Raw genomic sequence first — 576,716 nt, 5'->3', positions numbered from 1 at the left:
GCCAAGTACCAAAAACAGCATCTCTCCCAGTATCAATCATCTTGGGTTCTATGATTGGCAGCAGAGGTTCTGACTGGTTAGCAGCAGAGCCTCCTTAGTGGTGGTTCCCTGTTTGTGGCGTACCCTTCATGATGAAGTGCATCTGGCTCCCTCATTATTAATGTTATGTACTGAAGTTCTCACCTTGGGCCAGCAGGGGGTACTGTAGATAGTTTTCACTCAGGTCCACATATGCAAATAAGGAATTGAAAGTGACATTCAGTGATTGGATAGTTACAGAAAGTTGTTACTGTTGCATTGTAGTGGAGCTCTATGTAAGCAGGTTGGCTGAACCCTTCAATTCAGTTCTGGCCTGTGAATAAATAAGAGCTGTCTGAAGAATCGCTGTGTCGTCTGATATGTTCACCCACAACTTAACAATTAACATTCTGGAGGTTTTGAAAAACATTCCTGTTCTCCCTGGAACATAAAAATTAGCTGTGAGGGATTGTGGCTATTTTTAAACATTTTGAGATTTTCTTACCAGTTTTAAATATGTGTAGATTATATTTTAATTGTATTGTTTTACTACTTTGCCATTCACCATTCTGTGCCCTTTGTGAGGAAAAGTGGGGTACTTATAATGCATATTGGTCAAGCGGCTCATGGATAAGAATCTTTTAGGCAGAAATTAGTCACACTATAAGAAGTCATCAACCGCTAGATTTCACAGAAATGCTACAATTAAGCAATATTCAAGGACTGGTTACAAAGAACGATCAGGTATTCAGTACCTCACAGCGGCAGTAAAAAATATGTAGAGCCAGACTTTGGAATGAATCAAGGGTCCTAAGTGTTAATAGCTGGCTGAAACAAGTCTAGAATATTTTGGTTAGTAGAAAAGGAACGTGTTTTGTTAGGTTAACAGAAGCCAGAATTAATAACTGAAACTTTTTGGAGGGAAAAGGTGTGCTTTGATTTGGAAAGTGCTTGGACAAGAATACTGATTTCAAAACTATGGATGCCAAAAAGAAAAAGGAAATGGAACTTTTGGTGGAGATCATCGTGTTTTAGAAATATAACTTTGTTTTTAACTGTACGTCCTTTTTAATATTGAAAGGCAAAACATTTCTATGGGAGGAATTCCACATAGTGCTAAAAAGATCGTTCTGTCAGAGCAAGTATTTCTGCTTGCCTGCTAGATTGCTCTATTCTCTGCTTGTGCTGTGTGCTGTTCTCCAGACTGTTAATGTATAAAGGGTTTATGAACGCAGAGAAAAAGGACAAGAAAGGGTTAAGTTAGGTGTGCTGATTAATTTGCGTGCATTTGTCCTGCACCTGCAACTAGTTAAGCACGTGAGAGTGAGTCAGCAAGCATGTGAGAGTGACTCAGCACAATCTAAAGTATAAATACACTTGAGGTTGTGAAGCAAATTTGCTTTTGGCCCTGGCCTCTGCCCCTGCCCTGCCCCTAGCCAGGACCTAGTCTGTGTTTGGACACTGCCAGGAGACTGTGTGCTGCTGGAAAGACATACAACTGCATGTGACTGCTAAGCTGTGGAACTACATTACTCTGTCAATAAAGGGTAAGACCCTACCTAGAACTGTCTGGTGTTTTTCTGTTCCATTGGCACACTATGCAGGCATGTTGAATGGCCACTCTGCACATACCCCAATACTGATTTCCCTGAGCCTATATGTGTGGAGGGAGGAGAGGGAGAAAAACTCCATTGTGTTAGTCAAAGTCCTTGCCTAGGCTTCCGCTAGTGGGACTGGTTAGTTGAATTGCGCCAAAGGAATGTTACCTTCTGACTGAAAATGTGTTTAATACAGGGGTCGGCGAGGTTTATTTCGCCTGGGCCAGTTCACTCCAGCGGAGATTGGCATCTGCAGCTGTGCAGACGCGGTTATCAGTGCTGCAGAAGCGAGTCCCTGCGCCAGTTTAGCGCAGCACGCAGGGACTCACCGAGTGGGCGGCTCGGTTCGGGGGTGGCTCGTGAGCTGTTTAAATGACCCCCATGGGCTGCTTGTGGCCCGTGGGCCTGAGGTTGCCAACCCCTGGTTTAATATCTTGCTTCTCTGTCAGTGATGGAGGTAGCAGTGGGGTTACACCTTGTGGGCTTCTGCCGCTGGAGGCAACTTCCTCGGTTCACCTCATGGGTGGACCAGCCCTGATGAGGGCTTTAACACAGTCAGTACTTTCTGGGTGAGATCACTAGAGTGCATGGAATTTATTGACATGAGCATCATCAATAAAAAGCAATGATAGCTGTGCTTTACCCATATGAAATATTGAAAAATCCAGATTAGAACAATACCTTTGTTAGGTATCAGCTCCCCTCATCACCTCCCATACTATCTTCAAACCCTTCTAAGCAACTTCTCAGGGTGGAAAAGAGGCAAAGTAGGGGGAGATGGGAATCGGAGAAAACCACTACTTTGCTTTCAGTGAGATGATCTCATGAAGGAAGGGCTGTAGCTCAGTGATGGAGCGTTTATTTGCATATTTGAATGCCTCAGGTACAATTCCCAGACAGGACTGGGAATGTGCCCAATCTAAAACTCTGGAGACCTGTTGCCAGTCAGTGTAGGTAACACTTGAGCCAGCTGAACTGATGGTTTGACTTGGTATAAGTTTGTTTTGTATGCTCCTAGGCACTGTGGGTTAAACCACAGAGCCTAGGACTTGCCGATCAGAAGGTCGGTGGTTCGAATCTCCGTGACAGGGTGAGCTCCCGTTGCTCGGTCCCTGCTCCTGCCAACCTAGCAGTTCAAAAGCACATCAAGTGAAAGTAGATAAATAGGTACCACTCCAGCGGGAAGGTAAACGGCGTTTCCGTGTGCTGCTCTGGTTCACCAGAAGCAGCTTAGTCATGCTGGTCACATGACCCGGAAGCTGTCTGCGGATAAACGCCGGCTCCCTCGGCCTATAGAGCGAGATGAGCGCGCAATCCCAGAGTCGGTCACGACTGGACCTAATGGTCAGGGTTCCCTTTACCTTTACCTTATATTATATGTTGCTCTACAGTGATACCTCGGGTTAAGAACTTAATTTATCCTGGAGGTCCGTTCTTAACCTGAAACTGTTCTTAACCTGAGGTACCACTTTAGCTAATGGGGCCTCCCACTGCCGCCGCACCGCCACCACACGATTTCTGTTCTCATCCTGAAGCAAAGTTCTTAACCCGAGGTAATATTTCTGGGTTAGTGGAGTCTGTAACCTGAAGCGCCTGTAACTTGAGGTACCACTGTATTCACACAAATTCTGGGTTGAACCCTCAGGACAGAATCAATTGTTGTCCAAAAAACATGCAGCGGAGGGGAGGGGAAGGAGAAGAACTCCGCTTGCATGAATGAAAGTGTATTCTGCTCAGGCACTGACATCATGGGGTGCAATTTTCAATGTTTCACAATTTGTAAGTGAGAAGCCATGCGGGGGATGACTTTGGGAAGTAATGCTGAAACATTGTTAATAACATAAAAGAACATTTTTGTTTGAGAGACAAACCGTCTTACCATACAGCCCAAGAACCTGGGGATTCTTTTCATTCATAACGTTTATTCTTTCTGCGCTAGCACAACCTCTAGTCTCAATCAGTACGATCACAGGTACTTCTGTGCTTGAAGGACACCTGCGTGATTTATAGCCTGCTGCATTTGCTAAAAATGAATACAGAGATAAGTTAGGTTGCCCAAGTCATCTATATTGTCTAAAGGCCGCATTTATCCTCATCCAAGGTCAAGTTAGGTTGTTATGCAAAAAAGGACAATGATAAACAAAGGCAATTATGGCCTGTATAATAATAAAAAAAAAGGTGAACTGTTACAGAACAAGCCAAGGATCCCATCAGCTATTCATTTTTCTTCTTGGGGCTGTGGATAGGGAGGAAAAAAGGTAGCGAGGTGAGTGAAATTCATCCCCGATATAAACCCACACAGCTGTCATTGAGGCAAATACTATTTGCCCCCAAATTATCCCTGATTTCAGTTAGGGCCACTGTTATGGGATGAAAAATGATCAAACCTCTTTGGCCAAGCCTCCTTCTACAAAGAAATGGAAACCTGAACTGCCACCTATTCTGAATTCACCTATAATAGCTAGGTGGGCCTGTTAGACCTAGACTTGGCCCAGCATTTTGTTCCTGACTGCAGATTCATCTGCCACCTTTATAACTGTGTTAGTTCTGTACAAAATGAGCCTTGCATTGTTGTTATTCAAATAAGTTGTAGAAAGAATAATAACGCAGTGGTGTTAATATTCTCCCCTCAGCTATTTGTCAATTTAATTCACTGGCTGCTTCCTTATGTAGAATTCAAAAGCAAGAAATTTGAAAGGAAGAAATTTGATATTCTTTGACTGCGCTATCAGGGGCATCCCTTAGGGAGAGCAAGAAGATCAATCCCTTTTGTCCTTCATCCATCTTCTGGACCATATGCAATTACTGTGGCACTCCACACAACCGAGGCTGCCAGTGCTTTTACTGACAGTAATGGATCCAGGAGAACTCTTTATGGATCTGCCTGACCAGGTTCCCATCTAGAACAGGTTGAGCGCTACTCATCCAGCCAGAGGAACTGCTCACAAACAGCATCTCCATCTTGTCTGGACTGAGTTTCAGTTTCTCGGTCCTTATCTAATCTATTATCAGCACATCCACTACCCCACCAGTTGGTGAGAAGGAGAGTTGTGTGTCACCAGCATAGTGATGACAATGCTCTTCAAAACTCTGAATGAGCCCACTCAGCAGTTTCCTCTGTCGTCTCTGGATGCAAGCGGTAAGCTCTAATGAGTGAGGCCACCTCAAGTAACAGCAGCATGAAGCAAAATGCCCCAAACATCTGGCTAAAAATGCTCTCCATCCGCAGAACTCTGAGAGAATATGTCGGTATTGCAATAGTCATATACTGGCCTCATGCAACTGATGAAACCTGCAGAGAATCTGACAGCAATTTAAACCTGGCTTTGCACTCAAGACAATTTAGCCTTGGAGGTCATGCAGTTTTACTTCTGAAACTGTTCTCCCGGGGAATCAAGGCCTGGCCAACATAATCAATTCTTCCTTCCTGTTAAATTGAGTTGCTACTGGTAAGACAACTCCAAGTGGTTGGAAAGAAAAGAAAGGAAGTTCAAGGCAGTAAAGAAGTCTTTTTGAAAAAGTGTTGTTTTTAAAAAATATATTTTCTTAACAAATTGAAGGAAATGGAGAGGCTTATTTGCTACTGTGGAATATTAAGAACAGTATAGAGGTATTACCTTTCAAAACTGTGCACCGGATCTGGCCGAGTTGAGCTGAGGAATCTCGAGTTCACTCTGTGTCAGATCAGCTCAAGCCAGAATGATCCATGGCTGTCAAAAGGGTGGAAAGAGCAGTCTGGCAGCAAGAAGAGTGGAGACAGGAACAAAAGTCAGTCTGTGTGCTTCGCCTTCTTCCCTGTCCCAGCCACATATTTTATTAGGGTTTTAAACACATCTCCTGTGTTTCTCCTTCTCCTTGCCTCCTGACCACATGTTTACTCTCAGGTATATGTGGTTAGGATCGCAGCCTTAATAAATAAAGATTTATTTATTTTAAGGTTGCTTTATTTGCCTCCCCCTTAATTGTGTAGTGATATGTTCAGCCATCTGTATGTGATGGCTAGGAAAGTGGTCCTTGAGAACATCCTTCAAGGACTCCAAGACTCATAGTCTGCCAGTCATTCACAAAATCTTTTATGATGTGAAGATAAATATAGAGATGACCTTGAGCTGATAGTGGTTGATGAGCTGAAGATGACCAAAGAGAGGCTAGTGGTAAGTTCATTCAGTAATATTGTTCTATGAGTCATTCATTCTTTTTAGGCGTATGGATTTGGGATTTCATTTCATAAGCTAATTTGGATAGTGAATTGTTTCCCTTCTCTGTAGAGAAGGGTTTTTTAAGGCTGGTAGGGGTTGGTGCTGTTGGAGACTGTAATGACCCACAGCACAACAGGATTCGGCTGGTGCTGTGGTCTAAACCACTGAGCTTCTTGGGGCTTGCCGATCAGAAGGTCAGCGGTTCGAATCCGTGTGATGAGGTGAGCTCCCATTGCTTTATCCCAACCTAGCAGTTTGAAAGCATATCAGTGCAAGTAGATAAATAGGTACCACTGTGGCGGGAAGGTAAACAGCAATTCTGTGCACTCTGGCTTCCATCACGGTGTTCAGTTGTGCCAGAAGTGGTTTAGTCATGCTGGCCACATGACCCGGAAAACTGAACATCAAGAAAAATAATTAAAAACATGAATTAAGGAATTTATTCAGCCAAAGCAGGATCTGATCATATGGGTCAGGGAAAGCCTTTGCGAAAAGATATGACTTTTCAATATTTCTGAAGCAGCTGATGGTTCCTGCTTCGTGTCTGGCAGAGGGAAGGGTATTCAATAGCAAAGGAGCAATCACAGAAAATGCCCTATGACGCTCTGCAGAGTGGTACCATAAATAGAATTTCCCCAGGTGATCAAAGTGATCTTGCAAACCTATACAATGCTAACCTAGTCCTGAGTTGTTCAGGGCTCTTTATATGTTAGCAACAAATCATTGGATATTCAGCTTTATTGAAAATCTCTGAGTTGTAGGATTATGCAAGGGGCATGTGAATTTGGCTTGTGCTTGAAAGGTGAATGGTTTCACTCTCTGTAGAAAAGCGTTTTTATAGGCGAGTCAGAGCTGGCATTGTTGGGCACTTGCCAAGACTTACATCCCAGCTGAGGACCACTGGATCCCATCCCTAGAGTCTCCTGGGCAGGTTTTTGTCCTTCCTTGGTGTCACTGCCTGCTCACCTGTCCTCTCTAACCAAGTGAGCAATGGAAGGAGAAGCAGCCTGCTTTGCCTTCTCCCTATGGCCAAATTATGCCCAAAGAAAAGAGGACAAGTCAGCAGTGGCCCATCCCATTTTACCACCTGAGGCAAAACAGGAATGTGCCACCCTCTCCCCACCACCACTACTGTGCCCACCCCGCCACTGCCGCCACTGCCGGAACCCCACCTGTCACCAAACTTGGCAAGAAGCAGTTCTGGTGGAAGCAGAAGCAGTGGGGCAACATCTCTTGCACTTCTGCAGCCTAAGGAGGCTGCTTCACCCTGTCTCATGGTTGGGCCGGCTCTGGAACAAATGAATGGCCAGGATGAATAGCCCATGAGATGGTCCCAGTCAAGGAGAACATAGGAAACAACTTATTTCTCCATCTTGCTGTTTATTGTCTACACTCTACACTGAACAGCAGTAGCACTTCAGGATTTAGACCAGTGTCTCTCTCAGCTATACCCAGAGATACCAGTGAATGAACCTGAACCTTTCTCGCAAAAGAGACGCTCTGCAACTGAGCTGCAGCCCTTTCCCAAATTCACACCAGCTCCAAAACTGGAACAGGCACTCAGAAAGGCATCTCTGATTATCTTCTGAAAGCTCTATAAGAAGATGCAAACTTCATGCAGCCTATTAGGCTGTTCACCTGAGTCCTCTTTGTGTGTCCCACTCCAATTTCACATGCCCAGTGTCCTGTGATATGCTGGTCATTTTCCCATGGTAGTCATGCATTTGGTGTTACTGTTAAAGGGACCTAGACCCTGTATGGGTGTTTGTTTCTTGCACACTGATTCTGAACACATGGCTGTCATAGACATGACCAGCATGTGCCCTGGAATGAAGATGGTGTGGCTAGCATATGCAATTTTTCTGTATAATTGTGTGGGATGTGTGTAAAAAGGGCTTTAATGAAAGTGTGTTGGTTTTTGTTCGGCATGTATAAAACAGATCCTCTATGCCACTATAGAATAACACAAAATTTCCCATTCTATATGATTTGCTGGGAAGTTCTATGCATACTTGCGAATGGAATCAAATGGAACAAAATTCAAGGCAGCAGGTGGAAGCAAACTGTTCTAAACTATCCTGCATCTGTCATGACTCATTTTAACAAGATCCACATTTCCCTCAAAGAGAGATTGCTAACGCATGGCACTTCCCAACTTCTTTTGACACCTCTCTGCGCAGACAGGCTATATGTGCATGTAGGTACAATTTTTTGATAAATCGGAAGACGCTTTCATTCTGACGCATGTTATCTCCTTGAGTAGTTGAAGGAGGAAATGGGCATAGCTGGCCAACATTTTCTCATCTTCTCTTTTGCCTATGTCTTGATGAAATCTGCTTGGCACCTTGCTAGCTGTTTCATAATCCCACTGAGTAAATGTAAAGGCTACATCTGAACCAGAGCTCTTGTCACATTTTATTTCCATTTTCTATTAATCCCCAACAGTCCTCAAATAATCAAGTCTCTTTTCCAGTACAGTGGGCCCTCGCGTTACATTAACTTCAGGTAACATAACTTTTGGGTTGCGAACGCTGCATACTTCCGGGTTTTGCTGCATGCGCATAAGCACTCTATTGCGCTGTGTGTGTGCACAGAAGCGGCGCCTCTAGATGTGGACTTTTTGGGGTATGTACAGACCCCCGGAACGAATTAAATTCATATCCAGAGGGTCCACTGTACACATTGCCCCCTTTGTCCTAGAAGGGAATAACTTCTCTTCTCCCCTACTGATGGGTCAATTGTCATTGGGCCCCACTCTTTTGAACTATTGAAAGACACTCATGATTCCCAGGACTTTTTGTCTGTTCGTTTCAGCCCAATAAACTTCCTTAAATTTCTTCTTCTTCTCCACTTGTAAACTGAACACATATAAGAAGGGGGGAACACCCTTGCACATTTATTTGTTGTTGTTGTTCGAGGGGGAACCTTTTATGAGCTTTTATAATTGGAGATATAATTGTGAAAATGTGGTAGTGGAGGGAGGAATTGAATGCAGTTTTCACTGATGAAAAAGATTAGCCACCCAAAGCCCTTTCATCCTTGACAGAAGGCACCCCACTGCTTCAGATAAGGAAGGTGACAGAAAAATACGTTTGCCATTGCCTTCTCACCCCCGCCCCCGGGGAATCATTTTATCCTTCCAAGGCATTATTTGCAGATGAACTTTCCTTAGAGAAAGCTATCAGCGGCTGTGTTGTGCCCAACGATCCCTCGGATTTCCTGAATGGATTCACTGAAATATTCAAAAGCTCTTCATAGATAGGCAAACAAACAAACACATGTCATAGAACTGAATTTATGAGTCTTGTTTCACTCATTCCACAAATGCTTCACATCTTCTGTTTGCTCAACGAAGGAAGAATAGCTCTAATCATGACATTTGCATCTCATGATTGTGCAGCTGAATTCCTGTCTTGATGCTGTATGCAGTTTATACAATTGGATGCTTTCATGGTTGTCTTCTCAATGACAGTTTCAAGAATATAATGATGACTGTTTCAAGCATCTGTTGACTTCCTCGGGAGCCTTTATGTGCATACAAAATCAAGGGCTGTGTGTACACACCGTACATTTAAGGCACATTGAAAGGACATGACTTTCCTCAAAGGATCCTGGGAACTGTAGTTTGTAAAGGATGCTGGGAATTCCTTGTAGGAAACAATGTGCTTTAAAGGAGCATTAAGTGCATGGTGTGTGCACATCCAAAACTTCAGTAACCATCTTTTGCTATGCCTCCTTCATGCAGGTATGAAGTAAAAAACATAAAACCACAAAGCTAAAATACAAAGAAGACCAAATGATATATGTATACAAAAAAACCCAGGGCCGTCCACCAGTCTTTCCACCTACAAACATAATCCCCCTTCATGTGTGTACCACCACTATCCTCTTTTAAAATTAATATCTGGAAGTTCAAAAATGGTGGGCCAGGCCAGAGGCGAAACTGAGCAGAGCAACAAAAGTCAATTTTACCTGTGTACAGTATATAAGTTTCTACAAACCCTTTTCTTTTCTCCATCTAAACAAGCAAGAGGCATTATCAGAGTCAGATGGCATATTTTAGCCAGGAAAAAATATTTGCAAACCCTCCAACATTTCTCCAATGAAAATAGGGATGCCCTATTCTATTATTATTATTATTATTATTATTATTATTATTATTATTATCCGCTCATCTTTTTTATAGATATAAATTTTATGAGTTTTTAACATACCATTTTCAACAGTGATTAAACATACTTTTACATCTTATTCAATTTTTTTGACTTCCATCAGTCCTCTCTGAAAATTTTCCAATCTACTCTCTTAGTATGCATTTCTTTTTTCCTCTATTATATTTCAAACTCATAACCAATATCTCTATCTTTTTCTACTTTGTAACACTTCGTATATTTCTCCTTACAAAACTTCTTGTAATCCTACTAGCGTAATTTGTTGATTACAGTTGCTCTTCAAATAATTCATATACTTCTTCCAATCTTCTGTAAATCTCCGGTCCCGCAGGTTTCGAATCCTTCCTGTTATTTTGTCCAATTCTGCATAGTCCATTAATTTGATCTGCCATTCTTCTTTCGTTGGAATTTCGTTGGAACCCCGCTCATTTGACTGAGTTGCCCCAGCCACTTTGGGTGGCTTCCAATATATAAAAAACATAATAAAATATTAAACTTTTTTTAAAAAACAAAACAAAACCTTTCCTATATGAGCCATCTGAAGGCAGCTCAGGGGTCAGATAACTCCAAAGGCTTCAACATTTCTCCAGTAAAAATGGGGACATCCTAAGGAAAAGCAGGATGTTTCAGGATCAAACAAAAAACCATGACAGCTTCTGTAAATCCAGGACTGTCCCTGGAAAAGAGGGACACTTGGAGGGTCTGTATTTGAAATGTGAATTTAGTCAGTGAGTGGTGTGGTCCATGGAGACTTCTGAAGGGCAGATCGAGAGAGCTGGAAAGCCTGAACTTGCCCACCTCTGTCATATAGAAATGATTCTCAGAGATGTCAGGCCCCAGAAAAGCCATCTTGCTGTGGAAAAAGGACTGTGTGGACATGCCTCTATGCAGAGCAAACCATTTCTTTTAAAACTTCCTTGAGACGACCTCTGACAGAGTTCGGAGTGCTATGCCACAGAATCGTCTCTGTCAACAGATATTACTGTAGTAAACCCTTATTACTCATGTTGTAAAATGAATAGCCAAGGTTAAAGCTGGGAATATATTATTAAAGCTGAGTGTGTAAACACTTGGCGTTTTCTAGTTAAACATTCATTAGCTGGCTAGGAAGAAGAAAACTAGGGGTTTGCTCGTCTTTCAGCAAGCCAGAGCCCTTTCCTCCGAGCTCCCAAGTTGTGCAAACACTGCTGCTTAAATCTACACCTTCTGTATTCCAAATCTGCTGCACTTCCAGGAATGTGTTTGTACAAAGTAATCCTTCTGGAAGAGGTTATTCTGAAAACATCCCCATGGTATAAAAATGGATTTCGTATATTACAAAAGTGCCAACAATAAAGCACCATTCTTGACATGCTGGAACACAGCCTGGCTAAGTAACCCCAGAGGGGAGCTGCATGCTTTCACATGAGGCTAACCTCAACCCAAGAGCTGTCTTCAGACTTTGAGCTATGTATAATATCAAGGGAGAAAGCTGCAGGTTACAGAGATTCAGAAGGGGTAAAATGAGTGGGGTCTCTGTATTGACATTCTAACACATGTTGGGGGCAGGTGGAGCCTGTTAAATATAAGTGGTTTAATTCACACTGGAATGGGAAATACCTAAATGTGTATTGGTGAAAGAGTTTTACCAGAAGATTCCATTGAATTATACTAAGCTAAATTAAGGACAAAAAGGGCTCTCCGAGCTGCCTTTATGGGTTGATAACTATTGTTGTTTTCTGCTATGTAACATGTGAGTGTTTAACCTTAGATTATGTGATTAAGGTATTGAATTGCAAATCACCATTTTGTAGAGAGTTCCCTTTAGGTTTGATTCTCAAGCTCTCTGAGAGGGAAGATGTAAATGAAGCTGTCCAGGAAAAGAGCTGCATGTTGAAATGCATGCTGTAAGGAGGGAATCTTTTGCTTGTAGGTCATGAATGAATTGATTTATTATTGTCACAGACCAGAGATGCTTTTAGTCTGTTTGAAGGATTTTGTATTTTGAAAGATGCTGAGCCTATGCCTTGGACTGCTGTGTGTCTTATGAATCTGTTTGGATGTATCATTTGATGTTTCTGTTTCCTGTTATGATGAAAGTTCTGTAAGTAAAGTTTTAAGTTCATTCCACTGTCAAACAGCAGCCCATGTCAGAAGTTTTGATTTTGGGCCTAATTTTTGGTTAATTGCCAAGAAAGCTCAACAGCTTTGTCCGCCCCCCAAAGCTCAATTTAAAAAAAATGGTTTTGATTGTTCAGTTGCACCCAATATGCAAAGTTCACCACATTTGGAGGCTCCAAATGTGAGCTTTTGGCATGAGGGAGTAGTGAATCAGGGCTGCAGAAGGGGCAAAGGCTATCATAGAATTGTAGAGATGGAAAGGAATCCAAGGGTCATCTAGTCCAACCTGCTGCATTACCAGAATCTTTTTGCCAAACATGGGCCTCAAACTCTTGACCCTGAAAGTAAGAGTCTCATGCATTACTGACTGGGCTAACAGTCAGGACGTATCTCCCTCCATTCACGATCCAGTTGTAGGATGGTGTGTGTATGCTTTCACCTGTTATTTTATTTATTTTTAAGTAAATATCTTCCAAATTACTGATTGTATGAATAACGTTTGACCTCATCCAGATTTTAGCAAGAACATCACAGAAGTGAGGACAAAATTAAAAGTCCATGTTAGTATGTCAGCCTGGCCTATCATTTGCAAATCTCTTGGGTGCTTGTGTGACAATGGTGTGCTCTGAATGAAACTATTTTAAAATCTAATCAGGTGGGGGGAAATAAACAGCACTGCTGTAAAAAATCCTATATCAACTCAGTTTGTTCATTGCATGATCTGATAATCCTAGAAGATTTTAAAACTCCGTGGACTTTTTTAAAAAAGAAAGAAAAGGAAACCAAATCCATTTGCAAAAAGCTCAGTCTTGTATCCTAAATTGCATCTTAATTTTATTTGAAATCCCCAGTACACCAGATGGTGTTATTGAGAGGAGCTGAAGACCATATAGACTGCTGGCCACCTCTTCCATCACTCAAGCGTGTGTGTGTGTGTGTGTGTTTGTGCTGTAGGCCTTGTTGAAAGCCTGCTGAATTTAAATTGATGCATTGTTTTCCAACAGAAGTAGTTTACAATTAAAAGCAATGAAAACAATGCAGCACCTAGCAATGCAGTTTGCTAAGTGACCTTAGACTAGTCACTATGGGTGAACGACTCTAGTGGCTGCTGTAGGTGTCTCCCCCCCCAATTGATGTGGGGGCTGAACAGGGGCATACACACACCATTTTGTGGCCCTCTCTCTTTTTCCGCCGCACCTCCACAACAGCAATTTTGTGTACTGCTACGCACCCCATGGCAGCCATTTTGTGAACGGTGCCCAAAGCACTTTCTATACATTCCATATCTACCCAACTATCTCAAAGAGGTTGGTGATTCCTGAGGTAAAAAATCACAGGATGTTGTTGTAAAATGACGGATTCCCACAAGACAGCAGATGAACAATATTTGGGAGATTTTAAAAAGTTAGTTTAGGTGTGTTCTCCCTCCTGGAGAGCACAGGTTGCGGGCGGGGCTGACAAGACACCTCACTGTTACTAGGCAAATGATTTGGCCATCCTGTAAGCAGGGGCGGGCTGTTACTGGGGTAATTTAGATGTTGCCAATTAGTGATTGACAGCCCTATTTGTTAAATACAAGGCACGCAGCAACGGACGTCCTCTTTCGCTGCGTGCTTCGGATCACCCGCCCTCCCTTCCCTAATGTTAGACTGTTTGCTTGACCTTGCTATTGCCTGTCATGGGGTCGTCTGCTTTGGGGCAGGGGCCCGGTAGGAATTTTGCCATTTGGCTGATTAGTGTGTGCCACTTGGTTTTCGCCTACCGCGTAGCAAATCGTCACAACTTGTAAGGTTTGCGGTTAGGCATTGATCTGGAATTGGTTGCTGGGGGGTATGGATTCGGCTGTGCCTGCCCCCCAAAATGCTGCTGGTGGTGGAGGGGTATGGATTTGGCTGTGCCTGCCGCTCCAAAACGCTGCTGCTGCTGCTGCTGAAGGGTTTTACCGTTAAAGGAACCCAGGGGCTCCCCCATGCTTTTGTCCGAAACCCCCTGGCAAGGGGCTAGGGCCACGCAAGCCCCTGGGAGCATGCTGGGGAGAGGTGAGGCATAGTTCCCAGTCCCGTCTCTCTCCCCAGGTGACTTACCCTTCCTGACTTCGCGGGGGGTGCGAATGTCAGAGCTGTCCCCGTGCGGGGGCAGTTAGTGCTACCAATGCCTAAGCAACCACTCACATTGCTGTATTTGAATAAAGTTGTGACCAAAATTATGCCAAAAACCTTAAACAAAAATTAAGTGTCAATTGTGTTTTTCTTGGGGGGGGGGGTGTCTTGGGGACCTCGACGCGCAAGTAAGTTGTGCCAAATTCAGCTGACCTGACCACATTTAAAAGTTCATTCATGGTTTGTTTAGCCCTCTGGTGAGAAATCAGCTGTGCCAGAGACCCATTTTGTATAAGGAATTGACTACCAGGGACATTCACTTCGAAAACAATAGACGACTTGCCCCCATGGCACATCGAAGGGATGTGTAGTTACAATTTTCAATCGGTGTGGCAAGTGTCTCACTTTCCAGCTGATGCAAACAGCTAGAAATGGAAGGAAGGAAGGAAGGAAGGAAGGAAGGAAGGAAGGAAGGAAGGAAGGAAGGAGGGAAGGGTGAGCCAAGGAAATCTTTGACCCACTTCTTACAAATGTAGGTGTGTTTATTTATTTCCATATTTATAGACTGTGTTTTCTATTTTTAAAAAATACAGCAAGGAGATATAACATACAAAATTACAGTAAGATCAATAAATCCTCAATAAAAAACCTCAATAAAAACTGGCTGGGAAAAAGAGATTTGTGTTTCTAAGATCTTACTGAATAACACCATTTTCAGAAGGTCGCTCCAGTAATAAATTGTAGTAAACTGTGCTCTGGAAAGTTCCACAGGCAAAAGGCATGCATTCTAATCCACATGTCTACATTCTGATCCGGGCAGGATCCAGAAGGTATGGAATGGGGAAGTTTGCTCCAAATCGCCTGTGAAATCCTCCCCTGTCCCTTATCTGAAGCAAGCTTACAACAGCTCGCTCATCTCCACCTGTGACCTATTCGTATGGGGTAGTATTTAGTAGAGGCTTTTCATTCCAAGGAAATGAATCCTGATATTGACTGTGCTGACTTCTTCTGCCACATACTGAAGTGCCGTTCTATTCAGGAAAGTCGGTCAAGTAGATCGGTGCGAATAAAGGAACTTGAAAGCTGCACTCTCACACTTGCTGCTTGTGTAATGAAATGTCAGGTTAAATGAGAGGTGGGGAAAGCCCTCTGAAAATTATGTGCTTGGAAATAGCAGGCTGGACCCACGCTGATAACCATCTTGCGACACAGAAGGCAACCTCTTAATACACACTAAAACTTTCCAGCCTGAAAGATTGCAGTGGCTCTAATTGCAACAAATTAAATTGTTCAAGGGAAAGCTTGCAAACACAGAAGGCATTATGAGCTCACCGAACAATACTGGAACGCCATCTCTTTTGTTTTTGTCGTGCCTTCTCTTCTGCCTCTTGGTTACAAGGCTGAAACGTCAGATGAGCTCCAGATGCAGGAAGGAGCTGAAGTGAAACTCTAGAAAATATTACTATTTATCATCATCATCATATATTGAATTTATATACCGCCCTATACCCGGAAGCCTCAGGGCAGTTTACAGAACAAAATCAAAATATAAAACCACAAAATAGATAGCAAAACTAAAAACAACAACCCAACAACCCCCCCCCCCAAGAAAAACCACATTTTAAAGGGTAAGGTAAATGTAAAGGGACACCTGACCATTAGGTCCAGTCGTGACCGACTCTGGGATTGCGACGCTCATCTCGCTTTATTGGCCGAAGGAGCTGGCGTACAGCTTCCATCATGTGCCACTTCTGGCGAACCAGAGCAGCACACGGAAATGCCGTTTACCTTCCTTCCTACTTGCACTTTGACTGCTTTCGAACTGCTAGGTTGGCAGGAGCAGGGACCGAGTAATGGGAGCTCACCCCGTCACGGGGATTCAAACCGCCAACCTTCTGATCGGCAAGTCCTAGGATCTGGTTTAACCCACAGTGCCACCCGCGTCCCATTTTAAAGGGTATAGGATGTCAATTAAATCAATCAAAGCCTGGTTAAAAAGGAACATTTTTGATTGGGGCCTAAAGGTGTACAGTGAAGGCACCAGGCAAACTTCCCTGGGGAGAGCATTTCACAGATGGGGACACACTGCAAAGAAGGTCCAGTCTCATGTTGCCACCCTCTGAACTTCTCAAGAAGGCACACAAAGAAAGGTTTAAAGGGTTGCCATATCTTGAAGAGCAAAAAGCAGGACAGCTGAGCTGCTGCCAGCCTGAGCCAGGGACAGAGAGACATACAGATATTATAAACTTCTAACACTTCAATTCTTACTCCCTTTTCCTCTATAAACTAAAAAATCTTGAACACTGCAGCCTTTCCTCATATGGAAGATACTGTGCCACTAAGCTACAGTCCTTAACCCCCATCTATGTTCCTTTTTGCCACTCTCTTAAGACTACCGTAGTTTTCCTCTCCAGTCAAGAAAGCGCAGTGGGGAAAGGATTAACAGGGGTCAGCAAACTTTTTCAGCAGGGGGCCAGTCCGCTGTCCCTCAGACCTTGTGGGGGGCCGGACTATAGTTTTTTGAGGGGTGGGAGAACGAATTCCTATGCCCCACAAATAACCCAGAGATGCATTTTAAATAAAAGGACACATTCTACTCATGTAAAAACATGCTTATTCCCAGACCATCCGTGGGATGGATTTAGAAGGTGATTGGGCTGGATCCGGCCCCCAGGCCTTCGTTTGCCTACCCATGGGTTAATGTTGCTGTTGTTTAGTCGTTTAGTCGTGTCCGACTCTTCGTGACCCCATGGACCAGAGCACGCCAGACACTTCTGTCTTCCACTGCCTCCCGCAGTTTGGTCAGACTCATGTTTGTACCTTCGAAGACACTATCCAACCATCTCGTCCTCTGTCGTCCCCTTCTCCTTGTGCTCTCCATCTTTCCCAACATCAGGGTCTTTTCGAGGGAGTCTTCTCTTCTCATGAGGTGGCCAAAGTATTGGAGCCTCAGCTTCACGATCTGTCCTTCCAGTGACCACTCAGGGCTGATTTCCTTCAGAATGGATAGGTTTGATCTTCTTGCAGTCCATGGGACTCTCAAGAGTCTCCTCCAGCACCATAATTCAAAAGCATCAATTCTTCGACGATCAGCCTTCTTGATGGTCCAGCTCTCACTTCCATACATCACTACTGGAAAAACCATAGCTTTTACTATACGGTCCTTTGTTGGCAAGGTGATGTCTCTACTTTTTAAGATGCTGACTAGGTTGGTCATTGCTTTCCTCCCAAGAAGCAGGCGTCTCTTAATTTCGTGGCTGCTGTCACCATCCGCAGTGATCATGGAGCCCAAGAAAGTAAAATCTCTCACTGCCTCCGCTTGTACTTGTCCTCTGCTCTTCCCCAGTAGCATGTTGGACGCCTTCCAACCTGAGGGGCTCATCTTCCAGCGTCATAACTTTTATATACCTGTTGTCTTTGTCCATGGAGTTTTCTTGGCAGGGATACTGGAGTGGCTTGCCGGTTCCTCCTCCAGGTGGATCACGTTTGGTCAAAACTCTCCACTATGACCTGTTCATCTTGGGTGCCCTGCTCGGCATAGTTCATAGCTTCTCTGAGTTCTTCAAGCCCCTTCGCCACGGCAAGGCAGTGATCCATGAAGGGGCATGGGTTAATAGCACCCACCAAATCAGTCTTCCAATCAAATGTCCCTCCCTTTGCATGCCGGAGACAAAGCAGTCCAGCATCTCCTATTTGTTACAATGCCTCACATGCCATCAGCTCTCTTACAATTTGTTCTTCCCATCATCAGTCCTCAATCCCCTGTCACAATCTGTGCCCACGTTTTCCCCTATTATCGCCGTCACCCTTGCAAAAAAAGGCACCCAGATCTAGAGCTTCTGTCAAATGAATAGGGCCACAACATGGATAAGGGAGAAGGATAGCTCATGAAATATGCTCCATGACTCAAAATTAAGGGCCAAAGAGATGATTTAAGGCAAGACAGCTGAAAATGTGCAAGGTGTCATTTAGACAAATGGGAAGGTCTACAGGTTTTCTTCACAGCGAGTGTTCAGAAACAAATAGGGCATTGTGTGTTTCCATATAAACTATGATTGGAACCAGAAACATTTCCCCCCTTGGGTTACATATAAATGAGAAAATGGGTGTTAGCATTTTTATGAGGTTGCAGTATGTCATTTATTGAATTGATAACTATGAATAACTGTGCCATCCACAGAATTTTGATCTTCTTTCTGTTTACAGTTAGTAGCAATATCAGCAGTGAAAGGTATCTTTTCCCTTTGCTGTCCCCCACCCCAGTACTCTTATTTTGCAGAGAATTCAACCCAGTTTGGACTTTACCATTGAGCTCCTAACACAAGTTAGGAGTGCAATGCATACATTTTGATGGTGCAGTCTGATATCACAAGTGGCAATGAAGCATTATGTCACATGGAAAATATTACCCACAGTACTGACAGACGTGAGCCATCATTGCACAGGAACCACTGGGGCACACTGAAGGTTAAAAGAAAAGGGGGTGGAGCCTAGGCTCATAATCCAATTCTGTGGCTTATGATCTTCAGAGTTTGTAGTGGAAAGCAGAATTGGGAAGAAGATGGGTGTTCTTGAGCCCAGTGAAATTCAGTGATTACTTGCTGCTCAAAATGTGGACACAGGAGACTGGATAACGCAAAGGAACATCGGGAGATGCAGGTACATCAGATCAATGTGCCGTCTAGTCCAGCACTGTACTCTCACAGTGGCTGACCAGATGTCTATGGGAAAACTGAAGGAGGACCTGAGTACAACAGCAGGTTCTGATTTTTCAGTCCTTGCACATATCAATCTGTAGAGCTTCGTAAGCAGCATTCTAGTCCCTAGTGACAAATATCTTATTTAGGACAGCTGTCTACCCATGTATTTTGAGGTACAGCAGAAGTGATGAACAATGGAGTGAGCAGAAAGCCAGGCTTCTAAAATGCACACGTCCAGGAGACATTCACTCTCCAATTTACGGAGGGCATTGCCACGGTGGCAGAGTCAGCATGCTTATCCCTGCAGTGTTTGCTTAAGGCCACATTCACATCATTAATGATGGCACTTTAAACAGTCACGGCTTCCCCCACAGTATTCTGGGAAATGTAGTTTTTTAAGGGTGCTGTGAGTTGTTAAGAAATTTCCTATTCCCTTCACAGAGCTACAATTCCCAGAGTGGTTTAACAGTCATTCCCTCTTCACTGGTAACTCTGGGAATTGCAGTTCTGTCAGGGGAATAGGTTCTCCTCACAACTCGTAGAATTGTAGAGTTGGAAGGGACCCCAAGTGTTATCTAGCTTGACCTCCTGAAATGCAGGAACTCTCAGCACCTTTAACAAACTACTGCTCCCAGAACTCTTTGGGGGAAGTCAGGAGTGTTAAAAGTGGTATCATAGCGCTTTAAATGTATGGTGTGGATGTACTTACAAGAAGAATTCCTGAAGAGCACTGTAAAGGTTCTTATAATGCCCAGCAAGAAAGGAAAGAGTTCGGGGAGAAAAAGAGCCAAATGGTGTGGTCTCTCAGCAGAATCAATCAATTGGCCTGGTTTTGCAGTATATCCTCTGCTGCAGCTTGGTGGAATAGCCACTGCCAGTTGACAGCTGAGGGAGCTAAGAGCCCGATGGAGCTGGTGTCTCAGTGAAGCCAACAGAGAAGCCCTGATTCCCACATTTTTCTCTGCTAATGGACACAGAATACTGTCAACATACATGCAATCATGTTGACAGGTAGGCTTGCTGCTGTAGGAGCATCAGGGGAATAGCTGTTGTTGGTGGTATTTGTTTGTGCATTTTTGTGTTTTTATGTTGTAAACCAACCTGTGATCCTTGGATGAAGGGCGGTATGAAATAAACATAAATTGAGGATTTTTGCAAAAGGCACTAAAGAACTTTTTCTTCTTTTTAAGAGGAGAGTTTGGTGGGCACTGCTAGGCTTTGAATGAATGTGCTAACCTTAATGCCAGGCAGACAAGCTGTTCAGAGCAACACAGCTTAATGTTGCATCACCAGTTATGTACAGGCTGTACCAGGGATTGGTCTGTTGATGAAAATACAATTCCTAAATTGAATTAAGCACAATGGAAGTGATGCAGTATAATGTTAAGAGGCATAGACAAGAGGGACGCTCTTTCCCAATGAGATTTTTTAAGGATATGGGGGAATCAATGAGGCGGAGAGATGAAGAGAGCATGTTCCAGATGGCAGGATCTTCCGGGAAAGGATTTGCACATCAGGCCGTTGGATGTGACAGCAAGGAAATGGGCAAGAGATGAGTTGAGGGAATCCAAAGATGCACCAGAGAAACAAAACACTGCATGGTCGACTGAATCGGAACCCAAGAGATGCGAGTTCTGTTCCTAGTCTACAACTGAAATGCCAGTTGACCTTGGGCAATGTCTTCACTTCTGTTGCCTTCATTAATTAAATGAAGGATTGTTCTTTGCATTTGCACTGTCTAGCACAATGTTGTAGCATGGGGCTCAGCTATGGGAACTGAAGCATGCTCAGTATACACACCATCAAATGTGTCTGCCAGAGAGGAAATAGGAAGGGATAAAACCCCTCAGAGAAATGTTGATGGCCTCATTGAAAGCTGGGCTTCTTTCAAATGTCTCAGTTGATTAATCCGAGGTAGAACCTGCAGATTAGCTTTGCATATTTGCTGCAGGCAATATGCGGTGACTGCCAAGACCATGCCAATTCTGATGAGTGCATGTACAAAATCCCCCAAGTTCCACCCCTCTCATTTCTCATGGCTGTTTTCCCCAGCACATCTCTGCTTCTTTGTTTAACATTTTTTTTTCCTTTTAAAATAAACCATATGCAGGCATCCCAGCCAATCAGCAATCACACTAGCCCTATTAAGGTGAGCAGAGGTGAGCCCACCAAGTTCCCTCACCCTCAGTGTCACTAGGCCCGCCTCCCTCTATAAGCTGAAGGCAATGTCTGCAATTTGTGAAGACCGCCTGCAAAACCAGGGTTCAAAATTGCACAGGGGTCACACCTGAGTAGAGGTTGCTTCCTGCGCCAGACCTCACCTTCCAACCTGATGAGGGGAATGGGCATAGTGACACGGGAGGCTGAGCTTCTCTGGTACCTTGTTGTGTGACTCACATGTAGCATTTCTCCATGCCAGTGGCATGCCCACACTGAGCCATTGCAGGTGTGGGAATGTCACAGTGCCATGTAGTCAATCAGACTTGGCTGCATGGTGATGTCAACAAGGGCAAGGGGCACATTCTCAGTGCCTTCAGTCTGAATGGAGAGGTGGGGGAGAAGCAAGATATTGGCCTCTTTCCCAAGCAACAGTCTCCATTCCTTGCCTTTTTGTGCTGTGCTGACAGTTTAATTAACTGCCAGTGGCAGCACATCACGATGAGGCCGGGAGTTTGGGCCAAGTTGCCTTGGCAATGAGTTGGTGCATCCACATCCATCAGGGATACTTTCCCACCCTTTCCAACCCACGGATCCCTTTTTCACCCCTTCAACTCTTTATCTGAACATGCTTTTGTATCCTTTGCACTGCTGCTCCAAGCATCACCCCAACGTCACAAACTTTTCAGGGTTGGGGAGATATTTACCAAAACCACCTCACCCCATTCCAGCTTTGCACTAGTGTAGAAAACCACACACACCCATCTCCTTCCCTTGAAGAAATTTTGCCGGTTGACTTCCCCTGCAATTCCACAGGCATTTGCTTCCCATTTCGCTTAGTTAACATTTTGGTAGCTACTCTAAGCTCAGGGCAGAGTTTCAGGAACGGCCATTCACCAGCAAATGCAGGCAGATCCTCTGCCGATACAAAGTGCCTATTAAACTCTCTGTGTTCTAATTGGAAACTCAGGCAGATGCCTTGCTACTTAGTAATTCATCGCTAACCCTCGATTCCACTTTTGTTGCATTCACATACAACAGCTAATATTGAAGGTCGCCACCTCCGTTGATCCCTGTTAAGTTTCTGTTCATCTCACGATGAACCCTTTTAATGAACTGATGTTATTAGAACTTGGTTCTTCAAGAGTTCTCAACGGTCATGCTGATCATCTTTGATATTCAGTTCAAGTCACCTAATTTGTTTCATCCAACCCAGTCTTTTGTCAGGCTTCTCTCTTATTAATTTATTTTTTCCCCCATTTACCGGCCACTTCTAGTGCATTTCTCACCACCACATCATGCAAACCACATGGGGATGGTCCCAACATCTCTGCTGCCAGCCCATATGGCATTCCAAGCAGCTAGTACAAGAGTGAAGAATATGTGGACAACTCCCCTCAACCCCAGCCAGCATGGTCATCAGGGGAGTTGAAGTCCATCATGAAGGGACTCCAGGTCATTGTGCTTTTTACACCTGGATGTTTGTAGTCCAACAATGTCTGGATGACTGCAGGGCCCCATGGGCTAGCAGGTCACTCTGATTTTTTCATTCCTGAATATACCCTTTCCCCAATTTCCTGTTCAGCAATGCACAAAATCAACTGCCTTCAGTTCTTCTTCCACCCTCCACACTTCAGAATTTCACACAAAGGTGGAAGATTGCCATTTGGAATAGAAATTCCTTCCTTCATGGAGAATCCAGAAAGATGGGGGGGGACCACATTATTCATATTTATTCTTTAATTGTTCTGTTGAAACCTCTAGACCAAACTTAATAGTTCTCCGCCAGTTGTCTGACAGACTCTGAACATAGGATTTTGAAGACAGAGCTTTGTTATGAGAAGTATGAAACCTTTACCAAACTTGGCAGCCCCAAACCAAGTCCTCCCTTGGTTACCTGTACACCTCTCTAGTATTTTATAATATTAGTAGTTTATAAATAGCAGATTTATACTTTAAAAGAAACACAAAATATAATAAATTGTGGTCCGTAAGAAAAATAAATAATAACAATGCTTGGTGGGATCCATTTATCTCCTGAGTGAATGGTGGTCCCTGATTTTCTAGATTGTTACAACCACAGATGCTGTTCTAAGATTTAAAATACATTAAATCTTAGAATATATTAAATCATCCACCTCATACATTGTGGCGAAACATGTGGCATGTGATGGGTTATATCCAAAATTTTATAATCCACCCCCCCAGTCTTGCCATAAATCCACAGAAGATATCATTGCCTTAAGTCCACAAGCCTGAGCATACCTATTACAACATAAGTAACATTTAACTCAGTGAGACTTACTCAACATTCTTGCTTGGAATCACCAGTCTGTTGTTAACCTTATGCAATTAACATGGTATTTAACCACCACCTCTTTTCACAATGACTGGAATCACAAGGGATATACCCTCTGCATCTTAAAATTATTTTCTGTATTTATCTTGATGATCTTCTGGATTTATTGAAGTAATCTGATAGAGTGTTATTTTTAATAAAATTACAGTCACTCGTAACCATTCCTTTGTCTAGAAATCCCCTAATGTTAACTTTAAATAACCTACCAAGGATTTGCAAGGTTAGAATGCACTGCTCACAACCTGTAATCATGACAAAATGCTGACACTGGCCGATTGTGGACAGCTCTCAATCTTTTATTTATATCTCATGCTTATGAATATTTTAGCATATCTATCTATCCATGAAAAATGTCCAAGAAATAAAGAAATGCAACATTTTATCAGCACTATGATGTTATTATGGCTTTATTAACACACATTTATAACACTTGATCTTCATCACTTGAGTACAGAAAAGTAGATAACAAGTACCTGTTTTTTTAATGAAATATTTATTAGGATTTTCAAATTCAATACAAAAGAAATCAACAAAAACAAAAAATTACAAAAAAATAAAAAGGAAAAATTTAAAAACACATAAAATTTACAATTCCATATTTTCATTACCATATTTCCCAGACTTCCCCACACTTCCCCTTCTTGCATTCCAATTCAAGTTGTTTGTTCAACAAGTTCTTATCCCCAATTTTTAACCTTTTTATATTTAATTCATTTTTTTTAACTTATTTTAACTTATAAACCTCAATATTTGTACCTCAATACACAAATCTTTTTCCTAAAGTCGACCCTGATTCCATTCCACGAATTTCCCAATTTTCATATACATAACCAAGCAAAAAAAAAAGACAGATCATAATTATACACCCTTTGGATTCTCAAACCCCACCACCCCCTTTCCCGGTTCCGATCCCCAACAAATGTCCAGTTTTAATCTTCTATCAGCCTGGAGATCTCACGTCCGAGGCTCTTAATTCTCTCTCAGTTCCTCTCTGCCGGTTTTTTTGATAGTCCTTAATATTAAACTCCAAATTTCGGAGGAGCTCTGTCTCAATAAAGTCCAAATTTCTTCCAGCCAGACCTCCATACTTAAAAGCAAGGTCCAAAAGTCCAATTGTCACCAAGACTCCAGCTTCCACTTTAATCAAATTTGTAATCCATAGATCTTCAGGTCTCCACACAAAGGAATCTCTCCATTCTTCCTTCACCAATTTAATCCAGGATTTCATCATCCAGTACTTATTTTCCTTTGTAATCATCCTGTCAGGCCTTTGGTTTGATTTTTTGTTTCCCTTTTTGAGCATAATGTCAGGTCTCTGGCTCTCCTTTGTCATTTGCAAGGTTACAGCTCCTCCTTCCTTCTCCTCAGGAACAACATATATCTCTTTCTCCACACTTTCAGAATTCTCAAAGTTCTCTTTTTGTCCAGCTGCATGGGCTTCCTGAGTGAAGTCCTTATCAAGTTCCGTAGTGTTATTTACTTTTAAATTCAAGGTTGTTACATTTGTAGACAAAACCTCAATTTGGCCTTGTAACTTTCCCAGGAGAACAAATATTCTGTCCAGCCCAGCCTGAATTTTCCCTTTTCCAGCCATTCTTGTAAATGTCCCAAATCCTCCTCTAGAGGGATTTAGTAACTTAGTATTCTTTCCAGTTAAAATCCAAAAGTCAGGTTAATTTGTATCAGTTCTTACTTGTTTTCAAGAAAATATAACCAAGTTGCAGCAACTGTATCCAGCAGAGACAGCAGAAACAAAGTTCTCTTTTTCCTTTTTGACAGCTAAATTTGACAGCTGTCAAACTTCTCTATGTCTCCTCAGCAGGCTCTCTCACGGATCACTCCCCGGTCCGGGGGGGGGGGTGGAACTTCAACTCTCAAAATTAACTCTTATCCTCCAGCACAATTTCTTATACTTATATCGCCAAATCGTGAAATTGATATCTTTTATCAAAAAGACAATTCTCTCGACTTTAGTTAACTAGTCCTTGCTTTAGATCTTTTGCAAGGCGGGGAGGCGGACTTCCTGTTTGCACCTTCCCCGATCATGCCAAATTCCAAAGAAATTTCCTTAAAAAGTCCAATTTCCGTACTACTCACAGGTTGTTACTTTTAGGGTCCGATTGTTCACAGGAAGAAGTCAGCGCCCTCCGACCATGGCTCGCGGCTTCACTCCCCAGGAGAAGCAGTCGACTCTCAGCACCGCGCCGCTCACCCCGTCCCCCGTTCCAAAGCCTTTAAAAAGGCTTCTTCACGGGTCGGGGGGGGGGACGCAAATGTTGCCCGCCGAGTCACCAAGTTCACAGGCTTCCCCGCCTGTGATTTCTAAGGGTCCCCGCGTCGCCGCAGCGGCAAGACCCCGCTCCTGAAGAGCCGATTCCCTCCGGAGCTCGGAGGGAATCCGCCATTAGCCGTTCGCGCTAACCCGGAAAGATAACAAGTATCTGAATGTGTTCAGTTGATGCCATTGAAAAGTGTTGTGCTTGATGACTTGATCAATGGAACACATATCACACAAACCAGTCATTCTGGCCAATGGTTCCTTTGGAAAGCGATGTGCATCCGTCTGACCTGGTCCTTACCAGGGTCACACACAGAGATTACTTGTATTCTGAGCAAGAGCAACTTGAATTCAAGGAAGGAACAAGGCATTTGGATTTGACAAAAATGCCCTGCAAAGCAGTTTACAACCATATAGATGACAAGTCCAGAAAATCCAACGTTAAATTATGGAACGTTACAATCTATTTCCATCCAAGGTACAAAGATCAGCACACCATAAAAGGAAAGAAAAATAACTCAGGTAGCTTAGAAACAATATCCAATTCACAGAGCTCAAGTAGACCCAGAAGGACATGATCAGAAACACCTGCTTTAAATTAATGAAGCATGGGGATTATGCAATCTCACTTGAAATCAAATTTTATGATGTGGGGGTCACCACTGAAGAGGCCCTGTTTCGTTTTTAAAAGTGAGCATCTCATCAGGCCCCCAAAAGTGAAGATACAGGCAGGTTGATATTGGTGAAGGTGGTTCTTAAGGCAACCCACTTAGGTCTATAAAGGTACCAGCATTTTGAAATGGGTCCAGAAATGTACTCGTAGCCACAAGAATTGACACAACATTTATGTAAAATGCTCTGACCTCTTTATCCCCAACTAGTAGCCAGGCAGCTGCATTCTGTGCTAGCTGAAGTTTCTAAGCCATCATCAATATGGATAAAATAAACTTTCCCTCAATGACAAAACACAGCAAAAATAGCAAGTGAGAGGAAAGGGGAAAAGGAGTAAACAAAAGTTAAGAACACCATGATGAGACAGCAATCTAAAGCCTTGAAACTGATCAAGGCTTCCTAAACCCACCTCTTAAAATTTTTGCTGCTATAGTTTCCCTCCTTCTGACTCTTAGCTTTGAATGAAGTGAGACGATGATCAGTAGAAAGAAAGAAAGAAAGAAAGAAAGAAAGAAAGAAAGAAAGAAAGAAAGTTAAATGGCTCACGATATGGTGGGCCACTGTGCAGCAGGTGCTTGCTGCTCTTTTTTTACATAGTTTGAGTCTTAATCATGGAATTGGCATTTTGATAACCACCAGTCTCTAGCGGGAATCAATCCATTGTGTTAGACTATTCCTGGAAGATCAATAAGCTTCAGCAATACAAATAAAATTTTAAAAAAGACTCAGATTTTTATTTTACCGTCCCCTCTTATGCCAATCTTTCTGTCCTGAGAATCAGATACTGCGACAACCCACAGTTACAAGAACATCAGGCAAGCGAAATAAATAAATGACTTCTATGTGTTAAAAAATAGTGGTATGATGCCATCTATCTGTTAGTTTTGAAAATTACCAGGTGAGGAGGAACAACAAAGAATCTTATGGCACCTTCGATACAATTAAGGCTGCAATCCTATATCCAATGACCTGGAAGTAAGCCTCACTGAAATGAATGGGACTTACTTCTGAGAAGCACATTTTAAAATTATGGAATATGCTCCCACCCAACTTGGATGACTTTAAAAGGGTACTAGAAAAATCCATAGAGGATAAGAGATATACTACCTATAATAATGGTTCTGTCCCACCTCTACTGTTGGAGGCAGCATGTTTCTGAATGCCAGTTACTGGAAACTATAGGAGCTGAGAGTGCTCTTGTGCCGGGTCCTGCTTGTGTGCTTCCCACAAGCTTGTGGTTGGCCACTGTGAGAACAGGATAGTGGATTAGATTGGCCATTCGCCTGCTCCAGCAAGCTATTACATAAGAACATAAGAAGAACCCGCTGGATCAGACCAATAGGCCCATCTAGTCCACCATCTTGTTCTCACAGCAAGCAGCACAGGAATACAGGCTGCTGTCTGTAGCTGTTTAAAATTCATTGGTGTTGAGATTGCAGGTCCAAAATGAGGGAACATCAGGTGGTTGCATGTCCTGGTTTCTCTGGTTAGCATATTACGTTTCTGCCCTCTATCAATTATGAACAACAAACGACATGGACGTTTGGCATGCTTTTGCTCTACCAACTTTTTCAGAACTTTTGTTTTCCACGTAAAAATTGTGTGTGTGTGTGTGTGTGTGTGTGTGTGTGTGTGTGTGTGTGCTATGAAAGGGTCCGGGAGAAGAAAACGACACATTTGTTCATGTAATTTCTTTTTTTTTAAAATGATATTTATTAGAATTTCAAAAAAGATTACAAAAGTAAAAAAAATAGAAATAGAAAAACGAAACAAAAGATACAAAATACAGAAAAAGAAATAAAAACAGTTAAAAGTCAATCCATCTTTCAATGTCTTGCCTTTCATTCACTTATTTCCCTGACCTCCTCACACCTCCCTTTTTTGTATTCCAGTTCAAATGGTTACTTCAGCAAATCCTTTCCCTCTTTGTTTTTATCTTAATTCTTTATCTTAATATATTATAACTTTACATTTTCACCTGTTAACCATCCATTTTTACATACTCTTTTTTAACATTGCTGCTAAAACCACTTAATTTCATTCCGACATCATTTTAACATTCTTTAATTTTACAATGTTTCTGTAAATAATCTTTAAATTTCTTCCAATCTTCTTCCACTGACTCTTTTCCCTGGTCTCGGATTCTGCCAGTCATTTCCGCCAATTCCATATAGTCTATCACCTTCATCTGCCATTCTTCCAGGGTGGGTAGATCTTGTATGGAGAGAGTCAGAACTTACAGGGTTAAGAAGTTCTGAGTGACGTCTCACATTCTTTGAGGCGTGGCGTAGAACACTGAGAGGGAGTGTTCTTCTACTCTGTCTCACAGAGTGAGCTTAGCTCCGGTATGGAAGGGAGAGGAAATGAGTCCTGTGTCACCGGGAGCTGTAACCTGTTGAACTGTACGAGAATAAAGCTCTTTGTAAGATAAGGAAGAAAGCGTGCGTCGGCCTGATTTACTACGCACACACGGCTTACCGCTTCTGCTTCAGACGCTGTGTATTTCACTCTGCTAAAGCTGCAGCTGGAAGCTGCCCAGAGGGAGCTGAGCAACGCAGGGAAGCGTGTGGACTCCGGGGCAAGCAAGGCTGCTAATCAATCTCCCAATAGGTTATGGGATGTCATCAGACGCTGTGAAGCAAGTTCGTGCCGGTGTGTGCTGAAAGCCAGCTGAAGAGACGCTGGAGAGAAAAGCTGAAGCCAGCTGGGAGCTGTGCCTCGGTCGTGAGGCAGGGAGCTCGCTAGGAGGAGCTGTGCTGGAACCGGGTGCGTGAAGAAGCTACTACTGTTCGTAAGTAAGCTGGGCCCCGGGGGAGAAGATGGCAGACAGCCATGAATCGTATTCAGTCCCTTTTGAAGAGGTGGACGGGAAGGAGCCCTGGGTCGCGTGGCAGGCACTGCAGGCCGAAGTGGGAGCCAGACCAGAGGGGGCTGTAAGCTGCACAGAAAGAGCACCACGCCGAGAAGTGGCTGAGGGACGCCCAGAGAGCCCAGTGGGGGCTGGAGCTGTGTTTGGAAGCCGTTGCAAAGCTTCGACACGCCTGTGTGATGGGCTGTGTGCTGGAGAGCAGCTGAGAGCAAAGCAGAGGAAAGCAGAGGCAAGCTGTTCCTCTGGAAGCTGTGCACCCAGGAATGGTGGTGCAGGCCAGATAGGCCAGTCCAAGGGTCTTGAGAGTGCCCAGGCTGTTTGGCAGGAGCTGGAAGCCAAAAGCCACGTCCCCAAGTGCAGAAAAGCCTCAAGGAGTGCTGCTGGCAAGGTTGGGGGGGCAAAGAAGACCAAAGGCAAGATTGTAAAGTTTTCCACTCGTCGTTGTTATGTTTGTAATTCCCCTGACCATCTGCGCCGCTGCTGCCCACAGAGAGCAAAGGAGACAGGGCAGGAAATTCCCAAGGACGTTTCCCATGGGAGCCAGCCAGGTTTCCATGGTAACCAGCCCGGCAGAAGAGGCCAGCGTGGGAAGACGCAGAGGCGGCTGGAGGGGGAAGAAGGTGTTTATCAGCTGTCTGCTTCGATGGCTGTTCTGCAGAACACCTGCAAAGGCCCCAAGGACGGGGGCAGAGGGAAGTCTGTTGCTAAGGCAACAAAGGACAGCACCAGTGAGGACAGAGTGCTGTGTTGGGTGATAGACTCTGCTGCTAACAAACATCTCGTGTCTGAGACACCTGGTGTCAAGATAAAGAACTGCAGAGCTGTTTCAGCTGGGAAATCAGTGTGTTTTGCTGATGGGTCACAGAGACAAGTAACCAATGTTGGGAATGTGTTTGTTTCTGTTTTACAGGCGCAGCTGGAAGTCTACGTGTCGCCAGGAATGAAACATTGTCTTTTATCTGTACCATGTCTCTTACAGGAGGGGTATATGGTTTGTTTTGAGAACAATGTCTGTACAATTTCCAGAGGGGGGAAGCAGCTGGTACGTGTTGAGAAAAATCAGAACAACCTCTTTGTTCTAGAAACACCTCTGGAGGGAGTGGGGAATGCTGGGAAAGCCACCATTCACACTCATGTTTCATGTGCGTGCGTGTGGCACAAGAGATTGGCACATGGTTCTTGTGAGGACATGCAGATGTTATCAGAGTGCACCAAAGGGTGCAAGGTAAGAGAATGTGGTGAAACTCTAAATTGCAGGGCTTGCAAGAAAGCCAAGAATAAGGGATACAGTTATCCCAGGGTGGAGAGAGAAACCACAAAGCCTTTTGAGCTTGTGCACGCAGACCTGTTTGGTCCTATGCCACAGCCAAGTTTGGGCAGAGCCAGGTTTCTGCTGACGCTGACAGATGATTTCACGCAAAACGCTTGGGCGTTCACGCTGAGAACGCGGGAGGACGCAATGCAACTGATCAAGGATTGGGTTGCAGAGGTGGAACTAAGGTTCTCCACCAAGGTGAAGGGGTTCAAGTGTGACCGAGGTTCAGAGGTCACTGGGTCTGCTCTAAAGAGTTTCTTTCATCACAAGGTGACTTCGCCTCAGGAGAGTGGCGTGGCAGAGCTGAGAAGTAAAGCTCTGGTTCAAGCATCAGAGGTTCTACTGTGTGACTCTGGTTTGCCTCAAAGTTTTTTGGGGGAGGCAGTAAAGACGGCCAATTTCACGATGAACAGGTGCTACAATTCAGTGGTAGGTGACACCCCGTATTTCTTGCTCAACGGACAGAGGCCGCAGGTGCATTTCTTCCGTTCGTTTGGTTGCAGAGCCTTGGTGCCTGTACCAAAGTGTCAGCAGCAAGAGGGTGGTCCAAGGTACCAGGAAATGATCTTCTGTGGATATGAACCCGCGACAAAGGGGTGGAGATTTGCATGGCCAGAAGGTGATCAGACCAAGCTTCTGATCAGTAAACATGCTGAGTTCCATGAGCAACAGGACAGTAGGGCAAGGCGCAAAGTGGGCCCTGATGTTCTCTCAGATTGTCTGTCTGAATCTGAGGAGGAGGGAGAGCCAGGTGATGGAGACCAGATCGATGATCAGGGTCAGCACCAGGGAAGGGCGTCTCCACAGGTTGTTAAAGGAGTGTCCAAGAGTGAGCCCTCATCTCCTGTTAGAGTAAAGGAGAAAGCTCACAGACAGGTCAAGTCAGAGGGGGAGTCGTCTGATGAAGAAGACGCACTTGCTGGCCCCAGTGGGTCAGAAGAAGCACCCCAGTTTGTGCCCAGGCGGTCATCTCGGGCAACAAAGGGAATTCCACCTGAGAGGTTTCGAGTCACAAATGCGTGGGTTGGTCTCGCACAGTGCGAACCTGAGATTTGTGAGGAGGCTCAACAGGCAGGTGGGAAGGTGTGGAACACACAGAGGTCTGTAAATGTGTGCTCACAAGTCCTCTCAGAATGTGATACGAGAGGGGGTATGGAGAGAGTCAGAACTTACAGGGTTAAGAAGTTCTGAGTGACGTCTCACATTCTTTGAGGCGTGGCGTAGAACACTCAGAGGGAGTGTTCTTCTACTCTGTCTCACAGAGTGAGCTTAGCTCCGGTATGGAAGGGAGAGGAAATGAGTCCTGTGTCACCGGGAGCTGTAACCTGTTGAACTGTACGAGAATAAAGCTCTTTGTAAGATAAGGAAGAAAGCGTGCGTCGGCCTGATTTACTACGCACACACGGCTTACCGCTTCTGCTTCAGACGCTGTGTATTTCACTCTGCTAAAGCTGCAGCTGGAAGCTGCCCAGAGGGAGCTGAGCAACGCAGGGAACCGTGTGGACTCCGGGGCAAGCAAGGCTGCTAATCAATCTCCCAATATCTTGTGTCTTCCAATACTTTGCAATGAGTATTCTTGCTGCTGTTGTCGCGTACATAAAGAAAGTTCTATCCTTCTTTAACACCAATTGGCCGACCATGCCCAGGAGAAAGGCCTCTGGTTTCTTCAGGAAGGTATATTTAAATACCTTTTTCATTTCATTATATATCATCTCCCAGAAAGCCTTAATCCCACAGATATGCATGCCACCCAAAAACGTTATTAAAGCCTTCTAAATCCAAAATGTCTGTGTTCTCAAGAAGCAGTCATTCTTTCAGCCAGCAAAATGCTGCTGATTCATAATAGAGTTTAAGGTCTGGCAGGGCAAATCCACCTCTTTCCTTTACATCGGTTAGTATTTTAAATTTTATTCTGGGCTTCTTGCCCTGCCAGACAAATCTAGAAATGTCTCTCTGCCACTTCTTGAAACAGTCCATTTTGTCCAAAATTTGCAATAATTGAAACAAAAATAACATTCTTGGCAATACATTCATCTTTATAACAGCAATTCGACCTAGCAAGGAAAGCTTCAGATTTGACCATATTTCTAGATCCTTTTTCACTTCTGACCAACATTTCTCATAATTATCTTTAAATAAATTTAAGTTCTTAGCGGTCATATTAACCCCCAGGTATTTTACTTTCTTAACCAGTGTTAAACCTGTCTCCTTCTGAAACCTCTCTTTCTCAATCAATGTTAAAATTTTTTCCAGAACCTTAGTTTTAAACTTGTTCAACTTAAATCCTGCCACTTGACCAAATTCGTGAATCAGTTCCAATACTCTTTTAGTACTAGATTCTGGCTCCTGTAGTGTCAGTACTAAGTCATCTGCAAAAGCTTTCAATTTGTACTGTTTGGTTCCGACCTGTATACCTTTAATCAGATGGTCCCTTCTAATCATATTTAGCAAAACCTCCAGGACCGAAATAAAGAGCAATGGGGAAATTGGGCAGCCTTGTCATGTCCCTTTCTCTATCTGAAATTCCTCTGTCACCACATTGTTAACAATTAGTTTAGCCTTTTGTTCTGAGTAAATTGCACCTATACCATTTTCAAAACCTTGGCCAACCCCCATCCCCTGAAGATTTTTCTTCATAAAACTCCAAGAGATATTATCAAAAGCTTTCTCCGCATCTACAAATATTAAGACTGCTTTAGTATTAATATTCACTTGCAGTTTTTCCAAAATGTTAATTATATTTCTCGTATTATCAGACAAGTGTCTGCCCAGGAGAAAGCCAGCTTGGTCTTTATGTATCTCCTCCACTAATACTTTTTTTAATCTTTTAGCCAAAATATCTGCAAAAATTTTGTAATCCACGTTAAGTAGGGATATGGGGCGGTAGTTCTTAAGTTGTGTCTTTTCAGACTCAGTTTTCGGTATAAGTGTAATGTAGGCTTCCTTCCACGACTCTGGCGCTTTTTTCCCCTCCAAAATTTCATTACAAACCTCCTTTAGTGGTTGAATTATCCAATCTTTCAAAGATCTATAGTATTTTGAGGTTAAACCATCTGGCCCTGGAGATTTGCCCAACTGCATATTCTGGATGGCACCTTCTACCTCCTGTTCTGTTATTTTATAGTTCAACATTAACTTGTTTTCTTGAGAGATTTTTTGTAATCCATTTGTTTTTAAGAATTGGTCTATATCAATCTCTTTCTGTGGCCCTTGTGTATATAACTGTTTAAAATACCTCTGGAAACATTTTCTAATTTCCACTGGATTCTGTATATTCTTTCCTTCCACTTCCAAATTAGTAATGGTGTTAAGCTTTTGTCTTTTTTTTCATTTGCCAAGCTAACAGTTTCCCACATTTATTAGCCGATTCAAATGTCCTTTGTCTCATCTGTTTAATTTTCCATTCTATTTCCTGATTCATCATTTTCATATATTGGACTTGGTATAACTTTATTTCTCTCAGAATCTCTTGTGACTTTGGTTCCACTCTCAGTTTCTTCTCACCCTCTTTTATTTTCTCCAAAATTTTGTCTTTTTTCTCATTTTGAGTTCTCTTCTTTATTGCATTCTGTTCGTTCATGTAATTTCTTTCTCATCTGCCTACATCTTCTGATCACTGTCTTTGTTCCTTATCTGCTGCTACTGCTTTAGCATTTCCGCTTCCTCTCCTTTGCAGTGGCAGGAGAATCATCATTAAGGTCTTCTCCACTGCATGATCTCAACCAACCAGGGATCACATCATGTGAAAGGGATGATGTTATGACATGGTATAACCTGCCAGACCTGGTGCTGTGTCAGTGTTGCTGAGAATAACAAAGGCTTTGCATTGCCCTCACTCTGAGCGGAAGGATAAGAGAGAACTGAACCCTGCACTCCCTGACTTTTCACCTGACAGTGACAGTTTTTGCACACAGCAAGGCTGATAACCTGACCCAGTTGTATGTATTTCTTAAGAGTCACTTCCCCATCCATGTTCTAACCAAACTATGCAACTAACTGCATCCATTGTATGTGACTGATTGGGATAAGGAGTGTCAACATGGCTGTCTTGAATGCTGGCTCCCATATTTTCCCCTCTCCACCTGCATGTAAACATTGGACACACAACTTCACTGCTTTGGAGATGAAAACTTTTGCACTCTTTACCAATAAATATGGAACATCACCAAAGGGAGGGTGGGACATCATTTCATGGGGGCACAAATAGTTGTCCCATTTTTGACCCAGCACAAATGTTTACTACCAAATAGTACGTCAGTGGAAAGTGCTGGGGGGCTTGAAAGTAATGAACATTTTAGTAGGCCTCCGTTCCTTTGTGCCTAATTTTACAGCCAAACTACAACCAGGCCCATGAACCAGGTCCTTTGTGACTTTACAGGGTTACAGTCACTATGGAAGCCAGCCCCTTCCTATCTTTGCACTTGGTACATCTGTCTTACTCTGTCTGCCGCTCTCAAAGAGGAAACCTGCTGTGATATAACACAGGATAATAGGGGGAAATAAACAGAGGAGGAGATGAGAATCTCAACCAGATATGGGAAAAGGAAAATTCCACGCAACTTTGCAGAACCAGGACACAGCTTATCTTGGCATTGGTGCAGGGAGGGAGATCCCCCCCCCCAAAAAAAATAAACCTCTTTGTCTGTGTCAGACTGTCACTATGGTTAGGATTATTATTTTTAAAATAGATATTTTTAGGAGGAGGAGGACAAGGGATTATCTTTTTTGTTATGCTTTGTTTCATATTAGCTTCCATCATCTGAATCTGCAGCAATAGGCCTAAGTGAGTAGGGAAATCTGCAAGTGTGTGCCGTGCCAATTATTAACAGCGGGTAGAGATCATACTGTATCTAATGCCGGGAAAGTAATAACAACCTTTCGCATTTATACAGCACTTCACCCTTTCAAAGCACTGCACAAACATTAATTAATTAGGCCTTGTAAGTGGCCATTTGAAACAGGCAACAATCGCTGCTTTACAGATGGCAAATTCAGGGTAAATTGAAACACAGCCTGATCCTTTGAAAGGGTTAGCACCTTCCTGTAGAGTCATATTCCCATGTACACTTACTAAGAAGTAAGTCCCATTAGCCTCAATGAGTTCCACCGCTGGGTAAACATGCATAGAGTGCTTCCTCTGTTTTGGGGCTGGCTGCTCCATTCAAAAAAAGTAGAGACATCACCTTGCCAACAAAGGTCCGTATAGTTAAAGCTATGGTTTTCCCAGTAGTGATGTATGGAAGTGAAAGCTGGACCATAAAGAAAGCTGATCGCCGAAGAATTGATACTTTTGAATTATGATGCTGGAGGAGACTCTTGAGAGTCCCATGGACTGCAAGAAGATCAAACCTCTCCATTCTGAAGGAAATCAGCCCTGAGTGCTCACTGGAAGGACAGATCCTGAAGCTGAGGCTCCAATACTTTGGCCACCTCATGAGAAGAGAAGACTCCCTGGAAAAGACCCTGATGTTGGGAAAGATGGAGGGCACAAGGAGAAGAGGACATCAGAGGATGAGATGGTTGGATAGTGTTCTCAAAGCTACCAGCATGAGTTTGACCAAACTGCGGGAGGCAGTGGAAGACAGAAGTGCCTGGCATGCTCTGGTCCACGGGGTCACGAAGAGTCGGACACGACTAAACAACTAAACAACAACACAACAACAAGCTCCATTCAACCATTTTTTTCTCCTGCAGCAAAAACCTATGATCCTGATTCCTTCTTTGACAACCTGGCATTTTGCATTGCTTTCCATTAAGGATGGGGGAGACATTCAAATTCTGTTTGCATTTCAAGACATACCTACCTAATCTGCAATGTGCGAACTGAGACATACCTTCAAATTCACACTTATCTGAATTTTGCAGCCCAATTCTCCAGCCAAGTCATTTGTACCAAAATGCATATACTAGGGTTAAGTGCACATAAAATCCCAAGGGGGGTGAGGCTAACCTATTCTATCGCCCCAAATTCCATCCCACTCCAGTATCTCATCCTAGATCCCTTTCTCTCTGTCTTGGTTAGAGTTTTGGTCCCTTGTGCCGCTCTCAAAGTGGTGACTCTCCAAAGTGGTGACTCCCCTGGCTGGTTCACACATTCCGGTGTTTGTTTATTCAATTTATGAAATTCATATACCGCCCTTCATTAGCAGATCTCAGGGCAGTTGGCAACATAAAAATACAAGCTGAAAACACAAAATGCATAATAAAAACAAGAACAACCCCCCTCCCCAAACCAATAAGCCACCCCTCCCTCTGCAACATGGGCACCAGAAAATTGTACCTTGTTCAGCAGAAAGCTACCTTACATACTGAGTCAGATCATTGGTCCAGCTAGCTCAGTACACTGACTGACAGAGGCTGTCCAGGATTTCCAGCAGAGAACATACCCAGCAATAACAGGAGATACCAGGGATTGAATTTGGGACCTTCTGCATACAAAGCAGATGCTCTACCAATGAGCTACAGCCCTTCCCAATTCTAGCCCTAACACACCCATTGTGCTGCTTTCACTGCATATTAATTTGAATATGTATTAAAATGCATACAACTGCCAAAACTTACACCACATTTGGAAAGGTGCAAAATCCAGCGGATAGCTAAGTTTCGATTCAGATATTAGAATCATGCCATTTCATGTGGAGCTCTCCCCGAATTCCTCAAAGGGGAGAGTTGTAGCTCACTGGAAGAGCATCTTGTTTGCATGCAGAATATCCCAGGTTCAATCCCTGGAACATTCAGGAGGGGCTGGGGGGAAATACACTCTGTCTGAAATCCTGGAGAGTCTCAGCCAATGTAAATGATGCTGGGCAAGAAAGCAGGGCAAGTGCTCAGTGTGCTTAGTGTTGTGTATTGAGTCAAAGGATTTTATATCTGTATTATTATTGTCTGTATTTGCATTAGGGTAAAGTAACTGCCTTTTGGTTCCAGAGGGTACAGCTACTATTGGTTCATTTAAGCTGCTGTATTTGGATCCTCTGTCTTATTGGTTTCCTCCAAAAGGCAGGACTGTGATTGCCTGATATTGTTCCCTCCAAAATGTATCCTTTCTAGCTAGTTCCCTGTCCCTATAAATGTAGCTCTCCCCTCCTCAGTTCTCAGTTTTGTTTGCTTTAATAAAGAAGTGTTACTACAGAACTGTCTCCAGCATATTATGTCAAGAGAGCTGAAATCACAAACCCCACGTCACAACAACTGGCGACGAAGGTGGGATCCGGAATGCTGAGGAGCGGTTAAACGCAGCCCTGCCTCAGAGTCCGGATTGTAGCAAGAACAAGACTCACTGGCCGGCTGAGAAGACGACCCTGCCCACAGGACAATGGAGAGTCCAAGGGTATTGGAGCCCTTCCAGCCATCAGAGCCCCACACGTGGGAAGACTACGTCGAACGCTTCGAGTTCTTCGCAGTGGCTCAAGGGATCACCGATGCCAGCAAAAGAAGGGCCACATTCCTGAGCTACTGTGGGCCTGAGACCTTCAAGCTGGCCAAGGCATTGCTTGCTCCAGAGAAGCTAAGTGAGACACCTCTCAAAGATATTCTTGCCTGCTTGACAAGCCATTTGGCGCCTACTGAGACCAAGATGGCCCGGCGGTTGGAGTTTCATAAGAGGCAGCAGCGTGCTGGGGAGTCTGTATCTGCATTCCTAGCTGAACTGCGGAAGCTCGCTCAGCACTGCGACTTCAGGGATCTGGAAGAGACTCTCCTGGATCAGTTTATCGGTGGTCTGAGCAGCAAGAAAGCCAGAAGACGCATCGTGGCTAAAGAAGAGGTTACCCTTGCTTCAGCCTTGAAGGAGGCCACCGCCACAGAGAATTATGAAAGAGAGGAGCTTGAGGCCAGTCGCAAGGCCCCTAAGCCACAGATAGAAGTTGCGCATGCCATGGACGAGCTAGAGGCTACTCCGAGCCAAAGCCCAGTCCGTGGGGTCGAGTCAGTGCGTCAGGCCTGCACAGTGCACAAAGATCACCGAGGCAGGTGCCCTGGTTGTGGCAGCAACCATGAGCGGAAGAGTTGTCGTTTCTGGGATGCTATGTGCCGGACGTGCGGGAAGACAGGTCACATCGCCAGGGTCTGTAGATCTGCGGCGTTGGGAGCGACAGGAGCAACTAGACTGGAGCATCGCAGACCGTCCACGGCAAACCATGTTCTAAAGGACTGCCACTACGTAACGGAGATCAACGGGAGGGTCGTGCAGTTTCCAGCGCAAGGCAAGGCACACGTCAAGGTGAAGATTGAGGGTCAGCTGTGCAACATGGAGGTGGACTCCGGATCTGGATTCACTATCGTGTCGGACCAGACCGCGAGGACATTCTTTCCCAGGGGTAAGTTGCCCCCTCTGGAGCCCTTCCCGGCAACCTTGCAGTCATACTCAGCGGGCCGCATCCATGTCATGGGAATGTGTGCCGTGAGAGTACAGTTCCGGGACAAACAGGCGGTACTCAAACTGGTGATTGCGAAGGGCAGTCGCCCCAGTCTCCTGGGCACTGACTGGTTCCCCGCCCTGGGACTGAGTATATCAGGGCTTAATTCAATCCAAACCTGCCCTGAGATGAGCGAGGCATTATGCAAAGAATTTGCTGGTCTCTTTAATGGAAAACTGGGTTGTTATAAAGGGCCCCCAGTTGACTTCGAATTGGACCCTGGGGTGGCCCCAATCCGACTCAAACCAAGGCGAGTGCCATTTGCACTGCAACCCAAGATCGAAGCAGAGCTGGATAAATTGGTCAAGCAGGGAGTTCTCTCACCCGTGGACTCTGCTAAGTTGGAGACTCCAATCGTCACGCCCCTTAAAGCAAATGGGGAAGTCAGGATCTGTGCAGATTACAAATGTACTATCAATAAGGCACTCAGGGGAAACTCATACCCCATTCCAGTCGTATCACATCTGTTGGCTAAACTGGCTGGGGGCAAGGTGTTCGCCAAAATTGACCTGGCACAAGCTTACCAACAGCTGCCAGTAACCCCACAATCAGCGGAAGCGCAGACTATTGTCACACATAAAGGGGCGTTCAGAGTTAACAGATTACAATTTGGAGTTTGTGTGGCCCCAGGGATTTTTCAAGGGCTCATGGAACGCCTGTTAAGAGGTCTGCCAGGGGTCTTGCCATTTTTTGATGACGTTTTGTTTTTTTTTTTTATAATTAATTTTTATTCAAATTTATAATAACCAATCCAATTACAATTTAACATCCAATTTAACTTATACATCTTATAGACTTCCATCAACCTATCTGACAATTTCCATATTTTTCACAACATTTCACATTCCTTAAATTGTGTTGCACTTTAACAGTCCTTATTTTATCTTTCCTTTTAAACAACATTCCTTACTATTCTCTTCACAAAGCTTCCTGAAATCCAACAAGCGTTATTTCCTGATCACACACAGTTTTGATATACTCTGTAAATTTGTTCCAGTCCTCGGTGAACCTCTGATCGCGTTGGTCTCTAATTTTACATGTTAATTTATCCATCTCTGCGTATTCCATCAGTTTCATTCTCCATTCCTTCCTCGTTGGCATTTCTTCCTGTTTCCATTTTTGGGCCATCAAGATTCTGGCAGCTGTAACTGCATATCTAAATAGTTTCACATCTTTCTTTTCAACATCATTACCTAATATGCCTAATAACAATGCTTCTGGTTTCTTTACAAACGTGTATCTCATCATTTTTTTCATCTCGTTATAAATCATTTCCCAGAAGCTTTTCACTTTCTTGCATTCCCACCACATGTGATAAAATGTTCCTTCTTTCTCTTGACATTTCCAACATTTATTACTAACTTTAAACATCTTACCTAATTTCACTGGAGTTATATACCATCTATATAACATTTTCATCACATTCTCTTTTATCGTGGTACATGCGGTGAATTTCATTCCCTCTTTCCATAACCTTATCCAATCATCAAATTGTATATTGTAACCAAAATCTTTAGCCCATTGAATCATTGCCGTTTTAACTTCCTCGTCTTTTGTATGCCATTCAAGTAATAGTTTGTACATTTTTGACAATACTTTTACGTCACTATTCAAAATTTCTTGCTGAAACTTTGATTTTTTTCCTAAGTAACCTTTCTCCCGCATCTCTTTTTTAAACATTGCATTCAATTGAAAATAACGCAGCCAATCATACACTTTTTCTTTAACCTCTTCATATGGTTTCAAATTCCATTTATCACCTTCTTTGATTATTAAATTTTCATATGTAATCCAATCTCCTGTCATATTGACTTTTTTCGTGCTCATTATCTCCAGTGGGGATAACCACATTGGTGTTTTCGGCTCTAATAGATTTTTGTACCTATTCCATACTTCGATTAACGTACCTCTAAAAATATGACTTTCAAAACCTCTGTGTACTCTATTTTTGTCACACCATAGATAAGCGTGCCACCCAAATCTGTTGTCATGTCCCTCTAAGTCCAATAATTCCGTATTCTCCAGTTTTATCCATTCTTTCAACCAGCAAAGACACGAAGCCTCATAATATAACTTCAGGTCTGGCAGGGCAAAGCCTCCTCTTTCTTTTGCATCTGTTAGTATCTTAAATTTAATTCTCGGCTTTTTGCCCTGCCAGATATATTTTGACATTGTTCTTTGCCATTCTTTAAAAATAGTCACTCCTTTAATTATTGGTATCATCTGAAACAAAAACAACATTTTCGGTAGCACGCTCATTTTTATTGTTGCAATTCTTCCCCAAAACGATAATCTCATTCTTGCCCATACGTCTAAGTCCCGTTTAATCTTATTCCAAACTGGTACATAATTATTTTGAAACAAGTCAATATTTCTAGGAGTTAACGTAATTCCTAAGTATTTTACTTTTTTTACTACATTCATTTCTGTTTGCTGCTGTATTTCTTCTATAACTTCTTGATCCAAATTTTTAACCATTATTTTGGTTTTTTTCCTATTTAATTTGAAACCTGACACCTGACCGAAATGTTCAATTTCTTCTATCACTTCTTTAACACTCTGTATAGGATCCTCAATAGTTATAACCAAGTCATCGGCAAAGGCCTTGACCTTATATTGATTACTACCCACAGTTACTCCTTTTATATTTTCATTGTTTCTTATAGTTCTTAGGAAGACCTCCAGGACCGAGATGAATAACAACGGAGACAACGGACACCCTTGTCTTGTACCTTTCATTATGGCAATATCTTCTGTTATAACGTTGTTCACAATTAGCTTTGCTCTCTGTTCTGAGTATATTGCCTTTATACCACTTAAGAAAGATTGACCTACATCCATATATTCTAAATTCTTTAACATAAACTCCCAATAGATGTTATCGAAGGCCTTTTCCGCATCCACAAAAATCAACATCGCTTGTTTATCCTTCCCGCTTGACAAATATTCAATTATGTTAATCACATTTCTTATGTTATCTTTCATTTGTCTCCCGGGAAGGAAACCCGCTTGGTCCTTATGTATCATTTCATTCAGTACCTTTTTCATCCTATTTGCCAAAATATTTGCAAACATTTTATAATCGTTATTCAGTAGCGAAATTGGCCTATAGTTTTTAACCTGCATTAAATCCGAGTCTTGTTTGGGTATTAACGTTATGTATGCTTCCTTCCAAGTTTCAGGTAATTCTCCTTTTTCCAATATCTTATTCATTACATCTTTCAATGGTACAAGTAAAGTGTGCTTCATCTCTTTGTAATATCTTGCACTGAATCCATCCGGCCCTGGCGCCTTCCCATTTTTTAAATCCTTTATTGCTCTTGAGACTTCTTCCAGTTCTATTGGTTCATTCAATTTAATTTTATTGCTGTCTGATACTTTTTGCACCTTTTTCTTATTTAAATATTCTTCTATTGCTTTAATGTTAAGTTTCTCTTTTCTTTTGTATAAGTCTTTGTAAAAGTCCACAAAACCTTTCCTTATTCCCTTCGGGTTCTCTATCTCTTGATCTTCTATTTTGATTTTCTTAATTGTACTTTGTTCCTTCCTCTTTTTAATTTGCCACGCAAGCCACTTTCCAGATTTGTTTGCATATTCAAAATTTTTTTGCTTCATTCTTCTTATGTTCCATTCCACTTCTTTGTTAATTATCATTGCGAATTGTGTCTGTAACATTTTTATACTCTGCTTTACTTTCTCATCGCCTGGCCTTATCGTTAATTTCTTTTCTTTTTCCATTATTTGTTTTAAAATTTCCTTTTTCCCTTTTTCTCTCATTCTATTTTTAATTGAATTTTGTTGAATGAAAAATCCTCTCATTACGGCTTTGCTGGCGTCCCAGACCACACTCGTTTTCGTTCCTTTATTAGAATTGTTTACAAAATAATCCGTCAAGCATTTCTTCGCCCTATCCACAATTTTTTGGTCATCTAGAAGGTTTTCATTTAACCTCCACCTGAAGGACTTTTCTTCACTCCCTTTTAGAATGGCTTTCACCGCATTATGGTCTGATAATACTTTGGGTTGGATCTCAATCTTTAATATTCTTGTAGTTAGCTCACCAGAAACCCAAATCTGATCAATTCGAGACATTGCTTGATTAACTTCTGAATAAAATGTAAATTGTTTTTCTAACGGGTGTCTCAATCTCCAGATATCCACCAAATTGCAGTTTTCCGCCATATCAAAAAAGGTTTTTGGTAGTTTCCCCTCTTTCGATTTACCTTTAGCCCGAAGTCTATCCATTTCCATTGAGACCACCCCGTTAAAGTCTCCCATTATTATTATTTTCTGATCCAAATATTCAAATAGTTTTTCCTCTAATCCTTTAAAAAAGTCTGCTTTGCATCCATTTGGTGCATAAACTCCAATAATGATTAATTTTTCGCCTAGCCAATTGACTTGTGCTGCTATAATCCTCCCTTCCTCGTCTTTGAATAGTTGCTGTGCCTCTAATTTACTTTTTATATACAAAACCACCCCTCTCTTCTTGCTTTTATCCGATGAAACAAATTCATTTCCCAATTTTTTATTAACCAAAATTTTCCTATGTGCTTTTTTAACATGAGTCTCTTGTAAACAAATAATGTCCAAATTCTTCTGTTTTAGGTATTGTATCACTTTATTCCTTTTTTTCCTTTCATTCAAGCCATTTGTATTCCATGTCCATAATTTTAAAGCCATGATGTCTAACAATTAAATAAATTCTTTTTCCTCTTCTTACTTCTCTTCCTCTTCCTTATCTTCTTCGCTTTCCTCTTCTTCGTCCTCTTCTTCTCCTCTTCCGTTTCTTTTCTCTTTACTGTCTCGCTCCTCTCCCTCCTCCAACTCTGCCGAAACTCCTTCACCACCTCTAGCTCCCAACACTTCTGCCTCTTCTCCAACTCTGGTCAGCTCTCTGTATCTTCTAAGAAATTTTCCCACATCTTCTGGTTTAGTCAGTCTGTGCCTCTTCCCTTTATATGCAAATGTCACTCCTTCTGGAAATTCCCACTTAAATTCTATTCCATTTTTCTTCAATGTTTGTACTAATTGTCTGTATCGATCCCTTTTTTTCAATAGTCTCACCGGCACGTCTTTAAAAATAATTATATAGTTTCCATCAATATTTAGACGCTTCTCTCTATTTCTTTGCAGAATCAGGTCTCTCATTTCTTTGTCCCTAAAGATGATCAGGCAATCACCAGGGAATTTTTTGGCTTTGGTCGTTCTTATTTTTATCCTAAATGCATTTTGTATCGTTTTCTGCACATCTTCAATTTTCATATCCAACCATTGGGCAATTTCTGTCGTCAATTTTTCTTTAATCTTTTCTCCCTGAGTTTCTGGCACCGATCTTAATCTCAGATTAGACTCCCGTTGCCGAAGTTCATTCATCGCAACCGCGTCCCAGAGCTCTTCCTGCGTCCTGTTCACTTCAGACATTTCTGCTCTTATTTTTTCCTCTTCCTTTCGCACCTCTCTCACTTCTAATTTTGTCCTTTTCATTCCTTCTTCCAGGTTTTGTGTTCTTTTGACAATCTCAGTGTTTTTTTTTACGATTTCCTTCATTTGGTCTTTCAATTCATTCACTGTTAAGTCAATTTTATTATCCATTTGTTCTAATTTAGTTTCCATATTGCCCAGTTTACTCTCAAGATTTTTCTCACTGCTTTTTATGTCTGATTTAAGTTCTGAAAACATCTTTACAATATCTGCCTTCCATTCCGATTCTTGTTTTGAACCCTTTCTCTCTCCTGGTGTTCCTCCTTCTATCTTTTTCTGGGAATGCGACATTTTACCTTCCCCTTCCCTTTTTATCTTTTACACAGATAATTAATAATATAAACAGCAAAACCAATATTTTTGTTTTACCCGACCTTATTAGCTATCAACAAACTATTTTTTGTTCAATATACAACCGGAATAAAATCCCTAAACTCAATATCATTTAAACAGTTTTCGTATCTTATACATCTATATCGTACACCAAGTCCAAATATTTTCAATTCTGGTAGGGGAAAGAGCTAATTAGTGTGTAAGCAACAGTCGAATAAATCAAAAGACCCTTCTGTAACTTCTTGCCACTTGCTTGGCTAAATCCCAGGAGTTGGTTGCGTAGTTTAGAACAATAACAATTCTTCTATCTTTCCCAAGAGTCACTTGCAAAAATCTTTAATTCCAATGGCCCAGGTTCCAAACAAAATGAGTGACGTAATTCCCAAGAAAAACCAAAAAAGACCCAGAGAGCAAACTCACTGATATTCCTTATATAGGGAAAAAACAGACGAAGAAGGGCATATCCACAAAAATCCGTTGCAGAGGAGTAGAAGAAGTAACTTCCTTTGGTAACTAAATAGCCACCAGGGTGTTCTCTCTTGGCAACAAAATGGCGTTTTGTATCTCTTGCTTGTAGCTTCAAAGAGACGGGGGGGAGGGAGACTCAGCAGTAACAGAAATAATAGCTTTACTGTCCCGCAGGTTCTTTAAATGTCCCAACAGAGAATTTCAAAAGAAAAGGGGCAGGTGTCCATCATCATTTACTTGAATTACATATATTTAAATAGTTTCAAATCAATGTCTCCGAGTCCGCAACTTTTACTACGCAGTTTTTTTTAAAAGTGAAAGTAATCTCACAGTCTCCTTTTCTCCTTCCCCCCGCTCACAAAGAGTTCTCCGAGCGTCTGTTTTTAAATGCTCCACCACAGTTCCTTTCTCTTTTCGCTTGTTACACAGTCAGTATTATAGGAGACTTTCCTCTTACAGTCTCTCCGATATATCTTTAAAGAAAACTTTACCGCTTGTCAAAACTTACAGTCTTTCCGCTCCGTGAATTCTTCTGTGCCCAAATCCAATTCCCGGCAAGGCTGACCTCCTTTTTAGCACCCTGCCTCCACGAATTAGTCCAAATTTGTCCGAATCAATCATAAAATTCGCCGTTATAAAATCCCAATTCGTTTTCTTCTTGTTTGAGAACGGATCGCTTTGTGCGCAAGCTCGGGGCTTCGCTATGGGGAGATAGAAATGGCTTCCCGCTGCCGACGTCTCAACCCCGCCACACTCGTCGCCCCCAAAAGGGACTACTTGGTGGCCGGGGGAGAATTTAAACGGCAGAGCTGGGACCCCTGCCTCTTGGATTCCCTTCCAAGAGTGTTTGGGGGGCTGCGGCGCCCTTGCAAACCCCCCTTTTTCCTCCCGATAGCTGGATACTCTTGCGAGCAAAAGATCCCGCTTGCTTCCACTTCGCGATCCGCCGGAAGTCCCATTTTTTGATGACGTTTTGATTGCTGGTAAAGACCCACAGGAACTGGTTGCGCGTGTCCGTGCAGTGTTGCTCAAGTTCAAGGAGGTGGGGTTGCAACTGAAAAAGGAAAAATGCAGTTTTGGGGTGCCAACTGTGGATTTCTTGGGGTTTAAAATTGATGCATCAGGCATCCACCCCACAGATGCTAAGATTAAGGCCATCATTGAGGCACCACGACCACAGAACAAGACGCAGTTGCAGTCATTCCTGGGACTTATTAACTTTTATCATTCGTTCTTACCCCAGAAAGCTTCGGTAGCTGAACCATTACATCGACTGTTGCAGAAAAAGAATGTGTGGCGATGGGGGCAGGGGCAGCAGAAGGCTTTTGACTCCTTGCGAGGAATGCTGAGTAGCAGGAGCGTCCTTGCTCATTATGATGAGTCGAAGCCGCTGGTCCTGGCATGTGATGCCTCTCAATACGGCCTGGGGGTGGTGCTGAGTCATAGGGAACCGGATGGGTCGGAAAAGCCCATCTCTTTCTATTCCCGTACGTTGTCGCCCACGGAGCGCAACTATGCTCAAATTGACAAAGAGGCACTTGCAATTGTGGCAGGAATCAAAAAGTTCCATGATTATGTGTATGGTCGCCATTTCTCCATTGAAACGGACCACAAACCACTGTTAGGGTTGTTCAACCCGAACAAACAAACGCCACAAATTCTCTCCCCCAGAATGTTGCATTGGTCTATATTCCTGAACGGGTTCCAGTACACCTTGACCCATGTGCCGGGGAAACGGTTGTGCCACGCTGATGCGCTGAGTCGATTGCCTCTTCCTGGCGGGAGCAATGTGGATCCTGCTCCGGCGGAGCACATAATGATGCTGGAAACACTTCCGGGGGCTCCTGTAACGGCTACTTATATAGCTGAGAAAATGAGGAAAGATGCTGTTCTCTCCCGTGTGCTCACTTGGGTGGGGAGGGGGTGGCCAGGTGGTCCGCATGAAGACAAATTCAGGCCTTATGCGACAAGGCAGCACGAGTTGTCCATGCATAAGGGTTGTCTCCTGTGGGGAGATAGGGTGATCATCCCAGCACCACTGAGAAACAGGGTTCTTGAGACGCTTCACATGGGACACCCGGGAATGGTCAGGATGAAGTCGCTAGCCCGATGTTATGTGTGGTGGCCTGGAATGGACCAGAACATAGAACAATGGGTACGAACATGCAAGGCATGCCAAGAGGTGCGGCCAGAAGTGGCCAGAGCACCAGTTCACTGGTGGGAGCAGTCCAGATCTCCCTGGAGCCGGCTGCACTTAGATTTTGCTGGGCCATTCCAGGGGAAGGTCTTTTTGGTTATCGTCGATGCATATTCCAAATGGTTAGAAGTGGCGATGGTCCCTAGCATGGCATCAGCTGCCGTAATCAAGGTGTTGAGGCAGCTGTTTGCAACCCACGGGTTACCTGAGACCATTGTATCAGATAATGGGGCAGCTTTTGTATCCCAAGAATTCAGGGCATTCTTGGCTGATAACTTCATAAGAGGGGTCACATCCGCGCCCTTTCACCCATCCTCCAATGGGCAGGCTGAGCGCATGGTAAGAACAGCCAAAGAATCCATTGCGCGCTTAATGGAGGGTAACTGGTCAGCTCGCATCGCGCGAATGTTATTTTTGCAGCATGCGACGCCGTGTACTGCGACGGGCAAGTCGCCAGCTGAGCTGCTCTTGGGTAGAAGACTGGTAACGGTGCTGGATTATGTCCACCCCGATAAAATGCCAAACCGTAATTCAAGAGCAACCCCCCAGGCTGAGGCTGACACAACAAGGTATCTCGCCCCTGAAGATCTGGTCTGGGTGAGGAACTATTCACGAGGTTCGCGGTGGGTGGCTGGTGTGGTCACCCGGTCTAGTGGACCAGTGTCCTACTATGTGACCTTGGAAAATGGGCAAGTTTGGAAGAGACATATAGATCAGCTGAGGCGCCGGGCGCTCAGCAGGGAGGGGTCAGATAATTCATCCCTGGCTAACGACGCAGAGCTGCAAGACCAGAGTGAAAATGGCCCAGAGGTGCAGTCACCAGGGGCTTCAGCAAATGAACCAAGGTCTGCTAGTCCTCAGGAGGACGAGGTACAGGTAGGGGACCCTGCGATGTCTGGGACTCCATCTGTTCCTGACGAAACCCCTATAGCACCCCCCCTACCACAGGTAACATCCAATCCAGAACCGGCAACACCTGTTGTCAGGAGATCAAGTAGAAGTTGTAGGACCCCACAGTACCTGAGAGATTACGTCTGCGGTGCTCACTAGGGGGGGAGGGGTGTTGTGTATTGAGTCAAAGGATTTTATATCTGTATTATTATTGTCTGTATTTGCATTAGGGTAAAGTAACTGCCTTTTGGTTCCAGAGGGTACAGCTACTATTGGTTCATTTAAGCTGCTGTATTTGGATCCTCTGTCTTATTGGTTTCCTCCAAAAGGCAGGACTGTGATTGCCTGATATTGTTCCCTCCAAAATGTATCCTTTCTAGCTAGTTCCCTGTCCCTATAAATGTAGCTCTCCCCTCCTCAGTTCTCAGTCTTGTTTGCTTTAATAAAGAAGTGTTACTACAGAACTGTCTCCAGCATATTATGTCAAGAGAGCTGAAATCACAAACCCCACGTCACAACACTTAGGACCCTGGCAGAGGCTTGTCCTCCTTCCCAAAGCCCAGCTTAAACCAGTGTCATGGGAGCTGTAGGGAGGGCATCAAATAGGCTTCATCTTACCACCCCTGGACACAGCCATGTGGCAGAGATTGATTATGTGAGTTATTCCTAAATGATAGCCCATGCCCTTGTGGTCGCCTCGCTCCTATGTTGTTTGCAACTAGGGAGGGTCATATCATGAACCACAGGTACATAAGAAGGGGAGCCATCTGTGTGCTGGAGAGCAGTACTTACATTTCTTTCCAGAATTTATACTTTCAGTACTGCTGGCTGTTTTGGTAGTTTTCTATTGCAAGGATTCGCTTTTCATGCTGGCTTCTGAAATTGCATACCTAAAAGTTTGTCTTGCATGCTGAGCACACAGATTTTGTGCAGATGGGCATTTTTGTTTGTGTGTGTGTGTGTGTGTGTGTGTGTGTGTGTAAACTGGGTCACTGGACACACAATTGCACTACTTTGGAGATTAAAATATTTTGGAGGCATTTTTGCTCCATGTAATCTTAATGCTAGGTAATATCCCGAATAGCAAGATTCATGGCCCTGAAATCTAATTCACTAAATCATTACTCATCTTGGAAGACTTTGTTCACCTGAGCAATCATAACAGTCGCCAATTTAACCTGCCACTGCATATTGTAATTAATATAACAGGTTTTCAGAAACATACATTACTTCATGCTCAATGTGCTAACTAGGATGGAGTAGCCCTCATAAAGTGTGCTTTGTATGCATCACATGGAAATATTTACCGCAGAAACAAAACTCTCAGGAGGACCAATGGCTCAGATGATTGCTAATGGGATTTGCAGCTTTTCATGGATAAAGTCATGTGCTGAATTACGAGCGGGTACTTTAACAAACCATCTAAATTCCCTTCAAATTTAAATTTCGGTGGTGTTTGGTTCCATCTGTGATGTCATTGGCTTAACTCCATAGTCCCCATGCTCTACTGTAGCGGAAGCCAACATGGTGCCGTCCAGATTTTGTTGGACTACAACTACCATCATCACTGATAATTGGCCATGATGCCTGGGACTGAAGGGAGTTTCAGTCCAACAACTGGAGGGCACAGCATGGACTTTCTTCCCGTACCCTACTGTGGGTGACTAGACTGCTGACTCCCTATGTAGGAGAGAAACCCTGGGAGCACACAAGGACTTGCTGTGGCCACCTGGATGCACATTTGGAGATTAAAGTCACTTGAATTTGGAGTGACCTAGAAGATGCAGTGCAAGCTGCAAAAGGGGCCTTCTTCACAGTCTGCACTGCCACATGGTAGGCACCATTATTCACGCTAACCAGTGTTTGATCAGGTTCAGAGCAGGACTTGTGATACCACTTTAACTCTAGTTCATCTGCCTTGCTTCATAGCCCAAATAACAAGGAGTCACTCCAAAGAGCCATTTGTTGGAGATGGAACTCAGGAGTAGTCATGTCAACTGCCCATTTCATTCAATAGCAAGACCAGGGTCTCAAGTACACCCTGCCAGCATAAAAGAATCTTTCAGAGATGTCTGAAAATCAGCAGCAAGAATGCCTGCCTAATCTATGTTTCAACTGTATTCCACTGTATGAGACTGCTGTTGGAAGGGCTTTGGAAGGGCTTTGAAGAGTGTGTGGCAGAGGCAGGGGACCAGGGAAGTGACTGAGGAGAGGAGGCCAATAATTTATGGGGTGTCATGGGAGTGCCTGATCATCTCATCTGTCTCCTGAGAAATCTCTATGTGGGACAAGAAGCTACAGTTAGAACTGGATATGGAACAACTGATTGGTTCAAAATTGGGAAAGGAGTACGACAAGGCTGTATATTGTCTCCCTGCTTATTTAACTTATATGCAGAATTCATCATGCGAAAGGCTGGACTGGATGAATCCCAAGCCGGAATTAAGATCAGCCCTGAGTGCTCACTGGAAGGACAAATCATGACGTTGAGGCTCCAATACTTTGGCCACCTCATGAGAAGAGAAGACTCCCTGGAAAAGACCCTGATGTTGGGAAAGATGGAGGGCACAAGGAGAAGGGGGCGACAGAGGACAAGATGGTTGGACGGTGTTCTCGAAGCTACAAACATGAGCTTGATCAAACTGCGAGAGGCAATGGAAGACAGGAGTGCCTGGCGTGCTCTGGTCCATGGGGTCACGAAGAGTCGGACACGACTAAACGACTAAACAACAACAACAACAACATGTCACTCACAAGATAGGAGGCAGGGAAGGAGGGAGAGGAAGGCACACAAGTTATGGCAGAGGAAGAAGGGACAGCTCAGACAAGGGACGGGTCAGTAGATTCCCCATCTTCTCCTGCCCCACTGTCTCCTAGAACCAGGAGAGGCTTGAAGAGGGAAAAGCACTGGCGACTTCCATGCTGGAGAAGTCTCAGGTAAAAGGCCTCTAGTGAGAAAGATGTATCCCAAAGCACTCCCACACTATGTGCCTTCTCCTTCGGAGGGAGTTCAACCCCATCCAGGGCAGGAAATGGACCCATTTTCCAGACAAGGGAACCATTTACCCACAGAGCCTCCATCTTCTCAGTTTACTGGCCCTCATCCAGTCTACAACTGCATTCAGACACTGACCCATTGTTTGCATTGCTAGTCTTAATTCAGATGCTATGGAGCCTGTTTGCTTTGGTCAGCAAACCTTTCCAGCAGGGGGCCGGTCCACTGTCCCTAAGACCTTGTGGGGGCCAGACTATATTTGGGGGGGGGGGAATGATGCAAGAATACCATGAGCCCCGGTGGCTGCTTACCTGTGTTTTGCGAGTGGCAGGGACTGGCGGCGGCAGTGGAGGAGGAGGAGGGACAATGAGCAGCATGCAAAAGGGGTCTGGAGAGGGGCTGCTTAAAATGGTTGCCACTCGAGCACTGCTGCTGCTGGCACCAACAAAGCCCAGCCCCCTTCCTCCTCTAGGTAGGGTGGGGAGAAGCCAGAAGGAGGGAGGGAGGAGGAGGCAGCACCGCTGCCGCCGTGTGAAGGAGAGGGAAAGAACACGTGCACTAGCAATCCACACGGCAATTCCCAGGCCGTCCGCAGACTGGATCCAGAAGGCAATTGGGCCTGATCTGGCCCACGGACCTTAGTTTGCCTACCCATGCTATGGAGCAATCATGCCACCAGGCTACATCTTGACCTTCACCTATGGCAGCAATACGTTCTTGGCTGACCCTTGAAGATGTGACATATGACATATTCTTCTGTGCTTTTTGGATAGATAGATCATGTGTAGGTACACACACAGAGAGAGAGAGAGGGAGGGAGAGAGAGAGAGAGAGAGAGAGAGAGAGTTACTGTCACTGTTATCCCCATTAAAGCATCCTTTCATCAATAGATGAAATGTAATGAGAGATACGTTTATCTAGGTTGCTGGCATTTCTGCAAGCCTGTAACCTACATTTTTATTTTCTGTTCAATGGATGAATGTTAAAGGATGACCCAAGCTAGAATACATTTTATAGGTGCTGAACCTGCAGAATACTACTGCTATGCTAACAGAGGCATTTTCCTTATTATTCACTTGATTTACTTCTCGGAAGGTACATCTAGCATCAGTATTTTTAACAGGAAGAAGAAAGAAAAACTCAGTGGCTTTGCGATGTCCAAGTCTCAAATTATGTAATGGCTGCCATTATAAATGCTCAACTTGGAAGGTGCATCAATCTTGGTTCCATGCAAAACACAGAGGAATAATTTCACTAGCGGTTCCAGTTCCATTTTCCTAGCTCTAAACTGTAGATTGTCAGCCAATTGTCAGCTGGCTTGGTGAGTTGGTATGTTAGAGAACCGACCTCCTAACTCCGGTATCAGGTATGGAGGTGGGGCAGAGTGACAGTAAGATCAGGGCTACACAGAGACAGCAGCAGAAGCACCATATTAGGTCCACTGGTGTGCCAGTGCTACCCCAACCTTGCTGCCACCCTACTCCACCCACACCATACCAGTAAGTGGCAGCAACATTGACATGGGGAGGGTGGCTCCACACCACCATACCACCGTACCAGCTGCTCCTGCCTTAAATTGTTTGTTCCTCATGTTTTCATGCAGCAGTTTTTGTTCACATTTGCAATGCATTGTGGGGATTTGTCCTCCATTTAGGATATATAAATGTATAGTGATTCTGTTGCGTGTATTTGTAACTGTGGTCACACCGCCTTGTGGGTTTTCTAGTCAAGGCACTATCCAGTCATTTTCAGGCATGTTGTTTTTGTTCACAGCCACTCTGTGTTTAGGTTTTTGCAATCTTAAAAGCTGTGTAATACTTCCCTCTCATTGACTGTCAGTGATGCCGACAGGAACTTTCTCTTCCATAAATCACGAAGTTTGCAGTTCAGCTCTATAATTCCAATTGGAGGAGGAGGAGGAGGAGGAGGAGGAGGAGGAGGAGGAGAAGAAGAAGATGATGATGATGATTTCTTCTTCGTTGGAAGCCTCTGGTGCCTTCTGTCCCTTTGCCTTTCCCAATCAGATCCTTTGAACATCTATTTCGGTTGTTTGAAAGCCACGCTCAGCAGGGATGCATGAAGGACCCAGCCTCCTCACACATCACTAAACAGGACACTATTTACACACTTCTGTATTGTCTAGCATTGGTCCTCATGCACCTGGAGTAATAGTTTGATATTTCTGGCTCTCTTTGAACACTCATCCATGTTGCTTCCTGTGGAGTTGTGACCTAGAACAAGACTCCATCTGATGACTCCAGTTCTCAAAACCCACATTGACCTGGCTGTTAGAAACCATCGCTTTACCCCTTCCACTAAAATCTGCAATGTATCAGTGGGAGGTATCCTTCCTGTTTCATAAAATCCTAGGTGATGGATTAAATGAAGGGAGGGTTATTTATAGTCTACATTATTTTCCACCCATTTTCATGAGGATTTACTAGTTAATGATTTCTCTCTCACTCCCTCTCTTGCCTCCCCTTCTCATATTGCAAAGTACTACTGCTTGAGGCAGTGCAATAAAAACATCATACATTTAATATGCCCCTGGTGCAGCAGGTGATGCCACAGCTGGGGATAATGGCAGGGCGAGACTGTCTATCTAAATCACTTCAGGTGCCCGTGGAACATTTTTCAATTGTTGAAAGCAATTTCTAAAAAAAAAATCCCTACCTCTTTTCCACCCACAAGAGGATCAGCAAAATCCCCAGCTCCTCTATGCAGCTACATTAGGCTTTGAAGCTCACGAATGTTTCGAGAGATCCATGACCACTGATGCAATCAGGGAGTATTCAGTATATTCTGCGCTCTCTTTTCCGGTTCCATTTGGCTGCTTGAGAAGCAAGTGGAAATGAGCAATTGAGAGGTGGGGGGAGGGGGTGTTGAAGGGAAATGGAGAATTGTTTTCCCCATTTAGGCTTTGTCAGAGAAAAACAGTTTGGCGCCTGTTCGCTTCCAATACAACACCTGTTTTCCCAGTGTTCTGAACAATGCCTGCTTTACATCGAAACAAACAACGATCTTAACATTAAAATGAAATGTGCAATGAGACATAAGGGATGCTTGTGTTGTATACAAACAAACACTCAAGTTGTTCTAAGTGTCCCTTCTGCTTTGCTGCCAGAAGGTTCAAGGGACAGTGGTTTGCAGGGGACCAAATTGCACATGACTTGATGGGTTGTAAGGATCAGACCATTTCTGGCCTAGGTTCATTTTGCATGTCATTTACAAGGCCATTCTGCCCCACTTCTGCAGTAGCTTACATTTAAACAAACAAACAAAAAGCTGCAAGGAAAGGCACCTCTAAATGCTATCTGATCACAAAATAAGGCTCTAAAGATGCATTTTATCTCAATGTATGCATTTCCAAATTTGAGCCGAGAGCTGTTATGCAAAATTCAGAGGACAAAAACGTCAAGGACAATTTGCGCTTCCATTCACGTATTTGTAGATCAGATCAGTTTCACATTGGAATTCACATAAATCAATTTTTTCAAGCATCTTCACTTACAAAAACACATGAGGGGCCCAATCAGGAGCATGTGGTGAAGGGTGTTAATGCTTTTCATCCATGCTGCAGCACCACCACCACCCCAATTCTCGATTTGTCTTTGGTTGCTATTTGGCACAGTATGGAAGGAAACTTCCTTCTTACAGTGATTTTCATGAAACCCACATTGTAGAAGGGAAGAATTAACACTACCATCCCCACATGGTGGAGTTCTGATCCTCTTGGGCATCTCTAAAGCCATTCTTTACATGATTTTAAGGATCCATGAAGCTGAAAATTCAATGTCCAGCCTTAAGAGTTCAACTTTCCTGTTCCATGATTACCACTGAAGAACTTGAATTGATACAGATGAGTAGCTGAAATTATATTTGCATAGTGGCAGGTCGCTTTGATCCTTGTATTAAAAAAAAAAAGCATTTACATGGTGGCAAGAATCTTCACAACATGGAATTCTTGGTAACATATATGGTTCTGTTTTTGGCTTCATAACAACTCTGTGAGGTAAAAGTACATTTTGAAGGATTTTGCCTATGGTTTCAAGAAGCACAAATTATTAAACTGAATTTATCTCTCCTCCCTAACCCAGAGAATTGCATTGCCCACACATCACGCCTGTAATACATGGATTCCTATCCCTTCCAAACCCCTGTTCATCACAATGGTAGGTATCTCTCTAGTTCTTCTGATAAAAAGAACAATACAGGTAAACAGCTTAAATATTTGCTAAAGCAAATTAGAGATGCTCCTTGCCTTTTAAAAGAAAGCTAACACTGTGTTCTGAAAGTTTTTTTTTTAAGATTCACGTACAGCCAAGAGTAGCTATAGCATGTCTGTCAACCTTTTCAATGCAATTGCTTCTGAACTGTTCTGTAATAATATCTTACATAACTTTTTATTCATCAACAGATTGACAGAGGCAGCACCGCGTCCGAGAATAACCCTGACAATAAAATTACTGTGTCACACTATTATTAGCACCACAATCAGTCAAATGCTTGAGATTTTAAAAAGAAATGTGAGAGCACTGATATCTTGTCAGCAACGTGCTAATGACGGCAATTCATGGTCACTGAAATCGTGCACTGAGACTTAACATTTCAAGGGAAAGAAGGGGCTTTTGATCTTCTGTCTTGATCTTGTGTTCTCAGTCATTCTGCCTTTGGAGTTGCTGGCGTATATAAGATATTTCCTTTTCCTTTTCTTTCTTTTTCTGGCCAGGTATCAGTCACAATTCGTTTCTCTGATAGGTACGTCAAGCACTGACACTCATACGTCCTGCTTCCAAGGTCAAGCTGAAAGGAAACAGGGAGGATGCTTAGTCAGAGACAACATTGCATAGAGCTGAAGTCAAAACCCTCTAGGGACCTAGGGGCACATTTGCAAAGTGAAAGAACTGTTTCAAATGTTATTTCATCAAGGGGCAGAGAAGAAGACCCCATGGGCACCAAGAAAGGCCTCTTTGGGCACATGTGTGCCCATGGGCACCACATTGGCAACCCCTGGCATAAGTATGGAGAGGTCATATATATGATGGCCCCCTAACCACATAAAAAGCTCCTGTTGGAAGAAAATTAAAACACCATGAATTAAGGATTAATGTAGCCATCTCCCTGATGGGATAAGGTGTATCCACAGCAGTGACCGGAGGAGGAATGACTGCTGGGAGGAGAAATACCATGGTGCATCTGCAGTAGCACAACCGGACGCCTTCATCTGCCCCAGCTGCAACAAAACATGTCTCTCCCAGATCAGTCTCTATAGCCACAGCAGGCACTGTAAACTTCCAGCACTTTGACTTCACCTCCCAAAAGCACATTCCTCCATTGTCTCAAGACAGAAAGATAACAACAACAGTGCTATTTTTCTAGAAAAAGAACTCCCCGTGAATACCTCTCTTGTTCTCAAGGAATGGCAAAGGTACCCACTTGAGGGGTACTGCAACCCACCTAAGAGGTGTCAGAACTGAGTTCTGCCATGTTCTGGTTGGGGGAAGAAAAACCTAAACAACACACACATGGTTTTAAACATATAACACTTCCCTGTGTGCAGTCATGACATTCGTTCTACATAACTTGGGACTGGAGTTTGCCCCTGCCTGAACATTTAGGAGATTCTGAAGTTCTGGTAGTCTTCAGGAGACAAATTCAAGTGTTTTAAAGCTTTTTCCCACATGCAGAGCACTAAAGTGCATCCTCTACAACCAGACTTTGAGAAATATGAAAGCCAGTGGCGTAGCGTGGGGGGTGCAGGGGGGCCCGGCCGCACCGGGTGCAACATCTGGGGGTTGGGGTTAGGGGACGCAAATCCATGGGTTAGGGGGCGCAAATTACTTGCCTTGCCCCGGGTGCTGACAACCCACGCTACGCCACTGATGAAAGCAAGGCTCTCCTGGACATCTAGCCAAGAGTCACTACTATATTGCTCTGAAGGTGTCATTCATGAAGTCTCAGCTGCCCTTTGCAGTAGCACTTCCATGATCCTCAGGATGGCAACAGAAGACAAAGACCTTTCAGCTCAGCACGTGCATGAGAACAAAAACCTGATCCATGCATCTATATTTTAAAGCAATCATAGAATCGTGGAATTGGAAAGGATCCCGAGGGCCACCTAGTCCAAATGATCTCAAAGAGTGGTGCTGGGAACTTCTTCTGCCTGAAACCTATGAAATCTGCTGACAAGTCAGAGCAGCCGGTGCTAAGGCTAGATAGAGCAATCTTCTTCTTCTTTGGCGATCACTCGTAGCCAAGTAAGATTGTCTTCTATAAACACGGTTTTGACAATGAATCTGTAAGTGATTGTGGAGGCCAATTCTGGATCCACACGTCCTTCCACTGTGGGACCATTGCTTTCCGGGAGGGAGTTGATCACGGTGTGGATTTGCCAAGCATGCCTTCCTCTTAGCACGTTTCTCCTGTGTGTCCTGAGTTCAAGCGTCTTCAGAGCCCATGACACCTTTGGTAAAGGCTGTTCTCCAACTGGAGCGCTCACAGGCCAGTGTTTCCCAGTTGTCATTGTTTATACTAATTTTTTTAGATATGCCTTGAAACAGTCTTTAAACCTCTTTTGTTGACCACCAGCATTACACTTTCCATTTTTAAATTGGGAATAGAGTAGTTGCTTTGGAAGACAGTCATCAGGCATCTGCACAACATGACCAGTCCAACAAAGTTGATGTTGAAGAATTCTTGCTTCAACACTGGTGATCTTTGCTTCTTCCAGTACACTGATATTAGTTCGCCTGTCTTCCCAAGTGATGTCCACAAGGCAGGATGACATTCTACTTTGAGAAACACATTTCCAAAGTATTTAGCCTGAGGTAACAAGAATACAGTGTGTGGGATCCTTGAGGTGTCAGGACCCAAACCTGAGACATAGGGGTGGCCCCTGGAGATGTCAAAAGGGCAGGCCCTGGAGATGGAGGGTAATTGGGAGAAGGGAGTGGAAGGTAGACCCCCTGGACCCCGAATGTCTATGCTGTAATTTTCAGCCAGGTCCTACTGGGCTGAAGCTTACAAGCTATATGCAGTCTTAATATGTTTTCTTTCCATTATTAAAGGGACTGTCACCCACCTGGAGATGCAAGCCCTTCATCTGCCACCAGCAGGCTTTAGGTGAGACCTGGCGGTCTGGCAACCCTAACAGTGTATGCTTTTTCAACCCCTGTTTTGTTTCATTTTCTTACGTCCACAACATTCCTGTGAGCTAAAGTTTGATAATGACTTGTCCACTGAGCGTCAGGGATTTGGATTCCAGCTCTCTGAGATCTTCTTCTAACACTAGCTGCAACACCACACTGGTAATAACACTCTGAATTTAATCCCATGATGGTGGTGATTTAATGCTTCAAATTGTAATGGAGAGTTTCCTGCAGAGGCTATTTCTGCAGGAGGTGAGAAAAAGAAAAGTATGAATGTGTGGTCAAATATCACGCTGACATTGTGCCACAGGAGCTGTGTTGCTTTTTCTAGTGATGTGTGTGTGTGCTGAAGTTAATTAGCTCACAATATACAAATGGTCTTAGCCTGTGAGCTCAATATGTGAACTCAGAACATTAAATTGCTTCTCATTTTCAAGTCAAACAGAGCACTCCCTAACGCAAAAGAATCAACTTCCATTTCCAACTCAGTGATCTCAGTAAAATGGGTCACTCTGTTTTAGAAATGACTTAGATTCATCATAAAGAAAGTGTCTTAACCCTGCTATAATTCCACACTATTTAGTTAGGCTATTACTCATGGAAATGGCCCAGTGAAAACCCAGGTTACATGAGCACGTTAAGTGGGTCCCAATTATGCAGTTAGCGGTCCTTTGCCTCCCAGCATGTACCTGTATTTCGCATTCCAAAAGCGCCATCAGTACAAGCAAAGTTAGGATGCTACACAGCAAAGGATCTGTATAGACATTTTATAAAAGAGTTTATTGGACAAAGCAGATATTGGAGGCTGGGGGGCTTGCCGTAGACATTAAAGCACCTTGGAACTGGCAAAACCTTGGCACTGAAGGAACAAGAAACTGTTTCACAGAAATCATTGTCATAAACCAGGACCTGACCAAGGTAAGCTAGAACAATCTACTGGAAAAAATCTAGCTTATGATAAGCAGTGCCATCCTTTTCAGTGTCTGGGACATAGAACTTGGCATCACCCACTAGTCTTCCACATAGAAAGCAGCTTTGTATTGAGACCATTTATTTTTCCTAGGACTTCTGCATACAAAGGATCTATTGCACCACTGACCTAGGGATTTTCATGTGATCCCCTTCAGCATGTTTAAAAGTCGGGAGAGGACTCCCCCTTGACATTTAATCCCTTCCAACTGTCCACTTTCCTCTTATCCTCAACTCTCTGCCTCTTTATGAAAACTCTGATCTTAGTTGTCATAAAAGCTCATTGTATTTTGAGGAGGCAGTTCCAAGGGTGGGAGGGGGGTGCTTGTGGGATTTTCTGCCTCAGCTGCCAAAATAACTTGACCAGACTTGGGTATCGTGTGCCATGTTGGTGGCGGAACCATTTATTGCTCTGCTTCAGGCAGCAAAAATACATTGGGCTGCCTCTGCGGAGAAATATACCCCAGGACTTACATTTTTGTGAAGGTGCATGCCTCACCCCCAAACACTCCATCCCTGCTTCAGAATGGGGGATACCCAGAGGATTTTTTGTGAACTCTTAAAAGGTGAATAAAGTTTTTACCAGAAGAGAGACAGTGTTGCAACTCTCATACTAGAATTGGCGGGACTGTGGATTCAGAAGCAGACCGATATCCAATCTGGGTCATGATCCACTTGGATCAAATCCAGGTGGTCCACTTCAGAATGTGGGTTGGGCAGATTCCTCCCCTTACTTAGCCCTTAATAACTCATTAGGATGGGTAGCTGCTGAAAAATGAGAAAGCCTTGTATTTCCTACAGGGCCTAGGACCCTCATACCTATGGGACCGCCTCTCCTGGTTTGTCCCACGGAGGACCTTATGGTCTTCAAACAAAAACATCTTGGAGGTCCCAGGCCACAGAGAGGTTAGGCTGGCCTCAACCAGAGCCAGAGCTTTGTCAGCCATGGCCCCAATCTGGTGGAACGCTCTGTCACAAGAGACTAGGGCCCTGCGGGACTTGACATCTTTCCGCAGGGCCTGCAAGACGGAGCTGTTCTGCCAGGCCTTTGGCCAAGGCGCAACCTGACCCCCTCTTTTGGTAATTCTTCTCAGAACTCTAGCCCAATGGTTGCCATCAATTTGATTTGAACTGATTTTATAATGAATTGATTTTAGAATGCTGTATTATTTTACTGTTAGCCGCTCTGAGCCCAGCTTCGGCTGGTGAGGGCAGGATATAAATAAAATTATTATTATTATTATTATTATTGTTGTTGTTGTTGTTGTTGTTGTTGTTGTTGTAAAAGGACGTATATTCCAAAGAAGGTTTTATTTTTATTGATTAACTTACAATTGCTCATGGGAAAGGCAGGGGAAAGGAATGCAGCTTGAGCATTAATCATTGTTCAAAGGTATGACAGCAACTTGCCATATCACCAAAACGTTTTCCTTTGCAAATCCAGCAACCCCTAAAAATGTATCATTCCTAGAAGCTGATTATAAAGCAATTTAAAGGAGCATGTTAACACAGAACAGAAGACCAAAGGAACAAAAGGAACGAAAGCAAAGCCAGCTCTTTGTACAAATAGTTTTCCACGCCATCAGCCAAGTTGTTTTACCATTGCTATGGCAACTATAGTAAACCACTAGTAGCTTCCTGGGATACACTAATATATCTTGGCTGTTTATGCCATAAAATTTGCTGCTGCATATGGGGAGAGGCGAAGCAGCCAAGGAAAATTTTCTGGGATTATATACAGTTTACACTGGGGCAATAAAATGTGTTCATTTAGCTTGTATTTATTTAAGTGGTTTCAGGCTTAAATGTCAGAAACACCATCTCCTGCTGAAAGTTCCCAGAAAATTCTGTGCAAAGCAAGAAATAAAAAATAAAGGAAAGGAAGCCCACAATGTTTTAAGGATGTTAATGGTTTATAAAGGTCTCTTCGCCTCTCTCAGAATCTAAAGAGCTTTGAAGACATACAGAAAATACCACATTCCTACAGAGCTGATTTGCACAGTATTTACTTTTGTATATAAGAACATCCCCAGCAATCCATAGAAATATGATGATATTAAAGATAAGCGTATAAGAAGGCACCATTTTCCGTTGCAGCATGTGTTTGCTTCACGCAGCACTATTTCTCTTCTGCTGCAGTTCATATTCTACCCAAAACCACATTATTCATCTTTCTGTCCACTGTGGTGAAATGTGATTTACATGAGTTAAGTAAATAATTGTGTGAATCACAAAAGTTACTCTTCCATTCCACTGATTTCATTGTAAAAGGGGGAAAAAATGCAAATGGCAGGGGTGGGGAAAACAAACAGTTATGTTTCATTTGCAGGTTGAAAGCAACAAGAACAATACCAAGGCAAGGCACCAAGTGAGACTTCCTCGGGAGAGCATTGCACAAACAGGAGCCACTGCAGAAAAGGCCTATTCTTGCATTGCTGCCCTCCATATTGCAAATATTAATACAGTGGTACCTCGGGTTACAGGCGCTTCAGGTTACAGACTCTGCTAACCCAGAAATAGTACCTCGGGTTACAGGCACTTCAGGTTACAGACTCTGCTAACCCAGAAATAGTACCTCGGGTTAAGAACTTTGCTTCAGGATGAGAACAGAATTCACGTGGCTGTAGCAGGAGGCCCCATTAGCTAAAGCAGTACTTCAGATTAAGAACAGTTTCAGGTTAAGAACGGACCTCCAGAACAAATTAAGTTCTTAACCTGAGGTACCACTGTACTGCATAGTTTGAAATGATTGGATTCATAAAAACTGACTCCTTTTTGGAAATAAAACATTGTCAAGGCCCACAAGTTTAATGAAAACTCTGTTTGCAGAACCTTCTTCAAAACATAACAAAAAACAGTAAATGATATATCCAAACAGTTCCATAAAGCATATGCCAGTCCAGCACATAGACTCAACATCTTACAAAATATGAAATGCTCCAAACAGATGTATAAGCAAAAGTCTCCCTCCTTACAGCATTCATTTTGCCTGGAGCTGTTTTCCTGGAGACCTTGATTTACATCCTTACTCCATGGAGCCTGGCAACAAAGAACTAAAGGCAACTCCCTTCAGAATGGTGCTTTGCAATTCAATAGCCTCCCATGTGATCTAAGGTTAAACACTCACGTGTCAGATAGCAGAATACATTCAACAGTTAATTATCAACTCAGTTAAAGCTCAGAGTTCCATTCTTGCTCTTAATTTAGCTTCAATGGATTCTCCCCATGTTAAACATTTTCACCATTACACAGGCATTCACCATTTCAGTGTCAATTAAACCAATTATACTTAATGCTCCAGACCTCTTGGACAGGAGGCACACAAAGAAGTACCTAGGATGATGATTGTAGGATCCGGGTTGGTTCATATGGAGAAAGGCAGTCCTTGAGGTATTGCAGTCCTGAGCTGTTTAAGGCTTTATAGGTCAAAACTAGCACACTGACGTGGCTACGGAAACTAAGTTACAGCCAGTGCAGTTGGACCAGGATTGGTGCTGTATTCTCAAACCCAGGGAGCAGCCTGGCCACTGAATTCTACACCAGCTGAACCATCTTCAGAGCCGGCCCCATGTATTTCTCTCTCTGCTTTCCTCTTTTCTCATTTCAAAAGATATTTTTACTGTACCATGATTAACCAGGAGCTCCTTTTTAACTGATCACAAGGTTTTAAATAGATGCATCTAACCAATGAATCAACTCAACAATGCGGCTGTAAGAAAGAAGTATATAAGGAAAGAGAGCTATTATTGTTCACCATGGGGGTCTGAAAGGTTGCTCCTTTTTTTACAAAAAAAAAGTCACCGTGAGATTGAGAATCCTCACTGCAAGGTCATTTTAAGTGTGTCAGCTTCACCATGTTGTACTATAGGGTGAGAATTAGCAGAATGCAAAACAACTACAAAACAAAATACAAAAACCATCTGGCATGGAAACTTGTACTCAGCAGATGCAGTGCCTTTGAAAGCGGACCATTCATTTTTATTGTGCACTAAAATTAGATTTAACGTGTACTCAAAAGCATAACTAAAACAGATTGCCCCTTCTAGCATTTATGTTGCAGGCATCAACAAGAGACTGTATCTGCTGATTCTTTGCTCAGACCTTTGATCTGCTTATTATCCCTGTCGAGATATTAAATGGGGAAACATCTTTCTTTCATCTAACTGTAACTCCAGGTAATCACGTAAATTGTTCCCTTAAACTTGTTAGCTGTTCAAAAACAGCCCCTTTTTTTGAAAACAAAAACAAAAAACAAAACTCACATTCTTTCAACTTCAGGTTCTTCCACTTGAAATCCACCAGGTTACAAAGCCGTCCGCTGGAAGGGAGAGCATTTATTTATTTATTTGACAAAATTTCGCCCTAAGAGCGTAAAAATCCAACACTATAGTGGCACGGGGGGGGGGGATATTTCCTCTATGCCCGATGCCCCGGTAGCCACAATTTTTTGAACAACAATATCACAAAAAATGGGTTGGATTAGCAACGGCCCCATTTAAAACATGCGCATGAATGCAAGTGCATATAGAAGCTGCTGGCCTGTGGAACTACCAACCACAAGAAGAGATGGTAGCCAGTTTCACTGATTTGAAGAAAAAATGATTAGATGGCTTAGGGGTGTTGCATTCAATGTGTGTACAATTGTACCTGTCTACACAAATTGTAGAGCTGTATACAGTCGTACCTTGATAGTCAAATGTCTTGGTACTCGTACGTTTTGGTTCCCGAATGCTGCAAACCCAGAAGTGAGTGTTCTGGTTTGCGAACGTTCTTTGGAACTCAAACATCTGACGCTGCTTTCGCAGCTTCCAATTGAGTTCAGGAAGCTCCTGCAGCCAATCAGAAGCTGCACCTTGGTTTTTGAACATTTTCGGAAGTCGAACAGACTTCTGGAATGGATTCTGTTCGAGAACCAAGGTACGACTTTACTTGGACACCTATTGTTCACATGTAACATTCAGCAATTACACAGTCTGTGTACCTGTGCACAGAACTGTTGAACCATACAAAGCAACAGTGCATCACCTGTCACACAACTTATACCCGTGTTGAGCGATTGTGTACTTGTGTTTAGTGCAATGTGTCCACAAGTCTAAAATCAGAAGCACTGAGATGCAGGAAATGCCGTCCTGTATCTCACCAACAGGATTCTCTGCAGAGCCTATCTGGGTGCCCTTTATGTATGAGCTATGCAATATGGTCAGTCTAAACTTGTGAATAGTCATGGTTTCGGCAAAATCCTGCCAGATATGCTTCAGATATTTGGCACTTTAACAAGAAGGTTTTTAATCACAATCAGGCCAACACACTTATGACTTCCCCTTCAGATCATGTGTTAAACATGCAGAGGTTGGGGATAATAATAATATTTTTTTATTTATACCCCGCCCTCCCCAGCCAAGGCCGGGCTCAGAGCGGCTTACAAGCAATAATAAAAACAAGATGAATGATGACAACTTAAAAACAAAAATAAAATACAACATTAAAATAATGGAACATTAAAATATTAAAATGTAGCCTCATCGCAGGAGGAGAAGGAAAAGAAAAAAGAAAGGGAGGGAGGGAATCAAATTGGCTCCAAGCCAAAGGCCAGGCAGAACAACTCTGTCTTACAGGCCCTGCGGAAAGAAATCAGATCCTGCAGGGCCCTGGTCTCATGAGGCAGAGCGTTCCACCAGGCTGGAGCCAGAGTTGAAAAGGCCCTGGCTCTGGTTGAAGCCAATCTAACTTCCTTAGGGCCCGGGACCACAAGGGTGTTGTTATTTATGGACCTTGAGGCTCTCTGTGGGGCATACCAGGAGAGGCGGTCCCGTAGGTACGAGGGTCCTAGGCCATGAAGGGCTTTAAAGGTCAAAAGCAGCACCTTAAATCTGACCCTGACCCTTAGATCTGAGTCGGTCTATCTGGTGCAAATGGAGTTACTAGGGGTGCTACTGATGCATGTACCCCAGACCTTCTATACACTTTAATTAACTGATTTTTCATTTTGGCTTTCCATTTTTATACTTAAAAAAAAAAAACAACCACCAATGTGTTATAAAACATATCAGCTGATGGCAGCATGTTGGGCAGGTGGGATCTAAAGCAGAGAAATGGCCAGGAAAGAAGGGGTTAAACACCCTCCTCTCCCTCCCCCCCCCCAGCACTGACCCTCTGATCAAATTAGTGCATACCCACTGCCTGTCCAGCTCCAACTGTCAAGAGCCAGTTATATCCATATAATATGTCATGTCAGTTTTGGTCCCCAAGTAAAGCAGAAGGCATGCATAAAGAGCTGGGTTTGATGTGGAGGTGATGGATGTGGCCCTTGTTTTTCCATCTATTGGCTTGAGAGAAAGGCAGAAAAAACAGAATGCAATAACCTAGCAACACTTGCATTGTTGTTGGTTGGCTAACTCACTAGAGCAGGCACAGCCAAACTTGGCCCACCAGCTGTTTTGGGACTACAATTCCCATCATCCCTGACCGCTGGTCCTGTTAGCTAGGGGTGATGGGAGTTGTAGTCCCAAAACAGCTGGAGGGCCAAGTTTGGCCATGCCTACACTAGAGACTGAAGCTGGTCTCACAAAGTGGAGTTCCGGATGGTTCTATGTGAGCTCAACCCTTGGGACAAGCAATGGAGAAGGGAATTCAGGTCCTCATTCCCTGGTTGTGTGATCTATGGATGTCCGATGACTTGCCAGTGAGAAAAAGTCAGAGGTGGGTTTAGGGGAGCATGACTGGGGCGTTACAGGGAAAAGTAACACTTGACTGGCCCCACACAATGCAGGGTAGTTGGGCTGTGTGTGGGTCACCAGAGGTCCAGCCCTGGTCTGCATACCGGTGGCCTTGTGGATTGCTGATTCGTCGGTAGGCAACACTGGAAAGAACATCGTTCCGCATTGTGAATAATGCAGTATCTTGTTTACAGCTACTACTCTTGCAAGCAAATCCTTTTAGATTTGAACTGACAACACACACAAGAAGCTACTGAACAGCACCGAGTACCAGCACTATGCAGAACATTTTTGGTTCTCTCAAAGAGGCAGAAAGACAGAGAGAGAGGAGGGTGGGAGCTTTCCGAGTATTCTGCTCCAACTCCACAAAATGTATAATATTGGAAACAGCAACATGCTTCCAAAAGAGTAAGCAACAGAGATGAGAATGCTAAAAAACGCTCACGCATGAATGGTCCTTATAAAGTACTTAGCAATATTCAGCTAGTCAGGCTGCTCCGTTGGTTTAACAGTCCACAAGCTATAATTAAGCAATAAGAAGTGACAGACAATGCATTTTAATGAGTTTGTGGCGTGACTCCCCTGCCCTTTTCAGATAAGCTGGCTTCTGGAACGTTCCCGCTTTTGCTCACGACCCTCCCGGAGAAGAGAGGCGATTTTATCACCTGGACCTGGAAATAAAGTGGAAGTTGCTGTAACTTCTGCTCTTTATAAGCAAAGCAAACAAAAGGCACCGTCGGGCCTCCATATTTGGCCACAGGATCAGACTGGTTTGGCACCACCCAGGCAACCGATACTGAGTGTATCTGAAAGTTAGTGCCACATTTTGGCCAAACTGAAGGGATGGCTCAAATGGAGAGAATTAAACAATGCTGACAGAAAAGATCCCCCGATGGCACAGAATAAAGTGGTATGTCCACAGAGATGTTCCGGTGCTATACAACACAAGGCATTTATTTTTATGCATCAGCCTCTATTCAAAGCATCATCATAATACTTTATAGCCCACATCCATCATGAACCACAAAGACAAGCCTAACCATGGTGTTATGGAATCCCTGAAGTTTAGAAAGTGGAAATTTAAGGAAGATATAAAAAAGGAAGGGAATTGCAATACAGAAGAAGGGAAGGGTGGTGTCTGTCCTATTAATACAGGTTTCTGATGAGTATTGGGATATGCTTTAGGATATTCATAAACAAATTGAGATAAGAAAGAAAAAGGGGAGAAATTGAATGGCATGGGCTAGACTGGATAAACAAGGTAGTAAAGGGGCTGGATGCTCTCCCTCTTAACCTTACTTACAGTGCTGTATCTGTAACGACGGATGCTAGTCTGTGGAACATGGCATTGGTACATCTGGCATAAATTTGAGGTAGAAGTCATTCCCCCCATGAACTAGCTGTAACCCTGGTACAGCTCCCATCTCACACGTGACCTGGAAGGAATAGCATGCATCCCGACCCTAATAGTTGCAGAAAAGATCAGCACACAAATCCTTGTGTCTGTCAGAAGGCCTTTTTATCCATCTCCTATAAGCAGAAACCCAACTTCAATCAGACATGAGTAGATTTGTGATCCAGGAACTGTAAAGATAAAGATGTGGTCTTCACAAAATTGAGGTTGTGTTCTCTTCACTTCAAATTTATCTCACAGACACATAACGGTAAACCAGAAGGAATAAACAAAAGTTCAAAGGACTTGGTGTCATATTATTCACTCCCTAAGGAAGCCCCTTCCCTTCTTTACAAAAGTTACTTAGAGTCAAAGTATGCGCGGACCCCGGGTTTTCAATGGTTAATTAGCTGCAGCTCCATATAGATTTGTTGAAGTCTAGTACAGTCGGCACTCGGGTTGCAAACGTAATCCGTGCAGGAGGCACATGCACAAAGTATGATTTAGTGTTTCTGTGCATGCGCGAGCACCGAAACCCGGAAGCAACCCGTTCCAGTACTTCCGGGTTTTGGTGCATCCGTAACCCGAAAACGCACAACCTGAAGCGTCTATAACCCGAGGTATGACTGTGTAGCATAGTAGCTTCATATACATGTTGAACAGCATAGAAGGCAAGATTAAACAATATGGGGCACCACAGGCCAGTTCAGATAGTGTTGATCAAGAATTCCCTAGGGCTGCTCTCTCAAAATGGCCCTGAGGGAGGAGTGGAGTCTTTGTAAAATAGTGCCTCCAATTCCTAAACCATGGAGCCTTTCAAGCAGGAAACTGTGGTCAACAGTATCAAGCCACTGACAGGTCAAGGAGAACACGCAATGTTATACTCCCCTTTCCTGAGAAAGATAATCAACAAGGGTGAGCAATGTCATCATAGTGGAGCAGACTGCGACCAGGGAGACCTATGCCTGCTCAGTCTGTTGTCTGGGTATGAACTGTTGACAGGCAATGTCACAGTCCTTTAACTTTAAACCAGGCTTGGGCTGGACTGGGCTTCCCTTCAAACAGATGAATATCCTTTGTAAAATAGCACACATAGACACCCTAGCATAAGACTCTGATTGTTTTACCCTTATCCAAACTCTAGAATGAAATGTAGATTCCCTGGTTAGCTACTGACCTTTCTCCACTCTTCCATCCAGAGGGAAATGTCACATATCTGGCACAAACAACGCTACCCCCTCCTCTTGCAGATGCATCCACAAAGGCACAGCAAATCGCACTTCTTGGACAACAGCTTCCTCCCATCCCTCCCCCTACATTGCTTTCTTATGGAAAAATTCAGCTGTGATGTTTTTATCACTATATTTTTCACCTCAAGCCACTCTCCTTTGCTGCTAAGGTCTGCAAATTCTTTGGTTTGGTGGAGTGGGCTTTGTTTAAAAATGTCAAAGGTGTTTCAGTGTAGAACTTATTAAATGTGGCTTTGAGGCATGTGCCGGTAGGATGAAGATCAGTAAGAACCTTGAAGGGTTGCAAGGATTCTTGTGGCTGTCAGAGATCAGTCACTCCCAATTGTCAGGTGGTGCTGAATCACTTGTAATGGCAAATTCAATGTAACAAGTGTTTGCTGCACTAGACTGCTGCATGGACAGTTAGTTGCTGCACCAAAATAATATCAATGGGAGGTGAAGATAAAGCAAGGAGACTATAAGAGGAATTGTTGGATGTTAAAACAAAATATGAGAATCGTGAGTAGACCACAATATCAATGAATCAAAGAGTTCTTTTCTAACAAATCAGAGTTCTTCATCACTATGGGATAACCTTTCCTTGAGGAGACCAACGTATCTTGAATATTTTTAGGCGTGGGGGCTAAAACTCAATAGTCCCAGAAGGTCCTATGATCAGTTCCTCGGTGATCTATATTTAATATGATCTCAGGAGTAGGGATGAAGGAGTAATTCAGTTCATTTCACACTTCAAAAGTTAAACCAACCTAAAATGGACACACACAAAAAGCCATTCGCCAAATTTCACAATACATTTCTCCAGTCAGGTAACTTTAAAACAAAAAACAAAACAAAAACCCCAACTTGCACATAGGAGGGTAAAGTGTGACTTTTCACTACATCTATTAGTGAAAATGTGCATGTATTATATTGGGAAAATTTGCTTTGCAAAAATGTGTATTTTAGGTAAAATTACATATAAAATGAGTATATTAGGTGAAATTCACAGTAAAATGCTAACGAATTTTCATGAGGATTTTTTTAAAGAAAGAATCACAAGGTGATGTGGAAAGGGGGAGAACTGAACTTAAAATTGGAAAAATGAGAAACAGAAAGAAACCAAAACCAGCAGATTCACTCATCCCTGCTCACAGCCTCTGCTGGAGAATGCTTGGGGTGTCACTACCATTAAAATGAAGGATCCTGGACTAGACTGCCAATGATCTGACTCAGCATAAGGTAGTTATTTATGGTAACATATATTGGCTCTTTGGGACCTCCGGCGATATTGCCAGCTATGGCACCAATTTTGATGGTAGCTTCTGAGCTGCCGACACCTGGTCATTTGAAACCAAGCTCGGACTATCCACTGACTTCACATGAGTCACCCCCACAAGCCACTGCTTTGTTAATGACTTGCAGTTTTATGTATTCAGAAATCATGGGGCTATTATCTGCAGCTGTTAGCAATTGCAGTCTTTTGAATATTCCTGTGTTTGACAGTTTGTTGGTACCTCATTCTCCCAAGAGGTGATTTTACTTATGGTGAGCAATCGCCTAGCGCTTTCTTCCTGACTGCGACGGCATTTTATTGTGATGGAAAACAAAATTATCACTATCCATTTAGAAGTGGGCTATAATTTTCATTTCCATCATCTGTTACTGAGAGTGAAGTTCACTCACCTACAATTAGATTTGGGGAAATTACTCTATTATCATCTTAACAGCTGGTGCACACCATTTGGTACAATGCGTTGGGACACTATATTCGATACCAGTATCATGACATGCATCCTCTTAAATATGGTCTGGCCTCGAGGCTAAGTAGGGGTGCATTATGCAGTCGTAGAGCCATAAATGTCTAAGGTTGAGCTCTTTTCACTGTACTGGATCCTGAAGCTGCCCTATGGTAGACCCACTCAATCTCCCAGTGGTGGTGAAATGCAGCCAAGGGAACATACGGAGGCTTTTTTTATACACCTCTCCACTAACAAACTTGCATATGAAGGGAAACGGCAACTAACAAATGAACAAATGATGGGGTTGTTTGGAAGGATCATGATCTCTGTAGCAAACTTCCATTTTTAGAAGCCTGTCTCTTTTGCTGAAATGAAAATGGTAGCTTGTAGGCTAAATAGGAATGGGGGTGGGGGAATAGGCTTGGTCCACATTTTAATGTGAGTGTACTAAATTAACGTTTACTTGAACACCATTACATTGTGAGACTAGCAAAGTAGCATTAACAGATTTCCTCTAAGCCGGGGTGCCCAGATATTGTGGGTTCTCCTTTTTGTGTCTGAGATCTATCAACCAGAGTCTGGTGAAAAGGCCACATACTTAGAATAAAAGACTTCTGAGCCCCAGGCTTTTTGAGTACCAGAAGTGAACAAAATTCACAGGCCCTCAACATTACCATTGTCAATTTATTTGTATCCCACATTTTCCACAAGTAAATGAAAGCGGTTCACGCAAAAATAAATACAATAATTCAATAGCAACACATAATAAGACATATAGTATCACTAGGAAGTCAATACTCAACCATTAACAGCTCATTTAGCATGTACAGTGGTACCTCGGGTTACATACACTTCGGGTTACATACGCTTCAGGTTACAGACTTCGATAACCCAGAAATAGTGCTTCAGGTTAAGAACTTTGCTTCAGGATGAGAACAGAAATCGTGCTCCGGCAGTGCGGCAGCAGCAGGAGGCCCCATTAGCTAAAGTGGTGCTTCAGGTTAAGAACAGTTTCAGGTTAAGTACGGACCTCCGGAACGAATTAAGTACTTAACCCAAGGTACCACTGTATAAACATTTAAGTAGGCATACAGCTGTCTAATAGGTCAAGTCAAGGTATCCATTAAGCAACTCCTAGGGCTAGAGTGTGTGGTAACATAAGTGATTCCACCCGTCTCATGATGGCAACGACAGGGAACAAAACAACCCTTCAGATTGGGATAGCGGAGGATGGGGAGAGAATTACAGTGTTACATGTAAGGCAGAATTATACAATTGGGGCAATTACCACTTCCACCCTCAAGAAATGGATCTCACACTCTTGTAAATTTACTCCTGGTGAGCCAACCCTCCCCAACTTGTGCCCTCCAGATGTTTTGGGCTACAACAACATTCAGCATTCCTGCCATTGACCACACCAGCTGGGGCTGATCGGAGCTGTACTCAAAGACATCTGGAGATCATCAGATATTGGGGAAAGCTCCCCAAAGCTTTCCTCATTACAACGATATCATTTGCAGCGTCATTTTCCTGCTGCTGTCCAGCAGGTTGGTTTTAAATAAACAAATAGCCGGTGGTAAGCAATGAAACACTCTGCTTCTCTCACCGTCTTGGTCATCCACTCAACCAGAGCCACCTGCTTTGCAAGGTAAAAGAAAACCCTTCAAGTTGGGATGGTGGCAGGGATGGGAAAGAGAGAATTGCAGTGTTGCACGTATGGCAGAATTATAATGGTACAACCTGAGCAATTACACCAGGTCCTTGCTTTCAGGAAGACCCATTGCTGTTCTGGACCACTGGCAGATGAGTCATCATGGAAAGGGTTGCAAACATGTGCTTTAGAACATATTATTGATTTCAATTAAATTAGGATCAGCCAGACTTAAAATGTACACTTCTTTTGTGATGGAATTGCTCTCTTTTCATTTAAAAGGAAAAGATGCTAGAGAAGGGAATGCTAGTCATTATGTCCATTCTTCCCTGTGTTGTTTTGATTACTATTAAATCCAATTTGAAACAAAAAGGGGAGCAATGAATCGGGCAGATCATTATGAACTTGATGTCTTGGATGATTATTGTAATCTCAAATCAAATGTTGGCTTTTGCTGAATATAGCGGGCTGTGCTAGGGCTTGGTTAGGCTGTTTTTGTGCTGACAGAATCACATTTCACTGAAGAGCACTTCTTCTGTTCTGCACTCCCTTTTCTTCACTTGTTTTAATAATGTGAATGGAAGTAATTCAGATGAAACCATGTTAAGAAGACACCGCTTGGTTTTGCTTAATATAGGCATCCATCAGATTGGGTTTCAGGAGGTATTTGCTATTTCATACAGATGTTAGCTCTGAAACTGTTAAGATAATGGTTGTAGCAACATAGAAAGCTGCCTTATACTGAGTTGTACCTATTGGACTATCTAGCTCAGCATTGCTTTCATGGGCTGGCAGTGGCTGTCTGGGGTTTCAGGCAGGGGTCCCTCCCAGCCCCACCTAGAGATGACAGGTATTGAACCTGGAACCTTTTGCATGCAAAGCAAACCTTTTGCATGCAAACCTCTTCTCCACTTATATTAACTGAGCTCCTTGAGGATCCTGGTGCATGATTCTCCCTCTGAAGAGACAGCCCTCTATTTGGATGGCTTTAAAAGATGATAGGACAAATTCATGGAGGGCAAGGATATCCATGGTTAGCAACCATGGTGTCAGGGCTAATTCAACTGCAGGTCAGCACAGAGACTTGGAGATGAACAGTAATGTTGATTCTTTATTCAGAAGGACCAAATACAAACAAAGAACTACACAGGCAGGGCTAGTCCAATGGAGCAGTTGCCAGGACTAAGGAGCTGAACCACCTACTTTTTCCTAAGGCTCTCCCCCAACTGTCTCAAATGCCTTCAAGGAGGGGCTCTCTGTGCCTTTAGTTTGGTTACATGTAATGTCCTCCTCGTTCTTGGGGACAGGGGAGGAGGAGAGAGGAAAACAGTGGAACTGGCAGGTTGTGTCAGGAGTGCGTGCAGGAGCCAGGTCCTGGGACCAGTAGGGCTTCGCAGGACTGGGGCCTTCCTAAGTTTGTTCTGGAGAGGCATGGTGCGGCAACAGAGGTGAGGCCGCTTGATAACTTGCTGCACCTGGTGGCAAGGGCCGGGAAGGCATATAAGGTCAGCATTTCCCTTCGGCTCTTTGCCACAGCAACACATTTCCTGCCTTCCTGCGTTTGGCTTCTTGCTTCCTGATCCTCGGACCTCGGCTTCTTGTCTCCTTGCTTCTCAACCCTTGAACCCTTGATTTCGTGACTCCTTGCTTCTCGACTCTCGGACCCTTGACTTCATGACTCCCTGCATCCTGACCCTTGGACCCCTGGCTTCTGGACTCTCGTTCCTACTCCCACCCCACCATCAGCCAGGACTTCGATCGCCCATAGACCAGACCATGACAGGTTGCTGTGGATCTGTCACAGTCTCAGCCTCCTCCTCCCCAGACACTTCACTCTCACTCAAACCTGTTGTTTGCTCAGCCTCCAATCAGTCTGCCCCCTTCTTCCTGTCTTCTGTATCCCAATTCCATTCTCCTGGCTCTGAACTTTCCTCTTCTGATGCTGCCCTGGGTGGTTTCCTGTCCTCCCACCATTCTTCCTCATCTAGCCAGTCCCTGACACATGATGGCTATGTTCTGCCTCCGTGGTTGAAGGCAGTAATGCTTGCGGGTTTCCCACAGGCATCTGATTGGTCACTGTGAGAAGATGTCAGACTAGATGGGCCATTCTTCTGACACAGCCATATATAATACACCCAAGTTCTTACATTACACAACATGTTCTTACATGTTGCTTTTGTTGCACAAGCAAAGATGGGCAGCTGCCTTTGTCCAAGAAGATTACAGTTTAAACAGGCAATGGGTAATATGCACAGCATTCCAGAATGACCGCTCCCCGCTTAAAACGGGGGGCGCCCTTTGTGTGGACGCGTGCAGCCCCTAGATCTGGAGCGGCTCCATCAGCATAGGCTTGGCTTTGCCTTCCCTCAGGTGGGATACCTGGAGGTCTCCGCCTACCTCAGTCAGTTGTCCAATCCCACCTGGGGGAAGCATTGCCAAGGAGACCAGGCCAGGTAGGGGAGGGATTACCTGCCCACACAATAGAGGGAGGATCTTACCTGGGAATCCTCACTTGGCTCCAGAGCTTCTCCCACCATACCCACCCTCAGTTAATGTCTTATTTTGCAGGTTAACTTTTCTTCACAGGTTTTGCAGGTTAACTTTTCTTCACAGGTATGCGGGCGCTGCTACGTTAAGGTCACTGTTAAAGGGCCGGAAAGGAATTTCCCTGCATTGGCAGGTTTCGCCTTTCCCGTAGCAAAACGTCACAACTTTGGCAGTATCAGGCCTTGGGCGGAATCCTTTTGTCCATCTTCCTCTTTGCGATACCAGGGTTTCCCGTTAAAGGGGTTTTCTGAAGGGAGGCTTTGACCGTACGCCGAAAGGTCGTCATTGCTCTCCCCTGCGGCGGCGGCGTTACGGGGACGGCTATCTCTGCTTGAACATATGTTCTCCAGAGCTGGCCCATCCCCCCCACACACACACTGGATAACCCTGATGCTCCCTAGGTCCCCGGCTGGGGACTGGGGAGGGAGAACGCCCAATGCCTGAGCCAAGGTCTACCCACATTTGAAATTTAATAAAGTTGTGGCCAATTTAATCCCATAGCACGTTGTCTTGAGTCGTTATTCCACATGACGGGGGGACCGCGCAGGATCTGGGGACTCCGCCTGTCCACGCAAAATACAATATGGTGGCCTTCACAAGTAGTGCAAGATCCAGCTCCACCTGATGAAGTCACCAGCTGTTTGTGTGTACATATGGCTACAGACTTGATGACAGAGCCAATGGGTTAACATACTGTATATATATGACTGTTCTTGCTGCCAGTGCCAGAGAATTGAGCCCAATCAGTTCTGATTTACATTCCTCCCAAAACAAATGCTATCATCCAGTGTGTGTGTGTGTGTGTGTGTGTGTGTGTGAAAATTGGGGATTGGTAAAAATGATTTGATACAGCCAGTAGCTCAGAAGAGCAGGCTATTTTATTAGCTGAAGATTTTTCTGCCAGAAAGAAGACATTTTTAATGTTTATATCATGCATGTGATTGCTAGAGACTTGAGGACAGTGCCAATGAGAGAACCCTTAGTTCATTGGTAGCCACTGGGTGCATTAAATAACATCTAATTAACTCTAAACCTGACAGACACATCCCAAAGAGTGTCTAAAGAACTGGGCTCCCAGATCCTTCTCTGCTGAGCTAGCTGGCCTTTTTGACATACGCATTCCCTTGCTTCTGAATGATTGTCTCGATTATTAACTCATTGCCCCTGTAGCTTTCTCTCTAGGGCTGGAAGGATGAAGATTTTATTCCTTGCACAGGAAATTTCCCTTTCATGGAATGAAGCAACTTATGACCTGAAGAAGAACTGCAGAACCCTTCAAATTGCTTGAAGTATCTGTAAGTTAAACAAACATGTCTTTATTCCCATGAGACCTTCTGTGCCAGAAATATCGAGGTGACCTATTGTACTGTGCATGTGCCTACTTTACCACTCAAGGGAAGGCCTTATCATTAGTTAGTTAGGTCCAAAGAGATGTCAATGGAGCAGAAAGTTTCAGGGGCATCCTGAGAAGAAAGTTGGGGCTAACTTCTGTCAGCAATTTATAATTAATTTGTGTGGGCAGATGGGGTTTGTGACCTCATTTGTTAAGTTTCTCATTATGTGTAATTTAGAGTTGTTCCTGAAATTCATCCTAAAGCAAATTCTCAATTCCATGCAGTCATGTCTTCCTTGGACAACCCAACCTGAGGACTATTGAGAGAAACTGGGAGCTTTTGGCTAGGGTGGGGTAGCTTCTCAAAGAGAATCCTCATATTGTAAGTAACTTTAATATCCAGGCGACCCTGTCACAAAAATCAGAACGCATCCCCTTCAGAATAGATCAAGGCTCAACTAGGCAGTTTGCTGCTTCTTGCTATTCCAGGTAAAATGGATCAGGACAGCAGACTGGGGCTGGATCTATACTGATTGTAAAAACGCTTTAAAAAGAAACGTTATATAGCTCCCAATGCAATATTACATTGACGATTTTACATTGCTCTACAGCGCCCTTTGGTGTCACATGTGTGTAATGCATTTATAATGTTTTAAATTGACCAGGATAGATGAATCCTGGATGTTAATATCCCTTAATCCTCATGGGCTACTTAACCCTCATGGCCCACCCGCCAATCACCTGACATCACCATGACACCAGGTGAAGCATTTTCCTTTGTTTATCTGGGTTGATTTCTTATCAGAGCTTATGCTGAGCAAGACCATTGGTCCATCTAGCTACATAGTGTGTCATTAAGTGCCAGAAGCTCTGCGGGGCTTCTGACAAAGGGCTGTATCCACTGTTAGTTCTACTCAGAGCAGACCCATTGAAAATAATGGGCATGACTAATTTAGTTAGAATAGGCTTAGTTGGACACAACCCATACGCTTTCCATCTTTTACTGGCCTGGTCAGGATTTGAATACAGGACATCTTGCACTGCACACAAAGCATGTGCTCTGCCACTGCCATAGTCCATCCGACTTGGACTATGCTCAGGAACACAGGTATCCATCTTATACTGGCTCAAGGCTACTTGTCCATCTAGCCTAGTAGTCTGACTGGAAGCAGCTCTCCAGGCTCTCCTATCATCTGATCCTGTTGACTAGAGATGCCAGGGATTGAACCTTCTGCATACAATCACACACACACGCACACTTTTCAAGTTTATACATTTCACTAATTTTACAATCATTTTGACATTTCAAAGCTTGACTTCCTTCCCCCTCTTTCTGCAGTTCCTTAAATTTATTTTTTAATATCTTCTGCATATCCAAATTAACTTAATTTGCTCATTTATTCATCTTCTTTAAATATATACTCTTATAAAGCTGCTGGTTATTACAACAGTCCTGCCAATGTTCTTATCTGCTTACAATTTATCTGTAAATATTCAATAAACCATTTCCATTCTTTTATATAAAAAAAGTTTGTTATCTTGATTTCTTATTCTTCCAGTAAGTTTCGCCATTTCTGCATATTCCATAAGTTTTTGTATCCATTCTTCCTTTGCTGGGACGTCTTCTTCTTTCCATTTTGGGACAAGTAACATTATTGCTGCTATAGTAGCGTACATGAATAAGTTTCTATACAGTTTAGATAGTTCTGTCCCTATAATTCCTAAAAGAAATGCTTCTGCTTCTTTTGCAAAGGTTATTTCATTTCATTATACGTATATCATTTCCCAGTAAGCTTTAACCTTACTACATGACCACTACATATTATAAAAAGAACCTTCTTTCTCTTCACATTTCCTACACTTATTTGATTTAGATTTATACATTTTTGCCAATTTACTCGGTGTTAGATACCATCGATATATCATTTTCATATAATTTTCTCTTAGGCCATAACACGTCTGCATACAATCTATGTGGTCTACCCCTGAGTGATGCTCCCTTCCTAACTTCCCCTTGTGTCAGGTGAGCATGCATAACTTTTCCTGTGTGAGTAGAGACCACTTTTATTTCAGAGATCCCATTCATATTGAAAATCCTATGCATGTACAGTTTGCACATGTAACAAGTAAGTGCAGAATGGTTCACTGATTGCCTATAGTCTGAGGTCAGGTCTGTTGCCTGACTCCTATGTGCATTTACTGTCTATAAGTTGAACTCCTGGATGCATAGAGCTTGTGCAAAGAGTACGCTGAGTAGGTAAAGGTAAAGGACCCCTGGATGGTTAAGTCCAGTCCAAGGCAACTATGGGGTTGCAGTGCTCATCTCGCTTTCAGACCGAGGGAGCCAGCATTTGTCCACAGACAGCTTTCTGGGTCATGTGGCCAGCATGACTAAACTGCTTCTGGTGCAACCAAACACTGTGACGGAAACCAGAGCGCATGGAAACTCCTTTTACCTTCCCGCCACAGCAGTACCTATTTATCTACTTGCACTGGTGTGCTTTCGAACTGCTAGGTTGGCAGGCACTGGGACAGAACAATGGGAGTTCACCCCATCGTGGAGATTCGAACCGCCAACCTTCCAACTGGCAAGCCCAAGAGGCTCAGTGGTTTAGACCACAGTGCCACCCACATCCCTGAGTGCACATAGGTCCAGGCAAGGTCTTGTACTGTGATTGTGCTCCCCATACATGCATTCACAATACAACTTTTGACTGTGTCAAAATATTGAATAGGCCTAGAGCCACAGGCTTTTAAACTTGGGGGTGGGTGGGGAGACACCCCGTTGAAAGGATGCCAGCATGCCGCTTATTAGTTTCACAAAAAGGGGAGATGAATCTTGCCAGGCATTTTGTTGCTGTTGTTTTAATTAAGCAGTAGGTGAGGCTGCCCAATAACAACATTCCAGATGGATTTGAAATGCCCTTAATCTTTCCAGCAAAGTGTTGATCACAGTCCAAAGGGTGAGGCAAGCCGAATCAGATGAGCATGTATATTTCTCTGCAGAGAGTGTCACACTGCAGAAAAGACGCAGGTGAAAAGCAAAGGCTCATAGAAGGAGATTGACTTTGGGATGCAATTTGGGAGATAAGAACAAGGAAAGATATAATCAACCAACCTACCAATTAGGACGGATTTATTGCCTTCTCTTATAAAGCCTATTATTATGGCAGAATATTGCTTCTGATATGATTTGACCCTGGCATTTTAAAAATAAAAAAGCCATTGTCTAAACTTCTGTCTCTAACTTGGGGCTAATTATTGCATGAAGGAAGTCGTGTTTCTGCTCATCCCCTAGACAGCACTCCATGCTGCCCCAAGACATGGGAAAGAGGAGATGCTTGTGGGGGTGGGCATAGATCAATAGCAGAGTCCACATCTGTCATGCAGAAGGTCCCAGGTTCAATCCCTGGTGCTGCCAGTTAAAGGATAGCTGTACTGGGATAAACATCTGCATGAGATCTTAGTAAGCTGCTGTCAGTCACCATGGACGATATTGGGTTAGACTTATCCATGACCTATTTCAGTATAAGGCAGCTTCTTATATTCATAGATCTGCGGATCTGTGGATCTGCAGATCGTCAACTCTGCTGGCTGACTTCCAGCTTAGTTGGACTCAGCTGACATTAAATCCCCAATCCCATCTAGAGATATGCCGGCATAATTTGCTCATCCCAACTCAGCCAGGGCCCAGCCAGCTGGGGATGGTGTAGACCAACATCTAGAGAGCTCCAGTTTGAGGAAGGCTGTCCCAGGACTATCTGGCTTGTACTGACCTTTTCATGCAAGTTCCACTGATAGAAGGAGAATCAAAAACACCCCCTCAACAGAATATTCTGCAATAAACTGGATTTTGTTTTTCACACTTATGAAAATAATTAAGGTCCCACTCCACCTCTCAATCCCACTAGAATAGTTAAAATTATATTGATTTCTAGCAACGTTGGGTTATAGACATTATTAACCTTAATGTTTTACCTACGTAAGTTACAATTACAAACCTCAAAAAGACAGCAGAACTAGAAAAATAATAAGGAAAATAATACAATAAAAGAGAAAATTAAGCACTACAGTGGAAATGCAAATATTCAGGATCTTTTACCTCATGGGAGAAAGCACCACTAAGCTAAAATGTCTTGCAAATAGTTCAAACAATATACCAAACATTACGATTGATTGCAATCCCAAAGCATGTGTTTTTAAAAGTTGAGCTGTGAGAGTGGAAGTTGACCAGGTCATGTAACGAACAACGGGAGAGGCCACCAGATATTTATCAGATGCAACAAGACCTTTATACCAACAAACATGCTACTTTAAGCATTCCATCGGGGCTAGATGCCAGCCCTTAACAGTGAAGGGGAATAGAAAGTGCCAGCGTTGGGCAATTTCCACCACAGTGGCCACCAAGAAAAAGAAATGCTAAGTTCTTTATATACCACCTGGTTCACATTTGTTGAAGGGACTATTCCTTCAGATTTTATATATCCAGCACTGCATTGATTATGAAGGGAGGCAGTGATGCTGTGATAGTTTACATTCCTAAACATGGCCAACGACTGTCTCGCAACTATGCCTTGAGAGATAACATGACACCGCCTGAAGTAATTACACAAAGTGGTGATTAATTTAACTGTTAATTTACAGTTCAACATTGGTTTCAGATGAGCTGTACCACAGAACAGCTTTAGATGAGGAACATGCCTGATTCTTATAATTGACTGTGACTAATGAAATCCAAATCTTGAAGAAGATACAGAAATAAATTCCATTATTGCCCACCAATTTGGAAAAAGAAAAGAAAAGAAACAGCAAAAAGATAACCAGATTATAAAGTAAAGCTTTAGAGAGACAGAAATACAATCGTATTTTAATGAAGAGGTGGGAGAATCAAAGTGTAGATGTCTGTTATCCTAAGTATAATGGATTTTAATCCCTAGCAAGGTTTTAAGGCAAAGATGTAAGAAAGATATCCAGTAATAAGTCACTTGTTGCTTTTAATTAGTATCACTGGTAATTTAATGTTAACTATTACAGAAAATGCTCTATTTGCACTGCTCATATTGCATTTGTTCCACAGATAGCTATTTTAATAGTGTTTGCTACATTTATATCCCACGTTTCTTCCAAGGAGCTCATGATGGCTTCAATCCATCCATCCATCCATTTACTCACTCACTCATTTATTCACTCATTTATAAGTCACTTTTTAGGGTCAAGCGTTCACAAAGCAAAATACATTTAAAAAGGATGCAAGACACATATCAGATAGGGTTACAGTTACTGTGAGAAAGTAGGTTTGAATCACACACACTAGGAAAATTCTTAAGGAAAGGAAGCAGTGAAAAGTTCATCAAGGTTTTCAAGGCCAACTTTCAAACCTGTAGTGATGGGGCCAATTGGAAGCTGTACTGATGCTGAGCTCCATCACTGTTGGGCAACACTGAGAAGGCCCTGTCTCACACTAACCTAGCTGAGTGTTACAGTGGGGTCACAAGCAGAACCTCCTGAAGCATGTCTCAATGGACATGGCAGTACATTGTACTTTAAGGTGGTTGTGGATATGGTGCATGAAGAAAGGCGCTTGCATGTTGACAGTTCTGAATTCATGGGACTAAGGAGCCCTGTCTAGAATCCTTGGCTCCAGAAGGAGGTTGTTCTTTTGATTTAGTGCAAAGTTAATATTGGTGTGGTTTAAATGCCAAAGGTAAAGGGGCTGTGAAATCAAAAAGGCCCTCCTCTCAAGGAGGGGAGATGCAACAGTCTTAACTGTTGCCCAGAGTCATTAAGCAGTGGAAAAACCACAACATCTGTAAACTGAAAGTCCTTTTATAATGTGCCTGTACATGTGAATGCCTACAATTTATTTCATTTTTGCAGCTTCCCTTGGGATTGGTCCAGAAGCTGTAGATTGTGCAGAATGCAGAGTACCAGGACACATACATATTATACCTGTGATGAGGGAATTGCACCGTGTCCCCATCAGCTACTGCACCATGTCTGAGTTCTTGTTAGCTGAAAAGCCACCTGCTCCTCTGTAGACATGTAAGGAAACTGGGGGAATTCTACTCCTGGCACAGCACACTACAGACACTCAGAGAGCATTATATCCCATTGCCCTTGTATTATCCAACACCCTTCCTTCTGCCACACATGCCTTGCAAAGGCATATTCTTTCCCCCCCACACTTTCCTTGACCCCATAATATTGGATCCTGTTGCACACATTTGAATCTTCTGAATTTCTGATCTGTTTTTATATGCTTTTGTGCTACTGCTGTATTTTCATCTTAATGATACTGTTTGTTTTCATATTGCACAACACAGAGAGATTTTTAAAATATTAAGTGCTTTATAAGTGCTTTTTAAATAAAATAAATAAATGTTGAAAGATTTATAAACCACTCACATTATAAAATACCAGAGGAGGGAAGGGAGGTAAAAAATACACACCAAAATAACACAGTTAAAATAACTGTGCAACACTAGAAGATGATTCGTGGACAATAATTTACAAATTCATTATGAAAAGGTTTGGTTAAATGAAAGGGTATTAAGCATGCATCTGAAATAACAGATTTTTGGAGATAAGTCAAGGGTGAATTATTCCACATTAAATGGGCCACAATTTCTGGGCATTTGCTTTATCACATACATAAGTTTTGATAGAATTTTTCTGCATAAAATGTAAATCAAGCAGCGTTCTTGGAGGGCTTTTCCCACGCCCATTTGTATAGGGAAGAAAGGGGAGAAAAACTCATATTTACTCATACGGAACAAAGCTGAGGTAAATCTGAGCTTGAGTACCAAGCCCAGCTGCAATAGTTCTCATGCAAAGTACCTCCCAGCTGTCTTTGGATCTGATGCCAGAAGCCATCATGTTCATAAATCCATAGCAATAGCACATCATTGCAGGACCAGTGTCTTTTGGTTGGGGAGGGTGGGGGGAAATGAATCTTCCAGCTTTTGCTGTGACATTTATACGGCGGCATAAAACTTGAGACAACGTTCCATTTCAGAGGCTCGCAAACATTCCCAGAATGTGCCAGCCACATTTCAGTACCAAGAGTGCTGCACAAGCTTGCCTCCCATCTCACTGACAATCAGGTGGCAATCCTCCCCAGATTTCCCACAACCTCCTCAGAAGCATTTGGTGAAAAATTAAAAGAAATGAGCTACATTTCAGCTGCCTGTCTTTGATGGGAAATGGCCACAGTGCCAAGGAGGCTTATGTGAAAAATAGGGGATAGCCAACATGGTAACCTCAAATGTTGTGGATTGCATTTCCCATCTTCTCTGTTTATTGGTCATGCTGGTTGGAGATGAGGGAAGTTGTAGTTCACAACAGCTGGAGGGCACTGAGATGGGCAGAAGATGGGGTCAACCTCCTGGAAACCCTTAGCCATGTCTGGGATTGGAAATGTCCAATCAGGAGGGAAAGTGTTTGGAAAAGGGTCAATTTTGACACTTTATCAACCAGAGAAAGCCTGGCTAGGAAAGTAGTTAGGAGGCTTAAGGGTTTCCTCTGGTAGGATAAATCTGGTAAACTCCTCAGATAGATGGAACGGTCCTGGGAAGTGGCTAGTGTTGGGTTGAAATAAGCGACAGACGAATGACAAGTGTCATATGGGAGGCATCTCTCGAGCATGTCTCGGGGAGTCCCTTTTATTGAATATTACAGCATTGCCACATATGTGCTTGTTGCTGATTGGTTAACACAAATACAATGCAAGGGTTGCATATAGGCATCAATCATCAATGGATTAAAGGGTGGGAAAGGGAACACAGAACTAGACAGGCATGAAAACCTCCTTATTAAACTATTACTAGTGATTGATAACCTCCTTATTAAACTATTACTAGTGATTGATATAGCAAGACTTAAAAGAACATAACTATCACATTCCGTAGATGTGGTCAACCATGCATTAAGAACAGGTGAGGGTACGATGTTTCATGAACTCAATGTGAACTCAATGTGAACTGAACATTCTAGGGTGGATGAAAGCAAAACTTCCCATCAGGCTAGAGTTGTTTTACAGACAAGGGGAAGTGGATAGCCATTTTAGGGAGCAATAGGTTTCACAGAAATAGTTTTGTTGAAAGGACTCATAAGTGCAATTCTCATTTAAGCCAGCAGCAGTGTTTTATGATCCAAAGTTGTTGTTGTTGTTGTTGTTGTTGTTGTTTAGTCATGTCCGACTCTTCATGACCCCATGGACCAGAGCACACCAGGCACTCCTGTCTTCCACTGCCTCCCACAGTTTGGTCAAACTCATGTTAGTAGCTTCAAGAACATTGTCCAGCCATCTCGTCCTCTGTTGTCCCCTTCTCCTTGAGCCCTCCATCTTTCCCAACTTCAGGGTCTTTTCCAGGGAGTCTTCTCTTCTCATGTGGTGGCCAAAGTATTGGTGCCTCAGCTTCAGGATCTGTCCTTCCAGTGAGCCCTCAGGGCTGATTTTCTTAAGAATGGATAGGTTTGATCTTCTTGCAGTCCATGGGACTCTCAAGAGTCTCCTCCAGCACCATAATTCAAAAGCATCAATTCTTTAATAGTGAAACCGTTAAGCATTTAACAAACACTAAGTGTATGTTAAATACAGTTTGTTTTCCAACATGCCACAGCTTATACCCTTGTCTAACAGAATGAGCTGTTTTAATAATTATTTTAACTATGTAATGTGTTTTATTCTGTTTTATGTACTTTGGTGTTTTTTTTAATGGCTTTGGCTGCAGAAATAAATCATATTTGTATACTCAGAACTGGGAATAAGTTGCCTTCAGTAGCCCCAAAATCAAAATTCCTTGCTGTGGATTCATGACCTGGACCCTGCAGTCATCATCTGAGGCCCTCCTTCACGTGCCTTCGGCATGAGAGGGCTGGAAGGTGGCAACACGAGAACGAGCCTTTTCTGCAGTGGCTCCTTGCTTGTGGAATACTCTTCTCAGAGAGGCTTGCCTGGTGCCTTCGTTACATATATTTAGGCGCCAGGCGAAAACATTCCTCTTCTCCCAGGCCTTTGGCTAATAGCCCCGAGGTCATCAAGAGAGCTTCATGGCTGAAAGGGAATGCTTGTGAACTTCCTATAGGCATCTGGTTGGTGATGTGAAAAATAATTAAAATCAGTGCTTTTTTTCTGGGGGGGACACAGGGGTACGCATACCCATAAACATTTTGCGAATCTTTGTACTTTTGTCCATTTACTGTATTTATTTTCCCCGCTTGGAACTATAAAATGGTGATTTTCTGGAGTCAAAATGCGAGTACCCCTAATCATTTTTTAAGAAAAAAAAGCACTGATTGAAATCAACAGCAAGCTAAAAACATATGAAAAGCATAGTACAAATGCTAAGGATGAAGAGGAAGATGAGGAAGATAAGAGTTTCCTGAATTGCCCTATAATAATCGTTTCACAGACTTACATACTTGTACTTTATCCAACATCTCTCCTGACTATACACTTGGGTTGTTGTCTTTTCAATGACATCATTGCACACGGTGGGGTTTTTTTATTTTTAAAAAGCGCATCTTTATTTATCTTTATCTGTAAGGAGAGCTTCTGTTCTATTAAAGTGTAAATTATTAATATTTTAGTACTGCGGTAATATGTTCCATTCCTTTTGAGATGTCAGTCCTTAAATATTTAAGCCGCCTCACATTTGCTGCAGGTTTGGTTTTATCACATATATAAAAAGCTTTTAATATATGAGTTTGTGATTTCAACTGACAAGAGATTTATTGTTTACCGTACTTGGGTTTTGGATGCAAAAGCATCCAAGCTCCAACTTTATAGTGTGGTTCTGTATGCTGGCTAGGATGAATAATAGGACATGGCAGAATCACAGGAGGTGAATGGATGAGGACTATACACACAATGAATACCAGCCATTGCAAGGCTAATGGAGCCAACAGAGCAGATGAGATACATCTGTGTATTTCCTTGGGCAATGCAAGAATCTACACATAAGCAAAGTAATTAAATCTGCTTTTGGGGGATGCTTCAGACTCTGTGGCACAAACAGAGCTTTTATGTCCCGCATTGACATCCAATAATAGCGTACCAAAGACCTCCAGCACTCACCATCTAAGCTTCAGAAATAGACAAGCAAGTTCACAGAAACTAACAGCAGATGAGTGGGCAGAGCCATCTTGGGCTTTCACCGCTTCAGATTGCAGAGGGAGATTCACATGGTGGAATCCTTTCTCATGAAAGATTTTCAAAAGTCCTAGCCACTACAAGACGAGCACATCAGGAAGAGATTCAGTCATCTCCCTGGCATTTAGTTATCCATATTCGCGTCATCATTATCATCATGCATATATTGGCGAAAGTATCATATTAAATGCATTGTATTAGGGGAACAATGACAAACCTAGACTGCATCTTAAAAAGCAGAGGCATCACCTTGCCAACAAAGGTCTGTATAGTTAAAGCTATGGTTTTCCCAGTGGTGATGTATGGAAGTGAGAGCTGGACCATAAGAAAGGCTGATCGCCGAAGAATTGATGCTTTTGAATTATGGTGTTGGTATCTGAAGAAGTGTGCATGCACACGAAAGCTCATACCAAGAACTAACTTAGTTGGTCTTTAAGGTGCTACTGGAAGGGAAAAAAAATTTTTTGTTTTGACTATGGCAGACCAACACGGCTACCTATCTGTAACTGGTGTTGGAGGAGACTCTTGAGAGTCCCATGGACTGCAAGAAGATCAAACCTATCCATTCTTAAGGAAATCAGCCCTGAGTGCTCACTGGAAGGACAGATCCTGAAGCTGAGGGTCCAATACTTTGGCCACCTCATGAGAAGAGAAGACTCCCTGGAAAAGACCCTGATGTTGGGAAAGATGGAGGGCACAAGGAGAAGGGGACGACAGAGGATGAAATGGTTGGACAGTGTTCTCGAAGCTACCAGTATGAGTTTGACCAAACTGCGGGAGGCAGTGGAAGACAGGAGGGCCTGGTGTGCTCTGGTCCATGGGGTCACGAAGAGTCAGACACGACTAAACAACTAAACAACAACACAACAACAACAAATTAGGGGAAAGCGCCTGCAAAAATGTGGTTATCAGTTGAAATGGCTTATGAAAATGTGACCATTATGGAGGAAAATACATTAAAATGCTGGTGAACTTTCATGTGCTGTGCTCTCTCTCTCTTTTCTAAGCACACTGATGCTGACATGTGGAGAACAGAACTTAAGCCCAGGGGCGTTCCAAGGGGGGAGGGGGCAGCCAGCCCTGGGTGCCATTCCAAAGGGGGGGGGCAACAAGATGCCGACCCCCGATTGGCAGCCTCCCTGGGGCGCGTGCCAACGACCCCCCCCCCGGACGCACACCACGCCCCTGGAACGAGCACCGCTCAGGGTACCAGAGCAGGTTGCTTCACATCTGCTTAAGCCTGGAAAAACTGAGAGTAACTGAAACATTTGTTCTGGTTATCTAAAATGGTGGAATACTTCCATATTGCCAAACTAACAGGGAGGATAAGAGGAGATATGATACAAAAAGTGAACAAAGAGTGGGCTATCTTTAAGGAATACATCAAAATTTATCTGGAAAAAGTAGAATTTCTGACAGATATTGATTGAATCCAGAAAATGATTAGAGTGAAAGGAGAGTAAAGTTAATATAGAAGAAGAGATTAAAGAAATATTGAAATGCGTTTAAGCTAGTTGGAAAAATAAAGTAGTGTAACAAGAACGGCTGGAAGTCAAGTCACTTGATGGGTGTCCATGTGGGGTAGGTGTGTAGGTATGTTGATATGTACAGTATTGGAAGGTATTATACAGAGTAATGTAGGTATGTTTTATGTTATGAAAATAAAGTAGTGTGTTATGTACGTGTATTGTGTAATTGTGTAAATGTATATGTATGTGTTTTATATGTTAATAAAAAAATTTTTTTAAAAGAAACATTTCTTCATCCCTTCCTTTCACCTAAGTTTAGGAACTCTGACCTTTCAAAGATGGAATTTCATTGAATTTTCAGATGTTTTGAAATGTTGTTTCAGCTCTACGGGTACAATGTTATGGTCTGTGGGAGGGTGATCCAGGGGGCACTGGGTTTTTGCCGACCTCCTTCTCTAAGGGAGAAGAAGGACGTCTGCCCAACCAGTCGCAGTGGTGCTGCTACTGCCCTTCTACCATCAGTGATCTGATGGTGGAGAGGGCAAAGGGGGAAATCCATAGGCAAAGCAGGAGTTTTCCCGTATGGAAAGCCCAACTATTCTCCTGTCAAGCCCTTGGGATGAGAGGGGTGGTATGCCAGCCCTAGAGCTGGCATGCTTCTCCCTCCAAACAACCACACACATCTTTCGCTCCTGGACAGCACAGGCCCAGGAAAGCTCTGGATTTGGACGTTCTAAAGCACAGATTCTTTCTCGATTGCTCCATCCATTTTCTCCCACATCACTGAATAGCAGAACCATTCCTTTCATCCTGACATTAGTTGGGTCTATGGCCATCAGAGGCACCTTAAAGCTCATGATGCCTGGGTATGGATTACACACCCTGGAAGTTTATACAATGCTTTTCTGGAAGTGTGTTGGCTTATTCTGGACCAAGCAAGGGAGAACCAGGTGGAGACAGTGCTCTTCATCCATCATCCTTCATTAGAGGAACCACATGGAATACAAGCTACAGAAAAAGTATGGACGGGAGAATTGGTATATTTCCTGTGTTCACCCATCAACCCATTTAATCCTGTTTCCATGTTATTCTCTGGTGGTGGTGATACACACACACACACAATCTTCATTTAAATGCATATTTTTAGCTGTATTTTTCACCAAAGTATGCATTTTAAAATGAATTCCACTACATTTCTTGAGAACTGCAATAGAATGTTCAGGAAGTGTGAAAGCTGGTGGCAAATAACAAAGTTATGATCTACATTTTGGTCTGGGATGTGTGGATCAAGTCAGTTCCTTTCAGAATTCACAAACATCATTTCTTCAAGCATTATTAATTGCACCCTATGTGTTCCTTGCAACAGAGCTTTTCTCTTACTGTTTCCCTCCATCATCATAATCGGTATCTTCTTACATAATTTGTCTAATAACCCTATATTAGTAAATTTCGTCCATCTCACAGAGCTATTCTGTGCATGCCTATTCAGAAGCCAATGCCATCGACTTCAGTAGGATTTACTTCCAGGTAAGAATAGGAGTGTAGTTTAAGAAATCTAAAGCTCATTCCCTTGCAAATATACTGGTTTAGAGAGAATATAAACCATCACTGTCAAACTCCTTTTATTTATTTTTTCCTGGGTGGCTGGTCCTTGGTGGTTCAGTGACAATTCACTTTCCTTGATAAATGTCAACTGCTCAAACCACACTTGTTTCATTTCATTTTCTTTTATAGGTACTTCTATTCCCCGTGCCATAATCTGAATCAGTTTTGTTACCTGTGCTGTTATATTTCTTCCTCCAATTGTGGTTGTATCTAAAAAAAAAAAAAAAAAAAAGCATGTTTGGTTTTTATTACCAGAACCAGAAGGGAAAGAATTAAACAAATCGATGACACTTTGATGAAGAACGAAGCAATAATATTCTGTGGCTGTCATAATTTCTCAGTTCCTGGGAAACATTTGCTTTCGCACTTAAAGCAAATGCAAATAGGAAGAAACATAGGAAACTGCCTTATACCGAGTCACATAACTGATCCATCTAGCCCGGTATCGTGTAAATGTTGGAAGTGTTTTTTGGGATCTCAGACAGTGGATGTTGTGTACTGAAGTTCTCACCCTGGGCCAGCAGGGGGATACTGTAGATAGTTATGCAAATAAGGGATCGAATGTGACGTTCAGTGATTGGATAGTTTTAGGAAATTGTTACAGTAACATTGCGCTGGAGCTCTATATAAGCAGGCTGGCTGAACCCTTCAGTTCAGTTCAGTTCTGTCCTGGCCTGTGAATAAACAAGAGCTGTTTGAAGAATCACTGTGTCGTCTGATATGTTCACCCACAACTTAACAGTGGACATTTGCAACCCTAGCTGGAGATGCCAGGGACTGAACCTGGGACCTTCGGCATGCAAAGCAGATGCTCTAAACCCCTTCTGTTCTCCTTGCCTAAGAGTTTGAGAGTTGTAGAAGCAACAGCCATGTAAAGTGCTGTTGCAGCTGTTGACATCAAATAGGTCTGATGTGCAGAAGACCACAGGAATCTGAGTCAGATCAGTGGTCTGTCTACATTAGTACCATCTACATAGATTAGCAGTGCCTTCCAGGATTTCAGATAGGGGACATTATCAGCTCTCATGCTTTTTTTTGGGGGGGGGGAACCTAATTTTGTATACTACTACTAATAATAATTTATTATTATTTATACCCCGCCCATCTGGCTGGGCTTCCCCAGCCACTCTGGGCGGCTTCCAACAAAATAGTAAAATACAGTAATGCATCAAACATTAAAAGCTTCCCTAAACAGGGCTGCCTTCAGATGTCTTCTAAAAGTCAAGTAGTTGTTTATTTCCTTGACATCTGGTGGGAGGGCATTCCACAGGGCAGGTGCCACTACCGAGAAGGCCCTTTGCCTGGTTCCCTGTAACTTGGCTTCTCACAGTGAGGGAACTGCCAGAAGGCCCTCGGCGCTGGTCCTCAGTGTCCGGGTAGAACGATATTAGTTATAATAGTTGTAATAGTTATAAAAATAACTAGGAACATATTTGATGAGGGAGAAGTAAAATATCAGACCCTCCAAGTGTCCCTATTTTCCTGGGATAGTCTCGGATTTACAGAAGCTGTCCCATTTTCTCATTTGATCCCAGAATGTCCTGCTTTTCCTTAGGACGTCCCTGTTTTCATCAGAGAAATGTTGGAGGGTATGGAATTATGCGACCCCCGAACCAAGGAGATAAGTAACTATACAACCTTTAGCAGACATCTAATATTTTTAATGTTTGATGTTTGATTACCGTATTGGCCTAAATATAAGCCTCACTTTTTCCCCAAATTCCAACCATGAAAAGTTAAAGTGTGGCTTATATTCACGACCTTACGGTATGCAGTCCAGAGTGGCTGGGGCAGCACAGTCAGGTGGACGGGACATTATTATTATTATTAAATAGGATGCCCCTATTTTCATCAGATAAATCTTAGAGGGTAAGAAATATCCTGAAACGATTAATGAAAGCTGTGGAAAATAAGCAGAGCAGTCAGGACAGAAAAACCTGAGCCAGTGTAAAATTGCTACAAGCAGTCAGAATGAAATCTAAAAGTTATGCTTTTCTAGGTGTTTCAGAGAAGTCACAGCACAATAAGACATAGGAGAAAAACTGCTTGTGTGGAAAAGAGATGAAGCAAAGATGGAGTCTATAGAAGAAAAACTATTCTCAGTTCCTCAACATCCCACTACACTTTTCATGCTCACTGATTGGGTCCTTTAATTGCTTCTTTGCTCCTAACTAAAATTTGGTTCTGCATTAGTAAATGACAGAAAGTTCACCACATTGATTTTCACGGTGCAGAAACAGTAAAAACAATAATAATAAAAGTTTCCCTTTGTCTTGGGGCAATTAACAGAAACCATTTCCTTTTGTGTTAGGGCAATTAATGTGCTCCTAAGCATTTATTAGCGTACACTCTGGGCTTAGAGCCATAGAAGTATTCAGAGTCTTCTTCACGCTATGGTCCATTGTGGCACAATTTGGCCAAGGTATAGTCACCATAGCAACCACTACTTATGTGTCTTTCCCCTCATTTCAGGATCCATAGGTCCAGGCTGAGAAAAATCTCTCAGACAGGCTGTTTACAAGCCACAGTTGGAACCAAGCCATGCTATCTGGGGCTGATGGGAGCAGCATAATTTAGGAGGCCGTAGGTTTCCTCACTCCCGTTGTAGAAGAAGGAAATGGCACTGTGCAGGACTGAGAATCCTCTTTATCAGCCCAGCATTACAATGCACTTTACACTCATATCCTGCAGACATCAGAGAGAAATGTGTGTCCTCTATGCCTTCTTCAGAAAGGCCCTTGAAATTGCAATAAAGAAATTACTTTGAGGATTTTAAACAAAATGGTGACTGTGCAGCCCTCCAGCCAGCAAAGGTATTTCTCCTTAAATCTAGCTATCATGCACCCTCACATTTCACAGCATTTCAACTTATTCGATTCATGAATCTCCACACAAGTTACCAATGCTGCTGCCTTCAAGCTTTTCCGGATAGGTAGAAAATGCTGATAATAACTGATGGCCTGTTTGTGGCTTTCAACTGTGCCTTCCTTTTCCAGAGCAATACAATTCTTTAAATTTTTTTTAAGTGCAGGTTGGTTTTGTTAATACCTACCATTATCTGGCCAGGAGTTGGAGACATGTAAATTGCCAAGTTTCTCCAGGTTGAATTTCAATCTGGTAACTTTGATAATGCTGCCACCGTGAGTTTTGAAGACATAAATGGTAAACTGTCAGATGCTGTCAGTGAAGACAATGAAAATTGGCAGATCTACCCAAGTATGAAGCATGACAAATTGTAGCAAAGCAAAAAGGAACACAGGGGTGTGCTTGACTCAGAAGTGAGCTGACATTTGCTAGAAAACCTATTGGGAATTCTCCAGACAGGCAGCAAGACATGTGTTAAGTGTTGCTGCTGTTCGAAAGATCAGCAGGTATTCACAGCATAATTATTTGCCTTTAATAGAGACTTTGAGGAATTATAAATTGACTCTGTTTTCATTAGTATACGGCAGCTTCCTATGTTCCTGAGTCAGACAATTGGTCCATCTAGCTCCATATTGTCTACACTGACTGGCAGTGGAACTCTAGGATTTCAGGCAGTGAATCTCTCCCAGCCCTACCTGAAGATGTTGGGGATTGACCCTACATAGGACCTTCTGCATGCAAAGTAGATGCTCTACCACTGAGCTACAGCCCTTCCCCAAAGTTAGAAATTTGTATTCTACTTCTAAATGTCTTGCACTTTCTTCAAGGAGTTAAGGTCAATGTACATACATGCTATGGGACGCGGGTGGCGCTGTGGGTTAAACAACAGAGCCTAGGACTTGCCGATCAGAAGGTCTGCGGTTCAAATCCCCGCGACAGGGTGAGCTCCCGTTGCTCGGTCCCTGCTCCTGCCAACCTAGCAGTTTGAAAGCACGTCAAGGTGCAAGTAGATAAATAGGTACCGCTCCAGCGGGAAGGTAAACGGTGTTTCCATGCGCTGCTCTGGCCCAAGGTTCCAGTGAAATCTCACGAGAGATCAACAAAATCCCATGAAATCTTGTGAAGCTGGTGCCACTTCTCCACCAGAGCTGGAGGTGGCAGTGCTGGAAGGGTTGCCCAATGTGGCTGCCTCAGCCCACCTCATGGGCAGGCTGGTCCTGCCTCCAGCCCTTATCTCAGGTGGCCTATTTGCTACTGACAGTAGTCTGAGGTTTGTTCCCAGTTGTTGCACCTCCCTTGCAATATTTTCTTTTTTAAAAAAATAATAATGAGACAGTCATATATATTATGCACTTTGAACCTTCCAGAAATGAACATTATTTTAATTTAATGCGCTGTTGTTGTTGTTGTTGTTATTTTAAAAAAGAACCTTAATAAACATTTAAGTCAGCATTGACTAATGCTTGTTTCACATGGTAAAGGTAAAGGGACCCCTGACCATTAAGTCCAGTCGTGACTGACTCTGGGGTTGAGGTGTTCATCTCGCTTTATTGGCTGAGGGAGCCGGCGTACAGCTTCCGGGTCATGTGGCCAGCATGACTAAGCCGCTTCTGGTGAACCAGAGCAGTGCACAAAAATGACGTTTACCTTCCCGCTGGAGCAGTACCTATTTATCTACTTGCACTTTGACGTCCTTTCGAACTGCTAGGTTGGTAGGAGCAGGGACCAAGCAACGGGATCTCACCCCATCGTGGGGATTCAAACCGCCAACCTTCCGATCGGCAAGCCCAAGGCTCAGTGGTTTAGACCACAGTGCCACCCGCGTCCCTTTATTTCACATGACTGGGATAATAATAGAAAGACTAATGATGAAGAAACATAGAATGTTAAGTAATTCTGTGGGAGCAATCCTCTGCACAAAAACTGGTGTAAAGCAAGCCAGTTAAAGTTAAGTGATGTAAGCAACACCATATCTGATTCACGTTGAACAGCAGAACTCTGCCCAAACCCAGAAGTGGGAAAATAAGCCTTTATTCTACAAGTTGTATGTCAGATGGCCAGGTCATGGGACTGAACTATGATTTTTTAGGCGAGTCCCTCCCTCCCTGATCCTGTCGCCAGCCCCACCCTTATCCTTTCAACTGATATTGTTTGATAGATATAGTGAACTTTGACTTTTTCTTTTTGAAAAAATAGAACCCTGCTTGGTACCTCCTGGCGAAGAACACATAGCAAATATATTTAATACATGATTAATAGATGTAATAAATTCTGCTGCAATGCAATGCAAAAAACGAAGAAACATATCTAATGATGTGAACTATGCAAAGCGAATTATTGGTGTGTTGTGTTAATAGGGAGTTGGTACAATGAACTGAAGGATGCAAATTGTCTTAGCAAGAGCTAGATGTGGATTGTGGGTATTATTCCCGTCCCATTGTTTCAGAGTGCCGCTGGTAGGGGGAAGAGGCATTGTTATTTTGATTAATCTCCCTCAGATACTAAAACATCTGCCAAAGTTGTTGTTCTTGCTGCTTTGCTCGGGTGACATATGGCATGAAGCTTTTAACAATATGTGTACGCCCCATTCATGCTCGCGGGTTTGCTGTCCTCCATTATTCTTGCCCAGAGGAAGGAGCCTAACTGTATCATCCTGGACATTTTTTCTTGTGATTGCCTGAAATGTCCGCTGTTATGTGGCTGTAAATGCTTCTCAATGCATTAATTTGAGGCTCCTTTCTTGAGCACAGCCCTGCTCTTGCTCTCTTGAGACACACTTCAACTTGACCTCATGACTGTCTGCAGCCAATTAAGGCATAAACAGAGCAGATATATATTTCCCTGCACTTTTACTTGCTCCTTTGCAGCCCGGATTTTCAACCTGTTCATTGTTCAAGTAAAAACACCCATTGTACTTTCCACACGAAACTTGCTGGTTGTGCAAGCAAACTCTTATCTTGTACTTTCTCCCTACAGGAACGAAATAATCCATCTTATTCTGTCAGTCTTGAACGTGTTCATTCATAACTCTACTGTATCCCCTTTTCTGCATGAACCTGTAATTTAAACAAAACCCGCGTGAAAGCAATCACACTAAAATATAATCATCATTATATTTATTTATACCTCAACTTTTTTTCCTGACAGGTGCTCAAGGTGGCATACTTCAGAACAGCTAAAAACATGGGTAGAATAGTATTTCAAATTAAAACTATATATGTATACATTCTTAAAATCTATTTAAAACATACAGATAATTAAAATAAAAAGAGCACAGCCACAGACCTTTCATTAAAAGCAGCCAGTTCCCAAAAGCCTGTTGGAACAAGAAAGTCTTCACCTGCCGGTGGAAGAACAACAAGGAAGGAGACTGTCTAGCATCTCTAGGAGGGAGTTTCAGAACCTGGGAGCAGCCACTGAAAAGGCCATTTCCTGCATCCCCACCACGTGTGCCTGTGAAGGTGGCAATACCAAGGGAAAACCTCCCTTGGAAATCTCAAAACCTGGGCAAGTTCATATGGGGAAATGCAGTCTTTCAAAGAGCTGGGACCTAAGCTGTATGTTATAACCAGTTTAGCTGTACCTTGGTTCACAAACGCCTTGCAAGTCGAACCTTTTGACTCCCGAACGCCACAAACCCAGAAGTGAGTCTTCCAGTTTGTGAACGCTCTTTGGAACCTGAACGTCCAATGAGGCTTTCGCAGCTTCCGATTGGCTGCAGGAGCTTCCTGCAGCCAATCAGAAGCCACGCCTTGGTTTCTGAACATTTTGGAAATCGAACGGACTTCTGGAACAGATTCCGTTCAACTTCCGAGGTACCACTGTACTTTGAATTGTGCCTGGAAACAGACTGGCAGCCCATGGAGATGGTGTAGCAAGGGAGTCATCAGCTCCCTATAACAAACCTTAGTCGGCAATATAGTGGCTGCGTTTTTAACCAGTTGAAGTTTCTGAGCACTTTTCAGAGGCAGCCGCATGTAATGCTCATTACGGGATGCAACTGCGGCCAAATCAGACATCTCAAGGAATGGTTGCAGCTGTTGCATTAGCTTTAGCTGTGTGAATGCAGTGGTATCACAATGGGGGAGCGGGGGTGGCCCCCCCCCGGGTGCCATTTTTGGGGGGTGACAAGAAGGCACCCTGCGAGGGCTCACGGCAGTGCGAGCAGCCATCGTGCCACCGCAGCCACATGTGGAGGATTCTCCGTTTGCTGCTGCAGCCATGAGCGGAGGATCCTGGCGCCAGCGGCAAACCGCTATTTACCGCACATGTGCGGCACCACATGCATGCGCTTTACGTAACGACACCACACATGCGCTGTACATAGCGGTTTGCTGGTGGTGCTGCTCCAGTGCTGTACAGACGGCAGTGGGATCCCTCCGTCGCTGCTGCAATTGCGAGCAGAGGATCTCGGCACTATATGGCGCTGGAGCAGCGCCACCAGCAAACCGCTATGTGCGGCGTTGCTACGTACAGCGCATGCGACGTTGCACATGTGCCGTACATAGTGGTTTGCCACTCCAGGTGTCATGACCCCTTCGTTCACCCCTCTGTGAATGTATTCCTGGCTAGTGCAGAGAACCAGGCATTCATGTTCAGGACTGAGTCCAAAAACACACCCATCCAGAGAATGCATACAAAAATGTGTGTATTGAGAGAAGGTATGCGTAAAAATGCATGTATCGATGAAAATAACAAACAACAATGCATTAGATCCAGGGAGGAAAATGCTTGGAGGAAAATGTGTACATTAGGCAAAGCCACATACCAAAATCTGTATTGGGGAAAATGCACATTAAAACGCTAAGGAATTTTCATGAGCTCATATAAAAAAAACAAATACAAACTAGTGCAGAAATGTGAAGAGCAGTATTTAAGATTTACAGAAACTGCTCTATGTGAACACTGTAAAACTAACCAAGAGATTCATTTTCAAGAACACTTATTTTCAAGCCTACTTGGTCGCATTTCATTCCTGGAGTTTTCATAGGAAAGCAGTTTCACTGACAAAGATCTCCACAGGTGAAACTGCTGTGAAACAAATGACATTCACATGTAATAATCTCTTGGTGTTCTGCTGCCCGAGGTGGCTGCCTCAAGTTGCCTCCTGGGCAGGCCAGCCCTGAGCTAATGGGTCACAGTCCCTGGGTCATGGCTCAACCTCTTAGGGAGCAATCCTATGCACAAGAAGCTGTCGTAAAGAAAGCTGATGTAAATGAAGACAGCATGAAGTTACACGGGATCCAAACCTGAAGCTGGGATAGCTCAGTCAGTAGAGCATGAGACTCTTAATCTCAGGACCATGGGTTCAAAGAAGATTCCTGCATTACAGAGGGTTGGAATACATGACCCTTCTGGTCCCTTCCAACTCTGTGATTCTGTGATTCAAACCCTGTTCCAGTAGCAGGGCTGTCGCTGCTGTCCTACCTAACCCTGGCCAGTGGAGTAGGGAGGGGGGCACAGGGGCAGTTGCCCCGGGCACAAAATCTGTTAGGGGTGCAAAATTTCAACACCCAGTGCTGCCTCAATACACCTGCGCACTTCTGTCTCTGGGCTCCATTGAAAACGGCTTCTCCATGCAAACTAGGAAGTGACTTCACCAGCCAACAGAATGGCTCTTCTTTTCTTATATCTGCAGCTGCACCCATTTCCTGGGTGATGCAGAAGCCTTACGCAGCTGAATGAGCATGCATATTCCATCCGTTCCCCTACTCCACCCACCCCTCTGCACGGCCCCAGGGGGTGGCAATCCACGCTATGCCACTGACCTTGGCAGAGGGAAATCAAGTCTTTAAAACAGTGTTCTGTACTGGATTGCAAGGCCATGTGACCTTAGCATCTAGCCTAAGTCTCGCACTTTGGTCCTGCCCCCAGCACACACCCAGAATGCCCCTGAGTTTTCACCAGGGTTGTCTCAGATAGCTTCATCTCAGATAGCTGAGCCCTGGTCTGCTGGAATGAGTAAGTTACACTGGTATATCTTCAGCTGAGTCAGGGTTGGGGACTTCATGTTGGATGAGCCAGGAATAAGTCTGATGAGCCAGAGACCCACTGCATTCTAATGTTCATCGTGGTGGATCTTGTCATAGGGTTGAAATCCTATATAAACATACATGGGAATGAGTCCCATTGAATTGGCTTGCTACTGAGCAGACATGTATAGGATTGCACAGTCAGGCACTTTGCCACATTTGCTCCAATTAAGAAAGTGATTCGCTTGCATTAGGTTGACAAATGGAATTTGAATGCATTCTTACTTTGGTATTTGCAACTGACAGAAGTAAAAACCTCTTCATTATCTGTCTGTCCTGTCCTCCCGCCCCATTTGTGCATCTCAGGCACATCTTCCCTCAACATCCCAAGATATCTGCAGAGATGGAAGCTAAAACAATTTAAAAATTATAGCCCTTCCACATTTTATACTGCATTTCAATCAGATTTAAGCCTCGTCCTTTATTTTTATTTTGCTGCTGCTGTTGTTGCAGGAAAATAAAAGGAGATAACATGCAAGACAATTCTCTATATTATCATGAATGTACCTGCAAGTTGATTTTTATAGCTCTGCATTCAATAGATGTTATTTTCCTCTCTGGGAAGAGTGAGCGCTAACTTCTGTGGTGCCAGAAAGTGCTGCTTAAATTGTTTTAAGGTCAGTGAATGGAAACTTTCCATCTGCAAATTTTGCCCCAAATCTCTCGACAGTAATATTGCAACATCACAATGATATTCATTATTCAAGGTAGACACGGCAGGATGAACAAAAAGCAAGACGCGAAGGTATCTTTTGTATGATTCAAAAGCCAAATGTAGCTTTATTTCAGCTGCTGGAGCAGCGGGGGTTAGGGTGGGCATAAGCAGCTCTGCTGGAATCAGCATGTGAATACATTATGATGCACAAAGGCTATATCAGAGCAGGTGACAAATATTCTAAAGATGTCATTGATCCCCATGATTCCTATGAATGCAGACTAGCCTGAGAGACTTGAGGACAGGAGCAACATCTTCAAAAACATGAAAACAATGGCCACTCCCCACATCAAATGGAGGGCGCCTTTTGCGTAGTTGCGCGCAGCCCCCCAGATCCTAATGCGGCTCCCAGTAGTATGGGCTGGCTTCATCCTCCCCAGGCTGGATACCTGGAGATCTCCACCTACCGCAGCCAATTGCCCTATCCTGCCCAGGGAGGCGTTGCCAGGGGATCGGCCAGGTAAGGGGAGGGACCACCCTTCCCACACAACAGAAGCTGAATCTTACCTGTGAAGCACCAGTTGGCTCCAGAGCTTCTCCCACCCTGCCCTCCCTCAGTTAAGCCTTCTTTTGCAGGTTAACCTCTTCTCCACAGGTACACGGGCGTTGCTACATCATGGTCGCTGTTGAAGGGCCCGAAAGGAATTTCCCTGCATTGGCAGGTTTTGCCTTCCCCGTAGCAAAATGTCACAACTTTGGCAGTTTCAGGCCTTGGGCAGAATCCTTTAGTCTATCCTCCTAAAGGGGGGGGGGCATGAAGCGGTGACCCATGCCCCTCTTGCGGCAGTGATCCCAGGGTTCCCCTTTAAAGGGGTCTTGAGGGGAGGCATTAGCCATACGCTGAGATGTTGTCATTGCTCTCCCCTGTGGCAAAACGGGGGGCGGGCTCTCTGCTTGAATATATGTTCTCCAATCCCCACACATTCTGGATAACCCTGAAGTCTTCCAGATCCCTGGCTGGGGCCTGGGAAGGATAAATGCCCAATGCCTGAGCCAAGGTTTCCTACATCTGAAACTTAATAAAGCTGTGGCCAATTTTAATCCCATAGCACAATGTCTTGAGTCATTATTCTGCTCGGGGGTTGCCTGGGGTTGGAAGGACTCTGCCTGTCACGCAAAAGAGTCTGATGGATCACTGTGGCCAACCAGATACTCAGTTGAAGGCTGCAAGCAAGACCTGAGCATCACAGCAGCCTCCCCACCAGCAATTTCAAGCAACTGGTATTCAGGTGCATACTGCCTCCGACAGTGGAGGTACAACACCGGTGGCGTAGCGTGGGGGGTGCAGGGGGGGCCGGCCGCACCGGGCGCAACATCTGGGGTTAGGGCAAATCCACGGGTTAGGGGGCGCAAATCCACGGGTTAGGGGGCGCAAATTACTTGCCTTGCCCCGGGTGCTGACAACCCACACTACGCCACTGTACAACACCACCACCTTGGTTGGCAGCCACTGACAGCCTCATCCTCCACGAATTTGTCTAATTGTCTTTTAAAACCATCCAAGTTGGTGGAGATCATTGCCTCCTATGAGAGTGGATTCCATAGTTTTTCATCCTCTACACCAGTGGTTCTCAAAGGGTGTGTGGAACCCACACCGAGGTGACAGGAGAAGATGGCAAGTGTGGTAGGAAGATTCAAGGATGAAGGAACGTCTCCACCCCTATCATTCTGCCCAGACACTGAGGTCCAGCTCCGAGAGCTTTCTGGCGGTTCCCTCACTGCAAGAAGCAAAGTTACAGGAAACCAGGCAGAGGGCCTTCTTGGTAGGGGCGCCCGCACTGTCAGATGACCCTCCCATCAGATGTCAAGGAAATAAACAACTACCTGACTTTTAGAAGACATCTGAAGGCAGCCCTGTTAAGGGAAGTTTTTAATGTTTGATGTTTTATTGTATTTTTAATCTTTTGTTGGAAGCTGCCCAGAGTGGCTGGGGAAACTCAGCCACATGGGTGGGGTATAAATAATAAATTTTATCATCATCACCATCAAAGAAACATTTAAGCATTTCAGTGTAATATAGTATAGTATAGTACCAAAACATTTTTTGGGATTTACAGCCAGAAACAGTATCCACTTCAAGAACATTGACTATTCTACAATTCTCCATGTAGTGAACAGAGATTTCCAGCTCTGAGTAATCTGAGAGCTCAGAAAAGAGAAAGGCTTCTTTGCATTGATGAGAAGATGAGAGTCTGTTTGCCTCAAATTAGACATAACATAAACGAGATTACCTGGCAAAAGCAAGCTCACACCTCTCATTGAGTTTTTATACGTACTTAAGGTGCATATGTAATAGGCTTGCTTAGAGTTATATTTTGGGAATGATTAGTGTTCCTATGTGTCTGCATTGTTTTATAATTTCTGGATGTCCTATGATCATATAATAAAGTGTCTCTATGTTATAAACCAAGCACTGCTAGAAGTTGTTTCCTTTTGTTACCCAACGTATTTCTTATCAATAAAAAATGAGCAATTTTTTATTCTGAAAGTGTGGCCCATAGAAAAAAGGATGGGAACCACTGCCCTATATACTCAACCAGTCACTGTGTTCTGCAAGAGAGGGCAGTCTGCAGATAACTGTCCTATCAGGAGGTCCATTGTGAATGATCAGGAAGATTTATAAGATTTTCTCCCAAGTCTGAATCTTTCTTGCTACAAGAACGCTCCAATGTTCCAATGTGAGAGGAGTGGTCCAGCTGAGTCATTATTTATATGGCCCTTAATTAGTCTGCATTCTGTTTTCCTATGGCCTTTCCTTCTCACCAAGGCTCAAATGTTGTTGGCATACACATACCTGCTAAGCTCTTATGTCATATATCGACAAAGGAAAATGAGACTCCTCTGCTAAGGGCAAGTGGTTAAGAATACCCTGACAACCAGTCATGTCAGCATGTTCATAGTCATCATTAACTTCACAATGTTATAATAATGAAAGTTCTTTCTCCTGTTTTACACATTCAGAGATTCATAATACAATCATTAACTCTGTAGTCGGGAAGTCAAAACAGCTATTCCCCAATGAAGGAACTAAGATGTCAAGGAAGCATGGAGTGCCATAGTATTTACTTACATTTTTCAAAGTCACCACTTGGTCCATCAGCACTGTTAATTTAAGTTTAATTATGCTCAATTAAAACTTTCACAGCTGGCAGATCTTTGATAATGATAGTTCAAGTGTTACAGGCAGGAATATCACTAAGTAGAAACTTGGTTGCAATCTACACATGTAGAGAAATTCATACAACTAAATTCTGAGTAATAACAGAGTTATGCATACAGGGAAATCAGGTGGTATAAATTTCCATGATGTTTCCCCCGACTCGCAGTCAGACTGCATCATTGGTTTTGTTGTCTTACGTTTGAGTGACATTGGATCAGGATGAGGACACATTTGTTTTAGGTTAGAGATCTCTTAAGATGGTGACAACATAGGACTGTGCAAGATTACAGAAGAAGGGTAAACGACATGAGAATAACATATGCCATGTTGTACTTACTATCAGAGTATTGGCCATTTTTTTTGCTTGTGTAAGTATTGTAAGGCATGCATTATAAATTACATATCTGGCACATAGCCCCTTTAAAAGAAACAGCTATGACCCAGGAGGCCAGATTATGGAGAGTTGATTCATGCAGCAGTCACATGGCAGTTTTCACCATCTCCCCAATGTTTCGCTAAGAAATCCATGTGCAACCCCATCAAAAAGCCACAGTCCCATAATGTGGCAGCTCTTGCAGTGTGAAAGGAACTTTAGAAAATGGGACAGACGTTTCCGAGCAAAGTGTTGGTGCTGACCTTTAAAGCCCTAAACGGCCTCGGTCCAGTATACCTGAAGGAGTGTCTCCACCCCCATCGTTCTACCTGGACACTGAGGTCCAGCGCTGAGGATCTTCTGGCGGTTCCCTCACTGCAAGAAGCCAAGTTACAGGGAACCAGGCAGAGGGCCTTCTCGGTAGTGGCACCAGCCCTGTGGAACGCCCTCCCACCAGATGTCAAAGAGAACAACAACTACCAGACTTTTAGAAGACATCTGAAGGCAGCCCTGTTTAGGGAAGCTTTTAATGTTTGATGCATTACTGTATTTTAATATTTTGTTGGAAGCCGCCCAGAGTGGCTGGGTAAGGCCAGCCAAATGGGCAGAGTAAAAATAAATTGTTGTTGTTGTTGTTGTTGTTGTTACAATCAGGTAAACTAACACAGTATTTCCTATGTCTGAATGTACCTTCAGAGGCGTGGCTCGACAGTATGAATTTAGCTTCTACTTTGTACAGGTTCCCAGGCCTAATCAAGAATAAAGCTTAAGTTACCATTAACTCTGCTTGTAGCATATTTATATATAAGCAGCAGAAGAGAAGAGAAGTATGACATGGCAGGCTCATTAAAAAATATGCTGGATTTCAGATGCAGCACAAGCATGAGGTGATTTGGCCAAGGAAGTCCCATATGATTTGATGCACATTTCGGGTTTTACGAACTTCAGTGGTGAACTGCTGGAATGCCCCCAAACTGCTGGAATGGTCTGATTCCTGTGACAACTCTACCTTCATGCCTGTTTGCCAAGCACGGTTGTGAGGATCCTTGTTTCGGTAGCTGACATCTGCCTGTTCTCACCTATCAAAAAAAAAACACAACAACCCAGCATTTCACTTAGCAATTAAGTGTAAGCTGTGAAATGCATAGCTTTGCAGTCCATGACCAGATGGCTGACTCTGCTAATTGTTACACTTAGTGACCAATTAGAAAAATGCCTTATGCACATTACTAAGTCACTAATAAATAATTAGCCGAGGCCACTTTTAAGTTATGAGCAGAAATACTGTTAATATTGCTGAACCTCAGGTAGGAACCAATGTCTTCAGAGAAGACTTTTGCAAAGGATTGGAGGCTGTGTCCAGGTTACGGGCACGATAGCAATTTGAAACTCTGTGGTAGTGGTTGGCAAGGTCTTATCTCCTGCTGCACTAAGCAAGCTGCTGTTTGCTTTGGGAACTATTGTCACAGTGGCCAGGTTAACTCACAGTTGGATGCCGTAATGGTTATTGCCTGAAAATAGCACCGTTACCACCTGCCACTATTATTTGCACAGTGGGTATGCACAATGTTCCCCATTCCCAGTGATTGGCACACTCAGTCCAACACCATTTTTTGGAATTAACATCTATCCACCTATGAACACTTGCTTTGACTTTCATTAATGTTGCTGGCCAAATTTGCATTGGCTTTAATAACAGGGCACTGTGGCACATATTAAAAAGGATTCGGCGCTGGAACAGAGGAAAGAAATGAAAAGAATTTGTGTGGGTGAGAGAAAATCTAATGATGTTTGTGCCTAGGACTTTGTAGGCACAGTACAAAGATTAAGAACCCACAAGCTAACACTCTATGATCATTGTTCTTTCAATTATGGTTATTAAGTTGGAGCCAGATTTACAAAGCAATCAAAAACCCCAATCTACTGAGCTCGAGAGGGTTTGGATATGGCAGAAATATCCCTCCAGCTGGGTCTTATCAGTTCTGCAGGTGGCAGGATGGGGTTGGTGTTTCTACTGCCTCAGAGGCCTTGGGAAATAGTCTCAAATAAAAATTGTAGGAGAGAGAAACAACAGTGACTTTATTGTGGGTGTCTGCTATAGAACGCCAAGCCAAACTAAAGACTTGGATGATGCCTTCCTAAAGCAGATCAACAAACGTTCAAAAAGGAGAGCTACAGTAGTCATGGGAGACTTCAATTTCCCTGATATCTTTTGGAACTCAAACTCTGCCAGGAATGTAAGGTTCAAAAAATTCCTCCATTGACTCGCTGACAATTTCATTTCCTGGAAGGTGGAAGAAGCTACAAAGGGGTCATCTATCTTGGACCTGGTCCTCACCAACAGGGAGGAAATGATCAACAAAGTGGAAGTACTGGGAAACTTGGGAGGAAGTGATCATGTCCTCTTGGCTTTCATGATACAGAGGCAAGCGAAAGTTGTGTGTAGTCGGACATGCACTCTGGAAGGTCAATTTCAGAAAGCTTAAGATGCTACTGGGTAAGATCCCATGTTCAGAAATATTCAAAGAGAAGGGAGTGGGACTTTCTGAGAGGTGAAACACTGAAAGTACAAATGCAGACAATTCCAACAGGAAAGAAAAGTGGGAGGCATCTAAAGAACCACTGTGGCTGCATTAGGAGCTTGCAGATTTGAGATTTGAGAACTGCATGTATAAGAAATGAGAGAAAGGGGAAATCACTGCTCCATGAGTGAAGTGAAGCAATGGACCACAACTGCAAGAGAACATTAAAGAGGCAGCACATCACCTGCTTCTGTGGAAGCTGATAGCCTGATAAGAGCTCTACAAGCCAGAGTAGGTGATGCTCAAAAGCCCCATTTTGGGGGCAGGGAGCGGGGAAGGAGGGCTACACAAAGATCACTCTGGGACAGAGTGATCAAACTGGATTTAATCAAAAGAACAGCATCAAAAGCCTGCTTTCTGAATAGATCCTGTTCTCTCATAGGAAGTTTACGCTAATGATTTTCTGTTTTAACCAAAGACGTTATCTTGTTCCCATTCTTCTCTTCCCCCACCCACCCCCGACATCCTTTTAGCCCCTCTAAACAAAGCATAAGGAATACAGATTAATTAAACATCAGACTGAATCTAGATTGTTGTATATGTCTTTCACTCTCTCCCAGGACAGCAGCGTTAGGAGAGAGAGAGAGAGAGAGAGAGAGAGAGAGAGAGAGAGAGAGAGAGGAAAATGCATTTATGCAGTTTATCATAATTTTATTCGGGGAAGGGAAATTATGCTTTTCTGGGAAAGCTGAAGTTGTAGCTTCTTTCCCTGAGCACAAAGGAACAAAAGCAAGTAGGTACATTATAACTGTTATCTGCACATAGAGTTAGAGTTCCCTTTCCTTTTGCTGGTGACTCTGCATATAAGTTACCTGTTAAATGCAAGGGGGAAATGGGCAACACAGCATCCATAGAACTGATGGAATGAAACAATGTGTATTGCAAAAGCGTGTTTACAGGTGAGTGAATCTGGCTGCCTACATCACCCCCAGATCTGAAGCACTTCAGTGTGGCTGCCTTCATCCTAAATGAATCTCTGGAAGCCCTGGGCAAAGAGATGAGGTTAAACAAGTGGTGTAGTGTGAGGAGGGCACAGGGGCAGTTGCCCCGGGTGCAAAATTGTTAGAAGGTGCAAGATTCCAACACCCAGCGCTGCCTCAATACAGCTGTGGCTCTGTTGAAAATGGCTGCTCCATGAAAACCAGAAAGTGACCTCTCCAGACAATGGAACAACTCTTCTTTTCTTATCTCTGTGGCTGCAGTCTCCTGGGTGGCACAGATACTGTTAGGCATCCCTACCACCCCACACTCTGCAGAGCCCTAGATGCTGTGCCACTGAGTTGAAACTGAAAGGAGACAAGATGGAGATGATACAGGGTTTCCAAGCTGCCACAGGCAAGCTGTGCTCATATTCCAAGTTTGATTCCAAGCCCAGGGAGAAAACGGAAGAGGAATCGATTGCTACTCTATCCCCTTATACTGCTGTGTCTTTTAACAATTTGGAAGCAGCCGAATTCTTTGGTAGTGGCTCCAGCTGGAATAACCTGTCATTTGCTCTAACCCTGAATGTTGTTATAACTCCATGCATGCATGTTAAGCCTCTTGCAAGGTTATTGTCAGTTCCTGCATGGCTTTATTCAAAAAGGAAAAGCTTTTATATGGGCAGTTGCCCCAAGTTTTAATATCCTTGTGGTGTCTGCTAATCTGTTAGCCTGCTAATGTGGGCTGGATGTTCTTGATGTATTAATTTTTCTCTTGGTTTTGATGTATGTTGGGTTTGGGGGGTTTGTTGTAAGTGGCATTGAGTTGTCCTGGCAAGAAAAAGTGAAGAAGAAGAAGAAGAAGAAGAAGAAGAAGAAGAAGAAGAAGAAGAAGAGGAGGAGGAGGAGGAGGAAGAAGAGGAAGAGGAGGAAGAAGAAGAAGAAGCAGAAGCAGAAGCAGAAGCAGAAGCAGAAGAAGAAGAAGAAGAAGAAGAAGAAGAAGAAGAAGAAGTGGTGGTGGTGGTGGTGATGTATGGAGGAGGTGGGTTTAAATAACCCCTTTATCCATCATGGAGTACTTGGAGTCCATATGCTTTTTTATTTCGTAGATGCGGATTTTTCCCCTGTTGGGTCCTCGCTCTCTCTCCATAAGAGGGAATAACGACTCCATCTGCTCATGTGGAACCTGATGAATCCAAACAGTCATCATTCAAAACAAAAGACATTTCAGTGCTTCATGAATACGAAAGCTCAGGTCTCTACAACATTGCTGAACCCATCTGCTGGAATCCCAAATCATTATTTTCTCGGGTGTTCATTCCCACCTCCCTCAGTAGGCCATTTCTTTCACTGTTTTCAAAGCCAGACAGCTCAACATCTCAATTATGTTCTGAATGTGCTATCAAGTCAGTATTCAGGGCACTAGTTTCTGTTAGTGTGGTTTTCCAACTTGGCAGGTGTTCAAGTTTTCTTTACTACTGCATTTAGCGTTGAGCATTGCCATGTTACAATATGCACCATTTATCAAAGTAACCTGTTGTCTTCCGATGCCAATCTCTTATCAGATGTAACATGCCCAATTTTTAGAATAAAAAACCCACCTCTTTTCTTCAGAATTTGGCCTTATTTTGATTCTTACACATCATTCACCTAGTAACTGCTTTCACTCTTAATTTAATAGAAGATAAGGGCAAATTAAGCCTATAAAACTCTAAGAGCTATAAATGAGGTTTGTGCACCTGGCCTTTGGTAAGCATTTTCTCACCATTAAAGAAACATGCTAATATTATAGGGACATTTCAGGTTATTCAAAGGCACTTTCCTTACAGAAAAGGATAGCATAGGCAATTCCTATTGTGCTAATTGTTTCCAGAAAAGCAAGACAAATATTCTTCATCCCTCCCACCCCCTTTTTAATACTAAAATGAAGAGTCCCCCTTGCTGTTAAAGGGAGGATTAGTAATAGCTTTCCATGTTCTAAAGTACCTGCAGCAAATCGTTAGCTCTATGTAGATCATCCCGCAGCGAATAGATAGTGAATGTAATCACCTAGGGAGCACAGAAAAATGAAGTAAAGAAATGAGTTCACAGAATGTCATCGGACAGAACAGAAGCACAAGGGAAAGCTCAAAGGCTGTGTATCCAATATCATTTACTCCAGCTCCAGCATGCTACCATTCTTGGTGTTTGAAGCTATATACACGTGACATTAGCCACAATCCCCCTGCATCCTGCAGCTTCTTGAGAAACACTCCTGTTTGATCTGCTTTTCCTCAAAACAACTTCCATCCAATTAGAAAAAAGAAGCTGCGATTAGCTGAGGTGTGCACAGCGGAGGCAGAGATTGCACACGTGCAGACGAGAAAACGTAGTATAAACACCGGCAACTGGGAAACACTGGCTTGCAAGCACTCCAATTGGAGAATAGCTTCTACCAAAGGCGACATGGACTTTGAAGATGCTCAAACTCAGGACGAAAGGGAGAAACGAGCTAAGAGGAAGGCACATTTGGCAAATCCTCACTGTGATCAACTCCTGCCCGGAAACCTATGTTTCCACTGTGGAAGGATGTGCGGATCCAGAATTGGCCTCCACAGTCACTTACGGACACAGCGTTAAGGCCATATCCATGGAAGACAATCTTACTCAGCTATGAGTGATTGCCAAAGACGAAGAAGAAGCTACACAAACAACAAGTCAGGAAATGGGAGTTCAGTGCACAGAAGCAATCCTGATAATGCACATCACTTGAAAACATTCCCGCCCCCTCTCTGGTGTGTGTAGCAAGGTAAGAAAGTCACTTGAAATACACCAGGGGGGATGTACTTGCTGAATTTCAAACCACTGATGTGTACACAGCCAAAGTTTCATGGTGCATCAATCCCCATAGGGAGGGAAGGAGAGGAGAGAATCTATGTTTTCCCCATGAAAGCATGATGAAAAACATGATGAAAACCCACCAGCTCTTTACTACATATTATTCCTAAAATATGCATATTTTTTTTGCTATACAATCTTGATTAGCATTCACATTTTTGCAAGCCACTTCCCCATATGCAATGCATTTTTGTTTGTTACTTTACTAATACGTATTCTTAATGCATTCTTTCCCCATATATGTGCATTTTAGGAACTGTGCTTTAAAATGTAAATGAAATTTCTACTTCATCCTTAAGCATAAATAAAACTAGACAAGACTAAAGGAGCAGAGGACAGACTCTTGCATAGCTGTCAACTTTTCCCTTTTCTTGCGAGGAATCCTATTCAGAATAAGGGAATTTCCCTTAAAAAAAGGAAAATGTTGACAGCTATGGACTCTTGCTATCTAGGTCCAGGGCAGCATGTGTGGTCATACAGCTGACTATAAGGAGAACTCCCTAAGAGCCACATGAACTCTCTCATCATCTCAGGATAACCCAGGTCAGTAGTCAAGTGTCTGGAATATTTTCAGGTAGCAACCAATTTCTGGGTAACCCAACCTGACAAAGTCCTTCCACCAAGGAAAAGATCTCTCATATTCTTTTTTTTCTTTTTTTATAAATAATTTTTATTATTTCCCAATACAAATATACAATTCTGCCAAATTTTCACAATTTTAGTTCTTTTTAGACTTCCTTCGGCTTCTCTGACAATCATCCATATTTATCTCTCAATTTACGCATTCCTCTGTTTATATTGCCATTAAACTTCCCTCCCATTCCTATATCTTTTTAACAATATATCTCAAGATCTCTCATATTCTTGCACCACTCAACTGGGCTATAGACAAACTGCTTGAGGAAGAGACATTTTTTCAAAAGTTATGGAAACTAAAGGGGATGGAAGACGCAGAGCGCACTTGTGACAGGGGGTCCACAACCAAGGACTCATTGTGCATTGTTATATAAAAATTGATGTAAGAGCAACTAGTCCAGGCTTCTTCAACCTCAGCCCTCCAGATGTTTTGAGACATCCAGTCCCCATCATCCCTGACCACTGGTCCTGCTAGCTAGGGATCATGGGAGTTGTAGGCCAAAAACATCTGGAGAGCCGAGGTTGAAGAAGCCTGAACTAGTCTATGGCTACACATAGGGTCCAGCACAACCATGGAACCAAAGAGGAGAGCAGGGCAAGCCCTACCACGCAACAAGATGAAGTAGGCCGCTTCAGGCAGTGGATATTTTTTCTTGGCAGAGGAGTAGAGATGGATAAAGGCAGAACTTGATATCTGAATGGTAACTTGAGATTTTAAAAGTGCGGTCCTATAATGGGAGGGGTGGCATTAGGTGGTCTGGTTTAGTTAGTAAAATGTTTTTTGGGAGTTGAACTAGAGCATCCTTCCCCAACCTGTCCCTTTCCAGATGTTTTAGGCCATATTTCTTATCACCCCGATCATTGGCCATTCTGGCTGCAGCTGATGCAAGCTGGGTTCTGACAACATCTGGAAGGTGCGACAGGTTAGAGAAGGCTGAGTTTCATTCTTGGATAAGGTCTTAGACTACGGAGTGCAGAATTACAACTAGGTGTCACATCCTAGAACATTAAGGACTGGCAAAGGTAAGGTCTCATAGATAAAGTTTGGCAGAATTCTGGATAGGGCTCTGGGCAGCAGCCACAAGGCTGAGTCAGCTACACTGATGTATAGCCAAAAGACAAAAGCATACAGGTTTATCTTCAGATAATCAATCCAGACAGTCAGGTTAAGGTAATTAAGGGCTCTTCTCACTTTACAATCTCCATACCATTTTGAGAGAGTTCTTTTTCTTCTTCCTCTTTAAGGAACAGCCAGACAATTATGTGATGAACAGCAGGTGTATTTTGCATTAAGAGCTCTGTACCCAAGTTCAAACTTTAACTCAGAATTGGCTACATTAGTTCAAAAATGAAATCTAGGGAGCAGGGCTGAATTGAGAGCCAAAGAAGCCATTTTCCAGGGCAAATAGAATTTGTAAGGAGAATTAAGAAAAATAAATATTCTACAAAAATTAATGTAAAATACCTTCAATTAGACTCCCAGAACTGAGCTTCAACCACTGGAACTGCCAGGTTCAAAGGCAATATGTCATTAACTATTAGTTTCTAAGGAGCAAGAAGAGGAATGGTATATTGCAGGGTGAAGAATGTGCCCCTTGAGAATTCATTAGACTTCAACACCCATCATCCCTGATCAGTGGACATGCTGGATGGCACTGTAGGAAGTTGGAGTTCGACAACACTTGGAGGGCCACAAGTTCTCTACTGTTGGTGTGTTGCCTTCATGCCTATACCCAGGGCCATCTTGTGGGCCCCTGTGGTAAACAGGATGCTGGTTTAGATCAGAAATAGTCAATGTGATATTCTCCAGATGTTGGACTACAACTCATAGAATCATAGAATCATAGAGTTGGAAGAGACCACAAGGGCCATCGAGTCCAACCCCCTGCCAAGCAGGAAACACCATCAGAGCACTCCTGACATATGGTTGTCAAGCCTCTGCTTAAAGACCTCCAAAGAAGGAGACTCCACCACACTCCTTGGCAGCAAATTCCACTGTCGAACAGCTCTTACTGTCAGGAAGTTCTTCCTAATGTTTAGATGGAATCTTCTTTCTTGTAGTTTGGATCCATTGCTCCATGTCCGCTTCTCTGGAGTACCCTGGTGGCTGGGGCTGATGGGAGTTGTAGTCCAACAACATCTGGAGAGCATCACATTAGCTACGCCTAGTCTAGATGGCAAAGGTCTTCTACCTATTTCCATCATAGCTGTGGATCATCTGCAACTTGTAAAACCTACCATCAGGCCCCTTCAGTTAGTCTCAGCCATGAGGGTAGGCAAATGCCCAGTGACTTTTCATAAAAGTAGGAGAAGACACCAGGAAAATTCTATGGCCCATTTATATTCATCATTCTTTCCCCACCTGTTACTGCAGTAGCTACAGCCAGTGGCTGCCTGCATCAGTACCAGCATGCAAGGCTCTCTCTGATGGATTGCAAAGGGGGGGAGGATTTAAAGGTGCCCCTCTCTCGATTTCCCCTCCACCCTCTGTCAGAGCTTCAGGATGCGAGAACCTGTCTTCGTGCTGCTGTCTAATTGCCTAGAGAGTCTGCCAACTCATTTTCCAGCGCTATATATGATGGTGCTGGAGTTTTCTCAACTTCAGTTCAATGCACTGATAAGACTGAAACAACAATGATCGGAGCCAAAAGCTATCACTACGGCATTACTCCTAGCAAGGGACAGGCTCATTTAACACAGGGAATCCAGCGAGAGAAGCCAGCGTTGTTTTTGCTCCCATCTCCTCTCCCACTCTAATTTCAATGCAGAGCCAGTTCAGGAAGAACTTCTTAATTTTTCAGGAGTAAGCAAAAGAAGAGGCGTTGAATCACAGGCTGCATGGATGACCTCTATTTCACACAACACTGACCAATGGCAGAGACTAGTCTATTAGGGCAAATGGGGCACTGCCCTACCAGGCTCCTCCTGCCTTCAAGCAACCCCACCAGCTGACATCCTTACTTAACAACAGTCCTAGGGGGTGACGCTCTTCCGCCTTAGTCTTGATGTTGACTTTGTAGAACCCAGCCTGGAGAAGGGTGTGAACCAAGGGCAAATTAGTTGGCTCTGCCTATCATTGACTCCACCTCTGCCAGCCATTTGCTCTATTGGCATCCCTGCCAGTTCTACCAGCCCCCACTGCTGCCCAACCCTTTTAGGTTTACTTGCAAAAGTAACTCCATTATGTTCATTGAACCTACTCTTGTGTAAGTGTCTAATTGACTGCAGATTTAGGAACATCATCATCATCATCATCATAAATTTTATTTATATCCCGCCCTCCCCAGCCGAAGCCGGGCTCAGGGCGGCTAACAACAATAAAATAATGCAACACTCTAAAAACATTTCATTATAAAAATTAATTAAAATCAAATTGATGGCAACCATTAAGCAAAAATTCTGTGCAGATTGCCAAAGGAGGGAGTCAGGCTGTGCCCTGACCAAAGGCCTGGTGGCACAGCTCTGTCTTGCAGGCCCTGCGGAAAGATGTCAAGTCCCGCAGGGCCCTAGTTTCTTGTGACAGAGCGTTCCACCAGATTGGAGCCGCAGCCGAGAAAGCCCTGGCTCTAGTTGAGGCCAGCGTAACCTCTCTGTGGCCTGGGACCTTCAGGATGTTTTTATTTGAGGACCATAAGTTCCTCTGTGGAACATACCAGGAGAGGCGGTCCTGTAGGTACGAGGGTCCTAAGCCATATAGGGCTTTAAAGGTTAAAACCAGCACCTTAAACCTGATCCTGTACATAAAATCTTGTGGGCCTACTCCGTCTCCAAAAGAGATATTTCTCACCTATCCAATTCTCAACGTATCAAGACAATGACAATTAATAATAGTGACCATTAAAAAAGAATTCTCCCCAGTCCAGCCAAAGACTGTATGCATGTGAAAAGAGACAAAGGTGGAATCTACAGGCATATAAAGAAACACTGTGAAAAATGCTTTTTTAAAAAAATGTTTTGAAAAATGCATTGAATTTGCCATAGCTCAGCATTGCCATCTAGTGTCACATTTGCATACTGCACTTTACATCACACTTAAAATGTTTTATTTGCAGCTGTATAGCTGAATCTCATATGGTGTCCATACTGGAAAGGGAATTGAACATGTAAATGGGTGCTACATGCATATTTCTCCAGCTTGGGTCAGCAACCAGAATTGCATACATTTTTTAGCCCTTTTAAAAATGATGGAGTAATGCTCATAAGCTCATAAGGAGGGGAAGCAGAATGAAGTCTTTCCTCCCTGATCACAATCCCTTCAACCGTTAATCAGCGAGATTCCAACTGTGCAAAAAGGGCTGTGTGCACAGATCCCCAGCTGTTTCATACATACTCTGTTGAACTAGATCCCATAATTATATGTTGAAAATATTGCCATATTTCCAACACATACTTACTGATTCTGGCCAGAATGTACATAGAAGCAGCTCAGAAATTTCAGAAAAGCTAGATCATCTGGTCCCTGGATGTAATGCCTTTGCAAATGCTGAGCTATGGACTACTTCCTATTCATTCGGTTCCATTATGTGCTAGTGAATAATTTTTTATCTTAGAGAATAGTATCTTCTTAATCTGACAGCATGTCCATCTAACAATTTGTGAGCTGAAACAAGCTATAGATAAATAGATAACCGATTTATTGATTGTTTAATCACACAGTTAAGTGGTGTATATAATAAAAATATCATTAAAATGGTTATAATCTACAAAACTGTTTAAACACAAGTATGCATAAGATAATTATCAATGAAACACAGATTAAATTAGTGAAATGTTTAAAACAAACATAGATGACTAAATTATATGTCTGCGTACACTGGTTGGGGGAATAAACTATTATTAGTATTTATTAACTTATACAGTGGTACCTCAGGTTACATACGCTTCAGGTTACAGACTCCGCTAACCCAGAAATAGTGTTTCAGGTTAAGAACTTTGCTTCAGGATGAGAACAGAAATCGTGCTCCAGCAGCGCGGCAGCAGCAGGAGGCCCCATTAGCTAAAGTGGTGCTTCAGGTTAAGAACAGTTTCAGGTTAAGTATGGACCTCTGGAACGAATTAAGTACTTAACCCGAGGTACCACTGTATACCACTTATGTGCCAAAATGGCTTCCATATAGCAAGCTTGCCTGCCTAATGTCAATATGGAGGTTGTGATAGTGGATGAGGCAAAAGCTGAAAGAAGATCCAAATATTGAAACCTAAGAAGATAAAGCTAGTTATATGGCCTGGAACAGAAACGGATGAAGTGAATGCAATAAATTTTTGCTGTTGTTGCTTTCCGTTTGCAAACAAGACATAACTGATTATGTCCCCTCACATTTTTGCATTGTGTTTCCTTTGCATTGAAACAAATGGAATGGAATAATGTGATATCAACGCAACTTAAGTAATTTATAATAATTTACATGACTAATTACTTAAATTAGCTGCGCTATGTAATTTCACCACATTGGAAGTAACGGCAGAAGATGAACTGCAGTAAAACAGAGACAGCACTGCCTGCAACAAATATAGGGCAGAATGATTCCTTCTTACGTACCTAGAATCATAGAGTTGGAAGGGAGCCAAGGGCCATCTAGTCCAACCCCCTGCAATGCCATTTACATATCTAATTTATATCTCTCATTATGATATATAAATGTAATAAATGGTAAACGAATAAATAAATTTTGACAGTTTTGTTTTTGACCCCTTTCCTACTGATCCCTAGCGTGGAATTCACCAAGCCAGTTGCCTCAGCCCCAATATCAGCCACTGCTAGTTAAGACATTTTTAATGTCTACGTGAAGTAAGTATCTTGAATTTGGCACTCTCCAATCAGAGGCTGGCTGGGAGGGTTCTTAGGCCTCTCCCAGCAAATGCCTCCGAGTGCCTGTCGTTTCACGGCCAATCTATTCGCTGTGCCAATCCATTCCTTAGCACCGTTCCCTCGTAATGGCGCCTCAATTATAGCATTCCATCGGAGAGCAATGAGGCTGAATTAAGCCTGGGACGTCTGCCAGTGAAGTTACACCCCTTTGCACCAGGGCTGAATTTGAGCCTCCCCTGTGTCCCATTAGGCTTAAGTTCCAATTGTTATGTATCTTCTTTACGCTTCATTTAAAAGGAGCGCTTCGAATGAAGGTCACCTGGATCTGCACCAGGTGGATGGGCCTGATAAGTAGAATACTCCCCCCCTTTTTTTTATTCCTTAATAATGCAGCCGTGCCTGAAAATAAATCAGTACTTCTTCAAAGTTTTGGAATACATTACGTTATATAACACGGGTCATCTATGAGCAGATTAACACTAAACCTCTGAAGTACTTTTGCAGGGATGTAAGCACATCTGCACTGAGGCTCGTGCTCTTTCATCTCATCTGTGTCAGACAAATTCTCACACGTACTGGTTCAGTGCGGTAGAAGAAAGCCAGTTGAGAGAGGAATCCTAAGCATCAGAAGTCACAGGAAATTATGCCAACTTATGCCAGCATCAAGCATGCCAGAACAAATCCCCATTCAATACTGCTGTCTGAGACAGCCTAAGCCTGGCAGAGAGGGTAAAAAAACCCAGAAGTCTATAAAACAGAGTTTGCCTTACACCACCCTTTTGGTAGGTATAAGTTCTGCCGAGTCACCAGGGACTCATCTACGCAGCTGCAAATAAAATGTTTTAAATGTGTTGTAAAGTGCAACATATAAATGTGACACTAGATGGCGAAAGTGAGCTATGCAAAATTCAATGTATTTTTCAAAACGTTTTTTAAAAAAGCATTTTCACAGCATTTTTCTTACATGTGTGTAGATTCCACCCAGGTCACACAACCGAGCCGAATAGAGTTAGACTGCAGCATAAACTCCCCACTGCCTGGTCCTGTCACTCCCCAGAAAAGCTCATTTTCCAGGGCTTATGCCTGCAGAAGTTCCACTCAGCTTGGCTCAGCTGTCTGGCCCCCCAAGTCAGAATGGGGGGGGGTGTCTCTAGAGGAGCTGTGTTTAGGAATTTATGTTGGTGTAACCTGGCTGAACCAGGAACCAGCCAGCTGAACCAGAGATCCATCACATCCTAATTCACTCATCCCTTTACAGGGAAGTTTTTAATTGTTGATGTTTTGGTGTGTTTTTAATATTTTGTTGGGAGCTGCCCAGAGTGATTGGGGCACCCTAGTTAGATGGGAAGCATTTGAATTATTATTATTAATATCATTATTATTATTATTATTATTATTATTATTATTATTATTGATCTAGGGTTAGGATTGTGCCCTAAGGAGCTATCCCACGGGTGCAACAAGCCTGCTAAGAAATTGCCCAGCAACCTTCCAACAAATACTAATTTAGGGTGCAATCCATACTTGCCACCCTGTGCCCACCCAAACTGAACAGGATTGAACCCTCCAGTCACCAGCTCAAATATTCCAAGGATGAGACATGAAATGGAAGTTACTTTCACACGGCTGGGATGGGTGGGGCAGTTTAGAGAAGCTGGTGGACAGAGTTCTTTGCAGAAAGTGTTCTTTGCAAAAGTGTTTAAATTTTAAGATGGCTAATTAAGGATGCTGGAAGGCTGCATTACAGTGGTACCGGGTTAAGAACTTGATTCGTTCCGGAGGTCCATTCTTAACCTGAAACTGTTCTTTCAGGTACCACTTTCACTAATGGGGCCTCCCACTGCCGCCACGCCACCAGAGCACAATTTCTGTTCTCATCCTGAAGCAAAGTTCTTAACCCGAGGTACTATTTCTGGGTTAGCGGAGTCTGTAACCTGAAGCGTCTGTAACCTGAAGCGTCTGTAACCCAAGATACCACTGTATATAGATCAGTTATTCCATATCTAAAGCATACTAAGGTGCTTTAAAGACAAATATTATTATGCCTTCAAACACTTGGAATGCTTGTGTTTTTAGAAGAAACCTGGGATGTTAGAACTGATTATGCAAATATAGGACTATCTGCTGACAAGCCCTCTTGCTACAGAAAATACGTCTAGTCGCTCTTGGCACCAGAAGGCAACCATCAGATTTGAAAGCAGATTTCTTGGGACTTTGCACGAAACCCACTCTTCAAAGGACAAGGCTAGATAATAGAGCAATATATTGATTTGATGGTTCCTTCAGCCTTCAGTCTCACATATGGAAAGCTCTCAGAGACCGTGGTTCTCTACTTTGTTTCATACCTGCAGATTGTGATGCTTGAAAACCCGTTTCCTTGCACAAAATCACGTATGTGAACCATAGGCAAGGAAGGGCAGGCTGTGAATCCACCCACCCTTTATACTTCTTCTGAACAGCAAGCCAACATCCATTGTGTTTCCTGTCCCCTCCCTCCCTGATTTTCATTCAGCTGAAATGGTTCTCAAGCAAGCTTTTGTTTTGCCCAAAGCATCTCAGAACTCTTACTTCTTCTCTCTGACGAAAGTAGTTCCAATAAAAGAAAGTACCATCGCTATGCTTTATGCATTACTCTCTGCAACAGAAGGCTAAGAAACTTATCTCCCCATATTCTTCAGAAGGCAATATGCTTGTTAGTGAGGGAAGAGAATATAAACCATTTTCGTAGATTTGCACTTCGCTGGCAGTGCTTAAGGTGCAATGAAGGTCATATGTGACAGGGTTTTAGTCATTCCTCTCTGCAGTTTGAGTTCTCATTATGAGACTTTCTCCCGTCACTTGCAAAACTGTGGCGCTCTTCATAAATGCCAAAGGGAGTTCTCCCCCTTTAGAGCGGTGAAAGGACACCGTGTTCTTCACCACTGCCCAATTCAGCATCGCATAAGCCATTGAAATGGGACATTTCCACTTGCTGAGCTCAAATCTCTTCTTTGTAATACAGTCATGGAGCATTACTCTGCTAACCTTTCCATTCTCCTCTGTAATGGATCATACAAAAAGCACCTTAAAATTGGCCACCATTTGGCCAGTCCCTTTTGTAATTTGTTAAGAAAAATGAGGCAATGGGATAAATGTTTAGTTGTAAGAATGTTTCCCATGAAGAGAACTGGAATTGGAATCATAAAATTGCAGAATCGTAGCGTTGGAAGGAACTCCAAAGGTCATCTTGTCCAACCCTCTGCAAAGCGTGTTCTCCTTCATGGAGAGCACGTGTTGCAGTGGGGGCTAACAAGACACCCCACTGTTGCTGTGCGGATAAAGTTAGTTGGCCACCATTGCAATGACTCCCCTTGTCATTGGGGGGATTTTGATGTTGCCATTTTGTGATTGACAGCCAGAGGAATTAAATTCCCTGCACACAGCATTGAGCTTCCTCTTTTCACTGCGCACATCGGATCACACGCCCACCCTCCCTATATTTAGGGTTGTTTCTATGCCTGTCATGGGGTCATCTACTTTTGGGGCAGGGGCCTGGTAGGAATTTTGTCCATTTGGCTGATTGGCTGGAGCCATTTGGTTTTTGCCTAATGCGTAGCAAATCGTCACAACTTGTAAGGTTGCGGTTAGGCATTGGTTTTTTGAATTGGTTGGTGGAGGGGCATGGATTGGCTGTGCCTGCCCCTCTAATGCTGCTGCTGCAAGGGTATTCCATTAAAGGAATCCAGGGGCACGCCATGACTTTGTCCGAACCCCAGTCAAGGGGCTAGGGCCACGCAAGAGCCCCAGAGAGCATTTGGGGTGAGGACATGGTACCCAGCTCCATCGCTCTCCCCAAAATGTTTTCCCTTTTCTGACTTTCGCTGGCATGCAACCAATGCCTAAGCAACCACTCACATTTTTTGTATTTTAATAAAGTTGTGGCCAAAATTATGCCAAAAAGCCTTAAACAAAAATTCCGCGTGAATTGTGTTTTTATTGGGGTGGCTTGGGGACCTCAACACGCAATGCAGGAATCTCAGCTAAATCATCCATGACAGATGCATCCAACCTCTGCTTAAAAACTTCCAAGGAAGGAGAGTCCACCACCTCCCAAGGGAGTTCATTCCACTGTCAAGCAGCTCTTATGGTTCTTCCTGATGCTTAGTCAGAACCTCCTTTCTTGTAACTTGAAGGCTTCCTCTGTCCTATGACACGAGCTGATTCATACAGTAAAGCTGAAATCAATGTTGTATTTGCAAAGATGGGCCATTTTGCTGAACACCATATAGGTACAGTTGCAGACTGTAATTTTTAGCGTTTCATGTCCATTAGAGCTCAATTTACCAATGATGGTAATAATAGGATTTCTCACCTAGCTTTCATCATAAAATTCCATGGTGGGTTAAAGTAAGATTAAAATACAAGATTAAAAATCCGTTAAACTGTTTATAATCAGAAGAATGGGGTGGGTTCTGTGATAGAAATTTTATGGTCTTAGATATATGGTATCGTGAAGTTGAGGCTCCAATACTTTGGCCACCTCATGAGAAGAGAAGACTCCCTGGAAAAGACCCTGATGTTGGGAAAGATGGAGGGCACAAGGAGACGGGGACGACAGAGGACAAGATGGCTGGATGGTGTTCTCGAAGCTACAAACATGAGCCTGACCAAACTGCGGGAGGCGGTGGAAGACAGGAGTGCCTGGCATGCTCTGGTCCATGGGGTCACGAAGAGTCGGACACGACTAAACGACTAAACGACTAAACAACAACAACACAAATGTTCATATGCATACCAACCAAGCACGTACATAGATCAGCAAAGGAAGACAGTCCTGGAACCATTTTGATTCCCATACTGTCCCAAACTGACCAAATGTTTTCTCTGCAAGGTCAAAGTGGGAAATCTCCCCATTGTCTCTTTCCTCACAAATCCTGTCTTAAGGGCACATTTAAGATATGAATAGGGTGTGAGCCTGTGACCTGGCCCAGGAACTAAGTATTTATCACTACAAAAGAATGGCCAGGCTCCCCAGGCAATCCAGTCAAGTAACCTGCTAGACAGGAGAAAAACAACATTCAAAATTTCTGTTTTAGACTGCCTTTTATGTGATGTAGGTATGATGTATCTGAGGAGTGGTCTTAGGTTACACCCCTTCTGTGATGTATATATGATGTTTCTGGGGGTGGTCTTGATCTACAGGGTGACAATTTCAAAAGTCTTTATAAGGCCTTGTGCGCCATTTTTTGGGGTTTCCTCCTCCTCTCCTGTGGGTGAGGGGAGCACCCTGTTGTAACAGAACAATAAAGATCAAGCTTACTAGCTGCTTTGCTTCTCAATATTCTCTGGTTGGCCTCTGTTATTCTCTCCTACCAATGGGGAACCTATGTAAGTACTCTATATTGGCTCTTGGATACCCCATAAGGGAAAAGGGCAATTTTTGTTTACAACAGTTCCTAAAACAACTGCATTTGGGTGTCAGAGGACAGGGTAAAGAAGCATGTCTTCAGAATATGATGAGGCAGTGGGAGAGGAGACTGGAAAACCACATGGGAGGGAGAACGGAATGGTTTGATTAAGGAGGGCCTGGCTGGCAAATTGGAAGAGTAAACAGGAGCACTCCATGCCACGTCCTTCTTGGAGCAGGTCCCATTTGAAATAAATTTGTTATACTTTTTCCCTAACCATGCCTACTTGGGTGTAAGCGTTATTGAATTCAGTGAAGTTTATTCCCAGGCAAATGGATTTAGGATTGCAGTTTTAGTCTTTACGGTGCCAAAGGCCTCTTTGTTACTATAGCCGGTGCAGAATTATTTCTGCTTTAGCAGAGAACAGTGGGGAGGGGGAGTCCGCAGATGGGAATCAACTCAAGAGCCGCCGTAAACAGCAGCCTGTAAAGGATAATAGTTCACTTTAAATTATATTCAAATCCTCAGTTTGTCCACAAGATGGCATTTTGTTTGCTTACAGTCCTGCCGCTCTCGACAATGTACTGCATATTGTTTGCTCAGGCGACATGACTATTTTACCAGAACAACGGATGCAATCCCAAGGAACAGTATTGCTTCGGATATTTTCACAACAGCTCTCATTTCCATCTGCCAACGCCAGTGCTACAAAGCTCTGTCACCCTTATTTTGTGGAAATGTAACACTCTGGCAAATAATCAGACCTGCGGATGAGCTCTGCCAAATTGGTTTCCTGGGTTCCTGGTACCTCAAATTCAAAACACAGGAATTATTCCCAAATGGCTTGAAAAGAAGCCCTGGGGTTTCCCACTCTATCTTTGAAATCATTGCTATGACTTTATTATGCCCCCCCCCACGCGCCTTGTAATAGGCTGAGAAATGTTCACCAATCACTGGGTGCTTAAAAACGTAAGAAAAGCTCTGCTGGTGAGCAGGTCTTGTTTCTTCTAAGAAATAGTTTACTTCATATACTCCGTGTGATTTATTGCTGGCTGGCTCCCTGACATCAAGGCAGCCTACAACATGAAAAAATACATGACTATTGTTGTTGTTTAGTCGTTTAGTCGTGTCCGACTCTTTGTGACCCCATGGACCAGAGCACGCCAGGCACTCCTGTCTTCCACTGCCTCCCACAGTTTGGTCAAATTCATGCTGGTAGCTTTGAGAACACTGTCCAACCATCTCATCCTCTGCCGTCCCCTTCTCCTTGTGCCCTCCATCTTTCCCAACATCAAGGTCTTTTCCAGGGAGTCTTCTCTTCTCATGAGGTGGCCAAAGTATTGGAGCCTCAGCTTCAGGATCTGTCCTTCCAGTGAGCACTCAGGGCTGATTTCCTTAAGAATGGATAGGTTTGATCTTCTTGCAGTCCATGGGACTCTCAAGAGTCTCCTCCAGCACTATAGTTCAAAAGCATCAATTCTTTGGTGATCAGCCTTCTTTATGGTCCAGCTCTCACTTCCATACATCACTACTGGGAAAACCATAGCTTTAACTATATGGACCTTTCTTGGCAAGGTGATGTCTCTGCTTTTTAAGTTGCTGTCTAGGTTTGTCGTTGCTTTTCTCCCTAGAAGCAGGCATCTTTTAATTTCGTGACTGCTGTGACCATCTGCAGTCCTAAACAATAAATAAAACGTTAACAAAAAAACCCACCAAACTGAACAATTTCCACATAAATCACAACAAGAACTTAAATAAAGATACAAAAAGACAATAGCAACAACCCTCCCATACCAACAAAACACCCCAAACAACTCCCCAGACCAAGACTCTGTTCAGCAACCTCAGCTTATGTAGCTGGAGTCAGTCAGGGCTCTGCTCTTCCACACCAGGTGGAAAAAGAGCTACAAGGCAGGGAGCAGGTCTTCCAGGATTCACAGCCAAAATACAGAAAAAGAAAGGTTAGAATGTATAAATGCTATTCCCAGCAATGGTTTAGTAGTGCTATATACTACTGCCTGGTTGGCTCTGACCCTCCACAGGGCCTTTTTAGTGGTGGTTCCCAGGTGTGTCTATCTCCATCATGATTAAATTTCAGGAGGAATTTGAAAACCTTCCTGTTTACGCAGGCATTTGGTGGCTGGAGAATACTGTTCCTGGCATCCTCGAGATAATTCGATGAACGCATGTTTCAAATTTGTAATTGTTTTTTCAGAATGCTTTAATCAGTTTAAGGATGTTTTTGCTTTGCTTTTGTCTTAAAATTGTATAACTGCTGCTCTGAGCTCCTTGGCGACAAAGGGTGGGATATAAATTCAACAAGCAAATGCATACATCTTGGGAGTGGGAGTAATAAAGGTGGAATCCTGTACAGTCCTAAAGCAAATACTGTGTGAGCCTCTAACCAGGCTACATGCTTATTTCTGAAACACTGAGCAATGTTATTTCGATGCCTGTGATAAAGAATTGAGTTTGGCTTTCCACAAATAGCCTGTTTGCAGAGGCCGAGTCTGCCTAGCATTAACCAACCGAGTCTGTGTGGTACAGCTGTTTTCCCTCTCATAGTCTGGGCTAGTTTAATCTACTCGGACATATCACTATATTGGAACATATGAGTAGCAGTGGATCAGCTTGGTGGAGTCACCTGTTTCCTGTTGTACAACGATGACATTTATGTTTCCTGCCATCTTTGCTCCTGCCCGATAAGCTGAAAACTGCTGCCGCTTATCAGGAAGGGAAAGTGTTGTAAAACATACTCCAGCCTTCAATATCTACCCAGACAGTGTATCAGGATGCTTGGCTTCTCATATCTGGGAGGTCATATCCATTAACTCCCACAGTATGGTTTTCAAACACATCACCTGCGAGTCTACAAGGAGGATTTGCACACACAAAAAGTTACAGAGTTGCGACGGAAGATTTTGGACCCTGGTGGATCTGCATGTAATGAATTAACCAATCATTTTCTTTTGTTTTTATTTCATCGATGGATCGTTTCCCATGAAACAGCTCAGAATGATTTACAATAAAACCATGAACAATAAAAACACAAATAAAAACAAATTCAGATCCAATACGTGTACAGACCAGGATAAAAATACAGTGGTACCTCTGGTTACGTACTTAATTCGTTCCGGAGGTCCGTTCTTAACCTGAAACTGTTCTTAACCTGAAGCACCACTTTAGCTAATGGGGCCTCCTGCTGCTGCTGCGCCGCCACCGCAGGATTTCTGTTCTCATCCTGAAGCAAAGTTCTTAACCCGAGGTACTATTTCTGGGTTAGTGAAGTCTGTAACCTGAAGTGTATGTAACCTGAAGCATATGTAACCCGAGGTACCACTGTCGTTATGAGCTTTTTTCAGGAGTAGGCTGAATGCATGGGAGCCCCTTTTAACTGTAGGCTAGCATCCTGGTGAGCCGATAGCCTGGGTGATGGGCCATTAAGGGGAATAAAGGAAGGGGCACTGTGCAAGATGGCAAGGTAGTTAGAAAGACAAATGAAGAATTGAGAGGAGTTGAATACAGCCGTACCTTGTTTTGCGGCCGGGAACCATTCCGGAGCCCTGACCACTGGCTGAAAAGGACGCAGGGCAAAGTGCCACATCTGCACATACACAGGGAGCGGTTTGCGCTTCTGCACATACGCAAGCTGCAAACCCGGAAGTAACCCATTCCAGTACTTCCGGGTTTGCCGCGGATGTTCGTTGGAATGGATGCTAGATGAGGCGGACGTTTGTGGAAGAAAAACTGCAGACTGAGAAGCCAGAGAGGGTCAACAATAGTTGATTTATGTTTGAATCCAAGGCTGCAGCTATGAGGGAAATAAGGTCCTCTTGAGGCGTTAATTCTGCGAGCCCCTCCATCGTTGGCTCAGGTTGCATATATGTGTAAATAAATCATATATCATAAGGACATGACTGTCTCCTCTGTGCCTCATTCCTGAAGGACTCTGGTTAAACACCGGGAACCCCTGGAGATTTTGGTGGTGTGCCACAACATGTACAAAAGGCTTGTTGAAGATAGGAAGGTCTTTTAGAGGTGCTGATAGGAAGTTCTTTGAGATGGCTCTTATCTGATATTCAACGACAGAGAGTTCCAATGGATAGGTGTGGCCTCACTTAAACGCCCGATTCCTACAATGTGCATATCTAAATTGATTATTTATTAGTTTAACTATTTCATAGATTTGTACTGTTGGAAGGGATACCAAGGGTCATCTAGCCCAACACTCTGCAATGCAGGAAACACAGATAAAGATTCCCTTCCTGATGGATGGCCATCCCACCTCTGTTTAGAAACCTCAAGTGAAGGAGTCCAACACTTTCTGAGATGGAGTCATGTACATGTCTACTTGGACATTATCCCCATTGAGTTCAATGGTACAATCTTCCCAGGCTGGTGTATATAGACCCTCCAAGTGTCCCAGGATTTACGGAAGTCATCCTGGTTTCTGATTTGATCCTGGAATGTTCCGCTTTTCCTTAGGACGTCCCTATTTCCTTCAGAGAAATGTTGGGAGGGTTTGTTTTTCATTTGGAAAAATGTTGGAGGGTATGGTCTATCTAGAAGTGCAGCCTAAATATTGTGGGAGGAGATGAGGAGGGGATATTGGTTGTTTTTGTTCTCATTTTTATTATGCATTTTATGTTTTTTATCTTATATTTTTATGTTGTGAACCGCTCTGAGATCCATGGGTGACAGGTACTATACCAATTTAACTAATAAATAAATGCTATTTTTAGGCTGTAGTCAGATATCCACCTACCAGGGAGTAAGACTAATTAGATTAGTTTTTTCTAAGCAGACATGTACAGGATTTCACAGTTAATATTTAATACATTAACATTACTTTCTACAGTGTAATGATATGTTCTGCATGGATTTTTTTTGCTGATGATTTCTTTGAAACAGTATTCTATCATTTTAATTCTTTATTATTATTATTATTATGGTCCATGGGCAGTAAGAATAAACTCTGACCATGCGCCACTCAAAGCTAAGCATTTTTATATCCCACAGATCTCAATGGGACAGCTGAACCAAGTACCTTGATCTCTTCAAGTGGAATTTATGGCATAGAAAAAGTGCTTTGTTGCAGTGCCATAGCGTGGGTTGCCTGTGCCCTAGGCCACTCAGATATGGGTGGGAGGAAGTGAGGAAAACAGACTGAGTACGCATGCACATTCAACTGCCTAACAGTGCCTATGTCACTCAGGAGATCACTCTCAACATAAATCTGTTTGTTAGGGACTGGATAACTTCAAAGGAAGTGTGTGTTTTTTTAAAGGGGAGGGTAGAAGAGGGATGGCCAACATGTGACCCTCTTAATGTTGCTGGACTCCATCTCTCATCAACCCTGACCATCAGTCATGCTGTCCTGGGCAGATTGGATTTGGAGTCCAACAGCATCTGAAAGACATTGAATCAGAGAGGGACTGGAAACCAAGTAACCTAAAATGAGTTCCGATCCAAGCATCATCTGCACTCCTGCATGGGAGACGCCCCATTGACATGCCATCCCTAGCTTGTTCCTGCAGAAATTGTGAAGAAACCATGGCAACAGGAAGCCCCATGGAGACCTTTGATGAGTGGTTCACGGTGAATGGCTTGATATGAGAATCAAAAACAAAACAAAAGTCCATGCTCCACACACACACACACACACACACAGAGCTAGTTTGTCACTGGTATCTTCAGACTTGACTAAAGAAAGAGGCAATTAAATTCAGGACAAAGCAAGGCATGAAATGCAGAATCTGGAGGACAAAGAGAAGGCTCCACTCATTTATCATTTGTGACAACATGCTGAGAGAAACTGTGGATGCCGCACCGACAATCTGCGCACAAAAAAAATGCCCTGGGGAAAACAGGAGAGCAGAACTTAGGACATATCAACACATGATGGCCAAATTCTAGATAGCAGACAGGTTTGTACCTTTGGTTTGTTGCCAATGAGATGGTTAGTCTGCATGGCCTAGAACTCCTTATCACTGTGGAGGGATATCTCATAGAATCATAGAGTTGGAAGAGACCTTGTGGATCATCTAATCAGCTGTCCTTTATGGGGATTGAACCTGCAACCGAACTATCCAAGGACTGCAGTGAAGGCTCACCTGGATGAATTCAATATACAAATTCTTGACATGTGCACTCTCTCTCACTTTCTCTCCGAAAGTGGTGGTGCAAGTTTACAACCCCAATAAGAGGTAAAGGACCCCCGGATGGTTAAGTCCAGTCAAAGGCGACTATGGGGCTGCAGCGCTCATCTCACTTTTAGGCTGAGGGAGCCGGTGTTTTTCCACAGACAGCTTTCTGGGTCATGTGGCCAGCATGACTAAACCTCTTCTGGCGCAACGGAGCACTGTGATGGAAACCAGAGCGCATGGAAATGGTGTTTACCTTCCCGCCGCAGCGGTACCTATTTATCTACTTGCACTGGTGTGCTTTCGAAGTGCTAGGTTGGCAGGAGCTGAGACGGAGCAACAGGAGTTCTCCCCATCACGGGGATTCGAACCACCGACCTTCCAATCTGCAAGCCCAAGAGGCTCAGTGTTTAGACCACAGCACCACCCGCATCCCTGCTCCCAATAAGAACAAGGTATTAGCGGTAACAATTGACTGTTAGAGATGCAGGATATGTCAGTGTTACTTTAGCGACTTTACCCAACAAAAGTGATGGTTCCATATCAGCTAAGTTTTTGTGGCACTTGATCTGTTAAGCCTATTGTGTAGTACATAGGTGTTTTACAGAAGTCTCCAAATATTTTGCTGGCCTTGATAGCTAAGCCTATTTATTTATTTATTTATTTATTTATTTATTTATTTATTCATTCCCACAAAGGTGAACTCGAAGCAACTCACAAAAGCAAACATTAAAAGCAAATTTAAAATATAAGAATAACAACATAAAATGCTTACCAATCGTATATATGAAAGAGCAAATCCAATATTGTGGTTACCCAAGCTCTCCCTTCTCTCAAGGAAACCATCCTGCACCAGTTTCTTATGCATAGGTTCACTCTTTGGGGGAAACTGTGCATAACAATGCACGTTGGCGAAAATAATATCAGAAAATGCATTATATTAGGGGGAATTGCCTACTAAAAAGTTCATGTATTAGGGAAAGTTACCTAAATGAGTATATTAGGAGAGATTCACATTAAAACAAATTAAAATTTTCAGAAAGACCAACTGGTGTGGGAAAATGAAGAAATGAGTATAAAGTTGGAAAAATGAGAAACTGAAATCTACCAAAATTGACAAATTCACACGGGCTTAAGTACATTCAGTTTAAGGCACATTGTCCTCCTTGTGATTGAGAACCCTACACCCTTCAACTAATACAAGTCCAGAATGCCTGAAGATGACTCGGGTGACCTTGAATTCAAGCACTGATAGTTAATAGGCATATTCCCCCCCCCATCACAAAGAAAAAGTAGCAGGCACAGGTAGTCATCTGTTGTCCATTGATGCCTTAGGAACTGAATTAGTTCCAAAGATTTTGTGCCTATTTACCACTGTGTATTGTCTGCAAAAATGAGGCATAAACCATCAAAGCCTTTCTTTTACGTTAATTTGCATTCCAAGTGACAGTTTGTATGCCAAGTTTCAACATGATGTAGATTAAGAGGTCTGAGTTATGAACTCGTGCCCAAGAAGGTTTACAATGGAAGCGGCAATGAATCCTTAATTATAGCATCATAAAGACAATAATGTAAACACAAGATGTTGCAATGGGAAGTAACAGATATATTTGGCATGGCCTTTAACTTATGGTTTGCTGCAGTTTTACCATCTCTCTCGGAGAGTGGTCTTTTCCATTTATTTACTGTATCTTTTTTTAATCTTTGACAGTTATTTTCCGATTGCAAATGCAGTTAGGGAAAGTACACATTATTCCACCAATCAAAGAAGGCCTAAAAGATGAACAATTTCAAATTATCTGGGTCCCGGGTCATCATCATCATCATCATCATTTATTATTTATACCTCGCCCATCTGGCTGGGTTTCCCCAGCCACTCAGTGTGAGAGGGTGAATCACAAACTGAAATACATAATGTGTACATTTATTTGGTCGTTCAGGGCAAGCCCTATCACTGGGCAGAGTGAGCCAGCCACCTCAGCAGCAGATGTGTGAGAAATGGTGGTGAAGTTTTGGAGTTATACATGCAAGCCTGCTCTGGACCCCATAAGTAGCCCTCAGGTATAGTGGAAGATTTCCACTGCTAGCTATTTAGGAGAAAGACTGCCATCAGTTTGAAGTGACTACTGGGGTTTTTTCCCACCCTAGCCCTAACCTAACCCATAAGAGCCAACGTCTAGGGGCCATAGGGACTTCAGTCCCCCCAATAAAATATTTGAGGGGGCCTGGCCCTCCAAAGTTGATGGGCATTGTCATTCAAGTGATGCGCCTCATGTGATTGATTATGCAGGGTGAGACTTACTTGCCCCCCTCCCAATATTTTATTCAAGTTGGCACCCCTGCCCTTACCCTAATAGCCTTCAACTTCCAAACTTCCTTTCTTTTTAACATTTATCCCCAGTAGAGTTGTTTTGTTTTGTTTTGTTTTGTGCATTGTAAGTGGAAAACCACAGGTATTGGTTGCACCTATGTGAGTGGTTAAATGGCAGAAAGTGTGCTGGACTATAAAGGAAATGGTCTCTGACCCATTTAGGACCTGATCAAGACCAGCTTTTGCTTTGTTCTAGGGCCTGTGGTCCTCCAGATGTTGATGGACTCCAACTTCCAAGACCCTGAGCCAACATTACCAACAATAGGGAATGATGGGAGTTGCAGTACAGTGATGTGCACAGGCTAAACATCTGTTCCAATCTGTGGCTCTGGTGGCTTTCCACACAGCATGCTTTTACAGTACATATAGCGCTGGGTTCCCAGCATCAGGCCAGGCAACTCATGAAAGGAGCTTAGCTGCAGGTGGGCAAGTCAGCCAGTAAGAAATTGCTGCAGCCCTTCTGTGGACTTGTTTAGAAGTCTAGGCTAAGGCTATGGCAGGAGAAGCCATCCCAGGAGGTAGATCTGTATTCTGCTAAGAGTGAAAATTCTACGAAATTGTCTCACTGTCATCTCAGCCTATTAATAAGGAAGTGAGTTCATGCTGCTCGATTCTCATCTGCAAGTTATTTCCATGCATTTTTTACATTTAACCTAATCACATCCCCGAGAAGCTGATCGCCTAGTACTATTGCAGAGCATCATTGAAAGCCAAATTATTATCCACTGCTGTATCGTCCATCATTTCCCAGAGACCATAAACACATAAGACATAATCTCTACGAAGAGTTAAAAGGGCACTGGGAAAACTTGGCAAACGGAGATCAGTTTTAACAGTCCCCATAAAATAACATCTGCCGCTTGTTTTCATTCTGAATGGGCTTTTTTAGATCACTGCAGGGGACACCACTGTTCGTATCTGGTGTAATTCATCTAAATATTTAATAATATTTTTTGTGCACATATATATGCTATATACAAAGGGGTGTGCAACTACCATAAGATTTCATTTGGATCCTGATTCAGTACTTTGGAAAGCATACTGCTGCCCAATTTTATGCAGGGTCAAACTGTATCTGCTCCATCACCACTCCTACCCCCAGTTCACTATGGTGAGATTAAAAATAGCTGTAGCTGATTTTTTTGCCTTTGACAGAAGTGGATGAAATTTGCAGGCAAACTAACCTCTTCCAAGTTGATAAAGTCTGCCAAACTACAGACAGCTAGGTCTAGGTGCTTTTGTTCCAGGTACCTTTAAAGTTTGTTTTTAAAAGAAAAAGAAATAAATGCCTATAGCTTTGGGAGTAGGGTGGCATTTGATTAAATTTTTAAGCATAGATCCTGCCAAATCATAGGGAGGAACGATTTACCTGCAAGGTTTGCTGATATAGTTTTGGGGTAGGTAGAACAGAAATCATGCTGATCTAGCATTTGTGAGCAATTGGCCTTTCAGAAGTGAGATAGGTGTTCCTGGGTAAGAAACCTAGAAAACCACAGACAGATAGGTCCAGGGCTTTCAGGCTAAGCATTTTTAAAGTTGAATTGGGGTCTGGAAGACCTGGCAGTGATTTGCAATCTTGGAAAAATAGTCTAGGCTCCACCACCAGATATATGGTATCTTGAGCAAGGGAAGTAATAGTCCCACTCTAATCTGCCTTGGTCCATGTCCTGGAGTACTGTAAGATGATCAAGGGTCTGAAAACCAAGGCTTAGGAGGAACAGCTGAGGGAGTTGGGTATGTTTAGCCTGGGAAAGAGGAGACTGAGAGGGAAAAGGATAGCTACCTTCAGATATCTAAAGGGTTGTCTCATGGAAGAGGGAACAAGCACAATATACATCAGGAGGCTTAGTTTGGTCGGAATCGAGCATACACTTCTAGAGTTAAAACTAAATACATTCCATCTGGTAAATGAGCCACCATAGATGCTTGAGGGCCATGCAAAGTGGTGTCCCAGGCTTTTTAGACCTGTCTACCCCATGTACTATCTGAAACCAAAGGGGCACATTGGTTGCCAGATGTGGTGGTGTTTTTTCAGCTGTCCAACCCCACTATAAGCTCTTTTCCAATAATATGACAAGGTTGCCATCCCACAAGCAGATGCCTAGATGGAGAATGAAGAGGCAGCTGAAGTAATGCACTTTAGCATTATGTTGTCACGCACACAAACACTTGTGCTTCTGACCACATCCACTTTCTACTCTGTCCCCACCCGCCATTGCCATCAAGGAAAGTGACCCATAGGCTTTGAAATCCTTCCATCCACACAGAGAAAGCCATTGTGGAACCTCAGTCTGAATTAACTGTGTTAATGGCTTCAGGCATAATACCCACAAAGAGCCACACACAAAAAATAGGTATGGAAAAGGAGCTTGCAGGTATCAAGATACATTATGAGCCACTGGTGTTTTTGGTTTGTTTTTTTCCCCATTTCTTTTTTGAAGACAATGTTATTAGCACTGTTGCTTGCCAAACTAACCAATCAAGCAGTTCACCCAGAGAAAAGGTTTCCAGTGTTGCCAAATATAAAAAGCGCATCAACTGAATCTGTAATTGAGCTTGAAAGCTAATGAAAAGCCTGTGCTTAACCTTTCTTCACTTCTGTCTATGTTTCGAATGCTGTTGGAGATGCTCGCTTTGCATATCCCAACAGACAAAAACTTCAGGTCAGTGCTTGCATTAATCTTTGAGCTGGACAAATTGTATGTTTGTAAGGTATAAAGGGCAGCGCGGTTGTGTTTTCCATTATACACCAGGGAGCCGCTGCGAGAGCAGGTGGAACTCGTGTTATACTATGAACTATTGTTTAAACTTCTGGAAGGATGTTGGGGATACTGCTTGCACAGAGAAACACATTCACATGATGGAAGTAGCAGGACTGTGTCAAGTGGCCATGCACCATCCAGGCTGACACATATCATGGCCACATGAATTTAGTGTCAGCATCAGATGTGTGCACATGCATCATGCATGTGAATGAGAACCCTTAGCAGTCGGGGTTTCTGCTTGCACGGAGGACCTCCTATGGACATCCATCAATCAGTGTGCAGGCCCCCTTCATGCTAACTGTGAATGTGTGGCACCTAAGTGGGAATCTGATGGGTTGCATCATGGAGCTGCTGGACGACTTCTCACTCTCTTTGTCACACATTCAGTGAGCAGATTAATACCCCCAGTATTAAGTTCACATAGGAGACTATCTTATACTGAGTCAGATCATGGGTCCATCTAGCTCAGTGTTGTCCACCCTGACTGACAGTGACTCTCCAAGGTTTCAGGCAGGAAGCATTTTGAGTCATCCCTGGGATAGGGTCTTCTGTGTATGCAAAGGTGTCAGGAGCTCGTCCTGCACTCGAGTAGGATCCTGGTAGAGACACACGCCCAACTGGCATGTTCTCTCCCTCCTGGTCTTTCGTTTGGGAGCTACAAAAGCTTTCTTCTGCCTGAACATCACAGTGACCGATGCCAACAGACATCAGCACACTTAGGGATCCGCAGAGTTTGTGCAGTTGCGTAACAGACCTCAGCAACTCAGCAGTTTGGCTAATCTACTTTACATACATATAAACACACACGAAGCACTGCAACATGGCTCCCTCTCTCTCTAGCATCAGACAGCAAAGAAAAAAACAAAGGACAATAGTCCCACTTCACGGAACACAGTAACACAAACACCCTGTCTTTGTCACTTCCCACTTTGTGGAGTCAAAACATACCGTCATGTGAAAGACAACAATCCCATGACTGCAATCATGGAGCAGGAATTCTAGCACTAATCTACAACACCTTCTCCAACAGTTTCTCATCCAATGTCTCTCAGATTTCATAGAGATGGAGGTAGAAAAATGCCAGCAGAAGGGGATGGGTGACATGTGACTGCCCCACCCCATCTCCCGTAAGCAGCCCCATAAGACACCAAGAAAAGCCTCTCACTAGAGTCAGGGACGCTTCTGAATGGGGTGGCCTGTCATGCAGAGACAATCAGGTGGGGGGATTCCTGTACACAGAAAGTGTTTCAGCCCGATTTCGGACAGTCTCTCACCCTTCCTCCTCAATCTTTCATAACACAGCCAACCCCATTCATCAGGGTCCCCCAAACTTTGGGAAAGGCAAGTCTGCTGAAGGAGGAGGCATAGGTGGGGAAATCATCTTCCACTCACCTCTTTCTGTCGGTCTTTGTTCTGCACATTGTGCGACGTGAGATTTCAGTTGAGATAACCTTTTGATATTTTAAACAATAGCTCCATCAAAAATGAAAGGCCAGCTCCACCCACTCTCGGTCTCTTCTTCAGAACTGGAATGATGCATGTTCCTACAGTGCAATCTAGCATGTCTGTTCAAAAGTAGGCCCCATGGGATTCACTCTCAGGTAAGTGTGTGTAAGATTTCAGCCTTAATCAACCAAAGAGCACTTGGAGATCGATAACGTTTTATAAATCTGTTTTTCTTACACTCAGCTTGTGAGCACAATAGCAGTCTGATTATAAGCAAAAGGAGACGTACCGAGTTTTCTTTGGTTTGGGCAAGGAAAAGGTGAGCAAGATGCAGAATGATGAGCTGCTGCTACTGATTAGGATCCCTTCACCGCTCAAGGCTCTCCATCATCTCAAAGCCACTCACAAATTATTAGGTAATTACTTTCCGTTGTTTAGCAGGCAGCTTGTTCTGATTTCAGCTTTCTTTCGTTGTCAGCAAAAGAGCTAATTATATCTCTATTGTGCGACCTGTAGCAACAAGTTCAAAATCCAGAAGATCTCCAGGCTAATCAGGGGGAAATCGGGTGCGAATTGTGTATACTAGGCAAAATCCATACAAAAATGTGTATGTTAAGACAGAGGTGCACGGAAATTCTGACCAATTTTCATAACCACTTTCGAACAAAACAAAAAATCACCAACTGTTACAGAAATGTGGTGAACTGAAGTTTGGAGATACAAGAGATTCAGAGGAAGCAAAATGGACTGGTTCATTCCAGTGGCGGAGCTTCATGCTGCAGCACTGGGGGGGGGGAGAGCAGGTGGGGGTAGGGCTAGCGTGTGTCCTGGGGGCGTGGCGCACCACCTGTGGGGGCGTGGCACCCAGCGCAGGTGCGAGGGCAACCACGATGGCACCCCATTGGCATTGCGCTGCTGGGGGGCAGTGTGCTCCCCCCGCACTCCTCTTCCTGCACCAGTAGTTCATTCATCCCTACGAGCAGCTGATCCACGGGCTGGGGACAGGGGTGGGACATAATCCTTGGCATTAACCCTACAATACTAGCTCCAGGCACTTTGCCCTGCATGAAGGTAAGCACGTCTCTCCCCCATCGCATGAAATCTGGAAGCACAAGAGGGGGAGACACCACTTGATCATGTTCCTTCTCTTACCATTTCTCAGGAAAGTGGAAGCAGGCTTTGTGTCATGCGCCTTTATCATTCACTCTCTGGGCATGAAGACATAGCACTTCAATTCCACAGGGAACCACAATAGGGTTTGTAAGGCACAAATTGTTCCATGTAACCTTGGTGATGTACCTGCAGCATCTTTGAAAGAGAATGATGAAGTGATAGGTCAGTCTTTTTTAGGTTCCATTGTATGCTCTCTCTCGTTTCCCTCCCTCGCGCTGTTATCAGGTAACCTGCTCCCTTCTGCAAATCCTTCCACAGTTCCCAGCTGGATACCAGTTTCTGGCAATATAAGAAAGCCTGGAGGCTGTACATCTGTTCTGGAACTGTCAGGTAGTGCAGTGAGTGAAGAAGCCCATAAATCTGTAGTGCTCGACTTCGCCCAGGAAAAGAAAACCGGTCTGTTCTTTTGCAGCACCAAAGAATACCATGCATCTTGAGTTCGCTTGGAGCATTTTGCTGACAGACAGCCTGAACATCACATGCTTTTGTTGAATCAAACAGCATAATGGATAAGCAAAGTATGGTTTTGCATGGCGATCCTGAATCTGAGTTCCTTATTGATTACACAAGGATTTAGTCCACGTTGCTATAGATATTATTATTATTAAGGTAAGGTAAAGGTAAAGGACCCCTGGATGGTTAAGTCCAGTCAAAGGCGACTATGGGGTTGTGGAACTTATCTTGCTTTCAGGCCGAGGGAGCTGGCATTTGTCCACAGACAGCTTTCCAGGCCATGTGGCCAGCAGGACTAAACCACTTCTGGCACAACGGAACACCATGACGGAAGCCAGAGCACAAGGAAACACCGTTTCCCTTCCTGCTGCAGCGGTACCTATTTATCTACTTGCACTGGCATGCTTTCTAACTGCTAGGCTGGCAGGGGCTGAGACGGAGCTCAACCCGTCATGGGGATTCGAACCGCCGACCTTCTGATCAGCAAGCCCAAGAGGCTCAGTAGTTTAGACCACAGTGCCATTCACATCCCTTGTTTGTTTGTTTGTTTGTTTGTTTGTTTGTTTGTTTGTTTGTAGTAGTATACTGCCCTTCGTCCAAAGATCAAAGGGCGGTTCACAACATAAAAATACAAAACGAGAACACAAAAACCATAATAAAAACATGAACGAAAACAAACCAATCACCCCTCTTCCACAACCACATTTAAAAAGCCATATAATCATCAGCCAAAAGGCCTGGCTAAAGAGAAACATTTTTGTCTGGCGCCTAAAGATACGCAATGAAGGCAGCAGGTGAGCCTCCCCGGGGAAAGCATTTAAAGCATTTCACAAACAGGGAGCCACCACAGGATAGGTCTGTTCTCATGTTGCCACCCACCAGACCTCTCGTGGAGGAGGCACATGAAGAAGGGCCTCAGAGAACGAACTCAGGGTCTGGGCTGGTTCATATGGAGAGAGGTGGTCCTTGAGGTATTGGGTACTTAATAAACTATGCCAGCATAAATTCAGCTAAACCAGGGTTGGGGACTTAATCCCAGCTGAGCCAGGCATCAGCCAGTTGAGCCAGAGAACCACTGCATCCTACGCTGCTCATCCCAGTGGAACTAGCCATGTGATCATCCCCTAGGATGATCTCCAGGCAAAACACAATCATCCAAAATAAATGGAATGCTGCTATTTTTGTTTTTTGTTTCTTTTAACTGAGGCACCACCTCCAATTACAGAGGCAGGATGAAGAAATTAACAAATTCAAAACACTGTTTATGATCAACTCGCGTCGAATTATTTTCTATGCAAACACAGTAAACTGCATGTGTAAAAACTGACATAGTACCATGCCTTTTTATGCCGAAGCTGTGCATTGTTGCTACGGAAATGATGTATTGTGTCTGTAATTACAGCTTTCCTTCATGAACAACACAGGTAAGTGACAAAGACAATTTTAAAAGGACCTACCAAATAGAATTACATTTGTTTGTTCAGGTACAGGTAAGAAATGTTCTAAGCGGATGCTTGGATTTCTTAAATTTCATGGACTGATCTATCTGCTCACTGATTCTCTCATAGGTCATTAGATTCCTGCATTGCAGGGGGTTGGGCTAGATGACCCTTGCGGTCCCTTCCAACTCTATGGTTTTATGACCATAGATAAAGTTGAAGTGAGGGAAAATGAGACCAAGGATGCTGTAGGCAACGCAGCAGAATAACAAACAAACAAACAAACAAACCGAAAAAGGCACAGTGAAGCACCATGGAGACTGAAGCAACTAGAATAGCAAAGGGTAGGAGGGGTGTTGAATTTTACTATTTGGTCATGAGTTGGGTATGTTTTTTGTTTCTCTCTCCCAGCATCAAATACGCTACTTTCAAAGAAAATATTACAATTAGAGAAAGTTTGGCTCTTTCATCATTAGACTTTCCCTTTGGTGTCAGAACAAATGGCTTGGAGACTGGTTGCTCGAAGGACTGTCTGCTTCCATTTAGATTTGCCCAGACCTCAAGATCATCACAGGCCCTCCTCCAAGTTTCCGCTGCCTACAGAGGTGAGATGGGTGGTTTACTAAAGTGAGGACTTTTAGTGGAATACCCTCCCCAGGGGGAGTAGCATGGCACCTACATTAAGATCCTTTGGTGCCTTTAAATAAAATAGATTTCTGATTCTCCAAATTGTCCATATAATTATTAACAAAATAATGGTTGTTATTATTTTCACACATTCAGAATTGATCATTCACAGAATATTTAAAACAAAATGCATGCAGATGAAACAGAATCACTTAGTTACCCATTTGCTTTAAGATTAGAGAGACATGGAGAAGCCTTTCTTTTGTCCTTGGAACAGATTTTTTTTCTTGGGTTTAAAATGTTGGTATGTTGCTTACGCCGCTCTTAATGCAGGGAATTGGAGTCGTTGCTTTTCTGCGTTTTAAGTAATGTTTTAATAATGTTTTATTGCATGTTGCTTTTAACTCTTATGTAAATTGCTAAGAGGACTTTTATTTATTGTGTGGTCAACTCCCATGACAGATGGTCCTCCAACCTTTCCTTTAAAGGTGATGGAGAGTCCACCATCTTGTGAGGAAGTCCATTCCACTGCTGAACAGCTCTTACCATCAGAAGATTCTTCTTGATGTTTCATCAGAATCTCCTTTCCTGTAACCTGAATCCATTGGTTCAGATCCCACCCTCTGGAGCAGCAGAACACAACTTTGTACCTCTAAGAACTAAGAGCAGGAAGCTACGGCTTTGACATTTGATCAGCTGCCCTCTCTCTGAGACAACGGGCACATTTCTCCTAACACACATATAATGCATTTTTGTACACATTATTTGGAGAAAGGAGAATTTCAAAGAAGTGGCTGTATTTCAGTTCAAAGGATTAACTGCACGTTGGTGATATTTCAGGAACTGCAAATTAGGTAGGTTTGTCGTAAAATGTCAACCAAACTGATTTTCTCTCCTCTCCCTTCCAGTCAAATGGGAAGAGGAGATGAAATAGGGGCAGATGGATATACACTTTTCTTTTCTCTGATGCCAAGGCAAATTCTACCCTGAACCATCTCTTATAATGTTTTCGCCAAGAAAACCAATTACAATAGCCATAAAAATATAATTGCATAAAATCATATTTTATTCATATTAATTATCTGTTTCAACACCACATAATAGAATTGTATTTCCGTGTTTCACACAATTTGTTGTTGCTGTTGGAGGAACGTTGCCTGGTCATAAAGTATGAGAAATATACAAGAGAGAAAAGAAACTCTCGAGTCAAAATGTTAATTAAATGGGTCCTATTTCATGAAGCATTATGCCTAAAAAGTATAATAAAAAAAGAAAAGGACCAAATGCAGTAAAAATTCTCAGTGCTGCAATCTTTTGTCACTATAACACAATGCAATGAAACAGAGAATGATCAAACTTCTGGCTGAGATTTCTGAAATTCCCAAGACCAGAAGTCACACAGGTAGCAATCTAACCTACACTTCCTGGAGGCCAAGTGGCTTCCAGTGAAATGTTCAAAGGCCTGTATTGTTATCCTAGAACAGGCATTGACAACATGGTACCTGTAAGAACACTTGTGCCGAGAGAGGCCTTCCTTGATGCCCACAGGATCTCCTCCCCACACAGAAAGTAGGCCTGAAAGAAACAGTCCGTTGCAGCCAATAGAAAACATTGTGGAGTAGACTTGGTTGTTGGGTGTATGTGTCGTGCTTGTGACAGTTTCTCCAGTTTGTAAATGTGTCCATTGTCCCAAAAATGTTGGCAACGCCTGAAGTTTCCCCCTCAAAAATGGCATAGTGGTAAATTTTGAAGTGGAGGATCTGAACATGACTACTCCCCTAGCCGCCCTTCCTAGGACAGTACTTAGACATGCCTCTCTCTAAGATGAGTCTTAAAAGACAAGCTTTGATCCAGGTGTTGGTCCATTATATAGCTGCATGCACACGTGCACCAGTGTGCAGTGCGTAGAATGATGCCCAGTTTAGAAGGATGTCAGGACATATGTCGGGACCAGGTCAGTCTCATTAGAACCTGAAATAAGCAGCTTGAAATAAGTAAGACTGCAATTCATCTAATTATTTGCCATTGCGCAATCAGGGTCTTCCCTGGTTATGAATGAGAAAATGTTTTCCAGGCATGAAACTCATTCTGATGAGCTCATGGTCATCTACAACAATATGTGGAAGGGTCTTAGCTCAGTGGAGGAACATGCAGAAGGTAGAAGATTCAGTCCCTGGCACCTCCAGGCAAGCCTAGGAGAGAATTCTGCCTGAAACTTGGAGAGCCTCTGCCAGTCAGTGCAGATAATTCTAAACTAGACTACCAGTTGCCTGACATGGTATCAGGCAGTTCCCTATGTCCCTGTGGCCCGAGAGAGTAAAGGGATGGGAATTCCGTTTGTGCATATATGTATTACTATGCAGATATGAATTTAGGTGGGCATTGTCCAGCACCTAGTATATGTACACAGCTCACAATCCAGGACGGAAGCTGCATTCGGAAATGCTTCTTCTGTGTGGGCAAATCTCCTTATGATATGATCCAAATAAGCTCATATCCTCCAACATTTCACTGGTCGAAATTGGGTCGCTTGTGTTTTTGGTCCCCACCTCTCACGGGAAACAGCTGATTCACAAGAGAGCATGAGATTAAAAAACTAGCATCTTTTGGTCCAACACACTGGTGTGAGTCAGCTGATTTGTGCCATAGCGTCAGACCAAAAAAAAGGGACATTCTGGGTATCCAGTCAGAAACTAGGATGGCTTCTGGGATGTTCCGCTCAAATCAGAACTATTGAGGTGTATGCAGGCCACAATAAAATACGCAGTATTTGAGCATGCTTAAGCCCAATAGCTGAAATTGACTATTCACAGAACAGTCTTGGTTTTATAACATACCTCAGTATAAAGCCCATCTATTATGATGCAACTGCCAGGATGAAAGGCACAAAAGAAGTTCAGCAATGCCTCTTAGAAGATCAATGTCTAATAATGAGAGCTTACTGGCTTTGCAAGATACAGGATAAAAAGCCTATACTCTCTTAGCAAATGTGGTTGGCTGAACCAGTTATTTTCTACTCTCCCTTTGTCTCCTTCACTCTTTCAAATATGACAGCAAAACACTCTAAGCGCTAACCAGACAAGTAAGCTTTGTTCAGGTTTCTTTAGAAAGCTGCTCCTGGATTGTGCATTGGGATTTTTTAACCTCTTTATCCACATATGACGTTTGTTGAGACCAGCTAGCTGTCCACACTCAAAGGGAACTCCATAAATTGCTTGTTTAGAGAAACTCAGGGCCTCAGAAGGTATATTTCCAAGCTCCTTTCTTGATTCGTCATAACCTGTCCTATTACTCATTTATTTATTTCTTATATTTTTTTATATGTGAACTAAACTTTCAGCTAAAATGAACATTGCCTCACAATGAGTTTTTGCCAGCCTTCCATCCGGGCTGTACTGTAGGAGAATCTTATTACATTTTTGCCCTGGCGTGCGTCACTTTCTGCTTGTTTACACTGAATTGCATTTCCCATTTTATGGTCCACTCACTCAGTTTGAGGAGATCTCTTTGGAGCGCTTCACAATCCCTTTTTTTTTTAACCACCCTGGATGATTTTAGTATCATCAGCAAACTTGACCACCTCGCTGCTCAGCCCTAACTCTAGATTGTGAAGTTAAAAAGCACAGGCCCCAACACAGATTGAGAGACTTTCTACATCCTGCCACTGAGAGAACTGTCTGCTTATTCCTACTCTCTCCTTCCTGTTATGTAACTAGCTCCTGGTTGAAAAGAGAACCTCTCCTCTTATTCCATGACGGCTAAGCTTGCTCAGCAGTCAAATGTCAAAAACATTTGAAAATCAAAGTACGCTATGCTAACTCAAGTCCATTGATTTCCACTGGTCTACTCTGACTAATGTTGTAAATCATCCATAATACAATATTTATATAGCCACGACATTATAGGCTTTTACGATTCTGGTGTGTTACTTAGAAATAGGTAGCATCAGGGAAAGGTAGTGTCACCACAAGACCAGATGCTGACTCTTCAAAATCTTGGTTCATGCTGGGCAGCAGGGGAGGGAAACCTAAGGCAATTCATATGATGCTGGACATGAATTTCCATCAGTCCCAGCTATCATGACCAATGATTAGGGATAACTGGCGTTGTAACATACAGTTGTACCTTGGATCTCAAATGCCGTGGCTCCCGAATAAATCTGCTCCTGAACAATTGAAACCTGGAAACCTGGGTGTTCTGGTTTTCGAACGATTTTTGGAAGCTGAATGTCCAGCACAGCTTCCACGGCTTGCAATTGGATGCAGGACACTCCTGCGGCCAATCAGAAGCCACGCCTTGGTTTTCGAATGGTTCCGGGAGTCGAACGGACTCCTGGAACACATTCTGTTCAAGAACCAAGGTACAACTGTACTTAAGCAGGGCTCCAAAAAGATCTTAGCATGTATATCTGCCTATTGTATTACTTCTTCAGCTTCTACGGAGGTAACATTTTATCTGCCTCAGCACTGGAGTTCAGCATTTGACACAAATGCTTTCTGGGCTAAATCAGAACACAAAGCGGGAAATCTGTGGGATAGGTCCACTAGCTTTTTCCTTTCTTTCACTGCCACTGCTGCTTGTCATGTGTTGGAGGGCGAGCTTCTGCTCAGGGGAGCCTGCGCTATTCATGTGGAATCTGTTAAGGTTTATTGTACATAAAATGCTGCGTTTGGATGCCTTCTATTTAAGATACTGTAAAGGGAAGTTTACCTTAAGCAAGAAATGTTAGTCTGGCAAAAGCATCAGAGAACGCTTGTAATTTTCCATTACCATGACATTACAGTGGTCATTAGAATGGCATATCCAGTAGCAAGGTCCCAACTGAAGAAAAATGGCAACTTAAACTGGTGGAATGTGCGCAGCTTGCGGACCTAACATATAGAATAAGAGAACAAGAAGAGCATACGTTTAAAGAAGATTGGAAAATGTTTATTGAATATATGGGGGGGGACTGTGTACACTTGAAAACGTTGGCAGCATTAATATAAATTCAACAGTGTAAACAAGATTTGATGGATGTAATAATGGAATACTGTATGGTTTAGTTTATGTAAAATACGCAGGGATTTATGATATGCAAAATGAACCATGGAAAGAGAAGAAGGGAAGTCATTGACATTTTGAGGTTGTTTAAATGAATATTCTAAATGGTAAAACAGAAAATTTAATAAAAATTATACACAAAAAAGAATGGCATCCCCAGAAACACAGAGAAATGGAGCTCTCACAGCAGGAAGTTGAAACTTGAGATGCCTGTGTGGGCTTGTCCAAGATGACTGAAAGCAGCAGCAGTTGCAGAGAAGCTCTCCAATGATAGTCAAGCTTAGAACCTGCCTCTGGGACCTGAGAGAGGAAGTTTATGGAACTGCATAAAGGTCTGAAACCCATTGCTTGTTTGCAGTGTGTTACTTTGTTATTTTGTCTTATCGAAGCTGGTATTTAAGACTGCTCTGCAGCAAAGCTTCGAAACTTGTTCTTGCAGTGGAGGGAATTCATTTCTACACAAGGTCAAGATCGGGAATCCCGCTGAAGAACTCTTAACAGGATCCTAGAAAATCGGAGCTGCATCTCCCCAAATCCAGCCAGCACCCTGCTGCTAATAGGCACCCTCCAAATTATGATGGGGCAGCAAGAAGGAGGGCAAATGCTTGAAGAGGGCCATAGCCATGCTCAAACTTCAAGGCTGAACAAGCTTGCCAGATCACTGATGCTGGTCCAGACACTCCAAAAATTCTTACAATACTATTTCTTGCCTACCTCTCTGGCTTGGAAGTGCTCTATTGCCACCTACTGGCACATCTGTTACATTTCACAGTAGAGTCATGATTCTTTGTGAATGAAGCAACAAATGGGGGAGGGGGCTCAGTATCTCTGTAACATAACAGGATCAAGTGTTTCAGCCACACCGGGGAGGTGGGTGTATTAATTTCACATGCACAGCAAGCAAAATGCATAGATTTTGCATTGTGTTCTATTGAAATGAGGGACTGTCCGTTTCTAAAGACGCAAGAGAGATGATGAGATGGAGGTTCAGGATATCCAGTACTTATGAACCCTTGCACTGTTATCCTCCTCAAGCCTTTTCTGCCTATTCCAACATCTCTGAAATAGCCTGTTGGGTTCTGAATCTCAGTGAACAGGACAGGCTCTGTATAAGCAGGGAGTTTCACCCATACTGTCCAGTTAGCCACCAGGAGTGCCGTCAATCAGTGGAAGGTTTTAGGTTGAATTCTTGGCATCTACAGCTAAAAGCATCTTGAGGAACTGGAGCTGGGAAGGAACCACTGGCTAAATCAGGTGTGAGGAATGTTTTTTGTGGGTTTTGTGTACCAGTGGGTGGGCATAGCCACAGGGAAAAGGTAGGTAGGGCAACAGATGTGATTCTTACCTTTCTACGGCAGGCTACAATCAGGGGTTTCTGCACACAAATATCTCCATTGCAGCAAGTTAAGAGTCATTATCAAAGTTCAAGGAGGCCCAGACAAAAGGAGGTGGAGCAAGGCATGTGAGGGGTGTGGCACGGGAAGGGGCGTGGCTTGGGGATAGTCCTGAGGCCTGACTGTCGTATGGACACCTTATTTTGGAGGCCCGTGGTTCCACAACCTTCAGGACTTTAGTCTACCTCTATTATATGCCTCTAAATATCTGTTGCTGGGAACCACAGGAGAGGAAAGTGCTGTTGCACTCAGATCCTGTTGTAGGCTTCCCATGCGCATCTAGTTGACCTCTGTGAGAACAGTGTTAGACTAGATGGGCTTTTGGCTTGATCCAGCAGATTCTTCTTGTGTTCTTATCCCTGGCAAAACTCAACACCATAATTTCAGCAGCAGGAGCAGCTCCTCGAATTGTGAACCACTTCCACTAATGATATTTGCTGCATAGTAGAGGGGACCCAATGCGCTTACTGGAGGCTGTCAAGAGGTGGCAGGGAAGGCAGGGAAACTGCTGACCAGGGGCTGTGCAGGTTCACAGCTGCTGAATTGCTAGCTGCACTCAATGCACCCTGCATGGGTCAGTCTAGGCTAGGACCAATGGTGGGGTGAAAGCTTGTTGAAGTCCTTGTGGAATTTCCCTTAACTGCTTACAATGGGCTGAACTGATTGCTATAAAAATTATAAGCCAGCTGGAGAGAAAGAAAAGGTCTAGCTTGTAGATTTGGCTGCTGAGTCATTCAGGGAAGGGTGTGGGATGCAAGAGTATTCCTTGGCTCTCTGTCTCTATACTCTAGCCATTAAGTGACAACACTTTTGCTGCTGTTATGGCACTGCCAAAGAAGATTACCATCTAAATCCCATCATTTTTACTTGTGACCAGATGGTCACAGATCGTGTGTTCCAAAAATTAAAGCTTATTCCACCACTCGCAGAATTGCAGAAGAATAACTTTCCATTATGTTCTTGGTGCCACACTATCTACTCCCTTTATTGAATCAGTTTTAAAACTAAATGAGGTGTAATGGTTCTGCCCCCATGGAGTGAACAGTTCAGAATCTCCTGTTCTTCCTCTGGACTCTCAGGGAAGGTTATATTAGGGCTTGCATTCATCTTCCATCCAAGTGCGGATCCCATTCAAACTTGGTTAACTTCAGGTTTTCATGCTGCAGGTTTTCATGCTCTCGGATTATCCATTTGAATCTGTTGTCAATACACAGGCAATCTGTTCCTGTGCAAACTACAACTGCAAACATTTAGCTCAGAAAACAGTTTTGAATTTAAAAAGCTGCCTTATACCAAGACAAGCTCTTTGTTGTATACACTGAGTGGCAGAGACTCTCCAGTGTGTCAGACAGAGGACATCACTAGCCCTTCTTGGGGATGCAACCACCAGATTGATCTTTGGTAATGATTATGCTTATAAATTATATTGGTAAACATCTATGTACTTAATAAACAAATATAACATTTGTTTCCTTTTTATTGTTTATTTTGTTGTTCTTGTTTAGTCGTTTAGTCGTGTCCGACTCTTCGTGACCCCATGGACCAGAGCACGCCAGGCACTTCTGTCTTCCACTGCCTCCCGCAGTTTGGTCAAACTCATGCTGGTAGCTTTGAGAACACTGTTCAACCATCTCGTCCTCTGTCGTCCCCTTCTCCGTGTGCCCTCCATCTTTCCCAACATCAGGGTCTTTTCCAGGGAGTCTTCTCTTCTCATGAGGTGGCCAAAGTTTTGGAGCCTCAGCTTCAGGATCTGTCCTTCCAGTGAGAGGAATATGTAATTATGTTTATAAATATCTCAATAAATTAAGATAAAGTAGTGAAACAGTAGCAAGAGATTGGTTTTCAGTGGCAATCTAGAGTTTGTTGTTTGTGCAGGCAAAATTAGTTAAAAGGGATGAAAGCTCTGTAAGTATCAGATTCCCCTCCCCTTTACTTGTGTAAGCACACCCTGAGTCTCTGTTCTTTGACATGGGAAGTTGGAGGGGAAGAGGTGTGTTACCATGGTTTAACGGAACATAAACACTGAATGTAATCCATGAAACAGTCTCCAACGAGCATTACGAAAAGAAAACAATTCAAAGGATTCCATTCTTGAAAACGAATCTCTTTTCAAATCCTGGCGGGTGGTAGGAGAGTGTGAGTTATTCAAGAGTGTTCTTTTATGAGGGCTTTCTCATCTGTAGCTCAGATATCAGAGAAATGTCGAGTGTTGTTGTGTGCCGGCTCTTGAGTTGTCAGTGCTGTTGGAATGAAACTCACTGATGTGTGCCTTTGTTGTCAGCTCTTTGCTTTGTTGCCGTAAAACCTGCAACTTCCAGCACCCTCCCTGCAGCTTTTACTAGGATTGGCCACCCATTAGCCACATCAGGAAAATGTTAACAAGGGGAAGCTCAACCTCTAGGGCAGTGTTTCCCAAACTTGGGTCGCCAGCTGTTTTTGGACTACAACTCCCATCATCCCTAGCTGGCAAGAGCAGTGGACAGGGATGATGGGAATTGTAGCCCAAAAGCAGCTGGAGAACCAAGTTTGGGAAACACTGCTCTAGCGGAAGAAGAAGAAGAAGAAGAAGAAGAAGAAGAAGAAGAAGAAGAAGAAGAAGAAGCTCTGCTGAGCCCTCCCACTCATAGATGGATGCACTTGAGATTTGTTTGTAAAATGGCTCATTCTGTACCAACTTTTGATGATATCATAAGTGTCACCTTTGCAGTTCCATCTGCGAAATCTGGAACGTGTGACACAGTACCCCAAAGCAGTTTCCTGCTTGCTCGCAATTTTGTTCATCATAATACATTACCAAATCAAGAGCACTTAGATGTCTGGCTGAGTTCTCCAGGTGTAGCCATTAAGTCTCTGTGAGCGACTGAACTCACTCTATTTGAGCTTCAGATTTGCTTTTCAGTATGAGCCTAGCATCCCTAGTTAGGCATGAAGTGAAGGAAGAGAAGCCGATTGGACTGCTGATACACACTGCTCAGTTCTCATAATTTAGCCTATTTCATGCATAAGGAGCCCAAGAGAAAGTGAGATTGAGCTCAGCTCCATCTAGACTTGATAACAAAAGTTTCTCTCTCCCTTCCTTTCATGCCACAACTTCAAGTGAACCAGTAGTCTGGCCGAGAAAACTGGAAAGACCTTTGGAGATGTTGTCTTTTATGGTGTTATGGGTAATGGGAGACCTCTGCTACTAATAATGTTAAGAACTCATCAAGAACAGCACATCAACAGCAAGAATACTACTGGTCCAAAAATGGAAGCAGGAAGAATTACCATCGATAGAAGAATGGAGAATGAAATTAATGGACTACGCAGAATTAGATAAATTAACAGGAAGGGTCCGGAACCGACGAGATCACAAGTTTACCAAGGACTGGAGTAAATTTGTGGACTATATGAAAAGCATATGTGATACGCAAATAACGTTTGTGGGTTTACAGGAAGCTTTGTGAAGAAATAATATTAGAAACACTGTAAAAAAGGGAACAAGGGAATAGGTTTATTTAAAATAAAAGGCAATGTTAAATTTAGAATTGCGGATAGAAGATTAGAAAACGGAAGATTCGCGGATGAGCTGAAGGAAGTCAAAATTATGTATCTGTGATAATATTGAAAATGTAAGTTTAAATCTTGTATTGAAAATTGAATAAAAAATAATTTTAAAAAAAAGAACGACACATCTACTTCTAAATCAGGGCTGGAGAACATGTTGCCCTCCAGGAGCTGATGAAGGACAACTCCCAATCATCTCTAACTATTGGCCATTTTGGCTGGGACAGATGGAGTCCAACAACATCAGGAAGACCACATGTTGCTCACTCTTGTTCTAACTACTCCACCCTATGTTTAAGCACACAAATCCAAGGAGCCACCTAACTTCCTTACAAAGTACACAATTCACCTGGGGCTTACAAGGGAGGAATCTATAGCAAAGGTGGATCTAGAGGATCCTAGGCAGAACTGGTGTGGTCACACCAGATGCAGTGCTTCTGGGGCACTGCAGCAGGCACTGCAACTATGACATCCAACAGAAGGCCGGGACACACACACACACACACACACACACCAGATTTTGGCATCACACAAGGCATCACTGAAATTGGAGATGCCAATGTCCACCACTGATCTACAGAAGTCCTTGATTAGCTATGTTTATTTCATTGACTTTGTCTCTATCTTCTATCTTAGCAAAGCAAGATCAATTCACAGTGAAGTGTGATTGATTGTGATGGATGCGACGGCAGAGGATTTAGGTCTGTGAATTAGAGCTGTCTGGTAGATCAGCTCTATTTGGGGGAACTTCAGAAATGAAAAGAGGTTGTACAAGTCTGAGAATGCGATATCTCTCTACTTACTTCAGAAAGATTTCAAATGGGCTGTCTTCTGAACCATCAGATCTCCAATAAAAGGCATTCAATCCCAGCCATGTGCTGGCTGATTGACTGCCGATGGAGCTGCAGGTATAATGGAACCCATTTAAGGGTAATCCCCTATAGATATGAGAAACTGTGAGCTGGCCACAAGGTTAATGGTAAGTGATGGTCTGTGTGCCTTAAGATTCCTTGTAGGCACTGCATATGTGGCACCCTTCAGATCCCGGTCACAGATAGTATCTTGTGAATGTGGCTTTCAAGATGGATTTGGAACATAGGAAACTGCCTTATATTGAGTCATGCTATTAAGGACATATGAACAGACTTCCTGGATCAGGCCAAAGGCCCATCTAGTCCAGCATCCTGTTCTCACAGTGGTCAACCAGTGACAGCCTATGGTGCTCAGTGAAGGTTCCCTTGGAGTAAACCCATTTAAATTAATGGATTTAACTTAAAGGTAAAGGTAAAGGGACCCCTAACTGTTAGGTCCAGTCGCAGATGACTCTGGGGTTGCAGCGCTCATCTTGCTTTATTGGCCGAGGGAGCCAGCGTACAGCTTCTGGGTCATGTGGCCAGCATGACTAAGCCACTTCTGGCGAACCAGAGCAGCACATGGAAACGCCATTTACCTTCCCACCGGAGCAGTACCTATTCATCTACTTGCACTTTGACGTGGCTTCAGACTGCTAGGTTGGCAGGAGCAGGGACCGAGCAACGGGAGCTCACCCCGTCACAGGGATTCGAACCGCTGACCTTCTGATCAGCAAGCCACAGCACCAACCATGTCCCTTGGACTTAACTTAGTCAGGTTCATTAATGCCAGTGGGATACTACATCTAAGATAAAAATGGCATAGATGCAATAAGAAGAGCCCTCCTGGATCAGGTCAAAGACTTAACTAGTCCTGCATCCTGCTCTCACAATGTGGCCAATCAGATGCCCAGGGGAAGTCCACAAGCAGGACCTGAGTGTAACAGCACTCTCCCCACCGGTGATTTCCAGCTTCCTCTGAGAGTCAAGGTAGAACACAGGCATTACGGAAGGGGAACTGCAAGTGCAAGTGTTGAGCACCTGTCCATGCTTCTCTGCCCAGCACTCAGGACTCTACCTAAGCCACACCCCTTCTCTTTTTTTAAAAAAATAATTTTTATTAACCGACCAATCAAATCAAATCAAATCACATCACATAAATTCTGAATTACAAAGCCGAATTTTAAATTTTTGTTGGGGGTACCTATATTTCAAGTTCCGAAGGGGATTCCAATCATCTTCTTGCTGCTGCATTAATGTCCACAAATCTGTCCAAATAATGTTCACAATTCTATCCAGTCCTATCTTGCTGTTCCCACATCTCATCTTGTTATTTTCATATATTTTTTCTTTTTTCTTTGTGATCTCTTCTGATAATCTCCTTAAGCAGGTAAACACAAGTTGTAATCCTGTGTGAATTTTTCCGTTCGTCCAATAACCATATCGAGATGGTTTCCATATATCATCACTTCCATAAATAAAAGCACTCTTGCCATCATTAATCTTCACAAATCTGTTGCCTTCTTTAGTCCTCTGAGGAGGTTCGCCCGCAGTATGAAAACAAATCCATTCCTCCTCCCAGACATAAATCTTTCGACAGAACTTGCCAAAATGGCGACGCTGTTTTTTACTGCGTCATCCCAAAGCTCTTGTACTTTCCACTATCTCCTTAAAACATGCTTTTGGTTAGAAATTATCTCCACACAGTCTTAAATCATCCATCTTAGGTCATTTAAGCGACATTTCTGATTTGTGAGGGGGGATTATTGGTTAATCACATAGAAGAAAGAAAGGAAAGTTCCCCCCTATCCAGTCCCGTTGCCGATATACCGAGCCTTGATGTGTCTTCTCATGATATATTCCTGTTTATCCAACCCGTCTTCTTTCTCAGAGGTCCCTTCAATTAGCAGTCTTTACTCCCCGTTCTTCCTTGAAATATGTGCATTTGCTTCTTCCTAATTGTTTCTTTTGAAGTTGCTGCAGCTAGTGGCGCGAATCAGAGACAGCGTCCAGGATAGCCGAAGTCCACACAAGGGCTTTCTGCCTAGTGCCCCCACCCCCTCGAGTTTGAGCGTGGTATATGGGCACAGCAGGCAAGGGCAGTCCCCCCCCCATTCCCTTGGGGGGGCAGGGAGGCTGAATACTCCCATAACAGCCTCTTATTTACCTCGTGTGAGTCAGAGAGATGTTATTGTCAGCCATCTTCCAATGCGCCCCTAGTGGCCCCCCAAGCCACACCCCTTCTCATGCCACACTCCTTGTAGGCCTTGCTCAACCCACTCCTTGGCTACTGTCTCCAACAGAGGAGGGAGAACACAGCCATCATGGTTAGTAGCCACGGACAGCCCTAACTTTCATGCTTTTGTCTAGTCTTCTTTTAAAGCCATCCAAGTTTATAAGAACCTCATACACTTGGTGCATTTGATGATGATGATGATGATGATGATGATACCTTTATTGTAATTGTACAACCTGTGTACAATGAGCCTCCCCCCCAAAACACTCAATCTCTTATCAAACAACACACCACCTTGCAAGTCAATTTCACTATGTTATTTTTCGTTCAACAGCCTAACAGCCCACTGATAGAAGCTATTTTTTAGCCTGTTGGTACGGCTGATTATACTTCTATATCTCCTGCCCGAGGGTAGAAGATTTAAGAGGTGATGGCTGGGGTGTGAGTCATCCCTGATAATTTTTCTCGCTCTCCTAAGGCAACGATCCCTTGCAATGTCATCTAGCGGACTCAAGGTACAGCCTGTGATATCATGTGCTGTATTCACCACCCTCTGTAGAGACTTTCTGTCCGTGGCTGTCAGGCCAGCATACCACACTATGATACAATATGAAAGGACACTAATCAGGAGTTCATCAGTTGTTGTTTAACATTATTCTTTCGCAAGACCCTGAGGAAATGGACTCTCTCTTGGACCTTTCTGACCACCTGAGTTACGTTGATTTTCCAAGTGAGGTCCTCACTAAGGTAAACTCCCAGGAATTTAAAGGAGGAGACTCTCTCCACACAGCCCCCCCCCCCCGATATACAACGGGGCAGGTTCCCCTCTCTTCCTCTAGAAGTCCAACACCATCTCCTTTGTCTTACTAATATTTAGGTGCAAGTTATTCTCTAAGCACCATGTAGATACTTTTTGAACCTCCCCCTTGTACGCTGTTTCATCTCCGTCTGCAATTAGGCCCATTATGGTAGTATCATCTGCAAACTTAATAATTACTGTGGATGGATCAGTAATTTGGCCTAGTACTGTCAACACTGATTGGCAGCATCTCTCCCAGACCTACCTGGAGATACCAGGGATTGATCCTGAGACCTGCATGCAGAGCATGCATCCTCTACCACTGAGCTATGGCCCTTTACATGTGCCCGGATGGAAACCTGATACACTAGGATTCAACAGGAGCTACACCAGTTAACTCATCTGCCATCTAAAATTCGTGGTCCTGAGACAATGACGATCCATGGACCTACAACCTGGAGGCTCCTTCAAGCCGCTCTGTTACCTATTGCAAAGCAAAACGTTGTTGTCGGCAGCCTTGATGCATGGGCGCACTGATGTGTAGGTGATCATCTCTCTGTAGTCGAAGGAGCACGCTCAGTTAATGGCTTAATTCTGTGGCTCAAATTTACCCATGGCATTTCCATAGGTTTATTACAAAAAGCTACATGATTGAGGTACATCATATTTTACCGCTGCCTGTTCCCAGGCAATGGAGGGAAGCATTATCCAACTGAATAATCTGCCCACTCACACAGTTGTTGCCTGCTAGTTCATAAATCAAAGTTAATTAAGCTGAAGCATCATTTCTGATGGGACTGAAATTTGCATGTACATATTTAATAATGAATAACTGCAGATACTGCTTTATCAGGAAAGACCTCTGCCATTGTATTTCTATTAATCTCTGGGGAGTGTGCTAAATGGAGGTTACACAAGTCGATTAAAGCTAATTTTTTAGAGCAGGATCCTAAGATGAAATAATGATATCCTTGGCGAAATGTAATGGGCACCAAAGCTGTTAGACTTTGGATCAAATTCCCACTCCGTACTTTGTCCACCTCAAGCTAGAAACTAAATTGCTTTTTCTGCCTTCTAGGTTAACAGCACCATCCAGGGTGATTTTTTGTTGTTGTTGTTTGCTTTATTTGGCTTTTAGACCTATCTTCATCAAAAATAAATAAAAATCCAAGAGCCGTATAGGTACTTTAATTTATTTGCCTCTGTGTTTCTGTTGCTAATGTATGTGTGCAAATATTAAGTAAATGCAATCTTATCATGTCTACTCAGATGGAAGTCCCATTCAGTTCAATGAGGCTTACTCCCAGAGAAGTCCAACCTAAATGTTGATCTGGTGTGTATTGTCAAGTATTCCTCTTTGTGCCCATTCACCATTTTGTCAGCCACCAGGAAGATATTTATGTGTGTATATGTGTGTGTGTTGTACAGTAACAGTTGTTGTTGTTGTTTAGTCGTTTAGTCGTGTCCGACTCTTCGTGACCCAATGGACCAGAGCACGCCAGGCACTCCTGTCTTCCACTGTCTCCCACAGTTTGGTCAAACTCATGCTGGTAGCTTCCAGAACACTGTCCAACCATCTCGTCCTCTGTCGTCCCCTTCTCATTGTGTCCTCAATCTTTCCCAACATCAGGGTCTTTTCCAGGGAGTCTTCTCTTCTCATGAGGTGGCCAAAGTATTGGAGTCTCAGCTTCAGGATCTGTCCTTCCAGAGAGCACTCAGGGCTGATTTCCTTCAGAATGGATAGGTTTGATCTTCTTGCAGTCCACAGAACTCTCAAGTGTCTCCTCCAGCACCATAATTCAAAAGCATCAATTCTTTGGCGATCAGCTTTCTTTATGGTCCAGCTCTCACTTCCATACATCACTACTGGGGAAACCATAGCTTTAACTATACGGTTAACTATACAGTAACAGTACAATCCTATATATTTTGAAATATTTCTAGACTACTTTTCCATCCAAAGTGGCTTATAAAAGTCATGCCACATTATAAAAAGGGGAAGCGACATGACTTAGCAGTAAAGCATCAGCAAAAGGTCAGTGCATGCAAAAAATCCCATGTTCAATTCTCAGCATCTCCAGGTACAACTGAGAGAGAACCCTTTCTAAACTCAGGAGACCCACGGCCGGCTAGTGTGCACAATATTAAACTAGAGGATCCTATGTTCTTGACTTGGGGAGCAAGTCTATGCACAAGGAACTGGTGTGAAACAAGCCAGGGTAAATTAACCTCGCACCATATCTAAATCCGGTTCAGCAGTGGGGCGCCTGCTGCTGTGCCTATGTTGTGGGGGGATGGGGAAACCTTTAAAATAGTATTCTGTGCTGAGTTGCCAGGTAACATGACTGGGCTGAATGGGGTTAGGGTCCAGTTTAACTCACTGCCCCAGTCCTGCCCCTGCCACACACCCAGAACACCTTTTGGGGGGATTAAACAGGCCACGGATTAGCCAGGTTCAGCTCAGTTGGGATGAGCAAGTTACACCTTTGTATCTTTGAACGAGCCGAGGTTGAGAATTTAAGGCTGGCTGAATGTGGCTGAGCCAGGAATCAGCTGTCTGAGCCAGAAATCCATTGCATCCTTGGTTGCTCATCTTGCCACAGGATTTCCCCCTTAGTATAAGACAGCTTCCAATGTTCCCAAGGATCAACATTAAAGGTAAAGGGACCCCTGATCATTAGGTCCAGTCATGGCCGATTCTGGGGTTGTGGTGCTCATCTCACTTTATTGGCCGAGGGAGCCAGCGCACAGCTTCTGAGTCATGTGGCCAGCATGACTAAGCCGCTTCTGGCGAACCAGAGCAGCGCACGGAAACACCGTTTACCTTCCCGCCAGAGCGGTACCTATTTATCTACTTGCACTTTGACGTGCTTTTGAACTGCTAGGTTGGCAGGAGCAGGGACCGAGCAACGGGAGCTCACCCCGTCGCGGGGATTCGAACCGCCGACCTTCTGATCGGCAAGTCCTAGGCTCTGTGGTTTAACCCACAGCACCACCCTTGTCCCCTCAGGATCATCATTACAAAAGAACAAAACATATCTGCTCAGAAGTAAATTTCCCATTGTTTTCAGTTGGGCTTACTCCTACATAGTGCATAAAGAACTGTGTGTTTGTGTAGCCATTTCTAAAATGTATGTTGATTGCTTATATTCCACCCCATCACAAGCTTTGAAGAAATGTACAGCAAAGCCCACAATAAATTATATCTCTACATAATGACAAAGAGCCAGTCAGTGACGAGCAGTGAAAAGAGAGGGAGGGGAAAGTTTAGAGGAACATGATGAAAGTCTCCTGCAGAAAGCAAGTGAGTTGTCCCTATAAGCTCCTTAGATCAGAGATCACCTCGGAATGACATACAAACCCCCGTTAGCTCCCTGTAGGAAAGAATGCATAAACATATACGTAAAATGATGTGAAGTATTACACCTGGAGTGTGAGGCCGCATAGTCAAAACACAAAGCAGCCTCTTATCATGTCAGCCGCCGTATGCCAAGCGACTTCTGCTGCGCATTTTAAGTGGATCAGTTCTGCGCAATGGCTTTGTCATTGTCAAGATGCTCTTTCGAACAGGAACCAAAAGCTTGCACCCATCTTGGAGCTCTGCAAATTGTGTGTGACACTCTATGGATTATCACGTGGCTACACCGATCTTATGTCGGACAGCCCCTCTGAGGTTCCGCAAGTAATTCATTACGTATGGATCTACCCTTTTACATTTAGTAGCTTATTATTCCTGTTTACAGGCGTGAAGCATTTGTGACATGTGTTTACTGTTATGCTTGACGAAACAGCATTTGTGTATCTCTGAGTGACAGCCAAACCACACACTACAGCAAGGATGGGGAACCACATCCCCGTGGCAAATATGTCCCCTCAGGTTATGCCCCTCACCGACTCTGCTTCGCACTCTCCTTGAGTGTTTTTCCCTACCCAAAGTAACACAGCATATGTGGAATTGGCTACCATAAATCACCAACTTGAATAATTTAATGAGAAGATTAGACAAATTCATCGATGGTGAGGCTACCCCTGGCTTTTAGGCATGATGAATGTTGTTAAATATAATTGTTAAACTGCATGCCGAAACAGAGGAATGCCTGGCTGTGTATTGCTAACTTTGGGGTTTTTTATCCATGGTGGTATATTGACAGCTCTTAGAAAATCGAGGTAATTTCAATCTGTTTTAGTAGTTTCACTTTTGTATGTTCTAAAGTATGGTTGTGATTCCTCCCCCCCCCCCCCTTATTTTCTTTATGTTTTATCTCTTGGTAAACTGGTTTGAGGTTCTTCACAATCGTGTGGTATATGAAATAAATAAATAATTTATGAAATAAATAAATAAATGCTGGCGCCAAGCCTAGTTTCCAACCCTGGTGGCCTACTCTAAGAGCATAAGGAGAGCCTGGTACCTGACACCTACAAAATTGGCAAAAATGTATAGGATGAGTAGTAAATTATGTTGGAAATGTAAAGAGAAGGATGGCGATTTTTATCACATGCGGTGGTCATGTGAGAAAACAAAATCATTTTGGGAACTGATTTACAATGAATTTAAAAAGATGCTTAAATATACCTTCCCCGAAAAGCCAGAAGCTTTTTTGCTGGGCTTGCTGGGAGAGGAAATTGAAAAAGTGGATCAAAGGTTATTTATGTCTGCAACGACTGCTGCTAGAACTTTGTTTGCCCAAAAATGGAAAGTACAGGAATTACCAACGGTGGAGGAGTGGCAGACGAGAATGATGGGTTACGTGGAACTAGCAAAACTAACCTGCAGGATCTGTAACCAGGAGGAAGCAAAATTCCAAAAAGATTGGAGTAAATTCATGGATTATATAAATAATAACTGTAGAAATGTGAAGACACTAGAAGGACTGAACTAAATCTTACAACGCGGACTTGACAAAATAAGAAGAAACTGCGGGAAGTAGACTAAAATAAGAGAACCTGTTGGAGGGAGGGAAGTCACGGCTCGGCAGAGTGATGGATAAGGAAGTGTGTGAAAGACTGGTAAAATTTATCGTATTTTGTTTGTTTAAAATGGAAAATCAGTTAACACTGAGCACAATTCAAAGTGTTGGTGTTGACCTTTAAAGCCCTAAACGGCCTCAGCCCAGTATACCTGAAGGAGCATCTCCACCCCCATCGTTCTGCCCAGATGCTGAGGTCCAGCGCCGAGGGCCTTCTGGCGGTTCCCTCATCGCGAGAAGCAAAGCTACAGGGAACCAGACAGAGGGCCTTCTCGGTAGTGGTGCCCGCCCTGTGGAACGCCCTCCCATCAGATGTCAAAGTGATAAACAACTACCTGACATTCAGAAGACATCTTAAGGCAGCCCTATTCAGGGAAGTTTTTAATGTGTGACATTTTAGTGTATTTTTAGTCTCTGTGGAAGCCGCCCAGAGTGGCTGGGGAAACCCAGCCAGATGGGCAGGGTACAAATAAATTATTATTATTATTATTATTATTATTATTATTATTATTATTATTATAAACCATTTGGGGGGCTGGAGAACATAAGGAGAGCCTGCTGCATCAGTCCAGCATCCTGTTCTTATAGTAGCCAATCAGACACCTGGTGAGAAACCCGCAAGAGCACAAGAGCAGTATGTCATTTTACATGTCCACACATCACCCACCTCCATTGTGAACCAGCGGTTGTGAAAGGATGGGGAAGTGAGGTTTTTCAACAGAATGGCGCACAAAGTTTCTTCTAAATTTGCCTTGGACGTATGTATTACTTGCAAAGTGTTTCTGTGATTGGACCTCCACTAATTATCTTCAGCAAAGAAAGGTGGAGGGGGGGAGAGAGAAAGCAGATGCAGCAGGCTAAAAAAAGACGTACAAAACACCATCTTGAATTGCATGCACAAAGGCAGGGTTGTTGTTGTTGTTTTATCATACCCAGCTCAGTTAGGTGTTTACCTGTTTCTGTGGCTCCAGCCTGGCAGGACGCCTAGTAATTCTTCTGGGGATTCTTGCTTCCGAAAACACCTTTGCATCTGTGTACAAAGACTAACCTCAGCCATGGGGCAGGACTGCCTTGCTGCAGCTGGTTTGAAAGCCTGCTACGACACCTGTTGTATTGCCCAGGCACACGGGATGAACAGACGAAGCAAGAAACCTTTGGCGATGCAGGAACATCACATGCTCCGAGTGTCTCATTGGCCTGTGTTTCTGTCTTCCCCTCTGACCAATATTGTCAGCGATCCAAGATCTGACTGCAGGACTTGGGGAATTATGCACAGCTCAAGCAGGGGGGCTAGAAAGGAGAATCCACCTTTCAACAAGAGCTCTGCTTAAAAAATATAGGCAGCCAGTTTGGTTACCTCTGGGATAGAGAACTTTGCTGCTTTCTCTTTGGCTGCATTGAAGAAGTACTTTATTCTGCTTTTCAAGTGTTTCTTCGCTTGATAATTTCTCATTTTGTTAGATCTGCCACCCGACGTTAAAGCCACTTCTGAAAATCTAGTGGAGTCCAGTACGGTGTAATGGTTGAAGTGTTGGACTAGGACCTGGGAGAACAGGGTTTGAATCCCCACTCAGCCAAAAAGCTCACTGGGTGATCTTTGGCCAGTCACTGTCACTCTCAGCCTAACCTGCATCACATGGTTGTGTGGGGATGAAACACATAGGGGGAGAGCTCTGTACACTACCTTTATCTCATTGGAGAAAGGTTGGAATATAAATGGAATAAAAAATAAATAAAGAGTTCAGAGCCAGGGGCACCTTACCCATAGAGGCTAGTGGCGCGGGGCGCCGGGGCACCAAGTTCTGGATGGCGCAAGGGAAGAGGCGGAGGGAATTGTGGTCTGAAAAACAGCTGGAGACCCAAGTTTGGGATGCCCCGATCAAAACGCTTTGAAGGCAATGGCTAGCAGTGCCCTAAAATACATACCTGGACCTGTTTTGATTAATGTCTTCGGGAGACTTTGTGGATATTTAAGTTCTAATTAGAAAAATCTTAATAATTATTCATAAAGGAAACAGTTTATAAGAAGTAAATAAGGAGGCCAGATACAGGATAAAGGAAGTCTTTTATTTGGTTGTTTGTATTGTTGTATGTTATGCTCACTGTATGTTATGTTCACGTTTAATGAGGGTGGATTTGTGTATTGGGGGGGTGAGGGGTTTATGTTATGTTGTAAATAAAATTCCAATAAAAATAGACCTAACATGAAGGCAATGGGTAGCATGCCTCATTCTTCTCCAACATGGTGCCTTCCAGATATTTTGGACTACAATTCTCATCTTCCCTGACCATTGGCTATCCATGCTGTTTGGAGGTGATGGGATTGGGGTTCAAAACACCTGGAGTGTATTAGGCTGGAGAAGGCTAGATGTGAACATTGTTGATGTTGTGTTCTATAGAATAACACATATAGGGGGTGGAAGTGCTGGGCTACACATTTTCTACAGTGGATTGATGATCGACTTGCAGGAAGTTCCACATAAGCTTGCTGCAGCAGAGAAAGATGTCATCTTGTACCAGCATATAACAATAGCACACATCAAGAGTAGGAAGGAATGGTTTACTTTTATATCTTCATCAGTAAGTGTTGTTTTAACAGAGGCTGTGACTTTCATTCACTCAGCCTTTTATTACATAATTGGATTTTATGTAGCCACATTATTGCAATTAAATGGGACATTTCTCATCCTTTGCGACTTCCATTTCACTGAATGCTCTGCTCGCTGCCTAACCTAAAGAGACACTCATCCTACCTGCAACAAATTGCAGAGATTACTACAATCTTGTTGCACAAATGTAACAAGCACAGGGCCATATCCAATGCTACTCCAACTCAGAGTAGGTGCATTGAAATAGACATGGCTAACATTGCTCAACATTTTTCAATAGGTCTACTCTGGGTAGAATTATTTTTAATAATGTTATTATTTGTACCCCACTCATCTGACTAGGTTGCCCTTAATTCCTTAAGTGATTTTTTCTATGCTTAGTTTCCTTAAGAACAGTGTCTATATCCTGCATACTTAATCTCTCGTCCGTATATTACATCTAAAAGGACAGACCTAAGTATGTGGCCTGGCTCACTACCTCGAGTTATCTACTCTGCATGTGTTTTGAGATTTCTGCATTGGACTCACCGATGGCAACTGCGTTAGGCTCAGACCAGAGGCATAGCTAGCCTCTCAGGTGCCCAGTGCGGCGCGCGCACCCTGCAGCTGGGAGCAGGGCGAGCCGCCCATGGGGGTGGGCATGTTGTGTGGAGCCTCTCCGCAGCCTCCCCCTCAGCTGTAGGGTGGCTGAGGGAGAGGCTGTGGACAGGCGCAAGCTCCACGCTGCCTTTTCAGGCAGCGCCGAGCCTGCAGGTCCTCAAGCCACCACATCACTCCCAGAGAGATGTGTGGCCCGGGCACACTGCAGGCCCCATGGTGAGTGCTGGCCCCCATGGTGTGGGGCCCATAGCTGTCAACCTTTCCCTTTTTAAAAGGGAAATTCCCTTATTCAAAATAGGATTCCTCGCAAGAAAAGGGAAAAGTTGACAGCTGGGTGGGGCCCATTGCCAGCCACTTTTTGTTGCATTTGTTGACTGAACTAAAAAGTTTCGTGAACCCCCATTTTTTAAAAACTCATATTTTTGTCATTTTGTCACACACACACACACACACGTAATGACACCCGGGGTGGCCGCACCCACCGCCGCTAGCTCAGACTCAGTGTTCCCCATCTGTAAATAGCAAAATGTTTTCTAGATGCTTAATCCCTTGTCTAAATAATGATATGGTTGACATGATTTGTAGCCCTTGGTTCCCCTTTCTTCCTTGAGCCATCTGCACTGCATGTAGGATATTTTAATGCTTTTTGATCATAGCAAAATTATAGTTTATGGAAGGCTTGCCTTATGCCGACTCTGACATCAATCCAGCACCAGGCAAAAACATTTTTGTATCGCCAGGCATTCAAAAGCTGGTGTGATTGTTCTTGGGAATGGACCCAGGATCAAGATTGCTTTGTGATGGTTTTGCCATGGTTGGGAGACAAGATGTTTTTAGCTTTGCTATGCTTCTTTTCTTGACATGTTTACCTAATTGAATTGTTTTATGGTGTTTAAACGCTGGATTTTAGGCAAGTTTCATATTTTTCTATATTGTATTTTATATTTTTTCACTGCACTGAGATGTCTTTGTAAAAAGCAATTCTTAAACACATCATCATCCTCTAGATCAGTGCTGGAGAAGCTGTGGTCCTTCGGATATCTTGGACTCCCAGCTCCCCATCATGGTCAGAGATGTTGAGATAGCCAGCAACATCCTGATCTGGCCACAAGATCCTCATCCCTGTTCTAGATTGTGAGCAACTGCAGACACGTATGGCTGATAAAACTAGCGGCAGGTGACCTGTGAACACATAACAACATTCAGGTATGTGTGCTCTACTCCTGCCCAGCAGGATCCACACTTTCTTAACTCAAGGGATAGAAGAAGAAGAAGAGTTTGGATTTGATATTCCGCCTTTTACTCCCTTTAAGGAGTCTCAAAGCGGCTAACATTCTCCTTTCCCTTCCTCCCCCACAACAAACACTCTGTGAGTTGAGTGGGGCTGAGAGACTTCAGAGAAGTGTGACTGGCCCAAGGTCACCCAGCAGCTGCATGTGGAGGAGCAGAGACGCGAACCCGGTTCCCCAGATTACGAGACTTAACCACTACACCACACTGGCTCATCCATTTCTCCTTGAAGAAAGGCTATTTATGGAACATTAACGGAACCAGGGTGAGCAGCTGTCTGTCCAAAACATACTTTACTATAGGACATTCACCCATGTCACTCATACAGTCTTGGTTATCTGGCCTGTTGTAGTAGATAACTCGGCTGGGAGCCACTGATTTGCATTCAGAAGGTCCCAGGTCCAATCCTGGGCGTCTCCAGGAAACTCAATGCCCAATCAGTGTGGGCCTTACTAAGTTACTTAGACCATTGACCCAACTTGGTGCAATGCTGTTTAAGTTCCACCCTAGCTTGTTTGACCTTTACAAGACTTGGCAATTGAAGCAGAATTTACTGAGCATCGCTTTTGCACACTTCATTCTCTCCCTGCACGTTCCTTTCAAGAAAAGGTACCAAATATATTTGTTTGGAAAGTGAAACATCCAATGTCATGCCACGATAAGTGTGTGTGTGTGTGCGTTTTTTTTTTGTGTGTGTGTGTGTGGTATTTCACTATATTATTTCCACACACACCCTCCACCGCATTGAGATAAATGGAGCTTAAAGGCAAACCAAGATGCATCTTAAAAGATTAGCCTGATAATTCCAATATGTCCTTTAATATGGAGGCCAGCTGTGAAACAGAAAGCATGACAAGTGGAACCAACTCCTTATATTAGGTTGGCATGGCACCCGTCGCTGGCATGGCCTGAGCGGCGGCTATGGCGTCTGGAAAGCCGTTGATAAGAAAATCCTGTTACAATGTGGCACTTTACTGTATGATTAGTATTTATTAATTTGCACCTCATGTGACTTTGCTTTGACTCGATCTGTTTGTAAGCATGTGCGTCAGGCTGTAGCATTCTCTGGCATCAAGAAAAGGTACAGAAAAGCTTTTCAACCAATTTTGGGTACAGGGGAATACAAGGGTGGTATCCGGCGATGCCTGCATGTGAGCGGAACAGACTTTAGCTCATGCAGTAGGACTTCACTTTCCTCTCATACCCCCTTCCCAAATCTGCTCTGTGTTGTTGGGGGGACAGCATCAAGAACAGAGATCAGGGGGCTGAAGAAGGGAGGGAGGGAGGGAGGGAGGGAGGGAGGGAGGGGAAATGAAATCCCAGCACCCGTCTATCAAAGTGACCCACAGAGGGTTGGCCACTTCTGGATCTGGCCTTCCAACTCGATCCAGTCCCACACACCTGCCCTATCCCATGCCATTCATGATCTCCCAGCCCTCCAACCAGCTTGCAGACCACTGCAATGATCAAAAACTTTCTTTCCCTGGAATTCCAGATGTTTCCCTCCTCCCCTTGTTTTGTTCACTCTATTCCACAACCAGGACTAGGTTAAAAGAGAGTGGGGAAAGAGAGTCCCCCCTCCCTCCACACACATACTTCCCCCCCCCCACACACACACCTGCTAGCACCCTTTACTAAACTGTAATTACAGTTGTGGAGGTGAAAGACTGTCAAGCCCATTGTCTGCCTCTTAACTTGAATGCATGGGATGGTTGGATTTTGATGAGATGAGCAGTTCTGGGGAAGAGGATTTTAATTCCCCCTGTAGTTTTCTAAGTCGGCTTCTAGGAAGTTACTCTTTTGGGGGTGGTTGATCCAAGTTCAGACCGCAAGTTTGAAACTATATTTTCTACTTTGCAGCCAATAGTAATCTACCTGTGGTCTCCTTGCTGCTGCATGGAACAATGCATGAATCAGACCTTTGGAATTAGTAAGCAAAGCTTTTAAACTTACTTAAGAGTGTGTGCCTGTTCATTGCTAAAGGGGTAGATAGAGGGGGCAGGTGTTTTAAGGCAGACTAAAAGGGATCTGCAAAAAGGTTTAACAACCTATATTCCACTTTATGCTGCTGGTTAGCTCTGAGGGTGTTTTTAACTCTGCTGGGGGTTCTCTCCCACTGGAGGCTGTGTAAAGCCCTGCATTCTGAATCTAGGCACACAGCCAATTCTTTTGTTCTATTTTCCTCCCACAAATATAACTTGTCAAGAGAGTTCATTAGCCTTTAGGATTGGCAGGCATGCAAAAAAAAAATCTATGGTATGAGAACTTTTATTTAAATGCCACTTCATTATTAAAATTATTCTTAAGCCTTCTTGGTATAATATTAATGCCTGCATTAAAAGTGAACTGTGACATTTCTTTGCAAGCTGTTTATCCTGAACATGATCATTAGTGGGAATGCATTTGGGTTAACAAAAGAATGTAATAAGAGCCCTGATGGATCAGACCAAAGGCCCATCTAGTCCTGTTTTCATAGTGGCCAAGCAGATGCCTATGGGAAGCATGCAAGCCATTCCTGAGTGCAACAGCACTCTCCCCACTTTGATTCTTGACAAATTGTATTAGAAAGCATAGAGATAGAACACTGTCTAGATAAATCACAAGCCTGGGCTTCCCTTGTTTTTAGTCGCATGGGCCTGCATTGTTGCAGAGATAAACTGGAAGAAGATAGACCAGAAAGCATTTGGAGAAGGTGGGTTCTTCATAGGTGTGTCCATCTTGAGGACTTGTATCTACGAGATGGCTTCTGTAGGCTGCCAATAGAGAACAACAATAATCTGTAGTTTTGTGTGTGTGTGTGTACATTGTTGGCAAGCAACCAAGGAAACGGGGGCAATTGGCAGGCCCCCAGCTGGCTCCAGCCCACCTGCCGGTGTGCCGGGCAAACTCCAGTCCTTGGTGCAGCATGAATCTGTGACCTGAGCTTCAGAAGCTAGGGCACGCTACTCAGCAGAGTAAAAGCTGCACAAATGGAAGTGGCAGGAGAGGCTGTGTGAGCTTATTTACAAGCTGTTTTTTCAGCATACATCAGGACAAAAGGAAACATGTCTGATCTCGTTTGTGTCCAAAGCAAAGCGGCAAAGGCTATACACAAACGGAAGTTCCCAGCAAGCTGTGCTGGAGTGTAAACAGGCATGTGACACACAACAATCATGCCTCTTCCTTAAGGAACGGAATATCCCAACATACATGTGTGTGTTGGAACTCAGGCTCACTCAGCCCCATCCCAAGCATGTTTACCTAGAAGTAAATCCTTTTATTAAGTTCAGTAGGTCGTACTCCAAAGCAAAGTTGTATTAAGGACTGCAGCTTTGCAGCCCAGTCCTATGACTATGCTTCCTCAAAGTCATTGCCACTGAATGACTGGATCCCCCAGGGCTCCTTTCCAAGGAAGTGTGCACCAGACTGCAATCTTTGAAAAGATGTGTTTATTTCAGTTTGCATTTTATTAATTGCTCTGCTTTGGGCTCATTCTCATTTGTTCATTTTAAAAGGCACATGTGTTTTAAAAACTGGCTATTTTATATGTTGTTAGTCTCGTACAACATCGTCTGGGGGAACTTATGTCCTAAAAGGTGGTTTAGAAATCTTTTATTAACAGCAAGGTGAGGGTAAGCAGGAAATGGATGCAAAAGATCGATCAGCTGGAAGAGGAGAAAATATGCTTTTAACATCTGATCACAGATGAGTCAGTCTCCAAGGCATCCCATCAGAAGAAAGTTTCTGTAGGTCAGACTGAAAGCCATTTAGAATCTGAGTTTGGAAGGACAGGCTGAAAGTCATTCAGGTTCTTAACTAGCTCACTTGACACATGGTGGGGTAGCTTAACAAGTAAAATTGTTCTCACAGCTGCTTAGTCCCCATAAGAAAAGGCTTTTGCTAATAGTTCCAAAGGACTTGGACTAGACTCATCAGTTCTTGAATAGGACCTGCAGTCCTTATCAAAAGCTTTATGAGACAAGGCTCAAGTCCCATGCAGAACTTTCACAGATCCTTGTATAATCATACAATCTCTAGGGTGGGTGGATGCATTTCATCACTGGACTACCAATGGCATCAATAGAAAGCTGCCATTTCACTGGAGAGTCCATTCCAGTCCAGACTCTATTATTGCAAGTGAAAACATACATCCACAAGGGTAGCTGTTTACATAACTTTACAACTACAAAACCCATGACGTGTGGTGGTGAGTACAATTTCTGAAGTCTCTAGCTGAGCCACAAAGTCCTGATGTCATGAAGGAACTGCTGGGGAAACCTGTCAAAGTGGCTGTTGAGTTTCCAGTGGAATTCTGCTATGTGCTACTGAGAAATGGAAGTGGCAAGAAATGGAATTCCACAAGAGGCTTCACACATGATTTAAACACACAATTACCTGGGTCTACTGATTTCGTCTAGTTTCCTGTAACTCTCCAACAGTTTGACTTCACCCCTGAAAGTATACTCTTCCATTGTCTCCTGGGACAGATGGATGCCAGCAACAATTGCTTGGACTAGTGATAAATAGATACAAGTTGCTTTCTGGCTGGTGGGTGTCAAAGGGACTGAAGAAGTAGAATTGAGACAAGGATGGTGTGGGGAAAATAAGTTGGTCTGGAAGGGACTTAAGGGTGGATTTAAGTGTATTCACAATGTCAGAGGTCTGAAGAGCAGATTACCACCACCATCACAAATACAAATGTGCACCTTAAGTCAGCTTCCCCTTGCCATTTTATTTGGAACATGAGCTAGGATCTCCTTGACTAAAACAAAGGTTATCTTAGCCCAGGTGCTTCTGAAGGCAACGAGCCTGGCGTTAGGAACATAGGATGCTGCCCTATACTGAGTCAGAACACTGGTCCATCCAGATCAGCATCTGACTCTCCAGATTTCAGGCAGAATTCCCTTACATCCCTACCTGGAGATGCTGGAAAATAGACCTGGGACCTTCTGCATTCAAAGCAGATGCTTCGTTACTGAGCTATTTAGGTGGTTACAAGCAATTGCCATTCATAGACCACACTACCATTTCCCCAACCCCACAACTCCTCCTTCAAGGCCAGTTTACTTCTGAGTTGATCTGGATAGGATCGCACTGTTAGCCTAGTGAACAACTTCACAACTTGTGGCCCTGAACCTCCTTCCATGTTAAATGAAGAAGCACTTTCTTTTGCTTGTCCTAAATATACTGCCAATCATTTTTTATTGGTTCTAGCATTATGCAGACTATTCCTACCTTCTCCATCTCCTAAATTCACACCATTCATGCCCCCGTCACCTGTATCCCCTGTCATCATTCTTCTTAACTAAAAAGTTGAAATCCAGAGGACAAGGACAATAGGCTGAAAATTAGCACAACACTTCAAAATAATCCTGCATTTGTTGACCAAACTCTCTTTCTAAATTAGTCCCTGAAATTGACTATTTTCTTTTTTTATATAATAGATTTTTAAAGAAATTGACTATTTATTTTCAAGTCGTTCATTTGCTACATTTGTAAGCAGGTAAGATGGAGGCAAAACTGTATGATTCTCTCTCTCTCTCTCTCTCTCTCTCTCACACACACACACACACAGCCACCATTGATCAGATCAGAATTAACAATTACCTCCCACTTCTTTAACTTTAATGTCCTTTCTGGAATCTCCACGGGGCGTTCATTTCACAACATTTGCATAACACAGAGCAAACATGATTTTCATAATGGCTGAGGAATCTTGCATGATATCTCAGGAGACCTGAGAATGAATCAAGAAAGTGTGAATCATTGTTTACCTTAGAAATAGTAGCCTGAAGCCCAGATAAAATATGCTAATGGATTTGTTCAATTCTAAAAGAAACATAAGGGGCAACTCAAACCACTTCATCAGTTATACAGTACCTTGTATGCAGATGAACACCAAAAAAATATACCTGTGGGAAGAAGTGATACCTCTGGATATCACTTCTTCCTTCTTATATTCACGAATGTAATACCCAAATGCCTATCATTCCGATGAGTGTGATATTTGAGGGCCTGTCCATGAATGGAGAGGGAGCCATTGTGTTTCTGCCAGGCTTTCAAATTTCAGTGGCACCCTTTGTAAGGTCAAAATCCCACACACACTTTTCATTCTGCTCAATTCACTATGTCAGGCATAGGCAAACTCGGCCCTCCAGATGTTTTGGGACTACAACTCCCATCATCCCTGACCACTGGTCCTGTTAGCTAGGGATGATGGAAGTTGTAGTCCCAAAACATCCGGAGGGCCGAGTTTGCCTATGCTTGCACTAGGTCATCATTATGACATCCTGCAGCGCCCCCTAGGCTTAGCACCCAATGCCACAGAACCAGTAGTGTTGCCCTAAATCCGCATCTGTGCACACTGTGAGAGAGGCAGCTGTTCATTTAAATTGGGATGGGTAAACATTTCAGTCCCCAAATGTGGCTGTGGATGGGTATTCAGGGGCTAGCGGACATTACTGGTTGTGGACATGCCTGGTATTCGTAAGTTTAAAATACTTTAAATTTATTGTTGAGGCCACATCGGTCCAATTTTTGCAGTTGATAGCTATTACAATATAAATCACACCAAAACAGCCACCCAACACCCCAACTCAACAACCACGAATATTGGCAGAAGTGTGTATTATTCAGTAATTAACACTGCTAAGTTTTCCAAATCCATGGATTATTATTAACATCCCAGAACACTTTGTTCTTTTCACTCAGTTGCCTTTTGGCATGCTGATCCATCACTACCACTCTGTTTTTCCACTTATCTTTTAATCTTTAGTTTTCAGCATTTGCTTATTATACAAGATTACCATTTTCACCCTGCATTGCTCTATATCAGGCTTCCTCAACCTCAGCCTTCCAGATGTTTTTGGCCTACGATGCCCATGATCCCTAGCTAGCAGGACCAGTGGTCAGGGATGCTGGGAATTGTAGTCTCAAAACATCTGGAAGGCCGAGGTTGAGGAAGCCTGCTCTATATTTCCAAAATACCCCTCCTGTTTGTAGGACAGTCTTCTACCACCAGCTAGATTGGGGATAACCAACATGGTGCCCTCCAGATGTTTTGGACTCCCATTCTCATCAGCCCCCAACCAACATGGCTTGTGGTCAGGGATGATGGAAGATGTGGCCCACAACATCTGGAAGGGGGCCCTGTTGGTTCCTCCTGAGCTTGATGATGTTTCTATGCTCCATTTTCTATTTCTGTCCCGTTCTCCAACCTACCCATTCCCTACTTTCTTTCTTTCTCTCTCTTAGCAGCAAATATCCTTATGATATTTACAAGAGAAGTAATATTTGAATAGTTCCTCTGTTTGGTATTTCCCCTGAAAATACCAGAAGCAGTCAGGTTTCCATGATATTTCTATTGACATTAATATCAGCAGAGAGAAGGTTTCAGGGAGAGAAAGAAAAATATCCGAGTTCCTGCCGACCTCCAACCGGTTGATTTAAACTAGAGGGTCTGGGAAGAAAAGTGGGAGAAAAATAAAATTCAGATAAGTGTACATGTCCAATGTTAGCTGTGTTTTGATTCACATATTGTTTCAGGGAGTGCGAATTAGGTAAGTTTTCATTGAACTGGGGACCACACCAAATTTCCCTCCTACCCCTAGCATAGGCGCTGACTCCTAAGGGCCGAAGCTGTTTTGGCCCCCCAATTACATTTTTTGAGAGGGCTGGGCCTCCTCAATATTCAGAGGAGGATGTGCATGTGATGTCAAGTTGCCCTCCCACCTGATCATCTGGGGAAGCTGGCACTTCTGATCCCTAGATAGGTACCATTTCTCCCCGAGACTCCTCTGTGCTTGCCTCAGCCTACACCAGTGTAACCAGGCTGTTAAGGAGAGTATGCAACACCTCAAAGCCTGTGGCAACCAAGATGTATGGTTTCATTATTAAAACCTCTTCATACCAAAAGCCGCATATCTTGTCACTTTACGCTTGTGTTTGAAACTTTTAATTGTATAATAACATTCTCCGTCAGATAATAAAGCATTTGTGATAACGTCTCCTGAAATTCCAAGCTGGGGCTTTAGTTTATGGTGAGATTCTAAAGCCTCTTCGTCTCCCTCTTCTTCTTCTTTGCCAAAGTCTTAAGGCTAAGAACAATCCATAAATGAGAAACATATGCACTGCAGAGGAGCATTAATTTAAGACTTTTGCTATGATTACTAGCATGGAATGCTTCTGAGAGTTATTCTGCCCCCAATCCCCACTCCATACAATTAAAACGCTAATGCTGCACAATCCTGCATGATAAACAATTTGCATAAGCCACTTTTCTATTCTGCAGGCATTTATTAATTCTCTGCTAAAGGTTATTAGTATCTTTGTTTCCATGTTGTTTCTGTGTGGATCTTTCTATAAAGAAATGTTCATTATCATGCCATATTCCTCTAATAGACTTAAGCATCAGTTTCACCATCTTTTTTCACATATAAGAGACAGGCAGGAATAATTATTAAGTTCAACAGAGGCTCATTCTGTTGCTCCCCTTTAATGTAAGGGCATCTGCAATTATTTTTATTTTTATAGAGCCCGACACCTGCGGATTGTATTATGTGTCTGTTTCAGAAGACGCCCACATGTCTTTGGGAAATGTGTATAGAATTCACTGATCTAACACTCTGTTCATTTGCTCAAATCACTGTATGGCCTTTTGGAAATTGGCACAGACACCCCTGTTTAGTATTCATTCATTTCTAAGCTTATTTCACAGACATTTAGCAGAGGAAGTTTAGAAAAAGTAAGTCAAGTCGCTTTTTCCCCAGTCATGTATACATGAACACTTCTGAAACTTTGAATTGTGGACTTATTTCATACCCTCCAAGTGTCCCTATTTTCTAGGGACAGTCCTGGAATTGTGAAAGCCATGCCAGCTTCTGATTTGATCCCAGAATGTCCCTATTTTGGGGAGGAGGATAAGCCGGCGCTTGTCCCTTTGGCAGCACACCCAAGCTAATGCCTATGGGAAGCCCACAAATGGAACAACCCTCTCTTCCCCCAACAACCTTAGCCCAACAACCCTCTCTCCTTTGCGGTTCCCCAAAGAAAGTGTAACATATGGATCAGCTCAGTGTTGAGTCATGATGACATATCGCACCCTGCTTTCGTGCACAGGAAAGGAAACACACAAAAAATGCAGCATTTTTACATTCTGCATAATCTGAGTCAACAGCACAATCCTGCTCTATTAAGGCCCGCAACTGCCATCAAACAGCCATACTGTCTAACTGAAATATGAAACTATGCACCAAGACTGGCTTTTGATGAGATGGATGGTTCTGAGCCGAGCCATAAACTTCCCTTCACTGGGTAGCTCACATCTCTCACATATTTATGTCTGGCTTCAAACATTTCATATATAAAAAAGGCTTTGGCTCTGTGTGCTGTCCCAATATTTTTTAAAGTTCAACTTCCTCCAAAGTTTGCAAAGGAGTTGGGTAAAGAGACCAACAATATAGTCGTGGTGGCTGGGGACTGAAACTGAGCTTTCGAATGCTATGGAATTTATTTATTTATTTTAAACAGCTTTATTTGGATCAAGAGTGCTAGGGCCTACACTAGCTCCTACAAGCAGGTCAAGAAAGATGACCCTCCTTGAATTAACCTAGAAGTCCGAAAACTCCATTGCTTCAAGATTTTCATTTATCTTTTCTGTGGCTATGCAAGCCTTCTCTTTCGGAGGCATAATTTAACTCAGTGGGATGTTGCCTTCCATTTCAAGCCATGGGGATGCTATGGGTCTTAAAATGAAATATGTTTCTCCAATATTTAGGTGAAAGCTCATACTACTGAGCAAAAATAATACCTTAGTAATTCCTTTATTCCTTTGCCTAATTGAGTTGTGTCCTGATATATTGAGCTGCAAAAGATTTATAAGTTAATTAACTGTAGGTACGGCTAGCCATAACAATTTGTGAGGTTCATCAGCATTTTTGGACCCAAAACAATGAAGCACTAAAAGCAGTCTCCTCCACCCTGGTTCTCTCCAGATTTTGCTGGATCCATTGGCCCCTTGGCTAGTAGTCAGGGATTATGTGAATCGTAGTCCAAAACATTTGAAGGCCACTGAGTTGGGGAAGGTCGACATCTAGAGGTCCACAGCCACAGTACCACCGCTGTGAATATTTGCCACAATATTCATGATCATGCAGCCACATGAGTAGCTGCAGTGCTCCAACACTGTTTAGGCCTGTTATAGAGAAGCAGAAGGGAGATCATATAATGGTAGCTTAGCAATTCTTGAGCACAGCTTCTGCCACTCCTGCCTTCCCTCCATCTTCTGCCAACCTCCACCCACCTTGCCAAAACCCCTAGACACGGCTCCCTTCACCTTCTTTTTACACCTGAACAAACTCCCTTTTCAGCTCACCTTCAACCTCCTTCTCACCTCACTGTCTCCCATGCTGAGCAGCTGTAGCTCAGTGACAGAGCATCTGCTTTACATGAAGAAGGTCCCAGGTTCAAGCCCCAGCATCTCCAGATAGGACTGGGAATGTTTCCTGCCAGAAAGCATGTTTTCCTAGATGGAGAGCACAGGTTGCGGTAGGGCTAACAAGACACCTCACTGTTGCCAGGCGGGTTAGTTTGGATGTCCACCGTTGTGATTTGGCTCCTCTTGTTGTTGGGGAGAGTTGATGTTGCCAATTATTGATTGACAGCCTTAGGTGCCATTTGGTTTTTTGCCTACTGAGTAGCAAATCGCCACAACTTATAAGGTTGCGGTTAGGCATTAGTTTTAGAAAATTGGTTGGTGGTGGGATATGGATTGGCTGTGCCTGCCCCTCCAATGCTGTTGCTGCAAGGGTATTCCATTAAAGGAATCCAGGGGCTCACCATGCTTTTGTCCGCACCCCTGTCAAGGGGGCTAGGGCCACGCAAGAGCCCTTGGGAGCATTTGGGGAGAGATGAGGGTCTGGCACCCAGCTCCATTTTCTCCCCAAAAATGTTTTCCCTTACTGACTTTGCAGGTTTGCGGATGTTAGTTCTGTCCCTGGGCAGGGACAGATAGTCGCAACCAATGGCTAAGCAACCACTCACATTTTGTATTTTAATAAAGTTGTGTCCAAAATTATGCCAAAAGCCTTAAACAAAAATTCCTGTGTGAAGTATGAATTCATTTGGGGGTGGCTTGGGGACCTCGACATGCAAATACTTGAGAGCTACTGCCACTCAAGGCAGACAATGCTGACCAAGGTGAACCAATGGTTTGATTCAGTATGTGGTCTCTTTCCATGTGCCCATCCTAACTCTCAACATCAGAAATACCATTCTCGCCCACGTGTGTATGTTTTAGGCCCCAAAACTTGTCAGGTTTTTACTCCTCTTGTTTCTTCATCTCCCACAGACATTCTCTTTCTAAGACTGATTATTTATTCCTCTGGAGGAAGCAATTATAGAAAGAAGGAACACGCGAGGACATACGGAGTCAGGATAATCAGTCACTCTTGATTTCGCTCTGCAACCTTTGAATTATTGATTATTACGTAGATGGCAGTTTTGCTCGGCTTCCCTTCCCCTCCCCTAGAATTTCTTCCATTAATTTAGTTCATTAGATCAGAGGTGGGGAACCTGTGGCTGTGTTGGTGTTGCCAGACTTCAACTCCCATCAGCCCCAGCCAACAAGGCCAATGGTCAGGAATGACAGGAGTTGGAGTCCAGTAGCATCCAGAGCACCACAGATTCTCCACCCCTGGAAAGAGTAACTTTTTTAAAGATTGGGGGGCATGGTGTGTGCATGGTGAGGGTTTACCATACAAAATAAGCCTAAGCCATTCAATTAATAAATGAAATTGTGCAATGCAGTCACTTAAGAGATATGCAGACAGACAAAATGCAAGTTTTGTTAAAGTTAGCATTGCAAAGATTGTATAACGGGGTGGGGGGCTATGTGGTACCCTCAGATGTTGCTGGATTCCAACTCACATCATCCCTGACCATCAGCCATGCTGACTGGACCTGATTGACAGGGACTGTGCATCAAAGGAGGAATGGTGGAGACTGTCATGGCTAAAAATTGGCCGCTGTTTCTTTAATGCTTAAAAAGCTGGGTCAGCATGAGTCAGCGGCCTGCACCGGGTTGTATATATAGAGTGAGAAATGTTAGTTTGTTTTTGGTTGGGTTGGTTGGTTGGTTAGTGAAAGCTGGTAGTGCTGATGTGTGTACAGTTGGTCAGTCGCTTTTGCAGAAAGACTTTTACGAATAAAAGCAAAAAGTACTCTGCATGGATACTCTTCTCGTGGACTCTTTTATGCTGACAAGGGTCCGAGAACCAGGCTAATGCAACAAAGGGAGGTCAGAACCCTTTCTCTTTTTTTACAAACACTGACAGAGACTGCCCCCCCCCCGGGACCTTCCCGAGAAGAGGAGGACAGTATTGATTTACAACGGTGGTTTGCAGAAGGTCATGACTTTAAGACAGAAGAGGGACAAAGCTGGGAGATAGTGGCAGGAGAGAAGGGGGAAGCAGCAGAGTCAGAGCAGCTGGCTGACTCGTTATCATTAGAAAGCATTCCAAACCTCCCTTCTCCTAGGACCCGGTGGGCATTGAAAGTAGGAGAACAGAAAGCTCAAAGGCAGAAAGCACAGATCAGCCAGCATAGGGATGACGTATAATAGGAGAGACGGAGGGGGTGGGGCTTTACTCAGAGCAACACCATTATCCTAGAGACGGCAGCCTACATCGCTCTCTGTGAATATTGAATAAAACACCTTGGTAAGAGCTTCTTGTTTTTCCATTACTGGCAGCCTGCCGTGAGGGAGGAGGATCAGATTCCCTGAAGCCTGACACTGATGGGAGTTGAGAGATCTGAAGGGTCCCAGTTTGGCTATCTGTACTGTATAGAAACAGAAGAAAGGCTTTTAGGAGAAGAATGTAAGAAGAACTTGGTGGATCAGACCAATGGCCCATGTCATCCAGCATCCGGTTCTCACAGTGGCCAATCAGATTCCCAGGAGAAGCCTGCAAGCAAGACACCAGCACAAGAATACTCTCTCCTACTGCGGTTTCCAGCTACTAGCATTCAGAAGCATACTGCCTCCGACTGTGGAGGCAGAGCATCGTCATCATGGCTCGGAGCCATTGATAGACGTATCTGCCATGGATTTGTCTAAAGCCATCCAAGTTGGTGGCCACCACTGCCCCATATGGAAATGAGTTCCATAGTTTAACTATGTACTTTGGGAAGAACTACTTTGTTTTCTCTATCTTGAATCTTCCAACACCCAGCGCCATTAGATGCCTGCAAGTTGTAGTGTGATGAGATAGGGAGGGAAAAACTTTTCTCCATCCGCTTTCCCTATGTTGTTGTTGTTTAGTCATTTAGTCATGTCCGACTCTTCGTGACCCCATGGACCAGAGCACACCAGGCACTTCTGTCTTCCACTGCCTCCCGCAGTTTGGCCAAACTCATGCTGGTAGCTTCGAGAACACTTTCCAACCATCTCGTCCTCTGTCTTCCCCTTCTCCTTGTGCCCTCCATCTTTCCCAACATCAGGGTCTTTTCCAGGGAGTCTTCTCTTCTCATGAGGTGGCCAAAGTATTGGAGCCTCAGCTTTGGGATCTGTCCTTCCAGTGAGCACTCAGGGCTGATTTCCTTAAGAATGGATAGGTTTGATCTTCTTGCAGTCCATGGGACTCTCAAGAGTCTCCTCCAGCACCATACTTCCAAAGCAACAATTCTTTGGCGATCAGCCTTCTTTATGGTCCAGCTCTCACTTCCATACATCACTACTGGGAAAACCATAGCTTTAACTATACGGACCTTTGTTGGCATGGTGATGCCTCTGCTTTTTAAGATGCTGTCTAGGTTTGTCATTGCTTTTCTCTCAAGAAGCAGGCATCTTTTAATTTCGTGGCTGCTGTCACCATCTGGAGTGATCATGGAGCCCAAGAAAGTAAAATCTCTCACTTCCTTATACTGCGCAATTTTATAAACTATCCACACTAAAAAAGTTCCAAATCCTGAATTCTGTTCTCACGGTGGTTAACCCAGGGCTATGGGAATTCTTTGCAAACCACTTAGAAGTTTTACTTACAGTTAAGCAATTAGAAATTTTGTGAAATAAATAAATATGAAGCCCAAAGAGGCTGATGGACTCTTGTGGATTTCTGATGGCTCTGTGGGATTTTGCAGTGGATAGAGCAAATGACCACATCAAGGCTCTTGTTTCAGTATGGAACAGTGAAATGAGTAGGATTGCTGGCATCATCATTTCCACAGGTGCCATGCCTAGGGCATTGAGCTGAAGGGGTGCAAAACTGAGATGATCCATCACTGAGAAGATTCGGGTGCCATATTTTGACCTCACTCAGAGCGCCATACTACAAAAGATTACCAAATCCACCATTGTTCTCAGGGGTCGTGAAGATCTCATTACTCAAAGCTACCCTGAGGAGGAGTGGTTGATGGATCGTTTTGGAGGAAGACTGGGGCACAAGTGATAGAAATCTCACTCTGAAGCCAACCAAACACATGGAATGACATATCATCTTTTTATATATATATATAAATTTTTTATTGATTTTCCAACACATATTAAAAAAAGACAATACAAGACAATACATAGACAAACAAACATATAAACACATATAATTTCTTAACCTCTTTTTCTTAAACCTTGTTTCAACGACTTCCCCATACCTCCCTTTTCTGCATCCCTGTTTTAAATTTTCCCAGCAACCCCTAATTTCAATACTTATAATACAATTTCTGATCTTTTTCCTCTTATCCAATGACATATCATCATGCCTACTGTATGATGGTGGAGGCAGCAAATAAATTATATTTAGCTGCATCCATCACATCCTCGTGGAGACAACAGGCAGAGTAGTTCTGTGTAATCCAGAAACTAGATTGGGGGGGGGGGGCAATCCTGGGAACAAATGGTGATTAGTTTTGTTTTTTAAAAAAAAAATATTAAAGATTTCTTAGTTTACCCAAAATGTGCATTGTGATTAGTTGTGAGCAATCTGGAAGGCATTTTGAGAATAATGCCACTCAAAATTACCATTTCTTCCATCCTTGCTTCTAATCTTCTGGCATCTCTTGAAGGAATTTTTCATGATGAGCCAGTCTTTTTGATGGTTGTTTTGGACTGTTTTATGGCATTCTATGTTGTATTGTAATTGCATATTTTGTTGTACGCTGCTTTGATATTTTATATGAAGGGATGCTCTGTAAATATATTTGTAAATAAAGGAGGATATTTCTGCAGTAGCATTCTTCTGCTGATTATGCCCTAACCCCTCAGCCTACATATCACTAATATGACCATCACTACCAATCATGTTTCTTACAATCTTAGCAAAACCTTCCTTGTCCACAGAACAACAACAACCCTTATGGAACTTTGAACATTTTGGAACCATTTTTGTTCCAAAGATACAGCAAAGGGCTCAGCAAAGTAGAAGACAGTACAGCAGTTTGGCAATAAATTTCAGTTACCTCTTAAGTGAGATAAAATGCAATCACTGCTCTAGCCAAGGTATACTGAAAGTTTGCACAGTAAATTTCTCCCAGATAAAAGAATTTTTCTAAGGTACTCCACTCTAAAGACTTTGTTCTTCCTTTGCAGAACATTGTTTGGAACTAATATATAAGCACTGGCATTTATATATTCATACTATTTATATTATACCCTACCTGGGAAAGGAATGAGTTGGCTCTACACCAGAGACAGGGGAGAAATTTGATTCTGTTTGCATTTATTATTAGCAGCAATAATTATTATTATAATTGGATTTATACTTTCCTCCGGGGAGCCCAGAGTGGCAAAACTTTCTGAAACAATAGGAGCGCTGAAACATAGCCATCGTTTGAAATGCTCACTTCTCTGAATTTTGTGGTGTAATTCTCCAGCCAACCAATGTTTACAAAAAAAAGAAGAAGCATATATTAGAAGAAAATGTGCGTAAAAATAAATACATTGGTAAAAATAATGTGCAAAAAATGCATTCTATTGGGGGGAAATTGTTTGCAAAAATATGTACATTGCTCAAAACTACATTATTAGGAGAAATTCACACTAAAATACTAATGAATTTTCACAAGCATCTTTTAAAAAATCTGCAGATTGTTGCAGAAAATGTGGACGACCTTAAAATTGGAAAAATGAGAAGCGGAGGAGACTGAATTCAGCAAAAGCATTCCTTTGCTGGCTCAGCCAGCCTCTTGCCAGCCAACATATGCCCTCGCTTCTGCCCACTAAATGGGCAGAAAGGCAGTTGGTGGTATTTCTGCTACTGGAGCCTGGCAGAAGACCACATTCTGGTAGCGGGGCTGAGCCTCCTAGATCCTGAGCCACTCTCGCAGCTGATCCAGCACCAATCTGCTCTCCACCCTCCAACCTTCCACCACTGCCTTCACGAATGGCCATGCTGTGGATGTTGTGATAGCTCCATCACTCCACAGAGGCAGTTACAGGTTTGGGTGGCTCTGTCCACGATGCTTAGAATATAAGCATGGAAATCCATGGGACTTAAGTTAATCATAACTTGTCAGCATCCAACCCTATATATTTAAAGTGCAATAAAGCAAACAAAGGGGTGGGAGTTTCCTCACCTGTTATATTTACCAATGAATGCTGACTGGGGTGAAGATGGAAAGCTGAGGAGGAGAGTGAAAGGAATCCTGGAAGAAGGTTTAGCCGATTAGCTGGATAGAAGGAGCACTCTGCACTGTGTCGTTTTATTAAAGGTCCCACTTGCTTCTTATGCATTTTAAATGAGAGAGAGAGATGGGGAGAGAGGGAGAGAGAGAAAAGCTGGGTTGACTTACAGTTCATTGCTAGTGAAACAGACACTCTCTGAGTGATCAGTACTCACGATGGTCATCATGTATACTTTGCCCTGGCAGGTATACTTTCAAAAATGCTACTTCTTCCAATAGCTGGCTTCTCCTTGAGTTACTTTTATGGGACCGTTTTGTTGGCTCTGCTGGAGTAAATTGGCTTTAAATTCACCCCAATGACTCCCTCGAGAAAAATCTGTTTTTCTTGTATGTCTCTGTTTATTATAATCATAGATGGCCATCCAGCCTCTGCTTTAAAAATGAAGAAAAGTCCACCGCCTTCTGAGGGAATCCAACATAAGAGGGATCACATCAGTTTGTAAAGCCCTTTCCTATAAAAGCCATTTTGCCTCATTGTCTAGTGCCTCAGATACTTCACACATTTTCCTGATACCTGGGCATACATCTGCCATGTTTGTTCCTGTGGAATGACATCATGAACTATGTGGGTTTGTATAAAGCTTGCTTTATTATTTTATTCAGACTTGCATTTTCCCCATCCTTATTTTCCAACAATATTCTTCTTTGGTGCGTGTACTTCCATGGGTTCCCTTTTATGCCCCATTTTTATTCACTGTAAATAAACTACCTCACTTAAATTTGGTGTGCTTTATTCTGGAATGACCGTTCCCCATATCAAATGGGGGGCGCCTTTTGCGTGGTCGTGCACAGCCCCCCGGATCCCAGTGCGGCTCCCGGTAGTACAGGCTGGCTTCATCCTTCCCAGGCTGGATACCTGGACGTCTCCGCCTACCTCAGCCAATTGCCCAATCCTGCTTAGGGAGGCATTGCCAGGGGGTCGGCCAGGTAGGGGGAGGGACCGCCCTGCCCACACAACAGAAGGTGAATCTTACCTGTGAAGCGTCAGTTGGCTCCTGTTTTTTGGACTTCTTGGTTAACTCCTACTGTGTATCGTGTAACCGCCTGAGGTTCAGAGGGCAGAGAGTGGACTTTTAGTTCTTGCCTATCTGTATCTCCAGAGATATCTGGTAAAGTCTGATGGGTCTCTTGCCCCAGACTGTATGACAATCAGGAGTGATGGCTGCCTCCTATTTTTGCAGAGTCTAGGTAGAAGGCTCTGGTTGAAATTCTGTACCAGCTTAGGCCAAAACAAGATTTCTGACTGCTGGGGCTTGCAGGTCAGGCAATCTTGACACCCATCACCCTTGAAGATTGGCTTATGAGCACAGGTGTGGCATAGGGGTGCCAGGGGGGCCGTTGCCCCAGGTGCACAATGGGTAGAGGCTTGTGAACCAGGCTCCATCTGCAGAGATCCCCATCACACATCTGCTCACTCAGGAGGCGAGGACTAGGTGATTGGAGGGTGGAGAGTACCCTCTTTGCCACACCCATCCCTGCCCAGCATGTGAATGCCCGCTCATCGGGGGTGAGGGCTGGGTGAGCAGAGGATGAAGAGCACCTTCCATTCCCTGCTCCTGCCCAGCATGTCAGAGCCTGCCTGTTGGCGTCGAGGGCTAAGTGAGGCACAGAGGGTGGTCTTCACCCTTCACTTGCCCAGCCCTCGCCCCCGATAAGCAGCCAGCAGTTCCACTCCTGGCTCAAGCCCAACCTGGGGAGAGGAGAGTCGACAGCAGCGTTAGTGTTCCTCTCTTTGGCTGGGTGACACCGTGCAAGGATGCTGCCAAGGCAGCATTCTCTCGCCTGGCCAGGCTAGAGGCAGTGGGCTATCTGTTAGAATTCCTGCCCCATGATTGCAGTCATGGGACTTTTGTCTTTCACTTGGTGGTATATGTTTTGACTCCACAGAGTGGGAAGTGACAGAGACAGGATGTTTGTGTTACTGTGTTCCGTGAAGTGGGACTATTGTCCTTTGTTCTTTTTCTCTTTGCTGTCTGACGCTAGAGAGAGAGGGAGCCATGTTGCAGTGCTCCGTGAGTGTTTATATGTAAATAAAGTAGATTAGCCAAAATGCTGAGTTGCTGAGGTCTGTTACGCAACTGCACAAACTCTGCGGATCCCTAAGTGTGCCAGTGTCGCTTGGCATTGGTCGCTGTGATGTTCAGACTGAAGAAAGCTTTTGAAGCTCCTGAACGATTGACCAGGAGGGAGAGAACATGCCAGTCGGGCATGTCTCTGCCAGGGTCCTAGTCGAAGTGTATGCCATGCCCATTGGGGTGCACCCACCCTGGGAAGCTGGAGCATATGCTCCACCACTGTTTATGAGAACTAGAGTTCAACCACAGTTGATGGGTCACAAGTTCCTCAGCCCTAGCCCTTCATGCCATGGATCAGCCCCCAAAACTTGTATTAGTACCATAGTTTAGCCATGGAGCACATGAAGTCATAACTGGAAGCATATTCCAAGTGACCTACCATCATCACTGAGTAACTGCAAGTAGAGATAGAATTAGGAGGAACCGAGGAGTCATTACTCTGGGCCCTGAGTGGAATGAGGACTTAGATTCCATGTCGTGTTGCTTGGATGCCAACCAAATTCTCAAATGAGCTGGGTACTTGCACCCAACCATACACATGTCAGATCTTCTCAAAGTCCCAGAGCTGTACAATGCAGTGCAGAATAATAATAATAATAAAGTACATTGGTTTGGATTTAATCTATTTTGTATGAATGTGTTTGATGTAAATAATTCAGAATAATTGAAGGAAGATTGCATACAGTTTATTCCTGTGTGGGGACATGATGAGAAAAGCCTTTTAAAGTCATCATAGACGTAACTGACATGACAATCTAACTCAAACTGAGACACCATTATTTTTCTGGTGGAAAGGAAGAAAAACTATATCAATATAGCTACTCACACAGGCACTCACGTACATATATACAATACCATAATCAGAAATGTGTTCTAGAGCAAGGAGTTCTTAAATTACTTCTCCTTTTTTTAATGAACTGAACTACGCTTTCTCTTTGCCTGCAGAATTTAAGGCCAAGACTCTATCCAAAGCAAGGTGCAAATACCTGTATATGTATTAAAAAAAAAAGCAAACAGTAAAATCCATATCCGTGTTCAATTTACCTAAAAATAATGTTAGGCTTCAAATAAGAGAAGAGAGGCTATTAACCAACCTGCCTAGTGTTGCATTTCATTTTAAACAAAAAAATCACCTAAGATTTAGTCCGTTACATTAAAAGAGACTGCAAATAAAATATAAGTAGAAAATGATGGCATAAAACTGCAAGCCACACCAGGGAGAAGTAAGACCAGCTTTATCTTTCCTTTGCAATGCATATTCCATTTTTCTTTCCTGAATGGCTTCATATATAATTTTAATGAAGTTTGGGGGGGGAACCTTTTGATATCGGTTTAATTTTCTCTCTGTTTACCAGCCTTCTGAAGATCTCGTGCTGCGAAGCACCAAGCGCTCCTAGACCTTCCACTGATCCAGGCAGGTGGTTATATCCAATGAAGACGGGCTCAGAGTAGACCCGTTGACATCAGTGGACTTGTTCATGACTAGCTGAAGTCCATTATTTTCACTGGAGCAACCTCTGAACACCAAGCCAAACATGGTTCACACTTCCAACTGTGGGGAAGGTCAGAATTAGGGGTGTGCACAAAGCCACCAGATTTGGTGTCTCACTTCTTAACCCATTCCTGATCTACAGCAAGACGACTCATTCATTTCACTGTAAAAACAATCCCTGATTACAGTAAAATATAATTGATAAGTATAAACTATAAAGCATAAAAAGCAATATAAAACACAGTAAAATGACACAAATGAAATACAATATTAAAACTTCAGGGCTTTTCTGGGTGAATTTGTTAACTTTGGTATCTCTCCACTTCATATTTTTCAATGAAATATTTTTCATATTTCAGCTCTCCACATTTCAACATCAGTTGGCAGTATATACAAAGTCTTTGTGAACATTCAGCAGCATTTTAGTGTGAATTTCTCTGAATACACACATTTTTTGTATGTAATTTAGCCTGGTGCACATTTTTGCAAAGCAATTTCCCCAAATACAATGCACTTACGTATGCTATTTTTATTAACATATGCATTTTTAGCCACATTTTACCCTCGTATATGCATTTTTGTACAGATTACATGGCCAGAGAACTGCTCTGCAAAATTCAGACCTGTGCAAATTCTGAAGGACAGCTTCAGTTCATGTATTTTTTCAGAAAGTGTGAATTATGTAGGTTCACCTTTAAGTGCGAATGGAATCAAATTTCTCCCCAATCCCTAGTGATGCATAAATTCAGTAAACTGAAACTTCCTGCCCGAAGCTTCTCCCTCTGGATCCTGAGTCTCTCCACTTCCTTCCATTATTGATTCCATGTGCAGAGATTGATATATTCAGTGCTCTGGGTTTTTAATGCATGTTTATCTCAGCCAATAATTTCTGTTTGCTCTCTTTTCCCCCCTGTTCTTGCCTTTGTTTCCCAATTCTCTCCCTAACTCTCTCTTCCCCCATTACTTATTTATATTTACAAATCCAAAACCGCATTTCATCAAGGATAAACTGCTGGCGCTTGAGGCTAGCTCTAGCTTTCAAATGTTCAGCAAAAGTATGCACCTCTCAAAAATAAAACAAATGCTTTATTATCATTTGCCACATTCATTCTTATGCAATGTGTTTGCTCCAAAAGCTAAGCTGGGTTAAACTGTAATCATATTTTTGCTGTGCCCATAACAACTTATTATTCTGCATATTTTTCAGTAAAGCTAAAACCATGGTGACAAGCTACAATTGGCCAGTTTTTATACTGCCCCGGGCCTTGTGAGCCCAGATTCATAGCTGTTGCTGCATCATCCAGGGTGACACTCTGTTTGGGTATCATGATATAAAAATGGCTCACATCACAACTGGTAAACCACCAACACCCAGATAAATGGAGCTGGGGCCTGCTCTAGGTTTGAGTGGCTCATGGGAACATAATAAGCGGCCATATGCAAGTCAGACTATTGGTTCATCTCATTCAGTATTGTTTATACTGTCTGAAAGTGGCTCTCAAGGCAGCTGTGAGAATACTAGTGGCCAGAAGTTGGAAATGCAAAACAGCACCAACAATAACAGAATGGCAAACACTCGTGATAGAGTATTTCCAATTAGCAAAGCTGACTGGAAAAGCCAGGGGAACCTTAAATCAAAAAGTATACGGAGAATGGAAAATATTTAAGGACTATCTAAGACTATATTGTAAAAATGATACCATCCTAGCAGAATTGAATGATATTTGTGTATAATACATAAATGGAATAAATATCTTAGAGGAATATATGGGAAAAGATATAAAACAAAATGCGTGATAAAATCAAGACAATAGAAAAAGTATAATGAGAACGATCGGAAGCTTTTCACAGAAGACTTTATGGGATAAGGCTTGATGTTGTATAAATATCTGGTACTTTAAATTGTTTTCTTTTTCTTTTCTTGTTACTTTTAAACTTTTTGTACTTTTTGATGTGGAGAATTCTTTTTTTTCTCCTTTCTTTTTTCTTTTTCTTTCTTTTCTTTTCTGTGCTTAACTTTGTTGTACTTACCTTTATTGTAAGATTGTATTTTAAACCAATAAAGATGTAATTATAAATAAAAAAGAAATTGGCTCTCAAGGGTTTTAGATGAGGCATTCCCAGCCCTGTCTGCAGATGCCAGGAATTGAACCTGGCAGCTTCCGCATGCAAAGCAGAAGATCTACATCTGAGCTACAGCCCTCCCCCTAATTCCTCACCATAGGATCCTCTGGTGAGCTGGCTTAACCAAATGAAGAAAATGGCAAAGTTATTCTTCTGATGAGCACTGCACTGAATGACCCAGAGTGATGTAGCAGCTTCCTGGAGCATTGTGGGGCAATTGCAATACTGATCACCAAGTAAATATATATTTTAAAAAATAAAGAATTGTCCAGTAGCACCTTTGTTGTTGTTTAGTCGTGTCCGACTCTTCATGACCCCATGGACCAGAGCACACCAGGTACTCCTGTCTTCCACTGCCTCCCGCAGTTTGGTCAGACTCATGTTAGGAATAATAATAATAATAATAATAATAATAATAATAATAATAATAATAATTGTACCCTGCCCATCTGGCTGGGTTTCCTCAGCCACTCTGGGCGGCTTCCAACAAAGATTAAAAATACATTAAAATGTCACAAAATAAAAACTTCCCTGAACAAGACCTTCGAGAACACTATCCAACCATCTCGTCCTCTGTCATCCCCTTCTCCTTGTGCCCTCATTCTTTCCCAACATCAGGGTCTTTTCCAGGGAGTCTTCTCATGTCATGAGTTGGCCAAAGTATTGGAGCCTAAGTTTGTTCTTGGTATAAGCTTTTGTGTGCATGCACGTTTCTTCAGATACATGCACACCAAAGCTTATACCAAGAACAAACTTAGTTGGTCTCTAAGCTGCTACTGGACAATTTTTTTAATTTTTATATATATTTCGACTGCATCAAACCAGCACAGCTACCTACCCGAATCTGATCACCAAGTACTCATTGGAGAAATGCTGGGAAAGGAGGGCTCAGCACAATGACATTGGATGCTGCTAGAGGACGGTGACTCATGTAGCCAGCCAGCCAGCAATATATAGTGGCCCAACAGGCATGAGATAGAGCACTCTTTTTGCTGCCTGTCTGGAACAGCAGAAATGGAGGTGTGGATTGTCACACACCTTGTTGTTGTTGTCGTTTAGTCGTGTCTGACTCTTTGTGACCCCATGGACCAGAGCACGCCCCATGGACCAGAGCACGCCAGGCACTCCTGTCTTCCACTGCCTCCCGCAGTTTGGTCAAACCCATGCTGATAGCTTCGAGAACACTATCCAACCATCTCGTCCTCTGTTGTCCCCTTCTCCTTGTGCCCTCCATTTTCGCAGCATCAGGGTCTTTTCCAGGGAGTCTTCTCTTCTCATGAGGTGGCCAAAGTATTGGAGCCTCAGCTTTGAGATCTGTCCTTCCAGTGAGCACTCAGGGCTGATTTCCTTAAGAATAGATAGGTTTGATCTTCTTGCAGTCCATGGAACTCTCAAGAGTCTCCTCCAGCACCATACTTCCAAAGCAACAATTCTTCGGCGATCAGCCTTCTTTATGGTCCAGCTCTCACTTCCATACATCACTACTGGGAAAACCATAGCTTTAACTATACAGTTTACAATCCATGGCATTGGATTTTCCATTTTTCAGCACCCTAGTGCAGCCCATCCCTTTGGGGCTCACTGTCAGTGCTGATCAGATTCGTCCTAAAAGCAAGCCCTTTCGAAGGCGTGTGTTCCCCTCACCTGTACCAGGTCACCTGCAGAAGGGGGTTTACAACTGGGAACTCCCTGGTACGGCCAACCCCAGTGGGGCTCAGTGTGGGTGCCAAACAGTAGATCAGTAGGTCCTGCTTGCAAAGGAAGAACCAGGATCTCACTTCAAGCCTGCAGTTGCACTTTTGGAGCCATATTCTTATCTGCCTCACACCTGATGTCACATACAGCATCAGGTATCAGGCAAGTAATGATGTGGGTTTGCGGGAAAGGCTTTGGCAAGCCACATTGGGGCCTATGGGGAGCACAATTAATCCTGAAGACTGGAGGTTCGCCACTCCTGCTCTACAGAAGTGTAGAGAAACCTCTCTTTTCTTTAGGATGTCAGTATGGATATCTCAGCATCTTACTTATGTGAAATCAAGGTGACTACCTTTACTCCAAGTATGTGTGCTGAGGATCCAAGCCCTAAATAAGAATCCTGCTTATAAAATTAAAGGAAAAAAATCCCCAAATGAAGAAAAAGCAGAAAGCACAGACTTCCTCTACTTTACTCTTGATTATTCATTTCACAGAAAAGGTGGCAAATGTGCTGATTTCTGGATTTGGTAAAGGTATGCCCTTTCCTGTTTAGACTTGGTAGAATTCATCGAGGAAAGGGTAAAATTAAACCTGCAGTAAAGAGGGAACCTGATGCTTTCTAATCAAATGTGGTTATCCGTGCACTTCACTGCATTCCCTTATTCAAATCTGCAATGCTCACAAAGTTTGTCAAATACATTTAATATGCCACTTCGTATGTAGTACTTTAGTATCTTTTTTCCAGTGTTTTGCTAAAACACATCCAGCCTTCCCTTGAAAATCTCTGGGGAACTAGATTCTACAATATCTATAGACAGCTTGTTTCATTGATGAACTGCTCTTATAATTAAGACAGATAGGCAGATAGAGAGGAGGAATGAGTGTGTGCGTGTTTTACCTTGGTGTTTAAGCTAAATCTATCTTCTTGCAGTTTAAATTACAGAAGTTTGAAACGTTCCAGAGAAATTGCACTGGCCTCACAGGGCAAAAACCTCAACATTTGATTCACATTTATCTTCAGATGAAATTTGCAGACATTATAGGAAATCACAGAAACCCTAGGAGAAATTTTGCAAGTTGCAACTGAAGTGTTTTGCCTTCTCTCAGAACTCCTTAGGTGTTTCACCTGCAAAGGAACCATACACTCTGCAAATGGGTTTTTTCCCCCTTAATGTCCTAGACAAGCCCTTCTGAAGAGGATAAAGTATCTGCATCTTTAGGATGGGACCACGATTCAGTGGTAGAACATTCTGTTAATAATGTTTAAACTTTCCAGTTAAAATGATTGCATGTGGCATGTCTGAGAAGAACCCATGACCAGCGCCTTTACAGAATGACTCCCAGTTGGAGTAAACAGCAGAGCCAGATCTAGTGATACGACAGTCTGGATACTGAAGGACAGTCAGCTTTGGCAGACCTCTCTGGGTGGCCAAAGGTTCCTCACACCTTCGCTAAGCCATGGTTTGGCTAGTTGTGGCTTGTTTAGTGCATCTGCCCAGATGGAAATGTGGTCCTCAGTCTGAAAAAAACTCTGCTCTAGACAAATGATTAGTTCTGTCTCATTTTCTCTTCTATCAGGTTTTGTTTCATAACGCCCCGCCTGAATATATGGCTGCCATTGTTTTCTTTTACATTCTTATAGCCTATAACCAGAACCTGAAGAATGCACAGTGCAACACATCCCCCTTTCCGCTGCAAAAGTTTGTTTCCATTTTGTGTTATCATCACTTCAATAAAGCACCCGTAGCAGCTACACCCAGCCAAATTGTGTTAGTGGGATTCCTCCTTTGTACTCCAGCGAGCTGAATGCTAGTGAGAAAAGGCTGAAATGCTTTCTTTTTCATCTCTTGCATATTAAGAAAAAATACATTTCTTCAGTAAATTACTTTGACACGAGGCCAACAATGTATCTGCATGTTGTGTTTCAAAAATGTTCTCTTCTTACTAGAGCAACGTTGGTGTGAAACGCAAGCGGTTCGGAGACAAAATTCAGAGGATTGATTCCAGACAACAGCTTAATATTGCAAACAAGGAGCTAAGCAATTGCAGAGATTTATTGGCTTTTCGATAGAAACCCCAACTCTGTGATCCTCTTCTGAGGCTCTTCTTCATCTGCCTCTTCCACCAGAGGTCTGGAGGGTGGCAACATGAGAATGGGCCTTTTCTGCAGTGGCTCCCCATTTGTGGGAAGCTGTCCCCAGGGAGGTTTGGCTGGCACCTTCATTATATATCCTTGTTGTTGTTCAGTCATTTAGTCGTGTCCGACTCTTCGTCATCCCATGGATCAGAGCACGCCAGGCACTCCTGTCTTCCACTGTCTCCCGCAGTTTGGTCAAACTCATGCTGGTAGCTTCGAGAACACTGTCCAACCATCTCGTCCTCTATCGTCCCCTTCTCCTTGTGCCCTCAATCTTTCCCAACATCAGGGTCTTTTCCAGGGAGACTTCTCTTCTCATGAGGTGGCCAAAGTCTTGGAGCCTCAGCACTCAGGGCTGATTTCCTTAAGAATGGATAGGTTTGATCTTCTTGCAGTCCATGGGACTCTCGAGAGTAGCACCATAATTCAAAAGCATCAATTCTTTGACGATTAGCCTTCTTTATGGTCCATTTATATATCCTTAGACGCCAGGCAAAAACGTTCCTCTTCAACTAGGCCTTTGGCTGATTAATATTCTACAGCCTTTTAAATGTATTTGAAGGAGGGGGTGCTACTGTTTGTTGTTTTTGTTTTAACTACTTATTTTTAATACAGTGGGCCCTTGGTTCTCGAACTAAATCTGTTCTGGAAGTCCATTCCAGAAAGTAATGCAAAATGGATTAATCCGTTCCAGACTTTTAAAAACAACCCCTAAAACAGCAATTTAACATGCATTTTACTATCTAACAACACCATTGATCCATAAAATGAAAGCAATAAGCAATGTACTTCAGTCACACAATCAATCAATAGCTGAACTGGGTTCCACACAGTCACAAAAACAAAAAGCTGCAAAAACACAAAATAAATAGCAAAAACAGACAGACCTCAGTGTAACACTCGTAATAGAAGTGTGGCACTCAAAATGGAATATGTTTGGCTTCTGAAAAAATTTCACAAACCGGAACACTTACTTCTGGGTTTGCTGTGTTTGGGTTCCAAGTTGTTTGAGTACCAAGGTGTTTGAGAACCAAGGTACCACTGTATTGTATTTTTATCTTGTGAACCACCCTGAGATCATTTGATGGAAGGTGGTGTATAAATCTAATAAATAACAATAATAAATAAAGGATTGTCCACACTGACTGGTAGTGATTCTCCAGGGCTTCAGATAGGAACTCTCCTAGCACTACCTGGAGATATCAGGGATTGAAGGAAGGACCTTCTACATGCAAAGCAGATGCACTCCCTCTAAGCTGTGGCCCTTCCTTGAAAATTAAGAGTGGTGGAATATTTAACAAACAAAATAAACTAATGAAGCAGGCACCTGTACACACACATACACACAAAGCCATGTTAGTTAGGAAGGCAGATAAAGGTTTGAGTCCCTTGCTTTCTGTCAGTTAAGAAGAAACCATTTATGGCTGCGGGTCAATTGCAAAAGTTACTCCTGTTGTTGGTGAATGCCACACACACACACACACACACACACCCGTGTTACATTTCTTTAAGGTAATGATTGGTAACCGAGGAGGATAAGAAGTGGTTGTTTCCCCCAGTCCAAACCAAATCAAAATTAGGAAAGATCTGAAATAGGGTGAGGCCTTTCAAGGTGCAGGAGTTCATATGTCAAAAGCTGCAGAAGTTTGCATACAAGTCATTGCACACCCATAGGAGCCAATGCCTAGAGGCTGACGTCCCCCCCCCCCATACACACACACACACACACACACACACACTCAGAGAGAGAGAGAGAGGTACCTTGGGTTAAGAACTTAATTTGTTCTGGAGGTCTGTTCTTAACCTGAAACTGTTCATAACCTGATGTACCACTTTAGCTAATGGGTCCTCCTGCTGCTGCCACACCACCGGATCACGATTTCTGTTCTCATCCTGAAGCAAAGGTCTTAAGCCGAGGTAATATTTCTGGGTTAGCAGAGTCTGTAACCTAAAGTGTATGTAACCTGAAGTGTATGTAACCCAAGGTACCAATGTGTGTGTGTGTGTGTGTGTGTGTGTGTGTGTGTGTATTTGAGGAATATATATATATATTTGAGGAGGCCAGGCTTCCCCAAAGTTGATGGACATCACCATTCAAATTGTGTGTGTGTGTCACATCTTGTGATTGATTATGTGGGGCGGGGCTTACCTGCCCCCCAAAAAAAAAAATTTATTCAAGTTGGCACCTCTGCACAAACCTAAGACAGCTCTTTGGATTCCAGACACTGAGGTGTAGGGCTGTCCTTGGACAAGTTTGTGTTCCCATAGCAACCGCATGCCATCGAACAACTATTCTGGGAGGCCTATCTGCAACTCTGAGGACCAGGAGGCTAGATTACCTTAGCTATCTATTCCTGTCTTCAAATATGTCAGAACTATGACTATACCAAAGAGCTCACAACACCTCAGTGCAGGCTTCACTGACAGCTCCCATCAAAACATTTGCCATGATGGCAGCCATTGCCAGCTGGGAGATGCCATCCAAATTAGTGAGAAAAGAGAAGGGTATAAAAAAGTCCCCGGAGGTAGCTCACAAACAACAGCAGGCTACTGAATCTGCAGCCAGGCAAAAATTTTAATTTTTGAGTGTAATGTGGAGTGGCAAAGATAAAGTAAATGGAATGTCAAGAATGACGGCCTTTTCAGAAATGTAAGATATAGTTTCTTGTGGTATCTGTTAAGATAGGGTGGAATCGGGAAACATAGTTAACAGTGCTGCTCCGTTAGAAATAATGGCCATGGCAGCCAAAAGGAATAATAATCTCGTATTATCTTAGGATAACAGCTCCTATTAACATAAGCCACAAATGCATCCTGTTTCAAGTGTTCTATGCCCACACACAAAAAATCCACCATGTTAAGGGCCTTCTCAGTAGTGGTGCCTGCCCTGTGGAACGCCCTCCCATCAGATGTCAAGGAAATAAACAACCATCTGACTTTTAGAAGACATCTGAAGGCAGCCCTGTTTAGGAAAGCTTTAAATCTTTGACGTTTTATTGTGTTTTGGGTATTCTGTTGGGAGCCACCCTGAGTGGTTGGGGAAACTCAGCCAGATGGGTGGGGTATAAATAATAAATAATAATCTACCCAGAGCTTGGGGTACAGATATAAACATTTTCAGTGAATATTATCAGAAATGCATCATTAAACCTGAAAGAGTATACAGTGGTACCTCTGGTTACGAATTTAATTCGTTCTGGAGGTCTGTTCTTAACCTGAGGTACCACTTTAGCAAATGGGGCCTCCCGCTGCCGCTATGCCGTCGGCGCACGATTTCTGTTCTTATCCTGGGCCAAAGTTCTTAACCTGAGGTACTATTTCCGGGTTAGTGGGATCTGTAACCCATGGTGTATGTAACCCGAGGTGTTTGTAACCCAAGGTACCCCGGTATTGGGAAAGTTGGAAATTTAGAGGCAAGGGATCAAGTAGAAGCCTTTGGAATAAGACAGCTCTGGGCAATGTTCATGGAGCAGAAGAGCCATTTGCCTTGTGGCTTCCCCCAAATGCATGGAGATTCTCCAGACTAGACTCTGTCCAGAAAGTGTGAGAATCTGGTCTGCATATATAGCTGGCAGCAATTTAGTGTTGCAGCTACTGCATGGAGCTGCCACCATGTGGAAAGAATGCATTCATTTATTTGTTTGCTTCTTTGATCAACAATCATTATCCAGTGGCATTTTACAGAGGTGCATTACAAAAAGATTGGTGCTTTCATTCAAAATTAAATAATACTTTCCCACCACCACCACTCCTCCAGGGAGCTCAGGGTGATTTGCATGAGTTCCCTGCCCCTTCTTAATGCCCCGTCTCCTTGTATTTGTATTGTTACTTTGCACTGTACCTTTAAACTCAACCTCCTTGTTATTAGCATCACCTGGAGTTGGCTTTATATGTTTCTCAAAAAATATTGTTAGTCGCAGTGACTACATTATTACATAAGCACTGTTCCACAGCATTTGATATTTTCATTTACATACATTCATTCGAAATAACTGTTTCAAAACTCATTCAAAATAACTCATTACTGTTTGTATTATAGTTTATAATTTTTATAATTTTTGTAAAGTGATAATTTTTGTAAAGTGATATGTCATGCAGGTCATCGACTGTAAAATTTTATTTTCAGTTTATGAAGCATTCTATATCCACCCACCACGCTGACGAAGAATTCTGCGAAACAGTAGTCAATATCCGGAATCACTCTTCAGTGTTGGACATCATATTTGTTGAATACACAAAGCTTCACAGCTTGTCTTTCATCGTACAAAGTTTGATACCTCCTTTCATTTAAAGATTTTCAGAGACTTTGAAACTAAAGATTTCATTTTGAACTTTTTATGGTTTGAAGGAATTCTATAAAGATTGTCTATTACATATGTATATGGCCATCGTGTTGCCCAGACATTGTTGACGTTCTCTTTGCAAGAGGGGTTTGTTTGGATGCCTTCTTAATGCCCGGCTATTTTACTTTCTTTGGCTCCACGATCACTGCAGATGGTGACAGCAGCCACAAAATTAAAAGACGCCTGCTTCTTGGGAGGAAAGCAATGACAAACCTAGACAGCATCTTTAAAAGCAGAGACATCACCTTGCCAACAAAGGTCCGTATAGTTAAAGCTATGGTTTTCCCAGTAGTGATATATGGAAGTGAGAGCTGGACCATAAAGAAGGCTGATCGCCGAAGAATTGATGCTTTTGAATTATGGTGCTGGAGGAGACTCTTGAGAGTCCCATGGACTGCAAGAAGATCAAACCTATCCATTCTTAAGGAAATCAGCCCTGAGTGCTCACTGGAAGGACAGATCCTGAAGCTGAGGCTCCAATACTTTGGCCACCTCATGAGAAGAGAAGACTCCCTGGAAAAGACCCTGATGTTGGGAAAGATGGAGGGCACAAGGAGAAGGGGACAACAGAGGACGAGATGGTTGGACAGTGTTCTCGTAGCTACTAACATGAGTTTGACCAAACTGCGGGAGACAGTAGAAGACAGGAGTGCCTGTCGTGCTCTGGTCCATGGGGTCATGAAGAGTCGGACACGACTAAACGACTAAACAACCAAACAACAACAACACCCTCTGATGTAGAATAAGCTAGTAAGAGGACCCGAGCCCAGCAGTGCCCTTCCTACTTGAGATTTCCAACAACTGGCATTCAGGAAATTGGTCTCTGATGGTGGAGGTACGACATGAGCATTGTGGCCACTGATACTGACATTGTCTAATGTACTTAACTGGAATGAATAGATAGATATAGATATGCAATTGGGTGTCTATATATACTGGTGAAGATGATTACCTTTTTTCTCCCTTGAAATGCACATAGTTCCGGCAAGCTGCAATGGAGCTTAATGAAATGTCTGGAATTGGGAGAAATGGACTAGCTGACCAAATTTGTTCAGAGGAGAGAAGGAAAGTTGTAGAAGGTTAATTTTGCTGAAAGGTGGGGCTGTTTTGTTGAATTCTGGAATATAAGGCATGGACCTGTAAGACTTGAAAGAACTTTGTTTCCGCAAATGGCATCACTTTATTAAAAGAATAGAATTGCTAGGTGGGGGAAAGAAACTTTCATAGAGCTGAAGCAGGAAGTTGAGAGTGTGGTGCTCTTTCACACTTCCTCTTCCAGCTCTATGGGCTTGTTAATTCTACTGGGTTCAATTTTAATTAGATCCCTTGGAAAATTAAAATGTTTATACACACTTCTCTCTCTCTCTCTCTCTCTCTCTCTCTCTCTCTCTCTCTCTCTCTCTCTCTCTCTCTCTTTCTCGGCCAGGGGGAGCATGATCCGGGAAGAGAAGTGACCAGAGGCGGTGGCAACCACAGCGCTAACTCAAAAATCCAAACATGTCCGTGAGCCCGAAAAGCATTAGTAACCCATCCTGCAAGCTACATTGGTTCCATGTGGCCTGTGAGTCGAAAGTGCCTGGAATGAGCACTCTGGAGACCTCAAAAAGTACCTTAGCTTAGAGGCACTCTCAGGAAACACTTTAAGACTAAAAAGTCCTACATTCAATAAAGGAAGGAAAAAACCCACAATTCTGATGTCTAATGCTCAGCTGCTAGCAACCGAAATATCAGTTGTAGTCAGTGACTGTGACAATAACTTCTAAATCTGTCCTATTTCACAATGTAACTTTTTTTTCTCTTTCTAAAGATCTCAAGAAAGAAAGAAAGAAATGGGGTTGCATTTGATTTCCTCTTCTTTCTTTCCCCCCTTTTAAAGAAAATGTTCATTTGCATGTGTTCTAGTTTCATCTCGAGCAAGAAAATTGTAACATCTCTATGACTGTCAGGCCATTTTAATGAGTTGAAGAAAAGTGTTTTCTTATAAATTATTCATCCCATAACTCTTCTATTTTCAAGTTTCTTCCCATTGCTATAGGACATTAGTGTGCTGTTCCTTATGTGGGGGGGGGGGCGGAATACAACTCCAAAACTGCCGTGTGACAGCTGACATTTTTACATGAGGATGTACAGATTTTGGATATCTGAAAGCTCTGGGATAGAACTTTCAGAGCTCTGAGTGTTGGCAGCTGCAAGGTTGGCAACATTTTTATTTCGTACATCAGAAAAGCAAGAGATTGTATACCTATAATAGGTTTTTTCTGAAGTTTTTTTTCTGAAGTTTTTAGTCCCTCTGTAAAACTTGGGGTTCCCTTGTGCCTTGCAATTCCTCTCACCCTTTGCACATGGGTGATGACATTTTTGCTATATAGAGACTGACTCTTGGAGAAAGAGTTCACTGTTAATATATAAGATGAGTGAAATCTGTCCATCTCATTTCAGAATAGCTTTCTCGGGGAATGAATCACTTTTACCAGGGGTGGGGAACCTTTGGCCCATGGACTAGTAATGGCCAGCCAAGGGGTCCAATTTGGCCCAAGAGGCTGATTCCCCAAAAACAGACTCACATCTCAGTCACTGTGTAACATCAGCAGGGTGAGGTTCAATCCTTCTGGATAATGCCCTCCCCTCCACCCACAGAACAACTTTGACATGTGAGTGAGACCACTCACTTGTTAATCACCTGACATCATCATGACATCACTTGGCTGACAGGTGAGCCTCTCACGTCCACCTGCAAAAGTTGGGTATGGGGGAGAGGGAGATAAAAGATGTGAACCACTGAGGAAAAAAGGTTCCCTACTCGTAAAGTTCACACTCCACTCCTCCTTTCTTTAAAAAGGTGTGGGTTTTATTTGCTGCGGATGCATACCCTGTAACTTGGTAAGATGTGCAGTTATACTAAGGTAAGTTATACTAGGGATGTGGGTGGTGCTGTGGTCTAAACCACTGTACCCCTTGGGTTTGCCGATCCGAAGGCCGGTGGTTTGAATTCACGCGACAGAGTGAGCTTCCGTTGCTCTGTCTCAGCTTCTGCCAGCCTAGCAGTTCGAAAACATTCCAGTGCAAGTAGATAAATAGGTACCACTGTGGCAGGAAGGCAAACAGTGTTTCTGTGTGCTCTGGCTTCTGTCATAGTGTTCTGTTGCGCCAGAAGCGGTTTAGTCATGCTGGCCACATGACCCGGAAAGCTGTCTGTGGACAAATGCCGGCTCCCTCAGCCTGAAGCGAGATGTGCATTGCACCCCATAGTCACCTTTGACTGGACTTAACCATCCAGGGGTCCTTTACCTTTTTACCATTTTGCAGTTATACTCTTCTGAAAGTAAAGATGCCACTTGATTTGGTTGGCCAACCAGTGAACTGGAGCACAAAATAGAACTGCAATTTCATTTGGGCAAAACAATAAATAAGAGAACTACATTTTCAAGACACCCACACCCACAGATGCCTACATTCCATACTTACAGGAATATGTCAATACAAACAATTTACTATACTACAGCAGAAGAGCGCTGAGCAACAGAGAGCCTGCAAATGATTGTTTTTATCTCTTATAAAATGTTTCTGAAATGTGGCACTGTGATGCTCTATCAAGCATACGCAATTGCATCTTGCTGTTAACCAGAAGGTTGGTGGTCTGAACCCACCCAGGGATGAGTGTGGGCAAGATTCCTGCATCGCAGGGGGTTGGGATCGATGACCCTTGAGGTCCCTTCCAACTCTATAATTCTATTATTCTGAGCAGATGACTCTTTTAGAGAAAATCACAAGCCTTTTAACAAATGCCCAAATGGTACCAGATATGAACTCCTAAATAAAATCAGATAATCAACTATTTTCTTTTTGATCTCGTCATCGCTACTCTAATTAAATTAACTTCAAGCACCGTATTCCACAAGGAAACTAATGAAGGATTTTTTTCTATTAGGAGATGTGCTGCACATTAATAGCGAAATGAATGGAAAGAAATGAGCAATACCTTATGCATGTTAAATCTTTGTTTAACAAGATGTCTATTAGGACAAGATGTCTATTGGTATCAGCACTGTCTGGAGGCTATATGTTTTGACAATTTATCTCTCATTTTCTTGTCTAGCAGGGTAGACTCACAAGAAGATGTAGAGGCATGCAAATTCAAGCTGAGCTTTGTAAGAACAGTTTTGCTGGATCAGACCATCCACCATCTCATCTATCGGGGCAGACTTTGGTAATTTTTTGTCATATGGTGTCCCATGTGAGGCCAAAATTTGGCACCCCCAAGTGGATCGTCTCAATTACAGATCTTCTCAATTTTGCATCCCTTCGGCTAAGCACCCAGTGTAGGGGAATCGCTTTTTTGTTGTTTAGTCGTTTAGTCGTGTCCAACTCTTCGTGACCCCATGGACCAGAGAATGCCAGGCACTCCTGTCTTCCACTGCCTCCCGCAGTTTGGTCAAACTCATGCTGGTAGCTTCGAGAACACTATCCAACCATCTCGTCCTCTGTCGTCCCCTTCTCCTTGTGCCCTCCATCTTTCCCAACATCAGGGTCTTTTCCAGGGAGTCTTCTCTTCTCATGAGGTGGCCAAAGAATTGGAGCCTCAGCTTCAGGATCTGTCCTTCCAGTGAGCACTCAGGGCTGATTTCCTCAAGAATGGATGCGTTTGATCTTCTTGCAGTCCATCGGACTCTCAAGAGTCTCCTCCAGCACCATAATTCAAAAGCATCAATTCTTTGGCGATCAGCCTTCTGCCCTTCATGGATCACTGCCTTGCCGTGGCGAAGGGGCTTGAATAACTCAGAGAAGCTATGAACTATGCCATGCAGGGCACCCAAGATGGACAGGTCATAGTGGAAAGTTTTGATCAAACGTGAACCACCTGGAGCAGGAACCTGCAAGCCACTCCAGTATCCCTGCCAAGAAACTCCATGGACAAAGACAACAGGGGAATCGCTTGCACCACCCTAAATCCAGCACTGTGTCTAGTATTCTATCTCCAACAACAACCAGACAAATCCTTCTGGGATTCTCACAAGCATAACAAGAAGGATACCCAGTTCTATTTTTCCAGAAAAAGAAGTGCTGACCATGAACACCTGCTCATTCTCTTAGAACGGCAGTGGTGTCCACCTAAGAGGGGCCAGAACTGAGTTCCAGTGATTTCTGGCTGAAAAAAAGTCCCAAGAATACCCTTTGCTTCTAGTAAAAGGGTAGCCAGCACGGTTACCCCATGCCAAATGCCCTATTGTCAGGGATGATGGGACCTGTAGTCCAGCAAAATCTGAAGGGCACCATTTTGAAATCTGATCTAACAGAGGCATTCCCTCTGAAGATAATAAAGAAGAGTATATTTGTAAAGATGTCCAAGCTAGTGTCCATTGCCACATATTCTAGCAGTGAATTGCTTAAAGTTTATGAGTTGCATGAAAAATTATTTTTGAATACCAGTCCTGAGGGCAAGACAGACAGGCAAAGAGGGCTTCATTCAGCTTCTTGGTGTGAAATCCCACCTCCTCGTTATTAAAACAATTTAAAAAACCCCAAAGCTGAACAATAAATAACAAACACATAAGAAAGCATTGAAACAGGGACAGGAAGCACATGTCACAAAAATACTTAGAATTGTGAAGAAGAAGAGGAGGAGGAGGAAGGTGTACACCTAGCATCTAAAAGATATCAAGACAGTCACTCTGTTGGCTTCCTTGGGGACCAAGTTCCACAGAAAGGCACCCAAGCTGGAAATGTTCTCTCCCTGGTTGCCACCCATCAATGGTGAGAGCAGTTGAATGGTCCCACTCTTAAATTCCATCCTTGTACTGCTCCAGCTGTTGACACTTTGATACACAAGAAGAAGTGTGATAACCGAGACATATAACTCCATGAATTGGTGCAGGGTCACTGGGTCTGGCAACACAAGTATTTTGTGTTGTCTGAAGGCCTCTCTTAATTCCTTTGAATGAGAGGATTCTGCCTGTAGCCATACTTGATCAAGTGGGAACTGCTGTTGGGGTTACAGATGAATCTATTGTGGGGGGTCCAAAGAACCAACAGGTCCCCAAAATCTCAGAACAGCTACTGCATGGCTAGAAACAGAGTTTGTCAGAGGATGCCTGGATACAACAGTAGTCAGAAGATCCTGTTCAGATCAGCCCTGAGTGGGAAATATATTAAATCTCTCTCACAGCAGAATTTGCATATATAATCTACTCTATGTAGTGCAGAAGGTTTATCCTGTCAAATAAACATACAGTAATAATTTATGCTCTCTCTCTCTCTCTCAGCAATCAAGCTAACGGTTTTGAAATATGTAAATGGTTAGGATAGAAAATGGCAACACTTTGGAGTAAGTGGCAAATCTTCATTAATTCCATTGGCAGCAATTATATTAACGAAACCAATTTCAAATAATTTGTATTAATGTGGAAATGGCTGGAGAAGCTGCCTTTAATTACCCTCATAACTGCAAAGATAAAATAATATACATTTTTATGCGATGTCCTTCCTTTTTTTTTTTTACAAAGGAGATGTAAATAAATCTTTAAAATAATTTATTCTGTTAGTTGCTGGGGAAACCTTATTGTTGATATGACAACCGTGGCCAAGTAAATCAGTTCACAGCTTGCCTCCCGTTCGCCTGCACTCCACACTTTCATTGGAGATAACTATTTTCTATCTGCTATGCGACAGTGACATCTAGAGAAAAGGAAGCAAAGATGAGGACACACAGGGGAAAGAGGCTGAATTTGGAGTAGCAGCTCACAACAATCACTGCTACACTCATAACAGCATGAGTAGCCATAAATCAGGGGTAGCTAGGAAGTCTATGCACCCTAGTCCAATATGGGGCTGGATCCGAGAGAAATTTGCTTCTTCTGCTGGGCCTCTGCACTTTCGATCCATCTTGCAGGAAGGTCTGGGAGCAGCATGGCTACATATATGAGATGCTCTGCCAAGTAGATCCTTCATCAATCCATTATCAGAGAAGAATGATTACAAGCCATAGAAAAGGGTCTCCCGTTTCATTCCCTAGGATTTGTAGTTCAATGGAACGAGAGAGAGAGGCCAGGCATCAGTAGCAGAAAATTCTCAGCTCCTTACCAAGCTACAATTCCCAGGATTATTAGGGGAAGCAAGGGTAAGATCAAAACAAAGCAAGTTTGTTATCAAGTTACAAGGTAGGGTCAAGAAACACATTTTGCTGTAGCTGAGAATGTATCATTAGGATGGATTTATGTTAATAAAAACATGCTACTTTGGGAGGACATCTGTGTATGGTCTGGATTGTAGAAGCGATCATGATTCCCCCTCCCAAAAGACAAGCTCACTGGGGAACAAACAGTGTGACACAATACTGACTCCAGGCTTTGCATCAACAGTTCCAACTGCCAAGCAACTTTTCTAAACCAAGTGGCTTGTCACCTGGGCTATGGGAACACCTAATGGAAGACAGCAACCAAAGCTAAATCTCCAGCTGAGGTTCTTTCTTGTTGTTGTTGTTGTTGTTTAGTTGTTTAGTCATGTTCGGCTCTTCGTGACCCCATGAACCAGAAAACGCCAGGCACTCCTGTCTTCCACTGCCTCCCGTAGTTTGGTCAAACTCATGTTAGTAGCTTCAAGAACACTGTCCAACCATCTCGTTCTCTGTCGTCCCCTTCTCCTTGTGCCCTCCATCTTTCCCAACATCAGGGTCTTTTCCAGGGAGTCTTGTCTTCTCATGAGGTGGCCAAAGTACTGGAGCCTCAGCTTCAGGATCTGTCCTTCCAGAGAGCACTCAAGGGCTGATTTCCTTCAGAATGGATAGGTTTGATCTTCTTGCAGTCCATGGGACTCTCAAGAGTCTCCTCCAGCACCATAATTCAAAAGCATCAATTCTTTGGCGATCAGCCTTCTTTATGGTCCAGCTCTCACTTCCATACATCACTATTGGGAAAAGCATGGCTTTAACTATACGGACCTTTGTTGGCAATGTGATGTCTCTGCTTTTTAAGATGCTGTCTAGGTTTGTCATTGCTTTTCTCCCAAGAAGCAGGCGTCTTTTAATTTCATGACTGCTGTGACCATCTGCAGTGACCATGGAGCCCAAGAAAGTAAAATCTCTCACTGTCTCCATTTATTCCCCTTCTATTTGCCAGGAGGTGATGGGACCATTGGCCATGATCTTCATTTTTTGATGTTGAGCTTCAGACCATATTTTGTGCTCTCCTCTTTCACCCTTATTAAAAGGTTCTTTATTTCCTCCTCACTTTCTGCCATCAAGGTTGTGTCATCTGCATATCTGAGGTTGTTGATATTTCTTCTGGCAATCTTAATTCTGGCTTGAGATTCATCCAGCCCAGCCTTTTGCATGATGAATTCTGGAACTCTAGCTTTCTCCATAATCCAGCGTATGTTTGCAATTTGGTCTCTTGTTTCTCTGCCCCTTTGAAATCCAGCTTGCACTTCTGGGAGTTCTCGGTCCACATACTGCTTAAGCCTGCCTTGTAGAATTTTAAGCATAACCTTGCTAGCGTGTGAAATGAGTGCAATTGTGGGGTAGTTGGAGCATTCTTGAGAGTTGTTAGGGGACCCTTCTTTCCCTCCCAAAAAGGTAAAATTCCCAGAGTCCCCTGAGAATGGATTGGCTTTTAAACTACTCTGAGAATTTTAGCTTTGTGAGGGGAATAAGGGTTTCTTAACAACTCCCAGCACCCTTAACCAACTATGGTTCTGAGCATTGGGAAGCCATTGCTGTTTAAAGTAGTATTGCTTTAAGTGTACAGAGGGGCCTCACTCCATGCAGCCACTGAGCAGCCATTTTCTGTGAGGATAAAAGGGGTGGGGAAACTTGGATTTGTTAGCCATCCTGAGAACCCTTGTGATGAAAGAAGATGAGGAAGGGAAAGAAATGCCTAAATAAATGATCAAGCCAACACTGTGAGCCGCAGTTCCTTAAACCACCTTCCTTGCACCTTGTGCAATTCTTCTTATGCTGCTGTGTTTAATCCTTAAATTTAAATATAAAATAAAAATGCCAAGATTGGCCACTGGTCTTGGTTGTCACACAAACTCTGGTGGAAGGGAATACAAATGTGCTTCCGGTGTAACTCTGAGGCAGTTGAACACTGGCTGTGTTGTGCTGTGACTTATTGCTTGCTGCTTATTGCAGCGGGAGATGTGATTTTGCCATAAGCTGAACCCCAGGTGAGTTCAATTTGCAAGGAACAGATAGTGCACCTAGTAGGGGAGCCTGGAAAACAGGTGCCTTCTCTCTTGTTTTATATCATGATCATGCCGTGTTACTAAGAGAGCGTGAAAACCACTTCTGCCAGAGACAGAAAATGAGGAGGAGGACACATAATAACTTTCCTGTACATTGGTCTAGAAGTGCTGAACAGAATTAAGGCAGCACAGAGTTAGATGGTACCTATAACAACTGCAGGAACAGGTTTATTTATTTGAGAAAGGAAGTGTACTGCACCACCCCAGAGAATACAGAAAAACCAAAACAACTGAGGAAGAGATGACATGACTTAGACAGCTGAAGTGGGAGATCTGGTATTTGGTATAGAGAGAGCTGGGCCAGCCCTATCATTAGACAGATTGAAGCAGCAGATGCCAGATTGAAGCAGCAGATGCCAGAGTGCAGGAAGCTTTGGCATCCAGGTGCTGGAGGACAGAGCTGTTTAGCTGTATGATCCCTAAGCTAGTCTGCTGCCCTCTGGTGTGCTGGAGGATCCATCGCAATGTGAAAGTAAGATTCAACTGTCAGCCTGATCAGCTTCTGTAAATGAAATGGGCCAGGGCAGTGCGGGGAGGGAGGTGGAGGCCATCTTGTTCTTTGCCTCAGGTGGCAAAATGACTTGTTGCAGCCTGGATGAGAACTGCATTGTGATGCTCAACAACATGGGAATTGTAATGAGGTAGCGCATTTGACTGAGTATGAGCTGAAGCTGGGAAGTTACCTCAGCCATCAGCTCATTATGCCTCAGGCATGTCTCTTTTGTCTCTTACTCTCAGTGGGGACTCACTGACTTCTAGTGGCTACTGAGGATTTTCAGACAAGAGTCTCCGACTCCTACCCATGAGCTATCCTTCCTTGTGGGAAGAATTACTTGATGGAGCCATTTTCTGAGCTCGTTTCAAGAATCCAGGTGCATGCCTTTATTTTTATTTTCCATTGGCAAGATCCCGAGGCTGCGTATCATAGATTCTATCACTTCAATTTAGCCTAAAGTGATGGGATAGCTAAGTGAGATGCTGGAGGAATAAAAGGTTCCGGTTTCAAGAAGCCCTGAGCAAGGTGCCCTTTGGGGACCCCACCGCCACCCCACTGCCGCTCACATCAGTAAAACTGACCAGTGGCAGCAGGCAGGGCTCCTCTAAAAAAACAACCACCACATTTTTATTGGGTCTGCAAAAAGTGTGGCTGAAGCTGGTCGCCATCTTCTTTCCCTCACAATTGCTCTAGGTCTTGATATAGCAGGACCCAGAGGCATTCTGGGGAAATGAAGATGCTGGGCTGCTGCTGCCTCGAATGGCCTTTCACTTCCCAGAGTACCCGCTGACTAAGTGAAAATGTGAAATGTCAGCTGCAGTGCGACTCAACATTTGCCAGACCATGCTGGGCACTGACACTGGGCCTGGTGTCCCTCCACTGGCCACCTGACCTCACTGCCACCCTGTCCTTCTGCCCCAGCCCTGTAAACTGCAGCATGAGGTATCCAGAGGGTGACTCTATGGCTCTGCCCCTCATTGCTGTTGATTTTTCTGGGCCATAAGGATCCCTCAGTGGCTTTTCTGGGAGAGGGAAGTTTTCCCCATGGTCACCAAAAGCCTTTGAGGACACCTAGGGAAATAAAGGTTGTTGACAGATTACTTCTGATTCTGGACACCAGTGTGGAAGAGGAATCTCCAGCCATAAACTAGCCCATGGAACACACTTACTTTTTCCCAGTTCTGTTTTTTGCCTCTTCAACTAAATATATATTTATAAGTTTGTAAGAGAAGTGAATCCCGGAGGACAAGAATTGCCTTCACTTCACTGAAGATTCCCCTCCCCACCCCCTTGAAGTCTTTTGAAGACAGATTCCTTTCCACAGATGTGAAGTCTTTGATGTCATGCTATTTAATTTTCCCATTAACATATAAGTATGTAAACGTGCCAGAGTGGGGGTGGAGGAAGGGTGAGTCGCTGAAACTGCAAGAAGGGAAGGCAAAGGGATCTGCCTGAAAGGATGACAGGCTGCCCACTTGGGACTTTCTCAACCTTCAGAAAGCTGGATTACATTCGTGTCGGATTTGATTCAACTTCTGCTTTATGGGCCTCATGCCCGACCTCTCCACAATGGGGAAAAAGCTGACCAGTTCTTGTCCTAGCATAAGATTGTAGGGAGCTGTCCATCAAGAGCAATATTTTATACACTGACTGGATACAGGTTATTGGATGAGAAAGCTTCCCAGTCTTAACTGAAGTTGCCATAGATTGAACCCTGGACATTCTGCAATGTAAACAGCTTCTTTATCCATGGACAATCACTTAGGCGGCAAAACTTAATTCACAAGAAGCATCCCAATGTATCCAGGTCTTGAGATACAAGGGCTGTAATGGGATGGACCAGGGAGGTGTGGGAGCCTCTGGAGAAACATTTTAGCCCCTTTTTTGCTTCCTAAATTAGTCTTCTGATTGGCTAGAACCTTCACACTCACTCCGAAATTTTGCTTTAGGTGAATTTTGTTGGCAGTGCTAGTTAGTGTTAAGCAACCTCTCACCTAGAAAGAAGAGAGGTACATATATTTTAAAAGAATCTCCCCTGGTATGCAAGACCATGAGAGCAATGGAAATCAATAGGAATTCTGAAAACAAGGGCTTCTTTTGCAAATTCGATGGCAACACAGGAAACAAAGTGCTGATCATCAAAACTGTAGCGTTAGTGCCTCTAAAGAACTGTTAATAAGGTGGATTCAGCAATTAGAATAACTAACATTGCCTGGAAAAGCACTCTTAGCAGGATTGTCAGACATGGCAATGGTGAGGGCGGCTGGGGGAATCTTATAAATTAGGCCCAGGGAGACTTGTGGGTTATTCAAAAGTTTCCTCAGCTGTGTTCATTAAGTATTTCCTAGCCTGCTGGAATTGCTTCTGGAAGTGCCCTTGCTGCTGTAGGAGTCAAGCATTCCCGAGGGAGAAGACAGTCTGTAGCTCAAACACAAACATTGCCGGCAGAACCTCATGGTACTGGAGATGCCAGAATCCCTGGCATCTCCAGTGCAATGAAGAACCAAAGACCCTCCAGGTATTGTTAGACTCTAACTCCCATGAGCCCCAGCCAGTATGGCCAATGGCCAGACATGATGGGAACTGTATTATTTCTAGAGCACTTCTTGGTTGGGGGAAATGCCATAGCTAAGCAGCAGAGCTTCTGATTTGCATACATTGTACCAATGGTCTGAACTGGTATAAGGTAGCTTCCTTTGTTGCTAGTCCCATGGAGTGGGTGGGTTGCACTCACCTGACCTCCAACTCGCTGCTGCTACCAGGAGTTAGAGGGGGGACAGGTTCGGTGCCGGTGAAATCAGCATGGTGCAGACACACCAGGAAAGTCAATCTTTCACTTCCTCTGGTGTGTTTGCACTGTGCTAAGCTCACTGCCACCTCCACCTCCCTCCCAGGAAGCAGAAGCAACATGACCAACAGGAAGTCAAGTGACTGCCACACCATACCATCAGCTACTAAGATTAGACAAAGTGAGTTAGAGCAATTAACTGACGGATCCACAATATGCATGCAGAATTCATCATGTGAAAGGCTGGACTGGATGAATCCCAAGCCGGAATTAAGATTGCCAGAAGAAATATCAACAACCTCAGATATGCAGATGACACAACCTTGATGGCAGAAAGTGAGGAGGAAATAAAGAACCTTTTAATGAGGGTGAAAGAGGAGAGCACATAATATGATCTGAAGCTCAACATCAAAAAAACGAAGATCATGGCCACTGGGCCCATCACCTCCTCGCAAATAGAAGGGGAAGAAATGGAGGCAGTGAGAGATTTTACTTTCTTGAGCTCCATGGTCACTGCAGATGGTGACAGCAGTCATGAAATTATAAGACGCCTGCTTCTTGGGAGAAAAGCAATGACAAACCTAGACAGCATCTTAAAAAGCAGACATCACCTTGCTGACAAAGGTCCGTATAGTAAAAGCTATGGTTTTCCCAGTAGTGATGTATGGAAGTGAGAGCTGGACCATAAATAAGGCTGATCGCCGAAGAATGGATGCTTTTGAATTATGGTGCTGGAGGAGACGCACTCTCCACGCATGACAGAGGTTCAGTCTCCAGTACTGAACTCAGGTAGCAAGCCTAGAGACCTGTGCCAGATGTCTGAGGTCAGTCACAGTAAACAGTAGCTGGTAAAACAGATCAAGGACCTGACTCAGTATGAGCACCCTTTTAGCACTAAGGAGCCAAGGCTTGGGTTAGATGGGTTCTTGTGATCCCTTGCAACCCTTTGGTTCTGTGATTGCAACCATTGGCAGTGTTCTACTTGTGAAGACTCACCAGTGTAGTCATCATCCGGGATTCTGCAATGTTCAGGAAGACGACATGAGTACAGCAGGCTACCTGATGCAGACAGTCCAACCAACGCACCACTGCTCTCTCTCCCCTCATGTGTTGACTTAGCTAAGAAGACAAACGCTTGGATACAGTGAAGGAAACCGGCTCTTAATTGCTGTCCTTATTAATGTTCAGCAAATAGCTGATTAGGGTGCCTCCTTGCTTCCCCACTAGGAAAGATGTAACCTAGCAACGTTTGTGGGGGGGAACCCCCACAATATTTTGAGGCCAACAGGGTTAGAATAAGAAAAATAAAAATAAAATCTAAGGTACAGGGGTATTGGTTGTTCCCCTAAAAGACCTGGTGTGAGTGCAATGGGCTTTGGATGACTATGGGAGTGGAGTAATGTGCTTCCCTCCACTGGTGCTCAACCTTTATATTTATAAAGGAGATGCAAATATTTCAAGAATGCCATTAAGCATCCAGTGACCTTGTTCCACAGGAAATGAAACCCAGGCAGAGGCTGCGCTCCTGAAACCTCTCACTGCTTGGAAAAGTGGGGCAAGCGTAAAAACACCTAATCTGCATCTGTAACTACAAGATGGATAGGAAGTCTCATCCACATGCCCTGCAGGGCACAACAGGCTTTTCATATCCACGTGTACATCGTAATGCAAGATGTTGACTCCACATAACAAAAGGCTGTGGAAATTCAGATCTGCATGGCAACTCAGACAGATACCACTTCCTGCAATGCACTCGGGTATCATCTTGGATGCTTTGCACCTAAATAGACACCCCAAAAATGGATCATGCAGCATACTGCATGACCTACTTCCATGCACAAATCTTCCTTTCCAGATTCAGCCCTACCCAGACACAGTGATTGTTCAAGCATGCCCATTGAAATCAATAAAACATATGTTAGCCACTGAGCTATGCTTCCATCAGCTTATTGCAGAGGCAGCCCACCCATGAGGCAGGAGGAAGCCACCGCCTCAGGCAATGGAAGTACAAGAAGTGGTGTCCCACCTGGAACACACACACCCATCAAGTTTCACTGAGAGAGGGGTGTTCCAGTGCCTAATGTTGCTGCGCATCTTCCCCACCCCGGGATTGGAGAAGATGAGCAGCAAGGCCTTGTAAGATGCCCCCCTCTCATTGAGTTTCGCCGAGAGGTGGGTGTTGCAGCAGGAGGTGGGGGGCACGACAAAGGGGGGCACAGCATAGGGCAAGGGATGGCACATTCCTGTTTCACATCAGATGGTGAAATGGGATATGTTGCCCTGACTTCCTGACATTAATTTATCATTTGTAATTGGGGACCGATTGAAGATCGCTCTGTACCAGTAGTGGAAGGTGACTTGTGTCACTTGGGGGGGGGGCAGACAATCCCAGCACCTAAAAAAAAGAGACAGTGACTCTTGGAATTACTCCATGTACAGAACAACCATATACACATCTATTCAGAAGAAAGTCCCTACTGAGGACAGTGAGGCTCACTCCCAGGTAGGGATGGAAAGGACTGTCAACTCCGATTCACTATTTCTCATTTTCCCAGTCTTAAATTCGGTTCTCCACATTTCTGCAGCAATTTGCAATTAAGGAGGAAAAAAATCCTCATGAAAATTCATCAACATTTCAGGGCAAATTGTATGCAGTGTTGACTAATGCAGACATAGTTTTGCAAGCTGTCCTCCCAGATATAGTGCATGTTGTATGTTGTTTTCACTAATATATACATTTGTTTGCACACTTTTGCCTAATATATGCCCCTTTTTTTGAAACATTGCAGAACTGCATTGCAAAATTCAGATAAGTCTGAATTTCATAGATTTGCCATCAAACGCAAACTGAATCAATTTTCTCCCCATCCCTACTCCCAGGTAAGGGCACATAGCACTGCAGCCTTAACGGCAGTGACAATTTTGGTCTTTAGTAGTTCATATTCTCACCACCTACTTGATACTTTCCTGTATAATAATCCTCCATAAGCATCTTTGATCAAAAGCATCCAATTTCCCCCACTTCTAACTCTGCCAAGTTCCAGGTTTCTTAACTACACACCAGATGAGAGATTTTATAATGAGCATTATATACTTGATCTTCTCCAAGAGGCTCAAACGTCATTTTCTCTACCATGTGTCAAGGATTTTGAAGGATCTAAGAAATATTTCCTGTCCCAACAGCAACCACATTAGTAAATTAATTATCTAGAATAGCTGTAGAGGAGACACAAGTGTCATTATAAAATGGGGAAATAACTATGAGGAAACATACCAATATTCCTGCAATCTGACCATTAATCATGCTCACAGGGTATATATATTTATTTTACCCAGTATAGATTCAGGTTAATAGCTTTCATTTTAGCTCAGATGTGATGTTTCACAGAATAGCCTTTGATTTATGGACGGAAGGAATAAATTGAGGGAGTTTTCAAAGTATTGTGCAGAAGTGCTCTTTTAGCTTCCTCGGGGGCGGGGAGGGAAGAGAATAATCCCAGAATACAACAGGAAAATTGGGGTCCCAATGTAACAATAGGCAAAATCCAGCCAAAGTTAATAGGAGGGAACGCACAACCCCATCTATGCACTGAATAAACATATGGAGATGTGGGGCTGTGTGGGATGCCCCAACTCCCTAAAAAACCCCAAGGATGGAGAGCCCACAACCTCCCAAGGGAATCCATTCCACTGCCGAACAGCTCCTACTGTCAGAAAATTCTCCCTGGTGTTTAGTTGGAATCTCCTTTCTGGTAACTTGAAGTCCTCGGTTCAAGTCCTAACCTCCAGAGCAGGAGAAAGAAATCTCACTCCATCTTCCGTGTGACTGCCCTTGAGATTGTCAGGGACTGTGCTGAGGAGGGCTACAATGAGGAGGCATGGCAGCAGCTGCCTCCTCCTCCTGACCCTGAATCTCCCAGGAGCAGGAGGACAGTATAGATTTAGAGCAGTGGTTTGCAGAGGGGCATAGTTCAGAAGGGAAAAGCTGGGAAATACAGGATGAAGAGCAGCTAGGAGAAGAAACACTGGGAAAGAGAGGGGTGACAGATTCACAGTCGTTGGGTAGCATCCCCCTTCCTCCCCTCCCCACGTTTTAGGAGAGCTGAGAAAGTTGCTGAACAGAAAGCACAGCAACTACAAGCTCAGGTTAGCAGACGTAGGGGTGATGTGGACTGAGAGAGACGAGGTGGGGTGTAGCCTTAATTGGAAGCACCACCATTCTTAGAAGGAGACATTCATTATCTCTCACTGTAATTATTAAAGAATTCTAAGTGGTAAGAAGACTCCCTTCACTTTGTTCTGCTTATCTACTGCCAAGGGGGGAGGAAGCCAATTCTCTGAAGCCCAACAGAGATATCTGAAGATGGGACATGCCCTGCCATGCTCAGGGGTGGCAGGCTAGTTTAGGAAGTGTGGAGCAGATCAGGTTGTATGCACACCTCTGCCCTCCAATGGAGAGAAACGATCAGACTGGCTACCACTGCTGCCCTCTAACTGCTGTCACACACACCAGCATCTGCCACTTGGACTGGTTGCCTCACTCTCCCTAAGAACTCAAGAAGATCCCTGCTGAATCAGGCTAAAGACCCGCATCCTGTTCCCACAGTGGCCAACCAGATAGATACCTGTGGGAAACAGGCAGGCAAGAAACCTGAGCATTCTGTTTCCACAGTAGCCAACCAGAATCCTATGGGAAGGCTGCAAGCACAAGCTTAGCCCGACAGCAGTCACACACTTCTGATTGCCAGCAACTGGTATTCAGAACCATACTGTCTGCAACTGTGGAGGTAAAACACAGTAAATTTTAATGGGATTTCTAGGTTGAACCATATTCATGTGTCAGAGGTGGATTTAGGGAGGCGCAACCGGTTCGCCGGCACTGGACGCCAAGCCAAAAGGCCACAGCAGGAGGCGCCACAATGATGACTTAGAACTGAAGGTGAGAGGCTGCGGGGAGAATTTTGGCATCACACACAGGTTGCCGCAGAAATTTGAAAGCCCAAAGTCCACCACTGCATGTGTTACTCGTATGTAGGGCAGACGCATGCTTAGTGTAGAGTTGTAAGTAAATAAAGTCCATTATGTGAGTTCCTCCACATGTGCAGGGGCTCCTCACCATCAGTTTTCCCACTCAAGTGGAGCTCCTTCCTGCTCAGGAGCAGGAACTCAGATGTTGGGGTCTCATTACAGAAACGCAGCACGGACTTGCGGAAATAAGGCATGACATCATGGACAGGGCTGAAAGCATCCACTGCATGCTTATGTCCTGCACACAAGTAACACATGCATACAGTGCTTCAATGTGCATAAGAGTTGCTTTTGTTTTTGTTTTCACCTTAGATTGGTTGTAACTCACCATTCATTGTTTCTCTTCCAGGTTGATCCCATTAACAACAATAATTAAATGCAATTTAAAATACAGTCAAAACACAATTAAGGAATGTGAAGTAGTGCAATAATAAATTCAGTTCAGCCGAGAACAACAAAGAGGAGAATGACAAAGTAAGGGGTTTTAAAAATGGAGTTCACTCAGCATGCAGGATTCCACAACTGGAATGGGAGACTTTTCTCCCATCACCAGCCATCTAACCTCTGAATCAGCAGGCAGGCTGCTCTTCTGCCATCATGAACCTGGTCTGGTCAGATACTCCTTCCTTTCAATCTGTCTCCTGCCACAATCCAAGGGGCCTCAGTAACTTGAGGGTCTATGTACACTGGAAGAAGGAACATTCCTCATCTACTGCTGCAAACTTCTCTTATTGCTTGGGACAATGAGTGCTCTCAGACTGTTACTGTTTTAAGCAGGAAAGAATTGGAGCACATGCCAGAAATTTGGGGTTGTGCAATTAAACCGTTCTGTTGCCATAGCACAGCAAATGTACTTTTTAAAAGAGGTGTTTTTTTCACCGTTAGGAAAGTGATAGGGAGATTCACTGACAATTTTGGGATGAACAAATGATTCTTGGCAAGGTGCACAAACACCCAGCAAGCAAATCAGGATGCTCACTGATGTCTAACCTGCTCCATAAACAAATCAGAATGAATGCTCAGTCAAGACTGGACACAGCCCTCCAGACATCCTTTTTACTGTGCATTCATGCTGATTCGTTCTCATGATGATATCGGGGCAGTTACACATGCAATCTCGCTTTCAAAACAGTTTGAGCCTGCAGAAGTTCCAAGGTAGACATACTGCTTTGCTTTCAGTCCACGCACGTCCCATAACTTCCGGCTGAAATCCTATAACTTTTCGTACTACAAATGTTCTAGCATGGGGGAGTCTGTCCCCACTTTTGTTGCAGTATTGCACAAGAGTGTATTTTCAGACTGCAATAAAGAACTATCATTGGGGAAGCACTGGGGAACTAATAAAATGGAATGGTGCATGGACAATCCAGTATAAATCAACCACCAATGGGTAATTATTGCATCAGTGACACATCACAGACAACATCTGCAAAGAGAGTCTGGAAAGGTTCACAGTCCTTTCTTCTTCTTCTTCTTCTTCTCCTCCTCCTCCTCCTCCTCTTCCTCCTCCTCCTCCTCCTTCCAATCAAGCCTTATCTGTCATGGATGCCATAGTTGAGATTCCTGCATTGCACAGGAGGGGGGTGTGGATGACTATATGACCACTGGAGGTATGTTCCAAATCTATGATTATGTGAGTATATAAATAAAATTCAAACAACTAAGCTTTGTGCAAGCAAATGAGGATGGATTCAGGTCATCCAAAGGAGCCTGATTCCAGGAATCAAAAGACAACAGCTCCAAGGTTCTCGAACACCAGCAGGGGATAAGCAGAAGATTGTCACACACAGGGCAACAAGGAAATAGAACTCAAATGGCTGAAAATGAAAAATGTAGGAGGATTCTGTCTCTTTGGGCTACAGTCCCTAATGTGGTGCTCAAATTACAGGTGGGCCAGAGACTTGTTCCCATATCTTTTGGAAAGCTGCTTAGATGCTGCTTTTAGAAGGGAGGGGGTGGTTTCCTAAAATTGGGGGGGAGTATCAGGGGGGTTATGCATTTTGCTTCAGAGCCTCCTACCTTCCCCCCCCCCAATAATGTGTTCACTGCTTAGATCTGTATGCCTTCACTGCATTGTGCCCTATCAACTAAACTAATTGATCGCCATTGTAAAAAGTAACACACACACACACAAATATTTATATTCAACAGATTGCATCCGTACAGAATCAATAATTCTTCCAGGAAAGCTGGAAGATTTATAAAAACTTACACAAAGAGAATTGCGCCCATAGATTCTAGGAAGAGAAAAGTAGGACTAATGAAGCAATATTGATATAATAAAGCGCTGTCTGTTTTAAAAGGTATATAGAGTGAAATCACCATAAGCCATCCAAAAATTATAATTCTGTGAACATATTCAGCAGGAGGAAAATTTAGCATGCAAAATATGCTGTGGGAAAGATATTTTGACTTGCAAAGCAGACTCCATCTCTCTTCCAGCATATGAAATGTAAGTTGGTGATGCTTATCTTAAGACAGTTAAGAGAATTTTAATTTGCACTGCAGAATGGAATTGCATATACTAAAGAAGGTTGGCTTTTGAAGTCCCGGCACTTATAAATGTCTGTTAAATTGTCAAAGGTAGCGTGCATCGGCACAGCAACACAGAAAATAATATGCAATCATGACAGTTGTATATTATGCTTTGATGAAGTGAATAGCTAAAAAAAAAAAAACCCAACACCCACTGTAAACTTTCTTTGGACAATGACCTTGTATTTTCTTGTAAAAGAAACGTGGACATCCCATCATATCTTGGTATGTTGAAAGGAAAGGATTTTATTTCTTTTTTAAAAACATCGAAATAGTCTGAAGAAAAGTACTTTATCACTACTTTAGCTTTGACGGTTCCTGATAACTTGAACAGTACTAATCAGAGCTGGACCAAGATATTCATTCTGGCACTGAGGCGTAAAATTCAAATGATACTGCCCCCACCCCCATCTGCCCTCTGCCAAGCATACAAGATGGATAATGGATACACAGGTCGATAGAACTTAAAGAGTGGTTGCACACTCCTTGCCACTTCTCCTACGCGGTCACAGATCCGTCCCGTCCCAGTTGTAAGCCACTGGCTCACCCCACTGCATGCCATTCCTTTGTGCTGTCTACATTTTGTGCACACTTCTTACATAAAATATGCACTTTTCCATAAAATGCACTTTTCAGTGCATCAGTAAGATGCACATTTGCGTATGTGAAAAAGGGAGATTTTTGCAAATACTTTGCCAAATCTGGAGGTGGTTGCAGAAGAGTCACTGCTGGCAAAAAGATGCAGCAGGCTCGAGGTACCTTTTCCATCTCTCAGGGAATTTACCATATTTTTTGCTCTATAAGACTCACTTTTTCCCACCTAAAAAGTAAGGGGAAATGTGTGTGCGTCTTATGGAGTGAATGCAGGCTGCGCAGCTATCCCAGAAGCCAGAACAGCAAGAGGGATTGCTGCTTTCACTGCGCAGCGATCCCTCTTGCTGTTCCGGCTTCTGAGATTCAGAATATTTTTTTTCTTGTTTTCCTCCTCCAAAAACTAGGTGCATCTTGTGGTCTGGTGCATCTTATAGAGCGAAAAATACGGTAACTTTCACCCATTTAAATGTTTGTCCTTCACTTCTCTGTGAAAATGCACTTGGGGACACTTCTCCAAGTGGGGGGCAAAATTTCCCCACCCCTTCTGACACCTGAGTGGCCCAACTCCCTGACAACGACCCTGCAGGGACGCCTCACTTTTGTGAGTACTTGCAGAATACAGTCCCCTCCATCCACACCAGCAATGTGGGGTGGACATTTTTAATTTTCCTCTGCAGAAAATGCCCCATTTTGTTAGTTTGTTGGCAACAATGAACAAATGCCAATTGCAAAGGTGGTATTAGGCACGCTTGGCAGAATCAACGTTTTAGTGGGGTTTACGAAATAAAACTAAAATAAATGTACTAAATTAGATTGCTCTCCAGGATAGAGCAGGGGACATTATTCCATCTTGAGGGCAGCATTCCTTCCTGCGCAATCTTCCAGGGGCCACATGACAGGGTGGGAGGGGCCAGAGGCAAAAGGATAGAATGAATGCAATGCACGCAAATTTTACTTTTGCGCAGTAGGCTAGTTTACTATCTCTCTCTTCTCCATGCCAGTCCTGACGAGTTCAGAGGCCAAAATCTGCTTTGTGTCCTCACAGCATAATGCACTTGTTAAATTGTTTGCTCCCTGCCACACTTGCTCCAGGTATCACAGCCGACGGCTGCATTGCGCTTCTTTCAAACAGGTAAATGCCTAATTACACAGAGACTACAATTCTGTGGCAATCCTTTGTCCACATGCCTCAGTGAATAAAACAATTGTGCAGCTCAGAGGCAAAGGAAGGAGCACTTTGCTAATTAGCGCACTTAATCTCTGCGCACAGATAATGGTTTTCTGCCACGTCCCATCAGGGCAGGAAGTGGGTTTCGTGACTCCAAAGTGGCAAACAAATGACATTCTGTCAGCTTTCGAACGATAAACACAAGGCGGCTGGTGAGGATTGCGGGAACAAACAGGGAGCAAACCGAGCGTGGGCTGGAGTCGTCTAATCTCTGCCCTTGGCAGTTAAATGGCAACATCAAACAACCTGAGAAACCAATTCATAGCAAGCTTAAGCATGCTGCATAAATTTACTAAAAGTTGGTGTTTGCAGGTGTGGTCTGAGTGCTATTCTTATTGAATGATTCAAGACGGGGGGGGGGGGATAGGTACCTCTTCACACAAGGCCCTTCAGCATTTGAATCATAGAATTGTAGATCACATTCATCCAGTGCTTTACCAGCTGCACTGGCTCCCGGTGGAGTACAGGGTCAGGTTTAAGGTGCTGGTTTGGACCTTTAAAGCCCTATGCGGCCTAGGACCCACATACCTACGGGACCCCCTCTCCTGGTATGCACCATCGAGTACCTTAAGGTCCACAAATGACAACATTTTGGAGGTCCCAGGTTGCAGGATGGTTAGATTGGTCGCAACTAGGGCCAGAGCCTTTTCAGTACTGGCCCCGACTTGGTGGAATGCTCTGTCACAAGAGACTAGGGCCCTGCGGGACTTGACATCTTTCTGCAGGGCCTGCAAGACAGAGCTGTTCTGCCTGGCCTTTGGTTTGGACTCAGTCTGACCCTTATGTTTTCCCTCCCCTTATGGTTTTGATCTATATTTTTAAAATGAGGCGGCATTTTAAATTGCATTTTAACCTGTATTTTAAATTGGTTTTTTCCCCCCATTACAACTTTACTGCAACTTTACTGGTGTTAGCCGCCCTGAGTCGGGCTCTGGCCGGGGAGGGCGGGGTATAAATAAAAATTATATTATTATTATCATCATCATCATCATCATCATCATCATCATAGAATTGTAGAGTCACAGGGACCACACAGATCCAGTGTTTCCCAAACTTGGGTCTCCTGCTGTTTTTTGTACAACAACTCCTATCATTCCTAGTGGTCAGGGGTGATAATTGTAGGGCAGAATTGTCACTGCTCCCTCAGTGGAGGCCGGTTACTGTGGAGGAAGTCCATACATTAATTGGGAATCTGAAGAGCGGAAAGGCTCCGGGGAAAGACTTTATCCCAGCGGAATTGATTACATCAAACCAGCACTGGTGGGCTCCGCTTCTGGCAGCACTTTTTACAGTAGTAAATAACTCGGGCAAAGATTGAGAGTCTCATGCTGTTCCAGCTGAGCTATCCCCGTTGCTCCCAAAAGATGTAGTGATGGCTACCAACCTGGAAGGCTTGAAAGGATTAGGTATGCAGAATAAGGCTATCAGTGGCTACCAGCGGCGAGATGATGAGGAAAGAGGCTGGGGAGAGGCTGGCGCCGCAGCAAAAGGCTGCTGAACACGCCCCCTCCAGGCACCTTGTTGGATGCCTGTCGAGGGGGCGTGGGCGCCAGCCAGGTGAGGCGGAGGCAGGGGGCTCATGCCCCCTGCTAGGGGCGGTGCTCGGCTCCCGCCCACAACCACTCCCCTCTCTTGCAGGGAGGAGAGTTTCTATCAGTGGCTACTAGCCACAATGGTTACGTTCTACTTCTATAGTAAGAGGTAGTGTGCTTCTGAATACCAGTTGCTGAGAATCGCAAGTCTGGAGAGCACTGATGCAAAAGCAGAAAGCTGATCCTGCCTGATCCAGCAGGGCTCTTATTGTTGCACCATTATTATATTATATGTAGTGGGTGATCTTCAATCACATTTGACTCAGAACAGACCCACTGAATTTAATGAACACTCCAAAGTTAGGCCCATTAATTTCAGGGGGTTTACTAATAAGGAAAACTTAGCTGAATACCGCCAAGCAGAAACTACGTTTCCCATGCTTATTTTAACTAATAAATGCGTTTTGGGCACACTTTCCTTCTCCACATATATTTTTGCAAACATTCCTCGACTGGAGAAAACATTCAGAAAATCTGGAATCTTGGGAGGATAGGTGCATTCCGGTTTGTGCATTTTTGGAAAGTCTAAACAGGTAGTTCTGAATTAGACTTCGAACTGAATTTCCCTCACGTTCGTATTTGCGGTGCTTAACAAAAATAAGCAGGAGTTATCAACAACTTTAATTCCCAAAGCAGTCATAATTTTTGTATAAACAGCAATAATGAGTGGGTGGCAAGTGAGACAGCATAGCCAAAGGAAGTAATCTGGGAGAGGTTAATGACTGAATTAACAGGGAACAGCTACTATCCATCCCCGTTGCAAAAACTAGTTAAAAGGGGTCTTTGTTCTCTTCTAACGTGTTCATAAAAAGTTGCGTTTTTACTGCAAGAGATGCAAAGAGGGTAAACACTTATCAACAAGAACCGTACGACAGACCTTGTGTGACAGCAATGATTATTTTTTTTAATGATAGGTCTAAAAGAAGTCGGGCATCACTGACAGGAAAAAAGCTGACAGAAAGAAAACAGAATTAACTTAGTAGCGAGCTAAGATCACACAGAAACTACCAAGGAAAGTGAGAATTAGTTTGTATTAATATTTACAAAGATTAAAGTGATTCTTGATTCTAGAGTTCTCTCACAGTACTGTTCAGTGCACTTTCTACATTTTTCTTCAAGGGTATGAGACACAGCCAATGAATCAACACATCACCAGTGTAGCACGTTTCCAAGGCAAGATGCCATAAAAGTGTAGCCAATTCTGGGGGACCGGGACTTATGGCAATGATGCCTGTTGACTAAAGGCCCACACCACTGCTATAAGCCCGTTGGGGACCCTCCATGAAGTATAAACCACAAAGTCTTTTGACACCACAAATTTATTGCGGCACAAGCTTTTGTGGACTACAGACCACTTCATCCATCTGACCATAGTTCACCAAAAGTGCTGCAATAAATTTGTAGCCCTTTAAAGTTGCCACTAGCCTCTTTTGCAGAGGACCCATTCCAGCCCTGCCTGTGCTCAGGAAGGATAGCAGCAAAAAAGGACATTTGTGGGTGAATCCATGCCAGCTATAAGGCAATCTTGCCTTTGTGGTATTCAAAAAACTGATACCAAATCAATCTGAAGGTACTGTTCTGTGTTGATGTTCTAGGACTGTTTTCAATTTTCATACTATATCCACCATTAAGTTTTGTGTAGGAATAAGGAAGATCTCCTGGGGTTTTTCCTTCCAAGAGTACAAGATCCAGAGAGTTGAGAGCCTGAACAGCAGCACTCTTGTTTAGAGAAGAGAGGAATACTACAAGGTTTTGCTGCAGGTCCCCACTTGCTACATAACGGTCAAAGCCACGCCAGCCGCCTGATCATACAATACAGCTGGAATTTGCAGCTTTCCCACCAAGGCTGCTATCTCCACAAACCAGAAAACCTTATAGCCACAAACCTTCTCTAGCGAACAGCAACTAAAAAATTGTTACAATGGAACAATACACCATTCCTCCTCTTGCTTGGCCAGGGTGAACCTAATTCATCTTTTGCAAGGGAAACACATAATTTTGTGTTTTTATTTATACGGATTTGCTGGCCACGTTGGGAGCTTTTCTGGTTGAAGAGCAAGGTACAGATGCATTGAACAAATATAAAAGGAGAAAACAATGGAAGTAGCGAAGTAGGAAGAGCCCAAACGTGTTTCTCTCTGTTTGTTTTTCTGCATCAACATGCATTTTATTTATTTGAGATTTGTCTTCACATCAGCTCAGTTAACCTGCCGTGCTGGAGAGATAAGCGCCTCAGCCTGATGATTTTATATGGATTGAAGCAGAAGGGTACATCAAGTTCGATTCCTCTGTGTGTGTGTGTGTGTGTTTCTGTGCGTGTTTTTCACTGCAATTCTATCACCTGCTGCTTGTCCCTCTGGTCTTCCTCATCGTCTGTATGGCTTTCGTCATAAACTCTAAAAATAAAACATAATTAAAAGGTTCAGCTGTTTCGTTTCCAGAAATCCAAATGCAAGCAAGTTCCCGATACAGAGATAAGATTAATAACAATGAAGCAAAACAGATATGTAACCAGTGGCTTGCATCCATTCAAGTGATACCCACTGAAATTGCTGGGCTTGGTAGTCATACCCACTGACCTCCAAAGGTCTACTGTGATTATGACTTGGTTAGATTCAACCTATTATCGGTCTCGGATTGGCATAGAAGATCAGACCACCAACTGTTTCGGAAAGTGGAAATTATTTTTCCTGTTCCGTCCATTCTTTTAAAGCCTTTGCCAAATATATCCGGAATCACTGTTCACGTCTGTTTGCGAACTACTTTGGCAGCGTTGGACGCCATAAACAGCCTTGTTTTCACCAGATAAGAATCTGATACATTGCTTCTTTCAGAGACTTGCATAGTCTTCAAAGACTTTCAGAGACTTATATGTTTATTTGGTTTTATATTTTCAAGAGAATCTATTAAGAGCGCATATTTTGTGACTTTCAGAGATTCGTAAGTTTTCTGTTTATGTGATTTCATATAGTTAATATTATATAAAGAGTGTATATTGATATTGTATCATTGTATTTGGTCATTGTGTTGCCTTGGATATTACTGACTATTGTTTGCAACACAGGGGTTAAATTGTTTGGTGATTTGCCAAATATAAAACAGGAAGTAAAACGCAAAACTAAAAACAAAAGCCACTTGCAAATGTTAGGGTATAGTGCAAAAAAGGTGAGAACCTGCCCTCATAGAATCACAGAACTGTAGAATTGGAAGGGACCACAATGGTGATCTAATACAACACCCTGCAATGCAGGGATCTTTTGCAGAACGTCGGGCTAGAACCCACAATCCAGAGATTAAGAGCCTTGTGCTCTACCAACTGAGCTATATTCAGGACCTTTTGACTTACAACCAATCCAGGGAGTGGCAATGGTTGTCAGCCTCCTCCACAGCCTCCATGTTTATAGTGACTGTGGAACTGAACATGCAGGATGCTGGGAAGGAAATCAAAGTTAGCTGGCTCTGCCTACTGTTGGTGCACATCTCTGTTGGGTACACTTGATACCCAAAGCTCAACATACCACACAATCGAATTCCCCCCCCCCCCGTTTTTCTAAAGAAAGTAATCTCTGCTACCTGCGCCCCCGCCACCCGACCACTAAAAGAACCATGTTGCATGTTACATGTGAAGCTTGGAGGCGATCTTACTGTTCTTATATGTCTGGGGCAAGAAAAAGCCCCATGGTGAGAGATAGCAGGCTTTGAAAAAGCAGAATGAGAAAGTGTCCTGAACAGGGTTCTCATTAGAAGGCTGTATTTTGTTAAAAAAGAACAAAAGCTGGGGAAAGTTAATGCTTTCAAATCTTGCATAATTAATCACTTCTCAGTGAAGAGGAGATGAGCTGATAATTGAGAAACAAGCCATATTAGCAGATAATTAGGAAAAATAAATTAACCTAGATGAGAGGGTGCAGGACTCATCTGGCAAACCATGCAGACCTCTAGCGTTTGTAAGCAGAATTCTGATTTGATTTTGTCACATGCGTCGTATAAAGGAAAGTTCGTTGTTACACGGAATGTGAAATGCTGGATTTGGGAGTTTGGTTTTTACATTTCTTTTACCCTCTTGTAAAAGTTAACTCACCTTATAGCATCACCTTTACTGTAGTCTTTTATTTCATGGCTATTAAGGAAATCGGGAAGATTCTGACATGCCCCCTTTGAATGTCTACTGAAGTCTCCAGAGCTTAAGTCACTGAATTCTTCCCAAGGATCTGAAATTTTGTAAGTATTTTCTTTTAGTAACAAGCAACAGAAGTACTAAGGTGCCTGAAATTCGCACAGAGCATGAGAAAGAACAGTCAGAGCCGTCAAAATGTGACATTTTGTGTATTAAAACTGGGGGAGGGGGATATACTCCAGCTCAAAATATTGCTAGAAACTCTCCAATGTAGGGCAAGTCCATAGTACTATAGTTCATTATACATAGCACCTGCCTCTGTTATTATACCCTCATGAGAGCATCCCACACTGCCGATTCAGCGCTTTAGTGCTAAACTGGAAATGCTAGCAAAGGCATCGCTCCAACTGATCCTGCAATTCTCCCTGTCTGCACTCTGCAGCACAGATTAACAGGGGTAGGCACAGCTGCTTTGCATCTTGTGGAAACTGCATGGGGGTCTGAGTGTTAGAATTCCTGCTCCATGATTGCAGTCATGGGATTTTTGTCTATCACGTGACGTGATGGTGTATGTTTTGACTCCACAGTGGTGTGTTACTGTGTTCCGTGAAGTGGGGCTATTGTCCTTTGTTCTTTTTCTCTTTGCTGTCTGATGCTAGAGAGAGAGGGAGCCATGTTGCAGTGCTCCGTGTGTGTTTATGTGTAAATAAAGTAGATTAGCCAAAATGCTGAGTTGCTGAGGTCTGTTACCCAACTGCGAAGACTCTGCGGATCCCTAAGTGTGCCGATGTCTGTTGGCATCGGTCGCTGTGATGTTCAGGCTGAAGAAAGCTTTTGAAGCTCCTGAACGATCAACCAGGAGGGAGAGAACATGCCAGGTGGGCATGTGTCTCTGCCAGGGTCCTACTCGAGTGTAGGACGAGCTCCTAACACTGAGTGCATCTGAGAGTCACCCAAAATCTGAGGCAGGGTGGTCATGTTTTGATTCCATTTAGACGCTCAACAAGTTGTGGGCCAATGAGTTGCTCAAAACAATCCCGTCTGTGGGATTTAAATTTCGCTAGAGACTAGAATCCCTCCAATATGCTATGCCAGAGAAGGGGAACCTCAGGCCTGGGAATCAAATGTGGCCCCTGGACCTTTCTAACTGGCCCGTGGGACTCTCCACAGGCCACACAACCTTCTGAGCCACACCCTCAGCAGCCCCTATTCTGCACTCTCCTCGAGCGCTCCTGCCAGGCTAGAAGGCGTCCTTGATTATGTTGGTTGCTTGGCTGGCTGGAGAATAGAGGGCAAAAACTGAGCCAAAACTAACAAAATTAATTTCAATAGGGACAAATGTAAGGTTTGACACTTATTCAGGAAGAACCAGCTGCACAAATATAAGATGGGAGACACCTGGATCTTGGGGTCTTAGTAGATCACAAGCATCAACAGTGTGATGCAGCAGCAAAATTGCTAATACTATTCTAGGCTGCATCAACAGAAGTACAGTGTCCACATCAGGTGTAGTTAATAGTACTACTCTCTTCTGCCTTCTCCAAGATGATCAAGGGTCTGGAAACCAAACCTTAGGAGGAACAGTTGAGGGAGCTGGGTATGTTTAGTTTGTGCCTACCCGACTTCACCCAATGTTTGCCTAGGGATCAGGGAATCAGAGAAGTGTTGTTGCTTATGTCCCAATATTGTGGACTTCCTTCTTTATAATCCAGAGAATATGGGAAAATGAAAAACATCCAGCTGAGCATAAACGCAGACTATACAGATAATCAAGCTACCAAAAATACATCTTTCAGAATGGGAGTTTAATGATATTGCATAATTACCCGCATTACTTTGCCATTCGTCTTCTAAATCTGCTAAGGCTTGTTGATCAGTACTGTATTCCAAGAAAGGATCATCATGTTCGGTGACATCAATGCCTTCAATTTCTGAAATTTCAGAAGCTGCTCGGGATAAAGGCCAGGTAGCTAAGCTTTCGGATCCTGTCTGAAGAACTGAAGAAGGGCGAAGTGTGGGTGTGATGGTTCTGCAAAAAGGAATATTTGCAGAAAGGGGCCTTGAAAAGGCATTTTCTGAAAATGTGAGAATGATTTGCTGTTAAAGACCTGCTACAAAAATTTTCTTTTCTAGAGATATGCATAAAAAGTCCTTCCCTATTCTAGAAAACATTAGGCATGGGTCCAAAGGGTGTTTACAAACACACTAAGCAGCACTGCATCTCCAAATCTAGAAACCACCTCAATCTGGACAGGAATCAGGCTGAAGTAATGTTGAAGGCCCAATTATATCTAACTTTTTTTAACATGAAACCCCAAAAAATGAAAGCGTGAAAACTCATCAAACTTGCACATACAGTCATGAAGTAACAGGTGCAGGAGGAAAATTTAAAGTATGTTGTTCAGGGACATGTTAAAATAGGAGTTTTCAATCAAAGTATTATTGTTTTTTGCGTATCTGCAAACTTTGTGGTCCCCCCATCCTCTTATGTGTAGGTGGTACTGTTTTCGACCCACTAATACCAAATTCATGCTCCACACTTGGGGAAGGAGTTGACTATTAGTAAATATGACATTATCAATACTTGAACTCTTGCAACCCATATTTGATTTTTTTTAATTAAAAAATATATCAAAATCCCCTTTCTTTGTTCAAGAAAAGCCAGATACTTAACTCTAACTCCTGTATTCAAGCACTTAAGCCTCCCCCGCCCCTAATTCATCATTATAATTACACACACACAAACACAGTTCTCCTCCTACTCCCTTCAGTTCTTGTTCTGTGAGCTGGAAGGTGAATTTGTGAAGTAAGGAACCTCTAGTCCTCATGGAGGTGCTCTGCACATTTTGGAACCCGGGAAAATCAGGAATAGCAACAGTGGATGTACTTTGTCCTGGTTTCACAGTGCAAGCGTGCTTTTTATGTTGGGCTCTTACCGATGGACAACTTCGACCGATAAGCTCTTGGACCTGGGCTTTGCCTTCCCAGTCTACTTGATGGTCTGCCAAGCTCTCTTTCCAAGACATCTTGCACTACAGACTCATCAGCACATTCACTTAAGCTGAACTGCCTCATCCACTGCTGAGACCCTGGAGTTGAAAAAGGTAGATGTTTAATTCCCATAATCAGAATTTTCTTCTTAAAGCATGATTTGGTTGGACAGATTACACCTGCTTTTAAACGCATCCGCCAGCGGCAGAGGAACTCTCTCAGGCAGCCAGGGCAGGACGAACCGCCCGGTGGCGCATGCGCAGCATCCCATACAGTCGCCGTGTGAGAGGCAGCCCGTACAGACGGTGCAAGAGAGTGGCAGCCCGTACGGACACTGCGTGAGCTGCGCCCATACTGATTGTGCATGCCCTTGGTCGCTCTACAGCTGGGGGGAGGCAGGGGCCATCTTGTCACACACACACACCGAGTGGCACCCAGAGCGGACCGCCCCCTCCGCCCCCCCACTTCGTACGCCCCTGGCATCCACACAGATTATTTACATGCACTGGGTCCTCACTCCATTCCCAGGACTTGCAGGTCATACTTTAGAGGAGTTCTGCCTCTTCTATCCCTGGTCCCATGCCTTTAACAATAAACTGGCACACAGAAATGAAACAGATGATGTTTCCCCAACTATTTGCTTCCATGCATAGCTAAGGCTTCACCTTCTACAATTCTGTGTGCCAAGTTGCTCTTTGAGGTCTAATTCCAGTAAATGGGACTTACACAGCACAAAGACAACAGATGGAATGAGGGGTGGGGAAGAGAAAAAAAATGCAAGCTTCGATTGGTTTAATTGCCACCATCAGTCCACTAGATTGTTAGCTGATTAATTGATGGCACCAGCGTCAATGAACAAGGGTGACTTTCATTCCACAAACTGTTAATTTTTAGAGGCTCTCCTGTTTTATGTAATAAAGAATGAAGAGGGGGCCTTTACTGCTGCATATGGACTTATAGTTTATTAAATTATCTCTGTTTCTTAAACATGTCAACAAGCACCTATACTGAGATTTTGCAAATATGCACATTTAATTATTTGTTAATTAAGATTAGTCTGTTAAAAGGCAGGTGATCAGATCAAATAAAAAACATTTGATTGGATGAAGGTCTTTCAGATATTTTATTTATTTTATTTGCTTAATAAAATTTATATGTTACCTGGTTGTAAAAAATAAAAATCACTAAGCAGTTTTCAAAAATATAAAATGAAACACTGAAATTATCAATACAAAAAGTTAAAATTAGGTATTAAAAAATATTTGAAAGATGATTAGAATAAACAGTAGCTAAAAAGAAATAAAACACATATAATTTCTCCACATCTAGACAGGTTTGCCTAAACAAAAACATTTTAAGGTACAATAGGGCATGGTCATTAGCAGTTTGACAGAACAAGATGAGCGTTTTGTATTGTGCCCGGAGGATTAGAATGGAAACTCTGGGGCACTGGGTATAACACTGTCCTGCCATCAAACAGTGTCTCCAGCTGAAACCCATGAACAGTCTTTAAATAAACAGGCACAGTTGGTGGGAATTGTCCCTGGCCATAGCTGAACACTTCAGTGCACGATCCCTCCAAGGCTGCAAGCCAGAGTGATCTGTGAAGGCTGGATCCTAACTTTCACTTCAAAAGAGTACAAGAGCAAAATACAAACACATTCTAAGAAGAGTGAAAGTAAGTCGCTTGTTAATTTTCATTTAACAATTAGCTTGTGTACTCAAGCAACTGATTTATGACTGCTAATGGCTCCTTAATAATTTCCCAAAGAGCTTAATGCACAGTTATTAAGGGAAAACAGGCCTCATCAAAGCTTTGCTTCAGAGAGGAAAATCAAGACATTTCCAGGTGACTTACATAATTGCGTTTCCCACTACAAGTATGATAAACACGGCTTTACAACTTAAAGCATGAAAGAATGACATGCTTTTGTCTCTTTGGTTTTGCTGCTACAATCTTTTCCTTGCGCCTTCTCAGTATGGCAGTTACACCAGCTTATGCCAAATGCACTTATACATGATGTCCTAGACCTGGCATATCCAGATAAGGATGCTGTGTGTACTTAAATATGCAACTGAGGCTACCATGCCCTAAAGCCAATGTGCTCAGTAAGCAACACGCATGGAAACAGGTGTTTGATTCTGCATTACTACCTGAAAATGAAATGCCACGGCTTGGCGATTGCCTGCCTGCGCGTGGCGAAGGAAACGATTCCATCATAACTTGCTCACAGCTTGTAAAGAATTCCTCAAGCCCTCGATATGGGGCACAGCTAGGTTTCTCCTTCTGGGCTATTTCCTGTAACAACTGGGGAGAGAAAGAAGATTGGGAAGACAACGCTGTTTTGAAGCCACTTGACATAAGCTTTCCCAGCAACACTGCATTTTTAAAATTTGAAATCTTCTCTGTCCTGGTGAAGAAAGAATGGTTAAACCAGGTTAGTACTAACCATGGTGCGCTGTGTTGGTACTAACCCAGGTGTACCTTTCTCAGCTAAATTAACTTGTGTCTAAGTGGGGCTGTACATGAAAACACCAACATGGCCTGACTGTCAATTTGCAAGCAAGAGCAATTGGGAGAGGCTGAAAAGCTGCCTTAACCACGGTTTGCTTGACACAGATGGAACAGTGACAATGTAATCCTATGCGTATCTGCTTGGAAGGCCCCTGAGTTCAGTGGGACTTGCTCCCAACAAAGTATACTTGCAATGGCCGCTTTAATCCTGGTTGGAAAACGCAATTCAATCAGTTTGACAACCTGGTTTGCAGCCAATCCTGAACAATGGTTTAATACACCATGGCAAATGTCTGTAGAGGCCCTATATGGTGTACAGCTTTACCCTTAAAACTATTCTTTAAATATCATACAGATATTAAAAAGCTAAAGTTATCCACATGTATTGTCTTTCTTCAAAAAGCTAGGAATTTTGGCAATGTTGAAATTTGCTTAGATACACAGGGGTTGAAATTATGCATAAAAATGAAACTCAGACTTTTAAAAGGTCACAAAAACTGCATTGCTGTGGTTGCATTAAATACATTAAATGTACATCTTACAAGGCAAGCACAAAAAATCCTCTAGTGTCACCAAGATTGTGGGACTCCAGATTTTGTTGCAACTGCAACTCATAGCATCCCATACCATTGGTCATGCTGGCTGGGGTTGACGGGAATGCAGGTTCAAAGTTTCCCAAATGTCTGCTTTAAGAATATTCTGAAATTCCTGCCAAGGCTAGAGTCCAGCAAGCTACTGATCTGTTTTCCTCCAATTTGAGTCCCTAATAGTATTCCTAGCTCCTCCAGAGCTAATGAATGAGAGCAAATCCTAGCCACTGCTTCTTATTTCTCTTCACTTTTTGTATATTTTTTTAAAATAAAATTGTGGTTGTCAACATAACAGCAAAAATCAAGATCCAAATCAACAGTGCATACACAAAATGCAATTCCATAAAAAACTATATGCCGTATTTAGGGAAAGCAAACATCTTATCAAATAAATAATTGTCCTTTAATCAATCTTCAACTTATATAAGCAAAAACACACTTTAACAACTCGAGAGAGAGAGAGAAAACCACCCCAAAAAACCACAGCTCATTTTAGAAACATATCCTCTAAATTGACCACACTGGAATATTTCCCCCCCCCCCTCTAATTTTTAATGAACAGATCTAGTCCTTGTCCTTGCTTACTCCTTAAATAATAAATCACTTTCAGTGACTTAGGCAGTGGAAAATCTGACCTACTGAGCCGGCTTCTGCTTTCTGCGGGGGAGGGGGGGCAGATGTTTATAAACAATTTGGCCAATATTGTTCCTAGATGTTGTTTGAAACATAGAGCAATATGAACCCCTCTAGGAAGGCATCAAAGTCTAAGAAAGCCAAATCAAGCAAAAGTAATGGAAGGTAAAAGATAAAGGGACCCCTGAGAGTTAAGTCCAGTCGCAGATGACTGTGGGGTTGGGGCACTCATCTCGCTTTACAGGCCGAGGGAACCAGCATTTGTCTGCAGAGTTTTTCCAGGACATGTGGCCAGCATGACTAAGCCGCTTCTGGCGCAACTGAACACCGAAACGCTGCAGCGCACGGAAACGCTGTTTACCTTCCCACCGGAGCGGTACCTATTTATCTACTTGCTTTTTTTTTTTTTTTGGCGTGCTTTCGCACTGCTAGATTGGCAGGAGCTGGGACCGAGCAATGGGGGCTCACCCCGTCGTGGGGATTTGAACCGCCAACCTGCTGATCTGCAAGCCCAAGAGGCTCAGTGGTTTTATACCACAGCGCCACCCGCATCCCCAAAGGAAGGTAGTAGCATGTAATAAAGAACTATTCTATCATCCCCTCCTAGCATGATGACAATGAACCTTTCTCTGCACTGTGGCCCTGTTGAGCTGCTGACCATTGGCTTGTAACTTAGAATGGATTAAAGGGTGGACACACCCTTCAGAAATGTTTTACACTTATATAACTTTTTAAAGATGACCCCTTTAGCAGAATCCTAATTTCCTGCTTGATTCTGTTCATAGAGTTTTGCTGGAAAGCAAAAAATGCAGGCACAAAAAAATTATACAGGCAGCAACCGTTTTAGGCGCACCCAACTGAAGGACAATTGTCGATGTGCAGGTCCTTTGGGACCCAGAAGAAAGCAGAATGGGGGCAAAACAGGAGCAGGGCGGGGGGGGTGGAGCACACTGATATGTCCTACATCCACGTGCACGGGGGGGCCGGGAACAGAACCTCCGCAAGCAATGCTCTCCGCCTGTGTATTCTTTAGTTCTACAATTTATGTACCACTTAATCACAATTGCCTCTAAACTAAAAAAGAAAAGAAAATCCTCCAATTTCAGGCACTCTCGAGACCCTTCCCCAAAGTCAATTGTGTGGATGTATGGGAGATTAAAATAGTAAGGAAGAGGAGGAGAAAATCATCTTCCCAATGTCCCACCAGGCAGGAGTTACGTGGGGCCTCTTTGTTCCTAGAATCGAAGAAAAATAGGGGTGGGGGGCTCCCTTGAGATATTTTTTGGAGGGTGGGTAGGATTCCCCCCCCCCCGGGATTTCCTCTTGGATTCTGTTCAGGGAACCACCCATGGATGCCGGATAATCCATTGAAATGAATCTTTTCCATTTGTTGGATCCTTTCGTGGAATTATTCTATGAATGGGGAATATTGCCACCGAAGAGTCCTAAATGAAACAGGGTGAGGGAGAGGAAATGCTAGCAGTCAACCAGGAGGTAGAGCCAACCTATGCTTTTACCTCCATATTCTTGCTTGGGTAAAGGTAAAGGTAAAGGGACCCCTGACCATTAGGTCCAGTCGTGGCCGACTCTGGGGTTGCGGCGCTCATCTCGCTTTATTGGCCGAGGGAGCCGGCGTACAGCTTCCGGGTCATGTGGCCAGCAGGACTGAGCCGCTTCTGGCGAACCAGAGCAGCACATGGAAACGCTGTTTACCTTCCCGCCAGAGCGGTACCTATTTATCTACTTGCACTTTGATGTGCTTTTGAACTGCTAGGTTGGCAGGAGCAGGGACTGAGCAACGGGAGCTCACCCTGTCGCGGGGATTCAAACCACCGACCTTCTGATCGGCAAGTCCTAGGCTCTGTGGTTTAACCCACAGCGCCACCCGCATCCCTATTTGCTGCATTTATACCCCACCTTTCTTCTTCTTCAAGGAGCTCAAGGTGGCATACTTGTTTCTCCCTCTTCTTATTTAATCCCCACAACAACCCTATGAGGTAGGCTAGTCTGAGAGGCGGAACTAGTCCAAGGTCACCCAAAGAGCTTCATGGTTTATACTAAGACCGGCAGAAACCCTTCAGGATTTCTCTCCCAGCCCTACTCAGAGATACCAGGAATTGGACCCAGAACCTTCTGCATGCAAAGCAGATGCTCTCTCACTGAGCCCTTTCCTCTGAGGACTTGGGAATAAGAAAGCTTCTTTCCTTCTGCATCCTGTGCTGTCCCCTTTCCCCACACCTGCTCTTCTCATCCCTCCGGAGAGATGAAACAATGCAGTGGTTCAACTGGCACAAAAATGTTCAGATATTCATTTAGGGAAACACCAGAAGGTTTTCTATTGGGAATAGTACCAGGAAGCCTAAAGGAAGAAGACAAGACCTTATATTTATACGCAACAGTAGCCGCAAGGATATGGATTGCGAAAAATTGGAAAAGTGGTATTATACTGACAAAAATAGAGTGGCCTGCCAAATTATTGGAGTATTACAATATATCCAAAACAATGGGAGAAATTGGAAGGATCTCAAAAGAGAAGATAGACAGGGACTGGAAGGTGTTTAAAAGATACTTGCAAAACTATATCGAAAAATCAGAACTCCAATTAGAATAAACAAGTTCCGTTTCAAATTCTGAAATACTAAATAAGATGGATAACAATGTGTAATAGAAAAAGAAGTATGAAATTAGGTTATGTGAAAGAAAGTAATAGAAGTGGAAAGAAATTGCAATTGAGTAGATTGGAAGTCTAACACAAAGGTGGGGTGAGGGGTGGTGGATAGTGATGGGAAAAGGAATTATCTGTGGGATTGAGTGTAAGTATGTTTGAACACTTTTCAGAATAAAAAAAAATGGCCCCATTCACAAGATGAAATGAAAAAAAAGTGCAGTGCGCCATACAAGACAGAAATTTATTCCTGCTATTATTCTACTAATAGTTCAACAAATAACGAGGAAATGGCACCCGCCCCCTCTCCCAAAAAAACAAAAGTGGAGTTTAATTCCTTTTATTTATTTATTTTTACCACTGAAGACTTGGCAGTGAGCGGCGATGCTTCGTGTGACTCTGCGGACATCACTGCGCAAGGTTCCCTCGGAGCCGATTTAGGCAGTCTAGAAGCCTGCTCCGATTTCTTGTGAGTGCTAATCTTCCTTGTCTTCAAATGTTTCTCTTTTGCTGCAGCTCCTTTAAAAGGGGTGCAAGGAACCATTTCCTCTGCACCGGAACAGCCCCAAGCGCCATCTGCTTTTCCTGACTCTGCAATAGGTACTCTTGCTAAAGAATTGAAGCAAAAGAGAGAGAGAAAGAAACCGTGTCAGTTCAAATCCCTGCATGTAGTTTCTCAAATGATTGCCTTAAAATAGGCCATTAACACACAAGTTACATCAACTCGCATGTAAAACCAGGGACCTGCACTCAGGGGCTGAACATCCAGACAGAAGCTAGGAACAAAATAGGTTCAGTCCACAAAAGAACCGCCTATGTAAGTTTGAAAGCAGGCAGATAGCTATATTTTATTATTTCCTTCTTGCCACATTTCACCTTAAGCTGTTTCCCTTAAACAAATCTTTACTCGGTGGTACATACTCCAGGAATGATGCTTAAGGGTCAAAGGCTCATCCAGCATTTCTGAATGTTGGGAGATTCAGGCCTCCTGCCTGACTGCATAGTCAACAGAAACAGTTAGTTATGTATAGAGGTTAAAAGGTACCCACTACTGGTTTTTAGGAAGGTATGTGCCCTTGGGAATAAGCACAGAAGTTGTCACTTATCCACAGGTTAAGATATCTGTGCAAACACAAACCACCTACTCTGGGGGAGAAAACTATGTCAACACAAACCCTCTTTTACCAGTAGAAGTGACTACCATAAATAAGCTCACCTCGAGGTGTTTCTTCCTGTTTATTATGAAGCACATTTACACACTGTTCTTTCTGAGCTGCAGGTGAAAGCGATGACCTGGTGGTAATATTGCCAGCTTGCGCCAGAGAAACGTCAGGTTCAGTTTCCGACATGGGACCACTTGAGGTACAAGACAAAAATTGGAACAGAACATGACCAGATTGCCACATTAAAGAAACTTCCTACAGGTCTATCAGAAATAAACATATATAAATACATATATATGTGTGTGTGTGTGTGTGTGTGTGTGTGTGTGTGAGAGAGAGAGAGAGAGAGAGAGAGAGAGAGAGAGAGAGAGAAAATGCCTTCTTTTTAAAGAAAGGCTTTAAAAACACATTATTATTATTATTATTATTATTATTATTATTATTATTATTATTATACCCCACCTATCTGGCTGGCTTTCTCCAGCCATATGAAACACTGTAAAACATGAGACATTAAAAATTTACCGATACAGGGCTGCTTTCAGATGTCTTCTAAATGTCTGATAGTTGTTTATTTCCTTGACCTTTGATGGAAGGGCATTCCACAGGGCAGGCGCCACTACTGAGAAGGCCCTCTGCCTGCTTCCCTGTAACCTCCCTTCTCGCAGTGAGGGAACCGCCAGAAGGTCTTCAGAGCTGGACTTCAGTGTCTGGGCTGAATGACAGGGGTGGAGATGCTCCTTTGGGTATACTGGGCTGAGGCTGTTTAGCGCTTTAAAGGTCAACACCAACACTTTGAATTGTGCTTGGAAACATACTGGGAGCCAGTGTAGGTCTTTCAGGGCTGAAGTTATATGGTCTCGGCAACCACTCCCAGTCACCAGTCCAGCTGCTGCATTCAGACCGTGTGATAATTTTACACTGAAGCCATTTGATACTGATTTGGTGTGGTGATTATGATTTTTACCTGGGATAATTACTTTTGCATTTACATTCCACACAGAAAATTTCATTAATTGCACTGCTTCTTCTTCTTTTTTTTTTAAGCTGTAATTTAAGTAGAAAAATATGTGCTACATGTTTCAGGAAACAAAGGGGGAAAATGAGGCCAAGTTAAAGATTCTAAAATATGATTTTCAGGAGACTGAGCAGTGGATGAGATCCTGCAGTTGAAGCAGACTCTGAAGAGATGAAATAGCAGAAGCCTCTGCACAAATTGCTCACATGAAGGGGATGAGGCAATGGGGCTTTTACAACTTAAAATCAGAAGCCAGATAGCTCCACTGTTGAAGGCAGCATGCTTCCGTGCGACAGTTGATGGGAATCACAAGTGGGAAGAGTGGTGTCATGTGCATGTTCTGCCTTTGGGGTTCCACAGGCATCTGGCTGGTCACTTTGAGAAATATATGCTGGGCCTAGAGCCTCATCCCACATGGCTCTTCTTATGCTCGTAATAGATCTATGTTGGGAAGCTCCTTCATGCATTATTAAGGTAAAAGGGCATCTATACACTGAAAAGCCAACAGCATTGCACTCCAGGCCCTGCCTTTGGTGTAATGTGGCTTCGCTTTCCACACCTCTGACACCTGCAAAATGCATAGGTAAAGATAAAGGTACCCCTGACTGTCAGGTCCAGTCACGGACGACTCTGGGGTTGCAGTGCTCATCTTGCTCTATAGGCCGAGGGAGCCGGCGTTTGTCCACAGACAGCTTCTGGGTCATGTGGCCAGCATGACTAAGCCACTTCTGGCGAACCAGAGCAGTGCACGGAAACGCCGTTTACCTTCCCGCCGGAGCGGTACCTATTTATCTACATGCACTTGACATTCTTTCGAACTGCTAGGTTGGCAGGAGCAGGGACCGAGCAACGGGAGCTCACCCCGTCGCGGGGATTCGAACCGCCGACCTTCTGATCAGCCAGCCCTGCAAAATGGAAGCCTGCATGCCTAGCCTTATATGCCAACAGATTTTCAATGGATCCAGAAGTTTACACCTACAGGCTTCTGTTTTGTGGGTGTTTACACTCAATGTGTGGACATCAGGGGTGGGGCTTGGGGAATCAGGTGACCTGGAAGCAGGGCCAGCAGTGCGATGCTGCTACCCCTTTTCAATGCTTGGAGCCCCCTTGCCTTGGAATATTGCATGAAATGGGCTACTTTCTTCTCTAATATATGCCTGTTCAGGTTCTGATTTGAATAAAAAATTCCCAGGGAAAACTGCAGGATGCAAATCAAAATGTGTCAGCACAAATGTGTGTAACCATGTTCCATAATTAGGCTGTAATCGTTACCTGTAATCAATCAAATCATCAGATCCAGCTTCTGACACCACAAAATTGGCAGGTTCTTCTGGCTCCTCTTTGCAAGCCTTATCAGAAAGAAAACTTATTCATTCATTCAAAAGAGAATCTCAGTCCACTCCATCCTAAGCCCAGTCATGTTCGCAATACTGTAACCTAAAATCTAAACAATTACATGGTATCGTAGACAATACACAACAAACCCTTGATTGTCTGAGGATTGGGCCTGTTTTTAACAGATAATTTTAATATTTTATATTTTTGTAGACCGCTTAAAACAGTTTTTCTTACCACCAAGCAGCATATAAAATTTGTTAAACCAACGAACAAGGCTTCCTGTTGCACCAGACACGTTCCATTCCCATCCCACTTTGCCTCCCAATACGGATAGATAACAAAAAGGAGAGAACCCACTGTTCGGGAGCTAATGACTCTCAACAATTGCTCTTAATAATAAGCCTGTGTAGAAAATAGTTTTAATACAGTGCATTCATTTTACGCTTGTTGACTGGGCAAATCCATTTCATCGAAGCAGAAGCCACAAGAATTGTTATAAAAAATCAATGACCTGTTTGGTCCAGCATAGTCAGCTGTGCCTTCACAGCATAAGTAGGTAGGGTATAAATAGAGCTCATTCTGCACTTTCCTTCTAATATGACAGAGGCTATAATTCAGGGGGTCCCCTGGACCTATATACCCATCCTCTTAATCCCAGCTACAAGGGCTGAGTTTGCTTTTTCGCTGACATAACCAAGGTACTCTCTGTAACTTAAAAAGAGCACACTCTTGGTGCACATTATTTAGCATATTCCAGGGTACCCAAAATAAGTGCAAGGTAAGCCCTGACTCAAAATGTAGCAAAAAATATTGGCTAAATTTATGCCATCAGATGATGCCAGGGAATCCATGAAAATGTTCCGCTGCCTTGGCTGCATTCATTAAAAGAATGGATACGTAAAGTTAACACATAAACAACGCAGAAACATTTGGGCTTGTAATGCAATCCAGCTCTAACTGCCCTGAATATTTGTTAGAAAGATGGGCCATTAATGCTGTATATTATGCATTTTGCAACCACTTCTCAAACTCATGTCCATATTTCTTCCTCCTGACAAGCCTGTAATGCAACGGATCCCATATTTATTTATTTTCTGCTTTAACTGCTGTTAATGTTACCAGTGTTCAGCTCTGCTTAGATTATTTGTGTTCTTCTCACCTCGCTTCTTGCTACTGCGGTCAACCGTGGGTTTGTTAAAACAAGCCTGTCAAGTTAACTGTCACGGGAATGCAGACGAAGGAAATTTTATGTGGTGGGCGATCCCATTTGTACACATTTATGCTACTGTATATTTTGTGAAGTCTACTAAGTGCAACAAATGAAACTGAACTTGAACTAGCCAGGCAATAAAACACTTACGTCTTCAAGGACCCTGATTTCCAGAGAGGGCTCAACGTTTGCAAGAAGTGCCTCAGGCTCTTCTCCTTTGGAAACATCTGCCCAGTACTTTTTCATTTCTTTAGCTGGAATTAAAAATTAAAACTCTGCCAGTGTTTGTATTTTAGATTTGTACAAATAATTGTTCTTACGCAGCTGCGAAATTACAGTGCCAGCCATTCCAGTCTGTTGAGGAAGCGCTAATGGCAAGGTATTCTCTTGCCTCTTGTTCTAGGTGTGAATAATTGAAACCATTAGGGTAGTACGCTTTGTGCAAAGCAGGAACATCCCTATCTGTAGTAACAATGTGTGATAACAGCTCAGTGAATGGGGGGAAAATGCTGAAAACATGGAGAATCAAAAGGATACGATGATGGCTCAACAGCAGTATAATTTCACAAGAAAAGTAAGTGTGGTGGGCAGAGCGATGGATGGAGCCAGAGACAAAAAAACCCCCAAACCCCATTATGGATTAACTAATCTGGATAAGGTTGGTAACAAGGGATTGTCTGGAGAAAGGACTCACCTGAACAATGTATTTCCAGTTTCATTTCTGATATTACAGTGTAATACGTAACCGACACATGAAGTTTTTGAGGGAAAAGCCAAGAGCCTTTCTCAAGAACAATCACCTAAACACCCCTAAATTCACTGGTTCTAAGGACACCCATATTCACTTGTCTCCTACCAGATTTTATCAGCCGTGTGGAGTTGGCAAACAAACGAAAAAGGAAATATTAAAGCACCCTGTATCTACAAACTTTGCAGACTGGAAGCACTGAAAGGGTATTAAGATCTCACAAACTGAAGAAAAATACATTTGCAATAGCTGGCTTTTGTCAAGCCCAACCTTCTCAATTCCTGCATCGCTCAGGATTGGGTGACAACCATTTTCATATGGAGAGAGTGGGTTAATGTACTTCAAATATTATCCTTTCTGGGCAAGGAATGAAATGGCTGCACAATAGCTTCACCTCACACTCCCAACTTTCCAACTTTCCAACACCATTTGCGTGTTGGTGCAACTGCATCTTAATTTAACTTCGTAAATTGTCAAATCGCTTTTTGGGAATTCAGTATGTCCCAATTGCAATTATTCCATAAACCTGATTAGCCATTCAGATTCTTGATGTAGCTTGCCACTGGGAGCATAAAGGTACTCTATAACGGATTGAGAAGCCCAGCAAACCTTCAAAACGAGCAAATGCTATATCATCATCGTCTTCATCATCATCCTCTCCTCCAACCCAAGTGTCATCAGGTTCATTTATCTGTGGCTTTTCAAGTTTCAGTTCATCTGTTATAATACTATCTGGCAACTTATCAACTGGAGTTCTATAAAAACAAAGAGGAGAGAAATGTTTTAAAACTGCAAGCCTATTATCACACTGTTACTCTTTTTGGTATGCACAGAGAATGTGAGAAAACTGATCCTGACTTCTCACAATGGTTATCTACTTCCAGACTGGGTCTTTTGCTGAGTCTCAGTCACAACACAAAGGCAAACCATGGTGCAGAACAAACATGCAGGATCCCAGAGAGACCAAAGCTGTTTTGCTCTTCCTCTGGTCCTGCTACTGTGAGTTAAACAATGGTTTGGTTCTTAGCGTGTCGTCAGAACCCAGGCTTCATGGTTTATCTCCTTTGGACAAATCACAAGATGAAAACCAAGAACAAACCTTGGTTTCAGCTCCCGATTCGTCTGGTGTGTGACAAATAACCTGCCCGGGTTTCGATGACATGCTAAGCCAAACCATGGTTTAGCCCTGGTAGTGAAGCAGCAGCAGCAGGATCAGAGGAGGTGCAAAGGGGATGTGATTTCCTCTCGAGGGAACCACACACTTCTGCTTGTAGAAAGCCATGGTTTGGCTTAGCGCTACGTGCAAAGTGGGCCAGCATCTACTGAGATAAATCAAGTTCAATTAAAAAAATTGCAACCCTTCACAACACTTTCACTTTCAACACTTTCAGAATTATTGGTAACATTATACCCTAAGTTACCTTGACATCCATAAAGTCATTCCCAATAAACATTCTAAATCAGCAACTCCTTTCCCTATGAAGGAGTACTTTCCAATATTACTGCCTGAATACTTTGATTACACTATTTTAGAATAAGCAATTAGATTAAAGTCCCTTGTGTATTGCAGCAATCCAGTGAATACCTTCTATGCTTTTTAATCAATAATCTTTCCATATACTTCAAGCCATCTTCCTTGAATTCAATTTCAATAGCTTTCTTCGCAACTGGAGGGCTTGTCTGCACTTGACAGGAACCAGTATTTTCTGTAACAATATAGAGAAAACTATCAGCAACCATTCAAACATATTAGGACATCACTCACATTAATTTGCCAACAGTAGCTCTACAGCTCTGGCAGAACCAATGGGATTAACAATACTAAGAAAATAATTCAGAACTGATAATATTTAATAGCATAAAATGCAACTCGTATTAGTGCAGCCCTTGCACAATGCATGAAAACTGCAAGCCAAATGTGTAGGCTAAGCCCCACAAGTAATCAGGGCAGTGAGGTGTCCCTTAAATGAGTTCATGCCCGGGAATTTATTTAAATATTTCCCCACTTTCTGGACAATCGCTGTCATCATTCACAAGTCAAATACTGACCTAGCCTTGTGTCATGTGGAATACTTAGAATGTAAGCTAGATCAGCTTTCTTTTCCAAATATTATGTAGCAATTATAAATCTGTACCTGGTCCAACCTGACAGGAACGTTCTTCCTTCGATTTCGGAGGGTGATTTCTACTTCTCCACTGATTCAGAGCTTCCTGAAAAGACTTTGCAGATTCTTCTTCGTCAAACACACCATGCAGTAAAGACCCACCACTCTGGCTCTCAGGCCTATCCTCCGCAAAAGGTTCTGTAGACGCTTCCTGAATTAATTTCGAGAATTAATCTGGCTTAACCAAAATTCACCCATTTCTGATACATCCCAGTATGTCAGTCGGTCACAAACCTGTTTGATACCAAACGCTTGGAATATATAAAGCTTCCTGAATTTAAGGAAATCAGGTATTTAGGATAGAGCAACGTGGAGTAAGGCGCGGTGGAGTAAGGTTAAACCACAGAGCCTAGGACTTGCCGATCAGAAGGTCAGCGGTTCGAATCCCTGCGACGGGGTGAGCTCCCGTTGCTCGGTCCCTGCTCCCGCCAACCTAGCAGTTCGAAAGCATGTCAAAGTGCAAGTAGATAAATAGGTACCGCTCCAGCGGGAAGGTAAATGGCGTTTCCATGTGCTGCTCTGGTTTGCCAGAAGTGGCTTAGTCATGCTGGCCACATGACCCGGAAGCTGTCTGTGGACAAATGCCGGCTCCCTCGGCCAATAAAGCGAGATGAGCACCGCAACCCTCGAGTCGGTCACGACTGGACCTAATGGTCAGGGGTCCCTTTACCTTTACCTTTATGCATGTAGAGTAGGCTTCCTCAACCTCGGCCCTCCAGATGTTTTGGCCTACAACTCCCATGATCCCTAGCTAGCATGACCAGTGGTCAAGGATGATGGGAACTGTAGTCTCAAAACAACTGGAGGGCCAAGTTTGAGGAAGCCTGATGTAGAGTAAAACTGGCCGACCTTCCTTTCCTTTCCCTCCAACTCTACAATTCTATGATCCTATGAAAGAGACGGGACGCGGATGGCACTGTGGGTTAAACCACAGAGCCTAGGACTTGCCAATCAGAAGGTCAGCAGTTCGAATCCCTGCGACGGGGTGAGCTCCCGTTGCTCGGTCCCTGCTCCTGCCAACCTAGTAGTTCAAAAGCACGTCAAAGTGCAAGTAGATAAATAGGTACCGCTCCAGCGGGAAGGTAAATGGTGTTTCCGTGCGCTGCTCTGGCTCGCCAGAAGCGGCTTAGTCATGCTGGCCACATGACCCGGAAGCTGTACGCCAGCTCCCTCGGCCAATAAAGCGAGATGAGCACCGCAACCCCAGAGTCGGTCACAACTGGATGTAATGGTCAGGGGTCCCTTTACCTTTACCTTTAACGTGGAGTAAGCCTGGTATGTAAGCTTCAAAACGGACCAAGTTATCACTAATGCAATTCAAGACCACATTAGGAAATCTCTATATATGACCACAATGGCCCTAATGCAGTACAGTTATGCATACTCAAATCCAGTGAAATACTTGGAAACAGAGGGGAAATGGACTTTTCTTACTGGGTTAACTTCTGTTGCTTCTGGATGGCACTGTGCAATATTGGGAATGGTGCCTCCTAGAGTCACTAGATTTTTTTCTGCTGGAAGAGCTGCCCCCTGCCATCCAGACCGACTGGCAGCTACAGAATATTCCCACCCACCCACCCCCTTAATTTTAAGAAAAACTATGGAAAGAATTAGCCGCCAAAAAAACACAGAACACTGCCCCAGGAGATGTGACGTGCAAAATAAGACAAAGAATCAACCAAAGTGTTTTGGGGTTCCCTTGACTTGTAACAAAATCCCAGTCCATGCATCTAATTAAAAGGGACAGGACTGAGCAAGATGAAAAACAGAAAGACTCCTGAAAAGAGAGAGAGAGAGAGAGAGAGAAATCAAAGTGCTGGTTAGGGGACCAGACCCTGGCCCAAGCACAAACTCTCAGCTCTGAAGGTACAGCCATTCTGGGAAAGCAGAGATGGTGGCTCCTCCTCCAGAAAAAAGGTTATAGTAACTCTCGCTCTCAGCAAATAGTGTACAATGGCCTCTAGAACAGTCAAGTGAAATATAAGTATATAGCCATACCCCTTCCAAAAATAACATTCTAGCTAATGGACCAATTCAAGAGGTCAAAAATCCTCCCTTATTCTCCCCCCAAGGAGAGAATCCTAAGATTTCCAGAATCAATTCCTGGGACTGAAAATGCCTAGAAAATTAACCACACCCTCAATAAACGGTTCCTTTGACTGGCTGGCATCCATACCATAACAATTAAAAGGCCAGCTTTTTGCTGTGATTCTGAAAGAGAAATTTCCGTAGAATTTAAAACACACAACACTTCAGATGGTGAATTTCCTGAATTACCTCAATATTGTAGGCTGGCATTTTTGGTAAAGGTGAAGGAATGTCTGAAGTATTCACTAATATATCTTTAACTTCCTTCTTCAGTCCACTATTTATGCAGCCATTAGGTTCCTCAGGATTTATTGTTTTCAGGAACTGCTGAGCAGCCTCCAATTTCCTTACTGGTATACGTGCTTTTGCCTACAGAAAAAAAGTAAGTCATATGTTGAATTCAAAACAAAAACAGATATTTTGCATAACCAACAAGAGGAGACTACAGGTATGCTGGCTGGATCTCCTACTGCAGTACACAAAAAGCAGATGTGTGAAATATTTGGCCCTCTAAATGTACCCAAACTCCCATCATCCCTGATCATTGGCCATGTTTGCTAGGGCTGAAAGGAGCAGCAGCTCAACAACATCTAGACGGCCAAAGGTTCCCAAACTCCTGTAAGTAGATGTGGTCAACTAGGCATTTCTCTTGCACTTGGAGGCTTCTATTCTGGATTTCCAAAAAAAAAATCCCTGTTCCGAGGAATTTCACCCATTGTTTCAAGAGTGAGTCGAGTGGAGAAGGATCAGAAGTAGACAATCGAAGAGGCAACTGTCTACACATTGCTGAAATGTTTTGGAACATAATCTAGGCTATCACTCGACGAAAAGCAAGATAGAAATAGTAAGACTAGGGATTTATCATTTAGCAATAGTTTGTGTAGAAGCAGAAATTACCAGCAGAAGCATGTAATGGCAGAAAATAGTATTGAAACAGCAGTCAGAGAATGCACAGGCTGGTTCACATATAACATGTCCAGTTCTCCAAACAATGGTTTGGAAGAATGAGAACATAGCATTTTATGTGCTCCTTCCTCCCTTCATGCACTCAGACTCACATTTGCTACTTCCTGGTTCTGTTGCAACTGAACTGGCAAACTATCTTTGCACTTGCTCTCTCCCAAACAGGACTAGAAACCAGCTTCCATGTGCGATTCTGGTCCTAATTTGGAGGACAAACCCAAGTCATAGATGGCCAGTGCGAATGTAATGGCAAAGTTCAGCTTGACTGATTTTTTTTTTTTTTACTGACTCTTGGGAGTGTTTAAGGAATGGGTAGGCAAACTAAGGCCCGGGGCCGGATCCTGCCCAATCATGGCCTAGAAGTGGAAACCAGGGAACCAGGCAAGAGGGCCTTCTCTGTAGTGGCACCCGCCCTGTGGAAGGCCCTCCCACCAGATGTCAAAGAGAAAAACAACTACCAGACTTTTAGAAGACATCTGAGAGCAGCCCTCTTTAGGGAAGCTTTTAATGTTTGACAGACTATTGTATTTTAATATTTTGTTGGAAGCTGCCCAGAGTGGCTGGGGAAACCCAGTCAGATGGGCGGGATGTAAATAATAAATTATTATTATTATTATAATCACCTTCTAAATCAGGCCCGCAGACGGTCCAGGAATCAGCGTGGTTTTACATGAGTAGAATGTGTCCTTTTATTTAAAATGCATCTCTGGGTTATTTGTGGCGCACAGGAATTCGTTCATATATTTTTTTCAAAATATAGTCCGGCCCCCCACAAGGTCCAAGTGGACTGGCCCCGTGCTGAAAACGTTTGCTGACCCCTGGATTAAGGGAAGGAGGGATCATACAAGCCCATGGCACATATACCAACTCCCCTACCAGGAGACTGTACAATCAGAAAAATCACGTGTGATTCAGTCCAATGAAACGAACAGGATAAAAAAAGGCAAATATTCAACGAAGCTGTTGTTTCGTGTGCGCATGTGAATCTATCCACAAAAATGGTTTGCGGCTATTTAAAAAAAACCCCAACTGGAGAATATTCAAGTCAATTCTACAGGTTAACAGGGTATTGTATTGCATATCCATGTGGCAGATGATGCACTGGAGCCACTAATCATTCCTCTTCCAAGCTTTGGAGAGCAGTACTCCAAGCAGATGCTCCAACAGAATCAACAGCCCCAGTAACGCACAGTGTAAATTCTTTCTCTCTTCTGCAGGAATTAGTGAATACTCTTTTATGTTACAAAGAGGCAGTCTAATTGCTTTGCTTTGCGTTGCCTGTTATGTTCAGCATCTGACTTTCTCTACCCTGCTGACTTTTAGATTCTCTCTCTCTTATACATCTGTCCTCATTCTTTTCTATATGCATGGAGGCACCCTTAGCTATTCTTTGGGAGTAGCAGAGTAGCAAATGCTTTGAGAATTTGTTTTTGGCAATAAATTCTGTTAACTACAAGTGTCACTTCTAGGCCATGCAAGCGCCCCCTCATGCTCATTCAGATAATTATTATTATTATAAAATTATTTTTAGATTTTTTTAAAAAAAGAAACTTCAGACTGCAATAAAGGGTGGCAAGCTTCACTCTGAAATAAGGCAAAGGAAGAAAAATCAATTACAAATATTTCATGGAAGGGCGAGGAACTGCATCCTAATCAAATCACAAAGCAAGGCTACATATGGCAAGGGAAAAGTTGATGGAAAAAATGTTATTATTTCTCCTTTATTTCCCTGCAAAGGACAAAGCCACCTCCCCATTTTTCATTTTCCCTTTCAGAGGCCCTGTCCCCTCCCTGTGTACAACTTTGAGGACATTAACTTCTCCCTTTTCTTCTTTTCCGACCCTTTAATGTTGCCAATTCTTTCCCCCTTTGTACAATTACATGCCCCAGGATTTCTGCACCAGAACTGTGGCAATGCCATGTATTTGGAAACAGATTGCGTTTTGTAGTGCTGAATGAACTAAATCTTCAAACGCTATGCCTTTGGTCACTGGAGGATAACTTACGGCAGGTACAGGAGCTTGTTAACCTCTATTATGGAGCCTTATTTCAGGTCCCTCTTCTCCACCAGATAACAAGCCAATTTCCTATACTATTTGCTAAGGTTCAGACGACAAACTCTCAACTCCACCTTTCAGAGACAGTCTCTGCTACTGTTGATGACCGTATTGTGATGTATATAGTTTCAATCAACAGCGCATCATAAGCGTTGTTAAGCCACATTCCTGGATGGCTTTGAGTCATGCTTGGTGGAACAATGGCACGAGACACTGTGGCAATCAAGGATGAAACAGAAGCCCCTCTGGATCAGACCAAAGGTCCATCCACCGTAGCATATTCCTCCTCATAGCTCACAGCCAGATACCTCCAGGAACCTCAAAAGTAGGGCCTGGAGGCAAATCCCTTTCCCACTGTTGCACCCCAGCATACTGTGCATTCTCAAGCGCTCCCCCAATGTTTCACACACATACTGCTTTCTCTGCAAAGAGGAAAACGCTTCTGTTTTAGGAGCATTCACCTCTCTGCAAAGACTCAAAGGGCCTCCCCCTGAGAATCAGCTAGTTGTCAGAGAGCTTCTCTGAAGGCCTGCTGATTTGCGGTTACAGCCACTTCAACAATCACTTGACAAGTGTCAATCACCTTCTTTAAAAACCTAACTATGGTCTGACATTTCCAATCTTGTCTTCTGAGTTTTCAATTGATTTGTAATTGTTTCTATTAAAGGATTGTTTCTATTAAATTGTTTCTATTAAAGGATTAAAAATGACCTCAGCACAGCAAAAAGGTACGGCAACCAAAGTTGCTCCTGGAATCAGAGTTTTTAGGGCCTAACAAGGTTGGGATAGCTGGGATAGCAGGCTTGTTGGGTTTTGAATGTCTTATGTGGATTTTTCAATCTTGTTGTTCTGTATGGCACAATGGCAATAAAGATTATCGTATCGTATCGAATTGCAAGCATAAATTAAATAAATAAAAGAAAGAAAGAAAAAAAATAACTGCAGAAAAGGATCCCAACAAAAGGATTTCTACATGGGACAACTAAAGGAGCTCCTGGAATTGTGATAATAATAATGGCGATGAGATGTGTGCCTCCTTCAAGAGGATTATTGTACAATCATAACATAAAAACTTTTGAAAGCAACATACCTGCAAAGAAGTAGTTCTGTGGAGCTTAAGTGCCCCCTTCTGGTGCACTCTGGCAAAGCAGCTAGGACAGTAATCTTCTCCGCACTCTAAGCACACCTTGAAAAAAAGAAAATGAAGGCATAAACATGAACTAGCAGCAAAGCTCTCTACATGTCTATCTGAAGAAAGCCCCACTGAGTTCCATGAGACCTAAGTCCCAGGGAATTGTGCATATAAGATTGTAGCCTAAGGTTAATAACACAGCTTTCACTGTCTCATCACAGCTCACGATGGGAAGCTAAAAACTGAAGGCAGAAAGTGACAAGTGTGAAGTGGGATTTCAAGTTTGCAACTGGTGTTCAGTCAGGCTGTCACTTTAATTAAAATGTCACCCCAATTAGGTACAACTCTATCTCACCTAAACAAATTATTGTGCCATTGTCTGCATCTATCTGGGGGAAGCTTGCATTTTAAACAGACCAAACTGGGGATTAAACGTTTTCTCCGTTGATTTATTATAAACATTATCTTAATGGCCTTTCTAGGCATTTTATAGCACATGCACTTCTTGCGTCTTTTGCTGCATGGAAGCCAGATAATTTAGAAAGCCCCGAATAATTTGGGACTTGCTTTCCGCAGTGCCTCTCTCCCTACTGTCTGAGAACTGCAGGACTCAGCTGTGGAGGCCTTCTCAATGGTGTTGCACTCTTAGTTAGTAGCCCCCTTCCAGTGGAATCGCCTTTGTCAAATCCCGCGTTGAAATCGGAGGGGGCAGGTTAGCCATGACTAAGCCAAGTCTCATGGATCTGAATGAAAGTTCAAGTTTTAAGCTAACTTGGGGGTGGGGCTTGATGGAGAGTCAAAGCCAGCACTGCTCCCTTAGCCCTGCCACTCATAGTGGCCAAGGTGGAAGGATGGCAGAAAAAAATACCCGCTTACTGCACCAGCTCCAAGGCTGGCAGAGTGAAGAAGCCAGGAATGGTCCCTTTGCTATCAACAGGATGGCATCCAGATCAGCCTGGTAACTCTCAAAGTTTTGAGAAGCCATATACACCTTACAATAGTGGGGAGATTTGAACAACTTGACAGAAAAGGCTAAAAGAACACAGCACTGTGTCTCACATAAGCAGCAAAACAAGTTCAACAATTGTAATGTTTTCCATTTGTATACCACTTAATCACAGTCATGCTATGCAGGAAGGGAAGCTTAAAATGAGGTGAAATGATAAAATCAGAATTCATGTTCCTATTAATGATCACTATGTTCTATATTGGTCCATCCAACAACAATGGGTAGATCGCTGCCAGTTTTTTTATACTGTGAGTAGAAGGCAACTGTATGGGATCTATATGCAAAATCTATTATATTAGCAGGCCCCACTATGGTATTAAGGTAGCAAGACAGGAAACAGATATGAACACAGTATAGTATGCATTACTGGGGGGAGAGGGGAGAGAGAGAGATTGCAGAATAATGTCTGAATCGTCTTAACAATATAGGACAGGTATTTTAACTTCCTCTTTATGAAGGGGCTAGCCTGAAATGCAAACAGTGATAGTGTTTTATTCTTTAAAAAAAACTTGAAATGTGCAAATCATTTTACAAACAAAGCACAGTACGCAGAGCAGTAACTTCAGCAAAAGTTTCATATTTTTGGCCCAATTTGCCAATCTGTTTAGTCACCAACATGCTCAATTTCAGATTCAGGTAGGTAGCCGTGTTGTCTGACGCAGCCAAAATAAAAATAAAAAAGATCTAAAGAAGTGTGCGTGCACACGAAAACTTATACCAGAACAAACTTAGTTGGTCTATAAGGTGATACTGGGCAATTTTTTATTTTTATATTTTTATGCTCAATTTCAGATAGTGTAAATTTTTTTTTTTAAGAAAATCCAATACAGGGGTACATACTAGCCTTCATAGGCATTAAACAAAACCCCATCACGGAGAAATATTTTTAAAATATTTCAAGAGTGCACTGAACTAACAAGTGTGGCTATTCTTCCTTTCTTTCACCTACTTACCAAGAGTGCAGACTTTGTCTCACACTGGCCACATGCCTTCCCCTTCACTTTGGGCTTTTCAGGGGCTGCATCTTTTGCTACTTTACTTGCAAGCGGCTGTTTAGCTGGCTCTGGAGCTGCAAAATGTAGCAGAGCATTGTTGCTGTTGTTGTCATAAGCCATAAACTGTACAGAGCGTGGATTAAAACGAGGCGCCGATGGGGAATGCTCTGGGTGAGAGGTGGAAGCATCTGGACAAACCACAGTGCACATGTGGACTCAGAGAACTAAAACCCACAGGTTTATAGGATACTGTTAGATCACTAGATAAAAATGAAGTAACAAGGCAAGAGCTTGTTTGTGTTCAGATAAAAACATCCCAGGCAAAGACTTCAGGCTACAATTTTATTACTTAACTGCAACTCATTTTAACAATAATGGCTGGTGTGGCAAGAGAGATCCTTAGATCTGCTCTCCTGACTCAGGTGTCACTACAGCTTCCCTGGATGGTGGTGAGGTTGGGGCCATGCAGCAAATTGGCTGCCCCATTGCATCCATGCAGCCCTAACCACACTGATGCCCTGCCCCCACGCCATCCAGGTACGCTTGCCTTATTTATAAAAATATTTATTGATCACTACTCATAAAAAGTATCAGAGCGGTTTACAGCAGTATACAGTCGTACATTGGATCCCAAATGCCTTGCGAGTCAAACGTTTTGGCTCCCGAACGCTGCAAACCTGGAAGTGAGTGTTCCGGTTTGCGAACGTTCTTTGGAACCCGAACGTCTGACGCAGCTTCCGCAGCTTCCAATTGGCTACAGGAGCTTCCCGCAGCCAATCGGAAGCCGCGCCTTGGTTTCCAAATGTTTTGGAAGTCAAACGGACTACCGCAACGGATTCCGTTCGACTTCTGGGGTACCACTGTTTATGTAAAACCAAACAGCCATATAAACATTTTAAGTTCGAAAACCAACAAACTATTGTTGAAAGATGTATTTGCAACTGCCTGCATGAGCCTGACAGAACAGAATTTTTTTCTGTGAATGTTTAAAAGTCGAAACAGAAGGTGTCGGTTGAACCTCTATTGGCAAGAGTATTCCACAAAACCGAGCCTTTGAAACTAAAGGCTTGGTTTTCTTGTTGCCGTCAAACGAGCCTCGTGAACTCGGGGAATGACAAACAACACTGACTAAAGCTCTAGCAATGCTGATGTCAGGAAGGCAGCTATATGGCTGCAAGTGTGTTATAGTTATAACAAGACTTCAAAATAGTCTGAGGCACTGAAAGTTCTAAAAATATCTGATGTACCTCAATTTATAAACAGATTTTTCAGCATATTCCTTATGGCTTATGCAACTTGTTAGGTTTATTTGGGCAGTAGGTCAATGGGCCGATTTTCACGGCTGGAGGAGGATACATCTCCTGCATTCCAGTGTCTCGTGTTAATCCTTAAAACTGAATTCCACAGGTACTGACCCAAAGTTCCCCCAAAGCTCAATTTATGTATTTATTTATTTCACTGGGTAGCCACTTTTCAAAAGTAAGTATTTTGCCTAGGTGGCATAGTCTGTCTAACCGAAGTTTTCAATGTAACTTGATTACAAGGTATAATGAAAGCCCTGGGGAAAGATCATAGCTCAGTAGTAAGACACCTGTTTTTCATGCAAAGTGTCACAGGTCTAAGGAAAGACTCCTGCCCTAAACCCAGAAGAGTCATTTTGGACTCACAGCTGTCCATGGAGGTGCAGGTCAATTCTGTGTCCAACTCCATTTGATATGCAGGCTAAGACACTACCTACCTAAATGGACCAATGGTCTGACTTGGTACAAGGCAGTTATCTATATTCCTGTAACAGTTTTTCCAACACTAGCATCCTTTTACCTGGAATTTGTTCTTTGAGTATTCTTAGTTTTATCTTGCCTGATGAAACCTAGTTAAAATAAAAAGCAAAGAGTTATGTTAGACATGATTTAAAATCTGGGCTGATTTTAATGTCATTTTTGGTCATACTGACTGTTTTCTATTCATCTCATTTTAGCATGCATGTGGAATATAGTTGTCCAGGTAGTCAGACTTATTTCCACATCATGCAACAGACAGTTTTGAAGCATTTTACAATGCGGCCCAGAAAATCAGAATCTGGATGCACAACCGTGCTCAGAAGATTGCTTCTCCGAAAGGTTGATTCACATTTAGTGCTGGTTGATTAAAAAAAAAATACTACCCAAAATGGTTTTTTAAAAAAATAATCCTCAAAAGTCGCCATATGAATCAGCCTAGGAGGGCTGGAAAATACTATCAAGTACATCAATAACTGCAAATACAGTGTCTTATTCCCCCCACTGCTAGCCTTGCATACGTAACAACTTTGAAAACATTTTTTCTCTCATCGTGCAGCAGCTGGTGGACAGAAAAACACTGGCAGAACAGCAAGCAAGAAAGAAAAATAAAATGAACAATGAAAACATACCCAGGAACAAGAAAGCATAACGTGGAATAAAGGCATAATAATTCTGAAGTGTTTCTCATTGGTGAAAATAACTTCAATCTGTTGCAACCCTGAAATTCAACGAAGCTACAAGCTAATGGGTCATTTTTAGGTGGTTTCTGCAATATTCAAAGCAAACTTCTTCATAGGAGAGAGAAAAAACATCGCCCTTCTCCATTTCCTTTAAAGGTGGTACAACAGAGATGGGGAAACGGTTCAATTAATGTCTTTGCAGAGTTAGCAACCTTTTGAACAAAGCCCTAAGTTACAATAAGCCTACCTTATTGGAATTCTAGTGAGAGTCTTACCTTTCCAACATTCTCTTTGTTCTGCAACAACAGTTGGGGCTGCATGCCCAGGCCAGCTTGGCCTGATTTCCAGCGATATCCACTTGCTCGTCTATAAAAGTTCGAAAACTGCATTTGTACATGCTTTCAGATTAAGAAGAGAATTTTTTACTGCTCTCCTTTCCCCCCACCCTGCCAACACCAAAAGTAAACTTCTAAAAACAGGGAAACAGAAGTATTGGGGGAGGGGGTGGTTTCCTAGATTCTTTACCTTTGGAATAGAAATCTGACAAACACCAGCTGTAATGTGTTTTTGGCACAACTGAGGCCTTCGTGGCCCATTAGTATGGCCTGCTGCTGCATTCATTATTGTTATTACTGCTCATGTATTAATTAAAATGAGTGTGTCTGTCTTAGCTGGCTGCTATGCTATTTTTGAATAATAGGCAATGGGTTTTAATAAAATAAAAAGCATCAATAAAAAAGAAGACCTATTCCGGCATTCTTTGTTCACATAATGAAAATCACAAGAGGGAGAGTGGAGTGCAATTCATATTATTATACTATGCAGGGAGTCTCCACAACTGGAATGCAGAATCTCAGGCCTAAGGGGCTGAATGAAACCCTCCAGGCCTCCCTAGCTGCCCTCTGGGTCTCTCCCCATGCCATACCTCACCCTGGTCCTGCTTCCATGACACCCCTGAAGTGCTTTTCCTTTACCAGAATGTGCCATTGAACTGCAATAATCCTCGTGCTTGCCTGGAGGGAGGTGTGTAAAAATACAGCTGTCCATAACTCAAACAAAGTCCATTGTACAAAGGTAAGGCTCACATCTGTTGTCCCGTCCACTTTCCCCTCTCACCGCTGGGATGCAGCCCCAGGAAAGGAAGGTGGGCCAGTTTTACTCTACATCAGGCTTCCTCAAACTTGGCCCTCCAGTTGTTTTGAGACTACAATTCCCATCATCCTTGACCACTGGTCATGCTAACTAGAGCTCATGGGAGCTAGATTGGTGACTAGGGGCAGCCGCGGAGACCACATAACACCTACATTGGCTCCCAGTACGTTTCCGAGCACAATTCAAAGTGTTGGTGTTGACCTTTAAAGCCCTAAACGGCCTCGGTCCAGTATACCTGAAGGAGCGTCTCCACCCCCATCATTCTGCTCGGACGCTGAGGTCCAGCGCCGGGGCCTTCTGGTGGTTCCCTCATTGTGAGAAGCAAAGCTACAGGGAACAAGGCAGAGGGCCTTCTTGGTAGTGGCACCCGCCCTGTGGAACGCCCTCCCATCAGATGTCAAAGCGATAAACACCTACCTGACATTCAGAAGACATCAGGGAAGTTTTTAATGTGTGACATTTTAGTGTATTTTTGGTCTCTGTGGAAGCCGCCCAGAGTGGCTGGGGAAACCCAGCCAGATGGGCAGGGTACAAATAATAAATTATTATTATTATTATTATTATTATTATTATTATTATTATTATTGGCCAAAAACATCTGGAGGGCCAAGGTTGAGGAAGCCTGCTCTACATGCATAGGAGGCTTTAAGTCTTCACCCTCTGGGCAGGAAACAGTGATGCACCTAAGCGATCAGGACTTGCAAGGTGACCCCACTTCCCCTCATGTGACTTTCATCATGCCTGACAGGGCAAAGGATGTTACCCTATCCTCCCAATACTGGCATGAAGGGACTGGGAGCGAATTCATGCATTTGCAGCCATGCCGAGGCCTCGGCTTCTCCTCACAATTAAAGCAGTACCAACCATTGGTTCAATGAAGGTTTTTCTGTTTAAGGAAGGGCTGGAGAGGGAGGTGGGCCTGCTGCTTCATCAAAGGATGTCAGATAATTAAATCAAAAACAGAAAAGGAAGAGCAAATTGCTGCAGCTCACATGTTCATCTGTGGTCAGCCACAGAAATCAGCCAAGCAAATGCAATCTGTGTCCATTCACATTGTTGTTTTTAAGAACACAAACAATACATAATTGATCACTGCTTTTAGACTATTGTGATTTCTTTTTTTTTTTACTTTGAAATGAATGTAAAGTTACATAAGTTATGCAAATAGTTATGTATGTTGTGTAATTTACATTAAATAGCAGGCAGCATCCTCTCCACCCCCACCCCCCACCACCCCCCAAAAAAATCTGCAATGGGTTGAAGGAGCCTTCCTTGCAGATGTTGGGAGTCCAAAGGAGAATAAAATCTAAAAGTCCCACTGAGCAAGCAGATTTCTACTGCCAAGTTGGTTGACCGTCAGCGAATGTCACTAGTTGTGTCTTTGAACCAGACAGAAGCATCAAACTAGATGCATTGATCTACCCAGTGCTTTTCTTCTGGGGGTACGCATACCCCTAAACATTTTGTGAATCTAAGTTTGGCCTCATTGAGGGGCAGTATTTCAATATGAGAAGGAAAATGAGAGTACTGTACAGTGGTACCTCAGGTTAAGAACTTAATTCGATCTGGAGGTCACGCCACACGATTTCTGTTCTCATCCTGAAGCGAAGTTCTTAACCCGAGGTACTATTTCTGGGTTAGCGGAGTCTGTAACCTGAAGCATCTGTAACCTGAAGCGGCTTTAACCCGAGGTACCACTATACCCTTTTAAAAAAAATTAGGGGGAAAAAGCACTGGGTATAGCTAAGGCATTCTTTTCTGTTCTGCCCTGTACTCATCACATGCAGTACTTTTTCTGTTCTATTGCAGTTCCACCAAAAACTACATTATCTGTCTTGCTGTGCACTGTGGCAAAACTACGTTGTCATTATGTTAGTTCACCCCATTCATTTCAATGCAGAAAAAAATGTAATGCAAAAGGGGGAGGAATGCATTCAGAATGGATTGGTCTCCGTTCTGAAGATGGGACAACTAAATGAACACCAGCCATTTCTGTTCCTGAATTTTGTTAGAATTATCTGATATTCCTAGATGTAGCATGGTGACTATGACTATAAGGCTGAGTAAGGTATGAATCAAGAAGTCCTTGGGTTCAAGCCTTTTATATTACTAAACTAGGTGGCTTTATGCATTACAGAAGCCTTTCTCCCCCAGCTAGTCATGATTTCCTGACCATGTTCCCTCACATCCACTGCAAATTACAGGATTCTTAAACCTAGCATTTCCCAACTTTCAATACACTGTTAACATACAGTGGTACCTTGGAATGCGAACGGGATCTGTTCCGGAGCCCCGTTCACATCCTGAACAGAACGAAAGACACTACTGCGGGTCGCGTTTTGCCGCTTCCGCGCATGATGCCATTTTGAGCGTCTGCGCATGCGTGAGCGGCAAAACCCGGAAGCGCTCAACCTGAAGCACATTCAACCTGAGGTATGACTGTACTGGGAAAAATCCCATTTAGAGAATATTAGTTGCTTCCAGTTCCAGTACTATTTTGCTCCTTTGCAAATGAACAGCAAAACAAATTATTATGAACTAAAAAATGAAGTGCCATTGCTTTTAAAAAATGAGCTTCTCCTAGCTAGAATCCAGCATTAAATGTTCTGAGAAAGGATGCAGAAATTAATGATTATGATCCAAGGCAATTAGCAACACTTAACACTTAAACAGAACCATATATCTTGTTAAGCGCAGCAGAACGCTAATGACTGCACCCTTGCAAAGCTCTTCTGAGAGAGGAAAGTTAGCATTATTATTCACATTACTGAGAAAGAGAAACAGATACAGAGAGGTTAATAAAAGTGGCTCTCGGAATTGAAGAGAAGAGTTACAGATATTCAGCGTTGTGCTTTGTCTGCAGAACATTTTGACTTCCTAAATGGATTCTATCAAATACAGAACAATTACAACTTCCTTGTGTTTTTTTGTAAATGCATGCATATGCACTTAAAACTCATATAGAATTGAGATTCTATTAAAAGATAATGACCGTTTCATGAACAATGAAGCACCCTGAAAGAATACCAAACAGAGTTCATTGGGTGAGAGCGGGGATTGAAATTGAATTCTGGTATCAAAATCCCAACAGCAGCAAAAGACAAAGGCTGCAATTCTACAAAGCAATGTGCCAGCACAGGGCAGAAGCAGATACATAGTTGGGGGTTATCTTGATGCTTCTACATCTGCTGCTGGCACAGATGAATAGGCAAGCCACTTTTCAGTTTAAAATCCACTTTGCCCCTACGGCCAGATGAGGAACAATTGGAAGTTTTCACTTAGACTTCTTCCAGCTGAGCATAGAGCACCCCTGGGGAGTGAACATAAGTGTCAGGGGGAAACCATGCCACAAGCTATTGGTTGTTGTTTTTTTAAAAAAAGGAAAAGCACAAAAGCAATGTGAAATCTTACAGCTGTTATCCAACTGAAAATGGGGAGGTTGGCAATTTTAATTGGCTGCTCTTTGTTTCAACCGATCTTATTTACTCAATTTTTTTAAAGTTATGTTGTTATGTATTTTAAGATGGTGATATCTTTTCCTGTGTAGATTTCTTGCACTGAAAGACACTTCGGGTGCAAACAGCAGAAAGGTGGAGTTTGAAATTAAATAATAATTCAAGAAAGAACTCTTGAGGAATACAACTCAACCCAGTCCCCAAAAGTGGGGGGTTGGGGTCGGGGGAGCAGGGGTTCACTAGAATCATCACTCTTAATTTCAAATCATTAAATTTCACCTACTCTCTCTCTTGTTTTTCTCTGCTCATGTTTGATTGTAGCTGCTGAAGTGTCTTCTCCATCTCTTTATTTTCAAGTTCCAGCTGAACCTTCTCCAACTGCAGCTCTCGTATACTTCTGAAGAGAGATTTAAGTTCAAACACCAAATTCAGATTTTCCTCCTCCCGTATACAATATAATATGATCAGCATGGTTCAGAAACAAGCAATTTTAAACCCATTTACTTGGAAGCAAATCCCATATGTTTCAACAGAAGTAACTCCCAAGCAAATTATTTTATGACAGTAGCCATAGGCTGCAATCCTATACATACCTAACTAGGTGTGTAGAAACAACACCAACACCATTGAACTCATCATGCAGGTGACTGCTCTGTTCATAGTTATGAATAGCTTGCTTTCATGGTGCACATAAAAAGCCAATAGATTATCGAAGCACGCGAGACAGTTACAGGAAATGAACTTACTTTGCTTTCAGTTTTACAGAGACTCCAGTTTTTGAACCAGGGAGAATCACAAAGTCATTGACGCTCATGATTGCCAATTGTCAAACAGTTACAGCAATACAACAAGTTGTACAGACTTGATATCTGCTCAGAAATGAAAAAATAAATAAATAAAGGCACTATCCATAACCTGTTACCAATTCCAACTATATTTTTAAAAGGGGAAATAGGAAAGCCAATCACTCATTTTGGCACACGAAGAACAGAGTGCCCTATAGCAACTATGATGCAGCAACATGCTAAAATCGTCTTTACTTGGGTGTAGATCCCAATGAATTCAGTAGTGCTTTCTCCCAAACAAGCATTCAGGGAATTGCAGGCGCAGGCTGGTTCAATGTGTGTTTACCCATAAGAAAGCCCCACTAAGCCTGTGCATATGACAAACTGGACAAAGCTGGGTTATGCCACACATGCTAAATCATTTTAAAATAAAATTTAAAAAGATATAATTTTTGTTAAGGTACTGTTCTAATGCTTTTTTGCTGCAGCAGATGCAACACGGTTACTGTTACAGAATTTGGGGGGTGCTTACTATATGAGAAAAGGGACGTGGGTGGCGCAAGGGACACGGGTGGTGCTGTGGTCTAAACCACTGAGCCTAGGGCTTGCCAATCAGAAGGTTGGCGGTTCGAATCCCCACGACGGGGTGAGCTCCCGTTGCTCGGTCCCTGCTCCTGCCAACCTAGCAGTTCGAAAGCACATCAAAGTGCAAGTAGATAAATAGGTACCGGTCTGGCGGGAAGGTAAATGGCGTTTCCGTGCGCTGCTCTGGTTCGCCAGAAGCGACTTAAGTCATGCTAGCCACATGACCCGGAAGCTGTCTGCAGACAAACGCTGGCTCCCTCGGCCTATAGAGCAAGATGAGCACCGCAACCCCAGAGTTGTCTGCGACTGGACCTCATGGTCAGGGGTACCTTTACTTTTACCTTTACTATATGAGAAAGCATAATTCTGTTAATCACTGTCACAAGAACATCAGAAGTGCCTTGCTGGATTGAGCGAAAAGCCCATCCTAGTCTAACATCCCCTCCTCAGTGGCCAGCTAGATGCCTATGGGAAGCCCCAAGGCAGGACCTAGATGCAACAGCAATCTCTCCATCTGTGGTTCCCAGCAACTGGAATGCCAGCTGCCTCTGACAGTGGAAGCAGAACCTTGTCATTACGGCTAGGGCAGGACTCATGGAATTCCACATTCATGGAAGCTGCCAACACTGTTGAATTTCCAATACCAGTTAAAGACTTTGTCGCTCACACAGGCCTTTGAAAGATTGGTTGGTTACATGAATGAATGAACTTTATTACGGTCACAGACCAGGATTAAAAAAAGCATATAGATAAAATAGCAGTTAGGATTTTTTGACCGATAATTGTTAGGGCAAATGAGGACAAGGAAACAGGCATAAAACATCCGAATAAAATACAAGATTAAACACAGATAATGGATGGATAAAAAACTAATAATTAAAACAGATAAGAGCTAAAAACCAACAAAGACACACAGTTAAAACAACTGTAAGAGCATAAGAACTAAAAGACTTGCAGATAAAACAACTATAAGAGGCTACAGAGTAGAAGCCTCTTAAATAGAGGACACTCACAATGTTAAAAACTGCTGTGCAAATATGGTTAAAACAGACAATTAAAACAATATACAACACTAAATTTAGAAACAATGTACAACAAAAAACTGTCCCAGGGAGTTCACTCAGAATCACCCATGGAACCGGCGCCATCTTCCTGGTTGGTTACATTTTGATGCGGCTCTTAATTTCTCTCTCCTTAATATGCCATTGCTTTTATATTAGGGTTGCCATATTTCAAGAAGTGAAAATCGAGACAAAAAATTGTTGAGATTTTTTTTCTTGGCGGGGGGGGGGGGGAAATCGCTCAAAGAAAGTTACTGAGATGGGGGGGGGGGACGTTTCCAAAACCCGGACATTTTGCCGATTCCATCATCGCAATCCCAGAAGTATGGCGACCCTACTTTACGTACACATCAGTTATTACTTAAATTGTACCCTGCTGTGAAATCGCTCTACAATGAAGAGATGTCTAAATATATTTTAAATAAATAAAATAGCTATACGGCACTAGAAACGAGTACAGGATACACATGACGAAGATATATATATATATTTAAAAACTAGAGTAATTTAATCCAACTAGATTAAGCTTATATAGTAAACAGAATTAGAGGTGTAGGAATTAAATATGTAGAATAAATGGTAATATTGGCCCCTATAGTGATGATCACCATTTAGTGGTAGGATTTGTCCTAATGAATATGTTACTGGGTGAGCATGGTATGGATTTTGGTGTTTATCTGGTTTTGTTTTATTTGTAGTGCTTCGTGTGGTTAAGTCACTTTGCAACTGTTTCTTTTGTATAAAACTACAAATGTAAAAAAAAAAAAGAACCCCTATTCTTACTCATTCCCTTCCGCATCAAAGGCCCTACTTTTTAATAGGTGTCTACTAGCAGATCCCTGTTTCATCCCTTGGAACTCCCCAAGGATGCTCACCTGGCCCAAGAGCTGCCTTCAGAAGCTTTAAAACCTGGCTCTCTAAGGAGATTTTGGAGAAAGGTTAGTTCGCCCTCTTTTCTGTCTTCTTTCTGATATGGATTCTTCCCTGCTTTTCTGTGGGTATATTGGCTGGATAATAGTCTGTCGATTTCATTTTTCTTCTCTCTGCTGATGTGTAATTCTTATTATACTATGTATTTATTTATTCTTTTTTTACTGAGCTTGCTTTTGAGCTACTTTGAATTGTTTAAGAAAAGTGGGATATACATAACGGAAAATCTCCAAAAACCTCTGCAATACTTAAGTGACCAAAAGATTTGAGTGAACAATTTGCATGATCTATATACATAATTCACATATTACCATTTAAGAACGGAGGCTTACCACTAGCGTCTTATAAATTGAAGTTAGTATTCTGCAAGTGGGAAGCAAGCTAGGAGTTGTTGCTTACAAGTCTTATCAGAAACTGAAAAATAAAGTTTTAAGCAAGAGGAAGAATTCAGCCGAGGTGTTGAGGCATACATTGGTTTGTCAACTAAAATACCCTGAACTTCATCTGCATCTTTACAGCAGCTTGATCAGCAACATAAATAAGCAACGGTTAAAAGATGGAGACAATTATTATCATCGTCTGCTAATGTCAGCAAATCAAACATCTGAAGAAGGCAACTAGGGAAAAAATTCTGTAAAATAAAATAAAAAAGTTGGTAAGCAGGTACAGAAGGGGAGTGTTAGGTGGAACAAGTCAAAAGGTCTAAAGGCTTGCGTTACCATCTTAAAAGCACATAGAAATAAGTCTATGAAAGAAAGAAAGACAGACAGAGGAGTAACCTGGCACACATCTGCCTTTCTTGCGAGCAACAGTCAATTAAGCCCCTCCCAAATGGCGACATTAGACTCAGCAGCAGCATATGGCAACATTGCAGGGGGGCTGCAGTTCTGTGCTCTATATGCTTTACATACAAATGCTCTTCATGTTATATTCCCAGCATATCCTGCCACAAAGCACAGGCAGCGTACAGGTAATAAGGCAGCGGAAACCCTTGGAGAGTTAACATATTGGATTGGATTGGCCAACAGTAAAAAGGTAAAGGGACCCCTGACCATTAGGTCCAGTCGTGACCGACTCTGGGGTTGCGGCGCTCATCTCGCTTTATTGGCCGAGGGAGCCGGCGTACAGCTTCCGGGTCATGTGGCCAGCATGACTAAGCCACTTCTGGAGAACCAGAGCAGCACACGGAAACGCTGTTTACCTTCCCGCCGGAGCGGTACCTATTTATCTACTTGCACTTTGATGTGCTTTCAAACTGCTAGGTTGGCAGGAGCAGGGACCGAGCAACGGGAGCTCACCCCGTCGCGGGGATTCGAACCGCCAACCTTCTGATCGGCAAATCCTAGGTTCTGTGGTTTAACCCACAGCGCCACCAACAGTATGATCCAATAAAATGCAGCTTTGTATGTTCATTCTGTGCCCTACACAAATGTGACAATGTAGAGAGACCTAGGTACATTTGGGTTTTCTGCCGGTTACGAACACATATAATTACAAAACCGCTGGCCCAGCTCGCTCAGTATTGTCTGCACAATGACCGGCAGCAGTTCTCCAGGATTTCAGATGGGACTGTCACCCAGCCCTACCTGGAGATTCTGGGGGTTGAACCAGGCACCTTCTGTGTGCCAAACAAAATTGCTGGGAGCACGCATGAAGAAAGACAGAACTGCTCATGGTGGTGAAATAGGAGTGAGTCTGGAGTAGAAGGGTTTCAATAGGGCTTTGTCACAGCTACAGTGGCACCTTGCAGAGCAGCGCTTTGTTGTGCATCCTTTTGGTCTAGCATTCAGGGCTCCGGAATGGATCCTGGTTGCAAAACAAGGTACGACTGTATTCTACAAGAGTGGAACATTCTGTTATTAGGCATTCTTTTATCCAACTGGTCCATGTATAAAAAGGGTCACAATTCCAACAACACCAATACTGAGATTTTTGAAGCTCTTTGGGGAGATTATGATTTGCTATATATTTCATATTTTCAAAACATTAACAATTTATTGTTGCTACCCTTCATAAGCATTCAGGACAGACTGAACACTAAGTTTTAATGAATGTGCAAATGAAAGGGCCAGAGTACATCTTCTGCCTGCAGAAGGAAGTCAGCAAGCGTGTATGAGACTAGGGCAGAGAGACGGGAAACTCCAGTTGAATGCCCCACTCAGCCATGAAGCTCATTGGGTGACATCGGTCCAGTCTGTGTATCTTACCCTAACCCATCTCACAGGGTCGCTGTAAGGATAAAATGAGGAAGGAAAAAACATGTATGATGCCTTGCACACCTTGGAAGGTCTTATAAATAAATAAATTGCTGGTTATCTCCGATTAAAGGAATTAAGCGGCATTTGAAGAGAAACATCCTTCACTGCCAGAGGCTGCCGGTCAGAGCTGACGATGCTAGACCGTAGGCAAAGAGTGCCTGGCCTGGTATTGCACAGCTTCTTATGCATCTAGGATCACTTTGCTGCTTGCAAATCCTAACTCCGCCACCTACTTGACAACCCCACTGCAAGTTATCTCCCAGAGCCACTACTGAAAGTTAACTTTTTCATCTATGCCCGCACCTCACCCCTTCGCCACCAGGATTCACCACCTTATTTTTCCCTCAGGGTGGATTTGCAGCAGGCAGAAATTCAACAAGGAAAGCCCCCCAGACACCCCCCCCCAGCTTCACCCACTGGGTTTCCGCCTGATTTGCAGCTGTTCCATTCCAAAGGCCCAGCTTGGGGAGGGAAGGAGAAAGAAAGGTGGCAGCCTAATAACACCCACCCTTCAGGGCTGGAATCATGGACTTAATCAAGGGGGGAGGGCAGTTGCAACCCTAGATCAAGTAAAACAATAGAAATACTTAACTAATTGACAATCACGGCAGTTCTGCACTTCCCCCACCCCCACCCACAAAGTCCTGCACCCACCCTAACAAAAATCTGGCTGCGCCCATGGGTGGGATTCACCAATTGCAGAAATGAAGCAAGTGAGGCTTTCTAGTTGCTTCCCACAGGGTTTTTAGGCTGAAGGTATTTCATGTTTGGCCCTTCAGCAGGAACCCCTGTAAATTCTGGGTAGCTGCCTTGAAAAAGAAAAGGAAAAAAATCCCAAATCAAGGCATCAACTCATCTAGCCCAGTATTGCTTACACTGACTGGCAGCAGCTCTCCAGGATTTGAGGCTCTGCATGCAAAGGGACGGGGGGGTGGCTTCTGCATGCAGAGCGGGTTCTCTACCAGTCCAGCCCTGCCCCGCCCCACCCAAGAATAACCCGGTGCCCTTCCGACGAGACCCCCGACGCCCCTTTAAATTAACCCTTTCTTGGCCGCCGGCTCCCCCCGCCTCACGCAGCCGCAGAACCATTTTGCCCCCCACCACCACACCACACCCCTCAGCTGCCCCCTCGGCCCAGCATTTCGCCCACCCCACCCCTCAAGACCTGCCTCCAACGCGGGAGAGGGGCGAACCTAAGCGCCGCAGCAACACGAGCAGCTCTCCCACCCAACCAGCCGCCTCGAATCCCTCCTATCGCAGGGCGGGAGCGACGCGCCGGACCGGGCCTCGCCGGTCTCCATGGCAACGGGTCAACGCGGCGCGTTCCACTTCGGAAAGCGGGGGGGGGGCAGTGGCCGCGGCCGGCGCTTCGGAAGGTTCCATGCTGCAGAGCGGGGGGGGGGGTGGAACAGAGAATGAGCCCCGGGGGGGGGAGTGGGGGAGTGGAATGATCCGGCTTTTCATTTCCGAGCCTGCTTTGGTTCGCTTTTGGTGCATTTGGAACATCCCAATTCTAGATTTCGCTTTAAGGCGGGGGCCAAACCTCACCGCCACCTTGCCAGATCCACAAGATCCCTGGTCTCCATGGTTGCCCAGGGCACTGGAGCCCCCCCAGGGGGAGTTGGTCCATTAGGGCAGGGGGCGGGCGTTGCCCTCCCAACCTCACTGTGCCCCCAGTAAGCCCCACCTGCCTTCAGTGGGTCTTACAATGCCTGCCAGCTCCTTGCTTCTTATAGTATTTCCCTTGTAAAGCGGGGGGGAGGGGTGTGAAGATGGGGACAAGGCTAGAATTTGTTGGTTCCAGCTGTCATTGGCCCTGGTACCACCTACCATGCACTCCCCTGCTTTCCACCCCATCTCTTCCAGTGGGCACCAGCTGCAAATTTGGGCGGCGGGGGGCATAAGATTGCTGGTGCAGCTACTGGGTCCATGTCGGGTCCAGTGCCAAGGCACAACAGCAGTAAAATCAACTCAGGATCTGAGTTGAAGCGTATGTAACCTGAGGTACCACTGTACGTCTAGCTATATATACATTACAGTGGTACCTCGGGTAACAGACGCTTCAGGTTACAGGCTCCGCCAACCCAGAAATAGTACCTCGGGTTAAGAACTTTGCTTCAGGATGAGAACAGAAATCGTGCTCCGGCAGCGCCGTGGCAGCAGGAGGCCCCATTAGCTAAAGTGGTGCTTCAGGTTAAGAACAGTTTCAGGTTAAGAACAGACCTCCAAAATGAATTAAGTTCTTAACCCAAGGTACCACTGTATTTACACAATGGGCCCTGCGTGATTGGCTAATTCCGGGGTGCTCCTGCAGGCCAATCAGGTCGCTGATTCACTTCCACCTGGAGCTGGATTGGGTGGCTCCTGTGAACCAATCAGACTGCTGCATCTGGATCCTATTGTTCTAGGATTCATCTCAGTACATAACAATTGTTATTACTGCTATTGGGACTCGGGTGGCGCTGTGGTCTAAACCACTGAGTCTCTTGTGCTTGCCGATTGGAAGGAAGCAGTTCAAAAGCACACCAGTGCAAGTAGATAAATAGGTACCACTGCGACAGGAGGGTAAACGCTGTTTCCGTGCGCTCTGGTTTCCGTCACGGTGTCCCGTTGCGCCAGAAGCGGATTAGTCATGCTGGCCACATGACCCAGAAAGCTGTCTGTGGACGAACGCTGGCTCCCTTGACCTGAAAGCGAAATGAGCGCCACATCTCCATAGTCGCCTTTGACTGGACTTAACCGTCCAGGGGTCCTTTACCTTTACCTTTACCTATTACTGTTATTGGATTTCGTATGTGTACTACCTTCCTTCATAAAATAAATTCAAAGTGCTTTACAGAATGAAGTTTTGGCTGCGGGAGGATTTCACATGTCAATTATTATTATTAATATATAAAGTTGTTCCTTTTGGCTCATGGTTTATTCTGTGGTTGTAATTAATTGATCTTCTAGTATGGCAGCATTTGCACTTTGCCTATTGACATCAGGTGGGCACCTTCACTGTACTTTCTTTGGTGCCTGCTAAAAACACACAAGCCTGTTTAGACACGTATAATGTTGTTGGCATGCATTTTAATCTGGTTTTCAGCTTATCATTGATTTTAATTATTTTTTGGTATGTTTTAAATAGTTGTTTTCATCTTTTTTTTACTGGTAATTTTATTCTTTCTGCAAACTGCTTTGAGGTTTTATTACAATCAAGTGGTATATAATCTTGCGAAATAAATAAAAGAACAATGTTCTTTATGAGCCAGACCTAATTTAGAGTAAGTCCATTGTTCATCTAATTTGCAGCTCGGGTGGCCACACATAAACGAGGAATAGGTCACTTTCATTCAACAGCGAAGAAAGAATCTAAGCAGGTGTATCTTGCATGACAAATTACGTTTGCTGAAATTCCCTCTTCTACAAAGCTATTAAACATGCAGGAACCCTGTCTCTTACCCTATTCACAGCTCAGTGCTATGCTGGTTTACTCAGAAGTAAAACTCCCTTGAACTCAATGGGGCTTCCTCCCAGGTAAGTGAGTTGGTATAGGATTGCAGCCTAATTCACTTTGCACATTCTGTTCTGCTGGCCTTTCCCCATGAAAGAATATGAAGAGACCTAAGGCGTGAGAGGGTCAGCTGTTTATATTTGCTCTCGTGAATGATCCTGGTCTGATCAAAGGTCTCTTCGACTCATTTATTTTGTGTGTCTGATAATTACTTGCCTGAATGCACGGGGGCAGCTGGATTCTTTTTCATTCACCCAGGGATATGCCAGCCTCTTAACTGTACAGCAGAATAATCAATACAGGCTGCAGGATGAGAATTGCATCCTTGGATAATCTGGAACGAATGCTGAAAGAATCTCTCTCTCTCTAGACAATAGACCTCAACGTGATTCTGCAGCTACATAAAACCCTTAAGAATACTTGAGAAACATGAACTGGAAGTAACATAAATTGGAAATGAAGGTGGCATATCTATAGCAGCACTCAGGTTGTGAAATTAAATGTCTCAAAAGCAGATTGCAAACAGCTCTCCGCTAATGTTACACAGAAGATGTGGATCTGATTGCATTTAATATCTTTATTACTGAAGAACAAAAGACGGAAAAATAAAAAGTATATTTTCAGATGTAGGACTCTGCCCTATACTGAGCCAAACTGTTGGTCTATCAAGTTCAGTATTGTCTGCACTGACTGCCAGTGACTCTCTGGGGTTTCAGGCAGGAGACAATCCCAGCTCTTCCCCAGAAGCCAGATGTTGAACCTGAGAGTTCTGAATGCAAAGCAGATGCTCTACCTCTGAGCTATGGCGCTTCTTAATATTCTGAATGAACCCTTTGGCACAGCCCCTTAGTTGGCATTCTCCACTGCAGCTAAATCTATCATAGAACTGTAGAGTTGGAAGGGACCCCGAGGGTCATCTAATCCAATCCTCTGCAATGCAGGAATCTAAACTAAAGCATCCATGACAGATGGCCAGTGCCGGATTACCAAATAGGCAGAGTTGGCACTGGTTTAGGGACCCCGCGGGAAACAGCTCAAAGTAATATTGATTTGATCTTGAAAGAAAATGACAATCAAACTTTCTTAGTTCAGTGTTATCCCACTAGAGCATGTGCATGAGGGGTGGGGCCCAAGGTTTTAACTGCCTAGGGGCCTCTGCAGGGTTTAATCCGACACTGCAGGTGGCCACCAAACCTCTGCTTGAAAACCTTCAACGTAGGAGACTCTGCCACCGTCAGAGGGAGTCCACAGTGGCAGACCTTGGGTCTCATATTTCAGCAGCTCCCTGTTGTTGTTTAGTCATTCAGTTGTGTCTGACTCTTCATGACCCCATGGACCAGAGGACGTCAGGCACTCCTGTCTTCCACTGCCTCCTGCAGTTTGGTCAAACTCATGTTGGTGGCTTCAAGAACACTGTCCAACCATCTCGTCCTCTGTCGTCCCCTTCTGCTTGTGCCCTCCATCTTTCCCAACTTCAGGGTCTTTTCCAGGCAGTCTTCTCTTCTCATGAGGTGGCCAAAGTATTGGAGCCTCAGCTTCAGGATCTGTCCTTCCAGTGAGCACTCAGGGCTGATTTCCTTAAGAATGGATGCGTTTGATCTTCTTGCAGTCCATGGAACTCTCAAGAGTCTCCTCCAGCACCATAATTCAAAAGCATCCATTCTTCGGCGATCAGCCTTTTTTATGGTTCAGCTCTCACTTCCATACATCACTACAGTGGTACCTCGGGTTAAGAACTTAATTCGTTCTGGAGGTCCGTTCTTAACCTGAAACTGTTATTAACCTGAGGTACCACTTTAGCTAATGGGGCCCCCCACTGCCGCCACGCCGCCGCTGCGCAATTTCTGTTCTCATCCTGAAGCAAAGTTCTTAACCCGAGGTACTATTTCTGGGTTAGTGGAGTCTAACCTGAAGTGTCTGTAACCTGAAGCATCTGTAACCCGAAGTACCACTGTACTGGGAAAACCATAGCTTTAATTATACAGACCTTTGCCGGCAAGGTGATGTTTCTGCTTCTGAAGATGCTGTCTAGGTTTGTCATCACTTTTCTCCCAAGAAGCAGGCATCTTTTAATTTCGTGACTGCTGTCACCATCTGGAGTGATCATGGAGCCCAATTTATTTGCAACTCCCTATGCAACACCAAAATTCAGTGACCCCGCCTCTCATGCTCCATCGTACATAATAGTTGTGGCATCCCCTGTGGCACCCCTGGGACTCCACGCCCTAAATCTGCCCCTGGAGTCCATTCCACTGACAAAAAGCTCTTACCGCCAGAATGACCTTCCTGGTGTTTAGTCCTAATCTCCTTTCTTGTAACTTGAAGCCATTGGTTGCACACCTGTTCTTTTTATTGCAAGCTGCTTTGAGATGTATAAAGGAAAGCAGAGTATATATCCTATTTTAATCATCATCATCAACAACAACAACAACAAACCCTTTTGAAACTGGAAACAAAACTCCCACCAGATTTAATGAAACCGGAAAGCAGTTCAGATCTTTATTCATTGCATTTCTCCCTTATGCATCATGCATAATGACATAAGATAAATTACCCCCACCCACTTGCACACCAGTCCAGGCCGAGTTCCCACACATGGAGCATTCTGCTTATGCAGGGACAGGGGCGCACACCTGCCCGATGTGTATCCAGCCTTCCCTTTCCAAGCCTTGCCAGTAATTGTTCCCAAATTACTTTTGCTTTGAAACAGTGTGCCTTCAGCAAGAGAAAGCGAGACCTGAAATTCAGCTGAAATCCATATGGTGGAGTTGTACTATAAGTTATCAGCTTCCTACATTTCACAGGTCTTGGTGTGTGTTTGTTTCTAACAATTCGCTCACACAAAAGGAGGGGATACAAGGCTTCCTCCCCCCCACCCCACCCCAAAACACACCATATTAAGCATATTTTAAAGAAAACTCTTTTTAAGGCAATCTGTGCAGTGCCAGAAACACCCACTTTGCCTCCAGTAACGTAAAAAAGGGAGGGTTTGTAAGAATTTGCGGTGTCACACCTACAACCCAAAATTAGCTTCTGGGGAGTGGGATAAGTTAATGAGGCAACCATGAAATCTCAAACGCATTTTTTAGTGTGAGGGGCTGGGCACATTTATGTGTTGAACACAGTGTGACTATTTAGCACCCAATCAAACAACAGTGTCTCCAAAACAGGGGCGTAGCGTGGGTTGTCAGCACCCGGGGCAAGGCAAGTAATTTACGCCCCCTAACCCATGGATTTGCGCCCCCTAACCCGTGGATTTGCACCCCTAACTCTAACCCCAGATGTTGCGCCCGGTGCGGCCGGCCCCCCCTGCACCCCCCACGCTACGCCACTGCTCCAAAAGCTGTCAGTGACGTTCTTTATGCTTTAAATCAGGGGTTGGCAAAGTTTTTGTGGCTTGGGTCGGTTCACGGTCCCACAGACGCCGCGGTTGGCCAGAGAGTGCATGCACGCATTCGCAAACCCTATTTCCGGCGCTTCTTCCAGCGCGAAGGAGGCATGCGCAGCTTCCCATTGGCTGCAGGAGCTTCCTGTAGCCAATGGGAAGCCGGCCAGTGTCACGGAAGGCGGGCCTCGCTCTGCTCCACGCTGGTTTAGGGCGGTGAATGGGAGCCGACTGAGTAGGCTGTGGGGGCCCCTGAGCAGGCGGCGGGGATCCATGGGCCTGTTAAACAACCCCCATGAGCCACTTTTGGCCCATGGGCCTTAGGTTGCCAACCCCTGCTTCAAATGCTATGTATGCTTTTGGGTTCACCTCAGGGACTGGTGGGGAAATGCGCCTCAGACTAGGAACATGGGAAGCTGCCTTTCACTGAGTCAGACCACTGGTCTTTCCAGCTCAGTATTGTCCACCCTGATTGATAGGGGCTCTCCCAAGATTTCAGGCATGGAATCTCTCCCAGCCCTACAGGAGATGCTATTGGGAATTGAACTGAGGGTCTTCTGCTTGAAGGCAGATGCTGTACCACTGAGCTACAGCCCTTCCCTGAGACTGCACCATTTCACAAACCAGGTACACAGTACACCAAGCACTGCTCAAAACCGGAAGACCATTTTTTAGTGGTTGATTGGCAGTGGGACGGCTAGCAAGGCTACAGCACCCAGGTCATACTTAAGAGATCGACTGCGATGCGTGTGCTCTGGGGACTCCCTTCTGTTGTGGAAATGAAACCAGCAGCAATTAATCAGCAACAAAGCCAGGAACAGCTGCTAAACCTGTTGCCTGGAATCCAATCTTTATGAGTGAATTGAAGACCAAAAAAAACCAGAAGTTCAGAAACAGTGCCAAAAGCAGAGCCACTTTTAAAAAGGGGACAATGGGAACCTTGGTGTGGGAGAATTCAAAGTGTCTTAGTGCCTAGAAAACAAATGGGGAAGTAACCAAAAGGAATACAAAACACAAATATGCTCATAATAATATAATAATAATAAAAATTTATTATTTATACCCTGCCCATCTGGCTGGGCTTCCCCAGCCACTCTGGACAGCTTCCAACAAAATATTTAAATACAGTAATGCATCAGACATTAAAAGCTTCCCTAAACAGGGCTGCCTTCAGATGTCTTCTAAAAGTCTGGTGGTTGTTGTACTCTTTGACATCTGGTGGGAGGGCGTTCCACAGGGCGGGTGCCACTACCAAGAAGGCCCTCTGCCTGGTTCCCTGTAACTTGGCTTCTTGCAGTGAGGGAACCTCCAGAAGGCCCTCAGCGCTGGACCTCAGTGTCCGGGTAGAACGATGGGGGTGGAGACGCTCCTTCATGCATGAAAGTGGGAGGGTAACATTATGGTCTGTATGTCACAAGCTGCTTAGTGGGGTGGGTACACCTTTGGGAGATCTGTGAACTGTACTGTGTACAGATGCTAACATATTTGGAAATCCTGGAAGCTCTTTTAATGCACTAACCATGAGTGTTTTCTCCAGATTGTCCCTCTCTGTGATGCTTCAAGTGTCTTTAGGGCACTGTTCCACCTCTCCCACACTGTGCTCCTATTCAACTGCAGGATAGTTTGCAACAGAGGACAAAGTGCTCATAACCAATGTCCGCTATCAACCAGGACTCAGCAACATTGAGAAAGAAAAAGCGCTTTATGCATTCTAACAGTGTGACACCAGATGGCGCTTAGGAGTTCCATTTTGGCCAACCTGATTTCTCATACAAAGTTTGCAACATGTTTAACTGAAACACTTCTGTGCTGTGTCTAGATCCAACCACAGTGTTGTTGCAATTGGCGCCCGGAATGACATGTTTTTTGCCTATTTGAAAAACGGGGGCGGGGGGGAGAGAGAGAACTGGCAATTGCTGCGCTTTTAAAAATGTTTCCCATAATAATGGGTGTGCTCAGTATGGCAAATGTACAGGATATGTCCACCACCATTTTCAAATCCCCTGAGAAGTATATGTGGTATCACTGAGCATGCAGTGCGCCCATGCCACATATGAAAATATAAGCTTGATTTCCCACTGAAATATACTCAGAGTCGAGAGTGGATTTCATCCTCTTTATTCAGCTCATAGTGGTGAGGAGGAATGGAAGTTCCCCCACAATATCTGCTTTATATACATTATTTACACAATGGGTTGCACGTGATTGGCTAATTCCGGGATTCTCCTGTAGGCCAATCAGGTTGTGGATTCACTTCCACCTGGAGCTGGATTGGGTGGCTGCTGAGGACCAATCATACTGCTGCATTGTTCTAGGACCAATTCTGAATCCTATTGTTCTAGGACCAATCAGACTGCTGCATTTTGGATCCTATTGTTCTAGGACCAATCAGACTGCTGCATTATTCAACTCAGTACATAACACCCACACAATAGAAAAGACGTGACAGTGAAGGCAGGAGGTGGGAATTTAAATATGAAGCCAGCTAATAAGCAATATGGTGCCACCCCAAAAAAGGATGTGCAGCCATCAGTGTTTTCTACCTGACTGAAAAGGAGGCATATTTGACCAATAATTCAACTACTGACTCTGGTTTGCAAATAAAAGCTTGTCTATGTGCACAGTCAAATAACAGGAGAGAAAAATGAATGGTTGTTGTTTGGGGAAATGAATTTTTGGGGGAAGCCATAACTGTTAAGGTGCTGTAAATGGGGTTTAATAAACTACAGTTCCCTGCTTTAAATGTGCATTAAATGTACTTTAAATGTGCATTAAATGTACTTTACATGTATGGTGTGAAAGTAACTGACAAATCCAGAAGAATAAAACTGTGGAGCAGAAAAACCCTGGGCTGGCATCTTTCCTGAGATGGTGCAAACTTGCTTCTATAATCATTATTACCTCCTGTGCCTAAACAACTATTTCTGGCTTGCTGGATTCAATAACTTAAAGAATGCACCCAGTTTCCCAACCTGCCTCCTAGCATTCGCAGTGATCACCCAAGGCCCTTCATTTTCCCAGCTAATTCAATACATGTCGTTTCTATAAATACAATCTCAGCAATGAAATGGATCGGATATTACAGTAGCAGGGAGAAGAGGATCCGCAAATATTATTCTGCAGCAGTTATTTCCTTGGTTTTAGACAGCTACCAAAATAACTGAGTGGTGCTGGCAGACAGCAATCTGGGAAAAAATATATGTTTGAGTGTGGGAGGAAGTCAAACGTTGAGAACTCCAGAAATGAATAGTTAAGCCACCAAAGCCTGCCAGCCGGGGCCTGGTTCACACAACCATTTAATGCCATTCGAAGTGAACATGAATTGTCTTTCTAAATCAGGGACAGGGAACACAAGGAGCTCCTGATGTTGTTGAACTTCAGTTCCTGTCAGATTACATAAACTGGAAATCAAGGGGCACCAACATGGTGCCCAGAGGTGCCAGCAGGCCCACCAGTTTTTATTTATTTATTTATTCCATTTACAGTGGTACCTCAGGTTACATATGCTTCAGGTTACATACGCTTCAGGTTACAGACTCCACTAACCCAGAAATAGTGCTTCAGGTTAAGAACTTTGCTTCAGGATGAGAACAGAAATTGTGCTCCGGCGGTGCGGCAGCAGCTGGAGGCCCCATTTGCTAAAGTGGTGCTTCAGGTTAAGAACAGTTTCAGGTTAAGAACGGACCTCCGGAACGAATTAAGTACTTAACCCGAGGTACCACTGTATATGCCACAGTTTTCTTCCAAGGAGCTCAGGGTAGTGTACATGGTTCTCCTGCCCTCCCCCCGTTTCATCCTCACAACAGCTCTGTGAGGTAGGTTACGCTAAGATATTATGACTGGCCGAAGATCACCCAGGGAGGTTCACGGCTGAGTGGGGAATCGAACCCTGGTTTCCAAGATCCTTGTCCAACACTCTAACCATTATGCCACACTAGCTCTCCTATGGTTCCTGCAAAAACCAAAACCCCTCATACATTGAATACCACCGCTTAAACTTACTCACGTTTCACTGGATACCACAACTGAACACCTCTCACCCATCTGTTACATACCCTCAACATTTCTCTGATGAAAAGACAGTGGACGCTCAGGTGGCGAATGTGATCCATGCAGGAAGCACGTTTGCAACTCACAGCGCTGTGCATGCACATGCGCGGGTTGCGATTCGGCGCTTCTGCGCATGCGTGACTGCCGAAACCCGGAAGTAACCAGTTCCGGTACTTCCAGGTTTCGGCGTGTCCGTAACCCAAAAAAACGCAACCTGAAGCATCTGTAACCTGAGGTATGACTGTAGAGACGTCCCCTCTGACATTTCTCCAATGAAAATAGGGACATCCAGTGCTATTTCTCTAGAAAAAGAGTTGCCACCTGAAGCGTATGTAACCTGAAGCATCTGTAACCTGAGGTACCACTGTATAAGAGAACAAGAGACGTGTTCTCTTATACAGTGTTCTCTTATACCATGGATGCCTCTCTTGTTCTCTTATACAGTGGTACCTCGGGTTACAGACGCTTCAGGTTACATACGCTTCAGGTTACAGACTCCACTAACCCAGAAATAGTGCTTCAGGTTAAGAACTTTGCTTCAGGATGAGAACAGAAATCATGCTCCGGCGGTGCAGCAGCAGCAGGAGGCCCCATTAGCTAAAGTGGTGCTTCAGGTTAAGAACAGTTTCAGATTAAGAACGGACCTCCGGAACGAATTAAGTACTTAACCCGAGGTACCACTGTAATGGTAATTGTGCCCACTTGAGAGGTGCTGGAACTGAGTTCCATCAAGTTCCAGCTGATAAGTCCTCAGGGTGTCTTATTCCACACCCTCCAACATTTCTCCAATGAAAATAGTGACATCCTACGGAAAAGCAGTACATTCTGGGATCAGATCAGAAACAGGGACGGCTTCTGTAAATCCGGGACTGTCATTAGAAAAGGGGAACTCGGAGGGTCTGCTGTTATAAACAGCGGGAGAGAGGCAAAAAGCTTCTCTCTGTGAGTGTGGCAGGGACTGAAGTAGATCTCCCCACCACCACCACCAAGTTGCGTGGTGGCATGGCTGCACCATGGTCCACTTTTTCTGCTCTTTTAGATGCGGCAGCCATTTTGTGTTATGATACACTCCCCTCCCATAGCACCCATGTGTTGCCATGTCCGCGCAGCAGCTGCTTTGTCTTATGCCATGCCCCCCGCCCAAAAAACGGACATAGCTGTCAACTTTCAGATTTGAAAATAAGGGATCAGCACCCTTGAAAATAAGGGATCAGCAGCCTCACCTGTCCCGGGAGCAGTCTACGGGATATCTAACAATCTGGGATAGCAGCAGGAAGCAAACGGCGCTGGAATAAGGGAATTTCCCACCAAGAAAAGGGAAGGTTGACAGCTATGAAAACAGACCCTTTGTGACTGGTGCTTCCTCAAAATTCCAAATCTTTTCCCTGGCCCCCCAAAAGCTGAAAACCCCTATGTGTATGAAATATACTCAGAGTCGCAAAGTGATTTCATGCTCTTTATTCAGCTCATAGTGGTGAGGAGGAATGAATGAATGTCCCCTCAAAGTATCTGCTTTATATACATTATTTACACAATGGGCTGCACATGACTGGCTAATTCCGGAATTCTACTGTAAGCCAATCAGGTTGTGGATTCACTTTTATCTGGAGCATGATTGGGTGGTTCCTGCCAACCAATCATACTGCTGCATTGTTCTAGGACCAATCAGACTGCTGCATTCTGAATCCTATTGTTCTAGGACCAATCAGACTGCTGCCTTTTGGATCCTATTCAACTCAGTACATAACAGTGTAGTTTAATAATGTCCAGAGGCCCCAGGTTCCCCATAATTCTTCCAAATGGAACTGTGCTGCACATATTAAACCATCACGCTGAATGGCCCTTTCCCTTCCTCAGTATTAAGGCAGTTCAAACACGGCGTAATTTTCTTCAACTCTCCTTGAAGCTCCCTGCTTGATAGTTACCTGAATATGGGATGTTGTAATATTTATTTTCTACCTAGCTTGTACTTTGGGAAGCTCCCGCTGGGAGGTTTTTTTCAGTCCATGTAGCTGCAGGACTTGGGAGTTTGCTGAGCTCTGTTAGCTGTGTATCCACATTTACATTCCCTGGCGCAGAGCACAATAATTTTGTTTCCAGAGGCCAGTCTTCTTGTAAGAAGCGGACAGTGATATTTGGTTTAGAAAAGCTTTATTAACATGGAAAACAAACAAACAACAAAGCAACAGCAACACGTCACCGCAAGGGTAAAGTGCAATCTAAAAAGAATACAGTCCCACATCTATTTGAATTGTAGAATAAAATAGAGAATGCATCTGAACTCTGTCTGAACTGACCTATTACAGAAGAATGTATTACAACCAACAGTCTAACAAATGTATAGAATGATGGAGTTTATTTGTGATGTTTTGGAATGGCAAAATTCAGGATACTTATACTACTACAGACTGGTAACTACTTTTGCTTTATTGTATCTGATTGATAATTTTATTGCTTGTCTTTTTGTGGTATTTTATCGTTTTACCCTCCATATTTATTTAGTTCATTTAACCCAGTGCTTTTTTTCTTGGGGGGCGGGCACAGGGGTATGCATACCCCTAAACATTTTGTGAATCTTTGTACTTTTGTCCATTTACTGTATTTGTTTTTCCCAATTTGAACTATAAAATGGTGGTTTTCTTGAGTCAAAATGAGAGTACCCCTAAACATTTTTTTAAAGAAAAAAACCCACTGGTTTAACCAATTTATGAACCACTTCCTAGCAAGAAGCCGCTGGAGCAGTATTCAAGACGAAAGTGGAATAAATACCAAAAACTCCCCCCAAAAGCCCTAAAAACTATTGAATGGTTGTATGTTTCTACGGATGTACAGTTAGCACTCCATAAATAGCTGGGTCACAAAGGCAAGTCTTCCAAAACAAAAATGTCTCCGGTGGGCACCAAAACATAATGGCACTGGGGCAGCAGGTACAGTGGTACCTCGGGTTACAAACGCTTCGGGTTACAAACTCCGCTAACCCTGAATTAGTACCTCAGGTTGAGAACTTTGCCCCAGGATGAGAACAGAAATTGCGCAGTAGCGGCGCAGCGGCAGTGGGAGGCCCCATTATTGAAAGCGCACCTCAGGCTAAGAACGGTTTCGGGTTAAGGACGGACCTCCGGAACGAATTAAGTTCGTAACCCGAGGTACCACTGTATTAAGAAGCATTGCTGCAGAACACAACCATCAATGATGACTAGTAGCCATTGATGGCTTTATCCTCCATGAATTTGCCTCAACCTCTTTGAAAGCCATCTAGATTGGTGGCCACCGCTACTTCCTGTTGGAGAGAGTTCCGCAGTCAAACCATGCGCTGTATGAAGAAGGCAAGGCAGCACTTGGGAGAGGATCTTTTACTGCTTCCAAATATGCTTTTAGGGATTTTCCGCTCAGCTTCTATTTGAAAACAAACTAAACAAAAAACAACCACACATACACATACACATTGGAACTGGCAAGATGGTTGTATCCCGAAGCAAGCTTGTTCTTCCCTCCAATAAGTCTATCCCCAAAGACACAGAGAGTTCCCTGCACAGACCTAGTTATGTGGTGACAGCTATGTGCTTCCCAACAGCCAATTTCTGTCTAGTTTATCATTACCATGGATTATATTTTGTAATAACGTTGAGGCTTATCGAACAAAATCACCAAACAGAATGAGATTACCTGTTGGTAAATTGGGGAAAGGGGCCGTCAACACACAAAAGACAGTATTTTTACAGCAGGAAAAGAAATATGACCAAGATTAACTGCGGCTTCCTGTGAATTTCCCTTGTTCTCTTGGCAAGGATTAAAAAGAACCACCAAGAAAGCTCATTTTAAGGCATTCCCATCTGAGCTCTGTGTGTGTGTGTGTTTTATCCCTGCTTAGAAGCAAAGACGTTACGTTTCTTCACACCTAATTGTAATCGTATCCATTAATTACAAATAAGTCTTCAAATTATCTAGTGTCTTTAGATGAGATGGGATGAAAAGATTTAAGGCAACGAAAGGGAGGGGTGTGAGGAGAGGAAGAAAGCACACACCTGAGAAGTTCTCTACAACGCTGAATGTAATGGTGGACATAGATTTGATATTTTTTTCCCCACAGCAGGAGCAATGGTTCATCTGCCAGAGGAGTATTGGCCAGTGCTGAAAGCAGGGGTTAAAGGACCTGTTGTTAAGACGCTGACTGCATTCACATGGCAGCTTATTCCATTTCCTCGATGTTCCCTTAACTGTTAATTTCCACATTATATCTGAACTTCCACATGATATAAAAGCCACTTCTGGAAAACTAATGGACTGCGGTGCAAGTTTAATGCTAATTTCTGTGTCATTGCCAGGGGGAAAAAATCCACCCAAAGCCAGTTTAACCCAGATAATCACCAGAGAAAAGTGATGAAATTTGGAGTAATATACCAGCATACGGTTCTGCGCTGTTATCATGGGGGGAAAGACACACACACATGTTGAAAGGGTGGGAGAGTAATGACATTGTTCAGTGACATTTGTTGTTGCATCGCATCACGCCCCCTAGTGTGAATGAAATGTAGCCTGCCATGCCAATCTATCGGTCAAAAAGCCACAGTTCCATAATGCGACAGGTACTGCAGTGTGAAAAGAACGTTAGACTACGGGACAGAAACTCTAGCATTATAATATGTAAAAATAGCACCATATTCCTCATGTCTGAATGCACTTGTTGTGTATTTGCCCACCTCTGACATCATAAAAAATATCAAATTATGAATGATGTAATGTCTGGTAATGCAAAATAACTTTGCATAACTCTTGGAGAGCTCTGGAATGGGAGCCTGATCAACCCGATAGAAACCTTTTTTAAAAAGAATGTGTTTACTTCAACATGCTGCTAAATGATACAGACTCTGAGATGAGGACGGCAGCATGAAGCTCAACCTGGATAAGATGAGGATATAACTCATCGAGGGTATCGTTTTGGCAAAATAAAGATCAGCACTCAGAGAATGAGTTCCGTGTTTGTGTGTGTCCTTTTTTGGCCTATAAAAGAGGCTATTGGAAACATTATGTGAAAATGAGTGATAGTGATGAAGACACAGAAGGACCTGTGTTAATTTATCCTCTATTCCCAGAAGGAGTCCCATAGCGTTCACTTTGGGTGCTGTTGGACCATAGCTCCCATCATTCCTGACCATTGGCCACGTTGGCTGGGTCTGATGGGGGGCCACAAATTCCCCAGTCGTAGCCCAAGAGGCATTTCCTTCCAAGTTATCTCTCCTTTTTTGGAAACAGAAGCTTGTCAACAATCACAGGTTAAATGTCCCTAATTCTAGAGCTTCTTTTTGCTATGGAAAGCAAGGAGAGAGTGTCGTTCTCTGAGCACCAAGCCAACACTGGCTTTTCAGTATCAGGAAAGACACCTTGAATTGGCTTACATGGGAGGAATGAAAGAGCAAGCAAATGTCCTCATGTGGTCCTGCGATGCTTTGCAGATGGGCTGTTGCCTGCCTTTTGCACATCAGCTGGGGATTTCTCAGGACACACATGGCTTTGACTTTGAATGGGTTTTTTATTAGGCTGCTATATTTGGCAAGTATGGCTATTGGGGCCAAGGTTGTGGATATAATCGCTGCAGTCGGCTGTTAGGCACAGTCAGTGCTCTGTAAGATGGCATCTGTGCAACGCAGTCACATTATGATACGATATATCTGACTACAGAGAGAAAGAGAGAGAGACGGTTAATCCTAAACATACAATATGATAATGCAAAGATAATCTTATTCAGAAATAAGGAAAGCTAGAATCAGCAAATATCTGCTGTAATTCACAATCGGGGGTCAGCAAACTTTTTCAGCAGGGGGCTGGTCCACTGTCCCTCAGACCTTGTGGGGAGCTGGACTATATTTTGAAAGGGGGGGGGGAATGAATGAATTTCTATGCCCCACAAATAACCCAGAGATGCATTTTTAATAAAAGACACATTCTACTCATGTAAGGCGATTGGGCCGGATCTGGCCCCCCGGCCTTAGTTTGCCTACCCATGTTCACAATGCTCTAGACAACTGATTTAGTACGCCGAGTAGAGAACCTATGTTGACCAGTGGAACTTGCAAGAAAATGTTGCAATATATTCTCACCTCCTAACAGGGCTGTTCAGGGTCTCAATCTGCGGGCCGTGTACTTCTCTGGCAAGTAGGTCTATTCCCCCTCCTGAATTTCCTGTTTTTTCTTTTCCAATTGGCACTTGACATTCCATGGTTACGGAACATATTTCCTCCTTGGGCTGTTTTTTTGAGGGGGGAGGCAGGGACAGGTTTGTTGTGGAGCCTCAAATAACTTTTAGTACTCCTCCAAATTTTAGGCACCCCCTTGGCATTGGCTCCAGTAATAGAGGAACTTGTAGAATCACAGAGCTGCAGAGTTGGGATGGAGCTCAAGGGCCATCAAGTCCAACGCCCTGCATTGCAGGAATCCTCAGACGCACAGATCTCTCTTCGCAAAAGGTGACCAGCATAGCTGTCAACCTTCCCCTTTTTTTTGCGGGAAATTCCCTTATTCCAGCACCATTTCTCGCTGCTTCCCGCTGCTATCCCGAATTGTTAGATATCTTGTAGACTGTCCCCAGGACAGGTGAGGCTGCTGATCCCTTATTTTCAAGGCTGCTGATGCCTTATTTTCAAATCTGAAAGTTCACAGCTATGGTGACCAGTGGAGATGGAGACAAAGCCATGAGACAGAGACAGACACAGGCAGAGAAAAAAAAGTCGGGAGGATCTGCAGCTTCTGCCTGTCGAGGAAAGAGTGCCTTCTCCTCCTTTACTGCTGCCACTGGAAACCAATTACTCCACCACTGTGTCCAAATGCAGGCAGAAGCTGCATATCCATTCTGGATACAGTGGTACCTCGGGTTAAGAACTTAATTCGTTCCGGAGGTCCGTTCTTAACCTGAAACTGTTCTTAACCTGAAGCACCACTTTAGCTAATGGGGCCTCCTGCTGCTGCCACGCCACTGCAGCATGATTTCTGTTCTCATCCTGAAGCAAAGTTCTTAACCCGACGTAATATTTATGGGTTAGCGGTGTCTGTAACCTGAAGCGGCTTTAACCTGAGGTACCACTGTACAGTCTTTCTATTTTTCCTGTGTTTGTCTGCTTCTCTTGATCCCCTGTTTTCTGAAGCCCACCCCCCGCTCATGCCCATGCCTCACTGTAATAACTGGAAGAAGAGAAACTACCAGATCATACTTCTTTTGAATATATATATATATATATATATATATATATATATATATATATAATATGCTCTATGTTACAGGAGTTTTTTTGTGCTAACAGAAGATATCCGGAGAACAAGGGCAGATTTCCTACAGAACATCCTAACCAAACTTCAGTAGGCTGGTCTGAACTTTAGACCTTTACACATTCAGCTGCCATGATTAATGAGTGTGAGGAAGTACATTCCAATTTTGCGGGGGGCTAAAATAGCTTCCGAGAGCCTGGTGAAAACCTGGATCAGCACATTTCTGCCTCTGTACCGACTCATCTGTTAAGTACTAGGCAGACTGTGATGAATTTATCTTTGCCAGTGTGAAAAACCCTGTCCCAGCTATTAAAATGTAAGCAGAATTGCAAAGGCTCCAAACAACTAGATTCCGACTGCTCTGAGGAGCAAAGATATCACAGAATCAAAGAGAGGGAGTTGGCCTTGTAGCCCAGGATAGTCCAGCATCTGCAACTGATACTCATTAAAGGGGGGAGAGGCACTCCAAAACCTCCCTCTGCTTATTAGTAGGGCGATCGGTCCAAGCAGGAGCAGATAAAAAACAAGCGAATTAAAGCAAATGAGGAACATCAATGAAATCCCCCACCTTGCCTAAGCAGGTTGAAGGCCTGTCTAAACAGAAAGGTCTTTACATGCTGGCACAGGGAGCTAGGAAAGTCTCCCTGGGAAGGCCCCAAAGTCTGGATGTAGCCACTGAGAAGATGCTGAGCAGGAAATCCCTTCCTTCCCTGACAAGTCTCTTTGAAGAATGGATTTTGCTGTTCACATTCCAAGTATTCATTCCAGGTGATGACTCCCTCTCTGCCATTCGTTCATGTCTTTTCATGCTCCCACAAACTTCAGTGGTCTTCCCAATCCATTCCCCATTCCTATTATTATTATTATTATTATTATTATTATACCTCGGGTTACATATGCTTCAGGTTACAGACTCCACTAACTCAGAAATAGTACCGTGGGTTAAGAACTTTGCTTCAGGATGAGAACACAAATCGTGCTCTGGTGGCACGGCAGCAGCAGGAGGCCCCATTAGCTAAAGTGGTACTTCAGGTTAAGAACAGTTTCAGGTTAAGAACAGACCTCTGGAATGAATTAAGTACTTAACCCGAGGTAAAAAGGTAAAGGGACCCCTGACCATTAGGTCCAGTCGTGGCCGATTCTGGGGTTGCAGTGCTCATCTCGCTTTATTGGCCAAGGGAGCTGGCGTACAGCTTCTTGGTCATGTGGCCAGCATGACTAAGCCGCTTCTGGTGAACCAGAGCAGTGCACAGAAACGCAGTTTACCTTCCTGCCGGAGCGGTACCTATTGATCTACTTGCACTTTGACGTGCTTTCGCACTGCTAGGTTGGCAGGAGCAGGGACTCAGCAACAGGAGCTCACCCCGTCGCGGGGATTCGAACCACCAACCTTCTGATTGGCAAGTCCTAGGCTCTGTGGTTTAACCCACAGTGCCACCCGTGTCCCTTTAACCCAAGGTACCACTGTATTATTATTATTATTCCCCACCCACCTGGCTGGGTTTCCCCAGTTGCCAATGAAGATAGGACAGTTTGACATATAAGGGTTAAATTGCTCTTTTTTCCTCCCACATCTTCTCCCTACCACCGCCACCGCCTAAAACCAAAGCAGAGCATGACCTAGGGCCACAGACAGGTAGCCAAGAAGAATATCATGGCAAGAGGAAGAACAACTTGACCCCATCGGTCGGCAGCTGCTCCTATGCTTTGCTTTTCTCTTCCCTGCTCTTTCCCACCCACTGCTTACTAGAACAAAACACCTCTGAGCAGTTCACAATAAACAGCCTGAAAAAGCTATTAAAAACACTGATAAAAACAAACTATACACACACACACACACACACGCATGCACATACATACCATTTTTTAAAACTAAGTGTCAAGATTATGTGTTAATCCCCTGAACAATGGCAACACATGTTATGTATTATGTTTCTGAGATTGTGAACCTGTAAAGCAGGGATTGTCTTGTCTTTTAATATATGTGTAGCATTTGGGAAAACAGGCCCTGGCTAGCCCCTTCCACAAGCAGGTTTCTAAGCACTTTTACCAGGTTTCCCAGTTGCACTTACAAGTCTCCCTCAGAAGCTCTGCAGGCAACGTTCAAGGGTGTGGGATCAATGCAGTCAGCATTGTATTTCTCCATGGTTAGCTTTTAAGAATGGCTGGAGAGGGATTTGGTCTCTATGGCCACATCCACGCCATGTATGTTGGCATCTGTCTGTCTCGAAAGGCAATGCAGTGTGCCTCTGGGGGCAAGGCCAAGCCACTAGAGAGGTCTGGCACCTGCTGTGGGCTGCAGACCAGTAGTTCGTAACTGCTGCCTCCTGTGTTGTTTTTAGCACCAAAGTGACATCTTTGGGGTGCCAGCCTGAGTAGTGTGAATGGAGGTCCTGGGCTGCCAAAACAACAACCTCTTGGCCTCGCTGATGTGATCCAAAGGAACAATGGCACCAACTTGGCTGCAGGAGTCGCCAGAAGACACCATCCAACACTGCTAGGGACTCCGCTCCAGATTTGTGTAGCCTTTTCTTCTTCACAATATGTCCTGCAAGGCAACGGGTAACCATGCATTGAAAGCACCATTATACCACTTTAAGGACCATGGCTTCGCTCAAAGAATCCTGGCAACTGCAGTGGTTCACACAGTGGTTGAACAATCAACCCCACTTCCCAGGGAACTCTGGGAATTGCAGCTCTATGAAGGCAACTGGGGTCTCCTAATAACTCTTAACAAACGACAGTTCCCAAGATTCTTTGGTGGACGCCATGACTGTTAAGGTGGCACAACAGTCCTTTAAATGTATGGTACAGTGGTACCTCAGGTTACAGATGCTTCAGGTTACAGACCCAGAAATAGTACCTCGGGTTAAGAACTTTGCTTCAGGATGAGAACAGAAATTGTGCGGTGGCAGCGCGAGGCCCCATTAGCTAAAGTGGTGCTTCAGGCTAAGAACGGTTTCAAGTTAAGAAAGGACCTCCAGAACAAATTAAGTTCTTAACCCGAGGTACCACTGTACAGTTGTGACTTATAGTTCCCAAACTTCCGTTTCATACCCTCCAACATTTCTCCGATGAAAATAGGGGATGTCCTATTCCATAATATTATTTTTTACTATTTATACCCCACCCATCTGACTGGGTTGCCCCAGCCACTTTGGGTGGCTTCCAACATATATAAAAACATAATAAAACATTAAACATTTAAAAACCTGCCTATACAAGGCTACCTCCAGATGGCTCGGTGTGTGTGTGTGTCAGATAACTCCATACTCTCCGACATTTCTCCAATGAAAATAGGGACATCCTAAGGAAAAGCGGGACATTCCAGGATCAAATCAGAAACTGGGATAGCTTCTGTAAATCCAGGACTATCCCTGGAAAATAAGGACACTTGGAAGGTTTGCAGTTTCCTATCTATTATATCATAGCCATGGACAGACCCAGTCAGCATAAGGCCTGAGTATCTTTGAATAAAGAGAATATACTATAAATAAATTTCCCCCATTAGCATCCTCCAGCGAATGATGCTTTCCATGATTAAACGTTAATATATAAAGAAGTGTTAATGGACATTGCTAGCAGCTGCTGCTGCTGATTCAGTGCAACGGATATCAGAGAAATGTCTCTGGTTCCCCAAGAATTTTGGATTTTATGTATACATAAAATCATTACGGAAGAGCACAGAACTGCAGACGGTGCACTGTTGCTAGAATCACATTGTCCACGTTATTGCTGCTGATGACTGTTTAGCAGATTATCTTGGGGGGATATGCTGATAACCACAACTTGGCTGCCTGCTCAGAAAGTTTAGATACTGCCATGCCATGCCAAAATGAAAGAGGCTGTGTAGCACAGCACAGCGCTTTAAGAAGTCAGACCCAAAGAAGAAACAGGTCATATCTGCCTGGACTTGTGATGACCTGTGCTCTCTGGAGAGCGATTTGTACACAGCTTGGGATCATGCCTGCTTCAAACTTGGCTGTGTTAACAAACAGCCAGCTATAAGGGGAAACATACAGTGGTGCTTCGGATTACATACGCTTCAGGTTACAGACTCCGCTAACCCAGAAATAGTGCCTCAGGTTAAGAACTTTGCTTCAGCATGAGAACAGAAATCGTGCTCCGGCGGCGTGGCAGCAGCAGGAGGCCCCATTAGCTAAAGTGGTGCTTCAGGTTAAGAACAGTTTCAGGTTAAGTACGGACCTCCGGAACGAATTAAGTACTTAACCCGAGGTACCACTGTACTTTAAAAACTGGGTAGCGTCTTATGCAGAATATAGATCCTGCTGCTTCATCGTGCATTAGTTGAGCATGTGTGCAGCCCTTTAAAAAAAAAAAACCACTGAGACTAGAATAATAAAATGTGTAAATGATGCAGCAATGCAATTATCAGTCAAATCAATTAAATCTTATTTATTAGACACCGTTGTATTTCAGTGCGAGCGGAGGAAGCAACAGCTTGTCAGAGAAAGCACCAAATCACCCACTTGCAGTTATTAGACTGAGAGAAAAGGGGGAAGGTGAGAGAGTAGCAGGCATTTGGGTAGAATCTTTTGCTCTCAGGCCCAGCGCCAACATCTGGTATGGCAGGGGAAATGCTAGGACCCACAGGCTAACAGCAACATCTCCTTTAAAAAATAAAAAATAAACTTGTTTAGGGACTGAGAAGTCGTGAGAAGCACCTGGCTGTCTGCATTACTCTACCTCTGGGATCCAGGAGCATCCTGGGGAAAGAAAGATGGCGGCGGCTGCAGGTACTTCACCTGCTGCTTCCCTTCTTAGTACAGGTGTGAGCAACACTGCTTGCCTCAAATGCAACATCTGCCAGTGTGGCAGTGGATGTGCTGGAATGTCATCTTGCCTCTGTAGTGCACTGGACAAGAGCCAACAAGCTGAGGCTTGATCCAGATAAGACTAGGACAATATGTGTTACGTGGTTCCCTAGACCACATGGATGTCAGGTTGCCTGCTCTTGATGGGGTTACTCTCTCTGAAGGAGCAGGTATGCAGCTTAGAGGATCCATGGCTGTCACTTAAGGCTCAGGCGGTATTGGTGGTCCAGAATGTCTTCCATCACCGTTGGCAGGTGGCCCAACTGGACAGAGATAGCCTTCTGTTGTCTATGCTCTGCTAACCTCCAGGTAAAAAAAATCAAATCATGTTGTTCATCCAAGCCCCATCACCCACCCTTTTGTAATATTACTTTGGCAAGATAAACCATGGTATTGCTAGGCAGGCCTGAGTGTCAATTATTTTCCAGAGCTTCTTCAAACATGGTCCCAGCCCAAGAAAGCTGAAGGAAAATAGACCCTGCAGTTATAAAAGGCAGCGAAAAGAAAAGTTTTGTAGAATGGATTCAAAATCCACATATACTTTGCTTTCTTGGTTTTTTTAAAAAATGCAGAAATAGTAACAGTATATTCTTTTTCAAAATCTCCTTTTTGTTTATCTCGTCATCGCCAATGGATTGAAGGATTTTGTTTTTATTTCTTACCCGTTTGCTAGCAAAGGAGAGCAGCATGTAGGCTGAAGCAATAACTGTCAAGGTGCAATCAAAACGGAAAAGCTTGCCATTTGAAAATTTCCATGAGAACTTAGAAATGCATGAGAATTGTTTTTCTCTTTTTCCTTTTATGGTTTAGATCAGAAACAATACGTTCTCTTGTATATAGCTGCTTCTTGAAGTGCACATCATTCCTTTCAAATATCCACTTTACGAATCTTCTATAATTACCTGGAGTACTTGAGAGCATCCAAAGTACATAAAATAATTTACAGAGAAGCTAGAAACGAACAGTACATGCAGAAATGGTTTATTCAACCTTGCTATATGAGGTGCAGAGAGACTATTCAGCAGGCAACAGCATTAAAAGAAACCACACTTCCATCTCCCCCTCAAAGCACATGTGACCTTAGTGTGATTCTTATTACTTTTTAAAGGGAGTCTCTGTCTCTTCTCTTTTGTGGCTGCATGTCAGGATTGGCCAGCTTCCCCATAAATACAATGGACCCTGAGTGGAAGGCAGAGAAAAAGTTATTCAGATGGGAACTTTCAAATAATTGCAATAATTTCATTTTCATTATGTTTATCTGGACATTTCTAACCTGACCTTCAAGTGCATGGGTAGACAAAACTAAGACCTGGGGGCCGGATCTGGACCAATCACCTTCTAAATCTGGCCCATGGACAGTCCGAGATTCAGTGTGTTTTTACACGAGTAGAATGTGTCCTTTAACAGTCATACCTTGGGTTACAGACACTTCAGGTTGCGTTTTTTCAGATTACGGACCTGCCAAAACCCGGAAGTACCAGAATGGTTTACTTCCGGGTTTGGGGGGTCGCGCATGCGCAGAAGTGCTAAATTGCGCTTTGCGCATGCGCAGACGCACCGCTGCGGGTTGCGTACGTGCAAAACCACTTGTAACAAATAAAAATCACAGCATCTCACAATCAGTCATGAGTACTTATGCTGCACTTTTCTCAATGGCTCCAAGCACTGCATGTTCATTGGGTTTTATCCAACTAAGTTTTCCTCAGAGTAGCTGCACTAAAATGAATGGACCTAAGTTGGCCATATGTCCATTGACTTCAATGGCTCTACTCTGAGTAAGTGTAGCACTGGACACAACCCATGGTCATTGCAACAGCCCTGAATTGTTATTGGTTTGTCACAGGTGGAAGGGCTAAGACTGAGGGATAGTTGTTTACCTGATGGTGCCTGCCTTATAATTATTATCAATATATGTTTATTTACACCCCACCTCCTTCCCTGATGGGGTTCACGGCAGCTCACAGATAAAAACAAGAACTGCTAAAAACAGCAAAATCAGTCATTAAAATATAATTAAACATTGATGGAATTAAAAATATATAACATATATAACATCTATTTAAAACGTACAGATAATTAAAATAAAAACAGCATGGCACCAGCCCTTTGATTAAAAGCAGTCAATTCCCAAAGGCCTGTTGGAACAACAAAGTCTTCACTTGCCAGCAGAAGGACAAGGAGGGAGCCAGTTTAGCTTCCCCAGGGAGAGAGGTCTAGATAGCTTGGACCTAAGCTGTGCTTTGAATTGTGCTCAGAAACAGACAGGTAGCTAGTGGAGCTGTTGTAGCAAGAGAGTCGTTTGCTCCCTATGACCAGTTCCGATCAACACTCTGGCTGCAGCTCTTTGAGCAGGTCAAAGTTTCTGAGTGCGCTTTTCAAAGGCAGATCCATGCAGAATGCATTACTGTAATCCATATAATATTTTTATTAATTTTCAATTTCCATAATCCAATAAAAGCCAAAAGTCAATAAAAAATTGGTATCACAATACCAAATTACAATACAATTAGAAGGCTAATTACTCAAATACCAAATTAAACCATTTTGAGTGACTTCCCATGTGTTGAATTTCAGGGTACACAGTTTTTATTTCTTCCTGCTTCCCTGATCTTGATTGATCCAATTACAACAATTCTGATCTACTGTAATCCAAACAGGGTGTAACTAAGGTGTGACACAGAGGTGTGACTCAGAAGGAGCTTTTAAGCTCTCCACCTTGTGTGCAATTAAGTTGCAGGATTTCAACCAACCGACTTTCAACCATGCAAGGTTGGAATTGCACAAGCAAGACGTGATCATGCTTTACGGTATTTTCAGCCTTCGCCCAAAAGACTGTGATCCTATGTGCAGTTACTTGGGAGCAAGTCCTTTTTAGAGTTAAACAGAACTTACAGCTGAGTGTGGGATTGCGGTGTAAGATAATGAAGCTATTTTCCATTTTAATACTTCTGCAATGTTTCCTCAGCACATGTCAAAGAAATGTTTTGGCATACCTGACAAAGGTGACATCTTTTGGGAGTATAGTCAACACTAGATTTATTTTTTTAAAAAAAAATCTTATTGTGCATTGTTTTTTAAAAATGCATTTCTATCCTGCGCCAATGACTAGGCTGTAATAATGGTCTTACTCCTGATTTATTCAGGGGCTCTGCCTCTTCCTTTTCAGTTCACTTCAGCCTCAGGTTAACCCAAATAATGCAAGCAGAATTTGAAGGAAGCTAAGGTCTTACCAGGGCCTTTTCAACACTGGCTCCAGCCTGGTGGAACGCTCTGTCTCATGAGACCAGGGCCCTGCAGGATCTGATTTCTTTCCGCAGGGCCTGTAAGACAGAGTTGTTCCGCCTGGCCTTTGGCTTGGAGCCAATTTGATTCCCTCCCTCTCTTTCTTTTTCCTTCTCCTCCTGTGATGAGGCTGCATTTTAATATTTTAATGTTTCAATATTTTAATGTTTTATTTTAATCTTGTTTTTTAAGTTGTATTCATTCAATTTGTTTTTATTATTGCTTGTTAGCCGCCCTGAGCCCAGCCTTGGCTGGTGAGGGCGGGGTATAAATAAAAATTATTATTATTACCTCTTAAGATCCCTAGAATTCTCTTAGGAGATATATGCAAGTAAGACAATTAAGGTATTTATCCTACAAACAGAATGCAGCTTTGAGTCCCTCCTGTGGCCCTTTCCCCTCATTAGATCCGGTGTCCTCTCTGCGCACAATGTGCATGTGAAAAGAGTTTGCAGTATCACAAGTTGTATAAAACACACAACGCTTTTCTTCTTTTTTCAGCTCGAATTCCCCCCCCCTTTCCTCTCCTGGCTGCTGCCAGTGTTCTATTTGTGGGGCAACTCAGAGCTGTCCAAAAAATTAAAATACCCTGGGGAGTTTTGCGCAAGACAGACCTAGAAGGATTTGTATTTATTAATTGAAGCAGTTGCCAAGGGAGACTTGAGTTTGCTCCTAGCATTGAAGGACCAGGACCCCTACCCACCCATGCCTTTCAAAGCAGACTGTTTTTGACTCACTTTATTTTATTTTCCATCCCTTTTTGTTGTCGTTGTTCAGATCTATGCAATTCTATTTATTGTTTTGTTTTGTTTCACAAAATGTATACAGTACTTGATTGCTGTAATCCATCTCCTCAAGATGGGCACACCCTGGCTGCAGGAATATCAGGTCTTCCCACATATGGACTCACCGATCCTTGAGCCACAGAGACTTTGCAAAGCCACATGTTTTCTGGCTCAAGCCTTAACCTGCCCCTTGGGTCTTTTAAACCTTAAAAAGACAGTCTGCTTACAGATTAAAAGTCCTCAGAAGGAGCAGGGCTGGTGTCAAGGATGGACGCTTACAAGCCCAGATCCTTCACTGCTTGTTGATGTGCCCTCTCTCAGCGTGCAAGCAGCAACAAGAGCAAAAATATATATATGGAGACGCATCTTCCAGTTGCCTCAAGCTCAGCTGTTATGGACTGAGAGCAGAGGACGAAGACAAGCAAATGGGCAGAAGGGACAAAGAGGAGGGGAACACACGCAGAGGGAAGGCCCACTATGGGCATCTTGCACAAAGCCCCACCATCTCAAAAAGACACCTGGATCCAGCACTGATGTAGGAGGTTGGAAGTGCGGTGTAGTGGTTAGAGCTTCAGACCTGAGAGACCGAATCCCTGATTGGCCAGGAAGCTCACTGGCTGACATTGGTCCAGTCACTGCTTCTTAGCCCATAAGCACCCTCACAGGGTTGTTGTGAGGATAAAATTGGAAGGGGAGGGGCATTTACGCTACCTTGAACCCCTTAGAGGAAAGGTAGGGTATAGATAGATTGATTGGTACCTCACAGGAAGGTAATCAAGCTAAAATGCTTCTTTTGCTGGTGAGGCTATCCTGCTCTCACCACCATTTGGAGGCTACAATTTTAAATACGTTTCATTTTTACATGCCAAATTAGAGTTTAGACACCACCGTGATTCCCAAGGCTCTAATTCCGTTGCGGCAAGGTTACCAAGAGCTTTGATAAAGCCTGTCTGCCATCGCGATGACAAATTATCAGTAATTCAATGCGAAAGTTGCCGTAACAGAAAAAAAAAAAAATACTGATTGTGTAATTGCTAAAAATAACAGTAATTTCCCTTCTTTATTGCAGTCACTATTATTTCCTGAAAATGAGCTGCCACTCATCCTAATCCTCAATTTAAAGCAGCGGGTTACTTTGAGACAGTTTGATTTCAGCAGGGAGCATAAAACAGTAATGCAAATCCCCCAAACTCTCACACCTTACTAAGAACAGGTTGTTAAATGTTATGGAGCCAATAAAGAATGGATTTTCTCCCCTATATTTTCCTATGGATAATGTTCCCATGGCAGCTGTCTGGATGCAGGGTCTGTTCAGAGACCCACAGCTTCTGTTTTTTGGGGAGTGATATAGGGCAGGGGTGGGGAGCCTTTGGCCCTCCAAGTGTTGTTGGACTCCAGTTCCCCATCAGCCCATGCCAATGGCAAGAGATGATGGGATTTGTAGTCCAGCAATGTAGGGGGCAGGTTGCCCATCCCCGATGTAGCAACTAACCCACGAATGGGCAGTTTTTACAAGCCCCCACCACCCGGCAAAAACCCCCACACCTGCAGCCAGCCCTTAAATGGAGTCAGATAATCTTGGTCCCAGGCTGGATGTGAAATCATGTCACATAAGACAGTAGTTTTTAGAAATTGCTATTATTTATTATCATCATTAATATATCAGTGTTTGTGACAGATTTCAAAGAACAAGTCTCTGCCCCAAGTGGTTTGCAATATAAAAAACACACAGTCGGGAAAACAGCAGAGGAGAGGGAAGGAAATGATGGGAGGGGTGAACAGGAGGGAAAAAAATACAATTATTTCAGTGGCACCTACTTAGGCTTAGTTACAGTGGGGTCCAGGGACAAAAGTACTGATTGTGTAATTGCTTAAAATAACAGTGATTTCTCTTTTGCATTCAGCCACTGTTATTTCCTGAAAATGAGCTGCCCCATTTCCTAATCCTCAATTTAAAGCAGCAGGTAAATTTAGACAGTTTGGTTTTAGCCAAGATCATAAAATAGTAATGGGCATTTCTACAGCTTTTACAAGAAACAGTAATAGATATTGTAGCGGTTTAACAGCCTATTCCTCCTTACTTCCTGTAACTTCTATGACAGGATTGCCTGGAGTAGTTGATTCTGTGGAAAGAGCTGCCAATCTTGTTGGGCCTGTGGGAATATTTGCAATTTAGGGGGAACTTTTTTGGGTATTGCACACATACCCAGCCACCCAGAACACACTGCAAAACTTCATCTTGAGGACAGGATGGGATCCTGTGGGTCCAAGGGCACATGTGCACCTATAGTTGCCAGTGCCATATTGGTGATGCCTTTGCCCTAGGGTCTGGGTAAACTCCCTTACTGAGGGACTCTTCAAACCTTCTTCAAAAGCCTAAACCTGTAAAAGATGAATGCCTCAAAAATGTGTATCATAAAGGTCAAGGAGCTAGGATTTGCTGGCTGCAGCTTCCTATCAAGTGTATATTCAGTGAGTCGCCTGGTTTGTGGCTTCATAATGTGTGAAACAGCCCTGAGGTGACTTAACCATAGTTCCACACTGGCACTGCCAATTAAACTCCTCTCTCCAGCTGGGAATGGAAACAAACAAAACTCATAAGAAAATCAGGAGGGTCAGAAAATTCATTGGTCACCTAAACCAATCCCGTTTCTTCCACAGCTGTTGGGTTCTGACCCAACAGACATAATCAGGGCTCTAAATTCTGAGAGGAGCCCGTGTGAGCATAATAAGAGCTATGGCCTATCTAATCCTGAGTCCTGTTCTCACAGATGAAACCTGAAAGCAGAACCTGAACACAAGAGCACTGTTCAGACAGACAGACAGAACTACACACACACAAACACATTGATAGGCATACAGAGACGGACTGCAGACCCATTCTCCCCCCTCACGCAATGGTAATCATATCAGAGGAGAAGGTCTGGAAAAAGCTAATGTCTTCACCTGCTGAGAAGTGGTTTAGGACAATGGTCTTTAACTTCCAAACCCTTACCAACCAACCCTCTAATAAACAACAATACATTGAATCAAATGTAACAATAAATACATTGCTTATCCATTTACCTGTCGAGTTATGTCTCAGGATAAAGAGGAATGGTCGGTTTGCCACAACCTGCTTGTGGGACAGGCTCATGATTGCTGTCAAATGCATGCCTGCAGTATATTTTTTACAAAGGCAAAAACAAGCACAAGGGTCAGACAAAAGGAAGTGTTTTTCAAATTAAAAGATACAGTAACAGCCTCAATTATTAGCTCTGTCATGGCTACTCAGAAGTAAGTCCCTTTGAGTTCAGCAGTGCTTACTCTGTCAGTGGGTAAAGGATTGCATCCTAAAATATATACAATCCAAAAATAACAGCGGTGATGTATAGCAACACTGAAATAGTAGCCCTAAATCCCAACAAGGAACAAGGTAAAAGATAAAGGACCCTTGGATGCTTAAGTCCAGTCAAAGGTAACTATGGGGTGCAGCGCTTATCTCGCTTTCAGGTAGAGGGAGCCGGCGTTTGTCCACAGTCAGCTTTCTGGGTCATGTGGCCAGCATGACTAAACCGCTTCTGGCATAACGGAACACTGTGACGGAAGCCAGAGTGCACGGAAATGCCGTTTACCTTCCCACCACAGCTGTACCTATTTGTCTACTTGCACTGGTATGCTTTCGAACTGCTAGGTTGGCAGGAGCTGGGACAGAGCAACGGGAGCTCACCCCATTATGGGGTACATGGATTCAAACCGCCGACCTTCTGATCAGCAAGTCCAAGAAGCTCAGTGGTTTAGACCACAGCACCAAGGAACAGCGATAGTATAAGTCCTTAACTAACCAAATCCATGCTGACATAAAACATGGGTTAAGTTCCAGGGATCACTCCTAAAGCCAAAATCAGAGTCTTTTTAACCAGATGCCTACCCCCTTTTTTAAATTCATTTTTAATTTTTGCCAAGCACATAAAGCTGAATGCCCACAAATTAAATGTGTGTAAGTTGTGGGCTTGCTGTATGCTTTAAAGCAAGCAAAGAAGGAGCCAGGAAGAATAATCTTGGGATTCTGCTCCATGGACCAGGTGCCACAACCTAGAAGTGGTTTTCTTCCCCTCTCTTTCTCTCACACGCATCAATTCCCTGCCAACTTCACATCTATTGGCAGGGATGACTCTGAAACTGAGCCATCCCATGAAATTTGCACTTCTCTGAATTTTGTAATGCAAAGTCTCCAGTCAAGCAATGGGCACAAGAAGAAGAAGAGGGAGAGTTTGGCCTTGATATCCTGCCTTTCCCTCCCCTTAAGGAGTCTCAAAGCAGCTAACAATCTCCTTCCCCTTCTTCCCCCACAATAAACACTCTGTGAGGTGAGTGGGGCTGAGAGACTTCAGAGAAGTGTGACTAGCCCAAGGTCACGCAGCAGCTGCATGTGGAGGAGCGGGGAAGCGAACCCAGTTCACCAGATTACGAGTCCACCGCTCTTAACCACTACACCACACCGGCTCTCAACATGCACATATTAGTGAAAATAACATACAAATATGCATTGTATTAGGGGAAACTACTTGTAAAAAAATGTGCCTATTCGAGAAATTTGCATACAAAATGTTTATATTAGGAGAGATTCACACTAAAATAGGGATGAGAATGTTTATATATATAAAAAAGCAAAGTGATGCAGAAATGTGAAGACCTGAACACTAGAAAAATGAAAAATGAAAAGAAATCAAAACTGACAGTTTCAACCATCCTGAGTCTTAAAGTGGAATTTTGTGCTAGAAGTAGTAGGAATCAAAGTAGGGATTTGAAGAGCCACATATCAGGGCGATGAAAAGTGAATGGCAGTGGTGTTCTGGTTAGAGATGAGAGGCACAGCAAGCAGAGGCCAGAGAGAAGAAATATCCCTGCAGTAGTCTGGGAGCATGACCTGGACTTGTAGGCAAGAGAGCACGCAGGAAGGGGTGGGTACCTGCTGTGTTGTTGTTTTCAGAAGCAGTGACGTGGCCCATACAACAACAAGGGAAGCGTTGGAATCAAAGAGCAAATCAAGGCTTTGTAGCTAATCAATAGAGAGAGTCGTGCTTTTGCCCTTAAACACCAGAGAACAAATGAGAAATATAGGGCTTAAGTCATGGACTTACAAACCCAAGTGATAATTTAGGGAGGGCTATGATTTTTTATGTGTCCCATAGAATTTTACGGTGCTAGGGCTCTGTATTTTATAGATAAGGATAATTCCCGAAACATGCGTCATTTCTTATAAAACGTGAGCTGTCCAGAAAGGAAAAGAGAGCCTAAAGCAGTCTTTCTCAACTTTGGGTTTCCAAATGTGTTGGATTACAGTTCCCATCATTCCTAGCTAGGATGCCCAGTGGTCAAAGATGATGGGAAGAGATATTGTTGCCATCCGTCTGTCTGATGGAGTGTGCATCCAGCGGTGAAGTCAAACTGTGACCTCTCCAGGGTGCAATCCTGGGCAGCGTGTATGGAGGTCCTGGGCGGTTTGAATCCCTGTGACAGGGTGAGCTCCAGTTGCTCGATCCCTGCTCCTGCCAACCCAGCAGTTCGAAAGCATGTCAAAGTGCAAGTAGATAAATAGGTACCACTCCGGCGGGAAGGTAAACGGCGTTTCCGTGCGCTGCTCTGGTTTGCCAGAAGCGGCTTAGTCATGCTGGCCGCATGACCTGGAAGCTGTACGCCGGCTCCCTCGGCCAATAAAGCGAGATGAGCGCCGCAACCCCAGAGTCGGCCATGACTGGACCTAATGGTCAGGGGTCCCATGGCAAGGGAAAAGACCGAGAATTAGATTTAAATTGCTTACAGATCGAAAAGAAAGGGGGGGATTCTCGGTCCCAAATTTGAAATTATATTTCGAGGCCGCCTGCCTTTGTTGGATCAAAGAGTGGATAACTTTGGAAAATACTGACTTATTAGACCTAGAAGGATTCAACAATAGGTTCGGCTGGCATGCCTACTTATGGTCAAATAAAGAAAAGGTACATAAGGGGTTTTCAAGCCACATCATTAGAGGACCACTATATGAAGTTTGGGAGAAAAATAAAAAACTCCTAGAATGGAAAACACCTTGGTGGTTGTCGCCAATGGACATTTTAATAATTAAGAAAACAAATATGGAAGGAAAAAGATTAATGTACGAAGACCTACTAATAAGATCAGAAAGCGGCTGGAAATTAAGAACATATGAGGACTTGAAAGAAAAATTAACAGGCTGGCTACAATATCATCAAATAAACTCAATGTGGATGGAAGATAAAAAAGTAGGGATAAGTGAAAAAAAATCCAAATTTCAGATAGAAATAATTGAAGGTAAAACCAAATTATTATCTAGAATGTATGATATACTATTGGAATGGGACACCAAAGACGAGGAAATAAAGGAGGTTATGACAAAATGGTCAATGGATTTGGGATACAATATAGATTATGAAAAATGGTCGAGATTGTGGAATAATGGAATAAAATTTACGGCAAGTGTTACCCTTAGAGAAAATCTGGAGAAGATGATATATAGGTGGTATATCACACCAGCAAAATTAGGAAAAATGTATAAAACAGGAAATAAGGCCTGCTGGAAGTGCAAAATCAAAGAAGGCAATTTCTACCATATGTGGTGGACTTGCGAGGAAATGAAGAAATTCTGGGACTTGATTTATAATGAGTTAAAAAAAATATTTAAATATACTTTTCCTAAGAGACCGGAGGCCTTTTTACTAGGTATAATTGGGGATGAAATTAAAAGGGAAGATAGGATTTTATTCCAGTATTCGACAACAGCGGCCAGAATATTAATTGCACAGAACTGGAAAAGTACAAATATACCAACGGTTAGAGAATGGCAAACAAGATTATTCGAATATGTTGAATTAGCAAAAATGACGCAAAAAATTAGAAACCAAAAAAATACAAAGTTTATTAGTGATTGGAATAAATTTATGGCGTACATTGAAGGAAACCATAGAAACCTAAAAACTATAGCAGGTCTGTTATGAAACTTATGATGTGCAAATCGTTAACAAATACTAGCTGCAGAAAATGGAAAATTTTATCAAGAAGTCCGAAATCGGGAGGGAAGGAGGTCAATAGGGGAGTAGAAGAAAGACATAAATATCTAATTATATAAAATCTTAATGAATAAGAGATAGAACTGTACAGAGATTGTTGCTTTTTGGTGTTAGATGCGGATATTTTTTTTTCTTGTCTTCTTGTTCTCCTTGTTTCTTTTTAAAATTGTTGTCTTGTCTTTTGTGTTTTTTGTTTTTTGTTTTTCTTTCTTTTATGCTGTAACTGAAACTTAATAAAAAGAACTTAAAAAAAAAAAAATAATGGTCAGGGGTCCCTTTACTTTTACTATGAAAGAGACATGAATTTCAAATACCAATCACATTCACTAGATTGCTTTCCCTTCCAGGCATGGGATGGACAAATGAATGTATTGCACTCCCTACCTGGGAGTGTTGGAGATCAAACATGGGACCTTCTGAATGCAAAGCAGTTGCTCTGCCCCTGAGCTACAGCCTATAGAATTTTCTTAGCTAAATCATCTGCAAAGCTCCCTCCTGTCTTATCAACCGATGGGATATTCCAGTAGAAAAAGCATAATATTTTATAACCTACTTCGCTCAGCCGCCATGAACTGTAGATCAGTTTCATGGCCAAGGGGACACTGATGCCTATGTATTAACATAGCTGAATGTGTCACGGATTAACAATATTCCTTATACCTTTTTAGTAAAAAAAGAAGATTTCCTGTAAGAGATCAAACCACCATGTGCCATCAGTTAAGCCTCCAAAATATGACTCAGAAGAAGAGAAGCAATTGTTAAATCCTGTTAAATGCTTTTCACTTTTCGGATCACCTACCGTTCTGAGCAAAATCTTTGCAAGTGGAAAATGAGTTACAACATTCTCCCCCACCCGCTCTGCCGCTTTATAGTTACAAATCATCAAAAGGCAATTGAGCCATTACTGGGAAATTCTTATACACCACACCGTTGTTTTATAATATGGCATTTTCTTTAGGGATTTCTCAAAAGCTATCAAGGATAATAACCTGCTAGAGATGCATTGAGTTGAAGAAGTTGAAATCTCAAGATACGGCTCTCCATTTTGAAACTCATTTGAAGGACATATTTGTGACTATATTCACTTTTAACTATAGTTATTACCTTCCCTGCAGGCATTTGTCAAACTGAAAGTTTAAAATGGGCCACATAAACTGCAAAATGTGCTTTAGAAGAGTGGTTTAAATCTGAAAATACATTTGCCTTTTCCCTCTTTTCTTTTACTTTTTAGCAGAAGGCACTATGATGGTAGGGAACTATGCCATTAAACTAAATATCAGCTTTTGTTCAGATTCTTATTAACACCCTTGCTTAAGTGAAGGTAATCATTTGCAAAGTGACGTTATATACTGTACCACTTGCATACAAATATGGCATACAAAACGGTCAGCAAAGCGGGCACACTCCTGTCCAGGGTTTCCTGAGCACCACAGGCATTCAAGCCTTTGATCCGTACTTCTTCTAACTGTGAGAAAAATTGGGCTTGCAGAAGAGGTCCAGATCATGTAAGCCAGTCTGCCATATGACCCAGAATACCAGGTTCAAACTGCCACTCAGCAATGAAGTTCACTAGATGACCTTGGGTCAGTCCTCATCTCTCAGCCTAACCTGTGAAACCAAGGGCTCACTTCTTCTTGTCTCATGCCTAGACAGCACATGCTCAAGTGTTGTTTTGCTTCCGCTTTCTAGGCATGGGTCTGAGCGGTTTCCCCCATGCCCCGCTCTTTTCCCGCAGAAAACTCCTTAGTGCTAAATTGGAGCAAACATCAATCCAGAAAACTCCTTAGTGCTAAATTGGAGCAAACATCAATCCAGAAAAAAACAGAACTACTGTTTGTTCCAATTGGGTGCTAAAGAGCATTTTTCCCCAGGAGAAAGCCATGGGACCAAAAGAAAGTGTGCATAAACCCTAAACAGAAAGGGGTTGTTGCAAGGATCAGATGGAGAGGGAGAAAATCGTGTACATCACTATATTGAGCTCTTTGGGGAAAGGTGAAATATAAATGTCATTAGGGATAGGCAAATCTGTCAGTTTTGGTTTCTCTCAGTTCTTCGGTTTTCCAGTCTTAAGTACAGTTCTCCAAATTTGCACACAGTTTATGGTGTGTGTTTTTAAGTCCTCGTGAAAATCCACCCACATTTTAGTGTGCAATTCTCTTTATACACACATTTGTGAGCAATTTTGCCTAATATACATATTTTGCAAAGCAATTTCTCCTGACATCAATGTTTGTATGGTGCTTTCACTAATATATGCCTTTACCCTGTGAATTTTTATAAACATCACTTAACTGGAAAAATGCATTGCTAAGGGGAGATCGTAGGAACGGCCATTTAGGATGCATATGCATGAGCTCAAAAGAATACAGCAACTTTTCTCTCCCATAGGCATATAAGCATCAGCCCAGCCATAGTCTGACGCATGTTCATTTAAAGTACTTGCCCATTGAACAACAATGAACTTCACATTAGATTGTGCTCCATTGGCCATTGCATTCTTGAGAGATGTCTGCAGAAGAACTTCCAGTGAATTCAGCCCTTAAACAGGAAGAACCTTGGAAGACAGAGCCACGTGGCTGACTCCCAAATGAGTGTAAGTTCTAGGACTGCAGCCTTCAGATCATAGAAATTCAGGCGGCATCTTTTGCATCGCTCTAGACTGCTGAGAAGCACTAAATATATTCCGATGTGTCTGGAAGGCTACAAAGTCATTAATTATTGATGCCACCAACAAATGGCTCCTCTGGGTCTTGACTTTTTAGACCCTCGTGCTTTGGGGGCAAATGCGTTCTGCCTAAATTATAAGTTAACCAAAGGAAAACCAGAGGGCTAACAGAATAACAACAGTTCAACATCTCCTCTTGAATTAGGACCATGCCCTCTACTGCATCCTTTGTTTTCTTGCCCCAGTGAAGCCCAGCAAACTCCAACAAGCTCCAGACCTGAACTGGTGCTTGTATAATGTATCTCCAGTCTCTAAAGGACCTTCTTCTTCAGCTGCACATTAGTGAGCCACATAAAACATGCTTGGAGTCTAGGGCTGGGGAGCAGGGGCTTTTCTGTGGTGGCCCCGAGCTTGTGAAATGCTCTCCAAAGGGAGGCCCACTAGGCACCTTCATTACATATCTTTAAGTGCCAGGTAAAAACATTCATCTTCTCCCAGGCCTTTGTTTAATTTGTCAATCTATGGCATTTTAAACTGTGGGGGTGGGGTGGGGTTTGCTTGTAGTAACTATGTTATATGTTTGTGTGCATTTTATATTGAAAACCACCCTGTGATCCCTGGATCAAGGGTAGTATATAAATTGAATTAATTAATAGCAACCTATGCTTGTTCATATGCAGCTCAAACTCCAGTTCCCATTCACCACAGCCACCATGGCCAAGGTGTATGGATGATGGTATTTGTAGTCTAGAAATGTCAGAAAGAGGAAAGGTTTGCCATGCCTGCTGTAGAGCATTTGTCTCTTCATCTCCCAGGGCTCCCCTGTCCTTACCCTGACATGCAACTTCATTCCATAGGTTGGAAGTCTTGTGCCAACCAGCAAACATTTAGCATGTGCCATTAGGAGGCAGTGAGAGATTTTACTTTCTTGGGCTCCATGTTCACTGCAGATGGTGACAACAGCCACGAAATTAAAAGACGCCTGCTTCTTGGGAGAAAAGCAGTGACAAACCTAGACATCATCTTAAAAAACAGAGACATCACCTTGCCAACAAAGGTCTGTATAGTAAAAGCTATGGTTTTCCCAGTAGTGATGTATGGAAGTGAGAGCTGGACCATAAAGAAGGCTGATCACCGAAGAATTGATGCTTTTGAATTATGGTGCTGGAGGAGACTCTTGAGAGTCCCATGGACTGCAAGAAGATCAAACCTATCCATTCTGAAGGAAATCAGCCCTGAGTGCTCACTGGAAGGACAGATCCTGAAGCTGAGACTCCAATATTTTGACCACCTCATGAGAAGAGAAGACTCGCTGGAAAAGACCCTGATGTTGGGAAAGATGGAGGGCACAAGGAGAAGGGGATGGCAGAGGACGAGATGGTTGGGTAGTGTTCTCGAGGCTACCAGCATGAGTTTGACCAAACTGCGGGAGGCAGTGGAAGACAGGAGTGCCTGGCGTGCTCTGGTCCATGGGGTCATGAAGAGTCAGACATGATTAAACGACTAAACAACAACAACAACAAATTATTTCCCATGAGTATTATTGCCCACAAGTGCATACACAGTTTAAAAAGTACAACCCTTTGACCTTTTGGGCACCTAACATCAGCCCATCCCATCCAAATATGGTAGCCTAGATCTGGTCACGTAACATTCGTCCTGATAGATCGACTAAGATCTCTGTCATGTCATTACCGGCAGATGCTGCTGCTTCACTCCCATCTTCATGCAGCTCAAAACAGACTTTTTGAATGGCTTTAGAAATGTGGACATCAGCAGAATCTGAGAGGGGACATGAATGATAAAGAGTTCATATATGATGCATGTGTCATTATTAATCTCAACCCTGCCTATAGAGAAGGGAGGGAAATCACATGGGATTGTTCAGAGCAAAAGACGAGTCTTATGCAGCCATCCTGTCTGCAACGCGGCCAACCAGATGCCAAAAGAGTGATCACAACTTATCTCCTGCTATTATTACCCAGTTACCAGTATTCAGAACCTCAGTTCCTGGAGGTAGCATGCAGCCTTCATGACTAGTAGTCCAGTCAACCTTGCAAGGTATAGGCCAAGGAAAGCGCTTCCTCGAGGTGTGTATTCTGCAGTTACTCACTTCCCCATGTGGGACAGTGGTGAGCAGTTCCCGACATCTTCCACTGCTATACAGTAGCCAACAAAAATCCCACCGCTGCTACCACAGCTGCTATTAGACTCCAGACGTTTCTCTCAGAGAGTAATGGCAGTCTCTGGTGCTATTAGGAAATTCCCCTCAGAGACTAAAGGCAGGCATGTGTGTGTGGATTTTTGTCAAGTACGCAGTGGGTAAGGAGAGCATTTTAAATGTCTGCATGGTCCCAATAAATGGGTGATGTGGGGTGGAGAGATAAATTGACATTATTTTAAAAAAACAACAACACAGCAGCAAGTGACATAGTTTGTATCCCGCCATCTAGTTTGGCCCTGAGAGATAAGCAACAGTTTCCTGGCTGCCTTTGCTAACACCTTATTCCTTGAACATGCCTTCTGCTGAGAAGGAACTTCCTCATTGTCCTTGAATTTCACTTTAAGTGATTTGTGTGCTGTTGTTGTTTCCTTAAAAAAGAGGGACATGAACATTTGCAACAAAACTGGCTACTTTTAACAAACCTCTTGTGCCCGCCTTCAAAATTCCTTAGCTGTTTCTCCTAAGGAAAGACCACGTTTCACATGTGCTTCCCTCTGAGGTAAAAAAAACCATGTGGCAATTCTGTTCTGAACATCGTTCCTTTTCATGCCTTTGCTTGAAATCTGGGGTGAGATAAGCAAGGGTTCTGTCACAGAATAATAACCCCTCACTCGTTTTATATAGTTTTAAAACCTGTATGTTTAAAAAGCAGGGTGTTCCTTTGTCCTTGAACGAAATACTGAAACACACTTTGTTAAAAGTACATGATTACAGCAGACAATAAGGACCGAAAACACAGATAAAATGTTCGCAGCAGCAACCATCAGCATAATAAATCAAAGCACCTGTTATTCCAGAAAGGTCACAGCCATTATTAAAAATCTCAGTAACGTTGAGAGGCTGGATAATCTCTTTCAAGTCCACCATTTGCTCTATTTTAAACCTGTAGGAAGTGAACATATAGAATCAGTGTTGGCTGATTCCTGTTAGAACCAGCTAGGTGCAAGGCAGAGACACCAGTAATAGCTGGAGCCCAAGTCAATGAGAGGCAGAGCCAACTAATTCTAATTTTGACCCAGCCCACCTCCCAGCTGAGTTCTACATGGGCAACACAGAAATTAAGGAGGAGGAAGCTGACAGACATTGCTGCCCCCTGATCTGGACATAAGAAAGATGACAGGGACCTGCTGAAGAAATACTAAAGGTGATGGGACACATTCACCCTAATGGAACAACCTCTACAAAGGTATGGAATTGGGCTGTGCAAAAAAGCATTAAGGTATCCTTGGTCCACCACGGATAATTTTCTTTCTTTGTGTCTCAGTTTCATTCAAGCTGGAGAGTCAGAATATGGTGGGCCCTGGAATATCCCTCCCTGTGAAGCAGTTCCATCTGGCCTCCCTTTGCCAATCCTAGATGTGAGGAGCATCTATGGCAATGGGGTTTCGAAGTTGGTGATAGAGGAAGAGGGATGGAGTCTTAGCCCTCTCCAAAACCAATTGATGAGAAGGGATCTTAAAAACTTCCCAAATATTGATCCCTATTGGAGGGGAGGGTGTTTTACTGCTTCTGTTGTAAGTTGGATCCAAGGTCTCTTTGGTGAGGAGGGTGTTGTTGCAGATACAGTGGTACCTCTAGTTGTGAACTTAATCCATTTCGGGGTGCCGTTTGCACCCCGAAAAATCCACAACTAGAGCATGTGTGTGGCATGATCGAGCGCTTCTGTGCATGTATGAAGTGCGAAGATCACTTCTGCACATGCGTGAAGCGTGCCGATCACTTCTGCGCATGTGCGCAGGGTGAACCCAGATGTAAACACTTCCGCATTTGCCGCGTTCGTAAGCTGAAAGTCCATAACAAGAGCGGAACACAACTAGAGGTACCACTGTACAATGGTAAGTAAGGAGTCTGCATTTATCTCTGCGATGCTCAGACAGACAATGTCCTTGATGAGCCTATACATGCTTTGCAAGATGAGAGATAAGGAGAAGCATTTTAATTTGTGGGGGAAATATAAATATATATCTAAGAAGCCTTTTATGGCATTTTAATGAGGTTTGGCTCTGGCAGTGTGACAATGCAACACTATATGTGACTACGCAGGAGTAATTCCATTAAGGCCAATTGGGTTTACTCCCGTGCAAGTGGAGATGTGATGGAAGAAGATTTACTACACCGGATAGATTTTGAATTTTTCTTTATAGATATTATATGAAGGCTATGACAGGCGCATTTTGACAGTTTCATTGGATGTATTATGAGGGATATACAGTAATAAATCATCCTGATTGTAATAAGAGTGGTTGGGGTATAGTAATTGTAGTAATTATTTTACTTGGTTTTTCTGCTTAAATTATGGATTGGATCTAAGTTTGTATCTTTTACTAGCATGCCCTTGGTTCCTCTTTACCCATATTTTAAAGATGAATTGGCTCTATTAACAGGCACTACTTCATTTGTTCTGCTTTCCCAGATTATCTTCTCCCCTTCACTCACCCACAACTCTTTGCAGGTGAAAATACAAGGGTGCTCATGTTTCTGTTCAGCACTCCAGAAACGATCACTATCTGAGCTCCCTGAGCCCTCAATTTTTACACACTGCAGAAGACTCTTTCCCACCTACTGGTTCATTTATTTTGCACCAGGCTATTTTAAACTTCAGGTTGCACGTATTATGGAACCAGCAGGTCTTGCAGCCTATTCTCAGCCCTTAATTTGAGTGTTCCTGTTCAGGTTTCCTAACAAACAACCAAGCCCTCCTCCAGTTTATTATGAGCTATACAGGACTCGAAGGACTCAGTCAGCAATGCAGTCCACCAAGACACTAGCAACACATGCTAACATTTAAAAATAAACACAGTTGGGACAGTAAGTACAAGAAAAAAGGGATTAAAGCAGGAATGGGACCCTTTGGGCCTCTAGATGTCGTTGGACTATACATCCTATAATCCCTGACCATTGGCTGTTGATGGGAACTGGAAGCCCTCTACATTTGGGGTGCCATCTCTGGATCAAGGCAGTAAAAGCACATGGTACCATTACCAGCTTCATTGTGCTTCTTGGAGGAATAGACATTTTGTACCTGTCAGCTCTTAATAGGCCCTAATTTCATTTAAATTCGCTAGAGAAATTAGTAAGCACAAACTGCCATTAGCTTAAATAACTGCAAAGCTCCCAGGTCAGTAAATCAGTTTCCCCTTTTCAGTGTCTTAATTCCACAAACTCTTCCACAAGAAGGATTTAGGACCAAAAGGGATAACGAGGAAGACCAGATCGTCACAGAGGTCATTACATACCTGGGAAGGCTGATTTCTACGTCCTCGTCCTCTTCCATCTCAGCAAACCAGCTTTTCATCAGCTGGACTGTAATGAGTTTCTCGACCTCTTCTATAGGCACATCTTCTGCTGGGAGGATCAGCACGAAACTGAATTCCTCTCCTTTGTACGGCAGCTCCAAGACTTGGTAGCTCACATTATGGTCAGAGAAATGACCTAAAACAAAGAATAGAAAATGTGCAAAAGTCTTAATTACTGGACTGTAATAGGAGAGAGGTGGCAAAACAAGAGCAAATGAAAGAGGATCCCAGAGGCTTCAGACTATTCATTAGACCACGGTGAAGATTTACAGAGCAATCCAATCCTCCCTTACAATAGACTATGGCTGGTTTGGGTTGAATGGAGGCATCCCTCCACTCAGCTATGCCAGCTGAGCCAGCCTCCATTTGGCTGTCAAATACACAGGCAGAAGACCTGCAGGTGCTGCCCGGAGCATAGGAAGAGGGGCGGGGAGGCGGCCCACCCCTGGTGTCATCTCTATGGGGGATGATAAAAGCCCCCCTGGGTGGATAGCTGTGGCACCCCCCCCCCGGGCGCCAATCACCGCACCAGTCATGCTCCTGGAAGCTGATTGCCACCCCAGTCGCCCCCAATGGGCACCGATCGCTGCACCGATTGTTGCCCTGGTTGGCACACTCCACCCCTGGGTGCACGACATGTGCACTGTTTTGAGTGCCCAAGCGGCTAGCTCTGCCACTGGCTCCGTGGGGAAGCTGCTCCGCTTTTGGCTGGCCTCCAGGGCTCTTCTTCTCCTTCCTCCTCCAGGGCTCAGGATGCTTTGCAAGTGCCAGGGCACAGCCAGCCGGGACAGGACGCTCTACCACTGAGCTTCATCCCTCCCCCCAGGGAGGGGATAGGGCTGAGTCAGCCTGGGATCCCCTGGCTGGCATCAGGTCCCATCTGTCCACCTTCCACCATGGCCTGAAGACAAGACAATAGGTCACCGCACTGACTCTGCATTCTTTAACTCAGGGTTAATTTTGCATATGCAACACTAGTGTTCACACCTATCTCTGTGTTGCATCTTAAATTATGTAAGAGATGCTCTGCCAAGCCATCAGGTTCCAATTTTGCATGTATTTTAGACATCTCTGTAAAGTGAGGTAGCCAGAGCACTTCTGAGTATCAATTTTTAGAGAGTGAGGAGGCAGAACAGTCAGTGGTGGAGCATATGCCCGTGCTGCCCAGGGTGGGCATGCTCCTGAGGGGGGAGGGGCGTGCTCCCAGGGGGCTGAGGGCGCCCTCCCAGGCACTGGATAGCCACTCAGGTGCACGGAGCGGCACGTGCCCTGCAGCCGGGGTGGAGCTGTAGGCGCTCATCTTCCAGGCAGAATGAAAGGCACACCCACCGATCCTGTTTCCTTCCTCTCCCCTTCCCACCCCCCTCTGTTGTTTGCTCGCTTGCCTCCTTCCCGTCCTGTCCCCTGCCTGCCTCCTCTAGCCAGGAGCGTGGGGCAACAGTGCCGCGCACGCCTGTGACTCCCAAGCCTACCACAAGCCAAACGTCAACTCCCCCTCAGGGATAACACCCAGGGGGGGTCCGCCCCCACCACACACCCCTTCCTCCACCACTGAGAACAGTCAACAGCTTTATAAAACCAAGTGGAACCTTATTGGTTCCTTGAGTCACTTGACCACAGCTGAATTGATAACTGCCTTTGGCCATCTGCAGTAATGGCATGGAGGCAGCTGCTTCTCCTGATAAGCTACCACAATGGTGCAGCAAGTTAAAGCATGGGCACCTCAGCCACCCGGTTGCCAGAGTCCCTGGTTCAAGGCCCCCTACTGCCTTATAAGGCAGGATCAAACTCACTAATAAACTGAAATCCTACATGAGTCCTTCATTTGGAAGGGAAAGAGTTTGACATGCTCCGTCCATGATTAATTTAACACATCAGGTTAGATTCAGAGAAAGAGACAGAAATAACGAGCAGAGATCTTGAGATGTGGAAATTATTTGTCTTGTACATGCGCATGATTTAATTGGAATGTCACTATTGCTACTTCGCAATTTTGAGAAAAGCGTCCATTGATCTGCTTTGCCACTTCTCTTTGAAAGTGTCTGCATTTCGTGGGGGGAAATCGCCTCCGAAACACCACACATTTAAAACGGCACTGTCATACCAACACGTCTGTGCTGTGGTTCACAGTATGCAGTGCACTGCCACCAGAAGATTAAAAGAAACGACATTAACAATTAGAAAAGAAACGAAGAAAGGAAGTTTTAAAATGGCGCAGGATAGATTGTGATACTTGTCACAGGACATATTCAATAATTAACTGCAGTGCTATTTTTCTAAAAAAGAGAGAGAGAGAGAGAGAGCTCACCATGAACTCACCATGAACACCTCCCTCATTCTCTTAGAATGGCAATGGCGCCCACCTGAGGGATGCTGGAACAAAGTTCCTGCAAGTTCCCCCTGGGGGAAAAAAGCCCTGAGTGACTGTAATAATGGTAGCTTTGGGCAACAGGTAGATAAGCACACAGGAACTTGTGGTCCTGATGCGAGTAGGCTCAGAGTTCAACAGAACCTACTGTCTTTTCCATGTATAAGACTATTTTTTTTGCTTAAAAATCATGCTACAAAGTGGGGGTCGTCTTATTCATGGGTAGTGCATAGGGTGGATGTTTGATTGGTTGCTGCCGTGGCTGTCAGCGGCTATTGTGTGTGTTATTGGTTGCTGCGTCAATGGGCGGGAGGGCGATTGGCAGCTTCTGCTGGCAATGGGACAGAGAGGAGGCGGATTTCGCAATGTGTGCGGGTGAGCGATTTTCAGCAATCCCCTCTAAAAAAAGCTTAAAAAACCCTGGGTAATCCTCCCCCCCCCAAAAAAAGCTCACAACTCTGTGCCATCTCCCCCCATTTTCTTAAATTTGAGTGCCCAAATTTGGGTGTCTTATAGACTGACAAATACGGTTATTGGCTGATCTGATAAACAGATTGGAATATAATTAACCTTCAAATTATGCACTTCTCTAAAATTTTGTGATGCAATTCTTGTCGCCAAAAGCGTACCAGAATGCATTTATAAAATGTCTATTTTAGGATAAAAGGATATTGAATACATATTTTGTGTTAAAATACATAGTTAAGTAGGAGTTTAGATATTATTTTTGTACAGATTGGTTGTTGTTTTTAAGAATCACACCATGGTGAGGAAATGATATGGAACAGACTTAGACATAAACACATGAGAAATCGACCCGGAGCAGAAATGGACTGATCTACACATCCATTCATACAAACTCATATACAGTGGTACCTCGGGTTAAGAACTTAATTCGTTCCGGAGGTCCGTTCTTAACCTGAAACTGTTCTTAACCTGAAGCACCACTTTAGCTAATGGGGCCTCCCGCTGCCGCCACGCGATTTCTGTTCTCATCCTGAAGCAAAGTTCTTAACCCAAGGTACTATTTCTGGGTTAGCGGAGTCTGTAACCTGAAGCGTCTGTAACCTGAAGCGTCTGTAACCCGAGGTACCACTGTATATGCATGTGAAACCAAGTGGGATGTCTAAATTACCAAGCTTTGCCGTGAGCTGAAGGTGCATCATCAGTATCTCAGTCACGGAACCGTCACTTTTAGTGAAAGGCATCAGACTGGTGTCCTCTGCTTTGAACGTCTGCTTCCAGTCCCCTTTGAAGAAAAGGGCATTCACCAGCAAAAGTCTAGTCAAGGGACCAAGGTCTCCACTAGCCACGAGGTTCCTGATTTTACCTGTGCAGAAAGAGACTGTCATTTGTGTCTAGCTGTTTCTCTAATTGGCCAGGATGCAAATTAAGATAAAATAAGAACAATAGCATAGAATCTCAGAATTGTAGAGTTGGAACCCAAGGGTCATCTAGTCCAACCCTCTGCAATGCAGGGATCTAAGCTAGATCATACATGACAGATGGCCATCCAGCCAAGGTAGGAAAGTCCACCACCTCTCACTGGAGTCTGCTACACTGTCAATCAGCTCTTACCTCTGTCCATTTTAATATCGCTTTCGATAGGCTATATTTATGTATTATGTTTGTTTGCTGGTGTAATCAAAATGAATATATTTGGAAAAATATATTTTGGGGGGAGTTGAAATGAAATTTCAGACCAGTTTGGTGGGTGTTGCTTGGTAATACATCAGTAGGGATTTTTTGTAAGAATTTAAAATAATTCCCTTAAGACTAGCAAAATTTCCTTAAGACTAGCAAAAGAATTTCCTCAAGACTAGCAAAATTTCCTAAGAGGACAATTCCCATATTTTTAGCTTTATAGCATTCACTGTGGAGGTGGAACTAAAATATCTTTTCATAAAGAAATTATGCATTTAATTGGTACACCGTGACACAAAAATAATTCCATCTATACATATAAAGCATGAATTTAAAGGCGTAATGCCTAGAACAAACCTGAAGTTTAGGGATCATAAGTGTGGTACTTATTAGGTCTCCTTGGTTACTATTATGGCTTATATGCAAAATGTCAGATTACATTAGTGAAATGAGCATATACAAAGCTGGGCTGAATTTTGGAGTTAAAATGTCTTTTTAAAGGAGGATAATTTTAACAGTCTTAAATTGCACTGTGTGCACAGAATTTCCCAATATTTTTTCCTCTTTTATTCATGTGAATGTGCCTTTAACTCCAGGGCTAGCCCAAGGCATTTTTCCGCCTAAGGCAAATAACAAAATGGCGCCTCCCCCAGTTGCACCTTCCTTCAGCACTGGCAATGGACATAGTGTCCTCCACCTCCAGTACAGCTGAGGAGAGCAAGCTAGCTTAGGGTATGTGTAGCAAAAGACAAAAGAGGGGAATGGACAGGCACTCAATGTCTCGGGGCGCTGCTGCAGCCACCCAATTTTTGCCTTCTGAGGCATTTGCCTCAATCCACCTAGTGGTTGTTCCCACAAGCTCTGCCCTTTGAAAGAAGCAACGAGGCCTAACCAGCATGCACTGGGAAGCAAACCCATGCAAGAAAGGGGCAAGGAGCTTTTTTTTACCATCTGTTTTGTTTTCTACCCAAGTACTTATGGCCTCTGCGGAAGCTTTCGTATCTTGGAAATTCACCAGCTTTACAGCTGTCTGAAAGAATTCCTTGTTGCTATGGAGATACTGTTCTTTCACCATGAATCCTTCTTGAAGGTAGAGGGCATTGGCAAGATTAAATGTAAATTCCTTTCCTTCTGAGGGGACGGAGAACAGTGTCTGAAGCGGCTTGAAGGCTTCACCTGAAGAAAATAAGTGTTAAGAGTTAACATCTTCATTTGAAGAACACAAACCAGCTGTGTAATAGGGTAGTTATCCAATACAGACATGCGTTCATAATCCCCGCTTCCTGGCCGAGGTGCTCCCTAAGGTAAGTCTGCAGCAAAGATGAAGAGACACAACACAAATGCTATTATACCTGGAGCAAAGAAAGAGTAAGAATGGGGAATGGCAGAATCACCTCTCCCGAGAACCGAATTTGCTTTTAAATGAGCCAGCCACTCAGGCAAAATGAGAGCAAAGCCTTGATAAAAACAACAGACGGGTTGGTCCAACATCCCTATCTATTAAGTTAGCATTGATCTGAGAGCCAGAATGGTGCAGAGCAGGAATGGGGGAACTTTCTCAGGTTGAGGGCCGCATTAACTCATGGGCAATCACCCAGAGGCCGCAAGCCGGTGGCGTGTGGTGCTAGAGGCAGAAATGGGTGGAGCAACAGGTGCCAGCCCTCCAGTCATTCATTTTCCATATGGTTTTCCCAGTAGTGATGTATGGAAGTGAGAGCTGGACCATACAGAAGGCTGATCGCCGAAGAATTAATGCTTTTGAATTATGGTGCTGGAGGAGACTCTTGAGAGTCCCATCAACTGCAAGAAGATCAAACTTATCGATTCTTAAGGAAATCAGCCCTGAGTGCTCACTGGAAGGACAGATCCTGAAGCTGAGGCTCCAATACTTTGGCCACCTCATGAGAAGAGAAGACTCCCTGGGAAAGACCCTGATGTTGGGAAAGATGGAGGGCACAAGGAGAAGGGGATGACAGAGGACAAGATGGTTGGATAGTGTTCTCGAAGCTACCAACATGAGTTTGACCAAACTGTGGGAGGCAGTGGAAGACAGGAGTGCCTGGCGTGCTCTGGTCCATGGGGTCGCAAAGAGTCGGACACGACTAAACAACTAAACAACAACAGTCATTCATTCATTTATTTTACCCCACCCTCCAGTTGTTGTTAGACTACATATCCCATCAGCCACTGGCCATGTTGACGAAGGCTGGCACTGGTCTGAAGAAGGTTGGTCTAGGAGAAGGGAAGCCCACGTTCAATTCCTTTCCAGCCATGAAGCTCACTGGGTGGCTCTGGTTGAAACCAGGAACCATCTTTCAGCCTAACCTACCTGACTGGTTTGCTGTGACGATAAAGTGAGATGGCAGGGGGGCAGCCATGTGTGTCACCTTGAGCTCCTTGGGGTGGGGGGGGAGGTGGAGAAGGATCACCATGTAATTAATGAATTGGCTATAAACCAGGCCAACTCTGCCAGTGACACAGTCTAGACAGGTGGCTAGAGTGACCCAGTTCAGAAGCCATCTGCCAAGCCACAAGTGGTGCAGACATCTTTATAATCTCCTTGCCGCATGGCCGGATCCTTGGCCCTAACTGTGGTAAAGGAAATCTTTGAGTAGCAAGACGGCATAGCTACCCCATAACAATGCTGTGTATGCATGCGCAGTGCATTTCTAATAATAATTTTAAAGTGCATTACAGTTTTTAAAACCTAGCATATGGGTCAACGCCATCAAATTATTTATCATCCTAGTGCACAGTTTTTAACAACCATGCTACTTTGCTGTCTATCTTCATGCCCTCTAATAAAATGCATCAACTTGGACATAAAAGCTACTGGCCATATCCTCGGGAATCGTTCCATTATAGAAGGCGCATCAGCATTTTCTCCTTTTAGTAGTCGTGAATGTTTCCTTCTTTTTATTGCAGAAATCTAGCCCTTGCAGATTTAACAAGGGCCCCTTAAATTTTCCCGGATTCAAACTTCACGAATGTATCCTTGAAGGATGCCAGTTCCAGGAGTCTTGAAGGATGCACAGGGCTTCTGAAATGGTTATGGTAAGCTTGTGAAATTGACATGGTCTCAAGGAAAGCGTTAGGAAGGCCTGAACTCCCTCCTCATAGCCCAGACATTCAAAACATTGCTTGCTGTTTTGTGCAGTGGTCCCCAGTATTGCTGCCAGGTTTAAGCTGATAGTCAGTGACTTTGCTGTGGCTACGGCGGTCACCGTCCTTTAAGGAGCCAGGTAGGAATTTGCCCACCGGGCTAATTGGCATTGACCCCGTGGTTTTGCCTACCTCATAGCAATTGTCACAACTGGTTGGGCATTGGGGCAATCCTTTGTTTTGGATGGAGGGAAGGTTGTAGTCTCTGCCTGCCCCTTCAGATGCTGGGGTTTCCCTTTAAAGGATTACGGGGGGAGTGCCCATGTCCGCATGCCCAGGCGGGGCCAGGGCCGATGGCACTCCCCCAGACGGTGGTCCCTGCAGGGGTCACCTATTTGATGAACCGTATTTTTCGCTCCATAAGACGCACCTGGCCATAAGACGCACCTAGTTTTTAGAGGAGGAAAACAAGAAAAAAATATTCTGAACAAAACAGTGGATGTATGATTTTTGTGGTTCATGCTGTGGCCACAGACATGTGATTTGACGGTGAGTTTGGGGTAGCCCAATGCAAAAATCCTGAGGATCCATATGGATCCGTGCTTTGTAACCATGTTTTTGTGTCATTGCGGCCCCACGAAACAGTGGGTGCATGAGTTTTTTGGTGCAGGCTGTAGCCATGGACATGCTATGTGATCTGATGGTGAATTTGGGGTGACCCAATGCAAAAATCCTGAGGATCCATGGGCTTTTACCTCCCCCCTCCCAAGCAGCCTCCTTTATTGCTAGCGTCCCTTATCTCGCTTCCGATCGCTTGCCAATTAGTGGCTTTGTTTCAACACCCACTTCCCTCTTTCAAAAAAAAAAAAAAAGTATGATCTGCTTTTTGCCCCTGGGCAGTTCAGCTCCAGGGACCACGCATTCGCTCCATAAGATGCACAGACATTTCCCCTTACTTTTTAGGAAGAAAAAAGTGTGTCTTATGGAGCAAAAAATATGGCAAGTCTTAGGAACCCCCATCTGGATTAACCAGGTGTCACTTCTGGCAGGCGGGCCAGAAGTATTTTGATTGCCCCATGCCCAAGCCAAATCTCTTTCATCTGTATTCAATAAAGTTGTGGCCTGTTTTGACCCAAAACCCAGCCAAATTGGTCTCTTATTTGCATGGGTTGGGGTATAGGAATCCGATGCCTGGTCCTGAAAGTAACTTGATGCCATTTACCCATATGCTAGATTTTAAAAGCTGTAATGAATTTGATGATTTTTATTTAAAAAATGTACTGTGCATGCACGCCCACATAGCATTGTTATGGCTATGCCATCTTGCCACTTGTAGTTTTTCTTTTGCTCAGTTTGCAGCCAAGGCTCCGGCCATGCGGCAAGCAGATTATAAGAACTTCTGCATCGCTTGAGTGGTGAAAAGTTCCAAGGACAATGCTCTCAGGGTTAGATTACTTGGATGAGAAAGTATTGGAAGCTTGCAGAGCGCAACCCTATGCATGTTTTCTCAGAAGTCAGATTGCCTCCAGACTGTTAGTATTTTGCAGGAGGGATTCAAGAGCACAGCAGAAATATAGGTTTGCACAATTCAAGGGAGAGCTCTGTCGCCTTGGCGTAACAAATCCACTTAAAAATAAGTTAGTTGCAGTTAGGAAGATGATAGGAAAATGCACCTCAGAATGTGGAGTGAGCGGATTATTTACAGGAAGATGTGTAAATACCCTGCAATCATTTCAGGATGAATATTCATTCCCTTATAACCTCCCCACAAACAAATCACAATGAAAGCTCAGTAAAGACCAGGCTTCATCTAAGTATCAACTGACTACCATCCTTTCCTATAATTAACTGACCACTGGAGTAGTCTAACAAAGGAATGGTTTTTCAGCACTGCTGCCCTAATAGCACATATCAGAGAATCAAAGAATTGTGGAGTTGGAAGGGACAACAAGGGTCAATGCAGGAATCTTTTCCACAAGATGGGGGTCGAACCCATAACCTTGAGATTAAGAGTCTGATGCTCTGCCAACTGATCTATAGTCATACTTATTGCTGGAGTAAGAAGTGTGGGGAAGCTGATGGCAGCAGCAATAGACCAGTAAAATATAAGAGAAACACAGCGGTGCAGGTCTTACAGGGTTTCTTTTATGATGGTCATCTCTATTGCTTTAAAATGTGATAAGTCGTGCCTGGTGCATTGTGGTCCCCTCCCACTCATTCTGGTGAGCAGGACATTGAACTTCTGCCCCAAAGTACAGTATTGTTCTGATGGCATCACAACAGAAACCCCATAGAGGCAGCAAGAGGCAGAATGCGCCCTGGGCTATAGTCAAGACCAGAGAGAGGGACAGCAGCTTGTCAACAGGCAAGCATTCCTATTCTCTGACGACAGACCCCCAGGTCCTGAATCTGAATTATCCTCATTTCATGCCACAGGTTGTTCATTTAATACCATGGTGGCTGCGTAAGAACAAGGCTGATAAAGTGCATTATTTCACACTCCTCCTAATATCACTTCATGTTGCCATCTAGCAAGTCAGATGTTGCATTTCTAAAGCAATAGAAAGTCCCAGGAGCTCCAGTAGGGATTAAAATAAGCTTAAATAAGGAGAAAGCAAGATCTGTTGAATTTAAGAGTGAGCTGAAAGCATCCAAGCGCTGTTCTGATGACATATAAATTTATCTTTCAAAACGACTCTCTGCACCATTTTCAGAACTGGTGTTACAGAAGATACTGAAGCTTTCAAAAAATTACTTCATGTGTTAGCCATCCTGATCTTTCCTTCATGAACGACTTATATGTACTCTAATGAACCTTCTCCCCTCTTAAAGTCACATGCCCCTTTTAAAGTGATTTATGGGTTTCCTATTTGGGTTTTTCTTCTAGTGGTGAAATGTGCACTTGAGGTATAATCACCAACCTTTTATTAACAAGGAGACAATTGAAACCTTATATGGTGGAGATGCATGTGTGCATTGACCACAAAGTTTGGTTCAGACTCCAATTTGGTGCTCCTTAAAACAACCTAACCCAGCAATTTAGAGGCTCCCCAATTTACCTCAGGGGTCCAGATTTGCCTCATTTCCTCTGCTGCATCTCCTATAAGGAAATAAACACGAACTAAATTTTTTTTAAAAAAAATTGAACAAAAATGGGTGTAATTTTGAAGCATGGTAGCCTGTAGACTGCCAGATTGCAGACAAGTTGGTCCATGGGGTTTTATGTTGGAAGATGGGATTCACCCCACCCCACCCCTGGACTTAGCTTTAGCTACGGCTATTTTTAGTATGGCCAAACTGGATGGAATTTGCAGGCGTGGTTGCCCCTTCTGAGAGCATGAATCCTGCCAAATTTCAGAAAGATAACTGATTTCTCTACTATGACAGCTATTACAGTTTTGGGGTGGGCGATGAGCAGACCACTTAATCTCCCCATGTGTTTTATGGACCATTGTTCTGAAAAGAGCAGATGTGATGGAGGTTGTCTGTGGATAAGAAAACTGCTGGATTTCAGGCAAATAGGTCTGGGGGCTTTTAAAGCTGATTTTTGGGTAGGAAGCCCAGATAATAATAATAATAATAATAATAATAATAATAATAATAATAATAATAATTTATTATTTATACCCCGCCCATCTGGCTGGGCCTCCCCAGCCACTCTGGGCGGCTTCCATAAAAACCAAAAATACAATAAAATATCACACGTTAAAAACTTCCCTGTTATAATAATAATAATAATAATAATAATAATAATAATAATAATAATAATTTATTTATACCCTGCCCTTCCCAGCCAAGACCAGGCTCTGGGCGGCTGACAACCAATAATAAAAACAGTTGAATGAATACAACTTAAAAACAAGATTAAAATACAACATTAAAACAATTAAAATTAAAATGCAGCCTCATCACAGGAGGTGAAAGGAAAAAGAAAGAGGGGGAGGGAATCAAATTGACTCCAAGCCAAAGGCCAGGCAGAGCAACTCTGTCTTACAGGCCCTGCGGAAAGAAATCAGATCCCGCAGGGCCCTGGTCTCATGAGACAGAGCATTCCACCAGGCCGGAGCCAGTGCTGAAAAAGCGCTGGCTCTGGTTGAGGCTAATCTAACTTCCTTAGGGCCTGGGACCTATTTATGGACCTTAAAGTCCTCCGTGGGGCATACCGGGAGAGGCAGTCCCGTAGCTACAATGCCTATGGGAAGCTCAAAAGCAGAACCTGGGTGAAACAGCACTAATTCCACTTGCCGTTCCTAGCAAGTGGTATTCAGAGGCATAATGTCTCCCACAGTGGAAACAGAACATAGTCATCATGACTAGTAACCATTGATTGCCTTTATTCTCTTTTAAAGCCATCCAAGTTGATGATAATCACAGCCTCTTGCGGGAGCAAACTCCACTGTTTGCGCACTGAGTGAACTTTATTTTTTCTGTCATGAATCTTCCAAAGTTCAGCTTCATTGGATGGCCCCAAGATTTTGTATTATAATTGAGGGAGGAAAACATTTTTCTATCCATTTTCTCCACATCAGGCATATTATTGACAACCCCGATCACGTCCCCCACCCACGTATTGACGTTTTCTTCCTTAACCAAAAAGCGTCAAAGGTTTGCTCCAACCCTTTGAGCATGATGGTTGCCCTTTTCCAGCTCTACAATATCCTTCTTGAGGGGAGATGACCAGAAAGACACACAGTGTTCCAAGTACCATCTCACCATAGATTTGTATGATGGCATTCTAATATTGGCAGTTTTATTTTCAATCTCTTTGCTAATTATCCTTAACAAGAATTTTGCCCTTTTCATAGCTACCACATACATGGCCAACACATTCATCAAGCTATCCACTGACCTGGGGCATTCGGTTTTCCATTTTTCTCTGCTGGGTGACAATGATTTATTTATTTCTGGAATCCTTATAATAAAGCTATGTTTGAGCTGCTAAAAGGCATATTTAGTCATTTGTGAAGAATGATGTGATAGAGGAAGATAGTCTGGCTACAGATCAGGAAACTGGGAAAAGAAATATACGGATTATTAATCATGTCTGGATGACTTACCTTTACACCTGGGATACCCCAGTATAGGATGATTGCTGGGATGTGAATAAATGTTAGGAGAGGATATATTTATTAGATAAAACAAAATTCTAAAATTCCTTCCTGTAGCACCTTAGAGACCAACTAAGTTAGTTATTGGTATAAGCTTTCATGAGCATGCACACTTCTTCAGATACACTGAAACAGAAGTCACCAGACCCTTATATATAGTGAGAGGGTGGGGAGGGGTATTACTCAGAAGGGTGGTGGGAATGGGTGATTGGCTGATAGGTGTGGTAAACCTGTTGACGACTGTTAACAACTGCAATTGGTCTTACAGGAAAAAGCAAGGGGTGAGATAGCTAAAAATAGCTTTATCATGTATAATGAGATATGAATCCAATGTCTCTGTTCAGACCAGGTCTCTCCGTGGTTTTTACAATCTTGTAAAAGGTAAAGATAACATTTTCTCATCCAAAATACTTGTTGAAGAATAACACAACAGCTTTGTTCAGGCAGGCTTAAAATGGTAATTCAGTTACAGAGACATACTTAAGTCTAGCTTAAGATGGAATCTGAGCATTGGACCTTAGACGTAGCCTCTGAAAAAGAGAATGCACCCAGGCAGGTAAGAGAATATTTATGGCTACGCCCTCCCCCTATCACGGCACAGTGAGAGTGTCTCTCACGGTATTCTCTCTAGCAAACTTACAGGAAAACTCCATGAGCTTCAGCTCCTATCATGTGCCTATCTAGCAAGACACAAATTGTTGGTTTGAGTGCATTTTAAATATCCCACAATGATAAACAGGGTAAGTTCACACAGTCTATTTACTGGGCCTTTGTAAATCGACAGGATACTCATTCTCTCCACTGTGCAGAGGATAGCCTAGGCATTCAGTGAAAATTGTTGTTTGTGTGAAAGACCCATACGTGTGAAAAAGAGAAATGTCCATGGTTGAGTATCTGAATGATCAGGTATCAGTCAACATGGAACACCCATCTCATATGTTTACACTGAAGTGTAGGTGGGTTCCCATGGGGCAAGACACAGCGATAATGGCAAGAACCTTTATTGAACTACATAACTGGGAAACAGGTGCAAAGAAACTGCTTATATACATTCCTGAAAGCCTGGGCCACTCCCACTCCCAGTGTGATTGGCTGTCTGAACTTCCAAGCTGTGAATTACGACTCAGAGGTCAAGGGCCAATGACAGAGGCCCAAATCCTGAAATGTTCTGTGACTGGACATCATGTATCGAATCAGAACACAGGAGCTCAGAATCCTTAGTCCAGACTTAAGTTCAGGCAAACACAGACCACTGAATCCATAACATACACCATCTACATGGTAGAGGAGGTGGAATGGATTAGTCATCCGACATGTGCAGACCCACTGAGGTGTGGAAACAGGGACACATACTTTTGATGTAGCCTACCATGCCTGACCTCCTTCATGGATCACTGCCTTACTTTCTTGGGCTCCATGATCACTGCAGATGGTGACAGCAGTCACGAAATTAAAATATGCCTACTTCTTGGTAGAAAAGTGATGACAAACCTAGACAGCATCTTAAAAAGCAGAGACATCACCTTGCCAACAAACGTCTGTATAGTTAAAGCTATGGTTTTCCCAGTAGTGATGTATGGAAGTGAGAACTGGACCCTAAAGAGGGCTGATCGCCAAAGAATGGATGCTTTTGAATTATGGTGCTGGAGGAGACTCTTGAGAGTCCCATTGACTGCAAGAAGAGCAAACCTCTCCATTCTGAAGGAAATCAGCCCTGAGTGCTCACTGGAAGGACAGATCCTGAAGCTGAGGCTCCATTACTTTGGCCACCTCATGAGAAGAGAAGACTCACTGGAAAAGACCCTGATGTTAGGAAAGATGGAGGGCACAAGGTGAAGGGGGTGACAGAGGTCGTGATGATTGGACAGTGTTCTCGAAGCTACGAACATGAGTTTGACCAAACTGCAGGAGGCAGTGGAAGACAGGAGTGCCTGGCGTGCTCTGGTCCATGGGGCCACGAAGAGTCGGACACGACTAAAAGACTAAACAACAACAACCATGCCTGACATTGGCAGCTGGCATGCCATGCCTGTGTACCTGCTGGAGCTCACATATATATAGAAGACAACTGCTAACCAGAGACACCCAGTCTGACTGGTAAAGCAGAAGATGGTTGTCACTCCTCCTCCTCCTCACTGAGAGAGCGAATGAGAGGGGAAAGGACAGAGGTGGAGGATAATTGCTGAAAAGAATAAATGGGTACCATGGCCAAGATCTCTTTCATGCCCCTCTTTATATCTCGAAGAGCGGCATTTTTACAAAAACAGCAGTGTGAAGCCAATCAAGCATTAAGCCTGTTCCATCACTAGATCGTGTGATTGCATGTACTGCACAGACGTTCCAGAGACCTTCCTTTTGTGTCCGTGATTGATAGCAAGGCATTTGGAGGAATTTAGAGGAAAGAGCGTTTATTTCATAATGAATTTTCTAAAGGGGGAAAAATGAACCATAATAGTAGGCAATCATCTGCTTGAATGGGTGGATTTACATCTTCAGTGAAAGGGCTAAAAGAAATGCCGCAAAGATGCCCATCTGTCTTTAGGTTTTGTTTTTTAAATTATTTGCCATAGATGTCAAAGGATTATTATTTTTTTAAAAAAGTAAACTAAGCTATGGCAAATGTGTTCCTTGCACACTGGGGTTGATTTGTAGATTTCATTTTGCCCAAACTGCATTTGAGATACAAACAATTATTTCCAGTTATTACATTTTCTTAGACCTTGCATTTGAAAGCAGCCTTCAGTTATCAGACCTTTTAGCTTCATAGGAGGCAATGTTTGTTTTGTTTGCTTTTGCTTCTGCACAAGATACAGAAAGCAAAATGCCATGTTGCATGCCAACAGACAAGAGGTAGGCCTTATACCTCCCCACTGTGCAAGTCACTCGCAGTGAGAAACTTCAGAGAACTTTGGTGATATCTACGTTTTCTACCGGATGAACATACTCTTGTAGAACACATGGAATTTGAAAAGGCCCAAAGTGAGAAGTGGAGCAACACGTTGTTGTTGGTTTTTGTACTTATAAAACACCTTATTTTTTCTAAGCACTGTGCACATATTAAAAGATGAGGGCATCCCTGCCCACATGCTCACAATCTAATAAATAAGATGCAAAAGGAATAAGAAGGGAAGAGGAAAACGAGTACTGGAATAATTGCTCCCACACTGACCAGTGAATGGAGCCAGACTGACTTTGCCACTACAGTGGTACATCGGGTTACATACGCTTCAGGTTACAGACTCTGCTAACCCAGAAATAGTGCTTCAGGTTAAGAATTTGCTTCAGGATGAGAACAGAAATCGTGCTCCAGCTGCGTGGCAGCAGCAGGAGGCCCCATTAGCTAGAGTGGTGCTTCAGGTTAAGAACAGTTTCAGGTTAAGTACGGACCTCCGGAATGAATTAAGTACTTAACCTGAGGTACCACTGTATGTTCATTCTGGGAGGCAAGGGAATGCTTTCTCTGAACGTGGATCTTTTTGTAGCCAAAACAACACCATTCAGGCACAAGAAAGAGCTATCACCAGATGGGCAGCAAGTAGGGCAGAACTTCAAGGTTTGAAGGACAAAATAATTGAGGAGGAACCTCTGCAAAAACAAGACAGTCCTCTCCATTGAGGACTGAGCCTATCCAGTAGCCACATAATGCTCACTGACAGTTGATGGGTGTGGCATACAAAACCAGGCAGAGGGGAATTGGAATGGAGGTTTTTTTGTCTTTAAAAAAAAATGGTTTTATTGTGTGTCAATAGTTGGTTTCCATATTGTATCAAAATTAGTCAAAGTGGTTCACTACAAGTAGTATATAATATTTTTTAAAATAACCTATTTGTCTCTGTGCATACACCAATGATTATTTATTATTCCATTTATTATTATTGCATTTACATCCCACTTCCCCCCTCCATTTGCTTACGAATACAAAACATAAAAAACAAAAGTGATTTAACTGTTACCATGCAACTTAGCAAACTAAAAACAAAACCATGCAACTTAGCAAACTAAAAACAACAGCAAAACAGCTAGATAGCTAGCCAGATCATTCTGATTGCAAACATTGGATGGCTACACTGGCTGGGTCTGATGAAAGTTGCAGTCTAAATCAGGAGGTGGAGGGAAAAGGGAGCACCAGGTTTGAGAAGGCTGGTGCGGATACTCACCATCATTTCCTTGCAGGTTGAGAAGTTGCCTGATCTCATCGCGTGCTTTTCCCTTGGCTCCTAAGTGGATTGTCCCGAGGGCCAACAAAACTCCAAGTGGAGAATAGAGAATGTTCTCATTTTTCTGGGAGACAGAAAGAACCCGGGACAAATCCACTGCCAAGCGTGCGGTGCTTTCAGCCACAGGTTGGGAGGTATGGCTTCTGGTGAGGTGGATTCCAGTGACAGCAAGGAGAAGGCTTGGAAGTAGACCTCTCCTCATTGTACTGCAGAGTGCTCGGTAGCTCCTTGAGCTGTTGAATTGTTGGAAAGGAGGTTTAATAATGCATAGTCAAATTGCTTCCATTCCCTTTTAGGAATTATCCTCTTCCCGCCACCCCCCAACGCAATGAAGTCTTCACTTAGATTTTGTTTCCAGAATAACCTCATACAAGAGACTGCTATTTTCAAAGTACACCCTCCCTTTTGGAAGGGGGAGGGGTGCCTTCCCAGCACCACACATCCTTATCCAACCAGCCATTCTGCTGTCTTCAGGGGACTGGAGGAGGAAGGAAGGAATTGTAATGTATTTGCAAACGCAAGACATATTACGTTTGATGTAAGCAAGTGTAAAGGGATGAGCAATGAGAAGGGGAATAAAACACCCTGTCATAACATAACATAAAGGTAAGGTACATAACATAAAGGTAAGGTAAAGGACCCCTGGGCAGTTAAGTCCAGTCAAAGGTGACTATGGGGCTGCGGCACTCATCTCACTTCAGGCCAAGGGAGCTGGCGTTTGTCCACAGACAGCTTTCCGGGTCACGTGGCCAGCATGACTAAACTACGTCTGGCGCAACAGAACGCTGTGACGAAAGCCAGCGTGCACGGAAACGTCGTTTAACTTCCTGCCACGGTGGTACCTATTTATCTACTTGCACTAGTATTTTTTTGAACTACTAGGTTGGCAGGATCTGGGACAGAGCAACGGGAGCTCACCCCGTCGTGGAGATTCGAACTGCCGACCTTCTGATATACACTAGTGGGGGTATGGTCACATACACAGGTCTTGGGGTTGTGGTGGATAGGAACATAAGAAGAGCCCTGTTGGATCTGGCCAAAAGTCCATCTACTACAGCACCCTGTTATCGCAGTAGCCAGCCAGATGCCTATGGAAAGCCTGCAAGCAACAGACCTCTTTCCACTTGTAAGTGTTACCTTTGTACAGTAGGCTGCTTTCAACACCCACTCACCCACTCTATCCAAACAAGCAAGAGGCATTGGCAGAGTTCAAGGACCTGTTCCAGCCAGGTAAAAATGTTTGGTGTCCAAAGCAGGACCAGCAAGGGCTGTGGCTTGCAGAGAGTTCCAGATAAGAGAGGCCTGGAGGGGAGCAATTGGCCCCTGGGTCTGAGGTTCTCAACCCCTTTTCTAAACTACGCAGGACTTCCTTATGAGTAAACTGCAGGCTTGTTTAAGCCTCTTACTATTAGATGCCTGGTAAGTCCCCTTATATCCCTCTTAAAAGAATGAACACGCCACAATCTTGTTTAAAGTATATAAAAGAAGTTTACTCACATCATCAGTTCACAGTTGGATCCCTCAAGGCAGACTTAGTTACAAAGTATATACCTGTGGGTCTATCCCATATGGAGATAGTCCCTTTGTCCTCTGAAAGCCAACAGAGCAGCTCTAGCCAAAAAGCTGCTGGTCCAACGAAGGAGGAAGTCAGAGAGAGGTGGCTGCGTGCCTTGTCCTTTTTGTTACCTGGACAGGTAAGGTCATGCCCACGTCTAGTCACATGCAAGAGGAAGTATGTCTCAGCCCAGGAGGAAACAGGAAGTTCCGATTGGCTGAATCAAACATCCCCCTGCATGTCCACTCTAGGAGAACAAGGAATGTTGTATTTGACTGCTACTTATGTATCACATCCCACATAAACTCATTTAGAACTGGACTTTTAAGATTCCGCTCAGTGGACAATATTCAGTTCCAAAGGAACAGCCACCTTCCTTCCACAAATGCAGTTTCTCTGACAAAGTAAAGCTTTTTCCCCCTTATGCTCTATCACCAGAGCCTTTATCGCACCCATAAATCAAAGATCCATTTGAAAGGCAGAGTGAATACAGACTCCTACGCCGTGTTAAAAAGGTGATGGAGACATTTTCATATCCTCATGCAGGGACGATGTCTGCAGTCGCTAGCCGCCAGCAATATTTATTCTGAATGGCCATTTAAGACACTCCCAACATAACTTAATTTTCTTTTCCACTGATGGAAATTACCGTGCTGGAGTTCCTGGCATCAATGATCAGCAGTGCTGTTTTGCCACTGGTAATTAATGGTTTCGTGGTAAATAATGGATGCAGCTGCAGAGCCATTTGGCACATCCGTAATGTAAGGTCTGCTTCCCGGCGTTAATGAAACTGACATCCCAGCATAACCTGTGTTTAGGGTCAGTCAAGCTGTTTGGGGAGTAGGCGAGTGGGCAGATGAAAAAGAAGAGGAGGAGGAGGAGGAGGAAGAAGAAGAAGAAGAAGAAGAAGAAGAAGAAGAAGAAGAAGAAGAGGAAGAAGAAGAAGAAGACAGCCCTCTTGTAGCATTGATCAGTTGTATAATGAAAGTGTGTGTTATGCAGGGTGGAGAAGAGCTATACTAGGACTGAAATACAGTGGTACCTCAGGTTAAGTACTTAATTAGTTCTGGAGGTCTGTTCTTAACCTGAAACTGTTCTTAACCTGGAGCACCACTTTAGCTAATGGGGCCTCCTGCTGCCTCCGTGCCGCTGGAGCATGATTTCTGTTCTCATCCTGAAGCAAAGTTCTTAACCCGAGGTACTATTTCTGGGTTAGTGGAGTCTGTAACCTGAAGCGTATGTAACCTGAAGCGTATGTAACCCAAGGTACCACTGTACGTACATTTGCACTTGAAAATTCTCCTCTGAACATTGGCAGGGGGTGATGGAGAAGTGGAGAAGCAGTTTTGGGTACAGTTTGGAGTAAAGTGGCAGGAGAGGAGAGGGTGAAGCACATAACATAGTGTCACATTTTTTCCTTTAAGGCTGTCTCCCAAATATTTTCTTTAAGCCATGCGACTGGGCAGAGTATTAATATTTATTTATTGCATCTATATCCCACTTTTCCTCCAAGGAGCTCAAGATGGTGCACATGGTTCCAACCTCTCTTCATTTAATCCCCACAACAACCCTGCGAGGTAGGTTAGGCCAGGAGGCGGTGACTGATCCAAGGATACCAGATGAGCTTCATGGCTGAGAGGGGATTTGAACCCTGGTCTCCCAGGTCCTAGCCCAATGCTTTAACCACTAAACCACACTAGCTCTCTTTACAGGTTTCTTTATCAATACAAAACTTTAATATCCTGTCCATCCTCCAATTTGGGGGTGGCTAACAACAATATTAAAAAAAAAAAAAACAGCTAGCCAAATTAAAACAATGTTTGCAATGTTTGCCTTGGCCCTGAGAGTTCTCCCGTATCTTTAAGTATGGCAAACAAGGAGAAAATAATTGCCAGCTGTGGTTTTTCCCATCTGACATATCTAATCAACTCTCGAATCTATTTTTCTTCTTCTCTGCACAATTAAAGTTGCAAAGTCCTGCAATCCATAAGGCAGGTATGGGGAACCTTCAGCCCTCCAGATGTTGCTGAACTACAACTTACATCATCCATGGCAACATCTGGAAAGCCGCCGGATAATCAAACGCACCGCAAAGCAGAAACAACTGAGGATCCAACAAGTGCAGGAAACTGGTTTATTGGCCCAAAATCGTAACACATTTTGAGCAATGCCAGCTGCCCCAGCAAGTGTAAGGAGCTCGTTTTGGAGCTAGTCTTACAGTTCAAAACATATTGGGAATGATGCTTTATACTGGTTGGGTCAATAAGCCAGTTTCCTAAACCTGTGGGAGGTTTTCATTGTTCCTCGTACTCACTTTACAGCAGGGATAGGGAAGCTGAGGCCCCCCAGATGTTGTTGGATTTCAACTCCCCATCAGCTCTGACTTCTGGCCATGCTGGTTGGGGTTGATGGAGTCTACCAGCCTTTGGAGGGCTAGCCCTTCTCCACAAGCCAAAAGAGAAGGCAAAGTCCATTACAGAGCAAGTGAAGGGAGGAAGGGACACTTTGTCCATGAATCACTTGTCCTGCATGGATGAACTACCGTATTTTTTGCTCTATAAGACTCACTTTTTCCCTCCTAAAAAGTAAGGGGAAATGTGTGTGCGTCTTATGGAGTGAATGCAGGCTGTGCAGCTATCCCAGAAGCCAGAACAGCAAGAGGGATTGCTGCTTTCACTGTGCAGTGATTCCTCTCACTGTTCTGGCTTCTGAGATTCAGAATACTTTTTTGCTTGTTTTCCTCCTCCAAAAACTAGGTACGTCTTATGGTCTGGTGCGTCTTATAGAGCGAAAAATACGGTAATTCAGTCCCTGCTTTGCTTCTTCATATTTCAGTACTAGGGAAGCCATGTAGATGCCTCCAGCAGAGCTACCATAGGCAGGATATTTCAGCACGAGCTGGAACAACATCATTACTTATTTAGAAATGGACTCGTGTGAACTCTTCAGGAGCAGGATCACTTTCTGCTGCAAACTTAGTGCAAAGAGCAAAGCATAAATACTCCCTGTAACCACAGTGAAAGAAAGGAAAATGACATGGCAACGAAAGGTAGGGCTTATAAGTCACTTGAGCTTTGCATTCATAGCTGCCACTATTGTGCCATCTTCCCCCTCCACTTTTTAATGACTTTATCAGTGCATATAAAAGGCACGTACCTGGAAAACGGCAGCATAATATTCACCATTCAGCGATTTGCAGAAGGTCTGTGCATCCAGCGTAGGCTGTCGAGTAATGCAAAGATCGAGGAGAAGGCCAAGGGCGTTTACATGGCAACATTTATTGGGAAAAGCCGCTTGATTAATGAGGCGGGCACGTAACAGGTGGTCGCCGAATGTGTTATGAAAGGCTGCTTTTCTTCCCAAAGTGCGGCACTGTTAGATAAACCAAGCAGCTCGCTTTGCAAGAGGCTTGAACATCAGGCCGTTTGTAAGCGTTCCAGCAGAATGGAAACGACGGCCGCGAATCTCACGAGGAGCCCCAGAATCCAGTCCAATTTGTTGCTGCTTTACCTTGGGTGTTATTGGCTGGAAAAGTTATTTATACAAATTGCTCCCCTAGTGAACGCTGGGACATAAATGGTCATATCCACCTGTCCAGTGAGCGCTGGGCTAGCTGAATGGTTTAATTGTGTATATCCTTATGGACACGTGCATAGATACATTTTGAAACGGGCAGAAATGATGCAGGGGTGTTTAAGAAGGAAAGTCTACATGTAGCAATTGGCCAGAGTCCTTGGGCATAAGTTTGAGACAGCATTCAGCATTGGAATCTACTGTATTTTTCGCTCCATACCGTATTTTTCGCTCCAGCGGGAGTTGGCGCTGCGCTCTCTGGGCTTCAGGCTGCTATCCGCAAGGCTTCGGAGCCGAGCGGAAACTCCCGCCGTGCTCTGAAGGCTTGCGGATAGCTGCCTGAAGCCTGGAGAGCGAGAGGGGTCGGTGCGCACCGACCCCTCTCGCTCTCCAGGCTTCAGCGAAAACCTGCATTCGCTCTATAGGACGCACACACATTTCCCCTTCATTTTTGGAGGGGGAAAAGTGTGTCCTATAAAGCGAAAAATACAGGATTTTTACTGAAAGCACTCAGCCCTGGTTTGAACAGTGCAAATGCAGAATGACGGGTGGAGGCCTTAATGAAATGCAGAAGTCTTATTCCAAGTCCAGGGCCAGTATCTGGTTTCAGGAGGGCCTGGTCAAAGTGCTCTCAGTGGACTTCCCCAGTGGGCCCTTCTAGAGGATGCAGAGTTCTCCCCATGGTGGTGTTGGGCTTACCAGATAGCAAGCAGAAATATGAATAATCGATTGATTGGGAAACTGAAATTGACATATTTGCCCATCCCTAATCAGTGCTGTGCCTACTTAACATTGTTTTGTCCTTTTGCTGTTGCCACCAAAGTTTGTTAGCAAACCCTCCACCCCAAAAAAAGACTTAGGGGCTGATCAGGTCCCCAGGATGGGGGTTCGCCGCTCCTGCCCTATTTGGAAATTGGATTGGGCAAAAACAAACGATCGTGTGAAATCAACCTCACCTAGAGGAGCAATAACTTTGGATTTCTGAACCTTTGTTTTCAGAATGGTTAAATATTCATTACATGAGCAGAGGGCTGCATAAATATCTTTAATGAATTGCTATTAAGACAATCTTCTTCAATAAAGGAAATGGCTTTCAGTTCTTGTCTGCTTTTTCTCAAGTACATAAACAAATCACAAGTACATGGCAGGCAGAAGATTCAGGCCTGCAGTGCTGACATTTTTTCATCATTATTTTTTTTTTGCTTCATCTCAAAAAGCAGACAAACCTTTAATCCATAATAAATGTAAGAAAAGAAGCAAAACTTATATTCTGACTGTACGACACAAATGCACTTTTTCATTCTGAATTCAGATTTTGAAGCTTCTGGTCGTCCTTTGATTTGGTTAACTGTTCCTCAAACCATTTTTCTTCTAGGGTCTAGCAATGCTGTGCAAAAGCTTGCTCTAGCAAAGGAAAAGAAATATTGAGAATGAAGTGAATAGGTTTGTACAACACAAAGACTCATTGTTTCCACTTAGGTGAAGCATAGTCAAGTTTATTTAGTTTATACAACTTCTATGCAGTGTTAGTCATGCTCAGAACAGATCCATTGGTTCCATTGTGTCAGGGGACTGCCATCGGAACAGGGGAGGGAGGCAGGGGGGCCGTTGGGATACAGAGAGCCTCTGAAACCCCTGAGGAGCAGTTCCTCTTCCAGCGGTGGGAAAAGCCACACCTCCAGTGGAGAAGAGAGGGAAGGGGCCAGACAAGCGAGGAAAGGGCTCGAGGATGCTGCTGAGAACCCCAGCGCCTCACCTCGCCAGGCTGTCCAGGATGGATGCACGCCACCTCTGTCGCCCAGCTTGCGCAGAAGGGTGAAACGCAAGGAGGGGAGGAGGAGGGTTGGGGTGCCGAAGTTCTTATGTTGGGGGAGAAGCCAGAAGGGGCCACGCCCGGATTCTGCAAGTGACTAAGATGGACATGAGCTTTGTAGATCTGCACTGTAAATAGTTTGCACAATTGGTCTCCGACCGTAATAAATTATCTATCTATCTTTCTAGTTTGCACAATAAAACCTGTAAAAAACAGGTCGGAGTCCTGCCTGGTTACTCACGAGCAACCACCATCAGCATCTGACACATTGATTCCATTGATTCTCCATTCTTCAAAGCCCCAACCAGAAAAAGGTGACTTTACCTTAGGAACACAGGAAGCTGCCTTGTACCCCGTCAGACCATCGGTCCATCTAGCTCAGTATTGTCTGCACTGACTGGCAGTGTCTCTTCAGGGTTTCAGGTCAGTAACTCTCCCGGCCCAACCTGAATATGCCGGGAATTGAACCAGGGACCTTCTCTATCACTGAGCCATGGCCCTAGTGAGGATGTCTGGCTACATCCCTTCAGAGGCCCCATTATCAAGCAAATGTAGACCAATAATAAGCATGCAGTGGAGAGAGCAAAATGATCAAGGATGCATTAAGATATTAAAGGGAGAGGGGAACCAGAAAGGCTTTTAAAAACAAAAAAACCTGTAGAATTAGTTTATAGCTAATTCTTTTGATGAAGTTTAAAGAACTGGGGCAGAGACAAGGAGGAGAAGGTGATCTGGGTCAACTGTTTCCATCCAATTTGCAAGACAGAAGCAAGGGTTTTGCAAGAAAGCATTGTAATATGATATATTATAACCTAACGAAATGTAATATCAATGTACTGGAGCCGAGATTATGTACAATGTATTATTTATTGGGTGTAACAGGCAAAGTTCTTTTTAAAAGAGAACAGGACATTCTGTGACTGTACAGGACGCAAGCTGTGTACTCCGAACCAGCGCTATTTTTCTGGAAAAAGAGGTGCTGGACTCACCATGAACACCTCCTTTGTTCCCTTATACTGTAATAGCAATGGTGCCCACCTGAGAGGTACTGGAACTGAGTTACGGCTGAAAATAGCCCCGCTCTTAACAACAGGGGGAGGGCATCTCAGCTAAGCTTAACACCCCTGGCAGATCCTCTGGCATTTCACAGGGACACACTCCAGTGTATGAGTGGGAGGGGCAGTGATCAAAGTCCAGTGGCATAGCTTGCATGACAAGGTTGACACAATCCATATGCAAGCCGAAAACCGGGACTGGTAGATGGCTCCAGGTGACAAAAGCAGGCAAACAAGCCATAGACCACTGGTCCTGCTAGCTAGGGATCATGGGAGTTGTAGGCCAAAAATATCTGGAGGGCTGAGTTTGAGGAAGCCTGCCATAGACTATAAAGCAAGTCAAATATATTCTCTCTCTCTCTCACACACACACGGAGGGAGGGTGGGAGTTTATATGGTTAAGGAATTCAGCATTAACAGGGGATGTTGGCTCCATTTGACAGATGAGGAAGACCAAGGTCCAGCAAGAAGTCGAGCACTCTAACCATTACACAACACTGTGTCTCACTTTTCAGTTTTCAGTTCCATGGCAGAGCAATTGCATAGCAAACAGTGGGGGCTTCCTTGGTGGACAAGTCCAGAATTTCCAAGGGAATTTTGTTGTTCCCTATCTTTTATCTAGGGAAGCTCTCTCACACGCAGGGTCTGTAGACTTTCTTTAGAGGAATTACCTACCCAACCCCTTTATCATCTCAGAAGCTGTCTTTAGACTCTTTCCCCTGCCTCCTTCTCAACGGGCCAACGCTTGCCTCATGTCATCACCAGGTGGCATCCTTCATACCTACCTCCTTTTTTTGAAGCAAAGCTTGATTCATTTTCCTTTCAACTTCCCTTGCTTTCTCTCGTTTGTTATCCTGCCTCTGTTGCACATTTCCTCATGCAGCTGCCTTGATTTTTTTTCACGGTCCAGAATTTCTTTGGGGAATAAGTTCTTTTCATCAAATGCAGCTTTCAGGGCTACAGGACGAAAATAAAGAAAATTAATAAATAACCCCATTAGGACTGGACCGGTTCATCTTTATTTTAAGAGAGAGAGAGAGAGGAAGAGAGAAGACATGTGGTGAATATGAAAATGAATTAGAGGAAGAAAGCAATACAAAACACAGCCTATTTATTGGTAAGTCGTCATCCTATAACAATTAAGAAACAAAAACCCCTTTTAGTTTAACATGTTATGTTAAGGGCTTTCTGTGTTCACATACCGGTAAGCACCAAAATGCTCGGGAATGACAGCTGTTAAGTTGCATGTATCCAGCTGGCAAATAATACCACTCACATAAAATTTCATTCATGTAGAATTAAAGGTAAAAAAGAGGGGGAAGGACCCCTAGATGGTTAATTCCAGTCAAAGGCGACTATGGGGTTGTGGTGTTCATCTCGCTTCAGGCCGAGGGAGCCGGTGTTTGTCCACAGACAGCTTTCTGGTGCCAGAGCGCATCACATGCTGTTTACCTCCCCGCAGTAGTGGTACCTACTTATCTACTTGCCCTGGTGTGCTTTCGAACTGCTAGGTTGGCAGAAGCTGGGACAGAGCAACGGGAGCTCACCCCACTGCATGGATTCGAACCGCCGACCTTCCGATCAGCAAGCAAAAGTGGCTCAGTGGTTTAGACCACAGCGCCAACTGCTCCCTTGTAGAATTACTAGGGACCTTGCCCCAGCTCACTTCACTCACCAACCCCTTTGCCAATCTCCATCCCCTTTTAAAGGAGTGGGGAGGTGCTTCGCAGAGCAGATTGCTAAAGTGCTTTGTGAAGCACCTCTCCCTCCTGGGTTAAACACCTGCAACCAGCGCTCTTCCTTGATCTCCTGCCTGCTGTTGGCTCACCCACGGGAGGCCACACAAACTGCAGACCTAGATCTCTGTGTATGTGAATAAGAAGGTGGCTGCAGCTGAACCATAACTTCGGCTACATAGGCTTCCATGTGCCTATTCAAGTGAACAGACAAATCCAGGACTTAGGATTCACCACTGACTCCAAAATTATATTGTCCAGTTGGTGCATGAAAGAGCTTCATCTCAGAGGCTGTATTCTTCCTCACTTGAATATTCCACTCACCCCCATCCATTTTAAGGGTGAGGAGAAGGGCTCAAACTGCAATATGACTTCCAAAGCAAACATTGAGGTTTACACATTTTTATGACAATGAGAGATTGATCACCCTGGATACCAAAACAAAAACCTTCTGAATCTTTAATGGTTGCAAACTCCTTACTGAAAGTTAACATGAAAGCTTATTTAGTCTTAGTTAGCTTATTTAGTGCCTAAAACAGGAGTTTCAGGAGGATTAATGAGAAAAATTCTGAAGTGCTTCATATAAATTTAATAATAGCGTTTTGTATCCAAAGCTCCTGGGGAACAGGGAAAGATCCAAAATTCTGGCAAGATTAACGACAGCAAAGAAAAATCAGCATTTTGCCAACTGAGATCATGCACCTGGCTAGTCAAAAAAGCTCTTTGGGAATTGATCCAGCCTCCAAAAGGATTATATTTTAATTTTTTTAATTGCTTTTTGGAGCCATGTGGGGGCTGTCATTGGGCTGTGCTGAATCATCAGCATAAACTCCCATTTAATTCTCTCCTTTTTCCCCCTCAGGGGGCTTTCCATCTAATTCTCTGTTGCCTCTTCTTATCTAGCTGGAAGATATATCTTTTCCTCTATCAAGTCAGGAGTGCTGATGCTGAGATATGAAAATAGCTTTTCTCCTGCACCAGCTCCATTCACTGTTACGAATGATCTGAGGAAGCATTTGGTGAAGAATCTGCTGTCACGAAGGCAGTCCCTTCTGAGCAGCACTATGCTAAACACTTCTTCTGATGTCCCCACAACTCTTCTCCATCAATCAACAAAGGGGTAGGGAACCTTTTACAGCCCAAGCACCACATTTTTTTCTGAGCAACCTTCCAGGGAGCCACTTTCCAGTGGTGGGTATAGCTAGAGACAAAGGTGAGTAGACCAATGAATACAAAATTTACCTTTGTACAGTAGGCTAAGGAGCAGGTGGGGCTTGTCAACCTAGGAAGGTAGCCCATCCAGGAGAAGGAAAACTCTGATCCTATCCCTCTGCTGCCTTGAGGGACATATTCAGGAGAAGAAAGGGCTAAGGAGTAGACCCTACACAAATCCTTAGACGGTTGAATAGTGGCATGTACACCTCCTTCCAGCAACTCCTACAGCCAAGCTGGTACCAAACATATTTCTCAACTTTCCTATGGACCACGTAAGCAAACAACTCAGGATGTCCAGACACACTGCCCAGGCTTGTGCCCCGAGGAGGTCACTTCAGAGCTGCTAACCCAGCAGTTTGACTTCCGCCCCGGAACTGCACTCCATTGTCTCTCAAGATGGACAGATGCCAGCAAGGAAAGTTGGCTAGTTTCTGCACACTCTAATGCACCCGTCTTTTTCTTCCATCCAGGCAAGCAAGAAACATTATCAGAATTCAAGAACACTCATCAAGGGCTGATGGAGTGGCTTAGAAGTGTGTGTGACCTGGCTTGGAGTGCCACCTTCAGCCCCCAGACCTGTGGTTGCCCATCCTTGAGGGTACTTGTGTTGAGAAATCACGTTCAAAAATTATCCAAGGGGAGAGAGAGAAATGAGTGGAATTCTTCTGGGTGCAGTGGAAGGGTCTTTTGTCAACAATTATTTTATTTTCTTTAAGTGATGTTTGCTGTTAAAGAATTCATTGTGGGCAGATGTTCGCTTGTTTTTGAGTAAAAAGAAAGGACTTCCTTTAAAAACTGGCTAGAAGAAGGGAGGGGGGGTAAGAAACCAAGAACAGGTGTGATGTTGTCGTTTTGTGGAAGGGAAGACACAGGCTCAGGAAGGATCTTGGGCAGCAGGCCTAGGGAAAGCACCACTTCAGCCTGTGCAGATCTGCTGTGGGTCAGGCTGGCCAGTACTGGGCTTAATGGAATCTGGATAAAGCAGTTCATCAAGCCCCTTTGTGTTCATGCAAAAGACCTCCAGTGATCAGCTACCAACAGCAAGAGGCAGCTCCCTCCTGCTGCTCCTACTTCGGGGCTGCCCGTGAACACCTGCCTGGAGCACCTTCCTGAAGACTTTTGCTCTGGCCAGGAAAATGGTCCTCATATTGTTGGCTGGGAAAAGCTGCAAAAGAGTCTAGCAGTTCCAAAATCCACCTGTGGCTGACTCAATAAGATTTAGGCAGGGACTGGGCCACAAGTTCAACATCCGCTTCAGGCCACCCTGGATAACAATGATGAACACCTCACACAAGATGTTGCATGTACAGAAAACATCTCATGGGAGCAAATTCCACCATTTAACCATGCACAGTATATTCATTTGTCTGCCCAATACTATCTGTCATGGTGGCGGCAACATATCTTCTATCCCAGCAGAGAAACTGAGCATCCACCATACCCTTTGATCCTTCAGTGGTCACAGCTGGAGTACAGGCTTGCTCTGCAAGCGCCCTAACTATTTGACCACGGCAAGTGACATATTTAACATGCCAACCTTGTTTACGGCTTGGATTGCCTGCTTCCAGCAACTTCCTGGCTTGTCACATCCTCAAAGGCTTGCCAGTGGCCAAGTGATAAATTCTAGACTTTCCTATTACCGTTTCTTTCTTTTAAGAGAGATAAGCTGGTGACCTTTATTTTTGCCTCTTGCTAGCAGGAGCCAGAGTAATGAGGATATAATGAAGGTCTACTTACTTGCCGAAAGGGTAGGCAGCTTTAAATCTTCAGAGTCCTTCTCCGCCAACTTTTCCCCAAAGTATTTGTCAGGGTGCAGAAGAAAGTCGCTCTCATTCATTTCTGTCGTCTCCTCCAGGGCTTCAATATTTAATGACCTAAATACAACTTTTCAAACCAGAGGATTATTCCAAAGGCAGAAAATCATTTCACATATCAGCACAATTGCAGTTGAAGCAAAGCTAATGTTTTGTGCCTAATCATACTACGCCACTTCCACAACTGAGAAATATTCAGCTGGATAAACACAGATACATATGCAGCGAGATTCACTGGCCATTTTTTATTAAGTTCTGCCAAGGAAAACTCTTAATCTTCCGCATTAAGAAAGGGAGGGCCATAACCCTTAATTTTAATTAACAGGCATGTTTTCCAAGCAGACGTCACGAAATCTGCCATTTACATAAGATAAATACGATTCTTTTCATTGAGGTTTCCCATCAATGGGAAGTTCTTGACTAGTTCTTGCAATTTATCCCTCGGCTGGGATCCAACAAGCCATGCTGGGGCTTTTCAGCTATTTCCTTCCAGTGACAGTCTCCTGCATTCCATCCCCCAAGCCAATCCTGCCCCCCGCAAAATGTGAGGGGAGTGAAGGCATGGCATTCTATGAGGTGTGAGCAGGTGTTCACCTCTCAGGTGGGTGCCATTACCATTATAGGAGAACAAGGGAGGCATTCATGGTGAGTTCTGGCCCCTCTTTTCCTTGAAAAATAGCACTGGGTGTGAGGCGCTGCATCAAGGGTGGAATACATCAGCAGCCCACGTTGTATGCAGGCCCAGTGTGGGACATCCCATGCTCTCACAAAACTCCAAACTCCCATAGTGCTAGCAGCAATTTCTACGAATAGCTGCATTCATTTCTTTGAGCCCGGGATGGGCAACCATTTTTTCTTTTGTAGGCCTGATTCCCTCAGGTGCAATCTATCAGAAGTCACACGCCAACTGTGGGCAGGGTCAAAGGTCAGGAATGGGTGGGGCCAGAAGCCTATCCCTTCTTCCTTTTTCATTTTCTTCTTCCCCAACCAGAAAGGAGATTGTTAGCCGCTTTGAGACTCCTTAGGGTAGTGATAAAGCGGGACATCAAATCCCAACTCAACTCAACTCAACAAGGACTGGTGGCTCTTGCCATAGGTAAGGAACATAGGAAGCTGCCTTATATCAAGTCAGAACAATGGTCCATCTAGCTCACTATTGTCCAGGTGTTTCAGGCAAGGAATTTCTCCCAGCCTTACCTGGAGATGCTGGGGGCTGAACCTGGGACCTTCTGCATGCAAGGCAGATGCTCTTACCACTGAGCTATGGCCCCTGCCCAGGCCTGAATGGATTGCTTGAGACTGCTTTTGAACTTGGGACTGAAGGCTGTCCTGCATTAGGCTGAAGGATGTCCACCCTTGCTTTAAGCCAACAGATTGGCTGCATCCACTAAGATGCCCAAATGTTGCTGAATTCATCAAATTAATGACATACCTGTTGGCTTTATCACAGCAGTTCGATTGAAGAGGGTATGTTTTCTTCTTTTCTGTGTTTTCCCCTCTTTGTATCTTTTACCTAATATTGTGTTGTCCCATATATTCAGCCTGGACAGACAGAAATCAGAAAGCAAAATGAACTGACATTCCACAATTTGTTTTATAGTTTTCCTGAACTGACCTTCTGTGTACAAAGGATCACGACTTCTGAAGATGCATCCACTCTTATTTAATGGTATAATAGAGCACTAGGATTAGAGGCCAAATGGTATGTTTACCCTGAAGTGGAGTTCACTATCCATCCCTCTCAGTCGGCTTAACAGGGCTGAACAAATCAGATGGATGAATCAAGCACAGCAACCAAAGAAAATATTTCATAGCACCAATGCTGAGTGTTGTCAGATTCCTACAACACCCAAACAGAAGCTCTCAGGATGAGACAGAGGTGAACCTAAAGTTTGAGACCACGCTGTAAGGCTAAATCAAAGAATTGTCAAGAGACGAGGCTTCTTCACAGAAGAGGCTTCAATATATTTAAATATTTTAAATGAACAAAATAAATCTTTAATTGGTTTGCGGCACCAGTACTATGCACATTTAGCTGGGAGTCAGCACCGATGGAGCTAAATTCCAGATAAATGTGCACAGGACTGCGGTCTTAATTATTTAAACAACTAAACCTCGATATCATTTTTGCTAATGTATGCGTTTTTACACACAATTCCTCCTAATACGTGCATTTAATTGGTAGACTTTTTTGGGTTGGGAAACTGCGCCACAAAAATCAGAGGGTGTGTTTTGAAGAATAGCCTTGCTTTAGTTTGCATATTGTTTTGGTCAGAGCAAATCGGGCAGGGGGTGCATTGAAAACCAAATTCCTTTCCCATTCCTGCCTTAGGACATGAGACGACACTGAGCAAATCAGTCTCCTGAAACCAGCACACCAGTTGCACACCAACCATCAGCACCGATCCTGCTGTGTGGATCCTCAATTGTTGCTGTGCTCAGCGTCTTTTCCTGCCCAAGCGCATCAAGCTCCAGGCGAAAGGGTCATAGGAATTATTCCCTGGGGGGCTGTGGCAGAATAGGAAGGTTACATTCTTTCGCCCAAGGTTATTAAAATGTTTAATAATACAAAGGCTTCATTATGTTACATCAAGGAAGTTATTTAAAACTGAGGAAGCACTTAGCCAGAGTTTAATTTTACTGTTCTTATGCTCTGGCACAGTATACATTACAAAGCCCCATGAAAGATTTATACATTTTAGAATGTATGAGCTCATTCGGAATCAAAGAGCCTCACACCTCTAACCTCTCAGCCGTTAGAAGCGCAAAATTAGACCAGTTTGTCATAAAGGGTATTTCTGTATATCGCTGCTATGAAATGAGGATGCTGTAAAACCTATTTCTAAAGCAGAACACAGCACGTTGTCATGGAATATCTGCACACAGGACTGCCACCTTCCTTCCTCGCCCTGCTCCTGTGCTTTTACGCCATGGCCAAAGCTTTTGCTGCAATGTATTGGGCTGCTATGTGTCAGGGGCCAAAGGAAATACTTGCCTTGTACGGTATACGCAGGATCAGGAGAGAAAAGGCATTGGGTGGCCAGAACTAAACGTCGGATGCATCACAATAATTACCAGTTACAATTTCTTGGAAAATAAGAGAGCCTTGTTCCAGGACCCAAACTTATTGCATAAGTGAGGATGGCATGTGAGTTTACCTGGGGAATTTGATTTCTCCACATTTCCACATTAGTTTGTGGTTTTTAAAAAACCACATTCTCATGAAAATTCAGCAGCAATTTAGTTTGAATTTCTTCTAATATACATCTGTTTGCATTGCCTAATATACACATTTCTGCAACGCAACACTTCCTGATATAATGCACTGTCGCGTATTTTTTAATTTTTTTACTAATTTATGCTTCTTAATGCATACATTATCCTAGTATATGCATTTCTGTGGACATTACTTGACTAGAAAACAGCATGGCAAAAATCTGAAGGATGGCTGTGTTTGGGGGAGTGCAAATTAGGTAGATGTGCCTTTAAATGCAAACTGAATAGAATTTCTCTTCCATCCCTACTTGGGTGCCACCATGAAGAAGGACATGTCCCTGGCTGCCATCCTGAGATACCTCTGAAGTCAAATGGGCATCTGCTACAAAATGGAGCTCTCAGGCCCTGTAGAGTTGGCTCATTTCAGCAAACATGTACTAGCCGCTAATACCTACCTTGAAAGCTTAGAGGAAACAGCTTCTCTTCACTTGATGGCCCAAACACTCCCAGACGAATTTCTCCAGCATCATATTTTTCTCCCTTAAACCTTTCTGACTTAGACCCCAAGGAAAAACTGCTACTGGTGGGGTGGAGATTCTGATCTCCTACAAGAAATCCATCTCCTGGCCAGGCCTATTTAAAATATTCTCTCTGAAAGGAAGCTCCTGATAATTATATACTTTGGCTCTATCTTAATAGCCTCCCTTTTTCCAAACGTGTCACTGTAAATCAAGCTTTTAGGGAAATTACTTACACACATGTGAAGTTGTCGTTATCCTCTGTAACAGGTACAGCTTGTTCCACTGGAATAGGGGGAGGCTCTTCCTCTTCAACCAAGGATACGGTGTTCTTTTTAATATCATTCGCCTCCTCTGCGTCATACTTGTTTTCTTCCTTGGGGAACGCTGGAACATGATTTCCAATCCTCCAATGTCCTTCCTAAGAAGGAACAGAGGGTACAGTACACTCATCAGAGCTTCGCAAGAGAGGTCCATCTCAGACCCTCCAAGTGTCCGTATTTTTCAGGGACAGTCCTGGATTTACAGAAGCCATCCTGGTTTCTGATTTGATCCCAGAATGTCCCACTTTTCCTTAGAACGACCCTATTTTCACTGGAGAAATGTTGGAGGGTATGGTAGGACGTCCATATTTTCATCAGAGAACTGGTGGAGGGTCTATGTGTTCCATCTCCTGTTCAGCAGACTAAGGCTGCAGTCCCAACATTTCTCCTAGTTTGGCAGGTGTTGACTACCATCTGTGGGTCATTTTCATCATATTTTCTTTTAATGAGTAACACGCGGTAAAATTCATATTTACTTTCCATAAATTCTCCCATAGCTCATAATTAATATTATGACCCACATTCCTGTGTCCACTTAATCATACTTGATTTCACAAATTCCTCTTTTGTTTCCCACTCTAGCAGCAGTTTGCTCATTTTTGATAATACTTTTATTTTTGTTTCTAATAAATCCACTGTAATTTGGGATTTTTGTTCTGCAAATCCAATTTTCTAATCTATTTTAAACAGTTCGTTAATCTGATGTATCTGTAACCAATGCATTAATACATTTTTTAATTCCTCAGGATTGTTCAGCCTTGGTTCCTGTCCTGTAAGATCTAGGATTTCTTTATATGTTAATCATTGTTTATCCATATTTGTTGCTTTCCTTCAGTTGGGGATATCCACATTGGTGTTTTCTTTTCTTATAGATTTTTGTACTTTTCCCATACTCTGTATTTTTTTTTTCTGATCACATAGTTTGTAAAGATTTTATACATTTTGGCCTTCCCATACCATATTTAGGCATTCTACCCAAATTGTATATCATGTCCTTCCAAATTTAACACTCTGGTATTTTCCAACAATATGCAGTATTTTATCCACCATAAACATGGTGCCTCAAAGTAGATTTGGAGGTCCGGTAGAGTGAAGCGTCCTCTTTCTTTTCTATCAAACATAACTTTATGTTTTATTCTGGGCTTCCTTCCCTGTCAGATAAACCTAGATATGTTTTTTTGCCACTCTTTGAAGCATACCTCTCTGGAAATTGTTTTGCCTAGAACAAACATTGTCCTGCTGTTGCAATGCCTGAAGCTGCAAAATATGCCAGACATCAGACTTCCAAAAACCATGGGGTGGTGTTGCTGGTTTTTTGAACAATCCAATAATGAAACCACTTTGAATTGGCTTAATAAATGTGAGGCCCTCATCTCCAAAGACGGGTCGGGCATTAACATCCTAATAGCTGATGTCTTAAAAGCTGCTACCACTATAGCTAGCCAATGAGAGTGTATTAAAAAATAAGGTCATAGAGTTTATATCAGCTGTGTCTCACATTCAGGATTTGCAGTGCTCTCAACATCACCGCTTTATTTAGACAAATTACGACCCATCCAATTATTTCTTTGAGTTATATGTGCTTTGAGGAAAGCTTTTACCTCTCTGCAATTTCAAACATTGCCTTTGGCGCATTTAACGGGGAGATGTGCCAAAGTCCCTGTGAGTTGTTGCTTTATGTATTTTTGGCAAGGGAGAGAAAACCTGGCACACTATATATGAGATTGCTCTTTATGTGCCTTCCCCTGGGGAAAGATCTCCGCAGGAATCCTTGACAACTTTTTATTCTTAAATGATGGTAATGAGTGCAATGCTGAGAGGAAGCAAATAGTAATGTCAAAAACACAGTGAAAACAGCCACCTTCCTACCTGCCCAAATATTCCAAACGGAACGCCAGAAATATCAGTAAGAACAATGCTGGAGTCTGCCGAAGACGAGAGGATAAAGAGGCAGTTGTTTCGTACACAGGTCTCCAGATAAGTGATACAATCATCGTGCATCTGGAAAGATCTGATCAGAGTGGGTGGCTGGTAATTCACATTTTCTCCCAAAATAAGGCAGTAATCCTTGTGGGAGGAAGAAAAGAAGCAAGTGCTAAGGTTATTAGAAAGAAAGGACAAGGCTTGGGAATGATTTTTGGCTGGGGGCAGTGGCGTAGCGTGGGGGGTGCAGGGGGGGCCGGCCGCACCAGGCGCAACATCTGGGGGTTAGGGTTAGGGGGCGCAAATCCACGGGTTAGGGGGTGCAAATCCACGGGTTAGGGGGCGCAAATTACTTGCCTTGCCCCGGGTGCTGACAACCCACGCTACGCCACTGGCTGGGGGGGGGCTGCATTGCATATCTGAAATTGGCTACTGGGTCATATCTAGTGCAGAAAGAGACAGGATAGTCTATAGCAGTATTGGGGAGGCCACATTCTTCTGGGGACTTTGAGCAGTTTCTGGGGGGCCAGAGGTTGGTGTGACCAGAGGCAAAAATGGGCAGATTGGTGGGTGTGACTCTTACCTTTGTACAATGGGCTACATTCCAGCCATATAAAAGTCAGAGGTTTCTACCCAACACAAACACACTGCTCCATCATTCATCCACTTCAAGGACACTTTCCAGGCAGGTAGAAGCCCCCAAGGAAGACATGGATGAGGTGCAGACAAAGGGTGTCGCCTGGGGAAATGAGGTGTGGCCTAGTGAGCATCTCAAGTGTTATATAAAGAGGCCTGGGGAGCCACATTTGGTCATTGGGTTTGAGATGGAGGCTTCTCAGAATGTCCACCTTCATCTACTGTCATGGACTGGTTGTATGCATCAGCTGGGGAACTCCAAGGGGAAGAAGGCTCAGAGCCTGGGGGGTTGTGGTGGGACAACGGCAAGTGGTCAGAGAGAGAAGGAGCAAACTGAGGGTGGATGAGGTGTCGGAAGCTGAAGAGGCAACAGGGTTAAGTGAGCAGGAAGAGGCTGGGGCAGAGGGCAGTCCAGACTCAGAGGGAGGAGAGGAAGAGGGCTAGGAAACAGAGATGAGGCAGGCTGCTGAAGAATCCAGGGAGTCTCCCGCTCCCGCTGCAACCAGCTCCCCTTCCCCCTGGTCTCCCAGAACACCCAGAAAAATGAAGAGGTAGAACAATGAGAGGCAAGACAATGGAGCCTTCGGTTGCTGGGGAAGAAACCAGGGAAGGAGAGTGGTGGGAAGGCAGGGACCTTCAGTTCTCACAACTGCCTCTTTGGGGCAAGACCAACTGGGAAGGGATTTTGTGACCACTTGGACTGAGCTATTTTGTTTCCTTGAATAAAGAGTTAACTTCACTGACATTGGGTGCTTTATTGTTTTATTGCTAACCTACGCCTGACTCCAGCTCCTGGCATCTAATTTATTGCTGCCTTGGAACTTGCTTGCTCACTCTGCTATCCTGCATCACTGCTGTGTGCACATCTGAATACCACAACCAGATGGGTGCAATGAGTCTCACCTAAACACTGAGGAAGGCACATGTGATCAGCCTCACTCAGACAGTTATATCCATCAGAGATATCCCTGCTTGATTAGAGCAAATGTCTATCATCTAGTCAAGCATCCTTTCTCCCCCAACTGTGGCCTGCCACATGCCTTCAGTAAAGCCCATAGGCAAGGCATGAAGGCAGAAAAGCCTTGTCCTGTTGGCCTTCCGACAACCGTTATTCAAAGGGAAACTGCCTGAGGACATGAAGGCTCCATAGCTAACAGACTTACCTTCTATGAATGTGGCCATCTAAGCTAGGATTGCCATATTTCAAAAAGTGGAAGTCCAGACACATAAGTTGTTGAGCTTTTTTTGGCCAAAGTTGTTGAACTTTTTGGCAAAATCTCAAAAAGAGAGAGGTTTTTGAGCTATTTTTAAGGTAATTTGCCACACACAAAAAATCAACATTTCTAACACAGGTTGCCATATGTCTGGGTTTTCCCGGAAATTTCAGCAATTTTTGGAAATTCCGCCTGGAAATTTCAACAGGCAAATATAACTGCCTTATATTGAGTTAGACCGTTGGCTCAACTACCATGTTATGGAGCCTGCTTTGACTAAGCCCTAGTTGGGGGAGTGCTGCTAGTTAATACTTTTTTTAAAAAGGAAAAAAGAAACACAAAAGAGTTTCTAAATGCACCATGCTTGGGCCATGATTTTGAATAGAAGCTTATTACTTTTCAGTCTGCCTCACCTCTCCTGGACTGATGCATGACTCTTTCCACTTACCTCTATGTTCCAGATCTTCACCCATCCAACCAGATCTCCGGTTATGAGGTACTGGCTTCTTTGATCAATGGTCATGATGATGGACCCCACCCCACTATGGGCTTCAAACTCTGCCAGCAGCTTCCCTTTCTGCGTGTTCCAAAACCTCACGTAACCAGCACCTCCACAGGATACCAGGTTTGCACCTCCTAAAACATGAAAACCATGGTGCGTTAGTCCAGTTAGCTCTGGGAACATCTAACTCAGGAGTCCCCAACCTACAGCCAATGGGCTGGAAGCAGCCCACGGAGGCCATTTAACCAGTCCATGAGCCACCCCCAAACCGAGCCGCCCACTCGGCGAGTCCCCGTGCGCTATGCTAAACCGGCGCAGCGCGGCACGGGGACTCTCTTCCGCGGCTGCGGAAATTGCTTCTGCGCATGCCCAGACACCAGAAATAATGTCTGTGCATGTCTGCCGTGCCAGAAATAATTTCTGCGCATGCCCAGATGCTGAAAATCGCTTCTACACAGGCACGATTTTCGGCGTCTGGGCATGCACAGAAGCGATTTCCGCAGCCGTGGACATGCACAGCTGCGATCTTCAGTGTCACACTGTGCCGGCCCGGACCACAGAGGATCTCCACAGGAGTGATCTGGCCCGGTAAGCCTTGCCGACCCCTGATCTACCTCAAAAGAATTGTGGTGTTGGGATCAAAAGAGGGCTCTGTGGAAGTAAGGATGTGCAAACGACCCTCTCCAGGCAAAATGGAGATTGTGGGGAGAGAGAATGACCTCTGATTTTTGGAGTCTTTCATATTTTATAAGACGCTGAGCCTGTGGGGGACTTGCACATGTTCTTATGGATGTTTTGGGTGTATCATTTACTGTTTTCTCTTCTGTTTTGAGGAAAGTTCAGCAGGTGAAGCTTTAATTAAACTTATGGGCTTATGCTTTATTCCCAAAAGGAGTCCATTTTGTGCATCCAGTCGCTTCAAGCTGCACAATATTTTTTTATGTATTTTTATTAAAGATTTTCTTGGTTTACAAAAGTATGTACAATGTCTCTCTCTCTCCCCCCCCCATAACATTTTTTACAGATCACTTTCATTTGTTGAGACATTAGGAAGAAGAGGGGGAAAGAAGTGGAGGGGGTGAAAGTTGAGTGGGGGTGGGGTTGGGTGGCGATGTTTCTGTTATACTTAATCTATGTGGGGTGTTGTGTCAGCGTCGCTTGAAGCTGCACAATATTAACATCCGCCACAAAGTTCCCATCAGTGCCAGCTGGCATGGCCCATAGTTAGGGATGATAGGAGCTGGGACCCATCAACATCTGGAAGGTCACAAGTTAGCCACTCCTGTTCTCATTCCTGACATATATTAACATAGGAACCTGCTTTAAACTGAGTCAGACCATTTATCTCAGTGTTGTCTGGTCTGAATGACAGGTGGTGGTCATCCAGGGCATCTCTCCAGGGTCTTTTCTTTTTTAAAAAAAATTGAATTATTACAGAAATAGAGAGAACGAACAAAGGAAAAAGAAAAAAGACAACCTTTACACCAGTGTTTCCCAACCTTGGGCTTCCAGCTGTTTTTGGACTACAATTCCCATCATCCCTTGCAGTGGCGTAGCGTGGGTTGTCAGCACCCGGGGCAAGGCAAGTAATTTGCACCCCCTAACCCGTGGATTTGCGCCCCCTAACCCTAACCCCCAGATGTTGCGCCCGGTGCGGCCAGCCCCCCCTGCACCCCCCACGCTACGCCACTGATCCCTTGCCACTGGTCTTGCTATTCAGGGATGATGGGAGTTATAGTTCAAAAACAGCTGGAGGCCCTGTTTAGAGATCAAAGAATTGTAAAGAAGGCCCAAAAAACCTTAAAGGACTATTTTGAGATTAATTTGAACACTACGGTGGAAAAAAGAACTATCTGGGATGCAAGTAAAGCTGTGATGAGAGGGTTCCTGATTCAACAGAATTCCTTAAAGAAAAGACTTCAAAATGAAAAGAAAGATAAAATTCTGGAAAGTATCAAAGAGTTGGAGAAGAAGTTAAGATCTAACCCGAAGTCCCAACCGATTCTGAGAGAAATTAAACTTTATCAGGCGCAATATTCCAAGCTGATAAATCAGGAAATAGAATGGAAGATTAAAACAATGAAACAAAAAACTTTTGAATCGGCAAATAAATGTGGGAAACTGCTAGCTTGGCAGTTGAAAAGGAGACAAAGATTAAATACAGTAACAAACTTAGAGGTTGAAGGAAGGAACATTCAGAACCCGGGAGAGATTAGAAAGTGCTTCCAGAGGTATTTTAAAAAGCTATATACTCAAGGGCCACAAGATGAAATAGAGATTACACAATTTTTGGAGAGAAATGGATTAGCAAAGCTGTCAGAAGAAAATAGAACAATTTTAAATGGCAAAATAACACGACAAGAGATTGAACAGGCCATCCTGAGTCTGAAACAGGGCAAATCACCAGGGCCAGATGGACTGACCTCTAACTACTATAAGACATTGAAGGATTATTTGATACAACCTTTGTTGGAGGTCAGTAATGAAATAATGGAGGGGAAGAAGGCGCCTGAATCGTGGAAAGAAGCATTTATCACATTGATTCCAAAGTCAGAAACTGAAAAGACACAACTCAAGAATTACCGTCCCATCTCCCTTTTAAATGTGGATTACAAAATATTTGCAGATGTTTTGGCACGAAGATTTAAGAAAGTTTTAAGTGAGACAATCCATAAAGACCAGGCAGGCTTTCTCCCGGGCAGACATATGTTTACTAACACAAGGAACATCATAGACATATTGGAACTTTTACAAACAAACATAAACACTAAAGCAGTTTTAATTTTTATAGACGCGGAGAAAGCCTTTGACAACATTTCTTGGAAATTTATGAAGGGGAATTTAAAAGAAATGGGAGTGGGACGGGGGTTTGAGAACGGGATTGAGGCAATATATTCAGAACAAAAGGCTAAACTGATAGTTAACAATGTGGTTACAGAAGAGTTTAAAATTGAAAAAGGTACACGACAAGGCTGCCCGATTTCCCCATTACTGTTTATTTCGGTTCTGGAAGTGCTCCTGAATATGATTAGGGGGGACCGGTTGGTGGAAGGGATTCAGGTCGGAGCGAAACAATATAAACTTAAAGCTTTTGCAGATGACCTAGTTCTGACATTACAGGAGCCGGAGTCTAGTTTGAAAAGAGTACTACAACTGATTCAAAACTTTGGTCGAGTGGCAGGATTTAAGTTAAATAAGCAAAAAACTAAAGTTTTGGGGAAAAACATGACAGATATTGAGTTGGAACAGCTTCAGAAAGAGACAGAACTAAATGTGGTTAAAAAAGTTAAATACCTAGGGGTAAACATAACAGCAAAAAATCTGAGTTTATTTAAAGATAATTATGAAAAATGTTGGTCAGAGATTAAGAGAGACTTGGATAGTTGGTCAAGATTAAAACTTTCTTTGTTAGGCCGAATAGCTGCCATCAAGATGAATGTATTGCCAAAAATGTTATTTTTGTTTCAGACACTGCAGATTGTAGACAAGACAGAGTGCTTCCGGAAGTGGCAGAAAGATATTTCTAAATTTGTCTGGCAGGGCAAAAAGCCCAGAATCAAATTTAAAATATTAACAGATGCGAAAGAAAGAGGGGGCTTTGCCCTGCCAGATTTAAAGTTGTATTATGAAGCTGCAGCTTTCTGCTGGTTAAAAGATTGGTTACTTCTTGAAGATACGGATGTCTTGGATTTGGAAGGTTTTAATAATGCGTTTGGATGGCATGCATATTTATGGTATGATAAAGCTAAGATAAATAAGGCCTTCAAGAACCATATTGTCAGAAAATCAGTTTTTAATGTCTGGACAAAATATAAAGACTTACTGGAGAATAAAACTCCGAGGTGGCTGTCACCCCTGGAGGCTAAGGCTCGGAAAAGAGCCAATATGGAGGCCAACTGGCCAAAATATTGGGAGATAATAGAAAAGGATGGTGACAACTGGAAATTGCAGAGTTTAGAAAAGATGAGAGACAAAGTGCGAGACTGGTTACACTATGCTCAGATTAAAGAAGTGTTTAAAAATGACAAAAAGCTAGGATTCCAAGTGGAAAAGTCAAAGTTAGAAACTGAACTGTTAGAACCTAAGACTAAGGTACTTTCAAGAATGTATAACTTGCTGCTGAAATGGAACACACATGACGAAATGGTAAAATCAACAATGATAAAATGGGCGCAGGATATTGGGTATAATATTATGTTTGAAGATTGGGAAAGGTTGTGGACCTCTGGGCTGAACTTCACTGCATGTAATGCGTTGAAGGAAAATGTGATGAAAATGATGTATAGATGGTACATGACCCCTGTTAAATTGGCTAAAATATACCATTCGTCTGATAGCAAATGTTGGAAATGTAAGGAAAATGAAGGAACATTTTTTCACCTCTGGTGGACCTGCCCTAGAGTGAAGGCCTTTTGGGAGAAGATATATAATGAATTAAAAAAGGTGTTTAAATACACCTTTACTAAGAAATCAGAGGCCTTTCTCCTGGGTATTGTCGGCCAGAGTGTGTTAAAAGAGGACAGAACATTCTTTTTGTACGCAACAACAGCAGCAAGAATATTAATTGCCAAGAATTGGAAAACTCAGGAGCTACCCACTGTGGAAGAATGGCAGATGCAACTGATGGACTATATGCAATTAGCCGAGATGACCGGCAGAATTCGAGACCAGGGAGAAGAAAGGATGGAAGAAGACTGGAGGAAATTTAAGATTTATTTACAAAAATATTGTAATTTGGCTGAGTGCTGAATTGGATGCCAGTGCAGACAATTGTCTACCATTAAATTAGATTTAAGGCTGAATTATATGTCAAACCAAATTAAGATTATTAATTAAGATGAGTTAAATGATAATTTGCTTGAAATTAATTTAATAATGATGTAAGTGTATGCGGGAGGTGTGGGGGAGTCCCATGTAACAATTGAGAGATGTTAAATGGACAATGATAAGTGCTTATCTAATATATGCTTTATTTGAAAACTTTAATAAATATATTATAAAAAAAAAAAAAAACAAAAACAGCTGGAGGCCCAAGGTTGGGAAACACTGCTTTACACCCATACTGTACAGAAAGTAAATAAAGTTATTACAAAACCAAATGAAAACACAAATGACTTCCCGTCTACTCCTCGGTTCAAATACTGTACACAAAACTTGTTGCCGATACAAACTACTATCGTGATTAAACTGCTTCTTAGGTCTTCTCAAAACTACTACTGAAATTAATCAAATGCTGCAACAGAATTTAAGCTGCTATAATTATTTTTTAAATACATTTTGAGGACTTCCCATTTTGATACAAATAACTCGACGGTGTTTTCCAAATGTGTTACCTGCTGAAGATTAAACCTGGCACCTTCTGTATGCAAAACATTTGCTCTGCCATTGAACTAAGGTTCCTCCTTCTCCCTGTCCTCAGGAGAAACATGGGATGTAACGTCCTATGGGAGTCAGTATTGTGTAATTCTGATTTGCACTCTCCTTGCGTGCATTTGCCTGGCTAGCCCTTGAACTCTGATCGTGCCCTTGCTTGCCTAAATGGAGGACAAAGAGAGATAGGCAAGTACCGTATTTTTTCGTGTATAACATGCCCCCGTGTAGAAGGCATGTATAAGGTGTGTATAAGGTATAAGGCTATTTCTGGGCACTCAAATTTAAGAAAATGGGGGGAGGGATAGCCCAAAGTTGTTGAGCTTTTTGGGGGGAGGATTGCCCAGAGTGTGGAACTTTTTGGGGGAGGGGCAGGATTACCCAAGGTTGTTGAGTTTTTTGGGGGGAATGCATAAAATCACTGACCCGGCTAACAATCGCTGACAATCAATCGCATTCACAAAACCCAACAAGCGTCTACCCACTCGACAACAGCAGACGGGAATCGAACGCCCAAGAGCCACAGCATCAGCCAATCCACAGCAGCCCTTGACAAAACAACCAATCACACACCAAATTACTGCAGCAGCAGCCAATCAAAAGCAGCCCTTGCCGCAGCCAACAATCACATACCAAAGCACCGCTGACAAGATGCAGCTTGCAGCTGCAATCAGTCACCAGTCCCCCCTATGCACTGTCCGTGTATAAGACGACCCCCATTTTTAAACATTATTTTACAGTAGAAAATCCTCGTCTTATACATGGAAAAATGTGGTATGTTAACATTTGTTGCTCAACCCACTTTTGTTTCCAGACAACTGGCATGTAGCCCCATTGAAGGTTGACTAGGAGGGAATGCAGCCTTCAGGCTGAGAGAGGTTCCCCACCCCTGAATGTGTGTGTGTGTGTGTGTGTGTGTGTGTGTGTGACAGAGAGAAAAAGACCAGCTGTAAAGCGATTGCTTCCCCACCCCTCCTAGAAAGAGGACTCAGGTTCAGATATCAGTCAACCTGGGACAGAAGGACCAAAGGGAAACATCTGTTGGACCCATTCATCGGTAAGATGGCTAAGGGTTGCTGGGGCATGTTTGCGTTTGTGTGATGTATTTCAGTCTATTGATAATAAGCCCTGAGAATTGCTTGATTGGAAGGCAGGGCATGAAACTTTAAAATAAAATAAAATAAAACCCATGTCACCTGGATGCATGTCCTGGTAAGTCCAATGGCATTTGCTCCCGTGTGAGTGTACCCAGAGTTTTAAGATTACAGCCTTGAACTTGAATTATTATTATTTTCTAGCGTGTCCTGCTTGAGAGTAGTACAACGGCACTGTGCATCACTTTCTGTGCTTAACTTTCTCAATGCAACTGTCCTTCTCTAACCACAAGCAATTCTTCCACTGGGCATGAACCTGGTTAGATTTGTATTTTGTTTGTTTGGCTTTTGGTCTCCATTTTAATACTGCAGCTTTCCAGCAGCAGTGAAATACAGTTCAATCCATTGGCTCCCCAAACTGAAAAAAGTTACAGGAAAAAGAAATTGGGCCTTGGGAACTCATTTTCACAACCTTTTATTTTTCTATTTGCAAAAGTTTCACACGAGACTGTAAATCTTTATGTAAATGGTTTTCTCTTTGGCAAACCAAAGTTCTTCTTGTCAATTGTATGTTTTTTATGGACACCGAAGAACCCTAAATAAACCCTTAAGGCAACAGATTTCCCAAATCATTGCAGATAAATCTGCAGAAAGATTCCAATTTGCCTTGGAGGGAAATAACGATAATTTGATTCAGAAAACACCTGGAAAAAAGCTGCTAAGATGAGAAACGGTTTTATACTCTCAAGATTAGCTGCTGCAAAACTCCCCACTGGACCAAATTCTATCATGACTTAACATCCTGCAGTACCTTGCTGGCTTGCAAGGGGTATAAATCAATAGTGAGTTTGACTCTCTGCATGCAAACAGCCTTCTCCTACACATTTGCTCATTTGGTTTATTGGAATTTGCAGTCTTATCTCAGGGACAGTCGGCTCAATTCTCTTAGGTCTCGGCCATGGGCAACAATCTGGGGGGAGGCAGGAGAAGGGAAGAGGAGCTATGGGACAAATCAGGAGGCAAGACTGAGGAGAAAGCCAAACACCAAAAAGCAAGTTAGAATTTGGAGGCAGAATTGAGGAGCGGTGGCGATCTCAAACTGAACCAGCCTGATTCGGGCCTCTACTGGATTGGATTGAGATAGCTCCAGACCAGGTTGGCCCACCCAGAATGATCTAGGACTGTCAATGTTAAGTATAATTTTTTAATTCACACAGAAATGAAAAATGTATATGTATTAATGAAAGCTTAGTATGGCTAAATGTGTATTGCAAACACTGGGGGTTTTCCACAAGAGTTTTTCGAAAGGACTCCGAGCTGTAACTAGTTAATTACCTGTTGATTGTTTCTCTACTCTGCATTGAGAGTGAACCTTTGATCAAGTGATAAAGGTATTGAATTGCAAATCTGCCATCTTGAAAGGGGGGTGGCTGTCAGTCACATGTGAAAAGCAGGTCGGAGAGAGAGACACCTTTGCTTTTAGGTCCGTTTGGATTATTTCATATTTTGTAAGATGCTGTGCTAGACAGTGCAAGATATTGCATAGATATTTTTGATGTTTTAATTCTGTTTTGAAGAAAGTTCTGCCGGTAAGAGTTTAAATGATATTTTCATGGGTCTGGGCAATGCTTCATTTCCAAAGGAGTCAGTTCTTATGCTTCCAGTTGCTTCAAACTGTACGATATTTAATATCCGTAACAGTCAAAAGGTGGGGTGGTCAGGTGGCAAGATGGAGGGCGGGGGGGTAAGAAGAGGCAGGTAAGGACTGCTTCACCAGGACTTCCCTAAAGTGAACATGCTGGAAAAGGAGTACCCAGCAGGATTTAACTCTCTGCTAAGAAGCTGGTGAGCAGAAAGTTCAGTCTTCATTTCTGAAGGGGTCTGGAAGATTTCCCACAAGAGAAGGTATGTATTGGGCTGCAAAAAAGGTTTCCTTTCCTAATGCTCATAAGAGATGGCTCCTAACCCAAAAGAAGAAGGAAGAAGCTCTTCTCTGGTAGTGTTATTTGGTATTCCGTAACTGGCATGTCTCACATGCGTTTACGCAGGTGTGCCTTTGCTTCTGCAGTGAAAAGGGCAATCTCGGTGTTAGGAATTGCAAGGAAGGGGCTGGAAATTAAAGAGCAACTTTCATACTGCCATTATATAAATCTGCGACAGAACCCCATTACAGAATCTGGTCGCTCCCATCTTGAAAAGGACATCGTTGTAGATCCAGAGGAAAGGCTGCAGAAAAGGGTAGTCATGAAAGGTTAAGAAACTTGAATCATCTACTTTATGAAGAAAACTTCCACATTCTGGGGAAGACGAATGAGTTGGTGGGAGGCCAGGGGTCAAAGCCTCCTACCATCAGTGACTATTTTGGCCAATACTGGGAGTAATCCTGCTGTCACTTGTAAACATTCAACTAACAGCACAACCCAAACCTGAGATCCCTTAGGTCAAGAGAGTTGGGATATGGCAGATCTTGGGCTTTCCTCAACGAGGGCTCAGTCAGCAAAACTTAAGCCAGTGTAATTTACACCAGCACAAGTCTGCCCAAAAGGCTGTGGTGTCAGGGCAAGGAGAGGTTTTCACCTATTCCAAAACTCTTCCAGCTCCATCATGTGTCCAAGCAACCCAGCAGAACTTAGCCAGAAAAAAAGGGTGATGTTGGTCATATTCCTCCTGAACAAAGTTTGGAACTGGTCTAATTTATGCTGGCTTCCTGTAGTTAGGATTGCTTTGTAGGCTGAGTTGGCATCCATCCACACTTTCTTTATTAAAAGCATTTTTACACCATTCTTCAGCTGAAAAGCTCTCAGAGCTGCTTACTGAGTGGTTTTAAAAAACACAACACCAGCCAGTCCCTGCTCTCAGATTTACAATCAAAAAGAATGCACAGAAGGAAAAGGTGAGTGGGGAATCAAATGTAAGCATGTTCTTAAAAATATGGTATTCTTATGAAAACAAGCTGGGATGAAAACTGTTCAGAGAAAGAAAGCGCCAAAGGGAAGTTGTTTCTCAGCAGAGTCGATGGAGTGGTCCTACTTCGCACCTCTCCCTTGCTCTGCAGTCCGATAGAACACCTTTTGCTCTTCCGAGGTGACACTTGAGGAAGAGGAATTGCTGGCTGCTCTCTCAGCAGGGCCGGTCAAGTGGTCCAGCTTCCTTTCTCACCCCTCATCCAAATGACCGTAGAAAATGAAATGCCTTTCCCTTACCTGACACTGAAACGTTCCTCGCCTCCAGGAAGAAGAGCCTAGTAATGGAATGACAGTTCTCGTCAGAGTTGGCGTAGTCGGCTGCAGATAGTGTGTGTCTTCTGGAGGACAGCCTGCCAGCAGAAGTTACATTCCGCTGCATCTGAGAGCCTGCGAGAGAAGCTCCTGATTAGGGTCTAAAAAAAGAAATGTATGCTCTCGAGATGCCAAGAGTGGCCACCTCCCCAAGCACAGGTGCTTTCTCCATACGCACTTCAGCTTATTTTTTTATGACTTCCCCTCTCAGCAGCTGTCTCAAAACTGCTTTTAGAACTCCTTTGGGTTTTTAAAAAGCTGTTTGCAGAGCTTGGCATGAGAGCTGCTGGAAGGGAAACCCCAGGGCAGGGAGGGACAGGGAGAGAGATCCCACCTGTGTGCCAGCAGTAATTTCCCTTTTGGCAACTTTCTCACCCAAAGCCCCCAAAACAAATGCAGCCATGCCAACTAGGAACGTGCATTTCTTTATATTAAAAAATGTAAGCTGGCTTTCTGAAGAACTACAGAGGCAGGCAGATTTCAGGCTTGCCAGATCAATTTTCATTAGAACCTCAGGATTTACCAGCTACGAAATACTGTTGGAATTGGATGCTTCTGAGCGTATTTTCAATACCATGCCATCCATTCCTGGTTAAGGTTTCTTTTTCTAATTCCCATTTGGGCAACGCCATTTAAGCAGGAAAAGTCCATCTATTCCACACTTGCTATTGTTGGGAATCAAAAACCCTGGTCAATCTATTGCAAATCACCAGAGAACTACCAATAGGTCCCAATATACTTTCCCGCCCATCCCTGAGCTATAAAACCTATACCATTCTGCACATTTCTCATGTTGTATGTGTGTGATTGATTTATTATGTAGAGCCAATTTTGTACATGGGGGTCAGTAACATTCTGGGGCCCACAGGGAACATTTGCAACCAGGAGAAGCTGTCATGGGAACCACACACAAACCGCAAACCAGTTCACCCTGACACCATTTCTACTGGCCACAATAGAATGCTTCTTTCCACACCAAGGAAAAACTCTGCAGGTCCACCCAGGGCAATTCCTCCAACATTTCTCCACTGAAAACAGGGACGTTCTATTCCATAATAATAATTTTATTATTTCCACCCTGTCCATCTGCTTGGGTCGCCCCAGCCTCTCTGGGCAACTTCCAACATATATGAAAACATAAGAATACATTAAAAGACTTCCCTATGCAGGGCGGCCTTCAGATATCTTCTGAAGGTTGTATAGTTACTTATCTCCTTGGCTCGGGGGTTACATAACTCCATACCCTCCAATATTTCTCTGGTGAAAATAGGGACATCCTAAGGAAAAGCGGGACATTCCAGGACCAAATCAGAAACCAGGATGGCTTCTGTAAATACACAAAGGTCCCTGGAAAATAGGGACACTTGGACAGTCTGTCACGGACATCACACTGGCAAATCAGCTAGACTGGTGACTGGGAGTGGCTGCCGAGCCGAGACCATATAACACCAGTCCTGAAAGACCTACATTGGCTCCCAGTACGTTTCCAAGCACAATTCAAAGTGTTGGTGCTGACTTTTAAAGCCCTAAACGACCTCGGTCCAGTATACCTGAAGGAGCATCTCCAGCCCCATCGTTCAGCCTGGACACTGGGGTCCAGCTCCAAGGGCCTTCTGGTGGTTCCCTCACAGTAAGGTTACAGGGAAGCAGGCAGAGGGCCTTCTTGGCAGTGGCACTGGCCTGTGGAACGCCCTCCCATCAGATGTCAAGGAAATGAACAACTATCTGACTTTTAGAAGAGATCTGAAGGCAGCCCTGTTTAGGGAAGTTTTTAATGTTTGATGTTTCATTGCGTTCTTGCTTCTGTTGGGAGCTGCCCAGAGTGGCTTGGGAAGCCTGGCCAGATGGGCGGGGTATAAATAATAAATTATTATTATTATTATCCCTGTTGCATGGGATGCTTTACAAAGAGCAGCTAATCCTTTTGGAGGCACTGTTCCTCCAAATCCCAGTTGCTAGGAATCGCAGGTGAGGAGAGTTGCTGTCATGCTCAGATCCTGCTATTGGGTTTCCTGCTATGAGAACAGCATGCTGGGCTTATATGGAGCTTTGGCCTGATCCAGCAGGGCTCCTCGTATCTGAAATAGACCCAAGGACAAAGCAGAAGAAGGTGGAAAATGGTGAGGTCATGGGTAGGCAGGAGGAGTAAACGTTCTTACACATACTTAGAAAGCTACACTCTGAAATTCAAGAAGCATCCAACCAGTTCCCTGGGAAGAAGGACTGACTGATAAATTTTAAACACTCATTAATATGCAAACTGAACCGAAATTCTCCCCCTTGCCTAATTACCCCTATGTTATATTATACCTAAAGAAGTTAGCATTCCCACTTCCTTGCAAATAGAATTTTTATTTTTATTATTTTAGAGAGAACTGTCACTCACATTGCAATTGGGGAGAGGTGGGTTTCTGAGCAAGCAGACTCTTTCACCTTTACTGCCGAAAGTTTTTAAAATACCTCTTTGGCATAGAAGGCAACATCTTTTTTACAAGGATATTTGTTGATTTTAATCATTTGCATTTTGATATGTTTGCTCAGTTCTGAAATGATTTCATTCCTACACGCCATCCTCGGTTTATATGCTTGTTCAGTTTTGTTATGGCCTATGGGTTCAAAACTATAAAATTGCTGCCGCTGCATAGCAAATCAGAAGATAAGTTTTGGAAATAAGGCCTGCCTTTTGTTAGACAACATAGGAAACTTCCACAGCCTCTCGCTGCTTTTTAAATTTGGGGAAGTTTGGTAGAAAGGCTCCCTCATATATGACTACAAATTGACCCTGTGCCACCACTGTAATTGCTTTCTTCGCTGCCACCACCCCGCTTCTCACGGGGACACACAGAGTCCAGACAGTTGTTAACATAAACAAATAATCAAGTTTATTTTTAAATGCAGGAACAAGCTTATGGTTTCAGTTAGTTTTTCTTGACAGTTTCTTAATCTTAGTTCCTAACAACTTCACACTAATTATCCCCAACTATCTATCTGACTCCACCTGACAATTCCTCTCTAACAATACAACTCGACCAACCCACTGCCTATTCCTCCCTCTTCCTTCTTCAATTCCCAAAACTCAACTAACTTTCAAAACCCCCACTCTAACTTTTACTCCTCCCTTGCATTCCCACTGGCCAATCACATCACACTCATTTAACCCTTTCCTTATGACCCACCTAGGAGGCAAATGCCACAGGCTCCCTCATATATGACTACAAAATTGTGCAGGCATACAAGCAGATTTTAGGAAATGGCTATAATATTGTTATGCTCTACTCGTATTTCCAAGCAGCGAGAGATTCCAGGGACGACTGCACTTCCCAGGGTACAGCTTCCTTGGAATGAAGGTCGATGAAGACTATGGTATCTTTAGGATATATGGTTTTATTTACACAAATATACCACCTGAGAATGGGACACAGGCGCTCACAACATTAACACTCCCATAGATTTTGCCCCCCCCAAGGTTTCCAAGGGAGCCCCAAAGACCAGCACAGAGCAAGATATGCTTCTTTCTCCATCTTCCAACATTTAGCTTCTAGCTCTCACAAACAACTCTGTCTATTGTTCTTCTAGGTAAAAGGTAAAGGACCCCTGGATGGTTAAGCCCAGTCAAAGGTGACTATGGGGTGTGGCATGTCGGGATTTTGCCTATGTGCAACTTCCCACAGAGGCAATTAAGAGTTGGCCAAAGGCCAAGAAGACTGAGCAGGGGGAGTTATTCTGCCTAGAGATATGGGACCTTGGATAAAACTCTGCTATTGATTGAGGTCTCCACATAGGCATGATGGTTAATGACCTTCCTTGGCTGGATAGTTGGCTGGTCAGTGTTGTGTTCTGAGAGTCGTTTGGAGTTTGTTAAGAGAGAGAGTTTAAGATCCATGTCTGTATCTTGTATGTAGTAACTTGTAAGCCTGCTGTAAATAATAAACACCTCTAAGTAACCAAGTTACTAGTAGCAGCCTCTTGTTCCTGCTTCATCCTGCTTCCCTGCAACTGATTGCTTCTGGAAGTCTGTGTATGCTCTGCTATATTCAACTGGGTCTGGCTAAGATCCTGCAACAGGTTAAAGTTGTGAAACACCAATATGGCGCTCATCTTGCTTCAGGCAGAGGGAGCCGGTGTTTGTCCACAGGCAGCTTTCCGGGTCATGTGGCCAGCATGACTAAACCGCTTCTGGCCCAACAGAACACCGTGATGGAAACCAGAGAGCATGGAAACGCCATCTAGCTTCCTGCCACAGTGGTACCTATTTATCTGCTTGCACTGACATGCTTTCAAACTGCTAGGTTGGTAGGTTCTTCTACCTACTAGCCAGGTGAGGAAAGGCCTACCCATTTGTTTCTACAGCAATGGGGCTCACTCTTTTAAAATAAAGCTCACTCATCAAAGATGCAGATGTTGAGCACTTAGCTGAGCAGCAAACCTTGCCAAAGGGACTGGTTTGACCCCTATTTTATAATAGAGGCCACATCTTGGGCCAGCACCATTGGAGTTCTCATAGGACTCCAAAACATGTTGTTGTAATGATGCTGGTTAAAAGACGCCTGCTCCTTGGAAGAAAGGCGATGGCAAACCTAGACAGCATCTTAAAAAGCAGAGACATCACCTTACCAACAAAGGTCCGTATAGTTAAAGCCATGGTTTTCCCAGTAGTGATGTATGGCAGTGAGAGCTGGACCATAAAGAAGGCTGATTGCCGAAGAATTGATGCTTTTGAATTATGGTGCTGGAGGAGACTCTTGAGAGTCCCATGGACTGCAAGAAGATCAAACGTATCCATTCTTAAAGAAATCAGCCCTGAGTGCTCACTGGAAGGACAGATCGTGAAGCTGAGGCTCCAATACTTTGGCCACCTCATGAGAAGAGAAGACTCCCTGGAAAAGACCCTGATGCTGGGAAAGATGGAGAGCACAAGGAGAAGGGGACGACAGAGGACGAGATGGTTGGACAGTGTTCTCGCAGCTACAAACATGAGTCTGACCAAACTGCAGGAGGCAGTGGAAGACAGGAGTGCCTGGCGTGCTATGGTCCATGGGGTCATGAAGAGTCGGACACGACTAAACGACTAAACAACAACAACAACGATGATGCTGGTCTAGAATACAACGGCCTGATGATAGCCAGATCCACTGAATTGGGCTGACGGATGGTCCTGTTAGCTCATTACAATCTCCACGCTGCATTTTAGGTTCTCAAGCGTTCGGGAAATCTTCCTTCAACAAAGTAATTGCATTCATATCCATTAGGGTTTGTTCCTGGCACATCTAGATAGATCTAGGGATTATTTATACAGAGAAAATTAAGCATTCTCCCATTTGGGTGTTTAAAAGGGAGGAAGGGTGAAACCTCCTTTCCTGTGGCTGACATAGAAGCAATAGATCAAAAGTGCCCTATCATATCATTCTGCCTAGTGTTTTATAGGCAACCTAGACAGCGGGATTTCAGAAGATTATATATATATATATTTCCTTTTAAAATTTGTCTTGGGAGAAGTGTCAAGAAACCTAAATAAGAAACATTTAAAAACGATTTGTCAAAGCCCTCTGTAACATTAGTTTCTCTCCCTGCTACAGAGCCCCTTTCTGCCCCCCACCCCCACCCCACTTTATCCACCAGTATTTCTTCCATAATGGAAGCTGTGGTTTGTAGAGGAGGGAACAATTACGCATTGCCTGCTAGCACAGCGCTTAATGTATGATAACCATTAGAGTGTGAAGACTTTCAACCAAATGAATTTTTTCAGGTTATGAACAGCCTCAAAGGAGGGGGGGGCAGGCAAGCTCTGCGAGGCTCTGTTCCGGGAGGGTGGCCTGCAATTATTTATCACCCCTCACCAAAAGAAGGCGAAAATTAAGGGAATGTTCCCTGCTGGAGGTAATGATATAAAGAAACGCTGACGTAGATCCGGGACAATAAACAGAAGCAATAGCCTTGAGAGCGATGGGGAATTAGCAAACCCCATCCCAAGGAAGAGCAAACTCGCTGCCGACACTTTGTCACTCTGACGCAGCGAAGGCATAAACAATCCCAGAGCTGGAACTCATTATTAGTGATTTCATAGATCAAAGTTTTTCTAGCCTGGTTGATCCCACAGAATGAGAGACTTAGGGTGCTAGGAGGGTGAAAACAAACGATCATTTACCAAGTAGATAACTTGTTTGCAGCAGCTTTGCAACCACACGAGGAACTGATTGTATGTAACATCAGCCCATATGATAAAGAACATTTTGCCACAACTCCTGGCACCAGGGGCAGATACTTGTCAAATTATTCTTGGACTGATAGTGCAGATTATCAGCTCCATGTGCAGCTTGTTATCCCAGGGAATCTTAGGATCTGTCTTCTCCACACTGCTTCTCCCACACCCTCGGGATAAAGCGAATGTCCCTTGGGGTGACTATCTAGGTTTGTGGAGAGGCATGGCTCCAGTCTAACCTGCCTTGGTCCACCTCTGTGGAATCAGATTCCAGTGGGTGGTCTAGAACAGTGTTTCCCAACCTTGGGTCTCCAGCTGTTTTTGGACTACAGTTCCCATCATCCCTGACCACTGGTCTTGCTAGCTAGGGATGATGGGAGTTGTAGTCCAAAAACAGCTGGAGACCCAAGGTTGGGAAACACTGGTCTAGAAAGATGCCTCAGGCATCTTCAGTACATTCAGAGCTAGGGCCATGGTGGGCAGTTTCCTGCTTTGTGGAGGAGTTGAAAATGTGGACCATGCGGGTGGCAATGTACCCACCAGTACCTGTTACAGTGCCTGAAAAATGTCTCAATAAATATCTCCACAAAAACAAACAATGTTCAAGAGGCTTGTGGATTTTCTTGTTCAGTGCATTGGATCAGACACTCTCCTACACTAAACTTGCTCCACTTGTCACTGGATCTCCACCTGTCATTAGATGCCAGGATGGGGCACCCTCTTTCCCCTTCTGTTCTGGACAGAGGAGAGATGCAAAAAGGTTCCCCCTGTGAATGAAGCTCGGCTGATAAGGTGCCTTCTCCCCATTGATGAGACTGCTGGTGCTGGGTATTGCACCATTTTTGCGACCCTGTCTCTTTTTCTGCTGTTTCATTAGCAACACTTTTGTGCTATGCCACAGCCCATGGCAGCCATTTTGAGTTATGCTACACCCTATGGCAGCCATTTTGTGACTGGCACTAATACACCCAATACGCCCAGTGGCCCAAAAAGGTTGATGACCCTCTGGTCTAATGTTCTTGGGTGCTCCTTGCATAAACCAAACTCCAAATAAAGGTTCCTCCTGCAGTTTTGTTTGTCAATGTCATTTCCCTTCCCTAAATTAAGGAAGGCAGAATCATCACACTCCTCCTAGGTCCTAGTGCTCTCCATCTCTACAGAGACCCAGCAGCTTATTTTTTCTTGCTTTTTTTTTTTTTTTTTGCTCTCATAAAATTTGGGTTATATGATGGTTTCACGCTGACCTGAGCTGGATTTCAGTGATCTCCTGGAATTCAAGTGCAGTTTAGAGCAGGAGGTTTCTGTGCTGTTGTTCCATACAACAATGTCACCATCAGAACTCCCTGAAATAGACAATGAAAAGTCGATGCACTTTCAAGGTGGGCTATAATCAAATATGAAATTTTGTAACGTGAGTTCTTTTTTTTAAAGTGGGGGATGTGCTGTGAAAATGCAATGTCTTTTTGTGGCTTCACAGGCCTATGGGGAATACAAGCCAGAGCTGTTAGAACAACAGCAAGGTCTGATTTCAAAGAAAATAAAATAAAATTCTATTGTCCAGATGCTAAATTAAGTCATACAGCCTATACCTTGTACCACCCAATCTTATTGTCCCATCTGATTTCTGTTTCCAGCATTCAACTTTCCTTATCAGGTGAACATTTCAATGCCATTTCCCTTAAACGTTCAGTTGTCTCGGATTCCAAGCTTTGGGCAGTATCTAATGAAGTAGATTCACAAAAATTCCAGCTTGCACAATGGAACCACCAGAACAGATTTAGAACAGAGGCATGCAGGGAACGGAGGTTATGTGGTATGGTCAAAGTCATTTCATTAGTAGATCTGCTTTGCTGGATACTGCTCTTTGTGCTTAGCTGTTCGAAAGGTACTGAACAGCAACTGACTTTGGATCAAACATCAGGTTCATTTGCAAAGAGAATCTATAATATATAACAGGTCAGCTGACTCAGCATTTAAGCAAGAGGTCGTGGGCCATACTCCCAGGAGAGACATTATCTCAGCTTTCAATTTCAAGACACATCATCAAATACTTGGGATACATCCTGATCCTGCCAGCAGGTTGACAAGAAAGGATACAGAATAACCAATGGGGCGTCCATCACAGAGAGCATCTTAGGACCATTTGTAGTCTGATTCTCCCCAGTGACTGATTAGGAGCTTTAAATTCTAAAGATGAGCTGGCCACATTGGTAGGGCAGAAGTCCAGGTGTCCAACGGTAGCTGGATTCAGAGCCAATGACAGGTGGGGTCAGCTAATTCAAGTTTTTCCTTCCTCCTCCCCGCTGCAGAGTTCTACAAGGTGGAAACTAGGACACTGCATCCAAGGTTGCCCCCTCAACTGGTTGTAAGCCTGGCAAGCAGGGTGGGGCAGTGCTGAATGCACACTGGGGTTGGTGGGGCAGTGCCCCATTTTCCTTTATCAACCAACCATTGGTGGAGAGTTTGATCGCTCTCCACCACCATTGGCTTTAAGAATATTCAACTAGACCCAGTCCAAACTTATTGAATGTCAATAAGCCATGTGACAAGACCTAAGCCAAGGGTCAGCAAGGCTTACTGGGCATGGGCTGGATCACTCCTGCAGAGATCCTGCAGAGATCCTTGTCTGCAGTGCCGGAAATTGCTTCTGCGCATGCTCAGACTTACAAGACACATACAAATGACATCTTTTAAGAAGCAGACAAAGAAAGTGTGTCATCAAGTGTGTCATCCTCCTTCTCCTCCTCCTCTGCATGGGGTTGGGCATGCACAGAAGCGATTTCTGGCACTGCGGACATGTGCGGGCGCGATTTCCGGTGTCTGGGCATGCGCAAAAGCAATTTCTGGAGCCACAGAAGAGAGTGCCCGCACCGTGCCAGCTTAGCACAGTGCACAGGCACTCACAGAGTGGGCAGCTCGGTTCAAGGGTAGCTCGTGGGCCGGTTAAACGGCCTCCATGGGCCACAGGTTGGGAACCCCTGACCTAAGCTCATTCCAAGTTAGGAAAGCTTTTCAGCCTGAGCACAAAGGGGTTCCACGCCTCTCTTGATCTTCTCTGGCAACATCCAGACCCACCTGGGCATCTTCTATGAATCTCATTCCACTGACTTGGTAGGAGCTTTCCCTGCCCAACCCCATGCAGAGGAGGAGGAGATGGAGGATCAATCCCATCACGACACACTTGATGACACACTTTCTGTGTCTGCTTCTTAAAAGATGTCATTTGTCTGTGTCTTGTAAGTAATTCAGCTCTGCCAAGAGCTGAGTAGCCAAGCCAGGCTGGGCAGAATCATCTCTAGCCATGCGTATAGATGACGGCGGACCCAACTGCTAATCTCAGGATGATCTATTGGGCAATAAACGTTCCACTACCTGTAACTAGAGTCTGCGGGGGCAGAAACGCCGCACATAAGATGTCGTCCTGGTGCCAAGCTCCTCCTTTCCATTCCGAAGGCTGAACCAGAAACTGAGTCAAGCTGCTCAGGCGGAAGACAGTAATTGTCCTAACGAGAAAGACAAGAGGAAACAAAGCAGCCTGAGCGAACTCCAAAGTCACAATTCATTTTCCAAGCTGAGGCTCTATGTTTATTCCTCAGGTTCAGGTGCCTGCAGCAGAAGACGGATTCCAGAGGAGCGGAAATGTTTTATTTATTCCCAAGGTAAAAGTGCTAGTCCTGAAGCATATACAGAGAAAAGTTTGGAAATGGGTAGTGTCAAAGAAACCAAGCCTGAATCTGAACAGGGTTTTCCACTGATCAGCAAAAGTGAGATGGAGGCACAGCCTGTGCATATACAGGTCCACATAGTTAACAGATATCCAGAACTGCAGACTAATTTATTCCCCAGGGCTGGTATGAGCTTTGCAATTTGCATGGCAAAGGAGCCTATAAAGGGAAGACACTTTTGCTTTAGCACCCAAGAATCATAACTAATTGTAGGGGCAGGAAACTGTCACCTAGAGCAGGGATGGGGAACCTTTGGGTTTGCAACAGCTGTTGGAATCCAAATCCCATTAGGCCCATGATCAATGGTCAGGGATGATGGGTGCTGGAGAGGTATACTGTATTTTTCACTCTATAAGACGCACCAGACCACAAGGCGCACCTAGTTTTTGGAGGAGGAAAACTAGAAAAAAAAATATTCTGAATCTCAGAAGCCAGAACAGCAAGAGGGATCGCTGCGCAGTGAAAGCAGCAACCCCTCTTGCTGTTCTGGCTTCTGTGATAGCTGCGCAGCCTGCATTCGCTCCATAAGATGCACACACATTTCCCCTTACTTTTTAGGAGGGAAAAAGTGAGTCTTATAGAGCAGAAAATACAGTAGTTCCCCATCGTTGCTCAAGAGCCTCCTTTACTGCATTGCACCTTCTCCCATGCCTGTTGTCAAATCTGCACACAGTTGCATGGCCGGGGGTGGGGAACCATAGTGAAGCAAATGCCATGCCCAGTAGAGTCAAATTCTGTCACTTGTGAAAACAATTTTAACCAAGCAAATCTGCATATTGCGCATAATGTATTCTGCCTCTACTAGCTACGGGGGAGGCTCAGTGCATTATGAAAAGTCCCCAGCCCTGAACATTCATCCCCTACTCTTGTTTCTGAGATATTAACAGACAGGCAATAATCTACATGCACACACTGGCGCATACCTGCCAAATGCCCAGGGGGGATTAGACATTAAAAACTTCCCTAAACAGGTCCGCCTTCAGTTGTCTTTTAAAAGTAAAATAGTTGTTTATTGCCTTGACATCTGCTGGGAGGGCGTTCCACAGGGCTGGCGCCACTACCAAGAAGGCCCTCTGCCTGGTTCCCTGTAACCTCACTTCTCACAGCAAGGGAACCGCCAGGAGGCCCTCGGTGCTGGACCTCAGTGTCCGGGCTGGATGATGGGTGTGGAGACGCTCCTTCAGGTATACAGGGCCGAGGCCACCTTGCCTCATCCATGGGCCAGGCCTGCTTTGACAATGCATTCCTCATAGCACCCACCTACCTCTCCTATAGAGCAGAGATAGAGAACTTTGTGCCAGATGCAGTCACCTGGGGCTCTCCTCATGCCACACACACAAACACAAACACAAACACACACACACCCTCTTCCCAAGCTATGCTCCCTTCTGGCCCTGCTTTGCACCCTCCTTGAGATTTTTTGCTTGGCTGGAATGCACCCTTGAATTCTAACAATGGATGGGGGGCATATGTATGTGAGTGTGTAGAAACCAGCCTACGGCACAAAGGTACAAAGGGTAAAATTTGCATCTATTGGTCTGCCTACTCTTGTCTCTGGTCCCACAAGGGAATTTGGCTCTCAAGCTGGAGAAGATTCACCTGCTGGGCCTCAGAGCCATCCTGCAGACCCACATATCTCCCAGAGTGCCATAGGCAGGCTACTCACACTCCCTGAGTATGAATTTAGTGCACCATAGTGTTTAGACTGCTGGATCAGGACCAGTGAGTCCAGGGTCCAAATCTTCACTTGGTCATCGAGCTAATAAGGTGACCTGGGGCCATTTCTTAGCCAAACAAACCTCACAAGGTTGTCGCCTGGACAAATGGGGAGGCCCAAGAACCCTGCCCTCGGAGGAGGTAAATGAGATGATAAACAGTGGGTCGTGCTGTTGACTTTTTCAAAGGAAACTTGACATCTTGAGTGTCTGAGTCAAGATGTCAAAGCCCACTCCAAATACCAGCGTCTGTTTTTCTCTGCAGTGTCATCACGACACAGCAGAGCACATCTAATTTAGGATATCCATCCCCCTCCAACCTCCTGGTCTCTGTTCCTATCTCATCCTCCATTCTCATCTCTCCTTATTCTAATAAAGCAATTTGTGTGAAATCCCCCAAACTTTGGAAAGAGAGCCAGTAATCAAAAAAAGGGAGGGGGTGACTAACCCTCAAGCAAAGAAAATATAGCACATTGATACATATCTTCGCAACATGAAATGGAATATTTTAATCATTTGTTTCTATTTCTCCCCCTTTCTGTATCAGGCATTGTTATAGAAACTGCATTGTAAGTGTCATTCTGGGATTTTCTCATCCTTCGTCTATTATAGTTCAATCATACTTCCTCGCTGCCAAAACATAATGGCAAAGCTGTCTCCAGTGCAATGCGTATTGTTTCCGACCGTACTAATAGACAAGGGGGATAATTATTGCGCCAGTCTTCTCACGGCAGTGTTGTGACGAGCCGCAGTGTTGATTTCTCCCCCACCTTTTTTTTCCTAATTAAAATCTGCATTGGAGGGGATGGGCAGAATAAAAAAGAGAGAAGAAGAAGTGTGGAGTTCTTAAGAAACCCAAGAAGTACACAGGTTTGGGGTTTTTTAACAACCATGAACACGACACAGAGGACAATAATAGGGATGGGTGAATCTGTCAAATTTGGTTTCTCTCCATTTCTCATTTTTCCAATCTAAAATTAAATTCTCCATATTTCCACATCAATTTGCTTTTTTAAAAAATAGTCTCATGAAAAGTCTTCTGCATTTTAGTGTGAATGTATTCTAATATATTTATTTTTATTTATCTACTGCATTTATCTCCCACCTTTTCCTCCATGGAGCTCAGTGAGAAAGGAGTTCCTTTTTCTCCAAGTTGCGCAAACCCTGTGAGCTTCATGGCTGACTGGGAATTTGAACGCTGGTCTCCCAAGTGCTAGTCCAATACAGTCAAACCTCAGTTCTTGAACGGCTCCGTTTTCAAACGTTTTGGCTCCCAAACGCCGATAACCCAGAAGTAACTGCTCTGGTTTTCAAACGATTTTCAGAAGGCGAACATGCTATGCAGCTTCCGTTTTGAGTTTCCCTATTGTATTGAGGCTTCTGCTTTCAGTTTTGTGTTGTCAAACGTTTCGGAACAACCGACAACAACATTCAACAACCAAGGTTTGACCGTACTCCAACCACTGTACCACACAGCCTATGTTTGTGGGGATTAGGATGCTGGTGTAGAGATTAGAACTGCTTTGGGGGGTTTACAATAAAGTGGTATAAGAATTTTATGGAACAAGTAAATAAAATAAAAATTTGTCTCCCATTGTAGTCTCAAGTCTGATCAAAGCCCCCATGGTTGCTAACTGCAGCACAGGGCAAAAAGTTTCCCCAAACTCCATATACACCAGGTTCCCAATCTGGAACTGGGCCTCCAAATCAAAAATTTCTTTGTAAAGCCGTTCTTCATTTGGAAGTAATTCTTCCCAACTTTCCATTCCTGGAAAGATGGAAAACTTGTGAAAATATTGAAGAGGTGGAGGGAGCCTCTCATGGCAATGTTTTCTATTTCAGGATAAGTAGTGTTTAAAAAATCATCCTGTTGCAAAAAACCCTATATCCAGGTGTCAAAAATGAGTAATTTGAGACTGACGGGTGCTGAGATTTAAACTTGCCACCCTGACGCCTTCAAATTGAACCCCAAAACTTGGGACCTAGCAAGACTATTTAATTCACACCAGAATGCAGAGACAGTGGGAGCAATTTCCCCTTCCCACACATTCAGTGGTCCATTCGCCCATCACCAGCAGTCTTGCGTATTCCTGTGTCTTTTTTTATTTCCAAAAATACCTATTTAAATGTGCTTGACTTCAAAGTCAAAAGAGGGTTAGGGAATATATTTTTAGATCAATGTTACGGGGCGCTCTGCTTCTAAACTGCATGTAGCCAGTCTGAGGTGGTTCTGCTTTTCAAGTCTGCGCAAACAGAGAACACCTCTGCCCTGAGGCAATCCCTTATGAATTATTCCTTCAGGGAGAAAAAGGGAGACAGACCTCATAGAAGCCTGACTGGCACAATACTCTGGGGGGCAAATCCAATATACCCAGCGAGAACTGGAAAATGTTCTGTGAAAGTGCAAAATCTGAAAGGTTTTGAAGCTATTTCCCTGCCCCACCCCAAGTGATTCCACAACTCTCCACAGGTGACCCAATTGCCACAGTTTATTGGTTCTTAAAAGGTAAAGGGACCCCTGACCATTAGGTCCAGTCGTGACCAACTCTGGGGTTGCAGCGCTCATCTTGCTTTACTGGCCGAGGGAGCCGGCGTACAGCTTCCGGGTCATGTGGCCAGCATGACGAAACCACTTCTGAAGCAACGGGACACCATGGTGGAAACCAGAGCACATGGAAATGCCGTTTACCTCCCCACCACAGCAGTACCTTTTTATCTACTTGCACTGGTGTGCTTTCGAACTGCTGGGTTGGCAGGAGCTGGGACAGAGCAACGGGAGCTCACTCCATCAGAGGTGTAGGAAGGGAGTGCGGTGGGTGCGGTGCTCCCCAGGTGTCATGACTGAGGGGGGTGACAAAATGGCAGGCGAGTGGGCCGCACACCTCGCGCCCGGTGGCAGCAGCTCTTCTGACCCGGCGGCAGAGAGCAGCCCTCCTCAGCCATGGTGAGGCACACCCAGCCACAGCAGCTCCATTGCCGGGTAATGTCTGACCCGGCTGCGGAGAGCAGCAGCTTCCCCGCCCCTCTCCTGCCCTGAACTGTGGCACATGGGAGGGCACCCTCTGTGTCCCTCCCCCCTCGGGAGCACGCCCGCTCTGGGCAGCGCAGGCATTATGCTCCGACGCTGCACTCCGTCACAGGGATTCGAACCACCAACCTTCCAATCAGCAAGTCCAAGAGGCTCAGTGGTTTAGACCACAGGGCCACCCGCGTCCCTCTAAGAGGATACCCTCTGCAGGTGAGGGTATTCTGCAGATACCGCCTACGGTAATTAGAAAGTATCCTGTATGGTGTCAGAATCAGGATTTTAGTGCAGCGGCCCCTCCTTGTTGAAATTTCTACCTTTTGCATATCCTACATCCCTGTTGTCTTTCTGGGTGCCTGTTGAAGACTTCCCTATTTCAAACAAAGTTGAAGTTCTCAATCCCCATCCTAGCCCAAGGGAAGAGAGAGACATAGGACTGGGGGGCAGGGGGCTGATTTGTCTCTAAGAGACAGTACAGAGTTAATTTGCTGTGTCTGAATGCAATAGAATATGGATAAGGCATTCACACTCTCCTGCCTTGGTTACCTCAGAGTCAGATTCAGGATGTATTTTCCCCCTGGAACTAAGGGCTTGCAGAAAAAGAAGAGTACCTTGAAATAAGGATTTTTTTTGGTCACTCTGCTGAGAGAGTAGAGATCAGCAAGCAGAGGCTGAATCCCCTTAATCCTGCCTAATCTATAGTTTATAAAACCACAACACTTATCCTGACTAAAGCAGGCTTTGTAGAGCAACCAGCGCTGCCCCCATTTTCCATTCTCTTTAAGCATATTTACATTGATTTTTTATTTCCCGTGCCAATAGAATTTGCTCAGAAGAAATGAGGAGAAGCCAGGGTCCACAGCTGAGCAGTATCAGACAGAACAGGCTCGAGGGAAGAAAACCCAGATTTTGATATCATCGCGCGCACACACACTATACTACAGGAGATTTTAAAGACTGCAAACCTCTAGGCACCTTGTTTACTTATTATGAATTTTTAATAGCATAACCGTAAGTGCCTCACACTTCCTGTCCCACTGTGTTTCGCAGCTCATTTGCCCGCTTTCGTTCTCCCCTCTCATCCCTTAAAAGATGTTCAAGTTCATGATGGACGGACAACTTGTGCATCTTCCAATTAGGCGAAAGACGTTGGATGGGACATTCAGGAAAACAGAAAGTGCACACAAATGTGTCATGTCTAGAATCAGATAGAGACTAATGAGCAATGGCAGCAGTAACTCTGCACATCACCCACCAGTCTCTCCCCTATAAAAAGACCGCTTCCCACTTGTTTGTGCACTTCCTTCAGGTTTAATATTCATGAACTGATGATTTAGATTATGTAGTGTCTTTATTTTTAGCACTAACCAAGATGTGTTCTTTGCATCCTCATTATCTTTCCTTCTTACTTTTGCTGTTTGGAGTCTTTGCGCCTCTGTTCCTCTATACTTGTGGTCAGCAACTAGAAGCCCCCAGATTGACTCCATAGCCTTGAGATACACTGCTCAACTCTTCAATTGCAAACCCACCCCCTGAGATATCTGTTCAGTGCTTTTTCTTTTCCTTAAAAAATGTTTAGGGGTACTCTCATTTTGACTCAAGAAAATCACCGGGAAAGGAAATGATGCCGCCACTGGAGGTGGTAACAACGAAACTGACCAATCACCATGCTAGATTCCAACTCCTACTTCACACATTAAACGCTCGCTTCCGTCTGAGACTCAGGAAACACAAGGACAGGAAATGAGGCTGCCATTAGGGGTAGCAATGGAACTGGCAATTCACCATGCTATTCAACAGAACTGACGATTCACCGTGCTAGAGAAGAAACTAAAAATTTAAAATTTTTAGTTTCTTCTCCTGTTAGATTCACAAAATGTTTAGGGGTATGCGTACCCCTGTGTCCCCCCAGAAAAAAAGCACTGGATCTATTTAAAGGAGTGGGACCTCTGGCAGGAGGACTTGCCAGCAGAGCATGGGGGGGCGGGGAGAGTTAGTGTCATGAACTGGTTGGATGCAGAGGGATGGTGGGAGGAACCAGCTGGAGAACCACCAATGGAAGAAGGCTCAGAACCCAGGAAGTGGTGGTGGGACAATGATGAATGGTTTCAGGGAGAAGAGGGAAAGGATTGGGAAGAGGACGTGTCAGAAGCTGAGGAGGTAACAAGAAGAGCAGGGAGAGTCTATGGCAGACAGAAGTCAAGAATCAGAAGTAGAAGCTGAAGCAGGAGAGTGGGTGGAAGAAGGCCAAGAGGCAGAGATGAGTCAGGCTGGTGAAGACTCACAGGTGTCTCCCCTTCCTGCTGCCACAAGCTCCCCTCCCTCTTTGTCTCTCAGAACCAGAAGAGGCATGAAAAGGGTGAAGGAGAGGTCGGCTGCACGTAGTCACTGTCTCCAATTGTTTTGGGGAAAGCTTGGAGATGAGGGGACTTAAATGGATGTGAGGAGTGGAGACTTTCAGTCTTGGCAAATGATTTTCATGGAGGAAAGTCACTGGGAAATGAGCTGCTCTGCTCATTAGGCCTGACCTTCAACCAAGACTGTGGAGATTGTATTTTTGCTAATAGTTAACTACATCTTTGAACTTTGGTACCTCGGGCTACATACGCTTCAGATTACATATGCTTCAGGTTACAGACTCCGCTAACCCAGAAATAGTGCTTCAGGTTAAGAACTTTGCTTCAGGATGAGAACAGAAATCGTGCTCCGGCGACGCGGCGACAGCAGGAGGCCGCATTAGCTAAAGTGGTGCTTCAGGTTAAGAACAGTTTCAGGTTAAGAACGGAGCTCCGGAACGAATTAAGTACTTAACCCGAGGTACCACTATATGTGATTACTGGCCAGCCCACTCCTGTGACAGAACAAAATAAATTTCCAATCAATGTAGTTACTGCAAGGGGTATAAGAAGGCATCGTTTTCCATTCCACCCTGCATTCATCACATGCAACACTGTTTCACCTCTGTTGCAGTTCGCCTTCTGCCCAAAACTACATTATTCACCTCAATCTCCACTTTGACAGTATTATACCACTTACATAATTAATTTTGTAAATCACAAGGATTTAACTTTCTTTTTGCATGTAAATGCAAAGAAGCATAATGCAAATTGGGGGGGGGGGTTACACACCAATTAGAGGCTGAAAGCATTTGCCCCCACTCAAATTAGGGTCAATTACAAACCATTTGGAGAATGAAAGCAACAGCAACAATGAACGTGAATCCCATTCGCTGAACTGATTTTTGCTCTGGAAATGGGTGAGTAATGAGGCAATTTCTGCTCCTCTTTCTGCCAGAATTCTCTGACATCCCTATTTGCTGCACTAGCCACCCTCTCAGTCCGCTTCCTATATTGGATGAAGCAGAATTTTGCCTAATGAAAGTTCATGGCTACAAGATACCAGCTACCAGGGCCAGCCCAAGACATTTTGCTGCCTAAGGTGACAAGATGGTGCCTCCCCCAATACACATAACAGATGCTGACCAGAAAAATATTTCTTTAATGTTGTCATGTCCTCCACCACACCTGAGGGCAAGAGATTGGCTGAGGATGTGCCGGGCAGACCATGTGGCACACACAGCACTCCCTTTGTTGTTGCTGCTCCCCTGCTCCTGGCTTCTGCCACCTGAGGTGGCTGCCACACTTTTCCCAATGATAGGGTCGGCCCACCACTTACACAGTTTCAAAGTACATTTAAATCTTTGAACAGTGTTTTACTTTGTCCCTGTTTTGAGCCGATTCCCAATGTCATGTTCAACAAGTGCAACCATCGTGTAATCATTTGATGGTATGGAGTAAGTGGCTAATTGCTATGAAGAGAGCTGCTTTATCAGATGAATGCAGTACCCTTCGGCGGAGAAAAGCAATGGAAGGATGATCTTCAATTTATGCACAGGTGATAGAACACACTTGATAGTCATCACCTATCAGTGTGGCATCTGTTTGGTAACTGGCCAGCCCAATAACCCATAATAACTGATGAGAGCCATTCCATGCATCCACTTTATCAAACGATAAACACAATCAATTATCATGTGACTAAGGTAAGGTATAGACCTCAGTGATAACCTTTCTCTTTGGGTAACTAGCAGCTACACAGACTTTGTAAAATAAATGGAGGCAACCTTGGCTTTTTAAGCTCTGTTGTCTCATAATGTTGGTTCTGTAAATAGCACTGACTTGGCTACAAAGAACCTCTTCCACAAATGGAATATTTTGTGTGTATGTGTGGGGGACAGAGGAATAGAGAGACTCTGGTTTCCACGCTCTACCTTCTGCAGCTTCTTCTCCACAATATCCCATTAGGGAGGGGAATTTGGTTCAGTTTGCATATTCAAACTTCCCCAAACAAGAAATGAACTGAAATGCAGCCATCCTGAGAAATTTGCACTTCTCCAAATTTTGAAGTGCAGTTTTCCAGAGAAGCAATGTCCAGAAATATGTGCACAATGGGGGGAAGTATGTATAAAAAGGCATATATTAATGAAAATAACATACAAAAAAAGTGTTTTATTAGGCAAAAATGTATGTATGAGAATAAATGAGCTCTCAGATGCTGACAGATTTTCATGAGGACTTATTCAATTTAAAAAAGTGAACTGATGAAGGAACATGGAAGAATGAACCTAAGATTGGAAAAATGAGAAAATGAGAGAAATCAAAATTGACAGATTCATTCATAGCTACAGCTCAAAATTTGCTGAAGGGTGCCTGGCCATCAGAACCGGCTTTTTAGTGGGGGACAAAATATGCTGCAGTGGGAAAGAGGTGATGGGAAAGGAGAATTTTGGTCTCTGGGTCCAAAGCTAGGGATGTAAGAAGGAATCATTTCCTGCTCAGCACTGTGTTAATTGCATGGAGCACTGTTTCTGTTCTACTGCAGTTCAACTTCTGCCAAACACTATGTTATTTATCTCTCTGCCCACTGTAGTGAAATTGCATAATGTACATAATTTATTATGTAAGTTCTATCACCATCATCTTATTCCACCTCATTAATTTCCTTGTAAAGGAAGCAGAACGCAAATGGCAGAGAGGCAATCAATTACATATTGTCCTGGAACTAAAGGCAGCAACAGCAAATACTAATATCTGCTGTACTGATTTCCATTTTGGACATGGAACGGCTAAAAAAAAAATTAGCAATTTCCATTCCTGCTTCTGCTTATGTCGGAATTCTCTGGCAATCTTCATCTAAGCTATTTTCCACTATAGCAAGTGAGAATTTGTAGGTGGGGGAGAGCAAGACTGGGGGAAGGGAGGAAGATTCTGGACCTGTAGAAAAATAATTTCAAAGGAAAAGAAATATGCACAAAAAGCAATTCATCTCACCCTAATTTCCAGACCCTCCACATAATTTTATAGTGAACAACAGCAATGAGCCTCTGTCTCTATAGAGGAAGCAGCCTTTGAGTGTTGTCTAAGTTTTCAAATTTATGGACAGAAGGGTTTCTAATTAAGTCCTGCCATTATTTTTTTGCAGAACATCTTGGTGGAGGAAATATATAGCTCATCCCCTCCCTGCCAGGATCTTTAAACAGTTTTAATGGCTTTCTCTACCTCCAGCAGAAAACAAAACAAAACAAAACTTTTTAAAGAACTCACCAAATAAAGCAGTGCTAGAATATTACACTTGCGAGTAATCCCACAAGGACTCAACTAGGACATGTTTGAGTGTCATGAAATTGGTTGCCGCCCCACCCAACGCAGAACACCAGTTCATGCACTCATCAGGCCTTCGGAGAACTGGGCTACCTGAAGGGAATTAAGCTTCTCTGTGTTGCGTCACTTTTAGAAGAGAAAAACAGGTTAACAATCCACCTGTGTGGTAGAGACGAAAGGACTGTAATGCTCTTCCACCACAATGGCTACAGTAGATGTGACATTTGTTTGCCCTTCCATCACTTTTTTTTTAATAGCCAGCATTGGGGATCTAGGGTTGTTGGGTCTGTGGAATGGGTAGACGGACAGGAGGTCTTGGGAAATAGTGTTTCCCATGACCCTTAACTGGAAACAGTATTTGCAAGGGTCCTTATAAAGGATGCCAAGGACTGAACCTGAGACCTTCTGCATGCAAACCAGGTTGTTGGGCCTGTGGAATGGTTAGAGGGACATGGGGGTCTTGGGAAATAGTGTTTCCCATGACCCTTAACTGGAAACAGGATTTGCCAGGATCCTGAGGACAGGATGCCAAGGACTGAGCCTGAGACCTTCTTCATGCAAACCAGGTTCTTTATCACTGTTGTGGTCTTTCTTGCTCACGAAATATCACACTAGGCATGCATTAGCAGGAGGACCATATCCCTGTGTTTAAATAAAAAAGGTTAGATTATACACTTTGCTATAATTCAGGCTGCCCCAACCTGGTGCCCTTCAGATTTCAGACCACAACTCCCATCATCCTGGCTATGCCAATTGGGACTGATGGGAGTTGGAATCCAAAACATATGGAGGGCACCAGGGTGGAAAGGTTGCTTTAGTGACAGGTTAAAAAAAAACCTTTCTAAAATGCATTGTTGTTGTGCAATTTAGTCTTGACTACATCCAAGGACATTTCCCATAGAACCTTTTGGAAAGACTCACTTCTCCACTCCCCCTCAAGGAAATCTAAAATGGTGTCCCTGATCAAGACAGATGAGATCCTTTCCTGCTACGCTGCACTTTTGAATATCACATCCTTTCTCAGATGACACACAGACACTGCTAAATCTGTTCTTGGATTCAGTTATCAAACAGCCCTTGAATTGGTGTGACAGCCTGGAGAGATAAGCATTAGTTGATGTTATCTCCAGAAATGGAAGCAAAAAAAAGTACACTTTTCCAATTTGCACATTCTCCAACATTGCGGCTTGATATTTACACAGTACCTGTCCCAGCCCAGAACTAATATAGTCCAGCTTAGCACCATGATCTGGGAGATTTCAACTGCTCGGTCTCTTCCGGCATTGAGCTTATGGTGACAATGTCCGTTGAAGTCCCAGATCTGCAATTTGAATTAGGAAAACAATATGTCAAAAAACAAAGTAGGAAATGTCTCTTGGTAATTTCAGAAGCAACACATCAAAACATGTAAGAACATAAACACTGCTAAGACATAGACCTATTTAATGTAAGGTGCGGGGGGAGCATTGCTTGTTGGTAGGACACAAGTTTTTCATGCAGGAAATCCCAGCTTCGGTCCCTGTAATCTTCCATTAAAAGCGTCACATAACATGCAGTGGAAAGGACTCTGCTGTGTAAGACTGATGTGCTCACACTTACAGAAAAATGCAGTAGCTTTTCTCAGTGCAGTTGTGGAAGAATAAAGCTGAGTAAAAGGACATTCATGAACCTGCACCTGGCTAAAGTTAGGGGCTATGCAGATTGTTGTTGTTTAGTAGTTTAGTCGTGTCCGACTCTTCGTGACCCTATGAACCAGAGCACGTCAGGCACTCCTGTCTAGATAGGTAAAGGTAAAGGGACCCCTGACCATTAGGTCCAGTCGTGACTGACTCTGGGGTTGCGGCACTCATCTTCCGGGTCATGTGGCCAGCATGACTAAGCCGCTTCTGGCGAACTAGAGCAGCACACGGAAATGCTGTTTACCTTCCCGCTGGAGCGGTACCTATTTATCTACTTGCACTTTGATGTGCTTTCGAACAGTTAGGTTGGCAGGAGCAGGGACCGAGCAACGGGAGCTCACCCCATCACGGGGATTCGAACCGCCGACCTTCTGATCGGCAAGTCCTAGGCTCTGTGGTTTCCAAAAGATGCTGGTGTACTCCAGTCCCCACATCCCTGACTATTGGCCATGCTGGTTAGGGCTGATCAGAGTTGGAGGCCAACAACATGTGGAGGACCACAGATTCCCCATTCCTAATGCACAGTGGAAGTGCAAGAGGAATGGCAGGGGGAGATCTCTGTGGACTCAGGTATACATTTGCAAAGAAAACATGTTAAGTGTGTTTTAAGTGCAATATACAATGTGACACTAAGATGGCGATGAGCCTTATGGAAAATTCAATGTATTTTTTAAAACACTTTTTTAAAAAAGGCATTTTCAGAATGTTTTTTATATGTGTGTAGATTCCACCTGTATGTTCAGCTGAATGTCTCAGTGGATTTTACATGTGTACAACTGTACGAACATTGGGTTCTTATCTTGCAAGCAGGAATACAGGTATATGGGTCTCATGCAAATGTTCAGCTGAGCACACAGATGTTATGGGTGAGGGCCCTAAGCACATTCACTGTACGTAGTTGTAACATCTGCATGGGACTTTAGCCATTACCAACTCAGTTTGGTCGTCAATAACTTTAGCTGGAATGGAACAATGGCTTTTGAAAACAGCCCTGATTTTCTTAAACCAATAGGGTTGCAATCCTAAACTGACTGAACTGGGAGAATGCCTCAATGAATTCAATAGGACTTAATCAGTGCTTTTTTTTCCTAAAGAAATGTTTAGGGATACTTTCATTTTGACTCAAGAAAATCACCATTTTATAGTTCAAATCAGGGAGAATAAATACAGTCATACATTGGGTTAAAGACGCTTCAGGTTAAATCTTTTCAGGTTGCGTCCTGCGGTGACCCGGAAGTAACGGAACAGGTTACTTCCGGGTTTCGCCGCTCGCGCATGCGCAGACGCTCAGAATGACGTCACGTGCATGTGCAGACGCGACGAATCGTGACCCACGCACGCGCAGATGCAGGTTGCATTCTGCTCATGATGCGAATGGGGCTCCGGAACGGATCCCGTTCGCATCCAGAGGTACCACTGTACAGTAAATGGACAGTAAAAGTACAAAAAAATCACAAAATGTTTAGGGGCATGTGTACCCCTGTGTCCCCCCAGAAAAAAAGCACTGGGCTTAATTCTGAATCAATATGATCAGGACTGCAACCTAAGAGATTTCACTGCTTTACACAATGGGTATGGAAATTAGGGTCCTTAACAACAATTCCCCTTATTGTTTCAAGTAAGCAGGAAAGTGATATCTGCTTAGCAAAATAAACAAAGATCTTTTTAGTAGTTGGAATAGGAGGCCCAGATTGAAAGATTAGCACCATAGGCCTCCTGCAGATAACCCACCTCTGCACCAAAAATCTAGTCTTCCATGGTGAGTTGGATTTCCCCTCTCCAGCAGCACTTTCAGCTGTTGCAAACTTTCTGCCTCCCATACTTCAAGGACTGATCTCTCATCTGCATGAAGCCAGGGAACTCGGAGGTCTATAAATGATCTCTGACTATCGTCAAAGAGGGGAGTCAAATTTGGATTGGACTTGATATGAGACAAGCCATTTCCTGCTTTTTTGGTATGGCTTGGCTTATTTCCAATCTAATTCAGTGTGAGCTCCATCCATCTCTACTGTAATTATTCTGCAGTGATTCCTGTTAGGCAGACGATAATTGCCAGCCAGAAGAACTGACCACATGGAAATAAAATATTGGTATTTATTTTGTATTTATATCATCGTTCCTTTCCTTTGCTAACAAGGGTGGGTAAAAACATGCCCTGTATGCAAAACTCCAGTAATCCCAAAAGCTTTTTAATTGCTGCTAATTAAAGCAGGAAAGGTTTCCTGAACTGAAGGAATTATGTGCTGAATTAAGCATAAATGGTTGAAGAGCTGTTGCACTTCTGCATAACTCTCAAAGCACTTCCCACTGGAGGTTAAAACATTATCTCCATTTTTGTAGGCAAGGATAGACCATAATCTTTTCAACATGGTGTGTTGAATAACTTCATGCTTCTCCTTACCACCCCTTCTCATCGAAAGCTAACCCGTCAAGGAGCCAAGTCTTTGATCTAACATGCTTGGCTTTTATTATGTAAGAGTTTCTAATGTAAAAAAGCACTCCAAAAATGTAGCATCCCAACTACATTCTGAAGTACTATCACCGTGCCTTCTCCATCCCACCTAAGGCAGAGAACACTTTTTATTCTATTGAAATACCAGTAATGGATCGGGTCTTGGCAAAGTGAGCTCAGCAAAGGTTCCATTGAAACCAGTGGGATAAATTTGTGGGGGGGGAATTCAAATAAATTCCAGCCCAATCTAAATATATTTTAAAAATAAATAAATTGTCCAGTAGCACCTTAGAGACCAACTAAGTTTGTTCTTGGTATAAGCTTTCGTGTGCATGCACACTTCTTCAGATACACAGATTCCAGCCCAATCTGTTTCCCTTTACCATTTTGTCATTCCAGAATCCAGTGGCTAATATTTGCCCCCTACAACTCCTGCAACAGAGCCATGCACTGTTGTTAGCCCATGTATTCTGCGAAATTGCATGTCGAGTGAAGTGGCTTCTCCCCCGACACAAACACATACACACCTTTACGGTTCCATCTGTGCTTCCGGTGAAGAGTCTGGTCTGAGTCCCATCGAGAGCCATAGTACTGATCTCAGCATTGCCATGGCAACCTGTAAACTCTTTGATTTTCTGCCCAGTATCAATCAGCCAGAAGATAACAGTAGATCCAGCATCTGAGCTGATTACCTAAGGAAGAAGGAGGGGGAGAGAGTTTCTGGAATGAAAACCTTGCTTGTTTGCTCTCCGCATCTCCTTCCACACAAACACCTTCATTACTATAATCTTACACATACGTGAACTTCACTTATATAATTGCCAACATTTGAAATGCAAATCTGAAAAATGTCGGCATTGATTTTCTCATCTTCTTTCTTTCAACTCATTAGAAGATTTATCTCCCCCTCCCCATTAAAGTTTATGGACTGCTTCTTATCCTATCTTAAATACCTGCCTTCCCAGCAAGCTCCGTTTAACTAAAGAATAATGATTTAACTGCCATTATCATTCAAGGGAGAAAAGAGGTGACTTGTTCCTTCTGCAGATAATACCCCAATCCAGAGGGGGACAATGTGTCCTTAGCAGCGAGAAGTGCAACAGAGAATTTTCCAGCTGAAATTATAAGGGTGCAGCAGGCAAAGCGCTTTGTACAGTGCCATGAGATAAACCAGCCTCACTTTATCACAGCAATTGATCCATTGAGTAATGGATCTTTAAAGCTGATCTAGGAAATGTCTCAGTATGCATTAGCTTTAATTTAAAAATTTAACTGTGTGGTCAGATTGGAAGAAAGTCCATTTGGAGACAGATCATGCTCAGTCTCCTATGATAGCTTTAAGTCCAGGGCATGCTATGTTACTCATAAAATTACATTTTCTTCACCATTTTATGTGTGATTTATTGCAGAAGAGTCGTAGCCTATCAGTCTTATTCTGGCAGAGGGATAGACAACCTCTCCCATCTTGCAGCTTTAAAAGTCCGAGCGACAAAAGCAATATATGGTTTTTCAACATGGGCATATTTGGGGGGGGTTACGTTCTGGACCCCCCCACACATTGGCCCACGCCCCATTCTGCCCATGCCTCCGAACCTGTTTTACCCCTTTCTCTGATGTTCTTGTGACATTTTCGGGTCTCTTCCAGGTTTGGTACAATGCTTGTGTGCGTGGTCACACACAATGTTGGACACGCGTAAAACGGTCGCTGCCTGTACTCAGAGAATTGTATCCAACTAAGCCATACTCAAGAGAAGACCCACTGAAATCAATGAGCTTGACAAATTTGTATACTGATTTTAGTAGGTCTGTTCTGAATATGACTTAGATACAACCTATCCGCTCAACATATCTAAGAATCAAAGCGAGAGAAGGCTGCCATTTGGGGATATGGTATTGGAGTCCTCAGAAGACGAACCAGATACCCCACAGGTTAAGGACCTTGAGGATGTTATAAGAAAAAACTGCTCCTTTTCCCTTATGGGGTACCCAAGACCCCTTATAGAGTCCTTAAGTAGGTTCCCTGTCAGCAGGAGAAAATAACAGAGGCCAACTAGAGAATATTGAGAAGCAAAGCAGCTAGTAAGCCTGATCTTTATTAAACAGTTGCAACATGGTCCTCACTCACCACATGCAGGAGAGAGGAGGAGGAATCCAGAACAATGGTGTGCAAGCCCTTATATAGACTTTTGAAATTGCCCACCCTGTAGCTCAAGACCACCCCCCAAAACATCATACATACATCACAGAAGGAGGTGGTCTACAGCAGAAATCCTCTCTGCCAGGAAACCTGTTAATGGTCAGTGATTGCCCTACCTGGGCAGCCTGGCCATTCTTTTGTGATGGTTAATATTTCAGTTCGAGAATCCAGGTCACATGCTCGCCCTATTCATACGCAAATATGCCCTTAAGACAGGATTTGTAAGCAAAAAGACAAAGGGAAGGTTTTCCCCATTTTCTCCCTCCTTGCAGAGAAATATATCAAGGTCAATTTGGGAGCGTCAGAATGGCTTCAGGATTGCTCTCCTGTACTATTTCAGACATGTGGTTTATATACTTATGTATGTGTTTGCCTTGTACATTTATGAATGTATTTAATATTTGAAACTGTTGGACCTTTTCCATATCTGCTATTGGGTCCCTGGAGCACAGATTCACACAAAGCGGCAAAGCGTCCTTGCAGGTTATTAACAGGATTTTATTTGAAGTGCATATATGCAGAACAAAGGTACAGGGCGATAAGCTCGCAACCTGCACACCCCAGTAAGGGTGCGCCCACTTTTATACCCCTTAGAAGCATAGACACGTGTTCACATGTAAAACATGTGATTTACACTAATAGCAATAAGATGGGGCTTTGTTTCTTGTGTTACCCTCTGCCTTGTACATTTATGAATGTATTTAATATTTGAAACCTTAGATGAAACCTTAGAATTCTTATAACAAGGAGGAGACAGAGTCCCCTGGAAACTGTGCTGAAGATCCACTGGGTTGAGATCTAACAATGAACATATAGAGCTTTTAGAGGTGGTGGAGCCACTGCTCTCAGTTATCAAGAACACTGGCACCAGAAGGTCCTGGTCCAGACTGGAGAGCTGTGATACAGCTTGCTTCTATGGACCTAGAGTCACTGTGTGGCTTGCAAGTAAGGGCTCTCTTTTCCCTGTTGTGCCTTGTTCGAACTCCCTGTGATAGTGAAAATGGATTATTGTCCGGTGGTGCCTCTGGTTCATATTTTGGACCTCGACTGATTTTCCATGTTTGATCCTGCTTTGTCTGCACTGCGCCTGCAACCCTGGCCTTCCAGAAGGCCTTCTCGGTAGCAGCACCCACCTTGGGGAACGCCCTCCCACCAGATGTCAAGGAAATAAACAACTCTCTGACTTTTAGAAGGCATCTGAAGGCAGCCCTGTTTAGGGAAGTTTTTAATGTTCAATGTTTTATTGTGTTTTTATTTAATATTTTGTTGGAAGCCATCCAGACTGGCTGGGGAGGACCGGCCAGATGGGCAGGGTATAAGTAATAAATTATTATTATTATTATTATTATTATTATTAATAATAATAATAATTTTATTTTGGTAAGAGGCTTACACCTCCTAGGGACTTGGATCCTCATCTCTGAGGGCAAAGATCCACTGGAGCAAAGCAATACCTTTGGGGGGAGGTATGAAAAACCACATTTTTTACTGCAATTAATTTGAGTTTTCCATTCCCACCCCCCATAAAATGACTAGCCTATAATCGCTTGAGACCCTGTTATTTGAAATATTGGCTACAACCATATTAACTTACCCTGGCATTAAGTTACTCATCAGAAAACCTTCTCTGGTTGCCTTTGCTTTCAGGCGCAAGGCAGGTGACAACAATGAAATTTTAATTGGTGGTTTCCTACTTATGGGATGTCCTCTCTAGAGAGGCCTGCCTGGTATTTCCTTGTTGACTTTTGGGTTCAAGGCATCTTATTTGTCTGAACTGAACAATAATTTAGTTTAATCAACCCTAACTTTTTCATTGAGTGCTTTTTTTGTTAGTATATACTTATTTATACCCTGGCTTTCTGCCTGTCAGAGACTCCAAGCAGCTTACAGATAAAAATAAGAACAGCTAACAAAAAAAGCAACTGTTAAAAACAATTAAGCATTGTTAGAATCAAAACTATATATGTATACATTAAAAATCTATTAAAACCATACAGATAATTACAATAAAAACAGCACACGCAAGCCCTTTCATTAGAAGCAGTCAGCCAAAAAGCCTATTGGGACAGGAAAGTCTTCACTTGCTGGTGGAAGGACAACAAGGAGGGAGCCAGTCCAGCTTCTCTGGGGAGGGAATTTCAAAGGCTGGGAGCAGCCACCAAGAAGGCCCTCTCCCATGTCACCACCAAGCGTTCCTGTGAACGTGGCAGGACCAACAGAAGGGTCTCGCCTGAAGTTCTTAAAACCTAGCCAGGTTCATATGAGGGAATGTGGTCTTTCAGGTAGCTTGGACCGAAGCCATGTAGGCCTTTATAGGTCATAACCAGCACTTTGAATTGTGGCCAGAAACAGATTGGTAGTCAGTGGAGCTATTTTAACAAAGGAGTAATTTGCTTCAGCTGCTATAGTATCATGGTTTTCCTATTTTCTTCCGTGAGTGTTGATCTCTTGAGTTTCTGCTGCTAGCCCATTTAATCTTTTGAGCGGTTGTGGCGTTTTCAGAGTGTTTTGGATTTATTACGTGCTGGACTGGACATTTTATCTGGAAATTCAAAAGCAGAATTTAAACCTTTGAAATCAAAACAGGTCTGTTCCAAACACAAGATAAGTGTTGTTTGCTAGCCTACAATAGCAATGGTTGTTATAGCAGTCAAACCTAGGCTAATGAGGGGTTTAGCACAGTTACCTACATTTAATCACAACACCACTTCTGACCACAAAGGCAATGAAATGCTACATTGCCTCTGTTACTTGCTTTATAAATATTATGTCATTATTCCATAGATGTGCTTTGGAGAGTGCATTTTTGACCAGCTGGCCAACTAAAGGTCAGCAAGTAACTTGAAATGCCTGCATATTAAAATTTGGTGGAGGGTTTTTAAAGACCCATCATTACAAGTGAGACTAAGCAAGTGAAATAAGTTTGCTGCCCTTCAACTTTGGTAATTAAATGAATCTTCCTTGTGAAGAAGTGATATGCTCCATACTTATCATATCAAATGAGCAGTGCTCCTCTAAAGCCCTGAAACCATCATTACAAATGGCGCCCAAGTGGAATTTTAATTGCAACCCAATGTGCTTTTAATAACAGGAGCACTGCCCACCGGTAATATTGGAAAGTCTCCTCCAAAAAAAGTGAGCGAACTGGGATAGTTAGACTTGTCATTACAATACAAAGCAGTGGGAAAGAAATCACCTGAGCCTCACTCTTGGCAGCACCTGAAAGGTATGAACATCGAGTCAGCAACAAAGAGTAGCACAGCTGTTTTATGGCTTCTTGGGCCCAGCATGAAGCAGTGAGAGGTTGTGTGTGTGTGTTGTTGTTGGGGTTTTTTTTGTTTTTTTTTTGAATGGCTATATCCTTTTATTCTGTGTGATTCAGAGAGAAGGATCACTGTGCTGTTTCTTCCCATGGATGGATGTCAGGAATTCATGGGGAATAGATAATTATAGGTGGGGAATTAGATAGTGCCAGGTGTAAAAGGGAAATCTCTCTATATCATGGGTAGGAAAACTATGGCTCTTTGGGTGTTGGGGTTCCAGCTCCCATCAACCCCAACCAGTTTATTACATTTGTATTTATTATTTCCATTGATAGCATTTAAGGTAAAGGTAAAGGACCCCTGGATGGTTAAGTCCAGTCAAAGGCAACTATGGGCTGCGGTGCTCATCTTGCTTCAGGCCAGGAGAGCCAGCGTTTGTCCACAGACAGCTTTCCAGGTCATATGGCCAGTGTGAATAAATCACTTCTGGTGCAACGGAACACCGTGACGGAAACCAGAGCGCACAGAAACACTGTTTACCTCCCCGCCAGAGCAGTACCTATTTATCTACTTGCACTGGTGTGCTTTTGAACTGCTAGGTTACCAGGAGCTGGGACAGAGCCATGGGAGCTCACCCCGTTGCAGGGATTTGAACTGTCGACCTTCTGATCAGCAAGCCCAAGAGGCTCAGTGGTTTAGACCACAGCGCTACCCGCCACTCTTGGTTCAGATTCCTAGAGTTGTTCACGGTAAATGTACAAAATGCACAACAGCAAGCAGTGAATAATGTTAGAGGCTACATTAAAAACAGAAAAGTCATCTCATGGCTTTCAAAAGAGCAAAAAGATGATCTAGAGGGACAAAGGCTCCCTCCTCCTCCTCCTGCCTTGGTTGAAGAAGGATGAGCAGATAGACTTGTTGGGGCTGTGTGATTGTTATATTTATTCCCTTAAAAGGGACACACAAAGTAGAGGAGAACATTGGTTGGTAGAATGGTGTGTTCCTTTGGGAAGAGGAAACCGTCTTTCCTGTGTGACATGGTGTATAGAAGGAATGGGGGGGCGGGCAGTGGCGTAGCGTGGGTTGTCAGCACCCGGGGCAAGGCAAGTAATTTGCACCTCCTAACCCGTGGATTTGCGCCCCCTAACCCGTGGATTTGCGCCCCCTAGCCCTAACCCCCAGATGTTGCGCCCGGTGCGGCCGGCCCCCCCTGCACCCCCACGCTACGCCACTGGGGGCGGGTCTGGGATCATCCCCACGCCTAAACATGTTCAAGAGACTTTTTGAACAATCTGTATACAAGCTTTTGGGGGTGACTGGGGATACTGTACTGCTTTCAGCAGGATCCTGGACTGCACATGCAGAGCTTATGCATATATGTGTAAGGTCGGGTGGGGGGCAACAGCAATGACCCAAAGTCAACTTCTCAAACACGTGCATTCCTTGTACCCGCCTTGTCTTGTAAACAGGGCTGTAAGGCATTATTGATGGCTGCTCCTCAAATTAGTTACTCCTCTCCCATTCGCACTTGCAGATTTACCAACATTCATGCCTGAGCACATTTTGGGAAGGATTCTCAGATTTAGCTGTTAAAGTCTGCCTTTAGAGTTCAAGTTTAAGTCAGGGAAGGGTAGGGAAAATCCCACTGAAAAAAGATAAAACCTCATTTCGTTTTGCTGACTTCTGCTTTTGTTCTCACTCTGAGTATCTGCCCACGGCAGACTGTGCACAAAGGAATAAAAAGAACTGAAACTGTTGGGAGTTTGGCAGGGAGCTATTTCTGTTTTTCTGTCTCCTTTCCCCTTCCCTGTCTGTTTTCTCATTGAGAACTTTTCAGCTTCCTTTATTTCAAATATTTTGACTAACGAAAGGGGCATATACACATATATACAGTGCTTTTTTTCTTAAAAATTTTTTTAAGGGTACTCTCATATTCCTACTCATATTGAAATACAGATAGATATATAGATAGAGATAGATAGATAGATGATAGATAGATAGATAGATAGATAGATAGATAGATAGATAGATATTAATATATATTTGCTTCATCCAGCTGATTGTTACAATGCTATGCAGTGCTCAGGGCTGGATCTAGACACATTAAAACACAGAGAAATCCACTTTCTAAGAGGTCAGGCTATTTGTCCATCTCACCCACAACTGTGCACTCTGACTGGCAACTGCTCTCCGGGCAGAATTTCTTCCCATCACTGTGTCCTGAACCTTTTAACACCAGGAAGTGGACCTGGGATACTGGCTGTGTGGTGCTTTACCACTGAGCTATAGCCTCTTCCACATTGGTCTTCAGTGTCTGTGGAAGGATGTGTGGACCCAGAATTGGCCTCCACAGTCACTCACGGACTCATTGTTAAAACCGTGTTTATGGAAGACAATCTTACTCGGCTATGAGTGATCGCCAAAGAAGAAGAAGAAGAAGAATTGATTTTGTAATGGAATCATAATTTCTGCTATTTGGGGCAGATTCAAGTACCCCATTCTGCTAGCGGAAGCCAGCACAAAGGACAGCAGGGCTTTCCACTCTCTCGTCACCACATGTGCACCTGCACCTCCCCCAAATCCACTCTGGTGGGTTGGAAGAACCCCCAGAACAGCAGGTGAGAGAAGGAGAGGAGAGACTGTTCCACTGGACAACCAGAAGTGCTTGCACTGCTCAAATGCTCTCTTTAGTGCTACATTGAATTCCACCCTTTGTGCTTTCCTGCACATCTTCTGATGGGGCTATTTGCCTGTACTTCTTCCATGCTTCCTGTTAGGAATATCAATGTTTCTTGCCTTCAGCCAGTGTGTGCAGAATATTTTCAATCGACTCTACTGGCAAACTGAGGGACATTTTTAACATTATGCAGAAGCACACCTGCATTTCCCATGGGGCATACACTCAATAGCCAGTCACACCTCCCTGATGTGGGGACATGTGTGATTCGTGCATTTGTCACATTCACTTTCATAGACACTATACATTTAAAGCCCATTCAAAGCCCATTTCCCCATCAAAGAATAATGGGCACTGTAGTTTATTAAGCGTTGCTAGGAATTGTAATTCTGAAAGGCGTAAACTAGAGGGCCCAGAATTTTGAGGGAAAGAATGTGCTTTGAATGTCCTTTAAAGGTATAGTGTGTACACAGCCATATACTTAAAACTTCCTAGGTGTACACCCAGTGCTATTTTTCTAGAAAAAGAGGTGCCGGAACTCACCATGAACGCTTCCCTCATTCTCTTATACAGTCGTACCTTGGATCCCAAACACCTTGTGACTCAAATGTTTTGGCTCCCGAACACCGCAAACCCAGAAGTGAGTGTTCCAGTTTGCGAACAATCTTTGGAACCCGAACGTCCAACGCAGCTTCTGTGGCTTCCGATTGCGTGCAGGAAGCTCCTGCAGCCAATCGGAAGCCACACCTAGGTTGTTGAACGTTTTCGGAAGTTGACCGGACTTCCGGAATGGCTTCCATTCAACAACCAAAGTACGACTGTAATGGCAATGGCACCCACCTGAGAGGTGCCAGAACTGAGTTCCGGTGCGTTCCAGCTGAAAAAAGCCCTCTAATATACCTAATGTGTGAACTGGTCCTCTGTCTGTTTAAATATTCTTCTTTTAAAAAATACCCATGTCCTATGCACTTGGGATTTTATCCTAACAGGATATTTGAATATTCTGCATGAAAACTTCCTTTAGCAACATTTAGACTTTTGCTGTCACTCTAATTCAGGTTCCAAATACTTGATTCGTACAAAAATACATGACCAATCGCATTATTGACACTTGCAGTTTACAGATCTCTTTTCAGATTACAGTGATGGCTGTAATGCATGGAATCTAGCAATGTTTTACACCTGCACACCTGCTGGTGAAGTCGCAGCAGAAATAATCATTAATCTGAAGCAGCAGAACAGGGACACATTCTACAATAACACAACACTTAAAGGTTGGGAAGATCTAAGACTCAGGGAGACCTGCACAATTAGAAATCTTATTTTTTATCACTGCAAGTACCATGCCAAATTACCATTTCATTTACAGTTTGTTTGTTTTTTTGTAGTTCCAGAGGGCTCAATGTCAACACTGCTTTGCCATATGCTGTACACATTATATTTGTCCAACTTACATGATATTTGTCCAACTTAGACACGTCTGCTAAATTCCCTTATTGACCTCCACTCGGTCTCATTCATTACATAGCTGAATAGCACTGGTCCTTGAGTTGGGCTTCGTCTAACTTCTCTCTCCACATTGAATTTTTGAAGCACTTTAGCCTTGCACTCCTGTGAGCAGTGGATCCAGACTTAATTTTGCCCATTCCTCAAATGTCATTTTCTGGTCTTCCATCTGCTCTCAAAAGCTCATAATTTTTTCTCCCACTGCTAAATCGAATGCAAAAGTAAAAAAAAAAAAAACCCAACCCAAGAAGTGATGTATAGCAGTTGCCCATATCTATTACATGTCTGCAATAGTGATCTAAGTGAGATAATATTGTTGACGATTCAGATAAAAAACAGAATCTCAGTTCAGACATCACACCAAATGGTGATTTGCATTAGCTATCTGTGGAATCCAAAGCATGATTTTTGGTCAATCCCCAAAGAGTGTCTCTTGATTCCCACCCTCCCTGTCTTTGTGACCTGATGTTCTCAGCATGAGGCTTCTGTCTAATTTATCCCCATCTTCCTCCAATTCATCCCTGGCCCCTGCGGACGTCTCCCTTGTGGTTTATCTGTGCCAACAGGTACATCAACAGAACAATCCTATTTATTTGTTATTTGTTTATTGAACCACATTAACCCCAGTCTTTAGGCAAAAAGGCTCCCAGTGCAATTTACAGAAATCAGTGGTAAGATTCTGTAATTCCCGCCCCACAGGCTTACAAACTAAAAGAAATGATATACAAGGGGGGGGGACGTGTGGGGAGGGAAGAGGGGGGGAAGCAAGCTCCTTAAGGTTTCAGCTCCCTGGTAAATAGACACAGGGGGTCCTTCTTTCTCCTTTTGTTTCACAATGAAACTTAAGGAGAAAGGCAGGCTGTATTAACTGCTTGCCTTGTGGTGCATTTGAGCTGATATTTTCATTGATATATAAAAATCAATCACACCTTTCATTCTGGAAGTGTCCCCAAGGGATTTTTTTTAAAACTGAAAGATAAAGTACAGAGAAGATAGGCCACACAGACCCCCGCCCGCGTGCGCACTTTCAGACACAAAAGATACCACTGTTAGCAGATACAATGCAGCAGTAAGAGAAAATGTCACATGGCCGAAAGCTTATGAGATAAGGAGGCTGGAAGAGAGCTGTGGTAGAAAAACTGGAGATAAGTGTCCTCAGTTATGAAGAGCTTGCTGGATCTGACCAATGGTTCAACTTAGTCCAGCATCCTGTTCCCACAGCGAAATTTACCTTTGGTAAATTTGGTAAAGGGACGCGGGTGGTGCTGTGGGTTAAACCACAGAGCCTAGGACTTGCTGATCAGAAGGTCGGTGGTTTGAATCCCCGCGACGGGGTGAGCTCCCATTGCTCAGTCCCTGCTCCTGCCAACCTAGCAGTTTGAAAGCACGTCAAAGTGCAAGTAGATAAATAGGTATCGCTCCGGCGGGAAGGTAAGCTTCAAAGGGGGAGCTGCAACCAAATCACACACATTCAGGAGCCTTACTCCCATGCAGGAGTAGATGTGATTGCAGCCGGTTAGTGCTTAATTTACAGCCAAGGATGGAGAACCTGCGGCCCTCCAGATTTTGTTGAGACTCCAATTCTAACCATCCCACAACATTGTCCCTGCTGGCTGGGGCAAATGGGAGTGGGAGTCCTACATCTGCAGATCACAGATTTACAGCGATGGCGCTCAGGGTAGCTATTGCCTTTATTTTACAGGCAGCAAGATTCCTGCTTTGTTCCAAAGCACTTGCACACAATCAAATGAAAGATTACGGGGTTGTTGTTTTTAAAGGGGTGGGGAATGTAAATGACCCCCCCCCCATAGCTCTGTATCACCCCACAGCATACAGCTATGTTTGCTTTAGCTGAATCTCAATCTGGAGATTAAAAGATGCTGTTGGGCGCAGCTGAGGGAAAAGGAGGGGGAGAAATCAATCACAGGGGTCTTTCCCTTTTCTTCTGAGCCTGGCTATTCATTGAGATGCAGGTAGTGCTCTGATGGCAAGGGCCGCAGTGCTGGGAAGACAAATAACACCCAACTTGCATACCAAGTGGCATTGCATTTAACTGATTTCATTTTGTGATGAAATACATAACTGTGATCCAGGGCCACCATACTGAGAGTCACTTCTGGGGAAATGTGCCAGCAAGAAGGCACATCTCAGCTAATTACACCGTGTGCATATTTTATAAGTATCCTGGCAGGTGCAGTAAGGTGACTTCATAGGAAGATTTCAAAACCGGGTGAATTTGCAACTGGAAGGAAGATATTAACAGCAGCAGCAGCAACATATTAATTTTGCTAGTTCTTAGGATTGATACTGAGGATGGAGCAATGCACAGTTGCAGCATCTGCTGCACTGGGAGCGGGAAACAGCTGTTCGCCAGCAATTTGTTCTGGGATGGATAAAACTGGACCACTTCAAAGCAGGGCTGCAAAACCTTGAAACTGGATTACTGCTGTGTGCAATTTTGGGCTGCACATGGGCCACACCCAGAAACTCCAGCATGTAGTATGCATTGGCTAGACTACTGTTGGGGGTAGACCTCTGACAGCATGACACACCTGTGCTACAACATCTGCACTGGCTGCACATATGATGTCTTCTTTCTGGTCAGAAATAATGGTTGATGTTAACCTTGTCTTGGAGAAACCTGTGGATGTTCACACACTCCGTATGGCATGGGGAATAACAGATATGTGAGCCCTTATGGTGCACAGAGCTGGAAGAGCAAAAATCCACTACATACTGCTCAGTGTTCTGAAGCTATGGCTGCCCTTTCTATGTTTGAATGTGTGGCTCATAACCTCTTTAGCTTTTTGGACATATGGAATGCCTACATTATTATGCTTAATGATAGCATATTTTTATTGTCACCTGGTGATGTTTTTATATTTTCTCTCTTTTTTGTAAAAAAATTATTTAGTTTTACATAATAATTATAAGCAACAAATATAACAAATCCAAAGGAAAAAGAAAGAAAGAAAGAAAAACACCAAAAGGCTCTCTCGAACCTCTGGATCGCTCTCTCTCCCTCCATGGTTTCCACTTCTAAATTTTATTCCTGCATCTCTTACTGTATTCTATCTATTACATCTCCATAGTATCCAAAGTTCATGTTACTTTTCAAGTGTTATTGTATTCCTGCTAATGATTTCAGCTGTTTACATTGGTCTCTAAGATACGTTAAAAAGTTATTCCAGTCCTTAATAAAAATTTGGTCTTCCTGATTTCTGATCTTTCCCGTCAATTTTGCCAGCATAGTTCATCAACTTGGTCTGCCATTCTTCTCTGGTCAGTACTTTGTCCCTGCTGCTCTTGACGCGTACATAAACAGTCTTGATTAAGATAACTTATATTTTTATATTTTCGTTCCTTTCTTTTTGATATATTTGCATGCACACACACATGTATATACACATACACACATACGTGTTGGCTGTGTCCCTGCTTGCCAACTCCCTTCCCAATACACACCCTGAGACCATTTTTGGTAGCTCTCTAACCAAGCCCTCTGTGGCTACATAAATCTGCTTTGAGAATGAGCAAATAAAACATGTACTTGGTGCCTCCGTCCACCTGCTGCCTCTCACAACTTCATTTGGTATGGAGGTTGTCATTGATAGCCCTGTTTATGCAGCCTATTCATGGAACAGAGAGCAAATTGCTCTCAGGGACCCTTCCCCAATGGCTTCCATACATTGATTTGCAGTTTTGAGCTGTGCTTAGGCACCTACAAGAAGCATTTAGGGCACCCCAGTTGTATGGGAAGGTGTAAGTTTGGTGCAGGTTCAGAGAGATGCATGGAGCATGGGACTTATTGTCCATGGCATTTGCAATGCCAGCAAGTAATCTTTGAACAGAGATTAAGTACATGGACTTAAGACATACTGAATTCACTGGCACCCTTGTGAAACAAAGCTCTTTAGGAAGCCAAAATGCTCACAATCCTTTGCAGGAAAGTCACCAAACGCTTACAATTAATACACGTTTGTATTACATAGTTTCCTTTCCCCCCATGCTTCTCTTCTACTTGCTGAAATCGCAATAAAGAAATGGTGAATCAAAGGTTCGAAATGCTTATCAGACAAATACAGAAAGGGGCTCTATTTTCTTTCTTATTTTACCTGCTGGAGCACTGAATTGTAAAGGAGGCACGTAACGGCTTTCCTGTGACTGGCAACTCTGCTTTTGCCTGAATCTTGCTCCATCTCCAGCAATGTCAATTGGTTGTTAAACGAGATGAAAAGACGCCCATGGGATTCATCAAAGCAAAGTGTGGAATGGAAATCTAGGCTTTTGGGGAAGGAACCAGAAATCCTTTGGATGCAAAGCTGATGCTGAATGTCCCATATCCTTAAGACCTGCAAATGGTAAGGAGGAGAGGAATAAATCAGAACCAAACTTCTTTTTTTTAACTCAGAAGGTGCAGAAATAGGTAAAACCAAAGCTTTGATATAGTTCCTCAGGGATGGGGAATCTGTGGTCCTCCTGATGGTGTTGGACCACAATTCCCATAATCCAGGACCAAAAGCCATGCTGGCTGGAGCGGATGGGAGTTGGAGTCCAGCTCCATATGGAGGGCTACAAGTTGTAGGAGGCTTCATCAAGTCCTCTGAAGGCTGCATATTGTTCAGGCTGGCAGAGCCATGCAAAGCTGGTAAGAGGTCCATGCAAGATGGGAAATGTAGGCCCCAATTCAATCATCTTTACTCAAGGGCCCCCTTTGCCTTTACCTGAGGTTGGGAGGGAGATGAGCAAGGATGCTGGAGGAGCTGAGGAATTTTTAACAAGTGCCTGGGGAAATATTTTGGCAGCTTCTGTGTCACTTGCAAAGGACCCAGACTTTTCCAGACTTTGTGAAGGGTGAGAGATTCCTTCCCTCATTCCAAGGAACCTGCCAGAGGGACGAAGATAGAGTGGTCCAGGGCAGGTGAAGTGATTTTGTTGCACTAGGTCAGGCATGTCCAACTTACAAGAGACTGCGATCTACTCCCATTATAAAACAACTGGCAATGGTCTACCCATTAGATTGACAAAAGCAGTTGAGCTTTTTTGGGGGGGGGAGGGTCTCGCGATCGACCAGGATCTACCACAGACACACACCCCCAAGCGATTGACCTGTTGGACCTCCCTGCACTAGGTGAATCTTAATTTTGTCTCCTGCCCCCCCCCCCACATCTTGCATTTCTCTTGTGGAGGCCTGTGTTCAAATCCTGGCTTGTCCACATACCCTCCAACAATAGGGACATTTTCATCTGAGGATTGTTGGAGCGCATGCTAACTGGTGGAGGAAGAGGGGGGCAGGGGAAGTGCACCACCCCCAGCACCACGATCCCAGTGGGGTGCCATCGCGGCTGTCCTCCCAGCGCTGGGTGCCACACCCCTGCAGGCGGCGCGCCACACCACTAGAACACGCGCCACACCCCTGCGGGTGGCATGCCACGCCCCCAGGACGTGCACCAGCCACGCCCCCGCCTGCTCTCTGCCCCCAGTGCTGGAGTATGATCTATATGTCTCCGTTTCTGTTGCCACCCCACTAGGAGTTATCACTCCCCTCCCAACTGACCCCCTTCAACCCTCATTTTTGTGCCTCCCCACGGAGCATTTCCTATCAAAAGAAGGCTGAGTGCCATCACAGCTACACCAATGGGATGCCCTCCACTCCCCCTTCATTCCCGCCTAGGGTGGCCCTGCCCTCTGCCTGCCCCTCAGAGCTAGCACGTCATGGAGGGATGGACCTCAGTGGTGGTGGCACCTTCTACCCAGACTCGGTGGCAGTGCTGTCAGGGGAAATCCAGACATTCCAGGATCAAATCAGGAGCCAGAATGGCTTTCATAATTCCAGGACTGTCCCTGGAAAATTGGGACACTTGGAAGGTACATCAATGGAAGCCCCACATCGTGAACTCCTGCCAATCACAGTCTCTAAGCCTAACCTACCTCACATGAGATAAACTCCATGAGTGGTGATGCTGAATTCAACAGCCACAGACTACTATTTGACAACGTCATTTCATGCACTGTTTAGTAAACTTCCTACTGGTCATTTCTACTCCCACAGGCAAACCTCTTAGAAATCATTACTCTTAAATCCCTGGACTGAAAGATATCCTAGTTTCCTTATGAGGATGCAACCAAATTAAAATTAATAGTTGTTTTCTCCCCAAATCAAGGCCTTATCTGATGTGAAGTGCAAGCTAATCATGAACGCCTATATTTCTTTTCCTCCTGAGCTGTCAAACCAAGGCTTTCAGCAAAGGAAGCCTTTTTATCTTTTCTTATTCCAGCCCATGTCCTACATGGCACTGCGTAGCAGATGTGTCATTTGGGTTGGCTGGCAGTATGCTGGAGGTTGCTGTAGCAGAGCAGGAGGTTTGCACGTAAATAAACTCTACCAGCTCAGGTGCCCATTCATCCATCAAAGTGAAACAGATTCATGTTAATGTCAAGAATGCTAAAAGGCAATAAAATAAGGGCTAAACCACTACAGGCAAAAACAATGGTCACAGAATGTATTAAGAGGTTTAGTGGCAGGGAAATAGTTTTTGTTGTTTTTGAAGGACATGTTAACTGGACACAAATCAAGGCTGCGGGCTCAGATTGGCATGAGAAACACAACTAATGAAGGGCCTTAGCTTAAGGTCCAAAACTTTCCCACTTGCCCTCCTTCTGTGCATTTAAAAGCAGCCTCACACCAATGCAAGCAGGTGAAGCTTTTCCTGGAATGGAAATAACTGTTCCAGAGCCAGTAAAAATGTGGCCAAAAAAAATCGAGAAATGTCGATAAGTCTTTTTTTTTTTAAATGGGAGCAAAAGCTGACTTACATTCTAGATATTTCAGTGAAACAAAACACAAGATTCAATGGAGAGGTGTCTCGTTATTTCTTAAGGTATTGAAATAAATGCCATTGTGGTTGTGGCTAGACATTCCTCAGGGCAGCATCCCTAAGGGTGAAGAGACTGGAGTGGATTGGAGGGAGTGCAGGTCCAGCTGGTGGCAGCTGCAGCGAATGGGGAAGGGGATTTGCCATAGCTGTGAGAAACAGTGACATGAAGGCCATTGCAACCCAAGACCAGAAAGGACGAGAGCCTAGCTAAAGGTGGGCTGGAGGCCGAAGGTAGAATCCAGGAGTTGACGCCCAATGAAGTCGTCCAATTGATGCAAAGAAAAGACTTCTGCCTATACAGTGGGACTTTCTCCCCCTTTCCTCTCCCTTTGTGCTCCACAAATGTGTTCTAGGGGTTCCTACAACCATATGGAGCAGATTTGGGGGACAGGAAGAGGAGAAGGAGAGGAAGTCCCATTGCTCAAGTAGAACCCATTGTGCTAAAGGGATGGCTCCATTTAATACAACCACGGGAGATGGTGTGTTCTTTAACCTTGGGGAACTGGCTGTTGAAGTAGCCCTTCAAAGAGAATTGAGGGGGGCAGGAAAGAGAAAAGTGGCAATGAATAGCTAACCAGAGAGCCTCAAGAGGCAAGGAGGAGGAGGAGGAGGAGGAGGACAGCTGAGAGATACTAAGTGGACTTAATTCCTGGTAATAGCCCATAAAGAAAAGAAAACACTTCTTTTTTACTTGAGATGTGAATCTGCTCTCATCTTAGGAGAGAAGGGTGGAACTCATATGGCCAGCTGCCTCCTTCATATATTAGCGCACGTGAGGGGAACGTTTCTCAGTACTGGGTGGGACCAGCATCAAAAATGTAAAATTTACCTTTATACAATAAGCTGTTTTCTACATGCACAAAAACTACTCAAGAAGAGCAATGGTGGTGAGGGGTGTTGCCTGAGGGGAGTGGGTGTGGCTAGGGAAGGGGGGATGTAGAGAGAGTCTTGAGAACCAGATAGAAGGGCTTGAAAGGCTGCATTTGGCTCCCAACCTGAGGTTCCCCACCCCTGTCTTAGAAGCTTCATTTTGCTTAGAGTCTTCCAAGGACAAGACCATTTCTACCCATGTTAAGTAGACTTAGCCATGAACACTACAAAGTGGAGCAGCTGCTGGATTGAGAAACTCAAAACTAGTGCCCTTCTGGGTTCCATGTTCTTAACCGGAGTGTTGTCTAGAGGAAGACTAATGATCTCCGCTTCTCAGGCCCTTCCCAAGCTCACCTTATCCTTTCCGAAGCTGAAGAGCAGTTTGCGCTCAGTAATGAACCGGACGGCGATTACACTGTCTGAATGGCCCTCCAGGACTCCGGCGGGCTTAGACGTGACATAAGGATTCCAAAGGCAAACATGGCGATTAACTCCTGCGGTCGCTGTTCAAAGTCACAAAGTCGAAACTCATTTATACAAACGTTTTGGTTTTTTTTACAAGCATGACAAAGAAATATGCCAAAGTTGCAGCAACTGTAAACAATTTTTGTTTAATGGATTCCATTCCACTGTCCAAATTTGATTGCCTTGATGCAGCTTCTCCCTCACCCCCTATTCATTTCCTTCATAAAAATTAATCTGTTTTTGCAGCTGCTTGACTTGATATGGAGCCAATGTGAGCCAAAGAAAGGGAACACTGGCTGAGACTAGGAAAGATGAGTCTTGGAGACCTTGGTGCAGTCCTACAATGGACACTCCTTGGCAGGGGTGAGGAATCTCAGGTCCACAGGCCTAAAGAGGCCTGTAAGGATGTTTTAGCCAAGCCCTGTTCATCTTCCCTATACAGTGGGATGAAACTTAATTCATTCCGGAGGTCTGTTCTTAACCCGAAACCGTTCTTAACCTGAGGTACCACTTTAGCTAATGGGGCCTCCCGCTGCCGCTGTGCCACTGCCACACGATTTCTGTTCTCATCCTGAGGTAAAGTTCTTAACCCAAGGTACTACTTCCAGGTTAGCGGAGTTTGTAACCCGAAGTGTTTGTAACCCGAGGTGTTTGTAACCCGAGGTACCACTGTATGTGACATCATATATCCATAGGCTGTTGACACCTGTATCAGGGGATGGAGCCCGGCACACCTCAGAGATTCACTGGGAATTGCTTGAGAACACAGCCGCTCATTTCAATAGCAACTAGATGCCAGGACTGATACAGTTAGCCCCAAGTAAGGTGGTTTTGTTTTGTTTTTAATGCTCCATCAAGTCATGTTTTATGAGATCAGTTTCAGTTTTCTCAGTCTGAGGTTGTTGACAAGGTACTTATATGTATGCACACAATGACATGCCCTTTGGACCCCTGCCTTCAATTGCTGGCTAAAGCTAGCCTGAGTGGCATGACTGGGTGGGTTCAGGCTGCGGTGAATATGTCTCTGCATGAAGGGGGGCAAGTAGCAACCACTTTGAAGGAGGTGAAAATGCCCACCCCATCACAAACACTTCCTTTTTGAGCACAGTACTTGACAGGGTAGGGACACGGGTGGTGCTGTGGTCTAAACCACAGAGCCTAGGACTTGCTGATCAGAAGGTCGGCGGTTCGAATCCCCATGATGGGGTGAGCTCCCGTTGCTCTGTCCTGGCTCCTGCCAACCTAGCAGTTCAAAAGCACATCAAAGTGCAAGTAGATAAATAGGTACCGCTCTGGTGGGAAGGTAAACGGCATTTCCATGCACTGCTCTGGTTCGCCAGAAGCGGCTTAGTCATGCTGGCCACATGACCCGGAAGCTTGGCCAATAAAGCGAGATGAGCGCCGCAACCCCAGAGTCGGTCATGACTGGACCTAATGGTCAGGGGTCCCTTTACCTTTAACTTACTTGACAGGGTTGCGGCAACGCAGCTGCAGGCATTCCTGGAAGAAACTGATTCTCTAGACCCATTTCGGTCTGGGTTTAAACCCAGGCTCAGGGCAGAATCTGCCTTGATTACCCTGATGGATGACCACTATACGGAGAGGGCGGAATGCAATCCTGTTGCTTTTACAAGCTTTCTCATCAGCTTTTGATACCATTGACCATGGTATCCTCCTGGACCACCTACAGGAGATGGCTTTTGAGGGCACTGTTCTGCAGTAGCTTCAGTCTTTGCTCCGGGGACAGTTCCAGAAAGTAGCACTGGATGAGTGCTTCTCGACCCCTTGGCTCTTGAGCTATGGGTTGCTGCAGGGCAGTATATTGCCTCCATTGCTATTTAGCATCCACATGAAGCTGTCGGAAGCAGCCATTAGGAATTTTGCAGCAAGGTGACACGAGTACACTGATGATAACTCCCATCAGCTCTGACAGTATGGTTGATAGTCAGGGGATGATGGGATCTGCCGTCCAACAACATCTGGAGGGCCACCAATTCCCTATCCCTGTCTTAGCATATGTTCTACATTTGGTTGCCTCTTCTTTACAGCAGCCTCCCCAGTCTTCTACAACATCTCTTTATTGGTTTTGTTGTCTATCCATCTCCTTACAAATGCCTCAGGTCCCCTTTGTTCCCCTTTCCCTACCACCCCACTTCACATCAATTCAGAACAGAGCTCCATTTGTACTTTTTTTTGTTTTTTGTTTTAATGAATTTCCTTTTCAGTGTGAAGCTTATACTCCTTCCTCCGGCAAGTGTTTTGTTGGCAATATACGTTTTATCACCTGCACCTGGCTTTTGGAGGGTGCAATCAAAAGTCTACCCTCCAGGCATTTGTGGGCTGTAGAGCTGATGCTAAGCCAAAGGGGGGGGGGAAGGAATCGACCACCATAAGGCTAAATTGGCTGGACAATTATGACTCTGCCTAAGAAACACTTGGGATTTTTGGTTCTGTTTGGGGATTAAGAACATAGTATACCCGGAGAGCTCACTAAAGCACAGCTTGCAGGAGTTCCTCGGGGGAACCTATGTTGGTTGTATTTATCTAAAATCGGTTCACATTTGTCAGGCAGAAGTACCCTGATATATAGAGCTCTGGGCATTTGAGAGTTCTAAGATGCAGCAACCACTAGGTAAATGTCATGTTTTACAACATCAGTACAATTTACTGCACTTTACTGTGTGGAATGCAGCCCAGAAATTACTTCCATACTTTATCACACTTCCTTCCACATGATAACTCCCCTCCAACAGCCAGAAGACTTGGAGACTAGACCAGGCATATGCAAACTTGGCCCTCCAGAAGTTTTGGGACTACAACTCCCATCATCCCTGACCACTGGTCCTGTTAGCTAGGGATGATGGGAGTTGTAGTCCAAAACATCTGGAAGGCCAAGTTTGCCTATCCCTGGACTAGACCCCTCTCTCTGAGGAGAAATATTACCAGCAAAGGACAACCAGCTAGGCCACAACTGGATTCATGGGCATTTTCAAAATGACCTTCCCTTATAGCCATTTCCTCTGAACCCTTTTGTATGTGCCTTGTGTCGGGTGCTATATCTGAATCAAACTAGAATTTCTGCCTTCACCTATTTATTTATACTGATATTATGTGGATTTAATTGTCACGGCTTTCCCCAAAGAATCCTGGGCATTGTAGTTTAATGAAGTTGCCGTTAGCGAATTTCTACCTAGCCCACTTTACCAAAGTGAAATTGTTAAGGTTCCCCTGGGAGGGGGAAATGGCTGCTATGCTAGGTTGAGTCTGCAATAAACACTGGCCCATTAGGGTGCATGGGGTACTCATTCGCAAACTCCTCACCTTTCTACCAGCTTCCTCCTTCTCAGTCTCAGTGTTATCTCATTGTTGTCCTCCAGTAGGGATGAAGATGGAGACAAAACTAGAATTAGGTGCTTCCGCCTGTCACTGGCTCTGGTTCTAGCTCCTGTCAGGCTCCCTTCCAGTCTACCAAGCCACATGGGCACCAGTTACCGCTGCTACAGTGCAGACATACTCTTAGACTTCTGATTGTCCCTTTCGGTTTTACAAGAAAACAAATTATAGTGACATACCTATCAAGTTGAGCCTTGAATGGAAATCAAAAGCATTGACTCCTTGAGTGACGTGGAAAGTTGTCGTTGTAAGACGAGGACTTAATTTCTCTCTCCAAGCTAGCACCAGTGTGTTTGTGCTGCTGGTTGTAACAGACAGAAAGACATCTAAGGAGGGGATGTATGCAACTGAAACAGTATAGAGATGGCATTTTGATTAGATTCGTTATCAAGTAAGAGGTTCTTACATAGAGCTGAGTCAATTGGGGTGAATCAGTTTTTAAGTTTTGTTGCGCTGTGTTAAGATTTGGGTGTTTTGAATGCTTCTGCAGCCTGTTCTTAGTACCCTACTTGGCTAGAAAAGAAGAGATATAAATGATTAGAAGATGATAGATATAGATCAATTGATTGATGATGATAGATGATAGATAGATGATACATTGATAGATAGATAGTTAGATAGATAGATAGATAGATGATAGATAGATAGATAGATAGATGATAGATAGATGATAGATAGATAGATAGATAGATAGATAGATAGATAGATAGATGATAGATAGAGATAGATGATAGATGATAGATGATAGATGATAGATGATAGATGATAGATGATAGATGATAGATGATAGATAGATAGATGATAGATAGATAGATAGATAGATAGATGATAGATAGATAGATAGATAGATAGATAGATAGATAGATAGATGATAGATGATAGATAGATAGATAGATGATTGATAGATAGATAGATGATAGATAGATAGATGATAGATTGATAGATAGATAGATAGATAGATAGATAGATAGATAGATGATAGATAGATAGATAGATAGATGATAGATGATAGATAGATGATAGATGATAGATGCAGTTACAGATAGGTAGCCGTGTTGGTCTGCCATAGTCAAAACAAAACAAAAAAATTTCTTTCCAGTAGCACCTTAAAGACCAACTAAGTTAGTTCTTGGTATGAGCTTTCGTGTGCATGCACACTTCTTCAGATACACTGAAACAGAAGTTGCCAGATCCTTCTATATAGTGAGAAGGTGGGGAGGGGTATTACTCAGAAGGGTGGTGGGAATGGGTGGTTGGCAGATAGCTGAGATGAGCCTGTTGATAGATGATAGATGATAGATGATAGATATAGATAAGCAGAGCACAAACATTTGCAGTAGAAATTTAATTTTTCCAAGCCTTCAAATCTAATGCTATTCTTTCTCCCAGCCTGGTACCAGATTTGTTTTTGTTGTCTAATAATGGGAAGTCATGCAACATCACTAAGCCCCATCACTTGAATTTAAGGTTTGAGATGCCATCAAGCTGGCAACCTAAACATGAAGTGTACTTTTGTTGGAAAGCCATGACTAACTCCAACTGCCAGACAAACAGGGCTTTGTATTTGCATGTGTGTGTTTTCATGCATTGCCTTTATATGTGCATATGTAAAAACATTTAATGGGTACACAGTAAAAATGTAGCATGTGAAGGCGGCCATTGAGACAGAAGTTCTGAATACAAAATTGGTGGCTACACTACAGCAGTGATGGGCAAGAAGATGCTGTTCAACTCCCATCAGCCTCAGTGAGTATGGTCAAAGGTCTGGATGATGGGAGTTGTAGTCAAACTACTTCTGCAGATATCTATAAAAAAGTATAACCATTTGGAAAGAGGTTTTTATATGCTGCTGTAATGTTTGCTATTGAATGGCATAGTTGGAATTTCAATAAAACACACACACACAACCTGCCTCTCTGGACTCTAGGGACTTTTATGAGAGTAAAATGTTATGAATATTAGGAGCTGAGAAATCTTCGCAGTTTCCAACAAAGACATAAACTTGTTTCTGTCTTAAATTACATTGTAAGTCAAGCTCCTTGGAGGATGCCTGACTGAAAATGGTGGTCTTAAGAGTAATTCCCATATCAGCATATATATGGCAAATTAAAATGTTATGTTACTTGAGGAAAAGACTGAGCCAGTTGCTGTTCTTCGTACTGTAGAATCATATGGCTGGAGGGGTATTATAGTTCATCTAATCCAATCTCTGACTCAAGGCAGGGAATTCATAGCTAGAGCATGTCCAGTCTCTGCTTGAAGACCTCCAGCAAGAGAGAACCTGCCATGTATACCATGAGTCCATGGTTAACACATACAGCAGGGGTAGGGGACCTGTTGTAATTGAATGAAACTCTAAAGGCTGGGGCCTTGTTCACAATGAAATGGTAAAGCTAAGTTTGGGCTGTACCAATTCAGGTTTCAGCAGGGGTTGGGGTTGCTAACATTTATTTATTTAGCAAAAATATTTGAGCACTGAGTATTTCAATTTTTAAAAATGGGATCCTGTTGCACTACAAATCCCATCAACCACAGCCAGTGAGCAGGGATGATGGGAGTTGTAGTCCAGCAATAGCTGGAGGGTCACAACTAAGCAACCCTTAAAATATCCGACAGGCTGCTGTCGGAAATCAAGCCTTTATCGGGAGAAACTGGCAACTCTCCCAGGCACCCGGCTTGGTCTCCTGTTGACCTCCCTGGCTGCATTCCCCAGCAAGATCCAGGCTAGGTCACAATAGGCGATTCTTCCCAAACGTGGGAAGAACACACCCACTCCCTCCTGCTCCCCCGGCAGGGAAGGAGATAGACAGAAATGTATTTACATGCCTTTATTTCTGTCTTTGCAGCATTACAGAAAACATGTCTGTACTCTTCAAACTCCAGCAGTCAAGTGACAAAGACTTCCTGTACTTCCTGTACATACGCAAGAGGAAGAGCTCATATTACACTCTGAGCAAATTCCGGTGCATCGCCCTGTGAACTGACTGTCCCACTGTTTCCCACGGACAGTCCCAACATTCCCACCATGTTTTGTTTTCAAGCTAGCAGTTTGCAGCTGCATTGCATCCATATCGTAACAGCTGCAACCCAGAGATCTATCTTTGGATTGCATGACACAGAAGGAGACAAGGCAGCTGCAGTGGCTTCTTCCCACTCATTACTCTCCCAGTTCTGCTGCCTCTCCTACTTGCAATAAAAAGGAGCGCTCCAGGTATGCCATGCAGCAGGCAAGGTAGGGAAGCATAAGCAAGTGGACAGGGTGGGACAAGAAGAAGACGCCATGGATTCTTGTTCTCCAACATTACACTGTGACATCAAAAGTCCAGATCGCATCCTTGCAAGCATAACTCTGAGATGCAAGGTTGAAATGTTGTATTAAGCAGAACACTTGAGTGGCAGAAAAGAATGATATTCCCCCCAGCAGGGCTAGGAAGGCCATTCATTATTCAGGCACGAAGAGTTAGGTTGATTGCATGCATGCAAATTACTTTAACTCTTTTTTTTTTTTAAAGAAAAGAAAATAGAGTCACTTCAGAAGATGTGATTTCAGAACCATTGTTATCCTCTGGCTTTGATTTAAAACTTTTAAATGAGCTTTGGTGTTAAAGAGGCTATAAAAGCTTCTGGAAGGAAGCAATCAGGCTTTTTTGGCACAGGACTAGGCAGCAAAATCTTAATTTCCAAAAGGCAGGCCCAGAAGTCGCAGCCTCCTCTCTCCTACTGCCAAACACCCCACAAGTCGGTCCCCCCTCAAAAAAGAAGAAGATACAGCTATAAAAAATATTACCACCGCCTAAACATCAGCAAAATTAACCCCCAGGAAAAAATTACAATCTGAGAAGTTGAAGTTTGCTGTAGAGGCTTCCCTTGGGAACTGTGAACACCAGCATGAGAGCAACCATTAGCAGGTTGGCGTTGCTGATGGAAATAAAGTGTGGTAAAGAAGTTCATATGAATGTGTGAGAATTCTAGGACCACATAGGATGTGTGAGCCCAGCTGCCCTTGAGGCCAAGAACTCCAGGACCCACTAATAACAATGCAAACTTGTGTGCGTTTACACCGAAGTAAGTCCCGCTATGTTCAAATGGAGCTTCCTCAAGGTAACCACATATTTCTATTGTTTATTATTATTAGTTGCATTTGTAGCCCACCTTTGTCTCCAAGGAGCTCAACATGGCAAACACACACACATTTCTCCCTCTCCTCATTTAATCCTTACAGCAACCCCATGAAGTAAGTTGGGATAATAGGCAGATATCACCCACTGAGCTTCCTGGCCAAGTTCAGATTTGAACCCTGGTCTCCCAGGTCCTAGTCAACCACTTTAACCACTACACCACACTGCCTCTCATAGAATTTCAGCCTTTAAGAGCTTTTGTCTGACACCCCAATCTACACCAGAGGCTGGCACCCAAGATTAAAAATAAATACATAAAGGACTTCCTTGCGTCATTTCTCAGATCAGTACCTTGTCTAACCCATTCCTTATCATGGAGTTTGTGCCTTAACACATAGCAGCATTTGTGATACCCAGAGACCAGCTCCTGCCAAGTGACAGTCATTGTCACATTTTCATCTTCAGTGGAATTTGAAGGTCGTTCAAACAATGAGATCAGAGCTGTGTTGAAGACAATTGCTTGGACCTGTGAAGGATAGAGTTAATTTTTTTTATTAAAAAAATCTTCTACCACTCTCAGCATTTCAAAGCAACCCATTACTGATGGCAATAACCTGAATATCACACAAAGCCCCTCCTTTGTTATAAATTCATAACTTGCATGCGTTTGAATTTCACGGCCACGGCTAAGGCTATTTTTTTGCTAATGAGGCTGCCGGGATTTGCTTAGGCGAGGACAACGGAAAGAACTTAAATATGTATAGGTAGCCAACATGTAGAGTTGGGCAAGATATGACAAAAGGGGGAGGGTAAACCAATCTAAAAGCAAATGAAGGGAACAAAGCCTTGGGCAGCTAAATGTACTTTCAAGAGAATGAATATGAGTAATGAGAAGCAATTGGGATGAATTGACTTTTGACTTAACATAAGAAGGAAAGCTAAATCTCCCTGGAGTTGGAAGTTTTGAAGCACTGTCTCCACCATTGAACATATGAAGGTGGGCTGGACTGACTCAGTATATAACTTAAATTTTGTGAAAAGCAAGAGGAATGCAGAAGGAGGAGTCACCATCAGTTCCCATCGTGTCCCCTTGCTCTCCTCAACTGCTGCTACAGGGACACCTGAAAGCCCATCTTACCCTGAGGGGAGGGGAGAAGCAGCAGAATTGATTTTTCTTTTTTAAAAAAACAAGTTGTTTCCCGCCCACTCCCAATTCTATTTCAACTTTAAAGGAAAAAAAACCACCATGCTTATTGTTGTAATAATCTTATGTGAACTGCTTTGTGAGGTCTGCCTGAACAGTGATACTGTGAACAAGTACTGTCACTAAATAAATAACAAGTGCTCGATCTGTGTGGATAGTGCCCTTACATACTTTACTCACTAGATGTTTTGTTGGGTAGAGCCAGACATTCCCTATTACTTTCTGTTCTTCTCTAAGAAATATAGCTAAGCTCTTCTCTAGCTCCCTGACTGATGTGTCCACTAAGCCTTCTGACAGGAGTGGGTACCAGGAGCAGGTCAGAAATAACTCATATGACTTCAGTGAATTCTTTATTCAAAGAAGAAAGACAGTCTAGGAGGCCGTGCCTAGTGAGCACAGCAACTCTTCCCCGTAGAACTTGCCCCTATGAGGTAGTTGTGGGGACCAAGACCCACCGCTTTCCTACAGCTCCCTAAGATTTCTCCTTCCCCAAGCAATTTGAGACTCTGTCATCTTGCTTGTCTTTGCTCCGCCCTCTGCATACCTCTTCAGGTTCTGGGAGATCAGGGGGGAAGGGAGCTGGTCACAGCAGGAGGGGGAGACACCATGGCTTCTTCACCAGCCTGACTTATCTCTGCCTCTTGGCATCCCTCCAGCTTCTGCCTCTGATTCTAGACTGCTGTCTGCCACAGCCTCTTCCTGCTCACTCAACCCTGTTACCTCTTCAGCTTCTGACTCCTCTTCCTCCCAGTCTGCTCCTTCTTCTCCCTCTAACCACTCATCACTGTCCCACAACCGCTCCCCTGGCTCTGAGCCTTCTTCCCTTGGGGTTTCCCCAGCTGCTGCCTCCCACCATTCTTCTGCATCCAGCCAGGCAATGGATCCAAACTACAAGAAAGAAGATTCCACCTAAACATTAGGAAGAACTTCCTGACAGTAAGAGCTGTTCGACAGTGGAATTTGCTGCCAAGGAGTGTGGTGGAGTCTCCTTCTTTGGAGGTCTTTAAGCAGAGGCTTGACAACCATATGTCAGGAGTGCTCTGATGGTGTTTCCTGCTTGGCAGGGGGTTGGACTCGATGGCCCTTGTGGTCTCTTCCAACTCTATGATTCTAGGCCAGGACACTTTCCATGACACTAATGGCCCAGCACTCTTCAAGAGGCAGCTGGTGTCCCAGTACAACAGGGATGAGGAACCTGTGGCCACCCGGATGTTCTCCTGACATTTTGTGCCGTACTTGCCTGCCCACAAACATCTCCCATGGTCAGAATAGCATCGTTTCCATCGTGAGGGTTGAACCAGTAGTCCATGCATATCACGGTTCCCCCAAAGCCTTGAAGTCTATACTGACATGAGAACCCTTGTTTGGAATTCAGCTCAGCAAAATAGATCTCTTTGCTTGTAAACGAGACAGCTACCTATATGGGGTGGGAGAGAAACAAAGTTAGTGGTGGGGAGAGAGAATATTCCTCCAGGTTTACCACACAGGAGCCATCCAAAAGTGCCTTCATTTCTTAAAAGACTTGCCCATTAGCCTCTGTTGCCCTTTATGTCTCCAATCTTATGCAAAGAACTCCTCTGTGGCATGTGAGCATTCTCACTTTCTTCTTCAAACCCCTGCTCAAAATCTACCTCAAGCCTTTGTCTTAATCCAGGAATAAGGAATTTGTAGCCCTCCAGAGATTGATTGACCCTAACCTCCATCAGCTCCAGCCATCATAGCCTATGGTCAGGGAAAATGGGAGCTGTAGCTCATCAACATCTGGAAGCCCACAAAGGTCCCCACTCCTGCCATCACCCCTCATTTCTCTTAACTTTCTGAAACAAAGCCTCCCCTCTCATTCATCTCTTGATATCTTTATCTTTGTATCCTCTTTCTGCCTGTACATATGACATAATGCGGATTTTAAAGTGCTGTGTTTAATTTTAGTTTTGAGATAGATTTTACGTTTTTATTGATGTTATGACCTGTTGCCGCCTACAGAGAAAGGTTTTTACAGAAAGGCAGGCAAGAAATATTGGTGCCTACAGTGCAAAAAGAAAGAAAACACAAACCTCAATGGCCTAAGAAGATAGAGAAGGAGGTAATTGTTGAGGCTGGAGTCAAAAGCTCAGCACAGCAAAGTTGCTTGGTCCTTTGATCCACTAATTAAGGAGCTGTGTGTACACGTACACACACACACACACACACAGGCACAGACACTCAATCAGCTTCCATCCCAGCACTATAGGCAGGCATCATCCTTGCTAAGACCAACTTCAGCACCTAGAACCATTGGACAGCTCCCTAAAGGCACACTGCCTCTTAGTTAGTTCTTGGTATGAGCTTTCGTGTGCATGCACACTTCTTCAGATACACTGAAACAGAAGTTGCCAGATCCTTCTATATAGTGAGAAGGTGGGGAGACATGGAGAGACCTGGTCTGAACAAAGACATTGGATTCTTATCTCATTATACATGACAAAGCCATTTTTCACCTTCTCACCCCTTGCTTTTTCCTGTAAGACCTACTGCAGTCGTTAAGAGTCGTCAACAGGCTCACCACAGCTATCTGCCAATCACCCATTCCCACCACCCTTCTGAGTAATACCCCTCCCCACCTTCTCACTATATAGAAGGATCTGGCAACTTCTGTTTCAGTGTATCTGAAGAAGTGTGCATGCACACGAAAGCTCATACCAAGAACTAACTTAGTTGGTCTTTAAGGTGCTACTGGAAGGGAAAAAAAATTTTTGTTTTGACTATGGCAGACCAACACGGCTACCTATCTGTAACTGCCTCTTAGGTTTTACTCTGGTCCAAGATTCCAAGCAGTGCTATGCAGCTGCCTTAAGTCACTGTTTTAAGTTCCCACAGTGCCCCAACCTAAGCTAACTCTTTGTGGGAACTTTAAATGCTGAGTAAACCCAGCCGTCTAGCACAATATTGAGAGCTATCACAACAGCTACATAAGCTCACCAAGACAAAGGGGAGCCCACCAAGTGAAACTTTGCCCAGCATCCTCTTAAACTCAGTCCTGTTCTTTGCAACTTTTGGATAGCCCAGTTAGAATCATTTCCCATCATTCAGTCAGGGTTTAGGTGGATAGGAGGGCTCTGCTTTCTGGGCTAGGGTGCTACCCATCAGCTGTAGCAGGAGCTGTATCAGAAAACAGACCATCCTTTCCTTGGGGCTGGGCTATTGCCCACATGTTGGAAGGGCAAATTACTGTTTTCTGTGCTCCGAAGGGCAGTAAGTGATTGCTACATTCAACTGGAAGGAGATTCCCAGTATGGATGGGATTTGTGAGAAGCTGTGAAAAATTATCAGCACTAACATGGTTTCAGAAGTACTGTTACACTTCAATGAGCACAGCTACGTACCTTGTTGACATTTGGCAGTGCAACCAGAGAAGTCACCCAGAGGTCTTTAGGCTTGACAGCTTCTGTGGTGATCTGAAGAGTCCTCTGTAACTTTAGACTCTCTCCCCAGCAGCCGAGCAAACCGCTCCTGCTCACAGTCAGGTAGCTGATAGGGCTTTTCAATAATGTTACGTTCTGAACAGCATCTTTGTGGATCAGAGGGAGAAACCGGAGGTCCTTCCAGTGAGGGATGACCGATCGCCTGGCCCGTTCATCTCTCTCATACAGCTCAAGCAGCACAAAGGAGGTCAATTTGTCCCAGTCAATAAGGCCATCTCGGATCAAATCTATCTTGTCAAACAGCTCACCGTACTCTTCCTTGGTGCCTTGCCGAACTGCTGTGGACATTTTGTCTACAAACTCTTCTCTCGTCATTGTTCCTGTGCTCTCATTTGATTCTGGGAGCTTGAAAGAAAAGCAAAGGGAGAAGGAGGAGTTTGCCAAGCACTGCAGGGGGTTGGACTAGGTGAACCTTGGGATCCCTTCCAACTCTACAGTTCTATGATTCACTATTCCAGGGCTGGTGTCTTCCATAGTGATGCCTTCCATGAGGCATTACAGAACATAAGAAGAGCCTGACGGCTAGATTCAAGTGCAGGACCCATCTATTAAAGCATCCTCTTCTCACAGTGGCCAACCAGATGCCCATGGGAAGCCCACAAGGTTGTATGATGTTAGTCTTGCTCCGAGTGGTCTCATTGAAAATAATGGATATGGCTAAGGGCTGTATCCAATGCTAGTCATATTTTGAGCAGACCTAGTGAAATTAATGACTGCAACTAACTTAAATTCTTAAACTTCAGTGGATTCATTGGATACAACCCACAAAGTCCCTGGGCAGTGTGTAAAATTGACCCTGGGTGATTGCTTGTCATTAATAATAATAATAATAATAATAATAATAATAATATCCCACCCATCTGGCTGGGCCTCCCCAGCCACTCTGGGTGGCTCCCAACAGAATATTAAAAACATGATAAACCATCAAACATTAAAAACATCCCAATAAAGGGTTGCCTTCAGATGTCTTCTAAAAGTCAGATAGTTGTTTATTTCCTTGACATCTGATGGGAGGGTTTTCCACAGGGCAGGTGCCACTACTGAGAAGGCTCTCTGCCTGGTTCCCTGTAACTTCACTTCTCACAGGGAGGGAACCGCCGGAAGGCCCTCGGAGCTGGAGCTCAGTGTCTGGGCAGAACGATGGGGGTGGAGATGCTCCTTCAGGTATACTGGGCCAAAGCCATTTAGGGCTTTAAAGTTTTTAAAACATTTTCAAAAATATTTAAAATCAACAATAAACTAAAACTAGATTTAAAATATATATTTTTATATGGGTAAGTTTGCCTAAACAAAAGTGGTTTTTTTATCATGTACCAAAAAGAGTGAAGGCATCTGTCCAATGTCAATAGGCAGGGAGTTCCAAAGTTGTGAGTGCCGCTTCACTAAAACATAAATGTCTTACAATTGCAGAACAAGTATTATGTGGCACCTCTAACAGTGCCGGTTCTGCAATTTAAAGAGAGGGCAATTCGATATATGGGGCAAAGCAACCACACAAGTAAATTTAGTACTTGTATGGTGGGACGAGATTTATTTTCATTTTTTATCTCACTCTGGAGTCCTCTTTGCAATAAACAGTGGGTAAGGAATGTCTTAAATAAAACTAAATAAAATCCTATGCATGCACACTTACTCGTGAGTAAGCCATATTGAACTCACAAGGACCTAATCCAACTAAATACAAACCTCCTCTAAAATTATGGGTTGGTGACAAGCCAGTTCTCAACTTTGTATCCCCCATAAATAACTGCTGGTTTCCTTCTGTAAAATATGCTTGGTATATTGGCTTCCTCTGCTTAGGTAACAGATTGTAATGGACATTTTCGTCATATAGATACCTGGGGCCAGGTATGCTTCCATATGCTCGGATGAAAAGCTGTCAGAATAATGATTTTGGATCATTCTGCTAAAAGCCTCTTTATCCTATTTAATAATCATCCAATCCACTCTTCCCTGGGGGATTTCTTCTTTTCTTATAGAGGCTTCCTTGAATTTTCTCATATCCACAAATGAAAACATTGTGGCAAAGGGATAAGAAATGTTGTTATGTTATAAAAGGCCTCTTCCTAATCCACTGTTGTAATTATTTAACTGAACAGCAGTAAAAAAAAAAATTAAATGACACTTTGGTTTTAACATTTCATACACAGAGGGGGAGGGTGGCATCTAAAGTATAACACCATGATAACTTTGTGGGAAATCGAGTTTAATTAATTTTCACGTTTTTTAAAGGGGAAAAAAATCCCATTAGTATTTCAACACTATCTATCTCCGTGTTCCACATAGAATGTTAATGAAACAATATTTCAAAATGGAAATTACACTCCATTGCCCTTTCAATATTATTTCGCTTTTATATATATATATAGACAGCAAACAGGAATCTGAAATGAATCAGGGCACTGGGTATGTGTGTCGTTTTAAGAGTTAAGTTTACAGCCTTGTTTTTGAAAATGCTGCACAGCCAGAACCTCTGGATTCAATATACTTCTTGTTATCCGTGAAACATCAGCGGTATCATGATTGATTGACACCTACAGGCTTGAGCCCATCTGGAGAGCAAGCATCAAAGGCCTTAACTTGTTGAGTGAAATCTTATTTCAAACAGTCTATGCAGCAAGTCCCTATAAGTGTGCGGTCACCAAATGGACAGCAGGAACGAGGGTCTGTAGAAGAGGGTGACTATTAGGAAGGTAAAGGACACGAGTGGTGCTGTGGTCTAAACCACTGAGCCTCTTGGGCTTGCTGATCAGAAGGTTAGTGGTTCAAATCCCCATGACGGAGTGAGCTCCCGTTGCTCTGTCCCAGCTCCTGCCAACCTAGCAGTTTGAAAGCACGCCAGTGCAAGTAGATAAATAGGTACCGCTGTGGCGGGAAGGTAAACAGCATTTCCGTGCGCTCTGCTTTCCATCACAGTGTTCCGTTGCACCAGAAGCAGTTTAGTCATGCTGGCCACATGACCCGGAAAGCTGTCTGTGGACAAACACCGGCTCCCTCAGCCTGAAAGCAAGATGAGCGCCGAACCCACTAGTCACCTTTGACTGGACTTAACCATCCAGGGGTCCTTGTTTACCTATTAGGATCATGGAAAGCTGCTTCATGCTGATTGAGGCCATTGAGTACATCTTGCTCAGCAGTGGCCACACTTCCTGGCATTGGCTGCCCTGGATTTCAGGCAGGAAGCATTCCCAGCTCTTCCTGGATATGCTTTTCCTAGAAATGGACCTCCTGCCTGCAAAGCACATGCTCTACCACTGAGCTATGTATGGCATTTCCTCCACTGACAGATACCAGGGTCCCTGCACCTGTTCATTGGGCCTTCTGCAGCTAAATATGACAGACAGGGCAGCTGGAAAACGCCAGATGTTTAATTTTTTAGTTTTTTATTTGTTTCCGGCCTTTCACCCTACCATCCAAAGGCAGGTTCCAACACTGAAACACAATACAGTGGTACCTCGGGTTACAGACGCTTCAGGTTACAGACTCCGCTAACACAGAAATAGTACCTCAGGTTAAGAACTTTGCTTCAGGATGAGAACAGAAATCACGCCACGGTAGCAGCGGGAGGCCCCATTAGCTAAAGTGATACCTCAGGTTAAGAACAGTTTCAGGTTAAGAACGGACCTCCAGAACAAATTAAGTTCTTAACCTGAGGTAAAGGTAAAGGGACCCCTGACCATTAGGTCCAGTTGTGGACGACTCTGGGGTTGCGGTGCTCATCTCGCTTTATTGGCCGAGGGAGCTGGCATACAGCTTCTGGGTCATGTGGCCAGCATGACTAAGCTGCTTCTGGCGAACCAGAGCAGCGCACGGAAACACCGTTTACCTTCCCGCCGGAGTGGTACCTATTGATCTACTTGCACTTTGTGCTTTTGAATGGCTAGGTTGGCAGGAGCTGGGACTGAACAACAGGAGCTCACCCTGTCACGGGGATTCGAACCGCCAGCCTTCTGATAGGCAAGCCCTAGGCTCTGTGGTTTAACCCACAGCGCCACCTGCATCCCTGAGGTACCACTGTAACCCGAGGTACCACTGTATTAAAAACAGTTTTAAACCAGTTACCATCATCAAAATAAACTGGGTGCTAAGAATATGCACCACAGGTGTCAGAAGCAGTCAAAAAGCCCCCTTCTGGCCATGCATTGATCATGGAGAGGAGGGGGGCACACTCACTGGACCTGCTATCATCTTTAACATGATCACACTGTCATTGGTCTGTGTCCAAATCACACAGGTGGGCACCATTGTGGGGTGGCCCTCGCCCGACCCATTTCTTGCCTTTTCTAAGAAGCCCAAAACAAACATTTCAAGTCAAAACAGAAGCTAGCCAGCGTGTGTGAGTCTACACTTTTTTAAAAAAAGATCTATGACTCCATCTAGTTTCTAGCTGCTCCTTGCCATGATTGGTCAAATGATGGGGAGGGGCCAATTCATATTTCCTTTTCTTCAATCTGTCTCCCATGCAGTAGCAGTGGGCTTTAAGCTTTCCTTCCAGGCCTCTACCGTTGCACACACACGTTTTCATGAGGGCCCCTCTGAGCTCCCCTAGTCATGTGCCTGAATCTTAAGAGATCGTGGGAGGCAGGGGCACAAACAGAATTGACACATCCCAGTGGACCTAGGGATGGAGCAATCGGTCTACTTCTGGCCCCTATCAACTTTCCACGCATCTGTTCATAAGTCCATTCTGTCCTGTTTTCAATCTGTGACTCCTCCTTTTAACCATCACATTCAAATGCATATCTTATTCAGTGGCGTAGTGTGGGGGTGCAGGGGGGGCCGGCCGCACCGGGCGCAACATCTGGGGGGGGCGCGCTCGCACTCGCAGCTCTCTGCCCCTACCTGGCTCCACGGGTTAGGGGGCGCAAATTACTTGCCTTGCCCCGGGTGCTGACAACCCACGCTACGCCACTGATCTTATTACAAATTTTATCACATGATGTATAAATAAACACAGCGTGTGCATTTGTAAATGCATTGCATCCCCCTTAAACACTTCTTTTTAAAAAAGCAGAGAACCGTATCACACATTTTGGAGAAATTCAAAACCAAATACATTTCGCTGTGCATGATGAGTCCTGCAGGAGATATGGATCAGGCTGATTTTACATTGCAGTTCAGTGAAATTGAATTCCTCAGGGATCCGTATGTGGTCCTATCTTATGAAGGAGGTGGAAACTAAAGAGCCTGTTTGTAACAGATACTCAGGCACTTGGCAAAGAGAAACCCCTTTATTTAACAATAAAGTAAAGGCAGAAAATACTTTGTCTCCCTTGGGTCATTCCGTCTGCTGAATTACACATTTCCATACAAATGTAATGCTAATCTCAGTGGTAACATAGAATAGCTTCTCCCACACACACACATATATATATAGGTATTAACAATACATGTAAATGAGACAGCTCTCTCCTGGGAAAGCGCTTCATATTTAAAACCGCTTGTTTGCACTTCACTGGGGTACTAAGAAGGATACCTGCAAAACATATTATCTGAAAGCAAGGGACAGCAGCCTACTCTTGAGACAACCAAAATACTGAAGTATGTATCAGTGTGGCAGAGAGTGAAATTGTGACCACATCTATTGCTACAAACCACATGCAGACTCCAATCGAGATACAGTATTGTGCAAAAATGCACAAGTAGCCCAGTGGAGTGGTGGGAGATGTACACAGTGGGGTCGTGGCAAATTTCCAAGCACAGGAGCTTTGCCTCCATAGACACACACCCAATGAGAGTCCAAAACTGCAAATAGTTGTGCTGACTCATCGCAGAGAGAGAAGCAGTACACAATGCAATACCTCTCTGTGCAAATATGTCACTGGAAAACTTGAAAGCCTTGTTACTGCCTCCTTTGCTTGCAAGAGGGAGGAGGGTCCAGTCTGTGAATTACACTAGAAACGCCGGCAGAAACTACCACCTGTAACGTTAACATATGAGAGTGCTGGAGGTGAAATAGTTAAACAGGTTACCCTATCAGAACCCAGGGGGTGGAGTCAGAGGGACTATAAAACCAGCTCTGGGAGGGGCAGAAGGGGGAGTTCATTGGGAGTTGGGTGGTCGGTTGGAGTGGGAGTGAATTGGGGTAGAGTCTGTGGGTAGGTTGAGTTAGTGCAGCGAAATAAGCTGAGTCAGGAACAGTTAGGAACTAGGAAGACAAGTAAATATCTGAGAGGTGGTTTAGTGAGTGAGAGCAGGTAGCGGAAGTTATAGGTCTGGATAGGCAACCCATGATTGTAATGGACCGATACCCTTTATGAAACCACACACTTGTTAAACTGCAATAAATAAACAGAAGTTTATGTTCCAATTAAACCCTGACTGGACTCAGTATTGTACCAGGTAGGGCCTGGGTGGTGGCAGCGAGAAATAAAGTGGTGGCACAGGGATCAATAGATGGTGAAACGTCCGGGGGCCCTGTGTGATCGCCACACCACCATTCCTGCTTTGAAAAATGTCCTGGAGCCGCACTTCCTAGTATTACAGCTGCAGTACACTGCTGCCATGGACCCACAACTCCTGCCAGTCCAGGGAATCTGCACACAAATGCTGCTCCTTTGGCTGGGTTGGGACAATCACCTTGGAATCACCTTGAGGAGCCAGCAGGGGGAGTCTGTACCAGAGAGCAGTCCAGACTCGGAGGCAGAAGCTGAAGCAGGAAAGTAAGATTAGGGAGCCCAAGAGGCAGAGATAACTCAGGCTGGGGAAGAGGCACAGGTGTCTCTCCCCCCCCACTGCTGTGATGAGCTCCGCTCTCCACTGGTCTCCAAGAACTAAGAGAGGCTAGAAGAGGGCGGAGGAGAAGTTAGTATCATCCCAGTGCAAATTTTGGGGACTCTTAATCTCATGGTTCTGGGTTCGAGCCCCACGTTGGGCAAAAGATTCCTGAATTGCAGGGGGTTGATCTAGATGACTTTCATGGTCCCTTCCAAGCTTACAATTCTAGGATTGTACACAGGAATTCTCCTCTTGTACCTAATTTTTCCTTGCCAACGAACAATTTCTAGGCCCCTCCGCCACCTTGCAAAACTTGTTAAAGACTAAAGAGCTCATCAAACAGGGAAAAACAGGTGGCAACAGTAGTCAGGCTAAATACATTTCACTGTCTTGAGTGATTTTGAGGGACAGGAGGAGGTCTAACTCCATGCACAAAGAAGAGCTGTAGTTTTTCAAAAGCAGTAAAGAATAAAATATAAAAACGGGGATTGTTTGAACACAACAGTAAATCAGAGCTTTTGAGAGACCATTCTGCTCTCTGTCCTCCCTTCTGCCCTTGCCGGCAGCTGCTGTCACCAAGAAAGGGAACGACTTTTGCATCCACCCACGTCTGAACAGTGGGGGATTTTGATTCTGCCAATGAAACTGTCTATCACACTCAGGAGTCGTAGAATTTGTCTGCCTGAGAGTGATCATTCTCAAGATGTTTGCATGCTGGGACTTCACAGTTGTCCAGATAAAGCAATTGATGGAATAAGCAAACCGCAGACACGCTAACGCAGAGCAGGCAGGAAGGAGATCCCAAGCAGCTTTTTCCATACAGGCAGCAACCTTAAATTAACACATTCTGTGTAAAAATCTGTTCTCCAATTTCTCAAAAGTTTTCTTCTCCTGCAAAAGAGGCATGTATTTTCACCTGTTTGCACTGCGCTGACCTCAAAGCTGCCTATCCCTTCTTCCCCCCAGTATGCCAAAGCACTTTACCTGCTATCTCACCTGGTAAGCCATTTCCAGACCCTCCAAGTGTCCCCATTTTCCAGGGACTGTCCCACATTTACAGAAGCCACCCTGGTTTCTGATTTGATCCCAGAATGTCCCACATTTTTTTGGACGTCCCTATTTTAATTGGAGAAATATTGGATGGTATGGAGTTATGCAACCCTCGAGCCAAGGAGATAAGTAACTATACAACCTTTAGAAGACATCTGAAGGCAGCCCAGTATAGGGTAGTGTTTTTAAAAAAATGTTTAAGATTTAATTTTGTTTTTATATATGCTGGATGCCACCCAGAGTGGCTGGAGCAATAATAAAATGATGATGAGGATGATGATGATGATGATGATGATGATGATGATGATGATGGAATAGGACGTCCCTATTTTCATCAGAGACATAGGAGCCAACTCCTAGGGCCCAAGAGGTCTTTGCCCCACCAATAAAATATTTGAGGGGGCCAGCCCCCCCAAAAAAACTGATGGGCATTGCCATTCAAATGAATAGTGTGCACAGCATCATGTGATTGATTTTGGGAGATGGGCCTTAGTGTCCCCCCATTTTTAAAATTTCAAGTTGACACCCCTGATCACAGAAATGTTGGAAGGTATGTAATTTTCTTCTCTTTCTTTATGTTTCCACCACCCCTTTTTTTTATTCAATGCCTCCCAACTGCACCTGAGGCTACTACCGACGCTGACGCTGCCCCAGGATCATTCCAGCGCCCCCCAGGGGAAGTTATTTTGGATATTCTCTCTGTGTGCGAGAGAATCATTTGTTCCAGAAACAGAGAAGAACAGAGAAGTTTCAAGAAGCAGCAGAAGGCTGAGATTGTTTTGTCTATGCAAGGACGTTTTCTTTGGGAACTGTTCTTTAGACATGCGCAGTGAGACAGGAAGTACTGATAACAATGGTTGTGTGTAACTTGTTGCAACTTGTTGTGAGTCTCTTGCTTGTGTCTTGCGGTGAGAGAAGCAGAGAGAGCGCCTTGGGATCTTGTTGTGGATTCTAAACATGCCTTGACCACAGCATTGGTGAATGTCTGTATATATTTGCTACCAATATGCTTTTATATGCCTGTCAAGTAAACCTCTACACTTGGCTAAATCCTTATGGTGTCCATGAGTGTTTATTGCCAACTGTGTGTACCTTCAACCCCAAAGACGCTTCCAAGGAAGGAGCTGCGTTGAGATGTAACTCTGCTGTGTATGGATACTGGCACAGACGCACAGTCAAAGTGATGCCAGACCCTATCCTTCTAAATCATGGGTAGGCAAACTAAGGCTCGGGGGCCGGATCTGGCCCAATCACCTTCTTAATTTGGCCCGTGGACGGTCTGGGAATCAGCGTGTTTTTACATGAGTAGAATGTGTCCTTTTATTTAAAATGCATCTCTGGGTTATTTGTGGGGCATAGGAATTCGTTCATTGTTTTTTTTTCAAGATATAGTCTGGCCCCCCACAAAGTCTGAGGGACAGGGGACTGGCCCCCTGCTGAAAAAGTTTGCTGACCCCTGTTCTAAATCATTCATCAGAGGTTGATGGATTGATCCAACACATTATTGCCCACTTTGGGAAACACTGCACCAAGGGTTGCTAACATTTTTCTCTGCTGATACAGTGGTACCTCGGGTTAAGAACTTAATTCGTTCTGGAGGTCCGTTCTTAACCTGAAACTGTTCTTAACCTGAGGTACCACTTTAGCTAATGGGGCCTCCCGCTGCTGCCGCGCTGCCGGAGCACGATTTCTGTTCTCATCCTGAAGCATATGTAACCTGAGGTACCACTGTACTTCGTTAACACCTGCCCACCAATCAGAAATGTGGCACCTGAAGTTCCCCGTCGCTGCATAGGGAAAGGGTTGATACTATGCTTGTTATGCCACTGTTGCGAGATGGAGAAATAATCAGTTGGCAACCCTGATTTCTGCTGCCAGCAGCTGGCGGCACTCCCCAATAAGCAGCTTTGTGTACCCACTGGCAGATCTGAGGTTTTCATCATTTCATGTGAAGGAAACCCCTTGCTCCCACCTCCTGCCAATTCTTTTCCCATGGAAAAGCCGGCGATCACATAAACCATTGAGCAAGAGCCCTGCAGGTGATCTGAAAGTGATCTGTCAGTGAGGAAATGACAAGTCGCTTCCTCCGTTGAAGCTCAGAAACGAGACCTCTCCTTTTTGTTTTTCCGGCGGAAGATCCTTCTCTTTGCAAAATCAAAGCAGTGCATGCAGCTCCAAAACGAAGCTGACTGTGAAAAGGGTCCATCACCTCGTCAAGCCGCCTGCCCCCCCCCCCCATGTCTTGCTCAAAAAAGAGATGCAAGCCACGATCCTCTCATTTCCTGCCAAGATACAGTCCGCTATATATGGATGCCGTCAGCTCCCATTAGCGGAACGGCTGGCAGAGGGGAAAAGGGCAGCTCGTGGAAGGCAAGCTATTGTAATCGCAATCACCTCAATTAGACCCAATTTAAACCACAGGCCTGACATGCTACAGTAATTAGAGATCAAAAGCTTGGCCTGTCAAGCTTTTGCTGCTTCTCCTCTCTCTTACAGAGGTGCAGGTTAGTGCAAGAGGTCTTGAAATTGTACTTCTTCTACACTACAGCGGCAGACAAGGCCAGATCAAAGGACGTACGCATCTCCTCCCTGCACACAGTCCCTAACCCGTCAAGGAATGGAAGAAGAACCCATGGAAGAGTCAGGGTGCATGTCTCTGTCTGCGTTGATGCTCGTGGGTACATGCATTGCCTGACATTGCAGAACTTTTGCTAATAAACTAGCCGTAGTCATTTGCTTTTCATACCTTGAGCTCACTGAGATATTCTGCCTCGCTATGAAGTATTATTCTGGAAGGGCCGTGACTGGTTGACAATGGAGGAGTGTGCCTTTGGGGGTGAAGTCAAACTCTTGGAAGGTTGCAGCAGCTGCTGTGGCTGCAGAAACCGATATGGGAGAGACATGTTTTGGGAGGGGTGTAGCCGGGTGGTAAGGCCCATGCTTTGCGTGCAAAATGGCCCAAACTCAATCCCTGGTATCTTCCAGGTAGGTCTGGAGGAAACCCGTCTGGAAACCCTGGAGAGGAACCAACACTGAGTGTAGATCTGAGGTTGGGAACCTGTAGTCTTCCAGATATTGCCTGCCATCATCTGTGACCATTGGCCAAGCTGGCTGGGTTTGACAGGAGTTGGGAGTCAAACCACGTATGGAAAGCCACAAATTCCACATACCTGATATAGACAGTACTCAGCTAAATGGGCCAACGATCTCACTCACTATAAGGCAGCTTCCTATGCTGACATCTACATTTAAAGCACACTTAGGCCACTCTTGTTAGTCATGGCTTCTTCCGAAGAATCCTGGGAACTGTTCCAGGTATGTATGTTAACATTGGTCTTTGTTGACTTCCATTTCATGTGGCTCCTCTCACCATACCCTTTGACCTGGCTCCACTTTCAAGATATGGAGCTTCTTTTCCTGCAATATATCAGGTTTGGGTAGTCTGATCACGCTCTCTTATTTAAATTCCGTCTCTACTATCTCACTGCTTCTCTCTCTACGCTTGAGCACCTAAGTTGCCTCCAGAAGTCTTCAGTTCTCTTCTTTCTATATTTGTAGGGAGAAGGCTTTAAAAGTTCCCATGGGCTTTGGCACAGCACTAGTCCATCTTAGTTGTGATTAGTGTCAAGGACTTGGACCAAAAAAACAAAGACAATATTTTGAGGAGCAACTGAAAACTCACCAATTAACAAATTCTCAGTTGGAAAAGAACTTCTTAAGAAATGATGTTCAGTTGGAAAGACATCCAAATTCACATCCCAGACCAAATTCACACCCCCAAAACAGATAATTAAAGATGTTAGCAACATCCCTACTGGTAAGCAGTTTTCTGCCTAGTACCTCACGCAGCTTTCTCGGTTAGAATCGCAAAATTATTGTGACACCAATGACTGGCTTTGTTAAGATTATGCACATGCAGCTTTCCCATTTTATTCTTTTAATGAATAATACTATTTTCCTCGGAAACGTAAGCATCTTCGACAACAGTTTGCTTGTTCCCTTTCCACTTCACAGGCAGGATCGAGGGAAAGCACATAAAGAGCAGGAAATCAGAAACTGTTGGCTGAAAGGTCCCCAGGAGGCAGCATTACTGAAAAGTCAGCTGTCACCAAACCAGAGTTTTTGTGGGCAACCTGCAACCCCTCAGCCTAGACTACATTCAGATTTGGGGGATACTGTGTTGGTTTTCCTGATTATAATAGTGCTTCTGTTCTGCTTTATAACATTTCTTTCACACTGCAGAACTTGTTGTATTATGGGACTGTGGCTTTTGGACCAGTATATTGACACGTCGTGCTAAATTTCATTCATCAACCAATGTCATAGGACAATGGCACTACTACTGCACCCCTTCTGTGTAGGCAGCCTGTGGCGATCACACAGGTCTCCCGGACGTTTGACGGTCTATTGATCCCTGTGCCACCACTCTGATTGCCTCTTCACTGCCACCAACCCGTTTCTCTCAGGTACACACGGAGTCCAGACTGTTGTTAACATTAACAAATAATCAAGTTTATTTTTATAAGCATGACCAAGTTTATGGTTTCAGTTATTTTTTCTTGTCAGTTTCTTAATCTTAGTTCCTTTACTGTCCTATACGTCCCTAACAACTTCAAACTGATTATTCCAACTATCTATCTGTCTCCACCTAACAATTCCTCTCACTCCCTCACAACACAACTCGACCAACCCACAGACTTATCCTCCCTCTTCCTTCTTCAACTCCCAACTCTCAACTGACATCCACACAACACCCACTCTAACTCTAACTCCTCCTATCAGTTTCTCTCTGGCCAATCACATCACACTCATTTAACCCTTTCCTTATGACCCACCTAGGAGGCAAACGCCACACAGCCCTGTATTGGGAAGTTTTTAACATCTGATGTTTCACTATTTTTCTAATATTCTCTTGGAAGCTGCCCAGAGCGGCTGGGGGATAAGTAATATATTATTATTATTATTATTTTGTTCCGCCGTGAAAGCCAGTATTGCACCCCAATTTTTGTCACTTTACTCACACAGTTTTCCAGGTTAAGGAGTCTGCTGGAATCAAATAACATGGAAACGAGTGCTAAACACGTGCTATGTTCCATCATTTTCCTGGAAGTGGCTTTTCTGTTGTATGAAAACTCAGATATCGTGAGGAAATTAACAGAAACATCAGGGAAGTGGTGTAAACGGCCACATGAATGCAACCTTAATTTCATACAGGTGGAAAGGAGGAGAAACTGGTAGTAAAGGATAGAAGAAAGTGAGAAAATAGAATCAGAGAGGGAGAGGGAGAGGGAGAGAGGGAGAGAGAGAGAGAGAGAGAGAGAGAGAGAGAGAGAGAGAGAGAATGGGGTGCTCCACCAGGATGCAACCTTTAAGTAAATGCAGCGCTATGCAGAAAGGTGGGGAGCCTATCCCTCCCCCTTCTGCTTTACAGGCCAAGCCAACATTTTATCCTTTTAGCCGGTTGCCAGAATCAGACGAGGCAAAGCCAGCGAAAAAGCATAATCCCATCACTTGCACTTGGACTGCTCAGAGACCCATTACTGAGTGACGGCAGAACAACAGCATCACTGCCTTTTAATTCCACGGGCTGTAAAAGCTTCCTCTGAGGATAGTTTGAGAGCAAATGGCACCTGTGGGCCTTCTGGGCCTAACACTTCAGAGCAGCTGGACCAGCTCCACTCTGAGACTGATGCTCTCACTCTGTTCGTTAACCTGCCATCCCACACGAGGCTACAGCGCTAGCTCAGGGGCATATTTCAGGTTTTGGGGTTGTTTCTGCTTTTGTTCCAGGCTGTTCTGCTCCTCTGGCTTTTGCAACCTTTGAAAATAGATCCATGCCGTATTTTTTTCCCCTTTTTTGTGTGCGAGGTACAATCGAAAGCAACCATTTATTTTCATACAGGCTGTCACTGGGCTTCGCCTGTGTGTGTTTATAGATTACAAAATATAACACCGCCATTTCCTTTCCAGACTCCTCTCTAATTACACTTTTGAAAAGAAACAGGCCTCCTGAGCTAAAACGTGCCAACTGTCAGGGATGGGCTGGACCCTGAGGAGTAGGCACCGGGAGGGCAGTTCCCCCCCTTTTAATCCCAGATGGAAGCCGTCTGACATCACTAAGTGCTGGAGAGATAGCACTCTGCCTATGTTCAAGGCGGTTTATCAGTATTATATGCTCATTTCTAGAGCTGAGCCTTGTCACTGAAAATAGGTTCAGGGTCTACAACGTGGCGAGCCCTGGCTCAAAGTAAGTCTTGCTTTTGAAACAAACCTATGATCACAATGTGTTGGTAGATTTCTGGTTTTTGCAACTATCAGAAGCACAGGAAGTCTGCCCTTCTTGGCATTGGATCAGTCTCCCTACAGGGTCCCGCTTGCATCTCCAGAACCACCACTTGAAGAGTAATGCAAGTACAGGGCACCTCCCAATCGAATCATGGCATTCTCCATGTGCAGCAAATAATGCAAAAACATGCAAGTTTGTTGTGACCACTCCAGGTCAGACGTGTGGACCCACAAGCCTTGGGGCTTAATACAGCCCTTCAGGCCTCTCTATGGCCTGAGGGACTCCCCCAAAGGCGATACCAGGCATAGGCAAACTCGGTCCTCCAGATGTTTTGGGACTACAACTCGCATCATCCCTAGCTAACAGGACCAGTGGTCAGGGATGATGGGAGTTGTAGTCCCAAAACATCTGGAGGGCCGAGTTTGCCTATGCCTGGGCTATACCCTTTCCAGCCATGCCCCTCTTCCCAGCCCTTCATTGCATTCTCTTTTGCATGGCGGGTATGTGTCCTTGAATTTTTGCTAATACTTCTGACTCATCTGGATGGAGAATAGAAAGGAGTATGTATGAGAGCATATAGAAACCAGCCTCCTGTGCATTACTCTGCCCACTATGCCTCCATCCCTGCCCCAGATAGTTCCCCAGAAGTTTGTCCACAAAGGGATGTGTCTCTTGGGAAGAAACATGTTGCTCAAACCAATAGGCTCTCCTTCCTCTGATCTCTCTTTCCACCCCTTTGTTTTCTACCTCAATGATGATAGGAAAGGTGATCTTCCCTAACAACTCTAAAGCCCTTCAGGTCAGTGGCGTAGCGTGGGTTGTCAGCACCCGGGGCAAGGCAAGTAATTTGTGCCCCCTAACCCGTGGATTTGCGCCCCCTAACCCGTGGATTTGCGCCCCCTAACCCATGGATTTGCCCTAACCCCAGATGTTCCGCCCGGTGCGGCCGGCCCCCCCTGCACCCCCCACGCTACGCCACTGCTTCAGGTCACTTGAGAACTTACCTTAAAAAACTCCTGCATCCTCATAAAATCATGAATAGTCAGCCTGTTTTCAAGTTGTTCTGTACTTTTCTCTCTCATAGAATCTTCAGCCATGTTAAGCAGCTGCTTCCCAGTAGCAGCCATGGCTTTTTTTTTGACCCAGGAAATGTGGTGCTCGTGCTTAATTTGCTTTTATCTCAATCAATACATCTCCAAAGGTGGTTCTTTGCTCGGCTTTTATGTCCTTTCAGAATTTAATTTCCTCCAGAATAATTTGTGGTGAGCAAGCTGTCTCTGGAATGTCAAAAAGGGTTTGGATGGACAAGAACCAAAAGGACAAAACACGGACTTCGATCACAATGCTCTCGTTTTTATTTCTCACAGGTTGCATGTGAGCTCTGGAATGCTGTATGCGAGCCAGGAAAACGTAAGTGGCTTTCTCTGACGGTAAATAGACTCCATCCCAGCAAATTTATAACCTTTTACAGTTTCTTCCTGGAAATGTAACAGAAGCTGTTCACCTGGAGAAAATCCATTTTGCTTACCTTGTTTGCTATTAATGTGCTATTTATTCAGATTAAAATCCCATTATCTTTCCCAACCACACTTGATTAGCTCCAGCACTCCTTTCTCTTGAGTGCAGAGTGGAGGCTATAGGCATTTCGCAGGACTGCATCGAGTAGCTGAGTTTCCTTGAGTTTGCAAGCGTTCCTTAGCAACCTTGCACAACACTAGCTAACTGCCCTTTCCACCCCTCCCAATTAGTGGGAGAAATTGCTTAGCTAGGAAGGATCTGTTGCGGCAAGCTGGGAAAGGAAGCCCACCTATTTGATTTAAAGACTTGGAAGCCGTTCAGAAGAGCAAAGGGCCTTGAATTCTGAACAGGTGCATGCACACAGACAGGCATAGTGCTTGTGCAACCCTCATGAGCTGCTGATTGGCATGGTTGTTATAGAGCACTGAGCGGAATCCTGGCAGTAACACAATTATTACTAATTTTAGACCAGAGGTGAAGAACCTATAGCTCTCCAGCTGTCCCAGCTCTCATCACTCCCAGCCAACATGGTCAATAGTCAGGGATGGTTGAAGTCCAGCATAATTGGGAGGTCTATAGGTTTTCCATCCATATTTTAGTCCACCTGTAGTCTGTTTGCAGAGCGGAATATGACCCAGTAGCTCCTATATTGTATTTGGTCTGGTTTGCTTTACTCAGAAACAAAAGGAGATGGAAGGCCAGGAGAGGTGGAGATTACTACTATAGTAAATTGCAGCCACCATGTGCAGTCTCCTTCCACCCAATCACCCAAAAAATCTCACATATGATGAGCCTTCTGAGCAACAGTTTGGCTTCTTTGAACCACTGGATGCCCCCTTCAGAGGTTGCTGGACCAGAACTCCCATCATCTCTGACCACTAGTCATGTTGGGTGGGGCTGATGGGAGCTAGAGCCTAGCAACCTCCAGAGAGCCACATCCCTTAGTCTTTAACCTATTTCTGACCTTGGTAGGAGAGAGAGAGAGAGAGAGAGAGAGAGAGAGAGAGAGAGAGAGAGAGAAATGGGCAGAGGCTAGGGGGCTGCATCTAATCCTCCACTGCCCCTAACTGACATGGCTGACGACTGATTAGGATTTCACATGGCCAGCCCCAACTACTATAGAATGCCTTCCATCTGTTTGCAAGCCTTAATAAATAATAATAATATTATTTTCTATGCCGCTCATCTGACTGGGTTTCCCCAGCCACTCTGGGTGACTCCCAACAGAATATTAAAAACACAATAAAACATCAAACATTAAAAACTTCCCTAAATAGGGCTGCCTTCAGATGTCTTCTAAAAGTCAGATAGTTGTCTATTTCCTTGACATCTGATGGGAGGGCGTTCCACATGGCAGGACAATGATGTTATTGTCACAACCTTGATGACCACTGAATTTTATCAGTCCCAGCACCTGGCTGAACATGGGATTCAGCACCAGACTGAAGACTTCTGGGGTGATGGGTGGAAGAATGGGATTTTTTTAAAAAAGAAAACATTTCGGTAGACTTACCTCTATCTGCTAGTCAGTTGGCACTCCATTGTTCCACTTCCAGGTGCTGCAAGATTATTCTGCTGTGCAGCAAACATAGCCAAGCTTGGGCATTGAGAAAGGATTGACAATGCAGCTCTTTCTGATGGCTATGTCCCCGTTAAACAGGAATGCTTTGATCTTATCCTACACAATGCATCAGATACTCCAAATTATACTAAAATCACAGGCCCCTTTCATCGCTGTCACCAGGCCTAAAAACTACCTTTAAAGGCTAATCCCTTTTCTGCCGCCTCTAGAGCTGTGATCAATTTCTGTCCTGCTGCTGAGAGTAATCCAAGGCTTTGTAGATGTTCACAAAACAAAAATGCAAGACAAAGCTTTACATAGAGAGGCTGCTACTGGGCTATATCCCCATGAAACCAAAACCCATATGTAATCGTTATAGGGGTTGCTCGTGCGTAAGTTGCCGCCACTCCTGGCTAGGTTCCCTGGTTAAACCTTTTCTGTCTGGACAGCCCTTCACTTCGTGGCTGCTTCAGTCGCTAGCAGAATCCGTCAGTGGGCGTTTCTTGAACCTCTTCCAGCATAGAAGTTCTTTGACGCCAAGTCTCCGCCTACTCTCCCTGTGCGGAAGTCTTCTGCACAGGGTGGGTGTGGGCAGCGGAGGACCCGTGCTCTCCCCGCTGGTCTCCGGCGAGGAGTCCTGGAGCCCTCTCGCCGATTCCCCCATCTGCCCCCCTTTCTCCCTGGTGTCACGCTGATTTCCTTCCCCAGCCGATGAGCTGCCTCTCTCCCTGCTGGGCCCTTCTCCAGCATCGCTTTGGAGCCTTGCCTCCGCCTCTAGCTCCGATGGCAGTTCCCTGACGCCATACAATCAATTTCTTCTTTAAAATTTCTTTTACTGAAGTTTGCTGCTGTTCTGTACATAGGGAGCTACCATTTCCTCTTCTAGCCCAATAGTGTTTCATTTTATTGGTGTTTTACTAATAGTGTTGGCAGCAGCAACAGCAGATTTCCAGGTTCTCAAGGCAGAGGTCCTTCACATCATCTGCTACCTGAACCTTTTTTTACTGGTGAGCTCTGGGATTGAATCTTGGACCTTCTGGGAGGAAATCCTGCACACTTATCCTAGGGATAAAAGGATCTGGAAAATTTTGGCTCTCCATTTCTCATTTTTCCAAGGCTTAAATTCAGTTATCCCAATTCTTCGGCATTTTGTGATTTAAAAACAAACAACCTCATCAAGGTTCATCAGTATTTTAGTGCAAACTTCCCCAGATAACTTTTTATATGCAGCTTTGACTCACGTACACATTTTTTGCAAGCATTTTCCCTAATGCAATATATTTTTGTATGTTAATTTTCACCAATACCTTCACTTTTGTGCACACTTTCCCCCAATATATGCATTTTCGTATATCGGCTAGAGAACTGCGTCACAAAATTCAGATAAGTGCAGATTTTGAAGGATAGCTGTGTATCAATTTATGTAGTTTTGTAAACTGGTAAGATTCAGCTTTAAGTGAATACTGGATTGATTTTTTTCCTCTGCTCCTAGTCCCCACCCTACAAACTAAGGGCTAACACCTCCATCTAAGAAAGCAGGGTAGAAACAAACCTGGACAGGAGCTCCCTTCTAGTTCTCAAATAGAACCGCAGCTGCTATTCAAAATACAAGAAAATATTACTTCCAAATCGGCAGATTGAACTTCAATCAAAAGCAGAGATACAAGAGAACAAAGGACTGAGCAGGCACAAGGAAAAACTCCTGCTGGGCCCTGATCTAACATCTGAATGTGGGGAAGGTCCCATGCACACACTGGTTTGTTACCTGATCTCCAGCAAAAAGAAAGAAATGTGATGGCAAGTCCAACCATCCTTTCCCATGTTGTGGCAGATCAATCAGCTGCTTCAAACCCGACTACAGGTCATCAAGGCCGCCCCCGCCCCCAAACATGCCTACTGAAAATGTCAGAAAGGCACAAATGTCAATTCTTTAAGAAAAACCAAGGGTAGACACCGAGGTCCAAATTGCTTGCACTTTATGGAGCTTTTATATTAGCAACGGACAAAAGCAACCATCAGAGTGAATTGTATTGTGGAATTTTAACTCTCTTGTTCAACCAAAACTTGACAGCCACTTGGGCTGAATGAAGATCAGTTTTAATTATCCACAACACCCTTTTGATATTCTGCAGTTCTGCATATGTTGTGGCCTTTTACGTATTTTACTAAATGTTTCATATTCTTTTCTGCCAATTACCTTGGGAAATCTTTGTGCAGTCCAGAAGAGGCAAGGGCTTTCCCCATGAGTTCCAGTGTGAAAGAGCTGTGTGCATAGCAAATGGAGCAGAGCTTTGAAACATGCAAACCAGCTGCAGACTCCAAGTACTATGTGTAAGACTTGTGTGCAATCAGTGCTTTGAGGGAGACAAGCAGCTGCACACCCCACCACTCTATAGTTTCTCAGTTGCTACCAGAAATACAGAACATCTGGAAGCTAGGAGGTTTAAAAGCTGTTAACTTTCCAACAGCATTTCAGAGAAACCAAGAAATGCCCTTTACCAAAAGCACTCAAAAGGTAATAGTTATTAACAGCTGATAAACAGGGGTTCAGTTTGGCTGTGAGCATCTGGAGCAGGCACACACAGCAGAAGACACAAGCATCAGTCGCACTCGAGAGAAGTCCCTTTCACAGTGCATTAGTGACTAATGGAATGGCTGAAGAGGACATAAGAAAAATAGTTTTCCCTTCCCCTGCTATCATCTTTGGGATAATATTTTAAACCTTTGTGGATGTGAAAGACATGCACACCGCCCATTTCCAATCCTAAAAGATAATATAATGGAAACAGATTATACAGATAATCTAACAGATGTAAACTATTTATTGAATATTTGCCACCAATATCGTTAAATACATCATCTTGCAGTTTTTTTGTTTGTTTTTTTGCTTTCAAGTTAAAATGTCAGAAACAGAACACCAAATATTTACAATTCTTATAAGGAATGTTACATAATGACACATTAAGGCGTAAATTCTTTTGGCTTATAATTCTGAAAAGAATGATAATAGCAAAAAAGTGATGCAAAATCTTCATCGTGAGATTATGATTAAGCTACAATGTTTTTACAAAAATATGGTGTAAGATGGCAATAAATCCCATTCAAAATCCTGCAATAGGTCCCTTCAACTGGGACTGATAATTTATACAGTCAAAACTTTAAAGTTTACATATAAAGGTATCCTATCCACCATTGAAAAGTACAGCTCTCAACATATACAGTTTTTTTTTCAGGCCACAGTTTTGAAGGTCTGGAGTATCAAGTTGGTTTGATGAATTAGTCGGTTGGCACTTATGAACACATTTATTGCCCTGTTGTAAGAAACAAAACACATTTCAGCAGCAGAATGGAGAACTGAAGCCATCAGATAGAATACATTTCAAAAGTTATTCAAGTGGAATGGCACTAGTGTCGATTTCAATGCTGCTTATTTTTCAACTTACAACTCCAAGCAAGAATGCTGATCAATTGATCATTCAGTGCTAGAGAAGCAGCACCTGGACTGATAACTTGAACTAATTAGGTTGTTTGTTTGTTTGAAGTGCCCAATAATTAGTTTCTCTCCCCACAGATTTCTCTCCAACCAACTGAATGAATGACATGCAAAAATACTTCATTTGCACAAAACATTCCACATATTAGCACACCTCTCACCTCCAATTCTGAAATAAGGAACTCATTCACACATTCTTGCATAAGATCCCTTCAATAAAGGACACAATGAGGAACACATCTTTCTTATTACCAGTGTGAGCAAAGAAAGTAAGGTGGTCTTACCCATCTTAAATCCTGTTGCAAAGCTGACACATTTATGCTTCATTTTTGTTTCTTAAAAGTGTAACTTCTAAAGCATTATTAAGCTACTTTTCCAGATGTTTAAAGTGATGTGCCTCATTTAAAAAACCCATGATAAAATAAAGAAGAGAATTATAGGAACAGTCCAAAATACACTGAGCAACTAATGCCTCTCAACTCTGTACTGATGAGTAAGTCCCTTTGCGGTAAATGTCTTTATTTCATTAATCTATATACTGTTCAATTTCAATTTTCTCTAAGCAATGTAAAAGTAGCTGAATGCTATTTTTTTTGAAGTTGAGACAAGTTGAAAGTTTAAATCAGAATTCTGGAATTCTGTTAAAATGCCTGCTTGGGGGAGGGGGAGACTTCAAAAAGTATTGGAAGTTCAACAGAGAAGGGAACCATCTGAGCGCAAATGGACTCTCCTACCCCAAACTTCAGTTATTGGCTAGGCAAATAATAAATCAGGTGGTCCTTGAGACATCCTGGATCCAACTTGTTAAAGGCCTTGTAAATTAACGTAAGAGCATTGAACCTGGCCCGGTAGCGTATATGATAATACATGGGCCTTATTCCTAGGTAAGCAGATATAAGATTGCAGCCCAAATCAACCAAAGGCCTGCCAAAAATGTCTTACAGCTCTTGTGGAAAAACACAAAAAGGGGCTGCTCTTCATCTCTAGAGGCAAGTCATTCAAAGGTCGTGCGGCCAAGGCAGTAAAAGCCTTAATTTTTCACTATCACCACTCTTGCAAAAACTGCTTGATTAGCCAACCACAACTATTATATGGGGCAATATAAGAGGCAGCAATCCCTTGAGTAGGTGGTTTGTAGGCAACGAAGGGCCTTATAGGTCGAACACTGCACAGTGAATTGGGCCTGGAAACAGTAAATAGCACAAAATTGGCTCAGTGTGCTAATCCTATGGTGTTAGAAGGTGAGCAGAACAATTCTACATTGACACTTCCATGCCATCTTCAAGGGAAGCCCCACGTAAGAGCCATGGAAGCATTGTACACAATTATATTCCCCCCACCAACCAGTGTTATACACATTGGCCAGGATTCAAATAATTACTTTTGGCAGCACCCAAATGCTGGCACATTGTCAGGGATGCTGTTAACTTTTTTCAAAAGCAGAGAACCCCACAAGCAGCAAACGTGAAAAATAAAAATTTGATAAGACCATAGCAGTAAAATCCAATGACCTACATACACTTGCAACCCCAGACAACTCAGCTTTTATGCTAAGTAACGCTAGAATGAATTAACAGTTAGTGAAGGCCATCAAACTCAAATGTGAGTGTTGCTTGGTTAGTAAAAGTGACTTTTTTTTTTGCTTCATCCTCAGCTAAATCAATTTCACTTCTTGTTTGCAAATTATACCCAGTCACAGCATGTGTTAGTTTCACTCTTACTAACTAATGAATTCCTGGGCTGCCCAGTGTTTAACAAACCGGAATAATACCATACAGTAGTATAAACTTTAAATAAACTGAGCGCTGTACAATGCCAAAGACTGGAGGAGTTTGTGTATATCAGCATTGTCCATTTAACTCCAACTACTATGAACCAGGTCAAGGAACAGATGGATTCTTTTCCTCCTCACTACCCAGAGCTAAAAATCGCTGTTTGATAACTTCCATCACTGGCTGCTGTAGCTAGTCTTGTTGCACATGCTTCCCCTCATGTGCAGTACACCGCTAAGGAGCAGTTAAAATGCATGCACTCTTGCAATGGCATACGTTAAGTGCCAACTGCAAGAAGGAACTGATCAGTTGGGAAAGTGTGGCACAAAGACCAGACCAAGTGCCTGTGTAGTTCAGCATGCTGTTTCCCACACTGGCCAACTCTCAGAGTCCTCTTGTCCTCTCCCAAAGTTGTTCCTTAGCCACTGGTACTCAAGATACATAATGTCCTGGACAAAGCATAAAGTCATCTTGATTACTGACCAGGGACGTCCTCCCACCATTTGCTCCCAGTATGTGTTCCTTTGGGATGTATCACTTCTATAGTTGGATACTCCATTTCAGCTATCCTGGCTTATAAGGAAAGATATCTAGACGGTCACAACTTCCATAATCTCTGAACATCAGCAATGCTGGCTGAGTCTGATGGGAGTTGGAGGACCAGTTTCCTCATCCCTAAAATGGCCATTAACTTGGCCATATATGATAACTACTTTTAGGAGACTTCCCATTCCTTATTCCCCCTCCCCAAACAATCTGTCACAGCAGCATTAAATGTGTTAATTTTAGTTGGGGAATGCTGGACAGCGTTGGAAGAGCAGAAGAAAACATGCTTGGATGATTTTTCCTGTTTTGAATCCATCAGGTTTCAAGCCATCTCAGTATAAGCCATCAAAGGTTTCAGTATTTAAAAAAAATCCCTGATTCCCAAGAAAAGTTAATGTTAAGACTGAAAACATGGCAATCTCTATAGTAACAGGCCAATCTATTTTCGAACACTTGTTGAAGTGTGTTAGCAGAAAGTGAAGAAGTGCTTAAGACATTAGTCAGTGCAAACAATACTCATTGCTGTTACAAAATATTTTAAATAAATATTTAGAAAGAAAGATGACAGGGAAGACATAACAAATTCACCAATTCGAAAAACGAAAAGGAAAAAAAACAAAACCCAAGCATACTTACTTTCCATCTTTAAAATAGGTTTTCAAAGTGTCGCTGAAACTTTTAGAGTATTTTACAAACTCTTTCTTTTGGTGCTCAAGTGCCTGAAATATACATATGCAAAGAGTCATTCAATCAAAGCCTCAACCTTCATAAAACATTTTTATTAGCCACTGGACACTGATTAAAAAGATAAACAGAAGAAAATAAGCATAAGTGCTGTGATAGCAAAATTCTGTTTAAGAAATGAAACGACTAACAGCACTTCTGTAAATGTATCTGGGAATGTTTGTTTACAGCAACAAAATTCATACAGAGCATATTAGAAAATTATACTAAGCCTTAAATGTAGCCACTGCAGACAAAAAATCCACAAATACTAAAAATCAGGCAGTAGGAAAAACTAGTAGCTTAGTGACAGAAGATTGGTTTTCATTCTGTTTGCTTCTTCCTCTGCAAGTTTATTTGTCTTAACTGCCAGTGGTTGTTGAAATGATTTACAATTCCCACCATCCAAGCATTATAAACTGCGGATCCTTTAATATTTATAGTTAATATGCTTATATTTCTGACAAGCCAACATAGCAGAATTTAATTCACATACCCTCCGGTTCTGGTATTGATATTTCTTGAAGACATTATTTACTGTGTCAAGAAGTTCCTTTATTGCACTGGCGATGTCCCTATTTGGCAATGAAAAGATAATTGCAACATCTTTTAAAATTAGACTAACTCAATGCAGAATTTTAATCACTTCCAAAATTATGTCTGACATGTATTTCTAAAGGATTTGCTGTCTTACAGAATGAGTTTTGGATATGGCACAGCAAGAGTGAACACCAAGAACTAATTAGATTATATAGCATTTCAAAGTCCAAATTAGGTTTAATGCAAGCCTTCCTATGTGGAAAGGTAGCATCTGCTGGATTTAGAACTCGACACAATAGTGTTACACAGCAGGAGCTCTGGACTATCCTCAGAATGATACCCTCCCTTCAGAGGAACTCTGAATATATACTATGAATAAAATGAACAGATATGAAAAAGTGACCCATGATTCACCTTAAACTATTTTGTGAGCACTGATCTCATGAATTGAGGCTGTTATCTTGTCCTACCTAAGTCTCTAGGCATTTAAATAAAGTTAAACCACCTGGAAGAAAACTGTCACAGCAAGTATCATTGAAAGCAATTTGATGGCAGTAGCCCCTCTCAGAATTAATGGATACAATTTCATCTTGTTCTAACTTGGCAGAATTTAAGGTCACTCTACAACAAGACTAAACAGCCTTGCGCTGGGGCTAATAGAGGTCAGGAGAGAGAAAAGACAGTTAACACTATGATCTGTGGACAACTCTCAGGTTTTCACAATTACAACCAAAGCCACAGAATCCTCCCCAAAGTCACATGTGAAATTAAAATCATAGCCTGAGAAGGATTCAGACAAGCATCTACACCCAAGGCAGCAAGTGTGACATTAAGATGTTTGGAGTAACTGAGCATATTCAGGTCTACTTCAGCTTCCTTGCAGTTCATCTTCAAAAATGCCTATCAAACTGCCACCTTAAACCCAAAGGAACAAAAGAGTTGGGATTATAATTTGGCAACTGAAGCCGGGTAGCAGGTCTTCTATGTTTACTACTGCACAACTGGGATACACTTTCCCATTTTTTAGGTTTGGGATTCTGTGGGCAGCAAGCTGTTCAATAACCCCCCCCCCAAAAAAAAATAATTAGTTATGTCACACCAATCATGCTTGCAGCTGGTGACTTCAGCATAAGAGATTGTGGGAAAGTTGGGTTAAGAGGATGAACCTTAATGGGAGCTGGAGGGATTAATTAAGATTTGTGGAAGTGCTTTCTCTCTGATCCTAACAAATACTTCTCAAGGGGAGAAGAATTTTAAATGTATGGGGAGAGGGGGGCTTAACTACTTCAAATATTCTTGAATAAGTAAAGGAGTGCAACTGGGACAAGAAAATATGTGCTCTCAGTCTACCTGCTACAGCACCATGCACATGATTTTTTGCACATTTTTTTCTGCCTATCTGGGAGCTCTCCCTAGGTATGCAGAACCCCCTCCTACTCAATCTGTGGAGAGCTCAATTTTGCTGCCCTGTGGATAGGCAAAGTGCCTTTAGCTTAACTAGTCAAAAGAATCATGGATCAACTTATACAGAAGTTAAATACACCAAATGAATCTCAAAACTAATTTGAAGTTTTTTTAAAAAAAATTGGCTCCAATCAAATGATTCAAATGAATGTGCAAGCTTAACTCTCTCGTGGACTGTGGCCTTTTACTTTCTCATCACTGCAACGCAAAAAGGGTTTTAAAGTTATAGTCATAAACATGGGAGCGTTTTTAAATATGCCATGTCACAGGGCACATCTAAACTGAGAGCCCATGCAAGCTCTGGACCAGTGCCTAGATGAGAGGGCCAAATTTTCTCTAAATTCTGGCAAGACAGACATTTGGGCCAGTGACCTGCATTCAATGGGGTTTTACTCCCCTTGAAAAACTAGGTTTGTAGTCTGGAGATGCTCCTGGATCCACCTTTTTTCTACAGGCCCAGGTGACCTCACTGACTAGGACTGCCTTTTAAAGGTAAAGGGACCCCTGACCATTAGGTCCAGTCGTGACCGACTCTGGGGTTGCGGTGCTCATCTCGCTTTATTGGCCGAGGGAGCCGGAGTACAGCTTCTGGGTCATGTGGCCAGCATGACAAAGCTGCTTCTGGCGAACCAGAGCAGTGCACGGAAATGCCGTTTACCTTCCCGCCAGAGCAGTACCTATTTATCTACTTGCACTTTGACGTGCTTTCGAACTGCTAGGTTGGCAGGAGCTGGGACCGAGCAACGGGAGCTCACCCCATCACGGGGATTCGAACCACCAACCTTCTGATCGGCAAGTCCTAGGCTCTGTGGTTTAACCTACAGCGCCACCTGCGTCCCAGGATTGCCTTTTACTGGCTGATAAAGACAGTTATGATCATTCTGGACCACGATAGCTTTACCACTGTCACCCATGTGCTGGTAACCTCCAGGCTGGATGTCTACAACGTGCTCTATGTGGGGCTGCCATAAAGTTGGTCTAAAAGCCGCAGGTGGTACAAAATGTGGCAGGTCAACGGCTCACTGGGGCAGGAGATTGCCAACACATTATCCTGCAATAAATAACTGCATTGGCTGTCACTTGGCTACCAGGCTAACTTCAAGGCACTGGTTTTAACATATCAAACCCCATACAGCTTGGGGTACATACAGCCTGAAATATCATGTCATCAATCACTATGCTCTGCAGAAACCATCTTATTCAGAGTTCTGACACCTACCCTTTGGAATCCCCTCCCTTTAAATACTATGTTGTGTTTTCAGTGCCTACTGAAGACCTTCCTCTTCCCAGCAGCCTTTTAAGTAGAGATCTTTCCCAGTTTTTCATCTGCACTGGAACTGTTTCTGAGATGTTTTATTATCACTTGTTTTTTGCCACTGTGGGCTCTTTTGGGAGGAAGGGCAGAATATAAACTGATTAAATAAATAAAAACAGCTGCACATATGGAAGTCAGTCGCTTCTAGTGCCCATCATAGCTACTCTTTAGGTAGACACTGTGACAGCCTCTTTACCCTTAAAAAACTTGATAAAGCTATAATGCAAACTGGCACATGGTTCCCTTAAGGTTAGAGGAAGTCCCTTTTTTAAAAATCTGATGGAATGCTTAAAGTACTATTATAAGTAAGAGTTTATTACGGCAAACTGGGCAAAATTGGCATTGCTGTCCATTGCCAAGTAACAGATTCTGGTTAAGCTGCTGTAGCCACTATTAGCACTGCAGCGGCTAAAGTCTATCCACAGCTTGAACAGCAGACAGAAAGAAAATTTAAATTTGAAGCAAAAATTCACAAGCACCATACACTAAAGTGATAAAAACCATAATTTAAAAACACTACATATAAACTGTAAGCAAAAAATACAAAGCGGGGGGGGGGGGGGGGGAGAGACCAGCATAAAATATAGGTTTAAGGAAAGTCTTCTGCTTGGATCAGCAAACTAGTTTAGACAGGAGCACTTACTTGATTGTCTGAAGAAACCTCACTCTGTCATTGATTTCATCTGGAATCTTACTGAGAATCTGTTTAAGTGCTCGTGCCTTTTCATTTAAGTCTTGGAATTCTGGCTCTGGCCTTTCAATCATATACTCTGGAGGGGGTGAGAGAGAAAAAGAAATTGGTCACTTACTGCAATAAGATTAGTTTTCTTTTTCAGTGGGGATTTGAGCCTGGGTCTCCCCAAAAACCACACCAGTACCAAATGCACAATGCACATGGTGGGCAAGAACTGAACTATGAACCCACCCGGTTTTCCATCTTCAGTGTAAGACAAAGTAGGTAACTGAAGTCCTAAGACATGTGCCTGACTGCCTGAAGGATGCTTGAGGGACATGCCAAAGCAGGATAAGAAAATGGTGCTCTACGTGTACGAGGGGTATTTCAGAGCCAGGAAACAGAACAAAGTCCTGGATTTGCATTCAAACTGCACTCCTGTTGAACTCACAATTATTTTTCATCTCTTTTTAAAAAAATAAAAAACACATTTCATGATAGAGTAGTATCAATCAGCACAATCACAGAAGTTTAACAGAAATACCTTCTACGTCGTCAGCTGCCATGCGCAGGAGAGACTCAGTAAAGTTAACTTCAACACTTTTTTTCTCCAAAATTTTTATGATGATATCTTGTGTGAGACCTGGATTTTCCTTCTCAGCCTGCATTTCAAATAAGTTTTATTTATTTAGTACACCAACAGTCAATTTGCACGCAGTAAAAGATATCCAAGAATCACTACGGGTTCTAAATTCAAAATTATGTTTTTAAAAGCTAACCAAGCAGCACTGCATCATAATAAACATCCAGTTCTGCACCACCATTTTCTCCTTGAAAGGAAGACCTATATTTCTTGGACTGCATCAACATTTTTCATTTGTAACTTTGCCCAGTAAGCCATTTCATTTATTTCTGTGCAACATTTATTTCTATGCACTATAACAACCTTTCTTCTTCTTTTTAACCCAACTGAAATTAAGGGACAGACTTATTTACATGATTACATTTAAGTCCCTACAACATTATAGACTGCACAGAATGAGGTACGTTCAACTTATCTTCATAGCTCTTATCTTTAGATACACCAGAATAACTTTTTCAACAGCTAGCAATGTGCATATCTTGTAACAGTAACAGGAGATAATGAACTCCACAGAGGGTAAAAAGGAGCTGCAAAACCTCACATTTCCTACATCCCATGTCTTACACTTTCCTCAGAGTGCTTTTACAGTATTGATTTTTTAGCTTTTTACAGAGGATATAACATGAAGTAGTAACAGTCAACCACCACAGTGATGACTATACAAACTATGAAGCAAGATTGATACTTTCTGCTCCACACACCTGTGCCCAAATTCCTCTCAGTTATAAAGAAGGAAATCTGCACTCCCGCTTCACATGCTTGTTTCTCAGAACAGAATCTAAAGGTAAACTCCAAATCCCAGGCCAGAGACAGGCTATCCTAGGCCACAAATACTGTATTGATCTTCTGTCCCTCCCTATCCCAGTCCACCAAGCTAAAGAATGGGACACCATCTCCTGCATCACCAAAAGAGGACCGCTAAGGAGACATCACCAAGTGCCCTTTCCTCTTTTACACTGGGAGGCCCGCCAGTTCAAAAGCCCAAGGCCGAATGAATTTATTGGCTTTAGTGGTGTGCAAAATCAGGGACGATTCACTCCCCGGCCAGCACCTCTTTAATCTTCTACCCTCGGGCAGAAGATATATCAGTTGTACCAACAGGCTAAAAAGCAGTTTCTATCCGTGGGCTGTTAGGCTGCTGAACGGAAAATAATATAGTGCAACTGACTTTCAGGGTTGGTGTGTTGTGCAACAAGCACACAAAGTGCAATGAGATTGAGTGTTTGTGGGGGGTGGGAGTCTCGGTTAATTTCATTGTACACAGGTTATACATTGACAATAAAGGCATTATTGTTGTTATTATTATTATTATTATTATTATTATTATTATTATTATTATCATCATTATCATTATTGTTATTAAAATGTGCTTGTGAAGTAGCTCTCATACAAGCCAAAATGCAGCATGCAAGTCATTGCTTCCTGAACCAGCAGCCCCCCACCCCGGTGCTAGATGGAGATGCCCAAAGGACCTCTGTAGCATTAGCTTAACAGAAAGATGCCTGCCCAACCATAAAGGAAGACTCCAAAAACTCACCAGATAGCTTATTCATTGCTCATCTACTCTTATGGGCCACAATCCAGAGAACCAGATTGCTAATTCTGTCTGCTCAGTGTGTCTTTTGATATTGTTTGCCTTTAAACAGCGGCCTCCCATGTTGCATGGCAAGCCTCTCAAGGACTTTCAAAAGCAATTTGCAATGCAGCATGGGAGAAAAGGGTACATGTTTGAAGGGGGAAATTTCTAAGTGCCAACTGGGTTTGTGAAATCTTTTGAGGGCAAATGCTGAAGCTTCTAGATTCATGTTCCCGATGTTGAACATAAAACCTTCCTCATTGAAGCATAAGAATATAGCTTCTTTTCCTACTGGATGAATTTTCTTAAAGCATTTCAGAGTGTCCACAAAGCCCCATAACCAGCTGCTTCCTAAAGTTAGCTAGTTAACAAGAGTGCTTTGCATCTTTCGCTTAAAGATACAATTTTCCCAGGTACACACTTGAGTCTTCTAAGTTGCCAAAATTTCTTCTTGAACCATGGCACACAAAAAGGAGTATAGTACTTTCAAAGTAAATTCTAGTAATGCCATATCAAGAAGTATTTTAGTTCCTTGTCCCTGGAAACCAAGCATTTCAGAAGCCGTAATATCTCTACCAAAAACAAAAAAATGTTGGGAGTGAAGTTGCTTAACCTGGTGCAGTTATGCTTCAGTAATTCATGCCCGCTTAGTGACACAGGGTAAAAGAAAAAACACTGAGCTTACATGCTGTCAAAGTTAAACTGTACTCCTAGACAAGAAATGGGACAGTCTGAACATAAGCCATACAACTTGGCAGTATTTTCTTCATAGGGCCAGAAATTTAACCGTAACTTCTTATCCATAAATAAAGCCCACTTCTACTAGAAGAAAAAAATGTGCAACTGATTTACAAAGAGTGCAATTGTGCTCATTCAAAATACAAGGTTGTAAGTAACAAGCTAAAAGCTTGTGGCAAAAGAGCACTGCTGATTAAAGTTTACAATACTGATTAACAAATAATTTTGATATGAAGTGTTTAACTATGACTATATTCCATTTTACGCATTTGTTAGAGGAATGATTGGTTTTCACATAACAAAATCTAAATAATTTTATTTGAGACACTTGCAGTTCTTTTAAATGGTGGGCAAGGTCACAGCCACACAGAATATAAAGCCATGCTTTCGAATTTCTTTGGTTCAAGCAGCAACTGTCCCAGGAATTACAATGAGTGGAAAAACTCATTGGACTTCCCACCATGCTCTTTGTGCTCTAGCCCAAAGAAGAAAACAGATACCAAGGGATAATCACAGCTGCATTTCTAGGCTCTTTAAGAAACACAGCCCAATGAATGCCACAGCAGTCTTTCCAAAGGGTGGGAGGCAAAGCTGGGCTAATTCCAACTCACTTCTCAGACCTCAAAACCAAAGCCAACAACAGGGTTAGCACTACATGGCTATCTCTGCTGTATCTCCTTTAAAGTACTGTGAGAGGGAACCCTTTTAAGCCTTTTGCGACCAGGGAAACAATACAGTAAATGACAGGAAGAAGAGAGAGCATGAATGGGACCAGGTTTGAAATGGAAGACTGGCATACCAAGCTCAGAGAAAAGGAGCAGAATCTCCTTAACTGTCTGCAAATCTGGAATACATCACCAATGCCATAGGGCATAGGCATTTAACTTATGAAGTTAGACCAAGTCAGGGTATCTAGCCCAATACTTCTACTCTAGAAGATCTTCAATGTCTCTGCAAAGGTCATTCACAATTCCTACCAAAGATACCAGAATTTAACTAGGACCTTTAGCATGCAAAGCAGATGCTTCACATCCGAGCTATAGCCAAACAGCAGATAGCTTTCTGCCTGTCTCAACCAGATGCATGCTAATTAGTGCAGGAAATGGGAATTTGTTTGGGGTCCCTAGGGAGAAGAAAAGTAATGGATCAGGACAGAACAGGACCAGTAGCTAAATCCGGTATGCAGTTAATCCAATTTTTACATTGCTGTATGAAGCTGATGTACAAATACACACAATGTTAATTATTCTTACCTTAATAAAAGCTGCTCTCAGTGTCTGAGCTGCAGATAAATTTACTCGTTCTAGCTGCAAGGTGGAGTTAAAAGTAAATTGTTATATTAATATAAAACATGCAAACCAAAAAACACTTTGCCTTATGAAACTCCACTTCCAAATTTTCTGTCAACTTACTTAAGCTGATTCTATGTTTAAGAGTAGCAGGCACCGCCTCTCAGCTCAAAATTAAGGGTTCACACAGCCACTTACAAGCATAAAATTAGATAGCATTGTGATTTTTTGCTCTCTATATTCACATGGCAAAATGGTTCTGTGAATGGAGCAAAGACCTGAAAATTACTGGTTATCTGGTAGAATTTGACAGCTGGTGGAGAACCATTTCCACAAAGGCCAAGGTTTTGACTAACATACAGCCAGGGGTGGTGCAGTGATGCATTGCAACAATCCATTCATAGGACAGACAAAAAAAGGACTCGTAAAGATTTACAGTTGTGTTTAACAGACTGAAGGGTGACAACTGGAACACTTATTATTATAGACAGACAGAATGAGATGCTTATACTTCCAAGGAGTGTGTAATAATTGCAAAGATAATTTAATATTTATATATTATTTTCTTAAATGCACGCCAGAGAAGGGATGTTCCCTTGCATACTTAAACAAAAACAAAAGTTCCAGCTTCCTGGATCAGCAAATATTTCTGGATTTTACCATTTTAAAGCAGGTCAATTCTGTGAAACTGCAGAAACATAGTACAAGCCTTTCTGCCATCTCTGTGGCTGCCTAAAACCTGGATACTAATTAAAACCAACTGAGTTTACATTTCAGAAACTTGCATATGCTGAGAAGTATCTTGAGAGCATATAAGTCCTGAAAAGAATGCCAGAACTAAGAAACAAACTGGGGCCAAAAAAGTTAAGGTTATAGATATTGATTTCATGGAAATAAGCCAAGCCAAAGAAAGATAGAAAGCAGGACTCATTAGAGCAGTTTGTAAAGACTTGGTAGAAAATGTTAGCTTACCAAGTATAAACAGTATGTTAGGGTATCCTCTAACCTCCTGCTTCCCAAACACTGTAATACATAGAAAATCAACTAGAAGGCATGTTACCTCATTAAAGACAGGATACATAACAGCATAGAGAGGCATGGAAACCATAGAAGTGGTCTCTGCTTCATTCTTCATCTCTTCCATTGTCATCCTCATTCAAAGACCCACTCTTGAAGAAAATGGCTATCAAAGCAATGGACTTCTCATTCAATGAAGCGTTTCTTCTTTCTTCTAGTTGTATCAGAATGCTTAGAGCACTTTAAAAAACTACCCTGGAAGGAAGGAAGAGAGAGAGAGAAAAGGTTTCATTATGATCAGTATCACCTTTCAGACAAGTAGTACTACCAAAAATGTAATGCAGTATATTCAGTACTGCCCCAATAAGCTCAGTTCCCTTCTAATCAAAGTTCAAATGTGCTGCAGGTTAGCTGATGATCTGTATGCAATTAATGCAGTTCTTGAGGATTTATCACAAGTTCTCATTTCAGCCACTTTCTTGAAAAGAGCAATGAAAATGAGAAATGATGTCTTTAAAATGCTAAAGGTCAATACTATTTTTACAATTTATACAGTAAGCGTTCATCAGCGCTAGCAAAGTTAGTCATACATCCAACAGTGACTTGCTTGGAAAGTGATCGAAGAGACCCAAAATAGCAAGTAACATGTAAGCTGTATGTATGCCAGCATAATGTCATCTGCAAAGGTAATAGCCGATAGTCTAATAGATTTACTATTTAGGTATGACTATGCTGTAATAAGTTTAAAATGTACAAAAAGCTACACAAACCTCTATGCTCAGGTTGCTTTAAAACAAACAAAAGTCTCAAACTCTGTTTTCATAAGGGTGTGCCAGCAACTGTTAGCTCAATGGAAAATAATGGTTCATGAAACCGAATCTGGTTTGAGATCCTCCACCCTACCCTGCCCAGCCCAGCCCAGCTCAGAGAACAGTGGACCTGAATTTCAAGTATTGGTAAGTAATCGCTCCTATTTCACGGAGGATATGAAAAACTACGCTGGAAATGCATTAACCAAGTATATGCCTAAACAACTGATCTTAACCATTAAGTATGCAAACTCTAACACATCTGAAATATTTTTTCATCCTCATGAGAAGTTTGTGGAGGACATATACAGTCATACCTCGGGTTGAAATAGCTTCAGGATGAATATTTTCGGGTTGTGCTCCGCGGTGACCCGGAAGTAATGGAACACGTTACTTCCGGGTTTCACCGCTCGCGCATGCGCAGATGCTCAAAATGACGTCACACGCATGTGCGGAAGCAGCAAAACGTGACCCGCGCAGACGCGTCTTACGTTTACTTCAGGATGCGAACGGGGCTCCGGAACGAATCCTGTTCGTATCCAGAGGTACCACTGTATGTTTCAAAATATCTATTAAATGGGATTTTAATAATATGGCAGGTAAAATTAATCAAGTGCATTGGTCTTCAGCCAGTGACCCAGGCAACACAAGCGGGTTGCCTTCAACCCAAAGTGAGTCACAAAGCAACACAATCTCTTTTTTAGGTTATGTGTTAAACTGATAAGATAAAAAGCAAGGAAGAATAATAGAATTGTAGAGTTGGAAGGGACTCTGAGGATCATCTAGTCCAACCACTGTTCAAAATCCCGCAGGCCGAAGACATGTTTTGTGACTGGCACGGGTCCAATTGCGACTATGTGGAGATCTCTGGATGCCAGGTTGGCAACTGACATCTCCAGCTGGCTGGCCCCTCCAGCTTTTTTAAGCAGGTAAGCAGAAGAGCTTATTCATTGCATTTATATCCCATCCTTTTCTCCATGGACTACAGTATATGTTTTCCTCCCCATCTCAGTTAATACCTACAATGTCCCTGTGAAGTAGGCTAAGAGGCTGTGACTGGACCAAGGTCACCCAGTGAGTTTTATGACTTGAGTGGGGATTTGAACCCTGATCTCCCAGGTCCTAGTTTGACATTCTAATCACTATACCACACTGGCTTCCTAGAATACTGCTATGGGAGAGCTATATAAATTGAGTAAGTAAATAAATATGGGTAAAGCAAACCTGAAATATTTTCCTTTAAGCTTGAATTTGTTTTATTCTGGATTGTTTTATTTGATGTTTTAATGTGCTGTAAACTGCTTTGAGATTTTTTTTTGTTTAAAATACTGTATAAACCCATATAGAAATGAGTAATAATGATGATAATAATTCCCACAGCAAAAAGAAAGGCACCTAAACATTCCATTGTAGCAACTGTAACCTAGGTTTAAGATGCCATTTGGCAATTGGCTTATATATGAGTTGTAACACCGACTCCAACCCCCTGCATTGCAGGAATATGCAGCTGTCCCGAACAAGTATTGAACTTGCAACCTTGGTGTTATCAGCATCACACTCTAATCAACTGAGCTATAAAGTGGTAACTGTGAGCAAAGGAGATGGAAAGAAAGGGGGAATGAAGGGAGAAAGGGCAAAAGAAAGATTCAAAGTTTCCTAGATTTCAGGATGGACTAAAGGAGAGTGCAGAGTCTGAAAAGGTAAAATTACTGCTCCAGTTTCTACCAAATCACTTTATGATCCTGTCTCATACAAAAGCTAACTTCCATTATCCATGCATTGCCTCAGTCAAGAGCTCCTCTCTTATTTCCTTCACCCTTAAGTATAAAAACTCATTTTGAGGTTAATGTTTGCTGCACAGCCTCTAGAATGTCAGGTTCATCTAATAAGGTATTGAACAAGTACATTCACTCACCCAAGCATGAGTAAATGGGTAGGAAAATGGGGAGGGGGAGAGAGTTTAAAGTGATGCACATTGGACCAAAAATGTTTCACATATTTCACATATATGCTCATGGGGTTTAATGGCCAGCAACAAGTCCTTGGAATCACAGTGGATAACTCAGTGAATATGTTAATCCAATGTACAGAAGCTGTGAAAATGACAAATTCCATTATAGGGATCATTAGGAAAGGAATTGAAAACAAAATTGCAAATATCACAATGCCAATTTACAAATCTATGGAGTGATCACACTTGATGTAATACGCAGAGTTCTGGTTGCCTCATCTCAAAAAGGCAATTGTAAAGATGGAAAAGGCTCAGAAAAAGACAAGCAAAATGATCAAAGGGATGGAACAACCTCTATGAGGAAAGGGGCTTTTTTAGTTTAAGGGGGAAAGTGAGTAAGTGGAGATTTGGCAGCAACGCATAAAATTATGCATGGTGCAAATAAAGTGGACAGAGCAAAGTTTTTCATCCTCTCTCATAACTCAGGGACATCCAATGAAGCTGAACACTGGAAGATTCAGGACGGACAAAAGAAAGTACTTCTTCACACACCACATAGGCAGATGGGAGGCGTATAAATAAGAAATTATATTATTATTATTATTATTATTATTATTATTATTACAGTTAAGCTCTGGAGTTTTCACCCACAAGTAGTAGTGATGGTCGCCACCTTGGATGGCTTTAAAAGAGGATTAGACAAATTCATGTAGGTTAAGCCTATCAAGGGCTACTAGCTATAATGGCTATGTTCTACATCCACTGTCAAAGCAGCATGCCAGTTGCTGTGAATCAAGACTCTGCTTCTGCTTGTCTGCTTCCCATAGGGATCAGCTTAACTACTTTGAGAGCCGGATGAGGGACTAGATAGACCACTTGCAGGCTCTTTTTATGAGACATGAGGATAACCAACCCCACAAGTACTGCCTGCAAGGCTGGTTTTATCTAACCTCACACTGAATTCAGCATTTTCCTCAGCAAAGAGAGGTTAAGCTTTGAAGAAGGAAGATGACATCTGTCTAGCCACACTGCAGTAAATTTACTGGTTTACAGACAAAAAGCTTAGGGGAAGCTACAGCAAGGCAATTAACCTTGACCAATTTTCTAATGTATATTCTCTCAGCATGCAAGCCAAATAGAAAAGCAAATAGAAGCTGGCAGCTGTGTATTTGGCCAAAGTACAAACATACTGCCAAGCCAAGTTGGCGTACACTATTTCTACACTTAGCTTTTTACAGAAATTAACACTCATGCTTCAGAAGAGACTGCAGCCTCCAGTCAGGATTTCTGAAAATAGCTGAAACTGGATTTCAAAAGAACATTTTGGGCTAATGAAATGTACACCATCTTCTGCTCCCAATAAACTCTCAGGTGCCACAAAGTGCAATTACATAGATGTGCACCAACATATAACAAACCTGTGTTTTTTCACCCCAATGTTAAAAGCAGTTAACACACTGCTGTAATGCACTGCAAATACCTGACAGCCAGTAGTGCACAGAGCTAGTAATAATAACAAATTCAGGTACTGGGCATCATCATCAGCCAATATTTAGGCACCTTGGCATTGGAAGAGCCTGGAATTTTTCCAGGACCAAACAGAAACATTAGCAACACATAAGCATATGAGAGCCCAAATTAATTTGTCTTACTTCTGTATTGAACTCAAATTTCAGGTATGCTTTCAGAGCTGAAACCATTTCATACTGAGAGCACCAGACAAAATTATGAGCCAGGGTGAGTCTTGAACAGAGCTAAATTTTCAGTTCTCAAGTACCAGCATCAAAAATCTAGGTGTGTAGGATTTTATCAGATCCCAAATTTTGAAGGGGAATATAATTAAATTAGATGAAGAATGAAATACTTCCCTGCTGGTTTGTTCTATCTGTTGGGGAGATACAGCAGTATTCTGGAGAGGCCAGAAACAGGACTCTTAAAGGAAGCTAACAATTATCCTAAATGGAAACTCACATACAATTGTCCAAAAATAATCTAACTTTTACGATTTGCATACAATGCTCTGTTTATACTCTTACTTGTACAAGTGTTCAATATATAGCAACTTCTTCAGTGCATACACAGTCATGAGTACCATAATATTCAGCATTTCTCTACGTAATTATTTTGACCTAGTTTACCTTGATATGCCACAGGGGAAACTGCTATTAAGAACTACCTGCTCTTAATGAAGTCTATGAGAAGATTTTCATTCCAGAAAAGAGAGCCTGTTCTCTAAGTCTCCGGAGAAGAAAGCACTAGCTTGAAATTTTAGTCCCACAGTTACTAACACCTTTCTTTGAGCTCTTTATGGAGTTACCTGCTTTTTAAAAAATTTAACTCTTATTATTTTATCTTATCACGATGACTAATGACTTACCAAACCCAGGGCAGGTACTGCCAAACCAAATCAGATCACAAGGCAGTTTACCACTTCTAATAGTAGCTAATTACAGCTGCTTAAGGGGGAAATGGGGCCCGTCAACCTGGGAAGGTAGCTTATCTGGAAGAAGAAAAACTCTGATCCTAAAGCTCTGCTGACTTGCGGCTATACTCATGCGTGAGGAAAAACCTGTACTCGCTGCCTTTCAGGACACCTTTGAGAGAAGAAAAGGCTAAGGAGTAAACCCTATACAAATCTGGAGCAGACTCCCTAAGACGGTTGGGAGGAGTCCTGTACTCCTCCTTTTGGCAACTCCTGCAGCCAAGCTGGTGCCAAATGTTTTGTTTTGCTCTGCTTTCCTTTGCACCACATCAGTGAAGCACCAGGTGAAAATGTTCATCTTTAACCAGGCATTTGGTTGATTGTCATCCAATGCCCTATTAAAAATGGGGGGGGGGGGGCTTGTTTGTTTTTATTTTGATTATGTATTCTGTTTTTATATTGTGATTTAATCCTGTGAACTGCCCTCCGGATGCAGGGCGAAATATAAATTTAATAAATAATAATAATCTGGGCAGCCCAGACCTCCAACCACATTGCCCAGGCCTGCGCCCTGGGGAGGTCACCTGGGTGCTACTAATGCAGCAAAAACAAGGCGGGAGGCAGCACATACGAGTTACCTGTCTCTGTAGCCACAGCAGGAGCTGCGATTTTCCAGCTGCCTGGTTTAAGCCCTGAAGTAGCAGTCCATTGCCCAAGACAGACAGATGCCAACAACAGTTGCTTAGGAGGTGGTGGCAGAAATGTTTTCAGCACCATTTAGACACCAGTAAGTAACCTTCACCCATTCTTCTGTGCTTATCTATAAAACTATTTAGTGTTTTTTTGGGAGAGCAGTGCTGGCCAAACATCATGAATTTAACAGAATGGCCCTCCATGTTTGATTTTTAAGCACAATCCAGGATGTCCGTGTTGACCTCTACAGTGCTAGACTCACTTACCATGGAAGATGGCTGCCTAACTGCTGCAGAACACTATCTGCTAATAATGTGCTGCAGTCTGTGGCAAGAACAAGAAGTTTACATGGAGAACAACATTATCATTACTGTCACTTAATTCTACAACTTCCTACCCTTGGAGTCTGTCAAAGTTTAAGAACATTTCAGCAGTGATACAAAAACAGTAAACTGTTTAAGTGTCTGATGGTCTGAAATAAGCATGTTTATTTAAAGGCTAACACTTTTCTCTCTCAAAATACTAGTAAGTAAGCTGCCATGGTTTAGAAACAAGCAACAATACATTTTGAAGGAAAATAGCTTTTCTAACCAATTTTTGCTTCTGCAAGTACATCACTTATTTGCTTACCCATTATTTTAAAATTCTATATAAATATAATAGATTAGTCACTATTATTAGATTAGATTTCAATTAAAAAACTAATAAATAGTCTAGGGTTTTCATTAAGGGCAGTTCCAAATGACAAGTTTCCTGGTGCACAAACACAGAGCTCTTCTTCATTTGTTATGAAGAATCCAGGCACCTTTCTTCAATGTTTTTTCTTTATTTAAAAAAAAAATTCACAGGGGACAATCATATGGCAAGATCCATCAGCACAGGCAGCTTAGGATGCAATGGATCTGTTTCAGCTAGTGTTAAGCCCCCAATCCCAGCTCAGCCAAATATGAGCAGGTGTAATTTGTTCTTCCTAACTGAACCGAAGCTATCTGAGCCAAGGCCAGTGTAAGTCCTCAAAAGGGGGCATTCCAACGGTGGGACTGGGGCAGGGGAGAATGGATTTAGGCTGGATCATAAGCTCAGTCACACAGAACTCTAATTTAAAGGATCATTCTCTCCCTCCACCAAGCTTAGACAGAGCTGTGTCACACCCACTGATGACCAGTGTTTGGATTTGGTGTAACTTTCTGCTGGCTTAATTTATACCGGCTTGCTTTCCATCAGTTTCTTGTACATAGGATTGCTCACTATCACATTGCAATATAAATTTTCCCAACTATATGAACATTTACAAACAAAATTGTGTTTGTATTATTGGGCACTGAACTTTCCAGAGCAGAGACAATATTATTCTGGCACTTGGGGAAATGCCATTCTTTCACCAACTAGTACAGCTTTTAAAACAGAGCATGCTGCGTATAATGTGGCAGCATAAGGATCACAAGCCACTTCTTGAAACTATCAGTAAAAAGCAATACAATTCATTACTCCTGCTCCTCCACCATATCTGCACCTATTTTGTGTATCTTTAAAGTTTAATTATAAAAAATAATGAATACTACCAAGAAGACTACCTAAACCACAAAAAGTATAATTACATGGACATTCTGAATGGTGTGGGATTACCATTTATCTGTGACCCTAAAGATGACTAGCAATAGTAGCAGTGTTAGAAACTCAGATACATAAGCTAGGAGCCAAATGGCTCCTTAAACTCAGGTTTCAGTCGCCAAAATGGAATGTCTGGTTGCCATTTTTGAGCAAGACACCTCTAAAGTCTTATTTTTCAAATGAAGTACTGATTGTCATTGATTCTCGGTTAAATATCTGGCTAATTCAGATGACAACTGTGAGCTAGGTTGAGAATTTTGAGAACTTAGAGAAGAAAAGTCACTTGATCCAGGGACAGTCCACATATATTGCCCCATTCCAACCCCTTTTTCTGAATGGTGACTGCTCCTGCTCAGGCTCCATTGAAAAAGCATTTTTATTTCAGAAATTCATTCCGACTGCGCAGATACAGTATAACTGAAAGAATTCTACAGGATGTGTCCAGATCCAATGATCCCCAGACATGTACTTCCAGATGTAGGACATGTCAGGCACCATCCTGGCACCTAGGCATCTTCACTTGGTCACAAGTGGTCAATTGCCAGGTGCAAAATGTGTCTGGTGCCTGGCTAATTTTGAACACTGATAAGTAATGCCCTAATGGGAAAAGCAACATTTTGCTAATGTAACGGTATGTTAAAAAAAAAATTAAAAAAAACCTCAAAAAGAAGGTACGTCAGATGGTAAACAGCTTTGTACCTGGCTATTTCTGTAGTCTTCATTAACTTATAAAAACTGAAAGAACATTCAAATCCATATGACATGGGTCAGTTTCATTTTCTGTTTTTCAGATGCATTATGAGATAAACAGCCCATAAAAGAATCCAGGCAACTCAAAAGATCCAGGAACTGCCACTATCAACTGTATAAACACAAGAGTTTCACATAAATGAGTGTTAAGCCAACAAAGGCTTCAAATGGAATGAGCACCATTACTACACACTAGCTACTGTCATTAATCTCTCTTTACCATGAAGCAATACACTAAAGATCAGCACCACTTTTTAAGAATCCTACCTCTAGACTTCAAGACTGCCTGCCTCACAATTTCAGTATACAGTGGTACCTCTGGGTACGAACGCTTCAGGTTACGAGCTCCGCTAACCCGGAAGTAGCTGCTCCTGGTTGCGAACTTTGCCCCAGGATGCAAACGGAAATTGCGTGCCAGAGGTGCACACACAGCTGGAGGCCCCATTAGCGAAAGCGCGTCTCAGGATAAGAATGGTTTCAGCTTAAGAATGGACCGCCGGAATGAATTAAGTTCGTAACCAGAGGTACCACTGTACAGTATTTACTGCCTGGCATTTGTCTCCAAACAGCCCTGTTCCCTGGCCATGTTAGAAAAATGGTCTCTAAAATTCTCTAAGTCTCTGGATTCCAAAGCTGCTCAGCCTGGTCACATCAAGATGGAGACATGTATACCCCTCCTGCCTTCTCCAGCTAAAAACATGGGAGCCTTGGTTCAAAAGGCAGAGGACCTATCAATAACAATTTGTCTTTGACAGCAACCTGCATGCTCAGTTCAATCACTCCAAAGCAAACTCTTTAACTACTGTACATACTCTTCTTGCCTTCATTCTACCAACCCTCACAGTACTTCCGAGCCATATGACAACACAGTATAACCTAATAAACAAGATAACTAAGCTATGCCCAATGATGTGCGGTGGAAATTTTCCAAATTGGAAAGATTTTCTAAGTTTTCTTTTTCTGCAACCCCCCCCCCCATTTCATAAATTCCTTTGTGACAATGAATCATAGAATCATAGAGTTGGAAGTGACACCAAGGGTCATCTAGTCTAACCCCCTGCAATTTAGGAATCTCAACTGGATCATACATGACAGATGGCCATCCAAACTTTGCTTAAAAACTTCCAAGGAAAGAGAGTGAGTGGATAACACACTACATGTGCAGTATTAGGTAAACTTGACCATTTCAAAGTCCTCAGCTTTGTTTACTAAATATAAGCAAAATAAACATGCAAAGGTAGATCATTCTCTAGGTTATCCCAAATCTTAGCAATAAAGATGGAACATTTTCAATGGAAATTACTCTATGCAAGTTATCCTAATATGCCAAGGATTCCCCCCAAAAAAGTACTGCCTCTAACTGCCTATATCTATTCTATTACCACCCCACTCAAGAATCCAACTCCACCCTCTGTTATCCATGCAAGAGAATGCAACAACTGCCCTTGCTATATCACAGCAAAGGTCCCACTTAATCCAGCATTCTGTTGGAATCCCCTGCATCCAATGGCCCAAGAGCCCTCTTCATCAAACCTATTCTTCGAGCCCTCCACCAAGCCATCTCTAACAAGCACACCAGCTCTCCACACTTGAGAGATGGACGTGGGCATGTCTACTGAAACAGATGAAAGCAGCAAAAACATACCTGGGCTACTTCCTGCTACGGGCTGTATAATAATACAAAACTCTTGACCGAGCGCCTATCTATGAAAGCTACTCCTTGCATGCAGTAAACTGAGCACATGTTGGAAATGAGCACCCAACCTTTTCCACGATATGCCAGCTTTCCTCCCCATGCCAGAAAGCATTAATAAAAGTAATAATAATAACAGTAATAACATGGCCCACCACATTACCACCTGCAACCTGAAGGGAGACAGTCTCTTTTCTTCTGCTATTTACACAAACCAGGCTTGTCTGGCCTATGCTGCTGCTTTCCTCTTTCGGCAGAGGGAGGAATACATTACTGCCCCCAACCCCCTGCAATATTATATTATTATTCAGCATAATTACTGGCATAATTTAGACAAAATACCGTCAATGGGGAAAATTATATTTATTGTATCTATCTGCAAACACACACCCTCCCTTGCTTCAAGAAGACAAAGGTCTGTCCCCCATCGAGACTGCTTCCTCTTCCCGGTTCTTCCCCCCACCCCACTTCTCTCTCTCCCTCCGACCTTCCCCGCCTACCCTTGATGTGTATTTGACCCCCCCCCAGCACGGAAGCCACCCTAGCCCCAAATCCTCCCCAACGGGACACGCCATACCTCCCCGCTTCGCAGCGCTGGCACCTGCGCCCCCCGCCCCGTCCCTCGCCTCCCAGGGAGACACACCGGCCTGGCCTCTCCCGGCAAATCTCTTCCGCTTGGGAGATCTCGGGGCGGGGTCGGGGAGAGGCCCTGCCCCTCCGGGGAGAAGGTTGGCTGGGTGGGGGGACCTCTCCTGCTTGGGGTTCCTCCGAGCTGCGCCTGACGGGAAGCAACTAGGCCCCTCGCCGGCTCTAGCCCGGCCACGGGATTCTCCAAGGCCTCTTACGCCTCCGGGGCGGCGTAACCTCTGCGGAGCGGCTAGGCCCCGCGCAAACCTACCAGTGACCCCTGCGGACATTGCCGGCGCTAATGATAAGGGTAATAGGAATGGCTGAGGTAAACGACGACGACAACGGCGGTAAAGGCCGCCGGAGCCGCAGCAGTTAAAGCTCCTTACCTCCCCTCCCTGCCCCACCCGCCCCTCGAAGCCTTTTAGGGCTCCCGAGCGGGCTCCGCCGTCGCTGCTCCCGGAAGTACCAGCCGGAAAGGAAGCGCCCTCCTCCTCCTCCTCCTCTCGCCAGCCGCCGCCGCCGCCGTTACCACACAACCAGGCGTTGTCCGGAACTAGCCGGCGACCGCGCGGGCCCATGGGACCTGTAGTCCGCTTCTCGGAAAGACTACAGCTCCCGAGAAGCATTGCGGGAAGGACGAAGCCGGCGACGGAGGGGGGTGAAAAGGGAGGCATGAGAAGGGCCAGGAGGCGGGTGGGAGAACGAGCCAATCAGGGCGCGGGACTGGGGAAGGAGGCGCGGCGTTGACCATGTATGGGAAACAACGGGGCGGGGAAAAGGGGGAAACTATTCCAGGCGCTGAGAGACGAGAGAGAGAAACAACCCCGGAGGCGGTGCTCGCGCTCGCTTGCTGCTGCTGCTGCGTTCGCTGCTCCGGTGAAAGGAGCTGCTGCTGCTGCGGAGCGAGCCAGGGGTGCAGCCACACCTGCAACAGCTGCGTCGCCCGCATCGCCAGACCGGCTCTCAGGTAGGCGAGCGCGCCGACAGCAGCAGCAGCAGTAGCAACCCTGCTGCAGCCAGCGCCGCTTCTCCCGCCGCTTGTGCGGGGTGGAAGAAGCAGAGCTGGGCTATCTCTCTTTTTAAAATAGGATAGTTATTTTCAGCGCTTTTGAAAGAACGGCAGCGGCGCAAGGGGTTGCGTTTGGCGGTGTTCTCAGAAAGATTTTTTTAAAAAGCTCCCCTTGCTGCTCAAAAGAACGGCACGCTGCTCCTTTTTCTTTTATCGCGGATGCCAGATGTTTCAGCCAAACAACTTAAGCCACTTTCTATCTCTTAGGAAATGCCGCCTCGGTTTCGTAGACGCGGCTTTGCGAATCCCTCCTAGGCACTGATAAAGAGCCGCGGCTGTTTTCCTCCCTCTGGTGCCTAAGAGGGTGTATATATATTCTTGTGTCCGCATATTATGCAAACGAGACGCGTTTCCTCAGAAACAAAAGCCAAACTAAGCCCTGCGATCTTTTCTTTCTCTTTCTTTTCCTCATCGGGATTTTGGCCAATGCCCGATTTCTCTGAGTCGTTAGAGAAAATGCTCCTTTTACTCGAAGGGAGCTCGTTTACACCCATTGCCATTCTCCGTAAACGGCGATTCACGTGTGCTCTTTGCTGGGAGTCTTTCAGACAATGCTGCCATTTACTGTAAGAGATGTGCAGAACTTTAAAATGTAACGCTGAGAAGTAGCATTTTAGTGTTCGTGGGTGCGTCTCTCTGTGTGTGACAGAGGCGCTATTATTGCTGCCTCTTAATATGTATCACCTTAGATTAGGCGTTCTTGATATTTGTTCGAGATGCTATCTGTCTTAATTTCATACCTATCTCCTCCTACGGTGCCTTCTGCTGCAAAGCATCAGGGTTTCTCTTAATGAACTGTTTTTGAAACATGTTGGACGTTTTCTATTGAATCTTTGTGTACAGTATATTGAATATCAGTCCAGTAAAAGTATCCCCAGCCTATAGGCATTGTATATTTTCATGTCTATTGATAGAAACTGAAATCGGTGGCAGTTTTGCCATTGACTTCAAGTGCATCATTGTTTAGTAGTTCTAGCTGCTGTTAAAAGAAGAAAATGAAAGTGAGTTCTCAAACTGTATATTAAACAATCTTACCAACAATAGAAAATGAGGTGATGTAGTGATCTAGAGGGGGTGAATTATGCAGTTTTAACAAGCCATCCACATTTGGGTCTCCAGTACACTTAAGGTTATAATTCTCTGTATGCTGTTTTAGGAGTATGCCCCATTCAACACAGAGGGGTTTACTTCTGTGTAGAGACCTGGTTGTGTGCTGAGAAACTTGGATCTGCAGCCTAATTCTGGAAATGTTTACTCAGAAGAAGGCCCTTCTGAATTCATTGGGACATACTTCTGGATAAGTGTGCAGAGATTTATTCCTATTAATCAGTGAGTCTGCTTTATATTATGCTTCCAATTATATAATCTGCATGTCTCTAGATGGTTGCTAATGCATGCCGCTTGCAGATACGAGACCCATCTTTGATTAGAACTTTGGAAGTTTCACGTGAAATTGCAGAACCAAAAGTTGGAGTTTAAAATTAAGCCAGGGGAAAGAGAATGGGGAATCTTTCATACTAGTTGCATCAGATGATTGACCCTGTCAACCAGTGGTGATAACAGAGAACTACTCTGCAGAAAATCTGTGTTACCTTTGAAACTGCTGCCTTTGAAACTACTGCCTCTGTACAGTGCAAGTGAGACTTCAGCTATATTGGACAGCAGCATAGTGTGTCATCATTCATCACCTTTCCCCATTTGTCAAAGGGTAAGAAGCAAGAACGTTATGAAATGCATCTGAATGTTACGCCCTCTTAAGAAAAATCTCCTTAGCGTTCTAGTCTTCACATTTTTCCCTTTCTTCCCATAGTTAATCACAGAGCGCTTCTCAGCATTGTGTTCTGTGATGCTACTTGTAGGCTAAAGGTGAAGTAATCCTATGACAGAGAAATGCAGACATTTCAAGTTTCCCAGCGTTGTGTTTTTCGGAACAGTCCATGAGATTATGAGAAGATTTCAAGTTTTGAGAGGAGCAGATGTTGACATTTCCTTAAGCTTGACAATTTACGCTTCCAAACTGGATTTAAGCCAAAATAATAATAGGAAACCAATGTCAGTAGCGCCGAGGTGAAAATAAAAGATTGACTAGGATTTTGTTTTGGAAGCTTCTGTTTTTTGTTTTGTTTTTTTAAGGTGTAATCCGAAATGTGTTTACTTCGGGCGATGTCCTTATCCCAAACCATTGGTCCATCTAGTCCAGTATTTCTACACTGGAAGTAGCACTCAAAGGTTTCAGACACCTACCTGGTGATGCCAGTGATTGAACCTGTTACCTTCAGCTTGTGGAACAGATGTACCACTGAGCTACAGCCCTTCCACATAGTAAATAAGCTCAGATCAGTTCAGCAGAACTTATTCCCTTAGGATGCAGCCAATTTATATTCTGAAACCTTTCATGCAGTGGTGAGTAAAGCTCTGTACATCATTAACAAATGTAATTGTTGCCGTCTGTGAAATTACTTTGGAGTAACAAATGAATTGCAGCACTTGGACCGGCCCATTTGTTTTGCTGTACTCCTCTAAAATGCACTGCCCTTTATATTCACTCTGACATTGTATACACCTTGTCAGATGCCAGAAATTCTCCTAATTATACAGGCTTTCCCAGAAAGACGAGTTGACCAGCAGGCAATATCAGATTTCTTCTGGAAACTTGTTTTTCTATATCGTATTTACTGTATTTTCAGTGTTGTACGCCACAGTGATAGTTGCTAATATTTAACAGTCTTCAGGATTTCCAAATACTCCCTTTGAACATATCAGTGTGTGCAGTGGTCTGTATGCCTGGTCCTGAGTATGTATGTGCACTGGCACAAGGTTTTGAGGATTAGGCTATAGCTCATATTTTGGTGCTTAGATTATGCTTTGTATTCATGTTCCCCACTCCAGCTTTTGGGGCCCATATCTTACATTCCCACAAGTTTCTGACTGCTGTTGCCTTTGGTTTACCCTTTTTTTACTAATCATGCACAAAATGAGCTGTAATAAGCGTAAGGAAGACAGGTGAACTCAGTAGTGGTGACACATCTAGAGCTGTTGCGTTCAGTCTTGCTTGCAGGTTTCCCATGGACATCTGGTTGGTCGCTGGGAGAACACGATGCTGGACTTAGATGAGTCCTCTGCCAGTAGATCTTTTCTTAGGTTGCTGTCCAGTGATGGGTGCATGTGCAGCAACATACAGAACCTCCATCCAGTGCCTTTGCATTGGCCAACTTGAGCTTGCATAAGAGCAACAATAAGGAGTTCATCTTTCTGCTCAATCAGGGTAGCTCTGAATGTAGCTACTTCTCTGTCCAATTCATGCCTGTGATCTCAGAATAATGGGAGGTCACCTAAGTCCTGCCTTTCATAACCTCACGCCTCTGGCTGTTATTGGACTACAGCTCCCGGCATCCCCTACATACCCAGTGGTCAAAGATGATAGGAGCTGTAGTCCAGCAACAACAAAATCCCTGATGGATAGCCCTACAGCCTCTGCACCTCCACATAGCAAAGCCCATGACCTCTCAAAGTGGTCTGTTCCAACGTCGGACTCGTCTTCCTGTTAGGCCATTTAGACACAGGGTGTGTTTGGACATGGGGAATATTGCATCCATTTTCCTGGTTGTAGTGCTAGCATTTCGGTTCCATTTTCTAATGTCCTTTCACACTGCAGTATACCTGTTGGGTTATGCAGATGCAGCTTTTGGACCCAATATAATGCCATGTTGCAGCTAAATTTCATTTTGCAACTAAGCATTGGTAGGCACTTTCCTTCAGTAATGGGTGTTATTGGACAGCATCGCTCTCCCCCATGTTTTCTGCATATGTGTGCTTCTGTTCACCCCAGAAAATTGCAGGAAAGAACTGCATGATTATGTACCACCCACAGTTCTATCTCTTGTTCTGGTTTAAGGGGGCTGCCAGCTGTTTCCCCCCCTTAGAATTAAATACCAGCGAAATCTGCCCTGCATATATATATATATATATATATATATATATATATGTCCTTAGTTTCCCTGAAGTGCAATTTACATCATGTGAACGCTCAAACATAATGCAGAAATGAACAAGTTAGGGAACCATCGGAGGAAATGGAATAAACTTCTGTGTGAATGCAGCCGAAATTTGCTTCCATTTATTAGTTCTAGTCCTGCTGTACAAGCATTGGAGAATAAGCCTTCTCTATCTCCTGCATGACAAACTGCTGTAGCTTTGAAGATAGCATGATGTAGGTTTTTATTATGACAGGAGCTTTTATAAATTGCTACCTGATTAAAGAACTCTTAGTGGGTTAGTTATATGAGTTTGATTAATTGTGAATTTTGATGACTAAATTATTGATTAAAACTGCACACACTTACACATGAACAAAAGGCATAGTCCTGAAGGCAGAAAACCAAACTTATAGGTGATGCACCCATGATTTGTAGAAGGCACTGTTTTAACTTTACTACATCAGGGAATGCCATTTCTATGATGACAGCCCCCAGCTACCATTTTTGTAAATATTTGATTTTTTTAAAAAACCCAGTCCTGCCCATAAGGCAGGGCATCATCAGTTTTCATGTTGATCAGCCGAACATCGAAGTTCTACAATAAACCTCTGTTTCTGTAGGTTTCCATACTGCACACCTTCTGTGTTGGATTTAGACTTCCCCTTCCATCCATGGAAGGATGCAAAGCCACTGGAGCAAGGAGTGGAGGTGGTTTTTAGCCTTTATCCCTTTCACAATTCCCACCTTCGTTTCCCACACCGTTCTGGAGGGTCGCTTAACCATGCAGAGCAGATTCTTAGGAGGTACAAGACAGAATCCAGTGCTGTGTGCATGGGGTTTGGCTTGAACAATGGAGCATCTCACTCTTCTCCTTGCGCAACCCCAAAATCTGCTTTGGGTGGTCGCACCACCCCCCCCCAACACTCTGGAGCACAGAAGGCTGCAGAGTAGAGGAGAGAGACGTTTCCTTGCGCAGGCAGAAGTCTGTTGCACAAGCAGAATGAAAGTGTGCAATGCAACCTTCAGAAATGGGTAAAAATTGCTTCTCTCTACCACCTAGTACGAGGGATGCGGGTGGCGCTGTGGGTTAAACCACTGAGCCTAGGGCTTGCCAATCAGAAGGTCGGCGGTTTGAATCCCCATGACGGGCTGAGCTCCTGTTTCTTGGTCCCTGCTCCTGCCAACCTAGCAGTTCGAAAGCACGTCATGTGCAAGTCGATAAATAGGGACCGGTCTGGCAGGAAGGTAAACGGTGTTTCTGGGTGCTGTTCTGGTTTGCCAGAAGCGGCTTAATCATGCTGGCCACATGACCCGGAAGCTGTACGCTGGCTCCCTGTGCCAATAAAGCGAGATGAGCGCTGCAACCCCAGAGTCGGCCATGACTGGACCTAATGGTCAGGGGTCCCTTTACCTTTTTACCACCTAGTACACCTCAGGTTACAAACTCCACTAACCCAGAAATAGTACCTCAGGTTAAGAACTTTGCTTCAGGATGAGAACAGAAATTGCACGGCGGCAGCAGGAGGCCCCATTAGCTAAAGTGGTGCTTCAGGTTAAGTTCTTAACCCGAGGTACCACTGTACACTTGCAGAAGTGACTTGTTCTCCTGCCAAGTCTGGATCCAACCCTCTCTATTTGCAGAAACACATAGGTGTCCCACTGAGGCAGGATATTATGTTCCTTTTATCTTTCAGGAGATCCAAGGAGTCCCTAAGGCACACTGAACACACCAACACACACCAGAACTGCCTCCCTCCCATCTACTGCAGCTTCTTGAGTTGTATCGGAAGCTTTTCTAAAGGTCCCCCGAGTTTTTGAGCAGGGCTTGTTGTCTGGAGTGAAAGTCTGCAGTCAGAAGTAGGAGAGGAGGGCTTGCAAGCTTTGTTCTGCCTTCAGATGTTCCCCATGTGGCCTTTTGGATCCCAGCCCCTTTATGCTTGCCTTTTAAAGTTTATCCTAAAGCTCAAAATATCAATTGAGCATCACAATCATAAGCATGTTTTCTCAGGAAGTGTGTCTCATTGACTTGCATGGCTTATTGGCTCCAGCTCGTGATATCAAGGGGGGAGCTTAACTTCAAGCTCGGATTCAGACAATGCGCTAAGTCGAACCTTGGCTTAACTCAGCACACCAGTCAGGGTGTTTTCAGATGTAGAGAATATTGCTTAGTTTCCCTGATTATTATACTATTCTATCCTGTTTACTAATGTTCCTATCACACAGCACTACCTGTTGCTTTATGGAACGCCGGCTTTTTGACTGATATGTTGCGCTAAAAGTAATTCACACCAGTGATCGTGGTGTGACGCAACAAACATTATTGGCTGACATCTCTGTTCCCCAACCATTTCCACACGTTTGTGCTTGTGTTCCCCCACAATTCCCCCATTAAAACAGCAGGAAAAAACAGTATACTGCCCCAGATTTCGGCACTTTACTCTAGCTATTTTCCTGGATATGGGGGCTGCAAACAGATTTGTTCAGGAATCAAATAACACGGAAACATGTGCTTTATTCTAACCCCTTACTCCTGAATTTTGTGGGCTAATCGGATTACAAACAGATTTTTTTCTGAAAGCTATTGGCATGGAAGTGAGCTCTGGGTTCGAAATTAGCAGGGCACCAGGCGCGTTTTTGCAACTAAAGATTCTCCGTTTGCGAGCACCTCCAAAAGTCTGGGTGCCATTTTTTGCACCTGGCTGACACTCAAGAATTACTGAAATGGATGTACTTTGAAGATTCAAAGTATATGTTAAGGATAGACATTGCGTTAAGGCATGGGTAGGCAAACTAAGGCCCAGGGCCCGGATCCGGCCCAAACTCCTTCTCAGTCCGGCCCGCGGACGGTCCAGGAATCAGTATGTTTTTACATGAGTAAAATGTGTCCTTTTATTTAAAATCCATCTCTGGGTTATTTGTGGGGCATAAGAATTCATTCATTTTTATTTTTATATTCAAAATATAGTCTGGCCCCCCACAAGGTCTGAGGGACAGTGGACCGGCCCCCTGCTGAAAAAGTTTGCTGACCCCTGTGTTAAGGAGTTTAATAATAAAGAGTAGTTTTGAAAACTGAAGTATGGTACCTATATTTTTATTGTAAACACCAAATTAAACATGTAATAACAATTTCTGCTAAAAATGTGATATTAGCTATGTGTCACTTACGTGAATTGCGTATTAATTCATGCTTATCAAAATAATAAAGAAAAAGTGGTTTCTGACCCACCCCCCGGCCCAGTGGTGACTAGACATTCTGTTTTGGTGCCCACAACCCAGGTCCCAGAAGCCATTTGGCTCCTATTTTTTCTATCCCAGTTTCTAACTGAAATTCGAGCTCCAATGTCTCTGTATGTTTCACTAGACTTCCAGAAGTGGCCCATACTTCGTGTGAAAGCACAAAAATTAACTGTGAAGCGCCTGGCTAAGAGAATAAACTCATGTGTGAATGAAACCTTAAAGAAACAACAACAACCAATGGGCCATAGAGGAGCTTCATGCTCATCTCTGGGCACATATTTTAGTTTACCATGTCATGTGACCCAGACCCCACTCCTCGCCTCTTTCATCTAGCTTGCTCTGTCCATTGCCTGTTGGCTTTTATTTATTTATTTCAATTTGTTTAATCATTTTTTTTGATACAAACATCAAAAGACACATACAACAAAAACCATAATAGCAATAATAACACAATTTGACAGTTCAGATTTGAATACACTGATATACCTACGACTACACCTTTTTTAAACAATATTTTCCCACCTCTCTCTCCTCCACCAGCTTCCCACCACTATCCGCCTTATCGCGTAAATATTCGTTTCAGATTTCTTCATAATTATCCATTCTTATTTTGCGTCGACATGCAATTCGTTCGTATGTAGCTAATCTGTCCATATTATCAATCCATGTGCTCAATTGAATCTTTTTGCGGCTCTTCCAATTCTTTTATAACAGTGTGAAGAAACTGTCTTCTTTTGTGTGAATTGGGTCAATTTGCATTATTATTTCCTTTAACTATGCGTAGTAGCCTGGGAAAGCCCTTGTATCCCACATGGCATAGAAAGCTAGTACCTATGTGCATGGTGTGAGCTGCTACAGGTCAGAAAAATGCATTGGGCCATAAGGATCAAAAATATTATGTCCTGGTGCTTACCACTGTAGAGCAAAAGAACAGGGGTGGGTGCGGTCCCATTCACATCTGCTTGGAAGCGCATGTGTTGAATTCAGGCTTATTTCTGGGTTGCACAATCAATGTGTATAATCAGCCAATGTCCCCAAGCAAAGTGTTGATTATCTTTCCCAGAGGGAAGTGGCAGAATTATTAAGCCTGGTGGCATACACTGTAAGACGAAATTCAATTATTCTTCTCTTCCTCTCTTAACAGGCAAAGGAAAGAGAAAATAACTTGGCTTGCCTCAAGGCTTAAGTGCAGCGTAGCAATTCTTCCCAAAGGCGTGTTTATTGTTTCTCCCCGTTCCTCAGTGTGGTACAAGCAAGATCCTGTCCCCTCTAACCAGCAGGGTGCAAACAAATGCTCTCCGCCGAGTGCAAACCAAACGGCATCATAAAAGTGTTAAGTAATTGTGAGGAAAGGGCATGCAAATAAGGAAAGCGCTATTTTATTTTATTTTATTTTAAAAAGCATTGATTGTCTCCCAGGTAGTCTGACCGTTACTAGTAGTGCTGCTCCAAAAATCCCGCCCCCCCCAAAAAAAACTATTCGCCATCAGTTAATGAGGAAATAAATTGTATTTGAAACTATAATATAAATTGTATTTGAGAATATAAAGGAAATTCTCATGTGTTGAGTGCAGGTTTGTGTTATGCTTTCCTTACTTCTGAGGTCACCAACCGGTGTTTGTGGGCATCCTTGCTTTCATTCTACTACTTATCTCACTGATCTATATGCTGTAGTCAGCCTTCCTGGGTGCCTGTACTTCAGTCAAGGCCCAAGGGAAGACATCAAAAGGTAACTCCAACCACAGGGCTTTTTCAGGTCAGGTGGTGTATGCAGCCAGGGAGGCTGCAGTGTCTGGGCAAATGTTTGCTGGGACAAACACACACACACACACACACACACACACACACACACACACCATCCTTGGTCGCCTTACAATAATAATACATGCTCAGAACCCACACTGACCAAAATGCTAAAGATTTTTTGAGTGCCCCATTCAAAAACAATCATTTATTTATTTAACTCATTTATGAATTGCTTCCTGTGAGTCATCTTGAATCAATTTACTACTCCATAAAAACCTATATAAAATCAGTTAAAACAACTGCATATATAAAAACATTTTTTAAAAAAAAACACAAAAGCACTATTACATGTAAAACAAGAAACAACAATTGCATATATAAAATCAATTTCAAATCTAATACAGGGACCAACTGGGATAGCAATCTCCATTTAGGCTTGTTGAAAGGAGATGAATAGAACTTTTGATAAACTGGAGGAGGGATTTCGGCATCTCACTTGTTATTAGTTAGATGCTTGTTTCGAACCCCTGACAGACCAGTATTTGCTTTCTTTTTAAACTCATAACACAACTCGGAGCACTCTCTAGTTCTGCTTAACATAAATTCAAAGAAATCACAGCTCTCTTATATAAGGAAGGATAATGCCCAGGGTGTGTTGAAGCATAAACACAGCCTAGTAACCTGTAGATCCCTGCCCAGAATCTTTAAATCAAAGTACTGTAATACTTAATCGAGATGAAATTTCCAAAAAATGCTGAAGTTTCTGGGAAACTCCATCTGAAACACTGCATCTGAGGAGTGTAATTGGTGGGCAGGGATTTTTGCATTGTGGGTGTCCCTTAGGCATATAATAGCAACCACATGCATTAATAGTAATTTCAAAACTGTTGTGAATTGATGCTGAGTATTGAGGCTGATCACCGAAGAATTGATGCTTTTGAATTATGGTGCTGGAGGAGACACTTGAGAGTCCCATAGACTGCAAGAAGATCAAACCTATCCATTCTTAAGGAAATGAGCCCTGAGTGCTCACTGGAAGGACAGATCCTGAAGCTGAGGCTCCAATACTTTGGCCACATCATGAGACGAGAAGGCTCCCTGGAAAAGACCCTGATGTTGGGAAAGATGGAGGGCACAAGGAGAAGGGGACGACAGAGGACGAGATGGTTGGACAGTGTTCTCGAAGCTACTAACATGAATTTGACCAAATTGCAGGAGGCAGTGGAAGACAGGAGTGCCTGGCGTGCTCTGGTCCATGGGGTTTGACCAAATTGCAGGAGGCAGTGGAAGACAGGAGTGCCTGGCGTGCTCTGGTCCATGGGGTTTGACCAAATTGCAGGAGGCAGTGGAAGACAGGAGTGCCTGGCGTGCTCTGGTCCATGGGGTCACGAAGAGTCAGACACAACCAAACGACTAAACAACAACAACAATTGCAGTTGCACAGAAAGGCCACCTTGTACCAAGTCATTATGGTATTTTTTTTTCACACAAAGGAAATAGGTGGGTGTGGGTGGGTGCATCTCTCCCTCAGCCCTGCCAAAAGTCGTCTTGTTTTTTTAATGCTCCTCCTTACTAATGAGAGTATTTGGCAATGCCCAGTTGTGCATGCTGTGTAAAAGATAAGGCAGATGTTCTTTTTGGAGTGAGGCTTAATGTTTCATAAGTTCAGGAAAGCCTAGAATCAGGATTTTAAAGAGCAAATTGATTTGCGTGATTCGATGAGTGTATTGGCAGCCGTAATGTCCTCCTCCTCTTAATAGCTTTGTTTGTTACTTTCCATTAGTTTGAACGAAACAAGGATGGCAGATTCTGTTCTGCTTGCTCTGATGATTCAACTAATTTTAATAAATCAAAGCTATACACGTGGCAGAAATGAATTGATTCTCCTAGCTAACAAATGAACAGAGATTACCAAATTCACTCTTCTTTTTCATAACTAGCGCCTTATATTGTTAACCTGTTGGTATATTGCACGTCTCCAAAGGGGTATATATGGGTCATACCAATGAATGGGGCTTTGTTCAAACATAAAAGGGAAACTGTTTTGCATAAGAGAGCTGAGGGGAACGTTTGGGTTGTATGCTACCTCCCTTTCTTTTCTGTGCCCAGAAGAAGTAGCTAATCTTCAAACTACAGTTTGCTGTGATGACCAGGCTCACAACTGTGGTTTGCTTTAACCACAGCTACTGAGGATAAACCAGGGGAACAAACCATGGTTTCAGATCATGATTTGTTCTTGCTATCCCTATTTTTAGCACACTGCAGTTCCCCAAGTTTGGATATCACAGTGTACTACTGTTAGCTAACATAAAATCAAAATAAGAAAGTTTAAAAATCTTCCTTGTGGGCATGAAGTTGGAAGAGCAGGGCAGCATGTAAGCCCAGGGTCTGCCACAACCTGTTCACAATCTAAACAGTGGTTTCCAATTGCATCTGAACCAAACTCCCATATGGTTGGGTGGGGTTTGAAGTCAGTCACCCCTAATTCTGACTCAAGACAAGTGTGTTGGGTAATTTTCAAAGTTCCTGTTCCACTAACGCAAAATACTTCCACTTGTGGAATGGAACCTTCCCCTTCTCTCCCCTACAGCCCCCCATAAACCTTCAAAATTACGTCTGGGGGGTTGGGGGATTCTCCAGAGCTGATTTTTGGGGCACAAGCAAAGTTTCACTTACAGAGCATTGGACACGCCTGTAACACCTCAAACTCTAATGCACACTTGTATCTCTTCCATAGTCCTTGTTCATCAACTGACTTGGAGGAACTATGGAAACTCGATTCTAGGTTTTGGAAGGGAAGTGTCCGAAAGATAATTTCAGTTAGATTTAATAACATGAAACGCCGTAAGTAGGTTGGCTTTGCAGTCAGTAGAGGAGTACATTAATCTTAACATTTTCCTGCCTCGTGTGAAAATGTGTAATGGAACTGCTTCCTCTTTAGATTTGCGAGATGCCAAATTTTAATCCTTAAATTCTCCTCAGGTAACTGATGAAATATAGAACATAAACTCGGCAATAAATCTGAGTAATAAGATACACTATACAACTTGTATACCTGTGGCTGTCTCATTCCAGTGCTGCTTTAATCAATATTTCTACACTGCTTGGGTTTTATAGGAGAACTTTCCGTTCTGCCTCAGCGGTGTGAAATCCCAATCCTGAACGTTTCCAAGAGCATGGCGGCGCCCCTGTCCTCCCATAAAAACATTGGTTTCCAGATACGTCAATGCAGTGGGCATTAGAGTGAAACTGCACATCGTGCACAAGCCAGGACTCTACAGACCGCACTGGCCCTGCGACACACCCCTTTTCTTGCAGGAATGTGTCTTTGGACTCTGATAATGCCCCTTGCTTGCCTGGATGAAGGATAGAAAGGAATGTGTGTAGATATTAGGTTATGGTACAATGGTAAAATGTACAGTCATACCTCAAGTTGCGATCGCTGTGGGTTGCACATTTTCGGGTTACAGACGCGCCGAACCCAGAAGTACCAGAACAGGTTATTTCCAGGTTTCGGCGCATGCGCAGAAGCACTAAATTGTGCTTTGCGCAGAAGCGCCGAATCGCATCATGCGCCTATGCAGATGCGGCGCTGCAGGTTGCGAAAGCTGCAGGTTGTGAACGTGCCTCCTGTACGGATCACGTTCGCAACCTGAGGTTCCACTGTACATTTAATGCCTTGTCTACTTTCCCCCTCTGGCTCCACCCACCAATGGTGTGCGGCCCTCGGAAGGGAACCTGGCCCTCTGGCTGAAAAAAGGTCCTCCACTCCTCCTTTAGAAAAAGGGTGGTATATAAAGGAAGCAAACAAATACTATATTATGATGAGATAAACTCTGCATCCTCCCTCTGGCAGAAGGCAAGACTTCTGATGTCTGCTTCTGCCGCCCTGAAATAGATCTCTGCTGGTGCATCAAGGGAAGGGTACTTAGGCATGATAAAAAGCCTCCCAGCTCTCTGTTCTGTTTCATGAGCACAGCTTTCTGCCCACTGAGGTTGCAGAGCCTTAATGTCCTTGATCTCATGTAGCATTCACAAGTAGTTTGATGGGAGCGACTAGGCACGCGTGACCGAAATCTCTTTGTAGATCATTCCTCTTGGATGTTTTTTTCCTCAAGACTAGTATGAACGCTGCAGGCATATTTATGAATCATGCATTCTGAGAGGTGGTGGTTGTTTGTTTAGTCCATAATTCAAAGACACAATTCATTCACAGTTCACCACAGGGTCTTTAATGGCTGGCAGGTGTCTGAGTGGAACCAATTCCTGCCCATATGAATTATCAGTTGGAATCACGGCTGGTTTGAATTCACTCCCACACCCATGTACTCCCACACTCCCAGGACATTTCCAAGCACAATTCAAAGTGTTGGTGCTGACCTTTAAAGCCCTAAATGGCCTCGGTCCTGTATACCTGAAGGAGCATCTCCACCCCCATCGTTCAGCCCGGACACTGAGATCCAGCACTGAGGGCCTTCTGGCAGTTCCCTCATTGCGAGAAGTGAGGTTACAGGGGACCAGACAGAGGGCCTTCTCAGTAGTGTCGCCCGCCCTGTAGAACGCCCTCCCTTCAGATGTGAAGGAAATAAGCAGCTATCCTATCTTTAAAAGACATCTGAAGCCAGCCCTGTTCAGGGAAGTTTTTAATATTTAATGCTGCACTGTTTTAAACACTTGATTGGGAGCCGCCCAGAGTGGCTGGGGAAACTCAGCCAGATGGGCGGGGTATAAATAATAATAATAATAATAATTATTATTATTATTATTATTATTATTTGATTGAACATTTTTTTTCTAGAGAATCTGTGGGTCCAGCCTCCAAGCATCTCTGCTTAGCCCCCAAGCCATGCCACCTCCTCAGGTCCCTCACTCACTCTCACACTCACACACACACTTCCGTGACCTTGATCTGCATTCTCAGGTGCATTTGAATGGCTGAAAAATATCATTGAATTGTGATCATTCTTCTTGTTTACTTGGATGAAACTGCAGGGGTATATTTATGCGTGTAATTTTTTTGACTTTGCAATGTTGCTTATTATGCAGATGTGAGCCACACCCCTTACTCCACCCACTTCTTGACTCCAGCCCTACCTGCCACTTGCATATGTCTCCCTCTGGCTGAATAGGTTTCCCCCACCCCTGAACTAGAGGAACCTTCCTCAAGCTTAGGTCCCCAGATGTTGTTGTGGGACTTCAGAAGCCATCATTGCTGACCACTGGCCATCCTGGCTGGGGATGATGGAGGTGCAGGTCCATGGGGGTGTCCAAGGTTGGGGAAGACTGACCTAGAGAATGTTTGCTCTAGGATTCCTTCCCATTTCACTGCAACTTCCTTGTTCTTCTCTGCTGCTGCGTATTGAAGAAACAGTGAGGCCATACTGGAAGAGCATTGGAAAGGAACTCTCTGCAAATGGGACTTCATTTCTGGTTTCCCATGTGAAGAGTCACTTAGGTGGGTTCCCAGAAAGTCATTGAGGGCTTCCCAAAATTGGGTCTCCAGCTCTTTTTGGACTAAAACTCCTATCTTCCTGTAGTTAGTAGGAGCAGTGGTCAGGGATGATGGGAATTGCAGTCCCCAAACAACTGGAGACCCAAGTTCGGGAAACCCTTATACAGTGGTACCTTGGGTTAGGAACTTAATTCGTTCTGGAGGTCCATTCTTAACCTGAAACTGTTCTTAACCTGAAGCACCACTTTAGCTAATGGGGCCTCCTGCTGCCGCTGCGCCACCACTGCACAATTTCTGTTCTCATCCTGAAGCAAAGTTTTTAACCTGAGGTAATATTTCTGGGTTTGTGGAGTCTGTAGTCTGAAGCGTATGTAACCAGAAACGTATGTAACACGAGGTACCACTGTATAGATTTTTACGATGTGGTGGCCTCCAGTGAAAACTCATTGCCATCCTAATTTTGCTGAGTCTGAAAGCTCCTTTTCCATCTGCATTGGGAAGGTTTGGAACATAAAGCTGCACGCTCTCACTGTTATAAACAAGTGCTCTGGATTTGCAGGCTATTCCAGTGCATCAGTTAGTGGAAGGAAGCGAGTGAATTCCTGCATAATCTTTCATAGGCAGCTCAAGAGGACAAGTTTATTTAGGCTTCAATAATGATTAACACAACTCCTTTGGATCACGAGAGTGACGTCCAACCAGTAGTCTGTCTAAGAAGAAATACTGAAACCTGGCTGTCGGCCACTGAACTAGTTCTGCATTGATTTACAATTATAGTTTAATTCTTCTTTTGACCGTTGATTCCTACATGAGATTTGGATGCATATGTCCTCTGTGGACATTTTTGTTTTGTTTTGTTTTGTTCTTCCCACAACCATCAAATATCACTTTGGGCACATATATTTAAAATGATAGTCAAATGTTGCCTTCTGGCAATCTCCTTTTCAATATTGGACGAACTGATGCTGCTTGTTCTTAGTGATTCAACACTACAGCTAATATGAATTAATACTTAATTTAATTGACTCTGTAAATCTGCTTTTCTGGAATACATTTTCCCTGCTCATATTAAAGCAAGATTTAGAGCAATTATCTGCTGTGTATCTCACACATTAAATTAAGATGTGTACAGGCATTTTATTTTATTTTTTGGTGGGGAGTCAGTGTGGTTTTTCGCATCCTGGCCTGACTCTGACATCATAGCCTATGTGACACATACATGTAATTTTTCCCTGCTGTGAAATCCATTTTCCTCCTGTTTCTTCCATTCACACTGGTGAGTTGAACCACACTGGAATGTTGTACTTCCCTCTGTGCCTCCAGAAAATGGAATGGGTTAAGTTTTTTAAAAAAACCCCACAAAAATACTGTTTTAGTGATGTGTCTTGACATTCTAATAAAGATATCAGTGTGGTTAACCAGTGAGCAGGCTCTGTATGTGTATATAGTCAATCAGGATCACATGCACATTTAATTTGTGCAAATTCAATGTTGCACACTCTGCTGCAGCTTCATCCCAGATCCATTCAAGCCTTTTTCTTCTGCCTGTGTCTCTTTCTGTCTGCATCCCTCCTCCCTTTTGAACTCCCTGTACTCTCCTCCCAGTACGTTTCCGAGCACAATTCAATGTGTTGGTGTTGACCTTTAAAGCCCTAAACGGCCTCGGTCCAGTATACCTGAAGGAGCGTCTCCACCCCCATCGTTCTGCCCGGACACTGAGGTCCAGCGCCAAGGGCCTTCTGGCAGTTCCCTCACTGCGAGAAGCCAAGTTACAGGGAACCAGGCAGAGGGCCTTCTCGGTAGTGGCACCCGCCCTGTGGAACACCCTCCCACCACATTTCAAAGAGAAGAACAACTACCAGACTTTTAGAAGACATCTGAAGGCAGCCCTGTTTAGGGAAGCTTTTAATGTTTGATGCAAAAAAAAAAAAAAATTCCTTCCAGTAGCACCTTAAAGACCAACTAAGTTAGTTCTTGGTATGAGCTTTCATGTGCATGCACACTTCTTCAGATACACTGAAACAGAAGTTGCCAGATCCTTCTATATAGTGAGAAGGTGGGGAGGGGTATTACTCAGAAGGGTGGTGGGAATGGGTGATTGGCAGATAGCTGTGATGAGCCTGTTGACAACTCTTAACGACTGCAATAGGTCTTATAGGAAAAAGCAAGGGGTGAGAAGGTGAAAAATGGCTTTGTCATGTATAATGAGATAAAAATCCAATGTCTTTGTTCAGACCAGGTCTCTCCATGGTTTTAAGTTTGGTAATGAGTTTTAAGTTTGGTAATGAGTTTGGTAATGTTTGATGCATTACTGTATTTTAATATTTTGTTGGAAGCCTCCCAGAGGCTTAAAGTAGGCGAGGTATAAATAATAAATTATTATTATCATCATCATCATCATCATCATCATCATCATCATCATCTAGATAGCTTGTAGGTGGAAGAGTGACCAAAGACATCAGAGACACAGGGGGAGCCTCCCCACAGGGCTTCCTTCCCCTTTGCCAACCAGAAGCCAGGTGAAAATAGGTGATTTTGGCTATAGGCAATTTTTGCATAAAGGCACTGCCTCTGGAACGTAACCCTAGCGTGGGATGTGTGGCTAGATTGTATAATAAATTCTACCCCAGATTTCAGATTGTCTTGTGTATATATTCTTCACATTAGAATGCTCCTTGCACGAATTAACCATCTTTGTCTCCCAGCATGACATGGACTGAATCAATGAGGTGTTGATATTCTCCTCCTCCCTGCAAAATGAAAAATCCCCAAACCCACTAGCTTCACAAAACGCTGCTGTAATTTTTGCTGCCATTATGTTGTGGGGAAAAGCCAAACTCTGCATATGCTAGTTTATTTCTCTGTTGGATTTGGCTACATCTGTACAATGTCAAGCATTTGGTTGCCAAATAGAAGAGGGGAGATAATGGTGAATGAAAGAAACGGCTTGGCAAAGAAACACGTCCAGCAAAAAGGTTAAGTACCTTCCAGGTAATCCGGCAGACAAGATAATAAGTAATGCCCAGGTGCCTGTCTTTGCCTCCTTTGGGTTCTTTTCCACTGAGCCTTTCAGCCACATTGAAATTGATTGAAACCTTATGGGCTCCTGGGATGAGAAGTGTGTTTATTTTATTCTGTTCAGTTTAAGGCCTTTTTTTTTTTTTTTAGTATTTCAAGACAGCTAAAAAAGAAGGAACAAAAGAGCCAAGGAAAAACAACAAAAGGAGGACAAAAATAATAAAATTAACAGACAAGGAGACATTCAAACAAAACACAAAGGGCAAACACAATAAAAAGGCAGATCAGATTCTTTTTTTAAAAATGGATGGGCTCTAACACCTGAAAGATAGTATGGAATGTATTTAGAGAAGGAGTTCCATCATTTGGGTGGTACCAACCAGGAGGCCCATCTGCCAGTAGAGGAGCTGATTCCAAGTTGGAAGGGTCCTGGGCAAAGCTGCCTTTTGCTAGGCTCCTGCCATCCCTTGGACCCTCCACCAACATGTCAGTCATGTGATTGACATGTTGGTGGCCCTGCCCACTGAAGTAGCCGAGTCTCCATAAGCTACACACAATATTACGGGCCTCTATTTTCAGGTGGGCATGATCTGACTCAAACCATGTCTTCCCTCTTCCAGTCTGCAAGGAGAGGGGAATGTCCATTTGCAGATGGAATTTGAATTCAGAGCACATGTCTATGAACAGACTTCAAAGGGGCTCCCTCTCAGCAGCCACCAGTTCTCTCGGGGCTGAGAGTGAGATGGGCTGTCGGCCCCAAACAGTTTCAAAGGAGCTGATCATCAACTGATATTATGATGTCATTGGGTGATAGGTGGGCAGCCAAATCTACGTGTCCATCTTGGCCAGCCCAGGAGAGGGGGGATATTAGGGGTCCCTTTGTTCAACGTGTGACATGTTGAATGAATTCAGGCTGCATGCAGCAACCTTAATGAAAAATGATAAAAGGATGTTCCAGAAAGGGAAGACAGGTTGAGAGCATTGAGAAGGGATCAACATTAGGAATTCCATAAGCTACACATTGGGAAGTCCTGTTGATTTCAGCAGCTAACTTACACCTGCAGCTAGAATGCTGCTTTGGTAAGCAACACGACATACTAGCAAATGGTAAATGTAAAAGTAAGTGCAAGGGAGGAATACGGGGAGCAAGTTCATTGATCAAGGTTTCAATTTGGAAGCCCTGAACTCTATATATCTTGCAGCAGATGATATATACCTTTGCCTGGGATGAGCTTGTGTGGCAGCATACGCAGTGTGCCAAAGCTCTGATCCAAATGCCACCTGTTAACACGGGTCATAAAGATGATGGAATTCAAAATGAGAAAAATAGAGCTGTAAAGCTGCAAAGGAAATATATTTGACAGGGGTCCATTAGTCATACAGTAGCCTTGTGAGAATAGTCTGATCTGTGGCACATTGAATTCTCCCAAGTGCAGATTTCGATTTTTCCAAATGTATCCGTATTCAACATTTGTAATGAATACCTCTTCCTCCATGAAGCATGGACTGGAGCAGACTCCTTCATTTTGGAAAGAATACTCAGATGAATTATGACCTATTGATACTAAATGTGTTTACTCAAAAGTAAGTCCCACTTAAACACCAGTCTGAACTATGTTCTCACATAAGTAATTCTGGTGTTAATGGGAGATGCTTCCAGAGAAGCATTCTCAACACTACTACATCTTAGCATGTAGTAGACTATGGTCTACTACATGTAGTAGACTATGGTCCCAGCAGGTAGAGTGTTGAAACTAGAGACCAATTTAGTAATGCACTCACTGGGGGTCTTCTGCCCCTCTGTGAAAGGGGAATAGCTGTTTTGGGAATAGAATAGCAAGTAAACCATTTTTCACACTATAGAATATGTATAAAGCTACTTGTTGTAAAGGAAACGGTTTCATTTATTTTTGCTTAGAAAGCATACAAGAAACTGAAATGCGTTGTCACTCATGCAAAAATTCATTATGTTGAGTATGGTTAGAGCAAATCTAAGAGAATTAGCTTCCCCCTGTACTCTGGAAGTAGGCAATTGCAGTCTTGCAGTGTAGCAGAAATGATATGAGACAGACGGAATTGGATAAAATTTGAATTGCTTCATCAAGCTTTGATAGAACAGAGCTGAAGTCAATTTGCCGAGTAAAACGTATTTCTTAAAAGAGTAATCGGAGACTCGTATTGCAGGTTTGCTTGAGGGTCCAGTGCTCTCTCGTATGAGAGTTTTTCATCTATAGAATATTGCAGAGACCACAGAAGAGAAGAGCTAGAAAAGGTAAAGAGGAGGGCAACGGAAATGATCAAGAGTTAGGAACCTCTTTCCTCTGAGAAAAGGGTACAACATAGAAGGCTTTTCACTTGAATGGAAAAGATGATGGATAGCATAAGTTTATGAAAACTTAACAGTGTGCGTAGCAAGTCTTCATCAGTCTGCCATTAGCCTATAACTTGGGTCACACAATGAAATGGGCTAGAGGCAGGGTCAGTACAGACAAAAGAAGGTGAGTCTTATTAAAATATTAGTAATAATCCTTTATAAAAATGCTTAAGTTTCTCGGGGTACTGTATAAAGATTAAAAAGCAAGCTGTCTTGGCCTGCAGGCTTCATAATCTAATAGGCACAGCACAAAGGGGAAGGGAGAGGAAGGAAGAGAAACGAGCAAATGCCAGGATCAGTTTTTCAGGTTTGCATAACTGTTCACTGGTGTTGAGATGAATCGCAGGTGACATAAGCCAATGGCAACTTGTCTCTCAGTTGAGCCAATGGAGTGGGACCCCTCTGTCCCCTCTCTCCTGGAGCGTCAGACAGGTAGAATGAACATATGAAATTCACTACTACAAGATGTGGATGTTGATCAGCTTAAGTGTGTTTTTTAGAGAGATTAGACAAACTGGAAAGTTGGGTTACAAACAGCTGTGTCCTTCCAGTCTCTCTGATCTAGAAACTTGTGAAAGCAGAAGGCGTCCACTTGTGGATGAGGGTCCGCCGGCCCTCCTGGAGCTGATTTTCAAAAAGTGCTGGAAGGGAAGCAGAAATGGGTGAAAAGCCACCTCTTCCCTTAGTAGTAGCATCGACTGGAGGGCTGCTGCAGAGTGGCAAAGCGCATGCTTTTGCATGCAGAAGATCTCTGATTCAATCTGGGACATCCCAGGTAGGGCTGGGGAAAGACAACTGTCTGATATCCTGGACAGCTGCTGGTGGTCAGTGTTGGCAATAGTTGTCTAGGTCAGCGCTTCCCAACCTGTGAGTCATGACACACAAGTGAGTCGTGAAGGCTGTGCAAGTGGGTCGCAGGCTTTATTTTAGGTTTACTTATAATTATTGCTTTTAATCCTTAAATGGTGTACCTCTTACCTGTTTTTGTTTTCTTCGTTTATTATAATGATGCATTAACAGTTGCAGCCAAAATTTGTAAAAAAAAACCCCAGAAGCATTTCTGTTAGGGATTTTAGGACAAGACCTGCCAAGAAAAATAAATAACTTATTTATGTATGCTCCAATAGCGGCAAGAGTCTTGATAACACAAGGATGGAAGAATGAGGAAATCCCAACAAAAGAACAGTGGCAAGAAAATGCAGAATTGGCCAAACTGACATACAAACTGCGGGACAAGGACAACTGTGACTTTAAAAAAGAATGGGAGCTTTTTAAAAATTATTTTAAAAAACAACAACTGGCAAAATGAATTGGACCCCTTGGCAGGCTTTGAATAAACATACACAAACTTATTGGTTGATAACATGATAGTTAGATAACGTAAGAATATGTATAATTTTATAACATGCAGAGAACAATCTGTGCTGAGAAATCAGAGAGAGGAGCCAAACACTGGAAAGGCTTGAGTCTTAGGTTTTAACACTTGGGAACCACTCTCTGGTGGCCTGCCGCAGATTTGGTGATGGTTCACCACAAGGTGCTTGTACAGGGAGTTGTTCTGAATAACTGTTATGGCTTGCCTCTGCTCCAACACTGCTTTCAACACCTGTACAACAGAGATGAGCTGCAACAGTTGCTTAAAAAGAACAACTTGCTGTATAAGCACTTTGTTCTGAAATTTCACCAAATCTGCTGCCAGGGTTGGCCAAAGGCAATTTGAAGTTTGCTCAAAGTAAGAATTTATTAACCCTATCTTAGGAAGACAAAATATAGAGGTATGCTGTGTATCGATGGGGACGCGGGTGGCGCTGTGGGTAAAACCTCAGCGCCTAGGACTTGCCGATCGCATGGTCGGCGGTTCGAATCCCCGCGGCGGGGTGCGCTCCCGTCGTTCGGTCCCAGCGCCTGCCAACCTAGCAGTTCAAAAGCACCCCCGGGTGCAAGTAAATAAATAGGGACCGCTTACTAGCGGGAAGGTAAACGGCGTTCCGTGTGCTGCGCTGGCTCGCCAGATGCAGCTTGTCACGCTGGCCACGTGACCCGGAAGTGTCTGCGGACAGCACTGGCTCCCGGCCTATAGAGTGAGATGAGCGCACAACCCTAGAGTCTGGCAAGACTGGCCCGTACGGGCAGGGGTACCTTTACCTTTACCTATGTATCGATATTGATATGAGACTATTCCTGGCAATCGTCAAATCATTGACCTACTCACTGGCAAAATGCAAGCTTAGCCATCCCCCCTTAAACTTGCCCAAATGGACTTTACTGTGAATGAAACTACTGGATATTACAAGTATGATTATTTTTAACACTACTTGTGTAACCGTATGTTTTTAGAATGCATTTTTATAGCTTTTGAAGCAATATCCTGTAGTCAGATGGTTGGCATTCTTACATTCCCACAAACAAAACTGTGAATAACTGTGTAAGGACTATAAATATTTCAACAAATTTCACATTAATAAGGGTGTTGCATGATTTTTCACTTGGATGCCTCGATTTATAAAATAGGCAGTCAAAATGCACGAAACTGATAGCAGCCAAATAACTAAGGTCCAAAATTAATGTGACAATAAAAGGATGCATCATCATACCAAGTAAATTTGCACTATTGGAGCAATATACCAAAAGACTGGGAACAATTTGGTTTAAACCAATAATATTTATTGGTCAACTTTCTTCCGAAAAAAATTGTATTCCCCAAAGGTCTATTAATCACTAAACAGAACTTCCATATTCAGTAATGAATGGCTGGTGTTGGAAACATAACATTAACCTTAGATGGGCCTGTGATCAGACCTAACTAGCTAATTAACATTATTTTTCAGATTTAAAGGCTGAGGTGGTGTGTGTGTGTTGACAATCCTAAATCTTCCTATTTTTGAAATTTTACTAGGTGGAAAACATCTTATTTACGTTTCTGATGGCTGTCTCCAAACCTCCGCGAAGCATAATTAATTGAGACATGCTATACTTTCCCCCTTTTGGAGTCAAACTAGAATGTTCAGCTGGCCGACTTGCATAAATAATCCATCACTGTGAATCATTAACTTACAAGACAGGCTGCCGTAATTGATGTCTTTATGCAAGCTATAGAAGCATTTGGGGAAATAATTTATTTCCCTTGCTGGCAATTTTTTAAAATCTGTTTGTTTATTTTAGCATGCTTTGTTGGGCTAAAAGGCATTGTGCAAGTCAGACTTGCTTGAGGTTAAATGCTTCCATGAGATGCATTTTCTTAAAGTTTTCATAGGAAGCTTACCTTGAAATAACTGCTTAGTACAGGAGAAAGATGTACAGTGCTCTCTAATGCTGCATTTTGTGGGATATTTTAATGTGTATGTTTCTATTGTTTCTATAAGCCCCCAACCACCCTCCTTGGGTGGAGGAAGTGGGATACAAGTGTGTGTGTGTAATGTTTGATATTGTTATATACTAATAGCAAATTATGTAGCAAAACTGGGAATGCTTGCACGCAGTTGGGTTGCAGAAGATGGGTGGGGGATAAACAAAGCACATCCACATCTTAAATTGTATAAACCACTATAGAAATAAGGCAAACATGGAATAAAATGGAGCAAATATAAATTACGAAGAACAAATAATCCTGGAAGATGCTTCAGAGGAACTGTTGTGGACTGTCAATATTAAGGCCATTATTAAACTTTAATATATCTCTTTCCTGTTCATAAAACTCACAGGTGCAGAAATGCATCTGTGGAGACTGGGGTATGTTCCTCTATGCTTGTAAAGACAATGAAATCATGCCATACTGCAAAAAATGAATAATTTCTACACCGGCCCTGCGTCATGGCCAATTTCTCAAGTAGTGCTTACCTGCCAAATCTTTTGGCACTCAGGCATCTACAAATATTCATGGAAGTCACTCCAGACCTGGGGCACCAAGACTCTGGTTTCTGATAATAGATCACTTATTGTTATGTACTGAAGTTATCACCCTGGGCCAACAGGAGGATACTGTAGATACTTCAGGTCCACATATGCAAATAAGGGATCAAAAGTGACATTCAGTGATTGGATAGTTACAGAAAGTTAGTTACGTTGTACTGGAGCTCTATATAAGCAGGCTGGCTGAACCCTTCAGTTCAGTTCTTTTCTGGCCTGTGAATAAACAAGAGCTGTTTGAAGAATCACTGTGTCGTCTGATATGTTCACCCACAACTTAACACTTATCAACTCCCAACTTCTCAGATCTCTATACTGCCCTAAAAATAAATTTAAGGTAGCCAGCTGTGAAGAGGATTATATAGCCTGACCAGTAAATGAACCAGTAGATGTCTAGTGCCAATTGTTATACTTTGCAAGATTGCAAAGTGTTATACTCAGTCTTTAGTAATCCTTCCAACAGGTAGGCCATTAGAGGGAAGGCTTCTCTAAGCTCTCATTTATTCTGGGCTGCCGGCTCTACATGTTATCTGTGTTTGGTTCAGTTTTGGGGTTCTTCATACCATCACAGGTGCATCTGTGGCAAAGTAGGCCAGTACCTGAAGAAAAGGCAAGTGTATGAACTGGTCTTGAACCATGCAGAATTATTGTTGTATGCTTGTGTCGGCGGAAATATGCCAAATCGTAGTTCTCGTTTCAAAATGAATTCTGCCTCATTCATCATCATAAGACTCTACTAAACCTCTTTTTTAAAGAAAAGAAAGGAGAAAACTGCATGGTGACATTGACTCGGTGGAATTAAGCTTCCAAAGCCAGAGATATTTATTCCGGCACATATAATGCTTCTGAAAACGAATAGCTGCTGCTTGTTCCTTTTAGGAGGTGAAAGTACTTGCACAGACTTCGGAATTATTTTTAGACTGGGGCCTGTTGGGGGAGAAAGCAGAATTAAATCTGTAAATCAATGGAAATTGTCAAGACACAGCTTGGAGCTTGAAGTTTACATCTGTGGTGTGTTTTTTTTAACAGGAGTTTTAAAAAATGTGCTAAATATCGGGTGATCTAAAATGTGCTATTGGGTACATCAAAGGAACCTTGACTTTTGAGTTTGTTTGCAAACACAGTGGTACCTCAGGATAAGTACTTAATTCATTACGGAAGTCCGTTCTTAACCTGAAACTGTTCTTAACCTGAAGCACCACTTTAGCTAATGGGGCCTCCCGCTGCTGCCACGCCGCTGGAGACGATTTCTGTTCTCATCCTGAAGCAAAGTTCTTAACCCAAGGTAATATTTTTGGGTTAGCGGAGTCTATAACCTGAAGCGTATGTAACCTGTAGCGCCTGTAACCCGAGGTACCACTGTATTACATCTCCATCCCTACTTGGAGGTGCCCTGGATTGTACAATTCTCTTCATAGAATTGAAAGGGACCCTGAGGATCCTCTAGTCCAGCCCCCTGCAATGCAGGAATATGCAGTTGTCCCATACAGGGATCGAACCTGCAACCTTGTTATTATCAGCACTATGTTCTAAGCAACTCACCTTCTGTATGCAGGGCACATGCTCTGCCACTGAGCAATGGCCCTTTGCCCTGGATGCCTCTGTTGAGTCTATATCTACATTAGTGCTTTGGGGCTCAGCTGCTACTGCTCTATAAAACCCCCAAATCTACTTACCTGGCATAGCCAGCACATTGCAAAGACAGCGTTGGCAGGTGTGTGGGAGTTCAAGGAAGCGCTTGTGTTGCTGCAGCATGGCCCACTGAGCCAAGGCTCAAAGGAATCTTGCAAGCCTTTAATCCTCTTGTCTGATTTAGCCTGGCGATGTGATCTTGGAAGCCTCTTAATACCCCCTTCCCTCAATAATCCTAAATATCCAAATAGCATAGAATGCTAGACATCTGCAATAGAGAGCTCTTATAATGACTGACAAGGAGACTAATCTGCATTGTTGAGAGGATATCATCCATCATGTTGATGAATGGTTGCTGACATTTTTCAGGATGCCATTCTTGCCGCCAAATAAATAGATCATAAATGCCTTTGCAGCCTGAAATATTTATTGATGCCTGCTCACTTGCGTGCCAAGCTAAAAAAGCAGACTGGGGAGGGGAAGTGAAGCCTTTTCTTTCTCATGCCAGGAAAACCTGTTCCTCTTAACAACTGCTATTTGAAGACAGTTGGATAGCTCAGTTGGTTAGAGTGTGGTGCTGATAGAGCCAAGGTTGCAGGTTTGGTCCCTGTATAGGACAGCTGCATATTCCTGCTTTGCAGACTAGATGGTCCTCAGGCTCTCTTCCAACTCAACGGTTCTGTGATCCTGAACATTTTGTTTGCGTTGGCTGCTTTATTTTCACAATGGGTCCCATTGATTTCAGCAGAAAGCCCATTGCTCCTTAGCTTAGCTAAGGATTCAGGTCTGGCAGTCAATCAACGATTTGCTTAGGTTGAGTGCCCATGTTACAAGCCACTTAGAATCATAGAACTGTAGAGTTGGAAGAGACCCCGAGTGTCATCTAGTCCAACCCCCTGCAGTGCCCAATGTGGGGCTCAAAGCCACAAGCCTGAAATATGAGTCTCATGCTCTATGGTTTTAAAGGTAATAAAAAAAGGTAGCACTTCAGTTGAGGTTCGATGAGAAGCAGAGGGCATGTGTTCATTGGAAAGACTTAAGGCTGAAGTAGCTGATTTGTGGCCCTAGGGAAGGGGTAGGCAACTTCCAGGGCCTTCATGTCAATGTCAATGGTGGGCAGGGCTAGAGGCAAAAGTGGGTGGAGCAATGGGTGTGATTCTAATCTTGCTAAGGAGGCTACATATCAGAGATTTGGACCTCTCTGAAGCTCCCATGGCAAAGCTCCCGTGAGATATTTTGCATGCAGCTTCAAGTCATAGGAACCACCGACATGCTTGTGGGAAGTAGCATTAGGTCTTGGATACTTTCAGATGCTGCCAAGACCATTCGTGCTTGCTTGGTGTTTTGATGGACTATTCCTTTCCATTCCCCATCAAGACTTTTCAGAGCAGAAGCAAGTCATCCAGCGCATCTCTAGTTGTTACCTGCCCTATAATATGGTGGAACCCTTGGCCCTCACCTGTACCTGGAAATCCCAATTATCTTGATCTGAATCACATCCAAAGCAACTGCCCATTGTCAAGCTTACGACCAAAAAAAAGATGGTGATAGTTAACCAGACAGCAACAGCTTGCTGTGATGCAGTTACCTGTGTTCCGCTCTCAATAGCATCCACAGTCATTGTGAGCATCCTATATTATCAAAGCAGATCTTGCTGCATGCAGTTACCTCTTTTCTTTTTGCAGTGCTTCATTTCTCAACAACACTTGAGATTGCGGGAAACAATTGCATGAGGGATATCATTGTGTGTTAAGACTTCTCTGACGTGTAGCACCAGCAGAAAGGGAGCTGTGAAATAAGCACAGAAGAGCTCTGTAGAAATGGTCGGAGGGGAAAGTGGTGGATTTCATTAAGAGCCAAACAGAGCTATTTTTCAGGCAGGGGGGAAGCTGACCTCAAGGTGTTTTGCATAGTGATGAAGTCTGTTCTTTGATTTCCTTTGGATGATCACATGGGAAATCCTTTCATGGCTGATCTTTTTAATATATGATAAAAAGCAGGTCTCCAGACACTTGCATTGTCTCCATGACCAAAGAACGTATTTCCTTCTGAATGCGCTCTGAATTAGACTGAAATCGCTAGTGATGTTAAAACCCTGTTAGGGTGTTCATTGCTTCCATCTTGAATAACATGGGACCAAGGAAGAGGACTGGGCTGGGTAGGCCCACCTCAGTGTTGCATGCTCCATCTGCAACATCTGTGATGCTACATGATACTAGGGAAAGGATTCTTTTGGGAGTACACAAGTTAGTACTAAGCCCTGGTTTAGCTAAGCACGACATACAAACTGGGTCTAAATGGAATCAGATAACCCTCTGTGAGAAGACTCATGGAAATGAATGAGCGTGACTGTGAAGTCCATTGATTTCAATACATCTGACTAAAACCTTGTTCTTTTTATTATGTATTTTGTGTTTTTATATTGTTATTTTATGTTGTGAACCACCCTGCAACCTGTGGGTATAGGGCATAGGGTATACAAATTTAATAAATAAATAACAAATAAAATAATAAACGGTTGAATAGCACCCAGTAACTTCTATTCTCAGTGCTAGCATTTTCTAACTGCTGCCCATTTATCAAAATAAATAGAACGAATACACCTAGAATCCAGTTATTCTCTGGGAATGTATTTGTTCAAACCTTTCTTTTGTTGTTTCGTCCTATTAGGCAGAAGGCTTCAAAAATAGCTTTGTGAGTCAGTCTTTTTCGTTGGCATCCATCAGAACTTGGCAACTGCGGTTGCGTCGATAGCTGTTACAGTCTTTCAGTGTTGGAGCGTCTCTGCCAAAAGAGCACCCACAAAGTAGGGGCCTTGAAACCCCCAGTTGTTGATGACATTGGTGGACAGTTCCAGATCCCCTGCCAGGATATCTCCATTACCTGAATGGGTTTGAGCTTTAGTGCCCCATTGCCAGCACTACTCCCTTATTGAGGTTGAGAATCATCGCCAACACATAAGCTGCCAAGAATGGCTGGGTCTTTGTCGGCCTGTTGATTATGTGTTTCAGAGTCAATGTAGCTCCATTTTGAATAGGGGCTTCTGGGGGGCTGGCTGGCTGTTGTTCTGGCTACCGTGACTGTCTGTTGATTCATATCCTCTCTTCCAAGAGTAATTACAGCCTGACTGGGAGCTCACAACTGACTGCTGTTGCAGTTTTTCATCTCGCGTGCTATAATTGGCTATAACGCTGAAAAACATTGGAGAAGCAACTGCTGCGAGTTTAAAACAAATCCTTGATAATGATATATTGGCATTCCTAACCTAGTGAAACGTGACATCTTCTTCCGCTCCTAAAAAGCTGATATTCTGTGGCTTTTCCCCTCATTATAGAGCCCCTAGCCTAGGCAATCGATGGGTACTGTGCCGCTAGGGTTTTGGTTCCTAGGGCTGATTGTCATCTGTGCAGTCATAAATGAAATGTAACTTTGCTGAACTTAGCAGACGTATATAGTTACCATTCTGCTGAATTCTTTGGAAGCAAAATGATGTTGTTTAGGAACAAGGTAAACTTGTCACTACAAAAAAGGCATTTATGTTTTGCCACTCTTTGAAGTGGCAGAACTTAAGTGTTTTGTGTGGAATGTGTTATCTGAAAAGTATTTTATTTAATATCTTACTGGATGTGATTTTTAGCCTTGGATTTTTAGTCTTGTTTACGAAAATAGAGAACCATTGGCATTTGTGGGGGCGGGGACAGCTCTCACCAAGGGATTTTTTGTTGGGGGGTGGAGGATGTTGATAATTTTCTCTAGACCAAGCATTTTACTTCATGTGTAGAACAAGGATAGCTAAGCTGTGACCCTTCAGAAGTTGAACTGAATCAATGTTAACCAGACATTCTCTAGTGGTGGCAGCAGCACCAAAAAGGTACCACCTCCTGATCATCAGATAGCCATCTTCAAATATCTCAAGGGTTGTCACATGGAAGACGGAACATGCTAGTTTACTCCTGCCCTGGACGGTAGGACTCGAACCAATGGCTTCAAGGTACAAGAAAGGAAATTCTGACTAAACGTTCAGGGGGAAAACCTTCTGACAGTAAGAGCTGTTCGGCAGTGAAACGGACTTCCTTGCAAGATGGTGGACTCTCCTTCCATGGAGGTTTTGAAGCAGAGGTTAGATACCTGGGGTGGACCAAAGTTGCGTACACTGCTGTTGAATAGCCACCTGTGATGGATGCTGTAGCTGAGATTCCTGCATTGCCGGGGACTTGATAACCCTTAGGTCCCTTCCAGCTGAAAGGTTCTATGATTCTATGATCGTAGGATGCAAGATGGTTTGTTGGGGAAGGTGCTCTTTTAGGTACTTGGGTCCCAAGACAGTTAAGACCTTATATATTAGTGCTAACACCTTGAACTTAGCCTGGTAGCCCATGCAGTGTTTTCAAGACTGATGGCACATGATTGCTTTAGCTGCCCTACTTGCTAGCCTAGCAGCCACATCCTGCATAATATGTGTTATACCATAATCCACAGGTCTTAATTTGTGCTAGGCCTCACCAGGATGCATTCCTAGAATCCCCGCTTCTCCCTTAAGATTTGGTGCAGTCCACGAACATACCAAATGCTATAAAATTCCCTGGAAACTCCCTGTGCACACTGCCATGGGTTCATTGACGGGATATAGAATGACAGGGTATCAATTAAATTAAGAATTGCTGGAAGTGCCTCCAAGCAGGTGCAAAGTATATTTCCCCCACCGCAGCAAAGAGCTTCTACATATGGCATTATTTTCAGAGAGTTCTGAGCCCCAGGCATTGCTTTTCCTTGATGTTAAGCGCTGGTGATTCATTTCTGCTTCCAAAGGTCGCGGCAACTATTTCAAAGTTAACAGGCTTTCCTGCTACCAGCAGACTATCGCTGGTGGTAATTAAAGTCTCCTGTGCCTCCTCTTATGTGAGCCTTTTTGAAATCCTCGGCAGCGGGAGTTACCAGTATTAAATGGTGTGGTGCACCACATAAAGATTGTTAATAGGATTTAATAGCACTGGGGAAGTGTAATAATGCTGTAATTACTTTATGATTCAGTCATGCATGCATACAGGATCAAAGTAACGGTAAGGAATCTGTGCGGGCTGCAGTGCTAGGTTGAAATATCAGCAGGATGAGTTCACGTTCCTGAGTGGGAAGAGCTGGCAAGAAGAGCATGCCTGAGTGCCACCATTTGAAGATGGCTTCGAGTAACAGGGCCTAATATGCCCCCTGTCAGCCTTGCCCAAAGGGAAGGGTCAACAGGACAGGAACCATATTCAGTTGGGCATTGCTGCTTGAACACACGCAACAGCCTTAGACTGAATCAGACCAAAGCTCAGTATTGTCTTCACTGACTGGTGATGACTCTCCAAGGGTTTCAGGCAGGTGACAATTCTCAGCCCTGCCTGGAGATGCCGGGGAGTGAACCTGGGACCTTCTGAATGCAAGGCAAATGCTCTGTCACTGAGGTATGGTCCTTTCCCAGATGGCCTTTCCCAGATGTATCTGCTTGGCTGCCACTGCTCTGAAAGTTCCCTAAATGGCTTCAGGTAGTGGCATCCTGACAACTTTGGGGAGGAGGTGGCCCGTTTGGCCCTGTGCAACCACAGCTCTCCAGGAAGACGCCTTGGTCACATAGCGGTCAAACAACCCACAACCTTCAAACTTTGGAGCTGGGGAGATGCCACGAAACTGCCACGATGACACCTGGCCACTGCCGTAGTCTTGTTCCTGAGCAACCACAGGCAGAGCTCAAGGGAGTGGGAGGCCAGCCAGCCGGAAGAGTCTCTGATCTGAGATGTACTTGCCTAGAGGCAGAGGCAGCATCCAAAGTCCGGTCCGGTCCGGTCCAATCCTAGGGTTGGGCAAACAGCCATCCATGTGGTCAGATGGTCCAGGGATCAGGGAATCTGATGATCAGGAGGTCAAGGGTCAAGACAAACAGGAAGCTGCACGTTAGGGCCAGGAACAACAAGCATTATTGCCAGATCTTGACGGCTGCTGGAAGCTCTGCTTAAGAAGGTCGAAGCCCACTGGTTCTCATCAGTGCCTTCTCCTCTGTGTTCTTGAAGACTGGTCAGCTGCAAGGGGAGTCACTCCGCCTTCTCCCACTTCAGGCTGCTGTTCAGCAGGTGAAGCTGACTCCTGGCCCATGACAGCCACTTATGCAGCTTCAAAGTTGGGAGGAGGTCTGGCTTCCCTAACCAGAGGGCAGTCTGATTCACTAACCACTGCAAGTGTAGTGAACAGCATGGTAGAAACCTATCTAGGTATTTTGGTTCCTGCCTCTACACTCTTCAGGTTGCAGTATATCCTCCTTGCGTTGTCTTTTTCTTCTACCTCTCCAACTCCCCATTCTATCCAGAGTGCATGTGTACTATTGTTCCATTTCACAAGGATATTTTAACGAGATGCGACCCACCATTGTTCCTGCTTGGTAGAGCCGCAGTCTCAAAAGCCCCGTATTCTTATGAGATGTATAGAGTTGGATCTGTCCAAAGCATGGTGCCGGCTGACTTCAAAAGCTGTGGTCAGTTGGGGTGACCAATCACACAACCCCAACTTCTCATTAAGTCTACCTGGTCTGCCAGTGACACTCTTTGTGACACATGGACCACCTCAACCCCAATGCCCCAGAAAACCACCTGTATAAAAATCAGCTCCCTGTTGCAGCAAATTAGATTGAATTCCGAAGTTGTGGCTCAAAGCATAACAGCTAAAAAAACACAACAATTTCCATGTGTTTTGTTTTGATAAAGAATCCAACAGGTTGTCAATCGAGCTGAAATTCAGATGAGGTTCATGGGTCTTGTTTCTCGCTTTATTCCACATCCCCTTAGGCGTTTCATTCTACAGTTCTTCAAAGTTCAAATTCTTGCACATGTTCTCAATACACAATATTTGAAATGTCTGACCTTAAGTTTGCTATGCTCCCAGTAGCTTATAATTGGAAGGAATTTTCAGTCTAATTTTTGACTGCAAGGATATCTGTGGATCTTCAAGATTGTTTCTTCTTCTTACGTATCTGTCTGGTTTGTGGCTTGAAACTCTTCATCCCCCACTCCCCCCGCTGTTAAATATGTTATTAAAATAAAACCAATGATAGCTTTTATAGCCCACTGATGTGCTAATATCATGAGCCATAATAACAATTTCTACACCATAAGTGACAGCTTTCATCGCTTATAAAACTACGCTTCAGTACATGCAGTAATGTCGCCCTTAGACTTGAACTGCAGCTATTACAGATGGCAGTCACATATGGTGAATCTTAGATACTGCCCTTTTAATTAAATTGCAACTGGGGAACAGCTTCTGGAGGTAAACATCAAAATACCAAATTTCACAGTAAAATACAGAATATGCAACTTCCAGATTCCAAGAAGTGAGAAAACTAAAAAAAGAAGTGAAAGAATAAACAACCTTTGGTGTGGTTACATTTACAATGCTAATATACAGCTTTGATTGCTCCATCTCAAAAATCATACTGTAAATGTGGTAACTGTATTTAAAAATGGCAATGTAAATGACCAAATGACCAAAGATAGACTGCCCTCCTTAATGCTTTCTTTAAATCCTAGGAAGCTGGTTTTAATCCCTATTCTGTGGTAGCAGTATGTGAAATATGCCCTTTTGTGTATTTGGTGATGGAGAATCTATAGACATCCAAATATTCCCATTATCTCTGACCATTGGCCATGCTGGCTGGGGCTAGTGTGAGCAGGAATCTAATGATGTCTGGAGAACCATAGGTTCCCTTTTTCTCACCTGTCCTGAATCTCCTGCCAATCAGTTTTACTGTATGAACTAGTTACCGTATTTTGAGAAACTGAGTAACATTTTCTTCTCTGACCACATCAGCCTAGCTTTATAAATCTCTGCTATGCCACCCCTCCTTCCACATTATTATAGCCACCCATAAGTCATTATTTTCAGGGCAGCTTACAAGCAAAGTAATGTTAAAAATATTATATATAACAATTAAATTCAACAAAGAACAATAAAAGATAGCAAAAACCCATTTAATTGTAGCCCTAGGCAACATAAAACAGTCTGGATTTAAAAAAAAACCCAATTATATATTAAAGAACTTACATTTATATTTAAATATGGAGGAAAAGATCATTAAAAAAAAACCCAGATGCACTAGGTCAGCACTTCTTAAAATTTAGGCTCTGACATTTTATTGTGTGACCCAGAACAAGATGTCTCTCCTCGCCCCCGCAGTTTCCATTGGTTGTTTTTCTTTCACCAGGCCAATAGCAACAAACACTCATTTCTGTTGGATATTCATTTGAGAGATAGATTTGCTCACTTATTCCCAAATGCCATGCTTAAAATTATATGCACATATGTGTTACCTATATATACAACTATATGATTACAGTGGTACCTCAGGTTACAGACGCTTCAGGTTACAGACGCTTCAGGTTACAGACTCCGCTAACCTAGAAATTGTACCTTGGGTTAAGAACTTTGCTTCAGGATGAGAACAGAAATTGTGCAGCGGCGGCACAGCAGCAGCAGGAGGCCCCATTAACTAAAGTGGTGCTTCAGGTTAAGAACAGACCTCCAGAACGAATTAAGTTCTTAACCCGAGGTACCACTGTATTAAATATATAAATATAAAACTTGTCAAGTGTTAACTGCTGATATGATATTCTTCCTTTGTCTGTTATAGAAGGGTCAAAAGGTAGAGATAGTTTACAAGGATTCCCAAAAGGCTGAATAAGTTTAGAGGTGAGTCCCATTTCAAAATGTCATTAGGAAGCAGAGCTTCAAATTTTCCTTGATAATTTCACATTATTGTGCCCATTTCAGCTCAGTTATGTCCCTTTTTCTCTTGCAGGGATGGGTGATTTTGTCAATTTCACTTTCTCTCCATTTCTTGTTTTTCCAATCTTTAGTTCAGTTCTCCACATTTCCAAATCAGTCTGCAAGATGTTTTTAAAGGTCCTCATGAAAATTCATTGGCATTTTAGTGGAAAATCTTGCAAAGCAGTTCCCCCTGATACAACACATTTCTATATGTTATTTTCACAAATATATACTTTTTAATGCCCACTTTACCTTATCATATGCATTTTTTGACACATTACTTGGCTGAACAAATGCACTGCAAGATTTGGAGAAGTGTGCATTTTAAATGATGAACATCTTTTGGTTAGCATGTTGTGTTGGAAATTGTGAATATTGTAGATTCATCTTTAAATGTGAACTGGATTGAGTTTCTTCCCTGTTCCTATTCCTATCAGGCCATCAAGGCCATGACGTATGGTTATGCTTCCCTGAGGATTTGAATTGTATGTTCAAGAATTGCAGGTCTGCTCAGGCTGAGCACAATTCATCATGTCATGTGATCTGCCCCAATTTTTTCAAACCAAGGCAGACAGAAAAACCAGGACCTATCATGAGACCTGGTGGGCTGCCATACGTGAACTCAGTTTGCCTTAGTGAGTCACTAACTGCATGAAGAGCTGCTCATGTATTGTCTCTGAGACGACATCCTTGCCGTTGTTTTATTTATCCTTCTAAATTGGACAGCATGCAGCAAACAAAATGGAAATCAGCTTCAAGTTTTCCTGGCTCTAGGAAGCAAGCAACTAGGTGACTCAACAGCTGGCGTTAAAATGCTACAGTTTTGTTCTTGGCACTCATGCATGCTGAAATATGAATATAACTGCACATCACTAAGGAAAGCAGAACAAATCTAAAAATGTTTATAATATGTGGCATATGGTCATAAAGACTCGGGTTCCAAGGCCGTGAGCTTGAATAGCTTTGTTAACATCTACAGACTAAACCAGGGCAAAAAAGATTGGTAAGCCAGAAATAATGATGTTGTTGTTGTTGTTTAGTCGTTTAGTCGTGTCCGACTCTTTGTGACCCCACAGACCAGAGCACGCCAGGCACTTCTGTCTTCCACTGCCTCCCGCAGTTTGGTCAAACTCATGCCGGTAGCTTTGAGAACACTATCCAATTCCCTTCTCCTTGTGCCCTCCATCTTTCACAACATCAGGGTCTTTTCCAGGGAGTCTTCTCTTCTCATGAGGTGGCCAAAGTATTGGAGCCTCAGCTTCACGATCTGTCCTTCCAGTGAGCACTCAGGGCTGATTTCCTTCAGAATGGATAGGTTTGATCTTCTTGCAGTCCATGGGACTCTCAAGAGTCTCCTCCAGCACCATAATTCAAAAACATCAATTCTTCGGTGAGCAGCCTTCTTTATGGTCCAGCTCTCACCAGAAATACCATGGTTTATTTGGGAGAAACAAACCATAGGTGCTGGTTTGCACATCATGGTAAGACAAGGCTTGGGGACTGTTGCTCCTGGAAGGGCAGAGTGAAATGGGAGCAATGTCAGCAGCATGCATCAGCTCACTGCTTTTTTCACAGTAAGCCATGGTTCATGGTGTACTGTGGTGTGCAAATGGGGCTTGTGTCTTTTTGTACTGCTGCCAAAACATTTTATCTATTGAACGATCCATCAGTAAACAGAAAATTCAGTTCTCGGTATTCCATCAGAGCTCAGTGGTAGTGTATCTGTTTTGCATACAGAAAGTCCCAGATTCAATCCTGGCACACAGAAGCAAGAGTCTGGTTTAAAAGAAGAGAGGAAGAAATATAACGTCTCGGGCATAAGCAGGTGGGATCGTCTCTTCCTTGGAGCCTAGACAGCAATTTGATTTGATGCTGCAGGAATCAGGGCTAGGTTGTGAACTGCAGAGCCGGCTCCACATTTCGTTGTGCTCATAGCTACCCCCCTTGTTCCCCATCCCACCCTCCCATAAAACATAACTCTCCTTTTGTCAGTTTGTTTGCACACTTCAGCCTTTTTCCTGAATGCGTTCTGGGATACTTTGCTTTTCTAGCCTTGTATATTGACTGAAGTGAACATAACAAGGCTGTTATCTGCCATGCTGCCATTGCTACATGATCAGAAAGAACTTTTTTCCTATATTTTTCTTACTGTGCTGAGCTATCAGAGTCAAGAATGAAGACAAATCTCACGTGGCCTTGAAAAATTGTAGCATTATGGAACTGGCTAGCTTCAGCTGTATTACAAAAAGGGGTCAGAAAGGAGAGGGGGGAAACTATCACTCCTAAACTCTCCCCTGTGCAAACCTTGAGCTTTCTGGCATCAAATTAAGGACTTGTTTTCTTACAGCACAAACAGAGGGGGAGAGAGAGAGAGAGAGAGAGAGAGACTATTTCTGTCAGTTTTTCATGCCTTATTTGTTTTTTGAAAAATGGATTTAAGGGTGGGGTACAAAGGAATTAGAATGCAGGCAACTCCCCATTTGCACATGCTCAATTTGCATGCAACCAGGCACACACTCGGTGCCGGGATCCCAAAAGTGGATCCCGGAAATGGGGAGCACCCTGAAGAGTCCTCCTGGCTTGTGAGGAGACCCTCCTCAGAGCCCGAAAGGATATCCTCTTCAGACTCTGAGGAGAGTCTCCACAAGCCAGAGGGGGTAGCGAGGCTTCCTCAGCTGATATGCAGGGAAGCAGCGGTGGCACTCTAAGTTGGGTCTCCTCAGGGGCCAGGAGGACCCATTTTATGCAATTCCATGTATAAACACAGGGGTTCGGAGCATAACCCCCACGTAAATGGAGAATCACCTATACAGTGCCACAAATGCAATGTAAATATGATTATGATCAACAATCCAGTACGATTCAGAGGAATAAAACCAGACTACTAACTAAAAATTCCATCTCTGATTTGTTGTGGATTCCACATTAAGAAGGAATAATTGGGTGGTTCCTCTATGTGTTTACACTTCATATATATATATATATATATATATATATATATATATATAAAATCTTCTTCCTCTCTTCTTCTGTCTTATGCCTGAAATGCTCTTTGGCAGGTTTGCAATGAAGGCAGCTGACAGGGTCTTGGCCTTCTTGAGCGGCCTTGCCAGTGCTGAGCTAAGTGTAACTTCCTAGTGGTTGGTGTTGTTGTTTAAAAAATGTGATGATGACAGTTCCCAGGTTATATACAATGGGTTCTGAGGCATTGGAATGAAGGAAAAGTCTGTGTGTGTGTGTGTGTGTGTGTGTGTGTGTGTGTGTGTGTTAGAGAGAGAGAGAGAGAGAGAGGAAAGAAAGAAAGAAAGAAAGAAAGAAAGAAAGAAAGAAAGAAAGAAAGACTTCCCCAGAGTGCCTCAGAAACCATCATATAGAACTTGGGAACTGTTGTTGTTGTTGTTGTTGTTGTTGTTGTTGTTGTTGTTGTTGTTGTTTATTATTAAAAGTGAACTAGCAACCTAAGGAGGTGGATTTCTACACCTGTCTGGGCACATAAAAATGTGCTATTTTTGGCTGCTATTTTTATTTGCATGGACAGATTTGCTGTTCTCTGAACAGGGGTTTTGAAGTCCCTGCTGCTCCAGGAATAAGCTCCAAAACAGCCTTCTGTCAAAGCTGGAGAAAAACCAAAACATTTAGGTACCTAAGGGGATGAAGTATAAACGGTGTCACCTCCCTATGGTTGTAAAATGTAATGATGATTATAAGAGAAATTGCGTGCACAAAAGTACTTCTTCATACCAAGAATAATTTGAACACAGGGAATTTACTTCCTTAAGACAGGGCAATGGCCACTGGCTCAGTTGTCTTTAAAATTGGGTTAGATAAATTATCAAGTCTTTTAGTGGCTATTGGCCATTATAGCTCTGTGGGATCTCCTTGTTCATAGGTAGTATGCCAGCCAAACACAAGTTCCTGGAGATCAACAGTAGAACGGGGCTTTTGACCATACACCACTTCCAAGAAACTTCTAGTTGGCCTCTGTAGGAAGGAAGGCAGACTCTGAACTACAGAGATGAACCTTTCGTCTAATTTTGCAAGCCTCATGGTCTTATTTACCTTTTTCTTAACAATTTTACAGCCTGCATTTTCGATCCAAAATTCTCAGGGTAGTTCACAGTGATCCATAAAACCAACTTGTTAAGTCCAAGTAAATCCATAAGCCTTAAAAATACAAGTGAATGAATCCAATGTAGCAGGAGGAAAAAGTTTAAAATGGTGCAGTGTGGTACCTGACTAGGTAGGATGTGGGAGACTGGGATTCAAGCCCCCACTTGGCCATGAAGCATACTGAGAGACCTTTCTCTCAGCCTAAAATAACCTCACATGGTTGTTGTGGGTGTAAAAGTACACCATCTTGAGCTCTGTGGAGGAAAGGTGGGGTGTTAATGCAATAATAGATATTGCCGGGGAATCAAAGACTTGGTGAAATGAAAAGTCCTCCATTTTGCTTCCTAAAGCTATGGATGACCCTCGTGGTCCCTTCCAACAATGGGGATGTGGGTGGTGCTGTGGTCTAAACCAGTGAGCCTCTTGGACTTGCGAATCAGAAGGTTGGCAGTTCAAATCCCTGCGTTGAAGGTGAGCTCCCGTTGCTGTGTCCCAGTTCCTGCCAACCTAGCAGTTCAAAAGCATGCCAGTGCAAGTAGATAAATAGGTACACTGCGGCGGGAAGGTAAACGGCATTTCCATGCGCTCTGGTTTCCGTCATGGTGTCCCGTTGTGCCAGAAGCGGTTTAGTCATGCTGGTCACATGACCTGGAAAGCTGTCTGTGGACAAATGCCAGCTCCCTCGGCCTGAAAGTGAGATGAGCACCACAACCCCATAGTCGCCTTTCAGTGGACTTAACTGCCCAGGGGTCCTTTACCTTTTTACCTTTTACAACTCTGTAACTGGATAAGGGTGGGTGAATAAAACTGCTTCAAAGGTACAGTAACTTGAGTAAGGAATCTTAGAGTGTATAAATAGAAGACCTGCAAGAAATCATGATCATTTAGCTGGAACAAGCACAGAAATTGATAGAACTTGCATATTTAACACCAGCTGAGGCTCTGCCTCTGCCTATATAGACTAAAAGGGCAGATTTAATTTCAGTCATAGAGTGCAGCAGCAGAACGATGTCATCAGGAAGCCACAGGGACATCTGTCTTAGTTGTGAAGAGCTTCATGCTTTAATCAGCAAATGCAAAATTAGCATATTCATGCTTTAAATGCTCGAATTATTTTCCCCATTGTTTAAAAGTAAGCTTATAGTGTGAGGTAAAAAGAATGACTGGAAATGATTCAGGACTCAGCTAAACTGGTAGGGAAAAAGCGATTTATATGCGTTGTGTGTGCGATATAACTTTGTGACGGGGAGTGGGTGGTGCTGTGGTCTAAACCACCGAGCTTCTTGGGTTTGCCGATCAGAAGATCAGGGGTTTGAATCCACATGATGGGGTGAGCTCCCGTTGCTCTGTCCTAGCTCCTGCCAACCTAGCAGTTCAAAAGCACACCAGTGCAAGTAGAAAATAGGTCCGCTGTGGCAGGAAGGTAAACGGCATTTCCATGTGCTCTGGTTTCTGTCACGGTGTTCCATTGCACCAGAAGCGGTTTAGTCATGCTGGTCTCATGACCCGTAAATCTGTCTGTGGACAAACGCTGGCTCCCCTGGCCTGAAGCAAGATGAGTGCCACAACCCCATAGTCACCTTTGACTTGACTTAACTGTCCAGAGGTCATTTACCTTTTATTTACCTTTTATAACACTGTGTCACCAGGTAGCGACATGGAGCCCCGTTTTCCCTCTACCTGTTTTCCCTGTTTAAATTCACAATGCTTTAAGCTGAAACACTTCTCTGATGTGCCTCAGATTATACCGTGTACTGTTTCAGGTGAGCAATGGCGTTCCACAGAGCTCTTTATTCAGGATTGAAAAGGACTTATACTTGGAATCATTGCTTCGAAGCAATGATTCTTCAACATCAACTTTGCTAGATTAGTCATGTTGTTCGGATGCCTGATTATCATCTTTCAAAGCAACTACTCTATTCCAAACTTAAGAATGGAAAGCGTAATGCTGGTGGTCAGCAAAAGAGGTTTAAAGACTGTCTCAAGGCAAATCAAAACAAATGTAGGAAACACTGGCCTGCGAGTGCTCCGGTTGGAGAACAACCTTTACCAAAGGTGTCATGGACTTTGAAGATGCTCAAACTCAGGACAAAAGAGAGAAATGTGCTAAGAGGAAGGCACACTTGGCAAACGCTCACCATGATCAGCTCCCACCTGGCAACCTATGTCCCCACTGTGGAAGGATGTATGGATCCAGAATTGGACTCCACAGTCACTTACTGATTCACTGTTAAGACTGTGTTCGTGGAAGACAATCTTACTCAGTTACGAGTGATCGCTCAAGAAGAAGAATTAGTCTAACAGTAGTAAACACTTTGTGAACTGGTGGGCAGGTGCCCAAGTTCCACACGGTGGGGTGGGGTTTGCTTTCCTCCAAGGCAAAGTTAGCTAACTGTCCCATCTCCTACCTGCCAGGTTCCCCAGTGATTTCTGTTTTTGTATGTCATGATGAAATCACGGAGGGCTGCCTATTGGGCAGTTACCACCCAGTCTTCATTATCAGAAATCTAGAAAGCTTGAGATCTGGTTACCTGAAGAAACATCTGCCTCTGTGCTGGGGTTTTGTGTGTAGGCTCCTCCTTGGAGTGCCTCAGGTGAAGCAGGCAGGGAGGCAAGAAAGGGCATTTTCAGTGGTGGTGCCCCATTTATGCAACTAGTTCCAGGGGAGAACTTCAGTCTTCCATATTTCAGTGGCGCCCTGCACAAGGCCAAAATTTTGTGCCCCCTGCCTCTCGCCTTCTGTTCATAGTTGTGTTGTCTTGTGACACCCCCTAAGCTCAGCACCCAGTGCAGTAGCCCTAAATCTTCCTCTGCCAGCTCCCCAGGAAGCCTCACCTGGTACCCTCTTTGCTATCATTCTGATGCCCGGTGATTGCCTTTTTATTCTCCCAGGCTTTTAGAAGTCCGGAGTCTTATATTGTTTTATATGATTTTGGGATCCATCTGTCTCAGGAGACAGGGTTCCTAAGGATTTCACTGTTAGCTTGTCATTGCAAACCACCCTGCTAACCATTTCAGAAGTTGTAAGTCGATCTAATGACCACATTTGCATTAAATATTTTTAATGGCTGCAAGTGCTTTTAAAGGAGGGAGGATGCTCTCCCTCCCAATTTACCTCTCACCCAGCAGGAGCCAATGATTCTAGGCTGAGAGGAACAGAAATTTCTTGCCGAAAGTCTGGAAGCTATATTTTTCTAATACCCGCTCACACCTTATTCTTCTGGCCCCCAAATTTGCTACCCCTACACTTCTCAAATTGCACTAATCTAGAGTAGCCCCAGGTGTATGCAATAAAGGATAATGGAGTCCACTTTAGTTGATATAAGATACACTCAATGTACAAGAAAATGTCCCGTAATGACTTAGGTTAAAATCCTCTGAATTCAGTAGATTATACCAGGCATAGGCAAACTCGGCCCTCCAGATGTTTTGGGACTACAACTCCCATAATCCCTAGCTAACAGGACCAGTGGTCAGGGATGATGGGAGTTATAGTCCCAAAACATCTGGAGGGCCAAGTTTGCCTATGCCTGAATTATACGTTTTAGTGAACCTCCATCGATAGGATCAGGCTACAAGCCCACAAGATGCTTGGTGTAAACCAGACTGACATATCCCTTTCCCTCGTAAGTGCTAACTTGCAAAGATTCTTGACAGCTTGTTGTTTACCTTGAGATACTGCAAAACGTCTGCAAACTTTTCAGTGTGTTATGTCAGTCTTACACCCCCAGACATAACACTGCTGAAATCATCTCATGGGGGATCTCTCAGCCTGTCAGTCCAGGGTTTGTATCAATGAGGAGCAGTTCATTGTGAACCCCTGATCAGGGACTAAGCAGCCCCCAAATCTCTAATGCAGTAGTAGGACTTGCGAGGTGTTTGGCATCAGAATATTCTGATTATTGTAACAACTGAATATGAACATCATTTGGAGCGTCTGTGACTTTCATTTTTGTTGTTAATATTGTTTCCTTCCTTTTGAAGTGAGGTTTTTATGTTTTAAGAAGAAAGCACCCTCAGTTTAGGGGTGATTAAACAACCCCTTTATTATTTGTATGCAGTTATATTGGGTGCAGAAAGAAGACCGTTACTGAGATTCCACCATTAAAACACAATACCCCAAAATTTGGAAAGCTTTCCTGTTCCCCGCCCACTTATTAGGAAAACAGAATGTCTTTTTTCCACCTTGAGTAATCCTGAGCGCCCCATCAGTGGGAAATTTGTTTTAAAAATCTGTTGGAAGAGCAATTAGCACAACCCAAAGTCCCGTTGCTTAAAAAATGCATAACTTTGCCCAGATTATTCCTAATATTCTGGATCATTTTATTCCTCGATTCTTGAAGGCAACCTCTTCATTGCCATCTGTTAATTAACAGGGCCAAAGTTCATATTGTATGATTAAAATCTACATATATTCTACTGTCATAGCATCCATACTTCCATCTGTTGTAACACAATGTCTGTAATTATGATAGGCAGGTTGTGTTCTGCAGAGTGTGCTATCTTCTGCTGTTTACGTAGAAACTGGCTACAAGCTGAGTTAAAGGCAGAACAAACCATTCTTGATGAGGCCTGAGAACCTGCACAGAATAGAAATTAACTTCTCCAGCCACGCCGTGTCTCAGAGTCAGCACCCAGAAACCAGCCTCCTGGGTCATAGCTGTTCCTCTTAATGGGCCCCATATGCCAGATATTTAGATGGTAATGCATACATTACACAGAGCATATGTATTGAAGAACTGTCAGGGGGCAAGTTGACCAAGTTTGATTTATGACTTTATAATCTAAATACTACAAGGAGAAGTAAAATAGGAGAAAAGGAGGTGTAGGCTTAGTAACATTGCCCATCACTCCATAATGGGTTTGCTCTGTCTCCACGATCAGAGGCAGTAATTCTTCTGAATAACAGTTCCTGGAAGCCACAGGAAGTCCTGCTTGCTGATTTTCTGCAGCCATCAGGTTGGCCTCTGTGAGAACAGGATGCTGAATTAGATGGGACACTGGCCTGATCCAGCATGCTCCTCTTAAGTTCTTACCTTTGAATATATGATTAGGCCGGTGCCTTTATTTTATATATTTTTATTTATTAAATCTATACACTGCTGTATACCCGCAGATCTCAGGCAGTTCACAGCATAAAATCACAATATAAATAATAATAATATTATAATAATTTATTATTTATACCCTGCCCATCTGGCTGGGTTTCCCCAGCCACTCTGGGCGGCTTCCAACAGAATAATAAAATACAATAGTCCATATAAGTTTTTATTAATTTGCTTCAAATAAAGGAATAACAAAGAATATATATAAATAATAAGATAACAAACAAGAAAAACAAGTAACCGACATTAAATACTTCACATCAAAGATTTTACATTACTTTCTCTTTTAGGACTTCCTTCAGCTTATCCGAAAATCATTCGTAGTTACAATTTAAGTTTACGCATTTCCTGGCTTATATTGACATTATATATCTCTCTTTCTTCTAATTCCTTTAGACAATAACTCTTACTGCTTCACAGTGCTTCTTTAAATCCCACTAACGTTGTTTCTCCCTCACTTACATAATCCAGGTAATCTACATATTTCCCCCAATCCTTAATGAACTTTTGGTCTCTTAAATATCTAATCTTTCCTGTCAATTTATCCAACTCCGCGTAATCCAATAACTTCAATCTCCACTCGTCCACCGTTGGTATATCCTGCTGTTTCCATTTCTGGGCTAGAATTACCCTTGCTGCTGTAACCGCATAGTACACAAATTTATGGTCCTTCTTTTTTATTTCATTCCCTAATATCCCTAGCAGGAAGATTTCTGGTTTTTTTATAAACGTATATTTTAAAATCTTCTTGAGTTCAGTATATATTTTTTCCCAAAATCCCTTCACTTTCCCGCACTCCCACCACATGTGGTAAAAGGAACCCTCCTGAGCTTTACATTTCCAGCATTTATTACAAACCTTATACATTTTCGATAATTTTAAAGGTGTTATGTACCACCTGTAAAACATCTTCATGACATTTTCCCTTATTGCCATAGATGCCGAAAAGTTTATACCCTCTTTCCACAATTTTTCCCAGTCTTCGAATTGTATACTATGTCCCACATCTCTAGCCCAGTGGATCATTACTGCCTTGACTTCTTCATCTCCTAAATTCCACTCCAACAAGATCTTATACATTTTGGATAGTGTTCTCACATCATTGTTTATAATTTCAATCTGGAATTTCGACTCTTTATCTGCATATCCTCTTTCTTTAATATCCTTTTTAAACAATTCATTTATTTGGAAATAGTGTAGCCAGTCATATACAAGTTCTTTAACCTGATCATACGGTTTTAATTTCCATTTCCCAACTTCCTTGATTACTAATTGACTGTAAGTTGGCCAACTACTTCTCATATTAATTTTCTTCACACTTAACACTTCGAGAGGTGATAGCCAGTGTGGAACTTTAGCTTCTAGCAGGTTTTTATACCTTTCCAATATTTCAATTAATGGACCTCGGAAGATGTGGTTTTCGAATCCCTTATGTACTTTTCTTTTCTCGCACCATAGGTAGGCATGCCAACCGAACCTGTTGTCGAAACCCTCTAAGTCGAGCAGATCATTATTCACTAATTTAACCCAATCTTTTAGCCAGCAGAGGCATTATGCCTCATAATGTAGCTTCAGGTCCGGCAGTGCATACCCTCCTCTTTCCCTTATATCTATTAACAGTTTGAATCGAATTCTAGGTTTTTTGCCCTGCCAGATGTATCTTGAGAGCACTCTTTGACACTCTTTAAAAACTCCGCTCCCCTTAATTATAGGGATGGTCTGAAATAGGAACAGCAACCTTGGTAATACATTCATCTTAATTGTGTTAATCCTTCCCCAGAATGACAATTTCAATCTACCCCAAATTTCCAAATCCTTTTTTATTTCCTTCCACAACAGTTCGTAGTTATTTTTATATAAATCTATATTTTTAGGAGTCACCCAGATTCCAAGATACTTAACTTTTTTGACCACCTCTATCTGCGATTTTTGCTGGATTATTTCTATTCCTTTTTGGTCCACATTTTTAGCAATCATTTTCGTTTTCCTCCTGTTCAATTTGAAACCTGCCACCTCTCCGAACTGATCGATTTCCTTTAGGATTTCTTCAATTGCCGTTGTTGGTTCTTCCGTCATTATAACCACGTCGTCTGCAAAAGCTTTGATCTTATATTCATTTTGACCGATCTTCACTCCTTTTATTCTTTTATTTTGCCTAATTGAGTTCAGAAGAACTTCTAACACCGATATAAATAGTAGCGGAGACAATGGGCAACCCTGTCTTGTTCCTTTCTGTATCTTTATTTCTTCCGTTACTATATTATTTATAATCAATTTGGCCTTCTGTTCTGTATAAATTGCTTTTATCCCATTTAGAAAATCTTTACCCACTTCCATATGTTCCAAGTTTTTAAGCATAAAGTCCCAAACCACGTTATCGAATGCTTTTTCTGCATCCACAAACATCATTATAGCTTGTTTGTCATGCCTGGCAGACAGATATTCTAACATATTAATTATATTTCTTGTATTATCCCTCATCTGCCTGCCTGGGAGGAAACCCGCTTGGTCTTTGTGGATGGATTCTCGTAGTAAAGTCTTCATCCTTCTTGCCAGTATTCCTGCAAAGATTTTATAATCTATGTTCAGCAGTGAGATCGGTCTATAATTTTTAACTTGGGTTAGATCTGCATCTTGTTTCGGGATGAACGTAACATATGCCTCTTTCCATGTTTCCGGAATTTCTGCTTCTTTCAAGATGTTATTCATAACCTCCTTCAATGGCTTCACCAAAATAGATTTCATCTCTTTATAATAGCCTGCAGTAAAGCCATCAGGACCTGGAGCCTTTCCCCTCTTTAAATCTTTAATTGCTTCCTCTATCTCCTCTGTTTCGATTGGGGTATTTAGATATTGTTTTTTGTCATTTGGTATTCTCTGCACCTTTTTATCCTCCAAAAATCTCTCGATTCTCCTCAAGTTGTTCCTATCCTTATTTTTATAAAGGCTTCTATAGTAATCCAGAAACTCCTTCTTAATTCCTTTTAAGTCCGTTATATCTTCTCCCTCTACTGTTATTCTGTTTATTGTCCCTTGTTCTTTTCTTTTTTTAATCTGCCATGCCAGCCATTTGCCTGATTTGTTTGAGAATTCAAAGTTCCTTATTCTTAATCTTTTAATATTCCATTCCACCTCTCTGTTTATTATTGTGGCGAACTGAGTTTGTAAAATTTTAATCTTTTCTTTTATTTTCCGGCAGTCAGGTTTCTTAATTAGTTTTTGTTCATTGTCCATTATCTGCTTTAAAATTTCCTCTTTCCCTCTCTCTCTATTCTTATTTTTGATTGCATTCTGCTGAATGAAGTATCCTCTTATTACTGCCTTACTTGCGTCCCATACCACTTTGACCTTTGTTCCTTTATCGCTATTATCCATAAAGTAATCCTTTAACTTCCTTTGTGCATTTTCTACAATTTTCTGATCATTTAATAGATATTCTTTTAATCTCCATCTAAAAGTTCTTTTCTCCAAACTCTCCAGTTCAAATTCAATCGGACTGTGGTCAGAGATAACTCTAGGTCTAATTTCTATTTGTTTAGTCCTTGGACACAGTTCCCTCGAGATCCAAACCTGATCTATCCGTGACATCGATTGATTCGGTTCGGAGTGGAAGGTAAATTGTTTTTCTAACGGGTATCTAAAGCGCCAAATATCAATCAAATTACAGTTTTCTACCAAAGAAAAAAAAGTTTTTGGCAATTTCCCATCTTTGTTCACTCCTTCTCTCCTTCTGTCCATCTCTAAGGAGATCACCCCATTCATATCGCCCATTAAAATAATTTTCTGGTCCACATACTCGAGTAATTTCCCTTCTAGGACTTTAAAGAATTCAGTCTTGTTGCCATTTGGGGCATAAACCCCCACTACGACTAAATTTTCTCCTTGCCAATTAAGTCGAACCGCGATCATCCTACCCTCATCATCTTTAAAAATCTGTTTGGCTTCAATCTTATTTTTAACATACAATACCACCCCTCTTTTCTTTTCTTTATCCGACGATTCGAATTCATTCCCTAGTCTTTTATTGATTAACACCTTTTTATGTCTTCTGGCTATATGCGTTTCCTGCAAACAAATAATATCCAAATTTTTTCTTTTTCAGAAATTGTTCAATTTTATTCCTCTTTTTTTATCATTCATCCCATTAATGTTCCAGCTCCAAATTTTTAACCCCATAGTGCCCAACTTTTACCAAGTTTTTCCTTTTCTCTATAAATTCGCTAAGTCTTCTTCCTCCTCTTCCTCTTCCTCCGTCTGTCTTCCACTCCCTTCTTCTTCCTCCTCTGTCTTTGGTTCCCCTGGTGATCCTCCCTCTGCACCTTTTGCTCCATTCTCATCTGTTCTTAATTCCTTATATTTCCTGAGGAATTTCCCGGTTTCTTCTAGATTTACTAGTCTGTGTCTCTTACTTCTGTACATAAATGATATACCCTCTGGGAACTCCCATCTAAATTCAATTTTATTTTTCTTCAATGTCTGTGCCAAAGATTTATAAGAGTCTCTTCGTTTAAGTAATCTGATTGGGATATCTTTAAAAATAATTATGTAATTCCCATCTATATTCAATCTCTTTTCCCTGTTCCTTTGTAAAATTCTATTCCTCATTTCTTTATCCTTAAATGTAACCAGACAGTCTCCTATAAATTTCTTTACTCTTGTTGTTTTCACACGCATTCGAAATGCGTTTTGAACATTTCTAGCCATTTCTTCTACTGGTAGGTTCATCCATTCGGCCAATTCTGCTATCAACCTCTCTTTAATATTTTCCCCTTGTATCTCCGGCACAGCTCTAAACCTCAAATTCACTTCCCTCTGCCGCAATTCATTCATCGCGATAACATCCTTCATATCTTCCTGTGCCTTATTTAGATCTATCATTTCTACCCTAATCTTTTCTTCTTCCCGTTTAATATCCTTTAATTCCAGTCTCGTCTTTTTCAACCCTTCCTCCACATATTGTGTTCTCCTAAACGCTTCCTTTATTTGGCCTTTCAATTCACTAACTGTTTCGTCCATTTTTTTATCCATTTTCCCAATTTTGTTGTCTACCTGCTCTAATTTGGACTCTAGGTTTTTTTCGCTCTGTTTTATTTCTGCAAACATCTTTAAAATGTCTGCCTTAAAGTCTGTCTCTTGCTTGGACCCTTTCCTCTCACCAGGGGTCCCTCCATTCGTTCCCTTCTTCCCTGTATGCGACATCTTGAACTCCTATAATCTTCCCTTCCCCGTACAGTACCCTCCGCCTACTTCCCCCTCCCAGATTATTTGCTTACCACTTACAAATTACTTAATCTCAGTTTTAGCAATTTTCCGATTCGGGGTCTTATATCTAATAATGTTCGTCAATAATAGTCTTTCTCCACCTATATATGTATTTCAGATAGTCAATATAAAGTTCTTATTGCGAATTCTTCTTGCCTCCACTCAGACTGCTCCGCTGCACGGGGGTTCTTCTTGCCTCCAATCAGGCTAATCCACACAGACGGGGGGGGCTCCCAAAAAAGTCACAAAAAGGGCAAAAAAGGCAAAAAATAAACCAAAAAAGAGGGAGGGAAGAGTAACAAAGGGAGAGGGGGGAAATTAGAAACCAGTTTGTGCAGTCTCCATCCCACCACTAGAGGTCTCCCAGACTTTTTAACGGAACAATAAACTTCTCTTTAAGTCAAAGTTTCCAAAAAAGAAAGAATAAGCTAATCAGAGGGAGTTCAACAGATATGTGATTTCAACAGTCAGTATTGGTATAACAATCCTTATTTTGGGCTCTCTTCATTCCACCGCGTTCTAAAGTTCGTAATGGCGTCGGAGCCTTCTCTTCCGGTTTCTCTATCCTTTTACACTTTGCAAGCAGTAATGGAGAAGTGCTCCTTCCTCCTGAACACACCCTCCGTTTCATCAAGGGCTCTTAATTCCAGCAATTCGCCCCTGGTCCCCCTTCTCTCTCCCAATCCTCTTAGTCTCCAAAGCTTACATAAAAAGTTTCTTTTTTAAGGGGTTCAGGAAGGAGGAAACAGAGTATCCACTAAGGCGACTTACTTTCACTTTCCCCAGCACTGGGATCGCACAGCGTCAAAGTTGATTCTGGGTTTCAGCTGAACTCCTCTTACTTCTCTCAATACTCCGAAGCTTCCTTACTGTTATCTTTCAAAAATTTCAGATTCTTTGCAATCAGAGTTCTTTAAATTGAGAGCGTAGCGCTCTCTCGGCAAGCTCGGGGCTTCGCTATTTGAAGGTGGATAATGGCTTCCCTCGACCCGCTGATCTACTCCGCCGCTCTCTTCGCTTCTCCTGAAGCTACCTGGCAGCTGGGTAGGTCGCTTCTGGTCGCGCCGGGAACCAGACCTTCTGGACACCCTCCAGAAGTGATTTTGGGGGCCTTCGCGCCCTGAAGCCCCCCCTACTCCTCCAAAATAGCCTGGGATCTCCCTCTCGGTAAGATCCCCGCTTGTTACGAGATCGCGCTGCACCGGAAGTCCCCAATAAAATACAATAGTCTATTTGGGACGCGGGTGGTGCTGTGGGTTAAACCACAGAGCCTAGGACTTGCTGATCAGAAAGTCAGCGGTTCGAATCCCTGCGACGGGGTGAGCTCCCATTGCTTGGTCCCTGCTCCTGCCCACCTAGCAGTTCAGAAGCATGTCAAAGTGCAAGTAGATAAATAGGTACCACTCCGGCGGGAACATAAACGGTGTTTCTGTGTGCTGCTCTGGTTCACCAGAAGTGGCTTAGTCCTGCTGGCCACATGACCCAGAAACTGTACGCCGGCTCCTTCGGCCAATAAAGCGAGATGAGCGCTGCAACCCCAGAGTCGGTCACGACTGGACCTAATGGTCAGGGGTCCCTTTACCTTTACTATTAAACATTAAAAGCTTCCCTAAACAGGGCTGCCTTCAAATGTCTTCTAAAAACCACAAAACCCACAGTAAAAATAAAAACAACGAACCAATAACGCCCTCCCCTTCCACATCACATTTTTAAAAGGGCATAGGATGTCAATCAGCCAAAGGCCTGGTAAAAGAGGAAACGTTTTTGCCTGGTGCCTAATTGTGTATAATGAAGGCGCCAGGAGAATCTCCATGGGAAGAGCATTCCACAAGCAGGGAGTCACTGCATAAAAGGCCCGTTCTCATGTTGCCACCCTCCGGACCTCTCGTGGAGGAGGCACACAAAGAAGGGCCTCAGAAGATGATCTCAGGGTTTAGGGAGGTTCATGTGGCGAGAGGCGGTCCTGAGCCTTAAAGACTTTATAGGTCAAAACCAGCACTTTGAATTGGGCCCAGAGACTAATTGGTAGCCAGTGCAGTCAGACCAGGATCAGTGTAATATGCTCAAACCGCCTTGCCCCGGTGAGCAACCTGGCCGCTGAATTCTGCACCAGCTGAAGTTTCTAAACCATCTTCAGAGGCAGCCCCACATATAATGCATTACAGTAATCTAACCTCGAGGTTACCAGAGCATAGACAACAGTAGTTAAGCTATCCCTGTGCATCAAATTGATGAGGTCTGAGTTTTAAGAAAGTATATAGAGAGCAGGCAGGTAACAATAAGTAGTGGCATTAAAACTCATTATGTAGTAGTTTCAAAACCTCAGGGTGTTTTGCCTTGTGAGATAGTTTACTATTATTCTCATTTCATACATGTTGTATGGAGACTGAGATAATGGGTTGCCCACAGTTGCAGAACGAGCCCAAGGCAGAGCTGGGACTTGTCAAAATCCCCTTATCAGAGTCCACTTCTTCTATATACTGGCACACAGCAGCTTTCATTAAGGGACAAAAGTATCTAGGGAATAATAATGAATAAACACTGATTTCTGTTTTTGTTCAAATGAATTGTTTGCCTTACAGCCCTTGAAAGAAAATGATGATGGCCATGCCTCAGAGAGAGGAAGATTATTTCTCACCTCTCCCCTAGGAAAATGTTAAATGGCTTTATGGCACTGCTGAAATAGGTAGTTGAGCCTCAAGCAGCATTCAAAGCCAACCATGGCCAGGGCTTAGGTAATTTATTTTTCACCCTACTACAGCAAATAGTGAGGTAAATAAGAGATGTGGACAGTGGAGCTATTATTACTTCTTCCTCAGCTTGCTAAATACTCAATAAATGATGTGTGGAAAATGATTTGTTTTTTTAAGTTTAGCATCATAGATGTACTGTCCTCCACAGATGAAAAAAGCAATGACCTAATTTGCAGTTCACAGTAAGCCACAGTGAGGCACACCAAGGTCTGGTTTAGTGTGTTGCCCAAACCCAAGCTCTCTCTCTAGACTATGCTAGAGTAACCAAGAATAAACATTGGTTACAGCCTGTGGTTAGTCTTCACAGCCAAGAGCCTGGGTTGGAATGGCATGCTAAGACTACCACTACTACTACTACTACTACTACTACTACTAATAATAATAATAATAATAATTTATTTATTTATACCCCGGCCATCTGGCTGGGTTTCCCCAGCCACTCTGGGTGGCTCCCAATCAAATATTAAAAACACAATACAGAATTAAACGTTAAAAACTTCCCTAAACAGGGCTATGGGACGCGGGTGGCGCTGTGGGTTAAACCACAGAGCCTAGGACTTGCTGATTGGAAGGTCGGCAGTTCGAATCCCCGCGACGGGGTGAGCTCCCATTGCTCGGTCCCTGCTCCTGCCAACCTAGCAGTTCCAAAGCACGTCAAAGTACAAGTAGATAAATAGGTACTGCTCCAGCAGGAAGGTAAACGGTGTTTCCATGCGCTGCTCTGGTTCACCAGAAGCCGCTTAGTTCTGCTGGCCACATGACTCAGAAGCTGTACACCAGCTCCCTCGGCCAATAAAGCGAAATGAGCACCGCAACCCCAGAGTTGGTCACAACTGGACCTAATGGTCAGGGATCCCTTTACCTTTAAACAGGACTGCCTTCAGATGTCTTTTAAAAGTAGGATAGTTGCTTATTTCCTTGACATCTGATGGGAGGGCGTTCCGCAGGGCGGGTGCCACTACTGAGAAGGCCCTCTGTCTGGTTCCCTGTAACCTCACTTCTTGCAATGAGGGAACCACCAGAAGGCCCTTGGCGCTGGACCTCAGTGTCCAGGCTGAACTTCAGATATAAAGAACCGAGGCCGTTGGCAGCATGGCAGCCAGGGACGAATGAAACATCTGCAAGCTCAGATCCAGGAGTCTACACTACCCCGCCAAGCCATCATTTGGCTTGACACGTTGTGTGACTCAAACCAGTCTTATCCCTCTGTTGTGGAGGGCATAGCTGAAGCAAGCTTACCATTGTATGAGTGGTCTACAAAGTGACACAGGTGGCTGTGGGGCAGAGAATTCACCTACTGATGCCCCCTGAAGCAGATTTTGTATAATTGTCAAGTCTTCACGTAAGTTAAGTTTGGGGCCTTGGTAATTTACCGTATTTTTCCCTCTATAACACGCAGATTTTTTCTCCTAAAAAGGAAGGGGAAATGTCTGTGCGTGTTATTGAGCGAATGTGTGGTCCCTGGAGCCAAATGGCAAAAAAAATCAGGCAAAAATCAAATCGCGCGTCTCGGAGAAAGGAAACCTGAAAAGAGGAAGTGGCTGCTTTCCTGCATTCTGCCTCAGGGTCTTACTGCCCACCCTCCTCTGTTTCCTTGCTGTGTTTGCTCAAACGGAACAAAGAGCAGGGAAAGCCCCTCCCCTCCAGGCAAGCAGAGTGTCGTCTCTGTGCTCCGGTGCTGCTGAAAACATGCAGGAGGAGAGAGAGAGAGAGAGAGAGAGAGAGAGAGAGAGAGAGAGAGAGAGAGAGAGCTGGCTGGCTTGGGTGGGTAGGTGAGGGAAAACTTTTGCCTTCCTTTCCTCCCTCCCGTTATACCCCTCTCCTGCATTCTTAGCCAGCTGCTTCTCTGCACACCCCTCTCGTGCTCCTTGTCCATTCTGTATTTTTCCTTCCTTCCCCACTTAAAATGTGGTTAAAAAGCATGGATCCACATGGATCCTCAGGATCTTTGCATTGGGTCACCCCAAATTCACCATCAGATCACATAGCATGTCCATGGCTACAGCTTGCCCCCCAAAAATCACACACGCACTGTTGCCTGGGGCTGCAATGGTGCAAAAATGTGGTTAAAAAGCATGGATCCACATGGATCCTCAGGATCTTTGCATTGGGTCACCCCAAATTCACCATCAGAGCACATAGCATGTCCATGGCTACAGCCTGCCCCCCCCAAATCACACACCCACTGTTGCCTGGGGCTGCAATGGTGCAAAAACGTGGTTACAAAACATGGATCCTCAGGATCTTTGCATTGGGTCACCCCAAATTCACCATCAGAGCACATAGCATGTCCATGGCTACAGCCTGCCCCCCCCCCCAAAATCACACACCCACTGTTGCCTGGGGCTGCAATGGTGCAAAAACGTGGTTACAAAGCATGGATCCACAGGGATTCTCAGGATTTTTGCATTGGGTCACCCCAAATTCACCATCAGATCACATGTCTGTGGCCACAGCATGAAGCACAAAAATGATACATCCACTGTTTCATTCAGAATGTTTTTTCCCTTGTTTTCCTCCTCTAAAAACGATGTGCGTGTTATGGTCAGGTGCGTGTTATCGAGCGAAAAATACGGTAAGCAAAATTGGTTGTTTGCAGAAAAACTCTTCGAATGATGCTATGTCATAATGAGCACGCACTCAAAATGCCTGTTAATTGTGAGTTGCACATGTGACTCTGGTGGAATCTAGACACATGTTAAAAACGTTTTGAAAAATATATTGGATTTGCCATAGCTCACCATCGCCATCTAATGTCACATTTGTATAATGCACTTTACAACACACTTAAAAATGTTTTATTTGCAGCTGTATAGCTGAGTGCTCTGTGTATCACGAACTTCTTAAGAACAGAGGAGGCTCATATTTGGCTGAGCACTGAAAGGAATATCTATGAGGCCATATCCCTTTCAGGCGCTGACTATTGGACATACTCATGAGAAGAGAAGGTTCCCTGGAAAAGACCCTGATGTTGGGAAAGATGGAGGGCACAAGGAGATGGGGACGACAGAGGACGAGATGGTTGGACAGTGTTCTCAAAGCTATCAGCATGAGTTTGACCAAACTGCGGGAGGCAGTGGAAGACAGGAGTGCCTGGCGTGCTCTGGTCTATGGGGTCACGAAGAATCAGACATGGCTAGACGACTGAACAACAACATTGGACATACTGGCTGGGCTTGATGGGATTTGTGGTCTAAGAACATTTGGAAAGATTACACATGATTGAATAGTCCTCCTTGTTGCAAAAAATAAAACAAAAATGTTCTACATAGTAAAGAAAAGTTTAAGTGAGAGGAGTTCCAGCTTTGCCTAGCCTTTTCCCTAATATTCTTGAGTTGTACATACGAACAATTATTTTAATGGGAAGGAGTCAGCCATGCAGTTCTCCTACCAGGAATGATTTTAGCCATCTCAACCTGCTGTTTGCGTATAGTAGGCATTCATGCTGCTGCCAAAACACACACAACAGCCTATTACACTGTGTTTCTTCACCTATAAAATGGGTTTAATAATATTCAATTACACACCACTCTGAGCTGTCACAATATTTAATTGGATAATGTTTGTGGAGCACTGTGCTAATAAGATACACCGTATAAATGTTAAGTATTATTATCGCAAAAGGTCAGCGAAGAGAAGGAAACAAACCACCTATTAACAACCACCATAAACGAACCATATCCAAGTCAAGCAAGACGCTATCTCTGCACTTTTTAAAAAAAATAAAAGACTGGGGCATTGTACACATTCATAAACAGATTGTGTAATGACAACGTTCTCTCTTTCTTCATGCTTTGCAAGACAAACCTTCCAGGGCAAATAATACGATGATTTCAGGCCAGCCACTATTTTCCTGATGGATTAGTGTATTGATGTTGAACAAAAGGGATTAGTTCAATAGTGTAATGGAGGGGACATCATGGCAGGAACCAACTGCATGTTAGGCTCTTCTTCAGGGCGATACTCTTTTCCATTCTCTCCCTTTCTGGTTACTATCTCTCATTTCAGGAAGATAAGAGTGGACAGAAAGCCCACTCATCATGATACGATTTAAATATGCTCAGTGATCCCTGGATTGTCCATGTGCCTGATATAATTAAGGACATTGTTGGTCCAGAACATTCAATTCAAGAAATTTGAACCGCTTAAGCTGGTTGAATTGCTTTTTGGCTTGTTATTTCTCAGGTTTTTTTATATTGGGTGGCAAAATAATTCTTCTTTTTTTGCCATATCATTTTTATTAATTTTACAACAATGCTTTCCATTACAATCTCTCCTCTTATATTATACAATTGGGCTTTTTAGGGCCATGACTTCCTTCAAACCTTCCTTATGATTTTCTATCTTTCATTTCAAATTTCTGCGTTTTCACTACTTAACCATTGCTTTCAAATCAAAAACATCAAAGCATCATCTTTTCTTATTCTTCTCTGCAGTGATTTTTATACCTTTCCTTACAAAGCTTCTTGCAATCCTACCATCGTGTTTGATTGACTACAATTGTCTTTCAAATAATTCACAAATTTAGTCCAGTCAAATTTAGTCCAGAACTTCTGGTCACGCTATTCTCAGATTCTTCCCATCATTTTGGCCAGTTCCGCATACTCCGGGTGGCAAAATAATTCTGCTAGTGCAAAGACCCTCTCCACTCCTTGCATGCCTGCTAAATGTTTTCTCTTGGTTTCCCAACTCTCTTGAGCAGATTTGGTGGGTCTTCCAACATATATAATAGAACATTAGACATTTAAAAACTCCCCTATACAGGGTTGCCTTCAGGTGTCTTCTAAAGGTTGTATAGCTACTTATCTCCTTGGCTCTGGGGTTGCACAACTTCATACCTTCCAACATTTCTCAAATGAAAATAAGGACATCCTAAGGAAAGATGGGACATTCCAGGATCAGATCAGGAACTAGGATGGCTTCTTTAAAATCGGGACTGTCCCTGGAAAACAGGGACACTTGGAGGGTCTCTGGCAGTTCAGATGGGGGCTGCATTTGTAATTTGGTGCATAACGCATCCGTTGTAATGTACATGTTGTGAAGACTGCATGCTGCAAATAAGAGGCAACACCCTGTGCTCCTCACGGAGCTCCACCCATTAATGGCTGGCACGGTTTTTGCTCTCCTATTTGCTGACTAGACCAGCCAGCCAGAATTGTAGGTGGAAGGTGTGCAGAGAGATGCCTGTCTTAGAGGCAGAAGCTTCCAAGCTTCCCAGGAACTGATAAGTGAATGCAACCATGAGCACATTGTCCAGAAGGACTAACATTTATTCATGGACCTCCTAAGCAGAAGGAACTGAAGGTGTAAATTAGACTGACAGCATCCTCAGTGAACTGTAATGTAAGGTTCCATTCCAAGCTATTTTTCTCTACATCCTGGCAAAAAGGCAATGCACTATGCTTTCATGTGTCAAAGAAAACATGCATCTTGGGTGTCCTTTTTTTGCTTTAGGAGTTAACCCCGTCTTCTAATAGGTGTATAGCAGGAGTGAGAAACCTGTTGGTCTCCACAGACGCGACAGCAATGCTTCTGAATACCAGTTGCTGGAAAACACAGGAGCTGAAGAGTGTTTTGTGCTCATGCTCTGCTCACTGGTTTCCCACAGGTATCTGGATGGCCACTGTGAAAACAGAATGCTGGACTAGCAAGTTCTTATGTTCTGCTGGACTATAAGTCCCAGCCAGCATGGCCATTGGTCATACTGGGTGGAGTTAGTGCAATGTAGAAGAAGGACACCTCCCCCATTCCTGATGTAGTGTGTGTCTTTGTGTTACAAGAAACTTCTCCACCATTCATGTGACACAGCATTCAGTTAAAGGCTGAATCTATGAAAACTGGCACACTTCTCTGCATCAGGGTAGCAAATGTGCTGCCTAGGGTTGCAACTCCTAGCAGCATCGGCAGTGGTCCAGGATGATGGGAGTTGCAGTCCAACAACATCTCGAAGGCACCATGTTGGCTGCCGTTGCTCTACATCATTGCTTCCCAAACTTGGGACTCCCGCTGTTTTTGAACTACAGTTCCCATCATCCATGACCACTGGTCCTGCTCACTATAGATAATGGGAGTTGTAGTCAAAAAGCAGCTGGAAACCCAAGTGTGGGAAACATTGTTCTACATGCTTCTTGCAGATTCAAATCCCACTGTATGTTCAAAGGATTCACTTCTCTGGCATAGCAGAGTTAGCCTTAATGCTTATCGGGGCGAAGAACCTTTCAAGGAACTGGCTATTGGATATCCATTTTATGTGTTTTCGCAGTTGGATGAGGCATTGCCTCCCTCATAGGTTTTGGTTTCTCGCAGTTTCACATTTCCCCAGTCTTCTTCAGTTTCCTCCATTTCTGCATTTGTTTGTGATTTCCATGGGCATTTTTGTACACATTTTGTTGCCGTCGTTAGAGAGCTGCGTCACAACATTTGAGGAAGTGTGTCTTTTGAAGGATAGCTGCTCTTGGCTTCACGGGTTAGCTTGGAAGTGGCAAACGAAGCAGGTTTGTGTTATAATGCAAACTGGTCAAATTTCTCCCTCCCTACTCTCCAGAGGCAGCACCTGGCAAAGAGTGGAGTCCCAAGTCCCATAAAAGGCATTCTTCCTGAAAAAGGAGGAGTTGGATAAAACTGATGTGAGGGGGTCACAACCAGTGGCAAACTCCTGCTCAAACTCTAGCCAGCAGTGTAAAACTGCCATCATCCACCCCCCTCGTTCTGCCTGAACACTGAGGTCCAGCACTGAGAACTTTCTGGCAGTTCCCTCACTGCAAGAAGCCAAGTTACAGGGAACCAGGCAGAGGACCTTCTCAGTAGTGGCGTCCGCCCTGTGGAACGCCCTCCCACCAGATGTCAAAGAGAAAAACAACAACTAGACTTTTAGAAGACATCTGAAGGCAGCCCTGTTTAGGGAAGCTTTTAATGTTTAGCAGACTATTGTATTTTAATATTTTGTTGGAAGCCGCCCAGAGTGGCTGGGGAAACCCAGCCAGATGGGCGGGGTAGGAATAAATTATTATTATTATCATTATCATTATCATTATCATCATCATCATCATCATCATTATCATCATCATCCCTGACCATTGGCCATAGTGGCTGGAGTTGATGGGACAGGAAGTTCAGTAACTCCCATAGAGCCATAGCATCACTAGCCCACCTTAGGGGAAATCCACCTCCCCACTCATGGGAGGGAATGCATATCCATTCTTCTCTCATCAGGATTTCTTCTTCTTCCCATTTTTGGGCAAGTAACATTCTTGCAGCTGTAGTTGCATACATAAATAAGTTTCTGTACTGTTTTGGTAGTTCTATACCTATAATTCCCAAAAGAAAAGCTTCTGGTTTTTGTGCGTGCAAATGTTACCTTAAACATCTTTTTCAATTCATTATATATCATTTCCCATTAAGCTTTAAGCTTTAATCACATGTGATAAAAAGTGCCTTCTTTCTCTTTGCATTTCCAACACTTATTAAATTTTGATTTATACATTTTTGCCAATCTACTAGGTGCTAGATGCCATCTATATAACATTTTCATGTCATATTCTCTTAAACCATAACATGCTGTAAACTTTATGTCCATATTCCACAATCGTTCCCATGTTTCTGTATCTATATTATAACCAAAATCTATTGCCCAATGTATCCTTGAAGATTTTACTTGCTCGTCCTTTGTCTCCCATTCCAATAATATCATTTTATAGTAGACAGCACTTTGACATTACATTCCAACAGGTCTCTCTCCAATTGTGATAATTGTTATATATTTTTCTAATTCACTCTTGTGTGTTTGTGAATGGCTTATGAGTTGCTGTTTTTTTTAAAAAGAAAGAAAATGACACTATGCTCTGCTTAATACAATTTAATGATCCTACTAATCTATTATGTGCACAATATAATATTAACTCGTCAATTCTTAATTTTTCCTTACAGATCTGAAACGCCCTCCATTCAACATGCTTCTCCTTGGCCTCTTGTCTCTGCTTGTTTTGCAAAGCGAAGGCTTCAGCACCAGTTTTCCTGATGAAACCATTGCGGAGTTTTCAGTGAATGTTTACAATCAGCTGAGAGCTGCGGGGGAAGATGAAAACATTATTTTCTCTCCACTGGGAATATCAATCGCCATGGGAATGGTGGAACTCGGAGCTCATGGGTCCACCCTTAAGGAAATCAGACACGCCATGGGATATGAAGGTTTGAAAAACGGTAATGAGCATTCAACAAAGCATCAAGCAACACTTATTTGATTATTATTTTGTCCGGTCAGTACATTAAAACAACAGTTTAACACTCACCTGGGATTAAATTCCATTGAACTCAGCAGGTCGTAACATCTTAGCAGACACACATAGGGTGGTCCTGCATAACAATCTAGGAAGCATGAGTGCCACATATATATTTTTTCTTTATAAATGGCTCTTTCATAGAATTCTAGACAGGATGGATCACCTGTGTTGATGGAAGTGAATTTTAATATTTCTACAAGGTCCCGTCTGCTTGAAGGAAAGAAGGGGGGCCCTTAATATGTATTATTAAAGAGAAAATGATGAGTTGGTATATTAATACCTCGGCTTTCAATAATAAAAATGCCCAAGGCAGCTGACAATAAAATTCTCAATAAAAAATAACACATAAAAATCAGATAAGAGCTGATAAAAAAATAAATTAATCTTCTTTTATGCGTATTGAATGAAAACCTGCTTGAAGGAAGATATTATATTACTTTGGGGGGCGACACCTCATTTTATTTTGACATCATGCTGATTGGGTGATGTGTATGCTGTCGCAAATCAACACACACACAATTCCAGGAATAGCTCTGCATTCCTTTTTAAACAGATAGTTTAAACAGATAGTTTAAAAACTATTAATAAATAATTGCTATTTTTATTTATTTTATTAACTCAATTTATATCCCACTTACCAGCCTAGCAGCTACCTTCTGTACTAGAGGCAACCACTGTCCCACCTTCAAGGGCAGCCCCACATACAGTGCATTGCAGAAGTCCAGATGGGGGGTCACCAGAGCATGGACAGCTGAGGCCAGGCTATTCTGATCCAGAAACTGCAATTGTGATAAATCATTCTAAGCTAGGCATAAGCACACAGAAGCCACTTGAGACTCGAGGGACAAGTTGAAATCTAGGAGTACTCCTAGCCTATGAACCTATTCCTTCAAGCGGAGTTCATCCTCTCCCAGAACAGGTTGTACACCTGATTCTGGGACACAAAAACCTCCCACCCACCTCTCTTTACATCTTGTAAGGATTTAGCATTGGTTTATTTGCCCCACCCTTCCTTCATTGCCTCCAGATGTTTGTCCAACACTTTTATAGCCTCTCGTGATTCATACTGAATAGTGAAGAGAAAGTTGTCTGTCATCAGCATACTAACGGGTTTCAAATCCATGTATAATAGCTCCATTAGTTTTATATAAGAGATATAATGGACCTTTGCTGGACCCCAAAGCCCAAAGGCTATGGAGCCAGCAGCAATCTCCTAGTACAGTAGTACCTCCGGTTACGTAACCCTCTGCTTACATAAACTTCGGCATGCAAAAGCAGCAAACCTGGAAGTATTTGACCAGGTTTTGTTGTGCGCGCATGCGCAGAAGTGGTCTACCACCACACGCACATGCGCAGAAGCGGTCCTCAGGTTGCAACCGGAGTTACCACTGTACTACCTTCTGGTAGTGACCCTGCAGGTAGGAGCTTTGTTACCACTGTAACAGAGTACTCCCACCTCCCTAAGTCACTCCAGAATAATACCATAGTCAAAGGTATCAAAAACCACTGAGAGACCAAGGAGAACCAACAGGGTCTTAACTCCCTTCGTCTCTCTTCTGATAAAGGTCATAAATCAGGGCAACCCCTAAGGCTGTTTTGGTGCCAAATACAGGCCTTAAACCAAACTGGAATGTCTCTAGGTAACAAGGGGATGAACAAACACATAAAATATGCCTGCTACATTGTTTTAAAATGGAAAAGATGAGTGTCATGCAATGATCAGAAAGGCAAGACTGAAAGGTAGACCAACATTCAGTTGGCTGGCATGTATATGTCACATTCATATGGTGTGTTGCAGCTAAAGAATTCATTGCTAGTTTTCTTTTATAGATTATTTAACTAATATAGTTATGCATTTTTAAGCACACTTCAGAGAAAAGATTCAAGGGTTGTTTACTCGTGCATATGATCAAAGCAACAGTATTACATAACTAAACCGGTTAAGACTATAATCAGTTCCCATTATAAACATTTGCCCACTTCACCAAAAATTCAGCATTCAGTCCACGAGCAACGGAGTTAAAATTACGAACAGCATTAGCCTAATCAAAGGCCTGATTAAGGTGTGTCTTCACACTCTGCTTAAAACTCTGTGGAGAGGGAGCCAAGCAGAGGAGGGAACCTTGTGTTGTTGGATTGCAATAAAATGTTGAATTGGACCTGGTAGCATATGGTAGCCATTGCAGTTAGTGCAAGACTAGTGTTATGTGGTCCGGAATAGAAACTTCACTCTCAATCCTGTGCGCTATTTTCTGAACACGCTGCAGCTTCCAGTCTCCCTTCAGAGGTGCATTACAAAATCTAAACGTGAGGTTACCAGATAATGGGCCACTGTGGCTAGCTGCTATCCTGATCCTTCCGTCTTCACCCTTTTTATTGTATCTGAGACATGGGGATACGGTCACCCCCCCCTCAATAATTTGGTCCCTTGCTCGATGTGATTTCATGCCTCTTCATGGGAGAACAGAGGTATATGGGGTCCACTGGAGCAGATTTGGGGGCATACAGAGATAGCAGAGGAGGATTAAATTGTGTTGCATGAGTGGAAGAAGAAGAAGAGTTTAGATTTGATATCCCGCTTTATCACTACCCGAAGGAGTCTCAAAGCGGCTAACATTCTCCTTTCCCTTCCTCCCCCACAACAAACATTCTGTGAGGTGAGTGGGGCTGAGAGACTTCAAAGAAGTGTGACTAGCCCAAGGTCACCCAGCAGCTGCATGTGGAGGAGCGGAGACGCGAACCCGGTTCACCAGATTACGAGTCCACCACTCTTAACCACTACAGCACACTGGAACTCTGTGTGTAGAGTGTTGGATACAACCCAAAATGTATACTCCGCCCCCATCCCCTTATTTTTTCACGGTCACCACAGTATCTCCAATCCTCACTTTTTCAACAATTTTCTGTGAGGGTAAAAGCAACTTCCAGCCCCACTCATCTGCAATGAGCTTGGGCCTTGCACTAAATTCCTTATGTGTCCTGTCTGGAGGCCCATTTGGACCCTCAGCTCTTCTAAACCATCCCTGCTGACAGAACAGCATTTGATTTATTTTTATTTTTTTGCAAACCTTGCAACGCTAAACAAAAGGGGTGAAGGGATTTAAAAATAAGTCCCGTTCTCATTTTGGAGACAAGGTGACAGTCTGTCATCATTTTCAAAATGCGGCGACATTTGCAGCACGCTGAGCTGGTTTATTTTTTCCGTGCAAATGGTATGCGCTAATCCTATGTAAACATCGTTAGTGCGGCTTTTGGGGAAATCTTGAAGGAGCTCTATGGGAATCTTTAGAATAGCAGAGGAAATTTTAAACAGCTGGCCCAACAGTGTAAATATTTAACAAAAGTGGTTGGGAACCTCCCATTAAAAGTTGGAAACATATGGACACATAATGCCAGTTTATAAAACAGTTGATTGTCAACTGATGAATGCTATTCCCTGTCAAAGGACTGCTTTGTGCTCTAGTTCATTGCCTTGGTTATGATTTTTTCTTTTCTTTTCAAAAAGAGAATGATGTGCACGCAGGGAACATGCAAGAGGAAAGGTGAGGGTGGAATTAAAAGAACAAAAGGATTGCACACAAAAATGGCCGCAAAGAAGTTTTTGTTCCCCTGTCATAATATTAGGAATTCGGGTCACCCAGTGGAATTGGTTGGCAGTAGACTCAGGACAAAAATACCTTGAGCCATGCATAATTTAACTTGTGAAATTCACTGCCACGGGCCCTCAGCCTACATCTCTGTAAAAGGGGATTAGACATATTCTTGGAGATAGATCTGTCAATGGCTGGGGCTTGTAGTTGATAAAATCTGGAGAGCCAAAGGTTTCCCAAACTTGCTCTGTGATGAGAGGGGGCTGCCCATTATTTTCCATGTATGCAAAGCATGACATAATAGGGACACATATTGAACACTTCTTGGCATTAATGGAAAATTCTCCATTTAAATGTAGCTTTGGCTGCTCACGAGGACCCTTGAATTGCTTTGGGCGGATGCCCCTGCTTCTAATGTTTTATTAGTCCCAAGTCTTTTTGAAGACGAGTCAAGCCACCCTATATACCATTTCGCAGTGACCTTCTCTGTCGAAAGCGAAAATATCACTGTGATTTTCCACTGGGAAGACAATGGGATTCTTTAAGCCCTCAATATATTTACTTAACCCTGACAGAAATATTTCCTATCTCGCACCTTTCTTCCAGGTGAAGAATTTTCCTTCTTGAAGGACCTTTCTGACATGGCAAACGCTGAAGACAGCCAGTACGTGATGAAGCTTGCCAATTCCCTCTATGTACAGAGTGGGTTTCACGTCAGTGACAAATTTTTGCAGCTGATGAAGACGTACTTCAGAGCTGAAGTGGAAGATGTGGATTTCAGTCAAAACATAGCCGTCGCCAGCCACATCAATAGATGGGTGGAGAATCACACAAATAGTACGTTCCTGTCTTTTTACATTCCTCCCCACTGTCAACAGTTGTCATTTTATGCTCATTGGGATGCTGTTGAATGTCTTAAAATGGCTCATTGCTAAAGTTGTCGACTGCACCAAATGTCGTGTGTTTCTTTCTTTGGAGAGAGCTTAAAAACAGGCTCAGCCCAGGGACTGCAATCCCTTCAGGGAAACCTTCCAGGAGCTACATGCCACTGGTTTGAAAGCCTTAGGGTTCCCCACCCCCTCCTTTAAAACATTTTACATCTTGGTCCCAAACATTTCCATCTCTTTGCAGAAAAATTTGATGAACTGCCCTGCAGTGGTGCCCTTATGTTGTCGTTCTGAAGCATGGTGACCAAGCCATTTTGAACCCACTTCCAGGCATGGCAAGTTGGAAGATCAGCCTTGTAGAATTGTAGAGTTGGAAGGGACCACAAGAATCAGTCCACGACCCTGAAATTGAGACTCGTGTTCTACTGACTTGAGCTATCTGGTCTGTTAAACTGATGTAGTTAGTAGTTACAGATCTCTTATCTCCATGTAAATGTTTGATTCTAAATTATCCCCACCAGTGAATGGCTTGGGTGACTTGCTTCTACCATGCAAGCAAAGGCACAGTCCCAGTTGCGCACCAGAATGCGCACGGCTGTTCGGATCGGTGACTCTGTACCCGAGTGTCTCTGATGCACGTAGCTTATTTTATCCCAGATAAAACACAGAGACCCCCGTCTGTAGCGATCTGTGAAATTTCCACCCATCCACTCGATTCATCACTGTCGGCGCAGAAATCCAAAGACGAAATTATCATACCGAAAATCAAGCAAGCCGTTCCCAGTTGGCAGCACCAGGTAGCAGACAATGCCTTCTGATTGGAGTGATTTATTTAGGAATGTGGGCACAGCAGCTGCTAGGCTTGGCTAACAAGCCTCCCCTGACTCAAACAGATGCAAGACATCTCTTCCTTTCCTTGAGTAAATGTCAGCGGGGCGGATGCTGAGATGCGTTCCCCGTTTTATTACTCGCTTATTACTCTCGAAGCCTGTGGGATGTTGCCCAGGTAAAAGCAAGCAGGAATAGTAGCGTGAGAAAAGTTTGAAGTTGGTAGACTTGCTCTCTGGATCCTGTGTCAATTTTGTACCGAAAATCATTTGCAGATGGGAGGCAGTCAACAGAACAATCCCTTTCAGGTAGGAGGATGCTGACTTAAGTTTCAGAGGCCCTGAGCCAGAGGTGCTTGCTTTGGTGTTGTATATTCGTGTTAGTGTAATGGAGGTGTCAGGGAACTGTCATCGGCTCAGAGGCGAGAAATAGAAGGGCAGCTGTGTTACAGGGACCCTCCGAAAATCAGTTCCTCTTCCGGGGAGGAGGAAAGCCCCACCTCCAGTGGGAAAGAGGTAGAAGGACCAGAGGATGCTGGGGGGAGCCTTAACACCGCTCCTGGGCAAGCCGGACAAGAGGGAAACACGCCCTTGCCATCGTCCATTCTGCGCAGTAGTCTGAGGCGCAGAGAGGGGCGGAGATGGTTGGGGGTAATGAAACTCTTATGTTGGGGAAGGTCCAGAAAAAGACCACTCCCGGATTCTGCTACTGATTGAGCCAGACATGAGCTTTGGGGCTCTTCACTGTAAATAGTTTGCACCAAAATAAAGCCTGTTCAACACAGGTCAGAGTCCTGCCTGGTTACTCTCGAGCAACCGCAACAGCCACCTGACAGCCGGGGGGGGGTCCACTTTCACGAATCACATTTCCATCCCTCAGTGTCCTCCCCTCCTCCACCCCCCAGCCTGGCAGACAAGAGGCATTAATCAGAGTTTAAGGGCTCATTCCAGCCAGGCACAAGCAGCATCCAAAGTGGGGTTTGTTTATTATTTATTTATTGAAGGGATTTCTATATCAGTTGTTTGCATTTGTAAGCAGTGTGCCTAAAAGCAATCTGCAGAAAATGGGGACCATTGGCAAGTGTCATAAAACCAAACGCTACCTTATTAACGCTTGCCAGAACCGGAGAGTCTTAGTCTGTGCCTGGAGTTGAGCAAGAAGGGTGCCTGTCTAGTCTCCGTTGTGGGAGGGAGTTCCACAGGCTTTGCAATGACTCCACAGGACATTGAGGGGTGTGGCCTGCACAGAGGAGGTGTGGTTACTTGAGAAGTCCAGCTTATCGCTTATATACAGCCACTAGGTCACTGTGGCATACAGTGCAAATTCCAAAGAACTGAGCCCACGCCACAGTAATTTGGAGCAGGGCTTTCAGCATGGCTCTGTTCTGTGGAATAGCATTCCTGTCGAGGTAAGACAAGCACCCACTATCTGCGCTTTCTGGAAACAATTGAAAATACCTCCCCCACCAACAAGCTTTTCCATCTGGAACGAATGGGTCATTATCAAGGTTGTTTTACATTGTTTTTCAAACGCAGCCTGTTGTTGTTTTCTGTTTTGTTTTTCACTCTTTTTATGGGCATCGCCTTGATCTAACATACCAGCTGGTTAAACATTGTAAGACAATTTTAATGCCGATAACTTCAAAACTATTTTAGACAAGTATATATTGCATTTGTTGTGCAGGTTGATCTGCCTGTGGTGAAGCCTAAATTCTTCTCTGACCAAACAGTGGACAGTTAAATGTGGGAATATGGAAAGGAGTTGCTTTTAGATTGTTTTGTTTTCCTTCCATGGTGTTGTTGTTGTTTTTTGGGGGGGGCTGTTTGCAGCGTTGATATAAATGTTCAATTAGGCATTCTGATCGATGTGCTCCTTCTCTCCCCTTTCAACCGACAGACATGATCAAAGATTTTGTGTCGGCCAGGGATTTTGGCGCTCTCACTCACTTGGCCCTCGTCAATGCAATCTACTTTAAGGGAAATTGGAAGTCTCAGTTCAGGCCAGAAAACACAAGAACCTTCTCCTTCACTAAAGATGATGAAAGTGAAGTGCAAATTCCAATGATGTATCAGCAGGGAGAATTTTATTACGGTAAGCAATGTCGTACATGTTTTCTTTCTAGCAGAAAAGATTAATTTTCTAGGTATACGCTATCACCCTTCTTCAGCACTTAATGCCAATTCACACCTCTTAATAACATCTCCTGCACAATTGCCAACCAGACGAAAATGAAATCACATTGTTTGCACCGGGGCCTCAGAAATGGAAGTTTCCAAAGGAGCCTTCCATTATTATTGTGTCAACTGCAATGTTTTCATTGCTATATCAGTATGGAAGATGTGAATACTGGGGGACATGAGTGGTGCTGTGGTCTAAACTACTGAGGCTCTTGGGCTTGCCGATCTGAAGGTTGGCTGTTTGAATCCCTGCGACGGGGTGAGCTCCCGTTACTCTGCCCCAGCTCCTGCCAATCTAGCAGTTTGAAAGCAAGCCAGTGCAAGTAGATAAATAGGTACCGCTGCGGCAGAAGGTAAATGGCATTTCTGTGCGCTCTGGTTTCCGTTATGGTGTCTCATTGCACCAGAAGCTGTTTAGTCATGCTGGCCACATGACCCGGAAAGCTGTCTATAGACAAACACCAGCTCCCTCGGCCTGAAAGCAAGATGAACGCTGCAATCCCATAGTCACCTTTGACTGGACTTAACTGTCCAGAGGTCCTTTACCTTTTACCTTTATCTTCCAGGGTTGTTTTAAGGATTGCAACAAGACAGGGTCATCTTTCCGCAGGGCCTGCAAGATGAAACTGTTCCGCCAGGCCTTTGGTCAGGGTTCAGTCTGACTCCCCCTCCACTGTCATAAGAACTTGCGTGAAAGCAGCCTCCCAATTTTTCTCACAGAAAGCAGCATGAAACTAGCCTCCCAGTTTTTCTCACAGGCTCATATAAGTTCAGCATTTAAGGTCCCCAACCCTAATCTGTGGGTTGCCATTTGTTTGAATTTTATTCTGATCCTGATCTGATTTTTGGATGTATTTTAATTGATTGCCTGATTTTATGTTAATGTGTTATGCATTTGATGTTAGCCGCTCTGAGTCCGGTTTTGGCCAGGGAGGGCGGGGTATAAATACAAATTATTATTATTCTGCCGCCCAAGGCAAAACAGGAATCTGCTGCCGCAACACCCCACACCAGCAAATCCTCCCTGATCTGTAGCAATAGTGATGGCGGTTTCCAGTGAGATTTCTCCAGATTTCAGCGGTTTCCAGCAAGATCTCAGGAGATTTCAGTCTTGCCCAAGGCAGCTGCTTCGTCCTGCATCATGGGCAAACTGACCCTGTATCTAGCCCAGAAATTTCCAAACTGTGACCTGAGCTTTGTTCACAGTTCTACGGCATGTCTGTGGATTTGTGGTTGAAGGTGGAAGATGGCACACCCAATTTAATTGCTTCTTTTATTTCTTTCATTGTATTTTATTATATGCATTGCAATCTGGATTTTATGGCATTCAAACAGCAATACAAAAAAATATAATATATAAGGGGGGAAAAGAGGAAGCAATAAAAAATACAATTAAAAAGAATACAGAATCTACAGTGGTGCCCTACAATCGCTACAACAGTCAGAAAAAATATTAAGTGGTGTCCCAAAGCCCTCAGTAATTTTCAAGTGGTCCGTGAGGGGGGAAAGTTTGGGAACCACGGATTTAGATAATGCACACAAAGTGCTTTGGACACACGAAAGTGCTGTACAGTACAAATGTTATTCTAATAATAATAATAATAATAATAATAATAATAATAATAATAATTTATTCCCCAGCCACTCTGGGCGGCTCCCAATCAAGTGTTAAAAACAGTACAGTGTTAAATATTAAAAACTTCCCTGAACAGGGCTGCCTTCAGATGTCTTTTAAAGATAGGATAGCTGCTTATTTCCTTCACACCTGAAGGGAGGGTGTTCCACAGGGTGGGCGCCACTACCGAGAAGGCCCTCTGTCTGGTTCCCTGTAACCTCACTTCTCGCAATGAGGGAACCGCCAGAAGGCCCTCAGAGCTGGACCTCAGTGTCTGGGCAGAATGATGGGGGTGGAGACGCTCCTTCAGGTATACAGGACCGAGGCCGTTCCATGATCAAAGGAACATACGTAGGTAATTCCAGGCAGCTCCTTGTGCAGCTGCTGACCAGAACGATAACCTGTTTGGTTTTGAAGATGAAATAACCAGTTATATTTTCACACCACTTTCTGGGTCCGTACTGTAATGCGTAGAAGAAGGTTTCTGGATCTCGTCTCTGAGCTAGAATATGTGGGCAGTGTCTGGACCTAATACAGAATCATGTCTGAATCAAAATCTGCCAACAAACCATGGCCTGGTTCACAAACAATGGTTTATGCTAACTATGGATCTGCTATAATGTCTGAATTCACAGTCCATTGAGAAACAACAGTTGGGCCATTGATCTGCCCCAAGAAGCTGCTGCTGTGAAGTTGAGTCCATGGGAAACAAAAGCTGACAAGCACCTCCAGAAACCATGGCTTGTTTGGTGTACATCTGGATGCTCAATCCATGATGTTCATTAATAAGTATGATTAGCACAATGTGGTTCACCTTGTGTTTGACCGATATGTCTAAACCATACATAACATAGGTTCTTATGTTGGTTTGCCCAAAAGTTAAAGAAGTGTTAAAAATATGATAGTACAGCATTTTCATTTTTGCTACATTCACAGGGCAGTGTATTTTGTTTTCACATCTTTTCCCAGTTAAGTTCTCCATCATATCTGAGCATTCACATGACATAAAAGCCATTTTTGGAACTATAGTGGAATTTAGTGCAAACTTAGTGCTCATATTCGTGTTATTTGCTTCCAGAAAAAAAGAAAATCTGTATGCAAAAAAGATGAAAATGAGTGCTAAACCTGGGCTATATTCCACTGTAGTTCCGGAAGTTGATTTTATATAATGTGAAAGCTCAAATATAATGTGGAAATCAACAGTTAGGGAAATTTCATGAAAATGGAATAAACTGCCATGTGAACGCAGCCTTTGTATTTCCCCCACACACACACAAAAAAGGGGGAAGTACCCCCCCCCTCAAAAAGAAACAAACAACAAAAAGGATAAACCCACGAATCCTATGCCAGGACCAGTATGTGTGTGTACTCATCTAAAGGTGAAATAACTGATATTGAAAATGTGAAAAGACAATCAAATGGTTTTAACGGCTGGTCATAATTTGCCTCAAGGCCTGTTCTCAGCTAGAGACCATGCTATGAATTTCAGTACTGTACAGGTAAATGAAATTATCTCCGAAAACCCAACCGGGCTGTTTTTCTTTTTTCTTTTAGGGGAGTTCAGTGACGGCTCCAATGAAGCCGGAGGCATCTATCAAGTTCTGGAAATCCCCTACGAAGGAGATGAATACAGCATGATGATTGTTCTTTCCAGGCAAGAAGTTCCCCTAGCCACACTGGAACCTCTGGTCAAAGCCCAGCTGATTGAGGAATGGGCAAGCTCCGTAAAGAAGCAGAAGGTGGAAGTCTATCTACCCAGGTGAGAATGCTTTTTCAGCTTCTGGCAGGATGGAGGGGAGAGGACAGACAGTTTGGCTTAGTGGGTGGCATGTCGAGCTGGGTGGTATATGGATACAGCGTCCAAAATCCGTGTGAAGTCCATATAATGATACCTGTTTCATAATTTTGACCTGGCAATATATCTTGAATCATGGTGCGCGTGTTATGCAAAAATCGCAATGTGGGGAAGACCGTGAAGCCAGCCAATGCTTGTCTTGATTCCTGCACCCCTCTCTGCCAGCTGAGATCTCCCCTGCCTCCTGCAGTGGGCAGCGAATCACAAGAGCAGGCGCCGGCAAAAATCACGATGCAGGAAAAACAACAAAGCCAGCCAATGCCTCTACATGGCTCTGTCCTTATTTCAGTCATTGTGATATATTAGTACAGTCATACCTTGAGTTGAATGTGCTTTGGGTTGAGCGTGTTCGAGTTGCACTCCGCGGCAACCCAGAAGTAACGGAGTGTGTTCAAAGTGTTGGTGCTGACCTTTAAAGCCCTAAACGGCCTCAGTCCAGTATACCTGAAGGAGCGTCTCCACCCCCATCATTCTGCCCGGACGCTGAGGTCCAGCGCCGAGGGCCTTCTGGTGGTTCCCTCATTGCGAGAAGCAAAGCTACAGGGAACCAGGCAGAGGGCCTTCTCGGTAGTGGCGCCCGCCCTGTGGAACGCCCTTCCAGCAGATGTCAAAGCGATAAACAACTACCTGACATTCAGAAGACATCTTAAGGCAGCCCTGTTCAGGGAAGTTTTTAACGTGTGATATTTTACTGTATTTTTGGTTTCTATGGAAGCCGCCCAGAGTGGCTGGGGAGGCCCAGCCAGATGGGCGGGGTATAAATAATAAATTATTATTATTAATTATTATTATTATGCGTTACTTCCGGGTTTCGCCGCATGCGCTGATGCTCAAAATGACATCACGCGTCGCGTCTTGCATTCCATTCGGGATGCGAACGGGGCTCTGGAACGGATCCCTTTCGCATCCTGAGGTACCACTTTATATCGCAATGTTCAGCTAGTGATATATCACGAAAACCAGATATCGCCCAACCCTAGTAGCATGTTGGATATTGGCCAGTCTAGGGACTGTGAAAGGCATTGGATTCAAATAAACAGCTCGACCCTGCGGCTCATTTGAAAAGTTTCTCTCCATTTTTCTTTTGTTTTACCTCAGTGCCCCTCATGTAAAATGGAAGCACCAAGATTGTCATTTGGAGAGCGCATAATAACATAGCTGTGAGGAGAGGACTATTGCACTCAGGTCCTGCTTTGGCACTAATAATAAGAATAAGAATAAGAATAAGAATTTATTTATACCCCGCCCATCTGTCTGGGTTTCCCCAGCCACTCTGGGTGGCTTCCAACAGAATATTAAAGACACAATAAAACATCAAACATTAAATAATAATAATAATAATTTATTATTTGTACCCCGCCCGTCTGACTGGGTTTCCCCAGCCACTCTGGGCGGCTTCCACAAAGACCAAAAATACACTAATATGTCATATATTAAAAACTTCCCTGAATAGGGCTGCCTTAAGATGTCTTCTGAATGTCAGGTAGTTGTTAAAAAACTTCCCGTGGGCATCTGTTTGGCCACAGTGCGTACAGGATGCTGCACTAGATGGGCCAATGGCCTTAGCTGTCAACTTTCCCCTTTTTTTAAGGGAAATTCCCTTATTCCGAATAGGATTCCTCGCAAGAAAAGGGAAAAGTTGACAGCTATGCAATGGCTTCATCCAGCAGGCATTTCTTATGCCATTATGGATAATAGTTTGGTAGGATGGTTTGAGACAGGAGCCGCTGTCAGTTTCAGTAGACCGTCGCAATCTGTTTTTGCGGGTGTGCAAAGCCTGACGGAACTTTGGGAGAGGTCTTCTGTTGGGAACCATAAGGCTGCATGTTAAAAGAGTCCCTAGGGTTTGCACAAAGTCATGGTGGGAGTTCTCTCTGATTTTCCCACTGAGTATCTCATCCAACCACACACATCCCTTCATGTCCCATTGCGTGTCCTGCTTGAGACTCCCCTGACATATCAAAGCAGCTTTTTGATGCACAGGCACGAGGGAATGTACCGGAAGGCAGGTGAAAACGCCCTGTTGCAGAAGTGGACCCACTCATGGTTCTGTGGATACAAGGCAGAACCTGAAAACAGTGCTCAACAAGGGTTTCATCACCTGCTCTTTTCTTCTGCTCACAAAGCTGAACGCTCCTGCATCTTCTCTTCCATCTCTGGCCACATCCAGACCTTAGAACTCATTTCAGCATATGTTTTGATGCAAAGCTGTGATAAGTTACCTGCAATACTAGAAAATTTGTGGATTTTTTTGCAGGAGCTTTAGGGGTGTGTGTTCTGCTCCACTTTGTGCAGTGTGGTGAAAGAACAGCTCTCTCCCACTTCCATCAGACCTGGCAAGCTGGTCCCTCCCGAAGTACCCATGCATGGCCACATGTGGGTTTAATGTTCAGGAATGGAGTACGTAGGCTAAATCCAATGTGCATAAACCCAGATCTCAGTCAGTCTCCACCCCCAATAAAATCTGGGTCTCTCGACATTGGATTACACATGTTTGATGATCTATATGTGGATATCTGGTTGGGCCAAGCATGTTGGGTAGGCAGGCCCTTTTTCCCACCATCAGAGAGTGATCCAAATTAGCCCATTGTTCAATCTCACCCAACCTCCAGTTGCCGTGTATGATGTTTGCAATTCCTTTGTGGAAATCAGAATGCTAAATGAATTGATTATTGAAGGGAGGAGTAAGGGAGGCGTCACATTTCTGCAGGTATAAGAAATGATGCAGCTATGGGAGGAAACAATTGACATATGTTTGCAACAAGAGCGGGAAACCTATTTTAAGAAATTGTATTAAATTAAAGTAATTTGGTTGGATTTATAATAATTTGGGGAATTAATAAAAAAAGTAATTGGAGAACGTAAGAAGTTCCCTTATACCAGCGGTTCTCAACCTGTGGGTCCTCAGATGTTGTTGGACTACAACTCCCATCATCCCTGAGCTCTGGTCTTGCTAGCTAGGGGTGATGGGAGTTGTAGTTCAACATCTGGGGACCCACAGGTTGAGAAAGGCTGCCTTATACAGAGTAAAAAGAAGAAGAAGAGTGTGCATTTGCAATGTGGTGTCCTTACTCCAGGTGGCTTCCTTGAGGGGAAGATATTAAACGATGAGCAATTATCGGGGAAACAAATGCACAAACCCCAAATACCGTGGTACAGAGTGAAATGATTCTGAAGGAGAACGTTGCAGACTTGGTTACTGTTATTAGCCGGTCCTTGCCCTGCGTTGCATTCCCCGGCTAAATTATGCTTGGAAATCATTTTTGCAAATTAGTTTCATGGTCTGTTTCCCTGCTACACAAAAGTGGATTAAAAAATGTTGATCTCTTTGGCTCCGAAACAATGATTTGGGAACGGAACGAAGCATAATTTAACAATCCTGCACTGTTTCCCCACCCCCGTTTTGCTATTAAGACAAGCAAACTGCAGTTTCAGTTGGACACAGATAGTGCAGACAGAAAATTGGAAATGTTGTGATTAACTCAGCTTTGCTTAGTCGTTCAAGCCCTATTACAAATGCAAAAGTTAAAAAAAAGGAAAATGTTCACTTCGTAAGTGGATAGACTCTTTCGGGGCGTTGGGAATTTAATTTTATTCCACTGCTATTTCTCAGCGCACGAGGCCCGCGGGCCCACACATTCCTTTCCCTTCCATCCTGGTCTCTCGCCTTCTTTGAGAGGGTGGAGGGAAAGGGAGAAATAGCATAAAATATTTATGGAGTATTTATTTGGTGCATTGATAACATCTACCAGATCTGCTTGCCATCCTCAGAGAAATTCAACCTCGGAAGTATATAATTAATTTCTGCAATTTAATAAGGGAATTACAGCATCGGGGTGCTGCACTTAAAGTTTGCGCTAGCTAGCTACCTTTTCCATTCCTATTATGAAAATACGCCGGAGAGGAACGGCATCTAATTTTATCCATTCTCCGCTATGCTTCACTCATTAATATTTACAGAGAGCCTTAAGAATGTTTGGGGAAATTCTGAAAGTATCTGCTCTGTTTATAAAATCCAGTCCCCAAGGTTCCGTCACATTCTAGCGTCACGCTGTACTGTGACCAAGAGACAGATCCTTCATTGGGGCTAGGCAGATAAGAGCATGCTTTAAGCTCAAGGACTGCAGTCGCTAGAATCTCTGAAGGCTGGAAGTTGTCCATCCAGTTTTCTCCAGATGACAGCCCAGGATGCATCTCTTAATTTTGCCCATGGTATTCACAATTATTTCTGTAGCACCATCAATTTGATTCAATTTAATGCTTGTATGCAGCAGTTCCAGCAATTAATTGGAGCCCTCAAAGCATCTAACAGCAGTAGCAAAGGTGGACTTTAACTAAGTTTTACTCAGAATGGCTGAGATCTAATCTTTCAAAGATCATGCTGTCATCTTTACCGGCCTCTCCAGGGACTTTGCAACATGCAAGCCCCCATTCAGCACGTGCAACTCTGTAGTAATGGCTGTCAAGTTGCTAGTCAATATGTAAAAGCGAAATCTCAATTTTATCTGGCTGGTATGTTTATGATTCTGGGTTACAGACCCATTGAAACCCATGAACCCAGGTTTGTCACGCTTATTGCCTTCGGTTAGTCTACTCTGAGTAGGCCTGGCATTGGACACAACCCTCTATCTTGCTGTATGTAAAAATTGCCCAAGAATTATTATTTTTTAATTTATGCTTGCTAGTGAGAGCTGTCTCAGATCACCTTATCACAATTATGATAAAAAGCTGATTTTTTAAAAAATGAAATTGTCAGGGGACTGCCATCAGAACAGGGGAGGGAGACAGGGGGATACAGAGAGCCTCCGAGGCTTCTGAGGAGCAGCTCCTCCTCCAGCAGTGGGGAAAGCCACGCCTCCAGTGGAGAAGAGAGGGGTGGGGGCAGCCAAGCGAAGGGAGGGCTCAAAGATGCTGCGGAGAGCCCAAGCGCCTCACCTAGCCCGGCTGGCCAGGAGGCACACATGCCGTTTCCGTTGCCCAGCTTGCGCAGAGGGGTGAAACGTAAGGAGGGGAGGCGGAGATTTGGGGTGTCTTATGTTGGGGGAGAAACCGGAAGGGGCCACTCCCGGAATCTGCAAGTGACTAAGACGGACATGAACTTTGTGGCTATGCACTGTAAATAAAGGTAAAGGGACCCCTGACCATTAGGTCCAGTCGTGGGCGACTCTGGGGTTGTGGCGCTCATCTCGCTTTATTGGCCGAGGGAGCCAGTGTACAGCTTCCGGGTCATGTGGCCAGCATGACTAAGCCGCTTCTGGTGAACCAGAGCAGCGCATGGAAACGCCGTTTACCTTCCCGCCGGAGCGGTACCTATTTATCTACTTGCACTTTGACGTGCTTTCGAACTGCTAGGTTGACAGGAGCAGGGACTGAGCAACGGGAGCTCACCCCGTCGCGGGGATTCGAACCGCCGATCTTCTGATTGGGAAGCCCTAGGCTCTGTCGTTTAACCCACAGTGCCACCACCAAATAAAACCTGTAAAAGACAGGTCGGAGTCCTGCCTGGTTACTCACGAGCAACCACCACCAGCACCTGACAGAAATGATCAAAACAACTCGAATAAATGGAAATTGAAGGGAAGCAGATATTGACTGAACATTAAGAGACACTTTCCTACAGTAAGAGCTGTTTTGGAGTGAGCAGGCTGTCTTAGGGGCTCGGGGTCTGCGCTCTCTCTTTGCTGGATGCATTTAAGCAGATGCTGGACATTGAAGCAGATGCACGGAGCAGGAAGTTGAACTAGGTGACCTCCCAAGCCCCCCCCCCATGCTAAATTGCGTCATAGAAATCTGCCTTATGCTGAGTCAGACCCCTGGTCCATGTGGCTTATAAGAATAAGAATAACAATAATTATTATTTATACCCGCCCATCTGGCTGGGTTTCCCCAGCCACTCTAGGTGGCTCCCAACAGAATATTAAAAACACAATAAAACATCAAACATTAAAAACTTCCCTAAGCAGGGCTGCCTTTAGATGTCTTCTAAAAGTCAGATAGTTGTTTATTTCCTTGAAATCTGATGGGAGGGGGTTTCACAGGGCAGGTGCCACTACCAACAAGGCCCTCTGCCAGGTTCCCTGTAACCTTCCTGCAGCTATGATCTTACAGTGCTATGAAATTCCCCACAATACGTAACTTTTTTCTTTGTATTTTCAAAAGTGGTCCACATCACTTAAAACATCGGCAGAATGCTGCAGAATCTGTGGGCAACTCCCTTCACACACAAATTAAGGGGGCAGACTTTAAATCATGCACTGGTATCACGGCTGAGAGCTCCAAACCCCTCAGAAATTAAAGGATATGCTGAAAGCTCAGTTTATATAACTGTAATATGTACTTATCTAAGGTGACTGACAAGTTTGTATGGGCACCCTTGTGCATTCCCATCATATATGAAAAAGTCTGACAAGGCATTTGTACCCCTGGGCATATCTCTGTCGTTGCTCCAGGTAACTGGCAGAAATCAGCATGTCAGCCAGGAAATCAAAGGTGACAGTAAGACGGATTTCTATTTGGATCAAATTAATTCCAAATTTATTGTCGTCTCCTAGGTAATTGTAACTGGAAGGCTCAAAGGACTTCCTTGCCACTACCAGAAATGATTCTCTGTTTGCTGAACACACAATAGAATCTCAAACTGTCATGGAAACATAAAATGCATAGTTTATGGTCACAGTTGTTTACCATTGTTTCCAGCATTTCTCAGATTCACTTGTCTTGCACAAAGCAACAAAGATAGAAAATAGGTCATATTTTCTTTGTGTGTTTTTATTCTACTATTGCTTCGATCAGCTTAGGATAGCATGCATGGCTTTATCCCCATAAGAGCAATGTGAGGTAGATTATGTTGAGAGAGGTTATAGAGTTAGATGCCTCAGGGTTATTCAGTGAGGTTCATGGCTGAGTAACGATTTGAACCTGGGTCTCTCCAATCAATGATGAACATGGTAGCTTGGCTTTCTCATAGCTTACGTTTCCTTTCCAGCCTTTTGGAGGTGTTACTCTGTCCAGTTTTTTTCACATTTTTATAAATGCATACAACGGCTCATAATACTCTCCACTTCCTTAAGGTTGGGCGTTTGTTGAGTAAAAATGCAATTGATTGATTGGAGTGTGGACCTGGTGTGGGCCATTCAAAAAGATAAATATACAGAATTCCAGTGTGTATCGTTCAGGGTATAACCAGGCTGTTCGGAGCTTAGTCATTTATTTCCCTTTGTAGCAGCACCAAACTACATGAGACATCTGGTACCTGTCTGTAAGCTTTGACCCACAAGTCAAATAACAGCTCCAGTGTATCCAGTCACAAATCTCCCAACATCTCTACTTGTTATGCTGCTAGACACACAACCCAGCACACAGCAGTAGAGACAAGGGTATGCTTGGTTCTTACTGGCCCCCATTGAGTTCTGTGGGATGAAGGGTTGTTCTGCCTGAGACGTTGGCACCAGAGATGACTGGGGAGTTATAGTGGTGAGTGAAGAAAGCGCTGAACTCTCCCCGCTGCTCCAACTTGAGGAACCTTTGGCTAAACACTCCAGTCCAGTATGACTCAGCAAATGCAGCCCAGTTAATGTCACTGCATATCTTGTTTTTAAAATGCCTTGTTTTGGCTTGCTCAGCTGTTTTACAGCCCTGTTAAACCATGCCACAAGAATAGGGCAGGGAGGAATAGGTTATTCACATCAGCCCCATGTTTGGTGCCATGTTTATTTCCATCAGGGGTGGGGCTAGTGCCCACTGAGGAATGGTACAACCGAAGGCAGGGAGCCCCACAGCAAGTGGAGCCCAAAAAATATGACGGGCATAGCTAACTAATTCTAGTTTTGTCTCCACCCACCTCCTTGCTGCTCAGTACTATGAGAGCAACACTGCGCCTTAGGAGGAAGAAGCTGAATGGCAGTGCTGCCCCCCCTTGGACTGGTTGTAAGTAAGAAGGCAAGCAGATGGGGCCAGCTCAGGGCACCCTAAGGTTTGTGGGGCAGTGCCCCATTTGCCCTAACGAATCAGCCTCCATTGAGTCCTTTGTAATTTTGTGGAGTACAATCAACAATCCACTACTACCTTCTAGACCTGCTGTCTTCTACATCGCTTCTCTGTGGACTTCTTTCCAAAAGAGTGCTTGGCGAACTGTGCCAATCATTTCAGACCAGCTGGCTTCCTGAAGAACCCTGAAACGCAGTTTTCCCAACCCGGTGCTCTCCAGATGTTTGGGACGACGGCCCTGAACCTAGAGATGCAGTGCTGGCTGTGCAGTCCAAAACACCTAGAGAGCACCAGGTTTGTGAAGGCTGCTGTCACATGTCCCACTTGTGTGCTACATGCTCCCCTGTGCATTCCACAGCGGCCGTCTGCGGAACCGAAATCCTTCATAATTAATGCGCCCGTCATTCTAATAAAAGCCTTTTCGTTCCTCTGGTGTTTCAGCTATGCTGCTTTGTCTGGCAATTATGCCTCTTGTGACATTTTTAAGCAGCCTCTGGTTACCATTTCTCGACGTTGCTTTTCAGACAAACTCGTTTGCTGCAGGAATCCAGATGGCCAGGGGCGCTTGTCTCGTTTTGTACCTCTTATGCAGGGACGGACAAGTTATATTCCCTACACACACACACACACACATGCTTCACAGTCAAAATTTGACAGATGGGTGCGGCTGGCCACCTGTTAATCACCTGATGTCAGAATTACACCAGGCAACACCTGTCTGGCACTTTGGAACACAATCAGCTGATCAGCAGGACTTCAAAGGACAGCGCAGGGCACTTTGCAAGGGGCTTTGCAATCTGTGTGATCACCGGGCCTAATAATGAAGGACTTCTGACTTGTGGACAGGGGCTTATGAAGTAAAATGCATGAATGAGCCGCTTTCAAGGCTAATGGGTGCCCCACACATTGAGAAGTCAACCCCCCTTGTGCTAGAAAATAGTATGGTTGCACCTAATGACAACAGCACTACTTGGGAGCTCATTCCTGTGTGATATTGGCATCATTTCACTATATTTGATTCAGTGCTCAGAAGATGCATTGCTGTGCCTGTGATGGAATGACAGCTTGTTCACAGGTGGACAATTTCCCTGCTGGGGTGCTTACAGCTTCCTTGATTTAAGGCTGTTTTGTTCTGGAAAGCACCATTCTGCGATGCGCACCTCTCATTGCCTGCAGCACATGGTGGTCTGGATTGCATAAGTCTGTCCGTGGCTGGCTGTTTCTGCTTTGGGGCAGAAGGCTGGACTTAGCTGGTGGCCTCATCTCTCTCTGTTCAAAGGCTGCTGGTCTCTCCCTTGGTATACCAGATGATGCATTTCTCGTTTCTTTTATTCTTGTAGTTCGAGGTTGGGCAACCTGCAAACCTTAATTTCATGCAAATAGGGGTGGGGAGTGTCAGAAAGAGAGAGAACTCTTTGGACTTCAGCTCTGCCCCCTATGACTCCTGGCAGATTATCATGGGGGGGGGGTTGTCAAAAAAGCTTGCCAGCCTCTACCTATAACCTTTGATAGACTTCTAAATTGGGTTTATATTCCTCATATTTTGGCGTACTTTGGTAGGATGTGCCTGTTTGTTTGATTTATAAAAAAAAACGTTAAAAAAAATGAATACTTCATCTTTCAGATTCAGTCTCTGGTCTGAATTTTTTAAATTTTTAAATTATTTTTAAAAACTGGCTGCATGTCAGGTGACATCATACACAAAACGATTACCCTCACCCATCTTGTTGACACAAACTCCTTTGGGGAAAGTGTTGTTTGACTGCAGAACTGTTAGTTTAACTGACCATATTATGGCAAGCAAACCAATGGTCATCAATAAACTAGTGCTGAATGTCAGCTCAATAAATATGATTTATCACTTTTTTAAAAAACCACACACACATACACAGTTTTAAAAACTGCTTTTTCCCATGCTGTGCTTCCTGAAGACCAGTGCCATCTTGCTGATCTGCTTCTGCAAGGAGAAGGGAAAGAGGCTCGCGAGTTTTCATTCTTTCTTTATGTCCTCTAGGTTCACAATAGAACAGGAAATTGATCTGAAGGATGTTCTGAAGGGCCTTGGAATTACAGAAGTGTTCGGCCGGAGCGCTGATCTCACCGCAATGTCTGGTAAGAGGCTTTTTGTACATGTGTGTTGCGTCCTTGCGCATGTTCTTAAATGGGGGCAGATTAAATTGGCCTCATATGGCATCTCTCCTGGTCTGTGTAACTACCATTGGCCACTAACTGCCTGTTGTGGCAGGTTAAGTCCTTCACAGGAAAGTCCTCTGCAATCATCTAGCTACAGCAGATAAGGTGCCCAATGTATCCTACAATGGTGAAACACTGGTACGTCCACACATAATGAAACCACCTAATATAATCCAGTGGATTGCCCAGTGAATGTAATCTTGCTTTCATGATGGGCAGGTATATAAGATATACAATATCTTGATTGTCATTGTACCATACAGAACAATGAAATTGGAAATCTACATAAAACATTCAAAAACCCCTAAAAACTCTGAAACCCCATTTTAAAATACAATATACTATAGAGACTCCTTATGCTGCGTTTAGAACCAGAATTGCATTTGCGTAGAAACTGTTTCTCAGGCGGCTAGTCCTGGTCTTTATAACCCTATACCTTCTTCCAGAAGGCAGAAGCTGAAAGAGATAATTTCCGGGGTGCGTACTATCCTGTGCTATCTCTGCAGCTTCTTTAGCCCCGCGCGCGCTCTCCCGGCTGGAGAGGTGACGCGTGGCTAAAGAGGCTCCTGCCATAGCCGCGCATCACCACTCCAGCTGGGAGAGGGTCGCGGTGGGCTTCTTTAGCCCCACGCGCGCTCTCCCGGCTGGAGAGGTGACACGCGGCTATAGAGGCTCCTGCCATAGCCGCGCATCACCTCTCCAGCTGGGAGAGGGTCGCGGGGCTATGGCTTCTTCGCTCCATAGGACGCACACACACATCAGTAAGTCTCACTGAGTTCACTGGAGCCTGGTCTAGGTATGTCTAGGATTGTAGTCTTAAACAGGGGAAAGGCAGAACTTGGGGAAACAAAATCAAAACAATTCCACCGCTTGTTTATATATAAATTGGAGTGGCTGCTTGTCCACCAAGAAGTGCTCAAGGCAGTTTCCAGTTGAAGATTAAGACATCATTAAATGTGTCTGACAAAGGATACTTGTGCTTTGTAAAATAGCAAAAGGGGGGAATCTTTGAAGGCATCATAGTGGAGATAAAAATCTTTTTAATGACAGTAGAATTGGCTGAACTATCATTCCGTAAGAACAATGCAATTGCCGTCTGCCCAAAGAGTTCTGCTTCTTCAAGAAACTATTACAAAAGCCCTCTGCATCAATGGGAAGCCTCCACACACTGCCATGACTTTTAACAAAGTATTAGTCATGCCCGCCTCTATTAAGGTTTCTGACTCCCACCTCCAATTAGGTCTGACTGCCATGCTTGTTAAAGTTCTCACTTACGTATTCTCTCCCCTTTATCCCTGTGCATTTCTCACCCGCAGTTTGATGCCTCTCTGTATTGGGTGGTTCAGGTGAGCAGTAAGGACACCACTGGCAGCTGGCGTACAGCCAGCAACAGTAGTCGGCTGATAATTACAATGTCAGTGCCACGGCAAGATGGAGACATGTCATGACCGCAACAGAAGTGATAGAGTTTTGTGTCCTATTATGCATTGCAGGGCTACCCAGACCGTGTAGGCATCTTATCTTTTCACAGTAAGACGTTGCGCTAGCAGTGATTTAAGTAAATCTTGTAGTGTGTGTGTGAGTCATTTGCTCTGTTCCTTTTCTGAAAAATGGAGAAGAACAGCCTCACTTCATTAGAACTGTGATCCATTAGGTTCAACAGTCTGCTTTGGTAGGGATGTGCCAAAAATGTTAGTGTCAAACTAGGTTAGTAATGGAGCGTTCAATTAATCCATTTTTACCGCCTGCTTAGATTATGCTTTCTGGAGAAAACAATCAAGAGGACCCCATCACTCAGAGTATAACATAAGGTTGCCATATTTCAAGAAGTAAAAAATCCAGACAGCTCAGCTTTTTTTGGGCAATTGTCCAAAGTTGTTGAGCTTTTAAATTTTTAAATTTAAAATTCCTTTTGGGCACCAATTTAGCTACCAACCCCTGGACATAACCAGAATTTTCCAGTTTATTTGGTGACCCTAGTATAATGCTATTTGCCTACTTGACCACCTGATTTGTTCCCTGGGAGATACGTTGTGCTGAGAAATGGAAATTCCAGTTATGTTTCCTAGCTTAATGGATGTTGATAGACAACTTGCTCCCGAAAGACATCTACTCCTTACCAAAAAATTAAAAAATGAAAATGAAGATATGCTCAATATTAGAATCGTCTTGCTGCAAATTCAGCTTGCAGTGTGGCTGCAATGTTTGAAGGCAGGGTTAGTCACAAAGACCCCTTAATGCAAGTTGCTGGACCAGTCCCTTACTACAAATTGTTTGCCCGCGTTTCCACGCTGGCTTTTGAAGGGCAAGTTAGAAAATGCAGGCTTCAAATCTCTTAGCAGGCTAGTCAAACAGTTGCCTTCTGCCTAATGGACTGGAGGAAATGAAACTGATCACTCCTCTGGCCTTTCTTTCCTTTGCAGCTAGTACTGAAATCAATTAGGTTGGTAGAGAAGGGACAAAGTGGTCTGTCCCTCCTTTGCCAACCTGCTTGCTGACCTGTGGCAACCAGGTGAGGTGTTAAGCACAAGTCTCTGTGTTAGGCTGGTACAATATTTGCTCTGTTTACAAGTATACAAGCATAGTCTAAGTGGAGGTAAAAGCAGCATTCTACAAGACAGACGATCCTACAGAAAGCAACCTGGACTACACCTCTAATTCTAGCTTAAGCCACCTAGAAATTCTCAGCTCTCCCTTTTCTGTTTTTCCTCCTGGTTTCTTTTTGTTTTAATAATGTTATTATTTATATCCTGCCCATCTGGCTGGGTTTCCCCTGCCACTCTGGGCAGCTTACAGCACATAAAAATTTGTAAAGCATTAGACATTAAACATCTCCTGATACAGGGTTGCCTTCAGATGTCTTCTAAAAGTCAGGTAGTTGTTTATTTCCTTGACATCTGGTGGGAGGGCATTCCACAGGGCAGGCGCCACTACCAAGAACGCCCCTACCTGGTTCCCTGTGAGGGAACCGCCAAAAGGCCTTCGGAGCTGGACCACAGTGTCCAAGCTGAACAATGGAGATGGAGACGCTCCTTCGGGTATACTGGGCCGAAGCCATTTAGGGCTTTAAAGGTCAGCACCAACACTTTGAATTGTGATCGGAAACATACTGGGAGCCAGTTTAGACCTTTCAGGACTGGTGTTATATGGTCTCGGCATTTTTCTTTTTTAAAAAATCCATTTGGATTTCCTGCCTTCCTTCCCTTAACTGGAGGAGTTTCATCTTCTGCAAGCCCTGGTGAGCATCGTATTCAGAAACGCAGAGAGATCCCCAGCTTTCAGGAGACCTTTAATCATGAGCTGTCTTTAATACAATCAACCAGCTGTATTAATCAGCAATGGGTGACCAGAAACCATGACACAATGTTGCTGTTGTGGTTTTTTTAAGTAATGGACCTTTTCAGCTTGCAGGACAGGATTAAAACACTGGTCCTAAAGCCCCTTATGTGGAGGCAAGTCCCTTTGATTCAAGAATCCGTGTGTGAATGTGTGTCTTTAGAACTGCCACATCAGAGCGCATGTGACTGTGCATAAAAGGTAAAGGACCCCTGGATGGTGAAGTCCAGTCAAAGGCGACTATGGGGTTGCAGCGTTCATCTCGCTTTCAGGCCGAGGGAGCAGGCATTTGTCCACAGACAGCTTTCCGGGTCATATATAAAACCAGGAGTAGAATGGGTCAGGCGGAAGCGAAAAAGCAACAATTCTTTAGCCTGTTGCTAAAACAGCACACCAGTGAATTAAATTGAGCGTGTAGGTGATGTAAAAACAAAAGAAATTGCATGTTTCCACTTGGTACATCTGTTGAACCAACAGTAATAATAAAGAGTAGCACATTAGCAAAACGATAGAACAAACTCTCCAGAGGAGAGGAAATGAAAAAAGCTGCTAGACTAAGACTGGATATGTAGGTCATCTGCTTCAATGCTCAAGTGTTCATAACCTTATTATCAATTACCAGAGCCTGTGACTACCTGGAGAGCACATTCAACGTGTTAACATTAGGAGTCACCCATGGAACGGAGGGGATCCTAAGTCCCTCTGCTATAGGATTTGAGAGTTGGAAGGGATCTTGGAGGTCCTCCAGCTTAGTTATTCCCACCCTTGGATTCCTAGATGTTCTGGACTACAAGTCCCGTCATCCTTAGCCAGCAGGGCCAATGGTCAGAGGTGATGATGTTGTCCACCAACATCAAGGGACCCAAGATGGGAAAGGGCTGCTCTAGTTCAAGCCACTGCTGAGTGCAGGATCTACAATGCAGGTTGCAACTTCAGCAACAATAGGGAACTTGTGGACTGCCAGTTGTTGTTGGGCCCCAACTCCCATCATCTCTTACCATGAATGGTGCTGCCTGGGATTGATAGGAGTTGGAAGCCCAGAACATCTGGAGGTCCACAAATTGCCAGTGTCATACAGCATCCCTGTCCAGCCTCTGCATCATTGTCTCCAGTGAAGAAGAGCCTTTCCAAAACAATCTGTTTACAGTCGTACCTTGGAATCCATTCCCAGAAGTCCGTTCGACTTCCAAAACGTTTGAAAACCAAATGGCAGCTTCTGATTGGCTGAAGGAAGCTCCTGCAGCCAATCAGAAGCTATGGAAGCTATGGAAGCCCCGCCAGACGTTCGGGCTCTAAAAGAACATTCACAATCAGGATCAATCACTTCAGAGTTTGCAGCGTTCGGGAGCCAAAACGTCCGAGTTTCAGGGCGTTCAACAACCAAGGTATGACTGTACTGTCAAACACCCTGTTTAACAATAGGAAATTTCTCCTAAAGACTTGCTGATAATCTTTTCTCTTCAGCCAGGTGTGGAGAACATTTTATAGCCCATTCCCTTATGGACAGCCCTCTGAGGGCCACATGTCTGTAGTGGGTGGGGCCAGAGGCAAAAGTAGGCAGGACAAGAAATGTAGGCTAGTTTCTACTTGCATGCCCCTTTGCAAGGCAAGCAAGAAGCATTATCAGAGTTCAGAGGTGCCCCAATTCCACACAGCATTGGGGGAGCCCCTCGTGCGCATGTGATGTCATGCACATTGAGAGGAGGCTGCAAGGCCACAAAAAGGCCCAGCAATGCCCAATGCAGGGAGGCCCAACAAGGCCCTTCCACCATCACGGGGAGGCCCAGCCCCTCAAGATTGACAGAGGTTCATCCCTGTACCACCTTACTTTGGGGGGGGGGGCTAAAGTGTCCTCAGCCCCATAAAAAGTGTGTCAAGATTTCAAGGACAACTTCCAGCCAAGCAAAAACGATGGCAAGGCCAGTGAGGCATGTGGCCTGGGGGAAAGGGCCCAGGGTCAGATAGAGAGCCCTCAATGGCTGATTTCAACCCCTGGCTCTGAAGTTCCCTACTCCTGCCGTAAACTGAGAACCAGCAGCTGGGCCACAAGGGAAGCGGTTTTGCCTCCACAACCAGCTTTCCAGAGGCATGTGGTTGCCTGGCCAGTGCCAGCAACAAAACTGTGGCCTCAGTTGCTCTTTGGCTTGATCCAGTAGAGCATTTCTGACTACTTCCACACCTTTATTTAGCTCCTTCAAAGTGCTGATGCAGCAAGCCCTAGGATTCAGCTGTGAAGCACAAAAATCAGCAGCTGCGTTGAACCGGCTTTGCATTTCATCCAAGAGACAAATTGTTTTCCTAGAGATTTATACTTTTCCTGTACCTTTACCTTATGAAAACCAGCAGGCAGACCTTAAACCCACAGACCTGTTTTTACACGACCAAATTAACTCCTCCACCGTTTTAAAGATTAAGTTGTTTATAGAGGAACGTTGAGAATTAAGCATAGAGAAGATTAATGGGCTCCACAGCAGGGCTGTTAATTTTTCTGTGTGAGTAACAGAGGCATCCCAGGTGGTGGCGGAAAGGTTTGCTCACAGTTGGGTTTTATTGAATTAAGCACCCAGCAATAATTTCAAAGTACCATCTTTAAATTACTTAAGAGCTCTGGCTTGATGTGGTAAATGCCGTGCTTCATTTATTTTTGTTTCTCACAAAGGCTACTTTCCCCCTTTTTTTAATTATTAGCAGGGTGAGAAAACAAAAATGAAACACAGGATTTTCCTCTCAGTCATTTCTCTTCTAAGCGGGCTCAGGCATGCAAAACATGAGTGTATAAAATTGCAATTTTGATGCTCAGGCTGTTTTCCCAGTTTAGGGTCTGATGGGCAAATGTTTTGGTCTCATTTGTGTTCACGCTGATGACTTGGGTTATGGGTGTCTGTTCAGCACACCTGGTTAAAAGAATTAGGTGACAGTGATGGAATAGACATTCTACCTTCAATCCTGGAGAGCCACTACCCATCAGAGTAGATGTTACTGGGCTAAAGGAATCATTGAATTGACTTGACATCAGTGCAACACGCTCCGTGGAGTTGCCCTTGAAGAGAGATTGATTGTTAAACCTTTAGATGTATGGTGTAAATGTGGGCAGAGACAGAGAGCAAGTGCCTTTGGAGAGATCTGATGTGAGAGTGGTGGATTGCTGGGGGTATTTTAGCTTAGCTTCCTCCACCCTGCACTCAACCTGTATATCTGTAAATAAGGTAAAAGTAAAAAGGTAAAGGATCCCTGGATGATTAAGTCCAGTCAAAGGCGACTATGGGGTTGCGGCGCTCATCTCGCTTTCAGGCCGAGGGAGTCGGTGTTTGTCCTCAGACAGCTTTCCAGGTCATGTGGCAGGTCATGACTAAACAGCTTTTGGAGCAACAGAGCACCATGACAGAAACCAGAGCGCATGGAACACCATTTACCTTCCCGCCACAGTGGTACCTGTTTATCTGCTTGCACTGGTGTGCTTTCAAACTGCTACATGGGCAGGAGCTGGGACAGAGCAATGGGAGCTCACCCAGTCGCGGGGATTCGAACTGCCAAACTTCTGATCGGCAAGCCCAAGAGGCTCAGTGGTTTAGACCACAGTGCCGCCCGCATCATCTGTAAATAAATTCAAACAGTACATATACTAAATCTCTGATGGTCTCTCTCAAGGAAAAGCCAAGCTCACAAGGTGTCCCTTAGAATTGTGATCACTAGGAGAAACGGGGAGAGCGTAAGCTAGTGAAGTGATCTAATTTGCACTTCCTGGAGCGATAACCGGATTACAGTATAATTATCGTTTGCATTTTGCACTTCTCTGAATTTTGCAATATAATCTAGGCTCAAAAAAGGACCAAAATCCATTTTTTAAAAAAAATGTGCATTCTAGGATAAAATACACTTATAAATGTGGACATTGAGATAAAATACACACTTTGATAAAATGTACATACTTAAATATATATTTAAATATGAAATAACCTTCCACACATCCCTGATGCTATTTTATTAAATGAAGTATGGAGACACACACACACACACAGAGAGAGAGAGAGAGAGAGAGAGAGAGAGAGAGAGAGAGAGAGAGTTGGAAATTGCTAATAGCTTTGCAGGGGAAAGGAACATTTGAAACAAATGCAAGGTTTTAAAAGAAGGTAGTATAGATATGATTTTAGTAATTAATTTTGCAAATAAGATGGATTAATCTTAAGACTTTATATTATTATACCAAGCCCAAGAACTGCAAAATAAATCACTGGTTATTTTATTTCTGTTTCTGTTTCTTTTCCCCACATATTTAATGTTTCATTGGTGTGTGGGTGTTTCGAGCACACTGATAAAAAAATTAAGAGGAGGCCAGATTGGCAGTGAACCTGGGGTTACCTAAAAAGTAAGCTGCATACATAAATGTGTATATAAGTGGAAATAACACACAAATGCATTGCATTAGGCATACATTCAACAAAATTGCGTACTAAATGTGTATATTCAGAGAAATCCACACAAGTGCATGCAGATTTGTGTATATCAATGGTTCGTGCGTGGGCCGTGCTTCAGAGAAGATGTTTAGGGTCGGCACAGATGGAAAGAGGTGAGCCCAGCTGTCTAGAAGAGGAGGTATGTACAATCCCTGATACATACCAAATGTACACATACAAAAATAAAACTGCAAAGTGATGCTGAAATGGAGTGAACAAAGTCTGAGACTGGAAAAAATGAGAAACTATGACACATCCACCCATCCCTACTTTTCCTCTGACCTTCGTTTCTCCTTTCTCTTCCAGACAACAAAGAACTTCACCTTTCAAAAGCAGTTCACAAGTCTATCTTCGAAGTGAATGAAGAAGGCTCAGAAGCTGCCGCCGCCTCAGGTTTGCACCTCCTCAAACTATTGACTCAGTTACAGGAACCACCGCTATGCATCGGCAGGGTATACTGACTTGGAGCATAAGATGGGAGTTTAAAAGTTCTGGGTTCAGATTATAGTTCAGCCATGAGCTTGCTTGAATAGCTTTAAGCTACCGCCTCCACCTTACTTCCTGATCTGTTGTATGGGATAATGACATGGGTGTAACTTGCTCAGAGAATCCTTGAGACCTTATGGGCTTGGCTCTTGTGAGAAGCAAAATACTGGACTAGACAGCAGGGCGTTGCGGCGGAGCAAGCCAGATAGCAAATCATGCCAGCACAAGTGTTTTGCATAGCTCAGTTGGCTACAGCGTGGTGCTGATAACACCAAGGTCACAGGTTTGATCCCCATATGAGACAGCTGCATATTCCTGCATCGCAGGGCATTGGATTAGATGAGCCTCAAGGTCCCTTCCATGCCTACAATTCTATGATTTTAAGGTCAACCCTGGATTGGGCTGAGGCAGCCTCACTGGGTCCACCCAGAGTGATCTGGGGCCGTTGGAAGGGAGAGCAGTCTGGCAGTGTGGATTTGGCATGGAGGAGAAGCTCAGGCAAGCTGTGTCACAGTCCGGTTCACGGGCAGTCAAAGTCCCGGCTGAGGACGTGGGACCGGGGGCAAGATGGCGGGGTGGGAGCAGGAACGAGAGTCCAGAAGTCAGGGGTCCGAGAGTTAGGAAGCAAGGAGTCACGAAGTCAAGGGTCTGAGGGTCGAGAAGCAAGGAGTCACAAAGTCAAGGGTTCGAGGATCAAGAAGCAGGGAGTCAGGAAACCGAGGCCCGAGGATCAGGAAGCAAGAAGCCAAACGCAGCAAGGCAGGAAACGTGTTGCTGTGGCAAAGAGCCGAAGGGAAATGCTGACCTTATATCCCTTCCCAGCTCTTGCCACCAGGTGCTGTGAGTTACCAATAGGCCTCTTCAGAAGAAACTTAGGAAGGCCCCAGCCCTGCAAAGTCCTACTGGTCACAGGGCCTAGCTCCTGCACGCACTCCTGACAAGCTGTGTGTCTCCTTCTTCCTGCCCCCAACTATGTAGTCAATTAGGGTTTTAAACATGCAGTGAAGAGGCAGCAGGGAGAAGTGTCAGATGAGGCCCTAAATCATCAGAGGACCCCTGCACAGCTCTACTAGACATTAGATAATGGTGTGAGAGCTATTCATAAAGTTGGAACCTGTGCTCTGTTGCTGCTGTATAGCAAAATGTTGGATTGGAGTCAGAACTTTTTTGTTTCCAAGTAAGCTGGAAATAGTGCAAGAATTCAGTTCCGTTTGGATAAAGGCATTGTATATGAATAAAAAAGTGGGGGGGGGCAGCTTTCTAACTGTTACGGAAGGACCAGATGGTAGAACTGTTTGCTTGTCACTTGCAAATATTGGCTTTTCCCACCAGCAAATCATTTCTGTTTCTTCTGTGGTTTGAATTGATCTCCCCAGGTCCAATTATTTCATTAGGAGAAAAAGAAATAATCTTTGCGGCAAGCCCCCTGTACAGCTATAATTCTGGCTGAAAAACTACATTCCCCAAACTGTTCCAAGTGAGGATTACTCTCATGCCTGGGCATGCATGGACATTTTATTTACTCAGGTTTATTGTTGCTGGGGTTTTTTCACATATCAACGCAATAAAAGTTAAAAAGTTAATGAAACCCATGGAAAATGCAAAGCTCAAGGGAGCAGTCATAAAAGATTTCCAAATTTTATTAAGATCAAACCCTGCCTCTCTACTAATATGTTCGGCCTACAGTGTTCCTTTCGTGTCCTGGGTGTTAAAAATCAAATCTGCTTGCTGTTGGACCTCTCATAGCTGTCAAGCGTCCCTTATTTGGAGGGACAGTCCCTTATCCCAGCGCCATGTCCCGCTGCTGTCCCTTATTGATGGATGTCCCTTAAATGATGTCCCTTAAATTTCAAAGGATGCAGCTCCTCTCCCTCCCTCCCTGCCGGCCAGGGAGGAGGGAGGCTTCAACTGTGTTGCTTGGCTGCCCAGCCCGCCCCCCTCCGGCCTCCTCTCACCTGCCTCGGCCCCCGGGAACCCCTCCCTGCCGGGACTGGTGGGAGCCTCGGGCCCTTCTGCCACCATCCTCCTCGCGAGCGCTGAACTGAGCGTCTCTGCCTGGGGTCTCCCCTCTGCCCGTCACTGCCGCTCCCGCTCCCGCTAGGCCGTACTGCGGCTGTGCAGCCAAAGGACCCGAATGAGATGGGCAGCCTGGCATGGTCTATGAATTGATGAGGACCCTTGAGAGGAGAGCGAGGGCAACCATAGAGAAAGCAGTTCAGAGAGAGGAGGGAGAGGAGGAGGCGGAGGCGCGGGCAGGTGTTCCAAGGGCTACTCCCATAGATTTGTAGTGGTAGACTAGCATAGATGGTCTGATCTGCGGGTTTACTTTGGGCGCTATTTCCCCCCCTTCCTCCCGCCCCGCCTGATGGAACTGAGAGCTGCAGATGGAGCACGAGAGAAAAGATACAGAACTGCAGCAGCATCTTCGTAGCTTGGACTTCGTTTTGCGCGAAAAGTGGTTGCTACTTGTAGTTATTTAATTGCAGTGTTTCATCAGCTGGTGTCTTGAGCAGCAACCTCTGGAAACGAAGGGCTAAAAACCAGCGCTGCTCTCCAAAATTACCTGGTCCCTTTTAACTGGTTGACTAAAATCCCTTATTTTGGCTGCTGGTCCCTTATTTTCAAGGCTGCTGGTCCCTTATTTTCAAATCTATAAGTTGACAGCTATGGGACCTCTCCCTCAGGAATAAAAAAGTTCAGCCATTTCTGTCTGTTCTCCCCCAGTTCAGCCTCCTATTCAGCTCCTCAAAGTGCCTATCCACCTGTTATCTCCACCAGGACACCCTGGTTCTTCCTTAGCTGTAGCTTCTGCAACAAAAGCAGAGATTCCCACTGGGACAAATAGGACTTGGTGCACATGGGACAGTGGTTCCCTGTTCACCAACTGGGAACAAGCCCTATATAGTGATGGTATATGAAACAGCCTCCTGGGTGTGAAGCTGCTGCTTGCCCCTATGGTGTGGGGCAGAGTGTTGGTGAGGGAGGTGGGGGGGCACCTGTGCCTGTGCCCACCTGCAGCCCCACCAACCTAGTGTCGGAATCTCCACTCGGCCAAGTTGATAAAGCCTCATCTTCGGGCCGAGTCTCCGGAATCGCCTCCGACAAATAATTAACGACCTCGAGCCTTTGATGAGGCTCCAAGGCACATTCTTCATCCAGCAGAGTTGCCAGCACAGGGAAGAGACGAGAGGTTTGGCTACATGCTATGCTTTATTTCTAAGCTACACAGACAGCAAAAGAAAAGTACATCCTCTCTTCGAAAGCAGAGAGCAACTGAACAAAGGAACAAAGGAAACAGGAAACCACTAATGTACATCCTGTCTCCTTTCCCGTGAGACTGCAAGGTCTCTGGAATGTAAACAGCGACCTGTGACTCCAAGCAGCTGCTCAGTGAGAAACAGAAACTAACACCTAGTACATCCCCATCGTCATCCTGCCCACCCCATCCCAGTTCCAATGAAGACCTCACCTCTCACGCTGAGGCCAGCCATCCTGCAGGACTTCTCCTCCTTGGAGCAAATCCCTCCCTTTGCCAAATCACCCTTCTCCCCCCCCCCCTTTTCTCTGTTTTTCTTTTTCTTTTTTCTTTTGACAAAGTAATAATTATAAATAAATAAGAATAGAAATGTGCACCCTACCACTGAGACCATTCCATTGTAACTATCCAACCTCCCACCTCTTGCAATGGTTTGACCCCTTTCTGTCAACACCCTCCATATTGCCTCAAAATCATTTCTCCTGCGTATTCCCCGTCTTACCTTAATGGCACGTGTTAATTTATCATTAATAGCTATATCCCCACACCTCTTTATACCATTCTTGCATTTTATATTCTGCTTGTCCCTTCCACTTCCTAGCTGTCGTAATTTGTGCACCTGTCAATAAATTTGTGAGCAAGTCCTTCATAGCCTGAGAACCTTCCATCTCATCGTAAATTGATAATAATGCTACCTCTGGACTTTTGGTCAGCTTTAACCCAGCGATTTCTGTTATCTCCTTGAACACCGTTTGCCAGAAAAATGGTACATATTTACACTCCCACCACATGTGAACATAATTCCCGGTTTCCTGGCATCCCCTCCAACATAACACCAAATATTCCTTGTTTATTTGATTTAATCTGACTGGTGTTAGATAAGATCTCCAAACTAATTTATAATAATTTAATTTTATTCTTACAGGCAACATTTTCAACATACGATTCTCCCATATTTTCCCCCAGCTTTGACTATCTTTCTGCCCTGTAAATCACCCTTCTTAATTGGCGCTATCATTTTATTTTATTTTTTGTTTACTTTATAACCACCCTTCTTCCATCATGGACCCCAAGGTAGTGCACATGGCATTCCTAGGCAGTCTCCCCATCCAGGCACTGACGTTTTCCAGACTTTGCTTTGATTCAGAAAGGCGGTGGCCTTATGTGCCTTTAGCCATGGTTCCAGAAGATGATCTGAAGCATGCCACCCTTAGCCCTTAAGCCAGGATCTGAAGGTGCAATCAGACGTGGGTTTTGAATCATGGGTTAAGGGAAGCCCTTGTTAGCCTTGACCTTTATTAATGTTGGTGTGGACAAATTGCTTAATCATGTATAATCAACTGAGTTGGTAGGAGTTCGCTCCTCCCGAGAAAACTGATTGGCAGGAGATTCGTTTCAGGCTAAAGGACCTACCAGATTACATAGCACGTAAATTCTTTATGCAATTTGCTGGCGCCATATGTGGTGGTTGCCACCAACTTAAGTGCCTCTCAACGGGGGATTAGGCAAATTCTTGATGGATAAATCTATCAGTGGTTATGGGTCATGATGACTCTATGCAGCCTCCAGGTTGAGAAGCAACATCCCTCTGAAGACTACTTCCTATGGGGGAAAGCAACAGCAGCAAGCAGGGTCTATTGCCTTCATGCCCAGTGTGGGGGCTTCCAAAAGGCATCTATTTGGCCACTAAAAGACCAGGATGCTGGACTGGACCCAGCATTCTTCTTATGCCCTTTAGAAGAGCTGGGGAGAGTGACTCCACCTTCATAAGGACACCTCTCCATTTGCTCACTGTGGTTCGCAGGGATCTAGCATCACGGGACGCAGGTGGCGCTGTGGTCTAAACCACTGAGCCTCTTGGGCTTGCTGATCAGAAGGTCAGCGGTTTGAATCCCCGTGATGGGGTGAGCTCCCGTTGCTTGGTCCCAGCTCCTGCCAACCTAGCGGTTCAAAAGCACGCCAAAAAGTGCAAGTAGATAAATATGTACCACTCCAGCGGGAAGGTAAACAGCGTTTTCTATGCGCTGCTCTGGTTTCACCAGAAGCAGCTTAGTCATGCTGGCCGCATGACTCAGAAAAACTGTCTGCGGACAAACACCGGCTCCCTCGGCCTGTTAAGCGAGATGAGCCCCGCAACCTCAGAGTCGTCTGCGACTAGACTTAACTGTCAGGGGTCCTTTTAGCATCACATCTGCACCAACTCCTAAAGAAGAATCTTGTCTCTTGCTGAGGGTAAACACTACCCAGTAAACACTGCACACAAAGTGGTGTGATCATTTCCAACTGTAAGCCCACAAGTCCTATGTGCACTTAATGTCTGTAATCAGAGTAAGTTAACAAAAGTTTTGCAATAACCTATTCAAGGGCTTGCATTTCTTTTGGGCCCAAATGTTAGATTTCAAGGAAGGCTAGAGCAAGTTGCAGGAAATGACCATAGTCCGATAAAGCCAAGAGGGAATGGGTTTCCACGTTCGCCCAATGCGTTTTGCCACTGCTTAGCATGTGGGTGGCGGGACTGTCGAACACAATGCATTTCCTAGGTTGAAAGGGAATGGCCATCATAACTCTCTCTCTCAAAGTTCTGCCTCTTTTTGTAAGTTATAAGCCGTTCCCCCAGCAGTGAGAAATAAATGGCGCCACTGCCAGTTGTTAATCATTCCCAGAGCATAACTCAGCACATCCATTTCTTTGCAAGTCTCTTTTCATTTGAAGACGAGATTGCTAGCTGTGTGTCTTGTTGACAGCCTGCACTTGCACAGAAGGGTTGTGGTGTGTGTTTCTTCAGATTTCCCGTTTTGCGCTGTCTTTACATGTGTCCTTAATGGTGTGACACAGAAGAAGAGTGGGAGATACGAGGACATTGGTGGGATATTTCAAAGGTTGCCCCTTTGTCGTCTCTCCCCAGGAATGATAGCCATAAGCAGAATGGCCGTGCTGTACCCCCAAGTTATAGTGGATCATCCTTTTTTCTTTGTGGTCAGGAACAGAAGAACAGGTGAGTGTATTCATTTCTGTTTTGAGTTCTTGTTACTCCTGTTGAATCCTCACCAGAATATTAAGAAGCTGCCTAAAGCCAGGTGAGATTATTTAACCAGATAGCCCAGTATTATGATGCCTGCTCTGACAGGTGGGCCCTGTATGTTCATAGAATAATAGAACTGTAGAGTTGGAATGGAAAGATGATTCCAAGAGTCGTCCAGTCCAGTCCCCTGAAATTCAGGAATCACAGAGGAGGGATCCCTGACAGGTGGCCATCCAACGTCTTTTTAAACACCTCCATTGAACCAGAGTCCACCACCATAGTCCATTCCACTGTCTGATATCTCTTACCTTCAGAAAGTTGTCATTTGACGGCTCCTAATAAATATGGCATGATGATCACCTCCTCCCACATACCCAACCTTACGATCCTTTTCAGATGCCCTGATATTAGCATTGCACCAAGTGAAGTGAGGCAGGTTGCCACCTAGGAGAGGGCCTTTTCAGGAGTGGCCCTGCAGCTATAGAATAGCCTCCCTAGAGAGGCTTGTCTGGCACTTTCTCTATGGTCTTTTCATCATCAGTTGAATAAGACTTTGTTATTCACCCAGATTTCTTAACTGTGGCTCAAACTACCGTATTTTTCGCTCGATAACACGCACCTGACCATAACACGCACATCGTTTTTAGAGGAGGAAAACAAGGGAAAAAACATTCTGAATGAAACAGTGGATGTATCATTTTTGTGCTTCATGCTGTGGCCACAGACATGTGATCTGATGGTGAATTTGGGGTGACCCAATGCAAAAATCTTGAGAATCCCTGTGGATCCATGCTTTGTAACCACGTTTTTGCACCATTGCAGCCCCAGGCAACAGTGGGTGTGTGATTTGGGGGGGGGGGCAGGCTGTAGCCATGGACATGCTATGTGCTCTGATGGTGAATTTGGGGTGACCCAATGCAAAGATCCTGAGGATCCATGTTTTGTAACCACGTTTTTGCACCATTGCAGCCCCAGGCAACAGTGGGTGCGTGATTTGGGGGGGGGCAGGCTGTAGCCATGGACATGCTATGTGATCTGATGGTGAATTTGGGGTGACCCAATGCAAAGATCCTGAGGATCCATGTGGATCCATGCTTTTTAACCACATTTTTGCACCATTGCAGCCCCAGGCAACAGTGCGTGTGTGATTTTTGGGGGGCAGGCTGTAGCCATGGACATGCTATGTGATCTGATGGTGAATTTGGGGTGACCCAATGCAAAGATCCTGAGGATCCATGTGGATCCATGCTTTTTAACCACATTTTAAGTGGGGAAGGAAGGAAAAATACAGAATGGACAAGGAGCACGAGAGGGGTGTGCGGAAAAGCAGCTGGCTAAGAATGCAGGAGAGGGGTATAACGGGAGGGAGGAAAGGAAGGCAAAAGTTTTCCCTCACCTACCCACCCAAGCCAGCCAGCTCTCTCTCTCTCTCTCTCTCTCTCTCTCTCTCTCTCTCTCTCCCTCCTGCATGTTTTCAGCAGCACCGGAGCACAGAGACGACACTCTGCTTGCCTGGAGGGGAGGGGCTTTCCCTGCTCTTTGTTCCGTTTGAGCAAACACAGCAAGGAAACAGAGGAGGGTGGGCAGTAAGACCCTGAGGCAGAATGCAGGAAAGCAGCCACTTCCTCTTTTCAGGTTTCCCTTCTCCGAGACGCGCGATTTGATTTTTGCCTGATTTCTTTTGCCATTTGGCTCCAGGGACCACACATTCGCTCAATAACACGCACAGACATTTCCCCTTCCTTTTTAGGAGAAAAAATCTGCGTGTTATAGAGGGAAAAATACGGTAACTTCGAGTTGTTGTGACCTAGGGCAGTTTAATTTGGGTTGTAAAAGTGCATATGCTCTCTCCGTTTGCAAGAAAAGTTACTTGCTTTTTTTAAAAAAAAATGCTTAGTATTATTTCCAGTTATTTTTGTATTTTTAGCTTGTATTTTTAGCATCGTTAGAAACAAGACAATATACAAAATATTAATAACTGAAGCTGTCACTATTTTTTTTTTCAAGCCACTCAGTGTATAATTATTGATGAGCGTTTATATACATTTAATTAATTATAATGATGGGGTTTTCTGACTTGTTCTCCTCCAGCAGAACATGCAATTTGTCATGCTGGTGCAAGCCTCCTAAATATAGGCTGAGCCTGCAGTTCTGTAATGAGTGTCTTGAGTGCCATAGTGGCCTCCCAGAAGCAAATTGGCTCTCCAGTCCCCTGTACACACATCCCAAAATACAATTGTTTGCTCCTGCTCCTGCTTCTCTCAACACATCTGTTTTGGGGGACGGCGGCAGGGGAAATAATATATGAAATGGCTGTAAGACAATTTAAACTTCTAATTGCTGCTTTTCATTTATTTATTTTATTTTTAAAAATGTATATCTTGCTTTTCATTGTCAAGGTCTCAAAGCAGCTTACAGTGATAAAAAAAATGTTCACAATTTAAAAACAAAGATGAAAGCTCCAAAACAGAGAGACCTTGGAAAGTTAAAATGCCAACAGAAACCATCAGGATTTATTTATTTATTTTAATATTTGTATTGGAAATTTTATTTACAACATAACATAAACCCCCCACCCCCCAATACAGAAATCCACCCTCAATAAACGTGAACATAACATACAATGAACATAACATACAACAATACAAACAACCAAATAAAAGACTTCCTTTATCCTGTATCTGGCCTCCTTATTTACTTCTTATAAACTGCTTCGTTTATGAATAATTATTAAGATTTTTCTAATTATAACTTAAATATCCTCTAAGTCTCCTGCAGACATTAATCGAAACAAGTCCAGGTATGTATTTTAGAGCACTGTTTTGTGAAGTATTCTCTGCATTTTCCCCATGCTTTTTGAAACTCTTGTTTGAAACACCAGAGAAGCATTTGTGATGGCAGAGGCCTCTTGAAATAAAAGCAGGTTTTAAGCAGGTGTCTGAAACTCAACAAGGGTAGTGCCTATCTGACTTCTAGTGGGAGGCTGTTCCACAGGCTTGGACCCTCAGCACTGGAAGCATGACTTCTCATTAGCATGAGTCGTGCTTCCATTCCATGGGGGAGCGCTATCGTGCCCCTCCAGACAATCTCTGCTGTATAGCTCAATTGGTTGGAGCATGGTGCTGATAGCACCAAAGGTTGCAGCTTGATTGAAATATTTTTATTGTCACTTGTACAACTTGTATACAGTGAGATTACACGAGCACCCCCCACTCAGCTCTCTAATCTTAATTCCCCTCGTTTTCTGACGCACACCCACCAAACCCGAAAGTCAGTTGCCCTGTTGTTATCTTTTCATTCAGCAGCCTAACAGCCCACGGATAGAAGCTGTTCTTTACCCTGTTGGTGCGACTAATCATGCTTCTATATCTTCTGCCCGAGGGCAGGAGGTCAAAAAAGTGCCAGCCAGGGTGTGAATCATTCCTGAGAATTTTCCTCACTCTCCTGAGGCAACGTTCTTCCGCTATTTCATCCAGCGGATTCACGGGACAGCCCATAATACCTTGTGCTGTATTCACCACCCTCTGTAGGCACTTCCTATCAGTTGATGTCAAACCAGCGTACCACACCATGATGCAGTATGAAAGGACACTTTCTATTGTGGACCGGTAGAAGGGGATCATCAAACGTTGATTGACATCGTTCTTTCGCAATACTCTGAGGAGATGGAGTATTGATCCCCCTACAGGGCAGCTGTGTATTCCTGCATTGCAGGGGGTTGGACAAGATCAGGTGTAGGCAAACTCGGCCCTCCAGATGTTTTGGGACTACAACTCCCATCATCCCTAGCTAAAAGGACCAGTGGTCAGGGATGATGGGAACTGTAGTCTCAAAAACGTCTGGAGGGCCGAGTTTGCCTATGCCTGGACTAGACGATCCTTCCACCTCTACAATTCAGTGATTCTCTGATCTCAACAACTGGCTTGATGTTTTTCCCCAGCAGCAGCAGCAAAAAACAACAACAAACTCTGATAGTGTGCATGGAACTCATTTATTTGTTTAAAAAAGAATTACTTGTGAGAAGCCATTCTTAGGATGGTGAGAACCACAGCCAGTTTGCAAGAGCGAGCCAGCGTTTCGACTCCCTTGTGGCCTAGCTTGAAAGACGCGTGCAGCTGTCCTCCTTTCATCCAGTATCAGAGGCGGTTTGCTTCTGAAAATGAGTTTCTGGGAACTGCAAGCGCGGGGAGTGCCATTGTGCTCGTGTCCTGCTTTGAGGCTTCCCATTGGCTACTTGTGAGGACAGAATGCTGGACTAGGCAGACCTCTGGTCTGAACCAGCAGAGCCGCTCTTACATTCTCATAATATGCTGCACCTTTTGAGTCTTATCCCACTCGTCAGTATTGCAGCAGAATACTAAAACTTTGAACCGAGAGTACCCAGTCCACCAGTATGATCAGTTATTCATGTGTTGGACAGGAGTGGTGAGAACTGCCTGCTATCTAACAAAACAGATTGATTTAAGAGTATATGGAGTTTTCTTCGCCTGTAGTCTTGGGAAGAAGCAACAGCTGAATGGTAGAGCACAGGCTTTGCATGCAGGATGTTTCAGATTCAATCCCCAACAGCGCCAATTAAAATTACAGCATTGGGTAGCAGGACTGGGGTAAGATCTGTTCTGCACACGACTCAGGAGAACTGCTAGGCAAGATGGACCAGTGGTCCAACTAAGACAGTTTTGTATGTTTCCCTAGCAAATGATGCAATGATACCTATGTAGTGGCCTATCCGTGTGTCCCACATAAAATCGAAGGAAGTATGCTGAGATTCCTGCATTGCAGGGGATTGAACGAGATGAGCCTTGGGGTCCCTTCCAACTCTACAATTCTATGATCCTGTGTCCATGTTAGACTTTGCCCATTTTAGACCTTTTGCAAACATTATGTCTATTGTACATGTCCTAGAGATTGAATTGATGGGTCTGGTGGATGGGATCAACACTTCCCTCTACTCCAGGCATAGGCAAACTCGGCACTCCAGATGTTTTGGGACCACAACTCCCATCATCCCTAGCTAACAGGACCAGTGGTCAGGGATGATGGGAATTGTAGTCCCAAAACATCTGGAGGGCCAAGTTTTCCTATGCCTGCTCTACTCATAGCCCTATCCAAACCAGTCCATAACTGGATTGTTTTGGGCATATTGTGGTGTTCGGCACCTTTAAAAAAAATCTCAAACAAACAAATGTGGGTTTTTTGAAGCTGGCCTTACAGAAAGATGCAGCGCAATACAGTATAAATTTTAAAACAGAGTGCATCAGCCTCAAATTTTTACAAATTCCGGTAGTTGTAGGAAACTATCTGTTAACTTTCCAGCAGCTCCCATAAGTCTCTCATCAGTTATGAAATTAAGCCATAAAAGAAGACCAGATAATTGAGCAATTCTCTGCCTACCGCATGCATAGTGGATGGAGAATTCTCCTATCCGACATGCGGAGTGGGAAGAAATTTGACTCATTCTGCATTTAAAGGCAACCCTACCTAATTCACGCTTTCTGAAAGGCTATTCGGACTGCACCAAATTCTGCAGTGCTGTTCTCCAGCTCGGTAACGTGTACAAAAATGTGTGTGCTAGGATGAAATGTGCATAAAATGCATACATTGGCAGGGATGGTATACCCAGAATACATTGTTAGGGAAAGTGCTTTGCAGAAATTCACACTAAAATGCTTTCGTGTGAACTTTTGATATATATTTTTTTTAAAATGCAGATTGATATAGAGATGTGGGGAACAGAATTTAGGACTAGAAAAATGAGAAACCAGAATGGATAGATTTGCTCACATCCACACAATACCACATATAAAGGGCATGAAGCAGCCAGGGCTCAGCCAGCTGTGCCAAGGTTGGCATTAATTCCCTAAATTGAGGCTTTCTGGGGGTTTGGCAGGGGCAGGCCCAAAGGAGAGGGGGCTTGGGGTGAATCCTAAGCCCATTCAGCTCAGCCATGAGACCTGAAGGCTTGTTTAAAGACTTGTTTTGACACTATTTAGGCAGAACAGGAGCAACAGCCCCACCACTGAACAGGGTCTGGTGTAACTTTACACCAGCTTACTGTATTTTTCTCTCTATAGGACGCACCGGACCATAGGAGGGGGAGAACAGGAGAAAAAAAAATTCTCCCCCTCTCTGCTCAGCGCCCCTTCAGCGAAGCAGTAGGAGAAACGGAGCCCCTTCCATTTCTCCTCCCGCTTCGCTGAAGGGGTGCTGCACAGAGATGGAAAACTGTGCAGCACCTCTCCAGCGAAGCGAAGCCTGGAGAGCAAGAGGGATCGGTGTGCACCAACCCCTCTCGCTCTCCAGGCTTCAGGCGGCTATCCGCAAGCCTTCGGAGCACAGCGGGAACTCCTGCTGCACTCCGAAGGCTTGCGGATAGCTGCCTGAAGCCCCCGGAGCGCAGCGGGAGTTTGCGCTGTGCTTCAGGGGCTTCAGGCGGCTTCAGCGAAAGCAACGCGAAGCCTCCGGAGTGCGGGGGGAGCTCTCCCTCTGCGCTTCAGAGGCTTCACGTTGCTATCGCTGAAGCCAAGGAGCCTGCATTCGCTCCATAGGATGCACACACATTTTCCCTTAATTTTTGGAGGGGGGAAAGTGTGTCCTATAGAGCAGTGTTCCCCAACCTTGGGCCTCCAGCTGTTGTTGGACTACAATTCCCATCATCCTTGACCACTGGTCTTGCTAGTGAGGCATGATGGGAGTTGTAGTCCAAAAACAGCTGGAGGCCCAAGGTTGGGGAACATTGCTATAGAGCGAAAAATACGGTAACTTAGGCAAGCTTGCATTACATCAGCTTCTTGTGCATAGGATTGTCCATTTTGTCTGCGCAGCTCAATATTGTCTGACAGCAGCTCTCCGGGGACTCAAGCAGCAGACAGTCCCAGCCCCGAGAGACCCCCGGGTATAGGGCGGTGTATAAATTCAACAAATCAATAAAATGCCAAAGGTTTGAACCTGGGACCTTTTGCATAAAAAGCAGAGACTCTACCACTGAGCTATTTTATCCATGGGTTTTCCAGCCTTGAATCCATACATTTTGAAAGATGCAGCAAACGTCATCGTCCCCCCCCTCCGCTTGCCCTCCTTCTGATGCCTCCTCCTCCTTTGTACATCTCTCTCTTTTTCTCTTCCCTTTAGGTACCATCGTTTTCATGGGGAGAGTGATGCACCCAGAAGCAATGAATACAAGTGCTCACGACTTTGAAGAACTGTAATATCCCCACAAGGCTCGCCAAACCCACCCACACACAAAAGAAAATAAGCACACTGAGATTGCAGTCGATGTATTTAAGATTTGCCGTGTGATTTGTTTGTTTCTTTTTTGCATTGTTACATTCGAGGCACGGTTTGAACGGAAGGGAGGGGGGGAAAGGAAAACCAGCTTCCAGATCTTAACTTCAGCTAGAAATTGCAGACTACGGCTGTGGAAGAAAAGCTTTCAGTATTAAAGTAAATGTCGTCCTTGTGATACCTTGTGTTGGTCCTTTAAAATAAAAACCGTAACCATGTCAGCGGCTGCACTTTCTGTCTCGTTGAACTGTAATGCAGTTGTCCCCAAAGTCTGTACTGCAGTAACTTCCTGTGCTGTGGAGAAACTAATTGGATACTAGGAGAAATAATTAAAGAAGGGGGGGGGCTGATAATATTTTTGGGAGCCAAAGAGCCACATTCCCCATTGGCAAGCTCTCTAGGGGCCACATGGCAAGTGTGGGCGTGGCCATGTCATACTCCCTTGCACACACAAATACACACAAATTGTACACAGGCAGATCAGCTGAGCAGGGGAGTTCTTGCTCCCTTTCAGCTCATCAAATGATCTATTTGATGACTAGGGAAGGGTGCAGTTTTCATTCCCGTCAGGGCGCTGCCCCCACCCCAGTCTGTTTTATTGTATTTTTATTTTTATTGCCATCATTGAAATTGGTACGTGCAGAAGTGGGGCAGAAAAATTGTTTTGGGTTGCTGAATTGGGAGTTAGCCCGTCCTGTGAGTCGTCCTGTGGGGAGGATTTCAAGGTCAGTGGTCCCCAGAATGTTTTGGGGCATTCTGCAGAGAAGAGGCGGAGCAAATAAAGGCCTCGCTTCTGTTGTCCATACTTATTTTTTCCTCAGAATACCGCAGGACAACAGCCTCCTTCATGTGTTGAATGGAGCTGCATTGTTGCGGTGCTAACCCCTTGAAGGTCATGTGACTGCATCGGCCCCTCCCACCACAGGATTCTCAAGTGTGTGCAAGGCCCAATTACATAGGATTTCCTTTGCAGGCGGCCACACCTAATGTTTGGAAGACAGAGCTGGTGATGCCGTGGGGCTCAGGAGTGTAACCAGCCAAGTTGTACTTAGAGTAGACGTGTAGAAATTAATGGACATAAGTTAATTGTGCCTGTTATTATCATTAGGTCTACTCTGAGTAGGCCTAACATTGGCTACCACCCTAAAGCTATTTTGTGCTGTAGCATCACTCTGAGGTTATTCTAATTTAAAACAATAACAGAGCAACCGCTCTTAAATGGTGGGAACTCCTCCCACCCACCAAGAAAGGCCCTCAGAACAGTGGTGCGTCATGACATAGGGTAGTTCGGGAGCATTCAGAGGAAAAACCAAAATGGCAGCTGGCAGCAGTGGGGAACCAGAAGATGCTTGTGAATTTTCCCCACTCGTGGAGAATGCAAAATACAAATCTGGTCTGACTGACCACCTTGTCTTTTGAGTCACCATTCCAGGCTTGTTTCTTTTCCATGAGGAACAGTGGCGTAGCGTGGGGGGTGCAGGGGGGGGCGGGCCACACCGGGCGCAACATCTGGGGTTAGGGCAAATCCACGGGATAGGGGGCGCAAATTACTTGCCTTGCCCCGGGTGCTGACAACCCACGTTACGCCACTGATGAGGAAGCATGCCAAAGCCATAGATTCATGCAAAGACCTGGAAAGGGTGTTGGAAACACATCTCTGAGGGTAATTCTTACTCAATCTCAAGGTTAATTTTCCAGGATGTAGGATTGATGTGTGCCTGCCATTTTAATTCCATATATATATATATATATATATATATATATATATATATAGTGTGTTCTTCAGATTTTAGAATTTTGGGAACTGCTGTAACGTAGTGACGGCTCTGCCAGCTTGAAATTGAGTAGCTGCTCTTGTAAATGGCAAAACTTCATAATCGATACGAGAAAGTTAATAATTTATCAGGTTTTAATGTGGTTCCTTCTTGCAAGCAGATTTACAGGAATTCGTGTGATGCCTTCTGCGACGCTGTGGGTTGCTTGTGAATGTAGCAAATGAGCGTTGCAATAGCACTTTGCTTCAGTTGTATATAACTGGTCCCAATCCAGGTACAGGTTGTTGTGACTAAAAGTGCAACCTTGCACATGTATACTCAGAAATCAGTTCCTTAGTGTTCAGAGGAACTTACTCCTAAGTTAACTACATACACGGTTGCAGCCTTAGTCTTGCTGGGTTATATTCAATGAAGTCACTTGATTGGTGCAAGAAAGGACCTCATCCTGCACAGTGTGACTTCTTTTTATTTTCCTCTCTGTCTGCTCCCCTAGCCCTTAGGAGCAGCTTTGGGGAGGTGCAAGGAAAGGATGAGAGGAAGACCCATTGTGCAATGGGATGAGTTCATTGGATATAGCCCATTGAAAGCAATGGGGCATGTGTTGAAGGCTAACTTTGTTTGCATTGGTTTCAATGGGGCTTGGTTGCCACTGACGTTGGCAGTGCCCATAGCTTTAATTCTCCTTGTGGTTGAATGATTGCTGGTAACAGCATGTCTGACACAGATGCACGAGCATGTAGAACTTGGCTATTCTTTCCTCCCATTGCTAGCATTCCTGCATGTAACTTGCCGTTTTTTGTTTCTGAGAACATTAAACTCATTCAAATGCAGGTGCAGTGATGCTTGTGAAGAGTGACTATGATACAGATTACAAGAAAAACCTGGCTGAAGTAAAGCAAGGGATGTGAAACCTTTTACAGCCCGAGGGCCTCAATCCCTTCTAGGCAACTTTATAGAGGCTACAAGCCAATGGTGTGTGGGGCCAGTGGAAAAGGTGGGTGGAGCAATGGATGTAAAATTTACCTTTGGATAGTAGTCTTGCCTTGGTCAGACCACACCTGGAATACTGTGTCTAATTCTGGGCACCACAATTTAAGAAGGATGTTGACAAGCTGGAATGTGTGCAACCAAGAGGGTCTCAAAACCAGGCCTTATGAGGAACGGTTGAAGGAGCTGGGTATGTTTAGCCTGGAAAAGAGGAGACTGAGAGACGATAGCCATTTACAAATATCTTAAGGGCTGTCACATGGAAGAGGGAACAGGCTTGTTTTCTCCTGCTCTGGAGGGTAGGACTCAAACCAATGGCTTCAAATTGCAAGAAAGGAGATTCCGACTAAACATCAGGAAAACCTTTCTAACAGTAAGAGCTGTTTGACAGTGGAACAGTCTCCCACAGGAGGTTGTGGACTCCCTTGGAGGTTTTAAGCAGAGGTTGAATGGCCATCTGTCCTGGATGCTTTAGCTGAGATTCCTGCACTTCAGGGGGTTGGACTGGATGACCCTTGGGATCCCTTCCAATTCTATGATTCTACACACACTCACACACAGTCCTCTGTGTTTTTCATTCATACAAGCAAGGGTTCAAAGACACATTCCAGGCAAATGAAAAGTATGAAGCAGGGCTATTGAGGGGTGTGGTCTGGGGAAAGAGGTGTGGCCAGATAGGTTTGCAGGGCCACAGGCTCCCCACCTCTGAAGAACAGTACCTTGGATGATGAACTGTGCATGATCCTGTGCATGATGAACTGACTTCAGTGGGACTTAACTGTGAGTTAACATGCATAGGATTGGGGAAGCATAATAGCCACTCCCGGCCACTTTCCATTATTTACCATTCACTAACTACAGTGGTACCTCGGGTTAAGAACTTAATTCGTTCTGGAGGTCTGTTCTTAACCTGAAACTTCTTAACCTGAAGCACCACTTTAGCTAATGGGGCCTCTTGCAGCTGCTGCACCGCTGGAGCACAATTTCTGTTCTCATCCTGAAGCAAAGTTCTTAACCCAAGGTAATATTTCTGGGTTAGCAGAGTCTGTAACCTGAAGCGTATGTAACCCGAGGTACCACTGTAATGCTATAAGGGATGTGGGTGGCGCTGTGGTCTAAACCAAAGAGCCTAGGGCTTAGAATCATAGAATCATAGAGTTGGAAGAGACCACAAGGGCCATCGAGTCCAAACCCCTGCCAAGCAGGAAACACCATCAGAGCACTCCTGACATATGGTTGTCAAGCCTCTGCTTAAAGACCTCCAAAGAAGGAGACTCCACCACACTCCTTGGCAGCAAATTCCACTGTCGAACAGCTCTTACTGTCAGGAAGTTCTTCCTAATGTTTAGGTGGAATCTTCTTTCTTGTAGTTTGGATCCACTGCTCTGTGTCCGCTTCTCTGGAGCAGCAGAAAACAACCTTTCTCCCTCCTCTATGTGACATCCTTTTATATATTTGAACATGGCTATCATATCACCCCTTAACCTCCTCTTCTCCAGGCTTGCCGATCAGAACGTCGGTGGTTCGAATCCCCATGATGGGGTGAACTCCCGTTGTTCTGTCCCAGCTCCTGCCCACCTAGCAGTTCAAAAGCACGTCAAAGTGCAAGTAGATAAATAGGTACCGCTCCAGCGGGAAGGTAAACGGCATTTCTGTGCGCTGCTCTGGCTTTACCTTTACCTTTAACTAATGCTACTCTTACAGATCTATTGCTTTCTGCCAATCAATGAAGCTGTTGCTTAGGGGGAACACACAAATATAATACAGTGGTACCTCAGGTTAAGTACTTAATTCGTTCCGGAGGTCTTTTCTTAACCTGAAACTGTTCTTAACCTGAAGCACCACTTTAGCTAATGGGGCCTCCTGCTGCCGCGCCGACGGAGCACGATTTCTGTTCTCATCCTGAAGCAAAGTTCTTAACCTGAAGCACTATTTCTGGGTTAGCAGAGTCTGTAACCTGAAGCGTATGTAACCTGAAGCGTATGTAACCCGAGGTACCACTGTATATTGGTGCTTAGATCATGCAGACTTAACAACTGAACATGCACACCCAGATACACCCCTCTATCTTTTCCTTCCCATTCAAAAGCAATTGTTATTGTTATTCTTGACAACACCCTTCTATAGGGAACAGAACAGCAATCTAGGTGTTTGCAAGCATAAGGGAGCCCACTGCTATTCACGGAAAGAGAGAGGACAAATTGCAGCAGTCAATACCTAAGCCCTGTGAAATGATTACTGCCTCCAGCTTTGCAAATTTAAACAAAACAAAAAACTGCAATTAGTACCAACAAAAAAAAAGCAAGAGAAGGAAAGAAGAACTGAAGGCAGGATGAGAAGCAAAATTAAACCTAGTTTTTTTTAAAAAAATCCTAAAGGGAACAGACTTCAGGGTAACAAATGAGATGAATTGTTCTCCAGTTGAAACTGGAGACCTATTACTGGGACAAAGCCTGATCTGACCAGCATGACCACCATACATGGCAATATTGTAAAAATGCATGTTGGGATAAAGGTGGCTTCTGGTGTTAGTCGTGTGATCCTGTCAATATCAGTGCACACCATGCCAAATCTGGGGCAATGCACTGGACCACAATCAAGGTTCGGTTTTGCTCAGTTAGCAGCCCAGTGGAATAGGGAGTAAAATGTAGGTGATTTTTTAAAAAGACCAAACTCACAGACTACTGAGTGTAACTGAAATGAATCACTGGGTTTACTGATACCCAAAGCTTAATAGAATTAAATGATATGAAATAGAATTGCGAATGATCTAGAATTTATAGAGAAGTTACATAGAAAATTGAATTCCTAGGAATCGATGCAAAATAAGATAAAATATGATTAGGCTGAAAGCAATTGGATATGATTTGCATATGAACTAATAAGTAGCATTGGCAAAGCAATCAATCAAAGTAAATAACATCACTCCTAACTCCCTCCAGTCCATCTTGATGTGAAACAAATTTAAGTTCCCTAGCATATTAGATCAATAAAAATTCATAGCTACCTACCTTAGGGCAGGCCAGGTCTCGCCCTGGTCCTGAGCTTCAGCAAGGCATATGAAGCAAGGCAGATAGCAAGCAGCATGAATGAAAGAAGAAGGAAAAACCACAACCCCCGCAAAAAAGAAGAATCAGCCCTGGGGAAAAAACCCTGAGTACAGCTTTTCTATCTACCAGCAACAGTTGTTAGACCTTACAGTTGAATTTTTCAATTCAGTTGACTTTTTCAGTTTTTAAATTGGTTTTACTTTTCATGTGGACAGACCCACATAAAACGTAGACTTTTATTTTCCATTATCTATCTGGGAGGGGCAATTGAGCAATCGGGACCCCCTCCTGTACCAGTGATTCCCCACAGAGGGGATGCTGATACACTTCCAGTGCTGGTTTGCAGAGACATGTTATGCTTTCACTTTAGTTCTGGTACCATAGAAGCTTTTTACTGCTCTCATCATAATACCAACATCTCCATGAGCCTTACATAATGCAGAAAATATGTGTGTAAAGGTCCAATCTGCTTCAAGACTACCCATCCATCTATCTAGGGCAGCCTTTCTCAACCTATGAGTCCCCAGATGTTGTTGAACTACAACTCCCATCACCCCTAGCTAGCAAGGCCAGAGCTCAGGGATGATGGGAGTTGTAGTCCAACAATATCTGGGGACCCGCAGGTTGAGAACTGCTGATCTAGGGGATAGACTGGCAGCAGCTCTCCAGAGGTCTTGACCATCACTTGCTGCCTGGTCCATTTAGCAAGAAATGCTAAATGGGGTTGAACCAGTGACTTTCCGCATACAAAGTGTTATGTACTGAAGTTCTCACCCTGGGCCAGCAGGGGGATACTGTAGATAGTTTTCACTCAGGTCCACATATGCAAATAAGGGATTGAAAGTGACGTTCAGTGATTGGATAGTTACAGAAAATGGTTACTGTTGCGTTCTAGTGGAGCTCTATATAAGCAGGCTGGCTGAACCCTTCAGTTCAGTTCTGTTCTGGCCTGTGAATAAACAAGAGCTGTTTGAAGAATTGCTGTGCCGTCTGATATGTTCACCCACAACTTAACACAAAGCAAATGTTTTGCCACTGAACTAGGGTCCCACCCTCCATTTTCCCACTCTTTCTTCTCTTCTAAGTCCCAACCTTACTCCCCTTGGTCTGCTGACTTGTTTTTCCAGGCCTGCAGTCTCGCCTCCTTTCCAAGCCCTTTCCAGCTGCCTTGCCTCTCCCTGCAGTCTGAGCAGCCACATGCCCTTCTGCCTGCTCCCCACCTCTCTGACACCAGGGCAGCCCAGCCAATAACTGCTAAGGCCTTCAACAACACCGCAAAATCACTGAATGCATCACAATAGTTTGTCTTGGCTTCCAGAAGAAAGCAAGAGATTGACTGGAATTCAACTCTGCCCTATCCCTATCCTCCAGGGCTGGTTTAGCCGGTTTGCTGAATGAAAGAAAAAGGCGAGAGAGATTTGTGCTCATGCTTCTCTGCCCTGTGCTCAGCTCTTTGGCCCAAACTGAACCCATAGGCAGAGAAGGGGGCAGGTACACAGAGGCAGTGTGACCCCCAGCGTGCTTCCAAGTTCACCATAAAGGTTTACAGATATAAGCATGAGGATTTGTGAACTGGTGGTGGAGGGTCTTTGTTAAAAGAAGCCCTCCTATTTTGTCTGCCACAGCAGGTGTGAGGAAGAAGAAGAAGAAGAAGAAGAGGAGGAGGAGGAGGAGGAGGAGGAGGAGTTTGGATTTGATATCCCGCTTTATCACTACCCGAAGGAGTCTCAAAGCGGCTAACATTCTCCTTTCCCTTCCTCCCCCACAACAAACACTCTGTGAGGTGAGCGGAGCTGAGAGACTTCAGAGAAGTGTGACTAGCCCAAGGTCACCCAGCAGCTGCATGTGGAGGAGCGGAGACGCGAACCCGGTTCCCCAGATAAGGAGACTACCGCTCTTAACCACTACACCACACTGGCTCTTTGACCCTCTGGATGTTGCTGAACTACAACTCCCATCAGCCCCAGTAAGTGTGGCCAATGACCAGGGATTCTGGGAGTTGTAATTCAGCAACATCTGAAGGGCCAAAGGTTCCCCTCACCTGTGTTTTCTCTTTTTAAATCCTGACCCAGACACAATTCATCCAGCCTTTAAATCTATCTGCCATTGGAGGAGTGGCAATGTATTTCATTCAGAAGCCCCGGGCGCGTTATTTCAGTGCAAAAGACCATTATAAACCACTTGGCTTCCTTGAAGGGAACCACATGTTGTACATGGGCTGTACTGCCCTTCACTGTCCTTGACTTCATTTGCCCCCACTTACTGTTTATTCTGATTGGCTGTGGTGACTCACATGACTTAATGCTACATCCAACAAGATGGTGTCACAGAGGTTCATAAAATCACATAAGTCATTACAGCATATCAGATTCAATGTAAGTATGAGTAAATGAGACCAAGGTCAGTAAAGGAAAAGCAAATGATAATGGCACCGAGAGGCAGCAGACAGAGGAATAAAAGAATGCTAAATAGTGTTGAAACAATGTGAATGTTTGGTGCAGTGAATATTTTTTTTTGCTGTAATTGGATTAGCAGCATCAAATATGCTAATCTTGAAGCAAATATCAAAACTGAGACTATCTGATGATGACTTGCTGAATCATGTACCACTTCATGTTTCATTTCGCTTTTAATTTGTATACCGCCTTTCTACATTACCATACACAAGGCGTTTCACAAGCTGAAGAAACAACAAAGACCTCGCACCTTATAACAATCTGATCCAATACAAAAAAATCATAATAAAAACATAAATTTAAAATACACAACTGTCAGCGCTGCCCAAGGTCCCAGCTCACACAAGACCAACGCTGCTCCTTGCCCAAGTTTAAAAGTCTTTATTGAAGTTCAGTCTCATTTCTAGACGCGCAGCGTGCAACGCTACATCTGTCCGTCAGACCGTAGAACTCCCATCTGAATCTCCTCCCCCCTGACACCAGCTTACGATTCTAGCCTTACTCCACCTTTTCCTCTGTTCCTTCTTTCTCTGGGTCCTTCTGCTAGTCGGAGTCTCAGCCCTCCGAGATTCTTCTGACGCTGATTCTCCCGACTCCTCCCCCCCCCTCTTTCGGGCTTTAGGACCTGGCTCCCAATCCGGGTTTTCCGCTGTCCCGCGCTCCTCCACATTTGAACTTGGCGCGCGCGCGCAGCCTCCCACTTTCCTTCTGACCGTTACACTTGTGTCACTGCTCCCCCTTTCGGGGAGGCTAGCTGGACCTGGCCTTCCCTCCGTCTCCCCACTCCCCGATGGAGGAGAAGCTGGTCCTGACTCACGTGACTCTTCCCCCCCACTGTGCTCTGGTGGGGGAACTGGCCCTACTGCTCCGCTACTCCCTTGGGACTCCCCTCTGGTTCCTTGTTTATGGATCGTCCCCTCTGGGATTCGCCTCGCCCTTACCATAGGCGCCCCCTCCTGGGAATCTTCAGATTCGCTGGAGAAGCTCATGGAATCTCTCGGTCCACTGTCATATTCCCCTACGCTCCCCTCTGATTCCTCTCCTCCGCTCTCTATTTGCTCTCTCCCCTGCTCTTCTGCTCCTGAGCCTCTGACATCCATCCCCCCCTCGAAGCCCCCCCTTCCCCCTCCCCCTCTTCGGGTGTGGGTTCCAGGTGCTCCAGCGCTGGGGGTGTGAGTGCTGGCTTCCGTTCTCTCCCCCTGGTGTGCAACCGGCCAGCGGGATCAGGCCCCCCCACGATGGGTTCGTCGACGTCGACTTCCTCTGCTTCCATTTCTCTGCTGTCGTGGTCAAAACCAAGATCCTCCCCCCACACGTCCATGTCCTCCTCTCCACCCGGTCCCTCGGGTGAGGCTGTGTGCAAGGGCTCCCTCAGCAGTTCCCTGCTCCACCCCACTTCTGGTTGAGTGTCCCACCAATAGGAGCGGTCCGTGGCAAACCCCGAGAGCGACCCCTCCGGGGAGCTCTTCCCCGGCGTCGGCTCCTCGTCTGAGGAGAAACCCTGGAACGTGCTGGCTGACAGTGTGGGTGTGAAAAGCCAGTCGTCGAAATACTCCTCCGGCATGGGTCTGTGTGGGAAGATCGAATGGAACTCGTCTTTGAGGTAGTGCTCCTCCACGGCGTAACACGGCACCCACTCGTTGGCGCTGGCCGGAGTACCCTCCCTGGCGAGGAGATATTCAACTCCCTCTTCCCCCCATCTGGAGTCCAAAATCTGTGTGACCTCGTTGAGTGGGGTCGCCCTCTGTGGTCCCTCCCCTGTTGGCGATGGGCTACGTGGAGCTGGTGCGGTCCCTGGCGCCTGAAACCTGTGGGGCGCCTTGTAAGGCGTGAGCACTGACCTGTGAAAGACTGGGTGCATTCTGGAGCCCTCCGGGAGTGTCAACCGGTAGGCCACTGGATTGATTTGTGCCGCGACCTGGTAAGGTCCCAGCTGCTTGTGTCCTAGCTTCCTCTTAGCTAGCGTTCTGGCCGGCACTGCCTGAGCTGCTAACCAGACCCAGTCCCCTACCTGTATGTCTTCCCCAACCCTCCTGTGCCTGTCTGCCTGCATCTTGTAGGCGTGTTTCGCGAGTTCCAAGTGCCTTCGGAGTTGCTCATGGACCTCCTGTAACTCTGCGGCTAAGTGCTCTGCCCCCCGTGGCTCCCCCTCTGCCTCGGTCTCCAACCCCGGGAAGGTTCTGGGGTGGCGCCCATTGTTGGCGAAGAACGGTGTCACCCCTGTAGACCCGTGCTTTGTGTTGTTGTAGGCAAACTCGGCTAGCGGTAGGTAGTCCACCCAGGTCGAGGGCTGTTGATTGGCGTAGCATCGCAGGTACTGCTGCATGATGGCGTTGACCCTCTCCGCTTGTCCGTTGGTCTGCGGGTGTCGTGCCGACGCTAAGTTGATCTTGACGTTCAGGATGCCCAGCAGCTTCTGCCAGAAGTTCGAGATGAATTGGCGGCCCCGGTCGGACAGGATGGACCGCGGCAGGCCGTGAGCTTTGAACACGTGGTCTATGAACAACTTGGCGGTCTGTTCCGCTGTGGCCACCTTCGCACACGGAATGAAATGCGCCATCTTGGTGAAGAGGTCTACGACCACGAGTACCGCTGTTTTGCCGCGCGAACTGGGCAGATCTGTAACAAAGTCCAGGGCCACTTTCTCCCATGGTTCGAGCGGCGTCTGCAGCGGTTCCAGCAGACCTGCCGGCTTCCTGTGTACTGGCTTGGCCCTTTGGCAGGTGTCACACCTGGAAACGTAATCCGCAACTTCTCCCCGCACCTTGGGCCACCAAAAGTCCCTGGTTACTAATTCCGCCGTCTTGTCCTTGCCGAAGTGCCCAGCGCTGGGCGCGTCGTGCAGCTGCTGCAAAACTCTCGCGCGAAGGTCGTCTCCCGGTACGTAGAGAGCCCCTTTGTGGAGGAGTAGTCCGTCGCGTATCTGGAACTCGTCGTCCCTCGCTGTGCCGTTTCGCACCTCCTCCATCTTGGATTGCGCAAACGAATCCGCCTGTAGCGCGCGACGGACTGCGTCCAGGTCCACTGCGGCTGAAGCGCACGCCCACACCTCTGGTGCGAAAATGTGTTTGGCCGCTGCCGGTGCCGCTTCCTCAAGATACTGCGGCTTCCTGGATAGCGCATCCGCCATGACGTTGTTGTCTCCCGGGATGTATTCTATCCGGAAATCGAAATCTGCAAAGAACTCCGCCCAGCGGATGTGTCTCTGGTTCAGGAACTTCGGCGCCAGTACTCCAGGTTCTTGTGGTCCGTGCGGACCTGCACTGTGTGTCTGGCTCCGACGAGGAAGTGCCGCCACGCCTTGAAGGCTGCATGAATGGCCAGCAACTCCCTGTCCCAGATGGTGTAGTTCTGCTCCGACGTGCTGAGCTTCCTGGAGTAGAATGCGCACGGTCTCCAGTCCCCTTCCGGATCTTGCTGCAACAGGACCGCCCCCACCGCTCTGTCCGAGGCGTCCGTTTCAACCCTCATCGGTTTGCTGGGGTTTACGTGTAGCAGCTGTTCTTCGGACGCGAAGAGACGCTTGAGCCTCCGAAAGGACTGCTCCGCCTGGTCCGTCCAGGTGAACTTCTTCTTCTTGGAGCTGAGGGTGTCCGTGATGGCCGCCGTCTCTTTCGCGAACCCCTTGATGAACTTGCGATAAAAGTTGGCGAAACCGACGAACTTCTGGACCTCCTTCCGGTTGCGCGGGCTCTTCCAGTCCAACACTGAGTGGACCTTGGCGCTGTCCATGGCAAGTCCCTTGTCGGACAGCTTGTAGCCCAGGAAATCCACCTCTGTCGTGTCGAACTGGCACTTCTCCAGTTTGGCATAAAGTCTGTGCTCCCGTAGTCTCTGCAGGACCTCCTTGACGTCCTCCTCGTGCGCCTCCTGCGAGTCCGAAAAGATCAGGATATCATCTAAAAAGCAGATGCACTTCTTGTAGAGGAGTCCCGCTAGCACGTGGTGCATGAAAGCTTGGAAACAATGGGAGCCATTCTGGAGACCAAACGGCATGACTCTGTATTCATAGGTTCCTAAAGGCGTAAACATGGCTGTCTTCCACTCGTCGCCCTCCCGCATGCGTATAAGGTTGTAGGCCCCTCGTAGATCCAACTTGGTGAAGATCCGTCCCTTCCTCACCGTCGCGAGCAGGTCGTCAATTTTGGGCATGGGGAATGCTGTGGGCTTTGTCCTGGAATTGATGATTCTATAATCCACTATGAGCCTCCGTTCGGGCGTGTCTCTCTTCTTCACGAAAAACACGGGACTGCCCCCCACTGCTTTGGATTCCCGGATGAATCCCCGCTTCAAATTGCGATCTATGAACTCCCTGAGTTCTTGCATTTCGTCTTCAGACATGGAGTACAGTCTCCCAGTCGGCAGCGTCGCCCCTGGCAGGAGGTCAATCTTGCAGTCGTAGGGTCTGTGGGGAGGCAGCTTGTCTGCTTCCTTCTCGCAGAAGACTTCCAAAAAGGCCTTGTACTTGTTGGGCACCGCTTGCACCATGCCTAGGTGTAGCTGCGGTGCATCCTCTTGCCCCTCTTCTTCCTGGCAGGTCTGGATGCAGTGCGCTGCGCAGTAGGAAGAGCAGAAGGTCAATTGCCGCTGGTACCACGCTAATGCCGGGCTGTGCCTATCCAGCCAACTCATGCCCAACACTATGGGCGTGTCCGACAGGTGGGTGACGTTGAAACTGATGACTTCGCGGTGGTTCCCAATTTGCATCACCAGAGGCGGTGTCTGCTGTACCACCTCTCCTCCCAGTATCTTCCTGCCATCTACCGTGACAACATTTAGGGGCGTCGTGGCTGGCAGGAGTGCTATGCGATGCTGCTTGACGAAGTCCAACCCTACAAAGTCTGCGTTGCTACCAGAGTCAATGGTAATAGGGACCTCCAGGGTGAGCCCATCGGGCAGCTGGAGCGATGCAGTGAGTTGCACCACTGGTTTGGGTGGGAGGGGGTCTGTGGGCTGCAAAATCTCTGGGGACTGCTTCACTGACTCGCCTGGTTGAGCCCCAGAGCCTCCATCTCCAACCAGGCGTCGCCTTTTCCCTGCTGCTCTACTCCCTGCTGAATTCCTCCTTTAACAGTTGCTGAGGCTGCAGTGTGCTTCTGGAGCCTCTGGGGACACTCTTTCGCCATGTGCTGTGCACTGTCGCAGATGTAACACTTCCTGCTCCCTCTAGGAGCCTTCGCCTTGACTGCTCCTGGTGTTTGGGCTCTGCTTGCTGTCTGAGCCCTTGCACCTCCAATTTCCATTGGCTCCTCTCCACTCATCAGAGGAGGCGTGGACTGAGCGCGCTCTGTCTCTCTGGGTAGGAAGGGAGTCGTTCTAACTGACGTGTTTGCTCTTCGCCCCTCCTCCCTGCTCCACGGGCGTTCTTCCAGGCGCACCCCAATTGCGAGCGCCCTTTGGACTACTTCTGCTGTATTTTGGGGTCTCTCTCCCCTGGCCAGCTCATCTTTCACGGCTCCATTCAGCCCCTCCCAGAACAGATCCCTGACGGCAGCTGAGTCCTTCTGCCAGCCCAGCACATTTACTAACCCAAAAAAGCGGGAATGATACTGGCGCACCGTCGCTCTTCCTTGTCGCAATCCATGCATTTCCCTTCTAGCGACATCCACATCCACCGCTGATTTAAAGCAAGCGTCCATGGCTCCAATAAAAGCGCTTGAATCTTTGAGGGCGGGGTCATTTTCGCGTAGCAAGGTTCGCAGCCACGACTTAGCTTCCCCATGCAGATGAGTGATTATGAAACCCACTTTCTCCTCCTCATCTCTAAAATCTTTCCGAAGCAAATTGAGCGCGAAGACTACTTCTGCTCTGAAGTTAGGGTACTGCTGCAGGTTCCCGTCAAAATGGGTCACAAGGCTCGCCCCCCTTTTCCCGAGGCTAACTCCCTCCGGCTTGGCTCCCAGCTGCCCCTCTTTTCCCCATTTGTCCCACCTGGCTTGCAGATCCTGGCAGAGCGCAGCTGTGTCTTCTTCTTTTTTCTTAGACGCAGCCAATTCTGCGTAGAGCGTTGACACCGCTTCCTGCAATTGCTTGACTTTTTCCTCAGTCGTCATCTTTGCCTATCTCCGTGAGCTTGCAGAGTTTAGTGGGATGGGAGTTACTGTCAGCGCTGCCCAAGGTCCCAGCTCACACAAGACCAACGCTGCTCCTTGCCCAAGTTTAAAAGTCTTTATTGAAGTTCAGTCTCATTTCTAGACGCGCAGCGTGCAACGCTACATCTGTCCGTCAGACCGTAGAACTCCCATCTGAATCTCCTCCCCCCTGACACCAGCTTACGATTCTAGCCTTACTCCACCTTTTCCTCTGTTCCTTCTTTCTCTGGGTCCTTCTGCTAGTCGGAGTCTCAGCCCTCCGAGATTCTTCTGACGCTGATTCTCCCGACTCCTCCCCCCCCCTCTTTCGGGCTTTAGGACCTGGCTCCCAATCCGGGTTTTCCGCTGTCCCGCGCTCCTCCACATTTGAACTTGGCGCGCGCACGCAGCCTCCCACTTTCCTTCTGACCGTTACACTTGTGTCACTGCTCCCCCTTTCGGGGAGGCTAGCTGGACCTGGCCTTCCCTCCGTCTCCCCACTCCCCGATGGAGGAGAAGCTGGTCCTGACTCACGTGACTCTTCCCCCCCACTGTGCTCTGGTGGGGGAACTGGCCCTACTGCTCCGCTACTCCCTTGGGACTCCCCTCTGGTTCCTTGTTTATGGATCGTCCCCTCTGGGATTCGCCTCGCCCTTACCATAGGCGCCCCCTCCTGGGAATCTTCAGATTCGCTGGAGAAGCTCATGGAATCTCTCGGTCCACTGTCATATTCCCCTACGCTCCCCTCTGATTCCTCTCCTCCGCTCTCTATTTGCTCTCTCCCCTGCTCTTCTGCTCCTGAGCCTCTGACAACAACTTATATCAAATGAAGTAATATTCAATAATCCATTAGAATATAATAGTTCACAATACAATTAAATATCAGTAAATAATAGAAATTCACTCTTAACAATTACAATAAATAATTTCTAAATTATAATCAACAGAAACAACAGCATTTTTTTTGTTATGCTTAAAATTCTACAAGGCAGGCTTAAGCAGTATGTGGACCGAGAACTTCCAGAAGTGCAGAGGAACCAGAGACCAAATTGCAAAGATGTGCTGGATTATGGAGAAAGCTCCAGAAAGACATCTACTTCTGCTTTATTGACTATGCAAAAGCTTTTGACTGTGTCGACCACAGCAAACCATGGCAAGTTCTTAAAGAAATGGGAGTGCCTGATCACCTCATCTGTCTCCTGAGAAATCTCTCTGTGGGACAAGAAGCTACAGTTAGAACTGGATATGGAACAACTGATTGGTTCAAAATTGGGAAAGGAGTACAACAACGCTGTACATTGTCTCCCTGCTTATTTAACTTACATGCAGAATTCATCATGCGAAAGGCTGGGCTGGATGAATCCCAAGCCAGAATTAAGATTGCCAGAAGAAATATCAACAACCTCAGATATGCAGATGACACAACCTTGATGGCAGAAAGTGAGGAGGAATTAAAGAACCTTTTAATGAGGGTGAAAGAGGAGAGCGCAGAATATGGTTTGAAGCTCAACATTAAAAAAAAAATCATGGCCACTGGACCCATCACCTCCTGGCAAATAGAAGGGGAAGAAATGGAGGCAGTGAGAGATTTTACTTTCTTGGGCTCCATGATCACTGCAGATGATGACAGCAGCCACGAGATTAAAAGACGCCTGCTTCTCGGGAGAAAAGCAATGACAAACCTAGGCAGCATCTTAAAAAGCAGAGACATCACCTTGCTGACAAGTGTCCGTAAAGTTAAAGCTGTGGTTTTCCCAGTAGTGATGTATGGAAGTGAGAGCTGGACCATAAAGAAGGTTGATCGCCAAAGAATGAATGCTTTTGAATTATGGTGCTGGAGGAGACTCTTGAGAGTCCCATGGACTGCAAGAAGATCAAACCTATCCATTCTGTTTTTTTTATTTTATTTTTTATTACTTTTCCAACAATTTAAACACTACAAAAAAAAAGAATAAACAATACAATACAAAACAATACAAAAACACTACCTAACACTAACACATTAAACTAACAAAACAAAACAAAACACAAACAAATTAAAACACATCGAACAATTTCAATATCTTATCTTTCATTCACTTATTTCAACGACCTCCTCACACCTCCCTTTTTGTATTCCACTTCTGTTAATTGTTTCAGCAATTCCTTTCCATCTTCCTCTGTTTCCTATCCTATAATTATCTTAACACATTCTAACCTTATTTTTCCCTTAATACTCTATTAATCTATTTATACTTAATTCCTTATAACATTTCTACTAAAGCCAAATAACTTCATTCCAACATTTTTCTAACACTCATTAATTTTACAGTATTTCTGTAAATAATCTTTAAACTTTTTCCAGTCTTCCTCCACCGACTCTTCTCCCTGGTCTCGAATTCTGCCAGTCATTTCCGCCAGTTCCATATAGTCCATCAACTTCATCTGCCATTCTTCCCGGGTGGGTAAATCTTGTGTCTTCCAATGCTTCGCGATGAGTATTCTTGCTGCTGATGTTGCATACATAAAAAAAGTTCTATCCTTCTTTGACACCAATTGGCCGACCATGCCCAGGAGAAAGGCCTCTGGTTTCTTCAGGAAGGTATATTTGAATACCTTTTTCATTTCGTTATAAATCATCTCCCAGAATGTCTTAATCCTTGGGCATGTCCACCAAAGGTGAAAGAATGTACCTTCAGTCTCATTACATTTCCAACATTTATTGTCGGGCAAATGGTAAATTTTTGCAAGCTTGACTGGTGTCATGTACCACCTATAAATCATTTTCATTAAATTTTCTCTTAGGGCAATACATGCCGTGAATTTCATACCTGTGGTCCATAACTGTTCCCAGTCAGCCATCATTATATTATGTCCAACATCTTGTGCCCATTTAATCATAGCTGATTTCACCATTTCATCCTGAGTGTTCCATTTCAACAGCAAGTTATACATTCTTGACAAATTCTTGATTTTTGGATCTAACAATTCTGTTTCCAATTTTGATTTTTCCACCTGGAAACCAACTTTCTTGTCCAAATTGTATGCCTCCATTATTTGGTAATAATGGAGCCAATCTCGCACTTTATTTTTCAATTTTTCAAAGCTCTGCAATTTTATTCTGTCTCCATCTTGTTCCAAAATTTCCCAATATTTTGGCCATTTGGCCTCCATATTGAGTTTTTTCTGTGCCTTCGCTTCCATTGGTGACAACCATCTTGGAGTTTTCTTTTCTAACAAATCCTTATATCTTATCCAAACATTAAACAATGCTTTTGTAGAAAAGCAAACCTATCCATTCTGAAGGAAATCAGCCCTGAGTGCTCACTGGAAGGACAGATCGTGAAGCTGAGGCTCCAGTACTTTGGCCACCTCATGAGAAGAGCAGACTCCCTGGAAAAGACCCTGATGTTGGGAAAGATTGAGGGCACAAGGAGAAGGGGACAACAGAGGACGAAATGGTTGGACAGTGTTCTCGAAGCTACCAACATGAGTTTGACCAAACTGTGGGAGGCAGTGGAAGACAGGAGTGCCTGGCGTGCTCTGGTCCATGGGGTCACCAAGAGTCGGACACAACTAAACGACTAAATAACAAGAAGTCCCATGTAGTCCATTACTAGTTTTACATAACTCACTATCATGAAACTAGAGTCGAAGTAAATCAATAGACGTGATTTATTCAGAGGCTCATTTATTATTTTAAACAAAGTTGGCATCAGGTTCAGTGAACAGATTGTGTACACAGAAAAAATGATTGTGACTTGAGTATTTACCACACAATGGCTCCGGTGATGGACAGGAGACATCCAGGCTGCACTATTGTAATATATTATACATGGGGCTGCCTTGCAAAATGCAGCCCCCAGATGTTGGTGGTGACCAGGTGGTTGGAATATTTAACACTCATACTAGTGGCCAGTGCATTCCTGAGCCCTGTTTAAGGGCTTGTGTTAACCTTTAAAGCCCTACACCATTTTGGTCCAGATAATTTTGAACTTATGACCCTGTCTGGACCATAAGATCAGCCTCAGAGGCTCAACTGTAAAATCAATTTAATTGGTGGACACAAGACAGGGCTTTTTCGGTGGTGGCTCCCATAACTGTGGAACTCCCTTCTAATTAAGTTGAACATTGCCCCTTCAAATGGGCCTTCAAATTCCATTTGTTTGGGGCAGTTTTCTCTCAAGTGTGTCTTGGCCCTGGCCTGAAGTTATTTTCTGATGTCTTATGTGGATTTTTTTTTGGAACGATTTCAGCCTAAGCATTGGTTTTAATCCGCTGTTCTAATACAAAGGTGTTATTTTAGGCTTCATGACTGTCTTAGGTGTGCCACTGTGTGAGGGCTACACCCTCACAGGCAGCCTAAAAATGCATAAATGAACAAACAAACAAACGGCAAGCCATAAGGCAAAGCATTTCCTGCTTCTATCCAGATTTCAGGGTCCAGTTCCCCTAAATTGTGCACAGGAGGATCAACCGAGCCTCATTTCATGCACTGTGCCCTGACTAAATAAGCAAAAATTCCGACACAATAGAAACTCCTTAAAAAATAATGCTCAGGATATGCTAGACTGCATCAACTCTGCTGGACACCTTTTATGTAGACAAAGGGCCCTCTCAACTGTGGAAGGATCCTTTGTGCTTGGCAACACCATAAAGAAAACGAGCACAGGGCAGCCTTAATGTGCCCAGGCAGGAACATAATTCTATTCTTCCGGATTCATGAACCCGCAACAACACACACCCATCAGCTCCATGTTCCTTGTCGCTCACACAGTTTAAAACCCACGTTCTACCACCAAATGTGTACTGAAAGAGAGGGAAGAAAATCTATCCTGCTTACAATTCTTCTCAACTCAGAATATGTGCTTACAACTGCGTGGATAAGGTGAGGGGAAGCATTTTTCCATCACGGTTAAGTGAGCTTGAAAAGGTAGTCCTGGAGCCTTGGCTTTAAAATTTGATTCAGGGACTAATGTTTTGTTGGGCTGTGTACACGCCATGCATTTAAAGCTCCTTCTGTCATAGCTCACAACAGGTAACCCTGCTTACGTTGGGGGATGGGGTAGGGCTGTGGATCTCAATTTTTGCATTTCAGTAACTTTCAATATCAAGCATGATCGTTTTGGCACAGAAATCTTTAAACAGAACTGGCAGCTACATTGTACAGTGGTACCTCGGGTTACAGACGCTTCAGGTTACAGACTCCACTAACCCAGAAATAGTACCTCAGGTTAAGAACTTTGCTTCAGGATGAGAACAGAAATCGTGGCATGGTGGCGCGGCAACAGCGGGAGGCCCCATTAGCTAAAGTGGTACCTCAGGTTAAGAATAGTTTCAGGTTAAGAACGGACCTGAGGAATGAATTAAGTTCTTAACCTGAGGTACCACTGTATATAAAATCGACACACACAAATACCAGTGGTGGAGCAAGCCAATCAGGCGCCTGGGGCCCCAGGGATGGGGCCAGCTGCCCGCGGGGGCAAGGTCAGCCAGGGCAGGACGCTCTGTGGGGCCTCCGAGGAGTTTGCCTGCTTCCTCCCACTCAGCCACCCTATAGCTGAGGGGAGGCGGTGGGCGGGCCATTTGGGGCAGCGTGGAGCCTGTGGGCATCCAAGCCACTGCATCACTCCTAGGAGAGATGCATGGCTCGGGTGCGCTGCAGGCCCCGCAGTGAGTGTCACCCGGCATTTTGTCACCCCCCTCAGAGATGACAACCGGGGCGGTCCGCGCCCACTGCACCCCCCTTCCTCCACCCCTGACAAACACACCCCATAATGTTGCTTCTTTCTGGTGCATTTCAGGTATGGGAGAATGTGGTGCTAATGTCCAACAAAGGTCTATCAGACTTGCGTGCTGAGCCTGCTGCTTTATGGAAGTGAGTCATGGGCAACTTAAAACTGCCAGAAGCATTGCCTCAGCACCTGCCATCAGCAAATGTTTTGGGTATCACATGGCAGGACAGAGTCCCAAACAAAGATGTGCTCTTCCAGGCCTACATTCCCAGCATATTCACACTCCTGTCTCAGTGATGTCTATGCTGGCCTGGTCGTGTCTACAGAATGGAAGATGGCAGGATCCTCAAGGACATGCTCTTTGGGGAGCTGGCTTCAGGCACCAGGCCCATTGGCAAACCAAATCTGTGTTACAAAGATGTCTGCAAACATGACATGAAGGCAGGCAACACCAACCCAGGGAATCCCCTGCAGACAGCCACAGACAGGCAGTCAGGTCATGCATCCATAGCTGTGACCAGAGAAGGAATGATCGCTGGGAGGAGCGGAGACAGAAGAAAGATCATGATGCATGTGCAGCATCACAGCCAGATGCCTTCTTTTGTCCTAGCTGCAACAAAACATGCCTATCCCATATAGGTCTCTACATCCACAGTAAGGACTGTATCTTAGCATTTCACTCCTCCGTTGCTGGATGTGTGATTGTTATATCACATGTCTGTGTTTACTTTCTAGGCTTGGAGAGTGTGAGAACGGAAGCCAGTCTTATCTCTCCAGCTGTACTGTACTTTCATAGTTACTTTCTCTCTCTCTCTTGGAGTAGAAAGAGGAGAGATGCCCTGATTGCTTTGTGCTGTATATAGGTAAAGGTAAAGGGACCCCTGACCGTTAGGTCCAGTCGTGACCGACTCTGGGGTTGCAGCGCTCATCTCACTTTATTGGCCGAGGGAGCCGGCGTACAGCTTCCGGGTCATGTGGCCAGCATGACTAAGTGAACCAGAGCTCTGGTGAACCAGAGCAGCGCACAGAAACGCTGTTTACCTTCCCGCCAGAGCGGTACCTATTTATCTACTTGCATTTTGACGTGCTTTCGAACTGCTAGGTTGGCAGGAGCAGGGACCGAGCAATGGGAGCTCACCCCGTCACGGGGATTCAAACCACCAACCTTCTGATCAGCAAGTCCTAGGCTCTGTGGTTTAACCCACAGCGCCACCCGCATCCCTTGTGCTGTATATATTGCTTAATAAATACTTAGAATGCACACACCGATGCTCCAGTTCGTTTCTGCTAAACTCTGATGAGTGAGCATGCCGGGACTGAAGATTTATGGACGTCCTGAGCTGCGCTTCATAAGGAAGATGCCCGGAGAGGTTTGTCTCATTCCGGGGGTTGCATGTGCCCCCCAGGTATGTTCCAACACTGTAACTTTCCAACAGTTTGACTTTGACTTCACCCCAAAAGTGCACTCCTCCTTTGTCTCCCTAGACAGATGGATGCCAATAACTAATCTAATCTTTCCACACTTGCCCTATTCTGGTTAAATCCATAATGAAGCTGGAGCTCCAATGCACATGAGGAGTTCATGTCTGCAAAGATTTCCTGACTTAACATCCGTTGGGGCGGGAGACCTTTGCACATGCAGATATTTTCCATGCTGTCCTCTGTACTGAAATGAACAAAGAAGCTTGCTTCTTCAAGATCTCCGTGTATACATAGGAGTGTACATGGAATTCTAGGGCAATGTCTTTCATTTGGCGGCATCACAACCATACGTATCCATCATTAAACCACTTAGAAGCCTGTGATTATTTTGTGGTGGTTGCATTTTGACAGTTCTTCCAAGTCTGTAAATTCCACAGTATAAACAGTCATTGGAAAATCTCTGAAGCAGGGAAAATTATTCGCATCCTGATTTGAAAATGAACATTAGAAAGCTGCAAACGGCAATAAAAACAGGGTTGACAAACAGGGCAAGATTCTCATTGACTCCAGCAAATAAATGTCTATCTCAATGTAGAAAATGAATGCTTGTGAGACCAGGAGTCATACAGTGACAGAAATGAGTAAGTGATCGTTTAGTTCAAATGTGTTGTGCTTGTGTTTCTCCAGATGTTTTTTCCCCTTCTCGCCAACATTTATCATCAAGACAGTCTTGCTGAGTCATATCAAACCTTTGCAGAAGCTGGATCAATGTATGTTATTTCTTTGTTAGAGCCCTGATAGCAAGATCAAGGAAGTAATCCATTCCCGCCACGATTAAATGCGTAATCTTACAACAAGACTGCCACTGCAGGTTGAGGAAGCAAGTATTGCAATTCACCCATAGCTTTTGGGAGGAGGGCAGGATCCAGCTAACTAAACCGTGGAGTAAAGGTAAAGGGACCCCTGGCCATTAGGTCCAGTCGTGGCCGACTCTGGGGTTGTGGCGCTCATCTCGCTTTATTGGCCGAGGGAGCCGGCGTACAGCTTCCAGGTCATGTGGCCAGCATGACTAAGTCACTTCTGGCGAACCAGAGCAGCGCATGGAAACGCCGTTTACCTTCCCGCTTGCACTTTGACGTGCTTTCGAACTGCTAGGTTGGCAGAAGCTGGGACCGAGCAACGGGAGCTCACCCTGTCGCGGGGATTCGAACCACCAACCTTCTGATTGGCAAGTCCTAGGCTCTGTGGTTTAACCCACAGCGCCACCCGCATCCCTTAAACCGTGGAGTATGACCCTCCTAAAAAAACCCTCACCATCCCAGCTTAAATAAAGTATGTTCTGTGCTGCTTAGGGGCAATAATTCAGTGGCAAAACACATGCAGAAGGTCCCAGGTTCAATCCCAGCATCCCCCATCTGGAAGGATCAGCTAGCAGGGGATGCTCAAGACCTCTGCCTGAATGAAGGCTGGGTGCCACTAAGAATCCAGGGGCAGTCAGCAGCCATATTTCCTTGGGGTAACCTGTCAAGGTCCACATGCTGGTTGAGGTTGTTGGTGCAATGTGAACAATGGGTTCAATGGCAAAGTGCTTGGTCTCATGTCTTGAGTTAGCACACACCACACACACACACACACACACACACACACACACCCGCAGGTCTGGATCTTCAGAGGTAAGAGAGCAGGTGCACTGGGTTACCACAGAAACAGAGCAAGGTCAAGTGCATGTGTGGCGATCACACAGGGTACCCGGACGTTTGACGGTCTATTGATCCCTGTGCCACCACTATGATCACTTCCCCGCTGCCACCAACCTGTTTCTCTCGGGTACACACTGAGTCCAGACAGTTGTTAACATTAAAACAAATAATCAAGTTTATTTTATAAGCATGAACAAGTTTATGGTTTCAGTTAATCTTTCTTGTCAGTTTCTTATCCCTAGTTTCTATACCGGCCTATACCTTCCTAATAACTGCTAATTGATTATCCCAACTGTCTATCTGACTCCTCCTATCTGTTTCTCTCAATCTCTCACATCAAAACTCGACCAACCCACAGACTTATCCTCCCTCTTCCTTCTCAGACTCCCAAGCGATGGGCTTCGTGGGGTGGTGAATGCTTCCCTCCGTGAGGGAGCCTCCCCAGACCCACTGAAAGAGGCAGTTATTAAACTGCTTCTTAAAAAACTACCTTTAGATGTGGCCACGATGGCCAACCATCACCCAGTCTCAAATCTTCCATTCTTGGGCAAGCGAGTGGTTGCTGAACAACTCCAGGCACGCCTGGAAGAAGCGGACCATTTGAATCCCTTCCAGTCGGGATTCAAGCCTCATCACGGGACTGAAACTGCCTTGGTCGCACTGGTTGATGATCTCCGGCGGGCTAGGGACAAAGGTGAGAGCTGTTTCCTAGTTCTGCTGGATCTCTCAGCGGCGTTTGATACCATCGACCATAACATCCTTCTGGACCATCTTTAGGGGCTGGGAGCTGGGGGCACTGTCATACAGTGGTTCCGCTCCTTCCTCCTGGGCCGTGTTCAGAAAGTGGTGGTGGGGGATGAGTGTTCAGACCCCTGGGCTCTCACTTGTGGGGTGCCTCAGGGTTCTGTCCTCTCCCCCATGCTTTTCAACATCTATATGCAGCCGCTGGGAGAGATCATCAGGGGGTTTGGGCTGGGTGTTCATATGTATGCGGATGATACCCAGCTCTACCTCTCTTTCAAATCAGAACCAGAGAAGGCGGTGACGGTCGTATGTGAGTGTCTGGAGGCGGTTGGAGGATGGATGGCGGCTAACAGATTGAGATTGAATCCTGACAAGACAGAAGTACTGTTTCTGGGGGACAGGAGGCGGGCAGATGTGGAGGATTCCCTGGTCCTGAATGGGGTAACTGTGCCCCTGAAGGACCAGGTGCGCAGCCTGGGAGTCATTTTGGACTCACAGCTGTCCATGGAGGCACAGGTTAAATCCGTGTCCAGGGCAGCTGTGTACCAGCTCCATCTGGTACACAGGCTGAGACCCTATCTGCCTGCGGACTGCCTCGCCAGAGTGCTGCATGCTCTGGTTATCTCCCGCTTGGACTACTGCAATGCACTCTACGTGGGGCTACCTTTGAAGGTGACCCGGAAACGACAACTAATCCAGAACGCAGCAGCCAGACTGGTGACTGGGGGTGGCCGCCGAGACCATATAACACCAGTCTTGAAAGACCTACATTGGCTCCCAGTACGTTTCCGAGCACAATTCAAAGTGTTGGCGCTGACCTTTAAAGACCTAAACGGCCTTGGTCCAGTATACCTGAAGGAGCGTCTCCACCCCCATCGTTCTACCCGGACACTGAGGTCCAGCACCGAGGGCCTTCTGGCGGTTCCCTCACTGCGAGAAGCCAAGTTACAGGGAACCAAGCAGAGGGCCTTCTCGGTAGTGGCACCCTCCCTGTGGAACGCCCTGCCACCACATGTCAAAGAGAACAACAACTACCAAACTTTTATTTTATTTTTTTAAAAAAATTATTCGATTTTTCCAATATAAAATTTATACAGTTCATACATCTTTTTTATATCCATTCTCTTTTTGACTTCCCTCAACTTGACTGATACTCCTTCCCTTCTTAATTTCTTACACATTTCTAAAACCTTACTTCTATTATTTTTATAGATTAAGTCTTATTTTACTCATATTCTAACATTTCTTCTTACAGAGCTTCATTAAAGCTTACAAGCGTTATTTGATTATCACTTAATTTGTGCATATACTCTGTAAACTTTTCCCAGTCTTCTATAAATCTCTGATCTCATCGATTTCGGATCCTTCCCGTCAGTCTATCAAGTTCTGCAAATTCCATCATCTTCAGTCTCCATTCTTCTAATGTAGGTAGCTCCTCTTGCTTCCATTTCTGAGCCATCAATATTCTTGCTGCAGTCACTGCGTATAAAAATAGCTTCCTTTCTTTCTTATTTATCTCGTTCCCTGTAATACCAAGTAAAAACGCTTCTGGTTTCTTAACAAAGGTATACTTAAACATTTTCTTCAATTCATTATATATCATTTCCCAAAAGCTTTTTACTTTCTTACACTCCCACCACATATGATAGAATGTACCCTCTTTTTCTTTACATTTCCAACATTTGTTACATCCTTTATACATCCTTGCTAACTTCACTGGTGTTACATACCATCGATACATCATTTTCATCACATTTTCTTTTATTGTTGTACATGCAGTGAATCTTAAACCTTCTTTCCATAATTTCTCCCAATCCTCCATTTGTATATTATATCCAAAATCTTTGGCCCAGTCGATCATAACCGATTTTACCTCTTCATCCTTTGTATGCCATTCTAATAATATCTTATACATTTTAGCCAAAACTTTAAAATCACTATTTATTATTTCTTTCTGAAATTTCGACTCTTTGTCCTCAAAACCTCTTAGTTTTAGATCTTTTTTAAGCATTTCATTGATTTGAAAATAATGCAGCCAATCATTAACATGTTCCTTAACTACTTCAAACGACTTCAGCCTCCATTTACCTTCTGTTTTTGTTATTAGATTCTGATATGTTGCCCACCCCCCTTTCATATTGATTTTTTTCACACTCAGCGCCTCTAGTGGTGCCAACCAATACGGAGTTTTTACTTCCAACAAGTTTTTATACTTTTCCCAAACCTCTATCAAAGACCTTCGAAACCTTTATGTACTCACTTTTTGTCATACCATAAATAAGCATGCCACCCAAATCTATTATCAAAACCTTCTAGATCTAGCAAATCAGTGTTTTCTAATTTCATCCATTCCTTCAACCAGCAGAGGCAAGATGCTTCATAATATAATTTCAGGTCTGGCAGGGCGAAGCCTCCTCTTTCTTTCGTATCAGTCAGTAGCTTAAACTTTATTCTCGGCTTCTTACCCTGCCATATAAACCTTGAAATTTCTCTTTGCCAGTTTTTAAAGATAGCTGCCCCCCTGATTACAACAACTACCAAACTTTTAGAAGACATCTGAAGGAAGCCCTGTTTAGGGAAGCTTTTAATGTTTGATGTATCACAGTATTTTAATATTCTTTTGGAACCCGCCCAGCGTGGCTGGGGAAACCCAGCCAGATGGGCGGGGTATAAATAATAATTTATTATTATTATTATTATTATTATTATTATTATTATTATTATTATTATTATTATTAACTGACTTCCAAACAACTCCTACTCTAACTCTAACTCCTCCCCTTGGGTTCCCACTGGCCAATCACTTCACACTCATTTAACCCTTTCCTTATGACCCACCTAGGAGGGCAAACACCACAGTATGACTTACTGAATCATTCACCTCACTCATTAGTACAGGAATGCAGAGATGGGTATAATAGTCTCTAGGGCAGACTATTCTTTTCATGTTGGTGACACTTTGTAGACGTGCCTCATTTGGCAACACAGTCATTCAGTTTTACTAGCAAACCCTTATAAGAGTGTTTGCACGACACACCTGCACACTGCAGCTGACACACTAACATGTTGTGACACACCGTTTGGAAAGCTCTGCTCTAGGGCATTGCTTTCATTATATCTGTTAGGTTGAATCCTGTTGCATTTTTGTGTCCTGTCCCGTTTGCTGTCAGGGTCTGACTCTGAATCTGTGAGAGTCAGGGGAAGAGGCTGTGGGTTTTACTCAGCAGGTTAAAAAAAGGTAAAGGATCCCTGGATGGTTAAGTCCAGTCAAAGGTGACTATAGGGAGTGGCGCTCATCTCGCTTTCAGGCTGAGGGAGCTGGCGTTTGTCCACAGACAACTTTCCAGGTCATGTGGCCAGCATGACTAAACTGTTTCTGGCACAACAGAACACCATGATGGAAACCAGAGAGTATGGAAATTTCGCTTACCTTCCCGCCGCAGTGGTACCTATTTATCTACTTGCACTGGCACAACAGAACACCATGATGGAAACCAGAGTGCACAGGAACGCTGTTTACCTTCCCACCGCAGTGGTATCTATTTATCTACTTGCACTGCCGTGCTTTCAAACTGCTATGTTGGCAGGAGCTGAGACGGAGCAACGGGAGCTCACCCCATCACAGGGATTCGAACCACCGAGCTAGCATGGTGAAAGTGTAAGTAGATCTCTCTGCACATATGTATCTTGACTGCAGAGACCAGAAGAACTGTATCTAATCTACAGAAGTGTTTAGCTTTGTCTTGTATCTGGACCCAATAAACACTTTGTTGCTTTGAACTGTGTGAGAAAGGAGTTTTCCCCTTAACCAGGGGCTGTTTCAACGTTATGTGTTGTTCTTATGTTGTATGCACAGTGCCCTGTGCTCTCTTTGAAGGAAGGGCAGGGTAAAAAAAAAAAAGGATAACAAAGATATCAAAACTCTGTATTCAAAGGCCACTGAAAAGGCTAAGGAGGGTTGCCTTTTTCCCCAGCCTGGGGACTTCTCAGGAGTGATGAGAGTGAGGGAGAAAGCCCTCTCTACATAAGTAATTCAGGGCTGTGACAAAAGCAATCTGTCCCTTCTTTGGCAGCCTGCTGGAGAGGAAGCGAGAGAAGGGAGGAGTGACAGAAAGAGGGGGAAGGGAGGAGAGAGAGAGGAGAGAGAGACTGCATCTTTTTGGGTTTGGCTCTGTCCACCACTCACATCTGAAAAGAGGGTGGTCTTCTCATGAGTAGCCCTGGACTCCATTCACCAACGAATCTGGCCCTGCCCATTGCCAGCATGCAGCCCCCACCCCCCACCCTGACATATTATCCCCTTGGCAGGAAAAAAAGAGAGGTGCTAGTGATCCTAAAAGACAAAGCCCTCTCCCCTCCCAGCCTCAGATATAGCAGAGGCCTCTGCAGGACTGCAATGGAGAATCACACCCACTGCCTTAAAATAGGTTGATGAAAAACCAAAGGGAAAGTAATCGATGCTCATAACCTTAAGAGGTATAGACCACCAGATGTCACTGTGCCCTAAGAAGCAAAATTACTTTTTTACAAACCATAGTTCAAAGGGGTTTTCAGCCCTTTGTAAATTGCAGTGAACAAAACCGACACCTTCTGCGACTCAATTTGCACAGTGCTTCGGGCTGGAGATTTTTCAGTGCGGTAAGAGTTTGGCATGCTCTTTCTCCTTCTGTGCCCCTTTAAAAGGAGGGGTGGGGAATGCCAGCCCTGGAGGCCAAATGTGGTCCTTCCTGTGGCCACACCCTTTACCTCCTGGCTTTGCTCTATGCCAGTGGTGTCCAAACTTTTTTCAAAGAGGACCAGATTTGATGAAAAGAAGGGCCGTGGGGGCCGACCATATGGCCAACCAAACTTGTTGACCTTTGTTTAGGATTGAAGTTTTTGAGCTTTTTTTAGGATTTTACCCCAGGAAATAAACTGCCACAGGGGCCGGATTAAACCGACTGGCGGGCCGGATTAGGCCCCCAAATTGGACTTTGGACATGCCCTCTCTATGCCCTTTTCAAATGCCTTTGTGTGTGTGTGACTAGAACATGTACTTGGACTGTGACCATTT

At 43.8% G+C, this 576,716-nt stretch overlaps 5 protein-coding genes and 3 long non-coding RNA genes across 20 annotated transcripts; 1 reads left to right on the top strand and 7 right to left on the bottom strand.

Moving 5' to 3' along the window:
• Positions 1-83,662: 83,662 nt before the first annotated feature.
• On the bottom strand, positions 83,663-83,938 carry LOC310762525. Its single transcript, XR_014548061.1, has 2 exons — positions 83,884-83,938; positions 83,663-83,850 (listed from the first exon to the last, which is right to left on the bottom strand). It is a non-coding gene; the product is annotated as an uncharacterized lncRNA (long non-coding RNA).
• A 132,588-nt stretch (positions 83,939-216,526) lies between these two features.
• On the bottom strand, positions 216,527-258,459 carry ZBBX (zinc finger B-box domain containing). 5 transcript variants are annotated; one of them, XM_083613229.1, is made up of 21 exons: positions 258,310-258,459; positions 257,649-257,863; positions 251,607-251,729; positions 251,144-251,257; positions 246,529-246,619; positions 245,614-245,662; positions 243,751-243,866; positions 241,747-241,842; positions 237,826-238,005; positions 235,519-235,699; positions 234,969-235,089; positions 233,993-234,138; positions 232,786-232,889; positions 231,360-231,436; positions 229,123-229,262; positions 228,265-228,515; positions 223,658-223,811; positions 221,449-221,601; positions 220,339-220,587; positions 218,477-218,606; positions 216,527-216,791 (listed from the first exon to the last, which is right to left on the bottom strand). In XM_083613229.1, the coding sequence occupies exons 3-21, from the start codon at positions 251,672-251,674 to the stop codon at positions 216,719-216,721; spliced, it is 2,493 nt and encodes an 830-aa protein (XP_083469355.1). In that variant the 5' UTR covers positions 251,675-251,729; positions 257,649-257,863; positions 258,310-258,459; the 3' UTR covers positions 216,527-216,718. The 5 variants fall into 5 exon arrangements, with proteins under 5 accessions (XP_083469355.1, XP_083469357.1, XP_083469358.1 ...); XM_083613231.1 differs by lacking the exon at positions 258,310-258,459 and adding an exon at positions 254,167-254,330 and having other exon boundaries at positions 257,645-257,765; XM_083613232.1 differs by lacking the exon at positions 258,310-258,459 and adding an exon at positions 254,167-254,337 and having other exon boundaries at positions 257,649-257,762.
• A 22,045-nt stretch (positions 258,460-280,504) lies between these two features.
• On the bottom strand, positions 280,505-320,565 carry SERPINI2 (serpin family I member 2). Of its 2 annotated transcripts, none has more exons than XM_083613445.1 (9): positions 319,972-320,565; positions 315,201-315,493; positions 303,782-304,009; positions 302,325-302,519; positions 298,762-298,957; positions 296,311-296,408; positions 294,997-295,083; positions 286,639-286,728; positions 280,505-280,684 (listed from the first exon to the last, which is right to left on the bottom strand). In XM_083613445.1, exons 1-9 carry the CDS (start codon positions 319,998-320,000, stop codon positions 280,608-280,610), a joined length of 1,293 nt encoding a protein of 430 aa, XP_083469571.1. In that variant the 5' UTR covers positions 320,001-320,565; the 3' UTR covers positions 280,505-280,607. The 2 variants fall into 2 exon arrangements, with proteins under 2 accessions (XP_083469571.1, XP_083469572.1); XM_083613446.1 differs by lacking the exon at positions 319,972-320,565 and adding an exon at positions 319,130-319,239.
• Positions 320,566-321,422: 857 nt separating this feature from the next.
• WDR49 (WD repeat domain 49) lies at positions 321,423-417,741 on the bottom strand. 2 transcript variants are annotated; one of them, XM_083613156.1, is made up of 20 exons: positions 417,667-417,741; positions 415,640-416,113; positions 400,484-400,927; positions 398,362-398,538; positions 396,269-396,443; positions 391,979-392,146; positions 388,296-388,444; positions 384,309-384,545; positions 371,078-371,242; positions 367,625-367,740; positions 355,667-355,797; positions 353,539-353,637; positions 346,021-346,170; positions 336,300-336,487; positions 333,948-334,145; positions 331,992-332,176; positions 329,454-329,563; positions 327,945-328,091; positions 324,042-324,213; positions 321,423-321,792 (listed from the first exon to the last, which is right to left on the bottom strand). In XM_083613156.1, exons 2-19 carry the CDS (start codon positions 415,760-415,762, stop codon positions 324,068-324,070), a joined length of 3,108 nt encoding a protein of 1,035 aa, XP_083469282.1. In that variant the 5' UTR covers positions 415,763-416,113; positions 417,667-417,741; the 3' UTR covers positions 321,423-321,792; positions 324,042-324,067. The 2 variants fall into 2 exon arrangements, 1 of the variants encoding a protein (XP_083469282.1); XR_014547957.1 differs by lacking the exon at positions 417,667-417,741 and having other exon boundaries at positions 321,423-322,373; positions 322,547-324,213; positions 415,640-416,950.
• Positions 417,742-420,518: 2,777 nt separating this feature from the next.
• Positions 420,519-444,652, bottom strand: PDCD10 (programmed cell death 10). Of its 7 annotated transcripts, none has more exons than XR_014547973.1 (8): positions 444,449-444,602; positions 433,547-433,758; positions 432,451-432,504; positions 428,785-428,902; positions 428,211-428,337; positions 424,745-424,823; positions 423,534-424,244; positions 420,519-423,128 (listed from the first exon to the last, which is right to left on the bottom strand). XR_014547973.1 is itself a non-coding variant. In XM_083613593.1 (8 exons), exons 2-8 carry the CDS (start codon positions 433,640-433,642, stop codon positions 420,944-420,946), a joined length of 639 nt encoding a protein of 212 aa, XP_083469719.1. In that variant the 5' UTR covers positions 433,643-433,758; positions 444,449-444,652; the 3' UTR covers positions 420,519-420,943. The 7 variants fall into 7 exon arrangements, 5 of the variants coding, with proteins under 5 accessions (XP_083469719.1, XP_083469717.1, XP_083469720.1 ...); XR_014547974.1 differs by lacking the exon at positions 444,449-444,602 and adding an exon at positions 444,010-444,081; XM_083613593.1 differs by having other exon boundaries at positions 420,519-421,025; positions 424,162-424,244; positions 444,449-444,652.
• LOC310762495 lies at positions 421,760-423,637 on the bottom strand. The gene is made up of 2 exons (XR_014548026.1): positions 423,518-423,637; positions 421,760-423,114 (listed from the first exon to the last, which is right to left on the bottom strand). It is a non-coding gene; the product is annotated as an uncharacterized lncRNA (long non-coding RNA).
• A 195-nt stretch (positions 444,653-444,847) lies between the features above and the next one.
• SERPINI1 (serpin family I member 1) lies at positions 444,848-547,962 on the top strand. The gene is made up of 9 exons (XM_083613475.1): positions 444,848-445,029; positions 504,423-504,695; positions 508,972-509,202; positions 511,977-512,171; positions 515,427-515,631; positions 525,728-525,825; positions 534,003-534,089; positions 540,344-540,433; positions 547,592-547,962. Exons 2-9 carry the CDS (start codon positions 504,446-504,448, stop codon positions 547,666-547,668), a joined length of 1,233 nt encoding a protein of 410 aa, XP_083469601.1. The 5' UTR covers positions 444,848-445,029; positions 504,423-504,445; the 3' UTR covers positions 547,669-547,962.
• LOC310762472 lies at positions 547,760-551,517 on the bottom strand. Its single transcript, XR_014547993.1, has 2 exons — positions 549,330-551,517; positions 547,760-549,184 (listed from the first exon to the last, which is right to left on the bottom strand). It is a non-coding gene; the product is annotated as an uncharacterized lncRNA (long non-coding RNA).
• Positions 551,518-576,716: the final 25,199 nt, after the last annotated feature.

This window comes from Podarcis filfolensis (genome assembly GCF_964270895.1).
Source record: "Podarcis filfolensis genome assembly, chromosome: 5".
Classification (NCBI taxonomy): Eukaryota; Metazoa; Chordata; class Lepidosauria; order Squamata; family Lacertidae; genus Podarcis; species Podarcis filfolensis.
The sequence above is the reverse complement of the archived record's forward strand: the minus strand, read 5'-3'. Positions and strand labels throughout refer to the sequence as shown.

Bases quoted from the DNA above. Each gene is read 5' to 3' on its own strand.
- ZBBX (XM_083613229.1), bottom strand. From the start codon at position 251,674: ATGAGCGTCAATGACTTTGTGATTCTCCCTGGTTCAAAAACTGGAGTC. The intron at 245,663-246,528 runs GTAAGACTCTCA...TATTTTAACTAG, and splicing joins ACAAAGAGAATGTTGGAAAG to GTTTCATCAGGCAAGATAAA. The intron at 235,700-237,825 runs GTAATTCAGGAA...AAATTAATTCAG, and splicing joins TGCCAGCCTACAATATTGAG to GAAGCGTCTACAGAACCTTT.
- SERPINI2 (XM_083613445.1), bottom strand. From the start codon at position 320,000: ATGGTGAATATTATGCTGCCGTTTTCCAG. The intron at 296,409-298,761 runs GTATGTAATGAC...CACTTCCTACAG, and splicing joins GTAGAAATCAGCCTTCCCAG to GTTTAAAATAGAGCAAATGG. The intron at 286,729-294,996 runs GTAATGACATGA...AATATACTGCAG, and splicing joins TGAAGCAGCAGCATCTGCCG to GCATGCATTTGACAGCAATC.
- WDR49 (XM_083613156.1), bottom strand. From the start codon at position 415,762: ATGGCTGCTACTGGGAAGCAGCTGCTTAACATGGCTGAAGATTCTATG. The intron at 353,638-355,666 runs GTAGTGGAACGT...TGTCTATTTCAG, and splicing joins CCCGCAGACTCTAGTTACAG to GGAGTTCTGATGGTGACATT. The intron at 329,564-331,991 runs GTAAGTAATTTC...CTGTCTGTCCAG, and splicing joins AACGACAACTTCACATGTGT to GCTGAATATATGGGACAACA.
- PDCD10 (XM_083613593.1), bottom strand. From the start codon at position 433,642: ATGAGGATGACAATGGAAGAGATGAAGAATGAAGCAGAGACCACTTCT. The intron at 432,505-433,546 runs GTAACATGCCTT...TCCACCTTGCAG, and splicing joins TGTATCCTGTCTTTAATGAG to CTAGAACGAGTAAATTTATC. The intron at 424,245-424,744 runs GTATGTGAATTA...TGTATATTTCAG, and splicing joins ATCAATACCAGAACCGGAGG to GCACTTGAGCACCAAAAGAA.
- SERPINI1 (XM_083613475.1), top strand. From the start codon at position 504,446: ATGCTTCTCCTTGGCCTCTTGTCTCTGCTTGTTTTGCAAAGCGAAGGC. The intron at 534,090-540,343 runs GTTTGCACCTCC...GTCTCTCCCCAG, and splicing joins AGAAGCTGCCGCCGCCTCAG to GAATGATAGCCATAAGCAGA. The intron at 540,434-547,591 runs GTGAGTGTATTC...TCTTCCCTTTAG, and splicing joins GGTCAGGAACAGAAGAACAG to GTACCATCGTTTTCATGGGG.